A 576,716-nucleotide genomic window follows, 5' to 3' on the forward strand; every position below is an offset into this window, starting at 1 on the left:
TTTAGGTCAGTATGAACATTTTGGATAGAAATAGGTCTAAACTTCGGCATCTCACATTCCTCTTGAGCTACTTCAATTCTGCCTTGAACAACATTTCTTTCATGTGGGCATGCCATCTAACATAGTCCAGTATCAGTGTCTTCCAAGTCTCACAATTGATACCAAATTTCCTCAGAAAGACCCGTAGGATGTTCTTATATCACTTCTGACCTCCATGTGAGTGCTTGCCTTATATGAATTCTCTGTAAAATAGTCTTTTAGGCAAATTTGCATTTGACATTCAAACATCATGACTAACCCATGGGTGTTGCTCTCTCTGTAGTACAGATTGAATGCTTGACATCTCAGCTTGAGAAAGGATCGCAATGTCCAGTACCTTATCCTGCCAGGTGATCTTCAGAATCTTTCTAAGACAATTAAATTGCATGTGATTAAATTTCCTAGTTTTCCCTGAATGCTCCAGATGCTCCAAGGGAATAAGGTCTAAAAAGATTGGAACAGGGTGAGTGCAGTTAGGGTAGGAAGCACTGTGACTTCTAAAGAGAAGATCCTGGAAGTGACAGGGAGTCAATGGAGTTTATTCAGCAGAGGAGTGGCATGGTCAAATCTGCCCTTTGGGAAAATCACATTATTGACTGTACTACCAATAAATAACAGCTCCTCAGTCTGTAATTTAAAGCTCTTCTCACCTTTTCACATTTTTCCCCTCTACACACTCTCAGATCTCATTGTGGTGGCTTATTTACTATTCCTCACACGCCATACTCCATCTCTTGTTTCCATGTTTCTGTATTGACTGTCCCCTATCCTTGGTCTCTCTCTTCTTCATGAGTGCTTACCTTCTATGGGAATCTTTTCCTGTTAAACTCTATTTTTCATGTGGAGGAGAGACCCTCTCCAAACTCCTTGTATTCATTTTGAATATATTCTTTATGTTCTTATTTAATATGGGTCAAGTGTATGTACAGAACAGCTGAGATGGCATCTCTGTGGACAACCTGGGAAGTCGGTTTCTCCAAGAATTGTAATGATATATAAGGGAAGAGTACCTTGGAGAGAAAGATTGGTGAATTCATAGATGTTTTGTAACTGGTTCTAGTTGGCTAACCACGTGTTGAAAAGGGTGTTGACTGGCTTCAGGGGCATTAAAGTGGCCTGTCAGCTTTTTCTATCATCTCTTTGCCTCAGTGCTCTTGGGGAAGCTCAGTGACTGGTGAATGGAATGGAGTCAATCACACTGTGAAGTCCAAAAGGTACAGATGGCTCTTCCACGGGCCCTTGTCCTAGAGTTCAGGTTTGCAGCCAGCATAACACCAATGAATTGGGGAATGAGAAGTTATATTTGGAACATTTGCTCAATGGTGGCTGGAATAAAGATTCATATAGCAGATGCTACTTCTGGATTTGAACTTCCTGGGACTAAAACTATGTAGAAACTGAGCCAAGCTGAGCCTGAGCTTGTAAGTTATTAAGAAAATTGGAGTTTATTATTATTATTAGTTGAGGACAGGTTTGTATCTTGTTACATCATTGTATCTTCAATGGCTGAATATAATACCTTGCCTATCTTTCTTGAATTGAACTAAAGTTAGAATAAAGAACAAGTCTGGTGAAGATGACAGAAAGTTTTGGTCTAAATGCTTTGAGCTTGAGTTTCTAGAGGGAAAGCCTGATGGGACTATTTACTAGAAAATTAGAAATGTAGTTCTGGAGTTCAGGAAAGAGGTCAAAGAGATGGAGATAAAAATGTCTTTGTTATCTGCAAGGAAGTCATAACTGAATCCCTAGGATTTTTGTAATCTAAACACGATTCTACAGATGGATGAAAATTGTGAAGGGAAAGCTCCTATGACTGTGCTCTGACTCTCCAGACTTAGCTACCATGACTCAGTTCCTTTCTCACCCTGGATCCCTCTGCCATTTGATGTTCATTTGTTTCAGATATGTCCAATTCTTCATGACTCCATTTGGGGTTTTCTTGACAAAGATATTGGAGTGGTTTCCTATTTCCTCCTCTAGCTCATTTTACAGTTGAGGAAACTGAGGCAAACAAGAGTTAAGTGACTTATCCAGGGTCACACAGCTAGGAAGTATCTGAATCCTATCTGAACCCAGGACCTTCCATCCCTAGGCCTGGCTCTCAATATACTGAGTCACCTTGCTGCCCCTCTTTCCCCTCATCTCCCTTCCCCAAAGTAGACTCTTTAAAGAAATTTGACCATGAAAAGAAGGAGAAATAACATGGTAGCCTGAGGACATATGAATGATCAAAGGGAGGCGTTTATTTATTTATTTTTTTCCCCCATAGCAGATAGTTGTGCATGATTGTAGCCAAAGAGAAGTGCATGGGGTAGGGGAGAGGAGGGAATGAGAAAAAAAGGGAGAAGAAGGGGAGCAGGGAAGAAGGTGGAAGAAAGAGGGAGGGAGAGGGAGAGAGAGGCAATGATTGTTAGGGCAAGGTCATGAAGAAGAGAAGGGATTGACTAAAGGGCACAGTGCTAACTTTGGCAGGAAGGAAAATCAAATCTTTGAAGGTATGAAGGAAGGGAGAGAAGATGGGCAAAATCAATCTCTATAGTTTTACAGCTTTATAATTACATATTTCTTAAATCTTTCAGATGACCACAATAAAAATGTTAATAATAAATAAACCAGGACTTTCACATGAACTTCGTGTGGGAGTGCACAACCAGGTCTCTACCTCATTCCTGATGTCTGCCTTTAGTAGATAAGAATTCAGCAAGTGCTCTTGGTAATGCAGATTTGAAGAAGAGGGAAAAAGCTCAATAAAGGTTCAAAAATACAATTTTGTTATCTGTTCTTATAATCAAGAAGGCCGTAGCTTCTGCTAAAATAAGACCATTTTGTACTCCATTCTAAGGCTACCTAAGGCATATAGCAAGGCTCTCAGCCCCAAGTTTTATTTTTCTTTTAAAAAATTAATCTTTATTTTATTTCAATAACAAATTTACACCTGTTTTCCAAAGTTACATGCTTCATCTCATCTCTCTCCCCACTCCTGGAGTTGACAAGCAATTCAGCTGGGTTATACACTATTCCCATGTTTTCTAAAACATACCTTAGAGTTGAGTATGTTGACAGGAAGGATAACCAGTGAGAAGAGATCCCATTGAGGCTGTGTATCTGCGTGTAAGTGAATCTGTCTATGTTTCCCTGGGGTATAATTCTTATGTATTAAACTGTACTATAAAATGCCATCTTGAGCAATGGCTTCAAAGAAAGGTTAGAGAGTAGTTATTGTGCCAGAAGGGCAGTGATTGTACCTTCTGAACTCTTGTCCATTTCCTCTGGAGGATGACGTCCCCTAGCCAAAAGACTGGGGCATTATAGGGACATTAGAGATTACTGGGACATTATAGATTCTGTAAGACTCTTCTATGAAGGTTTAGCTAAGTTCAAAAATAGACCAGTATGGAAAAACCTAATAATTTGGGCATATCTCAAGCAAGGGATGATAGTGGAAACTGGTTTTAATCCAGCAACCTGATATAGCATCATATATTTAAAGCTGGAAGGGGCCTTATGAGTTAACTAGTCCAAATTTCTCATTTTAGGGTTGGGGAAACTGAGGTAATAAATACATCAATCACTCAACATTTATAAGCATTTATGATGTCAGGCACAATGCTAATTGCTGGGGAGACAAAAAAAGAGGCAAAAGCCCTGGCCTCAAGGAGCTCACAGTCTAAGGGACATAGAGAAAAATTGTCAGCTACTTCTAGAGGAAGGATATCAGCATTCTATTCACCTGTGTTAGTTGTTTCTTGTTATTTCTGTTTTGGGATCAGTTTCTTGATAGCACCTAAATGGAACAAATGCCTCTTCCTCTTCTCCTAACTTGTTTCTGTAGGGAAAATAATCCAGTAGTCCTTTGGTCCAGATCCATGTGGTACCTGACCCTTTTTTATATGTTCTTTAGTCACTTCTGAATCTCCTTGATACCATCTGGAGTTTTCTTGGCAAAGATACTGGAGTGGTTTGGCATTTCCTTCTCCAGCTCATTTTACAGGTAAGGAAACTGAGGCAAATGGAGTAAAGGGACTTGTCCAGGGTCACACAAGTTCTAAGTGTCTGGGGTTGGATTTGAATTCATGGAAGTGAGTCTTCCTGACTCCAAGTCCAATACTCTATCCACTGTGCCATCTAGATGCTTGTAAAAAAGAACAGGAAATCACCACTTAGAACTATTTCTCTTAATTTGGTATGTCTGGTCACTTTACACAAAGTTTTTTTGGAAGCCAGAGACAAAATGCTAGAAGCATAACCACTTTTGCTCAGTGTTATGACTTCGTGGTGTGTTTTGAGCATTTTTTTTTTTAATGTTTGTGAGTTGTCAGATTAGATCTTAAAGCTGGATTATTCTGAGTTCTAAGCTTTAATGGTCAACTAGGTGGTGCAGCAGATTGTATAGAGTGCTGGGTTTGGAGTCAAGAAGATTTCAGTTCAAATGTGGCCTTAGTCACTTACTACTAGTGTGATTCTGGATAAGTCACTTAACCCTGTTTGTCTTGGTTTCCTCATCTATAAAATGAGCTGGAGAAAGAAATGCCCAAACACTCTAATGTCTTTGTGAAGAAAAGCCCCAAAGGGGGACTGTAGGAGTCAGAAACAACTAACTGAACAACAACAACAACTAGGGTATAATTTTTGTTGGATTTTAAAGGATTTAGGTCAGCTTCTATTCTTTTTTACTTTCTTTAATCTGCAGTATTTTTGAGGGCAAGAGAAGGGTCAACGCTAAGGGAACAATCTCTCTTGTCTGGGAAGCAAAAGAAGATTTTATTTTATTTTTCGTAAGTATAATGAAAAATCCTGCTTCCTTCCCTTCCCCCATCCACTTGAGAGGTCTTGAATTTTTGAGCAGTTTGGGGATCCCCAGGGATAAAACATGCTTAGCAGCAATAAAATTACTATGGGTTTCTAAATCATTTCTCCCCTGAAGTGGAACACTCTGGAGCTGGCTGGTGTGTTTGGTTATGTCGAGAATTTCATGCACCATTGCTGTCACATAACAGAAATCCTTCTGGTCCCCTCAGAGGCTGACTTTTCTGTGTTTGTTCTCTCCCTGGGCCTCAGCCAGGGGCTGGGGGTAAAAAAGCCGTCCATTTGGTGTGATCAGAGACCTGAAGACACCCTAGGTAATTTTTTTTGGTACTCTGGGTACACTCAGAGATGCCTTGGGTGCTACTAGGGCATCCTCATGAAATTAAACCCACTTGGAAATTGCCGAGGTTACCTAATACAAGCCATTGCCCTCTGGGAATTTAAAAAGTGGCCTGGAAACAGGTGAAGGAAAAAGTCTATCATCACAAGCACAAAATGACATTTGTAGGTTCCCCTCAATTAAGAAAACTAGGCACAAAATGAAACAATGGCTCCCGTAGCTTTGTGTTGTTTTTCCACAAGCATCATTTCTCCATCTTTTAGAGGAATTGATAATGTTTATTTCTCTGTGGTAAAGAAACTAATTTTCCAATAATCTTCCAATAATAATTTATCTTTTTATTGTGTTTTTAAATAATATTTTCATTTTCTCTATTACATATAAAAACAATGTTTTTAAGCATTCTTTTTTTTTTTTGAGTTTTGAGTTCCAAATTCTTTCTTCTAATTCTACTCTGCCCCAAGATAGTAAACAATGTGATATGGTTTTTTCATGTGTTTAATTATTTGAATCTAAGGAATTCAAAGTACTTGACAAATACTATTTTTTAAGCTGTCTTTTAACACCAGTTAATTGGCAAAATGAGGCAGCTCAGAGGCACAGCAAATAGAGTTTAGAACTTGTAATCCAGAAAACTTGAGTCATGGCTTTGGTCAAGTCAACCTCAGTTTTCCCACCTGTAAAATGTGAATAACAATAGCACTAACCTACCCAGTTATAATTGTGAGGATAAAATGATGCAATATTTGCAAAGAACTTTAAGAATGCTAGTTTTTATGTTGACCAATCTACTAGGTATGAGGTGATACCTCAGAGTTGTTTTGATTTACATCTCTCTGATTATAAGAGATTTAGAACACTTTTTTCATGTGCTTATTAATCATCTTGATTTCTTTAACTGAAAATTGCCTATTCATGCCCCTTGCCCATTTTTCAATTGGAGAATGGCTTGATTTTTTGGTACAACTGGTTTAGCTCTTTATAGATTGGATTTGACCTTTGTCAGAGGTTTTTGTTATGAAGATTGTTTCCCAATTTGTTGCTTTCCTTCTAATTTTAGTTACATTGGTTTTGTTTGTACAAAAATTTTTTAATTTGATGTAGTCAAAATTATTTATTTTGCATTTTGTGACTCTTTCTAAGTCTTGCTTGGTTTTAAAATCTTTCCCTTCCCAAAGGTCTGACATGTATACTATTCTGTGTTCACCTAATTTACTTATAGTTTCCTTCTTTATATTCAAGTCATTCACCCATTCTGAGTTTATCTTGGTTTAGGGTGTGAGGTTGATCCAAGCTAATCTCTCCCACACTGTCTTCCAATTTTCCCAGCAGTTTTTATCAAATACTGGATCTTTGTCCCAAAAGCTGGGGTCTTTGGGTTTGTCATAGACTGTCTTGCTGAGGTCACTTACTCTGAGTCTATTCTACTGATCCTCCTTTCTGTCTCTTAACCAGTACCAAATTGTTAAGTAATGAATGCTGGAGGGGATGTGGCAAAGTAGGGACATTAATGCATTGCTGGTGGAGTTGTGAACTGATCCAACCATTCTGGAGGGCAATTTGGAACTATGCCCAAAGGGTGATAAAAGACTGTCTGCCCTTTGATCCAGCCATAGCACTGCTGGGTTTGTACCCCAAAGAGATAATAAGGAAAAAGACTTGTACAAGAATATTCATAGCTGTGCTCTTTGTGGTAGCCAAAAATTGGAAACTGAGGGGATGCCCTTCAGTTGGGGAATGGCTGAACAAATTGTGGTATATGTTGGTGATGGAATACTATTGTGCCAAAAGGAATAATAAAGTGGAGGAATTCCATAGAGACTGGAACAACTTCCAGGAAATGATGCAGAGTGAGAGGAGCAGAACCAGGAGAACATTGTACACAGAGACTAATACACTGTGGTACAAGAGAACGTAATGGTCTTCTCCAGTAATGGCTTTACAATGTCCCTGAACAACCTGCAGCGATCTATGAGAAAAAAAAAAAACAAAAACTATCCTCAAGCAGAGGACAAACTGAGGGAGTAAAAACACCGAGAAAAAGCAACTGCTTGACTACAGAGGTTGAGGGGACATGACAGAGGAGAGACGTTAAATGAGCTCCCTAATGCAAATACCAACAACAAGGAAATGGGTTCAGAGCAAGGACACATGTGATACCCAGACAAATCGCATGTTGGCTAGGGAAGGGGTGGGGGTGGGGGGAGGAAAAGTAAATGATCTGTTTCCAATGAATAATGTATGAAAATGACCAAATAAAATTTAAAAACTAAAAAAAAAAAAAAGAATGCTAGTTTTTACTTTGAGGTGGTATGGGGTAGTGGGTAGAGAGCCAGCCCTGGAGTAAAAAAGGCCTGAATATAAATCTAACTTCAGATACTTACTAGCTATATGACCCTGGGTAAATCATTTAACTTTTGTCTCTCTCAGTTTATTCACTTGTAAAATGGGGATAATAATTGTACTGACCCATGTTGTGAGGACCAAATAATATAAGATTTGTAAAGCATTTAACATAGAACTCAGCCCATAGTAACTGTTTTTTGTTTTTGTTTTTTTTGCCTGAATTTAAAAAATCACAAAATCCTTGCCAGTTGAGAGAATAGAATGTCAGGGAAGATAAGTTCAAATTTTCTGTAGAATATAAATTCTTTGAGTGTAAGCCCTGTTTCTCGTCTTCTCTCTGTATTCCTGGAAGCTGGCACATAATCAATGCTTAATAAATGCTGTTAGATTGGATTAGATTGGAATCCTGGCTCTTTCATTTATTAGAAGAGTGTCCTTGAGGAAACCTCTCTGAACCTCTATTTTTCATCTGTAAAATGGGAATAATAATACTTATACCATCTACCTCACCTTCTGAGACCTTTTTGTAAAAATTCAAGTGTTATATGCCTAAAATTTCTTTTTATCATTTCTCTTTTCCTGGCTAAGGAAAAATGAGCCCAAGACAAGTTAAAGGCAATGGAAATGTTCATACACATAATGGATGGTGAGTTCACAGGCAAGGTCTTTATTGTCAGCAGTCAAGCCGACTATAGCTTTGTAGGGTGACATGAGGACCTGGCTTCCTGCTACCAAGTCTTCCTTTTTACAAAGAGATGAGGCTCCCTCATGCCAACTATGGTAGATCATTTGCTATAAGCAAAAACTATGACCCCCATTTGGAACAACTGACAAAATCAGAAAGCTCCTGGGGCTTAACTTAAGATTCTGTTCACTCCTACCAGCCCTTATCTTGGGGTACCAGGTAATTGGCAAAATGAAAACAGCTGTATTCCTACCATTTTGAGATTACTATGGGGACTGGCACTTCCTGGGAGAGAGGGCAAAAATAGAGAAGAAAAACTATAAATTGCATTAGAGAATGGATTCAGAAAGTCAATTAAGCAGCCAAACTATTAAAATGGAAAGTAAGTCTGATGTCATCCTGAAAATTAAAAGGTTTGAGTCACATACTAAATGCAGGACATGACAAATGAGGGCTAGTGTTCTTTTTTTTCCCTCTCTTAATGTCACCATTTAAAAGAACGTGAGGTGTTGGGGGAAAAAATTCTTTAGAGATGTCAGTTCTGTTTTTCAGTCTCTAGGAAATGTTGACAGTGTGTGTGTGTGTGTGTGTGTGTGTGTGTGTGTGTGTGTGTGCTCACATGCACATGTATTTTGGAATGGGCTTGCTTCTTTAGTATAGGAAGCTCTAGGTAAGAAGCTAGCTTCAGAAATACTCAGCAAATTATCGTTTTAGAAAATGACTTGGACCTTTGAGATGTTAAATGACTTGTCCAGGGTCACAGAATCAGTGACTGTCATATAATTGGCATGTCAGAGGAGGGAACTTAAACCCTGGTCTTCATTTTAAGGCTACCTTTTTATGTATTGCTAGGCTTGTATCACGATAGAATAATAATAGCTGATACATATAATACTTTTACATTTATAAATACTTTATATTCATTATTTCATTTGAGACTCTGAATCACCCCTTGAGGTATGTTCTGTAGGTAATATTTGACCAGGGATGTTCTGGTAGATGTTTAATAACAGGCTGGTGGGAGGAGTAAAATGTACTCATGACATACTTTTAGTTTTAATCAGTGTTATTAACATTTTTTCCATCACTTTAAGTCTAGACAATCACCAGAACAATATAACAAACCTTGATTTATAATGTTTGCTGAAACTAATAAATAAGACTAGGAGCTGGTACTTTGAGAAAACAAATAAAATAGATAAAGTACTGGTTAATCTATAATGTTTGCTGATTTCTGAAGTGTAAATGCTCACACTGAAAATTTAACAGTAGGTTCTCAGGAGTGAGCTCCAGCACACAACTGATGATCTCATCCATTTAATAGATGAGATAAATGAGGTTCAGGGAGAGTAAATGACCAGCCAAGTCATCACCAGTGGTGGGATTTGAACCTATGTGTTCCTGCCACCAGGTCCAGCACTACAACCACTAAAATTCTAAATAAGGCTTCCCTTTCATTGCTTATTAAGTTAAAAAGCATGAGCTATACTCTCTTGATTACAGACAGACTTTAGAAAATAATAGTGTCCACTCGGTATTTGATGGGACAGCCACGGTCCCTCCTGATATTCATTAGTAGCTTTTGTAACTTTGGGGGGGGTAAATTCTAGGATTCTGTGGAGTTCCTGGGAATCTCGCCTTTCCACATCCTTTATCCAGCTTTCTGATTTGATGAGAACATGTATTCTGTCTTTTAAGAGTGAATATTTTACTTTCATTCTTTCAAGGTGGGGAGGAACAAGCATTTATTAAGCATGTGTGCCAGGTACTATGCTAAGCACTTTACAATTATTATCTCCTTTGATCCTCACAACAACCCTGTGAGGTAAGTGCTATTATTATTTTTCTGGATAAGGAAACAGACTGTCAGAAATTAAGTGACTTGTCCAGAATCACATAGCTAGTATCTGAGGCTGGATTAGAACTCAGCTCTTCCTGACTCTAGGTTTAGAGCTCTATCTACCATTAGTGTGTTTTTACAGTGGTAATAGAATATATCCAAACATTGTTTCTGGCTCCACTTATGAACACATCCATCCAACTCTTATTTTGAAAATAATCTGTTTTTGTCCTCATTCTAATCCATTTTACTCTCCTCTATCATCTAAATCATATTTCTTACCCTCTTGTGCTTTAATTTAGTCTGTGAATTAAGTAAGTTACAGTGCTCTCCTCCTATATCAACATATAGGATGTCATAACAAAACATCTGGTACATAGTATGTGCTTTATACAATTTTGTTTACCCATTGACTGGTAATGCCATATTCTACAAATGTGTGCCCAGAGTTATGTCTTTTAAAAATTATATATTTTATATTTTGCTTTAAAGTTGGCAGAAATGCTTTTTAAAATCAAGAGCTAGCCATAATTTCATTTAGGATTATTAAGAGAAAGAAAATAAAAGCAAATCAAAATTGGAAATTAACATTAGCCAAGAAGGTGACTGAGTAAAAGACAGAGATGTCCTAACATATATCCTTAAAACTCCATTTTTCAGGACAGCTAGGTAGCACAGTGGATAGCATTCCAGTCCTGGAATAAGGAGGACCTGGAGTCAAATCTGGTATCTGATACTTCTTATTCTGTGATCCTGGGCAAGTCACATAACAACACCAATTGCCTAGCCCTTGCCTCTCTTCTGTCATGGAATTGATAACAAGACAGAAGGTGAAGGTTTTAAGAAGGGTAACCCTCCATTTTCTTCTCTTTTTTGGGTGGGGGACAGAAGGCATTTACTGGTTACTAACTGAATACACAATTAATGTTAATCACTTTGGGAAATGCAGAAGAGAATTCAAGCATCATAATCTCTTGGAACATTTAGCTTTGGACAGATATGGGGTAAGGGCAGAAGATGGGGAAGATAAATGAAGATATCGCAAATAAGTGTCTGAATTTTTTTCCCATGAGTTTATTAATATAGCAAACTCCAGAGAAGGAGTTTGTCCTCTACCAATCTATATTGGCACAATATCTTCATCAATGTCTAAGTCAGGTCACTATGGAGTTAAGAGACTTGGTAAGGGTCACACAGCTAGTATGTAGCAAAAACTGGATTTGAATCAAAGTCTTCTTGACTCCGAAGCTAGCATCCTATCTTCCATACCCATGTTTGCAAGCCTATGGCACCCATACTGGAGAGAACTACTACCCCTCTCCATGTGTGCCTGAGGACATTTATCACATCACCCACCCCTCTGCCTGGCAACCCAATGGGAGTGCTTCCTCCCTCCCCTGTCTAGGGTAAGAAGGGGGCTCACATGCAGCGTGAGGGTATAGTTTGGGCATTCAGTTTCTGAAAGGTTCACCATCATTGCATTTACCAATACTGCTTCTCACCTGCTTTTATATATAATAGGATAAAATAAGATAATGTACATCATGTGCTTTGCAAACCTCAAAGCACTATATAAATGGTAGCTGAAACTATCTATATCTACATACATATGTATACATATGCCAAATCAACCAGTATGATTTTAGGGGCAACAAGTCAGTTAATCTTAATAGAAAGACTCCAGAAATCATAATTTTTTTTTTCTGAGAAGCCTCTAAACATTAGAAATAGTCTCAGAAACTAAATGGAAATAACAAGAGTCTTGAGAGTTGTAATAATTGTTTTGTATCTCAGGACAATTTTCTTAAATATTGAATGAAAAGAATATTTTGAAAGAAAGCTTCAGTGCAAACCTAAGAATCTGGCCTCATGTCCCAGTAACTTAAATGTGATCCCTGCCATGTTCCTGTGGCTCAGGAAGAATATCAGAGCTTGTTTTGCATCCCATGTTCTGTGACAGCCCCCCATGTTGCTGATGTCCTGAATAATCGATGGAACACCACATTTCAAAATAGCGACACAGCTTACCACAGAGCCAAAGATAAAACACAGGCTTGACTTGGGTCTTGAGATAGTACATCTTCAGGGTAGGGAATGTGCCCGGGCATGTCGCAGACTGCTCGCCAAGACACCACAACAACAGTAATGAGATTTTGCTCACGTATCCTGGGTCTCTAGCATCCTGAGTTCGCGTTCTACCCAGAGCAGAGCACTGGAAGCTTTCAAAGCAAGCTCTTTGTAAAACCCAATTGCCCAATCCTGCATCCCACCCCCCACCTCGGGTGTTTTTAGCCAGCAGACTCCTGGCACACAGATCAGAGAAACACTCCCAATTGCCAGAGGAAGATGGTGAAATTCCCAGAGGCTCCGGGAGTTGCGCGGGAGTTGCGCAGGATCATCCCTCACCCTTGGGCCAGCCCGAAGGATGATCGAGGGCTTCCAGGCATGAAGCAGAACTCTGTGTTCTAGGCTGCACTATTTGTAATGAGGTCACTAACAGGAAACTTTAGGAGGACTGGGTGGGATTGGAGTCAAAAATCAGCACAGACCATGGTCAAGGAAGCCTGCGTAATGGCTCAAAAGAAGATATAAAACGGATACAAAAGCAGCGTAGATTGGCAAGTCACTTTTTCTGTTTTGAATAATTTTCCAACAAGTTGACTATTTTATCAGTGCAAGCATACAATTAGAAAGGACCTGGATTTTAATTCTGCTTTTGATACTTCCAAGTTGTACATCCTGGTGCAAATCATTTAACCATCATTAACCTTAGCTTCCTCATCTATAAAATGGGAATAATCATAGCAAATACTTCAGGGTTCCTAGAAGAACCAAATGAGATGATATATGTAAAAGTGTTTTGCAGACCTTTAATGTTAGCTGTTAGTGCTGCTATCAACATATTAGATACGGGGTTACATTTTTATTATTCTTCATTTCTACCTATCCAAATCATGCCTACCCATTCTTCAAGGCAAACTCGAGATCAACTCTTTTATAAAGCCTTCCCCAACTATTCCTGGACTCAGTGATCGCCTATCTTTGAAGACCTTTGAAGGTCCTGAAATTGGAGCTCATGTCTTACTTCTGCATTCCACACAAAGGCTAGCACAGTGTTTAGTATATGATAGGCACTCAATAAATGCATGTTGTTAGATAGCTAATGGGCAGTTAGGTAACAGTGGATAGAATTCTGGGCTTGTCGTCAGGAAGACATCTTCCTGAATTCAGATCTGGTCTCAGACACTAGCTAGGTGACTCTGGGCAAGTCTCTTAACCCTATTTGACTCAGTTTTTTTATTTGTAAAATGAGTTGGACAGGGAAATGCAGACCACTCTAGTATCTCTGCCACAAAAACCTCAAATGAGGTCATGAAGAGTTGGACGTGACTGAAAATGACTGAACAAAGATGGCTGATTGATTGATCCACTTTCAATTCTACCAAGAATTGTGAAAAATCCTAATCTTTTCCCAGTAAAGGGGTAATAGCAATTTTTGATCCAAAATAACAGAATTTTTCAAAGGTATTTTATTGCTTAAACATCTTAACTCTGAGTTATGGAACCAATACTTCTCCTGACTTTCACTATCTGCTTCCAAACTGTCAGGATCTCAGATGTGGCTATGGAGATAATTCATGTTGCCTACATTTGGGGATTGGTTTTTGAGGCTTGAGTTCCTCATTTTTTTTTGGTGCCTCGTATCTATTCTTTCTTCTACCATTTGCTTGCCTTATGATGCCTGTCTTCTGGTTTTAAAACTGCCAGGTAAAGACAGAAAGCGGGTTGATTTTTGTACTGCCATATAATGGAATTTGCCATTGTATATATGTCATGCAATGTATTAATAGTGCCATACTGGGAAGGAAATTGGAGGTAGAGTCTGAAGACCTGGCTTAATCACTTAGTATCCTTATGAGCTTTAGCAAATCCCTTAAACTTTCTTTAAACTTTCTGGCCTTCAATTATCTCATCTGTAAAATAGGAATGATATGCAGGGAAGGAACAATTATGGATGCAGTTACCAAGTCTTATTAATAATGCTGTAAATTAGTCACATTATTTTTTAAATTGGAGATTAGGTTGTATAAGTTTAAAACTCAGTAATTTCCCCCTGAGCACTGGGTATTGAAAATTATCATTTAGTCACTTTAGTTGTGTTTGACTCTTTGTGACTCCATTTGGGGGTTTTCTTGGTAAAGAAAACCAGTTCTCCAGTTCATTTTACAGATGAGGAAACTGAGGCAAGTGGTATAACAGGACTTGCACAAAGTCATGTGAGTACTAAGTGTATGGGGTTGGATTTGAACTCATGGAAGTGAGTCTTCCAGATCCCAGGTCAAGCATTCAATCCACTGTGCCAACTAGCTGCCCCTTATTGAAGATAATCATCAATAAATATTTATTAAGCCCCTACTTTGTGCCATGTTAAGTACTGGGGATACAAAAAAGAGGCAAAAGACAGTCCCTGCCTTTAAGGGGTTTACAGTTTAATTGGGAGACAACATGTAAACAAATATAAACAAAGCCAGCTATATAAATAGGAAATAACTAATAGAGGAAACACATTAGATTTAAGAAGGGATGAGAAAAGCTTCCTGTAGGAGATGGGATTTTAGCTGAGACTTAAAGGAAGCCAAGGAGGTCAGTAGTCAGAGCAGAGGAGGGAGAGTGATCCACTGACAGAGAGTTTATTGAGCATGCACAGACACTTTAGGAAAGTCACTTTGGTAAAGGATTGGAGCAGGGAAGGCCTTGAGGCAGGCATGCCTCAGTTTCCTCATTTGTAAAATGAGCCAGAGAAGGAAATACCAAATCACTCCAGTATCTTTGCCAAGAAAACCCCAAAGGGAGTCAAGAAGCGTCAGGTACAACTGAAACAATTGAACCACAAGAAGTAGCAAGCCACTTCAATGCAGTTCAACAAATATGGATTAAATGTCTATTCTTTGCAAAATGATGATGACAAAGACTTACAGGAATTATGGAAGGGAGAAAAGTTCATCCAAGCCCAGAACCCCTTGTGTATGATGAAAAAGAGTACTACACAGAAGAAAGATTAAATGACAGCAAAGTGGAACATCAGTGAGTTTCTCCATCCCATTCGGCACTTTCCTAGGAGATAGATGAGCCCCAAGAATGGATGGCTTTCTGTGCCAGTGCAACAGGCTAGCTGTGGTCATGTCAGAAGACTGGGTCTAGTGCCAAGTTTTCAGAAGGACAGAAGTCTTGGTCTCAGGCTTTCAGGGAGGGACTAGAATAGGAGAGTGTGAGGAAAACTATGAGAAAACTGTGCTTGTTACATGATGCAGGACTGCAAGTGAGATAGCAAATGAGATAATAGTCGTAAAGCATTTAGCAGAGTGCCTGACATAGTAACTGCTATATAAATGTCAGCTGTTGTTATTATTATTGGGGCCAGCACCCAGTTACTCCATCCAGAGCTGCATCATGGCAGGGGCATCTGGACTGTAGCAAGGACAGGTCCCAAATCCTGTACAAGGCATCCCGCTCCCACATATTACAACGAGGACCAGAACTTGTGCTTAGCTGCTGATGCCAAGATTGCAAGAGGAGTCAGAACCTGGCAGAAAGTAAAGCTAATGACATGAGTAGACAGGGAAAACCTCTTAACAGCATGAAGAAATTATATAGGTTAATAGAATCCCAAGATGAAATCCCTCAGGAAGAAAGTAGTAACTCCAGAGTAACTACAAACAGAACATAAAGGAATGGAGAGGATTTGGCCACAAGCGCTCCAAGAGTGGACAAAAATGAAGAAAGAGCTAAAACAACCCACTGGTAAATACCAGCTACCTTCTAGTTACCAAGCACTATGTGAAGTACTAGGGATACAAATGCAAGGAATAAAATAATCCTTGGACACAAGATCCTTATATTTTAACAGGGGAGACAATTAGTACATACATAAGTATGTATTTACATAAGAACTACAAAGAGAATAAATCCAAGTCGATAAATACAAGATAGTATGGTGGTGAAGACACTAGCAATTAGGGGGATCAAAAAAGCTTCATATAGAAGAAGGAGGTGTTTGGGTTTGTCTTGAAAGAAGAGAAGGGTTCTATGAAGTGGAGATGAGAAAGAAATGCATCCCAGGCAAAGGGGAGGTTCAGCATAAAGGCATGGCAATTGAAGATGGAGGGTGGTGTGTGAGGAACAAAGTAAAGAACAGTCTGGACCTCAGTGCAAGAGGGGAAGTAAGGTACAATAAAGCTAAAAAAAATAGGTAGGGGTACCTCAGAGGGGAAAGGCTTTAAAATCCAAATGGAGGCATTTATGTTTTATCCTAGAGGCAACAAGGAACCACTTGAGTTTAATGAGCAGAGGAATGACATGGTCAGACTTGCTCTTTAGAAAGATAATTTTGGTAGCCATGTGGAGGACAGACTAGAAGGAGGGAGAGACTTGAAGCCTGTGGACCAATTAGGAGAACATTGCAATAATCTAGGTGAGAGGTGACAAGGGCCAGAACTAAGGTGGTAGCTACGTGAGAAGAAAGAAGCAATTCTAGGAGAAAAATCTTGAAAACAGAAACAGCAAGATTTGAAAATTGATTAGATCTGGGGAGTCAAGGTAAAGGAAACACTGACGTTAACAATGGGGTTATAAATCGAGATGACTGGAAGAATAGTGGTGGTATGGACAGAAGCGGGCAAATGTAGCAAGTGCTGGTTTGGTGGGGAAAGATAATTACTTGTTTTGGACATGTTGAGTTTGTGTTGTCTCTTGGAAATCATGCCAAAGAGACAATGTGGTACTGAGACTAAGGAGAGAGGATGAGGCTAGATATTTAGAGCTAGGAGTCATTGGAACAGAAATAAGAATCATTCATATGAAGGATGAAGAATGGAATTCAAATATTATAGGAAAAAAATAAGTAACTTGGGACAGAAGGGGCAGACCTTGAAGAAATATTTGCACACCCTGAAAAATGGAGAGTAAGGACTCACACTGGGGTTTTGCAGCAGACTCACAATCAAGTACTAAATTGCACTATTACTTCTATTATGTGCTTGAGTTGTTTAAATATTTTAATGTTGAACTTTTCACAGATTTATATAGTCTCCCCAACTTGACTGGAAGCTATTCGAGGACAAAATTATGTATATGTATCTATAGCCTAGAAGGCATCTTTTATAGCACTTAAACCAAAAATCTTCTCTTGTCTTTTCTTCTTCTCTCTCCTCCTCCCCCTCCTTCTTCTCCCTCTCTCTCCTGTATTTCTACTTCTCTCTTTTCTCTATATATCCCTTCTTTCCTCTCCCTCACTTTCTTTCCCCTCTCCTCTTTTTCCTTCTATATTTCTCCTTTTCTCTCTTTCCCCCATCTTCTCTCTCCTTCTCTTCCTCCCTCTCTTCCCCTCACCATCCTCTCTTCCCCTCTCCACATATACAAATGTATATTACATATGATTTGATTATGTTGGGAAAAAAATCTCTTATCCCTGATTAGCCTTGGATAAGTTATTTTAATTAGTGTTCATTCTTATCTCTGAATAGCTAAGAAAGTAGAAAAATCAATTCCTCTGAAAGAGCTTCTGTTTAAAAATAAAACCTTAATTTTAATGCTGCTGTGGTTCCTCAAATGCTATGCTTTTAAAGCAAAATTACAGGAAGATATTAACTGGTCAATGGGCTAACAAGAAAGAACCGTGGATCTGACTACTAAATGCTATTAAATAGTGGACCTTGTTTTCTAGTAATAATAAAGGCTAGCATTTAATAAAGCCCTTTAAAATTTGCAAAATACTTTATATGTCAACTCATTTAATCTTCACACAACCTTATGATGTATGTTCTAATATCATCCCCCTTCTACTCAAGGGAAAACTGGAACCGGGTGAATTTAAGTGACTTGTCCAATATCACCTAACTAGCATGTGTCTGAAGCAAGATTCAAAATGAGATCTTCCTGACAGCCAGACCTGCACTCTGCAGCAATAAATTAAGTCAATAAAAAATTATTATTGAGTGCTTACTCTGGGTCAGGCAGACTACTAAGTATTAGGGGAAAATAAAGGCAAAAATCAGACCAAACTAAACAACCCCCCCCCCAAAATCTGGTTGTAAAATATAGCTACATAGCATCTTTAGTTAAAAATACTTTTATAGTGCTAAGATTCTCTTAACCAGATCAGGAAAACTATCCATGTGGCAGCTATGTCACAGAGAAGGGGAAGAGACAGGGCATAATGAGAAAATCCCCTGACTTGAAATGGGAAATAACACATACACAAAGAATAAAGTTCTATGAAGCATATATTAAAAGAAAGCTGAACAGTTCCAACTGGACAGAATCCAAACTTTCTCAGCCTATTTAATATAGCTAAGGTTCCTATGTTGGTCTATAATTCTAGAAAGCTTTGTCTCCCTTATGCGTCTAAAGAGAGGCGTATCTTGTATTTCAGAATACCTCAATGACAATTGAGAATACCTCAATGGCCTTCCTGGTGCTCTAAGTTGAGCTTCTCAGTCCATTCTTGATTCCAGGTTCACATCCAGACAATTTGAAGGCCTCATGATTGCTGACAGACTTATGACTCTCTGCCTATAATTCTAAATAATTGTTTAGTTTGCTGGTTATCTCACTTTACTCTGACTAAAGGAGAAAAAGCTTAAACAATTATATGCAATTAGTTTTTCCTATGACCCCAAAGATGCATTTACAATGCCAGTCTTAAAAGTACACCACCATGAGCCTTCCCATCATCACATTCTTCCATGTGGGGATATCTCCCAAGAAATACTGCTTCCCTCTCACTCTCTGCCAGGAATCTCCTTTGTTGCCAGAGCAGATCATTTCAACGTTGGATTGCCAGAAACCTGTTTCAATGGGCATCTCACTTCTGTTGATTCCCTTTGTCTTCTTGCTTTTAATTCTTATTTTAGGAGTCTTTGGCTAATTTAGAGACAGACATTTCTGTAAAGGCTCAGGAGAACATGTGGACTTTAGGAAGGAAAGGAAAGGAAAGGTTTTAGATTTACAATTAGATCCAGACTTGGTGTTAATTCAGCCATCCCCATCCTCTGACAGGTCTCTGGGTGGAAAACTAAAGCAGTGTTAAAGTAAACACTCTTCCCCCCACCCCTTTTAAACATTGTTTTATTTGGTCATTTTCAAACATTATTCCTTAGAAACAAAGCTCATTTTATTTTCCTCCTCCCCCTCCCATCAACCCTCCCATAGCTGACACACTATGGGTATCACATGTGTCCTTGATTCGAACTCATTTCCATGTTGTTGGTATTTGCATTAGAGTGTTCATTTAGAGTCTTTCCTCAGTCATATCCCCTCAACCCCTGTAGAGTCAAGCAGTTGCTTTTCCTCGGTGTTTTTACTCCCACAATTTGTCCTCTGCTTGTGGATAGTTTTTTTCTCCTAGATCCCTGCAGATTGTTCAGGGACATTGCATTGCCACTGATGGAGAAGTCAATTACGTTCGATTGTACCACAGTGTATCAGTCTCTGTGTACAATGTTCTCCTGGTTCTGCTCCTTTTGCTCTGCATTACTTCCTGGAGGTTGTTCCAGTCTCCATGGAATTCTTCTACTTTATTATTCCTTTTAGCACAATAGTATTCCATCACCAACATATACCACAATTTGTTCAGCGATTCCCCAATTGAAGGGCATCCCCTCATTTTTCCAATTTTTTGCCACCACAAAGAGCGCAGCTATGGATATTATTGTACAAGTCTTTTTCCTTATTATCTCTTTGGGGTACAAACCCAGCAGTGCTATGGCTGGATCAAAGGGCAGACAGTCTTTTATCACCCTTTGGGCATAGTTCCAAATTGCCCTCCAGAATGGTTGGATCAATTCACAACTCCACCAGTAATGCATTAATATCCAGACTTTGCCACATCCCCTCCAACATTCATTACTTTCCTTTGCTGTCATGTTAGCCAATCTGCTAGGTGTAAGGTGATAACTCAGAGTTGTTTTGATTTGCATCTCTCTAATTATCAGAGATTTAGAACACTTTTTCATGACCTTATTAATAGTTTTGATTTCTTTGGCTGAAAACTGCCTGTTCATGTCCCTTGCCCATTTATCAATTGGAGAATGGCTTGATTTTTTGTACAATTGGTTTAGCACTTTATAAATTTGAGTAATTAGACCTTTGTCAGAGGTTTTTATATGAAGATTGTTTCCCAATTTGTTTTTTCCCTTCTCATTTTGGTTAAACTTTTTAATTTGATGTAATCAAAATTGTTTATTTACATTTTGAGACTATTTCTATGTCTTGCTTGGTTTTAAAGTCTTTCCCTTCCCACAGGTCTGATATGTATACTATTCTGTGTTCACCTAATTTACTTATAGTTTCCTTCTTTATGTTCAAGTCATTCACCCATTCTGAGTTTATCTTGGTGTAGAGTGTGAGGTATTGATCCAAACCTAATCTCTCCCATACTGTCTTCCAGTTTTCCCAAAAGTTTTTGTCAAATAATGGTTTTTTTGTGCAAAAAGCTGGGGTCTTTGGGTTTGTCATACACTGTCTTGCTGAGATCACTTACCCCAAGTCTATTGCACTGATTCTCCTTTCTGTCTCTTAGCCAGTACCAGATTGTTTTGATGACCACTGCTTTATAATATAGTTTGAGATCTGGGACTGCAAGGTCCCCTTACTTTGTTTTTTTTTTCATTATTTTCCTGGATATCCTCGATCCTTTGTTCTTCCAAATGAACTTTGTTATGTTTTTTTCTAAATCATTAAAAAAGTTTTTTGGAAGTTCAATGGGTATGGCACTAAATAGATAAATAAGTTTGGGTAGGATGGTCATTTTTATTATATTGGCTCATCCTACCCATGAGCAGTTAATGTTTTTCCAATTGCTCAAGTCTAGTTTTATTGTGTGGAGAGTGTTTTGTAGTTGTGTTCATATAGTTCCTGTGTTTGTCTCGGGAGATAGATTCCTAGGTATTTTATTTTATCTAAGGTGATTTTGAATGGGATTTCTCTTTCTAATTCTTGCTTCTGAGATGTGTTGGAAATATAAAGAAATGCTGATGACTTATGTGGGTTTATTTTGTATCTTGTAACTTTGCTAAAGTTGTTGATTATTTTGACTAGCTTTTTGGTTGATTCTCTAGGATCCTTTAAGAAGACCATCATATCATCTGCAAAGAGTGATAACTTGGTCTCCTCCTTGCCTATTTTAATGCCTTCAATTTCTTTTTCTTCTCTAATTGCTACTGCTAGTGTTTCTAGTACAATGTTAAATAATAGAGGTGATAATGGGCATCCTTGTTTCACTCCTGATCTTATTGGGAATGCATCTAGTTTATCCCCATTGCAGATGATGTTAGCTGATGGTTTTAGGTATATACTGTTTATTATTTTTAGGAAAGACCCTTCTATTCCTATGCTTGCTAGTGTTTTAATAGAAATAGGTGTTATATTTCATCAAAGATGTTTTCTGTGTCTGAGATAATCATGTGATTTTTGTTGGTTTGCTTGTTAATATGGTCAATTATGTGGATGGTTTTCCTAATATTGAACCAGTCCTGCATTCCTGGTATAAATCCTACTTGATCAAAGTGAATGACCCTCCTGATCACTTGCTGGAGTCTTTTTGCTAGTATCCTATTTAAGATTTTTGCATCTATATTCATTAGGGAGATTGGTCTGTAGTTTTCTTTCTCTGTTTTTGACCTGCCTGGCTTTGGAATCAGTACCAGAATTTGGAATCTTTGTGTCATAAAAGGAATTTGGTAGAACTCCCTCTTTGCTTATTATGTCAAATAGTTTATATAGTATTGGGATCAGCTGTTCTTTGAATGTTTGATAGAATTCACTTGTGAATCCATCAGGCCCTGGGGATTTTTTCTTAGGGAGTTCCTTGATGGCCTGTTGGATTTCTTTTTCTGATATGGGATTATTTAAGAATTCTATTTCTTCTGCTGTTAATCTGGGTAATTTATATTTTTGTAAATATTCATCCATATCACCTAGATTGTTATATTTATTGCCATATAATTTGGCAAAGTAGTTTTTAATGATTGCCTTAATTTCCTTTTCATTGGAGGTAAGGTCCCCCTTTTCATCTATGATGCTGTTAATTTGCTTTTCTTATTTCCTTTTTTAAATTAGATTGACCAGTACTTTGTCTATTTTGTCTGTTTTTTCAAAGTACCAGCTTCTAGTCTTATTTATTAGTTCAATAGTTCTATCACTTTCGATTTTATTAATTTCTCCCTTAATTTTTAGAATCTCTAGTTTGGTTTTCTTCTGGGGTTTTTTAATCTGTTTGCTTTCAAGTTTTTTAATTTGTATTTCCAATTCATTGATCTCTGCCCTCCCTAATTTGTTAATATATGTACTCAGGGATGTTAATTTTCCTCTGAGTACTGCTTTGGCTGCATCCCATAAGGTTTGAAAGCATTTCTCACCATAGTCATTTTCCTCAATGAAATTATTGTTTCTATGATTTGTTCTCTAACTAACCGATTTTAGAGTATCATATTATTTAATTTCCAATTAATTTTTGATTTGGCTCTCCATGTAATCTTGCTGATCATTATTTTTTATTGCCTTATGATCTGAAAAGGCTGCATTTATTATTTCTGCTTTTCTGCATTTGTATGCCATGTTTATGTGACCTAGAGTATGGTAAATCTTTGTGAATGTGCCATTTGGTGCTGAGAAGAAGGTGTATTCCTTTTTGTCCCTATTTATTTTTCTCCATATCTCTATTAACTCTAATTTTTCTAAGATTTCATTCACATCTTTTACCTCTTATTTATTTATTTATTTGTTTATTTGTTTATTTATTTATTTGATTTATCTAAATTTGATAATGGTTGGTTCAGGTCTCCCACTAATATGGTTTTACTGTCTATTTCCTCCTTCAATTCTCCTAGTTTCTCCCTTAGAAATTTAGGTGCTGTACCATTTGGTGCATACATGTTGATTAGTGATATTTCCTCATTATCTAAAGTCCCTTTTAACAAAATATAATTACCTTCCCTATCCCTTTTAATTATGTCTGTTTTTGCTTTGGCTTTGTCAGATATCATGATTGCAACTCTTACCTTCTTTCTATCAGTTGAAGCCCAAAAGGTCTTACTCCATCCTTTAATTCTGACCTTGTGAGTATCTACCCACCTCATGTGTGTTTCTTGAAGACAACACATGGTAGGATTTTGGATTCTAATCCATTCTGCTATTCGTCTATGTTTTATGGGTGAATTTATCCCATTCACGTTCAAAGTTATGATTGTCACTTGTGGATTCCCTGGCATTTTGATATCCTCCCCTAATTCTGACCTTTCTTCTTTATCTATAACCTTTTAAACCAGTGATTTACTTTAAATCAGTTCCCCTAGTCCCCTCCCTTGATATGCTTCCCTTTCCAGCCCCTCCCATTTTGTTCCCTTTTTGTTTGTTAGTTGGTTTTTGGGCTTGGTTATTTTTTGTTTGTTCATTTTTTTAGGGTCTGTTAACTTCCCTCCCCCCTCTCCTTCCTTCCCCCTCCTTAATTTCCCCTTCTCTCTTACACTGTTGGATAAGATAGAATTCAAGATCCCAATGGATCTAGATGTTCTTCCCTCTCAGAGTTCATTTCACTGAGAGTAAGGTTTAAGTAATACCAATTAGCACTCTCTTCCTCTCCTTCTTATAGGGGAATTCTTCCCCTCCCCTTCCCATGTGTATCTTTGTGTGAGAAAGATTATTCTATTTAGTTTTTTTTCTATTTCTTGAAGTATATCTTAGTACCATCAATGATTTCCCCCTCCCTTTTTCTTTCTTTCCGCCCCTTTCTCCATATCGTCTTGATGCCCCAATCTTTCCCTATGTGTGATCCTTCTAACTACTCTAATGATGCATACGATTTTTGAGAATTACATATTACATTTTCCTCACATATTAATACATATATACATATATATATATGTATATATATATAGTTTGATATAAATGTAGTCCTTATAGAAGAGAGTTTGAATAAAAGAAAAAGATAACATTTTTCTCCTTTTCCCTTTCCTTCATAGTTATCTTTTCATGTTTCTTTTGCTCTTTGTGTTTGGATGTCAAACTTTCCACAGAGCTCTGGTCTTTTCTTTACAAACGTTTGAAAAGCTTGTATTTTGTTGAATGCCCATACTTTCCCCTGGAAGTATATAGTCAGTTTTGATGGATAGCTGATTCTTGGTTGAAGGCCCAGTAATCTTGCCTTTCTGACCTTACGGTCATTCAGAGTGGAAATTGCTAAGTCTTGTGTGATCCCGATCGGCATTTCTTTATATCTAAATTGTCTTTTTCTGGCTTCTTGTAAGATTTTTTCTTTTGCTTGAAAGCTTTGGAATTTGGCAATTACATTCCTGGGAATTGTCTTTTGGGGATTTAGTGTAGAGGGTGTTCTGTGAACTCTTTCAATGCCTATTTTTCCCCCTTGTTCTAGAATCTCCGGGCAGTTTTCTTCGATGATATCTTGTATTATGATATCAACGTTACTGTTTATTTCTGGCTTTTCTGGTAGACCAATGATTCTCAGATTGTCTCTCCTTCCTCTCTTTTCCAGGTCTGTCACCTTGTCAGTGAGATATTTTATGTTATCTTCTAATTCCTTAGTCTTTTGACTTTGCTTTATTAATGCTTGCTCTTTTACATCATTGTTTTCCAGTTGCCTGATTCTGAGCTTTAAAGACTGGTTTCCCTTTTCAGTTTGGTCCATCCTGCTTTTTGAGGCTTCAAGCTATTTCTGCAATTGTGTGTTTTTGTCCTTCAGATTGCTGAATTCCTTTTGCATTATTTCCCATTTTTCCTGCCAGAAGGCTTCCATCTTTTTGAAAACTTCCAATTTAAATTCTTCAAGAGCTTGTGGACAATTTCCATTTCTTTTGGAAGGTTTTGGAGGATTTGTTTGTGTTTCCTCTTCTATTTCCTCTGTATTCTATATTTTCCCTCCATAAAATGTATCCAAAGTCACCCCCTTCTTCTTGCTTTTCTTGGTGTTGGGAAGCTGTTCCTGAGCATTGTTTGCCATCTCTATGTTTTTTTCTCCCCTTTCCAGTCAGAATCTGAGTGAGGAGGGCTTGCTCTCAGTGTAAGGGTCTAATGATCAAGGCTTTAGCCTCAGGCAAATTCTCGGTTCTCCACAGCTGCACTGTCTTCCTAGGGGAGCACAAGGGTCTGCCCTTCCCTGCCTGCTGGCATTTTTGGGTGTTACTGCTCTCAGGTGTAGGTATTTGGTGGTCTTAGTTAACTCCCAAGACCTGTGGGTGTCCCTTGCTCACTTCAGAGAATCCCTTTGCACACTCGTTGATTATAGCTTACTGGTTCTGGGAGCCCTAGATCTAAGTTCCCCTTGCCAGCCTGCCGGAGTTTCGGGTGTTACTACTCACAGGAGTAGGTCCTTGGTGATCTTAGTCAGGTCCCTAGACCTGGGGCTGCCTGTTGTTCAGTCCTGGGGTGCCCCTCCTTCACTTGTTGATTCTGGCCAGTGCTGACTTTAACTCTGGCTCCATGGGTGTGGTGAGTGGTGGGTGGGGGAGGGTAAGTCAGATTTTCATTCCCTTATATTGTGGAAATGCTGGAATCTCACCTACCATCAGTGCTGCACCTTAGTGTGGGGTCCCTCCATTTTTATGAGGATGGTTTTTTTGGGGGGGAGTCTTTTGAGGTCTTCTGTGTTGTTGGGTCTGAGGAGAGGAAGCAAGCTGTATCTACTCTGCAGCCATGTTTACCCGGAAGTCCAAAGTAAACATTCTTTCCAAAAGATGTCATGCTGTCAGTTAACTCTTACTCTTTTTGAAAAGAATATTTAATTTTTCATTTATCTGTAGAAAAACATTTTGATAACTGTTTTCAGACATCTGAGGACAGAGATTTTCTCCCTTCTTCCCTTCCCTCCATCCTTACCCCAGATGGTAAATAGTATTCTATAAGTTATACCAGGGCTTTCATGCAATACATATTTCCATACTGCTCATGTCTTAAGAGAAGACACATATCACATTTTCAGTAAAAATCCCATGCAGGAAATAAAGTGGAAGATGGCATACTTTGATCTGAAATCACACACCAACACTTCATTCTTTAGCTATAGATAGAATTTTTTAGCATGGGTCCCTTGAGTTGATACCTACCCTAAACAAATCTTTTTAAGTCAAATCTCCATAGCAACACACTGCTACTCAATAAATTATCTGTATTCACCTAATTAGATAGGTATGATAAGTAAGAGTAATAACAGCTACATATAAGGAGTCCTTTCATCATTTGAGATGATTTGAAGGTATCTGTTTATCCTGGGTCAAGGTGGCCAAGCATAAGTCTCTCCATCTATGGATATCCCTTAAAAATTTAATGGAGAATTAAGCTCCAATGGTATAGTTACCATGACAGTTAGGAAACACCAGTCCCTCTGTTCCAGTCTTCAATAGCTATTCTATGCTCTCTCCTTCCAGTAGCAATAAAAGTACCAGTGGATGACCCATCGTTTGAGTTTTAGAGACAGAATTATTGTAATGAATGATCTATCATTTGGGGCTGTAATGAATGAGGCAGGAAGTTAGAGCTATTGGGTGATAAACCATTATTTATCGATGGCTGCAGGGCAACCCCTCCCCCCAAAAAAAACCTTAGGTTTATCTTAGAAAATTCTTAACTCTCAAAAAGCTCTATCAAAGAATTAATTAAATAACATGAAAAAATTATGGCTCAGAAAATCACAGACTTCAGCCTATTTATACTGTGTTAAAATCTGTATACTTATTTAAACAAAATAATAATTGAGATATTTTGTTTGCCTTTGTGTCCCATAGTCCCTTTTTCTTTGGTGCATTTGGGGAACATTTTATTGCTGTTTTACTAAAATACTCTTTAAGAAAATAATTGCAGTTAGTGTACACATTATACTATTTTTTGTAGTGAATCATTCATTGGAATCCTCAAGTTTCTTTGTGGTCTTCATATTTGTCATTTCTTATGGTAGGTTATGGTACAATCATAACCATATTCTATTCTGCTCATGGATTATAATTCATGCAGCCTTTTCCAGATCATTAAGCATGTGTGTATGTGTGTGTGTGTATGTGGGCAAGATTATGGCCTTGCAAATGGTGATGAAGAGTTACCTATAGCTGCCCGTAGAATCAACCATTATTAGAGATTTTTGCCAGCTCCACTATGTACCAGTCTTCTCAAGAATAATAATGAGTAATCCAACAACTTGAGGCTAATAATGAAAAATTGACAAGATATGCATTTCACAAAGCACATGGAAAGCTCATGGCCTGGGGAAGGAGGGTCCCTTAATTTTTTTAAGTCTGTTTTATACAAGAGGTTTTTAAAAATCATAGCTAACACGTCATCTCAAATTATAAATTAAATACACTCAAAAAAACTCTGTCTGTATTTTAGTACTTATTTGCATGAATGTCCCAAGAGAAAGAAATAGGGGTAAAAGTTATTTTTAATATGTTGAAGTGACATGTAAAAGCAGCTAATACAGTTAGAACAAGTCCTTCAAATAAACAAGGAAAGTGTCTAACCTAAGAAGTTAACCTCTCTAGACTTAATTAGATACAAGAATGGACAGATACTGTGGCTTTCCTGGCCTCCAAACATACAGCAATCTTTCTATTGATTCGTTGCCTAAGTTACTGAGCCATCAGCATTTTATTCCAAACTTGGCATCAGCTTTATCCACAATAATTAAAGCCCAGAATGCCTGCACACCCAAACAGTGCCATAGCACCTGACAATATGCTCCATTGTCCCACAGAAAAAGGACAAAGGTCAATGTCTGGTCACCAAATGGCCTAAAGCATCAGAAACCACTTCATAAATAAAAAATGGTATGTCTTTCCCGCAAGAATTTACTGAAGAGACACTCTCAGTCTCCTTTCCACTGGCAATTTCTGACCAGCTGAAGAAATTGGCTGTTTACATGAATGCAAACCAAAGTACCAAATGTCAGTTACACACAACCATTCCATGCCAATAGATTTTCAACAGGACCACAACAATGACCACTGCCAAAAAACATATTGTAAGGAAAGTTTGCATGCATTTTTTTCCCTTTTGGTTTCCAGGGAAATGTCTATGAGCAATTTTGTCTGCTAGTCTATGATCACACCTGAATTTAGTCAAGTCAAGTGCTTTGACAGATAAGAGAAGTAAAAAAGCAACTCACATTGGAATAGGTTTGAAAAGTACAGTTTAAGCATAATGTGGGAGTAGACCTTCTATAGGCTGGAAATACATCATTTTAATTAATTTCAGTACTTGGAAGGCTTCAGGATCTCATCCACAGAGGTATTACCTCTAGTCACAGACTATAATCTCCTCTGTCCCATGCCCTCTTCTCTTGGGTGACTCTTGTCTATAGTTTTCAATAAATCTCCCATAGATGACCAATTAAATGTGTTCCCTTTGGGTTTTTTAATGTCTTGGAAGTATGGGATGCCCTTCAGAATATCCAACTGTGATTTCTGACTCTCAGTACATGATTGGCTCAGTTCCTTTGCAGGTCATATCCAATATGGCAGGGTGACCCAACTGGAGTATGGAAGACCAGAGTTCTAATCCAGCCTAAAAGACTTAATAGCTACATGACCCTGGACGTGTCACTTAACCTTTACATGCTTTAGTTTCCTCTATAAAATGGGGAGAAAATAGTACCTACCCCTTAGGGTTATTGTGAGGACCAAATGGGATAATAATTATAAAGTACTTGGTATGGTGTTTGGTAAATACTCTAGAAATATTATTATTACTAGTTGCATGACCACAGGCAAATCATATTTTCTGGGCCTCGGTTTCTTCATCTATAAAATGGGGATAATAATTTCTTATCTCATAGGCATGCTATGAGGTTCAAATGAGATAAGATTCATAAGATTGGGAAACCTTAATAAACTGTAAACATTCTTTTTTTAAAACTCTTACCTTCTATCTTGGAATCAATACTGTGTATTGATTCCAAGGCAGAAGAGTGGTAAGGACTAGGCAGTGGGGTTAAGTGACTTGCCCAGGGTCACACATCTGGGAAGTATCTGAGGCCAGATTTGAATCCAGGTTTTCCTGTCTCTAGGTCTGACTCTCAACCCACTGAGCTACCCAGATGCCCCCTAAACTTTAAAAATCTATATCCTGCTGCTGCTGTTGTTGCTGCTGCTGCTGTTGCTATTGCTGCTGCTGCTGTTGCTGTTGCTGCTGCTGCTGCTGCTGCTACTACTACTACTACTACTACTATTACTACTTCTATTCCAGATTTCTGAATCTTCAAGGGAAATTTTATTCTTAGAACACTGAGGATCTAGCTCTACCTAAAAACTTGGGAATTTCTGCCTCAGAATTGAAGTCAAAGTATCTGAGGATACATTTTAAAGATAATTCCCCCAAGAGATTCATGAGTTATTAGATATATGAAAAGCATAAAAGCCTCATGAACTAATTATGGGCCATGCATTATTACATTTGACATTTGCAATTTAATCCAGGAGAGTTATTTCATTTCAAGAGCAAGAAGTCATCCTGACAAACAATGATTCTACCTTATCATTAAATCACTCCAGTTTTCTGACTCAAATCCAATCTTCTGTCCTCTGAAGCTGGCTGTCTCTTAGTGTGCACATCTCCATTACTTATTGGTTTTCCTGATTTCTGAACTTCCTCATTTTTCTTCTTGCATTCCCTACTGTCTCCTTTTCCATTCCCATATTTCTGGTGGTCTACCCCCAAAGACATCAGAGAGATTATTGAATATCATAATTCAACCAAACAGCCACAGGTCAACACATAGTATCTCTTTCTTATTCCTGTACTGTAGGTGACCAATAAAAGTTAAACTTCCTTTTCCAGTGCATACAATTCTTTGCTTCTCAACAAATCAACTAGCCACAAAAAACATATCATTATAATATGTCTATATATCACTACATTAAGGCAAACTAGATTTTACTGATGTGGGAACTCCATTTGACAAGCAGAACAGTATAATGGAGGGAGCTCTTTCTCTGGAGTCAAAGCACTGAAGTTCACTCGTGGCTCTGACTTTTAATACCTCTGTGATCTTAGATAAGTCACTTAACATCTTTCATCCTCAACTACTTATTTGGCATAAGGGGGTAATGGACTTGATGACCTTTGAGGTACCTTCCACTAAACCTTGGATCCTATGATCTTTCCACCAACTTAGAATGCAATCCCTCTACATAAATGGAATCTTCCTATATTTCTATGACCAGAGCAATTCATGTTCTGGTAGCCAACCTTCTATTGATGAGTCTTTCCACACTTACCAAGGCTAGTAATCAGATAAAAGACACCCAGATGGTCACTGGATCCATACTTGAAACCTTTCCATGCTTATCATGATGTGTCTCTTTTGTGCTCCCTCAAATTATCTTCAAGGACCCAAATTAGGCCATTTATAGGGAAGAAGTATAGCAAAAACTGGCATAAATATGCAATTTTTTTTACAAGGAACTTAAAGTAGATCCCATCATGAAATAAATCTAACTATATTTCTCCAGCCTAGGACATCTCTAGATTCAGAAGGGAAAGAGAATATTGAAAAGAAGTTATTATTTAGTCTGGACTACATACAAATAACTAAAACATGTCTCAAAACACACAGAAGTGACTGAAGAGAGAAAATGAAAATGATGAAAAATTAAAGGAGAAAGAAATGAAACAAATAATAGTAGAAACCATTTCTATAATACTTTTAAGATCTAAAAATGATTTCATAAGCATTAGCTCATTTTCCCTTTATAGCAATACTGTAAATCCCTCAAGGTAGAATTGTTATATCCTCATTTTATGAATGAGGAAACTGAGGCTGGAAGAGGTTAAGTGACTTTCCCAGAGGGGGACAACTAGAAAGTATCAGATAAAGGGTTTAAACCTGGGTCTCTTCTCATTCCAAGCCCCTTATGTTCTTCACAAAACCAGAATGTCTTTAACTGAAAATAAAGAGCATTGATAACAAAGAATAAAACAAAACATTAGTTTTCTTTGTTCATAAAGGCATGCATTCTCAATTATATCAAATCACTACTAAAAAGTAAGACGCAAATGACTTTTTTTTTACCAACAATACCAACAGCAAACAATTCTTTTCTAAATCCAAGTGCATTTTGTTGGTCGTCCTATGTTTTCAAAGAAGACCAATGACATCATGGGATGATGTCTTTACTTGCAAGTGATTTGCATTTAAGTGAGACAGAGTTTCACAGAGTCATTAACCTCATTCTCTCTTCCAGAGTTATTGAAGTCCATCATGACAAAAGTCAGGAGAAATGGCAATTGGCTGGCATGCTATGGATGACTTTGGCTTCTTTCCAATGTATAACCAAGCTCTAAGTGCTAATTGTTCTCACTTTCCTTATTCTACTTGAGGAATTCTTTGACTGTCTGAAGTAGAACTCCAACCCCCTTCCACTGATCAGTTTGTGTTTGATCTATTACCCTCAATCTGGCTTAACCCAGTTGCCAAGATGGTTTTATTGAGGTGCTATTGCTGAGCATGCTAAGCTTCTTGGAGCCACAGGCAAGAGTTGGATGTCATGCTTTAGAAAGATTTGGAAAGAGCTGTGTGAACTGATGCACAGTGAAATAAGCAGAACCAGGAGAACATTATACACAGAAACTGCAAAATTGTGGAACAATCAAATTTGATAGACTACTACTAACACCAATACAATGATCCAGGACAATTCTGAGGGACTTATGACAAAGAATGCTATCTATCCTCAGAGAAAGAACTATTGGAGTAGAAGTACAGATGAAAACATATGACTTATCACTTGTTTGGGTATATGTTTGGTTTTATAAGATTATTCACTTATAAAAATGAATAATATGGAAATATGTTTTGTATGATAATACATGTATAACCAAGATTAAGTTGCTTGTCTACTCTAGGAATGGGAGGGAATAAGCGAAGGAGATGATATGGATCATATAACTTCAGATAATTTATGTGGAATTTTGTTATTAAGATTTTAAAAATTTTTTTAAAAGTTGGATATCATAGCTGCTCATTCACCTTCTCAAAGTGCATTTTATTTCGCAGTGAATTGAAATATTTAAAATATAAAACCTTTAATATACTAATTGCCTATAAAACTTTGATAAAAGAGACAGGGACAAGGGATAGAAGAGAAGAAAGACAGCTGATGCCTAGGAGAGGCTTATAAGTCAGTGCATCAGTCAGAAGCATTTATTAAGGCCTAAGTGGGAGGTGCTATGTTGAAGGCTGAGGATATATACAACATATAAAAGGAAGGTGGAAGACGGGTTGCCTGGCCCAGGAGAGTATTGAAGAACTAAAGAATGTAGAATGATAGGAAATAGAATAATGGCTGACCAGGGTACTTATTTCAAATGGAAGCTCTGGGAGGACCCCTCTTTTTTTTTCAATCAGAGAGAAGAGCATCATAGGCAAAGAGGACTTCTGAAGCATGAGTTTGTGAGTTCTAGTGCTAAAGACATCTTCTAGGAAAGAAAGCTTTCTGGAACACAGTAGAAAAGTCCAGAGGAGTATAACCTGGTGGGAAAAATAACCTTCTATTTACTTATTCTCCAGAGGGTAAAATGTCCCTCATTGTTTTTTAGTTATGTCTGATTCTTCATGACCCCATTTGGAGTTTTCTTGGCAAAGATTCTGGAGTGGTTTGCTACTTCCTTCTTCAGCTCATTTTACAGATGGCAAACAGAGACCAACATGGTTAAGTGACTTGCCCCAGGGTGACATAGCTAGTAAATGTTTGAGACCGCATTTGAACTCAGGTCTTCTTGATTCCATGTCCAGCATTCTATTCACTATACCCTCTAACTGCTCAAAATACCCCTCTCAACACACCTACAGCTTAGAGAAGCTTGTGGGCTTGCTTTATAACACTATGTGGACTTAGTGTTATAAAAATCCCTCAAGTATGAGAGAGATTAAGATAGGTATAAAGGAATACAATTCAATTATTCTTCTCCAATGTCTTGGACTACTCTGATTCTGTCAACATCAGACAGTAAGGGGCCTTGATTGGGTCCAACTGGGACAATAATAGAAATGGAGCAGTCCCTGCCTTCATAAAGCTTACATTTTGCTGGGGGGGGGGTGATATATTAAGCATCCCAATAAATAAATGCAAAGTATACTCATTCCTGGCAGGAAAGGAATACTGATTGGGAGATAGAGGTAGATAAGGCAAAAACCTCTTGATTGAAATGGCACCTGAGGTGAGCCTTGATGGAAGCAAAAAATTTTGAGAAATAGGTGAGGAAGAAAGGTATCCTAGTTAAATCTGTCTTTGCAAAAGAAGAAAAAGGAAAGGAAGGAAACAAGCATCTATTAATCACCTACTATGTGCCAGGCACTGTGTTAAGCACTTTAAAAGCATCCACCTTATTTGTTCCTCACCACAACTCTGAGAGATAGGTGCTAATATTATCCCCACTTTATAGATTCAGAAATTGAGGCTGACAGTGGTTAAGAGACCTGCCAAGGGTCAAATAGCTAGCATATGTTTAATGATATATTTGAACCCAAATCTTCCCCCAGCCCAGTGCTGTATGTACTATGTTACTTAGATACCTAGGCATCCAAAGAAATGGAGTTCCATATAGAGTCCAGCAAACAATCTAGTAATAGGACAATCTATGGATGAGTAATGATGAAGGACTGAGATGGCATCAAAGAAAAGGGAAAAAGACAGTTTTGTCCTTAATCAGCTCCTTGGAGAGCTGTTTAATTAATCACTACTTCTTTTCAAAATGCCTCACACACTAAGTTTTTGACATGTTCTTTTTCAAAGCATCCAGATGTTCACAAGCATGTTTTTCTCTATCTCTTGTGCAACCTAGGGTTTCAAAAGAGCCTCCAGCGTATAAATCGCCTGAAGGAATCAGTGAGTTAGTTTGACACCCAGATTAGAGATCACTGTGTGTAAAACTTCAGGTAACCCACAGATCTTTCCTCAGTCAAAGCCTTTGCCTGACCAAGAGGTCTGAGTTGAGGGTTTGAGGTGAACAGAAGGGCTTTGAAAACTGGTGAGTGAGTTTAGAGAGCCATTTGGAGGCAGGTAGTAAAGATTCAGGGTCTAGGACTAAGAATCCCCACATTATAAATGATATTTCACTGAATCACATCATCAGAGTATCTCATATGCCCTATCAACATCTTCTCTTAGACATTAGATTGTGAGCTCCTTGAGAGCAGGGACTGTTTTTATTTGTCTTTATATACCCAGTGCTTAGCATAGTCTCTGGCAAATAGTAGGTACTTAATAAATGATTTGATTATTGATGATTATGAATCTCAGAGATGGAAGGAATCTCTAGCTCGATTCATATATAAGCAAAAGTCTTTTATCCATATTTTATTATATTTTAATAAATTTCCACATAAATTTTCTGAAATTATATAATCCAAAATTGTCTCACTCCCTTCTTCCCTTCCCCCTCCCAGATTTGGCAAGTAATTCAATCTGAGTTATACATGTATCTCTATCCGTAATAAATGGTACTTTCAGTTGAAAACTTTTAAATGAGAAAGAATTCACTACTTCTGAAGTAGCCCACTCTGCCTTTGGATGGCTCTGATTGTTAGGAAATTTTTCCTTACATGAATCACTAATTTCTACTTTCTTCCAACTATATGTAGTTATGCATGCTGGGGTCAAATAGACTAAGTCTAATCTTTCTTCTTTTACAGCCCTCCAAATTCCTGAATATAGCTATCATGACCCACTATATCTTCTCCTGGCTAACTCAACCAAGTTAAATTAACATTATGAGGCAATCTGTCTTTCCTTTTTTGTTTGTTTATTTGTTTGTTTTCTTTGAGATCTCTTCCACAAAATGACTAATATGTAAAAATGTCTTACATGATTGTACATGTAAAATCTGTATCAGATTGCTTATTGTCTCAGCAAGCAGGGAGGAGTAAGGAGGGAGGGAGAGGAGGGAAAAGAAAGAGAGAGAGGGTGGGAAGGGAAAGAATTTGAAACAAAAAAATTTTAATGAAAGTTAAAAAATTGTTTTATATGTAATTGGGGGAAATAAAATATTAGTATTTTAAAAGAATTAAATTTCCTTCACCATCTAGTTGTTTTTTCCTAATGCTTTTTGACTTATAAATATCCTGCCAAAAATGGAATGCCTATAACTGAGTACTATGCTCTCTCATTGAGCTTGCAACCCACAAAAATCCCCATTTTTTCCAAATTGCTCCCTCCCTGTGTCTCCCCATTTTATATGTTTGAAATTGATCTTTGAAATGGAAGCATTTGACTTTATAGTAATCCCTACTAAATTTCATCTTAATCAATTTGACCCATTATTTGAGTATGCCAAGTCCTTTCTGGAGCTTTAGTCCAACCTTCAGCATGGCAGTTATCCCTCTAAATTTTGTGCTTTTGGTGAATTCAATAAATATATCATCTTTGCCTTGATCCAAGTCACTGGTTTAAAAAGCAATAATCACCTTGCTGGCAAAGTCAGAGGTATGGTTTTTCCAGTAGCAACACTTGGCAACAAGAATTAGAGTAAGGAAAGCTGAGTTGCTGGAGAACCAAAGCTTTTGAATGTGTTCCTGGAGACAACTTTTGAGAGTCCTTTGGACCACGAGGAGATCAAAGCAGTCAATACTTAAAATACTTCAATCTATTCAGTGGAAGGTCAAATACTGAAATTGAAACTTAAATAGTTTGGCCACATAATGAGAAGACAGGACTCACTGGAAAAGCTCTGATGTTGGGAAAGATTGAGGGTTAAAGGAAAAGGAAATGATAGAGGATGAAATGCAGATAGCGTCATAGAAACAACGAACATGAACTTGGACAGACTTCAAGACATCGTGAAGGCTGGAAGCACATGGTAGTCTATGGTCCATTGGGTCATAAAGAGTCAGATGTGACTGACTGACCAAACAACACACATTTTAAGTTGTTCTATATTCTCACAGTTGAAACTACCTAAAGGTAGAAATGTGTGTCTTGGGATATTGCATTTCCATCCCTCCATCCACCCACCCATCCATCCCCACTCCAACAAAAGCCCTATTGGGTATTGTAGAGGCCATTCTTGTTCAGGATGCATTGGGCAATGAGGGTCAAAGGTAGGTGCTCTCTCACCCTAGGATGATAAGATGCTTCTGCACACTTTATTTTTTCCATGAGCCACCAGAGACAAAAAAACTAAAAGAATTGTAAACAGAGCCCAAATATCTTAGGTCCTCCTATAGCATTCTGTTAATTGTTATATTAATGTCACATTTGCTATTAATACTGAATCTGAACTGTCCTCTAGCTTGCCAAGTATAGCTTCTCATAGGGCTTTATTCTCTTTACTATATTAATTATGCCAGATGTCTACAATAAAGATGCTTGTGTATATATCCATAGATAACTGTTGTTATCTCTTCTCAGGTGTTTATTAGTTTTTATTCTGGGTCTTTGCTTCCTTGTACTGGCCCCTCCAATTTATATTGGGAAATTCAATGAATTTGATCTATTATTTCTATCAGTGGAAAAAAGGTGAATTTTTAGACAGGGAAAAACTGTTGAGAACCCCCAGCTAGGATTGGAATATTTCATCAGATCAGATTAAAAACTATGGGTAAATGGAAGAAGGGAGATGCAGATGGTTAGGGGGAGCATTCCCCTGCCACTCTATATAACTGCCATCCCTACTATCCTCTTTGCTCTACTACACTCCCTCCCCCAGATCTTCCCCTCCTGACTCTTTACCTCTACCTCTCAATGCAGTGAAGAAAGATTAAATTTTTTATGGGGTCTAACCACTGTCTCCCCTATCCTCTAGCCTCTCTCCAGAATGATCAACTGTCTTCTGCTATTGTTTGATTTTGATCAGTCAGAATTATTCCTTTCCAACCAAGAAAGGTCTTTGTGGGCAGGATGACCCTCTGTTGAGTGCTTTTTAAACAGGCTCTAGAATATTCTTCTTTCCTTCCTTCTCTTTCTGTCTCTGTCTTTCTTTTGCCTTCTACTTCTTTCCCTTCCCTTCTCCTCTTTTTACCTCAACAGAAGATAACACACAACTGTTTACCAGTACTCAAACTAAAATAGCTCTTTCATTAAAACATGGTGTGAAATATCATTCCCCAAATTAAGTCCTCACAAATATGCATCACAGCTCATTTGCCAAAATTTTGTCTTTGAAATAATCCCCTGGCTCCTTTGGAAATCTTTTGCAAAAGGCTAACCCCTCGGCCTCTGTGACCAATTAACCAAGTAAAGCACATTTTGCTTTATAATGATCAGAACACATGTGGTCCCAGCAGTTTTAAATTTGGCTACCTTTATATCTTCCTGGACTGTTTAGACCTGAGCCTTTGAGGTCTTAAGCTCTGGGTTACAAGCCAAAACACCAGTCTAGAATCTGAGAGAAAAAACACCTTTTTGCCAATTGAAGCTGACTTCAAGATTTTAGGAAAGGTTACTTTAAGAAATTAATTTGGACTCTTAACTAGATGGCCAAATACTGAAACTGAAGCTTAAATACTTTGGCCCTATAATGAGAAAATAGTCTTACTGGGCAAAAAGATTGAAGACAAAAGAAGGGGATGGCAGAGGTTGAGAGGGATGGATAATGGCATGGAAACAACAAACATGAACTTGGACAGGCTTTGGGAAATAGCAGAGGATAGAAGGGCCAGGCATGCTATGGTTCTTGGGGTCATGAAGAGTCAGACACGACTCAGTGACTGAACAAAAACAATAACATGATAAAAGGGGAAAGACACTGAACCAGGAGTCACAATTCAGCTAAATATGTGACTTTGGACAAGACAATTCAAACTTTTGTTTTCTCTCTGTTAATGAGAGGGGAATTCAGCCTTTTTAAGAGTTTGTCTCATGGTCAAAAATCCATATGTGTTTAGGCCACATGAATTTAATTATATTCAACTTGAGTCAGAGTGACTAATTGATACAAGTTTGGTAGAGGCAATCAGTAGCACAGCAGTAGCAGCAGGCCAAATGGTGAATCCCTACTGACCTTGCTACAGTTTCATGTGGACTAGCTAATTAGGTAAAATTATTTTGCTAAAAATCTCTGGTGGACCGTACCCCAGGGTCATAGGGGTCCCATCTGGCCTGCAGGCTCCATGTTGGATGCTTAGGGCCAAAAGGATTTCAAAAGGCTCTTCCAGCTCTGGTGTATGAATCTATTAAATTCTATTAAATTATTAAATTTAAAATTATTCTATTAAATTCAGGGGTACCTCTTAGTGCCCAGTTCACATTTAATGCAGAGTCTTTTGAGTGGGGAAGCCCCTAAGCAAAACTGGTAAATTTGTCATCAATGATCTTTTCTATTTCCCTTTCAAGAGCTCTTCACTCTGCCTTCTGTACCCTATCCCTCCTTCGTCATATCTACCTTCCCCAGCTCAGAATTTTGTGGTGAAAAGGAACTTTGGGCGTCATCTAAGGTACATGTTTCCCTCTTGTTCCTACCACCCAAGTGGCATAGTAGATTAATGCTAAACCTGGAGTCAGGTTGAAAGGTGATGCCTTGGCTTGATCTTTAATAGGATTTATTGGTATAGAACTCAGATCCTATTTCCAATACATACTAGTTGTGTCACCATGGGCAAATTACTTAATTCCTCTGAGCCTCAGTTTCCTCATCTATAAAATAGGAATAATTATATCTGTAGTACCTTCCATGAAGGTTTGTTGGGAGGTTAAGATAAATTAATTATGGAAACACTTTGAAAACTTTAAAATAATATGTGTGTGTGTGAATTACTGCTAGGTGGGTACCATGGATAGATAGTGTGGGGCTTGGATTCAGGAAGACCTAATTTCAAATCTAGCCCCAAATACTTACTATGATCTCAATTAAGTCACTTAGCCTTTGTGTTTCAGTTTTCTCATCAGCAAAAATAATATGGGGAAAATAATAGCATCTAACTCAAAGGGTTGTTGTGTAGATTAAATAAGATATTTCTGAAGAGCCTGACTCATAGTGGGCACTATATCAATGCTAGCTATCATCATCATCATCATCATCATTGAATTGCAAATTCCTTTAGAAAAATAGCAGAGTTGTAGAAAGCTTTGTATTCTCAGCACTTAATAAGTTCCATGGACATAGTAGCTATATAATAAATGCTTGTTGAATTGACCTAGGGGTAAAATAATACCAAATTAGGCTTTTGGGGTGGAAAGTAGAAGCTTCTCTTAGCCCACAAATCACATGGTAGAGGCAGCTACTATGAGTGGGGCTGACTACAGTTTCTATTAAAGGTCTATCACTTCAGGGAAATATTCAAAGGATAAGGGGCAGCAGGATACTGAAAGAGCCAACAATTCATTACTCAATCAGCTTTTACTAATTTATGCTAATGAAAAGAGCAGGAGAACAATAAAAAACCTGATATTTTTCAACTTGGTTTTAAATATGTATTTTCTTTCTCCTTAAACATGAATGAAAGAGCAAGTTGTTTTCCTGCACCAATATGCAGAAAATGCATCACAAAAAAGACAGAAGAGCAGGACACTTATTCTACTCTGACATTGACTAGCTGCATGTTCTTAGATAAATCACATTTCCTTTGGAGTCTTGGTTTAGTCATCTGTAAAATGAGGAGATCGTCTCATAGATAGTCAGTGAAAATCTAGAAAAGGAAATGGTCATCACAAAGAGTAAACATGTCTTCATCAAGATTGTGTTATGTCAGATTAACTTCATTTCCTTTTTTTTCAGGATCACTAACCTGGTAGATTAAGGGGATGCTGTACATGAGTTACCTAGATTTTTAGCAAAACATTTGATAGTTTCTCTCATACAATTCTTGGGGGCAGAGGAGAGGTGTGGAATAGAAAGTGTAGGAGTTGAGAGTACAGTTAGATTTGAGGCTGGTTGAATGATCAGATCCAAATGATAGTTATTAATACTTTAATTTCAGTTTAGAAGGAGGTCTCTAGTGGAATGCCTTAGGTCTTCCTGCTTAATCCTGTGCTATATAATATTCTTATTACTGACTTGGATAAAGATGTTGAGGTCATGTTTATCAGATCTGGAACCATTACAAAGCTTGGAGGAAGAGTTAACACATCAGATGATACAAGTCTAAAATATCTTGACAGGCTAGAAAATTGAGCCAACTTAATGAAATTAACTTAAATAGGGGGTAAGGGCAAAGTTTTATCCTTGGAGTCTAGAAATCTTGTTAGGTACAAGATAGGGGAAACATGAATCCACAGAAGTCCTGGGAAAAATATGGGAGTTTTAGCAGATTATTGTTCCATATGAGCCAAAAGTATATTACAGCAGCCAAGAAACTGAATCTATTCTTCAGGTACATTAATAATAGCTGACATAATAATAGATTTAACTTTTATATAACACTATGTGCCCTGTGCTATATTAAGCAATTTACAATGATCTAATTTCATCTTCATAACAACCCTGGAAGATAAACATTATTATTCTTCCCATTTCACCAATGAGAAAACTGAGACAAATAGAGATTAAATGACTTATCCAGGAACACATAATGAGTAACTGTCTGAGCCTGGATTTGAACTCAGATCTTCCTTACTTAAAGCCCAATGCTCTATCCACTGTATCACCTTAAAGCTGCTGTTAAGAGAGATACAACCTCAAGAAATAATTAAATAATCCTGTTTTCTGTCCTGTCCAGAAGTCTAGTGGAATATATATTTTAGGGAGAATCTTAAAGAAGTTGGAGAATATTTAGGGAGAAAAATCAGGATGATGAGAACCTTGAGTTTAGATTCTATGAGGAAAGGTGGAAGGAACTCAGGATATATAGCTTGGAGTTTGGGGAGGGACTTCATGATAGCTGTCACCCAGTTTTTAAGGTCTCTCATGCTCCAGAGGGCACAATGAGGATCAATGGATGGAATTTAAAAATTAGGTAAGCATGGGTTAAAGGAAAAGCTATTCCAAAGGAGAATGAGTTTCATCAGTTTCATCAGGCAGTTTTTCCCTCACTGGGTATCTTCAAGGAAAATATGAATGGCTTCTTGTCTGATACATTTGGGAGAAAATTCTTGTTCAAGTAGATGTTCATAGATTACTTTTGAAAGTCTTTACAACTTTGAGATGAAATCCAGAAATCCTGTCTTTTCTAGCTCAAAGAGATTGTTTCCTTTGATAAAACTGAATTGAATTTGTGTGACCAGAACTTATTGAAGACTTAAGGAAGATGGAAATGCTGGAGAGCAATGTGAAATGAACAATCATAAAATCCATTAACCAGCATTGACAGATAACTGCATAATTGACAGCAAATTCAACCCCACTTCTGTGTCCCCTATGCTAAAAGCATCTTGGGATGACAGAAGAAGGGATCAAACAAAGGCACTGATTGATTGGGTTGGGAGTAACCACACAAACACAAAAGAACAATCAACCAAAAGAAAGTAGGCTAGTTAAATGGACATTTCTGCCAAAAGGAAGACTCACTTTCCAGAAGGAAGATTTCAGGTCATGGTGAACTCAACAGATCTTTTGATTTTTTTCCCTAATGAATCTTTTTGTATTGTTTTCTAATAAATGACTCAGAGATGGGCAACAATGTTCTGGTTTCATGTATTTTTATGCACATTTTAACATTTTGAATCACCTTTTAAAAACTTTATTTTTGAATAATAGTGACTTAATTACTATATTCAACTTTATGACATAAAGCATGTTTTAAGTATTACCCTCACAATTCAGTAAAACTTTGCTAATTCATACAAATTGCAGATGAGGAAGGTACAGCCTGAATTTGTAAAGAGTATAAATTATAGAATGTTGTTTCAAGAAATGGTACATTACCTTGGACAAGTCAGTTTACTTTCCTGATCATCAGTTTTCTTATCTGCAAGATGAGGGAGTGTGTGTGTGTATGTGTGTGTGTGTGTGTGTGTGTGTATGCTTGCTCTTGTTCAACCACAAAATACTTTGATATCTATTTCAAGTGATTTCCTTTTTAATTCCATGTATATAATTTTATTCATTTTAAAAACGGTATTCTGAGGCATCTATTGATTTCACCTAACTTCTAAAAGAATTTACATAATAAAAAGTTGATATGATTTCTGTTTTCTCTTCCAGATCTGAAATCTTACAAACCCTGGGAGATGAAATTTCAATAATTATCCCTGAAATGTCCTCCCATTCACTCTTTCAACCTGTTGAATTTCTGCCTACTTTTAAAATCCTAAATCAGAAATTACCTTTATCATGAAAGTCCACCATGGGCCTCAAATAGGAAATAAATCATGACTCATTCCTTCACTTTAGACCTCATATAGAACCTTATTTGTGTCCCTTTAAAATATGTAGTTTATTAGTATGTTTCTTATGTGGATCTTACTAGTCTGTAACTCCTATGAGGGCAAGAACCTTGTCTCAAGCAAACTATCACTAAACAGGGCAAATAGATGGGGTTTTCTAATTAGAGTTGGGAAGTCTTTGGCCGGGATGATGTCTTGAACACTAAGTAGCTGTTTTCCTGGGTAAATCACTCAACATCTGGGAGACTCAATTCCCTCACTTATAAAATGAGAATAGTAATTCAATCTATGTCATAGCATTGTTGTAGGGATCAAATGAGATAATGTTTGGAAAGCTCTCTGTAAATCCTTTAAAAACATTCTATAAATGAGTTATAGTAGACGACGCATTTTGTAAAAATTTGAATTCAAGTGAGTCTTAGAGTAACACTAATAATGGTTAACCAAGTCCTGCCAAGTAACAGTCCTGCCAGGTCTGCTTAAATGCACTCCTAAGAATAATTTGTAATTAGGATGTAATTGTTTGCATGCAAATAAGTGATGCTTAAGTGTTTGAAAACAGCCTGTTTTCTTCCATAGATTAAATACACTGCCCTCCCTCCCTCCTTCCTCCCCTGCTGTTTTATACCATCAATTTGCTTAGCAGTCCTTTCTTCATAGTTTAGGCAAAGGTAGAACTCAGCTCAGCTGAGCTCCATGTAGGCATCTTGTGCTAAAGGGGTCCCAGAAACAGCCCTGAGGCACTCAGACTAGGAAGCTGTTTGGGTGTAGAAGAATGGGGAAGAGAACTTGGACCAGGGGCGTGGATGTCTCCAAACGCAGCAGTGCCACAATACCCTTATGCCTTTGGTCCAGCCCATAGCTGGCATGCAATATGGCATAGTGGAGTCAGAGGGCATGAAGTTTAGTGGATTTTGAAGCAGCCAAGACATTGGGTCTCCAGGAGTTAGAAAATAATTTATTATAGATAAATTATTATAAAAATACAACATATATAAAGATATATACAGATATACATGCATATATATATATATAATATTATTTAGTGGATGGCTTCCTTTCTAGGTAAATAGTGTAATATAATGGAAAACAGATTGGTCACCTAGATTCAAGTCTTTCTTCTAATCCTCATTAACTGTGTAACCATGAGACAAGCACTTTTTGGACAACTCTAAGATTATTTGTTGCAGATGACTTGCTGATCAGCTTTATTGGAGGGAATTTCCATACGGGGACTTCACTAAGAAGATGAAACCACAAGTCTGAGAAGAAAAAATCTTTCCTGAAGAAGCTTGAAACTTTATAGGCACTGGCTAATTAATCTCATAGTATCTTTGCTTCTATTTTAGTATAATTACATCAGACTATGCTATGACTAAGCTAGAACATCAATTAGAGGAGAAATTATGTTGTAAAGTTCCGTAACATCATTAGATGATCGCATTTTCTCTGCTTCTGAATTATTCTTTAGGCAATACTGAAAGTCTACCCAGCTGTGACTGCAATGTTGTAGATAGAGATATACATGTGCCATATTAGGAGAAAGGAATTAAGTTGTAGCCCCAGTTAAGACAAATATTAGTTGCTTGTCTGTAAAAGTATATCCTTCCTCCATTAGCCACCCTTGTCCCTAATATTTTGAATACCAAATAAAGACCACAGGTTAAAAAAATTCCCCTCTTTTCCCCATCCCCATCTTCTAGTGGTTGTTGTTACTGTTGTCAATGGTTTTCGATCATGTCCAACTTTTTGCAATCTCATTTGGGGTTCTCGTGGCAAAGATACTGGAGTCATTTGCCACTTCTCTCTCCAGTTCATTTTATGGATGAGGACACCAAGGAAAACAGGGTGAAGTGACTTGCCCAGAGTCACATAGCTAGTAATGTCTGAAGCAATCTGAACTCAGGAAGATGAGTCTTCCTGACTCCAAGCCTTGCTCTCTATCACTGTACCACCTAGATGCCCCCATCTTATTTATACAATTGGTTTAAATTTCCAGTTTCGTTTTTGCTTTTACTCATCTGTAAATGGATAAAAATCTGAACCTTGGGAGAAAGTTCCTACAAACAATGAGGTAAAAAGTTTGTAGAAAACTCACCATTGCTCACTTTGGCAGTGACTTTTAACTCAAGCTTTGAAGTTCAGAAACATGTCTGGCATGTTGTCTTTCCCATGAGATTTTAAATTCCTTGAATGTAGAGATTGTTTCTGCCTTTATTGCATCTCAGCTCTTAACAGGATGGCAAGCACATAGTAGATGTTTAATAAATGTTTGCTGACAACCTCAGACAGTAGATTTAGACAAGTCCATTGGCTTTTTATTGTTTCTGTAACAAAGATAAAAAAAAAATCCACTTCAGAGCCTTATTTAAAATCAATCAGTCAACTAGAATTTATTTAGTACCTACTATGCATCAGACACAGTTCTAAGTGCCAGGGATATGAAGAAAGTGGCATTGAGGGAGGATCGAAGGGAATTCTAACACAATAAATAAGCAGCACATTATTCTTGATTTATGAAAAGGTGGCAGAAGAAGGCACGATAGGAAGGAACTCTGAGAATTTGAGGTGAAGGAGATATGAGATGGTATCTAGTATCTCCCAATGAAGAATCCTTTCTAAAATTTACCAGTTATGCCGATCCAGATTCACACTATTGCCTGACTAATTTAACAATGATAATAAATATAATAGTAAAAATAATAATAAAGATCAGAGAGGCAGCATGGCATAGTGGGTAGAGAATAGCCCTTAGAGACGGAAAAACTTGGGTTCAATCCTCACTCTGTTATATATTTATTGTATGACCCTTTGCTCTTCCTCATACAGAAGCTTGGGAGATACCTTTAGTCCACTAGTAAGAGTATTGACATGGAAATGAAATATTGAGGCTTTAGATTCTCCTCTATCTCTAAAAGGAGGTGTGGTATAAAATAGAGAGAGACAGCCTCAGGCCAGGAAAAACTGGATTTCTAATCATGATTCTTGCAGTGTGATTTTAGGCAAGACACTTAAGCTCTCAGTATTTTTTACAAATCTCTATGACTGTAAGTTACAGAAAAGGTGCTGTCATGCATTAGTGGGGAGAGCATCTTCATCTGGGGGGTCTCCATAGCAAGGAAATCATAGGTTCAGTCCTTATTTTAATCCTATCATAAATAAAATAACAGCTACTACATAACCAATAGATCATGCTGAAATTGGTTGATTATCATCACAGACCAAACTGTTGCCTACAATGACTAAAATATAGCAACAATTCATTTTTTAAAAATTAGGAACAATATTTGTAATTGATATTACCATACCAAATATTTTCAATCTCCAAACTATATAGAATGAACCACTTAAAAATATATAGTAGATAAAATAGAGATCAGAATTTTGTGGAAACAGAGTTGCCCGTTATCTCTAACATCTTGCCTATGAGTTCATGGGAGCCTATACACACATATATGCATACAACCATGATAATAAAGTCTATGTGCATATAATGCACATGTGCACATAGATGCATGTATGTGCACATGTGTACACATATAATATGTATTATATACCCTCTTCTGCTGTTCAATCACAGAACACAATAGTTAGCTGTATAATAGTCTATAGAACACGGAATATCAAAGAATGGCAGTGGCCTAATGGGTTTTCCAAGAATCATTTTTACATGAATCCCATTGGAAAAAGTGGAGAAGAATCAATTATACCTGGTAATCATAATCTGTTTTAAAATTTACAAAGCAATGTTGTTGTTTATCCTTCTTTTTTGAAGAGCATTCCATAAATTTTGTAATTTAGTTCTCACAAACCGCTTGTGAACTAGTTTCTCTATCAATAAGCATTTAGGAAATGATGACTATCTACCTTAGAGCTGAGGATACAAAGAAACACAGAACTTGCTCCCTGCCATCAAGGAGCTCACATTCTAATGAGGGAGACAATGAGCATTTAATAATATACATATATAAAATGGAGGTAGGTACATGGCACAGTGGATGGAGTGCCAGACCTGGAGTTAGAAAGACTCATCTTTCTGAGTTCAAATCTGACCTTAAAACACTGTGTGTCCCTGGGCAAGTGACATAACCTTGATTGTCTCAGTTTCCTCATTTGTCAAATGAGAGGGAAATGGCAAACCATTCTGGTATCTTTGCCAAGAAAACCCCAAATGGGGTCACAAAGAGTTGGACATGACTGAAATGACTGTATAAAATATAAAATATGTCGATTAGATGAAAAGTTATCTCAATGAGAAGAAATAAGCAGGGGTAAGGAGACTCAGAAATGTCCTATTCCAAAAGGTGAGATTTGAGCAATCTTGAAGAAAGCCTGAGAAGAAGCAAAGAGACAAAGATGAGGAGAGTATATATATATATATATATATATATATATATATATATATATATATATCAGCCAAAGGGGACAGTTCTTGTAAAGGCATAGAGATCAATCAATCATTAAGTGCCTACTATGTGCTAGGCACTAAACTAGATGCTGGTGACACAACTACAAAAAATGAAACAATCCTGATTGGCAAAGAGTTTATTCTTAGAGGGGAGATAAGAAGTCCATTAAAAATAAGTATGCCATAAAAAGAAAGTAATAAATACAAAACAATTAAATACAAGGTGGGGGTGGGGTGGGGTGAGCACTAGCATTGGGTGATAGCATCAGGCAAGGCTTCAGCCAGAAGATGTTGCTTGAGCTATATCTTAAAGGAAGAAAAGGACTCTATGAGGCAGAGATCAGAGAGTCATACTAAACATTTGGGAAGACCAGTATTAAAGGCATGCAAAGGGAAGAAAGATTATTGCATATGGAAGAACAGAGAAGACAATTTGATTGGATCACAGATCATACAAAGGGAAATAATGGCCAAAGAGGCTATTGGGACCAATTTATATTTTATCCTAGAGTTGATAGAAAGTCTTTGGAGTTGAGTGAGTAGAGAAGGTCAAATCTGTGTTTGAGGAAAATTCCTTTGTTTATATTGCATGGGAAGGATTTGAATGGAGAAAGAATTAAGGCAGAAAGATCAATTAGGAGGCTATTGCAAAAATCTAAGCAAAAGGTGATGAGAACCTGGACTAAAGAGGCAACCATTTAAACAGAGAGGAGTCTAATGCAGTGGATATTATTAAGGAAGAAATAGTAAAATTTAGCAACTCATCAGATATAAGCAATAAGAGAGTATAAGGAATTGAGGATAAAGCCAAGGCTACAAACCTGGGGGACCAGAAGGCCGATAGTGACTTCAACAGAAATCAGGGAGTTTGAAAGAGGATAAGGTTGAGGATTAAAAGTAACGAGTACAAAATTTTTGAAATGTTGAACTTCAGATGTCTCCAGAAATTCTAGTTTGAAATGTTCACTAGGGGACTGGTACTAGGGAAAAGGTGAAAATTCCAAAGTGTGTGTGTGTAAGAATGTTGACTGTGAATATAATTTGATAGAGAAGAGAAGATGGAATCAAAATACATGTAGAATTGTTTACAAAGAAAAAAAGAATGCCTTTGTCAGATATTGGGGGAAGGAGAGTGGAAAATGATATCATAGAAGATATTAATGTATAGCTGGAATACACAGTACAAGGACTAGTAAGAAAACCAACCAGTATAACTGGGTTGTTAAATATTTGAAGGGGGGTAATGTATAAAAACACTAGGAAATAAGGATGTAAAGGTTTTTAAAAGACAAAGAGATGTTCCACTTAATTCTGGAAGTAGAAGCCACTGGAATTTATTGAGTAAAAGAATGACATGGCAGAATTATCCTTTAGAAAGTAAAATCACTTTGGCATCTAAATGGAAGATGAACCGGAGTAGAAAGAGACTTGAGGAAGGGAAGCCAATCAGAAGGCTACTGCAATAATTCAAGTGAGAATCTATACTAGGATAGCAGCTGTGTGAGTGGAGAGAAGGCTGAGTATAGGAAAGATATTGTGAAAGTAAAAATAAGATTCCACAAGAGGTGGTGATAGGGGAAAGCAAGAGATGACTAGTGCTGGATATAATAGATCTGGGAATCATCTACATACAGATAATAATTGAACTAATGGGAGCTGATGAGATCATCAGGAAAGATAGTATAGAGAGGAGAGATAAGAGGTCCCAGGATAGAGTTTTGGGTACATCCAAATTGGGTCTGATCTGAATGACCAGTCATCAAAGGAGAAAAGGAAAGTGAGGAAGCTAAAGCTCAGAGATCTGGTAATGCCACTCCTCTGTTCAAGGATCTTTGGTGATTCCTTTTACTTGGCAGTCATATCTTCCACAATTATCACATTAATATATCACTTTATGTCCTCCAGATGAACTAAGCTTTGATCAGACTAGACTATTCTGCATCCTTCCTACTGTTATAATGGGAATTGGTAGGGGAATGAACAAGAGGGAAACATATAAAAATTAGATTTATTGTTGGGAAAGGGAGGAAGGGGAGAGGGTTAGGAGAATGATCACAAGTAATCTTACACTGTAATTTCTATAAATCTATCTTATCCTATCTTATTCTAAGCTAAACAATAAGTTTCCCCAATAACCAAATCTCATAAGTGGAGTCCAATCAAATGGGCCAGGATCTTCAGATGTAGCTGTCCAAACAGGTCCAGTAGAGAAGTGTGTCCTCAATCTTCTGTTCAAACTGCCAGCAGCCAGTTCAAAAGATTCCTCTCTTCAGTTGGTATCACCAAAGCCAGAAACCTGTTTTTCAAAACCTCCAACTTCAGGTCCTTCAGGAGAGAAGTGCCAAGACAGTTGTGACCTTAGAACATTTCCCCAGATCTTGACCCTTAGGCTCCCATGTGACTCTTTGCCACATGCTCCTGTCAATCACCTGACATTTGCATTACACAGTTGTTTTTTTTTTTTTGCAAAACGTCCTTTCCCTATCACATTCCCCTCTTTTGCATGAAACAAAAATCATGTTGCAAACACAATTTTTGTATTTGTGCACAATCTAACTTACCAATTACCTAAACTAAGAAATATACCCAAACTAAAAAAACAACGCACACTCAACTATCTTACTCTAACTAATACTAACCTATTCTAGGGAATTTTAACAAGGAAAAAGGAAAAGGAATTAAATAATGAACAAGTACAAATGTCAAACAGAAGCAAAAGCAAAACAGAATATAACATCAAACAAAAGATGAACATAACTTCCATGCATAACTCAAAATACTCTTATCAGCCAATACACAACATTGTACTACTATTGCAGTACATTAACATTAAATTTAGAGAAAAAAATTTTGAAAATTACAATAAACATAACATTGAATAAGTTTTATACTGAAAATCAAACCAAACATTAAACTCACTTATGCAAATGCATTTAGCACTAAACATAAGTGATTTATGTACATAATTTACATATGTACATATAGTACATGCATATAATATATACATGTATTCTATACATATACACATAGATACACTTATATACATTTCATATTTACACATATTTTACATATATAGATACCCTATAATACAATTAATTTACAATCCTATTATACAACCTATTTACATATATTTACATATTAATTTACAATTTTGTTTGATATGTGATGTCATTTGTTGTTTGTGTTGTGTAATATATGATGTAGTGCAAGTCAGTATCTAATTTTCTTAGCTTCTTTTCCTTAATCCTACCTAACTAATCCCTCTTTATAATGCTTCTAACTATATTTCTATACTTAAACTAAATCTAAGTATGTAACTATATTTTTTTAGTAACTAAATATCTATAGCTAATCATAACACTGTTAGTACCCTAAATATACATTGTTTCACTCATTTAAGTAGTGATTCAATGTAACCTAAACATGTTTATATTTTGTTTTTATGTTTTATTATGTTGTTACTTTTGCTATGTCATGTTGTTTTGCTATTTTAATGTCAGTGTTACTGTTATGTAAGAGTTATGTTACTGTTGTATGCAACATACCACTACTTCCAATCTTTCTTTCTCTTCTCACCTCCTCTTGAATATTCTTTTGCAATTCCATAGTAGTAAATATATTTGTGTTTATATGTGAATAAATACTGTGATTTTGTACTATAATATATTACCCCAAAGTATTAATTCATTAGTCCATTTATCCTGTAATCTTCATTGTAAATTTCACAAAGTCTTTTAAATTTATAAATTTTCAGTCTTTTAACAATGTTCATTAATTCCTGAATTCTCCTCTTCATTTGCATTCTATCCTCTTCCACAGGAATGTTCCTCTCCTTACTGATCTTTTTGACAGCAGACTCAATTTGACTGATGATTCTAACTTTCTGCAATCTCTTCTTCATTTCCTTCTTCTTCAATGATTTGTGCATTTTAAATTATTAATACGATGTGCTAATTTTATAGGTGAACAATGATATCAGGAATCTCTACCAAAATTTTTACTGAAGATGGAGAAACTAACACAATAATGTAAGGATCTAACCAATTTTCTTAGGTTGCTGATATTTTAGCAAAAAATTTTTACATATACCATATGTCCTGGTTCATAATTATGAAGAGAATAATCCAAAGGACCAGTTTGAATTAATACTCCCATATCACACAATTCTTTTAGTCTTTGTTGTAAAGCACTTAAGTAAGAAGCAAGTTGGACAGTCTCCTCCTAAGAGAGATGTATAGACTGTCTTACAAGTTTTTGCCTGTAGTGGAGCATGTCCAAAGAGCATTTCATAGGATGATATATGTAAATCTCTCTTTGTCCTGTAAATAGGTAAAACAAAGCTTTGGGAAGAATTTCTGGCCATTTGAGATGAGTTTCAGCACAGATATTCCTCACCATAGTATTTAATTCCTTACTTACATGCTCTACTTGCCCTGAACTTTGTGGATGATAAGGAACATGGTATTTTGGTGTTATTCCTAGATTTTCATAGATTCTCTTCAGGATGTCATGAGTAAAAAGGGATCCCTTATCAGAGTCTATTGTTAGTGTTACTCCAAATCCAGGTATAATTTCCTTAGTCTACACTTTCACCACAAAGCTAGTTGCATTTGTATTTGATGGAAACACTTCAGGACATTCGGTTAATCTATCAACAATTACCAAGCAAAACTTATATCTTCTAGCTTTTGGCATGCTGATGTAATCAATCTACAGACTCTCAAATGGACAATATGCTAAAGGTCTACCACCCAAAGCTTTCTGTCTGAATGGCCCTTGATTGAATTTTTGGCAAACAGAACAGCTTGAGCAGATCTTATTTGCTACAGTACTTATTCCAGGAGCTACCTGTTGTCTCTTTATTGTGATGATTACAGCTTGAGTAACAAAATCACCTTTTCTGTGGATGACTTGACACAAATAGGTATACAGGTCTTTTGTTAACTGTGTCTTTCCAGTATCTGTTAACCATATGCCATGTTCTTTTCTTGCTCCAAACTTCTCTTTCCATTTTGGTATTTCTGAGTCTACATAAGCTCTTTTTCTAGATCATCAGATTCTATAGTTGATAAGTTCATAACATACATTGGGGCATTTCTGGCAGCAAATTTTACAGTTATATCAGCTCTATGACTTACTTTAGTAACTGAGTCTCTGCTATTAGTATGACTTCTACAATGGATTACCGCTAGTTGTTTAAGTTTCTGGATAGCATCCAACAACTGAGTTATTATTTCTGCATGAGCAATTGGTTTTCCTGATGCAGTAATAAAACCTTATTGTTTCCAGATCTCTCCTGTAGCATGACACACTGAAAAAGCATAATGGGAGTCTGTATATACATTTGCACTTTTACCATCAGCCAGAAGACATACTTGCTTTAATGGGACCAACTCTGCGCCTTGAGCACTAAGGTTACCAGGTAATGATCCATACCACAGTGTCTCATATTCTGTGACAACCCATACATCAAATTCCATTACACAAATATGAAGAACAATCTGTGAATAAAACCAAATCTGGGTTTTTGATTGTAGTGTCTTTTAAATCCATCCTTGGCATATCCACTAGATCTATTACTTCTACACATTCATGTAATGGTTCACCATTCTTTGGAAAATCAGGAGGAAGTGTAGCCAGATTCAATACACTACACCTTCCCAACTTGATGTTTTCACTACCTAGAAGTATAATCTCATACTTAGAGATTCATTGGTCTGAATATACTTGAGTATGAAATTTCCTCATTAGTGCTTCTATTTGAATGTGAACAACCGTGAATGGACATCCCAAAACTAAGTCTGATGACTTCTGAACTAACACAGTTGCAGCAGCTACACCTCTTAAACAAGGAACTGTACCTGGAGCAATTGGATTTAGCTGACAACTATAGTATCCAACTGGAAGATAACTTTGTCCTAAAGTCTGTGTCAGTACACTAGATGCAATTCCTTTCATCTCATTCACAAATAATTGAAAAGGTTTAGTATAGTCTGGGATTCCAAGAGCTGGTTCAGATAAAATCGCTCCCTTAAGCCTACTTAAGGCTTGCAGATGTTCAGGTTTCAGTTTCAGAGGTTCTGGTTCTGTATTCTTGGTTAGATCTGTTAAATATTTAGTAATTTCACTCTACCCAGGTATCCATTGTCTACAGAAACCAGTTGTTCCAAGAACAGCTCTGAGTTGCTTCTTGGTCTTAGGTGCACTCAGTTTCTGGATATCAGTTATTCTTTTTTGAGTGATACTTCTGGAACCCTCTGACAACACAAAGCCAAGATATTCAATGTGAGGCAAAACCCACTGAAGTTTTGACTTAGAGACTTTATGTCCACATTTATAATTCAATCAAAAGAATCTTGCTATCTCTTAAACACACTTTAGCAGATGGAGATGCTAGGAGGATATCATCTACAGAATATACTATTTTGCTTTCTTTGGATGTTATTGTTTTAAGGTCTCTGTTCAAAATTTGAGAGAATTGACTAAGGCTATCGCAGAATCCCTGAGAAAGATGAGTCCACGTCCATTTTGTTTCCTCCCATGTGAAAGCAAAGATCTTTTGAGAATACTCATGAACTGGTATTGAGAAAAATGCTGAACATAAATCTATCATGGTGAAATATCTTGCTTGACTTGGGATGCTTGAGATTATAGCAGCTGGGCTTGGTATTATAGGATGAGTCTTTATTACATGATCATTTACAGCTCTCAAATCCTGTATGAATCTATAGACAATTCTGCCATCTTTCCTTATCACACTACAAACATTGGACGTTGTCAACTCCACATCTTTGCTCATAGTGTTCTCTATACCTGAAATGCCCCCCCCCTTAACATTTCTCTCTTTCTCTACTTCCCCAAGGTGCCTTTCCTGATTCTCACAGTCAATAACAACTTTGCTCCCTCAAGACCTCATATAACACTTAATTTACATTTCTTTTACTCACATATGGCATATTATTCTACTTACACAGATAGTTCAAAAATTCAAATATCTCAACTCTCTCCTGGGAAGCTAGGTGGCAAATTGTGGTGTTGAAGACTTCTGAGAGTCCTTTGGACATCAAGGATATCAAATCAGTCAATAATTTAAAAAAATAATTCAGACTATATACTGGAAGGACAAATGCTGAAGCTAAAGCTTAAATACTTTGGCCACATAATGAGAATCAGAACTAATTGGAAAAGACCTTGATATTGGGAAATATTGAAAGCAAAAGGAAAAGGGGATGGCAGAAGACTCTTCTTTTGGACATCTCTATTTTTTCCCCTCATATAAAGCAAAAATCTGTTTCTCTGTAACTTATACTCATTGGTCTTTGTCTGTTCTTCAGGAACAAGTAAAACAATTCTAAACCTTTTCTATAATGAGAGTCCTTCAAATTTTATCATGTCATTTTTTTCTAGCCTAACCATTTTGCTCCCTCCCTATCCCAAGTTTTTCATTCAGTCTTCATATGGTTTTAGGATATCCTCACCATTCTGGGCACACTATGTTCATGCTCCAACTTCTTAATATTTTCCATAAAATGTGAAACTAAGGCATAAATGCAAATAAAAAATACAACTAAACAAAGTATTCCAGATGTGTGGTCTTCCCAGGCTAGAGTACAAAGTGACTTTCATGACATTTTCTTGTAAGAGTGACATGAACTTTTGTGACTTTCCTACTCCATGTTATCTGTTGACTCATCCTTTTTACATGAAACATTGTCCAACCATGTCCTTTCCCATATTTCGTACTTCTCTAATTTATTTTTTGAATCCAAGGGTAGACTTTATACTTCTTTATATTTAAGTTTGATGTTATTAGAGATGTCCCACTATTTCAGCCTGCCAAGTTCTCTTTTGTTTTTAGTTTTGTGAGGTACAATAGAAAGAGCACTGAATTGAGAATTAGAGGATCTGGGTTCAAATCTTCACTCTACTCAAGTTTTTACCTTGATTAAAATACATAATATCTTTGGGCCTCCATTTCCTCATTTGTAAAATAAGTTGGGTTGCATGACTCCAGGGTCCCTTCCAGTTCTCATTCTGTAATCCTATAATCCTATTGGCTGTATACTAATCTGATGCCATCTATGTCTTTATCTAAATAATTCATTACATTTGTGAAGAGAATAGGCCCCAGGATAGAATCCTGAGAAAGGCCTCTAGAGACCCAGTGGAGGCACACTTCCTCCTCACTCAGGTGGGCAGGGTGCCTGCCTGTGTGGGAGAAGAGGAAGGGAGCATTTTCTGTTCTCAGTCTGAGTCAGTGTGGGACATGATCTTTTTTCTCAAATAGGCCAAGGAAAGTTGAACCTTGAAACTGCTGGTGGTAGGGTCTGACTCCAGAGATCTGAAAATGGAGAGGAGTCAGCTTCTGACAGCCTCTGCCATGTTTCTGACAGTCCCCTCCATATCACCTTCTTCCCTCTACCACATAACCTAACCCGAGAGAGAATTCTGCCAGCTATCAGACATCTGGGGAATAATTATTCACTGAGTTCTCTCTTGAAAAGGATGGGGAGGAACTTTTTAAACTTAATGGTATAAAATGATGCTTCGTAAAGGGATTATGGACACCAGTGAGGATTGGGGAAGAGAAAAGGTGCATCATTCAGTGTAAAGAATACTAATTTGGAAATATTATTAGTATCCTAATTGGTTGAGGAAATTTGTAATGATTTCTACATTCAAGAACCTCAAATGGCTCCCAATTGCATCTAGGAAAAAATATAACCTTCTTTGCTTGGTATTTAAAGTCTTTCAGTTTGCTACATATTACTGTCCTTCATGTACATCATTTTCCAGTCAGAATGACCTACCTACTATTTCCTACACAATGTGTCATTTCCCACCACATCTTTGCATAGCATAGAGCTCCCCTCTATGCCTAGAAGGGATTCTCTTCTCATCTCCACCTTAAATAATTCCTAGGCTTCTTCCATGGCTCAACTCAGTCTATGATAATCTCCTCAATTGTTACTCTCCTCATTATATCTATTTTGTAAAGATGTGTGTATACATATATATATATATATATGAGTGTGTGTATGTATATGTGTATGCATAAATTCTGTAAGTCTGAGAACCTTTTCCCAAGAGTATAAGCAGAAATCATTATCATGAAACTCTAGAATATAGGATTCTTTTTTTTTTAAACCCTTACCTTCAGTCTTAGAATCATTACTAAAGATTGGTTCCAAGACAATAGAGTGGTAAGGACTAGGTAATGGGGGTTAAGTGACTTGTCTAGGGCCACAGAGCTACAAGACTAGATTTGAATTCATATATTCCCTACAAAGTGATTTAGAACAGGGTCAAATTAAAAGAAATCTCTCAAGAGGTATTGTTTGAGTTACCAGACAATCATGTAAACGTATCCAATACACTAATAATAAAGGATTATCGTATCTGGAAATACATTTGCAATAATAGCTCTGGAAAGGAGATGTTGATTTAAAAAAACAAGTGATTCAATAGGCTGAGAAATTTTGCCTTCAGAAAAACTTGGAGGTATGAGTAAAGACACACACAAAAAGAAGTTTTAGCAGCATGTTACAAGTATTCATTTTCTACATCACAAAAAGATCTCAGTCCACATTAGGGATTTTCTCAGGATGGGACATTTGAGCTTCTAAGTGTAAAAATAAATGTGAGAATTGTCAAAATAATATAGCAATGGATTGATTATGGGATATAAACTGATTTTGATACTCTGCTGTGCTTACAAAATATCTTCAGTTTATATTAGTGAAGTGAAGCTCATAAGTGAACTTCTCTTCAGGGCCAGGAACATGCATGCTAAAAAAACACTTGATATATAAAAATAAACTATTTATTGAAAATATGAGGATAAAAAGAATTTCTAACTCTAAAGGATTCTAGATCCACCCAAATAAAACTCGCGGTGCCACAAGGAATTGTTTCTCCTGTTTCTATAGGCTACACTGATACTTCCTGATCTTATTAACCCAAATTTTTGCTATTCTAAATTAACTAACACTCTTATCCTTATAATTCTTAACTTTGTCTCCAAGTTATAAAAATAACAAAGGCTATTTTGTTATAGCTGAGCCTCAGTGAGAACCAAGTTAGGACTCTGACCTTAGCAGACTCAGAGTCCAAAACAAAGACCAGGTCTTTCTTTGGTCTTCTCAGAGTTAAAATAATCTATAAAAATAGCAATAGATAGTCACTAGTGTTCCCTAAGTTGGGAAAGGAAAACACTTAGCTCCTTCAGGTCTTTCCCTTTCCTTCTACCTCAGACAGGGAGAGATTAAAAAAAAGATGTTACCTCCTCCAAGCCCTCAGAGAGAGAGAGACTCTGACTCTGCCAACTGCCAGAGACCAACTGTCATACCCAAAAAGCAACTCTCACAGAAAAACTGTTAGACTTGAAACTGACACTCTATTTCAGCTCTGTTTGAAATTCTAATTCTTTCTCAAGCCAAATTCTCTACTTCTTATCTCTAAACTAATATAACAAGACTTAATTTCTAATATCATTCTTATATAGAGAAGAACCAGTAGAAGTCTGGGAACAGGCAAGTGCCCAAACTACTGAAAAGGGAAAGACAAAATGAGCAATTTGATAGAAAGAATCAGAGAAGTTGTTCTTGAATTTGTTTGGTCTCTGAGAATAGAAAAATCTGAAATTAGATATCAGGAGTGCTTAGAAAAGCAAGAATGGCACTATGGCCTGAGGGGATAGATAAAGCCAACTACAATTGGCTTGGGAGTGTCCACTCTTAAATTTTTAGTGTAAATATTTTTGCCTTGAAAATTGGAAAACATCATGAACCAGGATCTAATTTATTATTTTATTTGTTATCTAGATTTAAGGCAGTGACAGAGAAAAAAAAAATAAAGAACATGTTAATGTAAGGTTAAACAAAGTTTAGTGTATATACATTTTTTCCATAGACCAGTTGTTAAAATTTATCATCACACTCATGAGTATACCTTCTCTTCTAAACTTTGAGATGATACAAAAGGTAAAGCTAGAAAATGTTAAGACTCATAGAAAAAAATAGCAGCCCACCCAAAAGAAAACACAGAAGGACCCAAATGCACATTTATAAAAATCATCTGAATTTATGGCAAATGTTACATTAAAGAATAAACATTTTGTCTGCAGGCAGTTGCTAGAAAAAAGCAAAGGTATCTGAATAGAGGGATGAGAGTACACCTGGCAACCAACTCAGGAAAACTCAGTCTTGACTTCTTGAACACTTCATGTAGAGATCACAGAGGAAAGCCAGAGGTACCATCCTGATAATAACAATTCCAAGCAAAGAATTTACAGAAAACCTATTAAGAAATAGAACTGTGCATAACACTATTTGGCCTGGAAAGACAAAGGACTAAGAGAGGAGAGGTCAAGTAATTTGAATTAAGATCACAATCAACATAATATAAATGAAGTATAACTATTTTCTACAACAACTATTGGACTGTATAGACAAATAAGTTATATACGCACAGAAACAGACATTTAGAAATGGTATTTGAATGGTTGAACTTTAAAAGGAATGAGTATGAAGAAATGAAGATGGGGCCAGAGATGGAGACCATATTGGATTTTGAAAATGATACACATTACTTCATCGTCAGTTGAGTCTGTCCCATTTGGACTGATAGGACCCTATACAGAAGTGATGGTAAAACAGTATATGTGCTACTTATATTAGGTTGTGGATTAAAAGTGGCCATTCTATTTCAATCATTCTAATAGACAAAAATATCTTTATGATAGGAATAGGTCTTGGTTGAATGAATGATAAATATCAACCATCTTTGGTATAGTTCAGAGTAAGCTTGAAGTTCCCAACAAAGCTGTTGAAGTACAAAGCAAAATGTCTCTGGCATGTCTAAATCCACAAAATTAAAATGTTAGACTTGATGGAAACAAATTAGAATTTAAAGTTCTAGCAGTAATAGGCCAGTTGCATGGTGCAGTGAATAGGATACTGGGCTTGGAATCAAGATGACATCTTTATAAGTTCAGAACTGGCCTCAGAGACACAAGCTGTGTAACCCTGGTCAAGTCCCTGTTCCCCTCAGTTCCTCATCTATAAAGTGAGCTGAATAAGCAAACGACAATTACTCCAGTCTTCTTGCCAAGAAAACTCCAGGTTGGGGGGGGGGGGGGTTGGGTGTCACAAAAAGTAAGACGCAACTGAAATGACTGAACATCAGAAACTAGCACTGTATTGTAAGTAATTATATGGTATCTAATATGGGTATGCTTTGATCATCCATGCAGTCTCTGGAGAAGTTTGCAGTAAGATAAAAACCCTAAGAGCAGTCACAATCACTAGAGCTGGTTCTTCAAACGCAGAAGTGGCTCCTGAGAATTTTAACTTGGTTATCTGTCAATGTTGGAAGAATGGGCAAATTGATTGAAACAGAAGTTCAGAAAGCAGGCAAACATGGTCTTATGGCATGAATAAAATGTGGAATGTGCTCAAGGAACAACACCTAGAATAAATCTTAATGACTTCTGAAAATTCTGAGAATGGAATACTTCTGAAATCATCTCAAGAACTATTGGTCAGTGGCAGAGCCCAGCAGCCCATACACATGATATGTAGTGGTGATATAGAAGGAAAATAAGTATATACAAATGTGTGTTGGTAATCAGACTCTGAACAAAAGAACTGAAGTGAACCAATATCCCACACTAAGAGTACAAGTACCTAGGATAGTCTATTACTTTTCTATATTCTTAATTCCCTCAGTTGCCCCACCTTCACAATAGAATATAAGCTCCTTGTTGGAGTTTCTGAGGTCAAGAAGACAACTAATTACCTTTATATTTTATGTACTATATCTTTCCAGGTGTGGATCTTTTCTTGCCTTCTCATACACTGTTTTATGTTTATGCTGTTCCCCCCGCCCCTCCCCCCAATAGAAGATAAACTCCTTGAAGGTAAGAATTGTTTGATTTTTGTCTTCATATTCTCAGTGACAGGCATAAAGACTGGCCCATTATGGGCAATTAATAAATGTTTGCTGAATGAATGTAGAATGTAGTTGCCTTCCCAGTTAGTTTTGTACTCATCCAAATGCTCTATAAGGCAACTGGTATCTTATCAATGAATTTTCTTATCTACATGGAGGAATGTAAGAAACTTTGTTGTCAAATATCCAGGTATATTTTGCTAGTGTTCCCCTTACCTATTAGTCTAGTAATTCTGCCTGGCAAAAGTAATGATCTTAGTCTGGCATGACTTGTTCTTAATCAATCCATGCTGCCCTCTTAATGACTACCATTTCCCTAATGGCAAACAAAACATCCTTTTAACCATATGTTCTAGAATTTTCACAGGACATAAGTTACTAGCCTAAAGTTTGAAGAACTGTTTCTTCTATTTTTTTTAATCATGACATGTATATCTTCAACACTAAAGTACTTTCTCCCCTTTCTCCTGATTTTTTGAAGGTCACCAAAAGTGGTTTAGCAATTACAATAAATCAAGTACTGAATTTTTTCAGTATTGTGTGTTATAGTATAGTTCAAGTTACTTTAAATATATTAAGGTAAATTACATGTTCTCTTGCTATTTTCTTTGCTTTGTTCTATTTGCTATTTTTAATCCATATTTTATAGGATGAACAATCATTTTCCTTTGAGAAGAAAAATAGAAGCAAAATAGGATTGAGTTGTTTCACCTTCTTTCTAGAATTATAGTTCTATGAACCTCCAAGCATAAGTCTTATCCTTTCTTTGCGTTTCTTGTCTTCAGTATAGCTAAATAAATCCTTTTTATTGTCCTTAGTTTTCAGCACAAGCCTCGGTTGGTTCCAGACATTATTCTTATAACACTGCACTGATCCTTTGAATTCATTCTGCTTGTCTCTTCTGAGGTCAGTGAAATCCTGGGCAACCATATTATTCTCTATGCACATTTCTCCCTTGACTTTCTTGTGGGAAAATTTTCATTTGTGCTGCCAATTGTTACTCTTAGGGTTCTCCAACTTTTAAGGTAAATTCTCTTATAGAATAATGAAATGCTAGGGTCATGGATTGAATGTTGTCAGGGGTTTTAGAAATCATGTTGTCTAACCTCTTCACTTTTTTGATAAAGACATCAAGGCCAACTGAGGTGAGATCTCTTACTCAAGGTCCCACAATTATTAAGTAGGAGAGCCATGATTCAAACTGACTTCCTCTTCCTGTGCTGCCTCCTTAATTAATCTTTTTAATCATTTTGAAATCTTCCCCTTGAGAGTCAGACTAGGGAGAGTGCTCCCTTAAAGAAAGTCTGGTCAAGCTTTCCCAAAGTTTACATTATTTCTGATTTGACAGTTAGTTTTTACTTAGTGATCAGAATTAGGTCCTAATTGGGGTAACAAGTTAGCACAGTGGATAGAACACTGGCTTTAAAATCAGGAAGATCTGCATTAAAACTTGACCTAGGACCCTTACTAGCTATGTGACCCTAGATAAGTCACTTAAACCTGTTTGTTTCAGTTCTCATCTATAAAATGAGCTGGGGAAGGAAATGACAAAACATTCCAGTATCTTTGCCAAAGAAACCCAAATGGAGGTCACAAAGAATCAGACAAGGTTGAACTGACTGATCAACAACAGATCTCAAACTTGCTACTTCCTTAAAGATGTTTTTATTATTAATTATTATTATATTTATGTTATAATAATATAAATATAAAATAAAATTATTATTATTATTATTAATTATTAATAAGGCAGTCAATGACTGATCTCCTGCGTCTGCCAGTTATGTGGATAGGGCTAACGAGAGCAGATGATCAGGAGCAATTAATAAGTCTGGAAGGAGAGGACTTGCCTGGAGAAAAAAGTGCATAATCTGAAAGGGAGAACAAAATAGTACTCCAGGGACAAAACTGGGTGCAAAGAGATAGAACAACTCTAGGGCTCTTGAAAAGAATTGGGAAATGAAAGACATTTGATGTCATTAGGAAAAAGTCATGAAGACATAGAAACTATGGAAAGAGTAGGCAAAGGGACCATTGAATAGCAACTTGTTTTATGTGAAGTATCTTTCTGGGACATTGCCCGTTTCTGCCCATGGTGTGTTAGTCACACATTATTTCTCACTAAACATCATTGTGTTATGAATACAGATAGTATTATTTATTTTACTTTTGTCTCTTATATACATCTAAATCATTACAGTCCCCCATAAAATGACCTATCATTTCTGTATAGCTTTATGACTTACAGAAATTATCTTCCATTTCCTCCTTCTCATTAGGTGTTTTGTACTGTATTCCCACCAAAATATTATTTCTACCTTTTTCCTACCTTTACCCAGATGCTCTCTAATATATATATATCACACACAGACACATATATATCCCTCAGATCCAATGATCTCTTGCTAGAATTATACTTTTTTTGACATGCAATACATTATTCCATCACCTCTTTCATATATATTTTACTTCTGTTTATTTTTATAATTCATATTTTGGAAAAATATTGTTTGTATTATCTGACTACCTAGCTCATCTGAGATACATTTTCCATACTGATTTCACACTACCCAAGTCTACTTCATTGTGCTTCTACCTTTGAGTTCAGGGATTTCCATTTAATGATACTATTGTTCTGTCATTTCAGTCTTGTTGACTTTTCATGACCCTATTTGGAGTTTTCCTGGCAAAGATATTGGAGTGGTTTGCCGTTTCCTCCTCCAGCTCATTTCACAAATATACCTTTTGAAAAATCATATGGTGATATTTTCTGTCATTTCAATTAGATTGATTGTTTTTGAACAAATTACCCTCTACTGGGTAATCCCTTTCCAACCAATTCTCAAAAATTCCTAATTAACTGTGAGAAAATACTTAGGCATTTAGGTGAAGTAGTGGAGAGAGCACTGGACCAGGAGACAGGAAGACCTGTGTTCAAATCTGATCTCAGACACTTAGTAGCTATGTGACCTTGGGCCAATTACTTAACTTTGTTTGCATTAATTTCCTCCTCTGTAAAATGAGCTGCAGAAGGGCATGACAAATCACTCTGATATCTTTGCCAAGAAAACCCCAAATGGAGTCACTAAGTATTGGATATGACTGAATAACAACAATAATGTTTCTATTCTTATTTTTAAATGTAAGACTCACTTAGTTTGTTTCTCACAATCTGTGCTTTGGTGTTTAGTTACCTGAAAATTACTGAGCACTTCCTCCAATATGATGCTTCTTTGTTTCATACTTACTGTCTTCCATAGTATTTGAGGTTACAGTTTTTCCTAAATTATGTTTTCTCTATCTCCCTTCAATATCAAAGTGAACATCCTTTTGACCATATCAGTGGGTCTCCTGACAAATGCATTATTCCATTCTTTGTGAGATGTATTTTAGACATCATCATAGTATAATAAATATTAATGACATAAAGGTGTCCCAAGAGCCTAAGTGCAGTTTTAAATTATCTTGAGCTAAAGTCCCTTGCATTTTTCAGTCTATGGTCAACTTAACTTAGGAGAGATGGGAAACCCTTAAGAGTAACAAGTGGGGGCACAAATGAAAAATTTCCCAGAAGAAAACTGGGAAAGATGTGTAAAGAGACTAATGTGGTTGCACAGGAACTCATTAATGAATAAAATAAATCTTAAGCTTATAAATACACTAAGACTTTTGGAAAACCCCAATGTCAATAAGGGGCAAATAGATGGCACAGTGAATAGATGGCGTAGTCTGTTGTCAGGAAGATTCATCTTCCTGAGTTCAAATCTGGTCTCCAGACACTTACCAGCTGTGAGACTCTGCGCAAGCTGCTTAATCCTTTTTGTCTCTGTTTCCTGGATTCTAAAATGAATTAGAGAAGGAAATGGAAAATTACCCCAGGATCTTTGCCAAGGAAAACCCAAAAGGGGACACAAAAAGTTGGACATTACAGTAATCTTGTGAGGTGAATACTACAGTTATTATTAGCCCCATTTTTAGATTAGAAAACTGAGGCCTAAAAAAGGTCAATGACTTATTACAACCTTAAACTTGGTTGGATCTCATAGCCTGAAGAGTTGTAGGCAGAACTTAACCTAAGCCTTGCTGACTCTAAGTCCTATCTATTTCACTATGATGCCTCATATTTAGATTATGGCAATTAGAACTAAAAATGTCTAATCTGATCTCCTCATGTTTTAGAAAAGGAAATTGAAGCTCATAAAAACAGAGCTAGAATTAAAATACAGAACCTCCTACTTCAAACAGAGGGTTACTTTCTTCATATTATACTGGTATCAAAAGCATGATCTAGAAAACAAATCCTGCTCTTCTTACTCTGTCTAAATAGATGGCTGCTTTATACACACACACATTCATCTACTCTCTCTCTCTCTCTCTCTCTCTCTCTCTCTCTCTCTCTCTCTCTCTCTCTCTCTCTCCCTACCTATCTACCTATCTACTTACCTATCTATCTATATTTCAATCTATCTAACTTTTTATTTCTCAGGCAGTCTTAACCAGTGATTATAAATGTAACTCAAGTATTATAGGAGTAGCCATGCTCAGACTATAATTCACTTTGCATCTAATCATCTACCATCTTGCCATTCTCCATACCATCACTGTTCCCTGTTCCGCTTTTTTAAGTAGGTTTAGTAACAAATACTACCTTCATTCCATGGTTCTAGCCAAAGGTATGTCTATTGACTTCCCTTTGGATTAAATTACCAAATTACCATGACTGAGACTGTAGCCATTCCTTGTATATATATATATATATATATATATATATATATATATATATATATATATATACATATACATATATATATACATATATATATGGTAGTGTAGAGTATACTTCACATATATATATATATAGAAATCTTTGTATGTATTCACACATATATGTATACATTTAGCCATAAAAATAGCATAGCTATAAATATATTAGTTCATGGAAAGATTACTTGCAGATTGTAGTTGAGTTGTGAAGAAAGCCAGGGAAACCAATAGGTAGAAGGGAAAGGACAGAACATGCTGAGCAAAGGGCACAGCCAGTGCAATGCTGCAGTGATGGGAGATGGAATTTCATGGTTGAGGAATTGTAAACAGGTTGGTGTACTTGTATCATAGACTATAAGAGGAGTAAAGTATAAGAATATTGAAAAGGAGGGACAAGACTAGGTTCTAAAGAGCTTTAAATGTCCAAGAAAAAATGTATATATTTGATCCTGGAAGTAATAGGACAACACTGGAGTTCATTGGCTCAATCAGGGATGGGATGGGCAGAATGATTTAGAAAAATCACCTTGGTAGCTAAATGGAAGATTGATTGGAGTTGTAAAAGACAGGAAGACCAATTAGAAGACTTAGCTTTATTATTGATTTTCTTGTTAATAAATTCAAAATGTTCATATTATTTAATCCTAGGATACATATACATAAGTATGTATCTATATTTATAGACATGAGACACATAGGGGGAAAGAGGAGAGAGAGGTACACAGAGAGACAGAGAGACAGAGAAAGACAGAGACAGAATTTTGGCAAAGGAAGTTTCTCTAGTGTATTTATTTTGAGCAGAAATATAGATTCTATAAACTAGTTCTAATTTTTTACTCTAGAGAAAATAGAACTATCTATATAAATCTTCCTATACTTAAAGACAGATATTATATCTCTATTATGTCTTACATTATCTTACATTTTTCAGGTGAAATATCACATGCTCCCTTATCCAGTATATGGTTTAGAGTTTCCTCACTTCCTCATTTGGATAAAATCCAATTTCTCATTGTCCTTTCTAAATGTGTTACTCAAAATGGATCATAATCATCCAAAAGTGTTCTGACCAGGGCAGAGTATACATCTCTCATTTTAGATACTCTATTTTGATAAATACATTCCAAGATCATATTAACCTTTTCCTCTGTTGACTCATATGAAACTTGAAGTCTACTCAAACCTTCAGCTGTGTGTGTATGTGTGTTTTCCACAAGAGTTACAGTCTAGCCATGTTCCTCCAATTCTGTATTCATGTACGTGATTTTTTCCTGAACCCAAAGTGTAGGACTAGTCACTTATGCTCATTAAATTTCATCTTATGAGGTTTGGCTCCTCTCTCCAGCCTGTTGGATCTTGGTTTTCTCATCCAGTGTGTAAATTATATCTCCCAGTTGTCATATCTACAAATTAATGAGTGCATCATTTATGCCTTCATCCAGGTCATATATATAAAGGCTGAACAGAACAGAGTCAGTACCAAGGTCATATAAAAGCCCACTAGAGCCCTTTCCTAGCTTGTGTGAATTCATTATTTATCATTATTTGGACTTTTTTAATGAACAGTAACTATCCTCTTCTTGAAGAGCTTTTTTTCTAAACAATCTAATAAAAAAACTTAAAAATTAAAAAATCCAAGTGGGAGGGTAATGATGGATATGGAATACTGCATATATCAATATTTTTCAATATACTGGCTAATTTTGTGAACTTTTTTACCCCATCATTTTATTTTTTATTGTCAGGGATGGTTCTCTGGGACTGAAAGGGGAAAGGACACATTGAGATAAATATAAAAAAGCAAAAGATAGCATTAATATTTAGTTCTTAAAAGCCAAGAATTATAGATATCATATGGACTACCTTCCTCATTTTACAAATAAAATATTTCATTCAAAAGTTGAAGTGACTAACATGAGTGTTACCCAGATCTTTGCATTGGTCCCTCTTCTCTCAATGTTTTTTCCTTTGGTTAGTTCATCTACCCCCATAGATTCATTTTCTCAAAAACTGAAGCATGTTCTCCAAAAAACCTTCCTCCAATTTTCTCTTTTCCTATTAAAAGCACCACCAAACTCTATTAGCTACCTAGGCTTGAAAACTTCAATTCAACGTATTTTGAAGCTTTTCTTCTTCTTTCATTCCCATATCCAATTAGTTGCCAAGTCTTGTCATTTCTACTTCAGTGACATTTCTCACTTTTGTGGCCTTCTCTCTAATTTCTCACCTAGACTATTTGAATAGTAAAATGAGAGAGGTATCATATATGAGATCTATAATTCCTATAATCTTTGGCTTTTAAGAAATAAATGTTAATGATATCTTTTATTTTTATATAATCTAGATTTCCCATTTCTCCTTCCATTCTCTTTTCAGTTTCCTAATGGATTTTCCCTGCCTCCAGTCTTTCTCGCTTCCAATTTATTCTTCACACAGCTGCTAAGATGAACTTTTTATTATAAAACTTGTCAACACCCTCACTCTTTTATAACCTCATCATCCTATAAGATCTCATCAGCCTGGGAACTCTGCCATGATGGTATCTTGGTGTCACAAGAATTTTCCCAGTCTGTTTCATCAACTCCTTGGAGAAGTCATTCAGAGAAATTAGAACTAGAAGGGACCTTAGAGTTCATGTAGTCAAACCAAGTCATTTTACAGAGGCCCAAAGAGATAAAATGAGTTGCCTATGATCACAGCATTATTAAGTGGCAGATCTGGGAGTTAATCCTCTACCTCTTAGAAGCCACAGATTTCTTCAGAATACACTTAGATATCATTTCTTAGCTGAGATCACTCTTGATTCCTTAAGCCGTTACTGTTTTCTTTAAATTACTTTGTACAACTTTGCATATATTCATCTGTTGTACATATTGTATCCATATATCCACACCCACAACCTGCTGCTGTTCCAATAATATGTAAATTTCATTTCTTTTCTTTTTTTCTTTTCTTTCTTTTTCTTTTTTGCATTTTATTGGCTTTTCTGTCCTTAGCACCTAGAATGACATTTTGCAAGCTTAATGCTAGTTATATGAAGTTGAATAGAACCCAAGTTCTTTGGCTGAAAATCCCAAACTCGTTCCATTAATATTTCATGGGCTCAAATGCTGAGCTCAGGTCTAAAAGCAGAATGGGAGCAGAGTAATTTTCTATCTGAATGTCAAGAAAGATCTCCCCAACACTGAAGTTAGATAGGGTCACAGAGAAACAGAAAAAACAGATGTTGAACTCAGAAACAGTGCTTTTTACTAGTGAAGGCAAAACAAGTTGGCAGGAACTTAGTATCAAAAGCAGGAAATATCAGAAAACACTTGCTGCCCATTTGGCTCTCAAAGCATGAGGCAGCTGTCCCTGTGACCCAGGCTACTCTTTGGGATCAGTTAGTCTCTTTTTTTTCAGCACCTGAAAGGATGACTTCATTACAGGCTGCTTCTACATCAGAAGCATTTGAGATTATTTATAGACTGAGAATGTTATTTTAGCTAATCTATAGGATCCTTCAAGGAGTTTGAAGGATAAATCTGCCACCACACTAGTTCAAGACCTTTTCCCTAGAATTACTGCAAAAATCTCCTAACTGGTTGGTCTCTCTGCTTCCATTATCTCTCTTCTCCAATCTAAACCTGAATGGTTAGCAGGCCAACTACATTTCCTAAAGCACTTCTGTCTGTGATGTTTCTCTACTTCCAAACTTTTACTTCAATCGCTATTCATCTTTGATGCTCAAATCAGATGCCATCACTTCCAAGAAAAAATAATGCTGCTCTTCAGTCGTTTCAGTCATTTGACTCTTTGTGACCCCATCTGGGGTTTGCTTGGCAAAGATACTGGAACCATTCACCATTTCCTTCTCCAGCTCATTTCACAGATGAGGAAAACTGAGGCAAACCAGATTAAGTGAGTTACCAGGGTCACACAGTTAGTAAATGTTTAAGGATGAATTTGATTTCAGAAAAAAGAGTCTTCTTGGCTCTGGGCTTGGTACTTTATCCACTGTACCACCTAGTTACCCCCAAAATAATACAAATGTACAAATGCATAAAATGCCATACAAGCATCTTCATGTGGAAATCACTAGGGAAGAGATGATGTCTTTCCCGTCATGAAAGATGCTAGGAAGATATTCCTGGGAGAATAATATAAGGAAAGTGCATAGGAGAGACCAAAGCATGCATGTGCAGATATTTGCTAAATGTCTTTTGTTGGCTAACCATCTGATAAAGGAGAGGCTCTCTTATTGTCTTTGGAGACACTAAAAAGGCCTGTTGGTTTTGGTTATTTCCTTTTGCTGTCTTCTCATTATCCTCAACTATATTGTGTTGTGATGTTGCCTAGTGAGAGCTTATACTGTAAGGGCAAAGGGCTATGCGGGTCTTCCTTTTTGAGGTAATATGGCTCCTGAGAAATGAAGCCTCCATGGTATTTTTCATTTGTCCTATTCTATTCTAGGCAGAGGGCATGGAGCTTCCAAGACCTTGACCCTCCTCTCCTCAAGATTCCAGGACATTCTTAGGAGTACAGGGATATCCTTCTTTACTCTAATTGGCCTAAGCCTTCTACTGCCTGTGTCTATCCCATTCTTCACAGTAACGTTCACACCTGTTCAATCTTTTGTTTTTTTCACAGCAACCAGGCTAGTTTAGATCTGTCTTGTCTCCTGTCAAGTACACTGTAACACACTTTTCTGCCTTCTAGGTTCTCTCTTCCCTAAATCAGTTTTTGTGCTATGGCCTCCATATTCTTCCTTATGCATTTCTCTCTGCTTCAGATCCTTTAGTTCCTCTCTGCCAGCCCACAGGCTTTAGATTTCCTAATAAATAAAGTACGAACTCCCCATCTGGTTATTTAAGGTGTTCTACAATCATACTACAAGCTACATTTTTAGCTTATCTCATGCTACTCTCTACTTTATTCTTAGATTCCATAGCTTGCCTCAAAGCACAGCTCAAATACGACCTTTTGCATGAGAATTTGGCCAATTTCTCTCATATGTTAGTGCTTTCTACCTCCTGAAATTACTCTGCATCATTTTGTGTATGCTGTGTATTGATTTATCGGTGTACATGTATCTCCCTAGGAGAATGTAAGCACCTTGAGGTTAGGACATTTTTTTCTAATCTTGGTATCCAAAGGATGAAGCTCAGTACTTTCTTCATATTGGTTGCTCTATCAGTTACCCTCAAGCTCATTTAGCCCACCTGCCAAGATGGTTTAGCAGGCTGTGACCACTGTGTATACTATAGCTTGTTGGAGCCACAGGTGAAAGCTGAGAATAGTCCTGCAAAGGGCTCGATAATCCCTCACATCAGAGCTGCTAGTCCTCCTTAGATATCCTGTACACCCCACATTAAATATTAAGATATTTATCATATTAAATATCACATTAGATATTTAGCAAACATCTGTTGAATTCAATTGCTTTTTTACATTTACTACTCACACTAGCCCACGGGCCTAAAAAGATAATACTTCCATTCTTACCTCTGTCTATGAAAATCCTTCCTTTTCTTCTTTTAAGGCACAATTCATGTTCCATTTCCTTCTCTAAATCTTCTCTGTTAAATCTTACACGTGATCTCTCCCCACTTCATTTGTTCACAGTCTTTCCTACCTTCTCCCATCTATTTCTCCCATTTTGCCTTCTTCTATTATAATTATTTGATTGTGTTTTCACTACCTCTTATTAGACTATAATCTCCTTGAAGGCAAGATCTGGGTCTTATTTAGGTTTGGATTGAGGGCCCCCTCGCATAATGTCTTACCTGAAAGAAATGCTTAAAAAAGGTTTGTTCAATTAAATAGAGCACACTGTATATATCTTAACTTTTACAGTTATATCATCTTATATGTATAAAATAATAAGGAATCTTTCTGCTTTGTAAAAACAACCAAGTATAACAGTTATAGCCCTGGACTATAAAGAAGAATTGGATTTGATTCCTATTCCCAACCTTTTCTAGCAACCCAAGGACAAGTAAAATCATAATTTCCCCCAGCTTCAGTGAATTCATTTGTAAAATGAAAGTAAAAGTATCTATGATACTAATATTTAACGGGGCTCAATAAGAAGCCCATAACCTACTTTGTAAACCTTGAAACACAATATAAAAGTCAGCTACCATTTTTTCCAGTGCTATATCCATCTAGTTCACAGAATCACAGGCACACAGAATTTTAGGGGCAGAAGAAACCTTAATAGTCATATAACCCAACCAATTCATAAAAGAAATCCTTATCATCACATATCTGAGAAGTAATTACCTAGCATCAGCTTCAAGGTGTTCTAGGGAGGGAAGGCCATTATTTTTAGGCTTTTAAACAGCTCTAATTTTTAGAAAGTTTTTTTTTTCTTCTGGATATTAAACCTATACTAGCCTTTGTGGATCTTCTCATTGTTGTTCTCTCTTTAGTTAAATAGGAAAAAAGTCTTATCTTTCCTCACATAACAGTTTTTTCAGATACTTGAAGACAGTTATCATGTCTCCCATCCATATTACATGAACTAAAGGTCCTTCACCATTTTGATTGCTCTCTTTTGTACACCAACTAGCAACACTATCCTTCATAAATCATGGTATCTAGAAATGAACATAGTACCCCAGATGGGGTATGATAAGAGCAGAGTGCACTGCGATGATTACTTCCCTATTTCAGATAATTACTCCATTCAATGTGAGCTAAGGTCATATGAACTTTTCTGGCTTCCATATTGAATTACTACCTCTTACTGAGTTTACAATTTACTAAAAAGCTCTGGATTTTTTTCAGAACAACTCCTATCTAACCATGCCTGCCCTGGAGGAAATGTTTAGTGCACTTACTTTAGGAATTCAAGGCAACTCCGCTGTAGTCCAACAATATAGGGGAACCTCCTACAGGTAGCAAAAAGCAACTTTGTACAACTTCTAAACCTCCAACACTGCTTCATTCTTCCTACCATACTGACACAGTGCAAAAGCATTTATTAAGCATTTTCGATATGTCAGATGCTGTGCCAAGTGCTGGGAGTATAAACATAAGCAAAAAGAAAGACAGGAACTTACAATTTAATGGGATTAGACAATATATAAAATGAAAAAAAAAAGTAGGGAAGGCAGAGGATACAAAGTCCAGAGAAACTGGAATGGAAGACAGAGAGGAATGACTGAATGAATACGGTTGGCTGAGGTATGGTTATTCAGTGATATTCTGACTCTTTGTCCTCCACTGTTTCTTTCTCCTTTTGCCTTCAACCTTTCCACAGTATGAAATGATACAGCGTAAAGACAATGGAGATCACCTAAGTGAGCAGAGGCAAGTTAAATCTTTCTCATAAGAAAGAGCACATGTTCAAAAATGGCAGTGCATCTGGCTAGCAGGTAAGCAGTTGCTCATATGGTCCCTAATGCAATACCCCTCACCCCATTTCTCTCCCAGTTCACCATTGGCTGGAGACCATGGGCTCACAGTCTTGGAAGGAAGTTCTAACCTGTCACAACCATCTTCCTACATTTTATTCCTTATAGGCCAGGTGGGATGTCTATTCCTCAACTCAGGCTAGCTTTTGGGAGACTAGGGCTTACTTGGAAAATAGAAATGTATGTGCTTATTTCTGCTCCTTTGAGACAAGTCCATCATTTTGTATATTAGCTCTCTCATAACACTTTCATTGAAAAGGAGGTTCCAATTGGAATGGATCAACCAGGAAAAAAAGGGCTGGAGGGCAGAATAAACTCACAGAGTGAAGAGGCAACAAGAAAAAAAGGAACTTTTAGGATGAAAAAACTGCTATGGCATAGTGAAAAAGTCAGAAGAGTAGTCTAGAGATGAACGAAAGAGTGACTATATCTCACCTGACTACTTTTCTTTAAAAAGAGGAAGTTCTAGGAAGAATTGACCAATTAGAGGAAGGGGCTGAAGGGGGTGGGGTGGAGTGAACTATCTCCATTATTCTTCCAGCTGGTTTGACTAGCTGTTTTCTTTATGACACTCCATCTTCTACCTCTGTTATTGCACAAAAGGTCCCACATGCCTGAAACGTACTCCCTCCTCTCCTCCACCTGGTAGACTTTCTATTTCACTTCAGAAAAACAGCTCAGTGCCATCACCTATATAACATCTTTCCTGATGTCTCTAGTTTTAGTATCCTCTTCCTTTTGAAATTACTTCTTTGTACTTCTCTGTGGATATGGATACTAGAAGAAAGTAACCTTCCAAAGTTTAGGAAATGTTTGGATGTTTTTTGGTCTTTGTTTTCCCAACATACTGCAAATACTTGTATACCATAGACACTTAATAAATGTTTGGTGAATTGAATCACTGGATAAACAACTTGCAAAGTATGCCCACTTGAAGGTAGGCCAATAGAATAAGAAAAAAATGTTATTTTCCACTCCTGCTTCCTTCCCTAAGTGATTTCCCAGAAAACAAAGAAAATACTACCAATGAGCCTCCCTTTGATCAAAACTCTGCCCTTTACTTTACTGGAAGTGACCAATTTCATTACTAGCTTTGAAGTGTTTGGAGAGATGTGTATTTCTATGAGTCTGGTTCATGTTTAGTCAACAGGAAATTGAATTCCCTTTGAAAATCTAAACAGGTTACCACTGCTTCCCCAGACAAAGAGTTCATTAATATGTAAATACTTGTCTGCAGCACAGATAACAGCATTTTCTTTGAGATCTTTTGATTCCTCAGCCTAGCTTCTGTGAATGAAGAGGTTTCCCTTCTCAAGTTAAAGAACACAACTGTGTGCAGCACATTATCAGAAACAGGACCCTGTAGGACTTCTGAAAACATGCTCCTTACACCTTTTAAAATGTAGGTTTTCCTAACAGCTGCTTCTGAACAAACAGACTCACAAATGGCAACTGCAAATTTTCATTTTGATTCTTCTCTAGTATCTCAGGGCAGTTAAATTTCTGACTGTCTGACACAGATAAGATAGGCTTTCTACCCAGTGTGGCTCCTGGGGAACTAACCACTAAAATTCAATCATCATCCTTAATACAGTAAAAAAGAGCCAATGGGTATTTTCCCAATGGGAAAAGGTTCCCAATTGCTTGGGGTCCCTGGCTTTTAGGAAAGTCCTTTTCCCTTTCTTCCCTCAAAATAACAATCCTTTTTAAGTAAAAGGTTAATTATAAGACTATAGTCAAGCAATTTAATGTCTTTCCTCTTAAAGTCATACCAGTCAGTGTAGACTAGTCTCATAAGCTTTATGTCATTCATTTTTTGAGATATAGAGTATATGTTGACTAGACTTTGAAAAATGCCCATAAAATAACTTATATAATAATAACACATACCTGCGACTGATACTGTACATGGACAATAAATTGGGTCCAGAACTGAACAGAAGAAAGAGAATGAATTGCTTTCAAGAATTGTGTAGTGCCTTTGATATCCCACCACCATCACCCAAGCTTCTCCCTGAAACAAAGCCCTTTCTTTTTAACAATATTCTTCCAAGAAACAACCATGAATCATGGACTATTAGTCTCTAAAAAATTAAAGTTGCAAGGTTGATGGAGGGGGTCATCCAAAAGGCAATGGAGACTTGGATGGTAGGTAGGTATGAGTAGACATCTGTACACCACCGCTGAGGGACTACTCAGGAAAAGTACTGCAAAGGAAATCAGAGAGATGCATGATCAGACATGAAGAAGACAGAGGTCATGCAGGGAGAGTAATTTTTACAATAAGCTAGAAGGCCCCCAGCAGCTTAGGTGGAACCCTGGTAGAAAATTTACAATACAACATGGATGAGTCAAATACAAGGAGAAGATCTGGATGATCAATTGGTGTTGGAAAAAATATCCAGATCACAGATGGATCACAGTATGAAGTATGAAGCACAGCAGATACTTGAAATTGAAGCTCACATTACTAAGTAACAGTCATTCTTATGTAAGAGATATTCACTAGAAGAGCTTCCTAATATTTATATTCTTCAAAAGAGAGTAAATGAGAAATTAACACATTCATTTTCAAGTCCAATTTCTAATTTTTTCATCAAGAAATCCCTCTAACTATGCAGATTTTATATATTAGAACATTTTCTGGCCCTGAATGTATAATGTATTATTTCAATTCAGTATATTTTATTTGATCAAACTTAATTAAGCACTCATTAGGGGCTAAGCTTTGTGCTATTCACTGGAGATAAAAAGGCACATATGAAACAGTTTGTACCCTCAAGGAGCCTACCTTTTCCTGGGAGTGAGGGATGGATAAGAGGATATATAAAAATAAATAGTATAGGAAAAATTCAAGAGAGAAAAAGAACTAAAATTTGGGTGGAGGTAGATCAGAGTTAGGTTTTTTAAAAAAAACTTAACATACTACATTTGACAGGAAAGTCATGTACTACAAACATTTCTTATTTTCTTTAAAAAAGAAACTGACAAGAGATCCAGAACAAAAGATAAGCAAATATATTGAATTTTCCTTGAGCCACACATGACCATCTTTTTTTTTAAGAGCTTAAAAAAATGGACTTAATTTGGGAGACTTTAATTTATGAGGTGAAAGGAGGACTCCCACAGCTTATCTAACCCCAGCAGAAAACAGGATACAACCCGAAAACCATTCCTCTCAGCCAGATGCAACATGGGCAGGAACAGAGATCAGAGAAATTTATATTAATCCTTCTATTTTGTTTGCCCTCCCCACTGTTAAGGGGGAGTGGGAAAGAGAAAGAATTCACTAGAAACATGGCTTAAAAACTGGATAACCCTTACCTATATTCACACACAATTAAAAACCAAATAAACAAGGAAGCAAAAAAAGTAGAATTAATAAGACTCATCAAAGGCAACCATGTCCCTGATAATCTTTTTTCTTTTACTCTTCCTTCATCCCTTCCTTTTTCCTTCCTTTCCTTCTCTTTCTACCTTCCTTCCTTCCCTCCTTTCTTCCTTTACTTCTCTTTCTCCTTCCCTTCCTTCCTTTAATTTCTTAGATCCTTCCTTCTTCCTTCCTTCCTTCCTTCCTTCCTTCCTTCCTTCCTTCCTTCCTTCCTTCCCTCTTTCCATCTTTTTTATTTATCTTATCAATTATTATATCGATTCTCATTTTGGAAACACACAAAGGAAGGTATCTCTTTTATAATGGCTGGATCCTGTTAGTTTCAGGACTGTGGATAAACAAGGATGATCTATTCCTCAGTTCTCAGTAAATAACAGCCAGAGTGAGGCACTTCACTCTCCTATCTTCCTGGGGGAGGGGGTGATTTGCAAAAAAAAGAGTGACAGGGAACCTGGCCTGCAACCTCTAACAGCTGCAGCTCTAAAGAACAGCTCAGGGTCCAAAAGAAGAGAGGGAGGGATTCAAAAAGTACATAGGAGTCCCAGGCAAAAGAACTGTTAAAAATGGGTTTGCTTCATCAGCTAAAAACCAGTCATGTTCTTTCCTGGTTGGATGTTAGCTCATAGTACCGGATTAGTATTGCCCACAGCGATAAGTCCTGGGCTCCTGCCCACGCAGCAGGCAGACTGCCTTTCTGCCAGCAACATGCTTTTAATAAAACAGGATGTTGTCATATTACCAAGCACAGGTCCTGAAAACGAGATCCCCCTATGTGTACTCTCTTCCCTCCCCAAGAAACGCTGCCAGCATTTCCTTATTCAGCACTGAAAAGAAAACCCAGTTTGGCTTTCCAGCCCGTCCCCCACCCCCACCCCCACTCCTCCACCTCCAGAATTAATGCCACTTCACACAGGTGTCCATTGAATATTTACGGACAGACTCTGTTCCCTGTGATCCCCCAAAGCTCTCTGTTCATGTTTAACTCATGGCATCAATTAGGTTGATAGATGTGGTACCTTGCAATTCAGAACGTGTATTTCAGCTTTTATGCAGGCAGCGACCTTGACAGCCAAGTAGTATGAATTTTAAAATGAGGATCTCACATTCAAAGCATTAACGCTTTTGTACACCAGCTTTCCTCAGCAGGCTATAATGTGGCATGCCAATCCTGGCTCTGAACCCTGACTTACATTTCAAGTGTGATGAGTTTTAGCATTTTGAGTAGGGTTCTGCTGGGTTTTTCCCCCCTTCGTTTTTTTTTTCCACTTGAAGTGGAATGGAATATTTTCCATTTAGGGTAGCAGTTTCCAAAATTTTTCAAACTGGAATCTGACAGAAAGACAAAACAAATGGATGAGATCCAGGGGTGCCCCCCTATAAACTAGAGTCCCTTTTGAGAAACATAGCTGGAGACAGCCTGCCCTTTCTTTCCCTCAGTCCTTCACATCCCAAATCAGAAGAATTTGAATCAGGGATGTACTGAAGGAGGGCTTACAGCCAGCATCAAGAATCCTTTTGTTACCCTGAGGAGGAAGAAGTGTGAAAAATCCTCCTTTGGGAGCTAGAAGCAGACTGGAGTAACAGGAAAGGTTTTGATCTTGGCATCTGAGGAATCAGGAGCTCAAGTCCCACTTTTGTCATTCTCTGGGACCCTGCGCCTGCCCCTTAAATTCTGAATCTCTACTTCCTCATCTTTAAAATGGGAGTGATAATATTGCCTGTAGTACCTTACTCAGAGGGCTGATAGGAGAATCAAATGAGATAAAAGTATTTAAAGCAGGCTACAAACCTTAACTTACTACATGAAGGTCTGCTATTAGCATTAATATTTTTTATTATTATTTTGCAAAGACTGTGAAGAGAATTGGCATACCTCCTCAAAAGGCAAATCAGGAGGTATGTGCTCATTTCCTGGAGCATGCATCAAAGATGCACACATTACCAGATGGAACCCTTACTATCCACCTCTGCTGATTCACCTGGCAACAAGTGAAAAAGACCCAAAAGAAAGCTGACTGTACCTTTACCAGCATAGAATCTATGAGCAGGAAACAAAGGAGCTTCAAAACAGAGATTAAATATTTTCTTTCAGGCTGTTGGCATAAGTATAGAAGAGAAAAGGAAGATCTGATGTGATTGGTTGATGAGAAGAGTCTGAATTTGTGGACCAATGCTTATCAATTTGGAATTAAATTCCTAGTAAAAGATAAAGTCTATCTTTTTTTTTTTTAACCTTTACCTTCTGTCTTAGAATCAATTTGAAGTATCAGTTCCAAGGCAGAAGAGTGGCAAGGGCTAGACAATGGGGGTTAAGTGACTTGCCCAGGGTCACATGTTAGGAACTGAGGTCAAATTTGAACTCAGGACCTCCCATCTCTAGGCCTGACTCTCAATCCACTGAGTCACCCAGCTGCCACCTAGAGTCTATTTTATGACCATTTTAAAGCAGACTTGTCACCGTAATCAAGATGTCTTAGAACTGAATTTTGAGGAAAGGTAAGAGAAAGAAAAAATCTCAAGTAAAATGTGAAAAAAAATCTAACAAACTCAATAGACAATATGGAGGACAATATATATAACCTAGCAAAAGAAAGAACACAGTGGAACAGATACACAGTCACATTTAACCAAAACTAATAAGAAATTTGGTTTATGGTGAAACTTTGGAAGCTGCTCTTCCAAAGCAAACAGTATAGGGGGCACACACACACACACACACACACACACACACACACACACACACACACAAATGGGATACAAAAAAGTGAACTTGAAATTTAGCACAAGAGAATAATTTAGATCTCATAGGTATCATGGATTTGGTATAATGGGTCTCAGACTCACAAAATCACAAATGACAATCAAAAATTTTACTAAATCCAAAAAAGACAATGAACAAAGAGGAGCAGCAATATAGCTCTAGAAAATACACATCTATATTGAAATCCACCAAGCTAAACATAAAGCATAGTAGAGACCATTTCAGCAAAAATAAAGAAGAAAAAATGTTATTGTGGCAGTAGTGAGGTAAAGACAGCTCTATCCAGATGGAAGCTATGGATAATACTTCCTAAACAGATCATAAAATTTCCACAGATTAAGATATAGTAGTGATGTGGAATTTCAACAATTCCCAAGGTTTGCAAAAAAAAAATAATAATTCTGATAAAACAACATCCAGTATGTTACTGACTTGCCTTATTGACAATTTCTTTCTTAGAAGGTGAAGCAAGGAAAGACAGGAAATTTGTAGACAATAAACACAAGGAAAATCTGGTTGGCCAAATATAAGTGACAGAAACCATGAAGCAAAATAAGTATGTCATCTTAAAGCTTATAACAAAGAATGAAAAAAGTGTAAATCAAAGTACAACCAGACTACTATCTGGGACTTTGGGAAAGAAGGGGTTTTGCTTTTTTTTTTTTTTAAGTTCAGAGAAATAGTAAATATAATCCCACTGACCTAAAACTCTAAAAGAGAATATAACTCAAATGGGATAGAATGGGATGTTCCTCTATTGTTCCTTCATTAATTTTCTCTGTATGATGCCACTTTTAAGATTTGTATCAATAACTTAGATAAAGGCATAGAATGTATGTTTTCAAATTTGCATATGAGGATAGTTTAAAATATTGGATGAAATTTAGGATTACAGAGCATGTCAGGAGCTACTTTAAAGGGATAACCATAAAATCTCATAATTTCAAGAAAACAACTTCACAAGTATCATATAGGTCAGACATAAAGGTAAGTATATCATGATTTCAGAAAATCATCTGAAGAGTCTCCCCAAGATATGTTGGGTGGTCACTAAATCCACAGCTACTTAAACAAATGTAACCCTAATGTTGATTAATTGCTTGGTGGTGTAATAAATGAAGGGAGGCTTCTGGTGGCATGTGCCTCAAGGCTCTGTCCTTGACTTACTCTTGGGTCCTCTTCTGTTTAATATCTTAATCAAATACTTATATGACATGCTTATCAAACATGCAGGTAGAACAAAACTGGCAGAGAAGAGTAACACTGAAGTTGTCCGGATAACCTACAATGATGAAATGAATACCACAATATTAACAGTTGATAAATGTAAAGTCCTATTCCAAGGTTCAAAACATCAATATTACAAATATAAGAGGTGTATAATGTGGTTTGTCAATTCATATGATGAAGTCCTAAGGACAGTTGCCAACAAGGTAAGCCTATAAGGCAGTTGTTAAAACCACTCACTCACCAGGGCAGCTAGGTGACTCAGTAGATTGAGCACAAAGTCTAGAGATAGGAGGTATCCTGGGTTCAAATTTGGCCTCGGACACTTCCTAGCTATTTAACTCTGGGCAAGTCATTTAACCCCATTGCTTAGCCCTTATCTCTTCTGCCTTGGAATCAATGTATAGTATTGATTCTAAGACAAAAAGTAAAGGTTTAAAAAACAAAACAAAACAATCCAAACTATTCACCCACTATTGGACTTTAGTAATAGAAGCACTATGCCCAGATCATGGGGATTCACAGTCCCACTGCACTCTGACTTAGTCACACCACATCTGGAAATTCTATGCTTTATTACATTTGAAGAAGAGCATTAACATGTCAAAATGTATCTAGAGTTAAAACCTTGTATTCTGAGGGGTCTAGAAATCCTGTCAAATGGGAACTATTTAAGGAACTGGTTAGGGAACATGATTTGTTGTTGTTCAGTTGTGTCCAACTCTGTGACCCCATTTGGGGTTTTCTTGGCAAAGATAATGGAGTATTTTGTTATTTCTTTCTCCAGCTCATTTTGCAGATGAGGAACTACAGTGAACAGGGGGTTAAGTGACTTATTTACCCAGAGTCATATGACTAGTAAATGTCTGAGGCCAGATTTGAACTCAGGAAGATACGTCTTTCTGACTCCAGGTCTGGCACTCTATCCACTATGCCACCTTGCTTCCCCCAGGAAACATGAAGTTGAGGGCTGTCATTTCACCATCCTCCTTACTCTATGTTGCTTCCGAAGGTAGAACTAAGTTTAGGGGACAGAAGTAAAAGGGGGGCAGATGCAGGTTCAGTATAAGAGAGAACCTAAATAGTTCTTCCGCTCAGTTCTCCCACAGTTGATCCAAGCTTTTTTCCCTCCATTGTTTGAGCAAAGGGCAAAGAGTTGGAATATTCAAGCTCTAGTGCCCACTCTAATATTTACCAAATTTATGACTTTGGGCAAATCACTTAACCTTTCTGACTTTATTCATGAAGGAGCATCCAAGTTCAATCCTCTTTGGCCAAGAAATATGGCTTATGCTGTTGAACTTAGAGGCTGAATTGTTGAGTCTAGCAGATGTTTGAGAACAGGTGTATATACTCCCACACTACTTCAAAGTTTTTATAAATAATGTCTTCCAAAGGGGGCTTTCTCACCATTCATCTGAAGAACCTAAGTCTGATCTTGACCTTGAGAATCGGTCAATATCAGACACATCAGGTCTTGAGAGTATAGTCTTACCTGCTGTCTCATCCTTTCTTCAGAACAAACCATAGGATCTTCAGAAATGAACTTATAGTGGGATGCTGTCTCCTAATCTCAAACTGTTTCCACCATCACAAAGGAATTCCTCCTTTTCGCAAGAGGGTCAACAAAATGCTTGATTATTGTTTTAAAATTTGGGGTGCCACTTTCTCCATGAGCTTTCCCTATTCATCCTAAAGAACAGAAATTCCCTCTTTGGATTTCTCATAGCACATTGTAGAAGGCAGTTAGGTGGCTTAGTGGATAGAACGATGAACCTGGAGTAAGGAAGGCATGAGTTCAAATCTGGCCTCAGATGCTTCCTAGCTGTGTGACCCTGGGCAAGTCACTCTGATTGCCTGAAAAAAAGGTCCATTGGTTTCCTGGAGAAGGAAATGGCAAACTACTCCCTTGTCTTTGGCAAGAAAACCCTTAATGGGGTCAATAAGAGTGAGATGTGACTGAGCAACAACAACTTTGTATCACTTTCTCTAAGTGGAACATAATATTAATTTGTATTACAGTTCTATTTCTAGTTGTTTCATCTCTTTTAAGCTCATATGTTCCTTGAGGTCAGTAACTATCTCTCATTTCATCTTTGTATCACTCCATCTTTATGTCACTCACCACACTTCCTAGTTCAACTGAATTGACTATGAAAAAAACATCGTTGCAAAATTGCAGTGCTTTCTTTCCTAGGCCTTGGAATTCTTCTGGCTAACTGGGCCAGAATAATTTATTGTAGCAAATTCTTGAAAAGTCTGGTGAGAGTGTTGCAATAGCAACTTATCCCAAGTAACTTCGGCTAAGCCTTGTATTTTCAGAGTTCTCTGTAGTTCTCAAAACCCTTTCAATGTACAGGTGCATATCAATGTCACTCAAAGCCTCATTTTTTTGCCTCTCAGACCAGGAATGTGGTAGGTAATGTGATATATCACCAGGAACACTGTATCAAGAATCAAAAGACCTGGATTTGAATCATGATCCTACTATTTACTCCATGTGACTTAGGGCCAGTTACTGAACCTCTCTGAAACTTTCTTCATCTATAAAATGAAGGGTTTGGATTAGACCATCTTTAAGCAACTTTTCCAATTTAGAAATCCATGAACCTGGGCCTGACTCTATGATAACCTGCATCCCAATTCCTCCCTTTCAGTTTTGTTCCTCTAGTCCTTATATAGTACAAGTTTCAAGGTCAGGAGAATGAGTTTCAATTTGAAATGAATACAGAAAGAAATATTAAGGTACATGTTAATTTAATCCATATAGGCTTCATCAACCGTTTCTAGTATAGCCTCAGGATTCTGGTGACATGACCACTAGTAACGTTGATTTTACTTCCACTCTATCACATACTTATCTGATATAAGAACAATATGCTATCCAATCCTACTTGATGCTACCGAATATCCTGCTGTCCCAGTTCTTCTAGCCACCCCATTTGTTGACAAAATCAAACCTACCCTAAGCTTACCCACTGCAGTCCTAGGAAGAAACGAAGGCCCTCATATTTATAGGGCTCAAGAAAACCAACGAAGAACGCATTTAGGCTTTTTGTTTTGATTTGGGCATTTTGGTCTTTGATCATTAAGCAAGCACAATCTTTTTTTTCCCCCTTTCTCTAAGACACATAAATTCACCCAGAAGCAAAGGGCATGGCCAATGAATATAATAAATAAACAATGCTTCATATGTTCCTTCTGGCATGACCAATTTTAGTACAGTGATATAAGCAAAAGCATTAATGAAAAATAAATGTCCCCAAACCCAAACAAAAACACATGAATTTCTTTTCCATTGCAAACTTAAGAAAATAGTCAGGGCCTGCCAAAATAGACTGTTATGTGATTTAAAGTGAGAGGGCTTTCCTTATTGTGCCTAGAACAGAGTCAATATATAAAAATTTCTCAGGGCCTTCCTACTTTAAAAAAATGGAAATGCAGTACACCTTAGTAAATAGGGTGCTAGAATAAGGAAAATTTGGGATCAAATCCTACTTCATACATTTATTAGCTGTGTGACCCTGGCCAAGTCATTTAACCCTTTGAATCAGTTTGGTCATCTGTAAGATAAAAATAATATAAGCACTTATTTCACAGGGTTATTATAAGGATCAAGAAAGGAGATTTTTATATACATATATAAAATATATCTTTATGTTATAAATTATATGTTTATTAATTAATATAGCATATGTATATCTTTATATCTATCTTAGCAAATTTTAAAGACTATCATAATTAAATTATTTATAGTTTTATTTATATAGTTATTTTATAAAGATATATTTATAAATTTATAAATAAGTATTCTAAATATATACTTAAAATATGGCTATATTTATAATATATTTATATTTGGGGACTATATTTTTGAAAGATATTTAATAAGCTGGAGGTTCCCCAGAGGAAGGAAAGGGAAGAGACTAATGATCATGGAATATGAGGTTTGGTTTAAGGAGCTAGAAATGTTTAGCTTGAATTCCTTAGAAGGAATGAGATAGCTATGTTCAGCATTTTGAATGACTTTTGTGTTGCAAAAGAGGTACCTCTATTCTGCCCTACCACAGAGGGTAGGGCAAGGGACAATGGGCAAAAGTTGTAAAACGGACAGGTTTAGACTTCATAAAAGGAAAGAATTTCTCAAGAATTATCCCAAAATGGAACAGCCCACCACACCACCTCAGCTGGTAGTGCTGCCCTTCGTAGGAGACGACATAACCAAATTGTGCTGGTTGTTTTGTCCTTTGTTTTAGAAGAGTACCAATGACATCACAAGGTCATGATGTCTTAACTTGAATAAGCGTTAAGTGAGGCAGAGTTGCATAAAGTTGTCCTCTTCATTCTCTCTTCTAGTGTCATCAAAGCCCAGTGGCAAGACAAATGTCAGGATGACTAATGATGGCCCAGGAAGCAGTGGATGATGATGTCTGACCAAGCTCTAGGTGCTCCACAGTGCCTGCTTCTTCATGGCCACTGGAACAAATTGCTCTCCCCCACCCAATATCCTGAGGGAAATCTTCACATGATGCTTGAGGTAGACTCCACCCTACCCCAATCACCACAAGTTTATAGTCTCTCTGTTACCCTCAACCTGATTTAACCAGTCTGCTGAGATTGGAGAATTCCAGTATTACTGGAATGTAGCCCCTGTGCATGCTATAGCTTCTTGGAGCCACAAGTGAGAGTTGTCTGAAAGGTAGACACCAGAAATGGATGAGCAGCCCTTAAAAGGGATCTGGAAAGCCCTCATAGCACAGGTACTACTCCTCCCTGAACATCGTATCCACATCATATAACCAACCTCTACTTTGTAGAGGAGGTTGTTTTTCAGGTAGATTCCCACTGAGGTCCTTTTAAAATCTGAGATTCTGTAATTCTGGGCAATATACTGAGCTGAGACCTTATTGATGTGGCAAATTTTCCCATACCCATAGTTTATCCCCTACCTTTTTATTCTGTGTGCCTCCTGTCCATATTGTTTCATAAATCGTATTACTTGTTATTATAATTACCACTTATTACTCTGTAGACCATTCTCCCCAATTTTTTCCATTATATATGTACTGAGCATAGCATTCGGGGCATCCATTTGCCTCCTTGTACTGCATGGCAGACTTTCTCCTTTTCTAATCAGATATTCCTTCAATTATATCCCTTATGCCACTTTTGGAAGGTGGGTTTCCTTAGGAATGTATTGCAATCAATTTATATACAACCAAAGACCTTTAAGTTACCTCCAACTTTGATTATTCAGAGATTGTAATGTATAAGCTCTGCAACCATGCTGGAAATCATGTATGTTAAAAAGACGAGGCTTTGCCTTGATTGGCAGCTTGGGATCACTGAAAGCATCTGGGCTTTATTCTAGTTACTTATTTCATAATGGTCATAATAGTATCTATAGGTCCCTTTCAGAGTAGGGTCATCTAGGAATAAGTGTTACTTAATTAGAGCATCAACTGTAGACAACAAACCACAGCTGTTTTATATTCTGCTGGTTTCCATGTAGGGATTCAGCTGTTGCACATGCTGGAACCATTTCCAACTAGCCCATTGTTAAATGTGAGACTTTATACCATAGAAATTGGCATATGCTACAAATAAGGGCTTGATTTATTATTTTATTGATTGTCTAGAATTAAGAAAGTGATGGAGAAAATATTAATAATGCAGATTAAGCTTATAAGCATATCAAAAAGATTAAAAGTTTTAAACGTTTTATTAATATTTTCCACTTATCACACCTCTGCAGCATCCCATACCTCCCAACCCCTCCCAAAAAGTCATCCATTTTGACAATGAGTATGTTTTTGAGGGGAAGAAGAAAAAAGTCAGCATAACTCATCAATATGTTGATAAAGGTTTAAAAGTGTGCAACATCTGCAGACCTCAATGCGATGAAGGGGTAGCTTGGTGGGGTTTTCTCATATCTCATCACTTGAGTCCCACTTGATCTTCATAATTTTGTTACATTTACTTTTAATGATTTGAGTGCCATTTGTTCCATTTACATTTTTGTAGTTATTATGTATATTTTTTCTTGGTTCTGCCTGCTTTATTCTGCATTATTTCAAATATATCTTTCCACACTTTCATATATTCATCATATACATCATTTCTTACAGCACAATGGTATTCATTCAAATATACCACAATTTGTTTAGCCTTTCCTCAGTTGATGGACTTCTGTTCTTTCTAATTTTTGGCTATCACAAAAAATGCTAGAGCATATGGAAACTTCAGTCTTATCAATGACTTTCTTGGAGTATTAGCTCAGTAATAAAGTGTTTAGATAAAAGGATATGGACATTTAATTTAATTTGCATAATTAAATTGCTTTCCATAATGGTAGAACTATTTCATAGCTCCACCAACAATGTACTTATGTGTCTAACCATATACAAGCTCCAATACTGACTGTTGCCATTTTTTAATTATCTGTGCCAATTTGTAGGGTTTGGGGTTAAGCTTCTGGGTTGTTTTCATTTGCAGACCTTTTATTATTAGTGATTTGGAACACTTTTTCATGTTGTAATACTTCGCAATTCTTCTTTTGAGAACTGTTTGTTCATATCATTTGACCACTTATCTACCGGGCAACAGTTAATATATACATATGTATATGAAATATCTTGGATACCAAGTCCTTATCAGAGAAATTTGGTACAAAGATTTTTTCCCTCACTTGACCACTTCCCTTCTTAGCCTAGGTAGATTAATGTTGCCTGTGCAGAACCTTTTCAGTTTCAAGTTCCCTCTTTTGCTGTAAACAGTATTATGCTTCTTCTGTGACTTTAATCTTTTTTAAGGTAGCTCTTTTCCCTTTACCCTTGATCCTCTTTCTCATTTAACCCCCCCCCCTTCCTCTCCTCTTCACCTAATCCTATTCCTTAGTTCTTAAAATTATTTTTATCCCCTTCTCTCACTCTCTTCATTGTCTCTCTTCTCTTTCTGTTTATTCTAGATCACATTCTCTGATTCTTGACTCATAATTATTTACTCTTTCTCTTTTCTTTGTATTCTTCATGCTATCAAATCTTCTGTCTCTATTCTAGGATCTCCCTTCTAGGCACTTTCTGGCATTGACTTGGAAGGTTCACACCACAGATTTCCCTTTCCCAATGTTCCTCATTCTTCACCCTCCTTTTTGTACCCTCCCATGTAGTAATGTAGTCCTGTAAAAGAAGCACACACATGTAGGTAGGGTATTCTCAGGTTCTCTCCATGATGCCCTGTCTGCCTTTTCACTATTATTTCTACCAGATTTGTGCCTTCACTCCTGTCTCCTTGTTTAGGACATTTAGAGAGAATTCTCTTACTGGTCTCTACTGTCATTCTATTGTGTAACAGTCTTAGACTGCTGTATTTATCCCTCCTCCTACATTTCCATTATTTGGGGTGTTTGAGATGCAAATAGTCTCTTCAGTAATGGTTTTCTTTGTGAAAAATGTTAAACATTTTTTTTTAATTATTGAAGTACATTTTTTGACCTGTATGGTTAAGCTCAGATTTGCAGTATATGTTACCCAGGGATGCATCCTGAGCTCTACTGCTCTTTGGGACATACTAATCCATTCTCTCATCCTTTTTCTTGTGGTTGAAGAATAGTCTTGTATTATTTGAATGTCCCATCCAGTGTAATAGGTCTTTCTCCTGACAGTTTCCAAAACTTCTTGTTTCTGAATTGGATTGTTAAATTTAATAACTGTGTGGCTTGGAGTGCCCAGCCTCTTTTTTTTTCTTCTTGTAGGTGATTTGTGAATTCATTCCATCAGAACAGCAGTTCTCAACCTGTGGGTTGCGACCCTGGCAGGGGGTCGAACAACCAAAACACAGGGGTCGCCTAATGCCATTGGAAAATACATATTTCCAATGGCTTTAGCTGCTGAGAAATTGCGCTATTTTACAGCAAGATCTCGGAAAGAACGGGGACCCTGCTGCCCGCACAATGTACTAATATTAGTTACCTATCAGCAGCCCTCCCCCTATGAGGGGCAATGGATTTACCCTGTTGCCTGGAGACCGGACTCAAACAGAGACCCAGAGAGAGCACCCCAGTGCTGGCTCCGGAGGGGTTATGAAAGAGTCCTGGAGAGGATAACTCCTGGAATGGATAATGGAGCGGAGCCAAGTAACCCCAACAAAATGAAGCCTCAGCTCAAGCTGGAGGGAGACGACAGGAAGAAGGCCGCAGAGTCTGCAGACCCCCTCCCCAGGCAGGACTTACCTTCCGTCCCAGCGCTCAGGCTGCCTCCTGCTAGATTACTATTTCTCAACATATAATTAAATATTGTTTTTGTGATTAATCACTATGTTTAAATTATGTTTGATTTGTAGCAATGAGAATACCTAATGCATATCAGGTATTTACATTCCGAATCATAACTGTAGCAAAATTACAGTTTTGAAGTAGCCACCAAAATAATTTTTTGGTTTGGGGTCACTACAACATGAGGAACCGCATTAGAATTTCATGTTCTGCTTAAAACTTTGGGCCATTCTTTTCTATTATTTCCTATAAAGGTTTTTGTCCTTTCATGTTCTTCATAGAGATCTGTGATCCTTAAGTTGTCTCTATACATCCTGTCTTCTAGTTTACTATGTTTTGCTTGCATGATGAGCACATTTTCTTTTCAAGTTACTTGGTATTCTCCTCTTCTAGATTGTTCTTATATGTATATATAGTTTATTGTCTATTCTGCTTCTGCTTTATGACTTTTGTTGTGCAAGAAAGAAATTCTGCTCTCAAAACTCTCATTTCTCTTTTAAAACACTCCAAACACTCCAGAGTAGCAAGAGGTGAGCCTTCCAAGTCAATGCCAGAAAGTACCTAGAACGGAAACCCTAGAATAGAGACAGAAATTTTGATAGCATAAAGAATATAGAGAAAAGAGAAAGAGTAAATAATTATGAGTCAATAATCAGAGTGGGATCTCAAATAAACAGAAAGAAAAGAGAGATAATGAAAAGAGTGAGAAAAGGGGATGAAACAATTATTTTGTGGTGCCATGTTCTGTTCAAATTCCACATCAAGAGGTAGATCATTTAGCTTTTTATTTTTGGTAGTATTCGTTCATAGATCCCCAAACTCATTTATTAGATCTGGATGTCACATTTCCATCTCTTGTTAATGCTTTTCTTATTGACTCATCTAATTATGTGTGAGGTGAGTTTTCTTCCTGATATATTTGGCACTTCATTCTCCTCCAGCCCCCTATTCTACTTCTCACTCACTTCCTGACTCCCTCCTAATCCTTGGGAGCTAGACCCCAAAATTTTCCAGTCTCCTTCATTGATAGGCATTTCACAGTTCACTGGCCCAGATTTGTGACCTTCATGTGGTCAGAACTGGTCCCAACTGGATGCTGTACTCCTTTCATCAGGTGTTGTGGAGTGCTGCAGGGACAGTGTCCTCTCTTGGTGACCTGCCCCCTTCTCTCTGTTCCTCAGTTCTCTGGTCTGGCATTGGTAGTTTATTGACCGCTTTCTCTGGAATCCAGGCTTCCAGGTTGCAGTCCCTGGTATGCTTTTGCTTCTGAAAAGCTGTGGCCAAGCTGGGTGTTGAGGACTGGACAAACTTCTACAATGTAGAGCCTGGTTCTCCAAAGGGATAGATAGAGGGCTGGAGAAGTGGGTTTTGCTGTAACCCTGTGTCACGTCCTTGGGTCTGCTAGTACAGTTTTATTCCTAGTACAGGTAGGGGATGGGTGATAAGTAAGTTCAGGATCATTTAATGGCCAGGGTGTGGGTATGGTTCTTAAACCTTCTTTTGGATTCTGGTTGTTCTAGACCACAAAATCAGCCAAAGTTGCTTTATCTTTGGCACATGATTTATGTTCTGGAAAGGGGATCAAAGAAAATGTCTAGTCCACCATCCTGTTCTTTATGTGACTCCTAAGTTCTCTATACATTTATTTTGAACAGAGAGTCATTAAACATTTATCAGTACTCCTCTGGTGTTACTCCCACACTATAAGGGACAATGATATGTGCATAGCAGCTAACCAATTAGTTTCACTACTTGCTTTCTTAATGCCAGGAAGCTAAGAGTCAGATTCAGCATCTAGTTGTGGTACTTAGAAGATCAGAATTATGGCTTTCCTAAATTCCCTCTGGCTACAATGTCTTTTGAATATGGTGCCTGATGTCATTTGTTTCTTCGAATGACTCTGGGAAGTAAGGACAACAAGTATTAGTTCCACTTAACAGTTGAAGAAATAGACTCCTGGGGTTTATATAAGTTTTTAATGAATCACACAGTGGCAGAGTCATTTCTTACTACCTACTCTGGTGCCTTTCAAATGCTGTCTTCCATATTGATCCCTAATTTTCCTTAATTGCATCATGTTTAAGAAAGAAAAGAAAGGCAAAGGAGAAGTAGAAAGGGAAGGGAATGGAAAAGGGGCATGTATTCTGAGTCTTTGATAAAGATTAAATTATGGTGAAGACTGATAATCAAGAAGGCAACTAGGGAACTCAATGGATAGTAGGCCATGCCTGGAGATGGGTTCAAATCTAACTTCCAACACTTCCTAGCTGTGTGATTCTCGGTAAGTCAGGTAACCCCCATTCCCTAGCCCTTACTGCTCATCTGTTTTGGAACCAATACACAGTATTGATCCCAAGATGGAAGTGAGATTTTTTTAAAAAGGTATTAGGCACTTAGGTTTTTATAAACCTGTCACAGGTATCCTTTGGGATAAAACCTGGCCTCAGACACTTCCTAGCTATGTGACTCTGGACAAGTCACTTAACCCCCATTGCCCAGCCCTTACCACTCTTCTGTTTTGTATTGATTCTATGATGGGAGATAAGTTGTTTTTATTTTTTTAATGATTGATGACGAGGATAGTTTCCACCTTCAAGATGATTAATATCCTCTTGCTATGCCACAAAGGAAAGAACAAAACATAATCCTACATTCAGTTGTTCATTTTGCATTGCCAACTCCCCAGTAAGATCAACAATAAACCCCAATCCAGAACTAAATCTTACACGTAAACATACCCAGCTACCTTCCTGCATGTGTCAGGCACCTGTTGGCCTGTGATCCAGCAGCAGAGGGGCAATATTAGAACCATAACATGATTTTCAAGTTATCTGAGTTCCCCTTCCAATGTTCTAGTGAGCACAGGTGACAATCCTAAACCAAATCCCCCAAAGGGCTAAACTTGGAAATGTATTTCTTCTTGTTCCATGTTTCACAGAGCTCCCTGGCACTGGGGATCCCACAGCTGCTCTCCATGTGGAAGTGAAATGTCATCCGAGGAGCTCGAGGACACTTGCAGATTGTAGGCAAATGTTACAAGTGATTTCTGTTCTCCCTGGGCACAAAGGGCTCAGATGGCTTTCTTTTGGGGGCTAGAATTTAATTCATATCTTTAAGCTCTGCGGTTTCATGATTGACAGCAAACAAACTGTTAGGAGTGGGGAGAGAGGGAGCAGGTTTGTGCCTTTTCACAGGGAGACACATAAACTTGAACCATGGCTCCAGCAAAGGAGAATTACTCTTAACGAACTGTCAAGCAAACACTGGCTGATATACAATTTGGCAGACTCCACAGGCCAGGCTACGACTACCCAAGGCTGCAGCAACATGACACTGGAGGATTTTTTTTAATAGTTGAGTAATGAACTGCTGAGTGAAAAGCACAGAGTTATTGCCTGGTATATGAGTGTGTGCGCATGCATGGGTGCACACAGGCACACAGACAAACAGACATTAGAGCTCTACTGTATCTCTGGGCACATCTGTTCTATTGTCTGCTCTGTCATCCTCCTTGAAGACCCAGGAGTTGGTCAGAATAGACTGGAAAGAGCTGGAGAAAGTCCATAGTTTTAGTGTAATTATGATTCATCTCAATTCAAAAGAGCTCAGGCCCCAGTGAGGCATACTCCGGGCCCAGTGATTTTCTTCTCCTGAGATCTTGTGTAGTAAGAACCTTAGTATGGCCTTTTGGCCAAAAAAAAAGGGGGGGAAGGAGATTGCCTGGAAAGAACCAGAAGTTCTTGAAATTGTCTAACTCTTGTTTCCTGGGTACTTCTTTTCACTCTGATTGTTGTAAGAAGAAATATTCCTATTGGCCAATGGGGATGGGAAGTGCAATTTCTAGAATGCACACACAGCTCTCTTTTCTTACAAAATACATAAGGGGGCACAGTGGATAAAGATCTCAGCCTGCAGTTGGGAAGACCTGAATTCAAATGTCACCTCACACATCTAGCTGTGTGACCCTGGGCCAGTCATTAACTTCTGTTTACTCAGCTGTAAAAATGGGGTTAATAAAACCACTGTCTACCTACCAGTATTGTTGTGAGGATCACACAAGACTACTGTGAACTGGTCAGAAAAGTGCTTGGCACAAAGCAGGGGCTTAACAAATGTTTGTTTGCTTCTTCTATTGATTTCCCTAGAGTGGCAAACTTTTCTGGTGGGAATTATCCTGACATTGATCATAACCCTTGTAGGATTTAGGAAGCAAATCTTAAGGTTGCTTGAGGTGCAGAAGGATTACATGATTGGCTGAGGGAAATGCAGTTAACAAATGTCCAAGGTGGAATTCAGACCCAGGTCTTCCTGACTTCTAGCATCCTATCCATTAGGTCATCTGCCTTTTCTTAAATGAAAAAAAAGAAAACAAAAAAGAAGGAAGGAAGGAGGGAGGGAGGGAGGGATGGAAGGAAGGAAGAAATAACAAGAGGGATTTAGTTAAAAATGTGTATTTCAAAAGTAGAAGAAAGGAGAGCTGTCAATAAGTAAAAGTTTATAATATAAAACTACCTTATACAGTTAGTGGATGGCAAATAATTTAAATCATCAGAATGACATGGCAGTCAATAAAAATTAATGTGATTTGGGCATATTAAGAGAGCTAAAGCATCTAAGGTAAAGTAGTAACAGTTGCACTTTATTTTGGACTGGTGAGATCACTTCTGGTGTATTGAGTTCAGTTCTGAACTCTAGATTTTAGGATAGACATTGATATGCATGGAACCTAGGGACAAGAAGATTTGAGGGCGAGAAAGAGAGGAAGCCATGGTGGCTCTTGGTTAGTGTTAGAAGGCTTGCCATCTGAAGGGAGATTGACTTGTGGAAATTACAAAGGAACAATTTAAGGCTTGATATTGCCCAGAATCGTTCTATGCTATCCACAAATAGAATGGGCTGCCTTGGAAGCCAGTTGGGCTCCCATCAGTGGAGGCTTTCAAGCAGAAACTGGTGACTGGTTGTTGGGTATGTAATATTTGTTTTTGGTATATAGGTTAGATAAGATTAAATGGCCACTAAGGTTCTTTTTTTGACTGAAATTTTGTTTCCTTAACAATTAGAATAAATTTGTGTGTGTATAAAGTGAGGGGGAAGGGGCAATAAATTTAAGGCAAATAGATATCTAACGTTCACCAGAGACAGACAGACAGACAGACAAACAGACAGACAAACAGACTAATAGATAGATACATATGAGACAGAATTGTGTGGTTGATTCCTTTGCCACTTTCTGATTGGAGATATTTCAGGGATCTCTAAAAATTGTCAACTCCATGCAGACTTTGGGCAATGGGCCATTAGTTTAGTGACTCTCTCCCAAGAGTCTGAGGGACTGACATAGTCAAGTTTATATCTACTCATGTATTTCTTTTGTCATAAGGGGGAAAATTGGTAGAATATAGTGGGAAAATACAGGCATGGGAGGGAGCCATGAAGCTTTGTGACCTTGGGCAAGTCTCTTCAACACTGGACTTGTGTCTCCTAATCTGAAAACTGAGGGGGTTGATTTGCCTAGATGGTTTCTGAGGTTTCCTCTAGCAGCAACACCATGATCTGAAATAAAGGGTGTGTGAGTACATATCTGTGTATATAATTACAACATCATTTATTACTAGTCTAATAGTTTCAAAGAGAGCATGTAACTTGACTAAACAGGAAGTTTCTGTAAATGACATTAGCTTTTAAGTGTAGCCACAAAGACCCATCAGTGGGGAGTGTACAATAAAGGCAGCTCAGGTAGAAAGAATGTTTACAACCAAGCAAAAAGTGGACCATGGACATTTAGTGACTCAAGCCTGTGTGAAGGCTATAGTGTTGAAGGGGGTGGGAGGTTCTGACTGGTGGATGGAAAGTCTAAGTCTGTAACACTTAGACCAGGCAATTGTTTTTCTCCTGGAGGCTGAAATAGTGGGCAAGATGCCAATAGCTACATTAGGATAAGAAATGTAATCTGTTTATAATAAGTTTGCAAAATATGTCTTGCTGGTATAGTAAGTGTGCAGTACAGCATAAAGCCCTATGACACCAGGACTCAGCTGCCGGAGCTCAGGCTGCCTGCGCAGGGCTAATGGAGCAGGAGTTAATGCACTGTGATTAAACAAAATCTACCCATTGTCCTGCTTTTGGAGCCATCCCCTGCTACTGCAATTGGACCTGCTCTTAATTGAGTGAAGCAACCTGAACTGAGGTCAGAAGACCTGGGCTAGACTTTTACTTCTGACACATGCTAACTACATGTTATTATTCAGTCAGTCAGTCCTGTCTCACTCTTCATGACCCTTGGACCATAGCACTCCAAGCTCTTCTATCCTCCACTAGCTCTCAAAGTCCTTCCAAGCACATCCATTGCTTCCATGACACTGCCCATCTCATCCTCTGCCATCTTCTTCTCCCTTTGCCTTCACTCTTTCCCAACATCAGGGTCTTTTCCCAGTGACTTCTGTCTTCTCATTATGTGGCCAAAGTTTTTAAGCTTCACCTTTGATATTGGATCTTCCAATGAAGAATCTGAATTAATTTCTTTAAGTACTGGCTAACTTGATACCTTGCTATCCAAGGAATTCTCAAAAGTCTTCTCCAGCACCAATTGTGTGACCTTGACTGAATCACTTTCTCTCTCCAGACCTCAGCTACTTTATCTATAATGGGAGGCTGCTAGGCTCCATGTTGCCTACAGTCCTACACATCTGGGTGAATAGTATCACAGATCCAGAATTGGAAGGGACTTTTTAGGTCATCTTCTCATTCATTATACAGATGAAGAAATTGAGGCCTAAAGAGGTTAAGAATTTACTCAAGGTCACACTGGTCACACTGGCTAGAGCTGTACCATGTAGTAAGTGGCAAGGATGGGATCTGAACCAGCATTCGACCCCAAATCAGCACACATCCCACTATATCATGAGTTCTTAATATGGGGTCTATGAACTTAGATGGAGAAAAATGACTTCTTTATTTTTATTCACTTCTAAGTAAAACTGAGCTTTTCCTTAAATTCTTTAAAAAATAATGCTGAAAAAAGGTAGGCATATTTCATCAATGCCAGATGGATCTATGTTAAGAATTACTGTACAGCACCATTCCCAAAGTTGGTGATTTAACTGGAGAGAATGATCCAGGTCTTATTTCCCTCTTATCTGCACTTATTGGAATTATAGGATAGTCAAATCCAAACTACTAACTTTATCCTAAGGCCAAACTTATTTTAGTTAACTTAATACCTTAATCTAAGAGGTGATTACCTATTCAAACCTTAGTAAACTTTAAGATTTTTATTATTGTTTTTTTTATCAGAAATACCACCTAATGACTACATGTACTTTAAGTACTGGTTGTTATTTTTTAAATCTTTACATGCTTTGTCTATTTTACAAAGGTAATTAATGAATTGAAGGTATAATCAAAACTGAGAATCAGATTTGCCGACATCTTAGGGGTACTTCTCATTAAGACCTCTGCCCAACCTAGGAAAGCTTATAGTAGTGATGAGAAAGTAGTTATAGGCCTAGATAACAAACCTCAGGAAAGTTCACATCAAGAAGTGATACTCAAAAAAGAATATTGGCAATGAATGAAATTTATTTTGAGATTAATTTGAGACAAGTGAGGTTTTAAGTGGCTGAGTAGCTTGGCTTAAACTGCTATATTTTTAAGTTTAAATTTTTAAAGATTTAATAATATTAAAGAAAAATGAAACAGAACAGTGGACAGGACAATAGACTTAGAATCAGGAAGATATGAGTCCATATCCTGCCCTTGATACTTTTCATCTGTGTGACCCTGGGCAAATCATTTAACCACTTTCTGCCTAAATGGCCTTATTCATTAAATGAAAAGGTTAGCTTTCTTGGTTTCTTTTCTTTTAATTTTTTAATCTAAATTTTTTTTCAATTACATGTAAAACAATTTTTTACAATTATTTTCTGATATTTTGGTATTCAGATTCTTTCCGTCCCTCCTTGATTTCCCAGGTGGTTTGCCCTATCAGTCAGTCTAGTCTCTTGGTATCAGCCATCCTCAATACAGTCCATTCCAATGACAAGTGAGTTCCAGTACTAACAGACTAGCAGCACTTATTCACTCACCCTACTCCTTGATCATAACTCAAAATTTAAAAAAAAAAAAACAAGACTCTTATGGTGCAAAATATTTTCTTCATTTTAATTTTTCTAGAGCTTAAAACCAACTTTCTCTAAAGGTTTTGTTGTTAAAACCTTTCCTATTTAGAAACAGGTTAAAATTTTGACCCATAAATAGGCATGTCAGAAAGGGTCTCTTGCCTCCCTATTAACTGCCAAGCAAACTTCTTCCTCATGATGTTGAGGGGGTTTAGGGGCTGGAGTTATACCTGACACTCATAACTAACTTCAAACTAGTACCTAACTTAAAAGTTATTTACAAACTTAAAAAAAAATCACACATTCCTAGAAATGGGAGGTCCTAGATTCAAATGTGACTTCAGACACTTCCTAGCTGTGTGACCCTGTGCAATTCACTTAACCCCCATTGCCTAGCCCTTACCACTCTTCTGCCTTGGAACCAATGCAAAGTATTGATTCTAAGATGGAAGATACAGATTAAAAAAAAATCACACATTTGTTAATGTATCAAATCCTTTTTTTCAGCTGGCAAAATAATCTGTTTAAAATACAAGTCTGATCATGTCAGTTTCTGCTTTGAGAAAGCTACATGGGCTCCCTGGACGAAATGCAAACTCTGTCGGTTGCCATTTAAAGTCTTTCACAACCCAGTTCCATCTTACTCCTGCAAATTTATTAAATATTTCTCCCCTTTATTGAGTTTATATTCCAGTCAAGTTGATTCCCTAAAATAAGCATTCCAGATCCTACTGACCTGCCTTGACACAGGCTGTCCCCCCATGTAGAGAATATATCCTGCCTCCACTTCTACCCTTTAAAAAGCTTTGCTTTCCTTTCCTTCAAGGCTCAGCTCATGTGCCCTGCCTCATAGAAAGTCTTTCCTAACCCTGTTAAGTTGTTAACATTCCCACCTCTCCCTAGATAACTAGGTAAGTACTGATCAGCTTTCATGTTTTATCTCCTCACTATGATGAAAGCTCCCTCAGGGCAGAAATTCGTTTTGTTTGTCTTTGTATCCCTTGCACCTAACATTAGCCTTATCCAGAATAACTGATGCTTGATAAATGTTTGTTGGATTCAAATGGATTATAGAATTAGATTTTTTAAATGAACAGCAGCAAAGTGAGAGTCTGCCTCCATTTTCAACACACAGTCTCTTTCCCTTGACCTTATGATAAAAAAAATCTCCTTTTCCAAATCCTTCCAACATGAATTATAGTTAGTTCAAGGTTAATGATATAACAATTTATGGTGCATTTTAACTTAAGTTTGCTTTAAAAGCTCCCCCAGCAGCTAGCTATTATAAACAGTAATTGTTTATGAGATGATACCTTCCATCTCTGTCATCTTCCTCAATCCCCAAAATTGTGATAGGGAGTAGGGAATTCATTGGTAAAGGGAAATTTTAAGTGAGTAAACTCCCTCTACTAATTCTGATTTAAATTTATAAAGTGGTTTCTACAAGCACCAGGCCAAGTTCTTGTAATACAAAGAAAGGCAAAAGATAGTCCTAGTCCTTGAGGAACTCACAATCTATTGGGGTCAGCTTGATTTCAGCAATTTTTTGTCTTAAGAGAATTGTTTACAATGATAAAGGGTTAAGTGATTTGTCCAGGGTTACACAAATATTAGGTGTCAAAGGCTGAACTGGAACCCAAGTCTTCCTAGTCTCAAAATTGTTTCTCTATCCACTATGCCACAATGTATTATTAAAATTATTCTAATTCATTAACTATTAATTAAAATTATTCTAATTTAAGTTTAATGGTTTTAAATTGTATAAAACTTCCTGATTTTTCTCTATTTCTTTATTATATTATTTTTCTCTTTTTTTTGCTAGTAGATTATTGATTTCATTAGAATATATATTTTAAGGGAAAAAAAATCTGATTATGCCCATACTTCTTCCTCTGCTTTTTTCTGAGACTTGAGCTCTGAGATAATTCACTGACTCCACCTTTCCATCCCTTTGATACTATTTCCTGTGGGAGAAACATCACAAGAAGCAGAGAAGGTGGCAAAGAAGATAAAAACATCAATAAAAGATAAGTGTCTAAAAGTTATATGCTTCCATAGAGAAAAGGGGGGGAAAAGTCTATCTGACCTAGGAGAACAAGCCAATATAGTAACCAGTGAAGGGGGTACCGGCCAGACCTGAATTCTCTCTCCTATCAGTTGCTGGCATGGGAAACCTTTTCATTAAAGTCCATTTCTATGAATCTATTCACTTATAAAGTGGTTGCTCCAGCCCTTATTTACCTACAGCCTCTCAGAGTCTAGGACTCCAGACACAATAGGGAACACTGTTTTTCAGAACATGAGGGATTTTTTTTTTCATAGAAAACAAAAGTCACCAGATGCCTAAGGCTTCAGGAGGTGGGTGAGGGAGAACAGGAAGCTTCACAGAAACTAAGCTCAGGGTGGAAGGAGAATGGACATTCCCCTAGGCGGCTTGGCAGTCTGGAGGCTTTTGGCACTTGAAGACATTGGCTGGAAGACATGAGGAAAGCAAATGAGCAAAAGGAAGTAATTGGTTCATAGCAAAAGTTCTTAAGTTGGGGTCTATGGATAGATTTCATGGGGTTTGTGAGGTTGGATGGAGAGGAAAGTCATCTTTATTGCATGTCACTGGTTTCCTTTTAATCCTTTGTATTTAGTTTGATGAATTTCAAAACTGTATTCTTGAAAAAGATCCATGAGCTTCATTAGACTGTCAAAGAAGTTCATGACCCAGAAAGGGAAGGAATAGGCAATAATATAGTGCCTCCTATGTACCAAGAGCTGTACTAAGATCTTTTAGGAATCATATCTCATTTGAACCACACAACAAACCTGCAATGTAGGTGCTATGATCAATCCCATGTGAGAGTGAGGAAACTGAGGCAAAAAGCCTAAGTGACTTGCCCAGGGCACATCTAATAAGTGTCTGAGATCAGATTTAAACTCGGGTTTTCCTAACTCCAGATTTAGCACTTTATCCACTATGTTACTCTCTGCTTCTAATCCCCAAAAGGATAAGCACCTAAACTATCAGAAAGAGCTGAGGCATAGCTATCAGTATTCATGGGTTATATGTTAGTGTTGGTGTCGAGGAGAAAAATTGCTGAGCAACCAACTGTTAATGGCTTCTCTTACCTGAACTTCTGAGCATATATGATGCTATAGATTATTATTAATATATTTTATTATTAATATTCTATAATATGATACTATAATATGACATACTATAATTAACTATTTTATTAGATATAGATAATGTGAATATGTGGTTTTCAAAGCAAAAGCTGCTCCCAGGGATCCTTGTATATGATTTAGTGGCCCTCATTTCTATTTGAGTTTAATATTACTATACAGTATTTTTTATAAGTTCCCTTCAGGTTATTAAAAAAAGAAACCTTAATTGTATGATCTGGAAAGAAAAGGAACTATGCATTATATATATATATATATATTTTTTTTTTTAACCCTTACTTTCTGTCTAAGCCAGAAGGGTAAGGGATAGCAAACAAGGTTAAGTGACTGACCCAAGCACACCGCTAGGAAGTGTCTGAGGAAGATTCAAATGGAGGTCCTCCTGACTCCAGGCATGGTGTTCTAGCCACTGAACTACCTATCACTAACATAATATTATAAAGCACATTTCTCTGTCTCAAACATGTTTTGAGGTCACTTAAGCAGTCCCACTTTTATTTCTTAACTTGCCTTCTGCCTTAGTATCAGTTCTAAAACAGAAGAGAGTCAAGGGTTAGGAAATTGGGGTTAAATGAGTTGCCCATGATCACATAGCTTGGAAGTGTCTGAGGCCAGATTTGAGCCCAGTTTCTCTCGACTCCAACTTGGTGCTACCTAGATGCTCCAAGTTGCCCCACTTTCAAAATTGGTAGGTAGGCCAGAGGGGGTATCTATTTGTCTGTCCTGGACTCTCTTCTCTCTTTACACTTATAAATTTAATTTTCATCTCTCTGCAGGTGACTTTTTAAAAATAATTTAATTTAATTTAATTTTCATTTCCATATTATTCATTCTTATAAGTGAACAATCCCATAAAACCAACTCCAAATAATATGCCCAAATGAACAAGTAATAAATCATATGTTTTCATCGACATTTCTACTCCAACAGTTCTTTCTCTGGAGGTGGATGGCATTCTTTGCCCTAAGTACCTCAGAATTGTCCTGGATCATTGTATTGCTGAAAATAGCAAAGTTTATCACAGTAGTCACTACTATTCCCCAGTATTGAAGTCACTGTGTATAATGTTCTTCTGGTTCTGCTTATTTCACTCAGGCAGATGATTTTCTTATCTACATCCCCAGACCAAGTCTTTCCTCCTAAGATCCAGTTATGTATCTTTGATTACCTCATCCATTTTTCAGCCTGGCTAATTTTCTCAGACTCAAGATGTTCAAAATTAAACTCATTATCTTTTCTGCAAAACAGTCCCTTTGCCAATTTTTCTATTTCTATAAAGGGTACCATCATCCTTCTAGTGATCCAGGTTGCAACATTGATGTTCTTACTTTCCTTCATCACATATATCCAATCAGTTGCCCAAACTTGCTATTTCTACCTCTGTAAGATCTCTTGTGTTCACACTCTTCTCTCTGCTCACATATTCACAATCCTAGTTCAAACTCTCATCACTTCTCACTTAGAACAGGCATTGAATACATTCTGAAGGCCATTTAAATAACCTTGAATACAGCCTAAAGCATATTAAGATATAATTGGAAAAATTTTAACAAAATAAATAAAATAACAAAATAAAATTTAAAAAATACAATAGTACTTTTACAACAAAATAAAATAATGTTGATATGTGGGGTTCTAAGTCAATATGTCCCTATAGGAATCCTGTTAGATTCAGTGCTCCCATTCCTATTTCAGTTCACCATCACCGGCTCAGATTACTGAAAAAGCCTCCTAATTTGGACTCTCTGCCTCCAGTCTCTCTTCTTTCAAACCCGTCCTCCACAAAGCTGCCCAAAGAGATTTTTCCTAAAGTATAGTATTGACTACTGACTCTCTTATTCCACAATCTTCATGAGCTTCCTATTGGCTTTAAGATCAAATAAAAGCTCCTCTGTTTAATTTATAATGTCCTATTTGACCTTATCCCACCTCTCCAATCTTATTATGTATAACCCTTTCCTATACCAAACAGTCTAGTCATGATGGGCTTCTTGCTGTTGCTTATACATCACATTCTATATCCCACCTGTGAGCCTTTGTACTAGCTGTAACCCATGTTTGGAATACACTCTTACTACTTCACCTTTACTTTTTAGAATACGTTGTTTCCCTCAAAACTCCACTCAAGAGAAACCTTAAACGTAAAGCTTTTCTTCTCTCAAGCTGCCAGTATTCTACTCTCCTTCCAAAAAAATTACCCGATGCTTATTTTTTATAGGTAATTAAAGTCTCAAGACCATTTGCACAGAGGCTCTTCCCACTGGTCTCTCCATGAGGGAAAGAGTTGTCAAAAGCTTGGAAGAAGAGAGACCCTAGGACTCCTTGCTTCTAACCTACCAGGATTCTCTCTGGCTCTGAAAAAAAGTTTCCCAACTCCATGCATCCTCTCCAGAAGCCATATGACTTATAATTTTTTCTCCCTTAAGAATATTTTTCCTTTCAAATTCTCATCAACTTTGCCTCTCAAGGAGGGGACTGGGCATGGATTGATTTGTATCTTATCTCCTCTATTAGGTTGAGAAGCAAAGATTGTCTTGTTTTGGTCTCTTTTCCTACCCCCCTCCCTCAATTCGGTCTTAGCATATTGCCTAGCCCCAGGCAGGTGCTTAATAAATATTCATTCATTTATTGACTGAATAATTATTCTCTATAAGTAAAAACAGTTCCATGTAAGAGAATTTGAGTCCTGTAATAAATATGTGATTTATAAATACTGCACTTATGTGTACATGTCTTCCTCAACAGAATGCAAGCTTTTAAAAAGTAAGGAGTATTTTATTTTTGCCTTTTAATACCAGAATCTTGGACAGGACCTAGCATATAGTAGGGGCTAAATACTTGTTAGTTAATTAATGTATTGATTCTCTTGGGATTAATTAATATGAGCGCTGGGTAGATAAATGATGATACAAATCTTTTTGCAGGCCCATAGTGTTAAATGTAACTAAATAATTCCGCTAGCTGCATGAGATCATAGATTTGGAGAAAAGGATCTTTATAGATTGTTTAATTCAAACTTCCCTCCTTCTCCCTCCCTCTCTTCGCCTCTTCTCTCCTTTTCTCTCTCTTTTCCTCCATACTCTCTTCCTCTGAGAGGTAAAATAACTTGCCTAAAGCCACATGTAGTTAGAGTTAGTTATTTGAATCCAGGTTCCCCAGACTACAATACTTTTTACTCTATATTATACTGTAGCTGAATTCAATAGACAAATTTTCCTTTTAGAATTAGGTTTAGCGTATCTATATTTGTGAGATCGAGAAGGTTTTATTGCTATAGGAAGCGAAAATATCTACTCACAATTAGATTATACTTGCTATTGCTCACTAGTCACACTTTCCATAAAACCAATCTGTAGGGTGAGAGACTGGACTGTGACCACTTTGACTAAAGAGTTTGTATCTTTATTCCTTTTCAACTCAATTATAAGTCTCTAGTCATGAGTCATGGGAGTAACTGGTAGCACAGGCACTAAAAGTTACTAGCAGTTGGTTTGGGATACCTAGTGGATTGATAGAATGACTTTGTAGTCTGAGGGTAAGGTGCCAGATAGTCTGGTCTGATTCCTATGAAATGGCTTCCATCATATGACTTTATGGTCTTATTTCAATAAAATGAGGTTGTGATGATTACTTTCTGTAAGAGATAATTAGCTTTTCTTCCACTGACATCTGGAGTCCTTTTGCAAAATGTTACTATTCCTAGGCACCATTACAATACTGGATTTTCACAAATGACCCGTGAGCCAAAGGTATAGTTTAGTTTGAAAACGAAAGTTCTTGCCATATAAAAAGGGAAAGAGAGGTAGGGAAAGAGGAAGAAAGGAGAGAGGAACAGAGTTGGAACAAGACGTGAAGGATGTTTGTAGAAAGACCAATAGAATAAAAGAAGGGAGACAAATAATAAAGAGGTAAAGAATAGGGCTACTGTCAGGTAGGGAATGGGAAGCATTGGTTATGAGGAATTACACAAGTGAACTTACCATAAAATGGAAACAGGAGACTGGAATAAGTTCCACCTCCACAAATTGCCCAGTTGGATCTGCAGTCAGTTCCATGGGATAAGGACTTAGAATGTCTTCTAAGGCCCCCTAGGGACAGAGAATCTCTAGAGGCCTCCCAGCCTGGCTATATAGCCCTGAGTAATATGAAGCTGCTTGTAGACTTGGATTTCTTTTCTCTCCAAATGGGAAAATCTCCAGAAAAGCACATTTTTTTCTCCTGGTTGATTTGTACTCATTGGTTGGGTTAACAAGTACACTTGACTTTATTATGCAATTGCTGTGTTCCTGAAAGGATGCAAGTAAGCTGAATCACAATAAATTGAATTTCATTTTAAATGCACTAGAGAAGTGGTACATTTGCTGTGCAAGTGCTGTTTAAGGGAGCTTCCCATGAATCCTTTTATAAAAGCAAAATCATGCTTTTGTAATGCAAATCAGTACTCTTTAACTTATCTATTTTGCGAATATGGATTTGAATATGTTAGATTTTCTTAAAATCTATCTCATACTCCATTATCTTTTTTATGCCAAAGAAAGCAAAGTCAGAATAGGGGAGACTAATATTAGATTCCTTACTGAAAAATCTGAATTTCCATATCTTGAGTTTAGCCAGTAGAGCAAAGGACTTGGAAAGAGAAAAATTCTGGCATGGGTCCCACTTGACCCTGTCACTTAGTAGCCTTGTGATCTTGGGAAAGGACTTTTACCTACCTGACTCATAGTTTCTTCATCTATAAAATTGTGGATCACACAAAAGATCATAGGATTATAGATTTAGAGCTGAATAGGACAGTAAAGGTCATCTAACACTGTTTCTGCATTTTTTTAGATGAGGAACAAAGACCTTTGAGATTAAATGCCTGGCAGCATAGATAAGTAGTAAAGCCTGGAATTGAACCTTAGTTTCCTGACATCATTAGCTTTGTAACCCTAAAGATCTACATAAATGAGAAATATTATTAAATATTCAAAATATGTTGTTTTAAGAATAGAATGTATGATTAACAGCAAAATGAATCTAAGTTTTGTTTTGTTTTTCCTACATAGTTCTCCAGTCTTTGAATGTTCAATCTCCCACTCATATTCCCAATACCTTAGCCCACATTTTTTCAATTTACTCTTTGGTGAGACAAATTTGACTCTAATAGAGGAATGAATTAGTTAGCCTGGCAAAAATGATACTAAATTAGTAGAATAGTATTAAATATAATGTTAAGTCCACATATAATGGGATTCTATGACTAGAAGGCATCATTTAATAGACTGTTGTTTTTGCAAGGGTGGAGGAAAACTGAAGCACAAAAAAAGTGAAATGACTTTCCCAGGGTCATATATTGACTAAATCAGAATTAGAGCACAGATTCTATTAAAATCCCCTTTACTGTACCCTCTCTCCACATCATGAAGCAACCACTTTCATTTATACCTGCACTAGGTTATCTTCTATCTCCTGCTACCAGCCCAAATTCCTATATAGGACAGAGAAAGCATACAGTGCAAAGAAAAGCAATTGTCCCTTTAACATTATTCCTTCCATCTTTTTCTGTGCCTATCCTTTGTGGGTAGAGGAATGGCACCCCCTATTCAATGATGAACATTTTCATATTTGGTCATTGCCTTCAAGTCTCATTGACTATCTTCCCTGAGCAAGTCACTTTATCCTCTTCTCCCCATCTTGACTGCTTAGTAAAACAATTCAATTGAACAATGTCCTCTTTTCCTGAATCCCCATTGCCCTTTAAACTCTGATTAAGTCTGAGTCTCAGCTTTGGATCACTCCCACCACTCTTCTGCTTTGCTCTTTGACAAATAATGCTGAAGGAAGGTAAAGAAAATCATGAAACCATTTTAAGTAGACCCACCACATATTTATGTTATGAGCCCTCAATTGTTACTAGGTAATCCTACCATACCTCCTTTATCAGTTTACTGTCTTGCTCTTCACAGTGGCTCTTTCAAACCTTTTCATGCTCTCTCTAAAATTACTAATAATTGCTTAGTTGCCAAATCCAATGGTCTTTTCTCAATTCTCACTCTTTGACCTCTTTGCATCCCTTGACACTCTCTCCTCCCTGATATTCTCTTCTCTCTAGATTTTTCAGGGTCCATCCTCTCCTGATTTTTCTCCTACTTATTTGACTATACCTTCTCTGCTTCCTTTGTTAGAGCCTCTTCTAGACTAAATCCTCTAATCCTAGGTATCCATGACAATTCTGTCCTGGAACCTCTTTTCTTCTCCATGTATATGACTTCAGCCAATGATTACATTAGTTCCTATGGATTTAATTACATGTCTAAGTTGCTGATGATCTTCAAATCTACCCATCCTGTCCCATTCTCTCTGCTGACCTCAGATCTTGCATCTCCAATTGTCTTTCAGATATCTTAAACTGGATTTCCACTAGATATGATAAACTCAATATATCCAAAATAGAATTTATATTTCCCCCAACCCCAACCCCCTTACCACCTGTTGCCATTACTGTAGAGGACAACTCTACACTCTCAGTTACTCAGTTTATAACCTAGGAGTCACCCTGGTCACCTCACTATCTCTCACCACCCCCATATCCAAACTCTTGCCAAAGTCTGACAATTTCACCTTTGCAACACCTCTTGAATACACTCCCTTATCTCTGACACTGTGCAGGCCCTCATCACCCCATGACAGGACTATTCCAATAGCCTGCTAGTGGTTTAACCTGCGTCAAGTCTCTCTCCATGCTAGGCCATTCTCTATTCAGTCACTAAAGTGATTTCTTAAAAATATAGAAATAATCACATCAGCCCCTACTCAGTAAACTCCAGGGATTTCCTATTGCTTCAAGGAGCAAATATGACATATTCTATTTGACATTCAAAGCCCTTCATAACTTAATTTTCACCATACACCTTTTCAGTCTTCTTACTTCTTATGCCCTGACACTTACCCTTCAATCCAGGGTCACTGGCTTCCTGGCTATTCCACAAATAAATCATTTCATCTCTTGGCTCCAAGCATTTTTCCTGCCTCCTTATGCCCATAGTGCTCTCTCTTCAACTCTTTTCTCCTTTCCTTCTTTTAAGTTCCAACTAAAATCCTGTCTTCTACAGGAGGCCTTCCCAAACCTCTCTTAATTCTGATGCTTTCCATCTATTAAGTATTTCCTACTTATCCTATATATAGCTTGCTTGGTAGATATTTCTTTGTACATTGTTTCCTCCATTAGATTGCAAGTTCTTTGATTGTAGGGATGGAGCCTTTGACTTTTTCTTCAATCCCCAGCACTCAGCACAGGGTCTGGAACAAAGTAAGTGCTTAATAAATTGTTATTGATTGATTGAGATAGGGATGTTTCTCATCTTGACATTTTCACTTCTAAGTTAAATCCCTTGTCCAATTATTTTAGGATTTTTAGATAATTATATAGATATAAAAGAAAAGGAAATAGAGAGAAAAGTTAGCAAAAGATACAAGGAAAAAAGAGCAAAAGGAAAATACATGAAAATTTTTTTCACAGGGAAGCTACATAGTTCAGAGAATAGAGAACCAAGCCTAGAGACAGGAGGACCTGGATTCAAATATGGGCTCAGATCCTTCCAAACTATGTGACCCTGGGCAAGTCACTTATCCCAATTGCCTAGCCTTATTGCTCTTCTGTTCTGGAACCAATACTTAGCATTGATTCTAAGAAGGAAATTAAGGTGTTTTTTTGTTTTTTTTAATCCCTTTCACTACCTTTTCCTTTTTGCAGCTGATGATGAAGGGCAGATGTCTAAATTTCCTCTAGAAACTAAGGTACATTGGATTGAATTCTCTTTCTGCCTTAAATCTTTTAGAACTTCCATAATTTTTACAAAAATCTTAAAAAAACACCTCTTATTGGAAAAGAAATAGGAATGAGTTGGAGTAGGATAATATGTTACAACATTACCAGGTAGCCAAGAAATCAAGAATTTATTTTTTAAGGTGTGTGTGTGTGTGTGTGTGTGTGTGTGTGTGTGTGTGTGTGTATTGGGGCTTCTAGCAATTTAAACATCCAAAATTGCAGCACTAAGAAAACACCTTATTAAAGAATCTCCATAGGTTCTCAGGTCAAGAACTTTTATTTTCTAAGTATGATTATACAATATTTTTAACCAATTCCTCACATGTCCTCTAACTCGGTTATATAAGTAGATGGGTCCCAGTTACTCTTTGCACCCAGGACACAAAGGCTTTATATTAGATTATAGAGGGAAAAATCCTTTAAGAGTGGTTTATAATGTAAATTTCTTACTTAGAAAAGAGACTCTCTAATATTCTCCCTTCAAGTAATATTTGCATTTACAAGCTATTTAAGCAGTTACTAGTTGTTTGATCTTCAATAATTCCCTTCAATTATCCAAGTCTAAGACTTTTAATGCATAAAATGAGAGGGTTGGGTTGTATCTAAGGACCATCCTGGCTCTAAAATTGTGATGCTCCTAAATAACATCAGTAGCAAATGAATATAGTGTATCCCAGATGAACTCTCTTTCCTCAATTCAGTACCATAAACATTTATCATCTACTCTACTCTGTACAAAAACAAAAAAGGAACAATGCTTTCCCATAAAGAAGTTATATTCTAGATTTAACTGTTATCAGCAATGCAAAGATCCAAGACAACTCCAAGGGACTCATGTTGAAAAATACAATCTACCACCACAGAAGGAACTGATGGAGCCTGTATGTAGACTGAATCATACCATTTTCACTTACGTCCTTCACAAGTTTCCTCTAGTAAGTGTGATATATCTTCTTTTCCAATATGCTGAACATAGAAATATGTATCACCTATATCAGATTACATGCTATCTCAGGGAAAGGGGAGGAGGAGGGAGGGAGAAAATTTGGATGGCAAATAGTAATTTTTTTTCTACATGTAATTGGGGAAAATACAATAAAATATTGTGTGTGGGGGAGAGAAGTTACATTTTAAAGAGGCTAGACAAGGCAGAAGTATCTTTTTACCACATCTACACAAGTAAATATATATATATATATATATATATATATATATATATATATATATACACACACAAAATCATATGAAAATGGAAAGAGTATTACTACACATAATAGCAAATGCAACATTTAACCTCCATCTGTTGTTCCTTCTGTGGTCATGACAGAGCTTCTCATGTCACTCCCTCTCCTTTCATATACACTACTAGAGTCTTCTTTTTTCAAGTTTAATCTTTTCTAGGTTAAACCTAGACACTCTCAGTCTTTGCAACTGATCCTTAAATGGCATGAACTCATGGCCTTCACCCTTACTATGGTTACTCTCTACCTTATTTATATTTTTCTTAAATGCCATTTTCAAATCTCACATATGAAAAGAATTTATTATTTATGATCTTAGAGGGAATGTTACGGCTGAATTTATCATTTTCTTAAAGACCTTCTATTCATTCTTCACACAAAACACCAGTGTACCCCTGAAATCTGTTGGGAAAGTATTGCTCTAAAGGAATAAAATTAATTTTCAAAATTCCCTAAACCTCCTCTAAAATATTTATTCTATTGACTGATCCTCCATGTTCTTACATTTTTCTTTTTGGTTTCAGATTAAAAGTCAACCACGTCTCATTTTAAAGAAGGACTAATGAATAAGAAACTCATGGTTCTGAGACTTTGTACCTTTACTTCCATATTCAGAATTTCCAGAAAAATGTTTTAGCTGGGTTTTTTTTTTAATGGAATGAATAAATATTGTTAGTTGGATCCCTATTAGAACATTTGCTCTCAAATCCTTATAGTAATTTTTAAAAGAATGTCTTCTTTTGAAAAAGTAACAAAAATCATTCCATGAAATTTTTCCCCCCAGGGTTCTTTGATGTAGCATGACAACAGCTCATATTTCTAAAGCTTTTTAACATTTAAAAGGTACTTTAGAGACTGAAGAGACAGATGAGACCTTTGATATCCTCTAGCCCAATATCTTAATTTTACAGGTAAGGAAACTGAGGTCTCCAGAGCTGATGTGACTTGCCTGGGATCCCACCCAAACTATCAAAATTGAGCCTAGGTCTGTTGACCTAGTGTATCTGGTATGTCCTTTCTATTAAAAAGAGCTTTTGCTCCCTATATTAAGATCAGGTTCAATGGAAGGACTTAGATTTTTGAAAGAGCATTGAACAACAATTTAAAAAAAGTTTGCAAATATAAGTTTACATTAAGATATTCCCAGACTCTACACACTATTGTTCATCTTTTGTTTTAGAAGAGGACCAATGACATGATCCAATGGTGTCTTGACTTGCACATGAATATACCAAGTTATCAGCTTCATTCTCTCTTCCAGAGTCATCAACATATAAAGGCAAGACAAAAGTAAAGCCAACTGACAATGGCCTTGACTCCTTTGGTGTCTGACCATGCTCATGCTTCAGTTACCTTTATGGCCATTAGAAGAAATGGTTCTTACATGACCATTTGGGGGGAGGAAGTCTTCACATACTTGGGGCAGACACTCTCCTAACTTACCAACCAGTTGTAGTCCTGTCAATTATCCTCAACTTGGTTTAGACCACCTATTGAGATGGTTTTCCCATGGTATGGCTACTGTGCATACTTGGAGTCACAGATGAGAGCTGGGTGGACACCAAAGGTGGAGGAACATCCCTTAAAAGAGTTCAGCAAGCCCTCATGCCATTGGTGCTATTCCTCTTCAAACACTCCATACACACCCCAACCTTCATTTCTCTGTAGAACTTCCTCATGCTATGGAATTTATTGAAAAGCTATACTGTAGAGCATATGACGTATATGGTGGGTATATCCTAACTTTCACCCTCTTTTGTCCCCCAATTGCCATTTAAATATTAGGAGGATTTCACATTGTATAAAAACAATTAGAAGGACATTTATTTAATTTTTCACCTGGCTCCCTGACTCCCCTTAAGATAATACTGCTATTATACATTTTCAGAAATTATCCATTAAATTTCATCTTGTTGATACAGAAAAAAAATACTTCCTTTACAGTTTTCTTCCAATTACTTGATAACCTTTTGAAAAAAAGGGGGGGGTACTTTCAAAGATTTCAATGAAATCATGTTATTGTCACAAACTGTTTCCCAGACAAAGCAATCTATATATCTTATCTGGAAAATGCATAGTAGAGTAAACAAAGGGAAGGGCAAGGGAGGGAACACATATTTATTTTTTTAATTTTAATTAATTTTATTAAATACCAGTTATGTGCCAGGCTCTGTATTAAGCACTTTACAAATATGATCCTCATTTGGTCCTGGGAGGCAGGTGCTATTATTATCCTCATTTTACAGAAGAGGAAACTGAGGCTGAGAGATGGTAAATGACTTAACCAGGGTCACACAGCTAGAAAGTATCCCAGCCTTCTATCCACTGTGCCACCTATCAGGGATAAGAAATCAAAAAATACTATGATACAAATATCAACTGTCACCAACTTTGCAACTATGGGTAATCCATTGCATCTCTCTGAACCTCAGTTTTCTCATTAGACAAAGTGGGGATAATAATCATTATACTACCTCCCCTGAAGGGTAATTGCCAAGCACCTTAAAGGCTTAACCTTCCTATCATCCACTTTCTTTACAGAGGTGAGGGACCACAGGTATCGAATACTGCATATAATGCCAAAAATTTTTGATGTCTTGGTTGTTCTTAATGGATTATTTTTTATGCTCTGTTATAGGGCAGTGATTCCCTCAGTTTTTTTTTTACTATGGACATCTTTAAATAATCACAATAAGAATCTATTAGGAAGTCCCAGGGTATTAAATATACTATTCATTCTATTCTTTTAGACTTACTTATGAAATATTTACAATTACTACAATGATAAGAAATCTATAGTGCTTCAAACATACATATGTTTGTTGCAGAGGAAAAATATGTGTGTAAAAATTACCGCTTTAGGTACCATTAAAAATGTTTAGCATGAATCCTTTGGACCATTTGAGAGTCATTAAACAGGAACCACTGTAGAGCCTGCATCTCTAGGGGTGGATGGAGAGTGGAAGAAGAGATACATTAGAAAATGTAGGTGAAGTGAAAACCAGATATACTAATAAAAATTTATTTAAGACAAAAGACCCTCAAAGGTATTCTAATGTGAAAATGAATTCTAGTAAATTTTTATCATTGGAGTTTCTCTTAAACTTGCACCACTGGAAATCAAATTAAAAAGTCTGCCTCTGAAATGAATAGAAGGCTTCTAAAACTAGAAGTATAAAGAGTTGTTTTTTTAAAGGCTTCCTAATAAAATGATGAGGATAATAATAGCTGTTGTTTATATAATATTTTGATGTTTGCAAAAAAGTCTTACTTAGGGGGTGGAGCTATGATGGCCATGGAATAGCAGGAATTCTTTGAATCTTCTTCTAACCAATCAATACAAAGTGTTTCAAAAGGACAGAAATAAAAATTAGAGGAGTAAAGGGGCTCTCCCACAGGGTACAGTCTTTAAGGTAGGCAACATTTGGGGGACTTCCACACTATAAGGGGGCAAAACTATACTTACAAAGTGTGAGTTGATCAACCCTCCCCCACACCACCTACCAAGCCAGAGTCAGAGGGAGGGCCAGGGAAATCACTAAATTTTCAGGGGCTGGCTGAGACTTACCCCTGAGGGTACTGCAAGGCCTTGACAACAAGACTTGGGACCCGAAGCTGAAGAGCACAGAGCCTGTACAGCAGAGCATGGAGATTGGGCAGAAGTAAGCCAGCCAAAGCAGAAGCAGCAGGGACTGGAAAAATAGCTTCAGGGCAAAATATTTTAAAGCTCACTATACAATGAACTGCCTGCCCTCCTCTTGCAGGTTTCTGGCTGGGAAGGGAAGATAATACAGAGACAGAAACTAAGAGGGCAATGTCTACCAACAGATAGGAACTGCAATCCACAAGGAGCGAAAGAAATAAGTAACAGCACAGAAAGCTTTTGACTCTATAATTTCTATGGACACAAAGAGCAAAATACAGAAGAAACAGCAGAGGGGGACAAACAAGCAAATACATCCAAACTTTCATTAAAAAAATGGAAATAGGTCACAAGCTCTCAAATAACTCAAAAAGGAGTTAAATAATAAAGTAAGAAAGATAGAAGAAAAATGGGAAGAAAAGTGGGGAAAAGAACTGAAAGTAATTCAAAAAGAAAATAACAGTTTAAAAGACAAAATTTCTCACATGGAAAAAGAAGTACAGAAATCAAATGAAGTGATAAGCAAATTGGAGATGAGACATGACCTTCTGGAAGCCACAAGAAGATAGACCAAACCAAAAAGGAAAGTCAAAATATCATAGCTGAAAACCAATCTTTAAAGATTAGAATTGAGCAAGTAGAAGCTAATTGATCTCATAAGACAGCAAGAATTAATAAAGCAAAGTCAAAAGAATGACAAAAAAGAAGGAAACATGAAATATCTCATTGACAAGACAACTGACCTATAAAACAGATCTAGGATAGACAATTTGAGAATCATTTGTCTGCCTATTAAAATAAATTATCCAAGAAAACTTTCCTGATATTCTTGAACAAGAGTGCAATGTAGACATTGTAAAAGTCCCCAGATCACCCTCTACATTAAATCCTCAAAAGACAACTCCCAGGAATGTAATTGCCAAATTCAAGAGCTTCCAAGCCAAGGAGAAAATATTGTAAGTAACCAGAAAGGGACAATTTAGATATCCAGGAGCCCCAGTGATAATTATATAGGACCTGGCAGCTTCTACACTATAGGACTATCAGGTTTGGAATATGACATTGAGGAAGGCAAAAAAATTAGGTCTATAACCAAGAATCACTTACCCTTCAAAATGGACTATATACTGTCAGGGGAAATTATGGGCATTCAACAAAACAGAATATTTCCAATCATTCCTAAAGAAAAGACCAGAACTAAATGGAAAATTTGATGTCCAAATACAAAATTCAAGAGAGTCATAAAAAGGTAAATAAGAAAGAGAGGGGGGAAATGTAAGGGTTTCAGTAAGGTTAAATTGATTATATTTTTATATGGAAAAATGATATCTGTAACACTCAAAAATTGGTTTTCATTATCATAGTAGCTAGAAGAATTATTCATAGGCAGAGGTTGAGGTACTAAGTTGTTTAAGATGATATGTAAAAAGGGGGGAATAGAAAAGAGCACCAGAAGAAGCTTGAAGGAAGAAGAAAAATATAATAAATTATACCACATATAGAGGGACATAGCGGAGGGGCAGGCAAGAATACTATTATAAGAAGGAGAGGAAGAGAGTGGTAATAGGTGATACTTAAACCTTACTCTCAGTGGAATTAATTCTAAGAGGGAAGAGCAGCTAGGTCCATTGGAATATAGAATTCTATCTTATCCTACAGGGAAAATGAGAGGGGAAAACCAAGGAGGGGACTGGGGTAGAGAGTATTAAAAGGGAGGGAAAGATGAGAGGGTCATTTAATAGACCTTAAAAAAATAAGAGAGGAATAAGAGGGGGTGGTAAAGTAAATTAAAGGTGAGGAATAGGGGGACTGATTAAAAGCAAAACACTTGTGTAGAAGGAAATAGTGAAAGAAGAAAGGGCAAGACTAAAAGAGGAAATCAAAAGGATAGAGAATACACAGGTAGCAATCATAACTCTGAATGGGAATAGGATGAACTCACCTATAAAATGGAAGCAGAGTGCATTAAAAACCAAAATCCTCCCATATGTTGCCTATACAAAACACACATGAGATAGGTAGACACACACAGGGTAAAGATAAGAGGCTGGCACAAAATTTATTGGGTATCAACTGAGAAAAAGAAGGCAGGAGTCACAATCATGACATCTGACAAAGCCAAAGTAAAAATAGATCTAGTTAAAAGAGATAGGGAAGGTAATTACATCCTGATAAAAGGCAGTATAGACAATGAAGAAATATTGGTACTCAACGTGTATTCACCAAATGGTATGGCATTCAGATTTTAAAAAGAGAAACTATTGGAGCTTAAGGAGGGAATAAATAGTAAAACTATAATAGTGGGAGGCCTCAACCTTACTCTATCATATCAAGACAAATCAAACCAAAAAAATAAATAAGGAAGAGGTAAGAGATGTGAATGAAATCTTAGAAAAATTAAAGTTAATAGATATATGGAGAAAAATAAATAGGGACAAAAAGGAATACAATTCCTTTTCAGCAGCACATTATACATTCACAAAGATTGATCATGTACTAGGCATAACAACAGAAACAAATGCAGAAAAACAGAAATAATAAATGCAAACTTTTCAGATCATAATACAATAAAATTGTAATTAATAAGGGTATATGGTGAGACAAATAAAAAATTAATTGGAAATTAAATAATCTGATTCTCCAAAACTGATTAGTTAAAGAACAAATCATGAAACAATGAATTATTTCATTGAAGAGAGTAACAATAAGGAAACAACATATCAAACTTTTTGGGATACTGGAAAAGCAGTACTCAGGAGGAAATTTATAGCCCTGCGTGCCCATATTAACAAAAAAGAGAAAGAGTAGATTAATGGATTGGACATGCAACTAAAAAAACTAGAAAAATATCAATTGCCTAGATTTTCAAAAGAGGAGATAGAATACTTACATAATCCCATATCAGAAAAAGAAATTGAACAAGCCATCAAAGAACTCCCTAAGAAAAAATCCCCAATGCCAATTGGATTCACAAGTGAAATCTATCAAACATTTAAAGATCTTTTAATCCCAATATTCTATAAAGTATTTGACAAAATAAGCAAAGAAAGACTCTTATCAAATTCTTTTTATGATACAAATATGGTACTGATTCTCAAGGCTGGAAGACCAAAAACACAGAAGGAAAACTATAGACCAATATCCTTAATGAACATAGATGCAAAAATATTAAATAAAATATTAGCTAAAAGGCTACAAGTTATCACAAGGATTATTCACTGTGACCAGGTAGGATTTATTCCAGGAATGCAAGGATGGTTTAATATTAGGAAAATCATCCACATAATTGACCATATCAAGAACCAAACTAAAAGAAATCACATCATTATCTCAATTGATGCAGAAAAAGCCTTTTGACAAAATACAACACCCATTCCTATTGAAAACACCAGAAAGTATAGGAATAGAAGGATCTATCTTCAAAATAATAAATAGTATTTTTTCAAAACCATCAACAAGTATCATCTGCAATAGGTATATGTTAAATGCTTTCCCAATAAGATGAGTAGTGAAGCAGGGATGCCCATTATTACCACTGCTATTTAATATTGTACTAGAAATGCTAGCAGTATCAATTAGAGAAGAAAAATAAATTGAAGGTATCAAAGTAGGCAATGAGGAAACTAAACTCTCTGCAGATGACATGATGGTATGCCTAGAGAATCAAAAAAAATCAACTAAAAAACTAGTAGAAACAATCAATAACTTTAGCAAAATTTCACTGTACAATATAAACCCACATAGATAATCAGCATTCCAATATATTTCAAACCAAACCCAGAAGCAAGAGTTAGGAAGAGAAATTCCATTTAAAATTACTCCAGACAAGATAAAATACCTGGGAATCTACTTGCCAAGACAAATTCAAGAATCATATGAAGATAACTACAAAAATAAAACTAGATCTTAACAATTGGAAAAAACATTGTTTGCTCATGGGTAGGATGAGCTAATATAATAAAAATAACAATCCTACCTGAATTAATTTACTCATTCAGTGCTATACCTATAAAACTACCAAAATGCTTTTTTATAAAATTTAAAAAATATATTACAAATTTCACCTGGAAGACAAAAGATCAAGAATATCAAGGGAAATAATAAAAATAAGTGATGGATGGAGGCCTAGCTTTACCAGATCTCAAACTATAATATAAAGCAGTGGCCACCAAAATATGGTACTGGCTTAGAGATATAAGGGTGGATCAATGGAATAGACTTGAGGTAAATGACAGTAGCAAGATATTATTTGATAAACCCAAAGATCCCAGCTTTTGGGACAAGAAACCACTATTTGACAAAAACTACTATTGGAAAACAGAAACTAGTCTTAGATTAACATCTTACATCCTATACCAAGATTAACTCAGAGTGGGTAAATGACTTAAATGTAAAGAGGGAAATCATAAACAAATTAGGTGACCACAGAATAGAATATTTCTCAGATCTATGGGAAAGGAAGGAATTTAAGACCAAACAGGAGATAGAGAACAATACAAAATGTAAAATGAACAATTTTTATTACATTAAATTAAAAAGGGTTTGTACAAACAAAACCAATGCAACCAAAATTAGAAGAGAGACAATAAAATGGGAAAAATGTATAACAAAAACCTTTGACAAAGGTCCATTTTTTAAATTTATAAGGAGCTAGCCATTCCCCAGTTGACAAATGGTCAAAGGACATTAATAGACAGTTTTCAGATAAGGAAATCAAAACTACAAATAAGCACATGAAAAAGTGTTCTAAATCTCTCATAATTAGAGAAATGCAAATCAAAACAATGCTGAAGTACCACTTCACACCTAGCAGAGTGGCCAGTATGCCATGAAAGGAAAATAATAAATGTTGGAGGGGATATGGCAAAATTGGGATACTAATGCATTGTTGATGGAGTTGTGAATTAATTCAGCCATTCTGGAAGGTAATTTGTAACTATGCCCAAAGGGCTTTAAATGAATTCCTGCCCTTTGATCCAGTGATACCACTGATGGGTTTGTACCCCAAAGAGATAATAAGGAAAAATACTTGTATAAAAATATTCTTAGCTGTGCTCTTTGTAGTAGCAAAGAATTGGAAAATGAGGAATGGCTGAACAAATTGTAGTATATGATGGTGATAGAATACTGTTGTGCTGTTATGATTGATGATCTGGAGGCTTTCCATATGAACTTGGAGAATCTCAATGAATTGATGCAGAGTGAAATGAGCAGAGCCAGAAGAACATTGTACACAGGAAATAAAACATTGAGGGAAAATCCAATTTAATGAACTTTGCTACTAGTAGCAATGCAATAAGCCAGGACACTCCTGAAGAACTCATGTAAAAGAATACTATCCACATTGAGAGAAAGAACTATGGGAGTAGAAATGCAAAAAGCAAAACATATGACATCACTTATCACATGTATATATGGGTATATGATTTGGGGTTTAGGCCTTAAAAAATATCACTCTATAGCAAAAATGAAGATGGGAAATAGGTATCAAGTTGTACATTTGTACAACCCAGTGGGATTGCTTGTCAGTTCTAGGAGGGGAGATGGAAGAGGAAAGGGAAAGGAAATGAATCATGTAAACATGAAAAAATTAAAATAAATAAATTAGAAATAAATAAATGAATGAATAAGTAAAAATTCTGACCACCACATCATGAATCCAAAGAAAAAAATGTCAAGATTTTTTTTCATTTCTATTAAACAAAATCAGGTAAAATGTGGGTATATGAATGAGTGTGCTTGGGGTGGGAGAGCCAGGAAGTGAAGGGAGAGAATGTCTGAGGAAATGTTTTATAGTTGCTTGGCTCCCAATATTATCTGCATGATCAGAATACTTATAGTGCACTCTTCTTAGGTGACGAGTCTGTCATCAGGATCTTTCTAAGGCTGTGAGAGGAAAAAAAGACTCACTCTAAAACAAGGCTTCTTAGTCTTGTTTATGTTTCAGACACCTTCTGCAGTTTGGTAAAGCCTATGGACTTCTCACAATGATGTTTTCAAATGCACCAAATTAAACTACTCATTGATTATGTAGGAAAGCAATTATATTGACATCAAGATATATACTTTCCCTAACTTAAATCCACAGGCCTTCTACCAATCTATAGACCCCAAATTTAAAACTCCTGCTCTTAAAAGAATTTCACAGCATTCCTGGGAAATTAATACAGGGCATGTTCATGAATAAGGGGGAAACTATTAGGATTTTGAATCTCAGTTGGCCACTGGGTTTGGTCATAAGGAAGATGGTTGCATTAGGTCAGTTTCTGGGGCAGTTGGTTTAACAAAAAATAGGTCAAACTCCCCAGCACTTCCTTCTGAGGATGATCACCTTTCCCCTCGCCACAAAGATACTCACCACTCAATTCTTCTTATTTTAGACCTTCTACTTTGAGCTCTTTCCCTGCTTTGCATTTCACATTCTCAGGAGGTATCCCCAGACAACTGTGAACAATCATGCAGGTTCTCTGTTGGTATTGTAGGGCTGTGAGGACACAGAACATGGGAAAAATGGATGTTACTATACATGATGTATTTCTTGTCAGCCTGTGGGATCCATGCTGCTTGGTCTGAGGAACCAGACTGAGCCCTTGCAGTTAACTGCACCCTGGTAAATGTCCTCATTAGTGCTGATGCTGCAGCTGTCCATACAGTGATAGGTTTTATAAGCAGCAGCCTGGCAGTTCAACCAATGTACCTTGTAAGATAGTGGACATCTAGAGCTACAAGCTTCCTTTTCATATTTTCTTTTTTTAGTGGAAAATCACTGCTTCCTTCATCTTTTTTCCTAAGATAATTTCTGGGAGCTCTTAGGGGAGGGTTTTAAAAACATTTAGACCAAGGTTCCTGAATTTGTTGACATCATGGTTCTTTTTGGCAATCCTGAGAAACCTATGGACTCCTCAGAACATTTTTAAAAATTAAAATGGAGGGGGCAGCTGGATGGCTCAGTGGATTGAGAGTCAGGCCTACAGAGGGTTCAAATCTGGCGTCAAACACTTCCTAGCTATGTGACCCTGGGAAAGTCACTTAAATCCCCATTGCCTATCTCTTACTGCACTTTTGCCTTAGAACCAATACGGAGTGTTGATTCTCAGACAGAAGGTAAGGGTTGTTTTTTTTATTATAATGGAAGGAAATAACAAAATTTAGGTAGAAGTTAGTGAAAATAAAGAAGTTTGTCTCTTTTTTCCCATCCAAGTCCAGCATCCCCAATTTAAGAAAACTTGGTTTGAAGTGGCAGAGAGTTTACAGCAGAAAGTGAGCAAAGCAATACAGGTATGTACTCTGAATCTGATATCCAGTGGTGCAAGTTTAAGAGAATGCTTCCAGTTTAACCTCCTGCCAGAGATGATGTACTCAAAGTGCAGAATGAGACCTATATTTTTAGAAATGGCCACAATGGGAATTTGGTTTATTTGACTATGCATATTTATTACCAGGGTTTCCTTTTTCTTTTCTTTAAGGGGGCAGGGGCACTGGGAGAATGAGAGGGAGGAAAAAGAAATGATTGTTAGTTAAAAGAAAAAAAATTAAATGGATGCCAATCAAAACCTCCCTCCACACACAAATCCCTTCCACTCGGTATGCAATGCTGTTTCAGACACGTGCTGCTTCCGAAATTCCAGCTGCTCTGGTTTTGTGGAGAAAGTCACTTGCTAAGAGTGTGCAGTACCACACGTGGTCTAACATAATGTGATGCAATCAAGTGCAATGTGAAACTGAGGCAACCTAGTACAGTGTCAGCTGGGAAGGCTGAAGGGGGAAAAAAAAGCAAGCAAAAAAACAACTTTCTGCTGTAATCTCCATTTTGCTTCAGAACTCATCTTTAAAAACAAATAAATAAATGAAAGTAAACCTTACCTCCTCCAAACTCAGAAGCCAGAACTTGAAAAGAAAGCTTGAAGAAAAATGTATACATTGAAAACAATTCAAGGTAAAGTCAATTAGGCAACAAGCATTTATTAAACACCCCCTATATGCCAGGCATAATGCTAAGCAATCAGCTAGGTGGCACAGTGAATAGAGTGCTGGACCTAGAATTAGGAAGGCTAGTCTTCTTGAGTTCCAATCTGGCCTCAGACTAGCTGTGTGATCCTGGATGAGTCCTTTTACCCGATTTGCCTCAGTTTTCTCTCTATAAAATGAACTGGAGAAGGAAATGGCAAACCTCTTAAGTATTTTTGCTAAGGAAATCCCAAATGGGGTCACAAATAGTCAGAATCTACTGAGACTACTGAACCACAAATGCTAAGGAGTAAGCATACAAAGAAATGCAAAATCCAAACAAAGCAGTCTTTGCTCTCTAGGAATTCAAAATCTAATGGGGATAGACAACATGAAAACAGTTAAGTATAAAAAATATATACTATAAATTGGAGATAATGAATGGAGGGAAGGCCCTAGCATTATGGGGTTTGGGGAATTGGGAAAAGCTAATTAATGAAAGTCAGAAGATGGGGATGAGAAAGGAGTGAATACCAGAGCTGCCGGTAATAGCCAGTGAAAATATATAAATTTCAATAGTGGGAGTTTTGAGAAAGAACACTGGAACTCAAAATAGTTGGGCTCCCCTTTTTACAAATTAGGAATCCTTGGAGGCTTGGGAGTTGAAGAATTTGCCCACAGTCACATAAGCTAGCAGGTAGCAAAGTTGAGATTTTTACCCATGTTTTCTTGACTTCAGGTTTAGTGATTTATATTCATCATGAAAATCTGGGAGGGAATTCTAAATGATAAGGCAAAAGGGGTTTTGACAAAGGAGGAAAAGATAAATGATAATCAAGTTTAAGGATAGTGGACAAGAAGGACTCCTGGGATGAAACCAAAGGGATTTAATTTAATTAGAAAATATGGAAACTTGCTTAATTAGTCCTGCAGTGGTTTGTCATTTCCTTTGCCTGGGGTCATATAGCTAGTAAGTGTTGGAGGCCAGATTTGGACTCAGCTCTTCCTGACTCCAGGTTTGCCCATCTATCCATCCATCCATCCATCCATCTAATTGCCTAAATGGAAGACACAAAGAGATAAATTAAAATTGAGCATGAGAGCAAAAAACAAACAAAAATCCAACCCAACTTCCTATAATAATTAGAGACATGGAAAAGTGGAATGACTTCTCTCTGGAGTTAGTGAGCTGCCCTATACTGGAGAGCTTCAATCAAAGTTGGATAACTACTTAATGGTCATGTGATAGAAGGGAATCTTGTTTACATGCAGGTTGAATTCAATGGCTTCTCGTGTCCCTTCCAATTCAGATATTCTGTAGATTCAAATCTTGGCTCTGGCATTACTCATTCTGTGACTTTGGGGAAATCACTTAATTTCTTTGAGCCTTAGTTTTATCAACTGTAACATGAGATAGACTTGTCCTGATCAGCTCACAGGGAGGTTGTGAGAATCAATGAGCTAATCTTTGCATCTTTCTAGTGTGGCTATCAAAGTACGATGGATAGAGTGTTGGATCTGTATTAAGGAAGAGCTAGAAAAGGAATCTACCCTCAGAAACTTAATGGATGGGCAAATCACTTAACCTGTATGAGTCTGAATTTCCTTATCTGTAAATAGGGGAAGAAAGAGTGTCTCTTTGCCATTTTACAAAGGAAGAAACTGAGGCAGAAAAAGTTAAGTGACTTGCCCAGAGTCACACAGCTAGTATTTGAGGAGGAATTTTAATTCATATTTTCCTGATTCCAGGTGCAGTGCTTCATTCACTGACCCACCTACCATCATTGTACTCAGTGACTTTCAGTGCAGATAGGAGAGGAAATGACAATGGCTAGGGAACTCTAAGCATGCAAACTGCCCCCAGTAACATAGGTAGAAAAATCAGCACAAATTGATAATCTTTGAGAGCTTTCTGAGGAATAGAAAGATTAAATGACTTAATTATCATCGTACAACTATTATTTGTCACAAGAAGAACTTGTGCCCACATAATCCTGACTCTAAGGTTTCTCTAACTACACTACCATGTTGCTTATTGAATAAAATCACTTTTGCAAATCAGAAAGCATTAGTATAACATGTTTTATATTAATAAGATTTTCAACTGAATAATAATAAAAATAGCTAGCATTTACATGACACTTTAGGTTTGCAAAGCATTTATATATGCCATCTCATTTGATCCTCAGAGGAACTCAAGAAGATGGGCACTATTATTATCCCCATTCTACAAATGAGTAAACTAAGGCTGAAAAAGGTTAAATGACTTGCCCAGAATCATATAGCTAAGTAAGCATCTGGGGCCACATGCGAAGCAAGATTTCCCATCGCCCAAGTCCAGCATTCTATCCTCTGCACCTGCCTAGTCGAAACACTGGTCAGTGAGGAGAGGCAATTCTGAAATGCTCTGTTGTTCCCTGTGACTGGAATGATCAGTAAGAGAAATCTTTTCCCATATGTCTCCATGCTGTGCCTCCATATCATGTATCTCCATGTTAAACAAGCTTTAGCAGCCAAATGGATATTCTTTTCCAGTCCTCTATTTCTTAGTCCTCCCACCACTCTGAAAATATGTTGAAACACAGTAGAAGGGATGGGTGCAGACAACATATTTTGGCTCTGTCCAAGAAATCTGGCAGGCTTGAGGCTGTTGGTAGCCATGAGGCACGTTTCTGGAGCAGCAGGAGGGGCCTTTTTGCTAATGTGATAACGGTTTTCTGTGACCAAAAACAAAAACAACCCATGGTGAGCTCATGTTTTAAGGAGCTAAATGTGTCCCCTACCACCTTGTGCAACAACAAAATCAAATATCCTCTACCTCTGTCTCTGCTTCCTTGACTCCCACTAACATCACTGCAGTCAGTCCTTGTTTCTCAATTTAGCTTGGTATTATTATCAATCCTAGATCTTTCTAAGACTTACCAAAAATGCATGGCGGGGGAAGAAGTCCATTGGCATTCCCTCCCCTGTAACTTGCAGAGAGCCAAATGAAATGGAGCAAGCCCCCACCCCCAAGAAAAAGGTCGCTCCCACACAATTTGCAGAGCTCTCATATGCCAGTTTTCATCATGGAACAATTTTTCATGCATGAGTTATTAACTTATGAAAGTTGGAGTAAAAGGAAAAACACTAACAGATCTTTAGCTGCGTTATTAGTCACTGCTACTACTGACTACATCCAGCCACAGCGTGACTGTATTCCAACTTTTAGTATCTAATTTTTGTAAGAAATGGAGTTCACTAATGGGTTATGCCTCGTATACCTTTTATAATCATTACTCTGCCGTTCTCTGTAATTTATACTCAATGCTGGTTTTCATTATTTAGCTCTGCAGAGTTTCAGTTCATATGGAAAACACTGCCGAGAATAAGGTTGTATTTTCAGTGGCAATTTTTTTTTTTCAATCTCTGAGGACCTATGGCTTTCATCAGCTGCTGCCATATTGCGGAATGTGTCCTATTCTTTGAAAAATAGTCTCAGTTCTAGTTCCAGCTTGGCTGTTGTCTGGCTGTGTGATGTTGGTCAAGCTACTTCCCCTCTCTGGGCCTCAGATTCCTTACCTTTAAAATGAGAGGGCTGAACTTAATATCTTGAAGTCTCATTCAGTTAAGGATTTCTGAACTTATCTTAGAAGTGGTGTGGGACAATACTGAAACCGATGACTGGGTGAAAGTTAGTGGGTTTTTCAAGGTTTTTTTTTTTTCTGGTTTATGCACCACACATGCTTCTATTCTCTTCACTGTCTATATCTAGAGCAAAATCCACAGGCCATTTTCTAGAGGCTCATAACTGAGTAGTATTTACTAGGGAATTCAGTTTGGTTTCTAAGGACTCAGACTTAAACCAAGTGACCAAACAATTCCCATTCCCAGAGATTAAGTTTCCAGAGTCATCCAAGAGGGAGTTGGGTAGTTTCTAACTGTTGATTTTTGTTTGGGAGACTCCAAAATTAACTATTCAACATAGTAATCACAGTCCTTTGGGTTATTATTATTTTTTAACTACATAGCAATAGGAATACTCAGTAAAATCATTTTGGGAAGGGAAATACAGATGTGGTTATATTAAAAACCAAGCAAAGAGTCAAAATATCACAGTTCCCAGTATGGACTTTGCTCATTGCATGACCTCGGGCATGTTATTTTGTGATTTGGGGTCTCAGTTTCTTCATTTGTAAAATAAGGGAATTGTTCAAGATGATCGCCAAAGTGCCTTACAGCTCTAATATTTCTATGCCTGGAAGATTTCACAAAAAGGGAAGAATCCCTCAATCCATTTTTCCTAAAGAGAAAAATTTACCCACACTTTCAGGGGAGGGGAGGGGACAATGAAAAAAAATCAGATTTTTCAAATAGAACCAAATCTCAAACACAAAGGACATTTTGCTGTTCACAGCTCTACAATTATGCCCTGCCCTTTCTTACATAGGAGTGTTTGTTTGCACTATTTCTTTCATCTTGACTTTTCCTTACTGTTCATCTCCCAGCTGAACATCCTCCATGAAGCCTTTCTCCATCCTTCTCATTAGAAGCAGACTCTCTTTCTTCTGAACTTCCATAACATTTTTTGCACATATTTTTCTATAGTTATTTTTTAACCCTTATTTTCTGCCCTAGAATCAATACTTTGTATTGGTTCCAAAGCAGAGGAGCAGCAAGGGCTAGGTAATAGGGGTTAAGTGACTTATCCAGGGCCATACAGCTAGAAAGTACCTGAATCTAAATTTGAACCCAGGATCCCTTGCTTCTAAGCCTAGCTCTCAATCCACTGAGCCACCTGGCTGTCTCTTTAATTATTTACAAACATGCTTTACTTCACCTAAAGATTTTTTGAAGCCAGATATCACATTTTTTTTGCTTTTCTGTCACAGTTCCAAACAAAGTTTTACACATAGTATTCAATAAATGTCAATGGATGAGGTGTCCTCATGATAGAAACTCATAATTTTTTGCCTTATTTGAGTTAATGATGGTGAGATTCTCGGAATGTCACTTTTTTATCATAGCGATCCAATCATGGGAGTATCTGGTGGGCAAATTGTTTATAGGTCTAGAGTCAGGAAGACCTAAGTTCATACCTGCCTCAGACTCTTGCTAGCTGTGTGACCCTGGGCAAGTAATTTCACTCTGTTTGCCTCAGTTTCCTCATCTTTCAAATGAAACAGAGAAGGAAATGGCAAACCACTCCAGTATCTTTGCCAAGAAAACCCAAAATGGGGTTCCAGAGAGTCGAACACTACAGAAACAAATGAACAATGAGAAATCTAATATTCTAAGGCAAAAGAGCAGTAAGGGCTACACGATGGGGTTAAAATACTTACCCAGGGTCACACAGCCAGGTATGAACCCATCACCTTGCATCTCCAGGTCTGGCAATCTATCCACCAAGCTTTGATTTTTTAAGAGAATAACATAGTTCCATCTGGACTAGGCAAATTGATCTCCTTCCTGCCTACTTGCCAAAGTTCCTCTTTTTTTCCCTCTGGTTGAGGTAAAACTGGGTGGACTGAACTCCTTGTTTGGTGCTAGAATTTCCAATTCAATTTTTAATTCAACAAGTATTTTGGAAGCTCTTACCAGTCACAGAGCACTGTGCAAGATGCCAGTAATATAAAGACAAAAATGAAATAGGGGCTGACCTTGAGGAGTTCACGTTCTAGCTTCTAAAGTCCAATACTTGTACACAGAGAATTACACAAAGCGCCTTGGTTGGTATCTTGGTTCCACCATTTATTACCTATATAACTTCAGGCTATTCATGTACTCTCTTTGTGCCTTAAGTAATCCCAAATGAATAAGCTGTCTAGATGATGCCCCAAATCTCTTCCTGCTCAAGCTTTAGGATCCTTCTTTTGGAGTATATATCCCCCCAACAAAATGTAATTTGGAATTACACTCAGAAAGTTATCAAAATATCTTTCCTTTTTGACCCTTAGATTTTATTGCTAGGCATATATCCAAAGGAATATACAAATAAGATAAAAACATAAAAAGAAAAGTCCAATATATACAAATAAAAATGTTTTGTTGTAGCAAAGAATTAGAAATAAAATAGATACCCATCAATTGGATGACTGGGCAATTTGTGCTACAGTAATATAATGAAATGTTACTTAGTTAAATGAATTGATGAATACAAAATATCATAGGAAAATATGTACTAATTCAAAGGGGTATAAAGTAGAAAAAGGGAAATGGTAATAATAATAGCAACAACAAAAATAATTGGCTAAAAAAAAAAACCCTTCCCTTCCACCATAGAAACAATTGCTTCTAAGGCAGAAGAGTGGTAAGGGCTAGATACTGAGGGTAAAGTGACTTGTCCAGGGTCATAAAACTAGTAAGTGTCTGAGGCAAGATTTGAATCTAGGACCTCCTGTCTCTAGGCCTGGCTTTCAATCCACTGAGTACCCAGCTGCCACCAATAATTGGCATTTAAATATCTCTTTAAGGTTTGCAAAGCACTTTTCAAAATTATCTTATTTGATTTTCACAATGATCTAAGAGGTAGGTGCTACTATTATCCCCATTTTGCAGGTGAGGAAACTGAGACAGACAAAAGTTAAATAACTTTCCCAGGGTCAAATAGCTAATAAGTGTCTGAAGCAGTATTAGAACTCAAGTTTTTCTGACCCCAGGCTCAGTAGTCTATCCACTGTAACCTAGCTGCCTCCAAAAATAATATGCACAATAACTACAATAATATAAATGGAAGGAACCACAACAATAAAATCCCTAGAATTGAATTCTATAGTGAAAAAATTAAGCCCTTATTTTCTGTCTTAGAATCAATATTAAGTATTGACTCCAAGGCAGAAAAGCAGCAAGGGCTAGGTCAGTGATGGCAAACCTTTTAGAGACAAAGTACCCAAACTGAACCCTCATGCCACATGTGAGCCTCTGCCTTAGCTCACATGGGAGAGGGAGGAAGCGCTCCCATTGGGCTGCTGACTAGAGGGGTGGGTAACATGAGAAATGTCCTCAGGGGTAGTGGAGAAGGGGAAGGGAGCAGCCCCCTCTGGCAAGCATTTCATAGGTTCACCAACACAGGGCTAGGTAATGAGGGTTAAGTGACTTGCCAAGGGTCACACAGCAAGGAAGTATCTGAGGTCAAATTTGAATTCCAAACCTCTTATCACCATTCCTGGTCCTATATCCACTAAGCCACATAACTGCTTCAACATAGAATTTTAATGACCAAGATTACCCCCAAATAAGAGATATGGGAATATACCTCCTTCTCTTCTTTGAAGAAGTGTGGGGTTGTGTGTATGTAACACCACACTTGGTGTCAGACTTAATAAATTGATTCATTTTGCTTAACTATTTGTTTCCCCCCCCTTTTTTATTCTTTATTATACAGTATTTTATAGGGGGGAGAAGAAGAATATTGGTAAATGTGGACCATATAAAAAGAGATCAGTTAATACTAAAAATACATAAATATACAAAATAATTATAGTTGCATTACTTAATAGCTCTTATCTTTAAAACGAGAGGCTTAAAATACAGAACTTAGACTATAGATCCCAGTTCAACCATTCCATGTTCTAAGATTGAATCTAAGCCAGCTGCCAACATGCCTCCTTCCAAAGCCCTCCAGACACAGAGGGCAAAGGGGTAAGGTAGGGGTGAGGGGGGAAGAGGGGTGGGGTAGTGTTGGAATTTGAAGTGGACCATTTAAAAGAGCAACTGTGGCTTTTAGGAGGGCTTGCTTCCAATGGGCCATTTACTGTCAATGTTCACAGATCAGGAGTTGTTTTTGTTGTCACAGAAAGCAGGACTAGCCCATCATCTATAGGAAGGAAGGTAGCAGCTGGGGAGAGGGCTATTACATCCAATCCATCTCGGCTACATTGTTCCAGTGCAAATACCCTCTATTAGCAGATTCTTTGTGTTCAGTGCCTCATGTGCTAAATTGCTGTTTGAAAGCCGATGATAAACACTAGTTGTAAGACTCAGAAGCATTTAATATCCACTCTAATGATGGCTCCACTTTCTGTTTTCCCCAAGGAAGGGGGAGAAAAAAAAAAGAGTGGCTCATGGAAAAATACATTTGCAGGATCATTGCCATGGGGCCCCATCTCCACATCTGTTCTTAACAGATTTCAGCTGAAACTACTGAAAATATACATGGGCTTGCTTATGTGGGACAAGTTAAACATGATAAGATTACAGTTTGGAGGATGACAATGGTTGTAGCTATGGAAAAAAGGTACCATTGTAAATTAGGTTCCCCAATAGGTTTGTTACTTTAAAAAATGTTTTTTTAATGTTGTTGCAGGAATGAAATTTGTTGGGAATTTTAAAAGACTGAAATTATTTGAGATTAGTTATAAACAGACTCAAGATGGCCAAACAGCAGCCTTTCATCAGATAGCAATTCCTGCCTTACCCTGGACTGGAGCTACACTTTGTATCAGTGGGTGTGCAAGGAAACAAGCTCTGGACCCAAAGTTAGGAGTCCTAGGTTCAAATCCCAAATCTGCCATTTTTTGGATCACTCAATGTGCAAACATTTATTAAGCACCTACTGTTTTCCAGAGGTGGTACAGTGAAAGATCTGAATCCAAATCTTCCTTCAGATACTTTCTGTGTGGCCCTGGGCAAGTCATTTAATCTCTGCATGCCTCAGTTTCTTCTATTAAAATAGGGTTAATAAAAGCACCTAACTCACAGTGTGGTTGGGAGGATCAAATAATATATTTGTTCAAAGCATTTAGCACAATACCTAGCACCTACTAGGTGCTATATAAATGATTATCCCCTTTCCCTCCACCTTCACTTCCAGGCCCTGAACTAGATGCAGAGGGTTTGTTGTTGTTCAGTCATTTTTCAGTTATCTCCAACATTTTATGACCTCATTCAGAGATTTCTTGGTGGTGATACTGAAATAGGTTGTTTTTTTCTTCTGCAGTTCATTTGATAGATGAGGAAATAAGACAAAGAGGATTAAGTGGCTTGTCCAGAGCCACACAGCTAATAAGTGTCTGAGGCCAGATTTGAACTCAGAAAAATAAATCTTTCTGACTCCAGATCCAGTGATTTATCTACTGTGCCACTTATCTAGGTATAAAGACAAAAATGAAACAGTTCCTGCCCTCAGAGAGCTTACATTTTATTGAGAAGGTTGGGGGGGGGAGAAAAAAACATATACACAGGTGAATAAATATTACATGTGTATTTATATTTACATGTTGACAGTCATTTCCAAGAAACTAGAAGGGTAGGGTAGATCTGAAGTAGGAAGTGGAACTTGCACGAAACTTTGAAAGAAGATAAATCAAAAGTGAGGAAAGAAGTCTTTCTAGGCACAAGTAATAGCCTAAGCAAAGGCAGTAAGATGGCAGATGAATTATCACAGATGGAAAGAGGTAAGTAGTCCAGCCTAGCATAAGGTACATAATGTGCAATAAACCTGGAAATACAGGCTGGATTAAGAGGGCTTCAAATATGAGAGAAGTTTGCTTAGTAATCTAGAAACAAAATAGACTCATTAGAGCTTCTTGATGAGGAATGTGACATTGTATGTGTTGTAAGAATATCAATATGGCAGCCATGAGAAAATGGAAAGCTTAGAGGCAGAGAACAATTGGGAGGATAGTGCTTCTGTTGTTTAATTTTTAACATTCTTTTTAAAAACTAACTATATTAGTGTTATTTGTGCAAGTCCTTTTTAATTTCATGTGTTCAAAATGATCCATTTTACATCTTATAATGCTTTCTATCTCTTCTTTATTCATAAATTCTTCTCATATTCCTAAAACTAAAAGGTAATATATGCCCTGTTCTAATTTGACTTTATCTTCCTGTATGCCTAGGTCATGTATCCATTTTGATCTTATTCTGGCAAATGGTATAAGACATAGGTCTACATCTAGTTTCTGCCCCACTGCTTTCAAGTATTCCCAACACTTTTTACCAAATAATAAATTTTTATCCCCAAAACATGGATCTTTACTTTTGCCAAATATGTTTGAAGAATGACTTACATATGTCCACCTCCAGAGAAAGAACTGAAATAAAAAGAAGACAGTTTTATATGTATGTATTTATGTATATGTATATCTTTTTGTCAAATGATGCCTTTTCTCTAATGGGGGAGAGGAGGAAAAGTAGGCAATTACTTGGGTATTTTAATTTAACAAATACATTTTAACTTTAAAAAATGCAGTCAGGTCTGAATTCTCTTGCTCCCTCTTATCCCTCCCTCACCCAAACATTGAGAAGGCAAACAATGATATCCATTAATCATGTGAAGTCATACAAAATGTATTTCTACATATATTGTACAATGCAAAAAATCAATAAAAATGAAGCAAATGAAAAATCATGTGCTTCAATCTGAACTCAGACTTCATCAGTTCTTTTTCTGGAGGTGGATAGCATTTTCTATTATGAGTTCTTTGGAATTGTCTTGGATCATTATATTAATGGCGGGAGCTATCATTCATAGCTGATCATTACACAATATTGCTGTCCGTATGTACAGTATTCTTCTGGTTCTGCTCACTTCACTTTGCATCAATATGTCTTCCCAGGCTTTTCTAAAACTATCCCCCTTGTCACTTCTAAAAGAATAAGAGTATTGCATAATAATCATATATCATAATTTTTTTCAGCCATTCCCCAAATATTGGACATCCCTTCAATTTCCAATTCTTTGCCACCACAAAAAGAGCAGCTATAGATATTTGTACATGTATATTATTTCCTTTTTTCTTTGATCTTTTTTGGGATACAGACCCAGTTATGGTATTGCTGGGTCCAAGTTTTATAATCCTTTGTACATAGTTTTAAATTGTTTTTCAGAAGAATTGAAACAATTAAGAGGATATTGCAATAGACCAGATAAGGATCTCAGATGCCTAAATTAGCTTGGTAAACATATAAGTATAAAGAAGAGGATGGATTTGAGAGAGCCTATGGAGGAAAAATGAGTAAGAAGGCAAATTATTGGTTACAGAGATTAAAAGGGGAAATATTTTGAGGATGACTAAGATATTTCAAACCTCAGTAACAGGAAAGACAGTGATGCCCTCAACAGAAACACAAAATTTATAAAGAGAAATGAAGGAGAAAGAGAATGAGTTCAATTTTGGATATGTTGAGTTTAAAATGCCTATTGGTCATCCAGTCAGAAATGTCCTTTAGGCAGCTGGAAGTTCAAAGAGTGACTATGATCGCTAATCTGGAAATCTGCATAAAGTTGATACTTGAACCTTTGAAAGGTAATGAAACCATCAAGACAGTATAGAGAAAAGAAGGCTTATGACAGTGACTGTGATGGGAGATGAATGCTGAACCAGCAGGAGAGAGGGCAACCAGATTAGGGCTAGAATCACTTAAAATTCCTTTGAACTTGGACTCTTGGTCAACAAAATGGAAGAATTAACCATAAGTGACCTTTAGTATTCCTTCTCACTCTAAATGTGTGTTCCTAAAGAAAATGTCAGGCTTTAGAGAAGGAAAAATGAAATTTCTTTTCTTTATGCATAGAGTGGTGGTAGGTATATAGTCTATACCTTCTAATAAGTATTATGAATTTTTTTTTAAATGCTGAACTATTAGTCAGAGGCACTAGGTTTTAGGAATACTTCTAAAACTTACTGGTCATATAAATTTCAATGAGTCAAATCCTCCCTATGTCTGTTTCTTTATCTGGTGTGAAGATTAAATTTAACTCTCTCCTGATTTTGAAAATGAAATTAACTCTCCCCTGATTGTGAAGATTAAATTGTAATCCCTGCCTATTTTTAGATTTAAGCACCAAAAGTGTAAGCACTCTACTTAAAAGTTGAGTGGGAAGATCTGCCCATTTTTAGATTTAATCACCAAAGGTGTAAACACCCCATTCACACTTGAGTGGAGGAGGTCTGTGACTCCCCATGTGTGATCCTGGGTGATGAATCAGAATTGACTGACTGTCTCCTGGGCAGTCCTAAAACAGGACTTCAACTGTGATTGGTAGATATAGAATTAGGGGAAGGCACAGGAAGTGAGGCAAGAAAAAGTGTCTTTAAAAGGGAGTGACATCTTCCTGAGGGGAGTGCTACTGACAGTTCTTCCTTTCTTTGGAGTGGAGACTGGTGGAGAATCTGCTGAATGGACCTGAGACATGGTGACTTCTTTTTAAGCAACATTTTAAACAAAATGTGTTATTGTTAAGCAATAACACAATAATACGTGTCTTATTTTACATGGCAAGCATAGAAATAAGGAAGGGAAGGAGAGAGAAAGAGAATAAAGATCGCAAAATGTCAGAAAAATTAAAATTGTATCTACATGTAATGGGGGAAAATGCTATTTTAAAAAAGAGACTTAAAAAATATAGTTTTGTGTAGATCCTTCCTTTGATGCAAATTCCCTGTGTGACTAGACAAGTAATTCTATCACTCTATGTTACAGATTCTTCATCTGTTATAAAAAGATGCTGAACTTGATGATCTCCAAGGTTTTTTTAACTCTCAGTCCCAGGTTCTTAGGGTTTTCCTGGCTTCCTGTGTAGTTTAAGTCATGGGGTGAAGCAGGCATCCCCAAATATCTAGCCCCAACCTGCTACAACACACAGAATCTCAGAGTTGGAAGAGGTTTTGAAGGCTATTGGGGTTCGATTCATGTCTTTTTAAAGCTCCCTTTGATTGCTACCCTTGATTATTTGTACACAATGGGTTTTGCTTTTATGTATAAAATATGACATTTGAAAATAAAGTGCACAACAGGCTGCAAGAATATTAGAAATGTGATCTTAGGAGCAATCATCCCAAATTGACACCTGACAACATTTCCCCCTCTGAAAGCTAGAAAAAAATTGATGTTGTGGTTAGGTTATTTTTCATTTTTGACAACCCCCTGCTATGAATATTCACCTGTTTTTGTTCATCAAAACATAATTTTTTTAATAAGTAGCCCAGTGGAAAACAATTGTGAATGGCACGTTTATTATATTTGGATTTTTGGAACAAAGAGTGTATAGCTTATGTTGGACAGTCTGTTCAGTGATACAGAATTTTAATTAAAAATGCTACTGTGTTAAGGGGATTATAATGAAAATGCAACATCAGTGCTTTAAAAGATATCATGGAGGCAAAACACAGTTGACAGGTTGGCTCAATTATTTATTAAATGCTGCTGTGCACTGGTCTTGTAATTATTCCAAGAGGAAGTTTCAATATGGAACAAGTTTAACACAGGATGCATCTACCAGAGACATGGGTGGCATGTTATAGAAGATGATTCCCTGACTTTGAGGGCAGATTTGACTTAAAATCTTGGTTCATTCATTCAATCAACTTTCATTAAGCAACTACCAAGTTCAAGGTTCTGTGCTAAACCCTCAGAAGACCAAGATAAAAAATGTCCTGGTCTTTGCTCTTAAGGACCTTATGTTCTGTAAACCATTTGCAATTAAGTATTACAGCAGGTTAATGGTGATATGAGCAAAGGAGAAATCTCTACAAGGTGCTCTCAGAAAATATGAGGAGGGTGCAAACTTTCACCTGGTGACAAGAATGAAGAGAACCACCATTTATTAGCTGTGTGACTTTAGTTCTTTTAATTTCTCTTAACCTCTTTCATCAGCTGTAAAATGGATAAAATGTTTTCTCCATCCACTTTTTAAGTTTTTTATAGGGATCAAAGAAGAGAATATTTATAAAATTCTTGGTAATGATGTAAATGGAAGCTAGTTTTTCAATCATCTAGGGAACAAGGAATGGCCACTCTTAATTCTGGTGATTGCATCCTCTCAAGGAGCTGGCTTACACAATCTTTGGGCCATGACCAACTCCTGTCCTATAGGTCAAGCAACAACTTTCTAGGGTGTCATCAGGTCTATCCATCTGTACCATGAGGATAGATTTGTCCCTCTTAAGTCATCCCTGATAAGAGACAGGTACCAGGTTTTGGCAGGTCTTATGCAAGTTTTCTGTAGTCAGATCTGAATTTTGATATGGCTTGTGAACTAGAGAGTGAAAGGTATTCTCGTTTCCTCTGGGGTCCTCTCCTTCACACTCTGGTAGTCCTGGGCAATTTGCCTCTGATTGACTTTTGTCATGGAGATTCTTGCTCAATAAGATTATAAGGATAAACTGTCTGTGAACACTTTTTTTTTTAATACCCTTACCACCATCTGTCTTGGAGCCAATACTGTGTATTGGCTCCAAGGCAGAAGAGTGGTAAGGGCTAGGCAATGGGGGTCAAGTGACTTGCCCAGGGTCACACAGCTGGGAAGTGTCTGAGGCTAGATTTGAACCTAGGACCTCCCTTCTCTAGGCCTGGCTCTCAATCCACTGAGCTACCCAGCTGCCCCTTCTGTGAACACTTAAAGGCAACCTGTAAACTTATTTGCTCTTGCATAGCAGCATCGAGGTAGTTGGAGGTGGAAAGGAAGGCAGGTACCCCATGTGTGAGACTGAAGCTCAAGGACTCCCTGATAAAATGGAATAAGGCCACTAGTGGCCTCCTACTCTCCAGTTACACACTGTCCTCCCAGATCCTCACATTCAAATTCTAGAAGTTGACCTCGATTCTTCAATTTCTCTCACTGCCCACATCTAATCTTTTATCAAGAGCTGTAGATTTCATCTTTGTAACATAGCTCAAATATACTCTTTTCTCTCCTCTGACACTTACTGCCACCATTCTGGATCCCTCCTCAATCTCACATCTAGACTATTGATTACAATACCATGATTGTGACTGCCTCAAGTCTCTCCATTATAATCTATTTTCCATTTGACCACAAAAATGACTTTCCTCAAGCATGTCCGATCATGTCACACTTCCCCCACTCAATAAACTCCAGTGGCTCTCTATTGGCTCAAATCAGGGTGCATGGTATGGCATTCAAAGCCCTTCATAATCTAGCCCCCTACTACCTTTCCAGTCTTCTTACACCTTACTTCCAACATGTCCTTTTCAATCTGATGACACTAGCCTCCTGGCTGTTCCATGAATAAGACACTGCATATCTTGGCTCTGGGCATTTTCTTTGGCTGCGACATCTCTGCCTACTGGCTTCCCTTGCTTCCTTTAGGTCCCAACTAAATCCCATCTTTTACTGAAAGACTTTCCCAGTCTCCATTAATTCTAGTGCCTTCCCTCTGCCAATTATATCCTAATTATCCTATATATAGTTTGCTTTGTGTATACTTGTTGCTCTCTTTGTAACATAGCTCAAATATACTCTTTTCTCTATTGCACAGTGAGCTCCTTGAGGGCAGGGATTATTTTTGTCTCTTTTTATATCCCTAGCACTTAACACTGTGCTTGGTACATAGGAGATACTTAATAACTGTTTGCTGATTAATCGGGATCAAGTTTATTCTCAGTGTCACTCCTCTATATAACACTCATGCAAGTCCTCTTCCTTTCTGCCTTAGCAAATGGCCTCTGTGAGCTCCTTTGGCCAAAAGTATCATCAAGTGGTGATCAACTTTCTGGTCATAAGTCTTGTGGAAGTTCATTTGGCTGATGAATAGATACAGGACTGACTTTGGGGCTTGATCTCCAGCTTTTCTAGCTTCCTACTAGGGATTCAACTGACTGGAACAGTATTTGAGCAACCAAGGTGACCCTCATTATCCCAATGAGACTTTGGAGTAAGATTATAGTATATAATGCCAGATACTGGTTTACATATTACAGAGTATGCTTCAGAATTTAATCACAATAGCTCTCTGAGGTACCATTCCCCGCCCCCACTATTACCAAGGATTAAAAGCTACAGCAATGTTGTAATGAAAGTGAATTGTAGCAAAGAAGTCACCCCATTCTGGAGAATCACCTGACTTTCCAGCATGAGTAGAGATGGAAATGAATAAGGCAGCCCTTTGGGGTAGCTTGTGGCTCAATGGATAGACTGCAGGGGCGGGAGTCAGGAAGACTCATCTTCCTGAGTTAATGTGGCCCCTGACACTTAGAAGCTATGTAACCCTAGGCAAGCCCCTTAACCATGTTTGCCTCAGTTTCCTCATCTGTAAAATGAACTAGAGAAGGAAATGGTTATCCGCTCCAGTATCTGAACCAAGAAAATATTAAATGGGATGATGAAGAGTCAGGCATGATTGAATTGACTGAATAACAACAATAAGGCAGCTCCAAAAGAAAAAAAAAGCTAGAGATGGAGATGGCAGTATACCTATACTACATCCAAACTGAATGGACTGAAAAACTTTCAAATTATAGAGACCTAGTGATAAAAAAACAAAATTGTTTGGGGTCAGGATGAGGGCACCATGCCCCTATTGTCTGGATCAGGACTTGTCAGCTATAGCATTCAAGAAGATACCTGCTACTAGGGATATTACCAAGGATGCTTTCTGTTAGCACAGTGTCTGGCATATGGTAGGTAACTGTTGTTACTGTTCGGTCATTTTAGTTGTTTTGCTTTATTTTATTTTTTAGCACTGTAGTATTTTATTATATATATATATATATGTAGTATAACTTATTTGGCCATTTCTTTATTTTAATGAATTAATGAATTAATTACTTTTTTAAAGATACATTTTAGTTGTTTTAGTTCTACCCTTCATGACCCTATTCAGGGTTTTCTTGACAAAGACACTGGAGTGGTTTGCCATTTCTTTCTCAAGCTCATTTTATGGATGAGGAAACTGAGACAAACAGGATTGACCAGAATCATAGAAAATTAGTCTTAGGTTGAATTTGAACTCAGGTCTTTCTGACTCCAGGCATGGTACTCTAGCCACTGAACCACCTAGCTGCTCCAGGTGATTAATAAATATTTATTGACTAATATGAATATTCAACCACAAAAAGCAATGTATAATAATAGACTATAGAACATTAACTATAAAAGAATGTAGGAGGGAAAGGAGGGCAACTTGTCACATGATCATTTCTATTTGAGCAGAGATATAAAGAATAAGATAACAATAAGGCATGCATTCATATATCACTTGAAATTCCATAAAGCACTTAGAATAGTTAATGTTTACATAGCGCTTTAAAGTTTGCAAATATTCAAACAACCTTATGAGGTAGGTCCCATTATTATTTCCATTTTATAGATGTGGAAACTGAGGCTGAGAAAGGTTAAATGACTTATCTAGGATTATATAACTAGTAAATGTCTGAGGCAGGATTCACATTCAGATCTTTCTGACTCCAAGTCCAAAACTAACCACTGTACCTCTTGGCTTACATACATTATCTCATTTGATTCTTACAATAATCCTGTAAGATTAAGGCTATTGCATTTCAGTTTTATAAACGAGGAAAAGGAGACTCATACAGGTTAAGTTCTTCAGCTAGAACGACACATTTGTCAAGGATCTGGGACAGAATTCAAGCCTAAGACATATTGACTGTAATGTGAATACTATGAATCCCTGCCTCTTGTGCATGGTCATTTAGCTAGTAGGTTATTTCTCCTGCCCCTCACCCCCACATTACCCAGTAATACAAGTAATTATGTAGTAGTATGGCTAAAGCCACCAAACTATAAGTATGTAGCCATTTTAATATTCTTAATAAATCTGTCTAACCTTGTTGGGACCATCTAGGTGGCTCAGTAAGGCACTTTCTTGGGACAACTAGGTGGCACAGTGCATAGAGTACTGGAGCTAGAGTCAAGACTCATTTCCCTGAGTTCAAATCTGGCCTTAGACACTTATGAGCTATGTGATTCTGAGAAATCACTTAATTCTGTTTGTCTCAGTTTCCTCATATGTAAAATGAATGGGAAAAAGAAACCACAAACTGCTCTAATATCTTTGCCAAGAAAACCCCAAATTAGATCATAAAGAGTCAGATACAACTTAAATGACTGAACAACAACAACATGTTTAGAGCATAAAAAAATCTGTCATTCAGTCAAGAAACAACCTGGTAGATTAAACGTGATCTAGAGATTATAGAACAGTTGGCAAATAAGTTTGATCTAGATTTCTAGATTTCTGAAACACCAAGATTTCTGAATCCCCGAGTCAGTTTATTGATATTCTGGTATGAAAGACACCATTCTTGCCTTGCAGTCCCTATGGGGGCCAAACCCTCTGACCTAGAGATAATCTGAAGAAGGAAAACTAACCCCATGAAACATGTTAAGTACTAGGCTATCTTATGACACAGTCTGAGACTGGCTTGATTTTTTAAACCCACTTTTAATTTCTAAAGTTGTATGTTCTCTTGTTCCTTGCAAATAAGCCTTGGAATTTGTGTTTTCAATTGTTATTATAATTCATCCTTCAGTTCAAAGAGGATCAATGACATCATAAGGTGGTGTCTTGATTTGTGGGTAAATTGAATTTAGAAAGGCAAAGTTGCCCCAAGTTGTTAGCCTCACTCACTTTTCAAGATCCATGCAAGTGGGGGCAGTTGGGTAGCTCAGAAAGTCAGTCTTAGAGACGGGAGGTCCTAGGTTCAACTCGACCTCAGACACTTCCCAGCTGTGTGACCCTGGGCAAGTCACTTGACCCTCATTGCCTATACCATACCACTCTGCTGCCTTGGAACCAATACATAGTATTGATTCCAAGATGGAAGGTAAGGGTTTAAAAAAAAAAAAAGAAGATCCATGCAAGTCCATGGCTCTGGTGAAAGCCAAGGTGCAGTGTGACCTTTGCATCTCCGATGATTGACCAAGCTCTTCCTAAGAGCTCTGCAACTCTTGCTTCAGCCATCTTCATGGTCATCGGGACAAATTGTTCTTATCTATTTATTCCACTGGTTAAGTCTTCACATGCTTGGGGTAGACATCCTCCCAAATAACAGAAGAGTTTGAGGCTGGTCAATTACCCTTATATTTTGGAACAAATAGTGATAGAAGACATAAAGAAGAGTGAAGTGAATATAAGAAAGCAGTGCTCACGAAATGTAATAGTGGATGAAGTGGAGCAGGGAGGAGGGGAGGAAGATGACTAGGGAATGATTGGAAGTTGCAATGAGGCAAATTTGGGATTGATGTCAGAAAAAACTCAATAACAACATGTCCTTTAGTTAGAGCTGCCCTAAAGTGGAATGGGCTGCCTAGGAAAGTGGTAGGCTTCCCTTCACAGAAGACCTTTGAGAAAAGACTAGATGATCAATTATCTGACATGCCGTAGAAGTGATTCATTCTCAAGCAAAGATTGGGCTGGATGGTACTCTGGTCCCTGCCAACTTTGGCATCCTCCATTTCTGTGATGCTGTGGGTATATCAATCTCTGAATTAATAAACCAAAAAAGATCAATGAGTAGGAGCTCAGGGGTCTGAGTTCAGAAAACAGTGAAAGAAGAAAGCCTCCTAAAAAGGAGGAGCTGGTGACACCAGGAAGTTAATGTATTTGAAAAAAGGCCAAGTTGCGGGGCATGACCCTTCACATGTTCTGATTTGATCATGGTCCTGAAGGAGAAAGGCTTCAATAGTTATACCTCCCTACCATTTTCCTTTCACACACAGACACACATTCCTGCATCTTCCTCCTTGTCATTTCTCTGGAACTTCAGTGGAGACATAAAGAGGATAGAAGGGCTCCCATTGAGCTTTATAATGCTAGCTCTAAGCTCTAGCTCATCTCTCAAAGAACAACAGGACTGCTAGTCCATACTCTTCTTGTTTCCACATCATCCATTTACAAAGCTGGTAGTGCATCTCAAGGAGAAATTATCCACATCATTGTGGGTGCTTCTCACTTCTCATACTGAACAAATGGGTCACCAGATATCTTGGACCAAGGTTTTATACCAGAGAACAAAAATACACAGCTTGTTAGCTTTTCCCCAAGCTTGTCCCTCTATAGTCCCAAAATAAATTTCTTTTCCTCTGGCTTACTCTTTTCTGAACTCTTCAGTTCATGTGTTTTTGTTGGCTAGGGTCTAACACTTACCATGTACGTCTGTGTGTGTTATTTGTAGCTATTTCCCAGCTATTATCTCGACCTAATAATGGTGCTGAATTTCCTATGTCTCCTTTTCCTTCCTCCCTTTCTTCTTCCTTCCCTCCCTTCCACATCAATTCAAACAAATATTTATTGGCCACCTGCTATGTATGTGTCTTACTGTGTGTAAGAAATACAAACATGACCAGAGTCCCTTAACTAAAAATGTTTACAACCCAGTAGGGGTATTAAGAACTGTGTCCAAACAGCTACAAAAGTAGGCAGTATATTATACCAATTTAGGAAAGAATGAAGATGAATCCTGGAAGAAGAAGAAAAAAACTATGTCTCAAAGCATTTTAGGAAAAATGTAGATTTAAAATACGACTGCTTAAAGGTGAGTTGCCAATGTCCTTCTTGTCTACAAGAGGACTAAAGAAATGGAGCAAGACCACAAGATATAAAATTGGAATGGGCATTCGACATCAGCTTTTGTCAAGAGGGTACTAAGGCCAGGAGAGGGGAAAGCGTTTTGGTTAGGATGATAAAGGTAGCCGGTGGCAAAGCTGAGACATGAATCCGTCATCTGTCTTGAATCTGTCGGAACCAATGCTTTCCCCTCTATACGTACAAAAAGATTTGCTGACCCTTAAAGCCAAATTGGTTCCATGATAGAAGAATATGTAGGGTATTGGGGGTAAGGAATGAAAAGTAATATCTCCATTGACTGCTCAGATTTTCAAGTGTTTTCATATAAGATATCATATATGGGTAAAACATCTCTCACTTTTGGAAGATGTCTTCCATTGGCCTTTGATTCACCAATAAAGCTTTGGTCAAGCAACTCAGAAAATGGTATGCCATTGTTTTTTCCTTATTCAATTACTACTTAGACTCAAGACAAGGTCCAAAGTCTTCCTAATAATAACAACAATGACAATAACAACTATATTTACATAGCTCTTTAGGGGTTGCAAAGAACTTTATAAATATCTTCTAATAAGGGGGCAGCTAAGTGACTCACTGGATAGAGAGCTAAGCTTAGAGATGGGAGATACCAAGTTCAAATATGATCCTAGGTTCAAAACTTCCTAGCTTTGTGACCCTAGGTAAATCACTTAACCCCCATTGCCTAGCCCTTACTCCCCTTATGCCTTGGAACCAAAACATAGAACTGATTCTAAGATAGGATATATGGAATTTTTTTAATCATCTCATTTTGTCTTCATAACAAGCCTGGAATTTTGATACTCCTAAATATCCTTATTTTCTAGATGAGGAAACTGAGGCAGATGGTGATTACATGGCTTGCCCATACAACTAGCAAATGTCTAAGGCCACATTTGAACTCAGATCTTCCTAATTTCACCTCTCTCTCTCTCTCTCTGTCTCTCTCTCTATCTCTCTGTCTCTCTCTCTCTCTCTCTGTCTCTCTCTCTCTCTCTCTCCCCTCCCCCCCAGCCTGTTTGGATCCTAAGACCATTTTTTTATTTCTTCAGGAAATATAAAAGATGGCAGAAGGCAACAGAACACAGATTTAGTTTAAGAATCAAGCTTACTGAGTCATATTTTTCTTTCTAATACTACCCCTTTAAATGCCTAATCTCGGATTCTAGACCTTTGACTGCCATGACATCTAGGACTAGATTAATTTTTTTTCAAGTGTTTAATTGTCAGAAGCTCAATTCATGTTTCTGGAATTGAAGTGAATCCTTACTTTGCTGATCTCTGAACTCCCAGAATATTGACTGGCACCTTCCTCTTCACTGCAACTCCACTGGGCCCATCTTTTTCTCTTGGCATATTTCAGCACCTGATTGTGAGCTTGGTTCTCTTGGAATGGATCAGCTCTGCCAAGATCCAACAAAAATTTTTAAGCTGTGTTACATCTCTGCATACACTACTTAGTTCCTCCATGCCCTGGCTCTGACCAAGAGCTGTAAGAACTTACCAAAACTATTTATTCCAGCATGAACTCCAAGACCTATAATCTGAAAGGCATCATATGTCAGACCTACCATTGGTCCTTTCACTCCCTTAAACCTTGTCTGTTTTAGAGCTGCTGCTCTGACTTTTCCTTCATCATTGTTGACTTATTGCATCACTCTATGAGCTTATACATGCAAACAGTCAAGGAAGCCTTAATTCTTAGTTTGTGTACCGAAGCTGCCCCTTACTTTCCCCTTTGAAACCATCAGCCCTAGACTTGGACACCAACATAGATTGGGTGGAACTGTATGGTATTCTATACATTCTAAAGTAGTTTTCCATATTTTATTTTGTTTGATTATCACAGCAACTCTCTAAAATGGAGAGGTGAGTAATATTTTCCCCATTTTACAGAAGAGGTAACTGAAGCACAAAGAGTTTAGAAATCTAGCTAGGTACTAAATTTTGATTGGGCTTACTGCCCCAATGCCTACCCAACTTAACCTTTTTAAGTGGGTAGAGAGATAGAAATGTCCCCCAGCATAAATATCCTAAACAAAACCAATTTTTCTCCTGGGAGATTTCCCCAGTAATACCATTTAAAATATTTCTATGTTACTAGAAGTTTGGAGATAAAATACTTAAGAGGGATTTGGGACCAATTCTTTCCAAGATAATGCCAAAGATCATAGATTTAAAGCTGGAAGTGAATTTGGAGATTAGCTAGAACAACACCCTCATTCTATAGATGAAAAAAATTGAGACACAGACAGTTGAAGAGATTTGTCCAGGGTGTCACAACTAGTAAGGGTCAGTAGCAGGATCTGAACCCAAGTCTTCCTGACTCCAAATCCAACATTCATTAATAATTTCTGAATCGCCAAATCTGATTTTTTTTTATTCCTCACTTTTCTTGACCTCTCTGAAGCAATGGATACCAGCACTCTTTTGACTGAATTTTCATGACATTATTCCCTCCCTGTCCTCCTCCTCCTACCTATCTGACCATTCCTTTTTAGTCTTTGCTTAAAAATATTTCATATTGTGTTCCCTAACTAGGAGTATTCTCCAAGGTTTTGTCCAACTGCAGCACTAATCACCTCTCTGTCTCTCTCTGTCTCTCACTGTTTTTCTCTGTCTCTCTCTGTCTGTCTCTGTCTGTCTGTCCCTCTTTTTAAAATAAACAGAAATCAGTTTTCTATCCCCTTTCACCCAACTAAAAAAAAAAGCCCTTATAACAATAGACAAGCAAAACAAATCCTTTCAATAGCTGTGCACAAAAAATATACATGTCATATTCTGTATCTTAAATCCTTCAACTCTTTGTGAGTCATAGGAAGTTTCATCATCAGTCCTCTGGAATCATTGAAGGTCACTGTACGGATCATTGTTCTTATAGCTTTCATAGTTGTTTGTCTTTACTATACCATTATTGTTCTATAAATTGTTCTCTTGGTTCTGTTTGTTTTATTCATTAGTTTATAAAAGCCCTCAAAATCGTTCACTTTTATAATATTAATGCTAGAGTACAAATTATTTCCCTGGTTCTGCACATTTTGTTCATCAGTTCATATAAGGATTTCCATGTCTTGGAAATTATCTGTTTCCTCATTTCTCATACAATAGCAGTTTATCACATTCAAATACCACAATTTATTCAGTCATTTTTCCAATTGATGAACATTCTTAGTTTGCTGTTTTTTTTTTTGCTACCAGGAAAAGAGTTAATATATATATATATATATGTGTGTGTGTGTGTGTGTGTGTGTGTGTGTGTGTGTGTGTGTGTGTGTGTGTGTATTTTTTGGCATAAAAGACATATTCCCCTTTCTCTGATACCTTTTGAGTATGTGACTAGCAGTGGTAAAACTAGGTCAAACAATACACACTCCTTAGAAACTTTTTGTGTATAATTTCAAATTACAAGTATTGACAGGTCTACCAACAATGCATCAGTGTGCAAAACTCTTTCCCATATCCCTTTCAATATTTATCATTTTGGGGATTATATTTGCCATTTTGATGGGCATGATATGGAATCTCAGAATTGGTTTAATTTGAATTTGTCTAATTAGCAACTTGGAGCATTAAAAATAGTATGGCTAGAGACAGTCTGTTCTTCCCTAGTCAACTATCTATTTGAATCCCAAGACTTATTACTAATTCTTTTTCTTAAAAATTTGAATTATTTCCTTATATATCCTGTAAATAAAAACTTTATCAGAGAAACTCGTTATAAGGATTTTCTCCCAGCTAACTGTTTCCCTTTTAATCTTAGCTTTATTGGATTTGTTTATGTAAAAACTTGTTTTAACATTACATAATTGAAATCATCCATTTTAACTTCTTCGATCCTATCTTTCATTATGTAAAGAATGTTTTTCTTATTCATAGACCTGGTAGGTAATTTTTTCCATGTTTCTCTAATTTGTTTATGATGTGACCTTTTATATCTAGGTCACTTACCCATTTGTATAAAGTGTGAGTTGTGGTGTAAATCTAACTTCTTTCATACTGCTCTCTGAGAGACAATAACAGTTTTTTACAGCGCCTATAGGAGACATTTTTTGAAACAGGACTTACATACAAAACAAATACAAGGAGTTAGAAGAGAGGATCATTAGTAGTGGGGTATGTGAGGTAGAATCAGGGAAAGCTTCATGCAGAAAGTGGTGGATAACATAGCTCATCATTCAGCCAAAAGTTATTCCATATTTATAGATCTTTGGGTGAGTAAAAACTGAAATTAAACTTAGTGATTAACTTATTCACATTTTATAATTAATAAAAACAACTGAGGTAACTACACTTGGGTAATTTCAAACTTGAGGTTCCCATCATAAATTGACTTTTGAGCTCTAAATAAGTGGTAAGGAAGTAAGTACCCCTAAGAATTGATGAAGGACAGCCAACAGACCAAAATATTTAGGCTATATTCAATTAATATGAAGAATAAATGTTATATTCTTGGAATGCTAAATATAAACAATGTGTATATTTCATGGATTGGGAAATGAACAGGGGATTATAATACATGTTCTCCCAAACTAGTAGCTTTGGAATTTTCCTAGAAGAGATAGGAGTTTTGTTGTTAGAATGACAGGAAGGAGAAAACTAAATTAGGGAATAAGGGTTGAACAATCATTCACTCAGATTCAATTTAACACTCACTAATTAAGTGCCTTAGTCATTTATTTCAATTATTGTCCAAAGCATAATGACCTAAGAATCTTTATTCCACAATGAGAAAGCAAGCTGATGTCCTGAATCAAATAGTGAGCATTTTGATGAAGAATAAAAATAAAACAAAATGTTCCCATCCAAATTTTTCTCTAAATTCACAGAACCCATGTACTTCCAAGATTCTAAATCCTAATGCATGACTTTCTCTTTGAAAGAGGCATAGTCTGGCAAGCTACTGCAGGAAAGATGTTAAGGAAGAAGATTTCAGAGATTAAAGAAAGGATGAATAGAAAGAGTTAGGTATAGTTGGAAGAGTAGTTGATTTATAGTCAGATGACCTGTGTTTGAATCCCAGCTTAGCCACTTAATACCTGTGACACCTTGGGCACACCACATAATTGTTTTGGGTCTTTGTTTGCTCATTTGAAAAGTGAGGGATTTTGTCTATGTAATCATGAAGGTTCCTTCCACCTCTGAACCCAAGATACCATGACCTAGATGCTATGAAGAGAATTACTACAATAGTTATTTTACATGGTCTCCAGAGCTGGGCTCCAGGTTCTCCCTCAAGTGGGGAAAATTTCTACTACCATATAATATATAAGCATCAAATTTTGGCAGCAATCTGAATTATCTTATATGATTGCCCTCTCTCCTGATACCAAAATGAAGAGGATGATCATTTTTTCTCACAAGTAATTATCTAAAACTTTCATGTTGTATATCTACCCTCTGGTCCATCTCAGAAAGTTGTGGCTAAGCTCTGAACTATGCTACGTAGAATAACTGGTACTGCTAACTAGTCTCAACATCCCTTCAGAAATCACTTGGTGTTTCATTCATTCCAAGAAGTTATCAAGCATTTATTAAGCACTTACTCTGGTTCAGACACTATGTTAAGGATTAGAAATACAAAGAAAAGGCAAAAAACACAGTCCCTGCCATCAAAGGGCTCAAATTTAATTGGAAAATCAATAATGTTTACATACATAATATGCACAGTCTAAATGGAAAAATAATGGCAAATACATATGAGCAGAGAGTTGGCTCAGTGGATAGAGAATCAGGCCTGTAGTCAGGATATCCTGGGTTCAAATCAGGCCTCAGATATTTTATATCTGTGTGATCCTGGGCAAGTTACTTAATTCCAATTGCTTAGCCCTTACTGCTCTTCTGTTTTGGAAACTGATACTTGTATTTATTCTTAAAAAAAAAAAACAAAACAAAGCATAACTCTTGTCTTCAGTCCTTCCATTTTAGAATCAATACTAAGTATTGGTTCCAGTGATGGGGACTTAAACTACAATGAGAGAAGGGGACCTATACCCCAGATGTTGTGAAGGTAAGAATGGCAAGATTTAACAAGTTTTGATGAATGGCTTCCATTTTTTTTTTCAGTCAAATATGAGAAAAGTTCCTTAACTGAGAACATGGAGGAAGCAGCGAGTGTAGTGGGAAGCCTGAGTATGATTAAAAGGTTTGAAATAGCCACTGCAGTAAAGACAAGAGAGGATCAATTAGGAAAGTATAAAAGAAAAACTTTGTAGCAAAGAATGTACAAGTGAAGTTATTTAACATAAATTTTTAAACACCATGAAAATAGAACAAGACGGGAAGATGGGAATAAGCCAAAGTTGAGGCTTGGGAAGCTGTGATTGATGGAAGGACAAGAAACCAAGGAAGTGAGTGAAAGAGGATAGTGTAGAGTTGAACCAATTCACCAATAGGGTGACATAGAAAATACTGCGCTCTGGTCTTTTTCTTGTATTTCCCAGTTTTTCATCTTGGAACCTTACTCCAGACTTGGAACTGATATATTATAAGTACCCTCCACCCCTTCAACCTCTTTCTTTGGACTGCTTCTCTGAGAATATCCAAATAAGGAAAGTGATTAGAACAGCCATGCCTCATCTCCCTCCAGACTTTGTCTATCATGCCACAGGTACCTTTGTGTCCTACCCACCCTATATTTCAGCATTCTCTAATTTGTGGTCTTTGCCCCCATTAGAAAGTTCCTTGAGGACAGAGTCTGTCTTTCTTTTTGTAGTTGTATTTTCAGAGTTAAGCCTTTTATTTTTTTTTTTAATGCTTATTACCTCAGGCAGCCAATGGAAGGATAAAGGCCTGGGAAAGAACTGAAAGGTAAAGGAATTGTGGCTCATCAAGAGGATTAAGAAGAGGGTTATGAACAGTTGTGTCCTTTTCATTCTCTTTTTAAAAATTTTAAATAATAAAGATTTGAAAAGCAGGTCTTTACTGTGGGACTCTGACCCATAATAAAAGGATACTGCATTTATTCTTGGACTCTAAGTCTTTCATTTCTTTTCAGAGTGTGTAGTTATCAGATTTGTAAATGAGCAAAGCTCATTTTAATTGCTCTATAGATGCTTCTATTCTGACCAATTTGGTATAATATTCTGTTCATGCTGCCTTCCCAGGCATAATTATGGGGTCAGAGAAGAATAAGGGAACAACTAAGTTCAACCACTGATTAGAAGAATCAAAAGACATATGATGTTCTCCAAAAGGGAGGCTTAAAATTCAAGACTCAAGATCTGAAATGGCAAAGAATCAGAGGAGTCAAGAAGAAGAGCAAAGTGGGAAGAGTATTTCCCATAATAAGGGTCACCTTTATCTACATTTTTCTGCTGCATGCATGAGCTGGCCAGGGTGGGAAGAAGTCAGCTGTTCCTGCCAACCACAGAATAGCTAAGGCTGAAAAATGCCCTGGCTATAGGAGCTCCTGTCTTCTCTTTAATACACTGAATTCAAGACCTGTGCTAGTGAAGAAAAGCAAAGACACCCAATGTCTCAAGTTCCTAAGTCTTCCTAAACATTATCCTACTAGGCAACTGAGTAGCACATCAGTCATGAATTACCTGTGTTGTCTGCATTACTTTGCCTCACACAGAAGCAGCTTCAGGACAACAAAGCTCAGAATTGTCTATTTTCTAGGACTCCTAGTTTCAGAGCATCTTATGTGCTTTGTGGATACTACCTGGCTCTAAGAGAAGCTGGAAGTCAGGTGTGAACACATCCAACATAGTAGATTTTTTACTATCTTTTTAAAACCATTATTATTAATTCTGGGCTATATAAAATTGAACTGATTCTGTTTTGTTTCTGCACAGGAGATCTCCACTATGCCCAGGATCATCCAAAATACAGTAGGCTCAGGGAAGCAGTAAGGTTTTCCATGAATCAGGGTTCAAGAGATGATTCTAATTAGATAATGTCTACAATAATCTATACCCTCTGGAATAAGAGTAAGCATGACCACCTACAATGAGGCAGAATGGGGACAGAAGGTTGTTCATTTTCTGAGAACTGTAAAAAGCCTGGCATTTTCCCAGCAGTACTATTCAGTTGGATATTGAATATTATATTTGCCAAGATGCCAACCTGGTTTAGTAACTTGTGATCCTTTCTGTTATCTAAAATCAGGTTAGTAGCACCACCAATTAACCACTGATTAAATTTGTCTTTTCAGAGCTTTACTATTTGAGAAGTCTAAACAAGATAGAGACAGCAGAAATGGTCTAGTCTAACTCTCTCATTTTATTGATGAAGAACCAAATATTTTCAAATGCCAATACTTGTAAAGCATTTAGCACAGTGCTTGGCACATAGTAGGTGCATATCAAATGCTGTTTCCCTTCCATCTCCCCTGAAGCTCCAAGGAGTGATTACTTGACCAAGGTCAACTATCTAACAAAGAGCAACCAGAATAAAACCCAGGTAATCTGATTCTAAACCCAGGGCTCTTCATGCCACACCATACTATCTACAAAGGTTCCCCACCTTCTCAAATAGGCACTTGAGACTGCATATGTATTTGTAATAATACTGTGTAGTGTGAATTGCTATATATTCCAGTAGGATATAAACTCCGTGAAAGCTGTCTATTTCTTGGCATTCTGAGCACCAAGCACAGTGAGTGCTTAATAAGTGAATGAAGACACCCTACATCTCATGTTTCTCCAAAGGGTTAATGAAAGAATGCATGAGCAGAGCGATAGCAAGTTATATATAGCATACAGTAAGTAAAGTGAGTCCCAAAGAAAGGAAAAAATTCTCCCAAACCCAACTCTATAAACAGACCACAGATTGGGGCAAAATGGAACTTGGCACATAGAGGCCGCAGTAAAGAAAGAAAACAGATCAAGTTACACAAAGTACAATTGAGAGCTGGGTCCACAGCACAATGATCAGCTGCGAGAACAAGGACGTGTGTTGTCGAAACTGAACAACACGAAGTCTTAGTTTCCTCACATTCATTCCGATTGACCCCAGCCATGTGCAGCAGGTTAATTCCCCTCCCTGCAGGTGGAGACAGATAAAATAAACTGAACTGGTGGGTGCAATGGGCTCCAGGAAACCTTTATTTCAGAATTTGATCCATCTCCAGAAAGGAAACAACCATGGACTTTGCTCTGGACGGTAATCTGTTTTCTTAGGGCAACAGAGAGATCCCTAGCTGCCAGAGAAAATACAACCGGTTTGGTGGCTGGTTTTTGGCAGGGCGAGTTACAAGGGAAGTTTAAAAAGACCACTTCCTACCTCCTGTTCCCAACTAAGAGCAAGCTGTCAATCTTGCAGGATGGTAAAGCTCTGGAAAAATCCAAAGGGGAGGCTGGGGAGTCAGAGGAGAAACACAAGCAACAGGTGCATCCCCCTGAAATCCTTCCCTGCAGGCGCAGGTACCTCTGCCAAAACCAGGCTTGAAAAAAGGTCCTTTGGAATTTGTTCAGAAGGGGGCAACAAGGCTGGGACCCCTGAAACTCATTCTGGGAAGACTGCTGCTTCTCTGGTCAGGGCAAGGAGAATTGCCAAGAAGTATCTATTGAGCCTCTATACCTATTGGGCAGAAAGCATATTATCTTACCCATGTTGATGTTTTTCTCCATCTATTGCAACCAGACTGGCTCAGCTCAACACTGTTATAGTGTAGTGGAAAGAACATCAGAGTAGCCAGGTGAAAGGAGATTCACTCAGGTTTTAGACCTGGCTCTATCACTGCCAAATCACGTTGCTGTTCAGTCATTGTTCAGCTTTGTTTGACCCATCGTGATCCCCCATTTGGAGTTTTCCTGGCAAAGATACTGGAGTTGTTTTGCCATTCCCTTCTCCAGCTCATTTGACAGAGGAGGAAACTGAGGTAAAAAGGGTTATGTAACTTCTCCAGGATCAGCCAGCTAGAAAGTGTGTGAGTTCTAGATTTGAGCTTAGGTTTTCTTGACTCAGAGCATGGTGTTCTATCCAATAAGCCACATAGCTGCCCTTTTGAGCCTGTAACTTTACACTAAAATGAGAGTATTAGATTAGGAACAAAGGTTCCTTTCAGCTCTAAAATTCTAAGACCCTGTGATTTTTCAGTGCTGGGTTCTGTGCTTTAGATTCACATATAAACACAGAGACACAGAAGCCAGTGTGATACGTGGAGAGAGTTGGGTTTGGAATCAGAAAGGACATAGGTCCAAAGCTTGGCTTTTCCACTTACTAACTCCATGATCTTGGACAAGTCACAAGGTTTCTAGACTATGAGCAGTCTTGGTAATGACTAAGGTTCCTTTAAGCTCTAAATCTATAATCTTTTGTCAACAAGGAGCTTATACTCTAATAGGAAACTCAAGACAGATGGTCAGCATTGCCTCAATTTGTAAGTACTGATAACCATGACATTTTTGTATTTCAAATCACTTTCACATATATTTTATTTGACTCTCATGACTACCTTGAGAGATAGGTAGGGTAGGTCTTGTTTTCCTTGTTTGTTGAGTCTTTGAGGATATGTGCTACTGCTGGAGTGGCTGCCTGAGGTCCGGGACCTCTAGTTATGAAGAAGAGAGTTCACATTCAACCTCAGCCTCAGACAATTGTTAGCTATATAACCCTGGCCAAGTCATTTTACCCTATTTACCTCAGTTTCCTAATCTGTAAAAGAGAAAAATAACAGACCTAGTTCCAAGTGCTGTTGAGAAGATCAAATGAGATAATATTTATAAAGCATTTTGTAAACCTTTAAGTGCTATGTAAAAACTAGTCAGTGTTATTATTACAAAACTAATGAGAGATATTTTATGGTATTTTAAGGTTTTCTTATTATTACATTTTAGGGCAGCTAGGTGGTATAGTGAATAGAATGCCAGGCCTAGAGTCAGGAAGACTCATATTCCTAAGATCAAATCCAGTCTCAGATGCTTACTAGCTATGTGACTGGGCAAGTCTCTTAACCCTTTTTGCCTCAGTTTCCTCAACTATAAATGAGTTGTAGAAGGAAATGGCAAAATCCTCCATTATCTTTACCAACAAAATTCCAAATGGGGTCACAAAGAGTCAAACATTACTAAAAAGCAATTGAACAAACAAAAATTATTTTATTACTTTTTATAGCAATGTTCTTTGAAAGCTATTAGAGGTATTATTTTCAATATTTACCGATTAGGAAACTATGACTCAGTAGGTTAAGTGACTGACCCAAGGCTACAAATCTCCATATGAGATGGAATGACAGTTGGAATTATAATCCATATCTCCTAAAACCTAATCTGGCACTCTCTCTTCTATACATGATATACAGCTTTATAGTTCCTTTCCTTGTTCAGTCATTTTAATCATGTCTGACTCTATATGGTCCCACTGGGGGTTCTGTTGGCAAAGATACAGGAATGATTTGCCATTTCCCCCTGTAACTCATGTAACACATGAGGAAAGTGAGGAAAACAGGATTAAGTGACTTGCTCAGGGTCAAACAGTAAGTATCTGAGGCTGGATTTGAACTTAGGTCTTCCAGACTCTAAGTCTACCATTCTATCCACTTCACCACCTAGCTGCCTATTTCCTTCTCATGTGGCCTCAAAAGAGACTTTATGTGTGGACAAAATTTGAGGAGAATAAAATTTAGGAAAATAATTAGGATGTGATTTTTTTTTTAACTGATGGTTCCTATTGCTATAGCAAAACCCACTCTCAGGAAACAACCTGAAATCTAATTCACATTAAGCATAAATAATGGATAACACCCGAAAGTGATCAGCCTTCTTAGGAATATGTGTAATTTTTAAAAAGAGGGATCAAAGTTTCGGGGGGAATGAATTAAATTCTAGCTATAGAATGTTAAGCTGTCAACCAGTATATAGGAAATGTATTACCCAGTCAGGGTTGTCTACTTATGGCCTCAACTGGATTTTGAAATTGTTATGTTGATAGTTCCTCTATTCATTGTGTCAAGGTAATGAATTGTATGATTCTCCTTGGTATCTATTCCTTAGAATTTTGTTCATTTATTATAGGGTTTACAGTTATTCCATAGTTCAATAACTTTTTTTTAACCTTTACCTTTTGTCTTAATATCAGTTCTAAGTCAGAAGACTGTCAAGGGCTAGGCAATTGAGGTTAAAGGACTTGCCTAGGGTCACACAGCTAGGAAGTGCCTGAAGCTACATTTGAAACAAGGTCCTCCCAATTCTAGGACCAGTGTTTTAGCCACTGTGCAACAAGCTGTTGTCATAGTTCAATAACTTAAAATGACCTCTTTTCCTAGAAAAATTCAACCCAAATTACACCACTTTAATCCTCCCTGCTACTCCAAGGCAGCTGATGATGCAATAGGATTGTGAGCTGAATTTGAAGTCAAGAAGACTTGAGTTCAAATTTGACCTTAGATACTTACTCCCCATATGACCCTTGGTAAGTCACCCAAATCTATTTGCCTCAATTTCCTCAACTGTAAAATAGAAATAATAATACCACTTCCCTTGCAGTGTTGTTGTGAGAATCAGATGAGATAATATTTGTAAAAAGCACCCTTACTCTTTCTTCCAGTTTCTCTGTGTACTTTTCCGATATTGTAATGTTTTGAGCAGCTCAGTTTCATTATTATTAACCAGTAACCCAAAATAAATTCATATTATCTGACCTGATGCTTGAGTATACAGAATGCCACCATCTAATCTCTTGCTCCTGGCACCCTATGCTTCAAGGACATCAATACTTGAACAATGGCTAAACTCTCAGCATTAGTACTTTTTCAAGGGTTCTGTTTCCAGTGTCTATGTAAATTTGGGATTATATTTTCACCATAATACATTTAGTCTCTTTTAATTCAAGCTACTATATTTCACATTACTTAAAAGCATGGGCCAGGACTTGTATTTTTCATCAATTTAGCCAAAATTTCTTGTCAGTGACATTCCAGGCATCATAATAGATACTGGGGATACATAGCTAGGTTTAGCATAGCTTTTGCCCACAAGAAGACTACAGTCTAATGGGAGAAGAAGGGTAAAGAAGAATAGACAAATAAGTACGATACAAGGCAGTGATACAAGTGTAAAGGAGAGGTCGCAGTAAAAGTTCCAGATAAAATTTGGAGAAAAGATCATTTTTAATTTGTAGGCAAATAATAATAGATAGGATTAGAGGCTATAGCTTCATTTGGGACCCCTCACTTGAGCAATTAGAATAAAGGCTCTCTCTAATTTAAGAAGTTTTAAAACAAGTAAATTTGATGAATTTCTCTTACCCATTGAAATTCCTTTGTTTGACCACAAACTCAAAATGGTGGTGTGATATCATCTATTCAGAAGTTTTCTTCAACAATACACATCACAATCTATCTATGCCTGATTATTCCACCCGACTCTTGTTTTTTCACCACAAAGCATCCACTCAATGTGCCAGAGACTTTCTCATTTTCTCTTATTATCAGGCAAGTGCCCATGAAACATTCTGGCTGTCCACTTGTCATCCCTTACTCTTGCCTTATGACCAGTCCATCAACTTTTCCTGTTGTTGGATTCCTTGATGATGTCCTTTACTCCTATTCTTCTTTGTTCTTGTTGTTGTTCAGTCTTTTGGACCCTTTTGGGGGATTTTCTTGGCAAGATACAAGAGTGGTTTACCATTTCCTTCTCCAGTTCATTTTACAGATGAGGAAACTGAGGCAAACAGGGGTAAGTGAATTGCCCAATGTCACACAACTAGTAAGTGTCTGAAGCTGGATTTGAACTTGGGTCTTCTGATTCCAGGCCTGGCATTCTATCCACTGTACCACTCTTTAGAGTTCCTCATGGGGGTATATGCTTCAGCCTGCTCATATTAAGCATGGGCTTCTCCATTGCTTTCTATGTGGTATTTCTCTTGATTTCTTTGAAGGCAGTAGAACATTATGTTTTGTTGCCATAAAGTAACACTGGTAATATGTTAACATTGAAAAGCCTTCACTTTCATCAGAAGCTTAAAGTCAATATTTTTTCTTCAAGTTCCTAAAAGCAATCCAGCCCACTCTCGTCCTCTTTATACTGTTGAGCGAGAGCTACAGCGTATCCTTCTATATATGAGCTGAAATCTTAGCAAGAAAAATTCTTCAGCTACTTGATTTTTCCTGTGTGATTAGACAGGCTAAGCTCCTCTGGCAAATATAGATTCTTCAAGGAGGGCCTGTGATGTCCTGAGGCTTGATTCAATCAATACAATATCATCATCCACAACCAGGAGCCTATGAAGAACTTCACCATCCACAGGGAATCTGTCTTCAAAGCAGTGCCTGCAATAAAGAGGGGGAAAGAAACCCACACATGATTTATGTGTCCAAAATACATCTGTTAGAGGATATTAACATTTTTAAGCCCTTACCTTCCATTTTAGAATGAATACTATGTATTGGTTCCAATAGCTAGGCAACAAGGGTTAAGTGACTTGCCCATGGTCACCCAACTAGGAAGTGTCTGAGGTCAGCTTTGAACCCAGGACATCCTATCTCTAAACCTTCCTCTTAATATATTGAGTCATACAGCTAGCTGCCTTCTGAGGATATTCTTTATGGCCAGTTGGAAATAGGAGCGGGATGCTCTCAGCCTACAAACCTACCTCCATATTGAGGTAGTGGTACAGCAATTCTCCAGATTTGGAGTATGATGAATCCTAAAACAGCTTCCCAGTATTCCTCTTACTGTGTAGGAAGACTTACTTCTGACAAGTTTTAGAAACATTTCCTCCTTTCTGGGTGTTCCAGAGGGCAACTGATAGGAAACAAGATGTCTTCTTTCTCTGCTTCCAGATCTATGCAGTAAGATCTTTGAGTAAAATAATTAGGAGTAAGAGATTAGAATGTTTCCCAATTTGCCCAAGGTCAGATAACAAAGGTTGTGTGGAGGATTATTTATGAATACAGGTGGTATGGAGCCATTTGGAACCATACAGAAACTTATCTACAAAGTTATAATTAGAGGAGTGGGAACTTCTCAGGTGGTTTAAGGTAATAAAAAAAGAAGAAAACAAGAAATAATTCAAATATTCAAAATACTAATCAATTTATTATGAGCATGAATCTTACCAGGGTTTTCTGTCTCTTAAAATGACACATTAGTGTTAGGAGACTGGCTTAGGGTGGTTCTCTCAAGTGAAAAATCAAAGGACTTATGGAATTGTTCATGATTTTTCCCCTTGGGATTCTATAGTAGGAATGCTAACAAATTTGGGAGGGAGGGAGGGAAGGAGAGATGGAGGGAGGAGAGAGAGAGACAAACAGACAGACACACACACACACACACACACACACAGATGCTGTGAAATGTTTTGTGGCAGTCAGTTTAACAGTACCTACAACCATGGAAGTGTATGAAAAGACTGGGGGAGATGGGAAAGGCAGAGAAGGAAGGTTTCATGAATGTTTCATGGCTTTATCCTGTTTGGTTTGAAGATGGATATGGAAAAGGAATCCAGTTAGAGAGATGGGAGACCATTGAACAGTAATGTGGGATAAAATCTAGTCCAGTTTATTTGAAACATAGAATTATCAAAAAGGTATAAAATCAGATAGGACAGAAGGTGGGCTGGAGCCATATATTGGATAACCTTTCATGTTAGGATCAGGAGATTTTTTTTTTTTCATTCAGTAGGCAATAGGGGAATCATGGAGCAGATGTGTCATGATCCCAGTAATGGAAGATGACTCAAGCAGCATTATAGAAGAGGGTGGAAGCAGGAATACCAATATGGAGGCTAGCTTGCATGAAACAAGATAAGGACATGGACTAAGGTGATAACAGTAAGAATAAAGAGGAGAATCTGAATGCAAGTAATATTTCAAAGGCGGAGATATCGGGACTTGTTAATTAATTGTATATTTGGAGAGATGGAGGGAAGAGAAGGGAGAAAGCATTCATTAAGTGCCTGCTATGAATGAAGAGTTTTACAAATATCTCATGTGAACCTCATAACAACCCTGAGAGGTAGGTGCTATTATTATTCTCTTCTTACAGTTGAGGAAACTGAGATATATAGTGATTAAGTGACTTGCCAAAGTCCACATAGCTAGTAAGTGTCTGAGGTTAGATTTGAACTCAGCTTTTCCTAATTCCAATCCTATAATTCTATTCACTTTACTGCCTAGGTGTCTCTCACCAGAGAGAAAGGGAAGAATAAAAGATGTATCCAACATAATGAATCAAGATGACTTGTAGAATACTGGTGCCATGAATAAGAATAGTAGTTAGGAGGAGTAGAAGTTTGGGGATAAGATAATTTAAAAAAATCATTTTTATATATGTTGATTTTGATGTACTGGCATGACCAAATTCTATAGGTAGTTGTAAACAGCAGTGTAACACATCTGGGGTTACTTCCCAAATTCCCATTTGAATTAGTACCTCAGCTTCCTCAGAGGGTTCCTGGAGATTTAGTAGTAGTATTATATACAGATCCCTATATGGTATGTTCCACAATGATTATTAGTTAGACTTAATTGGCTTTTAGAAAAAAAAAACATTTTTCATAAGGTAATATGGTGGAAGCTGTGGGTAGGAAAATGTCCTCCCAAAAGTCTAGAGTACACTCTCCCAAAATTACATTGATTTAGTGGAGAAAGTAGGTTCAAGCTTAGAGAGCACAAAAATATAACAGAAATTATTTTCTAACCCTTTGTGGAATCCTCATGAAGTTTCCCCTAATGTATAACTTTCTTCTGGGCTCTGAGAGTTGATGCCCTTGTAAAGTCTTGAAGCATCTTTTTCTTGGTGTGACTAGTTTGTCCTTGGCATGGTTCTCAACTGATGTCATCCATTGCTGCTCTAGAGACACCACTCCTAATCATTTGAAGTTTAAAAGGTTTTCCTCTTGGAGTAGAGGGAAAGGGTGAAAGAAATGGAACACTATTCTCAGTACCTTCAGGGCAATTCCCTCAACCATCACTATACTGGCCTACTGCTAGAATTTCCTGCTAGAATGTTCTTACTATAATATACATAGATCCCAAAATGTATCTGATTCTTTCAACCAATTACAATTTATTTCCTATATAATCTCATATCATATGATTTCATCCAATGATCAAAGTACTTCACTGCTCCCAAATTCATTAATAACATGCCCATCCTTTGTTTACACATTTGACTGACTACATCAACAAAGGCCTCCTGTAATCACATTAGTTTTGGTGTTGGGGGTGTGGAATGCTACCCCTCCCCACTTCTACCGGCCTGGTTTCCAAAGAGACACTGGGGGGGGGGGTTTGAGAAATGGATTTGGGAGTCATCTGAGCAGAGGTGATAATTGAAACCATGGAAGAGGATGAGATCACCAAGGGAGAGAGTGTAAAAAGAGAAGAAAAGCAGACCTAGGATAGAACTTTGGGGAACACCCACATTTAAGGGGCCAGTAGAATATGAGAAGCCAACAAAAAGGAGAAAAGGGTGAATTCATGTAAAAGAAGCCAAAGAAGTCAGGGTATTAATGAGGAGGCTACCCATGCCATGCCAAAAAGGTTTTAAAAATAATGAAGACCAAAAAAAAAGATTATTGGACTAAAGAAAGCTATTTTTCGTGAAGTATAGGGCTTGATACCTAAATTATAAGAGAATAAGAAGGGGCTATGTGAATGATGAGAGTAGAGGCAGCAGGCAAAGAAAACTCCTGGAGAATATTGGCATTAAAGAAATTTGGTGGTGAAGATTGGCAAAAAAGGATGACAGGATGGGCAGAGAGCAAACAGTAGAAGGTTTGGGGGGGGTACTTTTGGTTTTTAGCATAGCATATTTATAATTTGAAGAAAGGGAATCAGTAAAACATAGACTTTAAAGTTGCATGATGGAAAGAGGACGATATCATGGTGAGAAGAGAGGGGACTAAGGATACAGTTAGACAGATTAATTTTAGCCAAGAAGAGGGCCACTCCTGCTTCTGAGGCAAACACTTCTTCACATCCTACACAGCACCTGACGCAGGACTCAGCCCTATCTTCTTATTCCCTTGGCTTACATCTGTCTTTCTCAAAACCACATCACTCCCACTCTCATGCATGTAGTTAGCCACCTCATTAGGATTTTTGTTTTCTCTACAAGACTCATGGTTCTATCCACCTTCCTATTGCCCAAAGAAAGAAAGAGTTTGTAGAATCACAAGCATTTTAGAATTAGAAAAGACCTAGAAAATCATCTAGTACAATACCTACCTACTCCCTGATACTTAAAAAATGGAGAAACCAAAGCTGAAAGATTAAAGGACACTTGCCCAGGGTCAAACAGTGACCCAGCAGGCCCAGGTAGCCTGATTCCAATTCCAATGGGCTTTCTTTCATAGCACACTGACAAGCAAGGGATGAGTGTACACTTGTGTGTGTGTGTGTGTGTGTGTGTGTGTGTGTGTGTTATGTAGATAAGAATGCTCAGCTTATCCATATACCAGAGAAGGTAGGGTGTCAAGACAAACAAAAAGCCCACTCACATCCAAACTAGAAAGTTCCACTAATCTTATTCAGGCACTGGCTTAGGAATCTTTTGAAATGACTACATTTTGCCAACTGCAATGAAATTCACTTCAAATTTGGATGTCCCACATTATTCCAAGAGATCTGTAGATGTACCCTTCCCAGAGGGCATATAGTTTTCCTAGTGATATGCCCTTAGTCTTGTTTCTGACTCTTTTACTGTAGGCAGCCACTAGAAATTCCACATACTCTAATCTCATCCAAAGGTGACAGAGAGAATCTTTTAGCTCCAAGCATCAGTTTTGCTTATATTTATCAGAACAGTTAACATTTTCTTTGAGTTGTGACTATGAAAATTCTAATGCAAATCTCTGCCATCAATCTGTTTCACTAAGTGAAGGTGCACAAGGCAAGGTTTTCTTGCTTGATATTGAAGTGAGTTTTATTGTTTTCATTCTGAACACATGGTTTACATCAAGAGACTGGCTTGTGGTTGGAAGAGGGGGGTCGAAGGGGAACTCAAAAGGTTATTCAACTCACGAAGATCTTAACAACCTCTTCAAAGTTTCAACTCTCAGAGAGGATTAGCAATTTCATCCCACTCAGCAAAATTTTCTCTGCCCACATTATCTATGTGCCAAAGAGGGTGCTTATCGGCCTAGTTTGTTGTTCAGGAGCAGAAAGAAAAGAGAGAACCCAAGTTGGACCACAGTGATTTTGTTCAACAACAAATTTCTCTGTTTTGATTTAAGCCTTTATTTGCTTGAGCCACCAAGTAACGGCTACCATGCGGCAAATAACAGTTTATAAGAGATTTGAACTAGCTAATCTGACCATATGTGTTGGGGAACATTTTGAGGCCACATTACTGGCTGTATATCATTTTTTGATATCTTCCTCAACCCCTCAAACAAAGATTAATTTTGGGCTTCTACAAATCTGCAATAACTTAAATTTCTGTAACACTTTAAGCTTACAAAGCACTTTCCTCAAAGCAAGATATCTATTAAGGAAGGTCACGAAATGTTATCTCTTCAATTTTACATTTGGAGAAACAGAGGTACTAGGTGAAAAGTGTATGCTGGGGGTGATGTGTATTTGATAGATGTCACCAATTATTTAAAGGACTTCTAGGTGAATCTGTTTAGCTTGCTTGAAAGAATTAAAGTAGGAGCAATGACATAAGTAGAAAGAAGCAAATTTGGGATTAATGTGAGGGGAAACTTTCAGAGTCATCTCTGGCTGCTTCTGGAGTAGGCAGTTGGTGCCCCCCTCACTGGAAGTCATAAAACAAAGCTGAATTATAAGGTATACTGTTGAATTGTAGGGTATATTGTTGATACTTGTCCTTCAGGTACCAGTTAGACCAGAAAGGTCCCCAAGTTCCTTTCTATTCCTGAAATTCTGTCCTTCTCTGAATTGAACCCTAGTCTCTTAATTGAGAGTCCAGTGTTCTCTCCACTGAACCCACAATTTCCCCAAAAGACCAAGCCCCACATTTTCTTCTCCTTCAAAGTATTATGCTGCTTTCAGATGACAGGCCTGAGAAATTTTGGATTCCTGAATAAATGTATGTTCAGACCAAGTCAACAAGAACTTGTTAAGTACCTATTATGTGCTCAACACTAGAACAGGAATTATAAATCTTCCATCTGTCTCAGAATTTCAGAGTGGGAAATGGTCAACCAACCTGTACTGGAATGATTCCAGTAATGGGAAATAGATTCCATCTCAGACAACTCTTAACAACAACTACTTCTAGTATTTATATAGGACTTTAAAGTTTGCATAGCAATATGTTATTTTCTTTTATCTTCATGACAACCTTGGGAGGTTGTCCCATTAGATCCCATTAGAGAGGGCAATTGAGGTTGATGCTAATAAGTGACTTATCCAAAGTCACAGAGTTAGCAAGTATCTAAAATACAGGCTTTGAATTCAGTCTTCTTGACTCTTAACTGCAGTTTATAGCTTTCTGTCTAATATGATTCCCAAGTATTGGGATGTCTGTGACATTGAACTAAAATGTGCCTCTCTATAATTCTCACCACTGGTCCACTTCTACAATTACCCAACAGAACAAACAATCCCTTCTGTACATAAAAACTCTAAATATTTGAAGAAAGTGATCTCATTTCCCGCTGACTCCTACCACCCCTTCAGCTCAAAGTCCCTAAGACATTTAACACTCATGTGATAAGGTTTTTAGTCCCCCTCATCATCCTGAGATATCACTCCTGCCTATATGAAGTTTGTGACTTTGGGGTCATCAAGAGTAGAAGTGGAGACTTTGCTGGTAGCCTCTACACCCAGCACCAAGCTAGAAGAGTGCACAGTCCTAACCCATTGTCTGTGACTTTGGAGGTAGCTTTGCTGTCAGCTCCTAATTATTCTGAGTGATAAAAACCAGAATCATCACGCAATAATTAGTATGCTCAATTAAATAATTGTTCTGTGGCTTATCTGGGAACTTGGAACTTTTATGCTAAATCATTCTTAGATCATCATAAATAAATAAGAATATTTGAAGAAGAGAATTTAATTTGAAAAATTAAAAAAGGGGGGAAGCTGGGTAGCTCAGTGGACTGAGAGCCAGGCCTAGAGACAGGAGGTCCTAGGTTCAAATTTGGCCTCAGACACTTCCTAGCTGTGTGATCCTGGGCAAGTCACTTAACCCCCATTGCCTAGCCCTTACCATTCTTCTGCCTTGGAACCAATACATGGTATTGATTCCAAAATGGAAGGTAAGGGTTTTTTAAAAAAAATTAAAAATATTTTATTGATGATTTACAAAATCACCAATATCCCTTCCCCTAGCCTAACCACATACCAAAGGAATAGAGTTAAGCAAAACAAGCGAGCACACTGATCACATCTGATGGCATAACCTCTTATCCCACACCTGCGGTCCACCCCCTCATGGTGACCAGGAAAGGGTATCACATCATAAGCTCCCTGGACAGGAGGAATCTGATTCCAATGTCATTTTAGTGTTATTTTCCTTTACATCCTGGAGGCAGTATAGGAAAATAGTGTGGTTTGCAGCTGATTCTTAACCCATGAATATGTTACATTCCAAAAATTCATTTGTAGATCATTGTTTAGAATATAAGTCTATAGGAATTGATTTTCCCATGGAAATCATGGCTTCTTGCTGCTGCTAATAATGACTTACATTTCCACAGAGTTTTAAGCTTCATGAATCACTTCCCTTATGATAATCTGGAGGGATAGGTTGTACAAGGAGATGGAGAGTCTGAGAGCAAGAGAATTGAGGTAGGTTAGCCAAAGACACAAAGCCGTCGTGTCTGAACTAAGAAATGAAAGCTAGTTCCATGCATTTCCCACCACAAAGCCCTATCTCTCAAAAGAGAAATTTCATGTTTAGATAGCTTTGAAGTTCCCAAACTGCTTTCCTCTCCCCCTCACTCCCCTTTGTCACTCTCTTTCTCCCTCTCTCTCTTTTCCTCCCTCTCCCCTTCTTTCCCTCCCCCCTCTCCCCTTCTTTCCCTCCTTCTCCCTCTCCCCTTCTTTCCCTCCTTCTCCCTCTCCCCTTCTTTCCCTCCTTCTCCCTCTCCCTTTTTTCCCCTCTCCCTTCTCCCCCCCTTCTCTCTCACTCACACACATACACACACACAAACACACACACATAATCTCATACACACACACAAACAACCCACATATCTACTGGGTAAAGTAATATCACCATTTTTAAGAATCTGTCTCAAAGGTAAAGTGATATGCCCACAGTCACATAGGTAATAAATATAAGAGTCAGGATTCAAACCCAGCTCTCTGACTTTAATTCCAACATTTTTTTAAAATTTCATGTTATGATCCCTGGGTAGTCCTGCAGTCAAGAGGACCTGAGCTCAAATTTGATCTTAGATGATGTGACCCTGTGCAAGTCCTGTTTGCCTCTGTTTCTCATCTGTGAGATAAATTGGAGAAAGAAAAGGCAAACCACTTCAATATCTTTGCCAAGAAAACCCCAAATGGAGTTATGAAGAGTCAAACATGACTAGCTGACTGAACAATATGATCCCTCCCATTAAAGGTCGTTAGGAAAAGGAGTGCTTTAGAAAATATTCTATATGCTTCACCTCTTATTTGATAATCCCATCAACCCATTCTTTGTATAAGAATGATTACAACCAATCTAAATTATAGGAAAATGGAGCCTCACAGAGATCAAATGACTTACTCAAGTAAACAGAGTTAGTAAATGGCCCCACATCTTCCCTCCTTAAACAGGGAGCTTAAGTCTCAACTCTATCCCTGCTATATCCTGGGATCTAAGAATGACTATGCAAAAGACAAGCCCAATTTCATCCATTTATGGCAATGCTAGGATGCCTCAGGATTGACACTGTTAGAAGAGTATGACTCTGCAAAGACAAAATGAGCAAAAATTGGAAGGAGTACCACCTCCTAATCTCATTCAATAATTTGTAATTCTTATGTAGCAAAATATGAGATCAAATGCTTTTAACCTGAGTTATGAAGACTAAACAATTTCCCCTAAAGAATGTTATAAGGTTGTAGAGGTTGCACCATCTCTTAGAGGGAAAATCTAACTTGCTGCTCAGTTTTCTCTTCTGTAAAATGGGAGGAGGAAAAAGGAAATTAGATAGATGAACTTTAAAGTCTTTTCCAGGGCTAGTAATTTAGGATTTAAATACTAAGTAATTGTGACAATTGGGCAAAGTCTTAAAGGCCAATTTTAGTTTTCAAGGATTTTACTAAATATGTAATCAAACCAAGCAGCAAAAAAAAAATGCCCTCAATTCCATCTTTTAAGGTAAATTCAGTTGGTGGAAGGCAGAGACAGAATACTTTGAGATACGAAGTACTATGTAGTGAAAGACTTTGGAATACTGCCCTGTGGGGAAGACAGACATCCAGAGATACTTGCCCCCTTGAGCAAAGACTTCTTCTCTGCTGGGGAAGCCTCTGTTTAGCATATGATCTCTAAAGGCTGAGGTCAGGAAGAGGGGTAGTCAGGTTGGGTAGGTCAAACTCACCATAGATGTGGCCAGTGTGGGGGCTGTGGAGGGGGAAGAAGTGAGTCATTTGGTAGTTTTCTATCTAAAACTAATCCTTCTTGTTTACCAGGTACTTAGTACAGTTGTTTTTATGTGCCCCCAAGGAGTGAAATAAGAGTGCCGTTAGCATTCTGTACTTTTGTGCCTGGAGAAAAGCTCAGGCTACCTAAGCTTTCTCCAGTCATCATCTCCCCATTTCAACATTAGTCATGAAATCAGAGAATTCAGACCTGGAAAGAGTCTTAGAGAATCCAAACTTCTCAACTGGCAGTTTAGGGAAAAGTCATCTGGTGTTATTTATTTTTTTTTTTTAATATATTTTATTTGATCATTTCCAAGCATTATTCGTTAAAGACATAGATCATTTTCTTTTCCTCCCCCCCACCCCCCATAGCCGACGCGTAAGTCCACTGGGCATTAGATGTTTTCTTGATTTGAACCCATTGCTTCGTTGATAGTATTTGCATTAGAGTGTTCATTTAAAGTCTATCCTCTGTCATGTCCCCTCAACCTCTGTATTCAGGCAGTTGCTTTTTCTCGGTGTTTCCACTCCCATAGTTTATCCTTTGCTTATGAATGGTGTTTTTTTTTTTTCTCCTGGATCCCTGAAAGTTGTTCAGGGACATTACACCGCCCCTAATGGAGAAGTCCATTACGTTCGATGATACCACAGTGTATTAGTCTCTGTGTACAATGTTCTCCTGGTTCTGCTCCTCTCGCTCTGCATCACTTCCTGGAGGTTGTTCCAGTCTCCATGGAACTTCTCCACTTTATTATTCCTTTGAGCACAATAGTATTCCATCACCAACATATACCACAGTTTGTTCAGCCATTCCCCAATTGATGGGCATCCCCTCGTTTTCCAGTTTTGGGCCACCACAAAGAGCGCAGCTATGAATATTTTTGTACAAGTCTTTGTGTCCATTATCTCTTTGGGGTACAGACCCAGCAGTGCTATGGCTGGGTCAAAGGGTAGATATTCTTTTGTCGCCCTTTGGGCATAGTTCCAAATTGCCCTCCAGAATGGTTGGATCAGTTCACAACTCCACCAGCAATGAATTAATGTCCCTACTTTGCCACATCCCCTCCAGCATTCATTACTTTCCTTTGCTGTTATGTTAGCCAATCTGCTAGGTGTGAGGTGATACCTCAGAGTTGTTTTGATTTGCATCTCTCTGATTATAAGAGATGTAGAACACTTCTTCATGTGCTTGTTAATAGTTTTGATTTCTTTATCTGAGAACTGCCTATCCATTTCCCTTGCCCATTTATCAATTGGAGAATGGCTTGATTTTTTGTACAATTGATTAAGCTCATTATAAATATGAGTAATTAAACCTTTGTCAGAGGTTTCTATGAAGATTTTTTCCCAATTTGTTGTTTCCCTTCTGATTTTAGTTATATTGGTTTTGTTTGTACAAAAGCTTTTTAGTTTGATGTAGTCAAAATTATTTATTTTACATTTTGTGATTCTTTCTATATCTTGCTTGGTTTTAAAGCCTTTCCCCTCCCAAAGGTCTGACATGTATACTATTCTGTGTTTACCCAATTTACTTATGGTTTCCTTCTTTATGTTTAAGTCACTCACCCATTTTGAATTTATCTTGGTGTAGGGTGTGAGGTGTTGATCTATTCCTAGTCTCTCCCACACTGTCTTCCAATTTTCCCAGCAGTTTTTATCGAATAGTGGATTTTTGTCCCAAAAGCTGGGATCTTTGGGTTTATCGTATACTGTCTTGCTGAGGTCGTTTTCCCCCAGTCTATTCCACTGATCTTCCTTTCTGTTTCTTAGCCAGTACCAAATTGTTTTGATGACTGCTGCTTTGTAATATAGTTTGAGGTCTGGGACTGCAAGGCCCCCATCATATGTGTTTTTTTTTCATTATTTCCCTGGATATCCTTGATCTTTTGTTCTTCCAAATGAACTTTGTTATGGTTTTTTCTAAATCAGTGAAGAAGTATTTTGGTAGTTCAATGGGTATGGCACTAAATAGATAAATAAGTTTGGGTAGGATGGTCATTTTTATTATATTGGCTCGTCCTATCCATGAGCAGTTAATGTTTTTCCAATTGTTCAAGTCTAGTTTTAGTTGTGTGGCGAGTGTTTTGTAGTTGTGTTCATATAGTTCCTGTGTTTGTCTTGGGAGATAGATTCCTAGGTATTTTATTTTGTCTAAGGTGATTTTGAATGGGATTTCTCTTTCTAGTTCTTGCTGCTGAGCTGTGTTGGAGATATATAGAAAAGCTGATGACTTATGTGGGTTTATTTTGTATCCTGCAACTTTGCTAAAGTTGTTGATTATTTCAATTAGCTTTTTGGTTGAATCTCTAGGATTCTTTAAGTAGACCATCATGTCATCCGCAAAGAGTGATAACTTGGTCTCCTCCTTGCCTATTCTGATGCCTTCAATTTCTTTATCTTCTCTAATTGCTACTGCTAGTGTTTCTAGTACAATGTCAAATAGTAGAGGTGATAATGGGCATCCTTGTTTCACTCCTGATCTTATTGGGAATGCATCTAGTTTATCCCCATTGCAGATGATATTAGCTGTTGGTTTTAGATATATACTGTTTATTATTTTTAGGAATGACCCTTCTATTCCTATGCCGTCATCTGGTGTTATTAAAGTGAATCCTAGACAGTGTTTTTCCTCTTTATTGAGGTTCCAAATTTCCCATATTTCTCTCACTTAAGTTAGTTGATGCCTTTATTTTGGTTCCAGTGAGAGGAAGAACTAATTTAAATGGAGGCAATTGAGGCTGAGAGAGGTTAAGTGACTTGACCAGGATAGCACAATTAGTATGGGTCTAGAGAAAGATTTGAACTCAAGGGTGGCCAACTCCAAGTTCTATTCTCTATCTACTGGTCCTTCTTGGTTGCCTTATAAGTCTTGAGTTATGCTGTCAGCAAGAAGAGTGAAGTATTCAATCACATTGTTGTTGTTGAATGTGGAAGACTATAAATAATTATCTTTGCAGGCATTATCTCTGTATGGTTTAAGTCCAGACCCATTCTTCAATGCCGAGTAGGAGGCACAGTGTCAGGCCTGAAGTCAGGTGGGCTCATCTTCCTGCGTTCAAATCTGCCCAAGAAAGTTACTGGCTAGGTGACCCTAGACAAGTCACCTAACCCTGTTTGCTTAAGTTCCTCGTCTGTCAAAAATGCTGAAGAAGGAAATGGCAGATCACTCTAGTATCTTTGTCAAGAAAACCCCAAATGAAGAGTCAGATTCAACTGAACAATAACAACAAATTCTTCAAAGCCTTCTTGGATTAAACCCTTTTGCCAACTGAATAATTCTATTTTTGACCCACTGCTGCTCACCACTGTCATTTTGTAATAGAATATAAGTTCCCTGGGATAAAAAGCTATTTCATTTTTATATTTGTATCCCTAGGACCAAGTAGAGTGCCTAAAGCATTACAAGATGCTTATTGACTAATAGAGTATTCTGGTGACCCATATGTCTATGGGAGATCCAAGTATAGCATCAAGTCCTTGAAAGCAAAGCCTATCTCCCTCCCTTCTGTAAAATTCACACAGTGTCCAAATGCTTGGAGATTCCTGGCCTATTCTTGATGTAGGTGTATATTTGAGTTGGTTTTTTAAAAAAGAAATAAACTTTTCTCTTTGGTGAAATGATGGCATAGGATAAGATTATCTCTTCCCATTCTAACTGTTTAGTCTATAGGAAAAAGCTAAAAAAAAAAAAGACAACCCTGACTAATATCATCCTCTTTGACTTAACACTTAAATTTAGAATTCTAAAGTTAATGTGATCTTCTGTTCTACCTCCTTTCAATTCCATGAAACAAGAAGCTCCTCTCAGAATAAGCTCATCTCTAAACTAGCCCCTATGCTGCTAACTCAAGTCTGGATAGACACTACTTCTCTTAGCCTCCTCTCTCCTCTGTTTGGAAGGCCAAAGAGCAGACCAGCACATTCCTCCCACAGCTTTCCTTTCTAGAGGGCAGGAAGTGGACTTTGGGCTCATTCCACTCTGAATCTCTGCTCTGCCTGATTTCAACTCCACAGACTAAGATGCCCTGGTGCTGGTTACTCCCCCTTTCCTGTCTCCTCTTGTGTGTTGGTCAACTCCTGAAGGGCAGGGACTATCTCTTTTTATTCATTGAATCCCCTGGGCTCAACACAGTGCTTGGCACATGGTAGAAGGGTTTTAATAAATGTTTTTTGGATCAAAAACAGATGTGCCAAGTCAAATACCACCCAACAAGCTTTCCAACATCGCCCATTAAATGATTTCTTTAAGGGACTAGCTTGTGGTTGTGGAGAGGTACTACTGTATGATGTAGCAACCAACTTCGGAGTCTGAAGGCTGAATTCTAATCCTACAGTCCCATTTACAAGCTGTGTGACCTGGACTTGGGGATTTCATCACTGGGGGTGGGAAACTCCCTCCAACTATGCACACCCAGCAACTGTTCCAGAATGTCCTTTAGCACAAATCACTTCACTTCCTTGGGCCTCAGTTTCTTCCTGTGGGAAATGAGAATATGAATAAAATCAATAGTCACACCATTAATCTCATAGTCTCCTTGGGAGGGTCAAATGAGATAATATATGTGAAAGTACTCTGAGAAACTCTAAGGCCTTACACAAGTGAAAGGTGCTATTATTATTATTGTTTTGCATACTTTCCCGTGAATGCTATTACCTCAGAACTCTTACTCATCTCTCAGCAGGTTCTCTCTCCCTCTTTCCTCACCTGCTCACTCATGCACAGCCAACTCAACCTTCTTCATCTAATAATGAGGAAGAATTTCAGGGTTCTCCTGGTTTCTGGAGATCCCTGGGAAAAGCCAAGTAGACTCTGGTCTTTTAAAATGGCATCAGTACCAGGGCTGCCCTGTCACTCTGCACATTCTGTTCAGCCTCTGGCATCAGTAATCTCACTCTATTCCTGAGGCTTTGGATCTGGGTCTGAGATCTGCCAACTGGATCAGGAAATGTTTCCAACAGAACTATTCTCAGAATCTCCCCTTCAGTATGTGGGCTCCTCCCCCCAACTGAAAATAGACAAGGGGGACAGTGACTCGGGGTGAGGGAGGGGGCATGGAAAGACATTTATTTGGCACTTTGACAAGAGCTGGATTCAAGCCCACTTCACTGTGGAGAAGTGCCAGGGCTAAAATCCATGAAGCCTCTTCTCCTTTTTGTGCAACATTATGGTTTCCTGCCCAGGCATAAAACAACATGCAGCTTGACAGTGCCCTGACCAAAAAAACACACATACAATGCAACATGTGACAAAAGATGATTCTTTTTAAAAACAGATCTCTTAAAAATGAATTTTAGGAAGAGAATTACTAAATCTGAAAACCTATTCAAATTGTAGTGGGGTACTTGGCTTGTCTTTTCAGATGGTCTATCTGTTAATGATGACTTTAAGAAGGGCTACAGTAAGGGAAGGGAAGTTAGGTGGCACAGTAGATAGAATACTGGGCATGAAGTCAAGAAGACTCATCTTCTTGAGTTCAAATTTGTCCTGAGACACTTACTAGCTGGGTGACCCTGGACAAGTCACTTAACCCTGTTTGCCTCAGTTCCTCATCTGTCAAATGAGCTGAAGAAGGAAATGACAAACCGTTCCAGTATCTCTGCAAAAAAAAAAAACCCAAATGGGGTCACAAAGAGTTGGACACAACTGAAAAACAGCTCAACAGCAACAAGATTGAGGGACACTAACTGGATACACAATGAGTTGGACCAGATGTTCTCTGAAGTCTCTTTGAGCTCTAAAGCTCAGATCCTATGGTCTGGGTTGAAATCCCAGCTCTGCTATCTAACATTTGTGAAATCTTAGATAGACTATTTCTCTTTTCTGGGCTTCAGGTTCCTCATCCATAAAATGACAAGATCAGGGGGTTCTTAACCTTTTTGTGTTATATGCCCCTAATTGCAGCCTAGCAAAGCCAATGAAACCCCATCTCAGAATCATGTTTTTAAATGCATAAAATCAAATGCATAAGGTGACAAAAGAAACCAAATGTTAGTGAAAATTAAAATATAATTGTGCTATTGTATTTTTCCCACCCAAGTTCACAGACCCCTAGAAATCAGTCCTTACTCTAAGAACTCATAGGCTAGATAGATAATATCTAATGTCCTCTCAAACTATAAATCCTACCATTTAAAAAAATAAGACCTGCTCAGCCTTCAGGAATGAACAGATTTAAGAACAAAGGAAAGGATTCGTTTTGAGTATTTATAACAATCTGTATAGTTGATAGTTCTTTACTCTCTCTTCTTCTAAAGGAGGTTTGCCATTTGAAAGGCAGAGGATAGTGGATAGAGAACAGGAAACAGAGTCAGATCAACTTGAGTTCAAATCTTCTCTCTGGCACATATTGCTGTGTGACCCTGGACAAGGTCAACATCACAGAGTTTCAGTTTCCTCAACTCAGAAATGAGAGGGGTTAGACTTGATCCTTCCTTAGGTTTTTATTTTATTTTTTTTAGCTTACTGATCATAAAGGTCAAAGGAATCGTGCAGACAATGGAGAGAGGGATGGTTATGGAAGCTCAGAAAAGGAAGAAGCTTTAAAAAAAGAGATTTGACTTGAAATTTGAGATATTGGTGGAATTTGGAATTAGGAGACCAGGATGCTAATCATACCACTGCCACTAATTAATTACATAGCCTTGGACAAATTGCTTAACCTCTTTGTGGCCTCAGTATCCTCATCTGTAAAAATGGAAAGTTGGATTAGATGATCTTTAAGGGTTTTTTTCTAGTCCTAACATTCTGTGGCTATAACTACTGGTCCAGGATCATCGATTTATCAATATAAGAGTCAGAAATAGAACCAAGCCATTAAACTCTCAAGTTTAGTGTTCTTTGTATTCAACACATCCATTATAAAGCCAAATAAAAGACCATTCCTTGTTCATACATCATTATTTGTGATATGCTGTCAACTGCTTATATCCACCTATCATGCCCCCTGCTTGCAATTGCTCTATGGGTCACCCACAATTTTAATTCTTTTAATATCATTATATTCCATGGCTTGCAGGCATAGAGCATGACAGTGAGAATATTGACATTTTGGGGCTTTTGTAAAAGGAAATGGGCTTCTGTAGCACATACTAGCTCAATGTGATGAAAGCATTTCACAATTTTTTAAATGCAATTTAATCTATCTTTCTTCTAACTTCTCTATTATAAGTCACCCTCATTGTTTGCTCTGCCTGTCCAAGATTCATTTGTGTGTGTGAACAGTTGGGTATATGTATCTGTTTATGTGCAAACATGGGGATTAACTTGGTGCAGTCTGTTTAACCACATATCATAATCAAGGCAATATGCATTATTTATCTGTTTGGCTTTATGAATATGAATGGTTAAACTGATGAATCTCTTTTAAATAACTACAGATTTCATTGATGAAGCTTTTAAATGTTCTAGGGTTCAATGCAATTAGTACGATGCCATCTGCAACATTTGCAGCCTTTGAAGAACCTTACCAAAGTCTGTTTAGACTTAGTGGAAATTATCATCCATAATACCAGACAAAGCCCCAGGTAAGACTTTGTCTCCCTGTTTTAAACATAAAATGCAGCATAAAATAAATGCTTAGCCAAAAATGAAGGTTGAACAGTCATGTATGAAGAACAATAGACAATAGAAGGGCAGTCCAAGTTCTGTCCATGTAGGACACTGGTAGCCTTGCAAAATTAAGAAAACCAAGGAAGAACTCCAGTGTACTTAATAGTTGATCCAAGGAGGTTTATGTAAAGGCACAGACAAATATACATACACTTAGAAGGCACAGAGGGGCATAATATGCACTCCTGGAGGAAGTTCTCACATGGAGGGGAATCCTGGCCCTTTTAATGTCTAAACAAGCACAAAAGAGTATGATCTAGGAAAATTTTGCTTCTGTAACATTTAATAAACTTGTAATGAGAAAATAAAATGCTGACTTCAGACAACACAGATATAGATCTGTCCTGATGTTTATCTAAACAAAGGCCAACATCAGTTGACTAACGTGCATGGGATCTTTGAGGGGCAAACAGATGATAGATACTTAATGGTTCCACCAGTGAACATGGGGGTTCCCCGGTCTAACCTCATTTGTCTGTCTGTATTCTAGGCTAGGGAGGAGGAGAAGGAAGAGACATTAATGGAAAAATATTCTTTCAATGACTGTTTATTAATAAATAATATAATAATAATGAATGCACATATAGCACCATGCTAAGCACTTTATAACTATTATGTCATCTGAGCCTTATAACAACCATGGAAGGTAGGTGCTATTATTCACTACATTTTACTAATGACTTGCCTGGGGTCACACAGCTGTGGGTGAGGAAAGATTTTGATTCTACCTGATTCTAAGTTCATTGCTCTTATCCTTTGCACAAATTCCTTTTTATACCTCTGGATTTTACAAATATAACAGTGGTATTCAGAATCTGAATAATAAGGACAAACAAGTTCAGAATTAAAATATGGACTGTGTAAATACTGCTATGTTGTAAAGGATGTCTTCAACCAGTTTTTGCTAGATGAAATCTTCAGAGGCAGAATCCTGACTACCTACCCACCTGATGAGGCAACCCAGTCCACTGCTGCACAGCTTACATCAAGATGAAATTTACCCTTTGCTACATGTTCCTCCTAATTCTGCCCTGTGGGGCCAAGCAGAACAAGCCTCACCTCTCTTTAATTTCTTTCAGATATCTGAAGACAGTTGATGTTGCCCCACTCTTCTCTATAGTAAATGTCCCCAATTCCTTTAATGATTTCTAAGATGGCATGATCTTAATACCAGTGATCAACTTGGTTGCCTTCCCCTGGATCATCTCCAAGTTAAATGTGTCTTCTTAAAACCTAGCTCAGAGCCAAAAGCAACATTTCAGGTTTGCTCTAAGTTGACCAAAAGACAGTGGGATGGTCTCTTTCTATGACCTGTACACTAAGCCTTATTTAATGCCAAATCTGGCTTTCAGGTAACCAAAGACCGCCACATATTGAAATCTGAATAGATACAGTATACTATTCTAAACCAGCCCTGTGTTTTGCACAAATGAGGTTCTCATTACACATTTGCTGAATTGAAAAAAAAAAAACATACCAAACCAAACCAAACCAAAACACAAGGAAACTACTAAGTAATGCTGAGCAAAAGGGCTATTTCTATACAACAAGGGGATGGAGGGAGAAATCATCAGATGAACCAGATTCCTACCTCTGATACATAACATGGAAAAGCAGAATGAGATTGGTTACTTATTTAAATTATACTCTTGATCATGAATGTTTCCTGATTTATGGCTGAAATCTTTTCCATCACCAAATTATCATGCCAGCAATTATCCTGACTTCCAGGACTCAATCACCTGCTGGACCTACAGATTCCCAGATAAATTAATTACTGGACATGTAGTAAGCTTATAATACACCTTCCTTGATGTGCAAGCATGATGACACTGACCCAGGTTAAAGGGAAAGGGAGAGAACAGGGAAGGGGGAGAGGGAGGGAAAGAGGGAATGAAGGGAATCAGAAACTAGGATAGGGATGGGGAGAGATAAAAGAGAAGCTGTACACAGAGAAAGAGGCTAGACCAAACCGAGGAGCCAACATAAAAGCAGACAGAAAGAAGAAGAGAAAGGATTTACTCATTTTGAGAATTGGCACAACATTAAAGACCTCCAAAAGCCATTGGAATGGCCTTCTAACTGGTTTCATCCTCCCCCGAACCCTGTTCCACAATGATTTCCTCAATCACTGTTAAGAAGTCAAACGTGTCCAGATTAAGGTCAGACTTTGCCATTTCTTGGGTCTGGCTTCAAATGGGATTTCCTGACAAAAGCCTTGACACTGAAAACTTCAGAGCATGAAGTGCAGGTGGCAGAAAATGTCATAAAGGAGACATTTCTTCCATCTTTTTTCTAGTAAGCATCTTCCATTACACAGAATTTAGTATCTAGAAAACATAAATGAAAAAACCAACTGGGGGAAGTATTTCTGTTTCTAGATTTGGGGGTGGGGTGGGCAGGAGAGGCATTATCATTAGGAAGTGTGTTAGCTTTCATTCCATCTGTGTGAAGTCCAAGGACAAACCCTGATTCAGAGTGGTGAGCAATAATCTTTATTTAACAACAGGCTGCCAGCTTCCACCACTCCCACAGGAAGAGTTATTAAAATGCTTTTGGTACACAGTTGAGATTAGGGAAGAGTAAGTAGTGGAGAATCGCTGTTATTCTCATTCTGGGAATTTCCCTCTTTGGAAGCAAAACAATCTATTTTTTTTTTTTAAAGGATGGGACACAATAGGTTGATTTCTATTAACTACTTCTTTCAAAATTAGTCGCTAATTCTGAATCCCATAGTCACACAAGTCACCTAATTCTCTGACCCAGAGTTGGAGAATACATCTTGATAAATTAATGGGGGGAAGTTTGCAGTGAATTTATGTAAGGGCTAAATATTTCTCACCTCCTAGGTGTGGGAGCAACTCAGAGCATTGCTGCTCTACCCCTACCTCCCCTGGGTACCTTAGTGGCAGGGGTGGAAGCAATGGAGGTCAGAACTGTAATCACAGCCTGGAACATTCTCCCAGGGCCAGAGTGACAGTTGTTTATGACCCGCTTCTTCACTTTTCTTTATGTCTCCTAAGAGTCTGAAGAGCAATGCTAGAACCAGTTGCTATGCAGAAAGAAGTCAGCAAGTCTCCCTCAGGGTAAAAGGTAATAAACTAGTTTGGGAGATAACACACACACACACACACACACACACACACACACGTACTTTGACCAAACTACTTGTGATTCTATAGGTGAATAGAGCTCCAGAAATATCCCCTTCTGCACAGATCAGTACCTACTCATCAGTTTATAGTCACAAAGAATTGCCATTGACCCTGAAAGGTTAATCTGAATTACCCTGAGAGGTGACTTGATCAAGGTCACACTGTATGTATGTCATATATATGTCAAAGGCAGAACTTGAATTCAGATTTCCCTAACCCTGAGGTCAGTATGCCACCAAATATATACAATAGTATAAATAGTGAGGAATAGGACATGAATCTTTGGGAACACACACAGTTAGGGATGTGATCTGGATAATGAAACAATAAAAGAAGAAGTTAGAAAGTAGGGAATATGGCCAGCTGGGTGGTGCTGTGGATAGGGTACTGTGCCTGAAGTCAGGAAAACTCCTCTACCAGAGGTCAAATGTGACCTCCAACATTTACTAGCTGTGTGACCCTGGACAAGTCACATAACCCTGTTGGCCCAAATTTCTTCATCTGGAAAATGAGCTGGAGAAGGAAATGACAAACCACTCCAGTATCTTTACCACAAAAGCCCGAAATAGGGTCATGAAGAGTGAAACATAATTGAAATGACTGAACAAAAATAAACAAAACCCCGCAAATACAGAATAATAAAAATAAAAATTATTACTTTAAAAATAAAACAGTGAAAATTCTCTAAAAATTACACTTAAGACAATGACTATGTAGCCATAGGCAAAAGCCATTTAATCTCTTGTAGCTTCAGTTGTCTTAACTATAAGAATACCTGCAATACTACTTCTTTAGGGCTATCATAAGAAAAATACACTGCAAATCTAAAAGTACTATAGAATGATAGCTATTATTTATGATTTAACTGACAGATCAAAACTTTTCCATCTTTCATATTGAAAGATGAATTGAATATTGAATAATGAGGACTTGATGATGGTTTGTCTTTCATGCCCTATTAGGGAATCTGCCTAGCACACGAAAAGCCTTCTTTCATCCTTTTAGACTCTCCTATAGATACAAGTATGCCAGTTGGGATGATTATCTGTTCTCTCTCACTCTCACTGTCTTTTTCATGCACCAAAGCATAGATATTTATATTTATTTTCATGTGTAACAATATAATATGTAATAGAATAATAATAGAATACATAGAGTTGTTATAAATATGAGATAAATTATAATAAATATGCTTATCCAAGAGAAACAAATTCTCACATTAGCTATGTCCAAAAATCTATGTCTCATTCTCTTTTTTCCCAACTCCCCTGTCCTCCCCTCCCCAAGAAGGCAGGTAACATTATGCAGATATTTCCCTGTTCATCATGTTGTAAAACAACTTATATATCACTTACACTAGAGAACAATTCGTGGAGGAAATAAATTGAAGAATGGAATGTTTCAGACTGCATTCAGATTCTGTCAGTCCTTTCTATGGCACCCTTTTCCATCATGAGTCCATTGGAGTTTCCTGAATCTTTGCCTTGATGATTCACAGTTGGTCATCAGATATTATTATTGTTACTATATTCAAAGCTCTCCTAGTTCTCCTCACTTCACTTTTCATTATTTCATATAAGTCTTTCCAGATTTTTTTTGTGATCATCTTCTTTGTCATTTCTTATGGCTCAATGATATTCCATTACAAATATATACCTTAACTTATTCAGCCATTCTCCAATTGATGGATATCCTTTTCCTTTCTATTTCTTTGCCATCACAAAAAGAGCTGCTTTAAATATTTTAGAGCATATGCTTTCTTTTTTTTTGCCTTGATCACCTTAGGAAATAAACTTAATAGTGGTATTGTGAAAATTAAGATTAAATATTTAGTTTTTATTTTTAAAAGAGTTGAGTAAAAGCTAGAAAATATCTTTATCTTCACTGAAGTTAGTGCTATCCTTTCTGTTTCCTCCAGAAAATTTTTAACCCATAGCCTTCCATCTTAGAATAAATATTGCATATTGGTTTCAAGGCAGAAGAGTGATAAGGACTAGGCAATGAGGGTTAATTGACTTGCCTAGAGTCACACAGCTAGGAAGTATCTGAGGCCAGATTTGAATCCATAACCTTTCAATCCACATATCTACCTAATTGCCACCTCAGAAGATTAATTTTCATTTTTTAAAAATTTTTTACTTTATTTTTTAAATTGATTTTTTTTGTTACAATAATCACTTTATTTCCGTCCCTCCCCTCCACTCAACCTTCCCACAGCTAATGTGCAATTTCATTGGATATTACTTGTGTCCTTGATCAGAACCTATTTCTATGTTGTTGTTTGCACTAGGATGTTCATTTAGAGTGTACTTCCCCAACCATATCCCTTCGACCCATGTATTCAAGCAGTTGTTTTTCTTCGGTGTTTTTACTCCCACAATGTTTCCTCTGAATGTGGATAGTGGTTTTTCTCGTAGATTCCTCCAAGTTGTTCAAGATCACGGCATTGCCACTAATGGAGAAGTTCATTACATTCATTTGTACCACATTTGTACCACATTTGTACAATGTTTTCCTGGTTCTGCTACTCTCACTCTGCATCAATTCCTGGAGGTTGTTCCAGTTCCCATGGAATTCCTCAACTTTATTATTCCTTTGAGCACAATGAAATTCCATCACCAACATGTACCACAATTTGTTCAGTCATTCCCCAATTGAAGGGCATCCCCTCATTTTCCAATTTTTTACCACCACAAAGAGTGCAGCTATGAATATTTTTGTACAAGTCTTTTCCCTTATTATCTCTTTGGGGGTACAAACAAAGCAGTGTTAAGACTGGATCAAAGGGCAGACAGTCTTTTAGTGCCCTTTTGGCGTAAATCCAAATTGCCCTCCAGAATGACTGGATCAATTCACAACTCCACCAGCAATGCATTAATGTCCCAACTTTGCCACACCCCCTCCAGCATTCATTACTTTCCTTTGCTGTCATGTTAGCCAATCTGCTAGGTGTGAGGTGATACCTCAGAGTTGTTTTGATTTGCATTTCTCTGATTATAAGAGATTTAGAACACTTTTTCATGTGCTTATTAATAGTTTTGATTTCTTTAACTGGAAATTGTCTATTCATGTCTCTTGCCCATTTATCAGTTGGAGAATGGCTTGATTTTTTTGTACAATTAGTTTAGCTCTTTATAAATTTGAGTAATTAGACTTTTATCAGAGGTTTTTGTAATGAAGATTGTTTCCCAATTTATTGCTTCCCTTCTAATTTTGGATGCATTAGTTTTTATACAAAACCTTTTTAATTTGATGTAATCAAAATTATTGATTTTACATCTTGTGATTTTTTTCTAGCTCTTGCTTGGTTTCAAAGTCTTTCCTTTCCCAAAGATCTAACAAGTATACTTTTCTGTGTTTGCCTAATTTGCTTATAGTTTTCTTCTTTATATTCATGTCATTCAACCATTCTGAGTTTATCTCGGTGTAGGGTGTGAGATGTTGATCCAAACCATATCTCTCCCATACTATCTTCCAATTTTCCCAGCAGTTTTTATCAAATACTGGGTTTTGGTCCCCAAAACTGGGATCTTTGGGCTTATCATAGATGATCTTGCTGAGGTAATTTACCCCTAGTCTATTCCATGAAAAAAAAAGCCCATGAAGGCAATTGACTCCTTGCCACTGACAAGCACTAACCTACTCTACCTCACAGAAATTCAGGACTATTTCCTTAAGCTGTGATGCTCTGAACTCAATCTTTTTCAAAACCTGATTCTAAGGAAAATACCTTAATTCAGTCATAGTTCATCAGAGACTACATCAAGGCACATCTTTGTAACAACTTGTAAGTCAGGTTTAAATGGAATATCATGCAATGATTTTGGAGCAATATATATATATGTATGACAATAGGTACACTATCTACATAAGGTAGCTTAAAGTCTTTTTTCTCTTCTCCCAAATTCCAGACTAGCTTATATTCCCAAGAGTGCAAAAGAAAGAAGAATCTTAGCTTTTTCCTTTGATATTTGAGAGGCAGAGAGGCAAAAGGGATAAACCAATGACTTTAGAATCAGAAATAAATAGTTAGTCTTAAATCCTCTGACATTTATTCACTGTATGGCCAAAGGGCAAATACTTAACTTCTTAGAGTCTCTGTTTTCGCATCTGTAAAATGAAAATAATAAAACCTCAGGTATTTATCTTATAGCATTTTTATATGATTCAAATAAATGTAAAGATGCTCTCTGGGCTTTTGTGACCCTACTTTCTCCTGGTTTTCCTCTACTTTCTGTTGTATTTCTATTGTTACCCTACTTTCTGTCTATCTTCATGATCCATCCCATTTGGAATTTTCTTGGTAAAGATTCTATAGTGGTTAGCCATTTCCTTATTCAGCTCATTTTACGAATGAGGAAACTGAAGCAGAGTCAAGTAACTTGCCTAGGGTCATACAGATTTGAACTCAGAAAGAAGTCTAGACCAAGCATTCTATCCACTGAGTCACTTAGGTGCCCAATCTGTACTTAACAAATACCTATGTCACTTGCTTCTCTGTCCCCCACAGAAGCCCCTTCCCTCAAACTTGCAAATTAAAAAAGCCAAAAGCTCTCTTGGGTCAGATAAACCCATTCAAACAAAACAAACACCTATATTGACTAGATTAAAAAATATATTTCATTTTGCATTACCAATCCATCAACTTTCTACTAGGAAGAGATAACCTGTTTCTTCATGAGTCCTCTGGAAACCTGAATGGTCATTGCATTGATTTGGATTCTTTAGTCTCTGGAAGTAGTTTTTCTTTATGATATTGGTTCTGCTCACTTCACTCTGCATCTGTTCATATAAGTCTTCCCATGTTTTTCTGAATGTGTCTCTTTCATAATTTCTTAGTGCCTAATAATATTCCATTACAGCAGTTACTATAATTTGTTCAACCATTTCCAAACTCATGGGTACCATCTTCTCCTCCAGTTCTCTGCTACAACATAAAGTTCCATTTTTTGTTTATATGGGTCTTGCATTTCCTCCTATCTGCAATATCATAATCCCTCTCACAGAACCAAAGCACTAATGTTGATCTCTATCTTCACATCATATGAATATATCATAATCTCTTAGAAACATAGATATAATTATTAACATGACTGTAAACAAAGAGATATAGTGAAATGACATTAATTTTACTATCACAAAAAGCATCTCATGGAATACAGGCAATGATGGTACTGGAAAGTTTGGCTATCAGGAATGTGCTGTTATATGCTAACACAGGTAATCACAAATGGTGATATGATAGGCACAAGGACAAAGCATGCATGGCCACTAGAACTCCAAACATGCATGTCTTCCCTAAGAATGTCTAGTCATGTAAATCTGAATTTTGCTTTGGAATCAGAAATGGCTAATATGCCAAGGTATAGCCAAAGCAAAAAAGTCTTACCTAAGAAGGACTGTCCTCATATATCACATACTTGCTACCCTCTCCCCTTTCCTGGACTGTCTATCCATTCCCGTAGCAGTCATACTGTAGAAATAATAACCATCAGAGCTGCCTGCCAGCTAGCACACTGTTGATCTCTGGCCAAGACAAGAGGGAACCCTTTCTTACCAGCCCTCCCCTCACCCCTTAAAAGTCCACAGAGGAACATTTTTCAGGAGGCTCTGGGAGAGAAATAGCTATTCCATAAAGATTTCATTTTTGTTGGAGTCTCTCCATGTCTCCATATTGTCATAAAAATTCAATAGGAAACTTAAAAAAAGAGGCATAATTAAAAAGAAATGGGAACAGCTCCAGCAAAGGTTGAAGATTAAAGACTAAGAGGCCTAGGACAGGCCATGAAATTTTATGAGCTACCAAAGAAATAAAAACACACAACACAAAAAAAATACAGCTGCTTTAGGTAAGATATGGCTATTCAGTCCAAAGTAGACTAGTCTCTGAAGACCAGAGAGACAAGAAAATATGGATCGTCATAAAGAAAAATTTTGAGCCATCAGCTACAAGCCTGAAGCCTTGATTATCAAATTTGTCTATGTGCTAGAGGGAGACACTGTGCCATAAAGGGGGAAACACAGCAGATAAAACCAAGCAGTCAGAAGTGAAGCAAATATCTGAAGAAGAAACAATCCTAAGCCAAAAGGCCAAGTGAAACCATAGCTCTGGGGGAAGGAATTCTCTCCTCTTTTATGTAAGATAATGGGCTTGACACTTGGAGAAAGCAAAAAAATTTACTGTTAGAATCCTTAGTAGTTTTCTAGTCCAATTCATTCATTTTACAGATGAGGAAATTGAGTCCGAGAGAGAGAAAGTGATTTGTTTGTCCAGATAGTGGCCAAACAGAAACCAGAACTAGAACCCAAGTCTCCTAAATTGTAGGGCAGAGCTTTACTGTTATCTAAGGAGTCTGGCATTCAGGGTACCATGACCCAAAAGGATGAAAGGAAGGAAAAGGACTTTACAAAAATAACCCAAGAAACCCATTATTCTTAATGGAAAATTTCTGCCAGAACAAGTGAACATTATTGTTCACTTCATTTCATAGATATAGATTCAAGAATTTCCTAATTATTGATGATGATAATAATAATAACTACAATTTTTATATCACGTTAAGGTTTGCAATGAGTTAAGTTGCAATGAGGCAGAGTGAATAGAATATGGGGTCAGGGGTTGGGAAGATTCATCCTCATGAGTTCAAATCTGGATGCAGACATTTATGAGTTTTGTGATCCAGGGCAAGCCATTTAAGCCTGTTTACCTTGGTGTCTTCATATGTCAAATGAGCTGGATAAGAAAATGTCAAACCACTCCAGTTTCATCATCAATGAAACCTCCAATGGGGTCACAAAGAGGCAAGCATGATTGAAAAACAAATGACTAAATTACAAATATTATCCAATTTTACTCTCACAACTCTATGAGATAGATGCTATTATTATGTGCATTTTACAGATGAAGAAGCTGAGGGAGAAATAAAATGATTTATCCAGAGTCACATAGCTAATAAGTCTCTGAGGCAGGATTTGAACTCAGGTCTTCCTACAGATTCCAGGCTCAGGACTATATCCACTTCACCACTTAGCTGCCTCTAAATCTGAATAGTGACTAGATATGAATGGGAAACTTCAAAGACAAGTTTTTAAGAATACACTGTGATCTTGAACTTCAAAAAGGCTATTAACTGACTTTTGGACTAATTTAGATGTGAATAAATAAGAAATAATAATAAAATAAAAATCTAATAAATATTAAATATTTATATTTAATATAATTGTATTCTATATTCTATAATTATATAATTAATAAATATTAAAATGGTGAAATTAGTGTTATATATAAATATATTTATAAGATATAAATATATTTAAGTGTGAGAATAAATAATTGTTCATTACAATGAGAGAAAACTAATTAATCAATCCAAATTGCTACTATGTGGTGAATATCATATGAAGTGCTAGAGAAGACAGAGAAATACAAGTTATGATCCCTGCCTTTAAAGAGTTGACTCTCTGGTTGGGGACAAAAAAACAAAACTTACTCTTTTCTTGGTATCTTGTTACAGTTGACTCGGCTTTTACTCTTGTATTTGGTTACAAACATCCTAACATTAAATGTCAGGATTTGGCAACAGGAAAACCAGCATTCATAGGATTTGGGGGCCTAGATATGTCGCCCTGAACAAGCCACTTAAGCTAAGTCTCAGGAAGCATTATAAGATTATAAATTACAGACTGTTCAATGTAAGTCTTTGATGAGTTGATGGATAAAAATGTCTTTACTGTAAATGTCAGAGCCTCTTCAGAAAATGGGGGGGAGGGGGGAGAAACTAACCTGGTCATTAATTAGCTGAGGACAATCAAGACCATGATTAAGAGAGATAATTTTTTTAAACTCTTACCTTCTGTCTTACAAAAAATACTATATATTGGTTCTAAGGCAGAAGAGTGGTGAGGGCTGGGCAATGAGGGTTAAGTGACTTGTCCCAAGAGGTCAGATTTGAACTGAGGACCTCCTATCTCAATGCCTGATTCTCAATCCACTGAGCCACCTAGCTACTCCCAACAGAGATTATTTCTAATCATCATCAAGGATCAGCTGGAGAATGAGTTCAGTTCCAACAGGTAGTGACACCTCCAGAAAGGTATCAGAATGTGCAGAGAAAGACAAAGGGGACCAAAGTAGACATAAGTGCGGTCAACTGTAGCATAATATCAAAACAAGTTACTCAACTGACCAAAACAGATGTATGGAAAAACTAAAATTTAGCGTAGCATACTTCAGTCAACATATTGATGAAGCTACATGGGAAATGGGAGACTGCTCAGATAAGATGTCAAGCAACAAGACCCAGAGGTTTTGCTGGCCCCTCTTAGCTAGGTTTACCTATGCAAGAGTCATAAGTAGTCATGAGAAGAGGGACAATGATTTAACTATGTACAAAACAAAACACCAAGTGCCCTAGAAATTCAGAGGCAGGTGAGGAGTGGAGCAGTCAGGAAGGATTCTCAGAGGTGAGAGAACTTTCGTAGAACTTCAATAGTGTGTAGTATTTAGCAAAGGAGAAGGAATATGGAAGCTACACTACACAAGGGCTTAAAAACAGGAATGGGTGTGACCAGTTCTTGGGTCTAAGAGGAAATCAGCTTTACTAGAGTGGAAGGTGCCTTTGCAGGGAATTGTGGGAAATAAAATTGCCTACATATAATGAGGACAAATTGTGAAAACCAGGAAGAGGAGTTAGAAGTAGAAATTTCTAACTTTTGAGAATCCCAAGCTAATTTACATGGAAATTCTTAGTAAGAATGAGGAATTTTTTTTTTAAGCTAACATTAACAACAAACAAATAAAATGTTTTTTAAACCTTTCCGTGAGCTATTATCAAGCATTTAGCTCAAGGACATTGATTTCCTACTACATATAATTGTTTTAATTCACTAACTATAACAATCAAAAGTATTTCCACATTTGTTGGTCCCATAGATACTAAGTTAAAAGTTCCCTATTCTTTCAGTGGGCATCATGCATTGGGATAAGCTAGACTTCATAATTCAAAGTATTTGCATTTTGTTAATTTGTGATAAAATAAAATGTGGCCTATATTAAAACCACATTGCTAAAAATGGTAAACATAGTGGGTTTGAGCCAGATGTTAAACATCAGTACAATTCTTCAGAAACTTGGATGGTCAGAAGATATGGCTTCATTTTTAGGAGGCTGATTTATCTCACTTTCTATGGATATATTTGATGAAGAGATACTTCACTAGTGGAAAACCCAAAGACAAAACTCATAACCACAGCCCTTCCCTTCTATATCCTTTTAAAAAATAGCATAATTAGGTCAGTTGATATAGTAGTAAGAGTGAGAGTCAGGAGACCCACATTCTAATCCCAGTTCCACCATTATATAGATGTGTGACCTCAGGTAAGTTGATTCCTTCCTTTGAAACTCAGTTTTCTTATCTAGTAAACAAAAGATAACTTCTAAGTTCCCTTCAAGCTTTGGCTATATAGCTTAATTATTTGATAGAAAACTTAGTTGTTTCTACTTCTACTTCTCATTCCCCTCACTATCATCACGGTGAATGATGAATTTGAAGTCAAAGATTCGAGGTTCAAATACCTCCTCTTATTCTTAGATAGGTATCGCCTTTCCTCATCTGTAAAATGTCCCTTCAAGCACAAAATTAATGATTCTAGGATCCTTCAAAGTGAGGCTAAAGAAATGCCGCCTATATATCAGCTAGACAAAGGCATCATCTTAATATTCAAAAAGGAGATAGTATTGGGACTGGGACCCATGTCCACGTCTGAGTCAATAATACTTGTGAGACCAGTCTATAGAGTCACTATGTAAACTACCATTGTAAATAGACACTTCTAGGGCAGGGCAGAGCAGATAGCTCCCAACACTACTCAATCTACTACACATAGCTATAGCAAACACAGGAAATAATCTATCTGCAGAATGTCAAAAAGGCAGAAATTAAACTTGCTTGAGATGTACCTGAATCCCTCAAGGAAAGACAAAGATTTTAAATATCTGTATTTTCATTTTCATGTTAGCTTCAGTTTGAATGAACACTTATCAATTTAGTGCTGTGCTATAAAGATAAACAAAATAAGTCTTGCTCTCTGTCCTCAGAGAATTTGTGATTTGGTAGTGAATAGATAGATAGATAGATAGATAGATAGATAGATAGATAGATAGATAGATAGATAGACAGACAGACAGACAGATACATAGATATAGTATAGTAGTGGTAGTCTCTCGGTGACTGAGAATGACTATTGTCTTTGTGCAGTTTCATCTATGGTGTACCCTCATGTGGCTTTAGAGTCCAAAGGCTGAGGCGCACAGTTTGTGGCACATGGGGCCTGGGATGCCAGTTGTTATGGGAGGTGCGGTTGTGGCCTGGTGTCGGCATTCACGTGCATCAGCAAGACGTCGATGTTGCTCCTCTTCAAAGGTGGTGGCGGCATGGTGAATGTGGGTTTGCCAGCTGCTTCTGTCAGAGGCAGCGAGTTCTAGTTGCTTTGGTGTAATGCCAGACCACTTCAAGTTGGACTTTAGCTGATCCTTGAATCTTTTCTTTGGTCAGCCTTGTTTCCTGAGTCCAGCTGACAGTTCACCGTAGAATACCTGTCTTGGTATTCGCTGTGGGTCCATGCGGATGACGTGTCCAGACCATCGTAGCTGGGTTTGGAGGACCAGGACTTCGATGCTGGTGGCTCTGTCGAGGACTTCCTGATTGGTGATTCGGTCCTGCCATCGGATCCTCATGATTGATCGGAGGGAGCGTTGGTGGAATTGCTCCAGCTGTTTCATGTGCTTCCGGTACAGTGTCCATGTTTCACAACCGTACAGGAGCGTTATACACTTTGAGCTTCGTCGCAGTGCTTACACCTCTGTGTTGGAGGACTTTGCAGCGCAGTCGCCTGAGTGCCTGGCTGGCCTTTTGGATCCTGGCATTAATCTCGTGGTCTAGGGGCCTGTCGTTGGCGGTGGTGCTGCCCAGGTACTTGAAAGTGTTGACGTTAGAAAGCTGTGTGCCATCGATTGTAATGCACGGCTGGTTCGTTGGCCTCCCTGGTGCAGGTTGGAACAGCACCTCTGTTTTGCTGAGGCTGATAGTCAGGTCAAACAGTTTTGTTGCGGTAGAGAACCTGTCCACAATGGTTTGGAGATGATTTTCTTGATGGGCCATGAGAGCACAGTCATCTGTGAAGAGAGCTTCCAGGATGAGTCTCTGTTGTCTTGTTTTTGTGGTCAGGCGGCGAAGGTCGAATCGTGAGCCATCCAGTCCGTATTTGATGTAGACTCCCAGGTCTAGATCCATCACAGCATGTTGTAACACTTGGGTGAAGAATGGGTTGAATAGTACAGGAGGGAGGACACAGCCTTGTTTCACGCCATTGGAGATGTTGAAGCGATTGGAAGTCTCTCCACCAGATAGGACTTCCCCTGTCATGTCGACATGAAAGAGCTGGATCAGTTTGACAAATTTTTCTGGGCAACCGAGCTTGCTGAGGATCACCCACAATGTGTCCTTGTTCACTGTATCGAACACCTTTGTTAGGTCTATGAAGACAATGTAGAGACTCAGGTTCTGCTCAAGGCATTTTTCCTGCATTTGCCTCACTGTGAAGACCATGTCGATGGTGCTGCGATCTGGTCGGAAGCCACATTGTGATTCAGGCAGGTTCTGCTCTGAAACAGATGACAGGAGTCTATTCAGTTAACAAGGGCGAGGATCTTTCCAGCAGTAGAGAGTAGTGAGATGCCTCTGTAGTTGTCACAGGCTACTCATGAGCCTTTGTTCTTGTATAGGGCTACGATGGAGGCATCTCTGAGTTCTGGGAGCATGTCTTCCTCTTCCCATATGCTGGTCAGCACTATGTGGAATGCCTGGAGTGCCTTTCCATTTAAGGCCTTGTACACCTCGGTTGGGATCCCGTCTTTACCGGGTGCCTTGCCTGCACTCATTTGTTGAATGGCTTTTTGGACTTCCTCTATTGAAGGAGGGACGTCAAGTTGTTCAATGGTGCTGTTTTGGGGGATCTGGTCAAGGGTGCTTTGGTCGACTGAAGAGGGTTGTTTGAGAAGCTAACTGAAGTGTTCTTTCCACCTGTTGCTGATGCCTTTTTTATCTTTTATGAGAGTGTCACCATCAGAGGATAGCAAGGGAGTGGTGGTGGGTTTTAATGGCCCATAGATAAATAATGTAGATAGAATATAAAAAAGAATATGATAAGTGTACAGATGAGAAACAGCAAGTATAATGAGTAAATCAGATGTAGTAGAGATGTTTTCTGGTTGGGTTGAAGAGATGTGATTTGGGAGACTTTCATGGAAGAGTCTGTATTTGATTGGTATTTTGAAGGGTAGGGTGGATTTCAATGGATGGAGATGAGAAGGTTGGGGGAGTAAATGAGGTAACATCCAGGAACAGCAAATATCTTGAGCAAAGTGTGGAGGCAGGAAAGAACAAGATGCAAAATTCAAGGGATGTTATTGGAAGCCGAGATATGCACATTGCTTTGCCCCTTACCAAGTGATTTCCTTTGAATAATCATGTGAGATAGATGGTACAAATTATTATTATTCCCTGTGTCCAGATGAATGACCCAAGATCACATGGTTAGTAAATGGTAGAAAGAGAACTTGGACTCAGGTCTTTTTTTTTTCCCATAGCTATAATATAGCTGTTTATTTCTTCCACCACAAAAGCAGCATAATATGCAAGATTCACAGACATGCAAAAGGATCAAGGAATAATTATAAGAAGCATAAAATATCTCAGATGGCCTATTATACCCTTCCATCCCCCAAAGAGAAAACAACTTTGTGGGTCTATTTAACATATATTTCACATTCAATTCAAATTTGTACATGGCATTCTTTATGAATTCAGGTCTTCTAAACCCATGTCCACTGTTCTTTTCTCCATAAATAAACATTTTTAATTTCAGGAAAAAATCTTAAAGGCAGAAAATTGATACAAATGTTATGTGGATAATTGAGAGTCATGGATTTTGAGTGCAATGTCTTTGAATCTGCTGTGATTGAACCTCAATGTTTCCTTAATCTCCTCAGTTTCCTTACATATAAAATGACTGAGTAGGACTAGATCACCTTGTAAGGTCTGTTCCAACTCTAATAGCTATGAACCTAGGTTAATTCATCAAAAATTTCCATTTCTACTAAAGAAAAATTTTAAAAAGAGAAGTTTAAATTTCAGATCTACTTTTAAGAGCAGTCTTGGAATTAAAGAATCAGGGATTCAGATCTCACTAGCCATTGACCTTTGCCAGGTCATTTAACAACTCTACACTCCAGTTTCATCAATTATAAAATGAAGATGAAAAAAATTGCACCAATTTCAGAGGTCTGCTGTGAGGATCACATGAAAAACATTTAGCAAATAATATTTCACAAACTAGCAAGCACTAGATAGATGTAATTCTGGAGTGGGGTGAGGAACCTTTATATTTGGACACTGCACTCAGAAATTAGAATCATGTGGCTGGAAGTAAACTTTGAGATCATATAGTCCAACTTCTTGGTTTTAAAGCAGAGGAAACTTCAGCCCAGTAAAGGTAAAATTGATTTGTCTGAGGTCACATTGCTACTCTGACACCATAGTTGCTCTGGAACAAAGTTCTGGGGTTACATCCTCCAAAAAACTTCTCTGATTATCATACAAATTAAGTTTCCCCTCTCTTTGAATTTCCCATATGACTGTAGTCTATGGCAGATTGCCATTTACTTTCTTATGTATTTTCTAAGAAGTGTTCTTAGTTTCCTTAATTATCATAAATCTGCAATCTACTAGTGATATTTTAATATCCTTCTGTATTTTGAAGAATTTGTGATCTTTTGAATATAATAATAAATATAAAGTCTTGGATGGTAGCAACCATATAATATGCCTATGTGAGATGTACTTGGGTCCCAGGTGAATATTCTGCAATGCTTAATCAGTTTAGTTGGAAAAAAAAATTGTAAGTGAGCTACTATTACCACTGGTCCTGAGTCTCTTTTCACAGGATAAATAGATGAACTGGTGTCGAGGTATAGAGGGGCAAAGACCTTGGAATCAGGAAGCTTGGCCCTCTCTAATGACTAACTCTCCACTGTATGACTTGAGGAGAATCATTTCCCCTTTCTCTGCCTAGGGTTTGACATCTTACCAAAGAGAATCATGATCCCTGCCCCTCACCCCTTGGGAATATGAGAGTGAATGTGTGCAAAGAATTTGAGGCTCTTGGAATGGAGATAAGCTCTCTTTAAATACAAGGTATGATTAGTACTGACCCTACCAGACCCTCTTTAACTTGTCAAGTCTCCTAAGATTGTAATCTCTAAGGTGAAATGACTCAGTGTTCATGAGTAAATGCATGGATAACTTGGAAAGATACACATGCACCAACAAAGGACAGAAAAGCTTCAAATATTTCCATTGGTGGTTATTAAAAACTGATCTGTGTCCTTCTGAAGCAATGAGGCAGTTAGATGATAAAAGTAACTGTGGTTTCACAAAAGTAACACAAAATGGGGAACCTGACATTTTCTGGGAAAAAAAAAAACACATACTGAAATAAACCCATATTCAGTTCTATTGTGGGAAACATCAACTGTTCACTACCCCTATGTAATAGACATCAGTGAAGAAAGCCTTTTGCAAATTTTACTCTGCTCTAGTCACAATTGGCAGGGACATCAACGTCCAGCTGGTTTGTCTTGAAAATCTAACAGGTAGATTTGATGGAAACCTACACAGAATCCCAGAACATCAGAACTGGAAGGGACCTTGGAGGAGTTTTTGATCAAGTCCCTAATTTTACTTTCTGAAGCACAGAAAAAAGTACTGACTTGTCCAAGATCACAAAGGTGGTTGGGAGCACCTCTATGATCTCTTCTAGCACTAATTCTGTGATTCTAAGGGGTCAAAATTCAGGGGCAAAATAATATAGGAAAAAAATTAAATTAGGAACCTAAAATTGCCACCAAATAGTGATGATGATAATGATAACTAATTCATGATTAGTATGGGCACTGTTGTTGTTCAGTTTGTTTTTCAGTTGTGTTCAAATCTTTGTGACCCCATTTGTGTTTTTTTTTTTTTGCCAAAATACTGGAGTGGCTTGCCATTTCCTACTCTAGCTCATTTTACAGAAGAGGAAACTGAGGCAAACAGAGTTAAGTCATTTGCCCGAGGTAACATAGATAGTATTTGAAGTCAGATTTGAACCTAGGAAAATGAGTATTCCTGGATCTAGGCCAGGCACTCTACATGCTATACTATCTAGCTGCCCTTTTATCTTATTGCATTCATAAATCACTTGATATAATAATCTTATTTGGTCCTCACTACAACATTAATTGGACTCCTTGGTCATCACCAAACTATGCTTGGCTGAACCTTGACCATCATTCCCATCTCTTCCCAACCATATCCCTTAACTGAGCTCCTGGATTTTGATTAAATCTGCCTTCACATTACCTTTTCTGAAATTGGATCAAAACATCACATCCCAGCCATCTCTATACCATGCACAGTAGCTGCTCCATATTTAAGGCACTGAACCCAAAGATTGTCTTAATTGTTTGTATTTGTATACTTAGAGCTTAGTATGATGTAAGACATATAAGAGCTTAATAAATTATTTATCTACCATTTTGCCCTCCTTCTTTCCCCTCTCCTCCTTGTTTCTTTCTCTGTCTTTCCTCCTCCCCCTTTCCTTCTCATTTTCATCATAAAAGTATTTTTAAAGATGAGGAAACAAATTTCAGGGAGGTTCAGTAACTTGCCTAAGGCCATACAGGTACAAAGTGGTAGAGCTGGGTCTCAAATACAGCTCTTTTGACATCAAGACTATTTTTTCTGACAACAGGGCAAAAAAAAAACAAAACACCAAACTAGGAGCTGTTTGACTGGTCAAATCACTGAACCTCTCTGGATTTCAGTTACTTCATCTGTAAAATGGAAAGTCCTTTCATCTCTAATGCTTTAGGAGTCTATGATTATATAATCCTAAGGGCTCTGACAAACTTCTTCCTAACCTGTTTTTGCTATTGAAATACGAGTTGCAGGCACTTTGATGAATGTGTAGACAGTGTGGCCAGGAGCTTATTCAAGGTTGACTCCTGCCTTTTGTTCTCACTCAGAAGATATCTCCCTCTATAAGGTGTAAACCTCCCTATTGACACTGCAGTTCAGACTTTGTTCTAGTATCGATGATGTCTTCTTAATGTCGTATGACCTCACCCTTCCATGTTACTCATTGGCCTATTGATCTTGCCTTAATGATGATTGATTGAATGATTTATGACTAGTCTTAGAATCCCTGGTTTCTAACCTTTGGACTAGGTCTTTAAAAGGGGAAATGGAGAAGAGAGCAAGACCTGACATGGTCGGGAAAAAGAAAAACTAGTATGTGTGTGTGTGTGTGTGTGTGTGTGTGTGTGTGTGTGTGTGTGTGTGTGTGTGTATTCTGTTATCTTGGAGAGAGGCTTGTTTGGACCTTGAGCTTCTCTAAAGAACCATATACATAGGAGAGTGACAAAGAGAGGAGGGAATCTGGTCCCAGATACGGCAACATATAAAGTGGTGAAGGCTTCTGGGAACAATCCAGGAATTACAATAGCAGGAGCAGGAAATATGAGATGGTGGCAGCGACAGGAGTTTCTAGACAATGTCATATCCCTAGAACAATCAAGATTTAGAACTAGGGGGAAGCAAAGCCAGACCCATGATGGGGATCAGTCATCAATGACTTTGACCATCATTATTAGTAACATGAACTATGCAGGTTCAAGCAGGGAAAGAAGTCAACTCTTTCCAGGCCAAGTTCTTCCTTTTTTTCCCAGAAAGACCTCAATCAGGATAATATTCTAAGTCTGGGGGTGACTGCCTATAACCTGGGGAATGTAAATGGTCACTTAAAGGGGGAAAAATTTTTTTGATTACCTATGGGCTTAGATGTGTAACTTTGCTGTTTTGGGTAAGCTGAAATAAAACTTGTCCTTTATGCAATGTACTGCTAAACTGAATGCTTTTGTGGGAACTGTGGGTCCATTTTCTTCTCTGTAGAAGTCTGAAGTATGGTTTTTATATTCCTTGGGAAAACCTGGATCAAGGTCCAATCCACTGAGATGTGATTGAACCTGTTCCATCGGGTTTCATTACTGTGTCACAAGTCCCAGAGGATTCATCTTGGTATAACTTGAGGTCACTGTGTTACACTTATACCTAATAAGGCATATTTTTAAGTGGCCCAAGTTCAGTGGTATAGTGGAACATAGGCCTTAGAATCAGGACACAATTTGAATCAGCACCAACACTTGCTAGCTGTGTGGCCCTGAGAAATTACTTCAACCTCTCTGAGTCTCGACTTCCTTATCTATAAAATAGGGATAATAATAATACTTGTTCTTCTCACTTTGCATGACTATTGTGAGGAAAATGCTCTGTAAATCTGGATAATTATATAAATATGAGTAGTTGATATTATTGTTGCTATTGTTGCTATTATATATTATATATATATATATATATAAGGGTTATTATTGCTCTATTTTGATTTTTTACAAGCTAGAAAATTGGGCCAACTTGAATAGCTATAAACACAGAGCATTGCAATTGGGATCAATCAACTTCACAAGTCCAAAGTGGGGGAGGTCTGGCTAGACAGAAATGCATCTGTAAAAGATGTTAAAATGACCTACAAGCTTGATATAAGTCAATAATGGGATATGGGAGTCCGTAAAACCAAATGTGATATTAGGTTACATTAAAAAAGTACAGAACACACATTTTCAGTGGAAGAAGTAGAAGAAATCCAGATTTTAAAAAAAGCCAGATGAAAAATGTTCCAAATTAGAAAAATACAAATTGGGGAACACCAAAGGGATTGGCAAAGCTGACAAAAGAAAATGACAAATGGTAGAAGGAGTTCTGGGAAACAGGTCCATTGATGTTCATACTGATAGATCTATGGAACAGTCCAACCATTTTGGAAAGTAATTTAGGACTATGCCCAAAAAGTTATTCAATGATGCATACTTTTTGATCCATTGATATCACTAGTAGCCCTAATCTTCAAAGAGATCAAAGAAAGAGGAAAAGGTGCTATGCATTAAAAATGTTGTTTACAATCCTGAAGATGGACCTATTGGTTGTAGGAACAAGGACATCTTGGTAACATTCAATCCCAAAACCATGGCAGTCAGTGATGAGAGGTGCACAAACTGAATCTCATTGAGGTACTCTCCTCTCCAGAATGCACCAGCAGTAAATCTCATCTTATTAATAAACAGTTCTTTTTTGCAGTGGTAAAGAAATGGAAATCAAGGAGATATTCATCAATTGAAGAATAGCTAAACAAATTTTGTTATATAAAAGTCATAAAATATCCTATGAAGAGATGGTTTCAGAGGCCTAGGAAAACTTATATGAATTGGTGTAGAATGAATAGAATGACAAGAAAAATCCAAACTAAACAAAAAAAAAATCTGGAAGATTCAAGGCATGATTCCAGAGAGCTATTGAAAAAACCTGCCTATCTCATGATGAGAGATAATAGACTAACATGGCCAACATGAGAATTCATTTTGCTTGACATCTAGGATACATAGTAGTTTCTTCCACCCCCACCCCCCTGCCTGTGAGTAGGCAAGGTAGGAGGGAGACAAAAGCAAAAGCTTGATAACTGGAAAAAATTATTAAAAAACAAAATGGAGCTAAACGTGGTAAGTGGCTTAATTCTAAATGAGATCAAAACCAAAATGTTTTGCTGGCAGTTTTTTTTTTTAAGATGCATATCTTCTAGGAATAAGGAAGTAATAGTTCCACCACACTCTGCTCTGGTCAGACTAAATATGAGATATTGTGTTCAGTTCTGGATACATTTTACGGATAACCATGATAAGTTGGAAACAATCCAGGGGAAGGCAACAAGGATTATGAAATGCCTTAAATTCAAGTCATATAAGAATGGGCTGAAGAACCTGAATGTTTAGACTAGAGAAGAAAGGACTGAGTGGTTTTCAAATATTTGGAAGACCTGAATGGTTTAGAATGGGTTTTTTGATCCCCTCACAGATTGTCTTAAAATTCATTCTCTCTGACTCTCCCTCTCTCCCTCTATATACATGTATGTATGTATGTACACACATAAATACAAACATACACAATAGTTATACACTGTCTTCTCCACTGAAATGAAAGCTCCTTCAAGGAAGGACTGTGTATTTTGCTTTTCTTTGTAATCCATTGCTTAACTCATCACCTGGCACATATTAAGTGCTTAATATATTTGTTGACTGGTTCTAGAGGGAAGAACTGGGGACACTGGGAACTGGGAGCAAAGGAAAACTTAAACTTGATGGAAGTTAACATATCCTAAGATAAGAAACTTGGTGATGCTATGGATGGAACACTGGCTCTGGAATCAGGAAGACCTGAATTCATATACAACTTTAACTACTTCTTAGTTGTACGACTCAGGATAAGTCATATAATCTTTGTTTTCCTTAGTTTCCTCATCTGTAAAATAGGGATAATAATATCACCTATGTTCTAAGCTAGTTAGAATAAAAGATAATTGGAAAGTGCTTTGGTTATATATATATATATATATATATGCATGCTATATTCTGGTTGTTATTTATTATATTATCATCATCATTATTAACTTACACTTGGAGTTATATAAAAGTAGAATGGTCTGGCTCAGGAGATGATTTCTTCTCATTGGAAATCTTTGAGCAAAGTCTGAATGACCACTTGCTATGTATATTATAGAGGGATTAATACAGTTTCAGTTAAATGGCTATTGGTGGTCTTTTACAACTCTGAAATTGTATAATTCTATTCAAAACTGCTAGGATACTTTAAATTAAAGATGATATAGAGTTTATGAGTTTGGGTAATTGAGAAAAGAGTGCTGTCAGTCTCAGAAAGGAAGTTAGGAAGACAAATTTATTTCAATGACAAGAGGACAAAATCATTTTTAGACATGAATGGACGAATGAATGAAGTATTAAATATTAAGTGCTTACTATGTGCTAAGCACTGGAGACACAAGTAGAAAATAAGAACAATCTCTCTTCCCAAGGACTTCCCATATTATTAGCAGGAGAAACAAATATAGAAGGTTTCAGATAAAGAAAGTCATAAAGAAAGTTCCCATGGTCCTGTATTTTCAAAGCAGATGGTACTGCCTCTTCCTTAATCAAATCTTTCTACCCCTCTTGGCCTTTGTTTCCTCATCCATACCATAAGGATATTGGATTTGATCATTCTAAGGTTGTTTCTACCTCTAAGTCTTTGAATCTCCATACTGAAATCTGAAATTCCCTTCAGTTGCTGAAAGAAAAACATCAAATCGTTCCTTCTGACTCTAGGCAAAAATGGTTGTACCTCCTCAAAGCCAGGCAAAGCTGGCTGCATCCTTCATTCAAGGAAGCCAATAGAAACGACTGAGGTTTTCTGTCACACCACAGTGGAGAAATTCACAATACAACAGGCTTCAGAGATCATTATTAAACCCAACTTTGCCACCAATGAATGAACAAAATTTAGTGCTCCATTAATGGCCTTTGTACATAGCAAGTGAACTCTTATACTAGTGACATGTTAGAAATTAGTATAATGGGCTTGGCCTTGCAAAAAGAAGGAAATATATAACATATGTTAAATCCTTTGACCTATCTCATCTCTACAAAAGACTTTCCCAGAGCCACCTTGTTTACAATCCTGAGGATGAGTGTATTGGTTATAGAAACAAGGACATCTTGGTAATATCCAATTCTAGTGCTATGGCAGATGATGAGAGAGATGCACAAGGTGAATCTTACTGAGGGAGTCTCCAGAAAGAACCAGCAATAAATTTCAGCTTAATAGTAAGCTGCACATGGGAAAGACAATGAAGATGGACAGTATTTCACAGACAATGAAGTAGCTGGCCTAAGGAAGGTCAAAGACCTCTTTTGGTGGAGGCATAAACAACCCAGGTGAAAATAAAATGTTTCATGATGAATCTAAAAATGATACTCCAGTTGCAGCCAAAATATATTCCTTTCTTGAATTTGGTTATTGGTTGGGATAGGAGGGACAGTTTTCCATAGTGATTGTGAGAAAGTAGGAAGGAAGGAAGGAAGGAAGGAAGGAAGGAAGGAAGGGAGGGAGGGAGGGAGGGAAGAAGACTGAGTATTTTTGTTTCATTTTCTTCTTATTAGTAACAATTTCCTCCACTCCAATATAATACTTGTATTTTTGAAGGCTATGCTAAGAAGGGGAGTGTAGCCAAACTGCAAAGGCTCTGAATATGGGCCTGGTAATAGATAGAAAGCATGTCACTTCAGACTTAGTTTAGCTAAGTTTGGAGAGATTCCTGACTATTTATTTTGGTTGTAAAGGGATGTATTTTTTGTTGTTGTTCTACTAACTGTGAGACAGTGCTAAATTAGTTAGTTGATCTCCATTTATTAAGCATCTACAATGTGCCACACACTCTGCTAAGAGCTGATGATATGAAAAGAAGCAAAAGATATCCCTGCCCTCAGGGAACTCACAACCTAATGTGGGATAAAATAAAGATATGCAAATAGGCTATATGCAGCATAAATGGGAAATAATTAACAGAATTAAAAGGGGTTGGGTAAGGCTTCCTGTAAAAGATATGATTTTAGTTGAGGCTTAAAGGAAGACAGAGGAGCCAGGAGCTGAAGATGAGCAGGGAGAGCATTCAAAGCATAGAGAATAGGCAGAGAAAATGCTCAGAGCTGAGAGATGGCAAGTGTTCTTTTGGAACAGCATGCAGACCAGTGTCACTGGATTGAAGAGAATGTGTAAGGTTTAAGAAGATTGGAAAAGTAGGAGGAGACTAGGTTAAGTTCTTTAAATACCAAACAGAGGATTTTATATTTGATCCTGAAGGTGATAGAGAGCCCACTAGAGTTTATTGAGGAGGGGCAATAAGTTGGAATTGAAAGGCAAAGAGAGGTTATGACTTGGGTCAGTGGAGAGGGTACCCATAATGATGAAATCATAGACTTATGAACTACAGAAACATTAGCTACTTAAAAAAACACCCTTGAATATACCCATCAATTCTGTCAGAAAAAGTCTTCACATGCTCGGGATAGACTCATTGCTATGTGTTTCAGAGGATATAGAGATGAGTGTAGGACAGGCCCTCCTCTCAAAGAGCTTAAAGTGAATGAAAAATGAGTGTATAGGGACTCAGCAAACAAATTTTGCAAAGTGAGTATACAAATAACTACATATTTGACAGAGTGTGACATATTCCTTAGAAGATGTACAAACTAAGGTCGTTTTCAAAAATAATCCATTTCAACTTGGGTAGGAAGTTCAGAAATCAGAGAAATCTTTGTGAAGGAGGCAACATTTGAAAGAGATTCTGAAAGACAAGTAAGATTTCAACAAGCAGAGTTGGGGACATGGTGAGCAGTGATGTATAGGGCTGATATCACTCTCCTAGCCTGTCTCTGCTTCATCACGAATTGAATATAATCGAATGAATAGGATTATTCTGCAGGGAACAAGATTTGACCCATCCATGTAACTACAATCCATTTTGTAAGTGGGATTCTACAGTACTAATTTATACTTTAACTGTCTTGAAGCTTTAATTATTAGGGTGTGTGTCTAAAATGAGGGATTACAGTGAAGCAAAGATTTCACAATGTCCCAGAATCCCTTGGAAAGCAGGGTATGCTTTGTGAGATAAGGGGGAACACATACAACCCATTGTTCCTTTAGTGGGTGGGTGGGTGGGGGCTCTAATGCTTTGAATCCATTCATCCAATTCTGAATGTGTTTAAATTGCTTTAGAGAGACTCTTCTATCTTCTCTCTCCTGCAAAGCCCCAAATGGTAACAGGATTCAGGAGAATGACTAGTAGATTTGTACTCAGAAATATTCTTGGGATGAATCCTGTTTTAATCATTTAGTAGGTGATATCATTGGACAGGTCATCTGATCTCTCTAAGCCTCAGTTTCTTCAGCTATAAAATAGAGAAAATGATGCTTTCAGTAACTAGTCACAGATTTGTCACATAATGCCTACACAGAGAAATTTTAAAATTCATCTAGCATTATTATAGTCAGTGAGGAGTGGGTGCAATTAATATCAACTTTGGGTCTAAAGGTAGCACAATTTATGGATCTCGTTCTTCATTCCTCTTCTCAGGTCTTGCCTTTCCGTAAGTTCAGATGATGGTGTGTACTTCCTAACAGGATCCAATTCCCCATCAATTTCCTCCACAGGCCTTCAAACATAACTCCCAGAAGTTCCTCTCTTCCATCTTCTGCCCCTAAATATACACCCCTCCCCACCACCTTCTCTGCCTAGAGAACTGATGAATCAGCACTTCCAGTGTTCACTTTTTCTTTGGCTGGGAGTCAAAAGATTTTCAAGAATAAGAGTGGGCTGGTCCTATTCCATGCACTGCAGGAAACATGCATCTCTAATCACAGACTAGAAGTTGGGGGGGGGTGATTAAGGGATAGGGAAAGGCACGATGCTTCTTATAAGGAGGAAGAGAGAGGACAAGACATGAAATATAACTTTTGTAAAGCAATCTGTCCTTTAGATCAGAAGGGATAAAAAGCAGCAACTTGCCTTTCTATGTTTCTAAGGTACTTGAAGGTTGACTTTAAGAGTTTTCCTCAAAATAGCCCTGTGATGGGAAGCTGTTTGAAATATTAACCCTTTTCTAGGGACCACGAGGCTCTAGAGAAATGTGATTTCTGCCTCTACCCCTGAATTATGCTTTATTTCTCCTTTTCTCTGTCAAGCACTCAACTTAATAAACTTTCATTAAGTGCCTACTATATGTTAGACACTGATCTAGGTGTTGTGGATATAGAGAAGAATGAACTAGAGCTGACCCTCAAGGAGCTTACAACTTTTTAAAAAAATACATCATGCTATTCCAATTTCCAAGGAATGGCCCTCTGCTGCAAGTGTGAAAAATACCCTTTCAAACCCACTGGGTTCATCTTGGCCCATGCAGTTCCAGTGGAGGCAGAGAGGAGACGAGGGGGTGGCTGGAGCCTCCTTCAACTTTTGTAAGATGTTTCCTGCACTGCACAGTTGCTACGGAGTGAGTCAGAAGTCACTTTCAAGTGGCTTTGTTTAGCTCCCCTTTGATCTGAAATAAACTGCTTGTGGGGCAAGTAGAGGTTGTGTGAGACATTGCTTTTGCTCATTCTTGTGTGTCTAGGGCCCTTTCCAAGGAGACCTCTGCCGGGCATTACCAGTTTAGGAAGAGAAGCTGTTTTCTAATACCCTTTCAACAGCTTGCTATCTTCTTGCCTTGCACACCTTGGGCCAAGTAAGGACCTGTCCTTCAGTATTTGTCCAGTTAAAATGAAATATTTTCCAATTTAAGAAAAGATGGGGGGTTCATAGTTAAAGGGATAAGGACAAAAGATTTTTCAGATCCAAGGGGAACCCTGAGTACTTGTCCTCAGGGATGGGAATATAACAGGCCTTTCACATGAAAACAGAGTGAACCCCATCAGGAAAATTTTTTTAATGTTTCTTGGGGGTTAAAAGGTGTCACTATGAATGGGAAGTTTATCTCTTCAAAGAACTGAATGTTCCTTGGATTAAGAGAGACTGACCACAAAAGATTTTCATTAAAACTTTGGCCTCAGCATCTAACATTTCTCCCTTCTACATGGTAAACTTCAGCTGTGAAAAACCATTCATCTTGGATGAAGGGTGAGGGGTGGACTGAGCAGTCTGCCAAAAATAGGGGCCAGGCCCCTTATACAACCTGCTGATGGCCAGGCAAGCTCTAGAAGATAAGATGGGAAGTGGGAAGTGGGATGCCTGGGCAAATAGTAGGGGATATTTAAAGAGACATGGGAGTCAGCAGCGGGAGAAATATGCACTAGTAAACTGAGGTAGTTTGGGAGACTTTCTTTGGTTTTAAGGGCAAACCTCACTCATCTAAGTTGTTTGTGTAAGGTACAAGACTTGTGACTGAAGAAAAATGTCAGAGTCCACACTTTTCCGTAGATATAACGGTTTGGATAATGTAATTAGCCAGCTGACACTGTTATGTTATCAATTTCTATTTATATTGTGCATATATGGAAGTTTGTATTAACTTTTCAAAGGACTTTAATATCCATTGTTTCATTTACCACCCCCACCCCCCACAACCAAACTTGTGATTTAGTAACACTGTTTCACAGATGAAGAAATTGAGTCTTAGAATGAATTGTCCCATGATATATGGTGACAGAGTTGGATTTGGAACCTTGCTTGATTCCCTTGTGTCTTCCATTAATGTTGCTAGTTTAATGCTATTTAATAGCATTTTTGCTTTCTCTGCCCACTAACATAGCTTATAACATAACAGCTTCTCAAAAGCAGGGACTATAGTGTTTCATCTACATCTTCCCAGAAGCTAGCACAATATCCTTGCACACAGGGCCTGGGAACTCCCAGAGGTGGAATCTCCTTTACTGATACTGGATGGCACCTTCTCTGCAACCTGGAGTCTTGGAGATATACTTAGAATACTGAGAGTGAGGTGTTTTGTCCAGAGTCACACAGGCAGTATTTGCCAGAGGGGTGTCCAGCCTTACATACAATATGTAGTTATAATACATGTGTGGTGGTTTACAAATTGGTACACAGAATTTTAGCTCCAGACTTGGAGTCAGGAAGACCCAAGTTCAAATCTGACCTCAGACATTTACTAGTTGCATGACCTTGGACAGGTCACTTAACCCCATTTGCCTCAGTTTCCCTGTATGTAAAATGAGTCAAAGAAGGAAATGACAAGCCCCTCTGGCGTCTTTGCCAAGAAAACCCCCAATGGAATCAAGGAGAGTTAGACCCAAGTGAAAGTACTGAACAACTATGTTGGTGTTGAAAACAATCTTAGTTATTACTGCTTGTATAAAACTTCTGTGGGCAATGAGTATCACAGCTCTAAAAATACGTTAGCCTTTGGATATTATTTGCAAATATTTCTTGCCAGAGTCAGATTCCTTCTACACCCATCTAATCTTTCAACCTATGGACTGAATTTATTTGTACTATTATTCTTCATCGGTGTTGAGTGGTCAAAAGGAAGGGATGGGGATGGGGATCTATTTAAATACAAGCACTGGCCTTTATTTTAAAATATATATTATAGATAACTTTTCCTTTGTTACATTACTTACATCTCTCCATTGTCCTTTCTCCCAGAGAGCTTCCCTTTATAATAAGGAATGAAAAAAGAGACAAATACAAGATGGCACCTATTTTACTGCACTACAAAAAAAAAAGAGAAAGGAAAGGAAAGGAAAGGAAAGGAAAGGAAGGAAAGGAAAGGAAAGGAAAGGAAAGGAAAGGAGAAAGGAAAGGAAAGGAAAGGAAAGGAAAGGAAAGGAAAGGAAAGGAAAGGAAAGGAAAGGAAAGGAAAGGAAAGGAAAGGAAAGGAAAAAAATGAGGCAGAAATATTCTGCAGTGAAATTGAGACCAGGGAACTATGGCAACAGCAACAGGCCTTTTCATGAAAGGACTGAGTCACCACCTTCACTTTTTAACTCCTTACAATTGTTGCTCTCAGCCTCTGAGACAGATAGGAATATTGAAAGAGAGACTAGAGCACCAGCCACCCCCCCCCCCCATTATGTGTTGGATAACTGCCCTGGCTGTCAAGGGAAATGTGGCAATTTTTTTTAAAGGGGTATCTGATGTGGGGCATGGAATAATGCAGGACCTCTGCTGTGGAGGAGGAACAGGAAAGAGGATAATGCATGATGAAAAATGCTTAAGGATTTCTGCTTTAAATCATTCTTACCTTAAGAGATTGCCATTAAGGATGAACCATTTATGCAGTTTTTAGCTGTTTAATCAGAGGCCTTGGCTTCCTACAGAGTTATCTGAAACATTTTTGTCTTCTCCAAAAAGAGATTTGTCTTTAAAATTGGCAACCCTCTCATAAATGATAATACTATTATCAATAGTATTGTTTATATTGTTCTGGTTGTTAATATTATTTTATTAGTTATATCATTAATTAGTAGTATTAATAACTTGTTATTAATGACTTGATTTTTAAATCATCATTGTCATAGTTGGCTTTGTGTAGAACTTTGTTAAGGTTTACAGAGAACTTAACAAACATATTCTCAGTGCCTCTGGTACCACCTGTAGGAATACAAACACTGGGAATTTAGACAAAACCCTAAAGTCTGAACTGATTGAGAAGGATTATTTTTCCCTCTTGTACTACTTGTTTATTTGCTTACTCATTTGATTATTTAATATGTGTTGTGTTTTTCTAGTCAGATGTGCTTAAATGAAATTGGATTTCAAAGCTCCAGAGAAAGTTAGACAGAAGACTCTCATCTCAAAGTTAACTTGCAGACCCCAAACTTTATTTTACATTGCTACCCACCCCCACATCACCACACACACACACACACACACACACACACACACACACACGCACAAAACCATACATTCTTTGTCCCTACCCACAGTGATCTAGTTGTTGTTCCTTTAATATGACATTACATTTTACATCTTTTTACCTTTGAAAAAGCTGCTCCCCCTCACCACTTCCAGCCCTGGAATGCCTTCTTTCCTTACCTCCAGGGAACAAGACTCAGGTATCACCTCTTATACAAGGACATTCTTGATATCTCCTGTGGTTAGTTAGTGTTCCTTGCCCCCCAAATGTATTCTCTTCATATGTGTTATATCAGCCAGCTGATGCAGTAGATAGAGTGGTGGTTCTGGAGTCAGGAAGATCTGAGTTCAAATTCAGACACCAGCTGTATGACCTTGAGCAAAACATTTAACTTGTGTTTCCCTCAATTGTAAAATGGAGATTATAGCACCTACCTCCCAAGGTTGTTGTGTAGATTAAATGAGATAATGTCTGTAAAGTGCTTACTTGGCATTACTATAGCAAATGCTCTATAAATGCTATTATTTTTAATTATCTCTCAAGTAGAAAATAAGTTCCTTGGCAATTAAGAGTCCTTTGACTTGTGTTTTTATCCTTAGCCCACAGGTATAGAATAAATAAGAAAGAAAGAAAGAAAGAAAGAAAGAAAGAAAGAAAGAAAGAAAGAAAGAAAGAAAGAAAGAAAGAAAGAAAGAAAGAAAGAAAGGAAGGAAGGAAGGAAGGAAGGAAGGAAGGAAGGAAGGAAGGAAGGAAGGAAGGAAGGAAGGAAGGAAGGAAGGAAGGAAGGAAGGAAGGAAGGAAGGAAGGAAGGAAGGAAGGAAGGAAGGAAGGAGAAAGAAAAAGAAAGAGAGAAAAGAGAGAAAGAAAGAAAAAAGAAAAGAAGAGAAAGGAAGGAAGTATTTATTAAGCAAGCATTACATGTCAGGTTCTTTACAAATAGTATCTCATTTGATTCTCATCCAGGAGGTACATGGCATTATTATCCTCATTTTACACTTGGGAAAATCGAGGCAAACAGAGATTAAGTGACTTGCTCAACTAAGAGACTGAGGCTGTATTAGAACTCAGGTTTTCCCAACTCCAGACCTAGAGCTCTATCCACTATGTCGTCCAACTGCTTCTAAAACTTCAGGACCAACACTCAGGCAAAAATGGATTCATCCCACTGTCAAAAATCAGGCGAATACATGTAACTTTTAGGCCTGAATCAGTGACGGATTATTCTGGAGCTCCACAGGCAAATGCAAGCAGTGCCAATCTGCTTTCTGTCAACTGGAAAAGTCTGTGCAGTGAGGCTCCGGTGTTTATCTGCAACATCCTTTTGATTTTATTGCACTCTGTTGCCTTGTATATTTAATGGGAAAATTTGCTGAGGTGGTTACTGAGGGAAGGGGGGGAGTAGAAAAAAACAAAACAAAACAAAACTCTTGCCTCCTGAAATTGGCCAAGTCTGCATCATTAATCAGCTCTCTGCCTTGGTTACAAAGTTCTTCATGTTTAGGGCATTAAAACTTGAAGCTGAAATTGCAGCTGAAGGTAATTCGAGTACGTGCAGCCTGTCTGTCTGCAATAGATTTATGAATGTTTACTCAACAATGGATGAGAACTTTCAGGGAAAGAAAGATTTTGTTCCCCCCTTTTCAAAACACATTGTCAGCCCACAGCGATCAAGTTCCTGATTATGTGTGTGTGTGCAGTTTTTTTTTTCACATTGCCACTTGAGTGAACTGATAAGAACAGTTATCCCATTTGATCTTAGCCATTCTGAACTGAATTGAAAGGAAAAAAAATGTACAACAGATTGGTATGAGTTGTCTCTGATTGGGGATTATTCCCAAATTCAATGACTTCAGAGTCTTGGCTTCATGATATTGTATGAATTTCACCCTGTGCTTTCCCACAGATTTTAAATCAAGAGTCTTCAAATATTACATCTCCCTTATATTGCCTCAATATATCTGTGCAAAAAGGCTTTCTTTAGGTTCTCACTTGTTGAATTTATTGGAGATATCAATTGGTGGTGACTTCAAGAAACCAGGATTTTCACTGTGAAACAGTATAAAGTTTGGCTTTTAAACCTGTAGAATCATTTGTAATATTTCCTTTAAATCATGTCACAAGATCAAATAGATTGTATATAGATTATATATATGTATATATTTTATATACCTTCTCTGAGTTCTTTTTCATCACTAAATCAGTGATCCTTGCAGCTAAGTGTGATTCAAGTAGATTGCAAGTCACCATTTTGAATCAATAAGGTTATTTAATGGCCTGATTCTCTGTTGTTCTCCAAGTATTAAAATTCCCAATGTCAACTGGAGAATCAACTGAGCCATATATAAAGAAAGAAATATTCACATCTTCCTTTTGAATGTGGCTAAATCTAGGGGGATCAAGGGATTAGGATATATGTCAATGCAACAGTCACTGGGAGTAATCAAAATCAAGAGTCATTATGGAGAAAAAGAAACAGACATGGCTATTAAACTGGTAGGATTGGGACTAGAACTCCTAGCACTTGAGTTCTCAGACTTATTTTACAACCAATATAGTCTTTCTACCTCCTATGTTTATGTCTTTTTAAATTCCAGCCTTACAAGGGTAGACATACTTCAAAGAAGAATTATCCTCGTCCTGGCAGGAACTAACAATTCCCTATTGAACTAAATTGATAAAATATTATTATGTTCCCAAAGAAAAGGGAGACATCATTCATGCAAATCAGTTTTGGGATGGTGAAACATAAGTAGTAATTTTCCCCTTTACTTTATTTGGGAACAGAGCCCTGAAAGGGAAAGGAGACCTGAAGGAAACTCAAAATGACCACATTTCCTATATTAGTACAGAGTTATAAGGTTAACTGAATATTAATGTTAAAAGTGTAGATTTTCTATAGCTGCGCATGTCACATAAAATTACACATAAAAATTACATGAGAGGGAGGGGTGGATAGGATTTGTATTAGATAACAAATAGCAGAAAAACATGTAATTTTATAGAACAAAAACCAATTTGTGTACTTATACTAGACAGGTCTTGTGGAGTTACCTGTGTGTTCTTTCCCCCTTTTAGACTGAGCCATTTGAGAGTAGAGGCTGTGTTTTGCTTTGGAACCTCTATGTTTTGCACAGTGCCTGCTGCATAGTAGGCATTTAACAAGTGCCTAATGATTGACTAACTAGATGTTCTCCAAGTTCTCATCCAGTCCTAACATATTATGTCTTTTAAGTAAATGGATATGTATGTGTATATGTATATGTATATGTATATGTATATGTATATGTATATCCCAGTGTAATTGTTGTCAACTCCAGGAGTGGAGAGGGATGAGGGGAGGAAGAAAACATGAATCACAGAACCATGGAAAAAATTTTTAAATAATAAAAAAATTAAAATTAAAAAAGAAAATCCTAGAAAGGCTTATACAAACTGATGAAAACTGAAGTGAACAAAACCAGGAAAACATTGTACACAAAAATAGTATGATGATCAATTGTGAGTGATTTAACTGTTCTCAGCAAGGATCCAAGACAACTCCAAAGCTCTCATGATGAAAAATGTTATCTACCACCAGAGAAAGAATGGATGGAGTCTGAATGCAGATCAAAGCATACCATTTTTTCACTTTGTTTTTTTCAAGAGTTTGTGCATGCAATGTGCCTTCTTCCATGATATATTGAATATGGAAATGTGTTACATGATAGCACATGTATAACCTATCTTGAATAGTTTACCATTTGAAGGAAGGGAGAGGGTAAGAAGGGAGGGAAAGAATTTAGAACTTAAAATGTCAAAAAACCAATGCTAAAATTGCTTCTACATGTAATTTGGAAAAAATAAAATATTACTAGAGAAAAATAAATGGAAGCTTTTAAGAGTTATTACTAATCATCACTAATATTTTTGCAACTCATCTTCCTTGTCTACTCCCAAGGAAAGACCCAAGCAGTGAAATAAATAAAATCTCCTTCTTTACTACTTCCCTGGCATTGACAATTATTTGCTTTGGGAAAGTGGCTATCAGCAATGCTGTTCTGATGAGTTAGAATTTGCTAGTGATGCCAAGGCAGGCTTTCAACATTCAACTCATAAAATGCATTGTCTGGTGGAAAATTTCCATAGAACCTAAGACCTTCCAGTAGCTATGTTTTCCTGCAGTGGGGAATAAAAACTGTGTGTATGCACAACATTTAAAGAAGTAATGTGTTTAAGAAAAAGGAAGGGAGTAGCTAATAATTTACAAGCAAAGACAAGACACGATTAGGAGTATGAGGTCAATCAGATAAAGATACCACACACACAATCTGGATTCTAGTCTAATTTTTTGACTTCTCTTGAAAGGAAGGGGGTAGGGAGAAAACAGAAAGTGTCAAAGAATAGTGCTAGTCTCTGATGCTGCTACATCCATCTCTCTGAGTCAGTTCCTTTAATGAGAAGATGTTGTTTATTTTACTTCTAACTTAAAAATACAGTCAATTAGTCTCTTTTGTCTGTCTGTTTGTTTCTTTTATTTTCCAAAGGGAGAAAAAAGAAAAGGAGGAGAAAACTTTCCTGGAAGAGGTACAAATACTTTATTACACTTTAGGATATTTTAGGCACAGATTTCTTGTTTCCTTGGTTTACATTTGTAAGGCAAGCTATTTAGACAATAAGCTATACCTCCTTCCCCTTAAGCCAACAGAAATATTACAAGTATAAAAGGACTTGGTGATAATTTAAGCCTCTGGAGTGTGGCTAGATTTTATTAACTCTAGAGAAATCATTATCAGTTCCCATAGTAATGACTATTGATGGCAAATGGAGGGATAGTGTCATAGGAAAAGGGCTAGAGGGTTATATTTGGAATCAGAGGGTCTCAGTGAAAATTGTTGCTTACTGTGTGACTATGGGCAAATAATTTAACCTCTCTGATTCCTCAGCTATAATTATATGGTAACAAATGAGATGATATTTGCAAAGTGCTTAGCCCAATGACTTGCTAACAGTAGTAGCTTAATTAATGCTTATCCCTTTCTCCCTTCTATTCCTCCTCCCAAGTATGTTCAACACATTTTATTACTACTACCCAGGATTAAGGAATTGTTTTTCTTCTAAATGATGTCAAAATACTTTTACATGTCTCAATTATCTTCACCCAGTTCTCAAGTCATAACAAATAAGAATTATTTTTATTTAGCAATTGGGAGAAATGATGAGCCATGCAGGTGTGGTGACACCCAAAATATAAATAGAATCCAGAAGTCTAAAATGTAACTTCCCTTCTCACGGGACTTGTGCTCAACTCCCTTAAATCTCTTCCTGCTTCTTCACAAAATACTTAACAGCATTTTTCTAACTAGTTATTCTCTGGGAACAGCGTCTATAGCTGGGGAACAAGATTCTAGCTTCTTCCAATGAATGGTGACCAGTAAATTCGCCAACAAAAGAAACTGGAATTCAGTTAAGAGGAGGGCAGAGAGATGATAGGAAGCAAGTGAAAAAGTTGGATTTTCTTGAATCGGAACCAGCTTCCTAACCTCTAAGCTTTGGTCATCATGACCACCAGCAAGTTCATCTTATTTGTTAGATTAACATAAACATTTAAAACCTTTAGATCCTTTTTTGTTGTGACTACACTTTGCTACACTGAAGGGGAGAAACTGCCAAATATAACAATGAAAAGGGATCTCATAAAGGTCTCTCTTTATGTTTTCAAGAAATCCAATTTTTTTCAAAGCTAGGCACATGGGCAATAGGAAAAATGGAAAATGCTGATGCTCACACATAGAAATAATAATCATTAAACCAGTTGTGGCAAGTGATTATAATGGAATACTACTGTATGGTAAGAAATTACAAGTAGGCTAATTATTAAAAAAAACAATGGAAAGACCTACAAGAAATGAAGAGTGAAATGAGCAGAACCAAGAGGACGTTATTTATAGCGACAGAAATTTTATTTGAAGAATGACTGGTGTATGTCTGCCTCCAGAAAAAGAAATGTCCAAAAGAAATAAGCAGGACCATTATATAGACATATCTTTTTGACAAAGGTTGATTTTTCTAATGTGGGGAGGGGAGAGAAGGATGGAGATATCTGGGAATTTTGATGTAATAAACAAGAAATTTGTAAAACATTTTTTAAAGAAATAATGATTATCAGACATGGCACAGCATAGCAACTACTGCAGGATGCTAAGTTCTTTTCACAAATAGACATTCATACACACACATACATTAAACCCTTACCTTCTGTCTCAGTATCAAGTCTAAGACAGAAGAGCAACAAGGGTCAATTGGTTAAGTGACTTGCCCAGGGTCACACATCCAAGAAGTATCTGAGGCCAGAATTGAACACAAGTTCTTCTGACATTCTTGTTCACTGTGCTACCTAACAGCCCTGATATTTCATATATTTTGAGGGGACTAACATTTTTTGTCCTAGAACCCTTCTACAATTGTGGCTCTTCCAACAATATTCCCATAGCTTTAACCAATTTTAACTAGTCGACTCATAGCAAATGAGTATAAACTATGCATGTGAATGGCAAAAAAAAGAAAAAATCCTTTTAATCAACTATCAGAAAAGCAAGACATGAGTCAGATTGACAATTAGCTAATAACCCTGTTTTTTCTTCAATTTCCTTGAGTCATTTCTCAGAAAAGCGATTCATTTACTGTACCCTGTTTACCAGCAAGGTTAAAACCTCAGGAAAAGAAATATGTCAAAATATTTACGTGAAAGTTAATGTCCCTATATAGTCAATCTGCTCCAAAAGATGTGAAGAATGTGAGCACACCATTATCCCTAAGGTGTAGACAGGCTATCTGCTTCTCACTACTCCACTGGGTTTATACCTTCCAGGTTTTTCTGGTATCTTCCCTATTCCATATTTTTTAGAAGTTCTCTCCATGGCTTTTGTTGATTTGCTACTAAGTGCACTATACCAGTTATTGAGAATTTTCAGATAAAAGTAACCAGTTTCTCATGACTTGACTTAAAAAAATCCTCTATTTGGGGCTATAAAACATCAAAATATTAGCAAGCTGATATTTGTGCTTAATTGCTATTTTTCATGCTCCTCTAACCAACTAAATATTTTTGAAAAAACAACTAGAAGACACTGACCAACCCAGCTGGTAAATTGCATCCACATCAACAAACAAATCCAGAGACTGAATAACTGAGGTTCTCTTGTCACAAAACTATAGCCACTTTCCCACTCCTCACCTCCCATTATCCCTGGCCAACTCTGCCAACTTCCCTTCCAACTTTGTGGCTTATTTGGAATTTTTCAAGACCTCCACTCATTAAGAAAGTGACTCCTTTAACTAACTATTCTAGGAGGAAAGGTAAAATACTTTGTTATTTGATTTTGATTTCCCCAAGTGGTGATTTCAGAGTCTCTTCAGCAAAAGAATCTTAAAATTATACAAGATAAAGGTAGCAAGACTGACTGAGGAACCTAGAACAAGGAACCAAAATCTCTCAAATAAGTGGAAGTAGATCAGCTTCTGATTCAGAGGAAGTTAGATCAAGACAGGATAAAGTGATCCATGATCGTTTTGAAAGTGAACTGTTTCTCTTTTGGGTGAAAAAGATGAAAAGTGACAAACTGAGCAAAGGTAGCAATGGAAGCCATCTGGGACTTCAGCTATGTGCCCAAGGTGTCTTCTGTTCTTCCACTGGGGGATTGTGAATCTAATCTAGGGGCTAAGGTGAGAGAGAGAGAGAGAGAGAGAGAGAGAGAGAGAGAGAGAGAGAGAGAGAGATGGAAATTGATGTTCTAGCAGAAAGAAGGTGAAGCTTGAGGTTGGGAAATACAGGAAAAACTTCAAGAGAGCTTTAGGTTGTCACTGTAACTTTTAATATAGAATCTATTACTGTTGGATGTCAGCAAAGGATGCAAGAAATCATCTCTATGTTTCTAGCAGCTGCTTGGAGGAGGTCAGGTGAGGTCACTGGTCATTTATCATGGAGGCAGGCTCTTAAATTTTTAGCAAGTGAAACTTACAGCCCTTTGCTCAGTGAGTGGGAGGTGTCTCTTCTGGGGACAAAGGAAGAATAGTCTGAGGACTCTAGAGACCACACTTCCATCCTTCTTTGCCAGAGGAATGTGAGTAAATATTAGATTAAAGAACTTGGTTAGCAAACACCTACCTATCTGTACAAAATTAGCCTTGAAAACAAACCCCAAAGTTATCAGCTCATATTTCTTTTTAATTAAACCTTTTCCTTCTTTTCCTCCCATCCCTGAGGAAGAAGCATTACAACTAACTACCCCATTCTGTCTCTCCTCCACATCAGTCTTCCACCCCCTCTCCATTTCTTTCTCCTCTCATTCTTCCTCCCCTTCTCAGAACTGATCACAGAGACCATGGGCAGTTACGCAGTCTGTGTATTTTGTGCAATCCAATGATAAAAAAAAAAAAAACCAGGCATGAAGCAACTCTATTAGGGTAGAGGATATACTGTGTAGCTACAAATAAGAATTAGTTGTCATTAGTTATAAGCCTCCAGACTACCTACCTCACAGGACTGTTGGGAAGAAAGTATGTTTTAAATCTCTAAGTGCTAGGTAGCTAGGTAAGCAGCTAGGTAGGACAGTGGTTAGAGCAGCAGGCCTGGAGTCAGGAGGGCCTTGGTTCAAATTTACCTTCAGACATTTCCTAGCTGTATTATCCTGAGCAAGTCATTCAAACTCATCTGTCTAGCCCTTATTGCTCTTCTGCCTTTGAAATGATACTCAGTGTTGATTCTAAGACAGAAAGTAAGGTTTGGTTTGTTGTTGTTGTTGTTTTTAATGTGAGTTATTGTTAACATGATAAAGGATGAGAGACACAAGGGAAGAGACCAGGAAAGGAGTATGTTAGAAAATAGGCCAATAACATTTCTTATTTTTCTATTTCCCAGAGCTATTTGGCTGGTATCTTTCTCTGTCTCTGTCTCTGTCTCTATCCTCCCCCCCACCCCCAGCAGACAAAGAAATGAAAGACTTCCTGGTTATAATGTTTACTCACCAAATTCCTCTACTAAAGGACAATTACTTCTGATTTTTCTATTTTAAAAGTTCACTTTCCTATTGTGGTGATTTACAAGATGTAATAATTAAGGATATGGATGGCAGGGAGAGAAAATGGGCCAGTCATGTGGTGAGAGCAAGGAAAGACAGGTGGTACCTTATGAGGTCTGGAGAAAACTAGAAAGTTAACCCATGGACTGGTCAGATCCCCTGCGGCTAACTTATGGGAGAACATGGATAATGGAGGTACATGACGGGCAGGCCTGGATGGGCTATGACAATAATAATGATGAGTGATAACATTTATATAATGCTAACCTTGTGTCAGGCACCATGCTGAACTCTGCAATTATTGTCTCATTTGATCCCCACAACAATTTTGCAAGATAGATGCTATTAGCCTCATTTTAGAAATAAGGAAACATAGGCAAACAGAAGTTAAGTGACTTGCCCAGGGTCACATAGCTGGTAAATGTCCAAGGCCAGATTTAAGCTTAGGTCTTTCTAACTCCGAGCCTTCTATTTTCTATCCACTGTTGCCCCATTACAGAGAACATCTAATCTAAATAGATATGTAAATTTGAATATTTACACATCACCTTTACTAACTATACAACGTTGTACCAATGGAAAGAACATGGAGTCAGTAGACCTGGTGTCAAATCCTGGCTCTGTCATAATACAACTCAGTTTCCTCATCTATAAAATAAAGTGAGGGGTGAGAAGGGAAACTAGATAGGGTTCTTGCAACTCTAGCTCCTACATCCCTATGAGTTAGTACAGAAGAGTTATCAGGGAAACAGCATAATAAAATAGGAGGTTTAAACCCCAACTTTTCCCATTCTAGTTAGACCAGATACAAGGTATTTAAATAGAAGAAATATGTAAATTCATAAACCAAACAATAGGATCCTTCATATGAACATAGAACACACATGTCTTGGGCCACTATAACATGATAAAAATCTGTTTCGAAAGGAAATCATCAACTAATACTCAGAGAAAGTATTTACTCTTCCTTAAGCAACTTTATAAAAGATACTAGATATTTAACTTGCAATTGTTCTTTTATTGCAAAAGAGCAAACATAGTTCAAAGCACTCCACTATACAAGTGCTTAAAAGAAAAGTTTGTCATTAATATTCTAGCTAAAGGATCCCAAGAAACTTCCACAAGGTAAACACGATGCACACTGATTTTTGAATGTGAACTCCAATAGCTGCTATTTATGGAGAGAAGAAGCCAATAAAGTGAAAACTGGCATCAGACCAATCCTTGCTATTTCTATCACAAGACATCTCAGAGCCAGAGGATCATCTGGGGGGTCAGGAAGCAGATGGGGTGGTTGGTTCCCTACTGTCTGGGAGTCAGGAGACCTGAGTTTTGGGTCCCATTCAATTCTAGATCTTTCTTTGAAAGTCATTCTTTCTGTTAAAAAACTGGAAAGAGTGGAATAAGCAATATAAAGGAGCAATTAAAACCCAAGATGGATAAGAAAACAGTGAGATGTCACCTACCACTTTTAGAGTAACAACTCACTTTCTTTAGATTGTGGAGTTTTGAGTTAAATGGGGCATTAGAGATCATTTAGTCTTGACCTCTTGTTTATAGATGAAAAAATGGAGGCCCAGAAAATGAAGTGGTTTGTTCAATAACCCACAGATAATAAGGAACAGAGCTAGGATTTGAATTTAGTTTCTTGCTCTGAACCCAACACTGTTTCCATAAAACTTGAACTCAAGTCTCAGATTATACATATATGTATGTACACCAACAATGCTGAAGTAGTAAAAATAAAACATCTTTTACATGTCAAGATCTTAAGTATTTGCAAAATGCTTTGCATATATTATTTCATTTTGTCTTCATAACATTCCTGGGAAGTAGGGATATTATTTTTATTTTATATATAAGGCAACTAAGGCTCCTGAGGTTCATCAAGGTTAAGAATTTTGCCAAGTTCACACCTCTAGTAAATGATGCAACTGGGATTCAATTCTAGGGGTTCTGACTCTAAGTCCAATACTCCTCCCACAACTCCTTTCAATGTACTACTTTGTTGCTGTAATTTGGGTTAGGTCTGACTCTTTGTGACCTCATTTGGGGTTCTCTTGGCAAAGACTGTAGTGGTTTGCCAAACTCATTTTAAGGATGAGGAAACTGAGGCTAACAGGGTTAAGTGACTTGCTCAACATACAGCAAGTGTCTAAGGATGGATGTGAACTCATGATGTCTTCCCAACTACAGACCCAGAACTCTATCTACTGCACCACCTAGCTGCTCCATAATATTTTGACATAACCCTGCAAATCTGGTGGCTCATTTTATAGCATATTTACAAGCATAGCTTTCTGTTTTACAACAATATATATCAGAACTCTTTTCAACTGGAAAAATGGGAGTGGGAAGAATGAACTAGTGACAGGCAAAAAGTACAATATTCCTTTCTACAGGACTAGGAAAGACTGACAACCACAGAAGAATGTTTTATGTTGATTCTCAGAAAAATTCTAGAAAAGTTTATTTAAAAGATGATCTGGGATCATTGGGAAGAGTGGTGATCACTAATAACCAACAAAGGTCTATTATCAACAGAATTCATCGATTTGAGAAGCAATTAATAAAAAAACTGTTTTAAAGCTAATTGGTAGAATGTCTATAACCCTTCAAGATTTACAAAATGCTTTCCAAGTACTATCTCATTTTATCCTTACAACAACTCTGGAAGATAAGGTGCTCTTACTTCATCTTACAGTTAAGAAAACTGAAGCAAACAGAAGTAGTGGCTTGTCCAGGGTCACAGAACTAATAAGTGTCTGAGGCCAGATTTGAACTTGGATCTTTCTAACATTTTTCCAGTCTCTTGAAAAGGAAGGCTTTCATGATCCCTCACAATCCTGCTATTGATTATTTCCAATTTTCCTTGTATATATCTGGTTGGTACATAGTTATATGCATATTGTCTCCCCTGCTAGAATGTTAGTAACTTGAGGGCAGGCCTGGGCTGCCTTTTACCTTTCTATCAGATACTCAGTTCTTAGCACTAGAACATAGTAAGTACTAAATAAATGTATTACGACTGACTTTGGGTGATTTAGATACAGACAAAAATAAAGCTTTCAAGGAATCTATATTCTCTTGGAAGTATACAACAGATGTACCAGGTAATTATGAGGAAGGAGAGAACAGTAAACTGCTAACATGAACAGGGAAGGGACATGGAAGAAATGGAACCTCTAATGGAATCCCCTATATTTCCCCTCCTCCTCTCTGCCCTTCAGAAAATTTCTCTTTCTTCTTTGGAATATAAATCTTCCTTTCTGATGAAAGAGAAAGATTCTGAGGGGCAGGGGGGAGTTGAGTGTATTTGAGGTGCTAGGGACAGCTTTTATAAATAAATATACCTAAATAATAAACTTATAGTATAGTTTTGCTATAACACAGACTACACAAATCAGAGTAAATATGAAATAAGACTGGCAGTGGAGGTGAGTTTTGTAGGGCCTTAGAGACTAAGCTCAGGTATTTGTATCATCAGGAAAATACATTAAATTTCTAATTACTAATCTAATTACAAATTCACTACTAAACTGGTCTTTCAGTTACATCCCACTGCAAGGCTTTATCATGACACGGAGGTAACATTAGTTTTTCAGATACTGTAAGAGTAGCTCACAAGTTTCATTAGGTCCTACCAAGCCAGAAGGTCTTTAAATATTGATATGGTGTTACAAAATGTCTAGTCTGGTTAAAACACAGAATGATAGTTTAGATGTAGAAGAAATCCTGATGATTCTTATTTTTGTGTGTTTCATACTCCATTGTCAAAACTCAACTACCTCTTTTAAGAATGCTGTTCTTAAATGCATAAACCAAAATACTGACAGTAGTCTAATTTCCTTGTCTCCTAGGTAATGGAATCTCCAGCTCTGGCTAACTGGCACTTGCCAGCTCTCCTCTACTTATAAAGCCTGCACTCTTGCCTCTTAAAGAGACAGAGGGAGAGAGTAAAAAAATCCCTTGAACAATACATAAGGAGTCAAAGGAAACCAATGAATATTGAGATACAGTGATAAAAAAAATCTCAAAAGCTCCAGGTTCACAAGCTCTTTGAAATCTATCCATGGAACTCTGAGGAATCTATGAACCCAAAGTAAAGAATTCATGCCTTAGAGGAAATCCAGACAAACCCCTAATTTTACAAATAGGAAAACTAAGGCCTGTACATATTAAATGATTTGTCCAAAATCACAGAGTTAGTAATAGACTTCGAAGAGGCTTATCGTCAGAACACTGACCATCAGGTGGTGATTCCTGCCCACCCTCAACAATTCACGAGCATAGTTATGTAATAATGCACCTTTTTTAGCAAAAGATGTACCAATGGATCTGTTGAAATGCTAGCCTTATTCAGGTGACAATTTGACTAAACTAAAAAATCAGAAGTAGCCATATGGAAAGGAGATGGATGTATGAGAGATTGAAAATAAAATCAACAAGATTTGGCAACTGATTAGATAAGAAGAGATTTCAGAAAGAAATGGAATAAGAATGGACTTGTGCTCTTTTAGCCTAGGCACCTTATGGCATCTGCAGTGCTTTGGTAATTTTGGAGATGGGATGTATTTAAGGAAGATAATGAGTGCTATCTTGAACATATTGAGTTTGGGGAATCTATGAGACATCAAGGTGGAGTTGTCTTCATAGGCAGAAAATAAATTTACCAAGTTTGTCAATAGTACAATCTCAGAAGAATACCTAATCCTATAGACTCAAAATAGAATCAAGGTTAAAAATGGTGCTAGCATGCTGGAAGAATAAGATACAATTAATGAAAAGAAATTTAGGAGAGATAAAGATAAAACCCTACATTTGATCTTAAAATGTTAACCATAAAAGTAGAAGAGGAAAGTCTTGCCTTGCACGAAGTTTATTGGAAAATCATCTAATTTAAGCTAAATTAATATCAATCAATAAAAATTCTTCCATGCTTATTCCATACCTGCTGTGTGAAGCCTTGGAGATATAAATACAAAGAATGAAACAACTTACTCTCAAGGAACTTAAATTTTAACAAGGAGATGATAGGGAGGCAACAAGTACATATATATAGAATTACTATAAATATACAAAATAAACACAAAGCAAAGTATTTAAGCTACAACTTAAAGGAAGAGTGGAATTCTTTGAAGCAGAAGTAAGGAGAAAATGAAGTCTAGGCATGTGTTGAAACCATTGAAAAGGCATATAGAAATAATGTCATGAGTTAGGAGCAGAGAGATGCCAGTTTGGCTGAATGAACAAGTATGCGTGTATATGTGGTAGGGTAGGGGACCTGTGATATAATGAAGCTGAAAAGAGAGTTTGGGGCAAGGTTTTTAAGGTCTTTAGAAGCAAAAGAAAAATTTATATTTTATTCTAGAACAAATAGAGACCTATAAAATTTTAAGGAGAGTGAGGTCACATCTGTGCTTAAAGATAAACCCTTTGGAAGCAATGGGGAAAATGGATAAGAACAGGGAGAGATGAGGCAAGGGAACTACTTAGTAATTGAAATAAGTCTAGATAAAAGATGATAAAGGCCAGAAGTAAGGTAAGAGAAAAGATTAGATCTAAGAAATAGGACCCAGGAGATAAAGCAGGTTTTTAGTTTTGATAGAAATATGGAAGTTTAGAAGAGTAGTTTGGTGCAGGGTAATAACTTTAGCTTTGAACATATTGATTCAGAAGCTTATTAAAATGTGTAGTTGGCAATTGATAATGTAAGATTAAAGCTAAGGAGAAGATACTGGTGAGAGAAGACAGTCTCTTGGAATGCATCTACAATTAAGGAGTGTAATATGGAAGATGAGCCAGAAAAGGAGTCATGAGTGATTAGAATGATAGGAAAAACAACCAAGAGTGAGAAGTATCTCAACAACTCAAGAAAGGCATGAATCAATGAATAAATAAAAAATAGTTTATTAATAATTTACTAAATACAAAGCCCTGTACTAAGGGCTTGCAATACATACAAAAAAGTAAGAGAGTCCCTGCTTTCAAAGAGCTCACATTCTAATAGAGGGAGATAGCATATAGAAGGCTTCATTTGCAAGTCAGATGGAGAAGTTCAGTGTGCCTTAGGATGTAGTGACAAGGCAAATCATAATGCATCATAATTTAGGACCATTTCCATGGATAAATCACATTCACTTCTTACACTGAGTTACTGAACATTTTGGTGGTGAAAAAATCTGCTTTCTGCTTCTACCAGAAACTGAGAGGAGATGTAAGTAAATGAAATGCTGTTGTTTTGATCTATGTAGAACATTCTTCCTGCTGGACTCTCCTTTGGGATGCCTGATTGCTCCTTGAGGAAAGAGTATAAAGGAAGAGAAGGTGGTTAACAGTGTTCAATGCAACAGATATGTCCAGAAGGAGGAAAACTGAGAAAATGTTGTCAAATTTGGCAATTAAAAGATTGTAGCTAATTTTGGAGAGAGCACATTTTCAACTGAGTTGTAAGGTTCATAATACAAACATAATTTCAAGATCAAAGGTTTTCCACCCCCATGCCCCACCTCTATGATTTGTACTGGTCATTTCAAATCAACAGAACTATTTCCAACTGTGGTACCACATTTTAAATGGTATAATGATGAACTAGAGTATTTCTAGAGGGAAGATTCCAAAATGAGGAATAGTTGCCACAATATACAGAACAGCTAAAAGAAATATGGGTTTTGACTTACAGAAAACAATATTACTGAGAAAATGTTTGAATGACTCTTCAGGGCAGGAATTTGTTCATTTTTTTTTTTTACTTCATATCCCCACCACTGACCTTGACCAAAATAGACATTTAATGTTTGTTGAATAAATGAATGGATTCTGAGTTGCTCCATTGGGCAGAATTGGGAATAATTGCTAAAGTTAAAGTTACAAAGTAAAAGGCTCTAGTTTAACAGAGCTATCCAAAAAGGAAACGTTTCATCTGGTAAGCTATAGATGCACGGATACTCTTTGTCACTAGCAGCATACAATTAGAAGATGAATGAACTCTATAACCCCCTAAGAACCATTTTATCACTAAAAAAGCTGTGATTATGTTCCTGTATTTATTCTTAGTTTTGCCCCATCTTCTGGGTATTCTTAGGGAAATCAATAAACATCCTTATGTTTTATTCTATTCACGTTCATTTCTTCACTCATTCAACAAATAGATATGGAATATCTTCTATGTGTTGTAAAGAATAAATTATATCTCTAATAATTAGAAATCAAGGAATAAGGAGGATACAAAATAAAAACCACATGCCCATGGCTGATTAGCCCATTTAAAATCCCCACACTTAGCTTACCACTGTACTTGCTACATCATTGATAAAAAGGAAGAGAGCATGGGAGGTATTACTGCCAGTTAAATACCAATAATGTGATCTCGCCAACATGGAGACTCAGGAGAGATTATAGGGAATTCTGGGAAATACCAAGGACTTCTGGGGATTGAAGTCTAGGGTTCAAAATCTCCATTTATACAGTATTTCCTGCCCTCCCTCCATTGACCCTTCTCTTCATAAGACAAAAAAAAAAAAGGAAAAAGAGCCTAGTTATAGAAATGGAAGGTTCTTTTTTCTTTTTATAGATAAGAAAACTGGGGCACAGGGAGGTAATGACTTGCAGAAGGCCATCAAGCATTAAATATCAAAGATAAGATTTATACCAAAATCATTTGGTTTTCACTGTAACAAGCTTTGCAAAGATTAAATGAGAGAAAGGAAATTGCTTAGAAAAGGAAGAGGCCATATAGAAAGTCAAGGTGGTATTATTTGTCGTAAGGTGCTTTCCCTAAATGCCCCGAGAGACCAAAAGTAAAGATGAATAGTCTGTGATTCAACTTAAGTTGTTTAAATCTCAAAACTTAAATTGATCATATCTCAAAACTTAAATTGGTCACATCTCAAACCCTACTGGTTAGGGTTGCTCTGGCACCACACTATAACCAATGCAAAATATTTAAAAGCAATGAGATTCTCCAGAGTTCTGTTTTTAAACAAACAAAAACTTCTATTTCTCTTTCAGATTCAAGTATGGTTCCCTCCACCCCCCATATCCAAGGCAGTAAGTGTAACATGAAATCTTTTCATAAGAAGATGGGATAAAAACAGTGAAAATGCTTGGAGAAGAGACAGTCCTTGTCTTCAAAAATTTGAATGGCTGTTATATGGAAAAGGGATTAGACTTGATTTTCTTAGATGAATCAGATTGCTTATTTGTCCTTTGGTTAGAAGAACATCAATGATGTCACAAAGGTGATTGCTCCTAAATTGGATTTAAGTGAGGCAGAGTTGTGCAAAGTCATCAGCCGCACTCTCTCTTCCAGTCATCAAAGTCCTGTGGCAGAAGAAGAGGGGTGATGGCCTAGAAGGCAATGGATGGCCTTGGTATTTTTTGATGTCTGACTAATTTCTAAATGCTTTATTGCATATGTTTCAGCCATGGAACAAATTCTTTTCAGTCTTCTATTTCTCTGGGAGAAGTCTTCATATTGTTGAGGTAGATATTCCTCTAACTCACTGACAGATTTGAGGCCTATTGATTGTCTTCAAATTAGTTTATTTATTAGTATAATTTATCTGCCAAGATAGACTATACCCTTTGCATACTATAACTTCTTGGAGCCACAGGTGAGAGTTGGGTGAAAGATAGACACTAAAAGCGAACAAGCAGCTCAGAAAAAGGACTCAACAAGCCCTTAGACCAGAGGTGTTAGTCTTTCCTGAACACTCCATACAATGAACAACAAAGGTAGAAATTATAGAGAAATCGGTTTAAGTCCAATATGCAAAAGTAGAAAGGGCTACTTGGAAAGGAACTGAGTTCTTCATTTGAAGAGGATGACACTTCTTGGGGGTGTAATATAATATTCATGCTTATGCAAATGTTGGGCCAGATGACCACAGAGGTTACTTCTAGCCCTTAAATTCTTTGATTTTACAGGTTATGGCAAATCAAATACAAAATGTGTTGTCTTCACAAGATTAAGTTCTGAGACTATGCATTTAAAATGTACTACCACCATTAAGCAAGGCAGAAAGAAACCATTATGTAAAATCTTCCAAGTTGTTTTATATTCTTTCCAAAAAAGTAGTAGGAACCATGATAGTAGAGGAATGATGATCAAATATTCTACCTATCTCCTGAGAGAGAAGTGAGGGAGTCAGGGTGAAGAATGAGATATATATTTTGGGGATATTGCCAGTAGAAGAATGTGTTTTGACTACATGTATTTGTCATGAGCATTTTCTATTTTTTTCCTTCTTTTTCAATAAGGGGAGGTAGAGAAAATACATTTTTGTTCATTAAGAAATAAAATTGAATAATTTTTGAATTAACATTTAAAAATGTTTTGTATAATATAATATGTAACAACATATATAATTTGTTATAAAATGTAAAAAATTATAAGTATGCTAATCCAAAAGAGACAACTTCTTAGTTAGGTCAAAAAATCTATGTCCTATTCCTTTTCCTCCTATTTCCCCCTCTTCCCCTCCCAAGAAGGAAACCTATATCTTATTAAATTGAATAATTTTTTAAAATATGTAGTAGGATGCTCCTAAAGGAGGAATATGTGTGCTCTTTGCCTCAGTAGTTAGAGAAAAGATTCACTTCAGATTTAAGAAAGAAAGGAAGTCCAGTCAGCTGACAAAGATAAGGACCTTAAATTTCTATTTGGTTCAGTGCACATTCATGCTATAGCCACATGTTACATCAGATGAGTTGTACCAAGTTACTTTGGGTGATCATTAATATTCAGCCCACTTCCCTCCATGGCCTGATGTATTTATTTTTCAGTACCTGTTGCTTCAGCTATACCTGTTGTTAATTTTGGCCTGACCAATTTCCGTCTTTTGGAGGCAAAAAGAAACTGTCAAAGGATAATATTTTGGTCTGAAAATAAATTGGAAGAATAATTATTTGGGGATATCATCTCTCCCTCCACAGAAACTAAGGGAAAGAACTATGGGTTCTCAATTGGCCATTTACAGTTTCAGATCTGGGTGGATAATGATCCCATAAATGTTTAGGGTCAGGACCCTTGCTCTCATCTTCTTTTAATTTTCAGGTGTCCTTCTCTGTGCAAAATATAATATTTCTCCCAACTCCATCATCTTCATTTCTGCTGAAATTCAGAGGCATACAAAAATCATAAATAAAATATTTCCCAATATTCATTAGCCAAGAAAATTTTGGCTATACATGAGAAGCTCAGCTTGAGAATGGCATGTGAATTTTTAGACAGGTTGAAGAATCTGCTAGAAGGATAACCAGATTTGGAATTTATTTAAAAGAACAAAGGACAACATAGATTCATGTTCCAGATCTACAGCTTACTGAGAGACCTTAAACAAGTCACTAAATTTCTATTTGTTCAAGAGTGAAATGAAGATAATCAGACTTTTCCATACCTCCCATGGATGTCCTGAGATTAAAATGAAATAATCTCTCTGAAGTCTTTTGCAAATAGAGAGCATTAGGAAAATATGAGCTCTTCACATTATACTTTTATCTAACTAACAGGTTTCAGCAGCATTAAGTCGTGCTTCAATGCCACTCCATGGAAAGCAGGAACAAAATTAGACAGTTATGCTGTGCTAGTTGCCCAGAGAGTGTGTTAATGAACAACTTTATAAGCTGGGTCAATGTCACGGGCTTAAAACTGTGCCAAACCATAATGGATAGGCGTGTGGCTGAAACTCACAAATGAGTTAGTTCTGTTATGAAGAGAAACCACTCCAAAAACTAGAAAACCTAGTGATGCCACCACTTTATCTAACTCTCAGTATTTTCTTAGTATTCTCAGAAATTCTCAGTATTTTCTATGTTGAAGTGAAAGGACAGATATCCATCATGAGCCTGCAGACTCAATGGTCAATACTAATTTTCTGTCCAGTGACAGGTTCTTGGCAGTAAAGAGTCAGTCATTTTGCTTTATCTGTGGTAGATCTTCCTCCATGGATTGGGGAGCAGACAGACCTCTTGGGAGAAGTTCTCCACCATCAGTAAGCCCTTTTAAAGACTTTGCAGTTCTTGTTTCACCTTGGGATTAAGGGTCTCCCTAGAGACCAGAATTTATAACAGGGATGTACATGTCCATTTTGTTTACTCAGAACTGAAAGGTAACTCTTCAGAAACAAGAAATTTCTGGTGAACTACAGACTATTTACTCAAAATATCAATAAGTTTTCCCTAAGATCTCACATAGTACACTAGTTTGTAACTTTGTAATTTAATGTAGATATATGAAACATTTTTTAAAATTTATTTTCAACTATTTTCCCATGGTTACATGATTCATTTTCTCTCCCTCCCCTCTTCCCTCCCCATTCCCAGAGCTGACAAAGCAATTCCCCTGGGTTATATAAGTGTTGATAAAACATTTATTAAGAACTTACTATATGCCAGTACTATGTATAGATTGTTTATTATGGAACTGTTAGTGTTGTGTCCTCTCTTAGACTATGAACTCTTTAAAGGAAGTTTGTTTTCTCTCCAATATCAAATACATTCTACATAAAATGCAATGAATTTTTATTTTATTATAATATTTGGTTTGATTTACCTTTTAGAGTCTTACTGGGTCTCTCTCTCCCCTCCCTCACCCAAAATGCTTTTTTTTTTTTTTGCAAACACTGAAAAGACGGAATCTAAAGAGAAAGAGGGAGGAAGAAGAAATAGTAATCATGGCAGGAATCAGGTAAAGGTAGTCACATCCCACATTATACCATTTTGGCCACCATGATGAAAAATGCCAGTTCAAAAGGAGTCAGAAAGGGTCTTTGACTGAATTTTTTAAATGACAAGAGTTCAATGATAATACTTGCTTCCCTATGAAATATAGGGAAAAATTAGCAAGAACAAAAGCTGCAGAATGAAAGAATTGAGTTGCCCTTGTTAATCTGTGAGGTTACCACATGGTTTATATAAGGTTTAGAAGAAATAAATCTATCCTCTTTTCCAGTTACTAGTTAACTTGGTGCTAAAAATAGTGAATAAACAAATGACTGACATTTTCTTTAGTTTTGCTTTTGACCAGGGAAGAGAGAATAAAGATACAAATAGTTCGGGGCAGATGAATGAATCTACCTAGAAGAACTCATGCCTGAGATACTATGTTAATATCATAAGTAACTCTGAAACAATTCCAAAACCTACTCTGCACAGTGTAAACTCAGCTCCAACCCCAGCAGAAAGATTTTTTTCATTTGCATTCTCCTGACTGTGATCATCAATTAACAGGAGCTCAGCTTTGGGCTGAAAGTCCTGATTTTCAGTGTGTCTGTCATTTTCGATCAACTGTGACATGTAGCTTCCTGTGTCATCTCCCAGTTATTCTGAAACAAAAACATTCATGAAAAACACAAATCGCTACCAACCACATATTAAGAGACAGTAACTCCAGTACACAAAAACTGAAAAGGAAAAGAGAGATCTGATATACCACAGTAAGAAGCAACTTAGTTTCAAAAGAAGGGCTCTTTGCTAGGCCCAAAAATCAGGTTTAGTAGCTATAAGGAACAAAAATGAAGAATGGTACGACTTTGGGCAAGTCACTCCAAGGATTTGGCTTCAGTTTTCTCATTTGTAAAATAACAGGATAGTACAAATGATATCCCAAAGTTTTTATTTCAAGGATCCCAAAAGTATGTCTTTGGGATCACCCTAAAGATATAGAATGAAGTTCCAAATTTATCTTGTTCTGGCTGCTTTCTATATTTCCAATAATGTTTTCTCCTGTCTACTCTGTTAGAATAAGACTTTAAATGAGAGTCAAAAATATTCATTTGAAAGTGCAAAGAAAGAGTTGACCTAAAGTGACATAGCTAACACCTATAATGTCTCAATGGTAGAGATCTAACAAAAGAGAAATTTCAGTATAGTTACTCCAACTGATGCTCATGGGGAAAAGAGAATCTTGAAAATTCATTTCAGTTCAATTCAACATGAATTCTTCCTCCATGAAGAGTTCTTTGCTACGTTGTTGTTGTTGTTTACTCATTTAAAACTCTGTGACTCCATCTGGGGTTTTCTTGGCAAAGACAAAGAAGTGGTCCATGATCTCCTTATCCAGGTCATTTCATAGATGAGGAAATTGAGGCAAACAAGGTAAAATGAACTGCTCAGGGTCACATAGCTACTAAGTATCTGAGGCTACTTTTGTACTCAGGTTCTCCTGATTCCAGGACCAGTACTCAGAACTCTATTCACTACACCACCTTCCTGCTAGGCGAGAGAGATACAAAGGTGACTAAGGCATGGCCCCTGCAGCTAAAGTGCTTACATTCTAAAGGAGTTTAATAAGGAGCATACATATCTTTAGTAGAAATCAGAATGGCACAGAAGAGATGCAGGTTCTCATTTAAGTAGATTCTGGTTAAGTTATTGACAGGCATACATATATATATATATATATATATATATATATATATATATATAAAAACAGAATGCTATGTAATTTCCATGATCAAGTTATTTCAGGAAGAGCTGAAAAAAATATACCTCTCTCTCTCTTTATTGTAGAAGGGTGGGAGACACTATGAGTATGAAATATGACCTGTGCTTTTAGACAAAAAATCAAGATGTCTGGTTTGGTAAAAAGTTTTTTTCATCTTTTAAAAAAAAACCTAGAAGATAGCACTAAAGGTATGGGACAAAAAGATGTAATCAGAAATTAATATAATATAAAAATAAAAGGTAGTGTTGTCAAAACTTGTAGGTTATAGGAAATGACCTCCCAACATTGAGATTTTAAATAAAATAAGAGCATTGTAGACATTACAGTCCTCCTTTAGTTAGAGGGCTAGAAGATGACAGAAGTTACCATAACCATTCTCAGATAAGCCCATAAATATGTTTTTAAAAAGTGCTAAAAAACAATATAAGGACTTGAGATGAGTTTAGGAAGTTTATGAATTTCATTAAGAATTGCTTTGCATGGGGGATTGAGAGCCAGACCTAGAGATGGGGGGGGGGTCCTGGGTTCAAATCTGACCTCAGATAAATCCTAGCTATATGACCCTGGGTAAGTCACTTAACCCCTATAGCCTATTCCTTACTGCCCTTCTGCCTTAAAACCAATATTTTCTAAGACAGAGGTAAGGATTTTTAAAAAAAGAATTGTTTTGCTGCTTTGAACCATTATAGTTTTTTGGTTCAAGCTGTGGGCTATTTTTCAAGAAGATTATTCTTAATCATTTCAATCCACTAGAACATTTACAAACACAAAGATGTGAATGAATAAACTGAGAAATTCAAGTGCAAAGTCATGTGAAAATTGGTACCAGGGGCTAAGAAAGGTCACATCTAATGCTCAGACATATAACACTACCAAAACCATTTAGACAGGAAAGGAAGGGAGGTGACATTCAAGGCTCCAATTGCCGTGATGATGACAGAAAATTGACCATTCTGTACACTTAGCCCTACAAAATCCCATCAGAATCAAGCATGACTTCAATTTCATGCCTCCATTAACATACCAACATTGAGAAGTAGGCATTTTCATTTGGTTTGTTGTGCTATTTCTTGCTATCCTGTTTAAGAATTCACCTACCTAAAAATGAATAATGTGGAAATAGGTACCAAATGATAACATTTGTACAACCCAGTGGAATTGCTTGTCAGCTCGCGGGGGGGGGGGGGGGGGGGGGCGGGAAGAAAATGAATCATGGAAACATGGGAAAATATTTTTAAAATAAAATAAAATTTTTAAATAAAAAAAATTCGCCTATCCCTGAATAGCAACATCTCCAGGTAAACACATATAATTCCCATTGAACCACATCACTTTTTTTCTTTCTTATTATGAGGAAGAGTTCCTATACTTTTATGGATAGATGGCTCTTAGCTATTGACAGGGAATCCTCATTAGCAGAAACACAGGTGTATCACTACCATCACAGGCTAGCCCTTTCTAAAACAAAATGTTTAGAAATATTTATGTAACCTGTACCATGTACAAAAGAATTCTGGACACCATAAAAATGAAGTACAAGCTTGCTGTTGTATGAACTATAATTCTCACTTTATTGGAAGAATATAAATTTAGCAAGAGAATAACATTAGAATAAAAGCAATTTCTCTAGATTATGTGTGGCAACAAGAGATAAGGACAGTATGTCAGTGGAGGTCATGGTTCATTCAAATATATAGTTTAAAGTGCTTTACTAGGTATAGAGCAAATATTTTTTTTTATTCTGTAATTGATGATAGAGCTAAATACAGGAATTTTATATGGATAAAGTTCCTTAAAATTATGAGGCCCCCATCTTAGAGTTTGTATGCCCCCCCCCATTAAAAATGTCAGTAACACAGAGAGGAGAAACTCTATCCAAAAGAGACGAGCACTCAGCTGTAACAGAGGCAATAGCATCTTGCTTAGTAAAACATCATACTGAGCCAGGACTCTTAAACTCAAAATGGGGTCTCTGAAACTTCTCATGAATTATTATTAAAGTTTGGAATTATTTTAGTCTGCTTCCATCAGTTTCTTGGTCTTTTAGCACCCTATTTTCAGTGTGTCTAAATGTGAGTATAACAGGGGAAAAAAGAAGAGAGCTGAAGTTCTGACTCAGGTGTTTGTTTTGTTTGTTTGGATTTGGGGGTTGTCAGAGGCAGTAAAGATTGAGTTTGAAGGAACCATGGAACTTTGGTTCTGGAAGTCATCCTAGAGAGACCATGGAATCCAATCTTCTTGCTTTATACATAAATAAACTGAAATCCAGACAGGGGTAGAGACTTGCCTAAAACTGAGTTTGTGACTAACAGAGTTAAGTCTATATAACACAGCATTCCTGACTCATGATCCAGGGCTCTCCTCAGTTCTCTATCCCTCCTCTAGTGGGACATATAAATGTGTTAATTAGTCACGTATTAAAAGGACCCTCTTAGGGGTCCTAACGGACATTCATTCATAAGACTTACTCACAGTATTCAGTGATTTTTAATTTACCTATTCCTAATTTTCAGTTCCTAGAGGACAGGGACATCTAAAATAGAAGCTCTCGGTACATGTGTGTTTTTTTTTTGATTTGCAAATATTTACTGGATACTCTACCAAAAGCCTAAAAATGGGATTCTGGGGCCCATTAATTTGTTTTACTTTTTAATATGTATTTTGATGAATGCATTTTGATATAATTGGCTTTCTTTGTAATTCGATGTTTCTTCTGCATTAAAAAAACATTGTTATGAGTAAAGATTCCTAAACTTCACCTGACTACCAAAGGATTCCATGACATAAAAATAGTTATGCACTCCTAACCCAATAGGTCTTCCCACCTCTATTTTTTCCTTCTGCAAATCTATACTACCAATAGAATCATCTTTCTTTTGCACAGCTCTGATTATATTATTCCTCAGCTAAAAAATTTCCTTTGGTTCCCTAGTGTTTACCCAGTGACCTTCTAATCTCAATTTCCCCTACACTGCTTCCTTACACTATATAACCTGTACTATAACTCTTCACAAAATCTATACACCAACCAAAGTGGACTATTCTCTGTCCTTTAACTTGCCCTGTGGTTTCTGGCCTCTATACTTGTGCTCATGCTGGTTTTTTTGTGACTGGAATGGCACCCCCCTTCACCCTCACACACATACACCGACATATATTTAACTTTCCTGTTTAATTCTTACTGAACTTTGGAAACCCAATTGAAAGGCCATTACCTTCATGAAGCTTCCCCTGATTCTCCTTCATCCAATTCACTAATGGTTTTTTCCCCTCAAAATTCACAAAGAACTTTGTTTTTCACTTAATTATAAGTAATAGTAATATATGACAAATGTATATCCATCTTCCAGACTGTAAATTCTATGAGGGCAAGGGACCCTATTTAGAGTGTGCATCCCTCCCAGAACTATGCCCAATGTGTGCAAAGCATATACTAGGAATGTCTTTCTTTGTATTTGCCCAACACAGAGTAGGTGCTTAATAAATGACTATTGATTGCCTTTTGAATGGAATTGAACTTACTATTATACATTTCATCAAGAATTGGCTATCTTCGAGAGTTCACAAAATCCTTTTCATTTCACAAATCAAATGGTCCGTCTTCCAGGAACCCAGCTGCAGGGGAGAGAATGTGCTTTAATCTCTGGTCAAAAGCCATTAAGAAATTTCAAGAAACCCCTGGGATTCACTGTCAAGAAATGTTGGCTTGAGTCATCGTTTTAATATTCTCCTACAAAGGCTGATTGCTGAAATGAAACTCTGTGGGACATTAAACATGGGACAGCTGAGTTTCCACCCTTTGGGTTTTCTATTGTCGTTGCTTTGCTCAGTCCTGGTGCAAACTGGAAAGGGGGAAGCTGAAAAGGGAGAATGATTTTCCTCAATCTGATTCTTAGTAACTACTGCTAACAGTAAGAAGAGGACAAATGTCTGGATGCAGAACTCTGTGTGCGTCTGCTTTTGTGCTTTCAGTTCTGGGAGCCAGCAAATGTTGGATGAATCAGAATCCTACATACAGTACAAAGGAAGTGCTAAATATGTCACTGGCCGTGTTCAATTTATTTACTGGCAACATACGTACATACAAATATACACACATATATATGTTTAAAAATAGTTTATCATTTATAAAAACTAACCTCATGCAGGAAGTAGGCTGCAAATATGAAAAACCCATAAATGACATACTGAAAGTGTCAGAATGAGAACAACACAAATCGTTGTAGAGGAATACAATGTTTTTCTCAGCCTCTAATCACGACTTTTGGGTTTGGGGTGATAGAGAATGCTTACCAGGGATATGGATGAATGATCTAATAAGCCACTTTAAAGTATACATACACCAGACTGGAGTGGAAACATTATTTGAGAGGCTCTTATTCAGATTTCTGGGAGGAACTTCTATGCAGTTATGGGCTGCTCACCTTCACAAAATGTAACTAAAATGGAAACTACCCAGTGAAAAGAGTCCTGTGTGTTCTACGTACTCCACTATCTCAGACTTCTGCCTCATTTCTATACCTTTTGCCATAGCTCAGAGGATCTGGTATTTCTGTCAACTTCAACAGGCAGTGGCAGCAAGGAAGAGGGGATGGCACCTCTCCTCCACTGGCTATAAATCTAGCAAAATGACTATGCAGTATTTTACCCACAAAACAAGCCCCAACTGGTCAGACTGGCTTTCTTTCGTTTGACGGGCACTGAAAAGAAGTTAGGAGATGGAGCATAGCAGAAGTTGGTACCTACAGATAATGTTAGTCAGCCATCTGTCTAATATAATATGTAATTCAACTAGATTAAAAGAGAAACACACAAACACACACACATGCATGCATACACACACACACACACACACACACACACACACACACCACCACCACCACCACCACCACACAAGAATCACAAAGGAGAACAGTGAAACTAAAGTACATTTCCTCTTTCATAGAAGCCAAACAATTTGAGTGAGATTTTTTTTCCATATTAAAATAAAGAAAAAAAGCTTCAGTATATTCTTTGGTAAACACCATCAAGTACAATGTAAATTAAAAGTTGTTATCTGCCAAAATGAAAAAGGAAGCCTTTGGGGGAAAAATACTATACTCCAAAGTTTTAAGACAGAGCCCAAACCTACACTTCAGAGTCATGAGTAGATTCTGAGCCCATATTTCAGCATGCTTGGACTTCAAAAGACATTTGCTACTGTTGAAAAGGTTAATAATTTTCCTACCGAAACTGAATGTGGGTTGTGAAAGAACATTTTAATGAAGAAAATTTCCCCGTGGCTGCTATTTTATTATCACCAAAGCCACCAAGTTTCTGTTTGAGTTATTTGTATTTATTTATGAAAACAAAGATTCGATAAGTCGAACATGAACCTCACCCAAATTACTGCTCAAAAGAAGTTGATTTAAAAAATAATAATAATAACTCCATATGTCCCAAAGCACAGGGCATCAGAAGTTAAAATAATGTATCTTTGGGAGAAGACATTGTGGTCTCCTTTTATCAGTGTGAAATACTTCACTGATCTTTCTTAAATTATAAACATGGTGTTCTAGTTATAAGCATATTCAGGAATTCAAGGTAGATTTTTTCCTTTTCTTGGGACAAATATAAGGCAGAGAGACCTAGACTTTAAATACCATTCAAGTTCTATCATCTCATTTCATTTTACAGACTTAAACTAATTTAAACATTACTTTAAAAGATAGTCTTAGTAATTTCAGGAAATGTATGACTGGATAACAACTCAATGGGTATATTCAAGTTCTATTTCATAGCTGGTGACTTAAGACCGATTTTCAGAATTTTGTCTAAAGGAAATTCCACAAGTGAAATAGTTAATATCAGAGCAATGGTTTATATTTTTTCAAATCATTGCTTCCATTATAACACAAACATAAGAAAAAATACACACACATATACAAATCTTCAGTGGTCTCATCATCGAAAGAGATGTTTTTCTACTTATTTTATGCTGCTGACTTTTGTTATCAGTGCAATCGGCAAATTGTGGCCAATTCTGTCATGGCTGAAGCAAACATTTTGTTCCCAAACTACTTTCAACATTTCAGCTACCAACTGCATTTGACTGAGAGACTGCACAAGCCACAATACAAATAGCACCGGTACATATCAGGTACAAAATTAACCCTTTTTAGTAGAGAAAAAGAGGCAGAAGTCTGATAAACACTCTAGTAAACTCCCAATTATTAAACAACTGTGATCCAACTTCTCTTGAACCAGAATAATGAATGTTTAACCAAATGATTCGATTTGAAACTGCCTATAAAGCATTTGTCAGTTCTGACCCAAGGGGAAACTGGCTTTTTCATTATACAATATGCAATTGTTGCCTTTCACATTAAAAAAAAAATCAGAGTAATATCATGACAACAGAGGATTCAATTGACTTACACCAAAATAAGACTCAATGCAATCTGTTAACTAGCTACTTGTCACAAAAATAAATTACAACTACATAATCTATTTTATATATTAATATCGAAACCAAGCAGCCATCTGATACCACAAAAAAATTGTGCATTAAAAAAGAAACAATATACCAACATGGAAAATAAATTTATATAATACTTCAAAATACAAAAATCACAATAATAAAACATCTACTTATAGAAAACTGATGTGACTAAATTATTCAATTCCCTTATTTAATTATTACATCAAATTAGGGGCCAAAGGAGTTGAAGAGAGGTAGTGTGTGAATTGAGCAACCATGTCCTAGGAAGAATTTTATTAAGAAATAATGGCAGAAGAGGAACAGGAGAGATTACAAAAAACAAACAAACAACAACTTTCTTTATCTAAAATTCTTCTCTTCGCATTTAATTCAAAAGCACAACATCTTTGTGTCCAATAGTAAGTTTTTTAGTCTCCTCAAATACCAAGATGCCCACACACACCCCCAGTTCAGATTGAACCAAGGGGAACATGACACATTCTGAAACCATTCACTGACGCTTCTTTTCCTGATAACACTGAAGTACTCGCAATCAATTAGCTTCTCAAAAGCCCAAACAACTCTTTAAAAATGATAGGAGTGTTCAAAAACAGTCTGGAGAAATTTCTGAATATTTCAGACAATATTTTCATCAGTACTTCTTAACTTTTTAAATTTAGTAATGTTGCAATTTAAAACTAAATATACAGGGAGATATATATCTATACAGAGGGAAACATTCCTTAGTGTTTTAATACAACAAGCTTCAAAATTATATACTCCTCTCAAAAAATAACAGTGCATTTTGTTTAACTTTGTAGCTCTCAATATTTTCATGGTTCCAACAATTAAACTTAAACAACAATTAAAAAGAAGATAGTTAACTCTCCACTTCACACACATCCTTTGCACAAATGTTTTCTTCATCAATTATTTTAAAATTTAAAAGCAGTAAAGCAATGACACACTGGTAGTAATATGCTTTAATTTTATTCAGTGAATGGATTTCTAGATAAAAAATGCACGAGTAATTAAATAGTAAAAGCCACATGCTGAGATCATAGCAAACCCCACAGTAGGCATTCAGTGATGCAAAGAATGCTTATTATTTAAATGATAAAAATGTATCATTTGAAATATAAAAGTTACTAAGAAGAATTGACATACTTGATGGTAGCTTGAAGAAATCTTAGTGAGATCAGTATTTCATACTATACTCTGCTTAATGTTGTGAACAAACAAATAAATTACATCTTTATTTGAGATAGTATACTCTGGCATTTGGCAGCCCTGCCTGAAATGTGATTTAGAATTAAGAGTTCACATCTTTGCATCTTAGTTCTGTCAAAATCTTTCAGTGTTTTGATCTATCACAACAAAAAGCTTTGTCTCGAGTAAAAAAGCAGCAGAGGGGACACTCTGCGAACCCTCTGAAACTCTGACTCCTGTGTCTAATCATGGCACAGATTATGAACGGCTCCAGTCATTGACTATTTGGCTTTTATTAATCACTCTCAGGATTAGCACTGCTTACCCACAAACTTCACCTACACCCTCATCTCACACTGAGAGAACACTTTGAGAGCTTCTTCTAAAAGTTGCCATTCACTTAAGAAACACCGTAAAACCTCCTGACTCGATTTAGGAAATCATTTTAATTTTAGTCATCTGGAAAGAGTGAAACACAACACAGTCTTGAAGCACTTTCTTTAGAGCACTTATCTTTTTAACACAATTTACCACAACTGAAAAGGTTAATCTAGCAGGATAAATAGAGTCAACTTCTCTCTTAATGACATTTGTAACCTGGGAATTACTGAGTAGAGCAGGAGGCAGAACACAAAGGTTTTCATTGAAAATATGTTTGAAAAAGCATTTAGACACCCACTTCAGCATTCTGCAGCTCAATGAACTCAAACCAAGTCTTACTCGTCTTAAAATTAATATTTTTTCTGCAAAGTTGTTCCATGTGTAACCTAGCTTTTTCTTCCTCTTCTCCACCCCACCAACCAAATACATTTGTTGACATTACAACCTGAAAACATATTTATTTAGGCAGAAATATTTCCAAGTGTCCCAAAGAGCCAATACCATTCCCCTGTCCCAACTAATGACCATAGGCTACCTTCCTCTTGGAACTTAGTTAACATAAGTGAACATTAAGTTCAGAAATAATTTTGTTAATGTAATCTTAGAGCCTGGGAGACATTCATATGTATAATCAAGTAATTCTTCCTCAGAATGCCATGGGTGTCACTGCTAGCAAAAAAAAAAAAAAGATAGAAAGAATCCATAAATTGGCTCAGGAAGGGAAAATGTTTTTTAATTCACAAATAGAATATTTAATAAGTATTAATAATTAGAATATGTGGAAGATGCTGAGACAAATGTGAGGTATTAAAATCTAAAGGAATGTCACTGATGTTCAATTGCATCCTATTTTTCAGGGCAGCCAAGCTTAAGGACTATTAATCCACAGAAGCTGGATGTAAGGGGCCAGCTGATTTAATCATTAGAGATTGCACCAGTACCACCCTTTGCATAAAACTTTGACAATACTTTCCAGTAAAAGAGAATTTGTTTCCAACCTGCCATGTGAGTGTTATTCCGAGTCATATTTGTAAACATCTCTAAACCAGACAGAGTGAGCTACATTTCAGAGAATAACATTGAACCAATCATTTCATTGACTTTGGGCTCAAAGCTATTGAATTGGATGGAGGATGGCAATCTCTTCATCAAAGCCAGCTGAAAACAAAACTGAGAGAAACAGCTTGTGGTTTCACAAAAATGTATTTACATAAAATATATTTTAAAAGAGGTTTGATTATGAAGATGTTATTTGTGATGTGTGATGTACCTGACATTTAAAGATGTCAGATGGTTGTCAGTTCTACCTGTTGCTATTGCTATTTTTTTTTCAGATGATTCCTCTTCCAAAGAGGTCATATCTTTTGGGTTTGATTTGGAAATCTGGAAACGTCTAGCAGTTGTGAATTACAAGTACATTTTCTTCAATGTCTTCCGACTTCCTAATTTAAGTTCCATTTTAAAAGAAAATAAAGTAAAGTGGGAGAGAGTTATAGGGATCAATGTTTGCAAGCATTCTCAGAGCAACCACAAGGAACAGACCATGCAGAGGGAGCTCTCAATAAGTTTCATGATTAGAGATGGAGAAGAATTTTTATTTACTTAGCTGCAACGTACTCCTTTTTAAAGGGTTATTAGACAAGGCTGCTATGTTTTCCTTGGGTGATGTCTTAAAATGACTGATCACAAGAAAAGGAATACACAAAAAATTTTCACTACTATTAAAGAGATTAAAGACAAAACTCACTATTGTACAAAAGCCACATTAAGAGAATAAAATACCACTAAATAATATAGATACACACATAAATACATATGCATATATATATCATAATATATACACACATAATTTACACAAACATGTGTGTATTTCCAAAGCAAAACACCTGAAGAAACCGATCTGAGAAAGTTTTGTGAGTATATTAAATGCTGAAGACCATAAAAAAACATTTTTAAAACTTCATTTGATTCTCCCATTTTGAGGAGCTCATGTACTCAGTTCTGTTACATGAAATGGGACAGGGCTATAGAATTCACTAGTAATTTACCAGCATTGTTTATAGTCCAATATAACTTTGTCCTTCATATTACCATATGTATGGTTTGATGAGCCTTCATAATAGAAAGAGGAGCTGAGTAGGAACATCACATTATAGGATGTTTATTAGACATCAATAGAACCCAATCAAGGTATATATTTGTGTATATAGATGCATATATACACACATATATGTATATACACATGTTTGCACACATATAGCTCATCTACTGAAATCCTTGTTATTATACAATAGAATTCCAAGTTCCCTTAAGATGGCATAGGATCAACATTTTTCAATGAACCTGATTAGTGTTTCATAATTCCATTTCATAGAGAAATTACTTTTGATGTTTATATATATTTTGATATCATGTATATATATATATATATATATATATATATATATATATATACTTTTTACCTAAACCACACTCACTATTTAAAAAAAAATAAAAACAAAACTTTTTAAAGAGTTCTATCAATCTAGTGGGAATTCAAGGTAGGCCAGAGATAACTATCATTTAATTCTGAAAGGACACATAGGAAAAGGACAGGGAACCAATGAGGGCTAATAATTACTAAAATTCATATGGCACTTCCATTTGTACAAAGAACTTTAAAAATGTTGCCTCCCTTGAGTCTCACAACCCTGTGGTGCAGGTGCATCTCCCCCAATTTATAGATGAGGAAACTGAAGCAGAGAGTAATTTTTTCAAGATTGTAAAGCTACTAAAGTATCAGAGGCAAGATTCAAACTCAAGTCTTCCTGGCTCCAAATCTAATGTGCTGTTTACTATGCCACAAGGCTTCTTATAATAATGATTCCAAGTATGGTCTTATCCAGTGCTTATTTTGTTTGCTAGTCTCACTGAGCATTCATTGCATTTGTAAACCCCCCAAAATGCACAAAAAGCCAGTTTTCTTGCATGAAAGAACTCCTCCATTTTATTGAACAGTATCATGAATTGAAGAAAACTTAAACTTATTTTATCAGTGTACTCAACACCTGAGAGAACTTGGCTACATGGAGAGATGAAATGGATAGAATTGATTCTCTTTTTAATACCCAAGGCAGTCTCAGCTTATACAATTTCCATGCCCTGAACTGAAAGATACCTTTCTGTCATCATCATTGAGCATTTAAGTAGCTCTGAAAAACCAACTTTGATAGGTACAGATGCAGTGGCAGCTCAACCAGGAAGGATTTCTGGTCAAAATAGTAATACTGTGATACCAAAATGGATATAATTTTCTAAAAGGAAGGCTTTCTCACTGATGATAAAGCATTAGAGCTCTTAAGATTATACCCCTGTATGTTGGTAAGAATACTAGATATTCTAATCTCCTGGATGGATTTCTCTGTCATTTACTGATTTCCTTTATTTCTTTGCTCACTTTGAGTTGCTGTTTTCTCTCAAGTTTATTAGCTGACACTATGCCTGTTAGCTAGTTGTTTTCTGGAGCTTTGTTGGCTACAAATCTTTCTTCATTTAGAAGCCTGTTGCTAAGGAATTGCTACTCATTTTTAAAGAAAACGTGCATATTTATGTGCAAGCGCAAACACACACACTCTTCCCCTTGTCAGTACACAAAACTATATTTCAGTTCTGCAACAAAAGCAGATTCCTCAAAGAAGAAAAATATGATTTATCACTTATTTATATGGGTTTATATGGGTTATATGATTTGGGGGTTTGGTTTTAAAAGATTACTCTGTTACAAAAATGAATAATATGGAAATAGGTATCGAGTGGCAATACACATATAACCTAGTAGAATTGCTTGTCAGCTCTGGAAGGAGAGAGAGAAGAGGGGAGGGAGAGAACATGAATCATGTAATCATGGAAAAATCTTTAAAAATAAATAAATAAAATTTTAAAATTATAAACAAAAACGAAAGTAGATTCCTATTTTTAAAATAGCATTAAAGACCACCTCTTCATTTTACATTAGAAAGATGTCACTATTTACTCCATAATGGGGTATTTTTCATCTGATAGTCAGGGATGATCTGTTTGGAGTAGGTCTCATTTCCTTCTTAAATTCCTGTCCCTCATAACGAACCACTATGGCCTGGGTAACTGTAGATCTGCTTAGAATAGCTTGGCTGCTGATCTAATTCATTTGTGTTTTTTAGGGTTTTTTTTTTTCTAGGAACACAAACTGTAATATTACATTAGCTAGGCCTTTAAAAATCTCAACAAAAGGAAGCTGAATTTCCAAGCAGATGTTAATTACTCACAATTTTTTTTTAAAGTAGTACTTGCAGAAGAGTACCCTTTGCTGTTAGCATCTGTCTGGTAGTCCCAAATTGCAACTATATTTTGCTACTTTTAATGGCTACTTTCCAATGAGTATCTCTTGATTTCTCTATACCATTTATCTATATCTCTTGACCCTACTATCTTTTCTCAGCACCCACTCATCATTGATTGTGGAGGGGGTTGACTTAGCTATTAATTCCCATGGCTAAAAACTCAAGTAAATATACTCTACCCACTAGCAAGCTTAATCTAGCATTTCTCTTGGACAGATATGTGCTAGAGTTGCAGATGTTGCTTCATCTTCGGTAAGGCTTTGTTTGATTTTATTTTTTAAGTTCCAGCAAGCAAATGTACATGAATGGACAAGGCCACTTTGCCTGCCATAAAAGAGGCTTAATAATTGAGAATCACTTCAAGATTTCTGAACAGGTTGATAGATTTCAAAGATGTAAAATTAACAATGCATCTTTAAAGGTAGCATGAAGCTTTGGTTTAACTAATGCCCCCCAAACTTCTTTGGTTTTTCATAATTCTGAGATCAATTATTTAATGACAAAGGGGTTTGCTTATCAAATAGTCAGTCAATGAGCATTTATTAAATGCCTCTGAGGTTCCAGGTTCTGTCTTGGGTGCTGAAAACTAAAATGAATTGGTTCTTGCTCTCAAGGGGCTCGAATTCTAAGGGGGAGACAATATGTGCACATAAGGACAAAAATATTAAACATATATGCTAAATAAGTATAAGGTAATGGGGGGAAGGCACTAGCATCTGAGGAAGTTAGCAAAGTTCTACTGTAAGAGATGATGGATGACTAAGTTTAGCTTTAACAGAAAAGTCAGAGGAAAAAGAGGAAATATATTCCAGACATGAGAGCTAACCAGTAGATGAATTGTTACATATGAGGAACACCAAGGTCAATTGGTTGAACCAAAAAAGTTCATGAAAGAGAAATAAAATATAATGAGGCTGAATAGGTAGATTAGAGTCATGCTTGAATGACTTTAAATACTAAAAATATTTGACTGAAGGATGGTTGGGAGCCAAATAATTTTATTGAGCAGGGGAGTGAAAGAGAGATTTTGGCAATTTGGGTGAGGATGGGAGAAGGGAGAGACATGAGATAGGGAGACCCATTAGCAGGTTAATACCTTCTAATAGGTTTTATGAGGCTTTGGTATAGCACCACCTTGGTGTGTGAGCAGAGAAAAGTGGACACATGAGAAAGAGGTGAGGAAAAAGAATCAATAAGATTGAGCAAATGATTGGATATGTGAATGGGTAAATGAGGAGTTGAGGGTAAGATTAAGGTTATGAATCTGAATAAGTGGAGAAATGGTGTTCCCCTCACCAAAAATGGGTGAGTTCAGAAGGCACAAGGTAGGAGGGGAAAATAATGTTTTCTTTGAGATGTCTACTGTGCCCATTTGAAATGTCCAATAGATATTTGGTACAAGGGCTAGAAACTATTGGGATTCATTTGCATAGAGATGATAATTAAACTCATGGTAGTTGATGAAGTCACCAAAAGAGAAGTTATAGAAAGAGATAAGAAAAGGATACAATATAAATCTTTGGCATACACCCATGGTTAGGAGGTATCATATCAGTGGTGATTCAGCAAAGGAAAGTGAAAAGGAACAGTTAGAATTGTAAGGGGGACAAAAGAGAATACTTGCTCTCATGAAAACCAAGAGGAGAAACTATCCAGGAGGAAAGAATGATCAACAGTGTCAAATGCTGAAGAGATGATACGAAGGATAAGGCCTGAGGAAAAGGTCATCATACTTGGCAATTGCTAACTTTGGAGTGAACAGCTGAGTGTTGAATTCAGAAATTAGCTTACAGGGGGTTGAGAAGTGAGGAAGAAATGACAGGAAGTAGAAGTAATGAATGTAGACAGCTTTTTTCTAGTAATCTGGATATGAAATGGAGGACATACAATAACAGTTTGAAGGGATGGTAAGGTCAAGTGAATGATCTTTTTAAGATAAGGGAGGCCTGTGTATTTGTATAAGCAGCAGGGAATGAGTCAGTAGAGAGAGAAAGATTAAATAATAGAGAGAAAGGAGGTTTGATTGTGGGAGGGGGAGGGTTGTGCTAGAGGAGAAAGGAGGGGATGAATTATAAAGGAGTAAAGGAGAGATTGGAGAATATCAAAGAGGTTTTATTTTTTTAATTTAAAAAAATTTTATTTAATTAATTGATTTAGAATGTTTTCCATGGTTACATGATTCATGTTCTTCCCCCCCTCCCATAGCCCATGAGCAGTTCCACAGGATTTTACATGTCATTGATCAAGACCTATTTCCATATTATTAATATTTGCACTAGAGTGATCATTTAGAGTCTACATCCCCAATCATATCCCCTTTGACCCATGTGATCAAGCAGTTGTTTTTCTTCTGTGTTTCTACTGCCACAGTTCTTTCTCTGGACATGGATAGTGTTCTTTCTCATAGGTCCCCCAGAATTGTCCTGGATTATTGTCAGTAGAGAAGGCCATTACATTCCATTGTATTGAGGAATTTTGAGACAGAGAGTAGAGGAAAAGAAAAAAGTAAATGGTGAATGGCTCTTATTATTTCAATAAAGTTTGAGACAAGGACTTTTGATGAGAGAATAGGAATAAGAAGTGTTTGGGGAGTTTACAGGAGTCTTGAGGAGAGAAAAAGATTTGGAATAATGATTGTGGGAAATGAGAGAAGGAATCAGGGTAGAATTAGAAGATTGCCTTACTGCAATGATGGCAGGCATTCCAATATACTTATTCCTAATACCCTTTAAACAGAAGGGGTAAGTTTACCCATCTACAGAACAAAAGAATTTTATGGTTATGGTAATTACATGAAAACATTGAGCTCCCATATCAAAGACTAAATTGTGTTCAATAAAGTTTTAGAGTTACATATTTTATTACATAGTAATCTCTCAAAAATCAATAAACCATGAATGCTAACTTTATATTACAAACTATTTTCTTAACCAAAATATCTTAATCTCCAACCATGTCTGATATAGTAAAGAGTTCACTGTATTGTCTTTAGCCATCATCCTTGAAAATCTTTTCACATTTCACACATTTCATATTATAAAGACTGAGCAAAATATTTGAGTGTGTATTTAAAGACTCCTCCTAACCTAAAATGGAACCTATTTAGCACATGTGACTCAATGTTCCACTGTAAAATCATATGGGGAAAGAACAAGGAAGAATTAGGAAACACTTGATGAAAGATAGATTGTGAGTAATCAAGATGAGGAGCTATGCTGGCAGACTAGAAAGATTCTAAGATGTAACAATTCTCACGCAGCCGGTATCCTGTCTCACAGTGCAGAGAACAGAGATCTGGACTCCCATGAATATTGGATTTGAGTATTTTTCCATAAAAATCAAAAGTTGCCACTTTAATCATTCTAATCCCATTTGTGGTCTGTGTGAGCTGAAGCCTCCAAGGTTAGCCAGAGAAGAGGTCAGAATACATACCATCTTACCTTTTGAATAAGTGGAACACAGCCCAGTTAGTAGAAAGGGTCTAAGATGACAAATCAGATCTGAGCTGTCCTTAGTCCCACTCAATCATTCTCTGATAAGTTGCTCAGCCTTCCTAAGCCTCAGTTTTTCTCTTTGGAGCTAATGGGAAGAATATCCACCGCCTTGTGTACCTCACAGTTTGTTATTAATGGGTCACTGTGTCCAGAGAAATTATTACTGAGCTAAGTAACCAGCCTTAGCTAAGTTGGTCCTGGGACAGTATCATCAGCTACCAGGTTTTTATTTACTCCAAGGTTTTGCAGTTTATTCAGACTAGGAGAGCTTATGTTGGACTGGCATAACCCTTAAGGACCCATCTGTACATCATTACAAGTCAACAGAGAAAGGCTTCTGATTATAAGTGAAGTAAAAATGTGAAAGCAACTATAATGCAGCAACAGGAAGAAAAGATTTCTGTTATTGTTATTCGTCATTTCTGACTCTTTGTGATCTCTTTGTGGTAGGCTTTCTTGGCAAAGATACTGGAGTGGTTTGCTATTTGTCTCAGTTTCCTCATCTATAAAATGAGCTGGTGAAGGAACGGGGTTAAGTGACTTGCTCAGGGTCACACAACAATTATGGATATGAGAATAGATTGGAACTTGGATCTTTCTGCCTCCAGGCCTGGCACTTTATCCACTATACCCCCTCACTGCTACTTATCACTCAAATAATGAATTATATACACATATAAACATGTTTATATATATGTCTATATAATTTTCTATTGTCTTTGAAGATATATAAAGTGATTTACATATATTATTTCATTTATTTCTCACAACAATTATGCAAAGCCAGGGATATTATTGAACCCATTTTTCTTTTTTTCTTCTTTTTTCTAAACCCTTACCTTCCATTCTAAAATCAATACTGTGTTTGGTTCTAAGGCAGAAAAGTGGTAAGGGCTAAGCAGTTGCCCAGGGTCACACAGTCAGATAGTGTCTGAGGCCAGATTTGAACCCAAGACCTCCCATCTCTGGGTCTGGCTCTCAATTCACTGATCCACCTAATTACCCCAACCTCACTTTTCAGATGAGAAAACTGGGCAGAGAAAGTTAAGTGACTTGCCCAGGGTAACATAACTAGTATATGAGGTAGGTAGGATTTAAAAAAAAAAAAAAACTTCATAACTCCTGGTCTTGGATTCCATCCACTATGGCACAAAAATTTAGAACCAAAAGAAGTAACCAAACTCCTTATTTTATGATTTAGGAAACTAAGATCTCTCCTTGCTGAAAGTCTCAGTTTTCCTTCTTATATACAGAGTACTTGACTAGGAAAAGACATAGAGGTCTCAAAAAAAAAACAAAAAACATGGCTTCTCTAATGCTTATAGTGGCAAAGGGGAGGAACAAAGGGAATAGGTGTTTTTATACAAGCTACTATGTGCCAGAAACTGTGCTAAGGGCTTTTTTAAAAATTATGTCATTTGATCTTTGCAACAATTCTTCAAAGTAGGGACCATTATTATGTCCACTTTATAGTTGGGGAAACTGAGGCAAACAGAGATTTTTTTTTTTAAAGTGACTTGTCCTGGGTCATACACTAGTAAATATGAAAGGGAAAATTTAAACTCTGGTTTTCCAGACTCCAGACCCAGCATTCAGCAACTCCTAACTGCTCTGACAACAATTATAGCCTAAAAGATTTCCTGTTAGAAATAGAGAAAAAGTAACTAGTAGAAGACCTTATTCACACATAACAAACTAAGAAGAGTAAATTCAATGACTAGGCTGTTTTATGGAAAGAAGAAATTGGCTCATTTTCAAAGAGAATGCTACCTTTAGGCTTAATTGGCCTTTCCATTACATGCTGACCAAAAAATCACCAGCAAGCTGACATTTCCCATATCTCCTTTCTTTTCCTCTGTTCTAACTCTTCAGCTCCTAAGAAGACCGGCAATGCCAACAATCCCCACCAAGCCAAGGTTCTCTACCCCCTGGTGGCTTTTGAAAAGAGTCTAAAAGAAATGCTCAATTAAAGATGTGTCTCAATGGAGAAATTCTGTTGTGGTTACCAGGGTAATAATAAAAATAATAAAAGCTAACACCTTGGATCCACATACAGAGGCCCAAATTTATAAACAAACTTTTAAAGCACAGCCCATTTGCAAGTTGGTTGTTTGAAACATCGCATACATTTCCCCATAGAAACAATGTTAAACTCAGTGGTTAGAGGTTCCCAGGCAAGCATTCAAAAGCCTACTTAGTTCATAATGTTGCCGAAGTATAGTTAGATCATACTAGTCTGGGAACATAGGAACCCATGGAGGAATAATACTTTGGGGGGGAGGGAATGTCCTCTTTTTCTGGGTTTCTTCCTAATAAACAATCTTGAAATAGCGATGTTTCCCTTTGGCATCTATTTGAAGCCAGTTTTGTACTCTTGTCTAATTTACCGCTATGCCTCTTGTCAGTTTTCAGGCACATTCATCAAGTGCTCTTGAGCTTCTCTATTCCCCCATCAAAAAAGGTGTCTTGTAATGTTCCTGAGGAGTTGGGAACTAGGGTGTATGAGTTAGAAAGAATTGAGAGGTACTGATTGGCAGGAAAAAGCACAAATTCTGGAAATTCAGAGAATCTGGACTCAAATTCTACCTCTGATGGTTGCTAAATGAGTGACACTGGGAGAGCCATCTAACCTCTCAGTCTTAGTTTTCTAATTAGATGAGTTGAACTAAATGGATTATGAGATCCTTGCTATTTCAACTTCTCTATTCTGTTTAGGATTTCTGGTAGTCAGTCTAACAGTCTATCTCTGTTGATGCTGTCCAGTCATTTTCAGTCATATCCCACTTTTTGGGACCCCATTTGAGGTTTTCTCAGCAAAGATACTAGAGTGGTTCACTATTTCCTTCTCCAAGTAACTTGACAGATGAGGAAACTGAGGCAAACAGCATTAAATGGATTGCCCTGGGACACATAGCTACTAAGTATCTGATATCAGAGCAGAACTCAGGAATCAGGAAGACTCATCTTTCTGACTCCCAACCCGAAGAAAGAGAAAAGATAACTGACATATATAGACCTATAAAACTTGCAAAAACGCTTTACATATGTTATTTCATTCATGCTTCATGCCAATATGTTGTGTTTTTTTAAAAAAACCTTACCTTCCACCTTAGAATCAATACTATGAATTGGTTCCAAGGCATAAGGAGTGGTAAGGGCTAGGCAATGGGGGTTAAGTGACTTGCCCAGGGTCACACAGCTGGGAAGGGTCTGAGGTCAGAGTTGAACTCTAGGCCTGGCTCTCAATCCACTGAGCTACCCAACTGTGTTTAAATAATTTGTAATTCTCATTCTATTTGAAATTTCTATTATAGTATTTTTGAAGTGAATTTTTTCTCATTTAAACTTTTTGAATTAGATTATTTAACCCATAAAAGGAAACATATACACACAAAAGTATTTAGGTTGGAATCTTTTGGCTTCTTAGGGTGAGGAGATCAAGGAGGAGCAGTTACTGCTTCTTAGAGCTCCTTCCCAGCTAACTGAAACAATATAATTGCCTTGTAGCCACTTCCATTTATTATCCTTAAGCATTAGAAGTTAGGTATCTCTGAAACCATATGGTTGAATGGTAGCCACTTCCATTTGGCACCATTAAGCATTTGAACCTGTGGTTGCTGATTAATTAATTGGCTCATTTTCACTATTGCTGTATTCTTTGACTCATTACTTTTATAATAGTCACTTCAAAACACTGGTTTATTGCTATACTTTGTACTAAAGTAATCTTTGACTCATGCTACAATTACAAAATAAAAGTTAGGTTTCCATTATTTAGTCTTGTTTCTTCCTCTGTAGACTTAAACAGTGGTTGTTTTAGCCAAGCAATTTAACTTTGTTCTTTTTTTTCTGTTATTGTTATGATGCTTACTCCAGGGATTTTTTTAAAGCTCTAGTAATAATGAGGACAGTGGCTTTTGTCACTGACTTACAAGATATCTAGGGTGAGGTATTTCCACTTAGGAAAAAGACCCATGCTCCACTGCTTGTAATAATGGTATTGTTTTGCTGCTTAGTTTTGTTATGACAAGATTATTTTTAAACAGGTCAGTACATGAAGCAATTAAGTCTTATCATAAAGTTGTAAACATGGTGTTGGCCACACGTGCTTTGGTAATAAATCCCTTTAAATATGGGGAGAGGACAAACTAATGCAAAGGAATGTGTTATGATAATGGTAGTGCCATTTTTTTAGGCCTTTAAAATTTTTCCTTTGTGCCAATAAAAAGTATTTCTCTTAAAATCATACTTTGTGTCTAAACTGACACACACACAAAAAAAGAAAAACAACCCTAAAAGATAGGATTGTAAATTCACTGGGTAGAAATTATATTTCATTATTTTATTTAGAATTCGCCATTGGATTTTTATTTAATAAATATTAGGTCAGACTGATAAGGAAATATGTTCAACTACTGTGAAGGAAAATTTGGTTTCTATTGCAATGTGAGGTTCACCTCAGTTTCTATAGTCCTAAAGAAAAAGATTAGGAGAAGATGAATTAAGCCAGAGGGGCAGGATGGGAATCCAGGCTTTCTAAATCTCTTCCTTGGATTCTAAGATAGCTTCCTTCTTTCTTTTACACAGATTGCTAAGGATGTGATACCAGGTTTTGATGGTTTCGAAGAGTCTACAGCCACTCCTCCCTCTGTTCTATTACTTGTTTAAAGAATCAACTAAAATGGGGCAGTTTCAATCCTATCCTTACACTTAAATTTCAAGTGGACTCAGGGTCTCTGGATGGCAGACATTTACTCAGGGCAATAAGAAGAAAAGAATTATCAAGATCAGGACAGTTTTTGGAGTTTCTGTTTCTACTAGACCCCCACTCAGTTTTTCTTTAATCACTTTATTCTTCCATTTTACTAGCTCCAGATTCTGGCACAAGTCACTTAGATTCTCCAACCTCAGTTTCCTCATCTATAAAATGTGAATAATAATCACACCTACCTCTAAAGGCAATTGTGGGGATCAAATGAGATAACCTATGTAAAGTGCTTTGCAAACTACAGAATACCAAATAAATGCTAGCTAGTGTTACTAGCTAGCTGTTAATTATAGCCTAATGGTCAATGTAGGGCCTCTAGGTATTACAATGGATAGAGTACCAGTCCTGAAGGCAGGAAGCCTCATATCCATGAGTTCAAATCAAGTCTCAGACACTTACAGGCTGTGTGACCCTGAGCAAGTCACTTTACCCTGTTAGCCTCAACTTCCTCACCTGTATAATAAGCTGGGAAAGGAAATGGCACTTCAGTATCTCTGCCAAGAAATGGGGTCACAAAGAGTTGGAAGTGACTAAAAATAACTGAACAAATGACACTGGTTAATGTTACTGGAATTATATTGCATCTTTTACTGATAGGACCACTTCTCATTCAAATAAGGTTCATTATTTAGAAGTTTCTTCTTATATTAAACTCTAAAATGACCTTGCCCTGTTTTCACATCGTTATTCTATTTGCTCTTTCTTGGATGATGCTTAACAATCATTCTCCGCCCTAGGGTTTAGTTCCATTGCCCATTTGTGGAATTATTTTCTTTTCCTGTCTAATCTCCATTATGCCAGCCTCCACATATTTATTTCTTGGAATCTCTCTTTCTACTGGACACGTCTCATTAATTCTCTCCTTGGTTTCTTTGATTTGTTTGCCTTTCCCTCTAAGTGAGAGGTGTCCCAATCTACATGCAATTTTCTTCAAGTGTGACCTCCCATCAACAAAGAAGCAATATATCTTGGGACAAAATCTTTTAAAAAATTTATTCCTCGAAAATTAATGTATTCTACTTGGAATTCACTCCTTTTCCCCTTATCTTTAAGAATCTATGCTTTCCTTCAAGTTCAGCTCACATGTCATCTTTTCCATAAGACTTTTCCCCAGTATTAGTTTTTAGTCTTCTCTTCTACGTTAAGTGTTTCTAGAGTTATTTTCCTAAATTCTTTTTAAGCCCACCCTCTCTGGACTCCATTTTGTACTTAAGTGATCTTGTGTGGCACTACCCTTGTGGAGCTTAATTGCCTCAAAAATAGGGGCTCATTTTTGTCTTTGTTTCCCCAATTCCTAATGTAATACCTTGAACATAGTAAACCCTAAAGTGATATTTGTTGCAAGTAAACCAAAAAGGAATATAAAAACAGCCATGACTGTCTCTTACACATATCTCCTCTCTCAAATTAGAAATCTATATAGGCACCAAGCCTAGTAGAAAGAACACTGAATTTGGATTTAGGTGACTTGGGTTTTCATTTTGGCCCAGTGATCTGGTTCCTATGCAGCTCTGGTTCTTCAAACAATAAATGCTTTTAAAGTACCTACTATAAGCCTCCGTCTTCTCATCTATCAGTGAGGAAAATGGTGATATATCGAGTCCCTTCCAGCTCTTAAATCTAAGAATAGGCTGCTTGGACTCTCTTTCCTGACCAACATATATTTGATACACTAGCAGTTAGAACCGAGATCCTTTTCCTCTGTGTGGTGCATTTCAGAAAGCGAAAGGCATAGCTAAGTTGTGGTATCACCTCATTTGGAAAGAAAAGTATGTCAATTCTTTTGTTTCACTGTGACAACAATCTCCTGCATTAAGGTCTTTGCGGTCCCTCTCTCATATTCTCACTTCGTTTCCCTCCAAGCCCCAGAAAGATTCCTCTTATTGAATAGAAATATTACTTGAAATTCTGGCCAAATAGAATGTTTTGAATGGGGAAGAAATAATGCTGGATTCTCCCTTGTTGGGGTTACACAAATTGAATTATTCTCTGATCAGTTGGTTAACAAATGTAGAGGGGTGCTCATACTAATGCTGAGGCAGAATTTTTTTAACTGGATCATAAATTGATTTGGGGGCAAAGTCATTCAGATAGCAAAACCAATTTCCTCATAATAGGAAATGTATGCTCCAACAAGAAATGTCTGAAAAAATGGATGATTCTAAATCACATGAAGCCCTTAATTAAATCAAATTAAATTCAACAAGCATTTATTAAGGGTCTATATAGAAGAGATTATATGCTAGGCATTGGAGATACAAAGACAAAAATGAAATGGTCCTTGCCCTCCCTCAAGAGCTGACACTCCACTGGGGGAAACCACGTATATACAGATATATTAGTGTATAATACATACAAAGTAAATACAAATTAATTTTGGGGAAGCAAAAAACCACAGATGACTGAAGAAACTGGGAGAAAGTTACACATGAGCCAACTCTTGAAAAGGGCTAGGGATATGGGATTTGATGAGTGTGGATTAACAAGAAAGTGTGAGGCGATGAGCTTCCTGGCAGGTCTGTGAAACATATTGGGTAAAGAATACCATATACCCTTAATGAATAATGGTTGATTCTGTCCTAAACTAGTATTAAACCCTTTTGTATTCTGGAAACACTAATTCACTATTGATGGAACTGTGAACTGATCCAACAATTTTGGGTTTTTTGTTTGGTTGGGTTTTTAATTTATTTTTTAAATTAATTTAGAATATTTTTCCATAGTTACATGATTCTTGTTGTCTCTTTCCCCTCTCTCTGCTCCCAGAGCTGACAAGCAATTCCACTGGGTCACAGATGTATCATTGTTCAAAACCTATTTCTATATTATTAATATTTGCAATAGATTGATCATTTAAAGCCAAAATCCCCAATCATGTACCCATGATACAACCATTTTGGAGAAGAATCTGGAATTATGCCTAAAGAGTCATAAAATCACATATACCTTTTGACCAAACAATATTACTGTTAGATTTATTTCCTAAGATGATAAGGGAAGATGGATGCTAATCAGTTCTAAAACTCTCCTGGAAAGACAATTGACTTGATCATCAGAAAGGTGAATGTTTCCTGACCAAAGGAAAGTTGTTTAACTCTCTGAGCCTCAATATCCCCCTGAGTTAAACACAGATAACAATACCTATAGAACATGCCTCTGGAGGCAGCTAGGTATTACACTTGATAGAATAGGAGACAAGGAGACAAGAAGACCTGAGTCCCAATTCTGCCTCGGATTCTAGCTGTATGACCCTAGACAAGTTCCTTCCTGGCTGCCTCAGATTCCTCAATTGAAAAGGGGATAAAAAACAGTACCTACATCCCAGGGTAACAAATGAGACAATATTTATTAAGCATTAGGACATAGAAAGTGATAAATACTTCCCTCCATCCTATTAGCCTTAGTTTCTTTATCTGTCAGATGGGGGAAATAACAGCACAACATCTCAAAGAGTTGTGAGAATCAGCATCTTTGAAGTGCTTTGTAAACCTTAATGCAATATATGCTAGCTATTCTATTTTTCTTTTCTCCAGAGTTGGTGTGAGGATCAAGTTAGATCACATATATAAAGCTCCTTGAGATAGTGCTATATAAATTCTTATTTTTTTCTTACCTAAGAGGATTAAAAGAGATATGGGCTTTAAAATGTTTCATAAACCTTAGGGTATTGTAAAAATATCTATTATTTTACTTTGAATGCAGCTTCTATTGTGCTCTGTGATTTTAGGTTAGATATTTCCCCTTTTGGAATCTACTTTCCTCATTTGTAGAATGAACTCTAAAAAGTGTATTCCAGCCCTGATGTTCTGTGATTTTGTGATCTATGCTAGGCAGAGGCTAGTGTGAAACTGTTTCTACAGACAAAGCTGAATCATATTTTCCAATACAGTGGTTTAGGTTTACTCAAACATAAATTTCCCATTTTTAGATTATGGCCAAAGATGATTTTTTAAGTGAAGTGGTGCAGGATATAGTGTTGTCTAAATTGATGCACATAAAAAGGTTAAGGGGGAAAAGTCTTAGTCATTTCCCCAGGTTAGCAGCAAGAGAAACACTTTCCACAAGAATTTCCTATTGGTCTAAAGCCTGGTTGCGGCAAATCAGCCATGATAAAGAAGCTCAAACTACACTCTTTCCATGGGTCATGCAAACAAAAATAAATATTAATGCCTTTGCCAGCACTGATTGCCTTTAACAAAATAGTCTAAGCTAGAAAAGTGAATGCAAAATGAATGTGAATTCAATTACTAAACTTAAACCCCACAAAGACCCCCAAATTAAAGCCTATCCACTTGCTATCTGAGGGGGGGCATTAGGTGAATTATAAAACCAAGAGGTAGGGAATATTTAGAGAAGTTATTTTTATTCCAATTGTGATCATTGCATGTGATAATTCTTTAAATCCAATGTAACCATATAACATGGGAATGAGTCCCTCACTGACTCTTCCTATCTGCTCTACAAAAATGTTTCACTAAATTCTTATATAGAAGTACATTCACTGAAATATCCTGCAATATCACCTTGAAATACACTCAAGTTAAAGCCTTACATACAAAAATATAATTGTAATTGTTATATTTCCTACAATAATCTCTGATGTTTTCATTCTGATTGAGACGATCCTCCTATAAAATCATGTCCTGCTTTCAATTTTCTCCCCTAAAACTGTTCAAATGCAGCATCTACGAATATTATGAGGTTATAATTGAACCTTTTTCAGTCACATGTAAATAATCTGAATAACAAAGTCTCTCTCCAGGTACTGAGAGAAGAAATGACCTGTAGCAGTCTAATGTACAACTTATTTACCTACCCCTGATTCTCCAACTTGCTCATAAAAATAAAATGACTCTAGAAGAGGAATTCCAGGTAGAATAGGACTTAGAAAAACAATTTGGTGGAGGGGAAAGAACACTGATTTGGAATCAGAAGACCTGGGTTTTACTCTTGCATTTACACCTAATTAGTGATGTGACCTGGGACACATCACCTCCTCTCTCTGGGCTTCCATTTCATCATCTATAAAATGAGGCAGTTGGAGGAGATGATCTCAAAGACCCCTTCCAGTCCCAACATTGTGATTCTATCTTCTACCCAATGACATGGGTTGTCTAAATTGGTAGAGATAAAAAGAAGACTCAAATAAAAATATTCAATTACATTAATGAAGCAAAATAATTAGTTTCCAGCAACAAGCATTATTTATCCTGACCACACTTGGTAAAAGAATCTCTCTCCAATGCATTGAATGCAGACATGCAAATTTTCCAAAAACTGGCCCTGGATTCAAACAAAGACCACACAATTACTGTCAATCAATGCAATGCAATTTTTCCCCAAGGGCAGGAGAAGCATAAGGCTGAATTTGTTAATGCTTGAAGGAAAAATACATTCCTTGCTGATGGGAGGGAAGCAATTTTGAGGGTGCTTTAAAATTATCCATTAATATTCACAAATAGAGATTGACAAAATGAATGCAAATCACTAACTTGGTTTTACTCAGCTTTTCACATGGCTTTCTGTTTTTCTTGGACATATACAATTACAATGGGTTGTGACATGAGAGAAAAAAATTAATTTCATGGATAAGCCTATATAAAATATTAATGTTGTCTCATACAATATGGATGAATATTGAGATAAAAATCACTGGCATGCTACATAATGCTGATTACCAACTACAGCTCAATCAGTCATTGTTTAATACGTCATAAAGACAGAGAAATCTATAAATGTATGTTGGGCAGCAATGATTTTGAGTACGTCTAAATCATAGCCACTTCAGATCATTTAGAACAAATGGGTTTCATGCCATACTCAAATAATTAATTTAGGCAGTTTCATAGTTGGGCAATCACAGTGTCCTAAAGACTGCAACAGAAAAAAAAAAAGAAAAGCCAAATGTTTCATTTGAAGTCAAAGATGGGTAAATCCAAGCACTCCCCACCTTTCTCAGGGTCAAAGTATATTTCAACACACCATTTCACATTGAAAAGAAATTGTGGTTTTTTTAGTTCACTTCAATTCAGCAGACTCCCTCCCCCCAAACCCCAATGAAATGCTGGTTCTCTATCAGAGAACTGTAATTTATCTCTAATGAAGCTATTTGTAAATAACATACCTACAAATGTGTTGGGGTTTTTTTTTTTACATTTAAACCATTGACATAAAATCTCAAAATAACAGCACATTTCTAAATGGACCACCCAGGGTAAAAGGGAAGTCAAGTAAAAAAAGGCCCTGAAATTAAAGAGGCTGGATCCAAATATCATTACTTTCAAACTTTCCTATTTATATGGGGGACAATACTTTTAAATTTAAATTAGGAATCTTATCATTTATATGAAAATCCCCTAATTTTTAAAGGCTATATACTCAACGTCTTATAACAACAATGATTATTTTAATAAAAATATTTTTAATTCTTATTGTTAAAAAACAGTATTGATCATAATAAGGCACCACCAAAAATTGCTACAATGTAAAAAGCTAAACGAAAAAGGGAAAAACAGACAGTATAGGACTGGTCAGAAATGTGTGTGCTTGATCCTACCTGTGTTCTGGAATACCTCACTAGACTGCACAGCATAAACTCATAATTTGGCAGTTTAATTTATTAAAAATCCATAGGATAAGTATTTATAAAATTAGAACACTGTCAAAAATAGGCCAATAGCAGCTAAATTTCCCTTTGGGGGTCTGATTACTTAAGCAGATCTCAAAATTAATTTTTGCAATTAATTCCAAAATAGCAGTCTAATTACAAAACCTTTAAACAATTCAAAGATTAGCTAAATTTGCTTTGGATCATGTGTTTAAGTTTCAGATTATAAATAAGTCGGATTTGGAGAAGGATTGAGTGGGGGATGAAGGTAATATTGTCCCTAGGATGACACCCATTTTGGAATGAACAAGTTCCAACAGGGCCATTATGAACTAGCCTTCATTTGCATCACATTTGCTCAAAGTAATGCTGAAACCCACATATTTCAACAGTGAACTCTAAAAGCATATTATCATTACTGTAATCTACTTTGGACCACGCAATTAATGCAATACCAAAGTAAAACATATCACGGGATTGGGGGGGGGTGGAGAAAGCTTTTTTAAAAAAATCAATTTTGTTTGTTAACTCATATTTTGCTATGAAAGCCACAGATGAGGAAAGAAAGTCTGCTTTAAAAAAAAAGTATAAAGGAGAGCATGAAGTGGTTAGGTTCTAGAGCCCCTGGCATCCGTGGGTGAGCAGTGCATTTTCTAATGAGTAAGACTGAAATCAGTGAAAAGGTACAGAATTAAAAAATAACTTATGTATGCTTTCTAACCACAGAGTACATAATCCTAAGAAAAAAGCTTAATGAATCATTAAAAATGTATATACACAGAGAAACAGATATTAACCTTCTTTTTCTTATGAACTATTTAAAACTTGATGACTTTTCTTTTTGATTTAACCTAAATGTCTTAGATTAAACAAATGGAAACCACAGCTTCACTGAAGTTTCAGAATCTTCATTTCATGATTGGCTGCTTTGCTGTCTATTAAAACTTCTGGATTATACCATAAAATTAAGTATTAATTTAATAACACTGTGGATAATATGGAATGTCAATATAATCAAATGGTATGGATGGATTTTAATGAAGCTCTTAAGTTCCCCAAAAAAGAAGGTCAAAGGTCTTTGATAGTAATCTCATTGAGCCAAATTCCCAGAGACAAAACTGAGCTAAGCTAGCATAAAAAGTATAGTGCTTTTTTGATCTGCAGAATCTATGCATCATGAAGAATCAATTAAACCTAAAAGCTCAACAAGATGACCTTTATAGACTGTTTCCCATAGAGAACTCTACAAATGTTTACACACACAGAACACATATTTTTGTCTCTAAACTAGGATAAGTCAAGTCTTAAAGAAAATCCATGAGGTGGTGGATTCCTCTCTTCAATAAATCCCAGTGTTTTCCTTTCTTTTCAAAGTGACTGCCCAGGAGAAGATAAATTAATGGAATGGGTTCTCAAATTTTCAGGCATTAAAGAATAATAAAAATATAGCATCTTTTCCTTTAAAAAATGAAAAGGTTTCTACAATCACTGGGAATCGATGGTGAGGCTGCTCAATACTTAGTGTGAGGTTCTAGCAACTGTATTCTACATGGGCAATAAGAAAGCTGCGATATCTCTACACACTTGTCTCTCTTCCCTTCTACCTCTACTCCCACCACACATGTGCAAGATTGCTTCACCACATTTTCTGTTGACATTTTGTTTGACTTAGTAATAAACACAGAAACAGAAAAGACAGAAGTTCAGGATGAGAGAATTAGCCGTTATGCTGAGTTGTGCAACTTGGGCCATATGCCTAGACTAGAACAGAACAGAGGTTAGGAAAGTTGAAGGAGAGCTCCTTCATCATCTATAGATGAACAGACCAGATGTGATTGTAAAAAGAAAATGGATTAGTTGTTATTGGCCCTTCTTCTCAACTTACCCAATTCTATAACTCCAAAGTGCCAACTCCTTTTTCAGCAACCTTTTCCAAACTATGGCCAGAGGGGACTCAGTAATGTTCTCCTTCATCTTTCCTTTCCTCTGTACTGCCAGCTCTCCATTCTTCTGTTTCTATTGGCCCTTATCTCTTTTTATCCCTATTCTTTCCTTCTCTTCCTCCACTATCTTTCATCCTTCATCCTCCCCTTCTCTTTTCCATTTCTCCCAAACTGTCCTATAGAATTTCTATAAAGTAGTTCCCAAACCCTGGCATTGTGTAAAAAGCAATGAATTTCGGTTTAGAGGATCTAATTTGAATTTGGCTCTGCTATTTCTACTTATGTGATAATGGGCAAATCACTAATCTGTTGTTTCAGTTTCCCTCATTTGTAAAATGATAGGGGTTGTACTACTTGACCTTGAGGTCCCTTCCTATTCTAAATCGAAAATTCTAAAAAATGCCACTTTGTGGGCTAGAGCTAAGTTTTATCTTGATATGACCCTCTCCCTATATGCCCTCACATACAGACCCTTTAGGAAAGATAAAGGAGAATTCTCCAGTTATGCTCTATTAGCACAATCTGATTTTTGCTTAAAAAATATGCATATTCCTTTAAAAAAAGAAAACTTTAGGACAGCCTGGTGACTCAGTGGATAGAGAGCCAGGCCTAGAGATGAAAGGTTCTAGGTTCAAATTTGACCTTAGATTCTTCCTACCAGTGTTACACTGGGCAAGTCACTTAACCCTATTGTTTAGCTCTTATGGCTTTTCTGCCTTAGAATCAATACTTAGTTTTGATTCTAAGATAGGAGATGAGGGTTTAAAAAAAAAAAGAAAAGAAAATTTTCAACTTAGAAACAGGATAAGTTAAAACAAGGTGATTTCCATCCCCAAAAGCAGGATTCCTTTAAAGCAAAATCCACTGGTGTACTTAACACAAAATTCTACAAAAGTTCAATTTCCATAGAACTTTGGGGTTCATAGTTACAAAATAAAATGAAGTACATTTGAATTTGGATCTTAAAAATTTTATCTTGCTTAAAAGGAATTGTTTTTTTAATTAAAAAACAAAAAGACTTAATTGTACAAATAGTACGTCTAGAGTAAGAAGGTGCTCTTATTCAGCCAGTTAAGTTTAAGAGGTAAAAAAATGAAAAGTTCACTTCAAGCTCTGTATGACATTCTAAAAATCAGTAAATTTCTTTGTATCTATATACTTCCACCTACCCCACTCCCCAACCACTCTAGATATACCACCCCCTCAATACACCTTGCAAAGATTTAAGAGATGTAGCAGAGCCCAATGATGAAATCATCATGCTTCCGAAGCCTGCTGAGCAACCAGGAAAAAGGAACAAACTCAAAGCAATTATTACCAGCACCTAAACTGGACCCTCCACCCAAAGGATGACATCATTGGATATGAACCTTTTCTACTAGGGGAGGTTAATTTAGCATAGGGGAGGAGGAGTGCAACTCACTAGGGACATTCAATGAGGATACAGTTAATTATTGTTGGTCCTGTTTCAGATGGGCAGCAAAACTAGAATTTGGAATTAGTGGAAAATGCAGAGGCAGATTTAGACATGATAGAAAGAAAAGCTTCTTAACCATCATGGTTGTCCAAAAGTAGTGGATTCTAAGTCACTTGCATGTCTTCAAACAAAGCCTGAATGACCACTTTTGGGAAATCAGAGAGCTGAGGGGGTTTCTGCTTAGATCTTGATTAGACAGATGACTTTTTCTCTTCCAACTTTGAGATTCTGTGATTTTTTTTCTCTCATTAAATTATCTTCTTCTAATTCTTATAAGCACAAGAAAATGTCCATGGCAAGGGAGAGAAAAAAAACCTCTAGGTTCTTCCTCACTCAGCCTGAATAGCAAAACAATTTATTTTTAAAAAATAACACCACAATTTTAAAAAGATTTCCTCCACTCCATAAAAAAAAGTGCTCTGCTCAGTCTGCTGCCACATTTCAGTTTGGGGCTTTTAGGTTTGCAATGAGCTATCAGGATTGTTGGGGTAGATCTTGCAGTCTCCTAAAGAGTTAACTGGCCTCTGGAAGAGTCTCTAACAGACCTCAGCTCTATTGATTCCTTTATTAATAATGCCCCCTACAGGAGCCCTTTGGAATAGGACCATACAATGTGACAGCTAAAACTTTATAAGAATAACAACATTAAGAACAATTGCCCATGGTATTTTTTTTAAACTTCCTGTTTGTTAGTATTTTATCTCAGAACAGAACAAAAGCCTTTATAAAGCAGCTAAAGCTAATGTTGGGATATGCCATCACCCTGATGTCCTATTTCCAATAGTCACACAAATAATTTTGGGAATGCCAACATTCAGCCTCGATATTTTCTCCCCCTACTTCTCTGGAGCCCACACCCTCAAAGTTTGCTGTTCACAGAGGCATGATGGGAAAATGAAACAAAATTCCTGTTCTAACAGAAATAAGAAAATTGAGGGTTTGTTTGCTGTGGGTGTCCCTAAATGAAAATACAAATTTCTACACAGAAAAAGCACATATTTTATCAGTACAGCCTTTTTATTCAAGTCAAGAGTCTCTTGGGGGGCAGGGGGGGGGGAGAAATCCCAATAACAATAAAACAAGGACTGGTTAAAATGGGAGGATTTCTTGGTGAGTTATATTAGATATATGCTCAACCCACAAATGGGAGGGGGGAGGGAAGAGAAAGTGGGGAGTATGTGGGTGAATAAAATCATCTCTGAGTAGAATGATAGGCAAAGAATTTGGGACTTTAACTCCCCTTCTTAGTGATGCTTTTTTCCCCTGGGATTGGGGATCATCAGAGACCTGTCAAGGATATCTTATCAAGAGTCTATTCCAGGGAGCTCTTGATTCTGTCCCTCTTACCTTTTTCCCTAGGACATTTCTGTCCCAAGAATTTGTGGGGCAACCAGACTGAGAGAATAGAGAGAAAAAACAGTAGGAAACTGCCCACATAACTTTCACTTGATAATAGCTTTAGGATTGACCATGCTTGGAATTAGGGAATGTAGCCCTTCACACACTCAAAGAAAACCTCAAAGGCTATCCTCTATCAAGCTAAGCTTCCGTTGTGTCTCACATGTTTTGAAGCACTCCAATATCATTTCCCTCCCTACCCAAGAAGCAGCAACTTGGAACTGGGGAGAACAAACTGCCCTAACTGATTTCACATTTTTTTTTCCTATCTGAGCCCCAACAATCAGGAAATTGATCAACATTTACCCTGCAGGTTCTGCATTTTGTGAAATGAGATGGGTCCTTTCCCACAGAGTCGCTCTGTATAACCGTACCTCATGATTCCTGATAATGGCTAAACTCTCCTGATCAGAATAAGAGGAAGTAAGTTCAGAGGTGGTTGGACATTCTGCTGCTGAGGGAGGAAAACAACACTTTGGACATATCTGCAAATGGGGAAGGGCTGTCAGAACTGAAATGTGAGCTTACAGCTTTTGAACTGACAATTTCAACCTAAAAGGCTGCAAAATATAAACACTGCGACACAGCCAACAGCTTCTTTCTAGGCAGCCCAGAGTGTTGAGAAGGGCCAAAATAAACCCAAAATAGCAAAACAAAGAAGGTCACATACTGAAATCCTAATCATCATGAGATCATTCCTCACTGTATTTGAGTCACCAGAACTGGATGTGTCTTAAATGTACGAGTCCAACCAAATGGGGATTGTTTTGCAAAGGAGACTGATGTGTTTTGTTACTTGAATTATCATCTCTTGAGGTGTAAACTCCCTCTCAGTCCACACTATCCTGTGCTCAGTGTGCCAAAGCAACATGCTGAGAGAACATTCTTAAATACAATGACATGGTGGAGCAGCACACTTGGCTGGCAAACACAGTCAAACCTTTAAATGATCATTTCTGTTTAAGGAAGGATGTGTGATTGCTGCTTGTTTACAACAAAGGCAGGGAAAATGGTTAATTGGCATAAAAAATATTTAAGCCATGGGTTGACATGGGGCTAAAAGCTATAAAGACTAATGATTCTTTAGGTTTTTCTAAGTAAACCATTATGTCATTAGCAGATAGGGATAGTTTTGTTTCCTCCTAGCTTGTGTTTATTCCTTTAGTTCCTTTTCCCCCTTTGTCTTCTTACTATCACTGTTTTCTAGAATTATATCAAATAAAAGTGGGGGAAGGGGGCAAGTTTGCATTACTCCAGTATTTACTCAGACAAGCTTGCGGTGTTACATATAATGCTAGCTTCTTTTAGATATTTTTCTTTCAATCATCATAAAAATGGTTCTGTACTTACAGAAGCATTTTTCAGAAAAATGATCATAGTATTTTGCCAAAGGATGTTCATCTGTTGATAAAATCATGTGGTTTGGATTTTTGTTTTGTTTTACAATGATTATTTTTATCTTTTCCCTAATGTTGAACTCTCCTTGTAGTCCTAGTAGAAACCCAATTTGATTACCCCCCCCAAAAAAAAGTCCCTGCTCTTTTCTGAGAAAGAAAACATGGGTACATGGAACAAAGCCTAATTCAACAAAATAGGGGAGGAGGGGTGGGAAGTAATTCACAGGATTTGGGATCCCAGGAGGAAAAGTAGCTGTGGCTCCATAACAGACAAAAGAAGTGATCAGAGAACCAAGAATGCATGAATAGGAAGTCTCCTGCTACCTAAGTAACACTAAGCTTAAAAGCAATAGAGATATTCCTAATGTAGGTAGAGGAGGGAAGGGTTCTCTTCATGACAGCATCTTTGCCATAGCTTTGCTCTCATTCAGACATCAGTGACTTTGATCATTATATTTAGATAGGTCCTATACTTCTGAGCTTATGGGACAATTATTATCTAGCCATCAGATTAAAAAATAGATCACCAACAGAATATTCAGATCACATGTTTGCTTGGGTCCTGGAAGCCAAAATGATGCTCCTTGGAAGGCTAAGCTATTCACAATTGTGGGCACTTGTGCTGTGGGTACTTTCCTTCATACAGTCTATCCCTCATATTGGATGTCTCAAAGGATCTGATTATATATCATTGCCTTTAATAAAAGGCACAGGATGCTTTTACATCCAGGTCAGAATACAAGATTCCATCTAGCTTCCCAAAGTGCCACCTCCCTCCAAGACATAGTGAGAGATGTTGGGGCAGGCAAACACTAATGAGGTAGATAATCAAGCACCTCTTACTGTTGACAGAAAAGTAAATATCAAGTAGAGAAGAAATGTAAATGGGTTGGAGAAGGGGGAGGTGATAATGCCAGAGGAAAGTAAGGTTATAGTTTTATTAACACAAAAGATTGAGTAATGAGAGGAGTCAACCTGGAAAACATGTCCATTTGGAGTGAACATTAAGTTAGTCTCCTTTCCCTTTTCACGCTGTCCCTCAGTTATCTCTCCTCATTCTCTTTCTCTCCAGAAATAGCTTCTAGAGTTCCTGGAACACAATTTTCTCTTGATCTCTCAGGCCTTTTTGGGTACATCTAGCAGTTCAAAGTTGCACCAGAGGAGTATAAAAGAGAAATCCAGTGATCATAAGAGAGAAATTTCATTCTAAATCTACTTTTAGTTCATTTGGCATAATTATTTCCCCCACCAAGACTCAGAATGGCATGTTAAAGAAGAGTAAGAAACTCTTATTATGTGGGGCTTATTACCACTGCTAATAATAGCAGCAATAATACCTAGCATTCATATAGTTTACAGAGTGCTTGACAAATATTCTCTCATTTGTTCCTCACCTTGGGGAAAAGGGGTCACTCTTCTTCCCATTTTATAAATGAAGATACTAAGCCAGAGAAAGGTTTTATCAACTTGCCCAGAGTCCCACAGTTAGTGAGTGTCTAAGGCAAGATTCAAACTTCTGTCTTCCTGGATCCAAGCCCAGTGTGTTCTGTTCCCTGTATCACCTACTCAGTTTTGGCTCTACTTTTAATCAAAATGTGGTATATAAAAATATACTTGTTGCTGTAAGCCTTGACTGACATGTATTATTTATGCTATTTGTAAGAGCATTTGCTTAGAGCTGAATTTGAATGGTGCCAGTCATTTCACTCACTAATTACTAATAGATAACTCTTGAATAGAAATAAAAGGGAGGAGACTCGATGTTTGTACATTGTATTGGTTGTACCATGATAGCAACACAAACTTGAGATTGGAGAGGACAGAAGATGGAAAAGGACCAAGGTCTAAGCATGGATTTGTTTTTAATAGGCCAAATTATTTTATTTTACTTGGGGAAAATCCATAAGGTCAGAGAAGTTGCATCACAACCAGAAGCAGTTTCTTGGATACTGACCCACCCTCCTGTGTTCATAGAAGCAACTCCTAGTTCTGTGGCTCCTATCAGGGGCGGCACCAAGTGGCCTTTTTTTCCTAAGCTTTAATCTTTCCTGAGAGCTATCTATGTAAGGTTCCTGACTCCCACAAATTGCCTCATTTTCTTCAAATGAGAAAACTTAAGTGATTTACTCATCTGAATGGTCTCCAAAATTTGGCTTTACCTTTCCCACTCAACCTTCTCTTTCTTTGTTCTCAAACACAGGTCCTTGGATTCAGTGGGGCTGGTTTCCTCAGTATCCTCCAAAGGCTTCTCCAAAGACCTACAGTTTATCAGCATGATTGTTTCTTGCACCAATGAAAGCAGAACCACTCTAACTCCTAGGCTCATGATCTCCTCTGGGCTGCTGACATTAAAAACAAAACAAAAAATACAGCATGGTGGCCAGTGTTCTGATGATCTGCCTTAGTTAGGTGACAAAGTACTCTGCCTGAGTCAGATTTGAAGCCTTTCTTCTTGGTACACCCCACCAGAGCTTCCCTACCACTGGCATAACTTTAGAAAGTCAATATTCACTTCCAGACTATTATAAGGCAATGAGGAAAGACTTTTGAGGAAGCCTCTGAACTTGGCGTATGCTACTCTCTAGATCTTAAATTATAATGATGATTACAGTAATAATGGCAACATATATTTGCATAGTTTTTAAAGTCTAAAAAGCTTGTGAAGAAAATGGTTGGAATATTATTCTGATTTTACAGATGAAAAAACTGATACTCAGAAAGTTAAAGTGGCCATTCATATAGCTGGAAAACATCTGAATTAAGGTTTAAACACAAATTCCCTAAGTCTAAAGGTCTTTCTACTCTTCTCTACTCTATTTATCCTCAACATTTCCTTCCTTGCCCTACACCTGTCCAAGTCCAATCTCAACTATTCCATGAAGTCTTTCTTGACTATTTTAACCTCTCAAAGATCTTTTTTACTCTGGATTTCTACTATGCTTGTAATTTACATTTGATTTTGGGGTACTTGTTACTTTCTATTTGTTTCACATGTGTTTGTGAAGCATCTCCCCCAAAAGGTGACAATCTTCAAGAAAGTCAGTCATCAGTTTCTTATATATACCCCAAGGCATCTAGCACAGGGGTAGTCACTTAGCAAATACTGGTTGACATATTAATGAAAGGGTACATTCTCCCTCTTGCTTCCACCTCCTTAGTTTTGGAAAACTGTTGGCCGGGGGGGGGGGGGGGGGGCAGTCTCTGTACACCCAGGTATTTCCAAGGTGAAGACATTGAAGACATTGAGATGGTGTCTCTGAGGACACCATCTTCTTCTCCTAAATGCAGAGAGCAGTAACGACATGACCTATTTTAGGATTTTCTGAAAATGAGCTTGTTTCACACACGACTTTTCTAAACTCTGAACAAGCCCTAACCACAGTGCTCGCATCTCGATTAATTACACTCTTTACACGTTTACATATTTTCCTAAATATGACTCCCTGAATCATGTTTATGAGCAATGATATTTTACTATCTAAGAGAGGCAAGTCATAACACTAATTTCATGTCTTACCAATAGGAACAATTTGACTTTGCTTTGAGGTTTAAGAAGGTGAAGATTAAATGAGCCATATTAAACTTTAATGTATCTGTAGCACTGAATAACTTGTTTTTATTTTTCTCCATATTCTGTCATTTAGCAAACAGTACTCTTCCATTATGCAATAACAAACTATCTATGCTTCTGTACAACAGAGGAGCCAGGGTATTTAGTCGGGTGTCAGAGGACGCAACCTACAGTCTTGGCTCTGCCAACTTAATTTGGGATTATAAAACTAGGGAGCTGAATTAAATGCTGCATGCAGTCCCGTCCAGTCTTTATCTTTGATTTTTTGAAAATTGTATTTTCCTCATTATACAAAAATGAACAAATGGAGTGTTTTTTTAAACTCCAAAACCAAGTATCAGATTAAGTTTTCCTCTTCTCTCATTAGGCATAGACAGAGGAATTTTAATTTAAATCATTCTATTTGTGACTTGTTGCTATGGATCTGCAACATTGCTTTGAATTGTGGGAAAAGCATTAAACTTGGAAGTCCAAAGTTGGGGTCAAGTCCCAGCTTCCCAATTTATTATACACAGGATCATGGAGAAGTCACTTAATCTGTCTGAGTATCAGTTTCCTCATCTTAAAATGGAAGCAGTATTACCCCATTACCCAGAAGAAGCACTACAGGCTTCTTTTAAGGAAAATATACCATGTAAGCTATCAGTTGCTAATGGAAATCTAGGCAATTGTTTTCCTCAAATATATATGTATATGTATATGTATATATATATATGTATATGTATATAGATATATGCAATGAATACTATTTAATGAGAGTTATATGTGTATGAGACATTGGGAGGAAAGTTGTTGGTTTATACTGATACTATATTGACTTTTAGATAATAATAATAATGCCTAACACCTATACTGCACTGTAGTGCACAGAGTACTTTTTTATTTACTTACTACTTTCTTATTTTCTCATAAATTTTCTGGGTCAATCCTATTTCTGAATGTATGAAAAGTAAGTAATAGATCTTGCTTGACTGTCTTCAAAGTATAGATGATTTTTTTCCTCCCCAAATGGAAAATGACTTAACTATAGCTCACTCTAGTACTGGATGCACAATGATAAGCAACTACAATTTGAACATACTAAATAAAGAAAAACATACTCATGACAACATAATGAAACAGTCTCTTTACTGGTAAACATAGACACGCCGTTAGGAGACAATTTCTGCTCTGGAAGGAGGTAGAAAAGTATATTGCTTGCTTATAAAGAGCAGTGAAAACATTTCATCAGCATCAGAAATGATTATTTATTAAGTACTGAAATAACTAATGAGGACATAGTAAGCAAAGAAATATGTCACCTCAAAGGCTATGATTATTAATTTAACTCTGATGTCCAGTGTAAAATGAAGTAAAGCCACATCTAAAAATTATGACCCATTTTGCTTTACATTTTCAACAAATTATTCTCATGCCACAATGTCTTTGCATTTCACAGAAATCCATTTTACATCGAATTTCTTTTGGGGGGAGCTAGCATTGAAAGAGGAAGTGTTAGCAATGTCATTAAGTCACAGCACTGACACTAACTCATCGTGGGATCTTACGCAAGTTCCTTAATTATTCTAATACTTAGTTTCTTCATTTTTGTAAAATGAGGTTATATGAGGTGATATTTCAGGTCCTTTCCAGTTCCAAATTTCTTTCTTGCTATAAACTCAAAGAGTAGAGGGACAGCTCAGGTCTGGAATCAGGAGTATCTGGATTCAAATTTGACCTCAGATAGATTCCTAGCTGTGTGACCCTAGCCAAGTTACTTGAAGCCAATTGCCTAGTCCTTGCCACTTTTCTGTCTTAGAACTGATACTAAAACAAAATGCAAAGTGGGGGGCAGAAAGAGAGAGGACGGATAAAGAGGGGGGGAGGAAGGTGAATCGAGTTCCCTTTAGGAGAATTCAAGACAAACGTTTTTTTTTTAATTTTAAAAATTATTTTTACATGTAATTGACAAAAAATAAAACATTGTCAAAACTTTTAAAAGAGATTACAGCCACAAACAATCTCAGACTGCATCATTTTCAATTTTAGAGCATGATTTAAATGACTTCAAGAACATGCAGTAAACAGGTGAAAATTTCTTTGGAGAGGAACTATTCAAGCACAATGCAAAAACACTTAAGATTTGCCAGTTATTACATATAATGTATATTATAAAACTTTATAGTAAACATGAGAGATGAGTTACACTCAGACTCCAATATCAACTCTGAAAAATGTTGAACAGCTAGCCAAAACAACAACAACAACAACAACAACAAAAACCACTTAATAGTTTCTATTAATCACCTATCAGTTTATTTTTAAAAGGGAAAGCCAGGAACAAAAGGGAGAAAATTAAAGCTGTTTAGAAATGGTTTTGACCCAATTATTAACAACTTTGCCATGTCACAGCAGATGAGCCACTCTCCAGACAAACTCAAATATTCATCAAGAAAAAGGATGATGTGTCTTTCACAGTATGAAACAGAGAGGCTTCAACCAGCCTAGGCTTCAGATGTTTGCCCTGGTTTCATGCTTTGTGCACCCCTGGCCTTTTTGATTTGCCATCCAGCTGGTTTGTGGGCAGCTGGAGAAGAGAGTGCGTTGGTGGGGGTGTTCAGTGGGATGCAGCATTGACGTTAGGAAAGAAGTCCCCACCCACACAGCTTTGGTTTCAGTTTCTAGATGTAGCAAACACAATTATGCAAATGATTCCCCTGCCCTCCTCACCTTCTTCACTCAGAAGTCAATAGCCTATTAAAAATATGAATTAGGCATTTACATCATTGCCACTTCTAAGTAATCATAATGCCTTCCCTCTGTGTGGCACTCTCAGTGCACAAAGCATTTTTTTTTTCATGTATCAATTTATTCGATCCTTTCAAAAGCCCTGTGGGGGAGGCAGGATCAGCTTTACTGTCCCCATTTTACAGATAGGTGAAAACAGATTTGGGAAGGTTAATTGCTTGCTCAAGGGCACCCAGCTAGAAGATGGGAGAACCCAGGTCTTCTCATGCTCATCCTAGTGTTCTTTTCTGTGCCTTACATTGTTTCTTTTAAAGTGCAAAGATTCTTTTTCTTTTTCAAAAAGCCATTCCTTTCTTACTCTTACTGAGGTCCTGCCCTGATGCCTCTTTGTGGTGCCGAGATGAGATCCTCCGTTCTCAAGGGCTAGAAACCCTGGTAGGTCCTCCACCAAGCCGGAGAATTTGTAGGTCCAGGTCTAGTGAGGGCAGACTTTTTTGTCCATTCCAATCTTTCCTTTCAGCTCCTGATGCCATTGCCTTTCCAATCTATCCATCTCCTGCCCACCTAGATATTTAAACATGGGGTCTCCCATTCAAGGGACTGTGGAACTTCTGCCTTTCGGTATATTCTCAACTCTTTGCACCGTGTGGATACATAGTGCTGGCACTTACTGCATGGCAGTGTATCAACTCTATTGTCTGAGAACTGCTAGGTTCAGAAAGAGCTCAGGTTAGCTCTGACTCCTCAGGTCACAGAAACACTGACTATCCAGGCACTGAGGTTTTGAAATCTGTTTTTGGTGAAGGCAGCGCCTGCACTGCGGAAATCAGAAATCGGCGTCCTTGAATGATCTGGGATTATTTTGCAGATGGCGTCTTCATAACTGAAAAGAGGACCTTAGAGTTCATAGAAATAGCGGCAATCCCAAAGGCAAAACATTGGGACCTAAAGCCAAATATCTCCCTTTCTTCCTGTACACCTCCTTTCTCCCTATCTGAGGATGCCGAAGGGCACACGGTAGGAATTCTGAAGGTAGAGAGGGAAAACACAAAAATCTGGATTTAAGAGTCTTGAATCATCTCCACTTGTCATGAAGGAGGCAGATGTTCATTCTGCGATTGGAGAAATTGCTAACAGGCTTTGTTGCTTGTTATTGTTTTTAATTCAGGGATGCCAAGCTAATGCTATAATTTAGGATTCTTCCTTAACACCTGGGACAGATTGGGTTTGAGAAATGCAAATGATTACCTCGCATTCAGAGTGTACTCTTAAAATTGGTTATTGTCCTCTGTTTACATCTTGTTGTTGAGTTCAGCTCAGGTTAATCCTTGTCCTTAGTATTTCTATAGAGCTTTGAAATAACATCTGGCCCAGCATGAAGCCCTAGTCAGAGACTGTGCTAGTTAGTTAGTTAAATGAAGGGGGAGGAGGAAGCCAAGCCCAAGAAATCACTACAAAAGCAGAATCATTTTCTCTCTTATGCTTAATAAATTAGGGATTTTGCCTTTATTCTAGTTTAAAAGATCAGTGATAGTAACTTTTGACATTTATTTAGGGTTTTAAAATATGCATAATCTCATCTGAGGCAAGTACTACAGATGTTATATCCCCATTTTACAGATGAAGAGGAGGCTAAGAGGTTAAATGACATGGCCACAAAAGGATCCCTGAACCACAAACATCAAATATAATTTTAGGGTAAATAGAAGAAAAATAAAATTGCACCCAAAGGATACACAGAGAAGAACTCAGGGCCAAAAAAAGGAACTCCTTAAAAAAAAAAAAAACTTAGTTTCCATCCTAGAATCAATTCTAAGTTTTGGTTCTAAGGCAGAAGAGAAGTAAGGGCTAGGCAATTGGGGGCAAGTAACTTGCCCAGGGTTGCACAGCTAGGAAGTATTTAAAGATCAAATTTGAATCCAGGACCTTCTATGTGTAGGTCCAGTTCTCTATCCACTAAACCACCTAGCTGCACCCAAAAAGGAACTCTTAATATCATCTGGAATTTCTATGGGGCTTTACACTGTTTAACTAACCTATCAATGAATGTTAGATAAGAAAGGAACCCAGGTCTTCAAAACTACAAGACCAGTATTTTAACCATTGTACAACTGCTTCTCATCCAATTAACTTGTTCTTTTTTTAGGGTCTCATTTTTTCTTACTAGATGTGGGATTTCATTACTATAAGGAACTGCTGGTAAAGATACTCTATGAAGATGAGTAGTACCTAATAAGCATTTTTTTTTTGAGAATTGCCTGCAACACTGAAAGATTAAATGATTTGCTTAAAATTACAAGTGTAGTATTTGTGAGAGATGGACCTTGAACCTAGGTCCTCCTGACTTAGAGGCCAACTCCCAACTCTGCATATCTAAAGTATTTTCATGTTTACAAAGCATTTTCCTCACAACAATCCTGTAAGGCAGGCATTATATCAAATATAATCCTATCAAATATAATCATCCCCATTTCATAAGTAAAAGAAATGACTCAGCCTGTTAGATAACTTAATCATGATCACACAACTAATAAATATCAGAGCCAAGATTCACAACCAATCTCCTGACTCCAAAGATTCAGTTGTTTTTTTTTTTAATCACACACCTCCATCACACTATTCTGCTCTATAACAAAATTCTTCCTAACTTTCCACATAACTAAATAATATCGGATTGTTTTCTTAATTTGCTTTCTGAAGGAAAAAAGAATAAAGTTTTTTGGTCAGCAGATAGGATTTGCTGAATATTACCTTATGTTTCCTCCAACATATTCCCCCTTAGTCACCAATTTCACACAAGTTTGAAACTGACTAATGACAGTAATATCAAGTGCAGGATGGCAAAGTAACCAGGAGTTCCGCAAATCACTCTGAGTAAGAAGAAAATCTACTTTTTTTGTCAAAGCACTGTGTAAAAAATGATAAGCAAACTCAAAGGGAAACCACAGTTATTTTAAAGGGAAACAATTCAGTATGCTGAGCTACATACACTACTGCAAAATTTTCTCATGAAGACATAAACAGATTAAACCAATACAAATAGATCGTTTTCATTTTTCTAAGCATTGCCAGGTAATGACCATGTAAATTAAGACAAGCTCACTTGTATGTATTTATATCATATCTGCATTTATTATATGTGTTAAATATATAGTATGTATAAAATATAGGTTAAATATATAATATACTAAATATATATGATACACATATATGTTAAACATATACAATATATACTAACCCAATAAAATTCTGTATTACATGTTGAGCAAAGGACATAGGTGCTAGATAGATGAAATATATAACATGGAAATCACTCTATTTACTTCAACTGTGTGGTAAAAACACTGGGGGTATCATACCTCTATCAAAGCTCTGTTCTGTAACTTACTACCTGGGTGACCTTGGGAACCACATCAAATCTCTTCTACTTAAAAAAAAAAAGTGGGAAAACTACACAATCTATGACAACCTAAACAAGTGACCATGTAACTCTTAATACTACAATATTAAATTTAGGACAACACTACATATATTCTTTAGATGACCTTTAAGAAAGCACTTACAAAATCTTACTTTGTGACTTCTTGGCTCCCTGAAAGACTTGGGATATGATGCAAGATTAACCAGAACTAATTGTTTCTTATCTCTCCTAAATCGTGTGTGTGTGTGTGTGTGTGTGTGTGTGTGTGTGTGTGTGTGTGTGTGTGTATGCATGGGTGTGTATGCATGTGTGTGTGTATTCACAAGTATATATACAATCAATTCCTAGTAAGCCTGTGAACTCCTAGCTTATGAGTATCATAGAAGAATGACTGACTTAGTCATAATTTCTCCTCTTTTCCATTGCTGGGGAGGTTCTCCATTGCTTCTAGAGATCCACCAGACTCCTGCCTGATATCACGAGAATTTCAGAAGAGGAAGATAGTTTACTGGTGTCTAAAGTAGGAACTCTGTCTCAATCTCAGTCTCTCTCAGTCTCAGTCTCTCTTTGTCTCTGTCTCTGTCTCTTTTTCTCTCTCCCTCTCTCTTTCCCTCCCTTCTTCTTTTCCCTTCCCCCACCCTCACACACACACACACACACACACACACACACACACACACACACACCAACCATTATCAGACACCTTTCTATGAAACTTAATTTTCAAGCTTTATGTTAGTGGAAAGTAACCCCATCTTCTCAAACACTGGCTGTGTGTGTGTGATCCCAACAAACTAATCCCAGGGTTGCTTTTTTCTCCTTCATCATTAGACAGTCATTTCACAGGCAAACATTAGGTATCTTCACAAAAACCAGGAACATTTCCTAACCACAGTTTAGAAATCTAAAGTTGAAGAACAGCTACTAAACGCCATTGGTAGAGAGGAATTGCTTACCAGAGTTCCCTAGGCTAATTGAAATTATAAACCCAGCTTCTTCTCAAGCCCATCCCCAAAAGAGCATAATGTACACATTTTCCGCAATTTCTCTTACTTGCTGGCAGGGCAGATTAAACTATGTTCTTTTATCTTCTCTTTTGGAAGGTAGCAGGGAGAAGAAGAGACATTAATGGTGTGTGTGTGTGTGTGTGTGTGAAAGGAGAGAGACAGACAGACATAAAGGGGCAGAGACAGAGATACCTACTCAAGCACTCACCCATATATTATATTTTTAGGAGTAATGGAGTCAAAGGTAAAGGAAAGGGTCTTGAAAGCACTAATGAAGAAGGTCAAATTGTGGGAAGGATTAAATAGGTAAGTTTGAAAAAATTTACTTCAAAGTAGAAACAACAGTAATAATGTTTAAGTTTCTATTGCACTTTAAAGTTTACAGCATGCTTCTCTCAAATCTAGCTGGATTGCACAAGACTGTAGGTAATTTAAACAGTATTATCTTCATTTTATAGATGATGAAATCCATACTTAGAGAATGAAGGTGACTAATGAATAGCAGAGTTGAGATTTGAACCCAAGTCCTCTGCCTTTGGGCAGTAAGGTGATGCAGGGGATAGTATGTGAGCCTGGAATCAGGAAGATTCATCTTCATGAGTTTAAATCTGGCTAAATTTAGACACTTAATAACTATGTGACTTGGGGCAAGTCACTTAACTCTGTTGGCCTCAGTTTCCTCATCTGTAAAATGAACTAGAGAAGAAAATGACAATCTATTCTAGTATCTCTGCCAAGAAAACCCTGAATGGGGTCATGAAGAGTCAAACATTTAAAAATGCCTGAATGACAATAACCTCTGCCTTTAAATTCACAGATCATTTCACCATATCACCTCTCTAGTAATAGAGAATAATCAACTATCACATTGAGAAGATGGGTCCAATACTTACAGAGCAAGAAGAAGTATTGAGTATGGAGAAGACACAATTTATTTGTAATAAATTACTTATCTCTGTCATGTTCCTAGACCACTAAAATCTCTGGTTCAGAACATAATTTGGGGGTAGGGTGAAGGGAGCGTCAAATTTGCAACAAAAGTATGAATTTGGGACAGATTTAAATGACAAGGGACACCTAGGGCTTTTCCTGAGATTACTCTCAATCTATAGATATCATGAGTTGTTTTATAGAAATTTCTAAGGATACTAAATATCTTCTTTAATTATACTGATACTTTTGTTTTGATATACCCTTTATTTCTAAATAAATGACTTGATATAGCACTAGGCTAGGAATCAAAAAGACTTTTGAACACCTCATTCTGAATTCAAATCTAATCTCAGATAGCTACTAGCCATGCAACCTTGAGGAAATCATTTAACCCTCCTCTCAGTTTTCTCATCTGTAAACTGAGTCTGAGAAGGAAATGGCAAAAATACTCTAGTATATTTGCCAAGAAAACCCCAAATGGAATCATGTAGAGTCATACACGACTAAAAACAACTGAACAATTAAAAGCCTTCTTTAATCATATTGATATCTTTTGTTTGGGCATACTCTTTATTTCTGAGTAAATGACCCCCGTCCACCCACTTAAAAAACCAATCCCTGTTACAACAAATTTTTAAAAGAAAGAGAAAAAAAGCAGTTCAGCAAAATAAATATAAGCATGAATTGAATCTGACAGTATAGATGACATGGGCACTGTACCCCCAGAAACCCAGGTGAACTATTATCAGGGAAATTCCCTTGCTTCCTTACTTCCTTGTGACTCTGAGCCTAAAAAATCCCAATGACCCCTCTAGGGTCCTGAGATGACTATCTTTCTTTGATTGTCCTCTAGATTTAAGATGGATAGGAAGATGCACCTTCAGGCTACACCTCCTTCCTATCAGATATCTGTTTGTTCCCTAAAACTAAGGAATCTTTATGTCCCCAGGCAGACCCCAGATTGATCACTCCACCTCATGCCTGGGTGACTTAACACTCTGTTGTAAAAAGTATAAAATCCCCAGAACTGATGTTGTCTGGGGGAATAGCCTTTCCATTCATGCTGTCCTCCCAAGGAACTGCTCCCCATCTTGTTGTTCCATCTTGCTATTCTCTTGGTCATTCTCCACATTACCTCCTAAATTAAAAAATTTCTCTTTTTGTTTTTAAGCTAAGTTTTGGAGTCTTGCATTCTTGCAAAAGGTATCCTTCCCGAACCCCAGGGATACACATCTGCACCCCATAACATATATAATGTTCTACACCTATAATCCCCCACTTCTCCAAAGAGAGATCAAGAAACGTATTTTCTCATCTCTTTTTTCAGGGGTCAAACTTGCCCATAATAACCACATGGTCAAATACCACATTTTAAAATGTAATACATTATAGAAATGTAAGTAGAAACATGATTAACCTTGAATTAAAGATGGTGATCATCCTTGAGAAATGGAAACCTGTCTACAGCACAGAGAGAATATGGCCTCAGTGAGGAGGAACCTCCCCAAGATTGGGGGTGGGGGGATGATTTGTGACCTAGTAATCCAAGAAGGGCAAACCCAGATATCTTGCACTTGTTTCAGGAACAGGAACAAGAAAGGTAAAGTAGTTAGACAGGTGCCAGCTTCTCCCCATTGCATGTGAGTACCACTCTGTTGGACCTTGAAGTCATCACCTGTCTCACAAAACGTGAAAACGAAAGAGCGTGTTGCTTGCAATTTGGTGAGTGTCAGAATTCGAGGAGATGAAGATGGGATGGTCTGAAACTCAGATAAAACCAAATTGGGCAGGCCTGCTGAGAAAATCCTGACCTGTGGGAGTGGAGAAACCACAGGCTCTATTTTTGGTCCCAGCCAAATCTGAAGCCCAGAAGCAGGCCATGAATAATGCAAAGATGAAAACACTTTGCCCCTATAGAAAAACAAATTGGGATGCCCAAATTAGGTTTATTTACCAGAATATTCACCAGGATGGCCTGCTGGGCAATTCATCCTTGGATGATAGCCTGTCAAGCATAATATATGGATGCAAATACATTTGTGTGCAATGGCACAAATAACTCCAAACAACTTTGGTTTTTACATTTAGTTGCAAACAGTTGCAAGGCATCCAGGTTTCCTATCTCTCCAGCAATCTGACAGTCCTAAGACAGCCTCAGCCTGCAAGTACTCAAAAGATACTCAAGTTGCATGATCTCAGCGCATATAGGAAAGCTGATTTTATGAAACTTAGTAATAGCCTCCCAGTGGAATCCTAAATAATAAAGAAATGGTCTAGAGCCAAGAATGAAACACTAGGATACATGCATGCGTACATACACAGAGTCAGTTACGGGTATGTCTATAAGGGGGAGCAGGGGGAGAACAAATGGTCATTAGCAAGGTTAAAGCTGATTTAGAACACAGGCCTTTATTTTTTATACTTATTAACAGAGTTTATTGATTAAAATGGGCAACATCTGAGAAAATAATATTAATGATAATAATGTTTTCTAGTCTTGGAAGTTGTCATGATACATCTTTTTGTGCTAAATAGACAAGAAAGACTTCTCTTTGCTTCCTCCTGTGTTTTCTACTTGAATTTAGAATACAAAGCACAAAAAAGAAAATGTCTCTGGCTTCAGAAAGCTTTTATTCTTCTTTTTTCAAGGATTTTTTGTGAGGCAGTTTCTTCAAACCCTTATAGAAATGGGATGCTTCTATTATTTTATTATTATTTATCCAAGGGCATGATGTGCTTTTACGTTGTTACCATTGCAAAGACAGCATGGTTCTTCCTATAAACTGGACTTCAGAGCTATGAAGAAGAATGTCAAGGGCAGTGAAGTGGCAGAGTGGATAGAAGCCCGGAGGCTGGAAGAACTGGGTTCAAATGTGACCTCTGACAATTCCTAGCTCTGTGACCCTGGGCAAGTTAACGTAACCTTGTTTATCAAGCCCTTGCCCTTCTGTCTGAGTTGTTACAGGAACAGAAAGTAAGGGAGGAAGGGTGTGTGTATGACAGACAGAGCAGAGAGGACAGGATAGGAGAGAAGAGGAGAGAAGACAGGAGAGGAGGAAGGAGAGGAGAGAAGAGAGAAGAAGAGGAGAGAAATGTCAAGAGAGAGGTATTCAATCAGGGGCTTGGAGGAACTTTTTTGTTACTTTTTTTTTTCTTCCTATCCTTCATTTTCTTTACAAGGACTGCCCAGCCAAGTTTGTATTATATGCCAGGCCACTGGACAAAAGGATGACTAGGCTGCTTTAGATTCTGACTTTAGGAAAGTGACAACGTCTGTGCAGAAATAGTCAATTCAATTCAAATTGTTTTATTTTATAGAAATGTGGCCTTGAGGGTAGAAGAAACACTTGGGTAGCCTGGAGTATTATGATAGAATTGCCACAGTAATGTGTTCTCTGGGGATAGGAAGCTTGTCCTCCCAGCTCCATGAAGTAGGAGTCATAACATTATAGCACACAAGCCTTTAGAAACCGATAACTCCTCACTGTAAATACAAAAACAGACTATCGTGGAGGAGCAATGTGAGGGTAAAATTCACTGACAGATTCAATTTAATTTCAGGAAATTCAAATAAATTCAACAAACTTATTAAACCATCTCCTCTGTGCAAGACAACATGTTAGGAAATATAGTATAACAGATAAGACCTAGATTTTGCCCTCAAAGGAGTTATGGTCTAATGGGAAGACTGGTAGCCCTATAAGAAGGTGGTTTGTGGAAACAGCTAGGTGGCTTAGTGGCTAGAGAGCCAGGGCTGGAGGCAGGAGGTCCTAGGTTCAGTTTCTGACCTCAGATACTTTACTAGTTGTGTGACCCTGAGCAAGTCAATTAAGTCCCTTTGTCTAGCTTTTATCACTCTTCTGTCTAGGATCTAATATTTAGTATCAAATCTATGAGAAAAGGTAAGGGTTTTTTATAAAAGGAAAGAAAAAAAGGAGGAGGAAGCAGCAGTGTATGACAGAGGAACTAGAAAGGATGCTGGACTTTAAGTCAGGAAAGATTTGGATTCAAATCTCATTTCTAACATTTGACACTTCACAACAATAGGCATCTAAGTCACTTACCCTCTATGTGCCTCAGCTGCCTCATCTATAAAAAGTGAGTAATAATACTTAACTCACAGGGATATTGTGGAGAACAAATAAGCTAAAAAATATAATACTTTGCAAATTTTAAAGTACTATAGTGTTTTTGTTGTTTAGTTATTCCAGCTGTGTCTGACTCTTCATGACCCTATTTGAGGTTTTCTTGACAAAAATACTGGAGTGGTATGCCATTTCCTTCTCTGGCTCATTCTGCAGATGAAGAAACTGAGTCAACCAGAGTTAAATGATTTGCCCAGAGTCACATAGCAAGTAAGTTTCTGAGGTCAGATTTGAACTCATGAAGATGTGCCTTATCAATTCCAAGCTCTATTCATTATACCATCTATCTGCCTCAAAGTACCTTAGGAATATTAGCTATTATCATATAACAACACGAAAGACCAGTGTCAAGTAATATTTAAGGTCAAATTGGCATTGTTAGGCAGAGATGCCTAAAAAACTTCAAAATGAGCCTCCATGAATTTATTTTCCTGGCATTTGGATCTAGTTAGGTCTCATGCTTCTTGTCTTCTCTGCTTGCTCTCTCATGTTCTTGCTATTTAAATTACTCATATTTGGACACATGCAGAAATAAGATGAACCTTGTGATAAAAAAAATTCTTGTCTCTGTGAGAAGTGGTATAGTTTGGGACCAAAGTCTTTCTTTGGAGCTGCTGCAAACCTGGCAGGATATCTCAGAGATCTCCTCAAGGGTGGCAGATTTTCATTTGTTATCTGATATCTGTTATGCTGGGGGCCATCAGTCCAAGACGCCTTGACAGAGTCACACGTGGTAGCTGAAGACCACAGAGTGGTCCATGGTGAGTTGTGACTGCCCACTCTATCCCCCTTTCATGACTTCTTTCATCAATGTCCCTTACCTATGAATTGACATGATTATTATTCCCCCTAGTCTCAAAAGAAATAATGCAAGAGCAAAACACAGGTACCCTTATTCCCCAAAATTTCACCAAAAGATCAGACCCTCAAATCCAATCCCAAAAGACTATCATGGGTTAACTTTTACTTAGGTATATAATTCCCAGCAAAACCTCAGCTACAGGCCAAGCCCAAAACTTTCTCATGAAGCCAGCACACAAATCAATCATAGAGGCCCATATAATACGTACAGGTACAGTACAGGTACACTAAGCTTCAATATACCTCAGTGACTCAATTACACAAAGCAGTAACTCAAACTCCCTAGTAAGCCACCTGTGACAAAAACATTTATCTTGTATTCTGTCTGTAATCACAATACAAAAATATAGAATGTTAATCAAGTCATTTGTTAAAAGTTAATGTATCACTTTTCCAATTCTCTCTCTTTGATTTTGTATACCTGCATGCCAAGAAAATGGGTATGAAAATAAATGCCAGGCCTGGGAATGTCAGAGCAGTTGTTAGATGCAAAGCAGTTCCATGGCTGTTATGATTAAGCTGTCTTCTGTTTGTTATTTATTTTATTTTATTTTATTTTAACTGATCATTTGCCACCTGTCAGGAACCCTGGAGTCGCAAGTGAGGCTGGACCCTGACCGTGGCACAAGTTGCCATTAGTTTTTAGAAGAAGTCAGAAGTTATTTTAAGCCATAATGGAGAAAGAGATAGTAAAACTGTAACAATATTCTTTGGGATCAAAAACCATTCAGAAAGAGTTACCAAAATGCTCAACAGAAGCAATGTGAAAGGGAGAGGGAACATAAAGAATAAACATTTCCATGGCACCTCCTTTGTATGCTTAGTACCATGATAAGTGTTTTACAATTATTGTATCACTTGATCCTTATGATAACCCTGGGAGGTAGGTACTATTATTATTTTCTATACTATATATTTTCTAGCTGAGAAAACTGAGGCAAATGGAGTGATTTGCCCAAAGGTCACACAGTAAGTGTGTAAGACCACATTTGAATTTGGGTCTTCCTGCTTTTAGGACCAGCATTCTATTTACTGAGCTCAGCTGCTGGAGGAATTGGTGTCATGGTTTCCCAAGTTAATTACTTCAAAAGACAATGCATGTTTAAGTCCCAGTACCTTTGTTTAAACAAAATGATTCTCAGTTCTCTCTTGGCCTCATCTATCTCATCCCAAAGGAAAAAAAAAAAGCAAGGTCTCTCACTTACAGCTTCAAAATTCTATAAGCTTATAACCTTCAGAGTTATATACCATGTGCAAATACTTGCAATATGAGCATTAAGACAAAACTGGCTTTTATTTCGTTTTATATTGGAAGAAAATGTCTGCTATACTTAAAAAAAAAAAAGCACCCTCCTAACCTTTCCATTAACTGAGAGAGGTAGATTGATCTGCTCTGGCTCTATCGCTAGCCACCAAGATTACAAATGTATTTCAACTTGATGGAAATATGGCACCAACAAAATGACCCCTTATTTTGGACATGTTCAAGCACTCAAGATCACGTATTAAGGATAAAAAGAACACTATCAGGCAGCAAAGAAGAAAATAAAATTTTGACAGTTTCTATGGAAGGAGAAAAGAACTGATTTCAATCTCAAGATTTACTTCTTCCCCTCCCCCCCCCTTCTAATGTAGCCACCTGCTTCTCTTTCCTTACAGCCTATTTCTGAAATAACTAGAATTTCTGTAAGTGTTTTTTTCTTCAGCAGACTTCCAATATCCTAGCTATTTAAAAAGAAGGGCAGGTAATTGCATTCATGCACTTGTACACACATGTTCTCACTACTTTTCCAGGTTTCACTCAACTCCTTCTGCTTTAGTAGTCTATGCTATAATACCACCTTCCCCTGGCTTACTAGCCTGCTCTGTATATGGGCCAGTAATGAGAGAAGGAACCATGTGCTTACCGAAGCCTCACTGGGGCTTGGGTGTGGGGCTGTATGTCTGGCACACAGCTGTTTCAATTTGTAATTGGTGACTACCCAGCCAGTATACATTTGGAGGAAAAGGGAAAGAGGGGAATCCCCTACAGTTGCTTTTTCAGAGGCAGCAATAATAAAAATAATTCGACCCCATAGTGCTCTTGGGGCTTCAATGAAAGAAACTTCCCACTCTCCCCAATCAAAAGTCAGTGTCAGACTTTCTATTCATCTGTAAAAATTGTGCCAGACAGCTCAAAGTCGAAAGGCACAGGTGGTACCACCTATTCTGAATTCTCTGCGTCATGTTCATTGTACAATAAGTCTAAGAGGTTAGATCTTGAAACAGCTGAGATGGCCTTAAGACTCCCCATGACTACTACTACCACCCACGTCATGACATCTTTCAAAGCTGGGTCTCTCTTTTCACTCTGCCTAGTTCTGATCAAAACAACTGCCTCTCTAGATTATTTGGTCCCTGGGACCAGAGAGATTCTTCGCTATTCAATATGGCTGCCTGTTGCCAGATTCATCTCCCCAAAATACTTTTTTTCCCATAACATTTTCATTGACTGGATCTTCACTGACTTCAGTATCATCAGAGGATTAGAAATTTAGAGACAGAAGGGGACCTTTTTGAGGTTATTCATATCAACCTCTATATTTTATAGATGAAGAAATTACAGCCCTATAAAAATTTTGATCAAGGCCACTAAGGATTTGAATTCTGATCCACTAATTCCAACTCCAGCATTCTTTGTAATATACCATATTATCCTAGGAGCTGAAGTCCAACCTCAACCTGTACCCAGATGTGCCTTTCTAATTTTACTTCCCTTTACTCCCTAAAAAACAACCTTTATTCTAGTAGGTCTGATTGACTCATCTTCAAAAAAACAAACATCTGGTACAAACCTCTCCCAGGATCTAATGTACTACTCTCTCTTTGTTCCATCTATTCAAATCCTATATTTCCTTCAGAGCTCAGATCTAGTACTTTTTCTCACTCACACTGACTTCTCCCTATTTTACTCATGGTCTTTACCATTGGTGGTCACTAGATGATGGAGTGAACCACTGGGTCTGGAATCAAGAAGACATAAGTTCAAATCTAGTCTCACACACTCATTGGATGTACGACTGTGTACCTTTGTCTATCTTAATTTCCTTAGATGTAAAATGGGGATCATAATAGCACCTACCTCAAAAATTGTTGTAAATATCAAATGAGATGATATTTATAAAATACTTTCTGCCTAGCACTTAATAAGGGTTTATTCCCATCTCTTTTTTACCAATCCCATTCACAAGTCTTTCCTAGGCAGCCCACTGACTTATCAGTGTTTCATAAACACAAATGGTATCATGTATTCATAAACACAAATGGGCTTTTTGAGAGGTTCAATGCCCTTTCTAGACTCTACAGAATAATATAGTCATTTACCTTATGAATGAAAAGAGACATCTGTCTCTTATCTAGCTATAGAGAAGTGGCATTAAATGCAGATTGAAAGAGGTACTTTTCTCAGTCAACAAATCAGTTAATATTTCTTTAGCACCTATAATGTGCCAGGCACAGGGGAACATTAAAAGGTAAAGGACAATTCCTGCCTCCAAGGAGTGTATTGTTTAATGGAGGAAACAATATGAAATCAACTGTGTACAAATAAGTTATAGATATAGACAGGATAAATTGGATATAATTCATAGAGGGAATGTACTAGCATTGGGAGGATCAGAAAAGGCTTCTTAGAGAAGGTGAGATTCCAGTTTTTTTCCTCTGAAAAGTATAGTTCAATATATCGCACCCATCCTTCCTTACCACCGTTTGAAAAAACCGTCTTTATAACAAAACTCCCTATAACAAGAACCTTTTTATATTTATGTTAGAGATTGGGTCAGGACTTGTGTTTTCGTTAGTAGTCCTAGGTGCATGCTTACCAGTACTGATTGGCCTTTTCACTGCAATTTATAATCTTTAGAGTGTTTCCTAGAACACAGAAAAAGGTTAACTGGCTTACCAAGAGTCATATAGTCAGGATGTACCAGAGGTAGAATTTGTACTCAGAACTTCCTGACTTTGAGGCCAGCTTTCTCTCACTTCACATTGACTAGTTGAGGTTGAAGAACAAAATACAAAATATTCCTGGACCCTTTTTCCAGAATTACTCCTTTTCCAACCAAAGATACTCTCCACAATTGTAAACACATCTCAATAATTCCACATTGATAGGCATCACAAAAAGAATGATGGTATGCTAGTATTGTGATGGGGAGAGGAACAGCTGAGCAGGAGTCAGTCTGGGCAGAGTAGGGTTATATGAAACTGAATGGTAGGAGCAATACATAGAATACCATGGAAAAACTGTTCAACTCCCCAATCACCCTTCTCCTATGATTCTGAAGTTGTTTGCATTGGCTTAAGAGGTGTGGTTGGCAATCTTGGAGGTATCAATTGTGACCTCAGTAATAGCTGAAGTAGATTTACTTGACTGAGGCTACAAAATAATAGCTGAATTCTTAGCTGTCTTTGAACTCCAACCCTTCTAAGGTTCCTTCCACCCTTCTTTTCTATGTTCTGCATCCCTCCCCCATACATATTCATATTATGCCTGCTTGCAGAAAACAATTACCCATATTAACAAAAGATAATTTGTGGGGTTAGCTAGAGGACTTAGTGGAGAGAGAGAGCCAGACCTGAAAACAGGAGGTCATGGAGTCCAATCTGACCTCAGATAAATATCTAGCTGCATGACCCTGGATGAGTCACTTAATCCCAATTACTCACCCATACCATTCTGCTTTTGAACCAATATTTAGTATCAATTCTAAGTCAGAAGATAAGGATTAAAAAAAGTTCATAACATGAAAAAAGAGATATTGAATATGAATGAATCCATAAATCCTTTATAACATAATCCTTTATAAGGACTGAGTGTGCTGATGCCCAGAAGTATTGACCCTGTTCCTGTTTGTGGGTTAAAGCTCAGCTCTCACCATTTACCTTAGCCACTAGTTCTTTACTAGCATTCATTTCACTTATCCAATCTATTGCTAGGATTTATGTCTACCTTCACAATTCACTTGCTTGTATGTCCCCCTCTCCTCACTCACACAGCTCTCACCCTGGTACAGGCTGTTATCACCCCATACTGAGGCTGCAATAGTCTGCTGACAGGGCTCTCTGCCCCAGGTCTTTCACCACTGACTATAGTTTATCCTTTACTCCTCAGCCAAAATGCTCTCCCTAAAGCACAAATCTGACCATGTCATCTCCTTCTATCTCCTTCTTTACACAAGTGTGCACACACACTCAGTAAGCTCCAGGTGTTTACCCCAAGATCAAATATAAAATTTTTTGTCCCTTCACACACTGCATTCTTCTTTCTAGTCTTCTTACATCTTATTCTCCTCCACATACTCAATAATCCAGAGAAAATAATCTTGCAATTCCTTCAATATAATATCACTAGTGATGGTGAACCTTTTAGAGATCAAGTACCCAAACTGCAACCTTCTTGCTGCATGTGAGACCCCGCCTTACCTGAGATAAGGGAGTAAGGAAGTTCTCCCATTGGGCTGCTGGGCAGAGGGGCTAGTGATATGAGAAATGTCCTCAGGCACACATGGAAAGATGGGGGGGAGGGGGAGAAGCAGCTCCCTCTGGCACATATGCTATAGCTTCACCAATACAGCAATCTCTCTTAACTTGGTGTATCTCCTGATTTTGTTCATTTTCAATGAGTGTCCCTCCTCATCCTCGCTCCCTGGACTCCTTGGTTTCCTTCAAAATTCACCTCAGATTCCAAATAATGTACAAGACTTTTCCTGATCTTTATTCCCATTTCACTCTCTTCCCTTCCCCCAAACACTACTCATTCCTCTCCAAGTCTGCCATATTTAGAGGTATATATCTTATACATTCTTATTGTTTTCCCATTAGATTGTGAATTCCATGAAAGCAAAGGTTTGGGATTTTTTTAAAATACTTCTTTGTACCTTCAGAACTCATGGCAGTGTCCAACACAGAGTAAGTGCTTAATAAATGCATGTTGATTATAACGATGACTATGACAACAACAAGACCCTTTGCCCTACTTTCTTCTGTGGCTACTGCCACCTAGCTCTAAGATTGTAGGAATTTAGTTTTAGATACATCAGACTTGAAGCAAAGGCAGTACAAATAGAAAACATAGAATGATAATTGTAGGAAAGAACTTTACAAATCATTTTGTTTTCATTTTACAGTAGAAATTGAGGACTAGAGAGATTAATTGACTTGTCCTAAGTTATATAATGGCAGGACAGAGATGAAAACCCAGTTCTCCTGAATTCTGGTCCTATGCTCTTTCTACTACATTAAATACTTAGCAAAATTACCATCCTGGACTCCTAAGGCTCTGTCACCCCATAGAGGTGATTAGTTGCTTTTGAGAAAATTCCTTCCTGCTTCAGAGAGTTATCTAGCATCCAGTGGATAGTGTTTGACTTGGACTCAAGCAGACCTGAGTTCAAATTTCGTCCCTACACTCCCTAGTTGAGTCACCCAAGGGAAGTCATTTAAGTTTTCTCAGATTGAAGGATAAAGTAGAAACTGATCTTCTTAGCTTTTAAGCCCTATACAACCTAGCCCAACTTTTTTCCATGGCTTCATTGGACATATGCCTCTGCACTCTGTGATACAGTCTAATAGTACTTTCTCAAATGACACTCCCATTTTGTACTCCATTTCTTTACACTAACCATCCCACATGCCTGGAATGCACTCCCTCCTTACCTCTACCTCACAGAGTCCTTACCTTCTTTTAAGACACAACTCACAGATACCATATTCCCCAAAAGCCCGTTGAATCCTCCCAATTCCTAGTAGCCTCCCTAGTAAGCTACCTTGTATTTCATTTTTATGGAAACTGAGGCTGAGAAAAATGAACTGATTTCCCCAGAGTCACAAAGGTTGTAAATGGTAGAGCCAGAATCTGCATTCAGATTGTCTGATTCCAGATCTAGCATTATATCTTTATATATATATATATATATATATATATATATATATATATATATATATGTATATATATATATATATATCAATGACATTTTGAAAGTGAATGAGACCCTTAGGTCAATAACTAAAGTATCCCTCTCCCCTTTCCCCCACTTCCTGGCCCCCAAGTCAATGACTAAAGAAAGAGAAGAGCAAAGAAACAAGAGACTGAATTTGGGAAACTGTCTACATTTGGATACAAAAAGATCTAGTGAAGGAGAACAAGGATAATATATTATCATGGAAGTCAAAGCATATGAAATTAAAGGAAAATTGGCTGGACAACAATTGCAAATATTACAGAAAGGCAAAGAAGAATGATGATCCTTGGAGAATCTACAGATAGCTTGGAAACATAATAAAAGATATTGTGATCACCTGGAGGTAACCCAAATTCACTAAGAACAAATAGAGCCCAAGAAATCTTATTTCCGTTTTTTTTTGTAAAGTAATTCAGTGGGCAAAAGACAGTAACATGGTAGACATGAAGAAACTGGAGTATTTTTGAAGTCCTCCTGTTGTTCATCCTTTGTTTTTTAAGAAGACCCATATTATCTCAGGGTAATATATCCCTATTCTTATCAAATGAATTTAAGTGAAGCTAAGTTTCACAAAACTGTCAGCCTCACTCTCTCTTCCAAAGTCATTCAAGTCTATTAGCAAAGAAAGAAGTCAGGATGACTGGTGATGGCCCAGGATGCAGTGCATGACTTTGGCATCTTCAATGTGTGACCAAGTTCTAGGTCAGTGATGGTGAACCTTTTAGAGATGGAGTGCCAGGCCTCGCCCCCATCCCACTCACCCCCAGATGTCATGCTGTGCCCCTCACCTCTCATTGAGTGTCAGGTGTGCCATGCTTTCCCCTTATCTCACACAGGGGAGGGAGAAAGTGCTCTCATTGGGCTGCTGGGCAGAGAGGTAGATGATGTGAAAAAATGTCATCAGGCATGGTGGAAAAGGGGAGGGGAGCAGTTCTGTCTATCTCCTTCTGTCTTTCTAGTAATGAACTCTGAGGGAGGAGGGGATGGTGGCTGCATGCCCACAGAGAGTGCTTTGTGTGCCATCTTTTGCACCCATGCCATAGGTTTGCCATCACTGTTCTAGGTGCTCCATAGCCAGTGCTTCAGCCTCCTTTGTGGTCATTGAAATGAATGAATCTCATTTACCCATTCTGCCAAGGGAGGTCTTCACATGTTTAGGGTAGACATTCCCCCCTAACTCACTAATGGGTTTGGAATCTGTCAGTTACCCTCAACCTGGTTTCAGACTGGCCACTGCACATGCCACAGCTTCTTGGAACCACAAGTGAGGGTTGGTTGAAAAGTAGATACCAAGTACCCATCAGAAAGTAAATGAAAGACATAATCAAAGACAGAATACCCAGAAAAGGAAGTGGGTTGCTTATACAGAACAAGTGGGTACCCATATGACAGCAAGAGATCTGGAAGAAGGAATCCAGAATTTTGGATGTTCCCTGAAAAAGATTTATGGGAGTTTAGAGAAAAGAATCATACAAGATAAGAAGGCATGAAGATCGGATTATCATCTGCTTCCACTGGAGGGAGCACCCGCATTAATGAGATGATAAATCTTACTCAATTAGTAGAGCAAGGAAATGCCATGAATACAGAACAAAACTTGACTAGCAAAATGTGGGGGGAAATGTTTCAGAAACCTAGAGGTGTCTAAATTACTAGTCTATAAATCAGATAAGAATTGCATATCATGTCCCCAGTCCACTAGGGCACTGGCCTTTTCAGATCCTAAGAGCACTATGGTACCTGTGCCAATTTGGCTGGTCACAAAGGGCCCTAATACACTGAAATGAATAAATGAAAATATGAATAAATCATTCACTAAGCACTTGCTATGTGCAAAGCACTGAAGCCAAAAAGAAAAAAGTAAAATGTTATCTGTTCTGAAGAAACTCACATTCTAGTTAAAGGGAACAAAACAAATAGGAAATTTTTAGCTCTAAGACAGATGGAAAGAGCCCATAGTGCTTAGTGTGCAACAGCAATGGAGAAGGTAATGGATCTTACCTAATATCACATATATTTATAATGTTGAACCATTTGACAATAATAAGGCCTTTGCTAGCAACAACTTTCTTTTGGGAATCTTTAGGAGCTGGGGCTGCTCAAGACAAAGGTTGCTCCCCTCAATTTTGCTGCAAGGGTTGATTTAGAAGCAGAGACAGTGGTCTGAGGGTCACTGATATTCCCTGAGTTTTTGTATTCAGAGTATTGGGATACTTCCACCAGGACCAAAGGAGAAGCAGTGGTCAAGTTGGTTGGACTGAGAACCCCTCAAGATAGGGACTGTCTTTTATCTTTCTTTGTATTCAGTGCCTGGCATGTAATAGACATTTAATAAATGTTATACTAATTCAATTTTCTGATATATTCTAGCTCATGTTTCTCTCTCCCAGCGTACCTTGCTACTACAGCTAGGATGATATGCCTGTCTTATCTTCTAGCAGTTGGTCAGTAGTTGTTATTGTTTGGTGGGCATGTTTCGTCCCTTCTCCACAATAACAGAGATACTATCACAGGGCAAGTCCTTGACAAACCTGTTGGATTTTCTTGACTGCCTGAACTCAAAACTAAAACCTTACTACCCACTCCCTGTCCAGCTCTCTAGACTTAAGAGTCAGACTCATGTCTTTTGGCTTTATGCCAGGAATTGCCATTTCACAACACTTAGAGTTAAGACATTCCTTAGAGGTCATCTAATCCAACTCATTCACTTTTCAGATGCAAGAACCAAGTGAAATGACTTTCCCAAGGTCACACAGGTATGTAGTAGATTCAAAGTTTAAATACAGATTTTTAAAATTACAAAATCTTCTCCCCTTTCAATTTCTAGATGCTTCTCCTTACCCTGTCTTTTCAATCACTTGACAATTATTTAATAAGCATCAGCTATATGCTAGGGACTATAAGTCCTGGGGATACTAAAAAAGCAAAAACTGTCCCGATTGAAGGAGTTTACATTCTAATATCTCATTCTCCTGCATATACATTTAGCCTATACATTTACCATAAATGTTTTTGAACCCTTTACTTTCCTCCACAATTAGCAATCCCTTAGCCCAGGACACTGACTTCATGAATTATGCCTCCATATTTCTTCAAAAGCTTTATCAGCCTTTGTCACTCTTAACTAATCGCTGTGAACTGTAAAGACCCTGAATATTCTTTCCTGGCTTGGATGAACAGAGTACCTCGACGTGTCATTTGTCATTTTCCGGCCCCAAATTGACCTTTTCTAATGATAAAATATCCTTTACATGCAGTCTGTTCTCTGGTTAACTCTGACACATACAAAAGGTATCTAGGGAGTATGATAGACAGATTTCCTGGCTGAAAGTTAAAGAGATGAGAGTTCAAGTCCTGCCTCAGATATTTGCTATCTTTGTGACCTTACACAAGTTACTTATACCTTTTAGCTTCAGTTTTTTCACCTGAAATATAGGAATAATAATAGCCACCTACCTAAGTTATTGCAAGAATCAAATAAGATGCTATGAGGAAAGCTTTCCAAATCTTAAAGCACTGTGTAAATGTTAGCTAGAGTATTAATTCTACTGTAATACAAAGTCATACATTGAATTATCTCTACCAGACCTCTTTTATAAATTCCATTTGACCCCTTATTTTCTCTGGACGTCCTGCTGTGAGAACACCGTGTGACTCTTTTTATTTGTAGCATCCTTGAGGGACGATGTACTTTTATAAAGCCACAAACGGCGCTAACACAGATTAGAAGATGTGAATCTGAGGATCCTCTCCTGCTGTGGGTGGGTCCTGCTTAATAACGAAAGTCCCCTCATAGGATTGTACTGCTTGCTGTCTTTACTTTTTTTTTTAATTAGATACATTCTTAATCTTTGTTCTGATGTTTGGATGTCCAGAGCCCAGTCAGCAAGAGGGTATCCAGAGGTGGTTAGTCTGGTCTGCAATGACAATAGAAACCAGCAGAGGGCAGCGGAGTCAAGGCTGGCTGTGAGCCACTGGCGTTTGAAACAGCTGGGGAAGCACTTACCTAGAAGGAGTCCTGAGTGGAATTTGGGGAGGGAGGGAGGGAAGCAGGCAGAGATGAGAGATCGAGTTCACTAGCATTAGAGGTAGGGTGGGGACCAGTTTGATTCAATATGGAGAACTTAGGCGTCATATCCAAGGAAAGAGCCAAAAACCCAAGTTGCTGTCAATGATATTAGATTGTGAGCCTCTTATTTATTTATTTGGTTTTAGCCATGTTGCATTGTGGAATTCTAGGTGCTATACTTTTTTTTATTTCTTTAGCTTATTTATTTAATTTAGGATATTTTCCCATGGTTACATGATTCATATTCTTTCCCTCCCCTCCTCCCATCCCCCTTCCATAGCCAACAAGCAATTCCACAGGGTTTTACCTGTGTGAGCATCTTATTCAAAAGGGGAGGTAAAAAGGAAGGACAGGCAAGAGAGAAGACAAAGGACTGAAGCCAGCCTGCGTCTGGGTCCAGGTGGACTTGGCCTGAGACTCTGGAGGATCAGACCCTGATGGGACAAATTCTTTGGGGACAAGATTGTATAGTTCACATGCTCCCTCTGATTATTCCAATGCTTTAAAGCAGCAGTGGGTGTGTGATCAACCAAGAATTCACGGATTCCATCCCACCTTCACCAAAAGAGCCAGTCATGGGGTGTGTGTCCAATACAACTCCATCTATCCTTAGGTCTCAATGCTTCCTCAATCTTCCTCTTCCACCTTCTGTGGAAGCTGCAGGCTTTCCCACTCTGAGCTGGACACTGGCCCCTCAGAGCAGTCCACAGCAGCAGTCCCACAGGTGCCTAGAGAAAACTGCCATCTGCCCTCATCCCCATCGCCTACTCTTCAGTTTCCTTGGTGCTGTAGCAGGAGCCCCTTAGAGGGGTCTGCTCTGAGCATTCTGTAAGAAGAGTTCATTACTACCTCTTTCCCTCCCTCTCTCCCTCCCGCTTTTTTAAAGTGGATAGGCAACTATAGGTGAGTTGTGATCTGAATTGCAGATCTTACTCCATTATCTTATCCCCAAATCCATCCCTCTTTTAGACTTCTGTATTTGTATGCCCCAAGCCACCACCAGCTTTCTGGTGACCAAGATTAACAGCCTGTGTGTCATCCCTAATTTGTGGCTTTCCTTCACCTCATCTATCCCATCAGTTGCCAGATCTTGCCATTTCTACTTCCACATCTCTCTCATCTGTCTACTTCTCTATAATCAGCATAGCCACTATTCCAGTCCAGGCTCTCATCAGCACTTACCTGAACCACTATGATAGCTTCATAATTGGGCACCCTGCCTCAAATCTCTGTCCATTTTGATTTAGCCTCCACACGAGATTTTTCTAAAGCACAGGTATGAGTACATCACTTCTCTACTCAAATTCCAGTAGTTCCTATTAACTCTATTATTATCATCTTTCTCTCATCTTTTAAAAATGTCTACTTTGGGGGACAGCTGGGTAGCTCAGTGGATTGAGAGCCAAGATAGAGACAGGAGGTCCTAAGTTCAAATCTGGTCTCAGACACTTCCAAGTTGTGTGACCCTGGGCAAGTCACTTAACCCCCATTGCCTAGTCCTTACCACTCTTCTGTCTTGGAACCAATATATATATATATATATATATATATATATATATATATATATAGTATTGATTCTAAGATGGAAGGCAAGGGTTTTTTTTTTTAAAGGTCTACTCTGTGTTTTATAGTATGGGGTGCTCAGGGAGGGGTAGTATCTCTGGTATGGAGGGCTTGTCATGCCCTCCAAGGACAGCTCTCTAGCCTCTGACCCCCACCTGACACCCAGCTCTCACTTGTGGCTCCCAGTAGCTGCTAGCATGCGGCAGCGGCCACACCCCGGGCAACAGCTTCGACAGGCCGGCTAAACCTTGTGAGGGTAGCCAGTGGGTCGTCGTCCCCTGGTGAACCAGGGCTTTGATCACCCAGCATGTGAAGACTGTTTCAGCTGAACAGACGGAAGAAACCAATAAGAAGGTTCAACGGCTGAGAGGGCGACACAGCGAAGCACTGTGGAGTGCTTAGGGCGTGTTGGAGCACAAAAGACAACATGGCCATCCAATGCAGTTGAGGAAGTCTCCAGGTGTAACGACTTTTCATGCCACTGGACCCAGGCTTCCAACGCCGAGAGAGTGGGACTGTCTCTGTGCATCGACTTTTCCACTTAAATCTCTTTCACGCACAAGTATCTTTGTGCACATAGTCATTCTCGATCACTGAGAGACTACTACTATTATATATAATATATAATCATTAATATAAGATTATATATTTACTATTGTTATAATTATGTATATAGTTATGAATATAGCATTACATGTATTAATAATTTATACATGCAAAGTATATACATTATGTAATATATGTAAATATACATAAAATACATTTTTTTACTCATAAGCATAAATGATCAAGAATTTGAAACAAATGCTTTGAAGGACCCAAATAGAACCTCAAATCCTAAAATTCAGGAACTTAGCAGGAATCTATTCATGTTCATATTTGCAGCCCTCCTAGCCTTTTTGTAGGTTTATCCATTTGTATTTCTAAATGACTATATATTTGCTTTTCTTTTTATCCCTAACATTTAGCAGAGTGCCTGGCACATGACAAATACAGGCATCCTTTCCACATCTTGGGGGTTATGGGCACAGTGCTTCCACTGGAAAATCTATGTAAACTTTTTGGCTTTTGTGATTTCTTTGAATTCTTTAACATTTTACTTATGTTAATTTTTAAAAAGAAATCATGTATATTTATGCTGTATTATAAATGTATGCTGATATATAATATTATACATATATTTTATGCATTTCTGAGTTTCTAAACTTTTCATGTGCCATCTGCAGCTTCTGCAAAACTCCTCCAAATTCCCATTTAATTTCTTATGCCAGTTCTCAATATATCAAAACTGTGATGGGGAAAGGTGCAATGTGGAATGGCTACCTATACTTAATTGATTCTTCAACTTAATATTTATGAACTTTTTGCTAAGTGGTAAATTAAAATTTTTTAAACAATAAAATATATTCTCCTTTCAATTTTTACTTAATCCATTTCAAATCCCCTACTGAACTAAATAGAACACTGGCTATCTTTTTCAGGGTGGAGTTAAACTAGGTCTATAAGCCACAGATCCTAAACTTTAGCTCATATCACTCTGCAAACCCAGTTAGTCATAAACATTCCAAGTAATGAAATGATGAGAGATTGGCTCCTGATTGTTGGGTAGTATAGTAGAAAAATCTCTAGAACTGAAGTGAGGAGGACATGAATTCAAATTTGACCTCAGACCCTTCCTAGCTAATGCCACTGGGAGAGCCATTCAATTTCTGTCTGCCTCACTTCCTCATTTGTAAAATGAGAGTATTAATAGCACCTATCTCTGGAGATTACATTTATAAAGTCTTTTGCAAACCTTAAAGCCCTGCATAAATGCTATCTATTATTTATGCATTTTTGCAAATTTGACACTTGTAGAACACCTATATCCAAAGAGTACCAATGAATGTTTCAGTGTCAACTTGGCACAAGTCTCTAATGGAGTGTGACATGTCTTTTTCCCTGGCTTTGTACGACATGTTTAGCAATGAACTAATGACACTGAAGCTGTAAATAATAATTTATATCATGAATAATAAAAGGAAAAGTAAATCAATCTCTCTAGGCTACAGTACAAAACTGAAGCCAAGGTGAAATTTTACAGAGATAAATGTTAAATATCATCATTAGATACAAAAAATGACATGGTTTAAATACAATAATGGGGAGCTCTTGTTTTATAATAGTTCATATGTGTGGGGGGTTTTTAATCAGGTAGTTTTAGGTGATCATGGTTCAATGCAGCTATTGCAAAAACAAATATCAACTGAGATTATGATGTCCAGAAGGGCAGTATCCAGATGATCATTAATAGCAGCTCCCTGCTTGATCCAGGCATCCTACATCGGGAGCATTCCATTCCATCACAGAATCTCAGTTAGTCCAATTTGTTGATTAAGAAGAAATAATATGCCCATTTGTATGATCTCTGTGAGATCTAAATCTATATGATATTTTATATGAACAAAAACCTACTATCACTCTCTAAGACAATCTAGTTTACATTTGGAGAGTTCTAATTATGAAGTTTTTTTTTACTTACATCAAGCTGAAACTTTCCTCATTGCAATTTGACTGTAGCATCCCTCCTGGTTCTACCCTCTGGGGCTAACCAGTACAAGTTTAATCTGTCTTTCCCTAGAATTTTTATTTTAATTCTTACCTTCTGTCCTAGAATTGGTACTAAATATCAATTTCAGTGCAGAAGAGAAGACTAGGCAATTGGAGTTGTTACTTACTCAGGGTCACACAACTAGGAAGTATAATTTGAATCCAGGACTTCCTGTCTTTAGCCCAGGCTCTCTATCCACTGAGCAACCTAGCTGCCTCCACCAGAATTTTTTTTTAATTTTTGTCTTTGTATCCCCAGTTATCTAGCAGTTCCTGGAATATAATATGTGCTTAGTAAATGTTGAACTGAATAACTAAAGTGAAATGAAGATAACTATCATGTCTTTCAGTACCAAATTTTACAGGACAGGTGAATTAAGAAGTAAATAAGTGTCTTCAAATACTTGAAGAGCTAATATGAAGAAGGAACATTGACCTATTCAATGTTGACCTAGAAGACAAAATAGTTTCACTGGGTGAATAATACAAGGAGACAAATTCAGTGCGACTTAAAAAAAATAATTCTTAGATGATAAAAATGGAGATGTTCAAGCCAAGATTATACAGCAAGTTTTTAGAGATACAGTAAAAGACTCTGTACTATGTTAGCAAGTTGAAATTAATGACTTCTCAGGTCCCTTCCAACTCCACATCTTAATAATTCAAGAAGATTGTGGGTTGGTTCTTTGCCTGCCCATCTTAGGAACCTGGAGAAATTTCAAGGAGGCCCTGTTAGGCAGTACTCCCCCAGAACTTAGCAGGAGGAATACTTAGAAGAGACCTACCCACATATTAAGGTATCTCCTCCAGACTATTTGAACCATCTTTGCCCTGAACAAAACCCACCTGAATAAGCCATAAGCCAGAGAAAGTTCCCTTAGAACTTTACCAAACAGAAACCTCCAAGTTCTTAAAGCTCCTTCTCTTCTGTGATTATGGGCCAAGGATCCTATCTGTGCCTGCACAGGTAGACTACTATCTCTAGTGCAAAAGAAAATATGATGATTATATGAGACAGAGACAGGAAAATGTTATGGATTTTTAGACAAGAATTCTAGCTGGCATAGGTCAAGCAAGCCTTAATGTGGCACTTAAGCTGGACCTCAAAGATCAGGTCAGACAGATGAGGGAGCGAGAAAAGGGAGGGAAAGACATTTCAGCCTCAGAGATGAGACAGCTCAGGACTGACTCTAAAAAGCCAAAATGTTCAATGCCCCCAAACCATAACTGCTAGATTTGGTAGACCAAGATTACGCTGCAGGCCAATAAGTGCAATCTCGATTATTCTAGCCACAAGACAAATTAGATAGTCACCTGGAGCTGAAAGTTCACTCCCATGTTTTCATCAACTCCCTAGTCCCTATTTTCTTCTCTCTTATGGAATAACTTTAATGTTTTTCTAACAGGCTGATTATTTGAGCCCTTCTTTTCTGCATGAAATCACCAGGATGATTTTCTATTTCTGTCCCCACTCCTTAATTTCAAAGCCCCAAATTCTTCATGATGCTGACTTAGTATCATTAATTAACTGGGATAACATCCAGCGAGGTTGAGAATATTGAGTGATTGATGATGATTTCATGGGTATGGAGAGTGTCCATGGCTTAAAACAACTTTAAGGACTGCAAAATGCTCCTGCAACTAGTTAGTGCATATATTATTTTCCTCATTTCATTGATGAGGAAGTTGAGGCTCTGAGAAGGTAAGTGATTAGTCTTAGGGTCACACAACTGCTAAGCATCAGAACTGGGCCTCATAAGTATTTTGTTACTATGTTAAGACCCAATTCATTTAACCTGTTCTCCCCTAGTATTATTTCTTCATTCTTAAATGTTACTATATATACATATATGTAAAATACAGGATATATAGCTATATATGTTTTAAATCCATATGTAATAAACACATATTTTGTTTATGTGTTTCTTTTCTTTATGTGTTGTCTCTCTTTCCATACAAACATACACACATATACACATACACACACATACAAATACACATACACTTATCCCATCAAAAAATATCCCACAGTAATTTAAGGAATGAGGATTTTTATTACACTCTTTTAATAAAATTAAACTAGTGGGATATGCTTATCTTAAAAGACATATGTAATAATAAATTTAGTCAATAGTACCCATGGTGTTTCTATAAATTAAAAATTATAGGAGAAAGTATAAGACTTCTCATTTAAAAGTGGGAGTCAGATATTTTCATCTTTAATCCTGCTTTTTTTAAATCAACATTAGTATTTTGGTTGTTTGTAATGCATTGTTTGGCTCTTAATAAGAACAATGTCTTTGGTCTTTATGAAATGAAGGTGCTTAACAGCAAACCTAATTTTTTGCAGTGTAAACACAGAAATGTAAACTTAAATATATAAACATTAAATACTGTGCCCTTTAAATTCATAGGAACAAAGAGAATTTGCAAATGTAGAAAGAATGGAAGGGAAATGGCACTGACCCCTAAAAAAACTGACATCATTAAAAATCTAATTAATGGTATTGCCACTGGGTTTCTTTAGAGGACATGCTCATCAATTAAGTCATCATACGGTATCGACCATCATGTCAACACTGACCTAACACATTTACATTTTCCTCAGACCATATCAGTAGACGCAGAAAAAAAGTTACATGTGTTAATGTGTCTGCGTGTGTGTGTTTGTATAATGGAGATAATCGAGCCCTCTGGCTTCTGGACTGGGACTTGGGAGATGCCACAGAAGCTCCTTATTTCCTTGTTTAGCTGGTAGCTCACCAGAAGGGGCCAAGGCAGAAGAGACCCATACCCAGGCTTTCTTCTTTAACTGGCCTTATAAGCTCCAACCCAATGAATCAAGGGGAGTCTAGAATTACCTCCATTACATGTTTGCATGTGTGGGTGTGCATATATAAAATGCTGATGATATCATGTATACATAAAATGTCCATTGCTTTACTGCATAACTGAACTAATACTTGGGACTCCCTGTAGATCTTTTAGATCTGTGAACAGTGCCGAGTACACAAAGCAGACACTTAAATACTTATTGGATTAGTATTTTCATGCATATATTTATTTGCTTAGAAACATACATATATAAATACAAAAATATTTATGTACCTATTTTCTGTGCCAAAAATAAAATTACTAATCTCATATTTGTAAAAGATAAGCTAGAAAGATATTGACCATGTACTATAGTTTAGTAGAGAGAGATTGGATTTAAAATCAGAATACTATGTTATACTTATTGGCTGCGTGATTTAGGGCAAACCATTTTATCCTCAATTTCTAAAACCAAAATAATAATAATATACCTCCTGTCCATTTTACAATGTTGTTGTTGGATTCAAATGAGAGAAAATAAACATACATATGCATATGTACCACTTATGCAGGAATTAATATAGTTATATTTTGTGTGAACTATGGTATCAGAGTTTTACAATGACTATTCTTTTACTCTGTGGCCATGAGATAATAGTAATTATAAGAACAGCACTTTGAATTTTGCCAAATATCTCACTCATAATATCTCACTTAAGTAGATAATGTAAGTGCTAAGGGTATTATTACTCCAGTTTTAGAAATGAAAGAAAAGAAGGTCACAGAAGTTAGTAATTTTTTGATGGCTACAAAATGAGCATCAGAAGTTAGGTTTGAATTTATGTCTTCTGATTCAAGTCTAGCACTATAAAATAGTTTATAGGTTGTATAGAGTACACTAGAGTAGGAAGAAGAGCAATAGAACACTGGTCACCAGTTTATTCCATCACTGCAGGATTGCTAAAGTGAAGTTTCTAGTTAATGTGTCTGGTCAATACTAGTTGCTAGGGTCATGATGGACAGAAAGAATTAACAGTATGATCACTGAGACAGAAGAAGAGTGCATAAGACAGACTTGACCTAAGTGCATTTTCTGGATCATTGGATACTGCTAAGGGTCAGACTCACAAAAGAGTTGAAATAATCCCAAACTATGGACTGTCTCTACAAAGAACTCTGACTACTCCCCTGAGGAGAAGAGGCCATGTAGGAACTGAAATATAATTGAGAATCAGCAGAAGACAGTCTAGCATAGAAGATAAAACAACAGAGGAACCAAGTAACAAGAAAGTTAGTGAAAGTAGCTTAAGGTATGGGGTATCACTAAATTAAGAGATAATATCAATAGCTCTGTATGCAATAAGCCAGCAGTTCCTTCTTAAGCAGAAAGGTTTTGCTGTCGTTCTTATTGTTGTTATTTTAGCAGTAACAGAGACAAAGGGTCATTCTTTTCTGAACTATGCTTCTCCTCCCTCACATCTTTCTTTTCCTACTTTTACTAATGGCATAGAGATCTCATATGTGTGGAGCCAAGGAAGAAGATACTCTTATTGCTATTTTATTATTGTTTTAATTAAATGTCTTCAACTTTGAATTAATATGATCTCTGATTTAATGGAGGGGGGGAGGGAAATCACATCAGTGGGGACAGATGACCTAACTCATGTATAGTGTACTTTCCTATGTGTGTGTGTTGACATCATTAAATGTGGATGTTTTAAAGCTTAAATCATGCACGTCCACACACAGTCAGCACAGTGGACATGCAAATGAATGCCTTCTTATTAAATCAGGTATGGTTCCTTTGGCTATAAGGTTCCTCCAACATGGAAAACCATGATAATTCTAGAGCTAATACATTCCAAAGGGTGCTACCATTTGAGGAGAACACAGGTTATAGTAGCATTATGCAATTCTTATGACATGACTGTCTAAATTGTATGAGATAAAATTTCATGTTAGGAAAGTACTGTTTGAGTCATTAATGAGTCATTAAAAATATCCTTCCTAACTACAGTGGTTTGCATCTCCCTGTGTATTCTACATAGATTCATTATCTTATCCATATCGATATCTTCTTCATGATATCTCAAATTGTCTGATTCCTGTTCATGTTTTTCCATAAATTCTCCATAGGGGACCCACTCATTATGGTGGAGTCTTTCCACTGGTTATTTTAATATTCAAGAAATATGTATTATGGTATTCATACTTCCTTCCATTTTTTATCCTTTATTCTTGCTGCATACCTTGCCTGCTTATTTTCTAATCATATGTGTCTGATGATGTCTTTTGGGCCACTTTTAGATACAAGACATCATCAATATTGTTCTGCAACTTCCTTATAGCCATTAAATAATATTGATTTTAATTACAACAAAAATAATAGCAAAGATTTATATAATGCTTTAAGATTTGAAAAGTGTTTTATAAATGTTATTCTATCCTCAAAACCTTAATAGGTAGGTGCTATTATTCTCCTCATTTTGAAGGCAGGAACTGAAGCAGACAGAGGCTAATTGACTTCTCCAGGGTCATACAGCCAATTGGTGTCTGAGGCCAGATTTTAACTCAAGTTTTCCTGACTCGAGGTTTAGCACTCTATTAGTGCTATTACCTTTGGGTCACGTGCAATTTTGCTTCTTCTAAGATCCTGGCAATTTGAAATTATATAGCATTATTGGGTGAATAATGGTGTCAAAGAAATGGTTTTTTGTTAAAGCAAGAAACTTAGGTTCAGCAATACATAATTTCTCATTGTGAGGAAAGTGAGCCACAACAGACAAGTATCTTTTTTCTAGGCTCTCAGCTTCCCAATACATTACTAAATTGATTTAACCACTGCAGGAGTAAATATTAAGTCAATATGGGTGAAGTCTACTTTGTTTTATAGATTTACCTTTATTACAGATAAAAAAAATTGAATATTGGAAGATAAAAATAGATTTTTGTTAGTGAATGAGTGAGTCTGAGCACAGCAAGAATTAACTTGTAGTTTTTCTTGGTGACTCGGTTATCTTAATATCTTGTCTCTCTAACAATAAACTCCAGAAATGTGTTGAAAAGTTTTCACTCTTTAGCCAAATACTTGTCATACAAGGCTATAGTATCTAAAATAGGCTTCCATCTAATATTCTAAAATATGCTTCTTGACTGTAAAGGCCAATGTGTTATAAGAAATGCTAATCATAGTGTGTGGTTGGATCTTGTATCACTGGCCCCACACAGTTTTCAGGGTGAAAATTGCTCATTTTTCATTTCTAAAACCTGACATTCTTTCACTATCATGTGTCAACTTCTCGGTTCTTTAAAGTACTTTTCACTTTAAATTCTCATGAAATGACAGTTCCTGTTTTGGGAACCATTTATAATACGCCAATATTTGGGTTATGCTCATTGCACCTGAATTTGATATCCCGAAAATGAGAAAAAGCAACCACAGAAGTGTGCCCCCACCCCTTTTAGAGGTATTCTGGTGCCTCTGGTCTTAAACTATGCAATGTTAAACTCTACCATAAGGGATAGCAGAATACGCACTTGGCAGAACTCAGAGATAATTGATATTTTCTAACATAATCTCTGAATTTTTCATTTTCTGAATTTTTGAATTTCTGAAAATTTCTGAATTTTCATTTCATTCAGAAAAAAAATATATATTTTTCCCTTTTGGTTTTGTACCTCAACACCTCCAAATCAAGATGAATCAAACACTGCCTCCAGTTTGAAAATTCTGAACAAATGCCAATAAGGGCATACATTTGTAAATGGCATACATTTGTAAATGTATTCCATGTTCTTAGACCTCATTTTGACCCTCTACTATTGTGCATTTTGCTCAATTCAACATTTATAGAGCACTTACTATGTGCAAGATACATGAGATAAAATAAAGCAAAAAAAGTCCCTACCTTCAAGTTGCTGATAGTCTACAGAAGGGAAGCAACATCTACATAGATAATCAAATGTTAAGTATATACAGAGTTAATGCAAATAATTTTGTGGGACAAAGAATACTAAATGAGGATCATGAAGACTGCTAACATAGCTTAGGAAATCATGCCATCTTTAAGAGATACAAGTCTATTAATTTAAGAGGTCCTGGGTTCTTTTTAGACAACATAATTTAAGGTGCTCAGGAAATTGGAGTTAAAGCAAGTTATAATTGTCTTTAGCTGATGAAGTAAAATGTTTGTTTCTACCTAGAAAGTAATCTATTTCTTTTATAACATTTCAGGGACTTTTTGAGCATACCTTCTTGTATCCAAAAATATGGGCCCTTATGTTATTAAACCAACCCTTACATTATTCATTTGTAAGAAACCCATATTCTCAATTTACCTTGCAGTTGTTTATTACATATAGGAAAAAATGAAAAAAAAAAGTCCATGTTCTTTTATTCCAATTTCAAGCTAATGAAATGTTTGATCATTGGTATTCTAATAAAGACTCACAAAATCAAAGAATTTCAGAAGCAGAATGGAGCTCAGGAGACATGTAGCCTTACCCATTCTTGATCAAAAAATTCCTTCTATGACATATCCCTGATCTGGCCAATCAGCCTCTGCTTTCAGAAGAATTCCAGCAAGGGGGTTCTCCCTTCCTTCTGGAACAACCTATCTCACTTTTGGATAACTCTAATTGTTAAGAAGTTTTTTCCTTCCATCAAGTCTAAATTCTGATTTTTTTTTGAAACCTCCATCCATTACTCCTAATTTATCTTCCTTGTACTCAACAAAATAATTCTATTTTTCCTTCCTAGTGTTATTTTTGTTCAGCCATTTTTTAGTTATATCCAACTCTTCATGACTCCATTTGGGATTTTCTTGGCAAAGATAGTGAGGTCGCTTTTTTCACCCCCTTCTCCAGCTCATCTTACAGATGAGGAAACTTAGACAAACATGGTTAAATGACTTTCCCAGAACCACAGAGCAAGTAAGTGTCTGAGGCCAGATTTGAACTCAGGAAGGAGAGTCTTCTTGACTCCAGGCCTGGCACTCTGTACTTACTACCTAGCTGCCTAGTGACAAGGATGGGGCAGCCCTCCAAATGATGATGGTCATTGTTTCTCTCTACATGTTCTCTTCTCTGAGACAAAAATCTTTATAGTATAAAGTCAAGCCCTTCACCATCCTCATTGCCATTTTGGATTTGCTCCAGCTTGTTTATGTATCGCCTAAAATGTTCATAGATATTCCTTGCAGTCTATCTGAGAACATGAATTTATATGCATGTTCATTGTAAGTAAAGATTCCTAGGTAGCCTATGCACATAGTTAATGATTAAAAATCTCACATGGAAAGACTTCTTAAGGTAGCCTTCCCTGTTATTTTAAGCCTGAGGAATAGGCAGTTTATTATCAAATGCTCTCAACTAAGGAGACCTGACTCTCTAACACTGACTCCATTACACCTTGGATTTCTTTGGGCTTTACTTCTTCTAAATGTGAAAAAGCACAACACACTTCTTATGGAATATTGGTCCTAGGGAATAATGAGGAAATACAAACCATGGAGGCCATGGGATTTAATACTGGGACTATTGTCTCAATGTTTGCTAGAGTATTTGGCCTACTCTCTATGCACATCAATGATGGAAACAAAATGGTGCCTTAATTGTTTGTAAATCTGGTGTTGTGTAGTGGTGGTGATAGGAATGGTAATGGAGGTATCTTTGGGGTAGTTTATTTTTTGTTGTTGTTCATTGGTTTTTATTTACTAAACTATAATTCTATTAGTAAAGGGAACTCCCAACAAGGAAACTCCTTTTATTACTACATATTGGCACTTGCTATTTGATTTATAACCTTTGAGATTTGCTGGAGAGTCACCAAGAATTTTAGTAACTTACCCAAAGTTATATAACTTGACACAAAGTATGTGTCAAAGGTTAGACTTGAAAACCAGCCCTTCCTGATGCTAAGATCAGTTCTCTGCTCACTAAAGCAAGCTAGGAAACACATGTACATGTTCATGAATATTTAAATATGAATCAAATTTTTGTAAAGTGAATCATATCTTAAATATACTAGGGCAATAAAGGAATTCTGCAATTTGATTATAAAGCAAATAATCACTTCCTTAATTTATATATTTTATAAATTCAAATTTTCACAAATCCAGCCTGTTGACAAGTGAGGTGTCATTCTAGAATCACATCAGAAAGGCAATTTCTCATAAACTTCTAACTTTTTAAAAGATACCCTTACAAAAATAAACCAAGTCCAAGCTTGGTTGCCATCATTCATTTCTCCCAATATCATGAGATGATAAAGTCCACAAATCACAGGGAAGCAATCTTAGAAAATGCCATTGAACTCATCAGATTAAATGGTCATATTCCTCAGCAGTTCTGTTTCATACTGAAAGCAGAAGACTCACCAAAAACGCGCGCGCACACACACACACACACACACACACACACACAAAACAAACAAAAAAAAACACAATGTCTTGTTGTCAGAGGAAAGGATACCCTTTCTAGTGAAAGGGAATTTATATTATATATGTGTCATCCCCGAAGCTTCCCAGAAATGAATAGCAAATAACCAGAATTAAGAGCACAGACCTTCCAGTTTACACATTCACTTAACCACAGCTTGTTTTTGCCCCTAGATTGTAAATTCTTATATATAAACAGTATAAAACTACTGGATTGCTTGAGTTAATATGGTGTTACTGTGATGCCTAGAGGTATACAAAAGAATATTTTGGGGGGTAGTTTTGGTTAACAGTAGAAAAATAACAACCACTGCTTTGAACCCAAATGTGTCGGATGAAATAGCATTTATCCATCAATATCCATATCAAGTCCTAGGTTGCCCATGAAGTCTTTCCCACAGGCTCAGGCTCATATTGGTCTCTCCTCTTTCTGACTTCCTGAAATAGGTACTCTTTAGCTCAGGATTATATTTTGTTGTATTTTTCCTTGATTATTATAAATGTGTCAGTCTACTGTCCTTGACAAGATCAAAAGTCCTCATAAAGAACAGGATAAAATTGGAGATCAAAAAAGGGACTTTGGAGGTCATCATTCCACCTCTTTATTTTACAAATGAGGAAAATAAATCTTAAGTGACTTCCACAAGCCCACAAAGAATCCTGTCCTTTGATGCTGTGTTTTGGGCTCTTCCCATTACTTCCACAGCCCAGGCACAGTGCTAAGAACATATAAAAAAGTCAAGGACCTAGACATTAGATCAGTATGTCCGAATCCTCTGCTCTACCCACAACACACTGGAACCTCTTGGTATACATTACACATTCAATAAATACTTGTAAAACTGAAACCAAAGAAATATTATGAAAGAATAAGCAGTTATCTAACTTTTTCAAGCTCAATATGCCTTATTTCATTAAAAAAAAACTACAAAATTTTCCTTTTTTTTGACCACCAATGGGTGAGTTTCTGGCAATCTTTTCTTTATGCCTATTTATATTTCAGGGACCCTCCATTTTATCAGATAAGAGAAACATCTTCAGTCTTTTTTGAGAGAGGAAGGAAATGAGAAATGAGGGCTGCATTTATGAGATGGGAGGGGGAAGGTACTGTAAAATACCCAAGGAAGCTATCATTATACTAGTCTTTGATGGCTATTCCAGGTAAGTTATACAATCAAGCAAGTATCTACAAACTATTCAACAGCCTAGACCTGAGAACTGTTCAGCATTAACCTTTCTGAGGTTTCACCTACCAAGCAGGACTGCTTCATTTTTCCTTATAAAAATTCCTAGTTTGCAGATTCTTCAGATGGATATAGTATTAAAGACACCTCAAGGTCAAAGTGTCACTTTGTATCTCTCTCTCTCTCTTTCTCTCTCTCTCTCTCTCTCTCTCTCTCTCTCTCTCTCTCTCTCTCACACACACACACACACACACACACACGAGTTGTGGACTTCAATGGGGACTTCTAAGTTTGGGACAGTTCTGAGAGAAGACCTAGATAGGGAAGACATGAATCTCAATGTCAATAGTTGTAACAGGCATTCCTAATACATTTATGAAACCCATAGGAGCAGCTAGGTAGCTCAGTGAATAGAGTGCCAGGCCTGGAGTTGGAAGAACCGGAGTTCATATATGATCTCAGATATTTATAAGCTGTGTGACTCTTCACAAGTCACTTAACCCCAATTGCCTGGCCCTTGCCTTTCTGATCAGAACTGTTACTAAGACAGAAAGTTTTAAAGAAAACAACAAACAAATCAAAAGCAAAAGAAACCTCTGACCAGAAATAAGCTGAGACATTATTGCCTATTTACGGTTCACATTTCTATAGTATTCCCATTATTTACAAAACCCTTTTCTTACAACTCTTCAAGACTAGAACTATTAGAAAGACTAATTAATTACCAAGTATCAGAAGTGCCTTATGAAGCCAGGTCTTTCTGAATTCACATGGTCTTCTTGCTTCCTGGCTAGAAACAGTATCTACAGGTATAACAGAAAACTTTATATGGTTATATTTGTCTTCATATGTGCTGTAAGTGTTTGCTACTTTTCTCAATGTGTTGTTATTAACTAGGAGGCACAATGAGCAAAGTGCTAGAACTGGTGCCAGAACACCTGCATTCAAATCCTACCTCAAATTCTTCCTACTGTGTGACTCCAGACAAGTAATTTAATCTCTCTGTGCCTCAGTTTCCCCATCTGTTAAAGATGAGTGATAATAATGGCACCTAATTCCCAGATATGTTGTTAAAATAAAATGAGTTAATAGCTACTAAGAACTTTGCAAACCTTAATGCATGATATAAAAGTTAGCTATTGTAATTATTGATGCTTCCTGATCACTTCAGAAGGTAGGATTGCATAAGAGAAAGTACTGAATTTGGAATCAGAGAAAGTAGGTTCAAAGCCACTCTTTTTCCACTTCCTAAATTGTAATGTTCAAATCAACTAGTGTATTTGCAGATCTTTGTAAAACCTTATGGTACTATACCAATGTCAGCTCTTATTATTACCACTTGGATGGGCTTGAGAAAGTCACTTTGTCTGGCTGAGCTCAGTTCCCATATCTGTAAAATTAAGGCTTGAACTCTATGGGCTCTCAGGGCCCTTCCAGAACAAGATGTCAGAATTCTTCTACTGTTCACTGAGATTGGAAATCATAAGACACAGAATGTATCTGGTTACCACTGAAAAACAAAAGTCTAAGCTCATTTCCTACAACAGTCTTTTTGTCCCTCTCTTCTTATTTGAAGCTTCCTCTGGAAACTAAACAAGGAGTGGTATCATAAAACAAAAGAGCTCTGGACTTGGAGGCAAGAGAAACCTAGGTTTCTACTTTGCCCCTGAATTATACTAACTTATATATAAGCCCACTATAAGCCATTAGACCTTTCCAAGTCTTAATTTCTGAGTCTATAAAATTAGGAAAACTAATAACATACCTTGCAGGGTTGTACTGAGGCTCAAGTTAGATGATATTCTACCCAAAAGCCTCCCAATATAGATCTTCGAACACTCTCTCTCCTAGCCTCACAATTACCTTCCCTGACATCCCCATTTGGATGATCCACCAGCATCACAAGTTCAATGTATTCAAAGAGGAATTTGTTATTTTCCTCTCAAAATTCCTAATTTCCCTGTTTCTTTTGAATACACAACCATCCGGGTAGGAAACAGAATCTTCCTCAACTCTGCCTTCTCCCTCACATTCAATCAATTTTCAAGTCTTGTCAGTTCAATACCTATTATGTCTCTCACATTCACCCCTCTTCTTTTAGCCCCTCCAGTACCTATCACTTGGACCTCTGCAAAAGCGTCCTAACTGGTTTCACTGTCCAGTCTCTCTCCTTTCCAAAATAACTTCCCTTCTGCCCTGCCCCAAGTCATCCTCCATAAAGTGGCCAAAATGATGGGCGATTCTGATGTCACTCTTCTGTTCCAGAAACTTCAGTAACTGTCCATGGATTCTAGGATAAAATATGGAGGTATTTAAAGCCCTTCACAGAGTGATTCCTAACTCTCTTTCTGCACTGATTTCACATTACTCTGACCTTCACATACTCTACATTCCAGCCTTTAGGGACCTCCTTAGCATTTTCTGGACACAAAGTCTCATCTCTACCTTTGTACAAGAACTTTGTATAGTCTGTCCCCAAAGCCTGGGATTCTTTTCCTACTTATTTTAGCTTAAAAATGTCAAGGACCAGAACAGGCCTTTCCTGATCTCCCAATGGTTAGTGATTTTATCTCTGGAAATTATTTTGTTTTCACTTTGCGTAATTCCACTGCACCAGGCCCAGAGTCAGGAAGACTCATCTTCCTAAATTCAAAGCCAGTCTAAGATACTTATTACCTGTGTGACAGTGGGCAAGCCACATAATGATGTTTGCCTCAGTTTCTCCATCTGTGAAATGAACCAGACACAGAAATAGCAAGCCACTCCAATATCTTTGTCCAGAAAACCCTAAATGGGATCAGGAAATGTCAGACATGACTGGCACAGCTAAACAACCACAAGTATTTTTTTTATCACTTTGCATCTATTTGTTCCCCTAAAAGAATATAATCTTTCTGAGGGCAGGCACTATTTTCACATTTGTCTAAAATCCTTAGATATAAATCAAGGATCCAATATTAAAAAAGAAAATCAAACACTCAATAGTATAATGATTTTAAATCAATGTTAAATTAACTGAATAAACCCATTTTACCACCTACCTCTGAATCCTTTCCCTCACTTACAGCAATCTTATTTTGGTTCTCCTGCAGCACCTGACACATAGAAGGCACTTAACAAATATTTACGGAATTAAATTTAACAGAAATAAAGCTCTCTGAAAACCTTCAGGCGCTATATGATCATGGGTGAGTAATCTTACCAGCTGAGGCTGCTTTCATAATGTGCTCCATTGGTGCAGTGAAATTAAAACAATATATTGCCGAAATTCAGCTCCTAAGTTCAAGCTGGTTCCTGCAGATACAGACGGGCCCATCACTGAGAACTTGCTCAGGGTGTCAAGGATTTCCCTCAGGAGTAAATTGTCATTCATCCTCCTAGATTCCAGATGAGGCTCACTACACCTGAAGAGGACCAGATTAACCTCCTGACTGTTCTGCACACAAGGGAGGAGCCTGTCAGGGAGAATGTAGGTCAAGAACTCGAGGGGGCTGCTCTTGGATTTTTAATAACTTTGCTATAATATTCATGGACATTTTTACCATAAAGTTATATTCGAGGAAAGTCTGAGAAGTTTCTGGTTTTTTGTTTCTTGCCATCATACACCAGGAAGTATTTACAGAGTGGGTGCACTGTCTGTCTGTCTGCTTCTCTTCCTATTTTGTTTCTCACCTAATAAGTTTTGTTCATTTATTTTCTTTTTAAGCAACATTTTACATAGCTCAGTCCCTTCTTGAGGGTAAAAGGTTAGGGAGCAGCTAAGCGACTCAGTGGAAATGGGGCCCACTTTGGGGACAGGAGGTCCTGGGTTCAAATTTGACTTCAGACACTTCTTAGCTGTGTGACTCCAGACAAGTCATCTAACTCTTATTGTCTAGCCCTTACAACTCGTCTGCCTTAGAACCAATATACAGTATTGCTTCTAAGATAGTATGTAAGGATTTGTTTTAAAGGGTAAAAGGTTATTCATTGTTTTTATACTCTTTAAGGTAGAGTGGCATATACCAGTAGAAAGAGAACTAGAACTTGGAATGATAAGCCTGGATTGGGGCACCCCAAATACAAAGATTATGTCTGGTATATATTATTATGTCTGTCTATATGAATCTGGGCAAGTGACTTAACCTCTTAATACCACAGACAACTCTTCAAGACAATATAATGAAGAACAATTGCTTATTTTTTTAAAGGAGGGAATTTCCTTAGCAGGAATTCCCTATGCCAATAAAATCATAGATCCTGTATAAAATACACAGACAATAGTATAATGACTTCTGAAGTCATATTAAATTAGCAGAACAAATATCATTTTACCACCTATCTCTGTCTCCCAGCAATCTTATTTTGGTTCTATTGTAGGCTATGAATTAGACTAAACCCATTCTAGTTCATTTCTTCTAGAGTTACAAATAGGTCCAAGGGGTATATATAGCACACTAAGATCAGAGGAAAATCTGAATGAGAGTAAGTTTACAGAATAACAGAGTGGCAATGATCCCAAAGATCATCTAGAGCAACTCTTAACTGACTAAAAATCCCATCTATAACAACCCTGACAAGTAGACATCCAGACATTTCTGAAAGATTTCCTGTGGAAATAAATGTACATTTGTTATTGTTGTTCTGTTGTTTCAGTCATGTCTGACTCTTCATGACCCTGTATGGGTTTTGTTGTGTTGTTGTGGTTTTTTTGACAAAGATACTGGAGTAATTTGCCACTTTCTTCTGTAGCTCATTTTACAGATGAGGAAACTGAAGCAAACAAGGTGAAATGACTTGCCTAAGGTCTCACAACTAGTATGTGTCTGAGGTCACATTTGAACTCATGTAGTTTTGATTCTTTCTCCAGAACTCCATTCACTGTATACCACCTAGCTGCCCCTAAGCATTTCTTAGGCACCTACTATATGCCAGTACTGGGCTTGAAGTGGTACACTTCACAAATGAGTTCAAACACCTAGAATTTCAATTATTGGAACCCTAATTTGTTCATGAAAGAGAGAAATAAAGAATCTACCAGCTGGGACAGAATTCCCTAACAGAAAACTGTGTCAGTTTGACATTAAGGAACAGATTGGTTACAAGATACACGTTATTACTCTCCACATACAGGTTCTTATCTGACAGCAAACAAACCTTAACATAGGAACGTGAGGTACGAGATGGGGGGACAATTCTTAGATTTACAGGGGTTGTTATCTAAGGAGTGTGTATCTTCACTTAGCCAAATGTTAGTTCGCTGACCCTGAAATTCCTCTTAGTCTCCTGCCACCCAAGCTAAGCAGAAACCAGTTTGCTACCTGCATAAACAGTTTGATCTCCTGGGGGAAGGGAAGCCAGGTCTGTCCCCTAAAAATGCAGACAGGGGTCTGTCTGTTTTATCTCTTTTTAATTTTTCCATCTTTGGTCTTTTGGAGGCTACTTCAGGCTAAACAGTAGGATACACACCATCCCAAGGTGCACCATTCCCCTTTGGGAACAGCTCTAACAAGCAGCTAGTTTTTCTTTGCATTAAGCCTAAATCTACCTCGTTACAACTCCTAAACCACTGCTCCTAGTTCTACCCTCTGGGACCAAGCAGAATAATCAACTCCCTCTCCCAGTAGTCTTCAAATACACTTGAAGCCCATTATCATGTTACCCCTAAGTCTTTTCTTTTCCACATAAAACATCCCAGTTTCCTTCAAATGATAGGCATGTAATAGCATATCAAGGCATTCCACCATCCCAGTCACTCTTCTCTAAACACTCTCCAGGCCATCACTAGCCTTTAGAAAATTTGGCACCAAGAAATGAAAATGTACCCCAGAATTCTAACCAGTGCAGGGCTATTATCACCAGCACATTCTGCACACTATGCCTCTCTTTATGCAGTGTAGGATTAAGCTTGCTGGGCTGTCAAGAAAGGAAGGACAAGAAGTTGACTATTAAAACTGAATAACAGAAAGTTCTGATCATAAAAAATAGTTTAGATTCCTGTCATGGTCTATACAAGCTGACCCTCTTCATGTTGTACAAATATTTATAGTTGCCTCCCAATATTCAGAAATGAATTGGACTCTGGCCCATAGCAAAAGGTGAGGGTTTTTTAATATCATTGTTCCAATAGAATGATATGTGTTAATTAGAACAAAATTAAATTGAATTCATTTCTGGCCTTAGAATGCCTTTTCCCAAGAAATTTAGAGGATTTGAGAGATAATAACTCATTATGAATTCCTCAAACTCTGATAATAGTCCATGAACATTTTTATCCTTGTTTTTTCAAAAGATTGAATGATAGAAGAGATAATACAGTGGAGGTAGCTGGGTGGTTCAGTAGATTGAGAGCCAGACCCAGAGAGGGGACATCCTGGGTTCAAATCTGGCCTCAGATACTTCCTAGTTGAGTGACCTTGGGAAAGTCACTTAAACCACCCACCCCTCACTGCCTAGCCTTTACCATTCTTCTGCCTTGGAACCAAGACCCAGTACTGATTCTAAGACAGAAGGTAAGAGTTTTAAAAAAATGATAATAACAATATCTAGTATTTACAAATTACATTATGGTTTGAAAAACACTTTATAATAATTATTTTATTTTATTCTTACAACACTTCTGGGAGGCAGATATCATTTCCATCATCATTTCACAGATGAGAAAACTGAGTCAGCCAGACACTTAATGACTTGCCCAGAGTCACACAGCTGGTATATATCTTATAAGATATTGGAACTCACATCTTCCTGATTCCAAGCCCAGCACTGCACCATCTAGCTGCCCAACAGGATAGATCAATCCCAGTTTATACAGGGCTTTCAGAAGCAAAACTGAGAACCCTACTGATAAAGGCCTTTGTATATTCCCAAGCAAAGCACTAATAACCAATAGACCATACTCGGCTCTCTTTACAATGTTTATTCTATGGGGACAGGCTTTACATCTTTGCATGAGTTTAAAATAACAACACTAATTATATTTGACATTAATAAAATGGTTTAAGCTTTACTAAGCATTATCTCATCTGACCTTCACAACAATTTTGTGAGGTAAGTAGTCTGGGTATTTTTATCCCCATTCTACAGATGAAATTTGCCTATGGTCATATAAGTAGTACATATCAAAGGTGGGTATTTGAGTTTAGGCTTTTCCTTCTTTAAAATCCACACCTCTAACCAAAATCCCAGGAGGCTTTCAGCATTAAAAACACAGTGAGAGAAAGAAGACAGAGCTTATGCAACAAAAGAATATGCTTGCAGAATTAGCAGAGTTAATGGGAAGACAGAGTGCTAGGACAAAGAGGGTAGGACCAGATCACACTCCCCACTACTAAACAATTTATCTGGGCAGTTAGTTGGTTAGAGTGCCAGGCATGGAGTCCGAAAGATTCATCTTCATGAGTCCAAATCTGATGCTGAGCAAAGTACTTAACCCTATTTGCCTCAATTTCCTCATATTTAAAATGAGCTGGAAAAGGAAAACGGCAAACCACTCCAATCTTTGTCAAGAAAATCCCAAGTGGGGATCACAAAGAGTCAGACATGACTAAGATAACTGAATAACTACAATAGCAATAAACCCACTCTTCTAACAATCTATCTACATATATGAGGGCAGAGGAGATAGAGGTTTAGTTCTAGAATAAGGAAAATCCAGGAAGAAAAATTGGTGGTTAAACTGGAGAAAACTTTGGGGTGAGAAGATGAGATTGTGTGTGTGCATCTGGCCCCAAGGAGCAAAATTATGGCTCATGGGTAATAGATGCCAAGAGAGAAACTCTGGCTGGAGGCAAGTAAAAAATTCTGAATATCTAGAGTTTTTCTGAAATAGAATAGGCAACCTTGGTCAATAGAGATTTTCCTTTCATTTAAGTCAAATCAACAATTATTAAGTACCTCCTCTGTGATAAGTATTAGCAATACAAAGAAAGGCAAAAACAATCCGTGTCCACAAGGAAGTCACAATCTAATGTAACAGATAACATGCAAACATTTATATATAAATCAGGAGAAATCTCAGAGGAAGGGAATCAAGTTGATTAAGAAGGACCAAATCCATTATTTGATAAAAAAAACTTCTGGGAAAATTGGAAGACAGTGTGGGAGAGATTAGGCTTGGATCAACAACTTACACCCTATACCAAGATAAACTCAGAATGGGTGAATGACTTTAACATAAAGAAGGAAACTATAAGTAAATTATGTGAACACAGAAGAGTATACATGTCAGACCTTTGGGAAAGGAAAGATTTTAAAACCAAGCAAAATGTAGAAAGAGTCACAAAATGTAAAATAAATAATTTTGATTACATCAAATTATAAGGTTTTTGTACCAGCAAAACCAATGTAACCAAAATTAGAAGGGAAGCAATAAATTGGAAAACAATCTTCATAACAAAAACCTCTGACAAAGGTCTAATTACTCAAATTTACAAAGAACTAAATCAATTGTACAAAAAAAATCAAGCCATTCTCCAATTGATAAATGAGCAAGGGACATGAACAGGCAGTTCTCAGCCAAAGAAATCAAAACTATTAATAAGCACATGAAAAAGTGTTCTAAATCTCCTATAATCAGAGAGATGCAAATCAAAACAACTCTGAGTTATCACCTCACACCTAGCAGATTGGCTAACATAACAGCTATGGAAAGTAGTGAATGCTGGAGGGGATGTGGCAAAGTAGGGACATTAATGCATTGCTGGTGGAGTTGTGAATTGATCCAGCCATTCTGGAGGGCAATTTGGAATTATGCCCAAAGGGTACTAAAAAACTGTTTGCCCTTTGATCCAGACATAGCACTGCTGGGTTTGTACCCCAAAGAGATAATAAGAAAAAATACATGTAAAAGAATATTCATAGCTGCGCTCTTTGTGGTGGCAAAAAATTGGAAAATGAGGGGATGCCCTTCAATTGGGGAATGGTTGAACACATTGTGGTATATGTTGGTGATGGAATACTATTGTGCTCAAAGGAATAATAAACTGGAGGAATTCCATGTGAACTGGCATGACCTCCAGGAAATGATGCAGAGTGAAAGGAGCAGTACCAGGAAAACATTTTATACAAAGACTGATACACTGTGGTACAATCAAATGTAATGGACTCCTCCATTAGTGGCAATGCAGTGTTCCTGAACAACCCAAAGGGATCTATGAGAAAGAACACTATCCACATTCAGAGGAAAAACTGTGGGAGTAAAAACACAGAAGAAAAACAACTGCTTGATTACATGAGTCAAGGGGATATGGCTGGGGAGGTAGACCCTAAATTAACATTCTAATGCAAAAACCAACAACATGGAAATGGGTTCTGATCAAGGACACATGTAATACCCAGTGGAATTGTATGTCAGCTTTGGGAGGGGTGTGGGAGAGGAGGGAGGAATAGAATATGATTTTTGTAACCAAGGAATAATGTTTGAAATTGACCAAATAAAATAAAAAATTTAAACTAAAAATTGCAAAAAATAAAAATAAAAAGAAGAAGGAGAAGGAGAAGGAGAAGGAGAAGGAGAAGAAGGAGAAGGAGAAGAAGGAGAAGAAGAAGAAGAAGAAGAAGAAGAAGAAGAAGAAGAAGAAGAAGAAGAAGAAGAAGAAGAAGAAGAAGAAGAAGAAGAAGAAGAAGAAGAAGAAGAAGAAGAAGAAGAAGAAGAAGAAGAAGAAGAAGAAGAAGAAGAAGAAGAAGAAGAAGAAGAAGAAGAAGAAGAAGAAGAAGAAGAAGAAGAAGAAGAAGAAGAAGAAGAAGAAGAAGAAGAAGAAGAAGAAGAAGAAGAAGAAGAAGAAGAAGAAGAAGAAGAAGAAGAAGAAGAAGAAGAAGAAGAAGAAGAAGAACCAAGCTACTGTGCATATCCTTTGACCCAGCAATGCCATTACTAGGTCTGTACTCCAAAGAGATCAAAGAAAAAGGAAAAGGACCTACATGTACAAAAATATTTATAGCAGCCCTTTTTGTGGGGGTGAAAAATTGGGAAGTGAGGGGATGCCCATCAATTGGAGAATGGCTAAACAAGTTGTGGTATATGATTATATTGGAATACTATTATGCTATAAGAAATGAAGAGCAAGATGCTTTCAAAAGAACCTGGAAAGACTTACATGAACTGATGCAAAATGAAGTGAGCAGAACCAGAACATTATTGTACGTACTACCAACTAAATAGTAATAATCAATTGTGAAAGACTTAGCTACTGTGATTGATAACAATGATCCAAGCCAATTCCAAAGAATCCGTGATAAAAAATGCTCTCCACCTCTAGAGAAAGAACTGAAGAATTGTAAATACATACTGAAGCATATTTCAGGAAGTATCTAAGGCAGATTTGAGCCCAGGACCTCCTATATCCAGACTTGGCTCTCTTTCCATTGAGCTACCCAGCTTCCCCTTCTCTTGTTTCTTTTTTCTCTCCCTCAGACCTCAACATATGGTCTAGTAGCAAAGTGAGAAGAAGAAAGGGTTCAGAGAAAGAGGTGAGGAGAACAGTAACAAAGAGAAAGGGTTGCCCTTCCTTAGGAGATGAGGAAAACCTTAGCACTGGTAGGTGAAAAGGGAACCACTACTCTGAAAAGGATATATATATATATATATATATATATATATACATATATATATATATATATATATATATATATATATATAGCACACTAGGTACTCATATCTAAGAAGAAATCTTCTCTGTAGAATCTCTAAGAAGTGAGTATCCAGACTTCTTTTGGAGTCTACCTTTTTTTTTTTGATAGAACAATTTTATTCCTGAATGTTTCTTTTTCTACTAACAGAACTCTATGGTGATCATCACATAAGTCATCAGTGAGGTCCTATATAAAGGAGGTTAGCAAGCTCTAAATATTATTCCTTAAGAGATAAAATTTTAGAAGCTGTGCCCTTGAAGACTTCTAATGAAGGGAGAAGGTCCACTGCTTTCCAGGATCGTGTAGGTGGCACAGCAGATAGAGTACAGGATCTGGAGTCAGAAAGATTCTCTTCCTCAGTTCAAATCCAGCCACAGACTCTTACTATGTGACCCTGGGGAAGTCATTTCATTGTTTACTAGTTTCCTCATCTGTAAAATAAGCTGGAGAAGGAAAAAGCAAACCATTCCACTGCCTTTGCCAAGAAAACCACAAATGGAGTCACTAAGAGTCAGACATGATTGAAAACGAGAAATACTACTATTGCTTCCAAATCAGCCCATTCCATTTTTTGGATAGCTTTAATAGTTAGCAAATTTTCCCTTATATTAAGCTAATACAATGCTGATAGTCTCTACAACTTCTTTTCATTACTCCAAGTTCTGCTCTCTGGGTGTAAACAGAACATGTCTCATCCCTCTTCCACATGATCGTGCTCTAAATACTTTTAGACAGCTTGCATTCTTCCTTCCCCAGCCCCAAATCCTTCCCTTTTCTGGATTAACATCCTTAGTTTCTTCAATTGGTTCTGGCATAGATTTAGATTTCAAATCCTCTCACCCAGTTTGTCCTTCCTAAAATGTCATTACCAGAACTAAATACAATATACCCAATGAGCCCTAGCAAAGTATAATTGGACTCTTGACTGCCTCATTCTAAATAATTTGCATTTCTCAGTGAGTCATTGCTTAGAGACTGCTTGAACATAGTTTTACACTACAGGTATTGTTGCAGAATCCATATTCTTATAGTTTAGGAGACAAGCCTTATGGAATCTTGGGCTTCTGGATAGTTCTTTCTAATCTATTCTTTTTTTATTTTTAAGAAATGTTTATTTTTTCTTTCAAATTTTCTCTCCCCATCCCTACTCATTAAGATGGCAAGAAATAGTATGCCCATTATACAGACGACTTCTAATCTCTTCCTGACCCATCACACTTCTATCTGGCTTTCACAAAAGTATCTTTCTAACTCTCATTCAGACTAGATTTGTAGTCTGGTTTGTAGGAACAGTGTGTTTCTCTACTTCCCTGTCCTCTAAAGCTTGAAGAACATCAGATTAGGTAGAGACCTCAGAAGCTAACTACTCCACAGAGGACTTGAACAAGCACCCTCTCTTTAAAAATGTCTGTGATGGGGAATTCCTTACCTCTCAAAGTATCCTATGCCATTTGGAGATCACTCTAATTATTAGGAAGTTCTTTTGGACCCAGCCAATATATAGCATTGCTCTGTCTTCTGCCCTCTGGATAGAAATAAATAAATATAATCTTCTTCCATGTTATATCCTTTTTATATATTATAGTTTTTTAAATACTTGAAAGATAATTATCAATTCTCCCAAGTTAAATTCACCAATCCATGCATAGATTATTACCCTACATTTCCAAGCTATGCAACTACAGGCTAAGATACCCAGTTTCTGGATTCTCAGGAACAACAACAACAACCAAAAAAAAATGAAGTCATAGAAAGATCAGCTGACTGAATCAGAAAACCTGAGTTCCAGTTTCTGACCCTGTCATTAACTCGCTGTGAGAATTTGGGCAAGTCCTTTCCTTTTTCTGGGACAGAATTTTTACAACTGAAAAATCACAGGATCACAGAGCCAGGATTCCAGACTAGATGAGAAATTAAAAGACTATTAGCCACAATTTGAATGTGAACCAGATTCCTCTAGACATCATCTTCCTAAAGTGATCATCCGGCCTTCTAAAGACCTCTGCAAAGGGAAACTCACTGCCTCATTAGACATTCCAAACCACTTTTTAATACCTTGAATTGTCAGAACTATTCATATGAGGGGATTAGACTAAATCATTATTAACACTCTGTTGTTGTTCAGTAGGTTCAGTCACATCCAATTCTTCATGGCCCCACTTGGGTTTTTTTTAGCAAAGGTACTAAAGTAGTTTGCCATTTCCTGCTCCAGCTCATTTTATGGAAATGGAGAAAAACAGGGTTAAGTGACTTGCCCAGGGTCACACAGCTAGTAAGTATCTGAGGTCAAATTTGAACTCAGGAAGATGAGTCTTCCAGGCTCAGTGCTCTTTCATTGCACTATCTAGTGTCACCACTCTAGCTTTCTACAATCCTTTTTCTCCTAACTCCCCTCAAGCACTTTAATGAATTTCTAGTTCCCCTTTAAGTAACTATTGACTCATTACCCAAAGTCATTTCAATTTTTCTCATGGGAACAAGCAAAAAGACATTACAAAAATTCAGAAGACCCAGTATCATATTATATGGGGATCATATTAGAGGTATCCCATATCTAACTTTCTGAAAAGGGTTATACAAGTACAACCTAGAATATGCATTAGAAATAGATGATTCTGCATACCATTGACACACTGTTATAAATCTAGAACATGTTGTTTACATTTCCTTTGCTGCTGTATTCTTGTTTCCAAGATATCCACTCAAGTGACTACAAAATTCTAACAGATACCTGATTTTTACCCTCCATTAGTCTTTCCCTAGAAAGACTCAGAGGGACATCTCCTCTATTCTTAGAACCAAAAATTCCAAGGCAGCAAAGTATCATAAGTGAGAGGCTCGCCTACACCATCCTTCTAACTGCTGCAAAGGGCAAATTTGTTTCAAGGATAATCACTGCTCACGTAAAAGTAACCCCTCATCACAACACTAACCTAGAGAGATGAAACAATTACACAATACATGATTCTTTAATAAGTGTGTGCCTCAACCCAGAAGCTAAAGTATATTCTAAGTACTTATGCAATTAAAACAGTCCTGTCTAAACTACCTTCACAATTTAACAAATGAGTCTTCTCTCAATTAAATGAGATAATGGATGGGAAAGTACCCCGACAGCCAAAATGCACAATATAAATATGTCATTCTTATTATTGGTGCTAACAATAATGACATTTCCAAGAACACCAGTGAAGGGATTTGATGGAAAAGAAATGGAACAAGAAAAAGAAAACACATATCTCTCTCCTTTGTCTTTTCTTGTCATTCCAGGCAAACAAATGTTTCTGAATCTTATATGAAAGTCCTGTAGGAGAGTAAGATACAGATTTTCAATTCTTACAACTTGAGTCTTGATATAATTACTACTGTATTATAATGAGATTATACAAAATAGTTCTCTAAAGCAGTTCTTTCAGATATATAGCTAGAGACTTGTAGCTATAGGTGCATTCATACAAACAAATAATTTCAAATATCTACACAATTTTTCTATTCTTTTGGCCAGTTAAGGGATCATTAGGGAATTATGTAATATCATCCCCATGAAGCATATGAGAAAACTAGGATCCAAGGATTATTCAACTACTCAGTGGCACAAGTAGCACAAAATCAACTCTGGCTACCTGGTTTTAAGTCCAATGGGCTATGTAAGACAAGTGAGCTTGAATCTGCTTGCTTCCATGTTTAAATGCTATAAGTCAATACCTCCTTGAGGTCCAGGTAGTTATTGATCATCATAGTCTGTGTCCTTAATATGTGTGGCAGAAGAGCTGGAGGTCCAACTTGACTTGGTCAGAAGGGCAGCTCTTTTTGGAAATCTGCTAACTGTTAAGGTCAAAATCATGCTTTGAAAAAACCTTAACTCCTCTCTTTTTGAAACCCCTCTTCCCCAAGACAGAAGCTGAAAACAATCAACTATCCATACCTATACAGAAGGAAATACTGTAGAAATGAGCCATGTGTGGTGCAGACCACAAAGCTACCACAATAGCCCCCAGCACCAAACTATTCATCTGATGAAAGTATGGGCTGCCAAAAACTCATCTAATCCAGCCAGCAGCGTGGCATTCATCAGAAATGCGGATCACTGGAATAGTCCCATGCACCTCATGGTACCTTCAACCATTTTGCTCTTTTCTTGGGGGCAGATTTAATCTCTACTGAAGCAACCAGACTGAAAACTAAGGTGCTGACTCATTTTTAACCCAAAGAGCCCACACACTTGAATGATTCTACAGAAAAAAAATACTGTTAACAACTTGCTCATCTTGCCCTATTTTGCTGCTGAGTGTTTTTTTAAACAAAAGCAAATTTCCCAAAATGTTTATCACATGATACATAATGACATTTAACCGTTTCACTTACTGTAACTAGAACAGCCCTGAAAAAAAAATTTCCTGTTCTGTACTTTACAGATCTCCATTGATCAATATAGTTACAACATAAGAAACAGTAAGCCCAGTAAAAATCAACAATAAAAATTCTTCATTTCAAACTGATTAAATTATATGACTCTTCTAATAGTACAACCATGGTTCCCTTCTCCCTTCTCTTCTCCAGATCCTTTTCCTCTGATTGTATCACTACAAGAAAAATGCAAAGGGAAAATAAAGACTATAAACCAAACATTCACATGATTGAGCTAAAGAAACTGAAGGAAACTTTCTGATCACTCATTTCAATTCTTGTGCTCAGCAAAGAACAGAAATTGCCCAAAGGTTAATGTCTATTCCTAAGTGCCCTATAAAGCTGAAATGAAGCCAACCTGGATGCTCTACTTCTAGGTAAGTTCAACCTGCCCATATGGAGTTCAATATTTAACTTCCAAGTGAATGGTCCCTATTGGTTTGGTTCTCAATTTAATGCATTAATCAAAGCTACCAAGACAGATTCCATTGATTCCTTGAGAAATATCCCCAAAAGCTAGTCTGACAAATAGTTTGACCATATTAAGGGGTGGAGAAGAAGAAATAAAATTCTCCTAAAATATCAAAACTTTTAAAGTCTTCCCAGGGTGCATCAGCACCTCTCACCAGCCCAGATACTCAGGCAAAGTGCAGAAATCAGTAAAATGATAGAACCATACTCACCAGGGAGAAGTCTGTTGCTCCACCTCCTTGTGAACAGGGTGCCTAAGGGGATAAAAGTTGCATTTATGCACTCATGCAAAGTTTCATTGAAGTGAGAATTTAAAACCTGAAAAGCACTAAAGATATAGGCAAAAATCACTTATTTTTTCCTCCATTCACCAATGATGTTCCAAAGATTAAGACGACAGAAAAAAAAAACCCAAACCAAAAAAAAAAAAAAAAGAAATACACACCTCTCAGTCAGCCTTCATTCTCATTGGAACAGAATGACTCATGCTGACTCACGGCCACCACTTCCTCCCACTGCATTCTCTTCATGCTTCTAAGATTGACTGGTCAAGTTCCCAGGGTCTCTTTGCATCTCATTCAAAGTTCTTCCAGGAAGGGTAACTTGCCTTTACTGACACCCTGACTAGTAAGTGCCACTTTGCAAAGACCCAACTGTAAGTTCTTCAAAATCTCCATGTCAAGAATTACCTAGAAAGGGCAAAGGGAAAAAGTGAGAGGGATTGAAGAGAAGGGAGAAAAATAAGACTCAATCTATCACTAGCAATATGGACTTTAATTTTAACTTTGAACCATAAAAAACTCTAAGCAGCATGTTTATTTATGAAACCGGTCCCTCCCAAGGAATTTCTGGGAAATGGAGGGTACACAATTTTTTTTCTGCTACTGCAGATTTAAAATTTCCTCTGTGTGTTTGATAATACATGTCAATTAAAATCTTTAGTTAAGCAAGCTTGATCATTTGAATAGTCTCAAAATCATTCTCTCAAATCTATTCTAAATACAGTGTTTGACATGTAGTTTAGTTTTATATGCCCCAAACACTGTGTTTTAGAACTATTAGAGAACACATAAAATAAGGAGAAAAGAAAAATATTGTTGATCATCACTAAAAATAAGTTAAAAATATAAGTACTATGTCTCTCTCTCTCTCTCTATATATATATATAGATAGATAGATAGATAGATACATGTGCAATCATAAGAATTAGAAGAAATTCTACTGCTCTCCATAATTTACCATTGATTTTTAAGATACAGTTTGATAAAGCAAAAAATATCAGATAATTCACAAGTTATATGATTTTCCATCAACTAAAAAAATGAAATGAACGAAAAATATCCTCGTTTTTTGAGAAAGTTCAGTGATAGTCATAATCTCCATTCATGTTCCTAATCTGAAAATGCAATAGATATTCTTAGTTTCTTCTGAATAATTTATAGCATCATTCCACTGCTCTTACATAGCTTAAGAAATTTTAATTATAACAGGAAATGGAAAGAAAAGGGATTCATTTGATCTGTAGTAACATATCTAGAATACAAGAGGCATTTTTGTGGTTGAATTTTGGCTGATTCATTGTTTCTGGAGGCTGAATCATGAGCTCACTGATGAAAATGTGTGCTCTGACAATCTGATTTGATAATGCTCCATAGTGTGTGGGCCATATGATGGGGAAATTCTAAAGGGTAAAAAGCAAAAGGGGAAATTACATTGTTCACAATGGCAGATACCAGACATTTACAATGAATGAACAGAATAATAATGGGCAAGGACTCAGGATGCAGAGCTTTCATTGGCAACTGCATTGTTGACTCACTTTGGAAAAGAGGTTATCCACATTATAAGACTACTTCTTCATCCAGAACATCCGAGCATTCTATATCAGAAAACGTGAGGTACAAGTTTTCAGATAAAAGATGTAAGACAGATATAAAACTTTCATTTCACATAGGCTGATCATGAGAGTTAGTTGCCTGTTTAGTTTTCTCCAAATAGAAATAATCCTTATATGGATTTTTTTAAAGGGGTGGGAGAAAAATGCATGTTTTGGGAACATGTTGTCCAGTTTAGCTTGAGCAGACAGTTCAAGAGAAGAAGTAGTGGGTGTTCCTCCAGGGGATGTCTTTGGCCCTTTTATTCTCTCTACATTTTCTTCCTTGCCAATCTCATATACTCCCTTTCCTTAAATTACTCTCTATGTAGATTACTTCCATTCTATATCTCTAGCCCTATTCTCTCTTCTTGGTTACTGCCCTGGATCTTTAGATGTTTATAAACATGCAATCCTAAGCAATCATGGCTACCTCAGTTTCCTCATCTGTAAAATGAAGATAATAATAGCACCTGCCCCAAAAGGTTATTGTGAGGATGAAGGGAAATAACTTTGGCCAAAGACTTTGCAAACCTTAAAGTATAATATAAATGTTAGCTAATACTATTATTATTAGAAGAGACCATATGGATATCAAACTGAGAATCCCAAATTCAACATCTCCAAAAATGAGCTCGTTATCTTCCTTCAAATGTATTTTTCCTTCTGACTTTACTATTTCTGCCTATGAAGTTACTACCACTTTACTTTGCTACATTTGCAATATTGAGTTTGTTTTTTGCCTCTGTCCTTCATGTTCCCTTTTTCTTTCTCATATTTCCTATCAATCAAATGAATGTTACTAATTTCATTTCTTCAATATCTCTTGCCATCATCTCTTCTTTTCAATCTTAGAATTCTGCAAGAGTTTCCTTATAGATCATCTTATCTTTAATCCTTCTTTCTAATCTATTCTTTTTACTGTGTGATCAGAATAGTTTTCTTCACATATAGATTTGATCATGGCACTTCTCCATTCAAGAATCTTTAGTGGATTCCCCTTGTCTGTCATTAAAAGTCCTCTACCTTCTTAGGTGTTCCCTTTTCATCAATTAATAATAATATTCTATTTGCAAGCTATATTGTTCTATAATGTTCCTCTGGAACATTCCTATCACCCATTCACTTTCTGTTCCTTCTCTCAGGCTCTCTTCTGTAAGTAGAATGCACTTTCTCCTCATATTTAACAACAGAATTCTGATTTGTTCTTGTGTCTCTAAAATATCACTTCTTCCAAAAGTCTTCCCTGATCTCCCTGGTAGATAGTGATCTTCTTCCTTGGATTTCACAATATATTTTGTTTTTCAATCTTCCAATGAATTTAAATCAATTTAATTTGTTTAATTTAATTTATTATATATGCAATATAATTCTCTAATTAACTTAATACATCACATGTTGCTATGCCATGTTGTATATTCTAGTTATCTATATCTGTATCATATTCCAAACAGACTATAAGCTCCTTTAGAGAAGAGACTATATCTTCTCTAACCTTTATATCTTGCTATACATAAGAACTAAATAGTTACTGAATTGAACTGAAACTCCTTATGAAATAGAATTTCTCAACTAACTCCCTTATTTCCTTTGGGTAGGACTACTGGAAGAACCTGGATATGGCCTATTCTTCTGGTAGGAAAAGTGATTTCTCCCACATTTTTAAATATCAGATTTGAATAAGTAAGAAGATACTAAAGCAAGGTTCATCTAACCATAAGTAAGCCCAGTTGTTTTTTAGTCCAATTCTTCCTGAACTCATTTAGGGTTTTCTTTGTAAAGTTACTGAAGGGGTTTGTCATTTCCTTCTCCAGCTCATTTTTTACAGATGAGAAAATGAAGGCAAATAGAATTAAGTGACTTGCCCAGGAACACCCAGCTAGTAAGTGTCTGAGGCCAGATTTGAACTCAGGAATAGGAGTCTTCCTGACTCCAGGTTTGATCCTCTATTCACTATGCTACCTAATCACCCCATAAGTAAAATTCTCTTTAATTCAAACATTCCAAATGCCAGGCTGCCACAGTTTCTGCTTCGTCAATTTCCATCATCAGAGCAATGTAGTTGACATTTGAAGGATCAGCACCTTTCACAAAATAGGTACTCAGTGCATATTTGTGAAATTGAATTGTTTGCTTGTGGGCTTAAAAAGACCATGTAAAAAATCTGCAATGTATTTCTTTTTAATAGTTAACAGGCTTCTCAAATGTACTGTGAAGGGGCATGTGCTATACATATGGCAATATATATGGTTCTGAACTAGAGCAAATGAAATCACTATTCATTAACATGGAGACTAGAGCATAATGGTACCTCTACTAAGCCTAACATCTGGAGTCACTGTCATGGTTGAGCTACATGTATATATCTGTGTATGCATATATTATATATATATTTGTAAAATATATATATATATATATATATACATATGTGTACTGTGGTATAGCTCTGTGACTTTATCATGGTAGGAAACTTCCTGGTATAAAAACTCTTGCCTGATTGTGCAGATTAGCAACTTTTCTGTAATTTAGAGCCTCAGAGAGTTGCCAAGAGTATTAAGAATTTAACTAATTTGCCCATGCTCCCAAAGCATATATGATATGCTTTGGGAGCATGGGCAAGTTACATGTGTGCTGAACTAAAAAGTCAAGATTTTCATAGCACTATTCAAGTCACATAAAGTAATACATGGTTATGAAAACCACCATGTGTCAGGCACTGTGTTAAGTATCAGGGTTACAAAAAGAGAGAAAAGATAGTCCCTGCTTGCAAGAAGCTCATAGTCTAATGGATATTTTCTCAGCACTATGATTATTTCTATAAAGAAATAAAGTATATAGAAAGGGCATAACTGATGAACATTTTCATAAAACTTACATTTGAAAAAGAACACTAATTAATGAAAATTTTAAAACTTCCATCTAATACTCTCAAAGGAACTAAATATAAACCAGCTAGTAATATAGTTTTTAAAAGAACAAAATTCCCTTCTCCTGCATACATATATATACATATCCCTACTTACTTCACAATCTGATATCCCAAGTTCAGCAAAAGTCTGTAGCACAGATGTAAAACAGATGTTTCCAAATTAAGACCTTCTAGTCATTTGGAGAGACAGGTGGAAATCCTATTATTGGACCAAACTGTCCTTTGAAATTAATAACAATTCTGTTTTACTGGAATAGGCAAATAAAATTACAAAACAGAAAACTCCATGAAGGCCTGTGAAGATGTTTATATCACTGATCAGAAATATGGTACAATTATGCTACAAATCAAATCTCATGTTAACTAACTTCTAAGAGATTGCTCTAATATGCTGTCTGTGCTAAAATTCAAGCATTAAATTCTCTCTTTAAATAGGCAGGTTACAGCTTGTAAAGTGTTTTATACATGGACTCATTAAAATTGCATTTGCCATAATGTTATTTGACTAATAAAACATAGAAAATAAAGGAAAAGCAACATCATATGTGTTGAGGACTTTCATAAGATTAACAGTGATATTCATGGCACTCTACTGATATGGTCTAACTCTATATCCTCTCTTTTCTTCAAGCCTCCATTGACACCTCTAACCTCTTCACTTTTAGCAGATAGAATTTCCTCCAACTATCTATCTGTGAAGATGGGATTAACTCTCCCCTACTTTTAAATTTAATCAACTAAAATCAAAGACACCCTTACTTAAGTCCTAAGTGGCGGAGGTCCACAACCCACTTGCTAAAGTGGGTGACAACTCAGAAAAAAATGACTGCCCCCTAGACAGTCCCAAGCAAACTTAAAAACTACAATTGGTCCCCTAAAGTGGAGGAAGAAACAGGAAGTGACATAAAGAAGGGTCTTTAAAAGTGGCTGAAACTTCCTGTTATGAGATCTTCAAGCTCTTCTGAAGCTCTGGAGGCTAGTGGAGGACCTCCTTCAGTGTGGACCTGAGACAATAGCATTTGGTAAGATAAGACTGCTCTTGGATCTTCCCCTTTGGATTACAACATGGGTGAGGGGGAAAAGCGGACTCCTTTCCTTGCTTCTGGAGAGATTAGTTTCTGGAGGAGGCCACATGGCTATTCACTATCAGGTCCTCCAGCTAAATAGCCCTTTGGCTGGGGGTCCTCAGGAGGAGGGATAATTAGCTCTGCCTGAATTGAGCCAAGCACTGGAGAAACATTTAGGGTGATAAGCTAGACTGCTTACTCTACCCTCTTCCTCATTTCTTTACTTTTCCCCTCTATTTTATAAATAAAGCTGCTAAAAAGAAGTTATTTTGACTTGAGTTATAATATTGGTGACCACATTTTCTTATATTTTTTGAAACCATATTAATTTTATTCCCTACATATCTACTGAGAGGCCATCAGGTATGAATTCATTCAACTGTAGTTCATCCTGGAAACTTCCCCTAACCTGTTTTTCTTTTATCTTTTCCTTTTTAAGAATAATGGTGAATAACTCTCTAGCCCATGTACCAAATCTCATAAGCTACTGCCTCATTGACTCATAAGATCTTAATGTTGGAAGAGACTTCTGAGATCATTTAGGCTAACATGTTTGTCATCAAGTACTTGAAGATGGCTACTGTACACAGTACTCCCACTCCAAGTCTTCTGCAGGCTAAATGTCCCTATACATTTGGTCAACTGATTTTAGTATGGGTATCCTTTGGAGACCCTTCCCCATTTCTGGACATCTTCTTCTATACCTTTTTTACTTTTTAAATGTACCCTTAAAATATGGCTTCCCTCTAAGCCCCTGTCAGTAATATTCAAGTAAAGATTTGATGATCACTTGCCGGGGAAACTAAAGAAACAAATTAGTAAGAGGTTAGACTGTATTAGATCAAAGGTTCCTTTTATTTGTTAGGATCTGCATCTATTTCAGCTCATGTTAATCTTCACAAGAACTTTAAAAGGGAAGGGAATCATTAATATCTCTTTTTTGATATATGCAGAAACACTAAATATGATGTAAATAAGATACTGCCTATAACAACTTCAAAATTGACTCTTTCTTCTTAGATGTGTAAAAATACAGAGGAAAACCATAATTCAAAACATTTCTCTTATACCTGTCATCATATTCAACTGGCCTTCTTCCAAATTAATTACAAATCATGTACTTTATGCTTCTAATTTAGCCCCTATTTTAAAGAGATTATAATGGATTTATGAGGCATTTTACGATATCAACAGAGAGATGCCTGGGAAAAAAGAAATAGGCCATTCATATATAGCACTAGCCAAGAATAACCAGCACACAGAAGGTATTCTCCATTGATATCCATGCAATGTGAAGAGATATAGGAAAAGGTCCCACCACATTAGGCAGACCAGACATACATACACACTCACAAGATTTATGGGAGACATGGATGAGAGTCACACAGAATGGTTGGGTGAGTTGTGAACTGTACTACTGAAGAGTTTACCCATATAGGAAGATCAAAGAATCATTCAGTATGAGAATTTGTGCAATATGTGCCCTGGCTCAAACTCAAAACATATCTAACAGATTCTAGGATACCTGGGGCTCTAAGTTTACATATTATGCTAATCATCATTACAGTCATTTTCTGTCATTTGGGAGGTAAACCTCAGCTTGGGTTTTAGCTACACTTGAATTCACTATTTCAAAGAATTCACTATTTCAAACTGTCCTTGGAGTTTAGTAATTAATATTTTAGTAACTGGTGGTCCAGGGTGCTAAAGTTATGAAGCAATTGTGTTAACATATATGTCCAATGAAAAGGCAACAATTTGACAAACTATAAAAGGCATTAGAAGAATAGGAAGGACTTTGGGAGATATTTACAGTCCTTACCTAGGCAGGTCAATTGGGGTTTTCTTATCAGTACTGTCAGGAGGGCACAGTAGTCCTCTGATAGCTAAGCAACAACTGATTTTAGCAAGAATAATTTGTATAATAGAAAGTTGCAAGATACAGAGAGTGACTATACCCTCCTTTGGATACACCCAAAGGTGAACTTCTTTTCATCCTGACTTGGTACACACTCTAACTCTACTCATTTTCTGTTGATTGCCCCAGGCACCCAAAAAAAGCACTAGGGAGAGATATCCCTGTGGCTACTTTATATTTTTTAAGTCTTTATCTTCTGTTTTAGAATCAATAAGTATTAATTTCAAGGCAGAAGAATGTAAGGCCTGGGCAATTGAGATTAAGTGACTTGCCCAGAGTTGCACAGCTAGGAAGTGTCTGAATCTAGATTTGAATCCAGGTCCCCCTGACTCCATGCTTGGTGGTCCATCCACTGTGCCACCTAACTGCCTCAGCTTTATGTCTGTGCTGTGTTTATTCTTTCTCAGGTAGATCACAAAAAAATAACCTGAAAGAAAATTTTGCATTTAGAAAATGTTGGAAGGTTTACAAAGTTTTTCAAATATTACCTCATTTGATTTATACAACAGCACCAAGAGGTAGGTGCTATTAGTATGCCTGTTATATGGAAGAGGAAATTAAGTCTCAAAGAGGTTAAGTGACTTGTCCAAGGTAAAGCGGTAAAGGCTCTGAAGGAGGATTTGAACTAACATGTTGTTCATTCCAAGCCTAATACTCAACCCCCCCCCCCACCTTACTTTGTTGTTGAAATCATGTGGCCTAGAACTTTAACTTTTTGAGACATAGATATATATGATAAAATGCCTCTTCCTGTGCTTGTCCTCTCTGTTTATTTGTTGAGATGAAGGCTTTATTTGGGATAGTTACAAGAACATTAAGTTAGAGCTAAAAGGAATCTCAGAGATCACTTGGACTAGCAGTTCTCAAACTTTTTGGTGTCTGGCTGGCACTCTTTTCTTGTAAAAATTATCAAGGATCCCTAAAAGAGCTTTCATTTTTCTGTTCACACATTTAGTATATCTGAAATTAAAATATTTTAATTGTCATTTTAAAAATAATTTTGACCTCATGAACCCCTGAAAGAGTTGTGGGAATGCCAAGTGGTCAACAGACCACACTTTGAGAACATCTAATCTAAGCCAATCCTGTTATTTCATAGATGCACAAACTCATAACTAAAGATGACAAATAATTTGTTCAATGTCACATAGATAACAGTGCTAAGATTTAAACTCAATGCAGGCTTCTTTACTTCTGAATCATTAGGCTTATAATGTAAAGATTAATTCTTGAATATTCAAGTATGAATTCAATATTAGATCTCTAGACAATAACAAATAGCTTCTTCCTAACATTTCCAATTTAAAGTAAATGATGGAATAATAATAACAGAGAAGCTATTAACAGAGCAATGGATTTTGAGTCAGATGTCTTAGATTCAAGTTTTGACTCTGTTATTATTTGTGAGACCTTTGGCACTCACTTCACATTGCTTTTCCTCAATTTCTTTACCTATAAAAAATTGAGTAGATTAGATGTCTAGGGTCCTTCCTAGCTCCAAATCTATGATCTCATGAAAAGCCACATCAAGCTTACAATAAAATTAGTGCTACATATTAATGATAATCATAATTATTAGTTATTAGGGATATGCATGATACTGCATGTGGTAATCAAGCATGAGTGGTAAGCAATTTCCATAAATGACTATAATTAACATTTCTATTATAGCACAAAAACCAAATTTTTTAGTTGTTCTGTTCTCTGTTCAATCTTTGCTGCCTAGAATTCATATTACCATGTAGCTATCTTCCCTGGATACCATGCACACCTTTGAACCAACAAAATATTTAAAATAATTCCCACATTAATTTCGTCACTTAAGAGCTAACTCAAAAGCCAATCCAACTCTGGATGTGTGTTATAATTCAAATTAATATATCTACCACCTATTATTTTTCATAAAGCTTATTAGAAAAGGTATATTCAGAATGGGTGAATGACTTTCAAAATGGGTGAATGACTTAAACATAAAGAAGGAAACCATAAGTAAATTGGGTAAACACAGAATAGTATACATGTCAGACCTTTGGGAGGGGAAAGACTTTAAAACCAAGCAAGACATAGAAAGAATCACAATAATTTCAACTACATCAAATTAAAAAGCTTTTGTACAAACAAAACCAATGTAACTAAACTCAGAAGGGAAACAACAAATTGGGAAAAAATCTTCATAGAAACCTCTGACAAAGGTTTAATTACTCAAATTTACAAAGAGCTAAATCAATTGTACAAAAAATCAAGCCATTCTCCAATTGATAAATGGGCAAGGGACATGGATAGGCAGTTTTCAGTTAAAGAAATCAAAACTATTAATAAGCACATGAAGAAGTGTTCTAAATCTCTTATAATCAGAGAGATGCAAATCAAAACAACTCTGAGGTATCACCTCACACTTAGCAGATTGGCTAACATGACAGCAGAGGAAAGCAGTGAATGCTGGAGGGGATGTGGCAAAGTAGGTACATTAATTCATTGCTGGTGGAGTTGTGAACTGATCCAACCATTCTGGAGGGCAATTTGGAACTATGCCCAAAGGGCGATAAAAGAAAGTCTACCCTTTGATCCAGCCATAGCACTGCTGGGTTTGTACCCCAAAGAGATAATGGGGAAAAAGAATTGTACAAAAATATTCATAGCTGCGCTCTTTGTGGTGGCCAAAAATTGGATAACGAGGGGATGCCCATCAATTGGGGAATGGCTGAACAAATTGTGGTATATGTTGGTGATGGAATACTATTGTGCTAAAAGGAATAATAAAGTGGAGGAATTCCATGGAGAATCGAACAACCTCCAGGAAGTGATGCAGAGCGAGAGGAGCAGAACCAGGAGAACATTGTACACAGAGACTAATACACTGTGGTATAATTGAACGTAATGGACTCCTCCATTAGTGGCGGTATAATGTCCCTGAACAATCTGCAGGGACCTAGGAGAAAAACACTATCCATAAGCAGAGGACAAACTGTGGGAGTAGAAACACTGAGGAAAAGCAACTGCCTGACTACAGCGGTTGAGGGGACATGACAGAGGGGAGACTCTAAATGAACACTCTAATGCAAATACTAACAACATGGCAATGGGTTCGAATCAAGAACACATGTGATACCCAGTGGAATCACGCGTCGGCTATGGGGGATGGGGGGAGGAAAAGAAAATGATCTTTGTCTTTAATGAATAATGCTTGGAAATGATCAAATAAAATATTTAAAAAGAAAAAAGAAAAGGTATATAAGCTTAGATTTAAATCTCTTTTCTTACTCTAAGTTCACAGACCATCTGTCCCATTCTATGGGCATCTTCCTCTCTCTCCCTCACCAGTCTCCTTTCTCCCAGAGTCCATCCCAAAAGCTCAGGTATTCCCTGCCCCATTTCTTGTATTGACTTTCAGGACTTAATTCTGGTATTTGAGGAATGTGGATCAACCAGTTGGCCCTACAGGAGGGGGAAGGAATGAACTTCCCTTGACACCATCCCTCGTGTGATCCTTTGGGAGACCAGTCTTCCCAATGGATCATTTAAACATAACTCTTTTAAATCTCTAAATACCTTCTAGCTAAAAGTACATACAATATTGCATTTTCTAAGAGGAAGTTATAATAGTTAGAGATGATAGGGAAATATAAGAAGAAAAATACAAAAACTGATTGGCCAATGTATTGACAAAATGCCAATTAGGGAGCAGTACCCTTTGGCATAAGAGTTTACATTCAGAATAGTTATGTTCAACCCCCTTCAGTTCAGTTCATTATATACCAAATTTCATTTGGGATCTTTTGATGCAGTGTGTGCCTTCTGTAGGTATCTTGACAGCACCTTCTCCAAAAGAATCATCTTTCTTGATTCAGAATGTTGGCAAATTTCTTTTCCTGAAATTTCTCCAAAAATTTTTAAGCCTTGGATTTTAGGATACTTACACAATCCCCGCTCTCACTCCTTCATCTGTCTGCTCTCTCCCCAAGTCCATCCCAAAATCCCAGATATACTCTGCCCCCTTTCTTTTATTGATGTTCAGTATGTAACTCTGGTATTTGAGGAATGTGGATCAACCAGTTGACCCTTCAGGAGGGGGAGAGAAAGAACTTCCCTTGACACATGTGGTACCTTGATTTCTACAGTTTTTTTCTTTTCCAACAAATAGCAAACCACAACCACCACCACCAAGATAACAACCAACAATAATTTTTAATTTTAAAAACATTTCAAGGCTTACAGACCATCTTAGATATAAGATTTCATTTGATCTATGTACCAACCTTGGGAAGTCTATGCTATTATAAGTCCCATTTTACTGATGAAGAAACTGAAGATAAGGGATGCTAAGTCATCTGGGGAAAAATCACACAAATTAGTGTCTGAATCAGGACTTAAAACTAGGTCATCCTAACTCCATGTCTAATTATATACATGTATACTGCCTCTACTTCCTCCCCCTTCATCATTCTCCCAACCATAGAAGCTATGGCCCTCATAAAAATCCCTGTTCACACACACAATGAATGTGCACACATGCTTCCTTTCTTTGACCTAGAAAGATTAGCTGAGGATCATGCAGCCATGGTTAGTCAGTGTAGTAAGACCACCATCCTTCAAGAGAAAGAAAAGACAGAGGAGCCCAGTCCCATTACAAATGAACCTTCCCACACATATTGCTCACCATCATCTGTCTCTACTACCAGCTACTTCTGCTCTCAGGTATAATACTGTTCAGTCTCATACTGCCCTGTTTCTCTACTTCCCTGGAAGTTTATTCCCTGACTTCCTGAAGATTCTTTTCTTTCCTAAGCTCTGTTTGCCACTGTTTTCTTTCCCTACTCTGGATACTTCTTTTCTGTGTCTGTCCTGCCTATTGTTGATTTTTACAAGTGAAGAGATACCTTGCAGGTCTTAAATTTCCTCCCAATTTTACTGACTAGCTTCAAGTCTAGGCACTATTGGACTATATAGATGGTATATGAGTTTCCAAATCCTGTCATAAATAACAGAATGAATCCCCAAATCAATGGGAAGCAAGTACAAAAAGCATTGGATAGGGAAAGGGCATGTCAATGGACTAGATGACTGTTTTTTAAGCTTTGGGTTTGTGTGGTTGCTATTCTGGATTTTTATTCTCAATATATTTCTTCTTTTAACAGAGACAGAAGGACATTTGTAGTCACATCTTCTCACTGATATTATGTCTAATTTCTCTGAACTATATCATGCTTGTACATAATTTTGTTTTGTTTTAGTTTTTTTGCATGTTGACTTCCCCATTAGACTTTAAGCTCCTTGAGGGTAAGGATGGTCTTTGGCTTTTCTTTGTATCTCCAGTCCTTAGTATCCAGTGGCTGAAACATAATTAAAAACTTGTAGATGACTTGCTAGGAAACTTGCTGAAGGTTTTCTCTAGTAGTTCCCCAGTCCTACCTTCCTTATATCTCTACATTAGTAGTAGCCTCTCAGTAACTGATGAGTGTGCACAAAGACCCTTGTGCATGAAGGAGATTTAAGTGGAAAAGTCAATGCACAGAGACAGTCCCACTCTCGGCGTTGGAAGTCTGGGTCCAGTGGCACGAAAAATCATTACACCTGGAGACTTCCTCAGCTGCATTGGATGGCCTTGTTGTCTTTTGTGCTCCAACACACCCTAAGCACCCCACAGTGCTTTCCTGCGTCGCCATCTCAGCCTTTGAACCTTCTTATTGGTTTCTTCCATCTGTTCCGCTGAAGCAGTCTTCACATACAACCCACTGGCTACCCTCACAAGGTTTAGCCGGCCTGCCGAAGCCGTTGCCCGGGGTGTGGCTGCTGCCGCATGCTAGCAGCTACTGGGAGCCACAAGTGAGAGCTGGGTGTCAGGTGGGGGTCAGAGGCTGGAGAGCTGCCCTAGGAGGGCACAACAAGCCCTCCATACCAGAGATACTACCCTCCCTGAGCACCCCATACACCCCATCTCTACATTAAAGGAGAGAAAAGCTCAATGGAAGTTGAGAATGGGTAAAGACGCCTAAAGAGAAAGGGAGAGGGAACCCAAGAAACTTGGCCTACTTTACAATTCTGGAGGGCCACAATATTTTCCTTCAACATGTATGAACAGGTAAAAGCTGTATGTCAAACCACAGGAACACTGATCCCCTCAGGCTAACTAGGGCAGATAACATTAAGGGATTATTGCTAGAAAGGAACAACTAAAGACTGATACAGAGAATAGTCAGAGAGTAATAATGGTATGGACTAGTCTCATTGTCAGAGAGTAATAATGGTATGGACTAGTCTCATTGTCAGAGAGTAATAATGGTATGGACTAGTCTCATTGTCAGAGAGTAATAATGGTATCGACTAGTCTCATTGCTTTTAGGTCAAAAAGAGGTCTCAGTCTGTTGAGCCTTAGACAAAGGAGTTTGGGTACCACACTTCTCATAGACTTGTTTTGATGGGAACTCCATTAACAAGTGAACACAGGGGGCATCTGGGTGGCTCAGTGGTAGCTTGTTTGTACATCATTATTTGTACATTATCTCCCAACATCATAGAGTGAGCCCCTTCAGAGCAGGGACTGTCTCTTACTTTTCTTTAGATTTTCAGTGCTGAGCATTTTCTAGTTAATTAAATTCAAGCTAAATGGATAAAACAATTAATACCATATTAACCTCATTGAGCAAAGAATCATGAAATGAAAACAGGTCCTATCAAAAATTTCCATGGGGTTTAGTTGTGTTCAACTCTTCATGACCCTATTTGGGGTTTTCTTGGAAAAGATACTGGAGAGACTCCTTTTTCCAGGTCATTTTACAGATGGGGAAACTGAGATAAATAGGTGTATGTGACTTGTCTAGGGTCACATAGCTAGTGTCTGACACCATATTTTATCTCAGAAAGATGCCTTCTTAAATTCAGGCCCTGTACTACCTAGATGCCCTAACAAAAGGAGCCCCCTAGCTAGAAGTAAGGACTGGCATTACAGTTATTTAACCTTGGCTAGAAAATGCACATTTGCAGGTGTTCTGTATGTGTCTTCTGCTACAATTTAATATTCTAACTTTGCAATATTTAAAGAGAAAAAGAAACTATAGGGAAGACAATATTGGTACTTCAATGAGCCTTAAAGACACCACTTTTAAATTCCCATCTTTGGGCTATTAGGACATGAGAGAAAGGTCCATAACTAACTATTTTTACAGCTGGGTGAAATTATACACAGTGCCCCTGGGGCAAGTTTATATTGCACCCTCAATTCACTAGGGGCAGGGAAAGAGAGACACTATGAGATCTACTAATGGGAAGTCAGGTCAGGTGGTAGAAAAACTACTTATTTTAGACAATCATTCTAAGTAACTTATCATGACATGTTCAGTTTCTACCTGAAAGTTAGCATTTCTACTCTCTGAAAGACTGGAATTGGTCATTGGTTGGTTATTCTGTGTATTGAAAGAAGACCAAAATGGCACCACAATGTTGAGGTCAATGAACGTATCTGACCGTGGCCAATTAGACCAATGCCAGCTTGGAAGACTATACTACTGGTTGGGTACAATAGGCCTCCTAGGGAAGCTCTCCAGCCTCTGACCCCCACCTGACACCCAGCTCTCACTTGTGGCTCCCAGTAGCTGCTAGCATGTGGCAGCGGCCACACCCCGGGCAACGGCTTCGACAGGCCGGCTAAACCTTGTGAGGGTAGCCATCGGGTCATCGACCCCTGGTGAACCAGGGCTTTGCTCACCCAGCATGTGAAGACTGCTTCGGCGGAACAGATGGAAGAAACCAATAAGAAGGTTCAACGGCTGAGATGGTGACGCAGGAAAGCACTGTGGGGTGCTTAGGGCATGTTGGAGCACAAAGGACAACATGGCCATCCAATGCAGCTGAGGAAGCCTCCAGGTGTAACGACTTTTCGTGCCACTGGACCCAGGTTTCCAAAGCCGAGAGAGTGGGACTATCTCTGTGCATTGACTTTTCCATTTAAATCTCCTTCATGCACAAGTGTCTTTGTGCACACTCATCTATCATAGATGAAAACACACAAAGACAATCATCATCCTTGGTTACCGAGAGACTACTACTAATGGATAGGATTAACTTCCTAATTCTCACCTCATTATTCTACAGCCTGGAGAATTCCTGCACAATCAGGCAGTCTGCCTCTACCCCTTGTCAGGAAGAGAAGAGATGACTTGGGTTCCTATCCTTGACAAACTATTAAAAACATATTTTGCAGTATCCTTTTTGTATTTTATAGTATATAGAAAATCTAATCTTTACCACTGAGGAATCCAAGCTGTATCTTAACTGAGTCACATACATTATGAAATAACATTGAAATAGTAGGTTATGGCTAGCAGATACATGCTTGCTTGAATGCTTCTGATTCTATGAAAATAACTAAGATTGGGGTGCTAGGTAGCTCATGGAATTGATAGGCCTAGAAATGGGAGGTCTTGGGTTCAAATTTGAATTTAGATCCTTCCTAGTTATGTGACTCTTGGCAAGCCACTTAACCCCACTTGCCTAGCTTTTCTGCCTTGGAGCCAATCCATAGTATTGATTCTAAGATGGAAAGGAAGAGGAGAGGAGAGGAGGGAAGGGAATTTCTGAATTTTACTTTCCTCATTTAAAAAATGGGGGAAAAACAATACTTTATTTTAAAAAATCTACCTTATAAGGCTGATACAAAGTATGCATTGTAAACCTTAAAGTGTTAGATAAATGTGAATTATCATCATCTTTATCATCTCTGGGCTTCAGTTTCCATATATGAGAAGGTTGCTTTATGTCATATGGAAAAAAAAAAAACTTTCTTTAAATCACAGAGCACCTAAGTGGGTCAGAGGATAGAAAGCCAAGCCTGGATGGAGGTCCTGGGTTCAAATCTGGCCTTAGACACTTCATAACTTTGTGGCTCTGGACAAGCCACTCAGCCCCATTGCCTAGCTTTCACCACTCTTCTGCCTTGGAAATTATACTTAGTATCGATTCCAAGATGGAAGATAAGGTTTAAAAAAATCGTTTATTGCATTTCCTATTGTAAATGTAAGGCTTTGTTATCCCTATTTTGTCTGACTGTTAATCATATATTTCAAATTAGTAATGTTTAGAGATGAGGTATAAAAAGGTTGTGGCTCATCCAAGGTCACAGTACTAGTAAATGTGGGACCAGCAATGAAACCAAAGTTTTCAGGGCCCCTTCTTCCATATCATGCTACCTCTAAGGTCCATCCTGCTCTAACTCACAATGATTTGAAGACCCTCTTCTTTAAAACTTATTTCTAACTATGACCTTAAAATGAGTTTTCCAAGCCATGATCAGTTCCTCCCTCCCCACTATTGATGCTAACTTCGGATCTACTATTTTAAAGTTTGAACACTATGACCACCATTTTGTACTTCCATAACACCTTTCTTCCCATGATTTCCAATCCTATACGTTCTTTTTTTTTTTTAAACCCTTACCTTCTGTCTTAGAATCAATACTGTGTATTGGTTCCAAGGCAGAAGATTGGTAAGGGAGAGGCAATGGGGGTTAAGTGACTTGCCCATAGTCACACAACTGGGAAGTGTCTGAGGCCAGATTTGAACCTAGGACCTCCCATCTCTAGGCATGACTCTCAATCCACTGAGCTACCCAGCTATCCCCTAATCCTATACATTTTGAGTTTTTGCTAGCTCTTGAATCCTGTCAAAGCTGCTACAAGGTAGAAAAAGTTTCAAGCACCTTTATCCTAATTTTTATTGGCTGAAGAAAAAATTGTAACATGGTGTTTGCCAAGGAAATATGGCAGTGAGTCCTAAATTTCAGCCAAATGCTATCAGCAATTTGGCTCTGATACCTAGACTCCCTGGCAAATTACTTGCCCAGTTGTCAATCAATAATCACAAATCTCTGAATTTATAAAGCACTTTATACAATCCAAAATGTTTTCCTCCCAACATTACTGTTAGGAGGTAACATGTGTTATTTGTATTTTCAATACTAGGAAAATGAAGCTTAGAGTAACTTATTAAGTGCTGAGGCTCACACTCAAACCCCAAATTTCCAATGGCCAAATCTAACACTAGAACTGTGTCTCTAGGCATTTTTGATAAAAAATAACTTGATTTGAACTCTCTAGGTTTCATCATTTGAACTAAAGATGAAATCGCTATCCAGTGTTAGACTGTCACCAATAGAAATAGAGAAGCTGGGGAAAAGGAAGGTCATGATGGTTATTTCAGTTCAGAACAAATTGTTACCAAACTTCCACTGAGTGAGATATCCAGTAAGTTGTTGGAAACTTGGGATTGTAGCTCAAAAAAGAGATCAGGTCAGCAAATGGTCAGAGAATGACAGAATATTAGAGAATGAAGAGGACAACTAAGTGGCACAGTAGATACATGCTGGGTCTGGGGTCAGGAAGACTCACCTTCCCGGGTTCAAATACCATCTGAGACACTTACTAGCTGTTTGACCCAGGGCAAGTGACTTAACCCAGTTTGTTTCAGTTCCTCGTCTGTCAAATGAGCTGGAGAAGAGAATAACTAACCATTCCAATATCTTAGCAAAGAAAACCCCAAATGGGGTTACCAAGAGTCAGACATGGCTGAAAAATGAGTGAGCAACAACAGAAGGGAATTTAAGATCACATTGTCTTATTAATCCCTTCATTTTGTAGATGTGGAAATAGAGATAACTTTTCTGTATCTTAGTATCCTAGAATCATAAGTTTGAAAAGAATCTTAGAGGTCATCTAGTCCAACCCCTTCATTTTACCAATGAAACGAAAGCCGGAAAATGTTAAGTGATTTGTCCAAGGTAATGTGTCAGTTGTATGATCTGAACCCCATATCCTCTTACTATGCTGGAGGTGTGGGTGGGACAACTACCTGAAAGCATATATTCCTGATCCTCCCTTCAAGGTTCACCCTAATATAGTTCCCACCTACCTTTGCAACTTTACTTTATATCATTCCTCCTTGGCTTTATTTTTTTTTTGTACTCAAAGTACTCTGAAAATGTGTTATATTTTTGTTGTGATGTCAACAGCAAATGATGATAGGCATTGTCATTCCTGTACTTTGTGGTCCAGTGAAGCACATCATTGTAGATAGAAAGTTGATCTCAAAGTTAGGAATACTTGAATTCAAGTCTCACTTCTTTTTTTCTCTTCTTTTCTTTTTAAACTCTTACCATCTGTCTAGCATCAATTCTAAGACAAAAGAGCAGTAAGGACTAAGCAATCACAATTGAGGTTAAGTAACTTTTCCAAGGTCACAAAACTAGGCAGTGTCTGAAGCCAGATTTGAACTCATCTTACTTTTGATAAATACTGGCCACATGATCCTGTGGTGTCATTTGCTTTCTTGGTGCTTCCCAAAACTTTCTAAAATCCCAATTCAAAGAGCAAGTGTAAGCCTGTATTAATAGAGAGATTTTTCTTTCACCAATAAAATCACAAGTTTGGTCTAAGAAACAGAAACAACTTGATATTCCAATTCAATTTAAATAATCTACTCTTTTTTTTTCTTCTCTGTCCTATATCTAGGATTTTGCTTATTCCATCCATCCTGTCTGGACTAGATTCCCTCCTATCTTTTTTTTAAAGGTATCTCCTCTCTAATGCCCTCCCTGACCATCTTTTTCTCCATCTACCCCCACCTCACTGAAAGTGATCTCTACTTCCTGAAACATATCTTAATGGCTTTCAAATTCCTTGATTCTCTGAAAATTCCAGGATTCTTTTTTTTTTTTCACTACAGCTTACATAGCTCCAGTGTGGAGGGCTCTTGAAAAGAAAGGATGTAAGGATGATATACTCATTTATACATATGAATCATAGGGATACCAGGGGATCTGTAAGCTGGAGAAAATGCTTGTACTGTTTGAATAGCCATAGCTAGTTAACTATCTCACACAATCAATGAATTTATTTCTTTGCACATAAACACACATATGCTGGGGAGGGAGAAAAAGAGAGATGGGTAAAAGAGATAGTGGACAGGCAGACAGAGAGAGAGACAGAGAGACAGAGAGAGACAGACAGAGAGAGAGAGAGAGAGAGAGAGAGAGAGAGAGACAGAGAGAGAGAGAGAGAGAGACAGAGACAGAGACAGAGACAGAGACAGAGAGACAGAGACAGAGAGAGAGAAGGAGAGGGAGACAGAGAGAGAGACAGAGAGAGAGAGAGAAAGAGAGAGAGAGAGAGGGAGGGAGAGAGGGAGGGAGGGAGACAGAGAGAGAGAGATAGAGAGAGGGAGGGAGACAAAGAGAGAGAGACAGAGAGAGAGACAGAGAGAGAGAGAGAGAGAGAGAGAGAGAGAGAGAGAGAGAGAGAGAGAGAGAGAGAGAGAGAGAGAGAGAGAGAGATTTGTATGATTTCTGTCTTCTGGTGCTATCTTGTCATCAATATTGAATTCCTCATACATGTAATAGAAAAAAAATTGTTTTCAAGACAGAAACTGCTTTTGTTTTGAGCATGCTAAACAATTTCAACAAGTCAGGGCATGCATACCTCTTATTCTTTGTTCAAAGCCAGTTAGAAGGAACCATGATGCCCATTATTTTAAACCCTTACCTTCCATATTGGAATCAATACTGTGTATTGGTTCCAAGGCAGTAAGGGAAAGGCAATGAGAATTAAGTGACTTGCCCAAGGGCACACAGCTAGAAAGTACACACACACACACACACACACACACACACACACACACACACACACACACACACAATGTCCATTTAATGGAACTCATACCTGGAAATAAACATTTTCTACAACATACCTGAGAACTGGTCATTCAGCCTTTACTTGGAGACCTCTAATATGGGAAAATCCACAACACCCCAAGGCAACCCATTTCTCATTGTTGGATAATTCCAATAGTTAGGAAGCTTTTCCTTCTTCAAAGCTTAAACTTGCTTCTTGGTTATTTCCACTCATTGTTCCTAGCATGGTCTTCTGAGGCCAAACAAAGTGTGATCCCTTTTCCATATGAAAGTACTTCATGCTCATGAAGATTGCTTTACTGCCTCCCTTTTCCTCCAATCCTCTTCTTCAGACTAAAGCTAGATGGGGGTGGGGGTGGGACAGTGCTTTATTATGCTCCTTCTATGTGCCAGACACTGTGCAAAGCACTGGAAATACAAAATCAAGCAAAATGAAAGTCCCCATCTTCTAGGAACTTTCATTTTAAATGGGGAAGATAACATATTAAAAGATAGCAGTGAGGTGGTATAATGCATTGAATGCCAAGCCTAAAGTCAGGAGGACCTGAGTTCAAATCCAACTTCAGACACTTGTTAGCTATGCAACCCTTTGAAAATCATTTAACCCTCTTATTTCAGTTTCCTCATCTGTTTAAAAAAAAATGAGTTTAAGAAGAAAATGGCAAATCACTCCCATATGTTGGCTAAGAAAATTCCAAATAGGGTAACCAAGATCAGACCTAACTGAAAAAATGGCTAAACATTACTTAAATGGGGAGTGAGTAGTAGAAGAGTCAAGAGGTGAACAAGGAGAAAAGTGAGTATGGCTAACCCAATCACTCACTCAAATGGAGATTCCGAGCAGGAATCTACCTAATGGAAAAGAGGGCCCCCTGGCATCTCCAGGGTGAGAAGATTATTGAAGAAAGAGGTAGAAAAGGCTAAACAGTCAGGATCAAATGAGAAAAGAAGTGACCTAAATCCTTTAACTGATCTTTATGTTTTAAATTCAAGCACCTTTACCATAGAGTTTGCTTCCCACAAGCAGCTCTCTAGTTTTTCAGTACTTGTTTCATTTTTTTAAAATGTGGTGCCCTGAATAGAACACAGCATTCAGTATATGGTATAATGATGGCACAGTACACCAGAACTATTACCCTCTCTTATTCCTGGAAACCCTATCTCTCTTAGCACTCTATGATCACTTTAGTTTCTTGACTACCATATGACATTGCCAATTTTTTTGGAGCTTTAATCCATTAAAATTACCAAAAATCTCCAGATAAACTTCTGCTTAATCCTACTTTTCCACCTTGTATTTGTAAGGTTAAATTTTTTCACTCAAATGTAAGTCTTCAAATTTATCCTTATTTAATTTTATCTCATCTCACCTTGGCATTTTAAAAAAATGAATACATTGGGGCAACTAGGTGGCTCAGTGGATGGAATGCCAAGCCTGGAGTCTGGTGGACTTATGCTCAAATCTGGCCTCAGATACCTCCTAGGCAATCACATAACCACAATTGTCTAGACTTTACCAGCCATGTGTTTTGAAGTCAATATTTATATCAATTCTAAAATGTTTGATAAGGTTTTAAAAATAAATGAGTGAATAAATATAAATTTTGCTAATATATTGTTTTTTATAATCTGTATTTCCTAATATATCCTCACTCCTTTACACCTCAAATAAACATTCCTTATAATAATTGACAAAAAAAAGAAGAAAAATAAGTTAAAGAAAAACCAGGAAATATATTTTTAAAAATCTACCCCATCTCTCCACCCTGAAGGACAAGCAAAAAAAAAAGGAAAGGAGTAAAGAAAAAAGATCATCAGTGTTAGTTTCATAGCTAAATTAATTCTATTTTCAATTTAATGTTTTATTTATCCTTTCTCTTTAGAGTCTCTTAGCACATCAAGGAGGTATAAAACAAACAAAAAGCAGACCCTAACAATCAGCTCTAGGAACAAGGGAAAATATAAATACAACTTATTGACTTCCTGTTATGAGATCTAGACATGTAAGGTGCCTTAGAAATCATTTAGTTCAAACCCATCCAATTCAACAAACTATCTTTAAATGTGCTAGCAAGGACAGTGGCCATCAGTTAGATGACAAGTCTGTCTGTCATCAAAGGACAAATTCATCAACTTGTTAATCACTGAGAAGCACATTCCAAAGGAAAGAGAATTTCAGCATTTTACTACTGGAATTGAAAAGTCAAACAACCAATCGATCAACATTTATTAAATGCCTACTATGTGCCAGGCATTATACTAACAACAACAACAAAAAATAATGAGACTTCTGTTAAAAAGATGCCATATGATATATAATTGTTTTCTTCTAATGGAGGATTCCCCATTTAGAAAGGATTCTGTTTTGGTTTGTCCTATGCTCGATTATCTAAAACATTTAAATGGTAGGCTCAGGATAAACATAAACTCCACATTCTACTTCCTTTATTTAGATAAACTGGCTTACTTAGTGCCAACATTCCAGTGTTTTGCCAAATTCATATATTTCATTAGAGGTCATGAAAAAGAATCTTACAAAATAAATAAACCCATATACACAGAGAGATTCCTAGTTTATATACTTAGAAGAGAGGAGGAAGAGAAAAAAGAGGGGTGAAAAGGAGAGCTAACTGGACCCCCACTTGATCCCAATTTACTCCCAAGAAAGGGCGCCCATTCCTTTCAGCTTCATGCATGGACACATACCATTTTTATGTCTAGGATCCACAGTGTTTACATGCAGTGGATACAACTGTCCTACCAAGTTCTTTCCATGACAAGGTGAACACCTTTCAAAGTCCTTTCTAAATCCAGGTTTCAAATGAGAGAAGATCTCCAACAAGAATGACCCTGATTCATTGTGGGGCAGGAGGGAGGAGGTACTCAAAACCAGGTGTCTTACAAAGAGCATGGAGGAAAGGCGAGACATTTGGGAGTGTGTGTATTTGTCTTGGCAATTTTTCATCTCCTTCTTACTCCCTCTCTCCTTCACACACTCAGCTTTCTCTTGGGGCATGACACCTTCAGGTCTTGCATTCTTTATAGTTCGATTTTCCCTGAATATCTGAAAGAAGATTTCAGCTCTGCACCTCCAGTAATACCTCATTTACAACAAAACTGCATTTAATGACTGTCCCTCAACGCAGAAAGCACAACCTATAGAATTACACTAAAAACCATTTTATAATCTGTGTTCTTAAATTGTGGGTGAGCAAACAATCTTGGGAGTAAAGCCTTAGCCAGAGTGAGGCAAATTCTGACAACTGTCTAAGAGTGGTGTTAAATGCTCTGTTAACCCAGAGGGAATCCCCACATGTAAGGAGTTACTCTGGGAGCCTGCAAAGGAGCAGATTCTTACCTTGGGTATTTCCATTCCTGTAGCTCCTACACCCATCAATAGAAAGGAACAAACGGCCGGAAATACTGTCCCTTTCCTTGGATATATCAGTTAGTTTACATGACAAGTTCGCCTCTCTGCCAACAAAGGAATATTTTCCCACGCTCCACAGTCACTAAAATACTTCCCCAGTAGTAGCCAACTGCCTTCTTCAAAAGACACTAATCAGTTCTCACAGAAAACAGGGCAGCCTCTTTCCAGTACCTTATTGCTTGGGAAAACTACAAATCAGCAACAGAGGGAGATGGAATGAAAAACCACTGTGAGAAGCAGAAAGAAAAAAATGTGGCAGAAAAGGCAGAACAACTTTGGGAAAACTCCCTACAGCAGGGTTCTGACTCCAAGGGAAGTCTAGGGTCATCAACGAAAATTGGCTGGCCCTGAGAAGAATGGAGAACTTACAGTAGAAACCCGAGGGCATCCATTTCCAAAGTTTCTCAGCAAAGAGTCAACTGTTTATGGTTTCAATTTTGATCCTATTTCACCCAGGGTGTAGATGGAAAAAAGTCTCATGGATTCTTAAAAGTGGGATCAGATCACCATCGACCTCCATGTTCTGCTGATCATCCTCAATACAAGGGTTTAATACACTGGTTTCGCGAGGTTTCTCAATGAAAAATCTGAATTTAAGTAAACTGACAAATGGCCTTTCACAAAATAATAAGAAAATATGCCTCCCCAGAGTTATTGGAAAATGTGTTGGCCTCATGCTGGGAATAAACTGTTTATTTTTGGTTCAAAAAAAAGTTGAAAATGACTCCCATTGGAAAAGGCAGTGACTCACAGAAGGTTGGAGCTAGAGAAAGGGTCTGAAACATAGTTTAATAGAAAAGACTTGGGACTTGGAGCCAGAAGTCCTGCCACTTAGGGCCTGTCTAACAAGATATGGGGAAACCTGTTTAAGTACTTGAATGTCTTTGGGGAACTTAAATTGGAATTAAGCCATTTGGACTGTTTGAGAGGTCACATGGAGGACTAGAAAAAACTCTAGCCTGGGTTTGGGTGGCCTGCTTGGCACTGAAACTCTACTTATTTGAGTTATTGCCCTTCTAAAGTTCTCAATTTCCGCGTCTATAAAATGAAGGAGTTGGGTCAAATCACCTCTCAGGTTCCTTTTATTTCTAACATTCTATGATTCTTTTATCTAGCTAATCCCCCCAAACTTTATAGATGAGGAAACTGAGGCACAGTGATAGGAAATAAATTAAATTTCAGAATCAGGCAATCTATTCAACCACAGGACACAGTTCTCCCCTTCCCCAATATACCTTATTACTTTTCCAGCAATGCAACTGGTTGAATTCTGAAAAAAAATACATTCACACATATCCTGTTTGAGATCATTCATGTAGGGTCAGAAGGGACCTCACAGGTCATCTAGTTTAACCTCCTCCATTTTAAATATGAGGCAACCAAAGACCAGTTAAAGGAAATAATTTGCCCAAGAGCACACAGGAAATAAATAGTAGACCTAGGATTTGAACCCGACATGTATTCTCATTCAATCTACCTTCCATCCTTCCACAATGCCTCTTAGAAAACAAAGTGGCCCTCCAACTCCTTCTTCTCATTGGGAACCATATTTTTGTCTCACCGAGACCAGGCAAGAAAATTTTGCATATGTTAATGAGGTTTCCTTAAGCCTTGTCCAAGTTTCCTCACAGCTCATAAAGTTTTCAACAAAGTTTCCTTCCTATCTTAAGGAATGATGCCAGTCAAATATTTCCAGTTTTTATTCAGTTCAACTCTCCTTTAGAAAGATTGAAAAAATCTAGACTTGATGGAAGCTTAGAGGGCACTGAGTCAAGTCCCCTCATTTTACAGATGAGGAAATTTTTTTTTTCAAAAAAGTCTCACAGAGGATAAATGATTTACTCCAGGTCACAAAGCCAGTAAAGATCAGAGGCAGGACTTGAATACAGGTCCACTGACCCTATAGCCAATGCTTTTCCTTCTCTACCACACTGCAAATTGTATACAATTGTTTTTTAATCATGTCTAATTCTTCAAGATTCCATTTGGGGATTTCTTGGCAAAGATAATAGAATGGTTCATCATTTACAGCTCTGGTTCATTTTACAGATGAGGAAAATGAGGCAATTTGGGTTAAAAGAACTTGACTGTGAGACCAGATTTGAACTCTGTAAGATGAGTCTTCCTGACTCCAGGGTTGGCACTTTATCCGCTGAACCACCTAGCTGCTCTGCAATGCAAGTTAAATGCTCAGTATATAATATACCTTTGCTACATCTTTTGACTGAAAAGTTACTATGAAGAAATCTCAACTTCTCCAATGCAGAATAGGATGCCATCATCTACATAGTGCATGTATTCTTATTTTATAGGCATGGAAGAACCTCTAGACATCTGAGCATACTGTAGGGATTCTATAGTCCTCCAGGGTACATTCATCTCTTGCTTTCAAAATATAACCTGCTCTCTTCAGAGTGATATCATGTAATCCAGAAAAAATGCTTGCTTAGCTGTGGCTGTGTGTTTCCTCCATTGTAAATGTGTTATTCATCGAAAGTCCCAGGACTATAGTGTTAGAGGTGGAAGATATGTTAGAGGGCAACTACTACAACCATCTCATGTTATAGGTTGACCCAACTCCTTCATATTTACATATTATATATAAACCACAGTGGTTATGACTTGCCCAAAGTCAGAGTGTCAAGGCTGGTATTTGTTTGGACCTGGCATTCCCAAAAGTCAGTAAATACTACTTTTTAAAACCTCATTGTATGTCTGAATTCAGAATTGGAGACATGTTCAAGATCTGGCTCTGCTACTTAATCCTTATGTGACATGGGAAAAAATAATATAATTTCTCAGGGCTTTGGTTCTCCCTTTTGTAAAATGGTCTAACAAAAATCTTGATTATCATTTATATAGGACTTTATATTATATTATATTACATATATTTTATGTTATATTATTAAATAATAGTTACATAATTATATATTATATATACTTTATACTATGATATATTCTAAATACATGTATTTTTCCATATAGTACTATTATATTACCATTATATAATATTTTAAGGTTGGCAGAGTTTCTTACTTACCTTTTCTTATTTAATCCACATAACCCTATAAAATACTATCATTCTCTCCATTTTACAAATGAGGTTGAGACATTAAGTAATTTGCCCAAGGTCACACATCAAATAAATGTGAGGGGTAAAATTCAAAAGCAGGCACCCCTGATTCGAAGGGGAGCCTGCTAGCCACTATATCATTCCACCTCTCAAAGAACACTTCTTTTTCTCAGTTCTTTGAACCCATGTTTCTGCCTGTGTGGTGGAATTTATATTGCTATTTTAGACATGGAAAATTGGAGATTTTTCCAAATTTTCCGGAAATAAAAAGATGTTTACAGAGCTCAGAAGAGATTTTTGCAAATGTTATATTTCCCTAGAGACTATAAGCCTCTAGAGAACAGAGTCTATTTCCCATTTTGTCTTTATGCACCCATCACCTCGTACCATGTTTTGCATTTACTGAGAGTTTAGTAATTGCTTTTGAATTGTTACTAAGAAAATTCCCTGCCAAGCAAGCCATGGAAGGAGGCTATCCAGACCATGGTAAGGGGCAGCAACCCCCAAATTCATGACCAGATCAAATAGAGTGGAATTTCAGCATGAGCTTATGGGGGCTTTCTCAGATCTATGTTCTAAGGGCCTTCAATAATTCTAGTAAAATTAACAGGGAAGAGTCTGTGAGGCATATTCATGACTGAGTAATGAAAGCAAACAATATGAATATCCTTCCTATAATCAGAGAAACAAGACACCAAGGAAACAATATTCATTCACCCATTTATGTATTCATTCACTCATTCAACAAGCTTTATCACACATATGCTATTCGACAGACACTATCTTCATACTGGGAAACCAAAAATAAAAACAAAACTAGAACCTGCTCTTAAAGACCTTACATTTTACTGGAGGGATAGATATTATGTTGAAATGAGGTGGAGGGATTCCTCTGGTCAGAGCATGGGGGAAGAAGGAAAGACCTTGTGAATGTATTGGGCTGTAGCTAGAAGAACAGATTCAGACTAACATAACAATAAGCTGATACACCTAGAACTCAAGGAGCCAATAAATGTCTGTCTTGTATTCTGCACTCTTATTCTGTGACTCTGTGCCTCTATGGTATCTGGCAAGAGATCCCCACGAGAATGGGTCCTAGAGCTTCATTTCAAGTATAAAACATGAGCCAGAAGAATGCAGAGCAGAGCCCTGGAGAGGAAAAAGAACTTGGATTGTCTTTTTTTTTAAATAACTCACTTTCTGTCTTAGTAACAACTCTAAGACAGAAGGACAAGGGCTAGGTAATTGGGGTTAATAGATTTGCCCATGGTCATTCAACTAGGAGGTATCTGAACAGATTTGAACCCAGGACCTCCCATATCCCAATCTAGCCCTCTATCCACTAAGCCACTTAGCTGCCCTGACTTTGGTTAAGTCTTGAAGGATGGGAAGGATGAATCAAGATGGAAGAGGGAATATACATTCTAGGCAAAGAAACATCAACAGTAAAAGTGGAGCTAGAAAAGCACAATTCTTGTTGTTCGATCAGTGACATCACAGGGTAAAGTCTTGATTTTCCAGTGAGTTGAATTAAAATGAAACCAGGCTTCACAAAGTCATTAGCCTCATTCTCTCTTGCAGAGTAATTGAAGTCCAGAGGTAAGACCAAATTCAGGATGATTGGCAGTAGCCCAGAGTTCAGTGAGTGGCCTTGATGTCTTTGCTATCTGACCAAGCTCTGAGCACTCCACAGCATCTGCTTCAGATGCCTTCATGGCCTTGAAACAAATTGTTCTCATCTGCCCATTCCACCATAGCTGTGGCACAGTGACCACAGCCAGGTAAAACCATCTCAGTAGATAGGCTAAACCATATTGATGGTAGCCCTTAGATCTCAAACCCATTAGTGAGTTGGGGGATGTCTATCCCAAGCATGTGCAGACTTCCTTCAGCAAAAATGCACACAAAATGCAGATTATACAAGGCTCATTGGAGCAAAATATTCCTATTACTGAAAAGGTAGGCTGAAGGTTAGGTTGGAACAAGATTTTAGATGTCTGAGCAGCAAACTTGGGCATCTGGACAATTTTTCATGTGGCAATCAGGAGTCATTGAAAGTTTTTGATTGGGGAAGTGGCATGGGCATCTTCGGAAATTATTTGGGTTCCATGAGAGAGGATGGAAGCAGAGTGGATAGAAAGGATATTGTTGCAATATCCCAAGTAAGAAGTGATATGTGCTTAAACTAAGATACTAACTTAGGGATTAAATGGAAGGGTAAGGGAATATTAGTCTATGCAAGAAATTCTGGAAAGAAAGGCAGATTGGATATGTGTTGTTCAGTCATTTCAGTCATGTCCAACTTTTTAAGACTTCTTTGGGGTTTCTTGGCAATGATAATGTAGTAGTTTGCCATGTCTTTCTCCAGCTTATTTTTACAGATGAGGAAAATGAGGCAAATAGGCGTAAGTGGTTTGCCAGGGTCACAGAGCTAAGTGTCTGAGGCCAGATTTGAACTCAGGAAGATGAGGCTTCCAAAGTCCAGGCCCAGATCTCTACCTTCTGTATCACCTAACTGCCCTAGATTGAATATAAAAGGACATAAAGGAGTAGGAAACTAGGAAACATCATCCCAAGGAGTAGGGTGGTGCCATAAAGAGAAAAGAAATCAGGAGGAAGGAAGATTTGATTTAGGAGGGAAGAGGTAAATTTAGTTTTGGATATGTTGAGCTTGAAGGATCAGTGAAAATGTCCATAAAGTAGGGAGAAATATAGCACCTCAGTAAAAAGGAAAGCTATAGATTTGGGAGTCTGTTCTGCCAGTGCTTGATTTTCATTTACTCCATATAATGGTGGTAGGGAGAGTCACAGACTTCGGAAATAGATGACTCAGAAGACATTCAATGATAGTAGCTATGAAGTAATTTGAGAATTTAGGGGAAAAGGTGCTTTTTAAAAGAATGATCTCACATATGTTATGTACATGATTGCTATGTGACTTGCTTAGAGATTCGAGCACTGAGCCTGGAGTCAGGAAAACTTGAGTTCAAATCCAGACTCAGCCATTTCCTGGCTAAGTGACTCTGAGCAAGTCATTGAACCCCCAATTGCCTGACAAAAAGGATCCACTGAATGTACCAGAAAAGGAAATGTAAGAATATTCCAGTATCATTGCCAAGAAAATTCCATGGATAGGTATGATACATGAGGTCAGGAAGAATTAGACACAACTTGAACAACTCAACAACATAAAAAATAGCAGACTTATTGAATCAAACAAGCTACATTTTTATTACAGGAAGATGCTCTACTTTATAAAGTAAATCACTGCAAAAGTCTTGGAAAAAACTGTCTTCTCTATTACAGCCAATAAAATTTATTATTTTTACAAAATCCTATTTACATGCTGCTCTTCAGGAATGTATCTATTCCATCATGCATGATAAACACATGTAGGACCATTGTGAAAACAGATGGAAGCATGAAGTAGGATGGAAGGAAACAGCCATTTATTAAGTTCCAAGGACATTTATTAAGTTCCAGGACACTCTGCTAAGTACTTAAGAAATATCTCATTTTACCCTCACAATAAAAGTGCTATTATTTAACCCTACTTTACAGTTGAAAAAATTGGAGCAGGCAGAGGGCAAATGACTTAACCAGAGTCACACAGCTAGTAAGTGTCTGAGGCCAGATTTGAACCTGGATCTTCCTGACTCCAGGTCCAGGGTTATAACTACTGTACCAACTAGCTGTCCATAGTATAGATCAAATTCTGGACTTTGAGCTAGGAAGACATGACTTACTCTTCTGGATCACTCTAACTGTGTAACCTTGTACAAGTCATTTTCATTTAAGCACTATGTGCTTCAGGGAATTCCCTAGGATTTAACTACTTAATCATGACTGAGTTTTAATCAATGGAGGGATACTAGTGTTCCACACATTGCTGAAATTACAGAATATTTGTGTGAGACAAATCATTTCCATAGTGGAAACCAATGAGAGCTGAGGTAGGATTAACCACTTTAGGAACAAATAATGGTAAATCAGACATTTGTCAGGCATAAATTTTGTTTCAGGGGACACATTCTCAATATATCCATATCCAGGATAATAATGCAAATATGGGATTCTGTAATGTATAGACTACTACCAGGAACATGTTTTTCATCCATGTATGACTCTTTATAGGGTTTTCTTGGCTAAGATGCTGGAGTAGTTTTTTAATTTCCTTAACCAGATAATTTTACAGATGGGAAAACTAAGGCAAACCACATTAAGTGACTTGTCCAGAGTCACAGTCTCTCACACACACATGAATGGTCCTGACCCTAGGTCCAGCACTCTATCCACTGCATCCTCTAGCTTTCCCAATATTATAAGCAGCCAAGGATAAATCATGAATCTGATCTGTAACATTATATCCCATAATTAATTAATTGTAAAACAAATATTCCTAGGTCCTATGTCGGCAGCATTTGTGACTGAAGTTTCACTGGAAATATCTCTTACATATATAATAAAAGAAGCAAGGTGATTGGAAGAAAAATAGAAGATCAAAACTTAACAGGGAGCAAGAGATTTATCAGTGATATTTCTGTTTTTTCCAAGGAGGGATATTTCTTCAGTCAATAAAGATCATACTCATAGGTTTCATCAATATCTTGTGGCTAATCGGGTCTTGAATTTCCATTACATTAAAGTAGGTTGCTCACAGGATGGAACATATACATTATTTGAATACTGGTTCTGCTGGCACAGTCAGCAGAAACCCAAGGCCAACTCCATTATGATGAGGTATCATGGAGGACTTAATTGGAGGAGACAATCCTCCTATAGAGAAAAACATAGATATAAATACCAAAAAGAAAGCTATTTTTTAGCTATTGATAGGATCATTGTTATTTTTAAATAAGTTTTTATTGCTAGTTTCTGTTTCTTACATCATCATAGTTTTTCATGCATCTTCCCTCCCTCACCCAGAGAGCCATCACATTTGACAAGGAAGGATTTTAAATGAAAATGCATGCAAAGAAGGCTATTTTAGAAAGGTACAAATGAGTAAAGATGGGAGCAGTGGTTCATGCACTGGTCTTTTAAGCAAAGACCAAAAGCTTACCAACAAAACCATTAAGACCATTAAAAAATGTGAGTTCAAATCAGCATATCTCTTAATACACAAATTAAATCTTAGTTGAGTTGTTTTCAGAGTTGCAGGTGTGGGTAACCACTAGAACTTGTGGGCATATAGGTGAGATAAACTACATTAGATCACTATAAGCTCACTCCTTATAGTTTTGCATTGATTAAAAAAAAAACCCTAGGCCATATACATGGTATGCATCCAGAAGATCATTGAATTCAGTCAAAGTATCATCTTAAAACAATTAATTTGGTGGTTTTGCCACAGTCTCAATTTACAAGTTTAGAAAATTGCAAGCCTAGGGCTCCCTAAAAAGTTACAGAAATGTAGACCTCAATCTGGAAGGGATCTTAGAAATCATCTAGTCTAATACTCTCATTTTACAGATGAAGAACTAAGAACTAGGGGGGGTTAGTAACTTATCCAAGGACACACAGCTACTTAGCAAAGAGCCAACACTTTTTTTATGGTCTTTCTGCCAAGCCCTGGACACTATAAGTAAATTAGTTGAACACAGAATAGTATATATGTCTGAACTTTGGGAAGGGAAAGATTTTAAAACCAAGCAAGACTTAGAAAGATTCACAAAATGCAAAATAAATAATTTTGACTACATCAAATTAAAAAGTTTTTGTACAAACAAAACCAATGTAACTAAAATTAGAAGGAAAGCAACAAATTGGGAAACAATCTTCATAACAAAAACCTCTGACAAAGGTCTAATTACTCAAATCTATAAAGAGCTAAACCAGTTGTACAAAAATCAAGCCATTATCCAATTGAAAAATGGGCAAGGGACATGAATAGGCAATTTTCAGTTAAAGAAATCAAGACTATTAATAAGCACATGAAAAAGTGTTCTAGATCTCTTATAATCAGAGAGATGCAAATCAAAACAATTTTGAGGTATTACCTCACACCTAGCAGATTGTTCAACATGACAGCAAAGGAAAGTAATGAATGCTGGAGGGGATGTGGCAAAGTAGGGACATTAATTCATTGCTGCCAGTGGAGGTGTGAATTGATCCAACCATTCTGGAGGGCAATTTGGAACTATGCCCAAAGGGCGATAAAAGACTGTCTGCCAGCCATAGCACTGCTGGGTTTGTATGCCAAAGAGATAATAAGGAAAAAGACTTGTGCAAGAATATTCATAGCTGCGCTCTTTGTGGTAGCCAAAAATTGGAAAATGAGGGGATGCCCTTCAATTGGAGAATGGCTGAACAAATTGTGGTATATGTTGGTGATGGAATACTATTGTTCTCAAAGGAATAATAAAGTGGAGGAATTCCATGGAGACTGGAACAACCTCCAGGAAGTGATGCAGAGTGAGAGGAGCAGAATCAGGAGAACATTGTACACAGAGACTGACACATTGTGGTTCAAGAGAACATAATGGACTTCTCCAGTAATGGCTTTACAATGTCCCTGAACAACCTGCAGCAATCTATGAGGGAAAAAAAAAAAACTATCCTCAAGCAGAGGACAAACTGAGGGAGTAAAAACACCGAGGAAAAGCAACTGCTTGACTACAGAGGTTAAGGGGACATGATCGAGGAGACACCCTAAATGAGTGCCCTAATGCAAATACCAACAACAAGGAAATGGGTTCAGAGCAAGGACACATGGGATACCCAGACAAATCGTGCGTTGGCTAGGGAAGGGTTGGGGGGATTTGGGGGGGAGGAAAAGAAAATGATCTGTTTCCAATGAACAATGTATGAAAATGACCAAATAAAATAATGTTTTTTAAAAAAGCAAAAAAAAAAGCAAAATGGTTTGACCAAAGAGGTAGTGTTTTCCTCAATAATAAATGTCTTCTAGGAAAGTTTGTTTCACATCTAGGAAAGTATGAAGTTACACAAATGACTTTTGAGATCACTTTCAATTCTGACATTCTACAATTCAGCGGCATGGATGAAAATAAAGAGATGGGCACCAAGTAAAGTTAGACAGTATACATTTTAAGTAGAACAAGTAAGTACGGCAAATACATACATAATTTCAAAGTAAAATATGAATTGGTCTCAGGCTCTGCAAGAGCTCAAAAAAGATTTCAAAAATCAAATAAGAGAGACAAAATTGTCCAAATGAAAAAGGAGGTTCAAAAGTTCATAGAAGAAAATCATTCTTTAAAAATTAGACCTGGGCAGCTAATATTAATGTCTTCATGAAACATAAACAATAAAACAAAATCCAAAGGTAAAAAAAAACAAACAAAAAAAAAACAGAAAACATTAAATAAGTCACTGGAAAAACAACTGACTTGAAAAACAAATCCAGAAGAGACAATTTGTAAATTATTGGACTACCATAAAGTTGTGATTTAAAAAAAAAAAAGCCTGGACATCATAATACAAGAAATTATCAAAGAAAAATGCCTTGATATTCTTGAACAAAAGAGTAAAACAGAAATTGAAAGAATCCACAGATCACCTCTAGAAATAAGTCCCCAAATGATAAGTTTGGGAATATATTTAGGAGCCTTCAAGCCTAGGAGAAAATACTCCAAACACCCATAAAGAAACAATTCAGATACCTTGTATTACAGTTAGGATTACAGAGGACTTAGCAGCCTCCACATTAAAAGGTTTGAATGCTTAGAACATTATATTCTAGAAGGCAAAAGATCTACTTTAAAACCCAGAATCACCTACCCAGCCAAACTGAGTATATTCTTTCAGAGGAAAAAAAATGGTCTTTTAAGACAATAGAAGATTTACATGCATTTCTGATGGAAAGCTCAGATGTAAACAGAAAATTTGATATCCAAAAAAGACCCAAGAGAAGCCTAAAAAGGGAAATAAGAAAGAGGAAATTTAAGGGATTCGATAAGGTCAAACTGTATATATGGAAAGATGACATTTGCAATTCTTAAAATTGTTTTATCAATATTAGAATATTTAGGAATATACATAGAGGGTATGGGAATATGCAGATTAAGATCATATAATATGCAAAAAGATCGTGGTGAAAAAGAGGATTGCTCTGAGAGAAAGGGAAAGGGAAAGGTGGAATGGAGTAAATTTTCTCACATAATGAAATATGAAAAATTATTACAGTGGGAGAGGAGGTACAGGGTGGTGATAGCCAATGATTAAAACTTACTCTCATTTTAATTGACTCAGGAAGGGAATAATAACCATACTCATTCTAGTATAGAATCCTAACTTACCCTATAGAGAAGTAAGAGGGGAATAAGACAAGGGGACTGGGGGACAGATAATGAAATGAAGTAGAAGCAGGGGAAGAGGGAGTGATTTTTAAAAAGCAAAATTTAAATAAAATACTAGCAAAGAGGTTATAGTTATATATCACAAGGATCTTTCACTATGATCAGGTGGGATTTATACCAGGAATGCAAGTCTGGTTTAATATTAGGAAAGCTATCAGCTTAATTGGCCATATCAATTGTAAACAATCTAGCAAAAATCTTATGATTATCTCAATAGATGCAATAAAAAAGTCTTCAACAAAATACAACTCTAATTCCTATTAAAAATACTAGAAAGCATAAGAATAAATAGGCCACTCCTTAAAATTTGTATCTACTTAAAGCCATCAGCAAGTATCATCTGCAATAGGAATAGGTTAAAAGCCTTCCCAATAATATCATGGGTGAAATAAGGAAGCTCATTATTACCACTATCATTTATTTTAGCTTTAGCAATAAGAAAAAAAACACAGAAAATGAAGGAGTTAAAGTAAATTAAGAAAACTAAACTATCAATCTCTGCAGATGATATGATAGTGTAATTAGAGAATCCTAAAGAATCAACTAAAAAATTAGTTGAAATAATTAATAATATTAATAAAATTGCAAGATACAAAATAAAACCACATAAATCACTAGCATTTCTACATATTACCAATAAAGCTTAGCAGCAAGAGATAGAAAGGGAAATTCCATTTTAAGTAAATAAGTAATATAAATTCCCTGGAAATCAACTTGCCAAGGCAAACACAGAAATTAGATGAATACAATTACAAAACACTTTTCACACAAATAAAGTCAGATCTCAACAACTGGAATAACATTAATTGCTCATGGGTAAGTCAAGCTAATATAATAAAAGTGACAATTTTACCTAAATTAATTTATTTAATCAGTGCCATACCAATCACATTACCAAACAATTATTTTGTAGAACTAGAAAAATAATAACAAAATTGATCTGGTCAAATAAAAGATGAAGAATATCAAAGGAATTAATGAAATAAAATGTGAAGGAAGGTAGCCCAGCAGTACCAGATCTCAAACAATACTATAAAGCAGTAATCACCAAAGCAGTCTTGCATTGGTTGAGAAATAAGAATGATAGATCAATGGAATAGATTAGACACACAATATACAGGGGTAAAGGGCCTTAGCAACTTAGTGTTTGATAAACCTAATGACCCCAGCTTTTAAGGTTAAGAACTCAGTATTTGACAAAAACTCTTGGGAAAATCAGAAGAGAGTATGGCACAAACTAAGTTTAAACCAGTTTCTCAAACCCTGTACCAAGACAAGGTCAAAATGGGTATATGCATTAATTATAAAGAGTAAATTAGGGGAAAAGAGGATAGTTTACTTCACAGATAAATGGATAAGGAAAGGATTTATAACTGAACAAAAAATAGAGTATTGTAAGTTATCAAATGAATAATTTTGATTATATTAAACTAAAAAGCTTTTTGCACAAACAAAACCAATGTAACCAAGAATAGCAGTGAAAAAACAAACTGGAGGAAATTTTTATAACAAATTTATTTGATAAAGGTCTAATTTCTTAAATCTTAGTGAACTAAGTCAAATGTATATGAATTGAAACCATTCTCCCAAGTGACAAAATATTAAAGGGTAAGAACAAGCAATTTTCAGATGAAGAAATCAAAGCTATTAATGATCAAATTTTATATGCTCTAAATGTTCTGACTCACTCTTGATTAGAGAAATGCAAATTAAAACAATGCTAAGGTGGGACCTCACACCTATCAGACTGGCCAATATTAAAATAAAGGAAAGTGATAAATGTTGGAGGAGATGTAGCAAAATTGAGACACTAATGCATTTTTGTTGGGGTTGTGAACTGATTCAACCATTCTGGAAGGCAATTTGGAACTATACCCCAAAGGGCCATAAAATTGAGCAAACCCTTTAATCCTAAAATAATACCACTATGAGGTCTGTATCCCAAAGAGATCATAACAAGGGGGAAGGACCTATTTGTGCAAAAATATTTATAGCAGCTCTTTTTGTGATGGCAAATTGTGACTGGAAATTGAAGGGATGCTCATCATTTGGGGAATGGCTAAATAAAGTGTGATATATATTGGTAATGAATTACTATTGTGTTATAAGAAACAATGAGCAAGATAATTTCAGAAAAAGCTAGAAAAATCTATATTAACTGATGCAGAGTGAAATAAGCAGAACTAGGAGGACATTGTACAACTTAACAGCAATATTGTATGATGATCAGCTGTGAAAGCAATGCACTGATCCAGGACAATCCTAAAAGATATGATGGCGAATACTATCTACCTCCAGAGGAAGAACTACTGGAGTTGGATGAATCCAAATCAAAGTATATTATCTTTCACATCAGTGTACTTAGGGTTTTATTTGGGGGTTTTGGTTTTGTACAATGTGCTCTTCTACAGTAACCAATATGGAAGTGTGTTTTGCATGATAATACATGTATGGTCCAAATCAAACTGTTTACCATTTCAACTGAAGGGAGGGAAGGAAGAGAGGGAGAATGTTTGGATCTTTTAATTTTGGAAAACATGTTGAAATTATTATTACATGTAATTGGGAAACTAAAATATTTTTAAATTTATTTTTTTAAAAAGAAAAGAAGTAAGGAAATTCATGGAGAGCAGTGTCCTAAGGGTCAGCAACAAGAGTTTTGGGAGTTATGATGGCAAGGTTCATGTTATGATGGTAAGAGACTCTAAACCAGTTGTCAGTCATTGGGGAAGCCACAAAGAGGGCCATCTCATGACAGCGACAAAGGTAAGGATGGGGTGATATGATTAGATGGCATAAACTTTAAAAGGGGGAAATGCCTGGTGGAGAACCAGATGAAAGAAGTAACCCTTGGAAGCTGGAAATATGTTGACCCCTATTTGGCCTTATAATTCTAAAAGCATGAATTGGAGGAGGTAGTGTTGAGGGATGTGATGTTTTCAGAGGGAAGCCAGGTTTTAGCCATGGCCAAGAGGTGGGACACTGATGATGAAAGAGTGCAGCGGTTTTAATATGCACAATGTAAGGAGCAGAGTGGGAAAGGTAGGGAATAGGAAGAGATTGGGATGAGTTAGAAAGAAATTGCATATTGAAAAAAGGCATAGGAGAAAAGGATTTTTCCACAGCAAATGGTAGTTGTAGGTGAAAGGGAAATAGAAATTTGCTACTGATAAGATAGGGAGAGTATCAAATTTAGAAATATTTGTGTAATCAATTAATTTGTCACAAGGCTCTCATTGGAAAAAACTCATAGTCTCTGAAGTCAGCAATGGACTAGAAGTTGAAGGAGGCTTTTACAATGAAGGAGTAGTGTAGTATAGTATAATAAAGAACATTCCATCTTTAGGATCAGGAGATCTGGGTTCAAGTCCCTGGTCCTCAGTTTTCTCACCTATAAAATTTGGCATTTAGATTAAAGGATTTTAAAGGTTCTTCCATAATTAAATCTTCAGAGCATCAATGGAGCTAGTTTATCTAAAAATGCTTCATAAACCTTAAAGTGCTATAAAAATGTCAGCTAGTATTTATTAGCACTGAGTCTCCAAGATGGTTCTCCTGGCTCAATGGCATCTGCAAAGGGCCACAGAACACAGACACATTCTTCAAGAGAATGTTTCTTATGCTGACCAGCTGTAAAAGCTTAATGACATAAATCAAATTATAAGTTAATGAAGGTATTTCTTTGGGGAGCTGAGATGACTTGGCATAGGTGTGTGGTTCTCTGATGACCTAACTTAACACAGTAATAGAGTTTGGATACTCAAGAGGATTAAAAAGTTAATATGCCCATTAGGCTATCTGTCTCAGCTATCAGTTCTTTTAATTGGGCTTTTGACATAGTCAGTTTGTGACAGATGAGCGCCTGCAGTATCAAAATTCTGAAGTACTGGCAGATGAAATCTGGCTACCAGTCTTCTAAGGAACAACACTCTTAGCCAATGGTGCAAGGTTAAGACTCACCTGTATTGTTCAGAGAGAAGGCCAGGTCCCTCCTGCATGAATGTGGCATATATAGGTACCTTTGACTAATAATTTCCTTTAAAATAGCATCTTTGGATCTGTATTAATTCCTGGAATAAGTATTGGTCCAAGTCACCTGGATTTGGGGCTATATAACATAAAGGGAATGATTAAGACCTAAAAGTCTTGATGCTGCACACCAATTGCCTAAATCATTACAGTATCTTGGGATGACCCTTATAGAATTTTTCTTTTATTTCAAGTAGAGCTGTATTCCTAATTGAACCATAAGCATGAGTGTATTGTAAAGTAAAACCTTAAGTACCTGACCTGCTGGGTGGTGCTATTTAGTAGTCTCCACTTAAATTTTGAAGAAGATCCACTACATAAAAATGTTTAAGTTTCAAGAGAGTTGATGCTTTCCTTTTTTGTCAAGAATAGCCTCAGAGCATATTCCTAGCTAGAGAAATAAGAGCTTGTTGTCAACAGAGAAGAAAGACTGCTCCTCTTAAGTTTGCTATAATGAGAGGACATTAATTCAATGTATTTAGTAGCTATTGAGACCTAAGCTGAAAAGGAAGGTGGGCAGGCTTTTACTTTATACCATTTTGGATAATAATTTCATCTTTTGCAAAACTATTCATAATTTGAACAGTAGATAGAGGATAGAAGTCAGGAAAACCTGAATCCTGTCTCAGACACCCAAGTCAGTCACAATTTCTTTGAGCCTCAACTTCCATGTATATAAGGTGGGAAAAATAATAGCACCTACCTCACAAATTTGTGTTAAGGATAAATGAAATAAAATTTACAAAGTGCTTTCCAAACCTTAGAATATTTTATAAATCTGAACTGATACCAAAGTCTGTGGGAATCATTGGATATTAAGAGACTGTCAAATATGGGGGAAAGCATTGTCTTTTTCCTAACTGTATGGTTTTAAAAAATGAAATTAAATGCAGTAGAGCAGAGATTTGGAAGCCCAGAATGGATGTGCCTAACACTTACAGGCTTTTCACCCAAGTCATTAAATTGAGACCCATAGCCAGTCCTGCTGTGCAGGCTCCTCTCAGCCTCCTTAAGTTAATGATTCCCCTAAGAAGGCAATCTTTCTCTGCTTTAGCAAGAGGTTTCCTAAAAGCAGAAAGTGCTAAGTAGATGAGACAACCCAATCAGTGATTTTGCAATGTAAAACAAGTTGTGTTGATAACTTTAGCAAGAAAATTAATTTCCTTTCACCTGGAACAAAACCAATCCATTCTAGTTCTCTCCATTTCAATGTCTCATTCAAATATTCACCAAATGGTTTTGCAATGTATTGGGAATGCACAATAAAATTCATATACACAGTGATCTCAGAGAATGGAAACTCCCAAGATGACTGACACTGTGCATATCGGTCTTTCCAAACAGGCCATATAATTCACATTAAGCAATAAACATTTTGGAAATGAAAAAAAAATGAAGAATGGAAACTTTTTTTCTAAGGAAGGAAAAAAAATTGGTGTTTTCTACTAACTGGCTTGTCAGTTTCGATACCATTCATTTCAGTAACACTACAGAGTTACATAATTAATTACGTTTCACTATATTTTGCTATACGGTACATACATCCTGTAAGTTTAGCAGTTGGCTATTAAATTCAGTTTCTCTAAAACCACCTAAGGCAGAAAAGTTCACATTTCGTATCCCATTTTGTCTCTCCATAGCCAACAACACAGTGCTGGAAGACTGACCAGCTAACTATAGCTGCCTTATTTGCCTTTTTTGGAACCTTCTTAAATCGCAACACATTTCAACATGGAAAAAAAGCAGGGGGGACAAGGAGAGGTGGAAAACTAGTAGACCATTTTCCAAAAGTTGATCATCTGATATTTAATTGTGGTTATGCTGATTTTATTGCTCTTGGCAAAATCTCTTCCTCTCTACAGAGTTGCCTGTACACTCCGTTGTATCATTTGCCATTGAAAACAAAACCTATTAAATGTCAGACACAAAGGGAAATAAAAAATTGCTGACACTTTCTTTTGCAAGGACAAATTAATTTGCCCTGAAAACTGCGTGTTTGCCACAAATCTCATTAAAACCACTGTGAGATTATCAGGAAAAATTAATACAATCTGTTGGTTATCTGCTAAATCATTTTGGTTCACAAATACATGCTCTGATTGTCATTTTGCTGCTAGGGGCAAGGACATGGAAAAAGAAAGTCAGATTTAAATGGAAACCATCACCAGGGCACAAGTTCTTGGCTATTCTACACCTGATCATCTTGAAGAGTGATCATATTATTTCTTTTTTGTAGGCACCTCAAAGCAAGGCCACTTGGGCCATCATGAAAGCCCTAACTTAACTCATTGCTCAGATTTTAGCCAGGAGAAAGAAAGAAGAGTTTACAGGAAAGAACTAGATCAAGATTAGGAGAGTGAACAGCTTATGTGGGTTTTAGAGCTACAATCAATGCATTTGCACTGTACAAGCATGTAGTAATGAAACTACTCTAGTGCAATACTCATTACTTTAAGAGGGTCCCCTTTACTTCCCAAGAAGTCATCAGTAGGCTCCCCTCCGCCTCACCTCTCCATTCCTCAATTCCTATATTCTCCATGGCAGTCAGAGCTTACCCCACTGACTCAGTGCAAAATCTTCTATCTTAGCACATGATTTTGTACCTACAGTTAGGTTGTGCCTGATTACAGAAAGCTTCAATAACCCTACACTCTACATTCCAGATAAACTGGCTGATTTGCTCTTCCCCAAAACTGGATTTACATCTCTTGTCTTAATTCCATACCTAGAAAGCAGTATGTCTTCCCTGAGAATGCCTGAACCTTCAAGGTTCAAACTGAGGTGCCCCCTCTTACAGAAAGTCTTTCCTAATGCCCATTGTTGTTAGTTTTTCCTACCTCCTCCAATTAATTTGTTTTCATTTAAAATTGTTGGACGTCACAATATTTAATAGATCATAACCCCCTTGAGGGCATGGGCTGTTTTATTTTGTTCTCTTATCTATTCCTAGGGCAGTCAGGTGGGTGCAATAGATAGAGGCAGAAAGACCTGAGTTCAAATTTGACCTCAGACACTTACTAACCAAGGACCCAGGGCAAGTTATTTAGCTGTGAGCCAGAGAATGGCAAACCACTCCTACATCTTTGCCAAGAATACCCCAAATGAAATCACAGTTACATGCCTGAAACTACCCAACAACATCTATTTCTAGTAATTTACACATAATAGGTTCTAAATAAATGCTTATTGGGTTATCTTGTATAATGCCTCCTTTTTTTTAAACCTTTACTTCTGGTATCAATTCTAAGGTAGACGGGAGGTAAAGGCTAAACAATGAGGGTTAAGTAATTTGTCCCAGGGTCCCACTGCTAGGAAATGTCTGAGGGTGAATTTGAATGTTGGACCTCCCAACTCCAGACCTGGCATTCTATTCACTGTGCTTCTTAGATGCCCCTAAATAACTCTTTCAATGCTGCATTATGAAAATTGATATTTATAATAATGATCTTGAGGCATTAAAATTTATCAGAAATTATATTATATTCCAGATGTTAAAATGCTATTTCAACAGACTGGTTTTCTAAGATATGGTGATGTATACTTCCAAAAATGGTGTGTATGCCAACCTTCTGGGACATGTGGTAGAGAAATTGCTGGATAGGGCAGAGATCTGAACTAAAAGTGACATTCTTCCTCTCCTGAGACCTATGCCAAGACACAGCAGACTTTTGATTAAGGGCTACACTTAGATCATTTATTTATTCATTCTTTTTTTTAATTTAATTTTTTTTATTTAAAACCCTTACCTTTCATCTTAATCAATACTGTGTATTGGTTCTAAAGCAGAAGACCAGTAAGGGTTAGGTAATGGGGATTAAGTGACTTGCCCAGGGTCACACAGCTAAGAAGTGTCTGAGATCAGATTTGAAACCAAGACCTCTGGTCTCTGGGCCTGATTTTCAATCCACTGAGCCACCTAGCTGCCCCCCATTCATTCATTCTTAAAATTCCTCTAACGAGCATGTATGAAGTACCTTCTCTATGCCTGGCACTAGGTGCTATGGACACCAAGACAAAATTAAATAGTCCCTGCCTTCAAGGAGCCTACGTTCTACTAGGGAGAGACACCATAAACACAAAAAAGAAAATACAAGATATTTAATATCATAATGTACTGTAGGGAAAAGTGCTTATAGTGGGAGCCAAGGGATCCATGTTCTTGCTCTGGCTCTGACATTAATGAACTTGCTAGACAGATCACTTTAGTACCACCTAAAATGACTGATTGATCTTTAAAATTTAGTCATATATTTGCTTCATCTGTTTTACCCTAAAATCTGCTTTGAGTTTCTCATCCTTAGTCTAGGAAACTGAGTTTACTGTTCTCATTAATAGGTTTGGGGGTAATTGGGTTGTTGGGTTTCGATCTATGATTTCACCCTGATTCTGAGTAACACATTTATAGTAGCTCAGCAGGACAGGCTCAAACCTCTTTTCCTGACTATGTGGATGTAAGGGGACAAATTGCCAAGATGAAAAAGGCCTAGTTTAGATCCTAAAGATGATGCATTATGTATAAGTAACATGAAAAACAATAAGGGATGAGGTTTTGGAGGGATTAATTTTCCACCTCCTTTTAATGCTGAGGAATCTTCTGAAAATCCCTTAGTTCTCTTCTTGAAAAGTAGTCCTTATCAGTGAATATCCTTCTCAGTAAATGGTAAAAGGATTAGGTAAATAAGGGAATAAGACAGAAAGGGGGAATGGGGTTGGGGAAAGAAAGAAGGAAAGGGAGAAGGAAAGAAAGGGAAGGGAAAGTATTTAAAGTATAACAATAACTAACTCTTTTATAATGCACCTACTAAGTGCCAGACACTGTTTACTAGCTATTTGACCACTTTACAAATATTTTTTATTTCAAATATTATCTAAAGAACAGGCATATACAAACCAGTAATCATAATGGCTTGCTCTGGGCTAAATATTTCCCTTGAAAAACCCCAAGCATATTTCTGAATCACTTGGCTAATAATCAGAATCCTCTTCAACTTCAATACATATCTCTATTTCTTGGAGCAAAATGGTGATAGATAATCACATATTTAGGGGAGGGGGGTCCAGTCTCCCACCCTCAGACTCCATAACATTTTCTTCCCTTCAGAAAACTCACTATTTCTCACAGCCTCACCAAGAATCATGCCCTCTTTTTGCAGATAAAGGATCTTAGTCAGAGCCATCAAGCTTGTTGAAACATGACTGCAGAATAAGAGAACCTCAGATTAAAAGGGAGCTTAGATGGCCATCTAGTCCAACTATTACTTGAATAAGAATCCCCTCTACAACCCAACCTATACAAAACTTGTACATACTGAGTGTTTAATAAATGCTTATGGAATTTAGATTGAAAATACTAGGAAGAGGTCACCAGCAGATTGTTAGGATCTCCCTTTGAGGAGGATTTACAAGAAGATCATATAATCTCAGAAATGGAAAGATTTTTTTTGTAGAGGGGGAGAAAAATAATTTATGATATGTTTATTATGTTCCAGGAACCATGCTAAGTAAGCATTTTACAAACATTGTTTCATTTGAGTCTCATAATAACCTTGAGAGGTAGGTACTATTATTAACTTCATTTTATAGAAGAAGAAACTGTGGCAGACAGAGGTTAAGTGTTAGTCCAGAGTCACACAGCTATTAAATGTTTGGGGGTGATTGAAACTCAGGTTTTCCTCACTCCAGGACCAGCTCTCTATCCAGTAAGGAAAGATAAAGGAAAAAGAAGGGAAGAGGGTTAGGGAAAAGGAAGGAAAAGAGATGAAAAGTAAAGAAAAGGAGAAGTCAACCAGCTGCTTTTGGGGGCATCTAGTCCAAGCCATACCAGAACAAAAAACGCTTGTATTATATCCCAATAAATGGTCATGAAGTCTTTTCTTGAAGCAGGGGAGGGCAGGACACACACCACCTCCTCATACACTTTTTGGACAGCTTGGATTGTTGGAAATCTTTCCCTTTCATCCGTCCTCAAATCCTGACTCACTTGCCCCTTCCCCTCCTAGACTATGTTTTCTTCATGTGGTTTAATGAAATGGCTAAATGAGCACATACCAAACTTCTGAAAACAGACTCCATTATCAATGAAATAGGCCTGTTTTAAATTGAGTTGTTTAAGAACTGCCTGGTCTCACTGAGTGAATATTCGATATGATGTACTCATGGAATATTTGGCAGAATTCATTCTTACAAAGAAAGATAACTGTGCATGGTGAATTGGTATGGTGAACCGTATCAAAGTGACAACATTTTGTAGGCAGATGCTTACCAATAGAGTAAAAAGGATGATGAGGTGATGCAATTACAATGGAACAAAAGGTCATAAAACAGCATAGGTTACTCAGTGGCCTTGAAAAGTTATCAATGAAAACACATGATGTTGGTTTGGAAAAAAGAACCCATGCTGCCTCATTGCCCATGTAAGCTACTGATGAGCCCAAGGGAACATCAGACAAATGCAGAATGGGATTCTATTTGAATTGGCTATGACTAGGATATTTATACAGTTTTTAAAGGGAAGAAAAAGGACACAGATGCCAGCTGTTGATAGAAATACAGTAATACCTAGTACAGATGAAAAGAATTTCTCAGGAAAACTCATCCAAGGAAAAATATTAGCCTAGAAGAGCTGCCAAGGTCAGTTCCAAACTAGAGCTGTCTCTAGTTCAAACATGAGTGACTAGAGTTGGAACCATTGGGCAGTGAAATGGCAAACACTTCTATTAATAAGTGATTTTTCTCCCTTAATGAATCTACAAGTCATTAATAAATTTGTGAGTTTCAGGTCATCCTAGTTTCATCATTCTACATCCTCTGACAAATTCCTTGAACCACATACTGGCTTAAAAAAAAAAACAAGAAAGCCATGCTGGTGATGATATATTTTATGAATTCTCTCTCCTGACTCTTAATTTTTCAGTACCTGACTAACTTGTCCAAAGCCAGTACCTCATAGGCCTTCCCTGGCCCCAGCATCACTGAACTAAACTAGTTCCAGGCCTACAACTCCTTCGTTAACGCTGCAGTATTTCTCAGCATACCCATTTTAGGCTCCCGTGGCCTGCAAACATTTCTGCCAGTAAGTAGAAATGGCAATTTTTAAAAAGAAAGATGAGAAACAAACAACTTGCAGGCGAGAGCAGATATTTTAGAAATGACTCAGAAACATGTTTTGCTAGCAAAATGCTAATGAAATACAGAACACTTGTTCATGAAACTGATAACACACACCCCTCCAAAGAAGAAAAAGAAGATACTCATTTAGCAATATCTAAATCTCAACAAAACAATCATGCTATTAACCATAAAGCAATGGATTAACAACCCCACCACCACCACCACAACCTCACCAGCTCTAGCTAAAGAACAGACTCCAGGCATCAAAGTGACTTGATTCCCTTTGAAGGCTAAAATGATTTTTTAGAGCTATTGAGTAAATTACTGCTTTAGTGAATCAATGATGGGAAATAATTCACTAGCTTCCCAAACTTTTTCATGGTATTAGAAGTTATCTTTCTCAGAACCTCTAACCCAAAAAAGATGAATGACCAAACAAAACCCATTGGCCAAAGAGATCTTCTTTAATATATTTTCAAATGTCATCTACATTGACTTGAGAAAGAACAAATACTCATTGTCATACATGAGGAAAACTACCAACCTCAAATCAATCTCAGGATTGAATTTAAGAATAAATCAACATGTTTGCTTATTTGTCTCCCTTAATGAATTTGAGAGGTATTCACAAATGTGTGAGCTACATTGACAACATAAGAAATCTTTGTAAGTTGATTGACTTCCATTTGGAAAAGAAACGCCTAATATTATCTAGATACTGGATGTATGACATGTTTTGACAGATCCGTATTTTTTCTTTCTAAGGGATCATGTATGCAGACACTCTGCTATTCAACTAGCTGCTTGACTTGACAGTAGTTCTATTTTCATTCCTACTCCTAATACTCTTGAGGATTTTCTGTAGCCATGACATAATGTGGATTGTTTATATAGAATAGAGTCAGATGGACAAAAATATATTTTGCAGGTGCATTAACAAAGTCATGCCAAGAAATTCTGGAGCAGACAGTGGATTCAAGCTTCATCCAAAATCCAGAGAGATTGAAGTATAAGTGGCTCACTCTCAGATGGCACATTTTATTCCTTTACAAGCAAGCTCTAAAACATTGGAAAATTTGAACTGCAAAGCAGACATCAAACAATAGAAATTGCTATTTTAAACCTGAGGATAATAAATGCTTAAATGCTGAGTAAGTCTACTCCTCCTTATATAAACCCTTCTTATATAAAACAAATGAAACATATTTAAGTGAATGGCTTGTATCAGCATCTTGTAAAGAGTCACTTTACCCTCAGACGTTTTTTTAAAAAGCCTTAAATTTCTTATGGCATAGCAGTACTCCATCACAATTATATGCCACAACTAGTTTAGCCATTCCCCAATTGATTTGCTTACCTTCATTTTCTAGTTTTTTGCCACTACAAAGAGAGCTGCTATAAATATTTTAGAACATATAGTTACTTTTCTTTTTTCCCTCTTCACCTTTGGAAATAAACATAATTCAGGTATTGCTGGGGCAAAAGGTATACATAGTTTTATAACACTTTGGTCATAATTCCAGATTGCTCTCCAAAATGTTTGGATCAGTTCACAGATCTACCAACAATGTATTAGTGTGCCCATTTTTCCATATCCCATCCAATATTTGCCATTTTCCTTTTTTTCATTTTAACCAGTCTGATATGTGTGAGATACCTCAGAGTTGTTTTGACTTGCATTTCACTAATCAATAATTAGAGTATTTTTCCATATATTTATCTGTAACTTTGATTTCTTCATCCAAAAACTATCTATTAATATCTCATGACCATTTATCAATTGGGGAATGGTGTATATTCTTATATACTTAACAAAGTCCTCTCTATATGTTTTAGATATAAGACCTCTAAGTAATTGTCTATAAATTTTTTCCCAACTTACTACATCTCTTCTAACCTTGGCTACATTAGTTTTATTTGTAAAAAATCTTTTTTAATTTAATGTATTCAAAATTATCCATCTTACTTTTTATAGTGCCTTCTATCTTGTTCCTTCACAAATTCTCCTTTCCATAAATCTGATAGATATGTTCTCTGTTCTTCTAATTTGCTTATGATATCTCCCTTTATGCCTAGGTTATGTATCCATTTTGATCTAATCTTGGTCAATGGTATAGGATATTGGTGATGGAATACTATTGCACCATAAGAAATGATGAGCAGATTGATTTTGGAAAAACATGGAAAGATATACATGAAATTATGAAGAGTGAAATGAGCAGAAATATACATAGTAACAGAAATATTATTTGAAGAATGACTTGTATATGTCCATCTCCAGAGAAAGAAGTGATGAATTTAGAAATAAGACACAGTTTCATGTTCACATGTATCTTTTTGTTAAATGATGTCTTCTTTAATGGGAGAACAGGAGGGAGGGAAGGAGTTAACTGGATGTTTTAATGTAACAAACAAACAAATTTAGATTTTTTTTTTAAACCTTAGCTGTGTTGGCAGAAATATAAGACTGGCTGGTATTTATGTACATGAAGAAAAATAGAGAAAATTGTTAAAAACAACAGTAAAACAAGAGCCTAAGCACCCACTCTTTTCAACCTTAGGGTCTTCTGATAGATCTAATACATGATACTGTACAAACCAGATATTAACTGAGTACATACTGTCAGAGTGGGAAGCTACCATGCCTCTGTTTATAGCCATTTGCCACTAAAAATACCCAAGTGTCTACAAAACAGATTGCTTAATATTTGTAAAATATTGTCACAATTCTGGCTAATAGAGACAGGGTTGTTACTACAGGCAAAAGGAATAAAGGTCTCAAAATCTCTTCTCATCCCCTACTGGTCCTTTATTCCTCACTTTCTACTGCCATCAACAAAAGTTATTTTGGTTGATAAAAATGAATATCTACAACTTCAAAATTAACCTGGCCTCATTTTTTCATGAAAGCAAATTTTTTTTTTAAAAATTCTCTATACCAGAGAGAATACCTGAAGAACCAATTGTCCTAACAACAGTAATATACAACTGTCAAAATTTAAGATATTGTGTAGATTACTGAAGTGTTCCAATCTCTCCAGAAAGTATTCGATATTTACACAAGTTGCTCACAGAATGGCAAAGCTTTAAATTGAGATTCCTGATCTACTTAATGTAGCCTTGCATGTAGCCAGGAGCTTGTGTCTTGAAGGCAGAAAGGATTGATTCTGGACCAATAATAACAATCTGAGTGGGTGGGCAAATATATATGTTTGAAATATTGATGTCAAGAAGAACTTAAAGAGAATATCACTATAGAAAATGCTTAGAAGGATTAACTAGAAGGACATTATATACTTGAGTGCTCCTTATTTATTTCAGTTTCATATTAAAAATAATGAGCATTTATATAGCACTTTAAGGTATGCAAAGTGCTTTACAAATATTGAAATATTTTGTCCTCCTTACCACCCAGGGAGGGAAATACTATTATTATTATTATCATTTGACAACTGAAGAAACCAAGGTAGATGGGAGTCAATTGACATGCCCTGGGGCACACAACTACTAAATGTCTAAGGCTGGATTTTACCTTAGGTCTTACTGACTTTTAACCTGGTGTTCTATCTACCACGTCACAAGTTGAACAACATTTTAAATGCACTAAGGTATGTGAAGGAAGGAAATATGTGGTGAATTTTTTGTAGAATTTTTTTCAAAGACTCAAGTGCAATGCAAAGAATTTCTTTCTGTTATACGTTAAACATGTATGCATATATATTTATAAATATATGTATATCTGCATATATATTTGCTTTCTGAATTAATATACTTAAATATTAGGTTTTTCTTAAAGTATGTGAGGAGAGGTACCTCTTATATTAACTTAAAAGTATGCTCCACCATAATAGTCTCTATTTCATTTTTCAAAAGATAGCAAAGAAGGGAAGGGAATACTATTCTGAACCCAAGACAAACCAACAAGAAGAAAATAGGAATGTTTAAGTAAAAGTGATAGTAACTTTAATGGCAAACAACCATTCTATTTTAGAATTCGTGATGGAAAAAGACAGGAAAGTCTCTCTATATTTTGACATGCACACCAGATTTAGAGAGTGGAAGGTAGGTAACAGTACCATTGTTTTCTGCTTTGATTGAACCACATGAGGATTCATTCATCAATTCATTCAGTTCAGGGCACTGCATTTTATAAAAGAAAGTGACAAGCTAGAGCATTTTTAGAAAACTTGCCACCGGAATTAGGGAAGAGCATGAGATCATGCCATATCAAATCTAGTTAATGGAACTAGAAGGTATTTTTTTTACTTGAAGAACAGAGAATTTCAATATTTGAAGAGTAGTTATGTGGAAGAAATATTTTGTTCTGCTTGGCCTTGGGAAGCAAAACTAGAAAAGGAAAACTATTAAAATTAAAGCAATACAAAAGTGAAATGTACTACCTTGGATGAACCTGATGATTTTACTTCTCTATGGCTGTTGGAATATAAATATATTCAAAATATTCCATAATTTAATTCAATACAATGATCAAACATCATAAAAAGTATTAAAAATATACCTTTGATATACATAATAAATCTTAATGTGCAATCAATGCATTAATACTACCAAAACATCCTCCAAAACATCATCATTACATAGAGGAGACAATAACTTGAAGGCTATGTTAGTAGAATCCAAGCTCCAAAAGATTTCACGATACTGGAAAAACTTGAGAATACTCTGAGCAGTAGACTGTGTCTGCTTCCTGAGAACCAGCTGAGCTCAATATATGAAGACTTATCACCCTCAGTCCTATGCAAGTCCCCTTGTTCTTCAGGCAGAATTTTTATGGCAGAATGACAGAAAATGGGGCCACAGAGCGTAAGAAACACACAATTACTACACTGCTTTTAGGAAGTGATCTTCAGGGTTTTTTAAAAGTGAAATGTTTGTCCAATAAACAACAAGTGGACATAAAACTGGAAGAAACTCAACCAATAATATACATTAAGTATTTACTACATGTGGGCATTATGCTGGGCACTAGAAACAGAAAGACAAAAAAAAATTCCTGCCCTTGAGGCATTTACATTCTATTGGGAGGAAGTAAGCATATCTACATATAAGTAGATATAAAATATATATATGTAAAAAATCCAAGGAAATTTCATGGATGGCGGGGAGATGCTAGTGACAAAGAGGATCAGGAAAGGTCTCCTATGGAAAGTGGTGCTTGAAGCAGTTTATGAGTTATAAAAGATGGAGATGAAGTTTATTCCAGAAAGGCATAGAGATAGGAGATACAATGTTGTATGGAACATGGCCAGTAGCCCTGTCTGATTGGTTCAAGAAGTATGTACATCACATGAAAAAGAATATTCTTGTTATAAATGAAAGCAAAAGACAAAAGAAAGTTACAGATAATTGGGAGGATGACTCATAGTTCGTCCTTGAAGAGGCAAATAAAGGACTTAGCAATACTGATTTCATTTTGTATTGAAAGACAACATTTGATGAGAAATATGTTCATCTCATATTAAAGGTGTTCATAATAAGCACGTGTAAAAAACCACCACAAAGAGAACTATAGTTTATTCTTTAGGAGTAATTGCAAAGATAAATTTTACAAAAACTTGATAAGATTTTCCAAATTAAAGAGAGATAGATACGTTATGATTCCAATGCAAAGGTATAGGGAAAGACAAGAAAATTGTTATAAGACTCAGGAATAAGAAACAAGAGATCAAAGTCCTGGAGATTATTTAGAATCCTTATTCTTACATATCATTAATATTTTTCAATAAGAAAAGAATCAAGAGGCAATAAACATGATGAGCATCAAATAATATTATTCCCCTTCAAAAAGGAAATTTATTAAATGTGAACAGATAAGAAATAGCTAGTTATCAACATGGGAGTAACTTTTTAAGCAGCTACCTGTGACCAGTCATTTGACTTCTTAGAGAAAAAATCAGAACCAATGCTAAATTAGAAGAGAATTTAAGATAAGCTAAGGCATATAATTAAAATAATTCATTCCTGAGTTATTTAAATAAGCAGTTGACTCTGAAAAATGGGAAACTGATAAAGGAAAAGCCATCCATACATATTATCATTATTCCCTAAGGAATTTTAAGAAAAGTAAAAATGAGATGACCAAAAGATCCTAGGAACAGTTTTTCATCAGCACTCAGAGATATGGCAGCCAACAGTAACACCATTTTAGAATATAAATTCATATGTATTATCTTGCAGAGAAAGATAATAGAAGATTATGAACAGAGTGTTCATAAAAGAGTTAGAAGTCGTTGAGAGAAAAAAGTTTGATGAGACATCAGGTTAATCCAGATTATTCCTAGAACCTTAAAGGAAGAAAATGCAATGAAGACAATTAAACATTTTTTAAATAGAAAAGATCTGTCAGTGTTGCTATAACAATTATTTTCTCCATCAATAATAAAGGAGCCACCATATGTGGACTCTACATGACAGCCTCTAACTGCTGCATGATGAAATGCTACAAAAAGAAAACAAATCTTAGAAAAGCAGCTAAACTAGCCTGAGCATAGAAAAGATCTACACTAAAGGAAAAACAATTCTAAGTTAATTGAGGGCCTGCTCTTTGTTAGGTTATCTGAAAGACAGGAGAATAATGGAAGCTTGAAAAAATCACTAACTTTATATATTACAAGGAAAAGGCAACTCTAAAAACATCAATATTGCACCCCTCTGTCTACTTCGTAATCCAGAGGTCCCCAAACTATTGTCAGTGGGCCACACCCCTGAGGCCATTTATCTGGCCGCCACCACACTTCTAGAAGGGGCACCTCTTTCATCAGTGGTCAGTAAGAGCAAAGCACAGCGTCACTCATGTACAGTACTACTTCTGGTGACATAATCCTTTGCATGGCACCTTGTTCTAAGAGTAACTGAACAAGGCTCCGTGCAAAGGATTATGTGGCTGCACAATGGAAGACGTCAGCATGGTGAGCGGCGATCTGGAGGAGGGGATTCCACACTGCGTATACTACTGCCCAGGGATTTGTTCATAGTTTTTTTTTTAATAGTCTGGCCCTCTAACGGTCTGAGGGACAGTGAACTCATTCCCTGTGTAAAAAGTTTGGGGATCCCTGTTCTAATCCCTACAAAAATCTTCATAAGAATGGTCTATACATATACTGAAGAAATCACTTACTAAAATATGAGAAACTGGCACATTTTTGCTATGGCAGTTCTACAACAAACTGTATCTGAAAGGTAATGAAAGAAAAAGAAAATATAAGATCTCAAAATTTATCCCCAAACTAATATATTCTAGTCAATTTGGACTTACATGAGAGATACAAAGATCATTTAACATTAGGAAAATAATTAACATCATAATATTAAAAATAAAAATATCCAAAACCACATAGTTATATCAACAGATTCCCCAAAAGGCTTTGACAAAATAGAACACAAGTTTGTGCTAAAAGCTCTCAAAATACAAATGTAGAAAGGTCTTTTTCAAAGGTCTTTTCAATATAAAAAGTATTTTAAAACAAAAGACAGCATTGTAAGCAATACAGAAGCATTAAAATCATTCCCTATAAATGGCTGAATAAGGTAAGGATATCATCTTTTTCCCACTAACATTTGATGTAGCTCTAGAAGGCTACTAATGGCAAAAAGATCAGAAAAAAATTAAATAAAGTGGAAATAAAAACATGCATTTTTACTGAGCTTATGATCTATTTAGAAAACTTCAGAAAATCAGCAAAAAAACTGAGACAGTTGATAGCTTCAGTATGGCAACAGGACACAAAACAGACCCATTAAAATAATATTACTTCTATAAAACAATAACAAAATTCAGGAGAAAAGAGTAGAAAATATCAAAGTATCTATAAAATACATAAATTATATAGATTCAATCTACCAAACCACCCTGAAAATTTGTATAGGTACAACACAAAATGCTTCTTAATAAATAATGACTTAACTAAAAAGATATTTACTCCTTACATTGGGTGACATCATTATAATTAAAAAAGCAATACTGCCTAAATTAATTTAAAGATATAAAGCTATATCAATCAAATTATTAAGAAGATATTTTACAGAGCTAAACAAAATGAAAATTTCACTGGAGGAATATAAATTATAGAATATCAGGGGAAATAACAAAATGGAATGAAAGGAGAGTAGCACCATTGGATTTCAAATTATATTATAAAGTAGTAATTATCAAGACTATTTTGTACTATTGAAATTAGGAAAGTAGATAAATTGAACAAACTAAGCAAGGAAGAATAAAGAATAATTATAATCAATAATTCATGATATGATATAGCTTACATAAGGCCAAATTACAATGTCTATTTGACAAAAATTGTTGGGGAAATTGAAAAGCAGCCCGGTAGAAGTTAAGTTTAGACTAACATCTTTATCTACATGTCACCAATAAAGCTTAAAATGGATTGAATGTTAAAGGTCACAACATAAAAAAGTTAGAAAAGAGACAGATCAGATGCCTCTCTCAGCTCTGACTAGGGGGTGAGTTCTTAACCAAACATGAGAAAGAAATGATCACAAAAGATAAAATACACAATGTTGATAGAAACTAAAAAGCTTTTGCAGGAACAGAATTAATGTAACAGATAACAATAGTAGAGTTCAAAGGAGAAGGGGGGGGGGGGGAGAAGTCTGATATCCCAGATACATAAGGAGGCAGCTAGATGGCTCAGTGGATTGAGATCCAGAACTAAAGGTGGGAGGCCCTGGGTTCAAATATGAGCTTAGAGACTTCTCCCTGTATAACCATGTGTGAGTCACTTAACCTTAATGACTAGTCTTTACTGCCCTTCTGCCTTCAAACCAGTACACAGTATTGATTCTAAGATGGAAGGAAAGGATTTTTTTTAAAGAAAAATACAAGACCAAAAGTCATTCACCAATAAAAAATGAACAAAAAGTTTTAAAAACAAGAAATTGCAAGCTGTTAAAAAAGAATATGAAAGAACGTTTCAAATAATTAATAATAATAAAAGGAATATAAACCAAAAGAGCTAAAAGGTCTTAACTCCACATCCAGAAAAGTGGGAAAAACAAGAAGAAAAGGGACAGAATATGTTGGAGGGACTATATAAACAAATGTTCTCTGGTGAAGCTGTGATTTGAACCGACTTTTCTATAAAACAGTCTAGAAATATGCAAATAAAGTGACTAAAATGCCCATACCTTTTGATCCAAAATCTGCTGCTAGATATATCCCAAGAAGGTCAATAATAAAATTAAAGGCCTCAAAGACTCCAAAGTATTTAGAGAAATGCTTTTTGTAGTAACAGAGAACTAGAAAGAAATTATATGTTCATCAGTTAAGGAAAAGCAAAATAATTTATGATACATTGATATAAAAAGCATTATTAGTTCAAGAAATTATGAATATGATGAATGCAAAGCACAGATAGACACTGATATAATGAGAATAAACAAAAATAAAGGAAAAAACATACACAATGACAACTTTGTAAATGGAAAGAATGACAAAACAATCACAGGTGATTCCTGGGAAATTATAATGATCAAACAAGGCTCCAAAGAAGAGATATGAAAAGATACTTCTCCTTACCCTTCTTTATAGAAGCAAAGGACTATGGATATAAAATAGTATATATTCTATCGGATGTCTTCAATGCTTAGTTTTGTTCATCTGTATTTTTTTCCTCTCTTTTTTTATTGTTTGTTATTATAGATGGCTCTCTGGGAGAGGGCATAAAGGATGACCAGCAAAGAATTCGAATCAAAGAGCGATTTCCTATAAATTATGTAGTCCTCTAAATGCTTCTGTTTGTGGTTGACGTTGTTATGATTTTATCATGCCCTGAATGACTGTAGAGGATCCCAAATAAGATTCATAATTGCTCAAAGGAGCTCAGCCCAATTAGCCACAGAGAGAGTAAAATAAGTAAATGAAGAATGACTATCAATCTGTGTGTGAAGAACAGTTAGATGGGTGGCCCATCATTCCATGTATGTTGGGCAGACACTGCAGCTAAACCATAAACTCTAGGACTAGAATTAAAAAAAGAAAGGCAGGGAAGGGCTGAATAGTCTGGGGAAATGTGCAGTGCTTTTTCAGTTCTATCTGAAACCAAGGCCCATCTTTTAACACCAATACTCTTCAGGTAATTGGCTATATGCCATGGGATACCACCATATCTGAAGAATTTTAATATATGGGCTAACTGAATTTTCCATTATTCCCTACATATGTTACTATTGTCCTCCTCATGGAGAGACTTAAATAAATGCCAGACAATTTGAATTGAAGGGATACAGAAGAATGCCCCCAACATGCTGTTTATATTCCCGTTGAAGAATTTATTTATTTTAAACCCTTACCTTTCATCTTAAGAGTCAACACTGGATATTGATTCCAAAGCAGAAGAGTGGTATGGGCTAGGCAATAGCAATTTAGTTATTTGCCCACAGTCACAGCTACCTCCAGAGAATTCATTTTTTAAATTATAGAAATAGGACAACTAGATGACTTAATGGATAGAGAGAGAGTCAGGCCTGGAGACAAGAGATCCTGGGTTCAAATCTGACCTGAGACACTTCCTAGCTGTGTGATTCTGGGCAATTCACTTAACTCCAATTGTCTAGCCCTCACCATGCTTCTGCTTGAAACTAATGCTTAGTATAGATTCTAAGAGAGAAGATAAAGTTTTAAAAAATTATAAAAACAGAATTTCAGCATTGGAAAGCAGCTCAGAGACCATCTAATCTCATCTATATCTGAACTAATTGAATATCTCTAAAAAGAAGTCTCTATAGAATATCCTTAACAAGTGGTCTCACTCAAATAAGAAAAAATCCACTATCAACTGAAGTAGCACATTCCATTTTTAGATAGCTCTTCTTGAGCTCTGAAATTATTAGGAATTTTTTCCTTACCCCCAGCCTAAATGTGATTATTTATATAATCCAACTATGATTTCCAGTTCTGCTTGTTGAAACTAAACATGAAAATCTTCATGTTCTTCAAAGTTCTCCAAATACTTCAGACAGATTTCCTCCCTTAAGTTTTCTCTTCATCATATTCAACACCAGTTGCTTTAAATGATTTAAATGTGAGCTGATCAGGATAGACTATAATAGAACTATTACTTTCCTGGTCCTGGTATAAAATTATCTGTTCCAAAGTAATAATTGTCTACCCATGCCTACTCCTTTAACCTGTGATATTGATTTTTTTTAAATCCTAGCAAAAGACTTTACGTTAGTCTCTATTGAATTCAGTTTATTAGATTCAGTGCAGTATTCTAGCCTACTGAGATCTTTTTTTAATCCTGTTTTTTTATCCAATGTGTTTGTTATACTTCCCAGGTTAATATGGCCACTAATTTGACAAATATACAATCTGTGCCTTCATTTACTGATAAAAATGCTACATAGCATAGAATGTCACACAGCCTGAGGTACTCCACTAGAAACCATCTTTAAACTATTAATGACTGTTTTCTGTTTCTGGGCAGTCTGTCAGTTCCAATTATACCTAACTTTATTCTTCCTTAGTCCACATCACTGCATATTTTCTTCAAGAACAGCCTGAGACAATTTATGAGGTGTTCTATTAAAATATAATTGATGTACAATGTTACCTGGATTTAGTGGACTAGAAAAACCTTTCAAAGGACAAAAATAAGAACAGAACTGGATGCTTAGATATATATTAGCTAATATCTGCAAAGTTATAGGTAGTATCCATAATTGATATCAGATCCCTCTAAGGATGACATACATATGCTAATGATGCCTCCAGTGTCCAGGTATAAATATTGTTCCCCAGTACTACTGTGGTGATGGTAGTGGTGGTACTCGTCCTTTGTTTTGGAAGAAGATCAGTGACATCACAGGGTGATTAATATCTTGATTTGTACATGAATTGGATTTAAATGAAATAGAGTTAAACAAAGACAACAGCCTCATTTTCTCTTCAAGATCCATCCAAGTCCTACGGCAAGATAAAAATCAGGATGACTGGTGATGGCCAGGATGCAGTGGATGTCCTTGACTTCTTCAATGTTTGACCAAGTTCTAAGAGGTCCACAGCACCTGCCTCAGTCACTCAGAACTATTGATTTAATAAATAAGACTAGAAGCTGGTACTTTGAAAAAACAAACAAAATAGACAAAGTACTGGTCAATCTAATTTAAAAAAGGAAGGAAGAAAAGCAAATTAACAGCATCAAAGATGAAAAGGGGGACATCACCTCCAATGAAGAGGAAATCAAGGCAATCATTAAAAATTACTTTACCCAGTTATATGGCAATAAATATACCTATCTAGGCGATATGGATGAATACTTACAAAAATATAAACTGCCTAGACTAACAGAAGAAGAAATAGAATTCTTAAATAATCCCATATCAGAAAATGAAATCCAACAGGCCATCAAAGAACTCCCTAAGAAAAAATACCCAGGGCCTGATAGATTCATAAGTGATTTCTATCAAACATTCAAAGAACAGCTAATCCCAATACTATACAAACTATTTGACATAATAAGCAAAGAGGGAGTTCTACCAAATTCCTTTTATGACACAAACATGGTACTGATTCCAAAACCAGGAAGGTCAAAAACAGAGAAAGAAAATTATAAACCAATCTCCCTAATGAATATAGATGCAAAAATCTTAAATAAGTTGTAAAGAAGGTACCAGTCTTCCAATGTTGCAGCAAAGGAAAGAAATAAATGTTGGAAGGGATGTGGCAAAATTGGGATACTAATACATTGCTGGTGGAGTTATGAATTGGACCAACCATTCTGGAGGGCAATTTGGAACTATACCCAAAGGGCTCTAAATGAATGCCTACCATTTGGCCTAGCCATGTCACTGCTGGACTTGTACTCCAATGAGATAATAAGGGAAAAACTTGTATATAAATATTCATAGCTATGGTATATGTTGGTGATGGAATATTGTTCTGAAAGGAACAAAGAAATGGAGCAATTCCATGTGAACTGGAATGATGCAGAGTGAAAATGGTAGTACCAGGAGAACACAGTTGTACACAGAGACTGATACATTATGGCACAATCAAACATAATGGACTTTTCTAACAGTAGCAGTGCAGTTACCCAGGACAATCCAGAGGAACTTATGAAAAAGAATGCTATCCACATCCAGAGAATGAACTTTGGTACCAGAAAGGCATTAGAAAAATATATGATTGGCTACGTAGTGTGATAGGGATGTGATTAGGGTTTTGATGATAAAGAATCACTCTAGTGTAAATATGAATAACATGGAAATAGGTTTTGAACAATGATACATGTATAACCCAGTAGAACTGCTTGTCAGCTTTGAGAGGGGGGAGGAGAAAGCAGGAGTGGGTGGGATCATAAATAATTTAACCATGGAAAAATATTCTAAATAAAAATTTAAAACAATTAAACATTTTTTTAAATTATAAAAAAAAGAAGCCAAACCATCTGAGAATGCTCCACTGTGCTTCAAGAGAGAAATCAAAACCTTGAAAGAAAAATTTAGTCAGAAACAAATGACAGATTGTTTGGCTTACATAGCAAAAGTAATTAGCAAAATAAAAATTTGATCTACAATGGTATTTTCAAGGAAATGAAAGAAAAATAGATTGATACTACTAATATACTCAGATGAAAAACTAATAAATGGGAAGCAAAAAATTAGCATTAAAAGAACATATAATCTCTAAACAAACAAAGCACATTGATCTAGAAAATAGAATGCATAAAAAATTACTTAAGGGTCAACATAGTCTTCCCAAAAGAATGAGAAAAATTTGAACATCATAATACATGAAACAATATAATAACAATTCCTGAAACTTTTCAATGTAGAAAGTTAAGGATTCATTGAGGGAACCTATCAATCATCTTGAGACAAAGCAAAAATAAGTCTATGCTTCAAACTTCAAGATACACAATGGGCAACTTTAACTATTCCAAGGACAAATAACAAAATTCTGAAAATGGTCAGGAGAAAGAATCACAAACCCTGTAATTGATCAGTCCCAGTCAGAACACCTTTGCTTTGACGATTGGATTAGGTCCCTAAAGGTTGGGAAATAGGGTCATTGCAGGGTCCTTGCTGCTGGTGGTGAGTGACAGGACACATTATTTAGTTGGGTTCCATAGAATCCTCCCATCATCCTTGGTCATGACATGCATATGTGATGCTAAATTCTTGACAATTATGCCAGTGGGGCACAAGGTTCTTTCAAACTATTGAACCAATTGTGTCTGTCATCTGAGAACCAGTTTAGCTAAACTGAGAGAAAGGTTCATCACCAGATTAGTTCCAGGCTGATGAATTTTTCAACCACAGCAATTCTCAGGAGTTTCAGAGGGGTTGTGATCTGTGTAGGTGGAGAGAATGCCCACATTGAGGAAATCACAGATCCTTAAAGTAGAGAAGAAAGTACTTTAAAAGTACTATGCTCCCCCACTCCTCATTTCTTTATTCTTTTCTTTTAAAAAAATACACGATTTCTTACCACACTAGAAAATGCACTGTATCTGAAAAGTAGGAAAATTCTATAAGACCTGATATTCAGTCACATCTAGCTGAAATCCAACCTGGTCTTAATAAGCATAATTTAATATATAAACATAAAGTACCATATAATCTGATAATCATATAAAGTTCCATAGAGTCAACATTATGTAGGGCATAGAGTTGGCCTCAGAGCTAAGAACCAGGCTCGTCTCATTTCCTATACATTCTGACTATGGGACCCTGAGTAAATCACTTGTTTACCACCAAATAAAGAGATGGTCACCTATAGTTATTTGACTCCTTCTGACCTACTAAAGGCCTCTGGTTAACAATGTTCCCATGCTGACAGTTTTGGTTTTATTCTCCCAACAGCCAATTCTGAGAGAGACAAAATGCTCTATAGAATGCCCCTTGTTGAGATTAGCTATCATCTCAATGATCTCTCTGTTACCCATGAAACACTGACAAATGGTCCAGGCAGTACATAAATCATAAAAATAGTTGCATTTTGAGTCCAAGAGGACCTTCCATCCAGCTTGAAAGCAAAATAAAATAAGACCACCATGAGCAAGAATTCCCATCCATGGGGGACCTAATCCAGTGGGCATAGCAGTTTCCCTTTTGTTATTGTTATTCATTTGTTTCAGTCATGTGTAACTCTTTTCTTGGCAAAGTGCTGAAGTGATTTGCCATTTCCTTCTCAAGCTCATTTTACAGATGAGGAAACTGAGGCAAATAGGGTCAAGTTGACAAGGGTATTGTACCTCCAGAAACTCAGGCAAATTATTATCAGGGAAATTCCTTTGCTCCCTTACATCCTCGTGACTTCTAACCTAAAACATCCAATGACCCCTATAGGACCCTGAGGTGATTGTCCTCCTTTAGATTTAAAATGGACAGAGAGGTGCACCTCCAGGCTACACCTCAATACTATCAGGCTACATCTCAGACATCTGTCTGTTTCCTAAAACTAAAGAATCTTTTATGAGGGTCATTCCCTATGTCTCCAGGCAGACCTCAGTCAGATGACCAAGCCCATGACACAGTATCTATTGAAAGGGTATAAAATCTCCAGAATTGATAGGTTCTGAGAGCAGCCTTCCATCTTGCTGCTCCACCTGTACTATCCTCCTGGCCATTCTCAGCATTACTTTCTAAATCAATAAATTTCTTTTTATTTTTAAGCTAAGTTTTGGAGTCTCACATTCTTGCAAAAAGGTATCCTTTCCAAACCCAAGGGGTGCACCTCTTCACCCCTACAACAAAGTGACTTGCCCAGGGTCACACATAAGTGTCTGAGGCAAGATTTGATTCAGAAAGATGAGTCTTCCTAATTCCAAACCCAGTACCCAAGCCCTATCCATTGTGCCACCTAGCTGCCCTTAAAAAAAAAAAAGTTGCCCTGCAAATTGGGAAGCAATCTTCATAAAAACCTCTGACAAAGGTTTAATTACTCAAATTTACAAAGAACTAAATCAATTGTACAAAAAATCAAGTCATTCTCTAATTGATAAATGGGCAAGGGACATGAACAGGCAGTTCTCAGCCAAAGAAATCAAAGCTATTAACAAGCACATGAAAAAGTGCTCTATATCTCTTATAATCAGAGAGATGCAAATCAAAACAACTCTGAGGAATCACCTCACACCTAAATCCTGCTTTGACCATGTCACTCCAGCTTGCTCAAAAATATCAGTGACTATGGGGAAGCTAAATGGCACAGTGGGAAGAGTCCCAAGTCCCTGGACTTGGGAGGATATGAGTTCAAATGTGACTCATATACTTCCTAGTTGTGTGACCCTGAGAAAGTTAATTAACCCCATTTGCCTAGCATTTGCCTTTCTGTTTTAGAGTTGTTACTTAGAAAGAAAAGGTTTAAAGAAAAAAAATCAGTGGATAAATGGCTCCCTTTTGCCTCCTGAAAAAGGTCCAAATGGCTTTTGTTGATGTTCAAGGTCTTTCCTGATTGATTCCCCAATTTACTTTGTCTTTGCCATTTCATTTGACTTCCCTTCATATGCCCTATTGATCACAAACTTTGCCTCTCTTCTTTACCCTCTGATCTCATTGCTGTCATATAAATGTTATCCACCCTTCAAGGTTCAGCTGAAGTGTCACCTGCTTCATGAAGCCTTCCCTGAAACCCCCAGCCAGAAGTATTCCTGACTATTTTCCATCATCAACATTAAAAAGAGAGAGACTGCAATGCAGTGAATAGAGAACTGATCTCATAGTCAAGAAGACCAGTGTTCGAGCCCCATCTCCATCACTTCTAGAGAAGCCACCTAACCTCTCCGTGCCTCCAGGAAAATGTCTAAGGCTATGAGTTGTAAAGAAGGTACCAGTCTTCCAATATGGCAGCAAAGGAAAGTGATAAATGTTGGAGGGAATGTGGCAAAATTGGGACACTAATACACTATTAGTGGAGTTGTGAATTGGTCCAACCATTCTGGAGGGCAATTTGGAATTATACCCAAAAGGTTTTAAAAGAATGCCTACCATTTGACCCAGCCATACCATTGCTGGGTTTGTACTCCAAAGAGATAATAATGAAAAATACTTGTACAAGATTATTCATAGCCATGTTCTTTGTGGTAGCAAAAAATTGGAAAATGAGGGGATGCCCTTTGATGGGGGAATGGCTTAACAAATTGTGGTATCTATTGGAGATGCAATACTATTGTGCTCAAAGAAATAATGAACTTGAATAATTCCAAGTGAACTGGAAAGACCTCCAGGAATTGATGCAGAATGAAAGGAACAGAACCAGGAGAACATTGTACACAAAGACTGATATATTGTGGCACAATTGAATGTAATAAACTTTTCTACTAGCAGCAATTGTTTCTGAGGGACTTATGAGAAACACTATCCACATCCAGAGAAAGAACTGTGGGAGTAGAAACAGAGAAGAAGAAAAACATATGATTGATCATGTGGTTCGATGGAGATTTGATTGGGGTTTTGATGTTAGAAGATCACTTTACTGCAAATATGAATGACATGGAAATAGGTTTTGAACAATGATACATTTACAACGCAGTGGGACTGCTTGTCAGCTCCAGGAGTGGGAAGGGAAGAGGGTGTGCGGAGGAATCATGAATCATGTAACCATGGGAAAATAGTCTAAATTTTTAAAATATATTAAAAAATAAATATACACACATCCAATTAGATATAAACTATAGACAATATCTTCTCTCTTGTGTTTTCATTCTAGAATAAAATAGTGATCATCCTAGATAGAGTGGATTAATGGTCACAATAAAGATGTTATATTGGAGTCAATCAACCAGTGACTTTGTTCACACTCTTTGATGTGCTTAGAAAGCTCTTTCCCCATTATCACCTATTGAATTCTTACCCATCTTTTAAAGTCCAAATAAGATATTCCCTCCTTCTGGAAACCTTTCTTGATCCTCTCCTCCAAGTCCTAATCTATCTTCTCATTCTACCTTAGATCTCAAATAGTATTTTGTATTAAACTCTTTAATACAATTTTGCTGTAATATTACTATTACTGTGTTGTAGGTATCTTCTCTTATTGTAAGCGTCTTGATTACAGGATCCATATCTTCTGATTTTGTATCTCCTGAATTCTAAGCACAGTATTATCTACAGAGTAGGGATTTAATAAACATTTGCTATATTACATTTGTTGCATGGCCTTGTGATGTACTAGAAAGTTGCATTCTGGGTTCAAGAAGGTCTTCCATCAAATCAGATCAGCTGAGCTGTTTCAGCTTCTAAGAGGAAAACCATATAGTACAATGATACTAGGTGAGCTTTTCTTATCTTGTCTAGGAAAGTGCTCAGTGCAATCTAATCATGTTAAGATTGCTAGCATGAGGTCAGTATGACCTTAGCTGTTTCTGGCTGGAGAATGAAGTGTGGCAATCATATAAGCCAGATGAAAGACATTAAGGCCAAGTTGAGGTAAAATAACCTGAAGGGGTAATCAGAGAAAAGAGACTGCTGACAACAGTCCAGTTAGGCTTTTTGTAGTTAGGAGGCAAGCAGCTAAGTGGTAGAGAGGCTAGAATGCTGGGCCAGGAGTCAGGAAGACTCATCTTCTTGAGTTCAAATCCAGCCTCAGAAACTTACTGGCTGTTTTGCCTCAATTTCCTCATATGTAAAATGAGCTGGAGAAGGTGCCACTATTTATGTCAAGAAAACCCCAAATGGGGTCATAAAGTGTTGGATGTGACTGAAATGACCAAGCAACTGTTAGAAGGTATTTGTGGGGAGTGTGAAATACTTTTTGAGTAAAGGCACCACAAGGCAAAGGGGTCAGGTTGGAATTGTGACAAGGTCTATTGAGCAATGTGTTTCATCACAAACCAAAGGGAAGCTTCTCTGCCTCTACAGTGTGAAAAAGATTTTCATGAGTCATTATTTTCAGCCATACATATGGATATCAAAACTATTCCGGGGCAGCTGGTTAGCTCAGTGGATTGAGATCCAGTCCTAGAGACAAGAGGTCCTAGATTCAAATCTGGCCGCAGACACTTCCCAGCTGTGTGACCCTGGGCAAGTCACTTGACCCCCATTGCCTAGCCCTTACCACTCTTCTGCCTTGGAGCCAATACACAGTATTGACTCCAAGATGGAAGGTAAGGGTTTAAAAAAACAACAACTATTCCTAGGGGGCAGCTGGGTGGCTCCATGGATTGAGAAAGAAGGGAGGTCTTGGGTTCAAATTTGAATTCAGATACTTCCTAGCTGTGTGACCCTGGGCAAGTCACTTAACCCCCAATGCCTAGCCCTTACCACTCTTAAAAAATACTATTCCTAGCAGCAAGGAAGATTAATAGGATTTTCCCCCCTAAGACCCTGTAATTAAGAAACTATTGAAAGAACTTGACACAACCAAGCCTAATAACTGGTCAGTAAGAATAATCAATTAGCCAATCAAATATTTATTAAGCACCTGCAATGTGCCAGGCACTGCCTTTCCTGTTAGAGATCAGAATACATATACTAACCCCCAGGAATACAAATACAAAGAATAAAAAATATCCTATTTACAAGCAGCTTAAATTTTAATGAGGAGAGGAGGAAAGGAGCATGTACATATATAATTATGTATAGCATATATGCACACAAACACACACACACACAAAATAATTTGGGAGAAATGCCACTAGCAGTAGGGGCAATCAAGGAAAGCTTTATGTAGAACTTGACCTACATCATAAAGAAAAAAAGAGGCAGAGGTAAGGAGTTAGTGAATTCCAAGCATGCAAAGCAACCAATGTAAACTCATGGAAATGGGAGATGGAAAGTCCTATGTAAGCCATAGAGAGAAAGCAGGTTTGACTGAATCAGAAAAGGTGAGAAGAAGAATACTATCTGATGAAATCTGGAATGGTAGGTTAGAGGCAGGTTGTGAAACCCTTTTAAAACTAAATGGGGGGCAGAGGGTGGTAAGAGGTCATGCAGCTAGGTTGCTCAGTGGTTAGAGAGTCATGCCTGGAAATGGGAGGTCCTGGGTTCAAATCTGGAATCAGACACTTCCTAGTTATCTGACCCTAGGCAAGTCACTTAACCCCCATAGTCTAGCCCTTATTGCTCTTCTATATTGGAACTAAAACACAGTATTGATTCTAAGACAGAAGGTAAGGGTTAAAAAAAACTAAACAGAAGAGTTCATATTTTATTCTAGAAGCAATAGGAAGCCATTCGAGTTGGTTGAGTAGAGAAGTGGCAAAGTCAACTGTGCACTTAAAGAAAATTACTTTGGTATTATTTATTTATTAATGAATTTTTATTAATATTTTATTTTAATATGTAGGATTCAGGAGAGATTTGAGAAGAGGAGATCAATCAGGAAGGAGATGGAGAGAAAGAGAATATAGTCTCTGCTCTTTTAAGCACAGAACATATCAATGTTGGGTACCACCCAAGGGAGAAGGGGGAGGAGATGGAGCTGAGTTATAATATATATTGTAGGACTCCATTTTGATGACAGACTTTTTCTCTATTTTCACTGGGTGAACACAAATGACTGTCCCTCTTCAAGTTAGTCAATTGTCATAACCAGAGGCAAAAAATACAAAAGTCTTCTCAGGTCAGCTAGTCCCACTCACCAACACAGTTGCCCTTCTTTTCAGCAATGTATTTTTTTTAACTCTGACTTTCAAATTCATTGTGAGCAATTTCCTTTTATAGACTTATCACTTCAGAACTCATTCATGTGATAAATGAAAGATGAATTCTACTTGGCATTGACAAAGCTTATGAGTAAGTTTTTATTTTAATAGCATCCATGTAGGAGGGTTCCTTTTTAAATGAATACCCTAGCACTAACACTCTGCCCACAAAGAAAGGCTAGACCTAGTAAAAGCACATTAGGTCACAGAGTAAATTACTCTTTGCAGTTTCAAGGTGATCTCTGGTTTATGTTGTTTGAAAAAAATCTGTCAATGAATAATCTCTTGTCTTCATATGGTATTCTTTTCAGAACTTCTTCTTTGCAGAGCTGAAACTTGTGAACTATACCTATTATGAGTAAACTTTACCACGATTAAGTTCCCCCTTTAAAAGTGCTTGCAGACAATAAGTGCTGAATACATACTATCCGGAAGAGTTTACTGTCTTTTCCTTTTTATCATCATTACTTTATCTAGAGCTGTTAGCATCCTGCTAAATTTCACATTAGAAGTCACTTTCAAAAAAGGCAATTCTATTATACTCTTGTACTTAAGTGTTGAGTTTGGGCTGGAATTTCAAGTCTCTTGAAGGGTTCTAGTTTGTTCCTTTTTTTCATCCTTTTATATGAATAATGTTTCTCTAAGTGTAAAATAAACAGAAAGGTCATCTTAACTATGGTATGCTGAGAGTAGTAAGGGATTAAATTAAGCTGCCTATAATAACTATAATTCAGTTGTACCCTACCTGGATGGGAATGTCACAGAGAATCACAGAAATTCAGAACTGGAAGAGACCACAATGGTCATCTAGTTTAGTTCATATCCAAAAAATAATCCCAGCTTCAACATGCCCCAAAATGGAAATCAAGCCTCCCATAGATTAGAAAATGAAGTATCATTTGGTGACCAAGTCAAAAATGTATGGGCCAGCTTCTTCAGGAGACAGATCACTCTTGGTATTGTTACACTCAACCAATGCACTTATTATGGACTCTTTACCACACTTTTCATCAAAAAAAAAAGTCTAAGACATTCCTCTCATTCACAAAGAAGTCTTGTATCTCTATCTACCACTCCCAATCCCAACTAAAGGAGACAGTAACAGTATTTCCCTGAACAAATTGGCCTCAACCAACCAAATTTATACAAGTGTCAAAATTCTTAGTTCTAGGGCTTAGCTTTAGAAGCCCTTAGTCCCCAGAAGACAACCTCAAACTTTAGGTCCTGTTTCTTCACCATATCTTAAGTTTAAGCATTCGGGCAACCTGATTATAGCTTCATATTTCTCTTCATTTATTCCTTCATCATGTACAGGGACATACTTGGAAACTGAGTCCTGGAAATAATCCTAGATAGTTGAAAGTTTCTCAAGATATCTATGTAAATTAAATTTGGCCAATACCTTTCATTTACATGATTCTTTTGGAAGCTGTGAGTATTGAGAAGAGAAATCAAGGTTCATTTAGGAGGTGGTAAGTTCAGGACAACAGTAGGTATCACAGGGTAGACTGAAGGATGGGATTTGAGGCAAGAGGAACGAGACAGTAAAATACCATAATGGAAGACTATAGGCTTAGAAAATAAAGTTGTTGGTATCAGGTTTGGCTCTTGCTACTAGTTAGAAGGCTTGACCAATTCACCTTCATGGGTCTCTTTTTTTTCATCTGTTAAATGAAGGATCATGGAGTAGATGTTCAGCAACATCCCTTTTAATTCAAAATCAATTATCTTATCATAGGACTAAGGACCCATAGGCTGAACAATTTGCTTCATTATCAAAGAGCCCCATTTCACAGGGCCAGTTGAGTCATTGTCAAGGTCCCCAGAAACAGAGCAGAAAGAGAGTTAAATCAGAAGATAGAGCATTGGAGGAAAAAAAAGAGAAGTCTTAGCTTTAGGCATGGTGGCTGCATCTCAGAAGATTATCCTAGAATTCTCAAATTATCTTAACTGGTCATTTCCCAATTCATTTAGGAGAACCAGCCATAGGGTATGACATGTAACAGAGCAGGAAATGGTGATAGGAGGCATTGGAGTGATAGTGGGCACCAGATGTACTGACACACTTGGAAGGAACATTCTCATTGGCCTTCCCTTGAGAGTTTACCAACCAATCCATGACTATAGCAGCATGTCATTGAAGTTACATGCTATGTTTTTATATAGTGGTAGGAGTATAGAGTATCCAGAAAGAACTCATAAACCTTAGCCTTTCCCAAGCAAGCACTGGGTCATCACAGATTTCTTAACTGTAAGAACCACAAAGACATGTGAGGCTACTCTCAAGAATTCTTCTCATTCAACCAAGCTAGTCAGCTATTTGCAATGCTGAAACCCCAAACCTGCTCTTTGTAGCATAGTCAGATCTGAATAAGGGTTAGTCCAACTGTCATCAAGATTTTACTCATTAAAAAACAATCTGTCACAGAATTTGAAGTGGAAAACATCCCTGGAACATAAATCTTTAAAAGCATTTCAGATAAGCACTCTTTCCCTGCAATGCACCTGAAAAACTTTGCCTTTAATTGGAGACTGTATAAACTTTTTAGGTTCTTATAGACCAAACCTGGGTAACTGTATGAGGTGCAGAAAGCAATTTCAAAGTCTGAAAGTTACTGTGGTTGAAAATGCACTATGGCCAGAGAGAAACACTAGTATTCTTCTGAAACATGTGATTTAAATGCTCCCTGAGAGTGAAGGATTCCAGAATTACCTAAGTTATAGAAAAGCGAAGAACAAGAGGGAGAAGAAGAAACAAGAAAAACAATGGGAAAGATGGGCTGAAAAGGCAACAGGGTAGAGAAGAATATGAAGGAGAAAAGTGGGAAGAGGAGCAATCAATTATATGCTCTATACAAAGCTTTGTGTGTAGCACTATGTGGGATAGGAAGGAGGGAATCATGATGGATGAGAAGACAGAACACTGGGAATTTGAGTTTTCTCTCTGCTTTTCCTAAGCTTTGTAATGTTTGGTAAAACATATCTCCTCTCTCAGCCTTAGTTTCATCATTCAATTCAATAATCTTTTAATATGGTCCTTCCCTAATAAGAGCTCTTCTTGTTGAGTCTTTTCAGTTGTGTCCTACTCTTCCTGACCCCATTTGGGGTTTTCTTCATAAATACTGGAGCGGTTTGCCATTTCCTTCTCCAGTTCATTTTATAGACTCCAGGCCCAGCACTCTTTCCACAACATTACCAAGCTGCCCCTAAGCATTTATTAGGCACCTACTTTATATGCCAATACTGGGCTAAGCACTAGGACACACCTTCCCAAGGTGCCCTGTTCTCCTTTGGGACTATCTCTAACAATCAGCTAGTTTTTCTTTGCATTAAGCCTCAATCTACCTCTTTGTAACAGGGACCCCAGGGCCAAGCAGATCCACAAGAGAAAGTGAAACAGTGCCCTAGAGCCTGTGACCCATTAGTGATTTCTTACTGTGATATAAGTAAAAGCTTTGCAACCTTTAAAACACTATATAAAGAAACAACTATAATTATTAATACTAACACAGATTGTTACAACCACTGAGGATGAAGATATCAAGGAACCATATGGTTCAGAGTTCAGAGATGCATTTCTCCAAGACTCAACAAGAAATAGGTCCTATGAATCTGAAGAAAACTACTTGTGTTTTTAAATCCTACCATTAGCTTTTTTCCCCCCTCCTTTCCATGGAAAATGAAGAAAAGAAAACTGCCTAGCTGTCACCCTGGGGAAGAAACAACAGAAACAAGCACCACCAAGACTAAACATTACAGGAAACCAGAAGCAAAAATACTAGATAAAATCCATTTACACAGATAGGAGGAAAAGTAAAATTATGAAATTGTGGTAAATGTTTAAATTAGCATGTAAATTAATTAAAAATTCCATGGGTACAATACTGAACCATGAAAATTCCAGTGTCTAGCATGCTGAGTGACTTCCCTCCCCTCCCTTCTTTGCACTAGGAGGAGTTAGGAATTGTTAAAGGACCAAAATTTTCTGGCATCTTCAAAAGAAATCACTTCACTCAAGGGACCTCTAATGGCAGAGCTTTTTCTGTACCTGGACTTCCTATATAAAATGTCTTTCTTGGAAGCTGTAAAAGAACTAGGAAAGGAAAGAGGGAGAAAGCAAATCAAGAGGAAAGGATGATGGTGGTGCCAAGAGAAGCCAAAGAGAATGTGAGCTAGTTGAGAGATATGAACTCTCATAGTGGATGGAATTAACTATTAGCTGACTGACAGCTGCCTTGAGGACCCTGACAGAAAAGGATGATGCCAACAGTGCCCTCTGGTGGTACGGGATCATTACAGAAAGAAAAATTGTAAAGTAAATAGGTAAGAGTTGAGTCGAGCAGCTAAGTGGCACAATGGATAGGGTGCTGGGTTTGAAGTCAAGAAGATGAGTTCAAACCCAGCCTCAGGTACTTCCTAGCTGTGTGACCCTGGGCAAATCACTTAACCCCTTTCCTAGCCCTTACCACTTCTGCCTTGGAACCAATACACAGTATTGATTTTAAGACAGAAGGTAAGAGCTGAAAAAAAGGAAAAATAGATGACCTGAGTTCAAACCCAGTCTCACTTACTAGCTGTGTGACCCTGAGCAAATCACTTAACCTTTTTTGCCTCAGTTTTTTCACTTGTAAAATGAGCTGGAGAAGGAGTTGGCAAAACACTCCAGTATCTCTGCCAAGAAAACCCCAAATGGAGTCTTGAAGAGTCAGATAGACTGGTTGACAACAATAGAGCAGAATAGAAAGATTCTAGTCTTCTCTGTGCAACTAACAAATAGTGTACTTTTAATTATTATATGTCCTCCGATAGGACCAGTTTCTTTGCCTAGAAAGTTAAGGGATTAAAATAGATCATCTAAATAAACATTAGGTATGGCTCTAGGACCTAACTTGTCTTTATCCATTCAAAACTTTTTAAGCACCAAATAATGAGCAAAGTCCTGTTCTGCAAGTTAAGAATCCAAAGACAAAAATGAAATAGCCCTTGCTCTCAAGGAGCTTACATTCTTGCTCTCATTAACTGCCATACTATGCTGTTAATCATATTGGGTTTGCAGTCCACTAAAACTCTTAAATGTTTTTTTTTTTCCCAGACAAAAGCTATCTTAGCTCTATCTTCCCCATAGAAGGACTTCATCTCCCATTGATGTTCAAGTCATTCCTCATGACTGAAAGGAGATCCTTTCACCATCTCTGCTTCTCTGGAACTTTATTTTATTTCAAAGTCATGATGATATAATAGTTAATGTTTACATAGTAGTTTATGGTTTGAAAAACAATTTGCATGCTTTGAAGTAAGCCTCAGAACAACTATGGCATATAACTAAAATTTTATCTCCATTTTGCAAATGGGAAAACTGAGGCAAAAGAGCCGACTTTCCCAAGGTCACCCAGCCAATGTGTTAGAGGCAGAATTCAAACCTAGATCTTCCTAATTCCAAGTCTAGAACTCTGTCCACTATACCATCTCTCTAGTTGGAAATGCTTTCTTACACCTCAAAGTTGGAGATGGGAGGTCCTGGGTTCAAATCTAGCCTGAGACACTTCCTAGCTGTGTGGCCCTGAGCAAGTCACTTAACCCCCATTGCCTAGCCCTTCCATTCTTCTGCCTTAGAACTGATAATCTGTGTTGATTCTAAGAAAGAAGGTAAGAGTTTTAAAAAATTACCTAGTAGTTATTTCTACATGATAAATCTTTCACCTAGTAGAATGAAAGTTCCTTTAAAGCAAGGGTGTTTTTTCTCTTATATGACTAGGATCTAACATAATAAGAACTAGTATTAACAAAATAACTAATATTGAGATTTAAAAAGAGTTTTAAAAATATGACCTCATTTTATCCTCACAATAACCCTGCAAGGTAGGTACTATTATTACTCCATTTTACAGATGAGGACATTGAAGCAAATGGAGATAAATGACTTGCTCATGGTCACACAGCTAGTAAATGTTTGAGGTAAGATTTGATCCCAGGGCTTTCTGACACCAGGTCTAGGACTCTATCAACTGTGCACCTAATGGCCTCTGATCCAGTGCCTTCCACTTAATGTTTGTTGAACCATACTGAAGAGTCAAATACAAACTGCTGATGAATCTAGCTCAAGTACAGAGAATAACCAAGCAGCCAGAATATCACTGGAAGCAATGTCAATAATAACAACTTGCATTTTGAAAATGCTTTAAGACTGACAAATTTTCCTTCCAACCTTAGTAGGTATTGCAAATTTTATCATAAGCATTTAATAGTAGAGGAAGCATGTCTTAAAGGGAAAACTACCTGCAGCTAAAATGTGCCAGTGCTGGGATTCAAACTTAAATCTCAGAGGAAGGTGGAGGACTCAGTGGATTAAGGGCCAGGATTGGAGCCAGGAGGTCCTGGGTTTGTATCTGAACTCAGAGATTTCCTAGCTGTGTGACTGTGGACAAGTCACTAAACTTCATTTTCCTAACCCTTTCCCTTCTGTCTTAGAGTTGTTACTGAGATGGGAGGTAAGAGGTTGTTGGGGTTTTTTTTAAGTCTCCTGCATCCAATTCCATGTATCTTTCCACCATACCACATTGCCTCCTAGCTTAACTGCCATCAGCACTAGGCTTAACCCACCCACCCCCAAATAAATAACCCTAACCCTGGCATTTTCCTTTGAATGTAAAATAGAGCAAGTAAAGGAGAGCTAAAGTGATCATGTACAACATACAGCCTACTTATGAGCTTTGAATGGCATAAAACTTCATCAATTCTCTAAAAACACCCAACCTAAAAGATCCTTTCCTTGGAAAAAGCTTGAAAGAGAGAAATGTGTCATCAGGAAATGCATCATCTCATCCCCCACTGACATCAGCTTTTCATATAAGCTTGCATAACAGGAAACATCAACACCACTCAGCCCAACAAGTCACAGGGGAGCTGTGGCCCAGGAAATCCCAAAGCAAGGAGCGACCACCCTGCTAGTATCAAGTAAACAGCTGCCCCAACAACTTAAGGATTCAGCTTGGAGCTGATCCCAACCATGTTAAAGTCAGAGGATTAGCCAAATAAAGAGCAGCAGCCCTAGCTTGTCCTTTTTCGCATGGCTCACAGCACCAAAATCATGGCAGCCTAGATTTTGACCCAGAAGGGACCTTAGCATGGATCTAATCCTTCCAAACAAAACAAAACAAAAAATGAGGGGAAAAACACCAGAAGAGGGGTTGGCGCTCATTATCTGTTTATATAATTTCAAGTTCCCCCTGATCCAAAGGATGGAGTTAGCCTACCTGTCGAATAAAAGCTGCAATTTGGGGCTCCTGATTTGGAAAACCAAATGATTGAGCTTTTAGTCTGTCATGCATTTGAGAATTCATTCATTGAGAAAAAAAGAAATGTCAGGAAAGAGAGAGAAGTCTTACATGACTGGAGACTTTGACCCAACTGATCATTACTTAATACAACATTTCTAACTAGTTGTTTCAAAATACAACTGATTTAGCCTTTCACAGTATGGAACAGAGCTGTCAAACATGAAGTCTGCAGACCACATGTGGCCCATAACACTTTCCAGAGCAATCTGAACCAGATTAAAATGTAGTTCCTATCTGAATTTAATGTGTTGAAGTACCAATTTTTTTTAAACCCTTACCTTCCAGCTTAGAATCAATACTGTGTACTGGTTCCAAGGTAGAAGAGCGGTAAGGGCTAGGCAAGGGGGTTAAGTGACTTTCCCAGAGTCCTGCATCTAGGAAGTTTCTGAACCCAGATTTAAATCAGAGCCTCCCATTTCTAAGCCTGGTTCTCAATCCACTGAGCTACCCAGCAGCCCCATGAAATATTATTTTTTTAAAAATATATAAACATGTTTTTCTAAGTCAATATGTTGCCCACAGAAATCTTTATGTAGAGTTTAGTGAACCCCCCGTTTCTGTTTGAGTTTGACACTCCTGCTATAGACTACTATCCTCCAGTTCAGAGATGAATTCACTTTGATTTATAAGCCCATTTTGGTTTATAAGATTATTCTCTTATAAAACTGAATAATAAGGAAATAGGTTTTGAGTGATACCATATATAACCCAATGGAATTGCTTTGTCAGCTCTGGGAGGAGAGAAGGAAAGGGAGTGGGAAACATGAATCATGTAATTTTGGAAAACTTACATGGAAATTTCTTATTGGAATAAAATAAAGATAAAAAAATTTAATGTATAACTCTAAAATCTCCTTTCATTTGCCATTCAACTTTGACGTAGAATTAGGACTTTTTGGAGGATTATATTTCTATAGCATGTCTATCATTGAATCATGAATTTCTAGCTGGAAGAGACGTCCAAGATCATTCTTGTTCAACATCCTCATTTTTATAGAACAGAAGACTGAGACTTGGAAAAGTTGACTTGTCCAGGGTCTCTCTATATTTAGAAGATGTAGGATTCAAACACAGAATCACAGAATTTCCTAGAGAGAAGAGACTTCAGTGGCAGCTAGTCCTACCCACATCAGAATTGTGATAATGGAGTTTTATTTTAAAAGGCCATTTAAAAGGCTAATATATTTTTGGCAATTTGTCTACAGCATAAATGGGTAAACGGGGATCTAGGGCTCCATTATAGGTAGGGGTCCATTTTATTTTCCTAGCAGCCTCAGAATGGAAAGCAGTTGTGGCAGGACATGGCGGGGAGAAATGGGGCTGGGGGGAGGAAAGATCCATGAAAAGGAGGAAGAGAAGACAGGCTACTCCCAAAGACTGAAGAGGAGGTGAAGGGAAGAGAGTAAACATAACAGAATCAGGTAAATGATGCCAGAAGCAGAGTTAATGATTCAGCCAGGGACAACATCTGCCCCTCTGAGTCTGTGCTGAGCCTGTCCTCAGGCTAGTGCTGGATGGAAGAGGGCTATTTGTCATTCAACTGAAACCTCTTACAGGGCTTAGGTCATTACCACTTGTGGGCATGGCACAGCGCATGATACTTCAGAAGGGAATGAAGGTTACCCAGATGGAATTCTGGCCCCTTGCCAGTGCATGAAATGAGGTTCTGCCTATATGACATAAATGTCTTTGTGCAATTTCGGTGTGATCTGATAGCCCTTGTCTTTTGGCCTAAACCCACTGTGCAACATTATTAAAGTTAATTTGATGGAGATACATTTCAGAAATGAAGGGAAATGCCCTTTGTGCACAATATATAAATCAAGGGCATTCCGAGGTCATCTTTCCAAGGTGGTGCAGAGCGCCCTAGGACTTAGTGGCAATGCACAGCAACAAAGGGCATGACTTGTTTGAGTCCCAGTAATGGGCAAACAGCCACTGGTACTGTTCCAGAAAGGAAAATGGGACTTGATTCCATATGGCCATATTCAAAGGATAGGAATAACACAGAATTTTTTAGTTTATGTCATGAAAAGAAGACATTTGTTTTAGGTAACCCTCTCCGTCATTCTGCAGAATTTTGCTTAGAAAGATAATTTACTAGGGCAGTTAAAAGGTGAATGGATTTATGTACTAATCTGAGGATTAGCCACCAGACAGGCAGAAAAAGAGCCAGTACAATCAGGTCAATGTTGGACAGGGAAACGCTTAATTCTCTGGCCTAGAGATTTATTTGATTCTTTTTTTAAAAATAAGAACATATTCAAGTTGTATTTGATATCTTTGCTTCAATACCATTGAGGATTTGCAATTTCATTGCATAAGTGCTTCCTTCATCAGTGGACATCACAGTACCTCTAAGCTGTACTAAATAATTTAAATAAGATTTACTGTGTGCCAGACACTTTATAACTATTATATCATTTGATCTTCACAACAATCTTAGGATATAGTACAATTATCTTCATTTTACAGATGGGAAAACTGAGACAAAGAGGTTAATTGACTTGCCCAGGGTCATACAGCTATTAAGAGTCTGAGGCTTTGAATTCAGGTTTTCCTTATTTCAGATATAGTGTTTTATCTACTACACCACCTAGCTCCCCTCTCCCCATGGTTTCTTCATGAAATACATAATATTAAAAAAATAGCTAGAGGTCGTTATTTTAGAGACAACCCTCTCCAAATTCAAGTAAGCTAGTCCTTGGACAGCAAACAGTTTAACCCTGGGACTAAACTCCATGCCTTTTCATTTTGGCAGGATCAGATAAAGACAGAGTACATGCTCTCTTGGCATAGCCTTCAAGAACTTTCCAATCACCCCCATGGCGTGATAAAGAAACATGGCTGGATATTAGTAAAAGGGTCATCTCTATTTAACTCTCTGAGGATTTCTTGCGTTTTTCTCCAAAACTTTTGAGTGTGCTACATTCAGAAGTGCACAGATATACATTCAATTTATAACAATCTCCCTCATAAAGAGCACAAAAGAACATACGTATAGGTGTGTGTGTCTATGTATACATATATGTGTGTGCATACATATATACAGTACCAGGCACTGTGCTAAGTGCTTTAAAAAAAATAACTCTTATTTCATTTGACCCTCACAACAACCCTGTGAGGTAGATGCTGCTCTAATGCCCCTTTTGCAGTTGAGGAGACTGAGTCAGAGTTTATGTGAATTGCTAAGGGTCACAAAGCTAGTATGTGTCTGAGGTCACATTTAAATTCCAATCTTCCTCATTCTAGGTCCAGTGCTCTATCCACTATACCAACAGCTGCCTCAAGGAATAATAGTAAGTCAATTCTTTCACTACATAGGAGTCTACTTAGCTCCCAATATAGCACCTATGATCAGTATTGGTCCCTATACTGTTACAGGGGGAAAAAGTCTGCAGAGCATCTTGGAAGTATCTTAAGAAAAAATTTGAGAACATGGAACTATGCCAAAGGAGAAAAACAAATAATTAAAAGACTAAATACTAACACCAGAACAATTCAAAGACTTGTGCAACCCAGAGAAGGCTAAAGAGGCTTTCAACAATATATTATTTATATATTTGATGGTAGCCAAGACTCCATTTCTACCAAGGGATGAAGAAAAGAAATTAATGTTGAGTGAAGTGTCAAGTATTTGGTTAATTAGAAAGAGCTTCCTGACCATAAAGATGTTGGGACACTAAAAATAGATTAAAAAGAGAAAGTTTTACTTTCCTGATTCCATAGTGGGGAAAATAGCTCTTCTGATTAAGGATAACTACCTAAAGACCTAGTGATCAATTAGCTAACTCAAAAATGTCTTCTCCAATTCTAGCTAAATGATTTTATATAGAGAGTGTTGAACAAGGAATCTGTCCATTCTTAGCCTCCCAACTCAGGAAATTTCAATGACTTCTTTTTATGGCTTCTGGGAAAAAAAATTACAAGTTCAGTGATCCTATACAGGAAGGGATGAATAAAGAAGTGGACTATTTTTTGTTTGGTTGTTTTTTGCTATATTTTTGTTTTGACTTTCTTCTCCCAAAACCCTTGCAGTATTGTGTACCTTGCACAGAGTGACCCTTACTATGTGCTTGTTGGGTTGGAATTGGAATCACTTTTGAGATTCAAGTTTAAATGGACGACTGCTAAAGAAGCAATGCTTCAGTATCAAATTATTTAGATTTGGAAAGGATCTTACCAAACAACTGGTCTATCTCATGCCTGAAAGGAAATTCTCTGTGCATCCATTGACAAATGATCACATAATCTCTAGTCAATGTACTCAATTGAGGGAGACCCCACTGATTCATAAGGCAGATGATTCTACTGCTGGATAACTCTAATTGTTAAGAAGATTTTTTTTCCTGACTATAAGCCTAAAGCAAAAATTGGATGGTCAAAACTTATCCCAAAGCAGCATATATTTGTTAAGAAAAAAGGCTACCATAATTCATTCCTTATAACTAACATAACAATAACTGGATAGGTTTTTGCCTTACTAGATTTGTTACTTTTTAAAAAGTCTTTTCCTTTCTAGAAGAGGATGTTTCAAAATCCAAGCAAAGTACCTCTGAAAGAACTCAGAGAAATCTTTATATGACAAACAAATTCAAGAAACAACAGGTCAGTATTTGGTAGTGGCTGGTCAACACTTTACTGTGATCATGATCACCAAATACCTTTATTGGGTCTGTTTCTAAAACCTGAGCTCTCTTGGGAATGGAGTGGATCTGGTGGACGTCCTTGCCTCAGACAGACAACTGGCCTGCTGAAAGCAATTAGAGATGACAAAGTTAACACATTGGCAGGCACTGAGACAGCTTCACTGCTGGCCAACTGCCAGATATGATGTTAGTATAATCAATGTCAATCAGTCTTGGGAGTAAGAGATTTCCAATCATGCTAAAAGAAATCCTGGAAGACATGAAATTTTACATATTAATCTTCTCTTCTCCCAACATTAGCACCTCTTTGTCAAGATGCAGAGCACTAAAATGTAAGATGAATTATGACAGTTAAAAGTAGGAAATGAATACTCTTCTACTCCCTTTCCCCAAGCAAAGGGAAGTTCAATGATATTTCAATGAAAAGACCAATGGAGGTATTGCCTGATGGAAAAGATGACTTAAAATGAAAGACTAGATTCAGATTACTTTAGGGAAGCTCGTGACCTATGTAGATATCATCATCCACTTGTTTTTTTTTTCTTTTTAAGCACATTTTCTAAAACAAAACAAAACAAAATCAAATTATTGACTTTAGATTAGTAGATGGACATTCTTTTTTTTTAATTTGCAAATTATAATTCACATTTTGCTTTTTGTTCCATTGTTTTAGTCATTATTGACTGTGTTCCCATTTGGGGTTTTCTTGGCAAAGATACTAGAATGATTTGCCATTTCCTTCCCCAGTTCATTTTAAAAATGAGGAAATTAAAGAAAACAGGGTTAAGTGACTTACTTGAGATCATATAACTAGTTAATGTCTGAGGCCAAATTTAAAATCAGGTTTTCATGATTCCAGACCTGATGCTCTATCCACTGTACTACTTAGCTGTCCTAAAAATCACATTATTGCTTAGAAAATCTACACGGGGATTTTTTAATAGCAACAATTAGAGAATGGGCAATAATGGATGGAATGGAGTTTTGAAAGGAATTCTCATTGATACTTCATAGCTATGCTTTACTGGCTAATCAAAGAAGCCCAAATTTTGAAAAGAAGTATGAATGATAATAATAATTCATGTCTGTGTATTTCGAGGTTTGAAAATCACCATGCTCACAACAAAAATCTGAGGTACAAAGCATTAGTCCCTTTTTAAAGATGAGAAAACCTAGCTTATATTCTTTTGATTCGAGTTTACATAGTACATGATGAAGCTGTATGTTGGAATCCTCAAGCTTAGAAGAAATTTAAACTTTACATAACCCAAAGAGTAAAGGAAAGATTATGGTCAGTCAGTCAACAAACATTTAGTAAATACTTCCTATGTACCACACACTATACTAAGGCCAGGATGATCATAAGTGTCAGTCAGATCAATTTTAGAAACAAAATTAAATAACAATATATGCATCTAATTATCTTGTATATTACAGAGTTTGGTATAAATAACATGAGTTTTTTTGGGGGGGAGGCAAAGCTTCTTAAAAAATAAGAAAATTTTCAAATTGATCTCCTTGGAATTCCTCCAACATGTATGAGCTATGTACTAAATATTTCCAAAGTTGTATATTTAATTTACTAAATCAAGTAATATCAAAATTGAGAGACTGTAATAAACAATATTTGAAAATAGCTATAATGTTTTTGTTTGTGGTTATTCAAACATTCAATCATAGTCAATCATTCATGTCTGACTCTTCATGACCCTACTTGGACTTTTCTAGACAAAGAGTTGCCACTTCATTCTCCAGATCATTTATAGGCAAGGAAATTGAGGCACACAGGGTTAAGTGATTTACCCAGGGTCACACAGTAAGGAAGTGTCTGAGTCTATATTTGAACTCAGGAAAATGAGTCTTCTTGACTTCAAGCCTGCCATTCTTTCTACTATACCACATAGCCTGCCTTTAAGCAATGTTTGGAAATAAATATGAATTCTGATCAATAGAAATATGAATGAAATTACATATTATAAATGAAATGTATATTTCTATGTAAATAATTTTTAAGAATTTTGTTTTTAATTGTACACAGAGATTGATACACTGTGGTAAAATCAAATGTAATGGACTTCTCTACTAGTAGCAATGCAATGATCCAGAACTATTCGAAGGGACATATAAGAAAGAATGCTATCCATATTCAGAGGAAGAACTGAGAGAAAAGAAACAAAGAAGAAAAACAACTGCTTGATCACATGGGTCAGTGGAGCTATGACTGGGAAAGTAGACTCTAAAAGATCACCCTAGTGCAAATATTAATAATAAGGAAATGGATCTTGATCGAAGGCACCTGTTAAACACAGTGGAATTGCCCGTCAGATACGAGAGTGGGGAGGAGGAAGGGGAGGAAAAGAACATGAGTCTTGTAACCATGGAAAATTATTCTAAATCAGCTAATTAAATAAAAAAATTTTTAAAAAGAATTTTGTTTTTATCCTTGCATCTCAGGTCAACTAACCAAATTTAGACATTTTGTTACGTAAGTATGTATACATGTTTGTTATATATAAATATGTTTGTATGTATTCTTATGTAAATATATATATAATATGTATATATATACATTGATTGCATATATATGCACAGATAGATAAATACACAGTTATTGTTTGCATTTCTTGCCCCATCACCTATAACTATCCCTTACCTCTTTCATTTTTCCTCAACTGTAATAATTAAAGGGAATTGTTTGAGGATATTATAGAGGATATAGGGGATAAGGAAGGTTTTGTAACAGGGAATGGAGGAGTTGCAGGGAGAGAGGGAATATGCCTGCTGGTGAGTTAAAAGGAGGGAGATACCCCCTACTGAGAGTTTGTCTTTGAAAAATGGGGTTCCCGAGAAATGGGCCACCTATGATAGCCTGAGAGATATCTTCTCTATTGATTGATGTTGAAGATACCCCAGAACTGGTAAGCAAAGACCCCTGAGGGACAAACCTCCCCCAGACCAAGGTCACCCAGCAGGGGTCCAATAAGGACCATTTATGGTTGAATGGCTATCTTTGGATTCTGTTCCCTCTATGTCCCCTAAAATGAGAGTTCTCTTATCTGACTGTGATTATGTAAATAAAGATGAATTTTAATATAAGTTTGGATGGGGAAGATATCTGGGAAGAGGGATTTCCCTAGATGGGGTTTGAGTCTCTCTCAGCTTTTGAGCTGAGGCCAGGCCTCACAGTCTGGTGGAGGGTTTCTTTTATTCCTGTCTATGCTAATCTGTGCTAGCTTTCTTAAGTTCAAAGTCTTTAGCAATAGACAGCAAGAGGAAGAAAAGATTCTGACCTTCAGCTGGTTGGGCCTGTCTCTTCAGGATGATGCCCCTAAAGACCGGCCTTACAGTTCAAATTGCTCCCCTTAAATCCTTTTGTTTGATGACACGATCACAGGAATCCAGGTAGAGCACACAGTTGGGGAAATCAGGAATAGAGAGACTTCTATCCCAAGACAGGAAGAGACACTCCTTCTAATCCGAGGGCCAGGAAAGAAAGAGCAAATCAAAAGACCAACTGTCACTCTCCAAGTCCCCCCCCACCCCCACCAACTATCATTCTTGTCAGTATCTTCTCTCTAACATTCCAACTGCTGTTTGCTCCACCTGAGTGGCAGAAAGTGCAAAACTTGCTTCAGTTTTCTTTTCCACATTACTGACCCTAATAATAATGCCTATAATACAAACCTTAAAGGAATATGGCATAGGCATTATTAAGGCATTAAAACTCAAAAGAAAAGATGTATATAAAGTGTTTTTCAAACTTTAAAGCACCATATAGATATCTTATTAATATAGTAATTTTATTTGTATAATCTTGTTCAATGGAGTTAAATAATGAAAAATAATTTATTAGGGTTTTATTATTCCAGAAGCACTATGCTAAGCTTCAAGATACAAAAAGAAGAGTGGAGACAGTCCTTAAATGAGGGTTTTTTGTGTTTAAGTAACTTTAAAAGGAAGAGGAAATGATCAGTTTCTCTTATTCATTTCAGTTTCTTCATTTGGCAGCAAATGCCTCTCCACATAAGTGATTACACAATAACCAAAGTATCTGCACTAGGAAAGGAAAAAGAAAATCTGTGCATAGGATTTCTACATCCAAAGGAGATTAATTGAAGGGGATTCTTCACAGAACAGCTGGGTGGCACAGTGGCTAAAGGGATATTCTGGAGTCAGGAAAATTCATCTTCAAGAGTTCAAATCTGGCTGCACTTACAAGCTTTGAGACCCTAGGCAAGTCACTAAACTATGTGCCTCACTTTCCATGTCTGTAAAATGAGTTAGAGAAGGAAATGGCAAACCACTCCAGTATCTTTGCCAAAAACAAATAAACAAACAAAAACTCAAATGGAGTTACAAAGAGTTCTCCATGACTGATGAACTAAATGATAACATTCTTTACAAATCGCTGGAAGATAAGTTCAACAATAAGTAGCTCTGGGACAAGTTGGTCTCCTGTTAGTATTCTTTTAAATTTAATGTTCTACAAACTATTGCACAGGTGGACAAAATTACCATTTTCATAATTAAATATAAATGTTTAAATGCTATTTGAATACATTTTCTGCATACATACTGAAAGAATATTATCATCATCAGTTCATCTCATCTTTTCTTCAAGGAGTTTCAGATACAAATGATCCTGGGACAAGTTGTTATTCTGCTACTCTCCCTCCTCCACCTCAGCAGCTACAGCCTTTCCTCCCAATGTTATTTGTCTTTAATTTGAATGTTTTATCTATATCTATAAATGTACATGTTATCCTCCTCATTTCAACATAAGTTCCTTGAGGACAGGGATTGTTTCACTTTTGTCCTTGCATCCCCAATGTGTTAACATAGTGCCTGGCATATAGAAGAAAGGTCCCTGAGAAGTGTTTGTTGGTGAGTTATTATGACTTATTGTTATCTTATTTTTCCCATCTTTTTCAGGGAGGTTGAATAGAAATGATCCTGTGAGAAGTTACTACCCTGCTACTGTTCCTTTTTATTCAATGTTCTATAGATTTTCCATAGCTGGGTGAAATATTTCAACCTTCTACTTTTTCTCAAAGGACTTCAGATGGAAATAGTCCAGGGAAAAGTCACTCCAATATAATTTTTAATTTAATTTTCTGCAAACGATTGTACTGATTTTTGGAGTTGAATAAAAGTGTTAAGATGTACGCTTATTCTTGAGCAAGGCATGGAGATAGCAGGTCCTGAGTTCAAACCTGACCTCAGTTACTTCCTAGCCAGAAGAACTTGGACAAAACCCTTAACTCCATTGTCCAGCCCTCACCACTCTTCAACTTAGAACCAATACATAATATTGATTCAAAGATGGAAGGTGAGTTTAAAACACAAACACAAACACACACACACACACACACACTATTTCTCTCTCTCTCTCTCTCTCTCTCTCTCTCTCTCTCTGTAAGCTTACTCAAATCATCTCTGATATAATTCCAATAGACAACAGGATAAAAGAAATAATTTGTAAGTCATCCTTTTCCCACATGACTTTGATCCCTTTTTCTAAGTCTCTCTATTTTGAACACTTTTCATTATGTAGCTTGAAGATTAGAAGTATTTGATATAGCACCATCTACAGTATTAAAAACAGTGTCTTAATATTTTATGGATTATTTTTATTAGTAGGATAATTAGACCTCTCCTCACCTTCACTGCCAAACTTCTGGAATAGTATTTTATACTTCCTCACCTACCTTCTAACGCCTCATTCATTTTCCATCTCCTATAATCTGACTTCCAGATCCACCACACTAATGAAATTGCTCTTTCCAAGATCATAGATGCTCTCCTAATTACTGTATTTCTTGAAATTTCTCAGACTTGTGAATGTTAAAAATTTCCACATTGAGGAATCCTCCATTGGAACAAATTCCCTACTGGGAAACATTTCCCATTTTGATGTGAGAACTCGTCAGGATCAGAAATGGGAGGACCTCTACTCCACCCGTACTTAAGACTGCTTTAGGGGAGAAAACTCCTTGCTAAACAATGAAAGTACTTGGACCCATGCTTATAATAAGGCAAGGAGTTCTTTGAGCCATGCCTGTTTTTTAGAATTGATACAATGAGATGCTAGGTACCTAAAAGGGTCGGGCAAGTTTTCTCTTAATGAGATTAGTTGACTCAGCTGTATTTTCACTGGTTCAGATTTACTGAGGAGATTAGTCAACTTAGCAGGAATTCAGATGGGCAGTCCTTTGGGAAACGTCTACAGTGATTGGTAGATGTAAGGACTTAGGGGAGGTGACATAAGAGAAAAACCCCTATATAAGAAAAAGCAGAATCTCTTGAAAAAAATCCTTTTGGAGGATCTCTGATGAGGATCGCTTGGGAAGAATCTCTTGAGAGAGGCTCTGGAGAAGGGAAGCTCTTGGAGGACGATCTCTAAGGAGGTCTCGCTGGAGCTCCTCTGAGGGGACTCTGTCCCTCTGGAGGCTCTGGAGAGAGGCCCTTTGGAACAGTCTCTGGCTGGAACTCTTTCTGGTGAAGTCAGCTGAGATGGAGCTGGCCTGGTGTCACTAGAATCCTTGCTTAGACAGACCTTGTGGTGAGTGTTAAAAGACTGGCTGACTGATCTCTCTCTCTTAAGACTCAGGTCTAGGCCATGTTGGCTTAAGGCCCTTCATACTTATTTCCTTTTTCTCTCTTTTCTTTAATTCCACATTTGTATTAATTAAAATCTCTATAAAACCCAGTTGACTTGGGTATTTGAATAACTGGGAATATTTCCCTGGCGACCACCTTATATTTGATTTAAAAACCAAGACACTGTAGTGAAACATATTTTCTGCGGTCAAATTTACTCACCCTCTCTTATATCTATCACAATTTATATCTTCCACCATTTTAACTCACTACAGTTTACAACATCACTCTTTTAACTGTTACAGTTTAAGGCCTTCAACTATTTTAAATCTAACATTACCAAATCTATTTTTTTCTTTTCTCTGTCTCCACATATTTTATGCTGTTAACCCTATTGTTCTTCTTACTCTTCCCTTCCTTAGGTTCCATTACACTACTGCCCTGTTTTCCTTCCTTACTTCATGGCTATTCCATCTCAGTCTCCTTTTTCTACCCCTCCTCTTAGCCCCTCACTATTCTGCCTCTCCTCCCCTATTGCTTTACCTTCTTCTCTGGCTGCAGATTCTGCTAGTGGACATAACTGATGGGCCATTTCTAAGACTTCCCTTCTCTGGTTATGAAAAGTCCACAACAGGGTAAGTGAGTAGCTCCCCCACAGAAACCAATGGAAGAATAATATAAAGAACCTACATTATTAAAAATTCATAGCAGATAAATTTTTGCCATAGGCAAGAACTAGAAATAAAGGAAAGTAACCATCATTTAGGTATTGGCTAAACAAATAACAATAAGTGAATGCAAGAGAAAACTGTTGTACTACAAGAAATGATAAAAGGGAAGATTTCAGACTAGTATGATATGAAATGAGGCAAAATGAATGAAGCAGAACCAAAAGAACAATTGAAACAATAACAGCAACATTGTAAAGATAAATGAAAGAACTAAGAATTCCGATACTAAAATGCCATGAAGCTTGCTACCCACCCCCTTCTGACCACAAAAGGAAAGGGAACCTACTCTGAATTGGTGATTGTGTAAGGAAAAGGCAGAAAAGAAGCCAAGGCCAGCACCCAATTTGGGCCACCAGGAGAGCCAGAAGCAAAAGCAAAGGACTTCAACGGAGGGAATGATTCGGTCCCAGCTCCATCATCCAGAGCAAGAAAAAAAGAACAGGTTGGCACAAGGACTCTAAAAGCAAATAGATGAATTGAAGCAAGAGATTAAAAAATGAAAATATCTTATTTGAAAAAAAATTGGAAGAATAATAATTTAAATAGAAGGTACAAAATCTTCCTATATAGTGGACTGCCTAAAAAAATAGAAAGAAGCAAATAATCTTAATGATTCCATGAAGATATCAATGGATGGAACTAAATCAAATTACTGAAAAATTAGAACATTTAATTAGCAGCATTAATTAAGCTCTTTCTACATTTGAGGCTCTGTACTAAGTATTGGGGATACAAAGACAAAAGTGAACAGTGTCACTTACATTCTTTTTTTTTTTTAAACCCCTACCTTCCTTCTTGGAGTCAATACTGTGTATTGGCTCCAAGGCAGAAGAGTGGTAAGGGCTAGGCAATGGGAGTTAAGTGACCTGCCCAGGGTCACACAACTAGAAAGTGGCTGAGGCCAGATTTGAACCTAGGACCTCCCCAGTCTCTAGGCCTGGATCTCAATACACTGAGCTACCCAGCTGCCCCCTGTCACTTACATTCTAATGGAGGAGGCAATATATACAACTATGAAAATGAAATTAATATTAATATCTCTTCCACATTTCAGGAAATAGGCCAGATAACTACACAATCTGGAAAATCCACATAAAAATTTTTGGTCTTCCCTTCATACCAGAGAAGTCTGATTTTTTTTTTCTTTTATACAGTGTTTACAGCATTTTTTTGTAAAATTTGGGTTAAGTATTTGGTCATAGGCTATATGTAGGTCAAGTTAACATTTCTTGCTGATTTTCATGTTCTTTACACAAACTTTAATTTTTTAACTTATTTTAACTTTTAAATAGTTAAAAAAAGAAATTGTGTATACTTATGGCATTAAAAGATAAAATATGTTGATATTCTATATCAACTATATATTTTATGCAAATTTCTCAGTTTCTGAATTATCTGCTGGCCTTTGTGTGTCTTCTGCAACTTCTGCAAAATTCATATTAAATTTATAATCCAACCCAGGATATATCAAAACCAATGTGGAAGGGACACCTGGATAGAGAAAGCAACTAAAAGGTAATTTTTGTAAGTAGCCCCTTGAAGAAGGCAGGACTTAAGCTGTCTTAATTAATAAAATCAGGGATTATAAACAGGCATGTTATGAGGCTCAGTTGAAATCATAGGTATAATAAAGCACTTATTAAAACTTTAAATATTAAATAAATTCCTATCATTATTGTTATTATTACTACTATTAGCCTACAGATATCAAGCCTCCAATCTGGTAATAACTTCATTGCATGAGCCTTCTACTCTACTGCCAAGGTCAAGCAATGCTTATAGAGCAATATAAGAGTGCTGGAAAATGTTTAACAACCAAATTCTTCAGGAGGGAAAAAATTTACATCTATTTATATTATATATATTTTAATACATTTAATATACATATGCATGCACACTTTTAAGTTTAATCTGCATAATTAACACTTTCTTAAGTCTAGACAATAAACAAAAGAATACATCAAGCCTTAATTTGTAGTAACTGCTCATTTCTGAAGAGTAAATGCTCATGCAAATTGAATGATTACTAGCAAACCTTTAGAGCTAGATCCAGTATACTCCTGATTTAAAAAAATTAAGGTGAGGAAGAAATACTTCCCAGGAATTTTTAACAATGCAAAAGCTCTAAGAGGAGAGATGAGACATTATTCACATGGACTGAGGCCAGTGTATCTGGAATATAGAGTTCGAGGAAGAGAGTAAAGTTCAAGAAGAGTGGACAAGAAAGAATGGACTTGGTTATAAATAGTTTTGAAGGTCAAATAGAGACTTTTATATCTCTGAACCTGAGGCAAAAAGGAGCCACTAGAGTTTGTGGTAAGGAGAGGTGTCATGGTCATACCTATGCTTTTGGAAATCACCTTGGCAACTATTGGGATGATGGATCGAAGCCGGGAGATGCTCGCTTGGAACAGAGAAAACAAAAAGGGAAGCTATGTGAGTCAGACCAAATCAAAGGTGATGAGGGGCTTAAACTAAGGCATATAAGTTAAGAGAAGAACATAGATGGGAGAATTGTTGTGGAAATAGAAACAATAAGATTTCTCAAGTGATTTGCACCATATGTAGTATGTGAGAATGAGGCATCAAAGATGACAGCAAGGTTGTGAACGTAGGTGCCTAGAAAGATGGGATGGTAATTGGGAGGTTGGGGAAAAAGGAAGTTTGGAGAGACAGATTAATGGGTTCTGAGTTTGGGGTAGGTTGAGTTTGAGATGTTTTGGGGACATGCAGCTTGAAATTTTTAATAGGCAATTGGTGATGTGACACTAGAGGTCAGGAGAGAGATTGGAATAAATGTATAGATCCAGGAGTCATCTGCATCAAGATGATAATTGACTCATGGGCTCTGATATGGTCAATATAAGAAAATGTAGAGCAAAAAGAAAAGAAAACACAGAAAAAATGTTGAAGACTGTATAAAGTATCTACCATAATTTTTTTTAAAAGCTAACATGGAAAAAAGGTCAATGAACTATAACTTCAGAATTAGATTATGGGGCAGCTAGGTAGCTCAGCAGATAGAATGCCAGGCTTTGAGTTGGGAGGACCTTGATTCAAATCTGGCCTCAGATATTTCCTAGCTCGCTCGCTCTCTCTCTCTCTCTCTCTCTCTCTCTCTCTCTCTCTCTCTCTCTCTCTCTCTCTCTCTCTCTCTCTCTTTCTCTTCTGGTTTTTGCCATTTGATAAATAATGATTATAAAATTAAGATACAACTTCCAAAGAATTTTAATTATAACAGAACTTTGAAGATTCCTATTTGTATCCATATACCTTCAGTGAAGTAATAGAATCATAACTTCCTGGTGTGCAAAATTGGGGGAAACATAAGATTAGGAATTGAAGAGAATCATAGATAAAATTCTTCTCTGCCAACACTTATTTTATAAATGAAGAAAATCAAGTTCAAAGAGTTGGACTGGATAGCTTCTGAGACCCCTTCTATTCCTGGTATTACATGATTTCTCTATCATTTAAACTCTTTTATGGCTAGGCTCCAACCCATCCTTCCAGGTTGATTTCACATTACTCTCCCTCATACTCTCTGTATTCCAGGCAACCTGATTTAGTTTCTATTCCTTAAACATAACATGATACCTCCCTCCCCTATGCTTTTGCACAATGTCTAGAATGCTCTCCCTTCTCACTTCTTCCTCTTGGAATCTAGTTCTCTTCAAGGCTCAGTCCATATGCTATGTCCTATATGAGATCCTTCTTGATCTCCCCAAGTATTATCTCTCCTATTCCCCAGAAGTTGCTTTATGTGGTCATCCTAACCTATGATTTCATAAATGGAATGATCTCCTAGAGTAGCTCAACCAATGCATATCAGAGTAACTGTACTGCAATCATAGTCCAAAAGAGTTGACTAGAACACAGAGCGGTTAAGTGATTTACCTGGGGTCCCACAGCCAACTTGTATTAGAGATAGTCTTTGAACCCAGGACTTAATGATTTCCATGTGCCAGCATTCTATACACTTCTTCATAGGGCCTCAAATTTATCTTGCATGTATTTTATATTTACTTATCTGTATACCAGTTGCAAACCCCAGTAGAATTTTAGGTCCCCAACAGCAGAGACTATTTAATTTGTGTCTATATTTCTCTTGCCAAGTACAGTGCCTGGAACATGGTAGGTACTTAAATGCTTGCTGAATTAAATTGAGTAAAAAGAAAATGCAAAATCAATAGCTCTTACCAGGAATACAGACCAGTAAAAGATAACAACAAAGACTGGAACAAATGTTTGATGCAAAGCAGAAAGGGGTCAGAGGTTAGAATGGAGTCCTCATAAATTTTTCCTCTTTGAATGATATTTCCTTATAGTTTAAAAGACAAGTAATTACCTTAAAGGGGAAAAAAAAGGAAAGTAGAAAAAAGGAAGGGATGATTTAATAGAGAAGAGAAGGATGGTGGAAGAGATAGGAACAGGAGTAGACACAATATTATCTGGATGTCTTTTTGCCCACCTAGTTTCAGCTATGGCTAAAATACTTCTGGGAAAATTTGGCACACTCAGGATATGAAAGATTGCCAAATCGGAGAGCCATAGTAAGAAGTTGTAAAGCAAACACATAAAGCAGCCAGGAAGTAAGGATCAAAAGGAACCCCTCATCAGAGGTTTAGGGAATATAAATACTAGAACAAGGAACAAATCCAGTTCATACAGCTGCCCTTTTTGACTGATCTTAATCCCACCTGCCTGCTTTTTCACCATCCCACTCCATCACCACCTTCACTAAGAAAGTTTAGAGGTTTCTATTGAAATAATTTATAATGTTTGCTGTAGTTGCTTCTCCTGATAACTTATTCCAGATGTTTATTAGAGCCCATATAAAAATGTTTTCCCCAAATCAGTGGTGGTCACCTCACCCAATGGTTGTTTCTGTAGGAAATTATTGCTACCTTCTTATTTTGCTACCAAAGAGCTAAACTTTCCATTGAGTTTATCTTATGGCCCCCATATGTCTATCTACTAAATTTTTTGGGCTATTTGCTTATTTAGAGACTCCTTGTTGGAATGAAAATCTTCCCTTGTTTATTCTAAATAATTTTATTTCTAATGCAGGATTTGTATAAAACAGAGGGAAAAAAAGATTTAAAGCAGAAAGGGCCTTAGAGAAATCATCTAGTCTAAATCCCTCTTTTCACAGTTGAGAAAACTAAGGGCTGACTAGGAGACTTGCCCAAGGTCACAGAGGGTGTAAGCATAAAGATAAAAATTCAAACCTATCTCCTCCTGATTCCAAGGAGAAGTATCTTTCTAATATTATCCTTCTTTCTTATCTTGTTCAGTCATTCCAGACACATTCAACTCTTTGTGATCCCATTTGGGGTTTTCTTGGCAAAGATACTGAAGTGATTTGCCATTTCTTTCTCCAGTTCATTTTCCAGATGAGGAAACTGAGGCAAATGGGGTTAAATGGTTTGCCTGAGCTCATGTACCTAATAAGTGTCTTGGGTCATATTTGAACTAGGAAAAATGAGTCTTCCTAACTTCAAGTCTAGCACTATATTCACTGTACCACCTAGCTGCCCCACTACTTATCTAGTATCATTTTTCCTTAGACTTCAGAAACTTCTTTTTCTTCTGTTTTTTTTTTTTGTTTGGTTTTTTTGGGGGTGTTTTTTTTTTTTTTTGCTGCCCTAAACCCTACTCTTCTTTAGGCTAAGGTCCTACATCCCAGAGAGAAGAAAACATGACTTCATTCATTATACCAAAGGCAGCCAGTTTCAACATGAAGTATTACAGAAGTCTGGATATACTCTCTCCTTATTTCCAATTTTTTTTTTTAATTTTTCACTACATTTATACCCAGAACTAGTAGTTTCAATGAGTTTTCCACACTAACCTCCAAACTCTTTTCCTATGCAATGTGTTGAATGACTGTTCCAGTGAGTACATATTCCCAGATTCCCAGGATACCAAAGTAATTGCTTTAAATGTGTCCACCCAGATTTACTTTTGCCAACTATGGACCCAACTGCCTGAACAGTCTAAATCATTTAGAATCTCCCTGTATTTTTCCTCTCCTCACTGTCCTCTTTTGCCTCTGTTTTAATGTAGTCTATAAATCTGGCACTTGTTTCAACACTGTGAACCCCCATGTAACAGCAGAAATCTAAAGACTGGGGTAACCTGCTCATTTCTCCCTTCTCAAGCTGCCAAAAAAAAAAGTTACTCCCTTTCTTATTCTAACTCTTTATCTCTTCTTCTATTTTGGTTTTCTCTTTCATCCTTCTTAACCACTGAGAGTTTTATCAAGATTTCTAATCAGCCAACAGAAAAATATAAATATGCTCCATAATAGTCTTATCAAGTTCAGCAGCTAATCCTCAAAGAATTCCAGATTGACAATTAAGAATGAGCTCACTCAACTCCACTTTAAAAGTTCTTAAATGATAGTTTTCCTAGCTGCTTTCTCAAATATTCCCATTAGCTTTTGGTGATAATAAATTCTTCAGTCTAGAGTATTCTGGTTTGTCTGCTAACATCTCATTAAATAAAGAAGGCTGTTCACAACCATCCAAACCAGAGGCATAGTCCCAGCTTTTAATAAGCTTTGAAGACTCCCTCTCAAAGGTTATTAACTTTGGATTTTTAGTTACAGAATATCCACAAATTATTATTTGTTTAAATGGGGTTTTGCAGGGGAACATATGTGTTCTTGACTCAGAACCTGAAGACTTTCTGAATTCCCTTAATGGAAAGGGCTGTTTTATTTACTGACTTTGTCTCCCAGCACCTAGTACACTGTCTAGCACATAACATATACTTAATAAATGCTCACAGACTCACTGATAACCTAATTATTACTGCTTATTCCCTCCTTCAATTACCTCATACATATATATGTATATATAAATATGTTTGTACCCGTCTGACCCCTTCGCAGCCTCACTTCCAGAATAATGTAAGCTTCTTGAAAGCAAAAACTCAGTTTTTATTTTTTATCCCTAGCATTTAGCACAGTGTGAGGAATATGGTTTCTTTACTAAGTGTTTGTTGATTGACCAGTACCTCAACTGCTAGTAATCTCTTCTGGTACTGGGGGATAAAGTATTCCACTTGCTTTTAGGAAGTTGGAACCCTGCCTCAAATACTTAGTAGTTATATGATCCTGGGCAAGTCAACTAACCTCTTTCAGCATCAATTTCCTCATCTGTAAAATGGGGGTGACCATAACACCTTGATCATGGACTATTATGAGAATCAAATTCACTAATATATATAAATAGGGACCCTTATGTGGATCAGTGGATAGAAGAGACAGACCTAGACATGGGAGGTCCTATGTTGAAATCTAATCCCAGCTATATAGCCCTGGGTAAATAACTTCACCCCAACTGCCCAACTCTTAACTCTCTTCTGCCATCCTAAGACAGAAGAGAAGGTTTTAAAAAAATATAGTCTTGTAAATCTTAAAGTGCTATATAAATGTTTGTAATAGTAGCAGAAATAGTAAAAGTAATAATAATAGTGGTAGTAAAAGCAATAGTAGTAGTAGCAGCAGCAGAAGTAGTAAAGTAGAAGTAATAGTAGTAGTAGATGTAGTAGTATAGTAGTAGTAATTGTTGTAGTAGTAGTAGTAATAGCAGTAGTAATTGTTGTTGCAGTAGTAGTAATTATTATTATTGTAGTAGTAGTAGTAATTGTTGTTATTGTAATAGTAGTAGTAGTGATTGTTGTTATTGCAATAGTAGTAGTAGTAGTAGTAGTAGTAGTAGTAGTAGTAATAGTAGTAGTAGTAGTAGTAGTAGTAGTAGTAATTGTTGTTGTTATAGTAGTAGTAGTAGTGGAAATACTGATGGTAGTTGTGGTAGTATTTATTTCTTTTCAAATAACTCTATTTTCTTATCAATGTCCCCTAGTTACCATATACAGAGGCATTATCTTAGTGGAGAGAATCAGGCTTGAAGAAAGGAATAGTTTCAAATCCTACCTCTGACATCTGAAAGCAATATAACTCTAAACAAGTTAACCTCTACATAACAGGACTTATCTACCAAATATTAGATGGGCTATGTATAAGCTGTCTTTGCCAAAGGAAATTCCTCTATGAGAAGTTTCCTATGCTAAGGGAATCATCATTCCTTCCCATATTTAGGTATTTTGTTAATGCTTGTTTAAAAATATATGCTTTTTATAGAAACAAGTTTTTTGCTTCCCATTTATTAATTATATTCTCTTTTACTGCATTTTGAAGATTTTCTTCTTACTGTAACCTCAACCATGTTAAAAAAAAAAAAAACTCTTCATTTCCCCTGATTTGTGAGTTTTGTTTTTAACATTCCACGCATATCTCAGAGATCATTCATAGCCATTTCAAGGCTAGCCCTTGGCATTCTGATGTCTCAGCTACATACTGTTTGCTCCACAGACCATGCATAAAGAGAGAAAGAACAAACAATCCATTCAGTTCAATGCTATGTCAATTTAGGATTTTATCTATTGAAAACATACACACACACACACACACACACACACACACACACACACACACACACACACAAATCTATTTTTTAACCAATCTGGTTTTATGTTCCCCAAATGATCTCATCCTCATAATTTCTTTCCCTAGCAAATCATTCAACAATTCAGTGATCTTTGTTTAACAATAGTTTTTGAGTTTTTGTTTTTTGTTTTCCTTTCTTTCTTTTCATCCCACTACCTTCTTTATCTTAGGAAACCACAATGTAGAATTTTTTTGCTAGTTTAGACCTTTCAAACTTCTAAATGCTATCACACCCTCCCCTTAGTTATTAACTTAATCCAACAACAAATACTTAGTGACTTAAATAATTCTTCATAAGTCAATCGTGTTCCCCAATTTTAGAAGGGGAGGAAAGGTCTGGATTTGTGATGTCATTAGGGTAAGGAACTCCAAGTAAAAAACTCCCTCTACCAGTGCACACTTATCACTCTTTTTCTTCAATGTATAATCTTAGAGAGTTGCTATTAGGGATTGAGAGGTAAAATCATTTGCCTAGGATCACATAACTAGTCTGTTTCCAAGAAAGGTTGAAATCCAGGTCAGATATACCATAAAAAAAGCTTTAAAAATAGACCAAATATGCCATAATTCTTAATTATTTCAATTACTCTTCTTAGAATCCCTATTAGTAGGACCTTTGTCTTATAATTGAACTTGGATGACTGGAAGAGAGAGTGAGGTGGATGACATTGTACAACCCTGCCTCACTTAAATACAATTCATGGATAAGTTAAGTCACAGATCCTTTTTAAAAATGAAGGATGGGAGGCAGCTGGGTACCTCAGTAGATTGAGAGCCAGGTACTAGGTTCAAGTCTGGCCTCAGACACTTACAGCTGTGTGACCCTGGGCAAGTCACTTTACCCCCATTGCCTAGGCCTTACCACTCCTCTACCTTAGAACCACTACATAGTACAGATTTTAAGGTGGAAGGTAAGGGTTTAAAAAAAAAAGAAAAGAAAGGATGAACAGCAACTATTAGTCAAAGAACAGAGATATGGACAGTCCTGTCAAAATTTTGAAATTAAGATTCTATATACAGGAAGTATAACCAAAGAAGGCCATTTGTTTTTCAGTTGATTTTTGCCACAGAAATGGTTTGAATCAGGATGATTCCTCTACAAATCACCATGTCTCTACTACCTTGCCTCTATGTCCCTATAGAGAAAGACATATGGCTTCTCCTATCTGTAGCTCTGTTAATTGGACTACTTTGATCCATATATCTAGCAAATATTTTCCTCCCAATTTTCTCCTTGTCCCTGGCTCCTACTGAGCCCTTCATACTTCTGCTAAAGCTTAGATTACTTCTGTTGTATCAACTATCCTCTTTGATGCTCTTTTTAATAGTCTTAATTTTTAAGATCCCTTGAGATGCATTGTTTTCCCTAGATCTTGTCTTTATTAGGACAATAACCCAATTTTAAGGTCATAAACATCACTTTGGGGCATATGAAGTAGCCATTGTCAAGGAAGGGAAAAAGTTCCATTGTGGACAATGTGGTATAGTAGAACAAATGTTGAACATAAAATCAGGAAGACTTAGATTCAAATTCACCATAGACGCTTCCTATTTGTGACATACCAGAAGTCACTTTGTCACTAATTCTTAGTTTTCTTATTTGTAAAATGAAAGGGTTTGACATGAGTACCTTGAAAGTCCTTTCCAAGTCTAATTCTATGAGCCTATGAGGCTACCTCACAGAGAATCAAACAAAACAATGCATATAAAGTATTTTATAGACCTCGAGCCATTCTTATTTATTTGATTCCTATATCTCAAATCACTACAGAAATGTGAATTATTTTGATTTTTTTCTATTTATTATCATTGCAACAGGAGGGGAAGAAGAAAAGAATTTAAACTAAATCCCAAGTACCCGAGATTAAAATTGCTTTTATTTTTACATTCTATTTGAGAGTAGCTAGATAGCACAATGAAAAAAGGTTAGACCTGGAGTTGAGAAGACCTGAATTCAAATCCATCCTCAGAAACTGATTTTAGTTGTGTGATCCTAGGCAAATCACTTAACCTTTTTCAGCCATAGCTTCCTCATCTGTAATATGGAGATAATAATAAAAGCAAGGGGCTGATGAGGTGAGAAGAAGGATATTTTTCCTTGTACTTTTGTAAAATCCAGTTCATACATGAAAGTAACTGCTTTATATGATCTTTTTCTTCAATGTATAATCTTAGAGAGTTGCTATTAGGGATTGAGAGGTAAAATCATTTGCCTAGGATCACATAACTAGTCTGTGATCTTGAAGTTGGCAGGAGGTATCTTACAATGTTTGTTTTTTTTTCCTCAACTCTTATCTTCTGTCTTAGAATTGATACTAAATATTGGTTTCCAGGTAAAAGACTGGCAAGAGCTAGGCATCTCATCAAACCCTTGTAGTCCTTCCAAGGAAAAGATAAAGCAAAAGGAAAATACATCACCTGCTCCCTTTGAGAGCCCCAAGTAGAGACTGAGAAGAAAGAAATGTGGGAGAGTTCCTCCCCAAGTCATGTGGGGCTGATTTCTCCATGAATGTCCACACCTTGTATAAATATGAAACTATAACAACCAATGGGTGGTATACTCCTTAGGCACAATGAAACAGGATGGTAGGCAGAGGGGTGGTGGGCTGGCAGGGGTGGGGAGTGGAAGAAGTCATAATCACACTGCTCCTTAATTAAGAACCAGTCAACAACTGTTGTTGTTTGTCCTTCAATTGGTAAGAGGACCAGTGTTGCCTTGAATTGCAAATAAATTGGATTCAAGTGAGATAGTTGCACTTTAAAGTTATCAAATTCATTTAAAAAGATATTAAAATATATTTTTAAAAACCACCTGCAATGATGACAGTCTAAAACAAAAAGCTATAACTATAAAAACAGCTCTCAAATGTCAATTCATTGAACTGCTATATAAAAGTATGAATTATACCTTCCTATTGGTGGATTTTGATTGTGTTAGATTAGACACTTTAAGCTATCCTTATTAATTATATCATTTCATTACTAGTAGCAATACTATGAATAAATAATGCAACACTTACCATCAAGAGGGCAGGCATATGCCAAGACATAGTAACAATCTAAAAAAAGGAAATTCTCCTTTAAAGCAAAGCTGACAAACTTCTGAACCATGTATTGGATAGACTCTTCATCTAAATTTCATCCAGTGCAGGGTTACATGCCAAGAGGAAGTTTACTTTTAGTTGGAAAAGTATATTGTGACTTTAAAAATCTTGAGTGTCAAATACCCTAAAAGAAAAAAAAAGACAAAAGAAAGAAAATGACAATTCTCCATGTCATGCTGCCCCCTACTCCAGATTTCTCCTGGCACTCAATTTCCCACCCTGGGAATGCAAAGACTCTGACTAGTAACCATTCATTCTACCTTGTCTAGTACCATGTTTGCCCATCTTCACTCTGGAGGCAGACATTCACAAGTCATTATTCAAATATTAATTCTATAGCTCTATATAATGTTCTCTTGGTTCTATTCTTTTCACTCTTGATTATTTTGTGTCTTTCCAAGTTTGTTTGGTTTTTTTTAATTAACTTGCTCACCATTTCTTATGGTGCAGTAGTAGTCCATCATAATCATATACTACAATTTATTTAGCCATTTCCCAATTGGTGAGCCTCCCCTCATTTTCCAGTACTTTGCTACCACAAAGAGTTGCTATTTATTCTGTAATATATAGGTTCTGTTCCTTTTCCCCTCATCTCCTTGGGAAACAGTCCCAGCAATGGTATTGCTTAGTCTAAGGGTATATACAGTTTTATAACTCTCTGGGCATAATTCCAAATTGCTTTCCAAAATGGCTGGATCAATCCACAGTTCCACCAACAGTGTATTAGTGTCCCCATTTTCCACACCTGAATACTTGTTTAAGTTGATTGGTCTTCCTTTTAAATCAGTAGCTCCATTAAAGAAAAAGGGAAAAAAATTTTTTCTGCCATTGTTTTAGAGATTATACCCTACTAGTTTGTGATGACAATAGAATTAGGTATAAACTGAAAAAATAGTTATTGTGACAGCATGCATTTTCAAGGCACAGAATACATATTTATTGAATGAATGAATGGAAAGAAACCACCTAAAAGTAAGTCAAAAAGCCCTGATTCTAATTTTGTGGGTCAATCTGCAAGTAGATTTCCCCTATTAGGATACAGCTTTCTTCAGAAGCTATGTTTTACCTTTTTTTTTTTAAATTTCCAGTGCCTTGAATGAACCATATATTTACTATATATTTGTTGAAATAAATGAACAATGAAGAAGAATTATGGGAATCTGGTGACATTCTGACACCATATCACACTGCTAAAATAGTTTCTGTTATGACTTTTACTTAACATTCAAGTCCTAAATGTTTAAAAAAGCATTTGATTTAGCAGAGCAACATACTACCTAAAAGGTTCTTCTCCAACAAGTTGTCTCCTGTGCACATGTCAAGATCATGCAAAGTTCTTTGAATGTTGTAACAATATACTGTTGCTGACAAGCCTCTGATTCCTAATAACAATCAAGACATCAAAGAAGGAGACACAACCTCATCAAAGGTGTTTGCCACTGTCATGGACGATGTGCAAGGCAGAATACAAATCAAAGAAAAATTCCCTAAAGAGGGTAGGATCCTCTAAATGTTGCTACTTGTGAATGATGTTAAATTTATTTCATCAAGATCCAGAAGACTTAAAAGCCTTGTAAATGAGCTAGACCCATGGTGGCAAACCTATAGCACACATGCCAGAGGGGTCACTCATAGTCCCCTCTATGGGTACACACAACATCACCCCAGCACAGAGTTCACCGGAGTTCATTACTAGAAAGCCAGAGGGATGTAGGATCAGGCTGCTCCCCTCCCCCCTTGCCTGAAGATATTTCTCACATCACCCACTCCTCTAAAATATTCACCATCACTGAGACAGGCTATTCAAAGAGTTTGACCTAACTAGCCATAATGGCAAAACTAGATGGATAAGGAATGCCTATTGTCCTTTGGTATTCAATAGGAATGAATACCTGTGGCATATAGAAGTTGAAGCAACTGAAATTCTCATGAGGCAATATATATTAAATTTGAGTTAATTTCTTAACAATAAGCTTTATTTCTGGCACTTTCTAAACCCAGGTCCTTTTGACTCTAGGTCTGGTGCTCTAACCATTGTACTACCTTGCTGCCCCCTCTCTATTTTTTTTTAAAGACAAGCAACATCTGTTCTTCTGGGATATTATAAATGATAAAGACAGAAGGACTGAATAGAAAACCTTTTGAATGCCTCACGAGCCCTGGAGGAGTGACTTCATTTAGCTAAGAAATCATGATTACAAATAGTACAATTAAGTAAATCCAAAAAAGATATAGAGTACATGCTGATAAAATAAAAACAGAGAAGATAATCTTTCTATTTTATTTTACTTTTTTTTCATGGTTACCTGATCCTTGTTGTCTCCATCCCCATCCTGGAATTGACAAGCAATTTCACTAGGTTATACATATATTGTAACTCAAATTCTATTTCCATTTTATTCATTCCAGTAATAGAGTCATATTTTAAAACCAAAACCCCAAATCATATACCCATATAAACAAGTGATAATCATGTTTTCTTCAGGAAATCTGATCCCATAGTAGAGAAGATAATCTTCAAGTTAGCCTACAAACATAAAATATATTCTTGAAAAGAGCTTGGAGAGAGAAAAATGTGGTTAATGAAGATTCTAGCTCTTGAGAAAAGATAGCCATTCTTATGAAGTGTCAGAGAACAAAATACCACAGTTTATAACTTCTGTGAGGAATAGGGTGAGCTACAACCAATGAGCCTTTCTAGATGGAGGATGCTTGTTTAATCTCTATGTCATTAGAGAGAGTTAGATGGACAGAGCAGTGGAAGCAATAGAACTTGTCTCCTGGAGAAAAAGAGGATAAACCTAGTCTCATGCTTGACAGAGAGAAATAAAAAATTCTGAAGACTGATTAGATTTTTCACAATTTCAATGACAACAGGAAAATACAGGAGTTTCACTCAATCTGTGGATGGGAAATATGGCAGGGTTAGGGAACTGAGAAGGGCCCCTCCTCCTTCCATCCCTTACTGGAAGGAAAATGAGACACCATTTTGGAATTCTGGCTGCTCTGAGTTTCTGAACCATAAGGAATGTCACAGAGAATTTGGTGCAGCTTGCAGTTTGCACCTAAGCCTCCAAGAAGAAACTAATGGGATTGACATTTCATCCAACTAAACATGAGTACAGATAGAACTCTGCCACTTTATTTCTTTCACATTGACCAGAACACAATTGATAGGGAGGTTCTTCGGAATGTGCAAATGGAATATTGGGAATGAAAGTTAATGTGTGAGAAGATTGTTCCCAGTAGAGAGGGAGGGGTGCATAGGCTTGGATCTCTTTGTCATAGAGTAATAAAATCACCAAAGGGCCCCAAGGGAACAAGCTGTGTCAGAACCCTTTACTAGATGCACATTTAAAATTCCCCTTGATTGTTCTGGAGAGTCCTTACATTTTTATTTTTATGTGCTTTAGTGTAAAACACTTTTTGTTATGATTCAAGGCTCCATGAACAACATCTGCTGATAAACAGCTTTGCTCCTGAACATGTGTATAAATCCTGCATTGTGTACTGATGAAGTGTCTCATCTGCTTACCGAAGATACATATGGCAAGATTTCTCAGCAATTCAGGAGCCTGTCCTCAAAGGTGTAGCTAGTTTTGGAACATAAACTACTATGTAGAAAGCCAGACCAATTTTCCGCCAACACTGCATTGCCTGAATGATATTTGGTTGTTGAAGTGACTGATACTATCCATATAGAGAAAACCCAACGTGACGGTGAAAAGGATGTTTTGTAGGATTGAACAGATAGCAGCCCTGGGGTCCATTTGGATTATCCAAAGACATCTTTTCTGATGTATACAAAGGAATGGCCAAATTTAACTGCAAGAGCAGTTTGAGGCAGGTAGGTAGCAAAGTGGATAGAAAGCTGCACTTGGAGTCAGGAAATCTTTAGTACAAATTTTGCCTCAAACATTTACTAGTTTGTGAACCTAACAAAGTCACAACCTCTCTTAACCTCTGTTTCCTCATCTGTAAAATGAAGATAGCAATAGCACCCGCCTCTTAGGGTTGTGGTAAAGATCAAATGAAATATTCGTAGCTATTGAGATAAATGAGATAAATGCTAAATGTTACTACTATTATTTTCTTTAATTCAAAATAGCATTAACATGCTCAGTTTTCCTAGCTTGCTTTAGATTCTACTAGAAATAATAGATGAGAGTTTTATGTGTTTGTGAAAGAATATGAGTGTGTATATTCAAACAAGTTGGCATAGTAGATGTTCTCCCAAGTTCGACATGAATTCTTGTAGGTCATCTCCCATGTCTTATTTCTATATTTCAGAATCCTCTGCTTTCAGGGCTCAGTTCTCCATATCTCCTCTTCTAAGCCTTTCTTACACCTTCTCTTCCCAAATTTTGCTGAAATACAATCCACCCCATCATACATTTTTTAATTTAAGTATTTAATTCTTCTGTGTATTTGTCTTAAATTAGAATGCAATCTCCTCATATTTGTACAACACTAGTTTTCCAGGCTTTAAAGTGCTTTAACAATTTCACTTGCCATTACCTTCCTCTCACTGGCAAGATGTTATCCTCATTTTACAGATGAAAAAGCTAAAGTTCAGAAAATTACTACATGATTAGTTCATAGTTAAGTGCAAAACCTAGGTATTTTACATAGAAAAACCATGGTTCTAGTGTAGATCTCAAATAAAACATGTGCTTTGTATATCATCCAACAGACCATCTGAATTAAATAAGAATATCTCTCAGTGACAATTTAGTATAATTTTTTAAGTACCTTAAAAGAGGGAAGCTAAGTAACAGAATAGATAGAGTGCCAAGCCAGGAGATAGAAGGTCCTGGGTTCAAATCTGATCTCAGATACTTTCTAGGTATGTGACCCTGGGTAATCCACTTAATTTCAATTGCCTCGTCCTTAATACTCTTCATCCTTAAAATTGATATTTAATATCAATTCTAAGACAGAAAGTAAGGGTTTTAAAATAGATGAATGAATGAATGAATGCATGCATGCATGAATGCATGATATAATACCTAAGAAAACAAGGGGACAGAGGGAATTGGGCATTAAGGGCAGAGGATGGGGGAAGGGAAGATAGACTTATAAAAAGGACTGCTAATTAACTGAGGCATTTGGTGTCTTTGCCTCATTCATTTCAAAATATGTGGCTCAAGCTAGAAGATTCCTATAACCCCACTCCCTTTTTTTTTATATAGTTTTCTTTCTTCCTTTCTTTCTTTCTTTTATGTGTTGGGGAGTGCAGAATCCATGTATAGATATTTTCTCTACATAGGCAAATCAGTGACTAATTTATAACTGAAAATCTTAGACAGTTGCCTGGAACATTAGGAAGTTCAGGGACTTTTCCGTGATCACATAGCCACTTTATATAAAAGACAAAACCTGAATTCAGACTGGGACTTCCTCCACTACTAAGCTATCCTCCAGCCCACCCTCACTCCCAAACTTAAACACACTCACTTTTCCCTTGACAACCTGTTCTGGGATACATTTTTATTTTTGATCATTCATTAGCACAAAATTTCTACATTCAACCCTGTTGAAGGATTAAACCTTCAAACCTAATCTTATTAAGTGATGATAATAGCACATACATATCTACACCCCCTTTGAACCTTGAAGTTAGTAGCCTATATGTGGAAAAAAGTATTATTATCTCAGTTCAGGTGTGGCTTGTTGATTTCAAGACTTCTAAAATGAGCTTAAAAAAATCTTCTAGGCCTGACAGACTTGTTTGAAAAAAGTCAAGTTATTAGCTACTTGTGGAAATTATGGAGTTAACATGAAAGAACATCTCTGTCTTGTGCTTCCATTTGCTGTCATCTAAGGGTATGACTCATATTAATATTATTCTGCTATCAAATACTTTTAAATATTTGCTTTCTTAAGCTGAAAGCCCACAAATAGGCTCTATGGTGGATACAGCATATCATATTCCTTTGATCTTTATCTAGGGCAGATAATGAGCCCAATTTTCCTAGTGAATAAGTGACATTCTCTGAAGAAGTCACCATTCTATGAAGCTGTACTAAGTCCCTCAGGTCATAGAGGCAATAACTCCAGTGATCTGAAAGTTTCCTGATGATCTACAAAAACGTATAAACTATTCTTAAGGTTATAGTAAAAATCTTTAATTTCATTGGTATAGGCAGTTATTTCCTGGTAAAAAAAAAACTGAAAATGAATCTTGAGAAAATTATCTTGACTCAACAAGAGTCAACAACAGCAAGACTAGTGAGACTATCTTTCCATTTTGTAATTTCAAAAACAATTCAAAAAAGGAACCAGTAGAGGCAGGGAAAGTCACCTAAAGCATGGTTTTATTAAATGTCTCATACTACTGCTTCAGCATTTTTGATTGAATATGATGTAATAATATATGTAGTCATTCAATTCTTTATCTTACAACTCCATTTTCAAAGAAGTATAAAATCTTTTGGTTGATATTCGATATTCACTTTTGATTTGCTCATTATAATGTTATTTGGTTAAAAAGAATATTTGATGTCAAAGAAGCTTTTTAAGACATTCTTAATTTTAAATATTTAGGTTTAGTTTTTTCTGTTAAAGTGGAAAAGGGCATATATAAAAGATCATATATGAAAATGATTTCATCAAAAGTTTTAACTTTCATTTACAATTTACTAAAGAAGTATTGTGAGAGAGGATGTCAAAACCTGCTCTCCCCATTTCTATAAAAAGGCATGGCTAAACAGCAGTTCTTTGGGGGAAAAATAAGAATGAAGGGTGGAGCTGGACTGGCACAAGCTTAATATAAATCACTAGGAGAATACAGCAGCCAAAAAAGTTAAATTAGATTAAGAAAATCACAATATTTGGGAATGACGAGGTGATAATTCTACTGTACTCTCCTCTAATTAGACTACATGAGGTAAGACAAAATATTATGTTCCATTTTTTACTTCACATTGTAGAGAGAAACTAAAAACTGGAGCGTTCCTAACTCCAACAGTGGAATCAGTTAGACCACAATTCAATTTTGACTTTTAATTCATTTTAGCTATGTGTCTGTGGACAAATCACTTAAATTCTTAGTGTTCCATGCAATTCTCCAAAAGTATTAGTTACAGGGAAGTATTTAGATGGCTCAATGTATAGAGTCAAGAAGACTCGAGTTTAAATCTGGCCTTAGACATTAGTTCTGAAATCCTGGGTAAGTCACTTAACTTCTGTTTGCCTTGATTTGTGGGAGAAAAAAAATGGCAAACCACCATGGACATCATGGTCCATAGGGTTATCAAGACTCAGATATGTATGAACCATAACAAATGCTGATCTGATTTAGCATACCAAGAGTTTCCCACAAATCTACCCTCCCTCACCTCTCAACAGAGAACAACAAAAATAGTGGTCTTTAAGTTCATAACATAGGAGGATTGAGGTATTTAAACCAGAAAAGAGAAGACTTAGGAGAAAGATGATGGCTTTCAAGTATTTTTAGAGTTATCACTTGGAAGAAGGGTGAGATTTATTCTGCTTGCTCCTACATGAGAGATCTAAGAGCAATAGATGGAAGATGCAGAAAGGCAAATTTAGTCTTGACATCAAGGGGGGAAAAAATCTTTCTAGCAATTAGAGTAATGACAAAGTACAAAGGGCTGCCTCGGGAAGTAGTGTGATCCCACTCACTGGAAATCTTCACACAAAGGCTGTCTGCCTCCTGTCTTGTGTATGTTATGAAAGGAACTCCTTTTCAGACATAATTAGACTAGATGGCACTGGAGGTCCCCTCCACCATTGACAGTCTCTGATTCTTCAAAGATCAATGTTTTTCCCAAGAAATTCAGAGAGCAAAACAACTAGGCGAGGTTTACATTACTTTATAATCACAGTTTACACAAATCATAGTGCAACTGATTAAAATAAATATTAACATTCACATGAGTATTACCTTCATTAGCTGGCCATAGCTTAAATTTAGGGCATAGAAGAAACATTTTTACCAATAAAGTTGTCATCATTTGGAACATTTTTTAAGTTCTTTTTAATGACTGGCTTCAGATACCATAGCACATGCCTTTAACATCCAAAATGGTGACAAATCTTCTATCTTTGATAGTTTGAGAGTTTTTGAAGTAGCCAAAAGTCTCATAACTGAGGAAGATGGGGAAGCTAGGAGATGCCTTTTGGGGTTAAAGGTAAGATGTAAATTGAGAGTAAAGATTCTGATGAGGCAACTAGCTGATACAGAGGATGAAGTACTTGGCTTGGAGTCAGGAAGACCTCTGTTCAAATGTGACCTCCAACATTTACTGGCTATGTAACCTTGAGAGAGTAACTAAACCTCTTTTTCTCAATTATAAAATGAAGGTGATAACAGCACCTACCTGCGGGTCCAATGAGATAATATTTGTAAACTGCTTAGCACAGTGTCTGACACATAGTAGGACCTATATAAATGTCAACCCTCTTTCTTGTGATATATAATTGAGTGGCTCAAGAACTGTTTCTTTCTGCAATTCCAAAATAACAGAGCCATAACTAGGGTTAGGTGACTGAGGTTTTGCCCTAGGATGCCAAAATCCAAAGGGTATTGATAATACTTATAGTTCTTTAGTTGGTCAAAATAACTGGTACCTGCACCTCCTTAGCAAGAATGATTATTTAAAATAGGATGCTATCTAACAGAATGTTTCCTTCCTCACTGTGATCATATCTTAAATTAATTCTCCCTAGGATAGCCCTATTCTATTGCCCCCAACAAAATGGACCCCCCTAGAAGAAGTTTTACTATGTCCCAGAATTTTTCTCCCCACCATGAGGCAGTATCTTAGTCTTCTCCCCTTCAGAGTTTTGGATCCAATCTCTTTTCCCAAGGTATCCCCCCTACCTCAACTAAATTGTTCTTCAAGCTGACTAAAAGGCACCTTTTTCAATCCATTTGTCCCTAGGGCATGTTTTGTGGCATTTGCTACAGTAACCAAAATTACTAGTTAGACTTTGATCAGAACAGGGTCATAACCTCCCAAAGTGACTACTTGGAAAAGGGTAACCATCATTTGGATATGTCAGCACAGAAGATGTTTGCTTTCAGAAAAGTCTCATTATTTTATGGCCATACTTTGTAAATGTTAAATTTTATGGAAGAAAACTATAAAATAGTCTCTTCATTTTGGCCTGCAGGCAAATGTCATAATAAATAGACCCAGCTTTAGGAACAGACTATTTCCAAAAAAAACTACCAGTAATAAAGTTTTATAAAAAGGTGGAAGATAATCTTAAAGTCATTTTGGAATAGTACTACAGAATGACATCTGCCAAGCTAAACACTTACCTTACAAATAAGCGATACTACAGTTAATAGCACCAATCAAATTCCCATTTAACAACCAAGTTGAAATTTAAGTATCTGTATTCATTGTTTATATATATATACATATATATATGTACACATATATATTCTCTTATGACTACTCTCTCCTTGTTATATTTACTTTCACTGTTCTCTAATTGAAATTTAGCATTTCTTACAATTTTTTTCAAAGAAATGATGCTGGAAGGGCTATCTAGGCTTTCCCAGACTTCCAAAGAAGTCCATAATATAAGAAATGTTAAGAATCCCTGAGAATGGTAAAGACAAGAGGGCACAAGGCAGAGTGTTGGAAGAAGGGGACTCTCAATTACTTGACTGACAATTACATGACATAGAAAAAGATCTGGCAAAGGAAACTGAGGAAATATCACACAGGAAGAAAGAGAACCAGGAGAGAGAACATTAGTCACTTTGGAGGGGGTTGTTTCATTTTAATGATAATGTTAAAAGCCAAATACAGAAGGTTTAGAAGAGAAGGAGATCTTGAGGTATCTAGAGTAGGCAGTTTTTTTTAAGTAGTGTAGCCAAAAAGGGGAAAAGAAAAGAGAGGATAAGAGAGGCAATGGTAGAATCAAATGAGGGTTTTATGAGAGTAGGGAAACATCAAGGAAGAAGCCAATAGCTAAGGAGAGAATAAGGATTAAGGGATAGGGAGATTGGGATTGACTAAAGGGTCACTCTACTACAGAAGATGGGATCAAGGGTGACTATGGAAGGGCTGGCTTTGGAAAGGAGAAGGGGCATCTCAACACCAATACCAAAGTAAAAGAGGAGATAATGAGGGAGGTTGCTAGATTGATTTAAGATGAAAAGCAGAGGAAAAGGAGTTCTCTTTAAGTGGTCTCAATTTTTTAGGGAACTTTATGGTGATATCCTTAACTGAAAGGGCAGAAGAGGTTTGTATGTTGTCTTGAAAAAATACAAGGTTTCAAACAGCTATTATAGACAGTGAGAGAGTGAATTGATTAGGGAGGAGTTGAATAACTGTGTTGCTGCTATGAAGGCCAGATGAGATTAAATAATATTAATTTATAATGAACTCAATTGTAAGACTACATGCAGGTAGGGATAAGAGTCCGTATTAGAGTGATAGCAATGAGAAGACAGGATGAGGATGGAGAAGAGAGGATGGCTAGGAAATTATACCAAGGTGAAATCAACAGATATTGATGACTGTTTGGAAAGTAAAAATAAAGGAAGAACAACATGATAACTGTAAATATTTGGATAGTGGAATAATAATAAAGTCAAAAGGGAAAATAAGGTTTTTATGGGAATTTTGGCTTGGCATGAATTGAATTGGAGGCATTATTCTGTCATCTAAATGATGATGTCCTCTGGGCAGCCAAAGATATGTCTAAATCTTAGAAGAAAATAGAGACTAGAAATATAGACTTGAGAATCATCTGCATAGACATAGTTCCCCGTGTGGGGATGAATGAGATTGTCAAAGGGCAAAACAGAGAGAAAAGAAGAAAATATAGAACAGACCCTTGGGGAATATCTTCATTAAGGAGTTAATAAAATGATGAAGAGCAGAAAAGAGAGGAGAATGGTGAGAGGAGAACCAGAAACACAAAGTGTTTTTATAATGGAACAAATACCCACATCAGTTTGGTCAACATGTATTGATTTGTTCTTATAACTTCTAAAAACAAAAATTATGAAATATTGCTCTAAGTCAGTATTGACATGAAAGGGAAACCAAAGGGAAAGATGAATTGATTAATTAACAAATATTTATTAAGCACCTACTATGTGCCAGGCATTATGTTGGACAATTGGTCACAAGTAGAAAAATGACTAAAAAAAATCCTGTCCTCAATCAGCTTACATCCTATCATGGAGATAACACATATATAGAAAAGAATACATAAATACATTCAATGTAATTTGGTAGAGAAAACATTAATAAAAGAGATTTGTTGTTTAGTTTTCAGTCACATCAAAATCTTCATGATCCCAGTTGGAGTTTACTTGGTGAAGGTACTAAAGTGGGTTGCCATTTTCTTCTCCAATTCATTTTCCAGACAAGGAAACTGAGGCAAGCAGATGTAAATGACTTGCTAAGAGTCACATAGCTAATAAGTGTCCAAGGCCAGGTTTAAACTGAGGAAGATGAGTCTTTCTGCCTCCAGGCATGGCACTCTATCCACTGTACCTCCTAGCTGCCCTAAAGAGAATCAGGAGAGGCTTAATGTAGGGAAAAGCCAGAAGCTGAGATTTGAAGGAAACAAGGGATTCTAAGAACTGGAGTTTAGAAAGCAGAGTGTGTGCATTTGTAACAGCAAAAAGACCAGTCTGGATGGACAAGAGGGAACATAAAGGAAATAATGCATAATAGGGCCAGTGAGAGCTAGAGTATAAAGATTCTAAATGCCAAACCGAGGAGTTTATACTTGATTCTAGAAGCAATAATCACTGGCTTTTAGTGAGCAAGGAAGCGACATGCTTTATAAAAAATCACTTTGACAGAGGACAGATTGGAGAAGAATTAGTCTTGAAGCAAGGGGGATCGGTTAGGAGATAGCATATAACAGAAAGAGGACCCTATGATTTTTCCCCTTTAGGAAAAAACATAAACAGGTGTACTAAGAAGGAATAGGCCTCCTCTTGTTTCAAAAAGTCACTGGCCTAGACAAATAAAAATCTCCTACTGCTCCCTGAGTAAAGCCATGAACCTTTGACTTCTACATTACTGATCATAAGAACAGAAATCCATTTCTTCCATGAATCCTCCCCCCGCCTTACGCTGAGCCAAATCTGGTCTTGTGTAATGCTTATAATGCAACACCTTTGGGGTAAGACTCATGCACACTATTATTCTTAGTTGTATAATGTGTATATGCATCTTTTTTCCCCTAATAAAATGATTCAGATCACCTTTGTTATGCCTGACATTAGAGACTATGCTGTGTGCTATAAAAATACATGCCAAAAAAACTATCTACTCTTACCCCCTTCTCTGACGGGTGAGGCATGGTTAATAAAACTGCGAACATTTTAATAAATTCAGAGCCTTTCAAATTATATTCTACTTTCTAAAATAAACAAAATTTATTGATCTTTGCAAGTCTAGAAATCGGGGGTAAATATATTTCTGATTCATATTTTTATTATCCATGCACCTGACCACAAAAAATATCAAAGATTTATCATCGTGTCATTTAGAGTAACTTTGCAACATTTGTCAATATGCTTGTGACCTATTACAGTGAAGAATACACTGGGATTATATCACTAAATGATGATTTCATTACCATAGCCAATCAAAGCCATAAATATTTTTCTAGTTTTTTAGGAAGAGAATCCAAAAATCAGTTAAGCAGATCTTAAAATGTATAATTAAGAAAAATGGACCATGGCAGCAATATTCTCCAAAACTGTCCTTTTTTATACAAGGATCCTGATGAGAAAGTCTGAAATATTGAAGTGACATTCATAAATTAGGATGGTGAGCAACCCTGATCTATCCTACAGTTTCATTCAGACAGTATTCAAGTTTGTCCCACTAATGATTCAAAGTAGTTACTTCTATGCTTAGACTTCAGGTCCTCTGCCTTATAAAAAATTAAAGGTGATTTTATTATGCATAACAACTAGTCAATTCAATGACTATAATAAGCATCATTTAAATAGCAGCTATTATTATTTATTAAGTACCTATTACGTGCAAGGCATTGAGCAAGACTTTAGAGATACAGAAAGAAAAATAAAAAAGAAGCCTTCTCCTCAAGAATTCTATTGAGAGCTCAGAAAGATGTACAGCATGAACAGAGGTAAATCAATTCAAGACAAGCAGAGAACTGGCACTAAAATCTAAAGGACAAGGAAAGACATCATAAAGGAAGGGATTTCTGAGCCAAGCTGTAAAGGGACAATCGGTCTCTGAGATGGAGAAATGAGGAGGTAAAGGTTTCTCCCTATGGAGGTCACTGGAGGTGAGAAGTGAAACAACAATTTTGAAAATAACTAGTCCAATCTGGCTAGAATATCTAGGAAGTGACACTCTATTTTTCAAAGTAGTTTCCCACAGAAATGGCTATCTGGTGAGCAAGACAGAATTTCCTTCCCTTGAATATCTACAAAATAAAATTCAGAATTTCCTATCCTAGCTTTCTCTTCCAACTCACTCAAATAGCCAATTGATTGCCCAATCCTGTCATTTCTCCTACATAACCTCCACATCTCTCCTATGAGTTTCTTTGTCTCCACTCACAGAAACATCATCCTCATTCAGGCCTTTATCACCTGTTGCCTGAACTATTTCAACAGTCTGGCCATTGATTTCCCTGCTTCCGTTTTCTCTGTGTCACAATTTATTCTCTACACAACTGGAGATATGATTTTCCTAATTCATAGGTCTGATTATATCATCTTCCTATTAATTAAACTTCAATAGTTCCCTAATTTTCTCTAGAATCAAATATGGAGCCCTCTGCCTTGCATTTAAAGTCCTTTACGATTTGACCTAAATATCCTTTTTCTTGCCTTGTTACATATTGCTTTGGCAGCTGTCCATGTCTGCAATGCATTCACTCCTTCCTGTGACCCTCTTACTATCTCTGGTTTCCTTTCAAGGCTCTGATCAAGCTTCATCTTCTACATGACACCTCTCCCACTTCCCCTACTTGCTTGTGCCTTCCCTCTTCACACACATAAAATAGCTAGCATTTATTTTGCATATATTTTGAGTGTATATTTACATGCTTGTATATGTGCTATATGTGTTGATATAGGCAATATATGTATTTGTGTGTTATATATACATGTATGTTGATATATGTGTTAAATATCAATGTACTGGCATGTCATATGTTTGTATTTGTATGGATGTTATGTATATTTGTGGTTTTGTGTGTATATTTATATACAACAATCTGATGGATAGTTATATCCTACTACTTGATGGAATCAATATATATGTATATGACATACATATTTATGTTTATGTATATATTTTATATGTTTGTGTTTCTACACATATATTATACACACACACACACACACACACACACACACACATATATATATATATATATATATATTATGTTGATTCCCTAAGAGAGTCTGTAAGTTCCTTGAGAGCAAGGAGTACTTCAATTTTGTCTTTCTGTCTTCAGAGCCTACCATTCTGCTTGGCACATAATAAATAGTATCATTTTTTGAGGGGTAGCAGCAAACAAACAGAAATAAACATCCTCTGAGAGAGGAAGGGCTAAAAAAATGTGGCCCATGACTATAGTGGAATATTACTGTGCTGAAAGAAATGAGGAATATAAGGAATGCAAAAAAAGCATCAGAAAACTTAAGTAACTGATGCAGAATGAAGTAAGCAGAGCTCAGGAGACAATATTTACAGTAACTTCACAGCATAAATTTTGAACATAATTGAAATGAGATGCTATACATTTATAAAGAATAAACTTGAATGTAAAGAAGAGGTCTTAGAAACTACCCACTCACTGCTTTGTGGAGATGGAGACTTCACTGTAGTGAAATGTTTTGTGTGTGTGTGTGTGTGTGTGTGTGTGTGTGTGTGTGTGTGTGTGCATATATATGTATGTATATATATATATACATATATGTGGTTTTTTAAAAATACATATTAATTGAGGGGCAACTAGGTGGCTCAGTGGAGAGAGAGCCAAACCTAGAGTCAAAAGCACTTGGGTTCAAATCTGGCCCCAGTCTCTACCAGGCTGTGTGACCCTGGGCAAATCACTCAACCCCAATTACCTAGTCCTTACTACTCTTCTGCCTTAAAGCCAATACTTAGTATTCATCCTAAGACAGGAGGTAAGGGTGTATGAGTGTGAGTGTATACACATACACACACATACATGTTTTGCTATAATTTTAAATCTTTTTCCTCTTGTCCTTTTCTTTGACAATCTTTGTCATAAGGGATGGATAGCTCTTGTGAGATAAGGGGACAGAGACTTGATGGAAATTTAAGTAATATATAAAAAGAAAAGATAGAAATTTTTTTTTTCAAAAAGCATGTTCATTCATTGATTGAATGAATGCCACTGTCAAATTGATTGAATGAATGCACTGTTTGTCCTTCATTTCAAAGAGGACCAATGATGCCACATGATGGTCTTGACTTGCTCATGATTTGGAAAGGCAGAGTTGTATAGGCATCAGTGTCACTCTCTCTTCCAAAGTCATAGAAGTCCAGTAGGAAGACAAAAGTCATGTTGACTGGAGATGGCCCTGGGAAACAGTGGATGATCTAGGCATCTTTGATGTCTGACCAAGCTCTTAGCACTCCACAGAGCCTACTTCTGCGGGTTTCATGGGAACAAATTGTTCTCATCTGCCTTTACATGCTTGAGGTAGACATCTCCCTAAGTTACTGAGGGGTTTGAGGTCAGTCAGTTACCCTCAATCTGGTTTGGTTTTCCAAGGTGTGGTCATTGCTCATGCTTCGGTTTCCTGGAGCCATAGGTGTTGGGTGAAAAGTACACAGCAAAGGTAGATGAGCAGCCCTGAAAAGGGCTCAACAAGCCCTCTAACCAGAGGTGCTAGTCCTCCATGAATACCCTATATATCACTATTAAATAAGTATTGATAATTGGCAGTCTCAAAAGGCTGGAGTTCATTCATTCCACAAATACCAATCAATGGCTTACTACATGTAGAATTCTGTGCAAGGCTTTTGGGAAGATAGGAGGATTGGATAAGACCAAAGCTTCTTTATCTTAAGAAGTTTACAATACTGTAGGAGGATAAAGCACAAAGACAGACAACTTCAGTGTGAAATATTACGTTGTTATTATAGGGTGCATTCAAGGTAACTTGGCTGGAGGTGTTGATTGGACCATGGAGTAGATGGAGACAATATCAGATAAAGCTGGAAAGAGAAGATGTTGCTTGACTGTAGTCTCTTTTTTGTAGGAAAGAGAATGCAGGGCAGAGCCAGGGATCTGCCAAAGTTGATTTAATAGATAAAGGCCTGAACCAAACATGAACCAAAGAGCATGAGGTGTTGAGAGAACCACCCCAAACCATATGGGTCAAGGAACAGAGGCACCAAGATAGAAAAATCCACAAGTCAGGAACTAGGGAACATCCAGAAATACATAAAACTCACAGGCAGCTATTTGGCCCAGGGGATAGAGCCCTTGTTCTGGAATCAGAAAGACCTGAGTTTAAATCAGGCCTCAGACACTTACTAGATGGGCAAGTCATTTAACTTCTATCTGCTAGTTTCCTCTTCTGCAAAATGGGGATAATGACAGCACCTGTCTCTCAGGGTAGTTGTGAGAATTAAATGAAATAAAATTTGTAAAGTGTGTTTTGCAGTGCTTGGCACCTAGTAGTTGCTGCTATCTCCTTAGGTCATAGTAGAGCTATGATTAACGATAGTCCTCCACAATATGTGACAAATTGAATTGATTCTTGTGTGATTTGATTTTTTTCTATTTCATATGCTTCATAATCCATTAGATGAGGGAGGGGGATTCCTTGAGACAGAAACTGTCATTTTCCTTTCTTTACATCCTCAGCACTTAATGTAGTTCCTGGCACATAGTAGGTATTTAGTAAATGCTTGCTGACTTGATTCATAACATTTAGCATAGTGCTGAATGCCTTAAGTTGGTCCACAGTGAGACATAATTAGGTGAAAAGCTAATGAGGTTATATGTGAAGTTATGTGATAGATGAAAATAGCTCTGAACCTGAAGTCAGAGACCCTGTCTTGGTCCTCTGCCCTAATCTGGCCATAACTAGAGCATTGTGCCTAGTTTCAGGCACTGGGTTTTAAAGAAGAACATTGATAACCTGGGTAGCATCCAAGGAAGAGAGAACAAGGAGAGCCTGAAAATCACACTACATAAGAATAAAGGGAAATGAGAATGTTGTGCACAGAGTCAGGAAAAACAATTTTTGTTATGGGGTGGAGGCTTGGGGGAGATACATGAGACAAATTCAGGTATCTGAAGGAACATAATATGGGAAATGGGTCATGTTTGGTCCCAGAAGGTCACATCAAACTCAATGGAAAAAATTCACAGAGAGTTGGATTCAGCCTTGATATAAGGGGAAAAAACAAAATACCCAATCATTAGAGCTATCTGAGAGGAGAAACTCTTTCTCCCTGGAGGTCTTCAAGCCAAGGTGGGCTTGTCAGCCAAATCACAGTCTTCTAGTTCTGACATTCTGTGACCCAGCTTTGAATTCTGGTTTTGTCACTTACTTGCTGTGTGACTTTTGACACATATCTCACTTCCCTGGGCCTTTCCTTAACTGTCAAAATTGGAATTTTAAAATCCCATAATTCCCTATAATTTTCTGTTCTAGGGGTTGGTGATTGGGAGAGAGAAAACAATAATAGGGACTGGACCTGTGATTTCACTGATATAAAGAACTCCCAGAGGAGGAAACTCTCTCTATCATACAGGTTGATACTTTTTCTACAACTTAAGAGTCTTAGACAGTTGTTTGTTAGGTTAAGTGAGGACTTGCACAAGGTCACAGTCAGTATATGACAAGGGAGAGACTTGATCCCAGAACATCCTGGCTCCAAGGCAAACTTTCCATCTAACATACCACTCTGCCTTTCAAAAAAACAACAGTGACAACCTAATGCTTCATTATGTTCTCCCTGGTTAGGGAAGTACCTTGAGGTGGACTAGAGAGAAGGAAGGAATTATGTGGCCTTGCTGAAGAAAATCATTTCCAGTTGTTCTCCTCCTTTTATTCGTTGGACCAACAAGAAACTTGGCAACTACGTTTCTGTAACCACTAACAAAGCCCACTTTCTTTCAGGCCAAACTGATTTGTTCTTTACTAGATTCAACCAACAGGTCACTTCTGGGAAAATCCAAAATATAACATGTAGGACTTTGTTTGAGTTCAAAACTAACCCAGCCCTTCTGGACAGGAAAAAAGTAAAAGCTGATTTGGCTTTTCTCATTACCTTCATCTGTCATCATGGCCTTGTGGGAGAGACGTGGCCTCACGAACCAAGCTGAAAATAAAGCAAGAAAGATGTTTCCACTTTCCTCCTTTGAAGAGAAAATGGCTCCAATGCACAGTTCCCTAGGCTCCTGTTCCCTTACACTGAAGCTGACTGGCAACTTGAGGCTCAAGAAAACCTGCCCCCAAAAAGTTCTCCTTCAGCTCCTAAATACTTGGGATTCTATTTACCAGAAAGAATGTGGGACAAAGTCAAGGATATACATCAACCACCCAAAGTTATCAAGAATGCGCACTATAAAGCCAGAACATACAAAGAAAAACAGAAATGCAACTAAACCCAAACCTACACTTGAACCCCTTCTTGGACCTTTATGACCAGCTGGGTTTGTATATAGGTTGGCAATGATCTATATAAAATTTTAACTACTTGGTTAGCAAGGTAAGGTTGGTGTCAGTGAATCATCCTACTACAACATGATTGACAATCTATATGCTTGAAATCTTCTGGTTGTCTGTCAGCCTAAAACATTTATACTGATTAAATTGCACCCTTGATAAGCTTATATTCGGGTCTCCAGCACCAACCGTTTTTAAAAAACAACAACATTTAAAGGTCACAAGTGAAGTCAGGTGTGAGTGTGTGGGCTCCAGTCCTTGTGTTCAACAGCATAAATGACAAAAACATTTGACTTTGGCACAAATTCCACTATCTCAGCTCTCCAGTTTCAGAACAAAAGCAGCAGTGTCTGCCATGTGTATGATATTTCTTAATATAACTCATGAGCTTTGTAGACATGCCTTAATTAATTTCCCCTGAAAGTTCAAATAGCTACTTAAAAGGTTAAGAAAATTAAAAAATAATTTAAAAATAGCACATGCCTTAAACTATTATTTTTTTCCCCTCCAAGACGCCTGGTGAAAGATGGCTCCTGCCAAGCCAGCACCATATCCTGAAGACCATCATCAACAACTAATATTTCCCAAGGCACTTCGAGTTCATGACATTTTATCAGGTGACACATCTCTGAAGCAATAGCTCCCCCAAGGGATGAAAGCTTCCCTAAATGTTCCCTCTGTCAAACTGCCCAGTGGTTCCAGTTTGTCAGGTAATAGACAGTCTACAAGTCACAATCCATGAAGGTACAGGAGAAGAGTCAGGCAAGGTTGTGACCTCCATCAATGTCTCCTCATTCGGGGCAACTTTAATTTTGTAAACAAAAGCTATTAGTTTGTACACAATGGCCACCACAGATAATCTAATTCTTTCCTAAATGCCTTCCATGTTGAGATAAGATATGAATTAGGTGTAGGGGAGGGCAAGAGAAGGGAAGCCAGAGGTGGGACTTGAGCACAGGTCTTGACACCAAGGCTAGCTCTCTATCCACTACACCATGATGCTTCTCAAACAGACATGAGCAACTTTCTTTTTAAGACCAGATTTCTGATCCAAGTGCCACTTGGTGTTAGCTGTGTGACCTTGGACCCACTTAACCACTCTAGGTCTCAGTTTTCTCACCAGACAATTAAGTTACATGATCCCATCTAGGTATAAAATTGTGTGATAGTACAAGCACGGTTTGCTTTTTCAATGTCACAGTATTCACTGATGATAATGGATAACAGAAACATTACTATAATTCTCATAGAATAATCTTATGTGAATATTTCACTATAACCATGAGCTCATCTGAGTGGATACACCCTTCCACCAGTATAGATCATAAACCCAAGTGATTTTTTGTAAATGAATGCCCTTTCATTAACCCTCCACAGATAGTCTCCCCAGCTCACAGGAGACCTTCCTCCTTTATTTTATCATAGGTATTAGTGCAGTATTCAGAATTGGTCCTTTTATCACTTGTTCAGACCACACCCTTTTCCTTTTCCAAGTTATTTAATCTCCTTAATGGTAAATACTTTTTTTTTTTCATTTTCCTCATGAGATACAAAAGGAAAAAGTAAAATATTAGATGAATGAGTAATCAAAATGGAGTATTAGTCTGCATTAACATTAGGCAAAAGTGAGACTCGGTTTTATTTTATTTTATTTACTTTCACTTTTTAATTGTTTATCCAAATTCTCTCTCTTCCTTACAGAACCTCTTCCATTTGTTGAAAAGGCAAGTAATGGGATATCCATTATACATGTGAAGACAGGTAAAACATATTTTCATGTTAGCCATGCTGCAAAAATAAAATAAATCAAAGAAACATGCTTTAATAGGTACCCAGAGTTCATCAACTCTCTCTCTCTCTCTCTCTCTCTCTCTCTCTGTGTCTCTCTGGAATTGGATAGTATTTTTCATCATGAGTCCTTTGAAAGTATCTTGGATCACTGTCTTGTTCAGAGTAGCCAAATTTTTCATTTTGCTTACTTTCATGTTGATAATCTTTACAATATTGCTATTACTTTGTACAATGTTCTTCTGGTTCTGCTCCTTTAGTATCACTTCAGATAACTCTTCCTAGGGTTTCTGAATCAATTCCCTTATCACTTTTTTATATCACAATATTAGTGCATTAAAAAACTATTCCACAACTTGTTCTGCCACTCTCCAAATGATGACAATCCCTCCAATTTCCAATTACTTGCCACCACAGAAAGCTCCTATACTTATTTTTGTAAATATAGGTCTTTCCCCTTTTTATTTGATCTCTTTGGGATGCAGACCTATAATGATATTGCTGGGTCAAAGGATAAGCATAATTTTATAGCCCTTTGGAAGCATTTCTGAATTGTTCTCCAGAATGGTTGGACCAGTTCACACCAATAGTCCATTTGTATACCTATTTTTCCACATGCACTCCAGCATTCATCATTTTCTTTATCATATTAGCTAATCTGAAAATTGTGAGGTAATATCTCAGTTATCTAGATTTGCATTTCTCTAATTATGCTTATTTAGAGCATTTTAATATAATTACTTACAGATTTTATTTCTTCTTCTACCTGTTCATATCTTTTGATCATTTAAAAATTAGGGAATGGCTCTTATTGTTATAAATTTGGCTGTTTCCTAGATATTAGAGAAAGGAGGCCTTTATCAGAGAAATCTATTATAAAATTGTTTTCATTATTTTCCCCTTTTTCTTTTATTGCTATTCATTTAATTTTGGCTGTTTTGGTTTTGTTTGTGCAAAAACATGTAATTTCTTTTATGTCGATATTTAATTTTTCTTCAATCACATAAAAATCTTAATCTTATCTTAAAAAAAAAGTTTAAGTCAATTTTTTTTCCTTTCCTCCCTCCCTTCCTCTCTCCACAAAATGGCAAAGCAATCTAATATAGATTTTACACATCCAGTATGTAAAACAATTTTCCATATTAGTAATTTTGTGGAAGAGGACTCAAACAAATAAAAAATTAAGAAAGAATGTGAAATACAATATGTCTCAGTCTGTATTCAGACACCATAAGTTCTTTCTTTGGAGACAGATGGAATTTTTTATCATCAGTCCATGGGAATTTTTTATCATCAGTCCATGGGAATTGTTTTGATAATAGTATCATTAAGGTTGGTTAAGTCATTCACAATTGTTCATAATAGAATATTGCTGTCAATGTGAACAATGTTCTTCTGGTTCTGTTCACTTCACTCTGCATCAGCTCATATAGATGTTTCCAGGTTTTTCTGAAATCATCCTTGTCATCATTTCTTGTAATATAATAATATTACATTATAATCATATACAACAACTTGTTCAACCATTTCCCAATTTATGGACATTCTTTTAATTTCTAATTCTTGACCAACCAAAAAAGAGCTGCTATAAATATCTTTGTATTAACAGGTCATTTTTATTATATTAACTTGACCCACCCATGTGCAATTAATATTTCTCCAATTGTTTAGAACTTTATTTGGGGTAAGAATGATTTAGAATTGTGTTCATATAGTTCCTAGTTATGCCTATAGCTATTTTAATTAGAATTTCTCTTTCTATCTCTTCCTACTGGATTTTGTTAATAATATATAGAAATCCTAATGATTTGTATGAATTTATTTTATTTTCTGTAACTTTGCTAATTATTTTGATTAGTTTTTTAATTGATTCTCCAGGGAAGTAAAAACTTCAGTTTCAGGATTAGAATGAAATGAAATACTCATGGACCATCTAACAACATTGGACTTGGAGTCAAAAAAGACTTGGGTTCAAATCCCACCACAGATATTTATTAGCTTCATGACTCTGGAAAATTGCTGAAACTCTTGTAGTTTCAGTTTCCTTGTTTCTAAAATCAGATAATAATAAGCCATACCTTACAAAGGTGCTATGAAAATTAAATGAGATGACATGTAAAGCACTTTGCAAACCTTAAAAAGCTACATAAATGCAAGCTATTGTGTTATCATAATTAATGATTATAACAACAATAATAATATTTTTAGCCATGGTATAGAAAAGGTACTTAGAAAGAGTACAACACTGATTCTGGGAGATGAGGCCCCCTTTGATCTCCAAGTGGAAACAGTCTGATCAGAAAGGTATATTGACTTGCACATCATTGGGTCATCCTTCAAATGTGAAGAGCAAGCCTCTTCATAGGTCATCCTTTTTTTTCTTTTTGCCCTAGGTGACTAAGATGATACTTCAATGACAGAAGACTTAAACCATGGAACAGTGAAGTCTCAGGGATAATTTTTTCCCCTTTATAGAATAAAAATATAGCAAATTCCATATCAGATGCTTAAAAGAAATTAGTCCAGTTCACATGGCATAGATATTAATCAATTAACAAGCATTTATTAAGCCCTTACTGTGTAGGCATTAGGGATACAAATATAATCTCTATTCATAAAGCACTTCCTTTTTTTAAACCCTTACCTTCCTTCTTAAAATCAATACTATATATATATTGTTTCTAAGGCAGAAGAGCAGTAAGGGCTAGGCAATTGGGATTAAGTGACTTGCCCAAGGTAACACAGCTGGAAAGTGTCTGAGATCATATCTGAACCTATGGCTTGGCTCTCAGTCCACTGAGCCACTCAGTTGCCTTATAGTCTAAAGAGAAGACAAGTACATAAATTTAATATAAACAAAATAGATATAAAAAATATAAATGCAAAACAGTTAAATACAAGGAAGTTCAAGAGAAAAGGCACCAACGATTGGGGAGAGGGGTGGTCAGGAAAAAAAAGGAGTGTTCAAGCTTCATCTTAAAGAAGAGAGGAATTCTGAATCGGAGGTTTGGGAATATATTCTTGGCAAGGGAGCCCAAGATGGAACATGGAGTGTCATGAGTGGGGAACCAGACAGAAGGCCAATTTGGCCAGTTTAGAGAGAGTAAGAGAGAGAACAATATTGAAAGATATAGGAAAGAGAGGTTGGGACCAATAGAGTCAACGGTGTGATGAAGAAAGTTTGCTTTGACAACAATGTATAGAGCAAAAACTAGAGTGGGGAGGGAATGGAGAAAGAGACATCAATTAATTAGGAGATTGTTGTAATAATCTAGGCAAGAAATGATGGGTGCTTCCTCCAGGGCTTCTACTCAGTGAGGAGAGAGAAGGGGTCAGACACAAGAGAAATTGTGGAGGCAGAAAAAGCAAAATCTGGCAATTAATTGGATATATGGGGTGTGAAAGTATGAGGAGTTGAGGATAATGCCAAGGTGATGGACTATGGAGAAAAGAAGGATAGTAAGGACTTTGACAGTAATAGGGAAACTTGGAAGAGGGGAAAGGTTGGACAAGAAAGATAATGAGTTCTGTTTCAGATATATTATGTTTAGGATAGCTCTGTAATACCCAGTTTGAAATGTCCAATAAGCAATTGTTTATGGGGTGTTCAGGGACGAAACTGAAGCTAGCTATAGAGATCTGTGAGTTATTGACATAGAGATAATCATTAAATCCACTTCTGCCACTATTTGCATAAAGTAACTTAAAGTTTTAAAAAAGAAAAAAATTCATTTAAATCTAGGTTTCTCAACTCTCCTGCATTCCATTAAAAATAGAAGTCCATTCACTGGAATATTGAAATGCCTACTAAGTGCAAAGTATAATTGACATATCGTTTGCAGCTCACTATTACCAAGGCAAATGGAAATGACCTTGCTTAGCAAACACAGGTTGGCACTGAGGACTTTCTGTAGAGGTTTGCCTTAACTTCTGAGGATTTCTATCTAATTATACATGAGGGCTAGCATTTCCATCGAAAGGAAAACCACATAATAGGAGAGGCCCTGAGAGTAGAATTCATGAGTGGGTACCCAGGGACCCCAGCCACCTGTGCCCCACCCTGCCTGTCACAGCCCATAACTTCGTGAATACTTTGGCTCTTGGATCCAATTAATTTTTTAAGCCATAAGAAATAATTGTGCAGAGATAATAACATCCTTCTGAAATCAGCACTTTTCAATGATAAGGAATCCCAAAAGAGTCTTAGCACTCAGCCACAGAGAGATACTATAGACCAGCCTTCTGAATTCCATTTCCCAAACTATACTATCTTTTTTTTCTTTTTTAGATCTCTTCCTAGTAAACTCTAGTTTAACTCTTACCCCGAGAAACATTCTGTATCTATGAGAAAATGCACACACTGATTCAAAAAGGGTTTTCCAGTCCCCTGAGAGAGTTGAAATTCTTGTGCCTTCTTAACCACAGCCCAGATGTTCAATAAAACCAGGGCTGCCAAGAAATCATTTCTAAACTGAGGCTACAGTGAACCAGGCTGGCCCACTTCCAACAAGCTTCACTTGAAGCTATGCTGCTTTAATAAGGGCTTCCCCAAATATACTTTCTCACAATGTCAACAGGAAACTAAATGCAGACATTCAGAGAGTCTTTTCCTCTATGCTTTGTAACATGCAACCTGAGGAAATAGAACCCAGGAAAAAAAATGTACTAATTTTTCACAATCCCCAGGAGAAAAAAGAAATCTACCAGGAAATCACACAACCCACTAGTAGTAGGAAACTTACAAACTGGCAAAATTATTAATTCAGTGACAGTCTTGGGTCACACATTTCTTTTGAATACTGATTTACACATTCTGGACTGCCTCACCAAGCACCAGCTTGAAGACATGGAAAGAGACAAGTCTAATAAGAGCCTTAGAGAATGACACAATTGACTTGTTTTCTGTATGTAAGTAGGTCATCAAGAAAGGATGCATGTTGACACCTTGTAAATATTACAGCACATAGTGCTAGCTATTAAAGGAGAATGTCATTAAACATTCATTAGAACATTTAGAACCAAATTAGCTCTTTCTGTATCTGCAAGTTTCCTTTAGACACATGACTCTAAAGGTGTTCTGTAGGACTTGGGACAAAGAATGCTATCTATCTCCAGAGAAAGAACTGTTGGAGTCAGAATCCAGATCAAAGTATGGGATTTTTCACTTTAGTTTATTTGGGTTTTTATTTGGGGGTTTGGTTTTATATGAGTATTTTCTTACAAAAATTAACAATATGAAAATGTTTTACATGATAATACCTGTATAATTCAGATTAAATTGCTTACCAGCTCTGGGAAGGGGAAAAGAGATCATCTGGATCCTATAACTTCAGAAAACTTAATTGAAATTTTGTTATTACATGTAATTGGCAAAATATAATATCTTTGCAAAAACAAATATGTAAGAGTCCTCTACAATCACATGGCTTGACTTAAATGTATCTCTATATGTGTACCTTTCTTCCCAAAAACTTAAACAACTTCTAACTCTCATTTATCCTCATAATCTTCTTATCATTAAGGGAGGAATGACCATTATCACCATTTTACAGATGAGAAGACTGAGGTGATGAGATACAAAGTGAGAGGCAGCTAGGTAGCAAAATGAATACAGCATCAGGTCTGAAGTCAAGATTATATGAATTCAAATCTGACCTCAGGTACTTCCTAGCTGTCACCTGGAAAATTCACTTAACCCTAATAACTTAGAGCTGGCTACTCTTCTTTCTCAAAATCAATACTAAGGGTTTTCTTGGAAAAATAAGAGGAAGTCACTTAGCTTAAGAACATACTACCGTGGGAAAGAACTGGATTCTGAATCAAGCTCAAATCCTGAAATATAGTACTTGTGTGATCACAGGCAAGTCATTTCATTTCTCTCAGCCTCAATTTCCCCATCTGCAAGAGGAAGTGATTGGTTCAAATGATCTCTAAAACCCCTTGCAGCAGTTAGGTCATCTTGCCTTGGGTCCTACAGCAACAAGTGATAGAATCAAGAGAATATAAATAACCAGAAAGCAGGGATTGTTACATTTTTAACTTTGCATCTTCATCACTTGCTGTAGTGCCTGACACACAGCAAACATGTATGTATTTGTTGAATTTGTTGAATGAATGGAAATAAGATGTCCTGCCTTGATCACAGCCTTTGGTACTTCTTGAATAAATGACAAGTTAGACTTCCACAAGTCTACAATTTTACATACAATAGCAACATATAAAGAGACCACTTAACCATGAAATAACATGCAACAGAATGATTTCATTTGATCCTAATGATAAAACCATGAAGTAAGAGGTAAAGAAAAGCCTGCATGTCAGGGGGTTACTGAATCATTTAATAAACAAGAGTAAATCAACAGCAAAACTAAATCTTGGAAAGGGGAAGCAGAGAGTTACAAGCAAAACAGCTCAAAAGGAAATGAGTACAATGAAAACAGCACTAGACTTGAAGTCAAGAAAAACCTGAGTTCAAATCCTGCCTCAGATCTTTGTTACTATTATGATCATGCAAGAGTCACTTAACCATGTAAGCTTTAATTCCATCAGTGTCAGTGCCAGACATATATGAATTTTGTATGGCCAAGTGATTTCATGTTATGATTTGTAGATAATATAAAGTGCATGTGTGAGACCTGCAACCTGCAATCATCAGTTTGGTTAAGGCCCTTTACAAACCTCAGCATTCAGTAGAGATATTGTTATTAGTATCACCATCATTATCATTTTATCTTTTTTAAGTTATAGAGATCAAAGAGAATAAGGGGTAGTCAAAACAAAAATAAAAAGTCAGTAACATTCAGGGAACTAGTTATAAAAGCTTACTTCAGTTTTGGGGAGCCATTTCCAAAAAATAGATTAGGCAGATGCAAAGGAGATGGTAGATTGGGAGTCTTCAGTGTCCTGTGAGGGAAATAATATGGAGAAAGGAAGAATGGGATGCTTCAAGTGATTCTGATTTCCTCCCATCAAAAACTAATACTGCAGAAGACATCATTTTACAAAGTATCCATTATTCTCCACCACATCTCTACCTCTCCTCCCAGTAAGCTGAAGGCAAAGATATTATATATCCTGGCAGGTCAGGTAGTTGTGAGATGGAGAAGTCAATCATGGAGGACAATAAGCCTCAGTCACCCATTTTACCTGGTAAAGAAGAGAAATCTCTTGCAGAATTCCCACCTCCACCTATTCTCAACCATCCCTGAGCTTTCATAGAGCAGATGAGTGCTGCTATAGCTACTGGAAATAGGCAGAAGAAGCAAAGCAGTGGAACTAAGGAGATGTGAAAGAATCAACTCAACTTGGACCCTGAGGAAGTCAGACAGAAGGAAAAATATAAATATGTGTACATATATATGTATATACACACACATACACAGATAACTATTCATAACAGCTATTTTATGGTAGCCAAAAAAATTGGAAACAAAATAGTGTCTGATTATGGAATTGTAAGAAAATTATGATATATCAATGTCACGGAGCACATACTGCTATAAGAAATTAAGATGAGTAATTTCAAGAAATATGAGAAGATTTGTGTGAACTAACATATTACTGAAGTAAGAACCAGGAGGAAAACAAACACAATAATTACAATAACATAAACAAGAAAAAAACATAAACAAATGCCAAGTAATTATAATGACCAGTCATAACTTGGAGTGAAAAATGAGAAAATTCACTTTCCTTTTGGTAGAGGTGGAAGGTTCTGAATGAGAATGCTGCAGGCCAGACAGGGATATCTTGTTAATTGATTTTTTCTTAAGTTGGTTTCCTTTGTTACAAGAGAGAATTCATTGAGGTGGGATAGATGGTACCTCTTCAATGACTGTATTGTGGAAACATTAATAAACCTAATATTTCAAAAAAGATTCACCTTAACATGCGTGTACTTAGCACAGGGGATAAGAATGAATTGGAAGACTGATCAAGAAGAAGAAAGGAAATGGTCAAGTGCTAATAAAGATAAAAGTACGAGATGGAAAGAATAGAGGAAATGGGCAATTCATTTATCACTTTAGTTCTTTCTATCTTTTCTATTCTCCAAAATCTTTTCCCTTAATCATCTTTCACTCCAGTTTTCACATGTGCACTTCCTTCCATGCCTTGCTAACAGGCACAAAGTCCAGCATTCTAAGCACTATAACTACACCATTTAGTTGAGTATGACCTTCAAAGTCCACTCCAGCCCCTAATTTATTACCCAAAGCTTCAAGGTCTCTTTCTCTCAGAGTTCTTCCATCTTTTCTCACTCTCACTTAAATATAGTTTTCGCCTAAAAATATCACATCTCTTAGAATCCTCTCCTAACCTGGCTTTTCCTTCTCTCAGACCTCTAGAGAAGGTCAAAAGGAAGAGTTTACATATTCCCAGTTTCCCACTGCCTCTTTCAGACCCTCTCCCAAGCTCTAATGCTCAAGCATTCACAGCAGTCATAACACCTTGGGTCACTATGACTAATAGGCTGGCAGCACACGTAAGAACCTCCTTTCATGTTTTCTATTTGAAATATATCATATTTGTGCTATATATCATATACAAATCATAAAATGAAATCATTCAGCTATGCAAAGTACATATAAAGCTGGCACTGAGTAAAAGCCTTGTTCTAGAAAAATACACCTGTATCTAGAGAAATAGGAACTGATATTTACTGAACTTCAATATCCAATTAAGGGCAAAAGGATTTCTTCTTTAAAAAAAAAAAACTCTTACCTTCTCTCTTAGAATCAATACTAAGTATCAGTTCCAAGGCAGAAAAGCAGTAGGATTAGGTTAGGCAATTAGAATTAAGTGATTTGCCCAGGGTCACACAGCTATGAAGTAGCCAAGGTCAGATTTGAACCCAGGATTCCCATCTCTAGGTCTGACTCTCTATCCACTGAACAACCCCAAAAGGATTTCATCTAAGATAACAAGTTAGAAGTGGCACAATAGATACTGTGCTGAAATTGTAGTCAGAAAGACCTGAGCTCAAATCTCACCTCTGACATGATCTGTATGACCCTGTACCAGTCACTTAGCCTCTGTCTCAGTTTCCCCATATTTAAAATGATAATTATAATAGCAGCTACCTCCCAGGGCTATTGGAGGACCAAATGAGATATTTGTAAAGGGCTTTGCAAATCTTAAAATACTAAATGAATGCTAGCTTTCACAAACAGTCACTGTGTATCAATAACTGTTCCCACCATGAGTGGTAAATTGTAGAGAGAATGCAGAACCTAGAAGCAAGAAGCCATTTACCATAATAGAGAATTGTGTAGGATGCCAAGAAATTAATTAACTAGTATTCCAAAGAGTCAATACATGTCAGAATCAAGACTAGAACCCAAGACTTCTTAACATGGAGACCAGATCTCTATTCACTATTCCACACTGACTCTCAGATCTCTAAGACTTTAAATTATAGGTGACTTCTGATTCAATATACTTCTTTTCTCTAGGAAATACATTTCCCTCTTCTTGGTAGATACATAGGAACTACAGGAATAAAATGTTACATAATCTGTCATATGTTTGCCTGAATTGGCTGGTATTCTGTGGCACCAGAAAGTGTTTGATGGAAGATATAGCAGATAATTGTTCTGATATAAAAACAAAAATCATGAATTAATTTATAAAATAATGTTAGTGCTTTCCCTCAGAGATCATCTCCACTTTATCATGCATATATTTTATTTGAACATGGTTCTTTATATGTTGCCTCCTGCACTCTTTTGAGGACCTAGAGGGCAGGAATTGTTTTGTGCCCATTTTTTGTAACCCTGGGTTTGGCATAATGTTTTGCACTTAATAGCTGCAATAGATTCCATTTACCTGTTGATATAACACTGTGTAAGGCTCAAGCTGAGTTGTGAGGAGAAGTGAGGTACAGGTTTGGGGAGATATAAGCAATGCCATTATCCCATGTGTGTTGCTACTCTCCCCAATGACTTCTTATTCCACTGATTTCCTTCCCTCTTACTTCTGTAGATGCTGAAATTATAGAGGAAAAGAGGTCATCAAGAGAAAGAAAGGTATCTTTGGAGCTGGTAAGGGATTATGTCCATAATTTCAGCAAAGCAAATATTTATACCACCGTTCTCCTTAGAAAAACTTCCATATAGTGACAAGTGTTTGATATACCTTCTCTCCTTTAAAATATAAATATAAATATTGCTATTACTCAGCCCTCTGAGAAAATACTCAATTACTTTGAAAGTTGGGAAAGGATGGATAGTCAAACCAGTTGCAGGAAAAAAGGAACCAAAAACACAATTTTTAAGTTAGAGATTATAGTACGTCTTAGAAACAGATACCATATCTATTTGCTTCCTTTCACACACTTTGAAGACGGTGTCTCATTCCTGCACGTATACAAATGCATATTATAGCTCTTTTTTGTGGCAATAAAGAATTAGATATTAAAAGGATGCCCATCAATTGGAGAACAGAACAATTTATGGCGTATGGAATACTATTGTGCTATAAGAGATGATAAGCAAGATGCTTTCAAAACACCTGGAAAGACTTATATGAACTGATGCAAAGTATCAGGAGAACACTGCACAAAGCAACAGTATTATCTGATGATCAACTATGAATGACTTAGCTATTCTCTGCAATACAATGATCTAGGATAATTCACAAAAAATGCTATACACCTCCAGAGAAAGAATTGGCAGAGTGTGAATGCAGAACAAAGCATACTTTTTAAATTTTATTATTCTTGGTTTTTATTTATTTATTCTGTGAAGATTTTTCATTATATGGAAATATGTTTTGCCTGACTTCATATATAAAACTTATACCAAATTGCTTGCATTCTCAATGAGGGAAGAAGAGAAGCAGTGAGAGAGGAAGAGAAGTTGGAACTCAAGAAAATTTTTTAAATGTTAGAAAATTTTACGTGTAATTTGAAAAGAATTTTTTGAACTGTGTCCCAATACAACAATTTTGGAAAGCAACTTGAAATTATTCAAATAAAGGGAATAACATGTCAAAAACCAAATAAAATAAAAAACTGTTTCCCTATGATGGTGGTAATAAAAAGTATGAACAGAATCCTCAGTGTGAAATTGACAATGACAGTGGCAGTGTCTTCTGGTGACAAGTACCAAGAAGAGGGAACTGTGCTGATTAAGTGAGAGTGGTCAGGAGAAGAAAAATCAATGGATTCCCTATGAGACAAAAATTCCTGGTTACTGAATACAAATAGTTTCTCCAAGGCAAAGAACCATAGAGTTCAAGAAGGGAGAAAAGAAAAAGGAATCTTGTGTGCATGTGTGTGTGTGTGTGTGTGTGTGTGTGTGTGTGTGTGTGTATGTGTGTGTGTGTGTGTGTGTGTGTGTAGCAGAGGGGGAGGATCCAAAGAAAATAGGCATGAGTTTGGAAGGAGATCCTGCATTTCATCACTGCCCTGTTGTTAAAGGGACACAAGGGAATGAGAACACAAGGAGAGTAGGATTGTGTTTTGTTTGGCCACGATCGATATGCTTTTACAACATAGGACATACACACACCCACAAATACACATTCACACACAAAGAACGATGACTTGCCTGCATATTGTGTATGAAAAAAACATGCCTGTCTCTTTTCTATCAGTGGCTTCTTTCCCTTTTGTTCACGAACAGCTTCCTCCAGTGAAAACACAATCATGGCAGAAGAGTCGTACTGGGTGTCAGGTCTCTTTATCTGCCATTCAAGTGCTAGTCACACACTCTTGGCTGCACAGGCATCTAGGCTTTTTTCTCTCTTTTTCCTTTTCAAGTTTATTTCCAGACTGTTGTTCTTTGGTCTTTTGACAGTTCCCTTTCTTTCCAGGTCCCAGTTCACATTCCACTGTCTGTTAAGCATCTACTCCAAGGACACCTAGGATGCAGAAAATCCACTTTGAACCGAGAAAGACACTCAGAAGCAACACCAACATGGTTTCCATCTGGGAGCATGCAGACAAGGCTGCATCTACATAGGCCAAATGAAATTCTCTGTTTATAAATAGAGCCCTTTATCCAGACAGCAGGTGGAGAATAATCCTGATTTTTGTTCCTTTTCCTTCTTTTCCTAAAGCAATAAATTTAAGTGAAGCCACAGAACTGTCACAACCATTCCAGGTATGAGGTTAGCCAATATGCCTGAATTCTGAACAAAATAACAGTAACAATAATTATGACAATATGCAGTCCAGTACAGGGTACATAGTAGGTGCTTAATGAATGCTAACTGGCTGCCTGATCAGCATTTATATTGTTCTTTAAAGCTAGAAAAACTTTATGCTTATGATATCTCAACAATTCTTTGAAGTAGGCACTGTAGATATTACTTCCTTTTTACAAATTAGGAAACTGAGAATCAGAGTGACTTCCAGAAGTTCACACAAGTAATAGAAGTCAGAAGTGAATTTTGAACTCATATCTTCATGACTCCACGTTCAGGGGTCTATCTACTCTGAGATATTGATATTTCCCTTAGACGGCTTCTTTTCCATCTATGCTCACTTCTATCTCAAAATAAAAACTCAGATTCGTGTAACACTAGGCAGTTATAGAACATTTTACATATATTTCTCCACTTGACTCTCAAAATATCCCTATAACAATAATAGATAGGATTTATATAGCACTTTGTGGTTTACAAAGCACTTTTATTGTTTCATCCTTGCCACAGTCCCCTGGGGTTAATGTTATTATCCCCATTTTACAAATGAGAAAACTGAAGCTAAGAGTTTCATTAACTTGCCCAAGGTCACACTAGGGTCTGAGGCAGAATTTGAACTCAATTCTTCCTGACTAAATCATGTGCTCTTTCTATTGACCCATACATGAAGCACCATCCCTATGAAACAGGTACTAAAAGTATTATTAGCCACAACTTTGAAAATGATAATTAATTGGAATCATAAATTGTATTATTAATAAAAATTATTAATTTTATGTAGTACTTTAAGGTTTACAAAGTGATTTACAAATATTATCTCATTTTATCCTCACAACCATAGGCTTGTTTTATAGGGCTCATTTTGGTATAATGGAGAAAGAGTAGATGATCCCAGAAAGTAGAAAGAAGGTGAGATGGATTCCCCCCTTCTGTATTCTTCAAATATGTCTCTCCACTAACCCTGCCTTTATTCCTCTCTAATAACTGATTAATGGATAAACCTTTTCCCTTGGGGAAAGAGAGAGAAATCAGCTCCCTCCCCCTTCGATATGACAAGGAAGTCAATTTAAGATAACTGACACTTTATTCTAACAAATGGTGGTTAGGGGTAAGATAAACAAGATGTCTGCAGGTTGGAGTTCATAGGGAAAAGGGTAAGGAAAGTCCCTGTGTGTCTACAAATATCTTTCTCCCTCTCCCCAAAGTTGAGAGAACCAGGCTTGTCGGCCTGGTCTCTAAGAGGCTTAGGGTCTGGTGACCCTTGGTCTTAGCACAGCAGAGCCAATGCCCAGATTTAGGGTATCATAGGAGCTGTGTGAGATCTTCAGATGCTATTCTTCTTCTCAGGTTTTTTTGCCACAATTCTTGGTGTCTTTGGGGGGAAATGGTGATTAGGATCAATGAGGGATTTGTATGGCTCAGGAGCAAAATCTCTGATCAACCTGTCACCCTTGGGTTTCCCAGGCAAGAGAGAGATTCAACTGTCTCCCCCTGGAATCTCCTCTTCCCTCAAGATTCCAAACCTCCTTCACCATCCACTGTGGATGCAAACCTCAGCATGTCCTCCAGGCTCTGTCCCTCAAAGTCTCTGGATCATTCCTCTATCACAAGCTGTAAGTGCTTAGAGTGAAGAGATGGAAGATTATGGATGTAGAATATTGCACACACTCTCAGATATGGTTAATCTGGGTTGGTTTCATATAACTTTTTGCTTTGTTACAAGAGAACATTTAATTTAGGGATAAGGGTAGAATGAGGACAGTGGCATTTGGAATTCAGGGCAAAGTAAATACAAGCAAGTATCAATAAAATTTTATTTTTTAAATGAGGGATTGGAACAATTTTTTCATCTACAAGTTGTGTGACTCTAATAATTTTCTCTTTTCATATATCTATGATTTATCTTGCCAACATCGGTGGGAACTTTTTGAGAAAAGGGAAGATGGATAGGAACCATATTTACTTCTGTGGAAGCACAGCTGAAGAAGCATGACACTACTACCACCACTATTCCCTCCATCTTGGGATCAGAAATGTAGTAAATATACTTACAGAATGTCATATTATTTAGGCCTTATAAATCAATTAACATATAGTTATTATTATGCCAAAATGCATCACTAGATGGAATTTCTTTACCTTGAAATTCCCCAGACCAATAAAATTATCTCATAATTATGCAGGTTAGGACCTGTAACAGAACAGACACCTCAAGCTCAAAGAAGCAGGAAGTATTAAAATCAACACTCAGCCTCTCTGAGTTACTATTCCCTTTAGGAGCTGCCCATGATGAAAGACATGACAGTCCAGAAAAGTCTAATGCAGTGATGGCAAAGAGATGGAGTGCCGGAACTGCAACCCTCACAGTGCATGTGAACCCCTCACCTTACCCCAGACAGAGGCTTGGATAATGAGAGAAATGTCCTCAGGCATGCATGGAGAGTGGGAGAGGTGCAGCCCCCTCCAGCACACATGCCATAGGTTTGCCAACACAGGTATAATGCCTGCATGCATTCTACATATACAGCATAGTATAAGATGAAGGTTGTTGGTCTTGAAGTCAGAAAGACCAGTGTTCAAATCTTGCCAACAGTGCATAATGGGAGGCCATGGACAAGTCCTTCACTATCTCTTAGTCTCATTTCTTCATCTATAAAGTAAGATAATAATATCTATAGTGCTTCTTTCACAGATATGTTATGGGAATAAAATGAATTTATATTTGTAAAAACCTTTGCAAGTGACATAGAAATTTTAACAAGTTATTTTTAAAGGTGTTGGGCATTTTACTGAACATTAATTGATTATAAGAAGGTCATCCATGCCCAACCCTTAACACCATTCACAATTCTCTTCAGAAGTACGGATTGCCCTTAGCAGCTAACTTTAAGAAAGAAAAATAATACCCCTTATTGTTATTGTTCAATCATGTCTGACTCTTCTTGGTCCCTTTTGGGGTCTTCTTGGCAATGATACTGGAGTGGTTTGCTATTTCCTTCTCCTGTTTATTTTACAGATGAAGAATTGGAGCAAACAGGGATGAGTGGCTTGCTCAGGGTTACACAGGTAGTAAGTGTTTGAGACCAAATTTGAACTCAGGTCTTCCTAACTTCAAGACCACTGGACCACCTCCCTATTGAGACTAGGTCTACTTCCCATAAGAAGCTTATAACCCCATAGGGCTAGCTATAGAGAACGAAAGATGTGATCGCATGTGGAGTGAAAGTGTTTGGGAATGAAGAACATTGTTCTTTGGTTTAGTAAGAGATAGTTTTGTACAAGAACACAGGAAAAGTAGAGATGGAGCAATTTAGCAATCTCCAGAGTTGGAAGGGAAATAATGGGAGAAAAGGGGAGCAGGGAGAATAATTAAATAGTATCCTAGAAGAAAGGGGAGCAAAGAATTGTTTCAGACCTTTATTTCTAGAAAGAGACCAATCTGGTTTGTATATCTGGTATACAAAGTTTGGGTTTGGTTTTAATACCAGGACAGTGTCAGCAAATAACTGATTATATATGAACAAATGTCAAAAATCACATATCACCTAGTATACCTTATGTTTCAATTTGGGCTTTAAGTGAGGAAAAATCCTGTTCTAACAAATTAAGATGGGCTTCCTCTTCCCTCTGACCTTGTTACAAAATGTCTTTCTCCAACCCTCCATTACAAATTGCTCCCTGCAGTAAGAAGATACAAAATAGCAATTACTTCCCCTTAGGTGATGTAACTATATAAAGTATTTGAAGTTTAATCTGATTTCCCAGTGTACTTGGTACTACAGAAGTAACCACTCTTAGGCTATTTTTAAAAGTTTTCTCACTGGCCATTGCTTCAAAAGTAATTTAAAATATATTATTTTTTTAAATCTCCAAAACTATCCATTAAAATTATTTTTGTCTTTTTTTAAAACCTGATTAGGACAACAACAAATATACTTTAAAGATGTTTTTTTTTTTTTAAGCTTTGGTTATAAAATGACAATGAAGTTGCAAAAGGTCTTGACTTCCACTGGAATGCTTCTTTGGCAGTTTAGGGAGGACTGATTCCCACACCAAAGTAATTGGCTACCTGAAGTGAGAATAGAGGACAGAATATAAGAGAGGAGGATATGGAACTTCAGAAAAGAGCAGTGTAGGTGTCAGGAATGAGGATGAAGAAGCTATCTGAATGAGAACATCGGAATAGCCCCTGCCTACCCAAACTCCTTATCCCTTATCAGAGAACAAACGTAGGAGAAGGCCTAGGAGGTACTTCTCTGTCATAATAGTTTGCCTTACTCTTCCCTAAATGGTGCTGTACCAGGAGAGAGTCTTACTCTAGAAGTAGATTCTTTTAACTATCATATAACAGATTGGGGAACAAGCTAATTTTTAAAAACTTGGAAAGAACTACATGGGATAATAAACAGTGAAATGAGTAGAACCCAAGAGAATATTATACACAGCTACAAAATTAATACTAGAAGAATAAAATGTGAATTTATTACCTCCAGACATAAACTAAGAGTTGAAAATATGAAAGTCTTGATTTGTATATACATGTCAGTCTCCTAGACAATACCTTCTATGATTCAGGCATGGTGGGAAGGGGCTGGGACACTTGTGGATGGGATTTATTATATAGATATAAAGAAAAGAAAGCTAAACATATAAGAGATTTGTGTTCCATTTATTTACAATCTTCTTTTTCATCATTTTTGGAAATGCTTGGGGATTTGGGGTTTTATAAAATTTGAAATTAAAAAAAAAACAGATTGGGAGAATTAGAGTTTACTTTTTGTTATTTATTTTGCTGGGAGCCAAATTTTGATTTAAGGAACTACATTGGAAAGAATATCAATAAAGTATGTTAAAGGCGAAGAAAACCAGAATAAACCATGGGGGAAATCATGAAAATCATGGGAAATACAATTTGCTCCAACATAGGAACAGTATGATGCCATGAAGAGAGGAAAAAAATCTCCCACTTGTTTTGGAGTCAGAAGACAAGTTTATATCCTATTTACTTCCTGTATGATTCTGGCAGGCCAACCCATTTCTTTTGGCCTCTGTTTCCTCATTTGTAAAATGAAGTGGATGGAGTAGATAATCCTTCTAAAATTCCTTTCAGTTCTGAATTTGTAATCCTGTGAAAAGTGACTTTGCTTCTTTACTTCCCTTCACAATTTCAGTCTTTTTCAATAAGCAAATATTTCCTGGAGATATTCACTAAATACTTACTATATGCTCAGCTCTGTACTAGGTTATGGTTGTGATTCCAGCACTATAGAGCAATAATCATAATTTTCTTTAAAGCACTTCTTTCCCCTTAAAGAACGGCAGCTAAGTTGCACAATGGATAATGGTGGAACTAGAGTCAGGAAGACTTATCTCCCTAAGTTCAAATCTGGTCTCATATACTTATTAGTATATAACCCTAAGCAAGTCACTTAACCCTGTTTGCCTCAGTTTCCTCATATATAAAATGATCAGAAGAAGGAAATGGCAAACCATTCTAGGATCTTTGCCAAGAAAACCCCATATGGGCCATGAAGTCACACCTGACTGAAAAATGATTGAACAACAAATTACCCTTAAACATATTCTTTGAATAATGTACTTTTCACTAGATTCATGTTTTAGAAATTTTTTTATTTAATTCTGCAACCTTTCAGATGTAAATTTGTGACAAACTAATGGAACTTATTCCTTTAAAAAAAATGTCCTGGGGATTGATTTCCTAAGTGAAGTATTAGTCACCTGAAAGTAAAAGTTTTGTTAAGCAGCAAATAAAATCAGATGTTAAACTCCCTAAATTCAGCCTCAGTAGAACCTTCTTAATTCTCTCCTCTCAACAAGGATTTATGAGAATAAAGCTGCAGTGAGGGCTCATATTACCAAGGCTTACTTACTAAATCCAGGCCTGGTTGCAAAAATGTGTCCCTGCTAGATGTTGTGATATAGTCATGTGAATCATGCTTTTACCAGATTTGGCTCCTGTACTCACTTGTAAACTCCAGTAATCCACTAGTGTACTAGGGCTCAACCAACCATTGGTTCAAGAAACTGGCTTGAAATCCCAACTTGGCTTCATACCACCCTCATGGCTAGGTGACTCATTTAGTCTCTCAGCCTTGGTTTTCACATTTGTAAATTGAGGGAGTTGGAAAGACCATAATATAAAAGTGTGGGCTTTAACCCAACTCAATAAGATATAAAAGGCCCAGATTTCTCACTTGAATCAATAAATCAATCAAGAGTGTTAATTAGATGTGAATAAGTTCTTTATTAACTTGAAGAATTGAAGTACTTTGGTCACTGGAGGAAAATAGATGAGGCCACACAGGAAATAATCCTGTGACTGGATGAAAGAATCAGACACATCTCTGGGTCTATGTATATCATTTGTTGTTGTTCAGTAGTGTTTGATTCTATGTGACCCCACTTTTCTTGGTAAAGATACTGGAATGGTTTGCCATTTCCTTCTCTAGCGCATCCCCTTTTTACTGAGGAACAACTGAGGCAAAATAGGGGTTATGAGTCACCCAAAGAAACATAGCTGGTAAGTTCTGAAGCTGGATTTGAATTCAGATTTTCCATGAATATCATAGCAGAGTCAGTTTGTAATACAGTATTTCAACATTTCACTGTAACAGAGCATTTCAACAATTACCTGTATGTGGAAAAAACTATAGAACTGTGTGAGCAGAGCAATCCACAGCAAGGTAATGAGGAATTAATCCTGTGAGGCAAGAAAGGATTGGACAGTCCCACCGCACTTCAGACCAGCAGGCACTGCCCTCAGATCTCCTCCAAAGTCCATGTAAAGAGCTGTCTGTCTATCAAGATCCTTGAACCACCTTAAAAAAAAAGTAGTCCCCTTCAGTAATGGTAGAGGGAATTGGCCCTGGCCATTAATTTTTTGACCCTGCTTCCAAATTGACTAGGTACTCATCTTATGAACTGTGAAAAGTTAGATGAAAAACATGGAAATATGTATTGCATGATAACATGTACACCCTATGTCCTATTACCTGCCATCTTTGAGAGGGTGCAGAAAGACTATATTTTGCAATATGCCAGAAAACAATTATTAAAGTTTTTATCTATAGTCACTTAGAAAAATATAAAATAAAGTTTCAGTGATCAGAAATAAAATAAAAAGAAGAAAGTTTAGAATCTCTGGAGACTTCCAGGTTAAGATGACTCCAGAGTAGAAACAAGGCTCTTCCTATCCTCTCCACCGAACAAGATACAGTGCCTCAAAACAACAAAAGCAAAGTCAGACAAGCAAAGGAGCTCCACAGTAGGGAGCAGCATGGAAGGCTTCTGACTGGGAAGGAACAAGGCAATGGCCACCATTTCCCAAGAACTACAATCCACAACCACCAAAAAGACCAAGAAGAAAACCTTAACCCTCAATAATTTTTATGCAGAAAAAAACCCAGACTAAAGAGGAGACAACAGAAGAAAACAAACAAGTAAACACACTCAAACCTTTAAAAAAAAATGGAAATTGGTCACAAGTTCTTAAAGAGTTCATGTCTGAGATTATAAGAAATATGGAAGAGTCTTGGCAAGAAAAGTGGGAAATAGTTCAAAAAGAAAATAACCGTTTAAAAGACAGAATATCCCACTTAGAAAATGAAGTCCAGAATAAAATTAAATAATAAGCAAATTGAAGACCAGAAATGCCCTGCTGGAAGCCATAAAAAGCAGGATAGATCAAATCAAAAAAGAAAATCAAAAGATCTTAGCTGAAAATCAGTCATTAAAAACTCGAATTGGGCAAGTAGAAGCCAATGATCTCACAAGACAGCAAGAATTAATAGAATCTCTGGAGTCTCCATGGGCATCAATAGAAGTGTTCAATATAGCTAACAGCAGAATAAATTTTCCCCAGGGGCCTTATGTGGATAAGGAGAGAATGTATTCCTAATGTGAAAGGAAATTTCTTATGACAATTATGATTACTATATATACTTAGTAAATACTCTTTTCAAAAAGTTTATTAAATATGGCTAACTAATAATCAATGAGATCACATTGGATGGAGGCTCTGGTATAGTAAAAGAAACCCCAGCTCAATGAGGGTTACCCCAGGATGCTGAGGGAGGCAGTAATCAGTCTCCTTCTAGGAATTCAGTGGGTTTTGGTAAATGAGTTCAGAGGTAGGGTGCTCCAATAGTGTAGCCCCCCATGAAGCTTAGCTCTTCTGGCTTCTTATAGAGACATGGGTGCTCAGAGCTGAAGGACTTTGTGATGATGTGACAATACCTTGACCCTCTAAGGAGGTAAGGGAAAAGAACTACATCAAAGAAAATTGGCCACTGAGCCAGAGTGAATGCCCATTCAGTAGATTTTAAAATGAGAGACCATTTAATTCTATTTTCCTGTCTTTTCTTATCTGTTAAGCCTTTAGGGATCCTCTCTCTTAGACTTCCCAGGACAGGAAAAGAGCTATTCCTTTCCTCTCCCTTCATAGCAATGGCATCTGCCATCACATGACAAGCAGACACATTACCTCAGTTGAGCTCAAGGCTGAACCTTGAGTTTCTAGCTGCTTTTTGTTTCCTGTGTCTTTCTTAGAAAAAAATGACAAATCAGAAATCCTAGGGTGAATGTTTCCAGTCTTGTGTTTACTCACAAGAGTTTAGGATGCTGGAACTTCCTGAGTCCAAGCTCCCTGGTACCAGGAGTTTTCTACAACTATACCATTCTTAGAGAACATGATCTAACAATGCCTTGACTGGTCAAGAAAGATGAATGTATGAATGAAGGAATCCAAAGTATTCAACTTACTATGTGAAAAGCACTGGGGAAAGGAGGTAGCAAGATAACAGAATCATGAAAGAGTTGGAAGAGGCCTCAATATAACAGCAATATTGTGGGATGATCAGCTGGAAAAGGCACAGCTACCCTCAGCAATACAATTATCTAGGACAATTCTGAAGGACTTATAACAAGGAATGATATATACCTCCAGAGAAAGAACTGTTGGACTCAGAATGCAGGTCAAAGTATATAATTTTCTGCTTTAATTTATTTGCCTTTATTTTGAGGTTTTGGTTTTATATGAGTATTCTCTTACAACAATGAACAATATGGGAATAAGTTTTATGTGATAACACATGTATAACCCAGACCAAATTGCTTACCATCTCCCAGAAGGGGAAGGGAACTGAGAAAAGGAGACAATTTGGATTTCATAACTTCAGAAAACTAAAACTAATTGTTACTATATGCATTGGTAAAATATCTTTAAAAAAGAAAAAAATTAGCCCCAATCATTACAAGTCCCCAGTTAGGAAAATTCCTAAAACTTAGGCAAAGACTTGGGTCTCTTCCTAATTTTACATTTTTATCCACCTCTAGTTAACCTTTGGCCTTTTTATTATTGAAGCAGAATTCAGTTTCCTGGAAACATTTAAATAAAGAAAAAGCAGACTGTGTCATAATGTCTGTTGATAGACAGGCAATAGAAGGGGAAGTTGGGAAAAGAAGTGAACTTTTGTTGAAACTTTCCTCAGTCCTAGCCTTCTGCTCCAAGATGCTTGTAAAGTCAATAACCCTCTTCAATGTGTGAACTTGGAAATTACTCCACCCTAATTAGACATACTTTAGGGGAAGATAAAGTTGTAAACTCCTGATTGAACAATGAAGGTACTTAACTCATAACTTATAGTGAAGTTAAAACTTAAGCTAAGACTATTTTTAGATCAAATACAAAAGGGTATTAAGTACCTATAAAGGTTAAATTAATCACAAAAAGGTCAAGTAACTCACAAAAGGTAAGCTTAACAAAGAAGAGTGAAGTACCTCAGAAGATATAATCTAACCAGAGAAGGTGAGAACTAAAGAGTGGACAGTCCTGGAGAAAATCTAATCAAAGAAGGTGAGAACTAAAGAATAGGCAGTCCTAGAAAAAAGTGTCTACTGTGATTGGTAGATGTGAAAATTTAGGGGAGGTGACATCAGAGAAAATTTCTTTAAAAGGAAGCTAAAAAGTCAGTTCAGGCAATTGAATTCAGTTTGGAGTGCAATTGGATTTGGAGTTCAGTTCAGTGAGGACTGGAGCTCAGCCTGGAGGATCTCACTCAGACAGCTTCCTTGGGGATGGTCTTGTGGTGAGTGATAAGACTGACTCCCTTTCCCTTAGGCTCAGGGAGGCCACTTTGGCCAAGGCCTTTAACTACTGTCTGGCTCAGTCTGAGCCAGAGCAGTTTAAATTAATTCTTCTCTCTCTCTCTTTTCCTTAATTCCTTCTCTCCATATTAATTAAAATCACCGTAATTCCCAGCTGACTTGGGTATTTTATTATTTGGGAATTTTCCCTGGTGACAAATTATTTAGATTTCAAGTCACAAAGCTAAAATCATCTTTACAAATGATGATTCTTCTCAATATCAACTTTCTCTGACACACAACTTATATGTTTGCTACCACAGAGGGTGGTGCTAGAATACCATGCTTACTCCAATTTCTGTAATGATTCCCTTCTCAAAATCATTTGATAATTCATTGATAACAATTGCATTAGCCCCTTTGAACAAGAATCTTGTGAAATGTCATTCTAGTTTGAAGGCTTTTCTGTACTTAGTCTAAGACCTGTAAATGACCTGGTTTGGGCATCTTTTGGGCATCTTATCACTTATACTTACTATATGAGGGCAGAGTTGAATAAGTTAGTAATACCACACTTACGTATACAAAATGCTTTGCAGACCTTAAAGTGCTATACAAATATTGCTGTTGTAATCATTATATTTATTGCTAATTAATTTCATCTTACTAGATTCATCTTGATTGTATAGTCTTTCAAGGTTCCTTTAGATCCATACTATGTCATGTGCCTTCTATAAATCTGGTGAGTTTGCCACTAATGCCTTTATTAGAGTAACTGATAAGATTGTTAAATGGTGCAAAGCCAGACACAGATCTACAGATACTCCATAGAGACATTTTGGCATGATGACATTGAGTTGACATTTGAGCTACTCTGGAAAGATACTCAATGTTCAGTGTGGATCAGGAATAGGCCAGCTGTTTATTTTCTTTACTACAAAAGAAATGCTTATAAAACACACAAAAGAGCCAATAAACTCAAGCCAATAAACTTAAAACATGATGCATTAACTGCTATTATACTCTCTCCAAAGAGACTGACATTTAAAAACTAAAGATGAGCCATTTTATGGGAATGATGAATAGCCATTTCACTGCCACCTCAGCTCTGGATGGTGCAAATAATTCCTTCAAGAGCCAAAAATTTCTGCTAAACCCTGGGTACAGCTTGGGCTTATTTTGCTGGCAGTGATCATCTTCTCTAAGAAGTTACTTTAAAATTCTCCGTCTTCTAAAGAGCCTTTACTGAGAGATCCAAGAGCTCCTGAATTATCAGCTTCGTGATGACTGAACTGTTACTTGTGCTCAGGGAATATGGAGTAAGCAATAACTCCTGGCTCATTGACTAACCTCCTCCCCTGGCCACCTAACTTTAGCCACAAAAGCCTATATCTCTCTGGGAATGATCGGATATCTTGCATGGGTTGAGCTCATGTCCCATTATACTAGGACCCAGACTTTAGAGCTAATAGAGGAAGTCTAGCCACTTTTATAGACTGACATATAGAAAAATCTAATTTTATAAAAAAGGAAACTGAGGATCTAGAAAGATCAAATTATTTGCCCAAGTTCACTCAAGTAGTCAATAGAAGATTCAAACTCAGGTCCTGTGATTCTAAGTTCACTGTGCCATGATACTTTAGCTCTAAAGCTATGAACCTATTGTCAGATCTTTAGCATCTTATGTATCAAAGCATACCTATGCCAAAGTTCTTCTGTCCTTGGAGTCCCCTAGGTAAGGACTTCTGCTAAATCCAGACTCTGATTATAGGGTTGTCTACTTAAGAGTATTTTATTGTCCTTGTGGCCTCATAAGGAGAAGTAACTTATAAAGAAATCCAAACAAAGGCCTCCTGGGTTACCTAATGGTCTCAGGAACAGTTAATCAAGCATTTATTATAATTACACAATAGTACCCTGAGGACATTTTGCTGGTTTGGGGAGATAACATGCTTGATCCTCAAAAGTACCTCGTGGAGCCCTTGGAGTCTACAAAGTTATGCTTCATTTTTAGTACCTGATGACTATTATTTAGTAATTATTGTCCAGACAGACAGGTGAGCAGCTGAAATTTCACAGGACAAATAAGCTTTTATTTAACAAACCAGCTAAATGATTAGGTCAAACCAGAAGAGAGATGTATTGACTTATTCATCGTATCTCTCTTTCTTATAGCTTTTTTGCCCTTAACTTACAACCCTCACTCTACAAACTCAATCAAAGCTGTTTTTCTTATAGCATCTATTCAAAATCAACCACAACCCAGAGAATGAATTGGAGGCACAAGGGGGCAATGGCTGCAATTAATAGTTATGGAGAAGGGTACAAATATAGCAGTCCTGTCTTCAAGCTAGGAAGATGTTCACTAATAAGAGTTCTCTTAGAAATTCAAGTAGTTTCTCTTGCTTTCTGTTTTGTTTTTCTTCTAAAATATAGGCCATTCTGTCTATAAATTAAATTCCAAATGAAATAAATAAACTCTCCTTAAGGCTGTGTTTTTGCCAAATCTGAAGTGGTATAACTATTTTTACACACAGGCATATGTTTAGATATTCTATACTTTTTGTTAATTGATTCCTTTGTACCCATCCAAACTAATTTCCTACTACTGTCCAACATGAATCTTGCATTCCAATGGGCTAATCCTATATTCATACTAATTGTTTTTCAGAGAGGTTTGAATTGAAATGGAACCAATTGAAACGTCAAAGGACAAGCCACACTTTCATCTGATAAGCCAGGTAAGTAATTTGGCCAAATCAGACCAGAGAAGTACTGACATGCTCACTGCATCTCCATCTCTTACAGGTCTTTCCCCACTTAATTCATTATCCCATATGCAGTCACTATACTCATTCCTATTTCTGGGGGCTTGCTCTGCTCCCCACAACTGTAATGCTTTTTTTCTCTTCTTCCTCTGCCTATCCAAAACCTTAACATTTAGCCTCTCTCAAGTTCTTATGCCTTCATTTGGAATCTTCCCCAATAACCCTAAAAAGGTTTAAGGATTTTAGTGAGCTAAAAGCTGATACAGGTGCCAAAAATGCTAATGTGATCTGGGGCTACCTTTGGGCTGCACAACTTCCATCAATAGGGAATGATAGTCCTGTAGTACTTTATCCTATTCAGAATACATATGTAGCATTGTGTTTAGTTCTAGGTGCCCATTTTAAGATAGACATTTCCTAACTGGAGAGGCACAACTGAGGGCAACCCAAATAGTGAAGGGTGTACAGTTCATGCATTATGATAAGAAGCAAATGAAAGAATTGAGGCTATTTAGCCTGAAAAAGAGAAAACTGGAGATGAGAGAGAGGGCTACCTCTAGTAGCCATGAAATATATGAAAGGGTACAATGTGGATAAGGAACCTGACTCTTTTTGTTTGGCCCCAGACAGGGCCTAGGAGTAACTGGTGGATATTACAAAATTAAATTTAGGATCAATGTAAGTATAACTTTCTAATAATCAGAATTATCCAAAAGTAGAATGGGCTGCCTTGAAAGGTAGAGATCCTTAGGCAAAGCTGAATTCATCAGTTTGTTACACATGAAATTCTTTTGCTGCAGTTGTCTTCCAATGGATTTAATTTCTGAATTTTAAGGGATGTCAGTGTCCATCTGGTCAAACTAATTTGAAGGTTTCTCTCATGAGGCCTGAATTTTAGTGCATGGTCTTGATGAGGCTATTTTGGTCATTTATTTGGTTGGGTTTTTTGTTCTTTTGACTCTTTTTTTACTTGCTTCCTGTCCTGACTTTATTCTGGAGAGGCAAGGATCAGAAGTGGTCAATAGCCTAGTAATACGTTTCTGTATTCCTCAAAGCAACCTGTGTGGCAGTAGCACATAGTGGGCACTCCATTAAGACAGGATGAATTGAATGGAATAACCAGGAAAGTGAAAATGCTTCCCCCTCACCCCACTTTCAGATACATAAAAAGAGCCAAAAGGAGCTAAGAGCTAAATATAAGAGCTAAAATGTTCCAAAACAATTTTTTTTCTGGTCCAGAAACAAACACCAGAGATTATAACCCCAAAAATGAAACCAGAGGTAAGGGAGAAGATATGGCAATGAAAATGTAAAAAAACTATAAATCTAATAATGCCATGGCTAACTCGATTATATTTCTTATACAATGAAACAGGATTGAAGGGTAGGGGGAGTAGAAAAAGATTTTGCAGCTAAGCTTTCCTAGAGACTAAGTATAATTATAATTAGCATTCACAGAGGGACTAGAATGCTGGGTAACACCATTTCCAAAACCTGCAATGTTGTTATCCTGAACTCAGATGCTTAATATGAGACTCAAGGCCAAGTTCCTTCAATCACTAGGAAAATGGGATTGGAAGGCAACAGCATACATAAGTCCTGGACCTGTGCCTATAATTAACATGTGGTCCTTTTGTTTAAAAAAAAGTATTAGCCAAGATAATCCTGAAAATAGACTTGTAGGCTTATGGTGTGTGAAATGACATTTACCCCAAAACAATCACACATCTTTATTTCCTCATACTATATTTTAAGGAAATGATTAAATCTTTTTTAACAGTGAAAACTTCAGCAAATAACAAGCCATACTCTCCATACCTCTTTCTCCCCCAGTTCTCCAATTTATTGTGCAATTAATTATTTGAATCAGTAAGAAAAAAATGAATATTCAAAAAACAAAACTTCTAGGACTAACTATCCTGATATTTCTGTAAAAGTGTCAGGAATTATTTTGATTTCTGAAATCTTCAGGTAATTATATCTCTCTAAAGTTCTACTTCATTTTTCAGGGCCAGATATCTCTCTTCCCAAGCCAGGTTTCCCTAGCAATAATTCCCTAATTCTCAACTCTGAGGAAAGTTTTTATCAACTTATTACTACCAAAATGTTTTCTTCTTAAAATGATCAACTTTTCAAAACTGAGTCTTGATAGAGAAAGAGAATTATATCTTCACCCAACCTGGTCAATGTGAAGATGGCCTCATCCCTCAATTAATTTCTCAGGTGAAAGGTACTGGCAACCACCTATCTGAAGGGAGAGGGATCATTAGTTAAGTCTGTTCATAAAACATAGACAGTTCTGGAGTCCATAATTAGTTACTAATCAGCCCATGACTGATCATTTTTAGGGGGGAAGCAGATGGTCAGGCATGAACGCACCGAGTCTGCATGACTAGAGGAAATTCCCTCATCAAGGAATCATACATCCACTGAAATACTAGTGTTTTATCAGGTTTAAAGACTTATTCATTGCATTCTTTGCTTTCTGTATAATGGAATCAAAAGTCATATGTATATCTGGCTGCTATATATTTAAGTTCTTCCTGGGACATAAATAGGCTGTGTTACCCTGGACAAATCATTGAATTTCTAGATGTCTTGGGTAGCTCTCTAAGACTATAATTGACAGAGAATATGTCATCTGTACTGAGATTTCATCTGAGATTTCCCTATACCAATGAAATCACAATTCTAATCACTCTTCTTGTTATTTTGCTTAACATAATTACCTAGAGAATATTTTATAATAGTATAGAGTACTTTAAATTTTACAAATTCCTCACAACAGCTCAGTAGTGCAAGTATTATTATTCCCATTTTACCAAAAAGAAAAATGAGTTTTAGAAGGCAGTAAATTGCTCAAAGTTATCTCAAGTCATGGGTTCTTAATGAATTTGGGGATGTCATGGCATACCTTTGGTAGTCTGGTGAAGTCTGTGAACCTCTTCTCAGGTTAATGTTTATTGTCTACATTCATAATTGAAGTAAATGCTAACTTCTAATTAAAGGTTAATAAAAAATAATTCCCTCTCCAAGTTCAAGGACTCCCTGAAATCTAGCCACTTGTCATAAGTAGTAACATGGGAAACAGACTTGAACTCAGCTCTTTCTCCTACCCTGAACTTTGCCTTGCAGCACGCTATCTCCAAAACAAAACAGAAAGGAGTGGTTTAAACATGGGAAGCATGAATAAATACAAGGAACACTGATTGGTGTTGCTTCCAAATGTACCTGACTTGGACTCTTGAGATGTGCTGACAGCTGATCATAAAAAATGAAGTAGAACTTAACTGTCCTCTTGAAAAAAAGGAGGGTTTGGGCTGGATTTAGAGGTATTTTGGCAATAATTCAGAAACTCAGTTTAATTCCTGACTCCAGAGGCCTGAAGATAAAACACACTACCCATCTCCTGTCAGAGAGGCAGGATGAAATGTACATTTTTGGACAGGGACAATGGGAAAATTTGTTTTGCTGGACAATGCATCCTTGTTATAAGGGTTTCTTTTTCATTTTTTATTGTTTAATTAGAAGGGCCGTGGGAGAGAAGAGATAATAAATACTTGTCAAAATAAATAAATGAATTTTTAAAAATAAATATAGGTTCCAAAGAAAACCAATTTTTTAAAAGAAAAATACTAACAAGTGATTAAAGTAGAAATATCTGGATGAAATTAATTTCATGAACAGAAAATTTGTATACTTAAAAAAATAAATTGTCTTACCTCAAAAAAGGAGTGAAGTTTAGTGCTAGACTTGGATCAGGTAGCAATTCTACTTAATAAAGATCCCAAAACCAGAAAGGCCTTCTCAGTTTTTAATGGTTGGTTAATTGTTGTCCTTCATACTCAAAAAGAGAGCCAAAATGGAACAATGAATATTGAATGACAGAATATTCAGAATGAAAAATGGGGTCTGAAGCTAATAGATTCTCTCTTAATAGAGGTTTGCTATTCCCTATGTGTATCATTTCATCTCCAATCTCTGTGCCTTTGTTTGTGCTGACCAACATGCTTGGAATATTCTTCTTGGTTACCTTCACTGTTTAGAGTCTCTAGACTCCTTCAAAGCTCAGTGGGAGCGCAACTTCCATATTATATCAAATACAAACATGCATCATTGCAACTCCTACCCATTATTCCTATTCTTGCCCTCTTGGAAAGAGCAGAACAAGTCTCTTCTCTCTTCCAAAAAATAGCCCTTTTGATCCTGGCATTATAGAACCATAGATTTGAAGCTGAAATGGATCTTGGAGGTCATTCTGTCCAATTCCCTCATTTTATACCTAAGCTATTGAAGGTTTGGAGAAATAAAATGACTTTCCCAAGATCACACAGCTAAGGGGAGGCAAAAGCAAGATTTGAATCCTGTCTTCCTGACCAGAAGTTCAGCACTTTAATAACTTCACCAGACTGACTGTCTCTCTAACACAATTACTTCATTTTGATTCAATAAGCCTATTATTTAGGACCTAATGTGTACCTGATATTGTGCCAAGTGATGGGAATACAAAGGCATAAATGAAATAGTTTCTGCCTTCAACCATCTTACACTCAACATTGGAAGAAAAAAGAAATTATAGACAAGTAAGTTGTCATTTGTGATTCATTTTTGAAGACAGCCAATGACATCATGGAGTGATGTCTTGACTTGCCCATGAATTGAATTTAAGTGAGGCAAAGTTACACAAAGTTATCAGCCTTGCTCTTTTTCCCAGAGTCATCCAAGTCTAGTGGCAAGACAAAAGTCAGAGCAACTAATGATGGCACAGGATGTAGTATTCCATGTGTGATCAAGCTCTAAGCACTCCATAGTACCTTCTGGATCCACCTTCACGGCTATATACAAATTCTCCTCAACTATTCTTTCCCCTGGAGGAAGTCCTTACATGCTTAGGTAGACAATCTCCTCTCTCATCAATGGGTCTGGGACTTGTCAGTTGCCCTCAAATTGGTTTGGCCCACATTACAAGATGGTTTTGCCAGTCCATAGCTGCTGTGCATGCTGCATAGCTTCTTAGGACCACAGGTGAGAGTAAGATGACAGGTAGATACCAAAGGTGGAGGAGAAGCCCTGAAAACTCCAGAAGTGTTAGTCCTCCCTGAATACAGATAAATAAATATAAATTATATACAGAATAATTACAAAATAATTGCATGAGTGATGGAAAGCACAAACAAATGAAGGAATCATAAAAGGTCTCTTGTGGGAAGTGACACTTGAACCATCTTGAAGGGAGGTAGGAATTCCAAGAAGTAGAGTTGAGAGACTGAGGGGGGAGAGAATTCCAAATATGGTGACAGCCCACAGAAGCTATAAAAAAGTAAGAGATCAAAAGTCATCCAGAAAAAATACCATGTAGGACAGTATGTCTGGAACATAAAGTGTTTCAAAGTAAAGTTTCAAGTAAACACCCTGGAAAGAGAGGTAAGAAAGAAATTGTACAAAAATTTAGGTGGCTCAGTGGATTGATCTCCAGGCCTAGAGACAAAAGGTCTTGGTTCAAATCTGGCCTCAGACATTTCCTAGTTGTGTGACCCTGGGCAAGTCTTTTAACCTCCACTGAGTACACCTTATAGCTCTTCTGCCTTGAAACCAATACAAAGTAGTGATTCTAAGATGAAAGGTAAGCTAAAAATAAATAAGTTAAATTTTAAAAGAATGAAAATGCTAGGTTTTACAGATCAAACAGGGAGATTTGTATTTCTTCCTAGAGAAAATACCAAGTAGTCAATAGAGATTCTTAAGGAAAGGAATAAAGTGCTCATTAAGTATATTAATTAGCTGTGTAGTAAATGAACTAGAGAAGGGAGACATTGGAGATCTGAAGATCAATTAGGAGGCTATTGTAATAGTTCAGGAGAGACTGAACTAGGGTAGTTATGGTGCCTAGCCACAGCAAATACTTAATAAATGTTTGTTGAATGGCTGATATACCTAGAATCAAATGTGAGAAATATGGTAAAAGACAAATTAACCAGACTTGACCATCAAGGGGAAGAAAGAGTGGAAGGTGATTCTAAGATTGTGAATGTGAGTGACTAGAGGGTGGTGGTGCCCTCAAAAGAAAGATGGAAATTAGGAGGAGGGTTAGGTTTAGGGTAGGGGAATAAATTTGTTTTTCGACATGTTCAAAATTCCTTACAAATAATAGCCATTTACAGAGACCTGTTCCCTAAAACATAACGAATAAGATAAATTGACTATATGGAAGTTAGGACCTCTTTTTAACTCCACATCAAATATTCAAATCATGTCTAAAAAGAAATACCAACATTTTTTATCCTCTGCTTCATTTATTAATTTATCCAAATATGTACATACCTACTATGTGCAAAAGGCACTGAATTATTTATGCAAATAGAAGGAATGAAAGATGAATAAGACAGTGTTGATAACCTCAAGAAGTCAGAGAAAAAAGATCTGCCCAAATGTAAGGTCACACATAAAATCATGAGTGCTAAAAGAATTGTAAAGCACTCTTTCAGTTCAGAGGGGAGAGATATTGCTTCATTTTGTTGGGAATAGGGAAGGCAGCCTGAAGGAACTGGAAGTGGCATTGAAATTGAAGAAGATAGCATTGGAGCTGAGTGCTAATGGAGGACCAATATGTAGAAATGGTGGGATGGTGAAGGCAATTCAAGAGTTTGCAATAATATAAGAAACACAGTGGGAAAGCCCAATATAATTACTTTTTAAAAAAATCTTTTGTCTCTTTCTTAGAAGGGATATTATATATCATTTCCAAAGCAGAAGAGTGGTAAGGGCTAGGCATTTAGGCTTAAGTAACTTGCCCAGGATCATATGACTAAGAAGTATATGAAACTAGATTTGAACTCAGTACCTCCCAGAGAAAGAATCTAGATAAAATTGTCAAACCAGATACTAGAGAAAGCAAAAGTATGTTATAGAAAGAAGACTAGTAACAGGATGAGGGTCTCATAATTTTTAGGAGAATTTAACTGAATAGTGGGTGGGGGAAGTAGAAACAATATTATCATCTCAAATGTCTATAAACCATTTTGGAGAGTATGGATAATAAACAGTGCCGAGCTAAAATCTTGAGGCAAAAGAGTGGGATGTGAGTCATTCCTGGAATAATGCAGTGGAAGGCTCTATCCTGTTCAAAAGAAGATAAGATAAAGGACCAACAGGGTACTGTTTTATATCAAAAAGATACAATCCTGTATGGAAATTCATAAACATGAGGGAGGAAACACAGTATGAAGTACATGGGGGAAAATAAAAAGGAGAAACAGAGGAGATATTGTATTTGATGGGAATATGCCATAGACCAAGTCAGCAAAAGACAGAATTGGATCACAAATGAAGCTAGGGTAGAGACAGCAGATCACTAACATGGAGGAACTTTAGCTGCCCAGATAGTTGCTAGAGGTCCCCTTCTGCTCAAGAGCAGAGCAGTGGATAAATTCTTGCTTTGTTAATTATTTCATCTCTCAAAAGGGGGAAGAGGAGACAAAAAAAAATCTGACTCTGGACCTGAATCTAACTACAAAGGAAGAAATAGTTGAGGAATAGCAATGATGGAAAACTTGGGGGCCTTTAAAATGTCACTTAGAATTTGTTTTTAAGGGATGGGGAGGGAACAGGGATGGGTATAATCTCACGTGTGATCTTGACTTTGGAGAAGAATATTTTCCAGAAGTGAGCAAAAATATGGGTAATGCCCTGTAGCCTGAGACTCTAAAACAGGAGATTAGTTCCAAAGGGATAGGAGGCTCTCAAGAATGAAATTATGATGAATTGGATCTTTCTAGTAAAACATTCATAAAGTCTTCCCTTGAAAGACGTATCAGGTTACTAATGCTGCTGCTCCCTCACAGTTCTATCCAATACAACCAGTAAGATATCCAATAAGTCTACTCTCTGTCATGTGCTAGGGATACAAAGACATATAAAAAAGTCCCTGCCCTCAAGGAGCTTAACTTCTACTTCAGGATATGATAGCACTGTATGGTTTTCAAAGTTTTTTGTTTGTTTGTTTGTTTTTACAAATATACTGTTCTATTTGACTGTCATAATAATTCTATGAGGTAAACAGGGTAGATATAATTATCCCCATTTGGGGAGCAGCATTTTTGTTTTGAAAGATTGTGGACCCCAAAGCAAACTTACAGAAGGGAAACTGTGTTACAAAAGCAAATGAAAGAAATAGTTCCTGTCCCCATTATGCTATTAGAGATACTATAAACATGGAGTTTTAAACAAGCCATTACTTAAGGTGAACCCAGCACATGCTATGCTCGACAAAACTCAAATTGAGCAGAACATACAGTCTCAGTCCACAAAGAGTTTTCAATCTAGTTTGGGGGAGGAATATGGACCCACTTAAAATATGCAACTATTTACACTCAATCCCTGTTAGCTAAGGGTCTTAGAACTTGGAGTTCAGAAGCAGGAGAAATCAGTAGTATAAAGAATTAAATTTTAGGATTGAACTAAATATATGAGAATTTTAAGACAGTACTGTGGTTACCGATTTAAAATGTAGTCAAGTCAAACTGACTTTCAGTATCTTTATTTACAGAGGTGGAAAGAGTGAAAGTAGAGAAATGTAAAAGAGGGTAAAGTAAGAAGTCTAGCTTATCACCCTAAATATTGCTCTGGTCCCTGGCTCAACCCACTCAGGATTTGTTAACCCCTCAGACAGAAGACTTGTTGGTGAATTAAGCAAGGGTTCAACCCACACAGCCTCCTCCAAGAAGGGAAGGCCTCTCTGGAACTAATCTCTCCAGAAGCCAGGAAAGGAAGGTCAGCTTTTAACTAACCCAAGCCAAATCTCCAAAGGGAGAAGATCCAGGAGCAGTCTTACCAGAAGAAGTCCAAGAGAGTGCCAGATCCAAGTCACAGCTCCAAGATGCAGTCCCAATTCAAGCTCCTTTAACCAAAAAATTCAGGATGAAGACCTCTTGCACAGGAAGTTCATCACCTTTTATAATCTTTTATTTACATCATTTCCTGTCCTTTCCTCCACTTTACAGTAACCAATTGCAGTCTTTAAATTTGCTTAGCACCGCCTAGAGGGTGGTCAGTCACTTCTGAAGTTGTCACCTACTTCAGTAAGTGTCTTGGGGACCTCCCCTACTTAGTGTTAAATAGGGGTATCTATGCTTTTGGTTGATTACATTTAAAAGTAGGCAAGGGGAGAGTCAATCCCATCTTCATAGTTCTCCCTCTGATCCTTTGGGAGACTAGTCTCCCCCAATGGATCATTTAAACATAACTATCTTATACTTCTAAAAATCTTCTAACTAAAGGTACATACAATATTTCACTTTTCTAAGAGGAAAACTATAATAGTTGGAGGTGAGAGAGAGAGAGAGAGAGAGAGAGAGAGAAAGAGAGAGAGAGAGAGAGAGAGAGAGAGAGAGAGAGAGAGAGAGAGAGAGAGAGAGAGAGAGAGAGAGAGAGAGAGAGCGTGCAAAACCAATGTTTGCTAGGTGCATTGACAAAAAGCCAATTAGGGGAAAGTTCACTTTGGCATAAGACGTTACATTCAGAATAAATGTGTTCAACCTCTTTCAGTTCAGTCAATTTGCATCCCAAAGTTCATTCTGATTCTTCAGATGCAGTGGAGGTTTCTTTATGGAACTTTTTCTGAACAGTTCATTTTCTTGATTCAAGGAGTTAGCAACAAGGAGTTCCTGAAATTTTTTTCTCAAAAAATTCCAAATCTTGGATTTTATGAAAATGAAAGACTGGAAAAGATTGGAAAGACTAGAAAGGACTTCAGAGAAAAAGTGGAACTTTAAGCTGCCCTTTAAAAAATGGTTTAAGTTTGGACAGGTAAAGAGGAGGGAGAAATCATTCCATTCAGAGATAACAGTATGATTGAAGAGACAGAGGTGGGAATAAGTATGGTGGTTTGAGGAACAATGAGATCATACTGTTGGAAAAGATGGCTCATGCTGGGATTTCTTCATAAGAAATAAGGTTGAGGATGTAGGTTAAAGCCAGATTGTGGAAGATATTGACTATTAGATAGAAGCTTAAACTTTATTTAATGAGTAAAGTAGAAATTTTGATAGTTATTTTTTTGAAATGCAATTTGTGGTAGAGAATGATATTATGCAAAAATCAGTGGTAAGAACACTATTTGCAGAATCACAAGACATGGATTTAAATCTCACCTCTGATGTTTATTACATGTGAGTGTTTGGTCAGATCACTTAATTTTCTTAGATCTCAGTTTCATCCTTTGTAAACTGAATACATTGACTAAGATGACCTCTAAAGTCAGATCCTATGATCTGCCTTATGTATCCACAATCCCATGAAAGCAAATCTAATATTAATAAACAAAGCAAATGAGGCTGGGAAAAAGTGGAGGAGCAGGCTTTGCCTTCAAATCTAGCATCCCTCAATTTTCTAGTTCATAGATTTCCAAGGCCCTTTTCTTCTCTCTGTCCCTTATGACAACTGACTTTTTTGTATAATTAATGGTTAATATCTTTGCTGACTATAGAAATAGAAAATTTTGACAAAAATACTAAACTTGACCTTTTCTACTTCTTAGTTTCAGTGGAAGGAGTGAGAGAATAGTTTGAAACTATCTATTAAAAGGCACAAATAACTGGAAGCAACAGCATGGTACCACTAAGTCTTCATTAGTGCCTAAAGTAGTCACATTACTTCAATTCTTACTGCATATTTCCATTGGTCTGGAACCACTTACTATATTTTCCATAATTACAACTTCAAGTAGAGTGAATTCAAATGCATGCAATCACTTTACAAGATTTATTATTTGAGCTAATTGGGAAATAAGAGTAAGGTGGGAGGGAGATTATCTAAGTTGGAATCTTGGTTTTGTCATTTACTTGGGCAATTCATTTAAAATCTCTGAGACTATTCTCCGTATCTATTAACTATAGAATATATGCTCCTAAGAGGCATGAGCACTTTTTAGAATCACAGGTTTACAGTTGTATGGGACTTTAGAGGGCATCTATGCCAACCCACTTATTTTAGAAAAAAGAAAGCCAAGATTCAAGGAGTTTAAGTGACTTGCCCAAGCTAACAGATAATAAGCATCAGAGATAGAATTTGAACTCAGATCTTCTAATTCTTCTTTCTCCTTTTGTCTTTGTGGCCTTCCACATAGTAGGTGCTTAATAAGTGCTTATTGAATTGAGTTGGAGAAGAGTGGTTTTATCTATATTATAAGACCATTATCTCTAAATTGTAAATTGGGATGGTTCATATGAAGTGTTTTACAACTAAAGCAGAGCTTTGTAAAAGTTTTTAATTATCTGAAGAAACACATTTATTTCTCTGACAAAGAAATCTGAAGATGCATAATTTTGGAATATTTTCTTGAAAGCTATGGTGAATCTTTTATCTTCATAGTACAATCTACTTTTAAGAAATGATCCTATATACCATTGTGGCATATTGTCTGCATAACATCATTCCAGAAAGTTCACTCAGGATTAAAACAGGAACCTGTTTTGTTTTCATTTGAGAAAGCACACAAGTTTTCTTCTTAGCATCACAACATGAAACCCATTTGATAAGCCCATAAACATCAATTCTTACCACCTCCCCTCCTCCCCAACCCTGGGGGCCTGAGCCTGTCTATGGTAAGTCAGCTTTGGGAGGAAGTGCTCACCCAAGTGATAAATTAGAAGCTATGAATAAGAGACAGAATTAATAGGTAACAATTAAAAGAACATCAGGGGATGGCTAATCAACCCAGGACAAAGGGAAGACATGATAGTTTTATCACTATCTGCAGGGACTGTCATGTGAGAGCTTACCCTATGTCAGTTCCTGTCATAGAGACCATCCCCTTGCCTACAATCAGGACAGTATTTAAACTATGCTATTTTTAAAGCCATCCAGCAAATTCCACATTCTTCCTCAGTAACCTATTCTAGTGTCTAATAAGGATTACATCAGAACCGTCTTCCTGTTTCTAAACTAAATTCCTACAGCTACGCTCAAGCCTGTAGACTCATTTCCTCTTTTTTGTTGAAAATTTTACTTAATTAGTCAATTTAGAACATTATTCCTTGGTTACAAGAATCATATTCTTTCCCTCCCCTCTCCACCCCTTCCCACTTCCCATAACCTACATGCAATTAATTACACTGGGTGGGTTATACATGTGTCCTAGATCAGAACCTATTTCCATGTTGTTGATGTTTGCGCTAGGATGATCATTTAGAGTCTACATCCCCAGTCATATCCCCCTCAACCAATGTAGTCAAGGAGTTGTTTTTCTTCTGTGTTTCTACTCCCACCATTTTTCCTCTGAATGTGGATAGTGTTCTTTCTCATAAATCCCTCCGAGTTGTTCAGGATCACTGCATTGCCACTAATGGAGAAGTCCATTACATTCGATTGTGCCACAGTGTATCAGTCTCTGTGTACAATGTTCTCCTGGTTCTGCTCCTCTCACTCTGCATCAATTCCTGGAGATCATTCCAGTTCACATGGAATTCCTCCAGTTCATTATTCTTTGAGCACAATAGTATTCCATTACCAACACATATCACAATTTGTTCAGCCATTCCTCAATTGGAGGGCATCCCCTCATTTTCCAATCCATTTCCTCTTAAAATGTTTTTAGAAATGACTCTCTTGTTGGCTTAACAACCATACAGCCAACCCTTTCAGTCTTTTCTTTTGCAAGTTGCATAATTGCCACTCCCTTTTGTTGTTTGTTTTTGTTGTTATTATTCATTCATTTCAGGCAAGTCTGACAGGTGATCTCATTTGGGGTTTTCTTGTTAAAAATAATACTAGAGTGGTTTGCCATTTCCTTCTCCAGATCATTTTACAGATGAGGAAATAGAGGCAAACAGAGTTGTGACTTGCTCAGTTGCATAGCTAGTCATTTTAAACACAGATTTAAATTTAGGAAGATGAGTCTTCTTCACTCCAGGTCTATAATTCTAACCACTGAACTACCTAGCTTTAACCTCCCTTCCCTTAATAGTTACATCTTCTAATCAGATTTCTAACACCTATTCTTTTCAGTTTTATAAGTTGAAGAGATGTTATTTTTTAATACAATGATGACCAAGGTTGTGATGAATTTACATTACTTTATGCACACTTCTTCATTGTGACCCATGGTACATATGAGTTCCCTGTACCTGGAATGTCCTCCTTCCAGTACTTAAAGGACAACTCAAATGTCATTTCCTCCATAATGCCTTCATAAGAAAGTTAAGACTTCATCTTATGATGTTATTGGTTCTCTCAGAAAATGAAGGATGAACAACAACAATTATGTTCATGGAAGTGTCTTATTAAACATTTTATCTCCCTCTGTGCCTAATGAAAGAATTACTTAAAGAATGAATGATAACTATTTATTAAGCACTTACTATTTCAGGCAAGATACAAAAGTAATAGGAGCCCAGATGTTCCTACCTTCAAGCAGTGGATATTCTATTCTAAAGGGGAAAGGCAATCAAGAAGGGGGACTGAAGAGGGGTGTGTGGGAAGAGATGGAAACAAAACAAAGTGGTAGGTATGAAAGAGTCTGAAGAGTCAATCCAGACTTAAGTGGGGTTAAGTATGGCTGAAGTCCTTCCTGGAGGTAATCACAAATCAGGAGAGAAGGGTCCCAGGTTAGAGATTATTCCACATTGGCAGTACAGTAAAATGAGGACTAGAATGGGTGCCATTAGTTAATTTGAACTTCAAATGACTTACTGAGATAAGAGGACAGACACTATCTTGTCTTAGAAAAAGTATCACATTAGGATTTAAGAGATTTGATTTTCAACCAATGCTCTTCCATTAAGTTGTGGTCTGACCTTGAAAAAGTAACTTCCCTTCTCTAGTCCTTACTAGTTCTCTTCTATAAAAATGAAGGAGTTGGAAGCTATGACCTCTAAGCTCCCTTTCTGTTCTGAAATCCTGGGCTTCCTAAGACAACTTATGTCTGGGAAACAAAAGTTTTCTTCTGTATGATGATACTGACCATATAGAAAATGGTACAGTGACCTTGACCCTATTTGCATAAGTTTCTCACCAACTAAACTAACTGATCACAAACAAGCTACAGAGGAAGAGGAGAAGAATTGTTTAATGGGGAAAAAAAAGAAAAAGAGTAGTCCAGGTCATCCTTTTCTCTCTCTCTCTCTCTCACTCTCTCTCTCTCTCTCTCTCTCTCTCTCTCTCTCTCTCTCTCTCGTCTCTCTCACACACACACACACACACACACACACACACACACACAACCTTTATATTATAAAGGATAATTTAGGGTTGTGATGGAAACTAAATTAATTTGTTCACCAACGAAATCCCATATAACATATCCAAGTCAGCTGGAAGTTTATGGTGATTTTAATTAATATAGAGGAAAGAAATTAAGAGAGAGGAGAGAGAGAGAGAGAGAGAGAGAGAGAGAGAGAGAGAGAGAGAGAGAGAGAGGAGAGAGAGAGAGAGAGAAAGAGAGAGAGAGAGGAGAGAGAGAGAGAGAGAGAGAGAGAGAGAGAGAGAGAGAGAGAGAGAGAGAGAGAGAGAGAGAGAGAGAGAGAGAGTTAATTTAAAACTGCTCCATCTCAGGCTGAGCAGGCAGGAGTTCAAGGCTTGGCCAAGGGGGGCTACCCTGAGAGCCAAGGGAAAAAGGGTCAGTCTTATCACTCACCACATGACTATCTCAAGAAGCTGTCTGAGGGAGCTCCTCCCAGGCTTGAGTTCCAGGATCGAACTGGTGCCCAGGCCTGCTCACAGGAAGTGACCAGTCAGAGCCACCTCTCCGGGAAAAAGAGTCAGAAGGTTCTCCTGAAGAAAGCCAGTGAGGCCAAATATATAGCCCTTTTACTCTTGTGTCTCCTCCTCTAAATGCCCATTCTTTAGTTCTCATCTTCTTTGATTAGATTATATCTTTAGAGTTACTTAATACTTCTTTGTTAAGTTCACCTTCTGTGAGTTACTTAACCTTTTGTGATTAATTTAACCTTTATAGTTACTTAACACCTTTTTTGTATTGAGATTTAAAATAAACTTAGCTTAAAGTTCTAACTTCACTATAAGGTAAGAGCTAAGTACCTTTATTGTTCAATCAGGAGATTACAACTTTATCTTCCCCATAAGGTAAGATCTATATAGGGTGGAGTAATTTAAAGTTCACAATCCCCCCTGGTTTTGTTAGACTAAGTATCTTCATTGTTAAAATCAGAAATAGCTAAATCCAATCTTCACAATATTCAGAATCAATACTAAATATTGTTTCCAAGACACAAGAGTCATAAGGGCTAGGCAATGGAAGTTGTGACTTCCCCAAATCACACAGCCAAGAAGTATCAGAGGCCAGATTTGAAGGTTCTGAGTCTAGGTCTGACTCTCTATGCACTCAGTCACCTAGGTGACCATATTATCTCTTTATTTCTCTTTATTTCTCTGTATCTTGCAAATAGTGGATATTCCTAAGTAGTCTCTCAAATTAAAAATATCTAATTTGAGGAAAAGAAGAGTAGCTTAGAGAACTATTAAGGTCCCTTTCACATTTAAGTATTATACATGTGTTAAAAATATCTTGATCTCATATAAAACTCTTCATTATGGGATAAAAACATCTTTGCAATCTTTACCCAACCCCTCTACTCTATTTCATATTTCTTCCCTCCACAGACCTAATGGTCTTAGCCAAAATGTCTGCCTTGCTATTTCCCAAGCATGAAGTTCCATGTTCTACCTTAGTACCTTTATCCTGGCTATTCCCCCTTCCTTTCCTGGAATCCAATTCCTCCATTTCTCTACCTCTGAAAGCCTTAGTGTCCCTCAGGACTCAGCTCAGTTGCCACCTCTTCCAGTAAGCCTTTCCTGGGCCTCTATAGTTCAGGAGTCCTTAACTAAAATCATCAATTTAGAGTTGGAAGGATCCTTAGAGGTCATCAAGTCCAACCCCTTCATTTTACAGGGGGAATAAAGTGAGAGGTAAGATAGTTAACTTGCTCAAGGCCACACAGGTAGTAAGAGACTGATTTGGGACTTGAAACCAAGTCATATGACTTCAGATTCAAGGCTCCTTCCATACCAGCTCAGGCTGGGTCAATGACTTCTTATGTCTCTCTTTTTGGGGAGGGAAAAAAAAACAGGAGAGAAGTATCTCAGGCAGAAAAGTGGGGAGGACTGAGTGGGGGAGAGGGGAGAGAGAGAGAGAGAGAGAGAGAGAGAGAGAGAGAGAGAGAGAGAGAGAGAGAGAGAGAGAGAGAGAAATACCCTGTGCAAATGTAAAGAAGCTAAAAAAGAGTAGTCAGAACTAGAAAATGTTCATAAGCAAGTGTCTGGCTATAGCCAGGAGCTCTCAGAGACAGAAAGAAGTTCAGGTCACCTCAAAGTTTGGAGGACTATAATAATAATAATTATATATATATAAGACAGTCACTATAATGAAATGGGGTACAAAAAATGAGACAGCCAAATCTGGCCTCAGATACTTCTTAGTTGTGTGACCCTGAACAAGTCACTCAATCCCACTGCTGAGCCCTAACCCATTCTTTTGCTTTAGAACCAATATACTATATTGATTCTAAGATGGAAAGTAAAAGGAATTTTTTTTAATACGACTACATTTTATTTTTCACAAGTTTTTTAACAACTAAATTTGTTAGCCAAATCTATGAAAATGCATTCATTATTCAGGGGAAAGTTGAGCTTTTGTGAAGTTAGAGATAATATCCAGTCAAATGAGACCATGCTTTTGTCCCATGGTTGAATGATGATTGTTTATTACCTACTAAATTTGACAGTCCCTTCATATTTTAGAATCAAAGGGTCAAATGGCCTTCCCGGTCCCTCCTCTGTTAGACCCTGGCTGAAACAGGGTACAAAAAAGAAAGGACATGAAATAAGCCTGGAAAGGCAAGCTATAGCCAGACTGTAGAAGGTCTCAAATGCCAGGACAAAGAGTCATCCTTTATATTGGCCGATATCTCTGCACAAAGAGAGTCAACAGATGCTTTTGGAACTCTTTGCAACCTGGTAACATAGCTTCCAAGAACCCAGGGCCACATCTACACTAAGACAGGGCAACAGAATATGACTTTAATGAAGATCTTTTTCTCAAGCTTAACTTCATGTTATCTCTGTTTGTCCTACCTAATAGGTTTGGAGCTGAAAGGGAGTACAAAAATCATCTAGCCCAAGGGTTTCTAAACTGCTGTCTATGAATTTGTTTTTTAAAAAATATTTTGATATCATTAGCTTCCTTTGGAATCTTATGTATTTTATTTTATGAATTAATTGTTCTGAAAACAGGCCCATCGGTTCCACCAGACTGCCAAAAGGATCCATGACACATACAAAAAGGGTTTAGAATCCCTAGTCTAGTCCAACTGCCTCATTTTACAGATAAGAAAATGAAGGTCCATAAAAGTTGCCAAAGGTCAGAACAGAAATTGGGGGAATCACATTTCATACCCAGATTCTCAGACTCTGGAGCCAATGTTTCTTTTACTGCACTATTGGTATCAATTGTGAGACAAGGAAGATACTGGCACAGGACCATCTAGCATGGCATGCCTGCATCAAAGAAAACTCTGTGCTCTCTGAGCAAAGCAGAACTGCAGCAACTCAAAGGAAATGTAATATGTGCAAATTTAGAGACATTATTAGCCTAAACATTCATACAGGCTATTTGTGCCTGCCCTATAATAGTCTTTTGATCTCATATTGATCTGATCGGCCACAGCTGTACAAACTGTACATTGACACCAACATAGTGGTGTCATTTTGGTCCTCTTGGAGTATGAAGGTCAATAATCAACCAGCCATTTTTGCTCTTACATCTTCTATTTTGGGACCTCCTTGTAGCAATAAGTCCATTGCTCTATACACAGTGGGCTAAATAAACCCTAGTCACTAGCAGATTCTCCCCTTTTATGAGGGTAACTCATTTACCTGACCTTAACCATGTCAATTTAAGCCAGATCCACAAGTGTTTATTAAATACCTGTTTGTGCCAAACACTGTAATAAGATCTGGGGGTAAAAAGAAAAGCAAAAGACAGTCCCTGCTCTCCAGGATCTCTCAGTCTAACAGGAGAAACAAAATATAAATATCTATGTACAAACGATAGATGGATAGATGGATGAACAGACAGAAAAATGGAGAGACAGACAGATGGATAGGTGGAGAGATAGATGGAGAGAGGAAGGAGTGGAAGGATGGAAAGCGGTAAACGTTAAATTAGCAATAGATAAAAGATAAATTGGAGAAAATAAAAGAAGTATTATATTAGCATAGGCATATATCATTTTGGGGGACTTAGCATTTTAATAAGCACAGAATATTAGTGTTTGAAGGAACCTCAGAGATAAAACTAATACTTAAAATCACTTTGATATTTGCAAGTGCTTTATCTGTTTTCTCTCTTGATCCTCACAAGTCTGAGAAGCAAGTTCTGTTGTCCTCATTTTATAAATGAGGAAACTGAGCTTGAGAAAGGTTAAGTGACTTACTCAGAATCACGCAGCTAGTAATTCTCTGAGGCAGGTTTAAACTCTTTAATGTGGTTTAGCCCTTTTGTTTCACAGATGTGGAAACTGAAGCCCAGAGACTACTTCTCTGAGTTAGTGGTGGAGCTGAGGCTAAAATACCAGAGCTCCTGATTCTCAGTTAAGGGAATGTTTTAGTTATTTTGGTTTTGTTGTTATTTTTTCCAGATGCTAACAACTGATATAAATCCATGCTCTTTAAAATTGGGGCTCTCCAGAGCAGAAGGAAAACACTTCTGGCAAGATAGAGTTTTAGAAGATGAAGCTTTATGAACAAAAAGAGAAATCTTTCACTTGTCTTCAGCTCTCCATCAGGAGTATCAATGGGGCTCAACCAAGCCTTGAGAAAAGGTACCATTGGTCTAATGATGGGGAGACAGAACATAATGAAAGAACACTGTACTTGAAGTTACAAGGCCTGAATTCAAGGCTTAACTCTACCACTGGTCCACTTGATAGCTCTGAGACATTCAATAAATAAGTCACTTGATCTATATGGGACTTGGTTTTCTCATCTCTAAAACAGGGACATTAAACTCTAAAATTCTATGAATAGCAAGTGTGAGATTTACATCTCCAATGTCCTAGGCCAAGGGTCCCCAAAATTTTTACACAGGGATAAACAATGGTTCACTGTCCCTTAGACTGTTGGAGGGCTGGACTATAAAAAAAATTATGAAAAAATCCCTATGCACACTGCACATATCTTAGTTTAAAATAAAAATAAACAAAACAGGAACAAATACAATATTTAAAATAAAGAACAGTAAATTTAAATAAACAAATTGACAATATAATGGCCCCTATTAGGGGCCATTATGTTGTGCATCTAGGGGAGTATGAGGGCCATTGTACTACCATGTGTCCCCAAAAATAAGACACTGTCTTATATTAATTTGACCCCCCAAAAAAACAATGGTTATCTTATAAAACACCCAGTGGCAGTGGTGGGCTTTTCACAGTAGAGGCCCACCGCTGATGTCACAGTCCAGATCACCGCTATCCGATGCCTGTATACAGTACTGAAGGCAGTGCTGGGCCTGTGGCACTGTATACCGCTATCTGGGATAGCGGAGGCTGCAGCACTGGCACCTTGCACAGGCCTATCACTGCCACCACTATACCGGGCAGCAGTATACACAGTGCAGAATCCCCTCCTCCAGATTGCTGCTCACCATGCTGATGTCTTCCACTGGGCAGCCACATAATCCTTTGTGCAGCGCCTCGTTCTCCTTCAGTTACTCTCAGAACAAGGTGCCATGCAAAGGATTATGTCACCGGAAGTAGTTTGTGAGGAAGTGAGCGATGCCGTGCTTTGCAGTGCACTCCAGGAGCACAAGACCACTGACCACCAATAAAAGAGGTGCCCCTTCCAGAAGTGCAGTGGGGGTCAGATACATGGCCTCAGGGGGCCGCATGTGGCCCGCAGGCTGTAGTTTGGGGACCCCAGTGACCTAGGCAAAAGAGAATGGACATTTTGATCCTGGTGACATAGTCACCTATGAATAAGAACCATCAGATCCCTTCACCAGATGAGCTGATAAGAAGTCAGACTTCACCTTGGTGAGCGAGCTTGTATAGTAAATCCTTTCCCTAAGTTCCCACCTCCTTTTTTTTCCTTCACCATGTACATGTCATTTTACTAAATAAACCTGGCTTCTATTTGGCTGACATGGCAATCAGATTCATGAAGGGAAGATTTCATTGTACATGCCATAATCCTGTGCTTTTTTTTTCCTGTTCTCCAGTAGCTGAACCATATATTTGAACTTTTATAAGGTGGCCCTATCTAAGGTGACTAGACACCAACATATTTAATGCAATAAGTCTTAAATTTGAGTCTGAAAAGTACCCCTACTAGTCAGAAAGGCAGGCATCAAGTTACTGTTCTATTAATAAGAAAAAAGTGATTACCAATGTAGGTGATTTATAAAAATACAGCTATGGAATACAGTAAATAGAGCTTCAGATCTATACTCAGGAAGATCTGAGCTGAAAAATTCAGTCTAAAACACTTACTAGCTGTGTGACTCTGGGCAAGTCATTGGACCTCAATTTGCCTCAGTTCCCTCATCTGTAAAATGGAGAATATCTACTTGCCAAGGCAGTTGTAAGGAACAAAAGAGATTATTTCTAAAGAGCTCAGTGCTTGGCACATAGTAGTTACTAATTAAATGCTTGTTTCCCTCTTTCTAAAATTAAATAAATCTAATTTCTATTTTGAAATGACATTCATCACTACTATTTCAAGATGAAAAGCTACCACAAGATATAATTTTTTTTCACCGTGTGAAACATTTTAAAATATAAAAGCTTGAAACTTAAAAGTAACTGAGGGGGCATCTAATTAAAGGAAGTGTAATAAAGTAGATACAAATCTGGCCTTGGAGTCAGTTAGTCAATCAACAAATATTTATGAAGTATTTATTATCTGTCTGATGCTATTATAACACTGAGAATAAAAAGAGAAGCCAAAATGTGTTACCTGCTTTCAAGGAATTCCCATTCTAATGAGGGAGACAACATGCCAACAAGTATGTATGTACAAGATATATATATCTATATATATAGTCTAAATGGCAGGCAATTTCAAAAGGAAGGCACGAGTAATGTAGGTAGGGGGTAAGGATCGGGGTGAAAGAGACCAGGAAAAGAATCTTTCAGAAAGTGGGATTTGAGCTTAAGCCTTAAGAAAGCCAGGGAAAAGATAAAGAGGGAGAGCATTCTAGGCATGAGAAAAAGCCAGAGGAAGACCTGGTTTCCAAACAGTTTGTGGCAATCCCTGTGTGACCTTGGATAATTTATTCAGTTTCTCAAAGTCTCATTCAACCCATCTGTAAAATTAAAATAATAACATCTTCTCCTTTACCATGTTATTGTGAGGATTAAATGAGATAGTGTATTTAAAATTATGTGTCAACCTTAAAACAGTATATATCAATGATCATTTTTATTATTTTAACCCCTATTTAAATGACAAATCTTTTCTATAATATCCCACAGCAAGTGGCCATCTGTCCTCTGCTTAAAGATATCAAGTAATATGGAATTCTCCACCACCACCATAACTACTTCCCAAAGTAGCCCATTCCATTTTTAGACATCTCTAATGTTAATACAGTTATAACTTTATTTTTTTTAAATCCAATCAGTAAATCTAGCATTCCTTCAAAAAGTATCCCTGTGTGTACAGTAGTACCATTAAAATGTATATATATAAGTATATATATATATATATATGTATATATAACAGAAACAGTTTATAGAGACAACCCAGACACCCTGTTGAATATACAGTAGATGAGGGGTATTAATATTTTGAAAAATGACATGAAAGGTGAAATAGAATCAGCCTGTTATCTGAAAAGTCCCATCTGCCAATCCTCCCATTCTTTTGTACTAGAAGAATCCCTAACTTGCAGATTCTCAGATGAATAAGTAATAATTGAACCCCACATCCAGAGGAGCTCTCTGTCAAAAAGCAAGCATTTGCAAGATTGGCTGAGGCCCACAAGGGTTCCAAAGTCCTTTTTCTGGTTCTTTTCACCTATTCCTCCCTTAACATTACATTCTAAGTTGGAAATGAGTTTTAAAATTGAACGAGTACAACTTCAGGGCTTTATTTCCAAGTAGATGGTGGGCTCCTAGCATTGCTGCAGTCAGGATTCCACAAGGGGAGATGTAGGTGAGAGTGAGACTGAGCAGAAGCTGGAAGATGAAGTCAAGAAACAAGAAAGAGATGCCTGGCTTATCGGCTTCACTGAGAAGACTCTTCCCCATCTTTGTTGAAATGCAGCAGCTGCTGAGCTGAGCATGACAGAACACGCTGCACCCTACTTAGGACAGCTGACCTGTATCCAATATGGAAAACATCATTGCTTTAAGCTCAAAGCAGCACTATTTAATCTTATCCCCCTTCTTTCTTTCTGATACCACAAAAGGAAGAACTGTGAATACCCTGAATTTGTTCACTCCACTTCTTAAACCTGTCAAAAATTCTAGAGAGCCCCCTGCAGAAATGTATGTAACATGGAATGAGTTCAACACACAAGGATATTAGCCGAACTTAAATCCGAGGGCCATTTGAAAAACTACAAAGTCCTAGATGATTTCTTTCCTCAGATTGCCAAAAGTCAACTTGATTTTTGGAGAAAAAAGAAATCAAAATCAAGGATTCCCCTTATGTTCCTGGTGTTTTCAATAAAAAATAATTATCATAACTGAAGCCGCATCTCATCATATTTATACCAGGATTTTATTACTTACCAAGGGCATAATTGATAACCAATTTGGTTTTAGTAGGAATGACTGCAAATATTGTACTTTATCAAGCAAATAAATTAGGCATCTGACTAGTATAAATCAAGTCTTTCTAAATCAAGTCAATCGAGGAATTTATTAATTACTTTCCCTATGCTAGGTCCTATATGAGGTACTAGAGATACAGATACAAAAAAAAATGAAACCTTTGCTCTCAAAAAGCTTACATTCTCTTGGGGGGAGAAAGTGAATATAAAGTAAGGCAAGAAAGTAATTAATCATGTGAAATTAATTATATTTTATAGTATCATGAAGTAGTTGTACTAGCATTGTCTTTGTTTGGAGATCTTAATAAAAATGACTTAGGGAAAGAAATAATGTCGTTGTTTTGTAATTTTTCACTTGTGTCCAACTCTGTCCCTCCTTTTGGGGTTTTCTTGGCAAGGATACTGGAGTGGTGGAAAATTACCAAAATGTGACAGAGACACGATGTGAGCACATGCAGTTGGAAAAATGACACCCACACACTGGCTCCATGTAGGGTTGCCACAAATCTTCCATTTGAAAAAAAAATTTAAAAACAATATCTGCAAAGCACAATAAAGAAAAGTACAATAAAATGAGGTATGTCTGTATGCATAAATTTTTCATTTAGGAAAATATGGTCACCATAGTTTGTCTTATCTACTTGAATTTGCGTTAGCTTCCACGCATATATGTTATGACCCTCTCCAATGATACATACTAAGGTCCTAAGAATATTAGACCTAAGAATATTAGACCCAGGTGGCTATTAGCATGGAAAGGGGGCATGTTTTCAAGTCTCTTGTTTCAAATCCTTCTATTTAAGGAATTCCTACATGCTCCAGATAAATCGCAAGAAAAAATTTAAAAGATCCGGGAATTTATAGAAAAGTAATAAATATTGTTCAGCCATATAGAGTATCCTTCCCTTTCTGTCATCCCTGCTTTCTCTGACTCCTCCCCCACCTTCACATCTAACCATCTAATAATTTGAGAGAATAAGAAAATGGAAATATTTGCTCTTGTCATTCTAAACAAAATTTTAATCTTAGACAATAAAATAGAAACTAATCTTTAAGATCAAGAAAAAAGAATGAACATATATTGACCCCCTTCCCTATCTTGTTCAATGTTCTTTCTCTATACTATTCTGTGTTAATCATTTTTTAAGCCATTATTATTAAATTCTAAATCAGACTATTATAAAAGGCAAATCTATGAGGCAGCATGACAGTGCAATGGATAGGTCTCTGGAGTTGGAGTCTAGAAGACCTGAATTTGACTTTTATCTCTGGCACTTACTAACTATATGATCCTAGGCAAGTCACTCAACCACTCACTGTGCCTTAGTTTCCTCATATGTAAAATGGATATACTAATAATACTTATTTCATGGGTTCTTAGGAGGATCATATAAGATGTTAAAACACTAGGTAAACATTAAAGCAATATATATATATATATATACATAATTTAAATATATATACACACATATATATAAATATATATATACATAATTTAAATATATATACACACATATATATAAATATATAATATATAAAATTAGCAGCTAGTAATAGTAGTATTAAAAGGTTTAAGGCATCAGTAAGAATGCATATTTTATATCCTTGTTCTATGGGATTTTTGTTTCTCCTTCATTTTCAAAGAGGACTGTGGCAAAATTGCACAGTTGTCAGCCTCTCTCTCCCTTCCAGAGTCATCCAAGTCCAATAGCAAAGACAAAAGTCAGGACTAATGATGGCCCAGGATGAAATGGATGATCTTGGCTTCTCTGATGTCTGAGCAAGGTCTAAGCATTTCATACTACCTGCTTCAGCCACCTTCATGGCCTCTGGAACAAATCCTCCAGCTTTTCTACTGGGAGAGGTCTTCACATGCTTGGGATAAGATTGAGGCTTGTCAGTAACCCTCAACCTAGTTCAATTTGTCTGCCAAGACAGTTCTACCAAGGTATGACCACTGCACATGCTACAGCTTCTTGGAGACACAAGGGAAAGCTAGCTGAAAGGTGAACAGCAAAGGTGGATCAATAGCCCCTGTACCAGAGGTATTAGTGGGTTTATGTTCCACTGGCTATCCTCAGTCTGGTTTGATCCATCTGCCAAGATGATTTACCAGGGTGTGCCCACTGTACATATTACAATTTCTTTCAGGGATATTGAAGTGGCAAACATATTGTTTAACAATTCAATATAATTTAACACTTTAACAACAAAATTTCTATTTTTAAAATTTTTTAATGTGCATTAATGCCTTCTATTGTTATATCTTAATCATTTCTGAGTACAAATATCCCTTCTCTCATGCCCAGAAAATAACCTCTACTAACAGAGATCTAAAAGGGGGCTGAGGGAGTAATTGAGCAAATGAGCTAACATACTAACCCTATCTGACTATAAGGCAATATTCCATAACCATAATCCCCCACCTCCTCAATGAAGGGAGAGAGGTTATATAAGCATTTTTGCTATGTGACAGGCACTGGATCCCTGACCTATTGTTATCACTCTTCTCATTAAAAAAAAAAAATTCCTTAATTCTGAGTCCAAAAAAAAAAATGTGGTATGTTTGTTATTGAGAAACTTGCCAACAAATATCACATTGAAAAGGTTTCAAGATGTTGTCCAAACTTAATAAATTCCATAAAATGTAACAGTCTGAAGATTCCCTACCAGAAGACAAAGAATATTTTAAATAAAGTAAGTCACAAGGTTGATTGAACAAGTCACCCCAAAGGGATCTTTACTGAAGAGATACTCCCAGACTCACATGCTTAGGAGGGCTTTACAACATTTGTTAAAATTCTTAGTCACTCAGCCCTTTAGTTTGAATCTCTCTTTTTTTCCACCTCTGAGAAGTCTATGTAAATTCTTATTGTTGGATTAACACAACGAGGAATGGGATTCCCAGAGAAAGACTGTTTGGTCATAGCATTTAAAATACCCTATGCAGGAACATGTGAGCTGGCACACAAATGTAAACACACACACACACACACACACACACACACACACACACCAGTCAATAACAATCTTGTGCTGCTATGGTTATTACATTCAAAATGGGCTTGGTCAGAGTGTCAAAGCACAAATACTACTACGAACTCACTCTAACATCAGTTCAGTTTTAAGATTTCTTTGTGAAGTTGTAGGAGGTAGTATGGTGCAGGGTAAAAAACAGTAGACAAGAGAAAAAAAGAGAATAGGGATAGATATGGAGTCAGAAGAGAAATATTCAAAATCCTTCACTACCAGCCTAATCTTGACCAAGTCATTCCCCACCCTTGCCCTTATTTTCCTCCTTTCTAAAATGAAGTGCTTGGATCAGATAATGTCTAAAATGACTTTTCAGCACTAAGATCCTGTAAATTATGAAACCAAGGGACAGCTAAGTGGCTCAATGGATAGAGAGCCAGTCCTACAGACAAGAGGTCCTGGGTTGAAATATGATCTCAGCATTTTGAAGGTGTATGACCCTGGGCAATATACAACAACAATTTCCTAGCCCTTACTGTTCTTTTGCCTTGGAACTAATACTTAGTATAAATTCCAAGATGGAAGGTACTAATTTTTTTAATCTGATATTAAATGCAATAAAGATCACCATAGTAAAATGATTTAACATAGGATTGGTGATTATTGGTATGGAGAAAGATATAAAAGAGTATCATCAGAAACACACAATAAAAAACTTTCCCATTGCCATGGTCCTGTTTACCAGTCCTGGAGGATCCAGTTGCATGGGTTTCTTACCCAGCCAGAGGGTCATTACATGAGTTAAATGGTATTTGCTCATTTTAAAATACATAAAAAGTACTGAAATCAATCATAACTTTTGAGGGAAGCCCATTTGATTCTCTTTCCTCATTTTTTCCAACTCTTATATGCTGATGCTATTACATTTCAGCAGGGAAAAGATGACATAAATTTCCCCCTCCTCTATTTCCAGGTAAGGGTTAAAAAGTTAGTACTGAGGACCCAAAGCACAAGTCTTGCCTACAAAATACATTCTCAGGCATAACACCAAATGGTTTCAATTCCCTGTTCTTTATACTCCCTACTGTCTTTTTAAAGATAACTTTGGGCAGATGAGCCTCTACAGAAAAATCTCTAGAAATTTTCTGGATATGGAGCCTCCCACCACACACACACCCTCTCTAGATTCCCTTGGGATATTTGTCATTACTTCTAGTTCTGCTGAATACAACCTTATTTTGAAAACCTTGGTACCCAGGAAGCCTTTCTTCTTTCTAACCGAAGATCGAAGTCTAAATGATTACTTCTAGGTGGAGCTCTGCACTGAGTAGTTCCAAAGTTGGCTCTGAGTTCATCCTGAACTTGTGAGAATTAAATAAACATAATTCCCTTGCAGGGCATCAAGCCAAGTTCAAAGAGAAGCAGATTTCTCTTATCAAGAAGTTGAGGTGTTTGATGATTCTTTTTTCTTCTCCTTTTTTTTTTTCAATTTTCCAGGTGGTTTCTACCATATCTATCCCGACTTGATTGACTAGTTCATCCCCAAACTTCCATTTTATGGAAGATGCCCAAGCTAACAAGGTTTTCATTTCTCTCCAAGCTACACTCCTGACACTAAAATTTCTCTACCATACTGGCAGGAATCTGAATTGCAATCCTGTCTCATTTCAGCTTCCTTTTATGCCTTGTCTTCCTCTGTTAGAATGAAAGCTCCTTGAGGGCAGGGAGGGAATGCTTTTTTCTGCTTGTATTTATATCCTCGGCATTTAGGACAGTGCCTAGCACATAGTAAGTACTTAATACATGCTGCTTTTTTTTTCAAATCCTTATTTTCTTGGTAACAACTCTAAGCCAGAAGGGACAAGGGCTAGGCAAATGGGGTTAAGTGACTTGCCAGGGTTACACACCTAGGAAGTATCTGAGGAAAAGAACTTCTTAACTGAACTCTACTACTATCTCCTCAACAGCATCAAGAGGTCAATAAAAATTTAATAAGTTCTTTCCTGGCCCACATTAATGATGTGACTAGAAGAAAGGTATCATAGTTTATGGAAAAGAACATTGGTTTTGGACTTGGAAATTTTGGTGCAAGACTATTCTGGGACTTTTATTTAACATATGACCCTAGGAAAGTTAAATAGCCTCTCTGGTTTCAGTTTCTTCACCTATAGCACTACCTTCCCTCCAGGGCTATTGTGGGGAAAGCACTTTGTGAACCTGAGTGCTATTATGTCTTAGACCAGCTACTTGTGACTCCCCAACCCCTCAGTTACATTGTGCTTATTTGTAGATATAGTCCTTACCAGTATACAATATTGCCTCTCCCTAAACCATGAAAATAAACTCCTTGAGAGCAGGCACTGTTTGGGTCTTATATCCTGTGAATTCTAAAACTATTCTACCCTAATCAGACTGTACTTTAGAAGATCTGATTTAGCTATTTCCTGATCAATAACAATAGAGATACTTGGACTAACAGAATCAGGTCTTGGGAACTCTACATTTCTCTACCCACCTTAGTTTAACAAGATTAGGAAGGTCTGCACCAAACTCAAGGATTAGGTATTTGAGAAAGATGGCCTTCAACAGACATGTGCAGAAAGAGTGGACAGACCCCTTGGTGGTCCTAAGTCAAGCTAAGCTATCATTGGTACAGATGAGATGCAGGAAAGTGACATAAAACCATATATATATATAAGGCACATCACTGGCTCTCTTTGCCCTCTTTCCCTAGAGAGGCGTTTCGACATCTTGGAGTGGTGGCAGTTATTTATCTGGGTTTGATGGTGAGTTTGCCCTTGAGCTGATTAAGGTTTGGGCATCTTGGCTGAGCCCTTTGGAATTCAGGCAGATTCTTTCCCTCCTTACTCTTCAAAAACCTTACTTTCTAGATCTCCTAATCTTCTCGCCTGGTACTAGACAGGCAGGAGAAATCCTACTTTTTTTCCTTCTTCTTAATCTCCTCTACTATATCAATTAAATCACCATAAATTTCCAGCTGACTTGGGTATTTTATTATTTTGGATTTTCTCTGGCAACCAATTAAATTTTAGATTTTAAGTCACAACACTAAAATTATCCTTTACAATCCCCACAACCTAGCCACAGTGCTTGATACATAGTAGGCATTTAAATTCTTATTGAATGATATGCCTCTCCCAGGGGAACTAAATGACCACAAAATTTTGATCTACCTTTCACTAAGGTACAGGGATCATACCAAGAATTTTATAGATATTATCTCAACTATTGCTTATAATAACCTTAAGAAATAGATATTATGATTAAAAAAAAAAAACCCTATCTTCCATCCTGGAATCAATACTCTATATTGGTTCCAAGGCAGAAGAGTAGTAAGGACTAAGTAATGGGGGTCAAGGGACTTGCCCAGGGTCACATAGCAAGGAAGTGTCTGAGGCCATATTTGAACCCAGAACCTTCCATCCTTAGGTCTGGCTCTCAATCCACTGAGCTTCCCAGCTGTACCCAGGTACTATTATTATTGCTATTTGAAAACTACAAAAAAAGGCAGATAGAGATAAAGCGATTTGCTCAGGGTCACACAGCTAGTATCAAAGGATGGATTGAAACTCTGGTCTTCCTGACTCCAGGTCCATCCACTGTGCCACCCAGCTGCGCTAAAGATAGGATAGCCATATCTATAGCTTCCATGATTGGTATAGTTAAGATGAGGGATATTACCTTGCAATTAGCTTGAAATTAAAGAGGACCTCGGTTTGACACCCTTACCTTATTAGCTCTGTGATCATAGAGGGACCATAATATATAGAGTATCTTCTTCATAGAGTCATTGTAAGGATCAAATAAAAAAAAAAGAATTTAAGTATTTTGTCATTCTTTTAAGTGCTAAATAAATATCAATTATCATCCTCTCAGATCAAAACTGAAAAGCAGAAATCATTTTATAGTTTTTCTACTAATATCATGGCCTTCAAGTCAGTGAACACAAAGAGAACTAGATTCAGAATCCAGAAAACTAGATTCAGAGTCAAATGACTTGGGTATAAATCCAGTCTCTCACACTCCCTCCCTCTTTGATAGTCACTTTTGGTAGACCACTTAACTTCTATAGGCATCAGTTTTCTCATCTGGAAAGTATGGACTAGATCCATGTTGGCAAACCTATGGCACATATGCCAGAGGGGGACTGCTCCCTGCCCCCTCTCCATGCAGCCTGAGGACATTTCTCCCATCACCTCTCCTCTGCCCAGCAGCTCAATGAGAGTGCTTCCTCTCACCCCTGCCAGGGGTAAGGAGGTGGCTCACATGTGGCATGAGGGTTGCAGTTTGGGCACTCCATCTCTAAAAGGTTCACTATCACTGGACTAGATGATATCTAAGGACCCTTATAGTTTTCAGTCTATGATCCTAGTCTATGTCTATGTTTCTCTCCTAGAACAACAAACAGAACCCACAGAACCTCTAGGTCCATCACATTACAAAGTTTATTTAAAAAGAGAAAAGAAAATTTCCCAACCTGATAAAATTTGAACTCAGGGTCAGAGAAACTACACATCATGAATAATCTTCACCACAAGACAGGCAGTGCCATCAAATTTGGGCCAGCTCAAATCCTAAGCTGGGCACATCACAAAATACAAGGGTGGTCAAAAGTCACCCAGCCTCCCCAATGCACATGCTGAAACATTTTAATACACAATCTTGAAAGAATGATAATCAGTCATGTGACTAAGAGGCTGGGGTGGATTTCTGTTGAACATTCTTGGTCTAGAGCCTCAAATGCAGATGCCAGCATAACAAACATTTCCATGAACAGCTAATTGCTCTTTTTTTTCTGTTGAGGTCTTCAAGGTTACCTTCAATGTGTAATTATTTAGGAACAAGAGGAACCCACCACTAATTTTAAAAGGCTCTGTTTTCCCCTAGATGCACATACGTAAGTCCTGCTAATGTTACAGGCACTAATTAACCTCCAGAAACTCAACTGAAGGAAAGGGGAAAATGGGCCCCTTAAATCAAGATACTTCCTTCCAATAAACTGGAGGCCCAACTCCACAGTGTTTATAGGTGCTTGGCATTGACATCCCAGAGAATCACAACTGCATAATTCTTTGTTTCTCACCCCCTTTTTCCCCCTTTGAGCCCTTGCATGCAATTCTGTTTTACTTCTCAAAACTCACCAAGCAAAATCCCTGTTGCCCCCCAATGTTTCCCCGAAGAGTGGACCCAGCGTACTCGCCAACAAAAATCATAACATTTTGCACATTTGTTTTTTCCAAGTACTTTCACACACATGGTAAAAAAGATGAACTCCAGAGTAGGCAGATATAATACCTTTTTAAAATGGGAACAGTAAAGCCTAGATTAAATGACTTGCTCAAGGTCACACTGAGTCAATAAAATCTGACTCTTAGCCTGATCTGCTTTTCCCAGCAGACTCACTAGGAACCGGCATCTTTTCTCCTGACTAGCATGTTTCTATCAGATGTTTCTTGCTCACAGTCTTCATAGCAACCCTCTCCCTTTTTAACTATGGTTTGGTTTAGATCAAGACAATTTAGACAAACCAAGAGCTTTTTTTTTACTTTTTGGCCTATGTTCTCAATTCCATTCAGCACCCACAACATTGAAGGCATTAGTTTGAAAGGTACTGAGGTACAATAGGAAGGAAGGAAGGAAGGAAGGAAGGAAGGAAGGAAGGAAGGAAGGAAGGAAGGAAGGAAGGAAGGAAGGAAGGAAGGAAGGAAGGAAGGAAGGAAGGAAGGAAGGAAGGAAGGAAGGAAGGAAGGAAGGAAGGAAGGAAGGAAGGAAGGAAGGAAGGAAGGAAGGAAGGAAGGAAGGAAGGAAGGAAGGAAGGAAGGAAGGAAGGAAGGAAGGAAGGAAGGAAGGACTCATTTTAGGAAGAATATGACAAACAGAATAAAGGAGGAAGGGAAGATAGAAGGGAGGTTAGGGAGGAAGGAAGGAAACAAGCATTTATTTAGCACCTATTATGTTCCCAATACTACACTAAGCACTTTACAAATATTTCATTTAATCTTCACAAAAACCCTCAAAGGAAGTTGCTATAAATAGCTGTTTTATAGTTGAGGGAAGAGAGGCAAACAGAGATCAAGTGATTTGTTCAGTCACACAGCTAGTCATTGTCAGAGACAGAATTTGAATTCAGACCTTCCTGACTCAAGCCCAGCAATTTGTCCATCTCATCATCTAACTGCTTCAACCAATTCTATCACTGGAAAGAAAGTTACCTTAGAATTAGGAAAATCTGGGTTGAAGTTCTACTTAGAATACATGTAATAACTATGTAACTATGAGCATAACATAAACTGTAGCCTCCTTGAGGGCTGGGAATGATTTTTCTTTTCTTTTTTTCTCTCTCCAGTTCTCTGCACACAGCAGACATTTAATAAACGTTCGTTAGACTGGATAAAATTGGAGATGACCAAGTATCCCATGAATTGGTGTTTTTTTGTTACTTTGGAAGAACATAGTAAAACAAATTAATCAACTCCTTTGTTTAATTTATTGGAGAAGCACTGTCCAACCACCTTTCTAGTTAAGTAAAACCTATTTAAATCTTCATTCATAGAAGAAATGTGGATATAGTAGAGTTCTCATCTGGCAATGTTCACAAAAAGCATAAGTAAAAAGAACATTGTAGAAATAATTACAAATTGAACTCCTATGTTTATTGCTGAAGACAAAGCAATGGATTCAATAAAAAACTTCATGATATGCTACAAATGCTATTTCACCCTGACCCTATATCTTTTTCTGTCTTCCTAAACTGCACTTCTGACCATGTTTCTTCCTTCCCCACTACCCTCTCTATCACTTCCAGGATCAAATATAAAAACCTGTGGTTGACATTCAAAGCCCTTCACATCCTGCCCTTCCTCTTCCATTCAAAACCCTTCACATCCTGCCCTTCCTCTTCTCGTCTTCTTACACCTTATTCTCTCCTTTTAATCTTGAATTCAGTGACATTAACCTTTTGGCTGTACCTCTCAAAAAAGACATTCCATCTCCAAACTCTGGGTATTTTCACTGGCTCTCCACCATGCCTGGAATGCTATCCTTTGTTATCTTTGCCTCCTGGCTTCCTTCAAGTCCCAACTAAAATATCACTTTCTAAAGGAAGCCTTCCCTAATCCTCCCAAATTCTAGTGCCTTCCTTCTGTTGATTATCTCCAATTTATCCCAAATACATCCCATTTGTACATGGTTGTTTGCATGTTGTCTCCACCATTAAGAATGAGCTCCTTGAGAACAGGAACTGCTTTATTTTCTTTCTTTATATCTCTTAGCACAGTGTCTGACACACAGTAGGGGCTTAATAAATGCTGGTTGACTGCCTAGATGACGTTAATTTGGCAAACAAGGAAGTCAAAAAATATTAGAAAGTAGGGTTCAAGATCAAAGAATAAAAGAGGTCAAAGTGTTGTAGACTACTCAGAAACCTCATTCCCAAGCATTCTAGTCAACACTAACCTTTCTCTTCCCCTACAATTCCAAAACATAAAGTATATACTATTCCCTTTGCCATTTAACCTGTCACATAGTATGTGCACTGCGACTTAAATGTTTCTTAGCCACATGTTTTATCTCTTCAATAAAACTGTAAGTTCCCCAAGAGTAGGGACAACCTTTTTATGCTTCTTTTCACAATATATGTCTTTTTTGTGTGTGCATTTTCAAAATATAAGTAAAACAACATGGAAATGCATAGATTATACTATTCTAGGAGTTTAGGGATTTGAATTCAATTCAATAAATATTTATTAAGTGCCTACTGTATACCAGGCACTGTGCAAAGTGTTGGAGATACAAAAAGAGGCAAATGACAGAGTTTGCCCTCAAAGAGCTTACAGTCTAATGGGTCCCAGCTCTGTCCCTCACTAGACATCAGGCCTTGTGCAAGTCACTTCAGCTCTCTGATTCTGAATGTCTTCATCTATATAATGAAAGAGCTGACCCAGATGATGTCAAAGGTTACTTCCTACTCGAACATCCTATACTTTTCTCCTCTTCCCCTCAGGTATACAGATAACAAGAATAATAAGGAGCATTTAGAGCTTTCTCAGTAGCAGTGATGTTGCATATACTGTGTGTAGTCTTGTGGATAGGACATTGGAATCAAAGTCAAGAAGACCTGGGTTAAAATCCTACCTCAGACATTTACTAATTGTGTGACACCAGACAAGCCACTAACCCCTCTCAGCCTCAGTTTCCTCATCTGTAAAATGAGGAAATAGCACCTATCTTAGAGGGTTGTAAGGACCAGATGAGAATAAATATTTGCATGCCTTAAAATGTTACCCAAATAAGTATTCTTATTATTATTATTGTCAGCATTTTCACATCATTTCTAAATGTACTCAGTCATCAAGATACCGTGGGACACCAAGGTGATCTTTTGTATAATTTGTGGTTAGGGGGATGAGAGAAATACTAGATTAGTTTTCTAGATAAGAGCCTCCAGCATTTTGCCTTGTCTGATTTGTGGAAACCATTATGTATTTCAAGTCTCAGAACAAAACCTGATATTTATGTTAAACCATGGCCTGCTATGAATCATGGAAACATAAAATTGGATGGAGTCTCTAAAGACCTGATCCAAGTCCCTGACTCTAAGGAAGAGTACAGCATTTGAACCCAAGCAAGGTAACTCTCTGTTCTGATTTCTTCTAGTTTCTACTGGGCTGGCAGAAATGTTTCCTGGGCCCTTTGGGCCTGCCCTTGTCAGCACTACATTTGTAACAGGTTATGCTCTTTCTTCCCAACCAGTCTTTTCCTGATTCTCTTCGGAGCACAGCATGACAATTTGAATCAGTCCAAAGAAACAATGCCTCAAAGTCTCACAATTGGCAAGCTGTCCTGATTACTTCTCTGCTTTGGGTAACTGGAGAAACCTCTGATGACTGGTTATTATTGGAACTGGTAAATCTGCCTTCTGTAACTCTCTTGAAGTAAAGAAATCTTTCTTCTTGAAAGGAAGAGATAGACTCAGTTTCCCATTTCTTGTATGCTAGTCCTTGTGTTGATTACACATCTTCTGGCCTGGTTTGACTTGCCCAACTTCCATTCTGTGAAGTTTAAAATTCTCTGGAGATAGTATCTTAATTAAATTTTTTTTAAATAATAAAAGCAAGCCAGAGAAAGTAAAGACCTCCAGCCATTTGTGGCCTGCTGTTCCCTTAGGAAGCCTCCTCTGAGAATCAGGCTGAAAAGTGCACCTACTCCCCCTGGATTGCAAAGGAAAAGCATTCATAACATCCCTTTCCAAAGCTCCTCCAACTGGAGAACTCTGACCTCACTCTGGACAAGCAGGGGGTCTTCTAAACTCCAGAAGTTGGGAGACCTATAGAATGGCTACAGAGTACACATGGCCACTTTTCTCATCCCCACTATCCTAAAAGGCTTGCTTAGAGATAAAACAACAAGATTTGTCTGCATTCTTATTCAACCAGGAGGTGGAGGAAGAAGTAGAGTTGTAACTTCAATCTTAATAAAGTTTGTCTAGGAGTGCCAAAGAAAGGGATTCAGGCTAATGTTAAATTTTCACAATTTTTAAATTTGGCCTTGCCACAATATGAATCTTTCAGATATTGTTCATTTTCACAGCATCACATTTGGCTTTTAGGTGAAACTGTGAGGATGAAAATAATAGGAGTACCAAAGAACACATATTCAAAGTGGATTCTTACAGATCTCAAATTGATTAGAAGATATCAGGTTAGATCTGCTCTGAAAAAGTGGAAAGAAGATACTTATCAGACCACATTAATGAATGTTTAGTTATATAGTGCTTAATAAAGAACTATTGAAGGTGAATAAAAATTTTAAGATATGAAACATGCAAACCTTTGCCATATTTTACCTATTAAATTTCACCTGTATGTAATAAATTTCTAGAGCACAAATTGTATGATTCAGGAGACCTGGATTCTTTCTACTGGTTTCCATTTCTGCTTACTACCTCTGTTGTTGATAATGAGTCATTTCAGTCATGACCAACTCTCTGGAACCCCATTTGGAGTTTTCTTGGCAGAAATAGTGGAACAATTTAGCATTTTCTTCTCCAACTCATTTTACAGATGAGGAAATTGAGGCAAACAGGGTTAAGTGACTTGCCCAGAGTCACAAAGATACTAAGTGTCTAAGGCCAGATTTGAACTCACAAAAATGAATCTTTTGGACTCTAGGCCTGGCACTCTCTCCACTGAGTCACCTAGTTGTCCTATTTACTTTACATTTATATTTAACTTTCCTTTGTCTCAGTCTCCTTGTTTGTAAAAAGAGAGAATGATCTGAGAGACTGGCCAGCTTCTGAGATTCTTTCAAGGGCATAAATAACCTCAGATCTATCATTCCATGCTCCAGTATTTCATCTAGGATGTTGTGATTTCTAATGTCTCCCCTCAATTCTAAAATCCAGTGATTCCTAGTGATCCCAATAGACTAAAAACATGAGTACCCCAAACTATTTTAAAACCAATAGGAAGACTTGCTTAGCTCACAGTTTACTCTGGACAGTATCACACTGCCCAGACTGACCTGCTTTCCTTATCAGGGATACTCCCTTTCTGCTCTCCTCTTCAATAAATACCACATGGAAATACTTCTTTCCTTTGTTGAATTAGCTGTGGGAACTCCCTTTCCAGTGTTTTGGTTTGTTTTGTGTCTCTCCACCTGTTCTTTCCATACTGCTGAAGCTTTTATGAGAGAAGCAGATCATCATCAAATATCAGTTGTACTAGCCAACTCAGTCTTCAGGACATCGAGAAAAGAACAGAGAAGTCCCTCCCCAAGGCTAGAAGTTATGTGACCAGAAATAACCTGCCTTGTTTCTCTCAATCAGAGCTCACCAAGGATTCTCCATCTTTCACTAAAGAACTGACATCCAAGAAATAACTGAACTCGGATCTCTTTCCAAATAATTTCTACTATTGTTGGGACTTCTTGCACTATATTTCTTTCTCTCGCTCCCTGCCTGCCTCCCCCACCTTCCCCTTCAGACCTCCTTTTTGGATGTCAAGTTTCTAATGAACTGAAACTATATCTTACTTTGCCTTTTGGGAAAGGATTTGACTAAAGGTTTGTATTTTCCACTACTCTTTTCAAACAGAAACTCTGTTCTAGCCAAGACATTCTCATTTGAATAATTATCCATAATTCCCTCAAAATATGTCTTTAGATATGTATCAACCTTGTGATCTGAAGACAGGCAAAAGTATTTATCTATTCCTCTATTTAGTTTGACCAATAACTTGATGGGAACTAGAATTTGGATTTCCTCATCTATAAAATGAAAAAGTTGGACTAGATGATTTCTAGGGTCCTTTTCAGTTCTAGGTCTATGATCCTTTGATTAAAGGCACAGGGGATAAAGGGCAACAAGGTGGCACAGTAGGTGGAGCACAAGACCTGGAGTCAGGAAGACCTGAGTTCAAGCCCAGGTCTCAGACACTTACTAGCTATATGAGCCTGGACAAGTCACTTAACCCTATTTGCCTCCATTTCCTTATCTGTAAAATGAGCTGGAGAAGAAAATGCCAAATTATTGCAGTTTCTTTGCCAAGAAAACCCCACTTAAGCTTGCTTGCCTATATTTCCTTATCTCTAAAGTGAACTAGGGAAGAAAAGAACAAATCATTCCAGTATCTTTGCCAAGAAAACCTCAAATGAGATCATGAAGAGTCAGACATGATTGAAAATGACTCAACAACAATAAATAGAGAGTTGGTCTTGAAGTCAAGAAGTCCTGATTCAAATCCAACTCAGAAACTTATCAACTGAGTGATCCTGGGCAAGTCATTTAACTTCCTTGTGCCTCAGTTCTCCACCTGTAAAATGAGGATGATCATACCACAACCTACTTCTTAAGGTAGTTGTTAGGATAAAATGAGATAACATCTGTAAGGCCCTTTGCAAATATTAAATTTATCCCCCCATCAAAGAAAAAAAACCATAGACACAAAATTTCAAGGCATGGAAGAGCTTAGTAAGTCTATCAGAAGTTTGATGATCTACCAAAGACAAGAGGCATTCCATTGACCAAACCAAAGAGAAGAACCACTAGAAATAAATGGAGGAGAGACATCTAGGAAACTCTGCCTGGCCCCCTGGATTAGTATAGAGCAGAATGATTGGTCAGGGAACTTAATAGTAAAAACAAACACTTATCAACCATGGACTCTCCTAGAGGAAGAACTTTAAAGGGCACTAATACATATCTAGTCCTGAAGACAGACCTCACAGCTACATACCCTTATCCTCAGATTTACCATTACTCTATTCTGAGCCTTCTTTCCAGATTTCTTTCCCATTACACCTACATACATGTGATAAACATGGATAAACATATATACATGTAAATGTGTTACATGCATGTATATATAATGCATAGATATTTGATTGAGCCACCTAGCTGTCTTCCTTACTATAGATGTGGCTTTAAACAAGTCATGTAACTTTCCTTTGTCTCAGTCTCCTTGTTTGTAAAAAGAGAGAATGATCTGAAAGGCTGGCCAACTTCTGAGATCTTTTCAAGGGCATAAATAACCTCAGATCTATCATTCCATGTTCCAGTGTTTCATCTATGATCCTCTGATCTCTAATGTCTCTCCACAATTCTAAAATCCAGTGATTCTGAGGGATTATAATAGAACTCAAACAAATAGAAACAAAATGGCTAATATACAAATCTTATTTTGGACATTTCTTTTCTCCCCACCTACTTAGTTCTGTTTTCAACAATATCTATCTTCTGGCATTCTTTCATTCATTTCAATAAGCATTTATTAAATACCTACTATGTGCAACTCATCATGCTAAGTCTGGAGCTACAAGGACAAAAAGGAAAATTACCCATCCTCAAGGAATTTACATTCTATGTATGGGATACCAAATGTCAAAAGGGAAATAAATATAGTAGAATTTGAGGTCAGAGATAGCACTACTAACTATGGAGGGATCGAGGAGGACTTTCTGTAGGAGATGGCACCTGAATTGAATTTTAAAGAAAACAAAGGATTGTACCTCAAACATTACCTTCCTGACTCTCAGTTTTATCTGTGTTGTTGAGTCATCTCAGTCACGTCCCATTCTTCCATGACCCCATATGGAGTCTTCTTGACAAAGATACTGAAGTGATTTTGCCATTTTCTTCTCCAGCTTATTTTACAGATGAAGATCGTGGCAAACAGGATTATGAGATTTGCTTTGGATCACACAGCTAGCAAGTGTCCGAAGCGGGATTTGCACTTATGATGATGAGTTTTCATCTGTAAAATAGGACTAATAATAGCAGTATCCTTCTCACAGGCTTGTTATGAGGAGCAAATGGGATCATGTATACAAAGTGCTATACAGAGTGTCCCCAAAGTCTTAGTGTAGACTACAACCTTAAAACTGCAGCAAGACTTCTGGGACACAATATATAAACATCAGACAATATTACAATGGTAGCAAGAAGTGGAAGTGAGGAGAGAAGACATGTTCAGTCTACAAAGGGCAGCCCATGGGGAAAGCACAGAAATGGAAATAGTATGCCAAGTCTGCGAAACTGCAAACAGGCTAGTTTTGCTGAAACAGAGTGCAAGTGAAGGAAAATCTTGTGAAAAAAAGTCTGGAATGGGAGGATGGAATCATTCTGCAAGGTCTTTAAATGCTTAGTTGAGGAGTTTGTACTTCATCCAAGAGGAAATAAGGGCCCACCCTCGACTGTCAAAACTTGCCTCCCTGGGGTCCCATTCCCCCAAGGCCCTGCTCTCTGTTCTACTGATGAATTCTAATATACTTTTGACCTAATTGTGTTGCCTTTTTCAAATAACACTTTGTTCTTTTAAGAGGGACTTTCTGGAAACTTCCTCAGCTTAAAGAACTATGTGTGATGATGGAAATTTCAGGCACCATAGCAAGAGATATTCTGGAGGCAGGTGAGCCTTTTGGCACCACTACACGATATGGATGGCTATAAATTCTGACTTGTAAGACTTGAAACCAGTCTATTACTTTGTCCTCACTCGTATGTTGTTTTTAAAATGTTACAGTATTTTCACATGTACATAATGTACAAAAGCCAACTAAAATGCAAATGCCTTAAGAACAAGGCTGGTCCCTTGAGAACAGGGACCCTATTCTATTTCCTTTGAATTTCCATCCTCTCCTCCGCCTGTGGAAAAAAGCCAAATTGGCGCCTAGGATACAACAGGTCATTTAGTAAATGTTGCTAACTTGTTATTCATAAGTTATAATGGAATATGCTGACCTACAGAAACTCATTTCTATGTCACTGAACCTGAAAGAAGCCAATGTTAGATTAAAAGGAATAACTGACAGGAAAATCTATGAGGTCAAAGTCACTTTGGCAACGTGAGGTCCAACTGGGGCAGGAGAGGTAGGAAGATATGTGAGCTGAGTCTCTGGTGGGATATTGGGTTACAAAAGTGGGTCTCAGGAAAGGAAACCTGTTGACATTAGAAAACAGAGTGGAGATAGAAAGGTCAAGCCTATCTAGGGGGAAGATAAAGATAAATCTTCAATACCAGAGGGCAGAACTTAGAGTAATTGGACTGCTGGTGCCAATCAAGAACGACTAAAGACTTGAACAGAGTGAAATGGTCACTAAGTATGGTTCAGACTGATATCCCTGCTATGAAAACCTTAGCACACCTGAGAGGTGTCATCCTAAAAAGAGCCTTTTTTCAGTATTTAAAGAAATCCATACTTTGTTCTTTCTATCTGACTCTCACCTTTGTTTTTATAAGGAACTTTATACATTTAATATATGTAAATAATAGAAATCATTATACATTTATAGAAATTTAAATGTTATATATTTATAAATTATTTATATATTCATGTATTTTTACATTATATGTATCATTTATATAATTATAAATTATTTATAAAACATTTAAAGTGTTTTATGTTTTATATGGTACATCAACTCATGATTACTTATTACATATAACTTATTAATTTATCTTAGGTAATTAATATAATTCATTTGACATTTGCCTTTAGTTTTCACTAGAGACTTTATATATCATATCTAAAACATAACTATAGCATATAAAGGATTGTTATATATTACACTATAAAGTTTCTAGTCAAAATTGAAGGCAAGAATCAAATTAAAGGATATGTGTGTGAGTGAGTGTGAGTGTGTGTGTGTGTGTGTGTGTGTGTGTGTGTGTGTGTGTACTCTCTAAGAATAAGACATCAACATTCCTTAGAGGGAATTTCTTTATCCAGATTTTCTTTATGTCAGTGAAATATCAGGTTCAGTATCTGTGTATGTGTGTGTGTACGTATGACATTCAACCTTTTATATAAAATATTTTCTAAATATGTAATTAAAATTCATATAGATGTATAACTTTTAACAGATCAGTCTCAATGGAGTTTCTTTTATATAGAAGAGTTCTACATCGCTAGCTATGCTTTTTGGGTTGAAATAGTGTGATTGTCAGAGCCTAGATTACAGTTCCTCCATCATTATTCCCTAGCTCACTGAAACTCTTCCCTCAGATAAAGCGGGAACTTCCTAGCATTACCCAATATGTTGTCTCCAATTCCCCTTACAAGCACAAAGATTACAAGGCTCAAAAAATGAATAGGTTTATTTACAGGTCAAAGAACATAAACAAAACTCATATTAGAGCTCAGAGAAAATAGTAATACATGCCAGTGTGCAATGGTCTCCTGAGGACTGTTCAGTCTTAGGGCACTTATGATATTCCCCTAAATAAAAGTTCGAGCAGGGAATATGTGGGGCTACAGCTCTTCTCTATGGCCCCATTCAGGCATCTAGTTGACATCTTTCTACCTGAAAGTCATGCCTTCTGTTTCATCCATCTGCCACCTGTAGTTTTTGCTCAGCTCCTAGCAGAAGAGTCTTTCTCAGATAAATGTATGAAGTAGAAAGCTGGGAGAGAATTTCGGGGCAAATATGGATTACACTACCTTTAAAGACCCTTCTAGCTTAAAGATTCCATGAGGCTGAGGTGGGAAAGGGGAGGCTGCACCTGTCACTTCCTTGTCTTGATTTTCCAAGTTGTGACTCAAACATGTCTCTGGTCAAATTACCTCTATTTCTGAAGCTTTTCAATATATTTCAATTTTATGGCCTCCATTCTCACAAAGATCCATCAGAGATGAGAAAGACCTCTCTCTTGCACCTACAAAAGCAGATTTCCCATCTTAACAGGATGAGGGTTTCATAATCTCATGTCTTTTCTCTATCTAGCATATGGTCAAGGAACTTCCAGAAAGAAAGAAAGCCCCAATCTCTCTCCCACTTCTGTCTATCTGGGGCAATTGAGCAGTATGATTCTCATTAGCCAAGGATGTATCCAAATGGGAAGGAAGGAGACTCACACACAGACCATGGCATTTCAACATGCTGAGGAGAAAAAGGTTCACAGGTCCAAATGTCCAGGCTTCTACCCTGATTCTCCTGTAGCTGAATTTAAGTTGTAGCTGACCTTCACATTTTCACTTTAAGAACACTATTTTTGTCATTGGTCAGTCATTTTTCCAGTCAAGTCCAACTCTTGGTGACCCCACTTTGTGAAAGGGTGACTTCCTCAGGGTCACTCAGCTAATAAAGGTCTGAGGTCAGATTTGAACTCAGGAAGATGAGCCTTCCCAGTTCCAGGCTCAACACTATCCACTGTGCCACTTGGCTAATATTTGTTGAAGAATGAAGAGATTCACTTAATATTCTCAGTTCTTAGCAAAATAACTTGTTTGTTTTGGCATCCAGGAACAAGCATCCAAGACCCTTGTTCTTCTGCAGCCTTGTGATTTTGTCAATATATACATCCATTCCAGGCAGAGCTATTACTATAGCAAGGTGCTTTGACCCAGCAATACCACTCCTAGATTCGTATTCCAGAGAGATCAAAGATAGGGGAAAGGACCTGCTTATACAAAGATATATAGCAGTTCTCTAATTGGTTTCACCTTTTATTTTCTTTTTTCTGTCTTATACGACATACTTTTTATTTTATTTTTTATAAATTACATACAATAAGTTTCTATACAAATTTTTCTAAGTTATATGATCAAACTTATCTCCCTCCTTCCTTTCCCTTCCCCTTCCCAGTGATGGCAGGCAATTTGATCTGGGTTATACATGTATTATCATGCAAAACATAAACCCAAATAAACAATTGAAAAATCATATGCTTTCATCTGCATTCCAGCTCCAACCATTCTTTCTCTGTAGGGAAATAGAATTTGTCATAAGTCCCTCAGAATTGTCCTGGATTATTGTATTGTGGTGACAAGGAAGAGATGTTCATCAATTGGGGAATGGCTGAACAAGTTGTGATATGTGATTGTAATGGAATTCTCATAAGAAATGGCAACTATAACAAAAGCGTTATGCACAGTAACAGCAATGAAGTATGATGACCAACTGTGAATAACATAACTTAATCAACAATGCAAGGATCCAAGGCAACCTCAAGAGATTCATGATGAAAAAAGCTAGCCACCACCATAGAAGGAACTGCTGAGGTCTGAATGCAGACTGAAGCATGCCATTCTTCACTTTATCTCCTTCATGAGTTTTTTTCTTATATAAATGATGTGTTTTCTTTCACATGACAAACATGGAAATATGTATTACATGACAGCACATATATATACATATATATATATATATATAATCTATATCATAATAATGCCTGTCATCTAGGGAAGGAGGGAGGAGAGGGAGAGAACACAGGTTGCAAAATGACAACTCCCTCCTGAATCTAGGTTCATTGCCCTATCCACATTCCATTCTAGAATTATGACCAATTGAAAAAAATGATTTGGTCAAAAGACCTATGTTCTAGCTCTCCAGTATTTCAGTTAGCACTGTGGCTTTAGAAACCCACTCAACTTCTCTGGGTTCTAGTTTCATCATCCATAAAATGAGACCAGGAATTTGGACTGGATAATCTATTAAGTCCCTTCTAGCTTTAGCTCTTAGGCTCTAATGAAAACCTAGAGAAATGCCAACTTGGGAAAAAACAGGGACAGTGGAAGGGAAGCAGCAAGAGGAGGGATATATAAAGGGGCTAAATGCACACTGCATGTACAACTCTGCACTCAAAGCTCACGTGCTTTTTAATAAAAGAAGCATCTTTGGCATGTGTTTTTAATATCTGCTTTATCATCCTTTCACTGCGCTGTCATACAGAGAGTAAGTTATTATTAATATGGCAGGCTCAACATGGATTGGGAGAGGAAGGGGAGGGATACAGAAGGGGGAAAAGGGAAAGAATCAGACAGCTATTCTGTCCCCATCCAATCTGTCTGATTCAAAGCAATCTGGAGGGCTCTTCACCAACCCAATCATTTTCTTTGAAAGCTGTGACTAGCAGCCAATTGGCCCTGGAAAAAGTTTTCCACATCAGAATCAAAACACTGAGAGACTAAAGGAACCTCAAAGGCTATCCACTCCAAATGATAGCTGAATAAGATACTCTTCCATAGTATTCACAACATGTGGTCCACCAGCTTTGTCTTAAAGATGTCCAGGGAGCAGGACCTACTCTAGAACACCTAAAGGTTTCTATTCTAATTGTAGTTAGCACTAATGGTTAAGAGTGTTTTTTCCCCCTGACATCAAGCCTAAATTTTCTTAGCTTCATTCATCCTTCCTTTTATCTTGTTGCTGACCTAAGCCATCCCTCTTGTTCTCTGTGGTCTTTTTTGATCATAGGAATTAATGTCCCCCAATCTGACCAATTAATCAGGAGCATATGTTGAAAGGTAGAGGAACTGCCCTTTAGAATTTGATGATTGGATTTTTTTTTACTTGTTTGCCTGTCTGCTTCAAAATTCTCTAAAATTCTCATGTAGGGCATCATTTCCTTTGCCTTTCCATGCAACCTCAAGAATTGAATTTAAGACTGGAAACAGAAAACTGCAGAATAATGGGTAGTACAGTGAATTGAGTACTGGACTTGGAGTCAGTAAAATTTTAGTTTGAATCCTTCTTCAGACACCTACTAATCATGTACCCCACTTAGGTAAGTAATTTAACCTTTCAGCCTCAGTTTCCTTATCAGAAAAATGGAGATAATAGCACCTGCCTCACAGGATTCTTAGAGTCAGATGAGATAACCTAAAGAAAATGTTTTGCAAACTTTAAAGCATTATATATTTTATTGTTATTATTATTAAAGTGTTTTTTCTTCCAGACCTTCTCCATGCCAAAGGCTTAGATAATTCACTTGGATGAATACATAAGCAAGGAGTCAGTTTCTACATATAGGTTTGTCTATGTGGCCACAAAAGGTCCCTTCCAATTCTGGAATTCAGTGACTTTTGAGGATCTGTGATTTCATCATTATGGATACTCCATTTCCAGATGCAATCTACAGCTTAGTAGATGGCCATTTAGAGTTGCTGCAAATGAAAACTTCACCCTCCTTATGAGCCTCTCTGAAGTTAGCTAGGCTGGTCTTTGGATAACTGATCTATAATCTGTCACTAGGCTCACACTCAAATCCTTTCCAAACACCTGGAGGGCAGGAATTATTTCATTTTTGTCTCTGAACACCCAATATCTAGCAAAGTGCCTGCCTCAAAGTTGTACACTCTTAATAACGGCTTGTTGGTTGACAGATAAGTTGGCTTGTCACTGTGTGCATACCACTAGCATGACATTTGTGAATCTGAGAGAACCTCCAGGTCATGGTGAGGCATCAGAGTAGGAATTTGGTGGAGGAATAGATCTGGATCAATCAGAAATATTGAAGACAGGGGCAACTAAGTGGCTCAATAGATAGAGAGTCAGGCTTAGAGATGGACAGTCCTAGGTTCAAATTGACCTCAGACACTTCCTAGCTATATGCCCCTAGACTTAACCTCAATTGCCCAGACCTTGCCACTTTTCTGTCTTGCAATCAATACTTAGTATTGATTCTGAGACAGAAGGTAAAGGTTTTTAAAAATATATTGAATCATGTACAACCATGATCAAATTTCATGCCATCTCCTGGTGGGTGGAGGGAGGGAGACAATTTGAATTTTATAATTTCATAAAAGGTAGGTTGAAAATTCTTATTCTGTGTGATTAAGAAAATAAAATATAAAAAAAGAAAAAATATATTGAAGCATTTTGATTTGAAGGTGGAACTTTAGTCCTCATTTTTCTCAGAGTCATAGAAACAAGCTCAGAGAGACTAAGGGATTTGCCCAAGGTTATCCAGGTAGTGAGTGGCAGAACCAGGATAGATTCTAAAGTCAACAATCTTTCCACTGTATCCACTGTCCCCACCACTTCCCTCCACTATTGGCAGGGCAGGAACAGAGTTAAATGGGATATTAGAGAATATACACCTAAGGCCACCAAGCACCTTAGAAGTCATCTCTTCTACCTCTCTCATTTTAAAGGGAGTTTTCATTTACACTAAGGTCCAAGGAGGAGGGGAAATTTGCACAGGCTCACACAGGTAAAAAGTTGCAAAACTAATATTGACCAAAGGTCATCTAATAACCAATTCATTGCTGTTTCCAAACTTCCTCTGGCTCAGAAGCTTACAAACACTTACAAGTTCCTCATAGAACTCAGAAGCAACAAACTGACAGTTTCACTCTTTCTCCTGAATTGACAGGCTGGAAGCATGGGACACTGATTGACAGACGAGTTATGGTCTTAGAGCAGGTTTTTCAAACTAATTTAGCATTAGACTACTTTAAGTCTTTAATTTATCAAAGGAATCTATACATGTTGGTGTTGGGGATTGGAAGAATTGAATCTTTCTAAATCAGAGAGACTTGAGAACACATATCTAGGGGACCTCAATTATTCCAGGAAGACTCACTTCATAGATAGGCACTACCAAATCACATATTTTAATTTATTGGCATGGCAGTAGAGTTCCTAACCAGCAGAAGTCAATCAATGACAGGTCTGCTATAGGTGGGGGTAGGAATGGGTAGTGGACACATTGAAGGAAGATGTCATTTTTGTCAAAATATGACTTGTACAAAAGGGAAGACTGGATTAGGGAAAAAAACTGAAGAAATGTAAGAAAATTGCACTATGCTTGCCACATAGTAATAGGCATTTAATACATGCTTGATTAACTGAAAAGTTATGGCTTATTGGAAATAGGGATCCATTGTGTTAGGGAGAGCAAGATAATTTCATGGCTCTGGTACAACAGGGACTGGGATAGGGTTTCTGTATATAAAAGAAGCACCTTTCTCACTTGATAGCTTAACATCAAAATGCCTGTCACATAGTAGGTGATTAATAAATGCTTATTAATAAGCTGATTGATTGGGAAGAAACAAGGAAAATGTAATCCAACAGATTCACCTCCTTTATCTTCTATTTTTTAACCCTTACCATCTGTCTTAGAATCAATATTAAGTATTATTTCCAAAATTCAGATAGCTAGGATATGTCTGAGGCCAGGCAGCAAGATTTCACAGAGCTCTGGTTCTGGAGCAAGGAAGACTCATCTTCCCAAGTCCAAATCTGACCTCAAGAACTTACTAGTTGAGTGACCCTGGGAAAGCCTTTAAACCATTTTCCCTCAGTTTCCTCATTTATAAAATAAGCTAGAGAAGGAAATAACAAACCACTCCAAGGTGGTGGTCTTTGCCAAGGAAACCCAAATGGGGTTACAGAGTGGGACACAATTGTACAAAGTACTTACTAGTAGAGAGGTTAGAAGGTAGTAGGGGCTAAGAGGATAAGGAGGGAAAGGGATAAAAATCATTGGCTTAGAGTTGGAAGAGGTAGTAAATAATGGGGGGGGGAGATAGAATTAAGCAAGTTTTATATAGGGCTGAATGAAAATGCAAAAAAGTCCTTTCAATCAAAGTTGAGTTGCTTGATGTACTTTTCCAGACTCAAATATTCCCCCACCCCCCATCAATAATTTTTTAACAAACAATTGGGACTTGAGTCATAGTTACCACATCACATCAGATCCACTACAAGTTATACTTCAGGGGTATCATGTGTAACAAATTAAGCAGAACTAACTTGAGAACGAAGAAAACTCTTCTACCTGCTGAAGTGCATCCAAGTACTAAGACATAATTAATCTAAAACTCTGAGAAATGTTTCCAGACTATGTGTAATCATTTTCCAATTGCCTTGATTAAGAATTGATTTATATCCTTTTTTTTTAATTGGGGATACACGCACACAGCTATAAAAACAAGGGCATACTTCTGTGCCAAAGCACTGTAGGAAATAAGGAAGGGGGAAGAAGGAATTTTAGATTTATGAAAGCTGCTTCAGCGGGGCTCCCATGGGATGGGGCCTTTTTTTCCCACTCTGCCAACAGTGAACGGTCCAGCAAACAATAACCATTGGTTTGGAAGTTGCCTTAATCCAAAAGCCCTTCATTTTGCAGATGAGGAAACTGAGATCAGAAGTGAAGGGGCTTGTCTTCTTTTCCTATTCCCTGTGTTTTGCCTTACTCTCTATCTTTAAAAGGTATATTTTACCATGAACTGATAATAGCATTTGGCAACTACATTGTACAGTGGATAGAGAGCTAGGTCTCAAGTCAGAAAGACTCATCTTCCTGCAAATCTGATCTTAGATATTTACTATCTGTGTGACCCTGAGTAAGTCATTTAATTCTGTGTGCCTCTGTTTCTTCTTCTGTAAAATGAACTAGAGACACGCATGGTAAACCACTCCAGTATCTTTGCCAAGAAAACCACCACTAAAGACACAGTCACACAATTAAAAAATGACTCAATGACAATGATATCATTTGCTAAAATATTTATGCTATTTTTTCAGAAGAAGGGATTGGGGTGTAGTGTTAGGAGAGGCTGAGACACTCTTGAAAAAGGAGTCTGAAGCAGTAAAAGTTGTTTGTTTTTTAAAGAGAATTTCTATGCTTTGTTTATTTTACTGACTAAAAACCTGAATTCTTGTGGAATTAATCAATAAACATTAAGTGCCCACTAAGCACTGGGAAATAAAAAGAGATCAGAAATAGCTTCTGTCCTCAAGTTGCTTACAATCATTTTGATAAAGCAAATAGCACATATTTGAGCCTGGGTGGCATGACAGAGAGAGCCCTGAACTTGGAATCAGGAAGTCCAGAGTTAAAATCCTACCTCAGAAACTTACTAGATAAGTGACTCTGGATAAGTCACTTAATTTCTATTTGCTTCATCAGTAGTTTCCTCATCAGTAGAATAGGGATAATAAAAGCAATATCATTCAAAGTTGTTGTAAGGAACAAATGAGATCATATTTGTAAAGGATTTTGAAATTTTTTAAGTGCTACATAAAGTGCTATTATTAGAAATTATGCATATTATTTTAAGTATGATATATTATCCAAGTAACATCAGTTTTAGAATAAAAAAAAATAGAAGAACAGCATTGGGCTGCTGGGTAGAGGGGCAGATGAATGATGTGAAAAATGTCCTCAGGCATGGTGGAAAGGGGAAGGGGAGCAACCCCTCTGGCACCCATGCCATAGGTAAGCCAACACAGATCTAGTTGATTCCAGTCCAAGCTTCACATCCCACTCATTCACACCCCTCCACCCCCCAGACCTGGCTGGTCATCTTCCCATGAGCCCTGTTCCTCATCTTCTCCCTCTCCCTTGGAACAGCACCCTTCAGTTTTAACCTCAGAGATCAGCATCTTGTCTTTTTCCCTTGGGGAGCTGATCTTAGCTTTGGAACTCCAGCCTAAAACTGAGTTGTCTTAATTAGTGAGTGAGGGCAAATTTACCAAGCCAGCTATATCAAGCAGCACTAAGGAAGCTGGACCTATCCAAACAGCTTGCTGAAGACTCTGCTGCATCCTGCCTACTGGTACTCCCAAAGCCACTTTTCACCTCTGGGTCTAAGAATAGTCATCATATCAGTGCTGCTATTGCCACTGGAAAGGGTATGACAACCAACTGTCCTATAGCTAAATACACAAACCTGTAACTTCCCAGACCAAAACTCCCTTTCTTGGTCCTTCCTTCCCTGTTTTTGTTGTCTCTCCCTATTAAAATGTAAACTCTTGATTTTATTTCTGTCTTGCATCCACAGAGCCTAGCACAGAGCCTGGCATATGGTATGTCTTTAATAAGTAGCTTGTTATTCATTCACCAGTTATTTTAAAAAACACATATGTACATTTGTTAAGCATCTACTATGTTCCAGACACAGTGCTAAGGGCTTTATATTATCTCATTGGATCCTCACAACCCTGGGAGGTAGGTGTTGTTATCATCCCTATTTTACAGTTGAGAAAACTGATGCAGACAAGGGTTAAGGGATTTGACCAGTCACATGGCTAATTAAACATGTTAGTCTCTAATATGTTCTAACATAGCTATAAATATCAAGTTTGTGACCACAGTAAGCTGCATACAATGTACCCACAATTCAGTTGGAGGAGGCAGCAACAACAGTCTAACCAACAAGTTCAAAGCAGGTATTGGTCTGAATTCAGAGATGCCATTACTTCACCAGGAGTTCCCTGCACCAACAAAGTCCCAGTTTCGAGACCCTCTGCATATCTATCTATCTAGGCATTAATCTAAATTTTTTTTCTGTGTTTCTCAAAGATTGCAAGTGTTCTCTAAATTTTGGTATCCTGGGACAAAGCCCCAGTCACCCCGCTCTAGTTATGGTCCTGTGTACTATAATAAGAATTTATGCACATGATTTTTAAAAGGATAATTGATGCTATCATGTTAAATCATTCTATTAATGAGTAACAAAGCTAGATCAGAGATAGTGAGTTAAGTAAAATACCTCATATTCACCAATGATGAAGTGACCTCACCCATGCTGATGGCATGTGAAAAATTAAGATGAAGAAAAGAAAAAAAATTCTATCACATATTTTGTCTAAACTGGTTTAGTCATCAGGCTAAAATGTTAAATATAACAATGATCTAAGTGAAGTCACTTGACCAGTCCCTGAAAACTGATGCAATTGATGAATGATGCAATTCAACCAAAAGTAGGACTCAATTTATTCTATGAAAAAAAATAAAACCCAGCATACTTTAGGCACTTACTAGCTACTAAAACCCTGCTAATAAACACACACCCAATCTTTAGTAAACTCAGCCACATTCTAATCCTTCTTTACATAAAACTGTGGTGTTGACTTCAAGAGCCTCTGACTTCACCTATATAAGCTTTAATAAAGTTGACTTACAATATTTACTTTCATAGTATTCCAAGCTAATATTTATAGAATCACCAAAGCTCAGTTAGTTTGGACTCCAGTGGGGGGGAGGGGGGTTGTATTAAATCTGTATCTCTTATAAGGATATGATATTCAAAAAATATGAACAACCAGCAGAGAAATATTTAAAACTGAAAGGTCCTAAGTGGTCAATAGATATGAACAAACAGTTCTTAAAAGAAGAATTGAAAACGTTTAACCAGCATAGGAAAGAATATTCCATATCACTAATGATAGGAAAAAATGCAAATCAAAATAATTCTTCAGATTCCTCTCACACTCAACAAATTAACAAAGATGACAATGGTGACAATTCACAAAAGGAATTGGGAGAATTATGGAAAGACAGGGAAAAAAATCCAGAAACCTATGGGTGAAGTTGTCTGGAAAACAATGTGGAACCATGCTAAGAAAGTGACTAAAATGTCCCTACCATTCTATCCAAAGACTTCATTGCTAGACACATTCCCTTAGGAGGTTAAAAAAAAAAAGGAAGGGGGGTGTTCTATATAAACCCAGATTTTTATAGAAGAACTTTTTATAGTGGCAAAGAACTAGAAAAAAGGTAATTGTCTACTGGTTGGAGAATGACTGGTAGAACTGTAGCACATGAATGTACTGGAACATTGGTCACTGTCCTCTAAGAAATGATAAATAAGAGAACTATAAAGAAACATAAGATGACTTATATGAACTGATGCAAAGTGAAATAATCCAGAGGTGTCAAAAGGTGGGCCTTCAAGTAATTAAAATAAATCTAAAAACGTGTGCTATTCCAAGTCAACATGCAGCCTGCTATAGGACCCTGGGTAAATCTTTTAATTTCTCTGTGTCTCAGTTACCTCATCTACAAAATGGTAAAGTTGGGCTTAGTGACCTCTAAGATTCATTCCAGCTCTAAATCTATTATGCTATGAACCTCAGGTGAGGGGAAACCTACTAGTCCTAGTTTGTCAATCCATTTTTTTGGGATCACTCAACTTTTGGGAAGTCTTCTATCGTATCATGCCTAAATTTTCCTCTTTACTACTTCTAATCATTGCTCTCAGTTTTGTCCTTGAAGGTCATGCAGAGAAAGTCTAATCCTCTTAAAAAACAAAAACAAAAATTAGCATGTGCATCTTCTCCAAGCAAAACATCCCCAGTTCCTTTAACCCTCACAGGGCATGAGCCCAGTGCTCTTCGCAGTATTGGCTGCCCTCTTCTGGACATTCTCCATTTTAACCACATCTTCCCTAAATCTTTCAAGCACAGCACACCTCTGACTGTCAATGAGAGGTTAAGAAAAGGGAATGAGCAGTAGGGTAAAGAATACAGGTGGAAGGAAGGGACAAACACCCAATAAGTAAAATTCCCTTCCCACCTTCAAAACACTCAGACATCACGGGAAGGACAGCTAAGAGAGAGTATTTTGTGAGTCTACCCAAACATCTGTAATATACAGCTATTCTGTAAACCAAGATATTTCTGTTGAAAAGCTTCAGCTAGTGAGAGAAGGGTGAAATCATGGACTCTCTCCTGAATTCAGGCATCTGGTAGCCACAACTTAAATGCTAAAATAATAGTGGTAATTATGAGATAATAGCAATAAATGATGTTGGACTGTATGTAAGAGCTGTGAGATTTAGAGACACTTGGTGAAAATTACCATTGTTGAGACCTGTTTAGAATTCATAATTTCTGATCAGTCAACCAAATCACAGCCTTTTGATAGACAAATCATTTGAGAGAATACAGGAAAGAAAAAGAGAAGCCTTTCTCCAAGGATCTTTAGCCAAAAGGGCCTGAAATTATCCGGGCAATAAGACTGAATAGTGTGTAAACATTGTATAAATAATCAGGTTTTCCTTTAGAAATATTTAACCTTTCAAAAAAAGAGAGAGCAATTTATATAGTAAGAAATGTTCTTCTCTTGCCTCACTTTCTACTCCTTTTCCCCTTCTGGGACCACAAGTAGTTAACTAAGTGCTTTTAAACCACATTTTCCCTACTGGACTGTCCAAAGAAAACCTAAATGCATTTAAAGTACTGTAATTGTCTTTCTAAAGCACTGTCTAAAAAAAAATCTTTCCTTAATGTATGGTTTTACAAATTCTCTAGCAGGAAAGAGGAAGGAAAACCAAAATTTCACATCTAAAGGCAGAAAAATTATGCCTTTCAGATACCCAGCACTCAGTTTGTGACAATTCCGACCTATGAGGTCACTATAAAAAGACAAATGTTACTATTTCAGTTTTCACATGACAATAACTAAACCACTACATATGTTCTTAAGGGTTGTAAAGATATCCTCTGGTGGCTCAGCTCTGGGTAAAGTTACCTCATTGTCTTTGTCTCCACTTTTTTTTTTGTTCAAAGAGCAGAAAAAGGTCCCCTATTTCTAATTATTTCAATATGTTGGTAAATGAAACTTATTCTGGAGCTGACAATCTATTCTGAGGCCAACTTGGCAAAGTTTCAAGGAACAAAGCACAATCAAACCTACCAGAGGACCTGTTTGTTCTAAAGAGGTTAGAATGAGAACTCCCACCATGCATTGCGCTGTCATGGAAGAATCTCTTATGCACCAGGCTCAGTGCCCCGCACACAGTATACACTCAAAGTTCAAGTATGAACACAAGCTCCAGGCACAACTGGATGATCCTGGAGGAAGACTAGGGAGCTTCTGGGACTATGAGCAGAACCAAAAGAATGTTGTACCCAGTAACAACAATCACGTATGATGATCAACTGTGGATGACAGCTATTATCAACAATGCAAGGACCCAAGACAAATGCAAGGGACTCATGACTAAAAAGACTATCTACCATCATAGAAGAAACTGATAGAATCCAAATGCAGATTGAAGACCAGGGAGCTTCTGGCCCTTAATCTTGCAAGGTATGACAAAAAGCACCTCAAGCATCTTATAGGTCATCTAGTCTATCTTTCCAAGGAGTAACAAAAGTTCTGGAGCCTGGACACAAATGGTATTGAAGAAGCCTAAGGGTACACCAGCCCCCACACTCTAAGAAAGCTCCAGCTCTAGTAGAGTCTCCCAAATAAAATAAGCTCTAGCAAACTTCATGCAAGGTTAGCCAATGAACCTGAGTAGCAACAATATTATAAAGCCCCTGTCTCCCACAAATGCCACTAGGAAGCTAATAAAAATTAACTATCATTTTAAAAATAACAATTGTAGCTTAAGGTTTGCAAAGTATTTTAGAAATACCTTTATTTTATTCCCATAATAATTCAATAAGGTGGGTGCTAGGATTATCTTCATTTATACAGAGGAAGAAACTGAGAATAAGAGAAGTTAATTATCTACTTTGACTACTTGACCTTCCTCTAAGGTAGTGATGGCAAATCTTTTAGAGGCTGAGTGCCCAAACTGCATCTTCACACCACATGTGGGCTGCCCCTTTACCCCAGACAAGAGGAGGGAGGAAGTGCTCTCATTGGGCTATTGGGCAGAGGAGCAGGTGAAATGAAAAATGTCCTCAGACACAGTGGAAAAAGAGAGGGGAATATTTCCCTCTGGCACACATGCCATATGGGTCCCACTATATCTGGGTCCCATTCTATTATATCTTCAAGGTAACCTGTTTTAATAACAACAAAAAATATTTACTAAGTGTCTATCTTTCAAGCACTATGCTAGGAGCTGAGGATTTAAAAAGTATAAAAATGAAGCTTACATTTAAACAAACAATTATATATTATATCTGGTAATTTGAGGACTGACAACACAGAGAGTCAGGGAAGACTTCTATAAGACATGAAGTACTGAGTCTTAAAGGAAACTAAGGATGTAAGCACATGGAAGAAATGAGTGTGTTCCAGACATGGGGAACAACCTTTGCAAAGTCATGATGGTAGGAAATAGAATGGGAAGTTCAGGAAACACTGGGAAAAACCAGCAATAAATATCATTACTGTGGATTTATCCCAAAGAGATCAAAGATAAGGGAAAAGGATCTATTTGTACAAAAATATTTATAGTAGTTCTTTTTGTGGTCACAGTGAATTGGAAACTGAAGAGCTGCCCATCAATTGGGGAATGGCTGAACATATTGTGGTATATGATTGTAATGGAATACTATTGAGCCATAAGAAATGACAATCAATCATCAAAAAAAACCTGGAAAAACTTATATGAAGAGATGCAAATTAAGTGGTCAGAATCAGGAGAATGTTGTACACAGTAACAATAATAATGAATGATGGTTGACTGAATGGATTTACTGTTGCCAGCAACACAAGGATCCAAGCCAGGTCCAGGGGACTCATAACTAAAAAGGGTTAACTACCACCAGAGAAGGACCTAATGGAGACCAAGTGCAGATTGAAGCCTACCATTCTTCATTTTATCTCCTCCATGAATTTTTCTTTGTGTAAGTGATATGTGTCTTCTTTCACAAATGACAAAACATGGAAATGGGAGTTGTAGGACAACACATGTAGAACCTATATCGTAAACTCTACCTTCTCAGGGAGGATTCAGGAATGAGGGAGAGGAAGAGAACATGGATCGCAAAATGTCAACAAATTATTAATTAAATTGTATCTATGTGTAATCTTGGGGGAGGGATAGAAAACAAAAAAAAACAGAAATAGGGCAATTTGTCTGAAATGTAGAATGTGAAACAAAAAATAATGCAAAATAGGCTAGAAATGTAGGTTTGAGCCAGAAAATGATGAAATGGTAGGTGTATTCCCATCTAACAATGCTGTTATCCTCATACTTCTGTGCCTGGGAAGGAAAATACCAAGGACTTTCCCTGCCAGCCAATTTGCAATAAAATGACCACTCCCTCCTCTGTGTCTAGTAGCCCTACCACATTTGGGGGTTAATCATATACTGCCTAGTTCTCGTTCTGCCCCTCTTTGCCTATGTAACCTTCACTGAGGAATTTTAGCAACTAAAATCTTGCTTTCTCCAGGAAACCTTCCCCCATCCCACTTAATTCTAGTTCTTTAAAATCTGGTGATTATCTCCAATTTATTCGATAGAGAGTGTATTTGTATATAGTTGTTTACATGTTGTCTCCTCAATTAGACTGTGATCTCCTCGAGAGCAGGAATTGTTTTTTGCCTTTTTTTTTTTGAGATTGGCCCAATGCCAGGCATAGAGAAGGTGCTTAATAAATGTTTACTGACTGGCTGGCATCCTCCTTAGTCTTTCTTTTCCTCATCTGTAAACCTGGAGGGTAGACATGGAAAGACTGCAGGGTTCCTTCCTCCCCTAAAATGTCATTTCTTGAGGACTTGTATTGTTACCTCCCATCCAAACATCTAATCCTCCCCCAGCTAAATTGTGAGAGCCTTCTTTCTTAGCAAAATGCTTACTAAATACCTGACTGGTTGATTTGTTTATTCTATATTCCTAAGGAATGTTGTATGAGCTACAGTCTTTTGCCTGACCAATTGCTACTGCTAGTTCTTCCTATTTGCACTACAAACTTCTGCCTTTGTTAAAATTCTTCCACATGATTTCAGATGTGTCCAGCTAATCTCTCTGCTACACCATTATCTGATGGTTCAAATGCCATCTCTGACATCTACTTTCTGTGTAGCCATAAGGGGGAAATCACTCTCTGGGCCTCAACAAAACAAGAGTGTTGGACTAGATGACCATGATGACCCACTCCAGATTTATATCTTATGATGTAAATACCCATAGCTGTGAACCAAAAGAACCACTGAACAATTAATTAAAATAGGAGAAAAGTGTGATTAAATGGCCCTCAAAATATAATACCACATCTAAGTAAGACCCAATTCTTTTAGCTAAGGCTATATTTCACCATGATGAATGTATTTTTTAATCCAAATTTTGATTTTATATTATTATTTTTCAGATTTCTAGTCTGATCTGGCCCCATATGAAGTTCAAGTCTTACTTCAAAGGCCCCCACTCTGGGCCCAATGCATCAGAATTTACCTTCCCCTTGAGGGTGGTTCTCTAAGCTTTCCAAGGTGACAATTCACATTATGGTTTTTCAAAGACCCTTAGAACATTCTCTTGCTTCACAAATAACTTAAAAGACATTTAACTTTCTCCCTGTTTGGGAAATGATCCCCACTCATCATTCCCCCAAGAAAATTGGGAGCTAAGTGGGAAAAAAGTGTCCTATAGCAAATATGATTCATGAATCAAGAAGATTTTTTTTAGGAAGGTGGGACCATGCAGCATCAAGTAAATTGTGCTTTGCAATCACCTCTGCAGCCCTATTCTCTCCAAGCTACACTCCATACTTCCTGTACTACTCCCCAGACCTTAATTCCAGTATCTCACTGCAGCATTCATGGATAAAAAAAGCACTGCAGTAGCACCTGGGCAGCTAAGTGGTGGAAAGAACATTGGAATTAGAATCAGGAAGGCTCAGCTTCATGAGTTCAGAAATAACCTCAGACACTTCCTGGCTGTGTGACTCAAGGCAAATCACTTCACTGTGTTTGCCTCAGTTTCTCATTTATAAAATAAGCTGAGAAAGGAAATGGCATATTTTGCCAGTATCTTTGCCAAGAAAATCTTAAGTGGGGTCTTGAGGAATGGGACATGACAAAGCAACAGCAAAGCACCTACCTCGAAGGAAGGAAGGAAGGAAGGAAGGAAGGAAGGAAGGAAAGAAGGAAAGAAGGAAGGAAGGAAGGGAGAGAGGGAGGGAGGGAGAGAAAGACACACAGAGAGAGAGAGAGAGAGAGAGAGAGAGAGAGAGAGAGAGAGAGAGAGAGAGAGAGAGAGAGAAACAAAGAAACAAAGAAGGAAACATCACTCACTGCATTGCTTGTATTCCCAAAGCCCATTGGTCTTTTCCATAAAACTTCCAATTGATAACCATCTAGCATTTCAGTCATTTATTCACTGAACAAACATTTCTATGTCTACTATTTGCAAATGATTATGTCAAGTCCTAACATAGGTACATGGCCCTAACCTTCATGAAACTTGAAATCCTGAGATACAATACATACCCATATGTATGTCCAATTCTGTTTAGTAAATATAAAATCATTCTTTTGCAGAATAGGAGTAAAGTACATTATGTGAGATCAGAAGAAGTTAAGATTATTCTCAGAAGGAAGGAGTGATTCAGGAAAGGCATTTTAAATTGAGGCTAAAGCATGGATTGAATTTCAAAAGACTGACTAAGTGGACCAAATCCACGTTGAAATGGCCACTCATCTTAGTGTTGATAAGGTTTAAGACATAAGTAAATTTCCTTGGATAGCCAACTTTGTTCAATAAATTGCCAGAGCCTAAGCTTTCTAAAATGGAAAGTAACAAACACCTACTAGATGCCAGATTCTTTACAAATATTATCCCATTTAATCCTCACAACCACCCTGTGAGATTGAGCCATTACCAACACTATTGAGGACACTGAGATATATAGAGGTTAAATACTTTTCTAGGGGTTTCGCAAGAAGTAAATTCTGGTTTTGAAATTCGGTTTTTCTGATTCAAAGTCCAGTACTCTATCTAGTGAGCCATTTTACTGTCTCATTGGCATCAGTGGAGCCCTGGAGCATTCTGTCTATTATCTTTCATTCTTGCTATGTGACTAATCCTAGATATGCAAAAATCCTATTTTTCCACTCCAAATTTCTATGTTTTACTGCTCCTGGATTCAATATACCTCCACAGACTCACTCCACAGTCCCACCTCCTATCACCACAACATATTCCTCTTCCAAAACACCTTAAAAGACCTATATCAACTAAGCTGCCCTTTCAGTTTCCTGCTCCTGTTTACAGTTTTCAAAAGTCCCAAATCCTAATCCCCCACTAATTATGTTATTAAGTTCTTTATTGCTCAGATTCTCAACCTCTTACTCTCTTCTCTCTCTCTTTTAAGGATTTAGAAAAATAGAATATATTGCAAATAAGAGTACATGTCAGTTAGTCACCACATTCTTCAGAGATAAGCAGAAGATGGGTGGGGCATCACTTACCATATTTTATATGAGAAAAAGAAATGGAGATACTGCGCCAGTATTAGAAACCACATCTCCTAGCAACCAGACCTGTGATCTACACACTAACCTTTGAAGCATTTGCAGTCTTCTCTAACTTCCAAGTTTTCTATTTTTTAAATATAAACTTTTCTTCCCTTGGAAGGAGTCTGAGGCAAAGCCCAAGGGGTTAGGGGCCAATCAGGGGGGGGGGGGAAACTTATTATCCAAAAATGCCTTTACTGTACTGTAAAGGTGGAGAGGGCATTACTAGGGGTAGTGGGCTGTAAAGGAGCCATTTTGTAAAACTTTTCTTGGCCATCCAGGACCAAACTTTTGGCCACCAGACTAAGATAAAATATTTTAAAAGGAAAACTCTAGGAAAGATACTTCAAAGTCAGGAAGAATGGGATCATTCTAAATTTCTAGAGACACTAATGGCATAGAAATGTCTCCCTAAACAAACATTCACTTGTTTCATGGGTCTGTGTTCTATACTGCTTCTCAGTTCTTTTGATGTTCAATGAAGGTCAGATGGCAAATCTTTCCAAATCAGAAATGGTGGATCTAGATCTTAGGAGCATTTGTTTTACTTGGTGATTAAATAATTCATCTGTCTACATCAATGTCTTTCTCAGTCAAGTCATCCTGCTTGTACATGTCCAGACCTCATGTTGGCGAACCTATTGCGCACATGCCAGAGGGGGCTGCTCCCCTCTTCCTCTCCACACATGCCTGAGGACATTTCTCCCATCATCTTCCTCTCTACCCAGCAGCCCAATGGGAGTTCCTCCTCCCTCTCCTGTCTAGAGTAAGGTCGGGAGCTCACATGTAGTGTGAAGGTTGTAATTTGGGCATCCAGTCTCTTAAAACATTCACTATCACTGCCCTAACCCATTGCCTGGGGTGGGATGTGGGGTGAGAGAGAATGACCATAGGGTGAGGTTTTGGTAAAAGGTAATTTCAAGTGTCACACTCTAGCCCCTGCCTATAAGAATCCAAAAATTCCCCCCAAATGAACATATAATTGAGAACTGCTTAACAAATAAAAAAATACAGCACAACATAGATGACAAAACATAGATGGTTTTCTAAATCAGTATGAAATTTATCTTTTCTATTTTGAGGTTAATACCATTGCTCAAGGTAATTGTTAGTCACTTTCTCTAGGAGAAAAGTAGGGGATAGTGCCAGGCATTTTGAGGAGCATCTCATCCTAGGTGGGTTAACTGGGATGATTGACAAAGGGTTTTCACATCATCCAATAACAATCAAATCAGTTATCTTATGCAACAGTTATTGGCTAAGATTATTGATTTCCCTGAAAGAGTAATCATCTCTGTGTTAAATCTGGGACTATTTGGCTAGGGAACATTACCATAATTATTATCATCATTATTATAGCTGACATTTATATACCTATTTAAGGATTTTCAAAATGATTCACATATATCATGTCACCTAATTCTTAGTATAACTCTGTGATATTGGTGCTATTATTATCATCCCCATTTTACAGATGATGAAACTGAAATTTAGAGAAGTGAAATGACTAGCCCAAAGTTGCACAGCTATTTTGCCCCTGGGAGAAAATTTCAACTCTAGCTCTCTTGATTTCATGTCTAGAACCTTATCCTCTGAAGCCAGATTGTCTCTTCAGGCAAATGACAATTTAAGTGTCTGTGCCTAGAACCCAAGTAGCTTCACTGAGTATGTAAGAAATGTGATTCAAAAGCTGAGATCTCCATGGAAAAGAAATTATTCTTCTCAGTCTCCTGAGGCAACAGCCACCGGCTGTTTGTCTTCATGGAAGCACCAAGGATGAGAGAACCTGGTGGCACTCTGAGTTCATCATAACATTTCAAACTATTTTTCAAACCTCTTGGCAAATCCAAGTAGACCTTATGCCAACCACTTTTTCCCCTTAATTTTTAAACCCTGGGGAAATGGAATCCGTATGTTTCTAATTCATTTACACTTATCTCATCAAAATGCCATTTTATAAGGGCTCTTTAGTATCCAAAAATTCTTATGTTTTTTCTTCCCATATACTTCCATATGAAAGAAAGCCTATGTGTCTTGTATTAAATAGGTCTCAAAGCCACTATATTAACAAAGTTACCAAGTTCAAGTACAATCCTAACTGCAATAATACAGTTTATACAACCCAACATCAAGGTGTCCATATGGCAAATACCTACCTCAGGAACTATATATACCCAGGTTGTTCCCACTACAGGAGGACAGAAATGGATATAGTAAAATTTATCTTATTGAAATAAAGTTACTTAAGATACACCTGGAAATCTGGAGTGCCTAAGGAAAAATGTTAGGAAGGGGTCCCTTAATTATTCTTAAATAGAAAATATAAGATCTCCAATCCCATTGCAAAGGACCTCTGTGTTGAGGGAGGAAGAATGCATGCCAGGCTACTTAAGGAGAATACAAAAGGAACATTTTTTAGGAATCGCTGTCTTGCTCTTCTTTATTGCCTTTTGTATTTCCCTCATGCAAAGTGGAATTGATTGCTTCATTCATTACCCATCTCTGTCCTTATCCCTGGATGGACATGTTCGTTTTCCAAATCATCTCAAATTTAATATGTACTCTTCAAGACCCAGTTTAAGTTCTCTATCTTCCTGAAAACAATCCCATGCTACTCCAACCTACAATAATCTTCTCTTCTACTAAACTTATCCTTCTTTTGCTGATTATCAATCACCTGTCTGTGAACCATGATTTTTATACAATTTCTTGCACTGCTGTTCCTCAAGCTATTGTAACCCATGGAATCAAACTTCGTATTTTCTTCAGTCTTTTCATTGATATAGGAAATAATAACATAATGGTTCATTCAGATAGCTGATGGCAGAGTGGATGGGGGACCAGGTCTATAATCAGGCTCATCATCCTGAGTTCAAATTTGACCTCATATACTTAATAGTTGTGTGACTCTGGACAAGTTACTTAACTCTGTTTGCCTCTGTTTCCTCATCTATAAAATGAGCTGGATAGGAAAATGACAAATAACTCTAGTATCTTTGCAAAAAAAAACAAAAAACAACACAAATGATGTCATGAAGAGTCAGATACATTTGAAACAACTAAACAACAAAAAAAATTGTCCATGCTTATTTTAGGGGCAAACTTGTCATGAGCTTGGGAGACAAGAGATTTTTCTTTTGGCTCCCATCTTTGAGAGGCCACACAGTTCCTGGCTCACTTCAAAGAAAGGTCCCTAAAAGGTAAAGATTGATTCTAAAAAGAAGACAACATGTAGATGATCCACTAACTCAAGCATGTCCCTATTCTTAGCTTGCCACACTAGAAATGTTGGGGAATTTCCTATTGGATAAGACCAGGAACTCTCTTGTTTGAGCTATCTCCCTCCTAGTAGAAGAACCTATTCATCCTGTATAGTCTAGTAAATAATAATCCATTTAATCGTATCTTATTTCTGTTTGCTAATAGCTTGGATAAATGGGTTTATTCACAATTCACTGTGTGTGAGAGCCTTTGTGTAACTGACATTTGGTAGAAAGAACAATGAACTTTAAAATAAAGCTTGGAAGCATAGGCAGAGTCAAGATGGCGGCTTAGCAAGCAGCAAAAGTTCAGACCTTGTGGAAGACTCTTCCTTACCAATAAAGACTGAATGTTCCAAGGACCCCGAAATCCAAGCTGAACAACAGGACAGAAGCAGGGAACCCTCCTTCTGGACTCAAATCAAAAGGTATGCCCCCCAAAAGCCGGAATCCAAGAATACTCAGGGCTAAGGGGAAGGCAGAGGATAGGTCCCAGGACCCCTCCCCCACAACCCAGAGTGCTGAGCCCGCAGCAGCGGGAACTCTGAGTGAGCAAAGGTGCTGGTTTGGAGGGTCTACCTTGTGAGCAGCGGGGTGCCGGGCTCAGAGCATCCAGCTTGGACAGTGGGGAGGAAGCCAGGGAGAGATGGGGCCTTGGCTGGGTCCCTCCATCGGGCTCCAGCCTCACCTTTGCCTCGGGGCACAACCAGATCAATCCAGTTGAACCTAATTCAATCAGAACTCCTCAGAGTTCAGGGAGGCAGGCAAAGGCACTTGCAGACAGCAGAGAAGCAGCTGGAGAGAACTGGAGAGCTTGGGCGGCCCAGCCTTCCAGGAGTCTTCAGAGCCTCAGAGCTTCATACCACATATAGCCCAACCCACCTGAACTCAATCCAATCAAAAGCCTCCAGAGGACAGGGAAGCTAACATTCCTCCCCTAGAGACTGTACCAAGAGATCTGACAAAGCTCCAAGAGGGGAGCCTGACAGCCCCAAAACCAAAACAAAATGAGAGGAGCAAGAGCACAGCCAAATATGGGGAGCAAAAAAGGGGTAAACTCAAGCAAACAACAGAAAAAGAAGAAAGAAATTACAATAGACAGCTTCTGCACAGGTAATGAGCAAAGAGCGAATGAAACAGAGGGGGAGGGATCAGCAAAGGAAAAATCAGAAATCCCAGTGAATTGGATACAGGCTTTGGAAGAACTCAAAATGCAATTCAAAACACAATTAAGAGAGGCTGAAGACAATTGGGAAAAAAAACGTAAAAACTAAGATAAGTCATCTAGAAACAGAAAATAGCGTCTTGAAAGCCAAAATCAACCAGCTGGAAAATGAGGCAAAGGAGATGAAAAATGAGGCAAAGCAGATGAAAGATGAGGTGAAGAAGATGAAAGATGACCTCCAAAGAAAATCCGACCAAAAGGAAAAGGATGACCAAAAAACTAAGGATGAAATCCAGTCTTTAAGAACCAGAATACAACAATTAGAATCGAGCGACCTCACAAGGCAGCAGGACTCTATAAAACAAAACCAAAAGAATGAAAAAATTGAGGAAAATATGAAGCATCTCATTCACAAAACAGATGATTTAGAAAATCGTTCAAAGAGAGACAATTTAAGAATTATTAGTCTACCAGAAGACCATGACAAAAGAAAAATCCTGGACATAATACTACAGGAAATTATTCAAGAAAACTGCCCTGATATTCTAGAACAAGAGGGAAAAATGGAGATTGAAAGAATCCACAGATCACCTCCTGTACTTAATCCCCAACTGACAACACCCAGGAATGTTATAGCCAAATTCAAGAACTATCAGACCAAAGAAAAGATATTACAAGCTGCCAAGAAAAAGTCATTCAGATACCAAGGAACCACAGTGAGGATAACTCAGGATCTGGCTGCATCCACACTGAAAAAAAGAAAGGCATGGAATACGATATTCTGGAAAGCAAGGGAATTAGGTCTACAACCAAGAATCAACTACCCAGCAAAACTGACTATATTCTTACAGGGGAAAGTATGGTCATTCAACAAAATAGAAGAATTCCAAGAATTCGTAAAGAAAAGACCAGACCTGAACAGAAAATTTGATGTCCAAGCACAGAACTCAAAAGAATTATCAAAAGGTAATTATAAAAGAGGGGAAAAAAGAAAAACAAAAAAAATTTTTTAAGAGACTCAATAAGTTAAAATGATATTTATCCCTATAAGAAAAGAGGTCATTGGTAACTCTTAAAAACTGTTGTTATTACCTGGACAGCAAAAAGAAGTATACTTAGAGGGAACAGCAACAAACTGTATAGGATGAAAGGACAAGACATAAATAGGTATATAGATATATGTATGCAAAAATATAGACGCATAAGTATACATATATATATATATATAACTAGAGCTTAAAAATAGGTTAATATTAAAAGAAATGGGAAAAGAAACAAATGGGGGTAAATTTATATGTCATAAAGAAGCTCATGGTGGGAGGGGGGAGAACATCAATACATTGGAAGGGTAAAGAGGTCGGAGACAGGAAATACTCAACTTTTATGTGATTTGAAAGTGACTCAAAGAGGGAAAAACAATCCATTGGGGGCAGAGAATAGATTTGCACCCTATAGGGGAGTAGAAGGGTAACAAACAGTCTGGTGGGGAGGGAAGCAGTACAAGAGAGGGAGGGAGCAGGGGGTTAATTTTAGAAAGACTATAGGGAAAATAAGGGGGGGGATAAATAGGGAGGGGGGTAGAAAGGGAAGTAAAATAAGGGTGGGAACAAGGAGGACTGTTCAAAAGCAAACATTGATGTAGAAGGAAATAGTGAAAGAAGAAAAGGCAGGAAAAGGAGCAGAAATCAAAATGCTGGGAAATAAACAGCTAGTAATCATAACTCTGAATGTGAATGGAATGAACTCACCCATAAAACACAAGCGAATAGCAGAGTGGATTAGAGTCCAAAACCCTACCATATGCTGTCTACAAGAAACACATATGAGAAAGGTAGACACATATAGGGTGAAAGTAAGAGGGTGGAGCCAAATCTATTGGGCATCAACTGACAAAAAGAAGGCAGGAGTCGCAATCATGATATCCGACAAAGCCAAAGTAAAAATAAATCTAGTTAAAAGAGATAGGGAAGGTAATTACATCCTGATAAAAAGCAGTATAGACAGTGAGGAAATCTCTGTACTCAACATGTATGCACCAAATGGCATAGCATCCAAATTTCTAAAGGAGAAACTAGAGGAACTCAAGGATGAAATAGATAGAAAAACTATACTAGTGGGAGATCTGAACCTTCCTCTATCAGAACTAGATAAATCAAACCAAAAAATAAATAAAAAAGAAGAGAAGTGAATGAAATCTTAGAAAAATTAGAGTTAGTAGACATGTGGAGAAAAATAAATAGGGACAAAAAAGAATATACCTTCTTTTCTGCAGCACATGATACATTCACAAAAATTGACCATGTATTAGGGCATAAAAACATTGCAAACAAGTGCAAAACAGCAGAAATAATAAATGCAACTTTCTCAGATCACAATGCAATGAAAATAATAATTAGTAAGGGAACATGGAGAGGTAAATCAAAAAGTAATTGGAAATTAAACAATACGATTCTCCTAAACCAGTTAGTTAAAGAACAAATCATAGAAACAATTAATAACTTCATTGAAGAAAATGACAATGGTGAGACATCCTTTCAAAACCTATGGGATGCAGCCAAAGCAGTACTCAGGGGGAAATTTATATCCTTGAGTTCATATATTAACAAATTAAGAAGGGCAGAGATCAATGAATTGGGCATGCAAATTAAAAAATTAGAAAGTGAACAAATTAAAAATCCTCGGATGAAGACTAAATTAGAGATCCTAAAATTCAAAGGAGAAATTAATAAAATTGAAAGTCAAAGAACTATTGATCTAATAAATAAGACTAGAAGCTGGTACTTTGAAAAAAGAAATAAAATAGACAAAGTACTAGTCAGTCTAATTTAAAAAAGGAAAGAAATAAACCAAATTGACAGTATCCAAGATGAAAAAGGAGACCTCACCTCTAATGAAGAGGAAATTAAGGCAATCATTAAAAACTACTATGCCCAATTATATGGCAACAAATATGGCAATCTAGGTGATATGGATGAATACTTACAAAAATATAAATTGCCTAGGAGGCATATAACAAAAACAAAAAAAATATATAAATTCCTAAAAGAGGAAGAAATAAATTACCTTAACAACCCCATTTCAGAAAAAGAAATTGAACAAGTCCCTAAGAAAAAATCCCCAGGTCCAGATGGATTCACAAATGAATTCTATCAAACATTCAAAGAACAACTAATCCCAATATTAAACAAACTATTTGACAGAATAGGCCAAGAAGGAGTTCTACCAAATTCATTCAACGACACAAACATGGTACTGATCCCAAAGCCAGGCAGGTCAAAAACAGAGAAAGAAAACTATAGACCAATCTCCCTAGTGAATATAGACACAAAAATCCTAAATAGGATACTAGCAAAAAGACTCCAGAAAGTCATCACAAGGGTCATCCACTATGACCAGGCAGGATTCATACCAGGAATGCAAGGATGGTTCAATATTAGGAAAACCATCCACATAATTGACCATATTAACAAGCAAACTGACAAAAATCACATGATTATCTCAATAGAAGCAGAAAAAGCTTTGATAAAATACAACACCCATTCCTATTTGAAAACACTAGAAAGTATAGGAATAGAAGGGCCTTTCCTAAAAATAATAAACAGTATATATCTAAAACCATCAGCAAACATCATCTATGGGGATAAATTAGAAGCCTTTCCAATAAGATCAGCAATGGGGATAAACTAGAAGCCTTTCCAATAAGATCAGCAGTAAAACAAGGATGCCCATTATCACCTCTATTATTTAACATTGTACTAGAAACACTAGCAGTAGCAATTAGAGAAGAAAAAGAAATTGAAGGTATTAAAATTGGCAATGAGGAGACCAAGCTATCACTCTTTGCAGATGATATGATGGTTTACTTAAGGAATCCTAGAGAATCAACCAAAAAGTTACTCGAAATAATCAACAACTTTAGCAAAGTTGCAGGATACAAAATAAACCCGCATAAGTCATCAGCATTTCTATATATCTCTAACCCATTTCAGCAGCAAGAATTAGAGAGCGAAATACCATTCAAAATCACCCTAGACAATATAAAATACTTGGGAATCTATCTGCCGAGACAAACACAGGAACTATATGAACACAACTACAAAACACTTTCCACACAGCTAAAACTAGATCTAAACAATTGGAAAAACATTGATTGCTCATGGGTGGGACGAGCTAACATAATAAAAATGACAATCCTACCCAAATGAATTTACTTATTTAGTGCCATACCCATTGAACTACCAAAAAACTTCTTTACTGAATTAGAAAAAACCATAACTAAGTTCATTTGGAAGAAAAAAAGATCAAGAATATCCAGGGAAATCATGAAAAAAAAATGCAAAGGAAGGAGAACTTGCAGTCCCAGATCTCAAACTATACTATAAAGCAGTGGTTATCAAAACAATTTAGTACTGGCTAAGAGACAGAAAGGAGGATCAGTGGAATAGACTTGGCATAAATGATCTCAGCAAGACAGTTTATGACAAACCCAAAGATCCCAGCTTTTGGGACAAAAATCCATTATTTGATAAAAACTGCTGGGAAAATTGGAAGACAGTGCGGGAGAAATTAGGTTTGGATCAACACCTCACACCCTACACCAAGATAAATTCAGAATGGGTGAATGACTTGAACATAAAGAAGGAAACTATAAGTAAATTAGGTGAACACAGAATAGTATACCTGTTAGATCTTTGGGAAGGGAAAGGTTTTAAAACCAAGCAAGACTTAGAAAGAGTCACAAAATGTAAAATAAATAATTTTGACTACATCAAATTAAAAAGTTTTTGTACAAACAAAACCAATGTAACTAAAATTAGAAAGAAAGCAACAAATTGGGAAACAATCTTCATAACAAAAACCTCTGACAAAGGTTTAATTACTCAAATTTACAAAGAGCTAAATCAATTGTACAAAAAACCAAGCCATTCTCCAATTGATAAATGGGCAACGGACCTAAACAGGCAGTTTTCAGCCAAAGAAATCAAAACTATTAATAAGCACATGAAAAAGTGTTCTACATCTCTTATAATCAGAGAGATGCAAATCAAAACAGCTCTGAGGTATCACCTCACACCTAGCAGATTGGCTAACATAACAGCTATGGAAAGTAGTGAATGCTGGAGGGGATGTGGCAAAGTAGGGGCACTAATTCATTGCTGGTGGAGTTGTGAATTAATCCAACCATTCTGGAGGGCAATTTGGAACTATGCCCAAAGGGCGATAAAAGACTGTCTGCCCTTTGATCCAGCCATAGCACTGCTGGGTTTGTACCCCAAAGAGATAATAAGAAAAAAGAGTTGTACAAGAATATTCATAGCAGTGCTCTTTGTGGTGGCCAAAAATTGGAAAATGAGGGGATGCCCTTCAATTGGGGAATGGCTGAACAAATTGTGGTATATGTTGGTGATGGAATACTATTGTACTAAAAGGAATAATAAAGTGGAGGAATTCCATGGAGACTGGAACAACCTCCAGGAAGTGATGCAGAGCGAAAGGAGAAGAACCTGGAAAACATTGTACACAGAGACTGATACATTGTGGTACAATCGAAGGTAATGGACTTCTCCATTAGTGGCAATGCAGTGTCCCTGAAAACTCATCTGCCTGAGTTCAAATCTAGCCTGAAATACTTCCTAGTAGTGTGAACCTGGGCAAGTCACTTACCACTCTTTGCCTTAGTTTTCTCATCTATAAAATGAGCTGGAGAAGGAAGTAGCCAGCCATTCCAGTATCTTTGCCAAGAAAAACCCAAATGGGTCACAAAGAGTCAGGCATTACCAAAAATAATGAACCTAGGGAATTTTGAAGGCAATGTGTATTGGGGAAAGATGAGTTCAGTTATAGGCATGTCAACTTTGAAGTACCAGCAGGCAATGCAGGACTGAAATTCTAGAGAGCTTGCAGCTGGATTACAGACTGATCTATGTAAGCCTAATAATTGATCCCATGGATGTGGGTGAGATCAAAGGACAGATTGTGGAGAAAGAGGAGGTACTGGGATAGAACTTTGAAGGAAACCCAGGCTGAGCAGAACATGGATGATTATTTGCTAAAGGTTATCTCCCCCAATACTTTATATAGTATTTTCCTTGTAGTAAATATTTATATTGGTTGAATGAGTTAAAGTAAAAAGACATGAAGTCAGTAAAAAGGAATAAAATTTTAAATAGAGGAAGCTACATGGCACAAGAGTCAGAAAGACCTGATTTCCAATCCTGTTCCAACACTTGTTTACTGTTTGACTCTATGAAAGTCACTTAACCTCTTAATTTCAGCCTCCTCATTGGTAAAATAGGGATAATAATCATAATTGCTAGTATTTATATGGTGCTTTAAAGTTTGCAAAATACTTTAGAAATCTTGTCTTATTTTATCCTTACAACCCAAGGTTGTTGCTATTATTATCCCCATTTTCACAAAAGATAAAACTGTGGCTGAATAAGATTAAGTGCCTTCCTCAGGGTAATACAATTAGTGTCTGAGGACAGATTTAAAACCAGGTCTTTTTGACTCCAGGTGCTGAGCTCTGCACCACCTAGCTGCTAAATAATAGTACACAGGGCTGGAGGGTCAAATGAGATAGCATGTAGAGTTTAAGCACTAATAAATTCTATTATTGTCATTATTATTACTATTAATTATGTAATCATCCTAAAGAAGAACAACAGCATTGTTGTGGACTACAAGCTCAACAAAGGTTAACGGTATAAAAATCCAGCCAAAAAACCCAAATGTGATCTTGGGCTTTCTTATAAGTAATTCCTTGTGAGAAATATTCCTCTGTGTCCAGAGGAATAATGGCCTGATTTGATCACTCCTAGCGGACTGTTCAGTTCAGAGTACCATATTTTGGGAAGGGCACTGACAAGCTCAAAGTATGTCAGGAGAAAGAAAGGTGACCTCAAGATTATATTCTCAGAAGCTGCACTTCACTTCCTCCTCTTCAACCACCTCTTCCATAGCCTCACTACCATGTCCCCTACACCAGAAACTGTACCTTGAGCAAAGGTTCTTAATCTTTTTGTTTATGGACTCCATTAGGCATCTGGTGAAACCTGTGAATTCATTCTCAAAATATTGGTTGGTTGCCTACATTCATAGTTGAATGAGATGCTCAATTTTGGTTAGAGGGTAGTTAAAATAAAGATATAATTTTTTCCCATCCAAGTTCAGGTAATGATGGGAAGTTTAGCCAAGATGGCAGATTAGAGGCATGGAAAGATTGAACCTCTGAGATTCCTCTCCAAACAACCTTAAAATGATGTTTCAAAACAAACACTACAGTGACAGAACCAACAAGGAAATGGAGTAAAGCAATTTTCCTAAAGAAAGCAACTTGAAAGGTAGGCAAAAAGAGTTCACAGGGGTGAGAAAGGAATACAACCCACAGCAAGGTGGCACCAAAGAGTACCAGCGCAAGCCAACAGCAAACCCTCTACACCCCATACCTGTTGTTCCAGGTTCTGAACCTAGGCCCAAGCCAACTTTGAGTCCCCAAGAGCCTGCCTAAGCCAACAACAGTGCATCCCCACACCCACCCTCTAAAGTCCCAAGCACTACCACAAGCCTATAGTGAGGTCCCAACCTCAAACACAGGATAGTTCACAGTATGCCTGGGTGGTATAAGCCCAGAGTGAGGCCTGAGGTTAGGCCCTGAGCCACCTCACAGGGTAGCTTACAGTGCTCTAAGGCCTGCAAGCCAACAGCAGTCCATGGGGGAGACTGAATCAGCTGTGGGAGAAGGCTTTCAGAGCTCTCAGCCCCTAGGTTATCATATCACTTTGGAAGAATTAAAACTTACAGAAACCAGAACTAGAGCTGAGGGTAACAGCCAAGGGAAAATTGAAGTGTCAGAGAATATCCCCTCTACACTGAGAACAGAGCTCCTCCCCCCTTAAGATAAAAAAAAAAAGTTGAGAAAAATGTCAAGAAAATGAGCAAACATAAAAAAATCAAACCTAACCATATAAAACTATTATGAAGACACAAAAGAGTAAGGCACAAACTCAGAAGGGGAAAGTAAGATTAAGGCAGCTATATAGCTAAACTTGAAAAATTAAAGGAAATTGGTCTCGGGCTCTGGAAGAACATAAAAAAGGATTTCAAATAAGAAAGATAGAGGGGAAATGGGGGAAATAAATGAAAGCATTGTGAAGCAGAATTGGTCAACTAGAAAAAGAGGTACAAAAATTCAAGGAAGAAAAGTTTTTTAAAAAGTAGAACTGACCAAATGGGAAAAGAGATTCAAAAGCTCACAAAGAAAAACAATTTATTTAAAAGTAGAAATGGGCAAGTAGAAACTAATGACATTATGAGACACCAAGAAACAAGAAAACAAAAACAAAAGAATGAAAAATAGGAGGAAATGTAAGATATCTCATTGAAAAAACAACCAACCTGGAAAATACATTCAGGAGAAACAACTTAAGAATTATTGAAAGCCATGATTTTTTTTAAAGGCCAAGACAATTAGTAAAAATTATCAAAGAAAATTACCCTGATATTCTTGAACAAGAGAGTAAAACAGAAATTGAAAGAATTTACCAGTCACTTCCTGAAATAATCTCCAAATGACAAATGCTAAGCATATTATAGCCAAATTCAAGAACTCTTAGGTCAAGGAGAAAATACTTTAAGCAGCCATAAAATAAAATTCAAATATCATGGAACCACATCCAGGATTACACAAGATTTAGCAGCTTCAATATTAAAGGACAAGAATGCTTAGAATACGATATTCAGGAAGACAAAGGAACTAGGTTTACCTTGCCGGAATCATTATCCAGAAAAACCAAGTATATTCTCTTTCAAGGGAAAAAAAATAGTCATTTAATAAAATAGAAAATTTTTAAGTATTCCTGATGAAAAGACCATACATAGAAGGAAATTTGATGTTCAAATATAGGACTCAAGAGAAGGATAAAAAGGTAAACAAGAAAAAAAATTTAAGGGATTCACTAAGTTAAAACTATTTATATTTCTACATGAAAAGATGATATTTGTATCTCTTAAAATTTTTATCAGTATTATGGCATTTAGAAGGAGTATACATAGACAGAGGGTGCAGAAGTAAGTTGATTAGGAAGACATGATATGCAAAAACAAAATCAAAGGGTGAAAAAAGGGATTGTACTCAGAGGAAAGAAAAGGGAAGGGTAGAAAAGTATAAATTATTCACCTAAAGGAGCACAGAACTATCACAGTGGAGAGAAGAATGAACACATGAACAGACAATGCTTGAATCTTATTCTCATTGGAATTGGCTCAGAGAAAAAAACAATAACCAAATTCAATTGGGTATAGAATCCTATCTTATCCATTAGAGAAGTAAGGAGGAATAAGATGGGGGGGGGGAGTGTAATAGAATGGAGAGGAAGTGGTGAGTGTGATTTAAAAAAAAACACTTGTGAGGAGGGAACAGAACAAGATGAGAAAGAGCAAGATCAAAAGCAGGAAGATGGAGGAAAATACATAATCAGTAAACATACTGTAAATGTGAACAGGATGAACTCATTCATAAAACAGAAGCAGATGACTGAGTGGATTTAAAACCAGAACCCTACAATATGTTGTTTATAAGAAACACATTTGAATCTGGGTGACACACACAGAGTAAAGGTAAGGGGCTGGAGCAGAATTTATTGTGCATCAGATGAAGTAAAAAAAAGCAGGAGTAGCAATCATGATCTCAGACAAAGTTAAAGCAAAAAAAGATCTGATTAAAATAGATAAGGAAGGAAATTATGAAAAGATACCATAAACAATTAAGTAATATCAATACTTAGCACATATGTGACAAATGGCATTTTTCATCAAATACCAAATTTTTAAAGGAGAAACTAAATAAGTTTCAGGAGGAAATAGTAAAACTACACTAATGGAGAACCTCAACTTTCCCCCTTTCAGATCTAGATAAATAGAACCAAAAAATAAACAAGAAATGAAGGAAGTAAATGACATTTTAGAAAATTTATATTTAATAGCTCAGGGCAGAGATGAGACCTGGTTATTTAGATTTGATAATCTTCCTTGAGATAATAGATATGTTTTGGAAGGCTCCCCAAACTTGGATTATAATCTGAAAAGGAAGCATTTGTTATTCCTGCTTTTCTACATTTGGTGTGAAGTTCTTATTCCCTAATAAGTCAGTTTTTGTATAGGCTCCATGTACTGCTGAAAGGAAGATATCCACTAGACAGCTGGCTCCAATATACAAGCAAATCTCACTTTAAACTCAGCATGTTCAAAATAAAATTTTTGTCTTTAAAACCATCCTTCTGTACTTTTTTTTTATTTCTGAAGAAGGCACCACCATTCTTCCTAACCTAGATTCATGACTTAGGATATACCTATGAATTCTACATTCGCCTTGTAAACCTTAAAATTTCTTAGACTTATAAATGTTGGAAATTTCACCATTGGGAAATTTCATACTTGGAAAATTTCTTATTGATAGTCTATTGGAATGTGAACCCCATTGGCATGGGAGGTTCCTCCTCCTCCCTTCTTAAGATTACTTTAGGACAGAAACCTTTTGCTGAACAATGGAAAGGGCTTTGACCTATGCTTAAGCATAGAACAGGAATTTCTTTGAGTCATGATTGATTTTAGAATTGATACAATAGAGATACTTGGAATGACAGAACCAGGTCTTGGAAATTACAATCTCCACCCTACTCAGTCCTAACAGGATTTAGGAAGGGCTGCAGTATAGATCAAAATTTAATTATTCCAATCTCTACCCTACTCAGGGTAACAGGATTTAGGAAGGGCTGTAGCAAAGGATCAAGATTTAATTATTTGAGAATATGACCTTCAACAGACATGTGCAAAGCCACAGACCTCTGGGCAGTCCTGGGTTAAGCTAGAGCCACCATTGGCACAGGGAAATTGATGGACAGTGATTGGTAGATGTGAGAACTGAGGGGAGGGAACTTGGATGGTTTCCTTAAAGATAGCGGGGTCTGAGGACTGGGTGGTTGGTTGGAGAGTTTTGGCTCTGAGTGGTTGGAGAGGTGCTCTGAGAAGCTTGCTCTGAAGGAAGCTGGAGGTGGAGGCCCCTGAGACTGTTTCTGCATTTTGGTCACGTGAGTAATAGGGACTGATCTCCTTTCTTTGCCCCAGCTATCTAAGGGCTTGGGCCTTTTGGCCCAGCCTAAACAGAAGGGGTATTTAAGCCCTATACCCTTCTCTCCCCTTTCTCTCTCCCTCTCTCTCTCTATCTCTAATACCTTTCTTCATCCTGTTTGTAATTAAACTCCATAAAAGGTTGACTGCTGACTTGAGTTTTCATTTCATTTAGGAATTACATAGCTGAGTTCCTTGGCGACCTTAAATTAATATATATCAGTCTTTTAAAGTGATTTCCTTGTCACAGCCCTCTCCTCTCCACAATATTCAATAAGTTAATGTTTTGTTGATTATACTTCTTTAATATCTCTCCAATCAGAGCAATTTGGAACTATACTGAAGGGCTATAAAACTGCATGCTCTTTGACCCAGCAATACCACTACTAGGTCTGTATCCCAAAATGATTTAAAAAAAGGAAAAGGACCTATAGTTTCAAAAATATTTATAACAGCTCTTTTTGTAATGGCAAAGAATTGGAAAACAAAGGGATGACCATCAATTGAACAACTCATGTTATATGATTGTGATGAAATACTACTGTGCTACAATGATGAACAGAATGCTTTCAGAAAAACCTGGGAAGACTTATATGAATTGATTCAATATGAAGTGAGCAGGTCCAGAAGAACATTGCACACAGTAAAAGCAATAATGCATGATGATCAATTGTGAATGATTTAACTATTATCAGCAATGCAAGGATCCAAAACAACTTCAGAAGACTTATGATGAAAAATGCCATCTATGTCTAGAGAAAGAACTAGTGGAATCTGACTAGAGATTGAGACATTCGTTTTTTTTTACCTTGTTTATTATTCTTGGGAGATGGGTTGGTCTGCATTTTCTTTTTGCAAATGAATGTGAATATAATAATATGAAACTGTTTTGCTTATATCATCTATATCAAATTGCCTGCCTCCACAAGAAGGAGAAGAGGGAGGAAGAAAGAGATTTTGGAAATCAATTTTTTTTAAAAAGAACATTACAAGTTTTTGCTTAAAGGTAATTTTTTAAAAATAGGATAAAAATTAAATGTAAAAAAAAAAAACCCTCTCCAACCTAGTCCCTACTCTTTTCTCATCCTACAACTTTCTGAAGTCAATCCCTGTTATCTGTTCTCTGGACTACTGTAATAGTCTTGTGCAACTCCCTACCTCTAGTCTATCCTTTACAAACTACTACACAGTTGACAGATTCACATTCTTAAAGCACAGAAGCTTTAGCAGCTCCCTACTGCTTCTGGGATAAAATAGAAATGCCTCTGTTTGGCACATTTTATAATTTCACTCCAATCTATAATTCCAGGCTGATTATATAGTACCCTACTTCATAAAGTTCTATTTCCCACCTCCATGTTTTTGCACATGTTATCCTTCATGACTGACATATCTTTCTCCTAACTTCTACTTCTTAGAACCTCAAATTTCCTTCAAGGCTCAGTTCAAGCGCCACTTCTTACAAGAGGTCTCCTCTAATTGCTCCAGTTCATAGTTCTTACTTACACACACACACACAGAGTATTTATTTCTCTAAATATACTCCCAACTACCAATGTCCACCACCCCAGCCCAATATACTATGAACTCTTTGGATTAAGGACAATATTATTCTTGACTCTGTCCCTGATACATAGAAGAAATTTAATATATCTATGTTGAATTGAACTAAATCCATGGAAAGTAGGAATACTTTGCATGAAAAAAAGTAAACTGGGTTGTATTTATTGAGCTACCATGCTGAAGAAGGATTAAATTTAATCTGATTATTACAGTGAATAAGGGTAAGTAGGTGGTTTATTGGTCGTAGGACATAGAACATGGTGCAATGGAGTGGAAGATGCAGAGACAGATGTTCAGTTCAATATAAAGAAACATTTCCTAACATTTAGATCTTTCGAGAAAGGGAATAAGCCACTTCAAAAAGTAGAAGGGCTACTCCTCCCTGGAGGTCTCTGGGCAAGATGAACACTTACTAAGATGAGCTAGTTCTTGTTTAGGTACAGCTTGAGAGCTACTGGCACTCTGGGGTCCCTCCAACCTCAAGAGATTCTGTGGCTCTGGAGGATTTCCCCACCTTATGGTACAGCCTTATCTGGCAGGCTCTCTTTCTGAAAGTTTTTCAATTCCTTTCCTGTCTCATTTGTGTAAATTATGCCATTGCCACCTCTTTGCAAGTTCCTTCTCATACCAAAATCACTCAGTGTGCTCTGGGGACAAAATATGTGACATTCAAATCAGCAGAAACTGCAGAGTCACTGATAGGGAGAAAGTACACTCACAAGTGGTCAGCTTCTCGCGTTCTCTATGAATGTGACAGCATTCCAGTATGTGTCTCATCAAAATGCTACCATGGCTATTTCTTGGAATGCTTCTGATTTAACAAATCATAACAATGAGACCTATGTTTTAAAATAGCAAAACACAGGTGACTTAAAATAACTCTATTAACAAAAAAAAAATTACACTCCTCTCCCCTCCCATCTCTACCACTCTAAAAATCACCCAAAGCAGAAATCCACTGGTACCAACAAAATATCCCTATCTTAATACTGCAGAGAACTATCTGCCTACATTATCAGAAAGCCAAAAACCAAAATCAATATTCTTACTTACTGACCCAACTTCAATAATAATGAAGACTGAGCTTGCATCTATGAAAAAACCTAGGCTAGGTTACCAACAATTTATGTTCTAGAGGGCAGCTAGATGGTTCAGTGGATTGAGAGCCAGACCTAGAGATGGGAGGTCCTGGGTTCAAATTTGACCTCAGACACATCCTAGCTGTGTGACCCTGGGCAAATCACTTAACCCCCATTGCCTACCTCTTACCACTCTTCTGTCTTGGAAACAATACTCGGTATTGATTCTAAGATGGAAATTTAGAAATTTTTTTTAAAATCAATATACCTATATGATTTGGAATTAGCTTCTCTGAAGACAACTATTGCTGAAAATATGTTCTGTTTAACAGTTTGTTTTGCCCTAGTTTGTAAATTACATGTAAAAAGAAAGTTACTTTGGGAAACTGAGAGGTTAAGTGATTTGCTTATGGCTATACAGTTAGTCCAAGAGGCAAGACTGAAACCCAGGTTTTCTTGACTCTAAAATCAATGTTTTATCTTTATATGCCATATTGTATCGTATTCAATGCCTATCAGATCATTAATATATATAAAAATGAAGTAAAAAGAGTCAAAGAAGGGCAACTAGGTACTACAAATACAAGAGTACAGGATTTGGAATCAGGAAGATCTGCATTTATTTCTTGCCTTAGATAATTGATAGTTGCATGGCCCTAGGCAAGTCATTTAACCTCTATGTGCCTCTGTGTGCTTCCAATGCCTCATCTAAGGGTATTAAGAGCACCTCACTCCCAAGGTTATTTTGAAAAACATGTTAATGTATTTAAAGTACTTATCAAATTTTAAAGTACTAAACAAATACTACCTGATAATAGTATTTTCTGCCAATTGTTATATTTGTTATATTCACCAACTATTACTGAAAAGTTTCTCACCTTGCAAGAGTACTGTCACACTGATGTAGTATCTCATTCAATCTTCCAAGATACTTTAGCAGCTACAGTCAGCCTCTGTCTTTCATCCAAATTGATCTAAAAGACAAGAAATGAAACACTAATATTCAAACAAAAAGTGTCAACTGGCATGTAAAAAAAGCCTCCATTTTGTTATGTTAATGCTAATTCTTTGGATGGGGAGGAAGGAAGGAAGGAAGGAAGGAAGGAAGGAAGGAAGGAAGGAAGGAAGGAAGGAAGGAAGGAAGGAAGGAAGGAAGGAAGGAAGGAAGGAAGGAAGGAAGGAAGGAAGGAAGGAAGGAAGGAAGGAAGGAAGGAAGGAAGGAAGGAAGGAAGGAAGGAAGGAAGGAAGGAAGGAAGGAAGGAAGGGAGGAAGGGAGGGAAGGAGGGAGGGAGGGAGGGAGGGAGGGAGGGAGGGAGGGAAGGAAGAAGGAAGGGAGGGAGGAAGGAAGGGAGGGAGGGAGGAAGGGAGGGAGGGAGGGAGGGAAAGCATTATCCAATAGTACATTCCCATTCAGCACTTACTAAGTACAAAAGTTAAAAAAGCCAACTAACTACACAGTAAAATTGGTCCTAATCGAAGTCACTCTTGTTTGTCTATGAATGCCTACCTATCCTGATTTAACTGACAACTTCTAAAAGGTTTCCCTAGGAATAAAATCTCTCTGCAAACATGTCCAAAGTCTCATTATTAGTATTAGCGTCTTCCTCCTCCTCATAATTATTAGTTGTTTACCTTTTATAAAGCACTTTTCAAATGTCATTGTTCCCCCACCACCAACCTGTGAGGGAGGCAAAGCAGTATTATCCCCATTTTATAGATGAGAAAACTATCAGTAATACTTGCTATTTTGACAAAGGTCTTTGCTGAAATTTTATGGAACATTTAAGATAATGGCCAAACTCTGTCATTACTATCATGGTTCAAATTGTTTGATCAAATTACAGTCATCTGGCAGAAACTTCAAGGAATAGGACATCTAAGTTGAGAAGATGAGTCTAAGGAGAGGAAAGACTCGAGGGCATTTTAGAGCAAGAGAATGAGCTCCCAAGACTGGGAAAGCCCAGACAAGGCTTCACTGTGACCATTCCTGAGCAGCTGGAAGTCAGGAAGGACATACTGGACACACCTGGATGGAAGAAGAAAGGAGGAGTAGGGACATCTAATCAGAATAATGGATAAAGCCTCAGGTCTAGAGACAGGAGATCCTGGGTTCAAATTTAACCTCAAACATTTCCTAGCTTTGTGACCCTGGGAAAGTCACTTAACTCCAACTGCCAGGCCCTTACTGCTCTTCTGCCTTGGAGCCAATATTTAGCATCAATGATAAGACAGAAAGCAAGGAATTTTTTTAAAGAAAAAGGAGTAAAGGACCACAAAGACACTATCTCCTTTGGAATTTGGCCTAGGACAATGATGGGAAACCTTTTGAGCTTGTTGTGTCTAAATTCCCCCCAAAAACAAGCACAATACAGGTGGTGTGTCACTTCGATAGAAAAAATCATAATTTCACAATATTTATAGTTTAAATAACAAAAATATAGAATTATAATATATAACTGTATTTAATAAAACAAAAACTAATTCTTTAATTTATCTGCTTAGTGACTTCTTTGTTCATCTGTCAATCAGTTTTGGTCTTGACTTTATTTAACTTGTGTGGGGTGCTGTGAACTAAGATAAGTGAGGGGGAGGGAGGATTCTTTAACTAACCTACCTATTAGTGACTTTTTTATTGCTGAATTTCATTGGCTAAATCTTCAATTGATGGTTGGTATTTTGTTCACTTCAAGACCAAGCAAGCGCTACTTTCATCTGTCAATCTGTTTCTTTTTTTGGTTTTGATATTATTTAAGGCTGAGAATAATGTCTCACAAAAGTATGCACTTGTTATCAGGTATGATCAATTTGCCAACTGTTATCTGTTTCAAAAAAAGGTTATATGTAGTTGTAGAGGTAAAATATTAGGATAGTACTATGATATTCTAAATGCATCAATAATGTTTTGTTTTGATTTTTTTTTTAAAAAGACTTGGCTTCAAATGTAACTTAAGGCAAGTTACAGCTCTTCTCTGTACCTATTTTCTTATTTGTAAAATAAGAGGATTAGACTAGGTGCCTTATAAGGTGACTTCCAGCTCTAAATTCTACTAAAATATAATTTTACCACAAGTTTGTGACATAAGTCTACATTAAGAGAATCTGTACTTGATTGCACATGTAAAACATATATCAGATTGTTTTAACAACTCAGGAAAGAAAAGAAAGAGGGAAAAAGAGAATTTGGAACTCAAAAAATAATTTTAATGAATATTAAAAATTGTTTTTCCTAGTGGAATTACTCATTGGCCATGACGGGGAGAGGGGAAGGAAAGAACACAAATAATCATGGAAAAATATTCTAAATTAAACAATTAAATAAATTTTAAAAGATTGATTTTCATGTAATTGGAAAAAATAAAATATTTTTAAAAAGAGAAAGAGCATGTTCTTCAATGGCTAAAAAGGTTTAGTATGAAATTTCAGGATTAATAAAACCCAAGGTATAATAGGACAAATGTTGGAAAGGATGTGAAAAAACTGGGACACTAATACACTGTTGGCAGTAGAAAACAATCTGGAATTATGTCCAAAAGGTTCTAAAATTATGTATGCCATTTGACCCTGTATTTTCTAAGGTAATCAGGAAAAATGGAAAAGAACCTATATGTTCTAAAATATTTGTAGCAGCTCTCTTCATAATGGCAAAGACCTAAAAATTGAAGAGAGACCTATCAATTAGAGAATGACTAGACAAGTTGCAGCATATGATTGTGATAGAATACTACTATATTATAAGAAATGGCATATAGGTTAATTTTTTTAAAAACATGGAAAGATCTCCATGAAGTTATAATGATACAAGCAGAACCAAGAGAATTATATACAGCAATAGAAATATCGTTTGAAGAATGACTTATGCATGTCCACTTCCAGAGAAAGAACTGATAAATAAAAATAAGAAAAGCATTGTTTAATATCTGCATATATCTTTTTGTCAAATGATGCCTTCTCCAATGAAGGGAGAAGGAAAAAGAAAGTTCCCTGAGTATTTTAATGTAATAAATACAAATTGATTAATTAAAATTAAAATTTCTTTAAATAAAACCCAAGGTAAATGTTTATTTTATAGCAGAAGAAATCACAATTGTTTACATAAATAAATAAACCTCATAAATAATAAATGATTCCATCTAATGAGGTTAAAACCAAATTGTTCATGGCCTAAACAAAACCAACCGGAAAATTGGATGATATCTTGGGAAGAATTTATAACTTCTCAGGGATCAAACCACATTTCCAGTTTGATGTACAAAAAGAGCCAAGTGTAGGAATCTGAACACTAAAGAATGCCTAGGGAAAAGTAGAAGTCAAGAGCATATGTTAGGCCATCATCATGTGGCACAAAAATAGTGATATTTGTCTTTCACTCTTTAAAATTAACTACTTTATCCATGATAAACCAATAATTATATCCTGAGCATTTCTTTAGGTATACAGATACCCAAAGAACATATGTGTGCATTCACACACACACACACACACACACAACCCTTGGCTTTTCATACTATTTTTGAACCCTAACTAAAGGTGTAGACCATTATAACTTGAGGCACAAAATATATCACAGAAGGCAAAAAAAGTACATAAACTACAACATTCCAGGTTAAACATCGTCCCCTGACAATGGTTGGTACTCCCTCAAGTTGTGTGTTCTTATATTGAAAAGATTGTTTTCATTTAAGGACAAATGAGCCTAGCTTGTTAGCAACCAAAATGCAGAGTTCTACTATGAAATGCTAATCTCCTTATTTTACATTCTCAGGATGCCATCTGTGTTTTTATTCTTGATGAGCTGGAAATAAAGTAACCAAACTCTCTTTTTTTAAAAATACATTCAACAAGGCACAAGGGCCTTTCGAGAACTTAATGGTCTAGACCACCCACCCACATTCATAGAATTCAGACAAAAGCACAGATATGAACTTTTCCACAACGATTATGTAGGTGTCTCTGGTGAAGCAAGCCATGATTTTACACTTAGCTGTCATGGGCATAAGTAGAGTCAAGACAGATTTTAGAATGAATGGAAAACTGGATATATCAAAGAAAGATCAGAAAAGGTAAGTGAGGATTCTGATTTGTGGAGATACTCTCCCCTTACAGAAACAAGGTTGTTCAGATGGAACACCTGAAAAGAATCAGCAACAAGGGCTTTTTTTCCCCTTACTGTAATGCATACCAGACAAGTTTAAGAGGAACTCAAACGTTTACATGTTTTCTTTCTGAAATAAAATTTTATATCTTCTGCTTTCCTACATTTTAATGAGCTCTAAAATTTAACTTCAAATCAGTCAGATAAAAAATCTTGGGTTTGAAGTATTCAAAGTACCTTTAATCCTGCTTTCATACAACAATGCACTGTGTATAGCTATGGAAGGGAAAAGGGAAGGGAATAAGCATTTAGTAAGTGCCTAGTGCATGCCAGATACTAAACTAAGCACTTTATAAATATTATTTCATCTATTTCATAACAACCTTAGAAAATAGAGCTTATTATTATCCCTAGTTTACAGATGAGGAAACTGAGACAGAGGTTAAGTGACTTGCTCAAAGTTACACAGATATTGAGTTCACATTTGAACTCAGGTCTTTCTCATGCCAGATTCAGTTGTCCATCCACTGAGCCATCTCATTACCACTGTTTGAAAGAAGGAAGGCTTTATGACCTGTCAGGAAGATAAATGGAAATAAGAAGGCAAAAAGTCTGAACGAGATCTATACTTTTTGCTATTTCTGAAAATAGCTCCTACCCCTCTCCACGCCACCCCCACCCCAAAAATGCAATGCAATACTGTAATGATTAAGTTTTTTAGGCTGCCAGTCTTTCAGCTAGATTTTTCCATATATCAGCAAGTAAGATTAACAATGGTACAATACAATTTCTCATGAGAGAGAGAATTTTTGTTTTCTTCATCTTAATACTACCATGGTAAAGGGAAGGCATTTAATTGATTAGCTTTGGGAGGATATTTGGGATTCCTCTAAATTTACAGTGGGCCCACAAATAACCATGGTTTTTATCTTCTATAACTGCTAGCCTTTGCAAAAATTCTCATATTTAAATATTCTATACCTAGTCTGTCCCTCCTCAGTGCACCAAGCACCAAGGAGTTTTTTCACTCTAATCTGATCACAATTTGGAAAAAAAAAATCCTTATAATTCATTTTTCTTGCTCCTAAGTGAAGCCCACAGAGAATACTGCCTTTCTAAAGTATAAGATTCCTAGGTAAGAAGGTCTCATTTCTTTAAATAATCACTCTCTTTTTCACTTCTGCTAACAGTAGCAAAGACTACATCAGCAAAGAGCAAATTTTATCAACCTTTGGGCTGGAGGCAAAGATAGAGAAAGATTTGGAGTATAATGGAAAGAATGTTACATTTGGAGTCACAGAATCAGCCTCATAGGATTTGAGTTGGAAGGGACTTCAGTCCAACCAATACATAAAAGAACCTCAATCAAATCCTGGTTCTGTTACTATCTGTGAGACCCTTAAGTAAATCATCTAACATCAATTTGCTTACTTTTAAAATGAGGTTGGCCAAGATTAACTCAAGGGTCTCTTCCAACTCTAAAACTATAAACTGATGATCTGTGAAAAGGACAGCCCTAGGCAAACACAACTAGCTGCATGATGGCATTTGCCTTTCTATAGTCTATTCAAGCACCAATGGAATAAAAAGAACATTGGATTTGGAGTCTGAAGAATGAGATCCAAGTCTGAGATCTAATAATTGGTTTGGGGTAAATCATTTGATTTCCCTTTGTCTTCATTTCTTCACCTATAAATTGTGGCATCAGAAGTATGGAGATTTAGAAATGGAAAAGACCTTAGAAGTAACATAGTCCCCCATTTTATAGTCAAGAAAACTGAGATGAGGCAGGTGACTTAACTAAGACCACACACATAGTATAGCAGAGTTGAGATTTGAACTCTACTTCTCCCACAAACCAGCAGTCATTATTCCTGAGCCATACTGCTCCAGAATAAATAACCTCTAAGGTCCTTTCTATCTCTAAATCTCCGAGTCTTCGAATTGGATGAACCAAAAGGGAATGTAAAGGATGTGGATACTTTGGAAATTTGATTAAAGATGGAGTGTGAAAATGACTACCTTAAATGGAACCAAAACCTGAACATCAAAACAAAAACCATTTTCAGAACACAGTTATTAACACAATTATCTAAGAAGAACTATCTCTAGCTTTCTCTTATATTAAGACTGGCTGGTTTTAATTGGATTTGCTGCTTAACCCCTTGGAAGACATGGTTTGACTGGGGAAGAAGATGATAGGATAAGTAAATCTCAGTGCAAGAAAGAAGAGGAAGACCAGGAATAAGACAGCCTAAACTACCAAATGAGAGAAGGAAGAGGAGGGAAGGGAAGGAGACCCCTAAGTAACTAATAGATAAAATAAAGACATTGAGTTGGGGGGGGGGGACAGCCAGAGCCCCACCAGAAATCACTCTAAGAATGATGACATATGGTAAAAATTATCTTCAAAGTAAACAAGGGTGGTTCTTGCAACTGTGTGGGCTTATGCCCCCCAAAATGGCTGTAAGTAAATGTACCAACCAATGCTCTCTGCATAAACCTTCTGTCACTATAAATGATATAGGGAACATGATAGGTACAATCCCTGTGCACGTGTCTACTAATTCAGAGACAAATTCAAATATCTTCACTCATTCTTCGCTCAAATATCATTCACTCATAGAGAAGAAGGCACACATTTTCCATTTGTTGGCCTAGTCATACAACAACATCATTGCTACTTTACCAATTTCTAGCCCTTTTTTATTAGGACAGGTGATGTCCTCACTTTCTTAACAGGCATGAGACACTGCATGATGTGTTTTTGAGAAGAACCACTGTTTATAAACTTTTAAAATAAAAATGCCATATATACCTAAAAACAACCAGTACTTTTAGCAAAAATCATATTGACAAACTTATCAGAAGTTGCTAATTAGCTGTTGTGTTTTTGCCACCCATCTGACTAGAAGCCCAATGAGAGTATTTTTTTTTCCTTGCACAAGTGGCACTCAGTTTGGGGGTGGGAGATAGGGGGGGAAGGCAAGGCACAGCATGTGGTCTCTAAAAGGTTCACTATCACTGCCCTATATCAATGAAATTACAGATCTATTCCTTTCCTTATTGTATACCTAGCACTTGCAAGCTATAAAATAACATGTTTTATTCACCTCCTCCTATCTTGCCAATGATATTTTTTCAATTCTTTTATTAAATCACCAACAAAAACATTTTGATCAAATATTCATATTTAAAGGTATGCTAAATTAAAATCTGGGAATTTGATTTGTACCCTCCCTTCATCTTTTATGAGGGATATGAGTTCCTTCTCTGTTCAACTTAATTTTTCAACAAGACAATTCCTTGGTTTAACACAACTTTAAGCTTGTTATCTTGGAATGAGACTGTAAGATTCTAACTGGTACTCATACTACCAATTCAAAATTCAATCCATCCAACAAGCATTAATTAAGCACCTACTGTACATAAAGTCTATGAAAAGTGTTAGTGACAAAAAACAAAATGAAATCCCACATTCTATCCTTAATCCTTTCATTTCATCCTCCCTTCTTGCTACATTCACAGATAACACAATGCCACCTATATTTTTTTAAAGAGAGGAGACATTTTCAACCCATTTGACCTGGGTCATGGATGTCTAACTTAAACTTCAAAAGTGCTGAGTGCAAAGCTTATTGAAAATACATTTAGGGGGGAAGGGTGAGAAAAAGCACCATCTTTCTTCAAGGGCATACATGTATGTACCCTAGCATTTTCAGCACTCTGATTTATCTCCTGATTAGTTTCCACCACTTAATGAAAACATTAAAGCTATTCATTATTGGAGAAACAAGAGACTTGCTAATAGACTTGTTTCATTGAAACCCTGTGGTACATAGTAGGAACTGATGATGGAAATATTGCTTCGGAGCTCATCCTGCCAAAGCATCAGCTCCTTTGCACTGTCATTCACTGGTCCAGGACAAACAGGGGTCCTTTGTTTTTAACCACCAACAGGGTTTTCTAGGCTAGCAAGAAAAAATGGTATTTTAATGCATTTGGGGCTGTAAATTTCAGTCCTTCAAGACAGTAGTAAAATTCAGCCTTCGAAGTTGTGTGGGAGGCAAAGTGGATTTTTCATCCGTGGGAAGCTAGAAGTTTCTTGGGTTCTAAGAGCAATGTGCTGAATTATGATTGGAAGCATTATGGTCATATTTCACCCTAGCATATCAAATTTTTGTATTACTATGCACAGGCAAATGAGATTCAGTGCACATTAGTGACTTGACAAATGGAGAATTGCTCACAAATACTCCTGCAAGTGTAGTTAAGAAGAAATTCTTCTGAGTTATTTGTATGAAATGGCTAAGTCATTAGTGGTAATTAACCCTAGGGTATAAAATACAAATAGATCAGCAATTGCAATAAATGATCATTTTCAAGAAAATTGCTTTTGCTCTCTTCCCCCCTTCCATAAACTTTCTAAAAAGTTCTATTCACATAGCCAAGGAAATCATTCATTTCTCTCTCCACAGGATAATAGCCAACAGCTGATCTCAATCAATCAAAACTCTTAGTGATATTAAGATAGATTCAGAATTTGTCTTAAAAAGCAAGTCTAAAGTGACTGGCAACAAAACTCGAATGGAAAACTTTTTTTTTTCTTATTACAAAGGTACACAGAATAAACAATACACCAGGGACATAATTTAAAGGAGGAAATGGTAAAATTAAAAAGACTGCTTTTGCAGTGACGATAGACAATTACTGTTACAGCAGCCAGTGCAAAAAAAAAATGACAAATTTCTTATAAATAAGAATATGTGAATTAAAAACTCATCCCTCAGAGAGAAAGCCAGAGGGGAAAGGAAATTCCATTTTATACTTGTGTCCCTAAGACCTTATATTTGTTGTTGTTGTTTAGCCTTTCAGACCTGTCTGACTCTGTGACCTGGTTTAGGGTTTTCTTGGCAGAGATAGTGAACTGGTTTACCATTTCCTTCTCCTGCTCATTTTACTGATGAGGAACTGAGGCAAACAGGGTTAAGTGATTTGCCCAGGTTCACATAGTTAGTTCCTGTCTCAGGTCACATTTGAACTCAGGAATATGCATCTTCCATACTCCAGGCATAGTGTTCTAACCACTTAACTGCCCCCAAGACTTCATAAAATAGCAACAAAAAGATGAGGATAACTAAGGCAGTTATAGAAACAAATAAGGCGAAGAAAACCAGAGTGGAAGCATGAGCAGGTACCCATTTATTTGGTCAGAGTATATTCATACACCAGTTTCCAAAAGTAACGGATCAACTCTCACCTTTGTCTTGTAGCATACTATAAACTTGTAGCAGTTTTCTCCTTTAAAGTATCATTTGATCCTCACCTAACCATTCTTTATACAGCTACCAAATCCAAATTCCTATAAGCCTAGGACTAATCATGTAACTTCCCCTGCTAAAAAAGAGCTTAAATGGCTTACTATCACCTAAAAAAAAGGCAAATATTTCTGTTTGGAATTTAAAGTCCATAACAAGCTAGCTCTAACCTATCTCTGCCCTTCACTTACACTATGCTCTAGTCATACTGGTCTTCCAAGTACTCAACATTTCAGCTCCTGTCCCTGAACCTTAAGTAATATGCACTAATACTGTTAAGCATTCTTTGAAATGGAGCAGCTAGGTGGCCAAGTAGATAGAGAGCCTGGCCTGGCATCAGGAACACTTTCTGAATTCAAATCTAGCCTCAGACATTTACTAACAATGTGATTCTGGGCAAGCCACTTAAGCCTCTTTGCCTCAGTTTCTTCATCTATAAAATGACTGGAGAAGGAAATTGCAAACCACTCCTGTTTCTTTGCAAGAAAATCCCATATAGGGTCCCCAGAAGAAGCAGACACAACTAATCCACAAAATAACTGTTTGGAAACAGGAAACAATCTAACCACACAGAGTTTATAATCTGGTTTGGGAAATTAGACACACACAGAAATAACTACGATAAGATAGAATCTAAAATTGTCAAACGAAAAGTATGAAATGCTATAGGAACCCAGAGAAGGAAAGCATTGACTATTTCTGCCACAGGTTGAGAAAATGCTACATTTCAGTGAGGTCTTGAAGAAATTAGTAACCAAATGGAAAAAGGTAAAAGTGAATGAGCATTCCTTTTGAGGAAGATATTACTTTGGGCTGCTGGGTAGAGGGGTAATTTTCCCACCTAGCTTGTGGTGCCTCTGATTCTTTTTTGTTTATTCTTTCTTGATATTAGGCGAATGAGTATTCTGAGATGGGACTAACTAGGATAATATGTATCTAAAACATCCAGAAAAGGCTATTAGTGTGAAGAGAGAGAAAACATATTCAAGAGATTGGCAAACTAAAATGGCCAGGATGTAGCAATTGATTGGCTACTGGTGGAAGGTGTCAGAGGCCAAAAATAACACATTTTAAATCCAAAATGGTGGGGAGAATAGGCAGACCCAGTCAGCTAGTCAATCAGCATTTATTAAATGGCTACTATGTGTTGGAGAGAAAGAAAGAGAAAAGACAGTCTTTGCCCTCGAGGAGCTCACAACTTCATAGGGAAGACAACATGCAAACAACTATATAAAAATAAGTGGCATTCAGGATAAACTGCAAATAATCAACAGATGGGAAGCACTAGAAGTAAAAGAGTTAGGAAAGAGTCTTCAGAAAGTGAAATTTAGCCACAACTTGAAGGAAGTCAGAGAAGCTAGGTGTAGAGTTGAGAAGGGAGAACACTCCATGCATGCAGACACCAAATGGAAATGCTCAGAGTTGGGTGATGGAATGTCTCATTTTGTTCTTTGAATGTGGAAATAATTCATATTTGTTAAAAACTAATCGAGTTCATAGTAATAAAAGAGGGAAGGAAGGAAGGGAGGGAGGGAGGGAGGGAGGAAGGAAGGAAGGAAGGAAGGAAGGAAGGAAGGAAGGAAGGAAGGAAGGAAGGAAGGAAGGAAGGAAGGAAGGAAGGAAGGAAGGAAGGAAGGAAGGAAGGGAGGGAGGGAGGGACGGAGGGAGGGACGGAGGGAGGGAGGGAGGGAGGGAGGGAGGGAGGGAGGAAGGAAGGAAGGAAGGAAGGAAGGAAGGAAGGAAGGAAGGAAGGAAGGAAGGAAGGAAGGAAGGAAGGAAGGAAGGAAGGGAGGGAGGAAGGAAGGGAGGGAGGGAGGGAGGGAGGGAGGGAGGGAGGGAGGGAGGGAGGGAGGAAGGAAGGAAGGAAGGAAGGAAGGAAGGAAGGAAGGAAGGAAGGAAGGAAGGAAGGAAGGAAGGAAGGAAGGAAGGAAGGAAGGAAGGAAGGAAGGAAGGAAGGAAGGAAGGAAGGAAGGAAGGAAGGAAGGAAGGGAGGGAGGGAGGGAGGGAGGGAGGAAGGGAGGGAGGGAGGAAGGGAGGAAGGAAGGGAGGAAGGAAGGAAGGGAGGGAGGAAGGGAGGGAGGAAGGGAGGGAGGGAGGAAGGGAGGGAGGAAGGGAGGGAGGGAGGAAGGGAGGGAGGGAGGAAGGGAGGGAGGGAGGAAGGAAGAGAAATCAGTGTCATCAAAGAGGATGTGGAGGGTGTAAGAAGACTGAGTTAGAAGAATGAATGGGAGTTGGAAAAGAAGCCACAGTAAATGTGGATTGCTTATTGGAGTAATCCAGTTTTTTGAAAATTTGAATTTTTGGATTACTCCAATTATTTCAGTAATTCCAATAATTAACTTATTAAAAGTGAAAGGAAAGAAACATTAGAATAGTGGAAGGAAGTTATGAGGATCTAGAGAATGTGTTTTAAATGATGGGAGAAATCCAAATATATTTTTAGGCAAAGTAAAAAGAACCCTTAAAAGGGGAGCGAGAAGAGGATGAGTGAAGACACTGAAGTACTTGAGGAAAAATTTTCAATTTAATTATCATTTTCTCATTAATTTATAGGAACTTGGGCACTTGTAGCCTGTTTTTAATTTACTAGAAATAAATGAATTATTTTAGGGGATTAGTTTTCCATAAATCAATGAGAAGTCCAGATTGTAAATATTGTCCAGGGTGTGGTTTAGGGTTTTACAGGTGTGACTAAGGTGATTAGCTAAATGCCTAAGGGGATAAACCTTATGTTTACTTTCAGCTATAGTATTTATATGCAGTGATGAGATCTAGTTGGACAGATTTCAAATAGTAATGATATAAAAGTTTTAGAAACTGTTCTCCATATTATAATGCAGTTAGTGCATGGTAAGAACCTGTCTCCATTTATATTAGACTTATGTTTTTTCGATTCTGAATATAGTCTAGGCATATATATGTGTGTGTGTGTGTGTATATATATATATATATATATATATATATATATATACATGCCTCTTAAAGTAATATTAACAAAAAATTCAGATTTACAAAACTAATAAATTAGGTGGTTATTCACTATACAAAAATTTTAACTATAGTATTCTTTAAGTAATAAACTCTTCTAACACATTTTAAATTATTTTATTTACCATAGATCAAATTAAACACATTTTTTCCAGAAGTACATCCAAGGCAAGCTAACTAATGTCTATCAACCAGCTCTCCAGAAGAAAAAATATATATACACATAACTCACAGCACATTTTTAAACTTAATCCAAATTATTAGTATTATTTCAATTTCTTTCTTAAGTCTAGAAATCATCAAAACAATTCAGTCACTGATTTGTATCATTTGTTCATTTCCAAAGTATAAATGCTTACTTTGAAAATTTAACCATCCATTTTCACTAGCCATTTCCAGCTGGTTCCAGCATCCTTTTTTATTCTATTTTATATCTATTTTATCCACCTCCTACCCTGTTAAGTGTGTGTCCCTCAGATTCTGTCAAGGTTTTCATATACATATCTTCTCTCTTGGTAATCTCCTCAGCTTCTATGGTTCTATTTATCAGCCCTATACACAAGACACAAAATTTATATCCTACCCAACATGTAATCATTTACCTAAACTCTAATCAATGATAGTGGACCCACTCCCTCCAAAAGAAAGAAGAAAGTGGAGGGCAGAATAAGGTTATGTGAACATTTTAATGCACCTAATAGAATAGAGGGAAGTTTAGAAGGAAACAAATAAGCAGGATAACTTTGAGAGTAACATGTTAAACTTCTATACTTTTTTTCAAAACAACAGATGCATAAGAGACATTTTCACATAGTCATTTTTTTCTGTTCTATATTGTATACAGAAATGTTCTCTTCCTTGGTTTTGAAGTTCAACTTTTTTAAAAAATGGAATGTTTAAAAGGAAAAAGAACCCAAAATTCCTACTATAATCCCTAACACATTTCCATACTTCCCTGATTTCTAACTAGGTTTATAAAGAAAATAATAGATATGAGATAAAAGATCTTAAATGAAGGAAAGAAGTTATCTAAAGACCCTCCAATGTTTGTCTATTTTGTTCCATTGAAGAGGCGCAGAAACAGCAGGATTACCTAGGGGATGGAGTGGGGTGAGGAAGGAAGAACCAAAAGAGAGCAATGGGATCGAGCATAGATGGGCAAAAAGAATGGAGTCAATAGTCAGATTTGGGTTCAAATCCTGTCTCTTATTCTTAGCTATATGATCCTGGGCACTTCATCTCCTGGAATCACAGTCTCCTTATCTGTAAAATGAGGACTAGATGTCCTTTCTCAAGTCCCTTCCAGTCATAAATCTATGATCCTATGATCTCTGGCATAAAATCTGTTCCATCTGGGAGTATTTGCAAATTTAATGAAAGTACAGGGAATAATGAAAAAGGAACATCTGCAAAATATATTTTCTACATATTCCCAATAAAAAAAAGAAAATGGTTTCTACTTGGTGCCAATACACTTTGCATTAGCTTTTTTTTTTAATTCAAATTCCTCCAATAGTGAGATTTCTCCAGCATCAGGCACACTCTCTGCAGGGAGCCCAGAAAATGCTGAAAATTCATTACTCTTAAAACAAGAGAGCAACCCGTGGATGCTGCATCACAGGTCATCAGCAGGATTCTGTTTCATGTAATTTTGAAGGTGAAGTCACACCTTCTTTCTGCTCCTGAATTTCTCAAATTGGCTTCATTTCCCTTTTCTCTGTCTGACTCTCCCAGCTGACCTTGAGGTCCCTTAATATTTATTTCATCTTAAATGCACCCCAGTCTTCTTAAAGGCACCCTGGTGGAAAACTGTATTAAAAGGATAGTGCTGAGACAGCTCTAAGCAGAATACCTCCCACTCCCAAAAGTCTGGGTTTGGTTAACACCCTGGGTTCTCTTCACTCAAGCATTTCTCATGAAAGCTAATGAATGACTCCCTTTGGGACTGGAGATAACTGGCCTGAGTGCATTATGTCAAGAGCCTGTAAAGTGAGTTATAGGCCTCATACAGACCAGCTGGATATTGGTTTTAAACTCAAGGCTTTTCTAAAGGCAGATTTCCCAGTTTGTAGGTTCCAAGAGAAAAGATGGAGGAATCTGACTTTTTAAAATAATGGCAGGGCTACAGATTAAGGGAATTCCAAGAATAAAACTTGGCCCAGAAGCTTGATAATTAGAAGAAATTAAATAAAAGGTCACCATTTGCCTCTTTTAATGAGTTTTTCTACCTTTCCCCTCACAATTAGAGTAATCTCAGGAAACCAAAACAACCTAACTGAATCAAAATAAACTAGGTGTGAAGGAGAAACAGAAGAGCGTTGTCTTCATTGGAGAAAAGCAGATGACACAGGAAATATCTTGTAAAAGGATCAGCCATACATCTGGGCCTGTGTATAATTCAGCTTGCCTATTGAAGAGTCAAACATTCAAGCAGCAAGCCTGTGCTCTGGTGGTCAGATATAGGAATTGTGAATTTTAAAATCTCCATCTTGGTCTAGCACCCAAAATTGTGCACACCCACACTACACGGGCATGTGCTAATCAATGACAAATCAGAAATAACTAACTGCCCACCTGGGCTGTCCTAAGCCAAGCTTGAGCCACCATTAGCACTTGTGAGGCACAGGAAGTGATGGAGAGAGCAGCCTCGGAAATTCGCTCACTTCCTGTGGACAGGGCTAGAAGTCAGTTCGTGTGAGGAGCTTGGACAGGGAGGAGGCCCGCAGACAGCTTCCCTTCAGATCGGTCACGTGAGTCAAGGACTGATTTCTTCCACCTTGGCCCTTTGGGTCTAAACTCCCTCTGCCTTGGTCAGAGGTTGAGTAACCCCTTTCCCTTTTCTCCTCTCTCCTTCTCTCCCTCTCCTTTTCCCTACTCCCATTGTGATTAAACCTCCATAAACTCCATTCTGACTTGAGTGTTTCATTTTAGGAATTTCATAAGTAAATTCCTTGGTGGCCATTGTTCAATATTATAACAATCTTAAAAGGCGAAATTTTCACTACAACAATTGGCGACCACGAAGGGATTCTTTTTTTCAGTCACAGCTTTGAGGACACTGAAAAGGAATACTGCAGAGAAATCCGCTACAGAGCAGGCACCATGCATGAGCTGTCCCCAGCTTCCCTGCTACACACAGCATAAAGTTTTATTGCTTATGTCAGAAAACAAACAAACAAAAAGGTTATGCCATTCATTCCAGGGCCAGACTTAAGAAGATCTAAACCAAAAAAAATGATCAGTAGGGCTGCAAATAACATGAGAATTTGCCCTGCTCTCACTGGGATCCTCAGGATTCACTCCCTTCCTCCTTCTTGGTTAGACTCAGAATGCTGGAGCCATAAAGACACAGCTGCCAGAACAGGTAAGTATAAAACACCTTTTCTCTCTTTTCTTTTCTCCTTAATTTAAATTGGAGTCAACAGGTTTTTTTCTCTCTCATTTCCTCCTCCCTTTACTTTAAGGAGGTGGCTCAGTGGATTGAGAGGCAGGCCAGGCTTACCTAATCAACTGATTAGCAGCTGGAGAAGGAGCTCTTAGGAGCTCCTAGCCTGCAACAAAAACAGCTGAGAAAAGCGAGGGAGCCAACTTAAAACCCGTTTTCCTGTTTTCCTGGCCTTTCTAGTCTTAAAAATTTAAGTGTGCTTTGCTCAAGGAAGGCAGCACATGGTCCTAGCAGTTTTAGCCTGAGGGCTAAAGAAGATTGCTGGAACCCGCCCATATACACACTTTGTAAAAGAAGGAGTTTTAGCTCTACCCTTTGTTTACAGCCTATTCACTCCTAATCAGCTTTTTCATAGCCTCTGCCTCCCCACATAAGGCTTTTGTGACCCCTCCCAGAAGCTTAATAAGGAGAATTTACAACCGAATAGGCCCTTAGCCTGTCTAGGGTTGTAGACTGTAAAGGGAGCCACCTACTGACAAAAAAAAAAGTTACAGTCAACTTAGTAATTGACTTTAAAAAATGTGGCTTCAACCAGTGCATGACTTGCTTCGAAATTGGCTTATAAGTTCAATAACCAAATCCATAGGATTCCTAGTAGGTGTTCCTGTACGATGGTTTTTCTCAGAAACTATAAGCCTCTTGGTGACCCTTACATTCATCTCCCTTGGGATTTTAATTGTTGTACTCGTAATAATATATCTAATCTCCTCTAAGAGAGAACACTCGCTTGTTCCTTCTATTACTAAACAAGTTAAGGAACAAAATACTTTTATTAAACAACAAATTATGGAACAAAATACTTTTATTAATCAACGATTGGTGGAACAGGATGAAGTTAGGGAGAAAAAATGGGGAGAGATAAAAATTTTCCTGGATGAAATTATGGAGGAAAAATGGGGAGAGATAAAAACCTTCCTGCAAAACATTGAAAGGGAGTTAAAAACATCCCACAATAGGAGTGATTTATCTCTCCATTCCCCATCATTATCAGATTCCCTGATCCACCCTGCCCAAAACAATTTGGCTCAAATAGCAGCCCCTTCACACCAACCAGCTCCTCCCCATCCTGACCACCCAGGCCCTCCCCCTGCCATTCTTGCCCCTCCCACCCTGATTCCTCCCTCTATTTATGCCTCTTACCCTGCCCCCTCAACCCCGCCCCCTGTTCCTGTCCCAGCCCTTCCCCCAGCCCTTCCCCTGGCCCCTCCCCTAGCCCTTCCCCCCACCCACGCTCATGCTCTAATCCCCAACCCCCATGCCCTGACACCCAATGATCCTAACCTTTTCCCTTCTCTTAACTACCCCACTGCAAACAGAGCAAGTAGCCTAGAAACAGTAACACCAGATAATTTAGACAGAAGTTTATTTCCATTGAGGGAAGTATCCACCTTTAATAAAGAAGGGAACTTGGTGTCTGTAAGACACTATACACCTTTTAAACCTGATGATTTAGAAAAATTCAAACACAATGTTTCATCATTTGAGGCAGAACCAATATTGGTTATAGAAAAAATAGAGAATATATTCAGAAACTTTGACCCTTCTTGGTTGGATGTGGAAAATTAGTGAAAATTTCACCTTTTAAGATTGTTATAATATTGAACAATGGCCACCAAGGAATTTACTTATGAAATTCCTAAAATGAAACACTCAAGTCAGAATGGAGTTTATGGAGGTTTAATCACAATGGGAGTAGGGAAAAGGAGAGGGAGAGAAGGAGAGAGGAGAAAAGGGAAAGGGGTTACTCAACCTCTGACCAAGGCAGAGGGAGTTTAGACCCAAAGGGCCAAGGTGGAAGAAATCAGTCCTTGACTCACGTGACCGATCTGAAGGGAAGCTGTCTGCGGGCCTCCTCCCTGTCCAAGCTCCTCACACGAACTGACTTCTAGCCCTGTCCACAGGAAGTGAGCGAATTTCCGAGGCTGCTCTCTCCATCACTTCCTGTGCCTCACAAGTGCTAATGGTGGCTCAAGCTTGGCTTAGGACAGCCCAGGTGGGCAGTTAGTTATTTCTGATTTGTCATTGACTAGCACATGCCCGTGTAGTGTGGGTGTGCACAATTTTGGGTGCTAGACCAAGATGGAGATTTTAAAATTCACAGAATGAAGGACTCCCAAGACAGAATTACCTTCAGAGAGGGGAAAGAGGAATGAATTACTCTCTCTCCATCCCCAACAGGAACTTGTGAGGCCTGAAAATCTGAGCTCACAACAGTCAGTAGCAAAATTCCTAAAGCACAATGGCTGATGATGGTGTCTGCAGAGGAAGCTGAGAAGCATATCAAGACACATGGAGGAAAAGGAAGATTCTATGAATTCAGGATCCTGTGAGAGCATCAGCCAATTAAGACCAGCCAAAGGAGTCTACCTCAGAACACCATAAAGGGAGAAAACAACTTCCAGTAATTTGGAACCTGGAATTACCCTTTAGCTTCATGTGCTCTCTAAGTGTGAGCCCACTTTCCCCAAAGACCCTGTGTATATGAAGTGAGAATGCATTCCTAGTTGGGGGGAGATGCTTTTGTGTTAATTTTCATTGCTATTCTTGTTTGATAACTACCCAGCTGAATGGCAGGAAGAAGAGTAATCTCTAGGGGTACCTTACCACCACCCTTTATTGTATATCACTCCCTGACTCTTTTCCCTGGTGCCGGGGAATTCCAAAACCCTTTCCAAATGGCCAGGCAACAGGAAGAATTTCCACCATTTGGGTTGCCTCCATTCTTTGTATTTCTAAAGTATGATATACGATAAGGAATTCATCACTATTCATTCATTTAAAACTAATTAACACCATGGGAAGCGCATCTGTAGAATTGCTTAAATGATAGTATTGGAAACTCCAAACCTGAGAGTTATGCCTAAAACACTGAGGGAGTAGTAGTCGCCTCCCTTCTGAGGATCTGGCCCACAAATGTGACGGGGGGGGGGTGGGGGGGCAAAAAGCCCCAAAGGAGGTCCTGCATCATTAAAGTCATGTTTTCTTTTAAGGTCAAAAGTAGTTAGATTGGCAAGACATATACATATTGTCTTTCATTTTTTTTTATCAACTTATTGCTTTTATTTTTTTAAGTCTAAATTTTACAAAATGGCCATGTAGATAAAACCTTTAAATAGTGTTACTCCTGGCAAAGTTATCATTCAGGCTAAGAACCTTTTTCACTTTTTCTCTGGTGTTAGGAATATAATCATATTGCCTAATCTTCTTGTTGTCTACTCATCACCCAAGGGTGCTATACACATTCTTGTCTCTAATTGGATTTACATCATGCTTTTCTTTCTGCTGTTACTCCTTACCTAATATTCTCTGCTTTCTCTGCCAACCTAAATAAGACATTTCTTACCCACTAGCTCAAGTGTCACCTCCATTATTAAGTATCACCTAGTTACCCAAGTAAACAATTCTGTCTTATCTGAATTTCCAAAGACATTCTAGTCTATACACTACACTACCTAACAACATACATTGTTTTCTAGGTATTTCAATATTTTCATCTTGTCTCTCTAACCATATCATTAGAATGTTTAGGGCAGGCCAAGACTATGCCTTCAGTATCTTTTGCATGTTCCACATTTTGTTGCCTAGTGCCAGGAATACAGTAATGGCTCAAACCCTTGCTAGTCATCTTATAGCTTTGAAAACTCAGAAATTAACTTTTTGGTCAAGGTGTTTAAATGAGCAAGAAACCAGGGTCTTTGTACACTCTTCAAACATGATTAACACAATGCTGAAAACATCAAAGAAAATTACTAAAATACAAGTAATTTTAAATATGCCAAATAAAGAAAAATAATCAATATGAATAATTTCCCAGATATATCTTTTAAATACCACCAGGCAAAGTTGTCAAAACCACATCAATTCTACATACACGTTTTTCTATTTGTTGTCCTTTCCACTGACACTAATTCGGGTTCTCATCACGTCTTTCCTAAACTGTTACTGTAGCCTCCTTAATTGGTCTCCTAGTCTTCAGACTCACATCCCTCCAATAAAGTCTCCCATCTACTACCAAACTGATAGTCCCAAATCACAGGTATGACTATATAACTACCTTGTTAAAAATTTTGTTGTTGTTATTATTCATTGGTGCCCAACCTTCGTGTCCCCATTGGGGATTTTCTTGAAGATACTGGAGTATTTATCATTTCCTTTATGATCCCACTTGGGGTTTTCTTGGTAAAGATACTGGCACAGTTTACCATTTCTTCTTCAGTTCATTTTACATATGAAGAAACTGAGGCACATGAAGTTAAGTGACTTGCCCAGAGTCATACAGCCAATATATATTTGAGACCAGATTTTTAACTCATACCTTCCTGACTCTAGGGCTCGTGCTCTATCCACTTCACCACTCAGCTTCCAGAAAACTCCAGGAGCTCCCTATTGACCCTAGGATAAAATAACTCCTCTGGCATTTAAAGCCTTTTTAGTATCCTCACCCTGAGAAGAAAAGCAAAAATAAAACAATTTCTGCTTTCAGGAAGCTTCTATTTAATTGGGAAAAACAAAATGCTCACAGGTGAGATAAAAATATATCCAAAACATATACAAAGTAAGTTTTATGAAGTGGTACTGGCATCTTTAGGGATCAAGAAGGTCATCTCATGAGAGGAGGATAAAATATTCAACCTGCATTTCCAGGTTGTTATCACTCCATCATGGGCTCTATTCCACTCTAAGCAGTTTCCTTGTTGTTCTTTGAATATAATATATTATCTTGTGTCTTCCACAAATTTATAATATTTGTATAGGCTGTCCCTCACCTCTGGAATACCTCTCATCTATCCCTGTCTCTTGGAATCTCTAGGTTCAATCAACATTCAGTTCAAGTGTCAGTCATTTCAATAGATTTTTCCTTACTCTCTCTAGTTGGGAGGGGAGGAAGAAAGCAGAGGAATCACATCCATTGGCACATAAGTATACGCAGAGATACATTAGATAGATGCAAAAACTTTGTATATATTTTCTGCTCTCATATATGTGGGTATATTTTCTCCATTAGAATGTAAGCTTCTTGAAGGCAAAATCAGATTCATTTTTGCTTTCTTATGGCCAGTGCCTAAAATATAGTAGGCACTTAATACATTTTGAAATGAATAAATGTTGCTTAAGATTACATAACTAATAGGTAGCAGGACCAAGATTTGAATATAGATTCTCTGACTCCAATTTTTGGGATTTTCCCCTTTTACTAGTCTCAGTACTCTCCCAGTTACAAACAGTTTAAATTAAGGGGAAAAACAAGCCAGACAGGTAAATAATTCAGATATGGATAATAGGACAAGACACAGAAATCTCAGGATTAGACTGATGTTCTGGATAATTTACAAAAACAAGAGAATTTAAACTTTACATTCTGGGAAATGACTAAAGCAAATGGAAAATTTTACTGAAAATAAGTAAGATATAAAAATAATTTATAGGACCCCAACATGGAAAAAAATTAAACTTAAACTATCCCATACACATCAACTCCAACATTACATGAAGAAAAAAAAACTCTACATGCTATGAACACACTGACAAAAATTAAATGTCATAGGACATCAACCAGTTATCACAGTAGACATCTCAAATAAGACAAGTGATATTAGAAGAAATTGGAATATGTCAGAAAAAAATTAAGGCTCAAATTAAATGTCCAGCAAAACAGAGAACAAAGACAAGATAAAGGCATTAATGAAGCATTTGAACTTTGAAAAGTCTGCAAAAAGATATTCATTTCAAATAACCACCATGACATTAAAGCTAAATAAGATAGTCAATTAAAATGATTCCTACTTCTTGAACCAAAGCTAGAATGGTTATTCATAAAATATAAGAACTTTGTGCATATTGTCTAAACCACTAAATGTTTCTGAAGGGTATTTTAACAGTACAAAAAAAATCAAAAAGAGGACAGATTAATTCCAAAGTGACTATCTTATTTTTGATAAGGGGGAAGTTCAGAGTGAAAGGAACTTTCAGTTAGTAAAAAAGACATGAGTAAGTTTTGTTTGGAGGGTTCTGGTTAAGTGTGGGTTAATGATAACAATAAACCCAATAATAATAAAAATGTATGCCTTCCTGAAAAAATGAATACTATATATATTGCATATTAAAAAATCTATTGAATCTTGCCAAAGAAATGTTCAGAAACAAATTTATGCACTGGATAACCATATCAATGAGAAAGAGAAACTCAGAAAGTTAAGTCTGAACTTTAAAAATCTTAGAAAAGAAACACAGCAATACACCATTCGAAAACAGAAATAACCAAGATAATAGCTGAGAAGAGATTAATAAAATGGTATATAAAGAAAATAAAACCCAAAGTTAAATTTTTCTTGAAAGATGAAGAAAATTGGTAAACAATTAACAGCTTAAATAAGAAGCAGGCAAGCCTATAGTGCCAAAATTCAAAACAGGAAATCACAAGGACAAAAGAAATCAAGAAAATCATCAAACATGGCTACACATAGCTATGTGTGAATAAATTAGAGAATATCAAGGAAATCGATGGTTATTTACAAAAATAAAAATACCCAAATTCACAAAATCAGAATGGAATGATCTACACAGAAAAACCTCAGAAGGGAAAGATCAAACCAGATGTTAAAGAATCACCTTGAGAAAAAAATGCCCTAGGATCAAAATAAAAAGATAATACTCCTAAATTTTTGAAAAACAAATAATTCCTCTATTATATAGACTACTTTTTAATGTAGAGAAAGGTAGGTGGTTATCCCATTCTTTCTATGAGATGAATATTGTTTTGGCCTCCAAATCAGGTAAAGAGAAGAAAATTCTATGTCCATGATCCCTAAAGAACAGAAATTCAAAAATATTAAATAAATAACTTACAAATAAAAGACAACAGATTATGACCAAGCATAATTTATACCTGGTGTTCAAACATGGATTAATACTAAAAAAAATGATCCACATAAGAAAACAATGCATGATTCCATCGTATACACAAAAAGCCTTCAATTAGAGCATTCATTTATCTTTTTTTAAAAACATGCACTGTGGGTAGCTAAATGACTCAGTAGATATAGAAAGCCAGGCCTAGAGACAAGAAGTCCTGGATTCAAATGTGACCTCAGACACTCCCTAGCTGTGATTCTGGGCAAGTCACTTAACCCCACCTGTTTAGCACTTACTGTTCTTCTGCCTTGGATTCAATCCTTAGTATTGATTCCAAGATGGAAGGTAAGGATTTAAACATACACACACACACATACACACACTGAAAACATATAGGACTAGAAGGATTTTTCTTTAATATGTACACATTTACATTTGATAATCACAGTGGAGGAATTACTATTTCAAATTAGGCATGAAGCAGAGCCATCCAGTCTTACCTCTACCTTTTAACAGTTTTCAAAATGTTAGCAATAGACACAAGGTATGAGAAAAGGTTTTTTTTTTTTAATAAGCATTGGCAATGAAAAAAGTTATAGCATATAAAGGTAGGAGTGTTTACCCAGAAAACTCTTGGCAGTCATCCCCCCAAAAATAACAAATTCTATGAATTTAACAATGTAGGAAATGGAAGATGGTCCCTAGAGTTATCAGCATTTCTCTCTGTCACCAATGAAAATGGAAAGAAACTGAAAGAGAAATATCATTCATAATAATGACAAAACATGTCAAGGATTTGGGCATTAACATTTCAAGTTATCTTACAATAGACCTATATAAAAAAACTTCAAAATGATTTTGACAGAAAACAAGGAAAAATTGAACAAATGGAAAAAGGTCCCTGTTTATGGTTAGGTCAGGCAAATAGAATAAAACTGTCAATACTTTCCACACTAATTTGTAGATTTGATTCAAAACAAAAAAAAATTAAAATGGGCTTCTTTGTATAATTAAAGCCATAAGAAAATTCATAAGGAAAAACAGATGGGCAAGAATATTAAGATCAATTAGAGAGGGGTGGGGCTGGGGTGGAAGTGGGCTCACCCTACCAGATTTCCAAAACTGCATCATAAAGAAATGGTTTTTAAAACTCCTTGGTATCATGGAAAAAAAAAATAAATAAAGAGGTCAATTCAACAGAAGGAAAAACCCTGAAATGTAGGCTAGTGGATAAAAAAAAATTTTATAAACAACATTAAATGCCACTTTGAGATTTATCAAAGTACTTTACATGTATTTGATAATTTAATTTGATATAAGGCAAGTGCTAGACAAACCCATGACTAAAAAATGAAGGACACAGAATTCACTAAAAACTCTTGGGAAAACTTAGATAGCTAAATAATTGTTTGTCTGTTTTTTTAATGGGCTTATAATCATTCCTTACCATCCAAATCTAGAATAAAGTGATTCTTTTATCAAGATATTTTAAAGAAAACAAAAAAAAGAAGAAAAATTAATAACGTTTGTCTAAATTATAGAGATCATTTTTTATTTTTTAATGGAATAAATTATTTGAACAGGAGTTTCTGGGGCTGACTACAAAGAGATTTTGTATAACAAAAAAAGCAATTTCTTAAATTTAAAAAAATGACTGGGAAAGGATTTTCAGTAAACATATTACCATTAACTGACATTTGTCTAACACTTTAGAATCAATAAAACATTTAATATGCATTACTTCATTAAAGACCTGACATTCAAAATTTATACTTGTCTATAAGAATAATACACCAACTCTGAAAGAATTAATAATGAATATAAACTAGCACTTTTTGGAAGAGGAAATACAAATTGTTAATATCTACATAGACAATTTGTTAAAGTCCCCGAATAACTAAAGGAAAGAACATTGAGATAACTTTAAGATATTACCTTATACTCACTTAACAGGAAAAAATAAATTCCCAAAATGTTAAAATTCAATGAGACAGAGGGGAAACGGGAATTTAATTGCATTATTAAAAGTAACTATTTAGAAACTAATACAAATTTTTAGAAAATAATTTTGTAATTCCAACAAGAGTAACAGAATTGATCATATCCTTGTTCATGGCAATCCTATTATGAGTACAGAGAACTTTGTGGTAAAGATGTCATGAAAAGTTAGTGAAGATGAAAATATTCAATGGTTGAGAGGCTACAGGACCACCAGCACACTGATAGATTCAGCAGGGCTGTAAATTGGTCAGAATCTTTAAAAAATTTTTGAAATTCTGGAATGAAAGTTACAAAACTGTTCATACCTTTTGAAATGACATTTTTTCTCCTGAGCATATATACCAAGGAAGTTAAAAACAGAAATGAAAGCCTCATATCTGTCAAACTATTGAAAGCAGCGATTTTTGTGCATTAACGAAAAACTAGAAACACATCTCAGTGGGTGCCATCCTTAGAGGAATAGATGAACAAATAAATGGTAGTATATTGAATGTAAGGGAATATGTTTATGCCATAAGAAATAAACATTGGAAGAATTCAGAGAAAACATGGGAAGACTTGTAAGGACTAATCCAGAATGAAGTAGATCCAGAAGGGCAATACACACAATGGCTACAATAATATAAATGAAAATCACATTAAAAAAGAGTCAAGCTTAGATTGATTGCAATGAGCCATCTTGAGCCAGGAAATAACACACCTCCCTTCTGTACAGAGATAGATCACTAAGGCCCTGGAATGTTACATATGCTTTCAGACATGGTCTCTAGCTCAACTGTTTTTATCTTTCTTTATGAGAGTTGAGTGGGTGGGAACATTAAATGACCATCATTTAAAAACAAAAGGCTGACTAAAACTCTAAAAATAAATAAAGAACTTAAGTAACAAAAATATTTATAACTTCCCAGCTGCTTTATTGCTAACAACAATACCACCCCCCCCCAAAAAAAAGTGGAAATCCTCCATGTCCAAAGACTGGAAATTGTTTTAAATAAATTATGAGATATTAATGTAATAGAATATTATGGCACCATAAAAATGTATATGAAGAATCCAAGGAAGCATGAAAAGATATTTATGAAGTTGTGAAATAAAGTTAGCAGGACTAGGCCAGCATATACAATGACTACAATTTTTTAAAAGCCAAATAGTTCTTGAAAATCATTCTGATAATCCTTTCCAATTAGAATTACAACTCTAATCATACACTTTGACACAGTGATCTCACAAATAAGACTATACTAGAAGCATGACACTAAAGGAAGAAAAAAAAGACATTTGTGCAAAAATATTCATGAAAACTTAATTGATAATAATTTTTAAAAATTAAAATGCCTATCATATCCAAAGAGTGATATTCCAGGCTTCATTTTTCCACTCCCCAGTATTATGGAACATTATTTTAAAACAACTAGGAATATGGGAAGTATTATACAAAGTAATATAGCTTTTAAAAAAGCAAAATTTCAATATACAGCCTGGCTACAACTACACCTTTGAAAACTGAGTAAAATCTGATAACTGTAAAGATGAAAAAAGGGCAGAGAAACAAAAAACTACTGTGATAATATTTGCATATGTATGGTTTTGTTTGCTTTCAGCAAACTAGAAATTATTTGGTAGTTTATGATCTTATTTTTTATTTTATTTCTTAGTTCACATGTTTGTTTTGATTCCTGGTTAGTAAATTAATTGCAAAATTCAAAATCAATCAGGAGATCTCTAATCTACGACCTTACCAATCAAAAGGAAAGTAAAATAAATTCCTTTTTCTACTTGTAAATTATAATTTACAAAAATTACCAAAAAAAATTATAAAATGAAATTTTATAATAAATTTTTAAAAAAACATTGTTTCTGATCATAATCATTTCTTAGAAGGTAGCCAATGTAAAATAGCTCTCATAACAAGATCATAAAAGCTCAATAAACACCCAAATCAACGAGTACTTGCTCTCCTTGCCCCAAGAAGGGACTTGGTAGACAAGGGCAACATCATATCAGAACATAAATTCTTTGGCAAAACATTTTGCAAATTATTTTGCAAAATATTGAAGGAGAATAAATTCACAGAAATTTGAAGTGAAATAGAAAAGATTCATTAGTAAGGGGTATGGCAATGCTTTTATTTTTCTAAAATAGGCAAAAAAAAGAAAAGAAAAAAACAACACTGAAATGTCTCCTTTTGAAGCCACCTTCCACAAAGTACAGAGTTACTGATCAGGAAACTAAGGCCCAAAGAATCTAAGTAATATGTCCAAACTCACATAAATAATAAACAGCAGATTCAGGATCCAAAATATCATACTGCCTCTCCTATTATTTTATCTTGGGCCCTCTGGAGAGTACTTATATTCCTTCGTATCAGTTTATAAATTGGCATATTTGTGGAATATCAAACCAAAAAAGGCTAGAACTGAATTAAAACCTCTTCTTTTCTATTCAAATATCATACTTTTAACTAAGGAGGAATGAAAGTGAAGGGTCACACAGATAACTGGTTACCATTCTTCTTTCCATTAAACAATACCCAAATATAATTCATTATTTCCTTTTTGGAAAAGACATAAACAGTCTGATAAGTGAAAAGCTTCCATATATTAAAAACAAGTAAATTTAAAGAACAGTCTGAATTTGGAGAAAAATACAAATAACTATGGTGATGCCAATTAACATCTATCAAATCACCAAAGATACTTGAAAAGAAAACAACAAAACAACAAAATTCAGTGATGGAATGGCTGAGCAAATGAGGCATTCTTTGATACTGCTAGAATTATGAATTAGTTCACCCTTTTGGAAAACAATATGGAATTAAACAGCAAGAGTTACAAAAAATAAGCAGACCACTTGACCTAGTGCTCCCACTAGTGGCAACAGATACACCCCAAGAAGGTTATGGGGAATTAGAATTTTCAAAGTCCTGTTTCTACAAAAACATTCCTAGCACCATTACTTCTAAGAAAAAAAAAAGAAAAAAGGACAGGCAGAGTCTGTCAATTGAGTCATGGCTTAACAAATGATGGCATATAAATGTAATAGATTACCAAGCCAAAAGAAATGATCAATTTTTTAAAAGGAATACTATATTGGAAAGCATATGATGTAATGATCTGATTATAATTTTATAATGAAGGAAAATACTAGCAATTCAAAAGAAAACAAAATCGTATAAAAATTGACCTTTATCTTGTATGGTGGCTGGTCCTTTAGAAAAGATAAATCTAATGAGAAAGAAAAAAAAGTTGAAAAGTTTTATGGAAATTCTGAAAGGATTATGGGGTATTTTCCAAGGCTTTCAAGACTGCAAGCCTTAAGGGACAGCTAGGCAGCACAGGAGATAACTGTCCTCATTTTTTAGCCTTAGTTTCATTATCTGTAAAATGTGGCTAATAATAGCACCTACCTCCCAGGGTTGTTGTGATAACTTTATAATCTATGTAAAGTACTTTGTAAACCTTAAGGTGCAAAGGCCATTAAGTGGCACAGCAAATAGGTAGAGTGCCAAGCCTGGCATCAGGAGGACCTGGGTTCAAATTTGACCTAAGGCATTTCCTTGCAGTGTGACCCTAGGCAAATAACTTCACCCCAAGTGCCAAGCCCTTGCCAATCTTCTACCTTAGAACTGATACTAAGACAGAAGGTGAGGGTCAAAAAAAAAAAGACTGGAAGCCTTAGTTTTTAATTTGGGGGGGGGGTCTTAAAAAAACTCTTACCTTCTGATTTAGAATCAATACTGTGTATTGGTTCTAAAGCAGAAGAGTGATAATATGGGATAAGTGACTTGCCCAGGGTCACATATATGGCTCTTCTCAATACAGGCATAACATTAGGACAACTCTTGTGACTAACAGCCATAATCAGAGTTTTGCTTTTGACTCACAAATGATATAAATAACTTGCATTTATAGAGTTCTTTAAGCTTTCCCTACTATAACTTTATTTTACAAATTAAGGAAACTAAAACTGAAAGAAATTAAGTGACTCCCTATTGATTGTAAAACTAGTGTTCATCTGAGGGATGGTTAGGGTTAGTTAGGGTTAGGAACTCAGTCCTAACTCCACATTCAGCACTCTATCTACTAGGCCACCTCTAGGAAAGAAGAGGAATAAGAGGGCAATTTGAGAGCCAGTTTGGAAATATCACTACAGGGTACAACCAGCCACTCCTACACTTAGGGCTGAGGATTCATAACCAAAAAGTTACTTATCTCATGGAAAATAGAATAGACTTGTCCTGCTCAGACTCAGGGAATGCCTGGTTTAGATGGGAAATTGCAAAGAGAATTTAGGCTTAATGTGAGGGAAATTTTCCTAATAATTAGAACTCTTGAAGAGTGGATGAATGGGCTGCCTCCTGGAGGTAATGGTTTTTCTCAAACTGAAGCTCTTTATGCAATGACTATGCTGCGTGAATAACTTTGTTGGGTTATTGGCTGGGTTTTTTTGGGGGGAGGGGGTGGTAATTAAATGCTGTCATAGAATCTATTCTAAGTATTAGTTCCAAGGCAGAAGAGCAATATGGGGAATTAAGGCAAATGGGGAATTAGGGTTAAGTGACTTGCTCAGGGTCAAACATCTATCAAGTGTGTGAGGCCATATTCGAACCCAAGATCTCTTGACTCCAGGCCAAGTGCTCTAACCATGGAGCAACCTAGCTGCCCCTTTTTGGTTATTGTTAATGAGGGGATCAATTTTTATGTAGCATTGAACTAGAGTTATGATTCTGTGAGATTCTTGTAAAATAAAGAGAATATCTATACTGTATATAAACCTAATTCATGGTCCAGATAATTATCTTACACTAAAAGAATCTGTCAGAAATATCAATTATATGAAACACTTTAAGATCTATGTGGCCTTTTAACTAAATGGAATATTAATTATCCAATCTAAATAAGCCTAGCCCCAATTTAAATTGAAAAACAAAATGCAAAATGAAAACTTGCTAGAGTAAGTATTCAGTTTAGAAAAAAAGACCAATAATACCCACAAACTTGCAACCTGAATAACTAGGATTTCAAACAGATTCCAGGACCTAAGTTCCCCTTTCTTTCCTACCCTGAGGATTCATAACCATGATGTTCCTAAATCAAAGTTAGTCACCAAAACAATTAATAATTATAAAAGACATTGACATAGCATCTCAGGATCTGCAAAACATTTTTTATAAAAAAGATAATGCATATTTATATGTCACTCTCTTACCTCCTCTCTCTTAATATCAGTTCTAAGACAGAAGAATAGCAAGGGCTAGGTAATTATGGTGAAGTGACTTGCCCAGGGTCACACAGCTGGGAAGTAGCTAAGGTCAGATTTGAACCCAGGTACTTCCAACTCCAGGCTTAGGGTTCTATCCACCTTTAAGATTTCCAAAGTTTTTTTACGTATATTATATGGTCATTGCAACAACCCTGCAAGGTAGGTGCTATAATTAGCCACCTTTTACAGATAATGAAACTGAGTCTGAAAAAAAGGTTAAATGGGTGGTAACTACGTGGCTCTGTGGATTGAGAGACAGAGATGGGCAGTACAGAATTCAAATCTGACCTCAGATAATTTCTGGCTGTGTGACTCTGGACAAGTCACTTAATCTCCTCTGAACCAACAGATTATTGACTCTAATATAGGAGATAAGGGTTTTTTTAAAAGGCTCAGGGGGCAGTGACTGGGGGTGGGGGGCCATGGGGTGTTTTAAATGACTTGTTCCTGGCCACACAACTAGCATCTGAGGGAAACTCGAGTCTTCCTGACTCACCTAAGTGTAGCACTCTCACCAGAGCGCCACTTAGTAGCCTATAATATGTTGTATCATCGGAACACTCCCATAGCAGGTACAGCTATTGTCTTCCTACTTCAGAACGAGTTCCCATATTCACCCAGTTAGAAAGAGGGCGAGGCAGGATCTAGACCCGTGTCTTCTTGAATCCGCTTTCACCACTCTCTGTTCTAATACCGCCCATGACTAACTAGGGTACTCTGGCTACCATAAGAATTTTTCGTGAAGCATGGACCCATAACTGTGCTGCAGACAGGGAATGTGGTGGCAAAGTAGCACCAATTCCCAGTAACGCTACAGTGTCTAACAGCTAAGACTGAAACCTCACAACAAATGGATTTGAAATTCTAATTCCGGTTAATCGCCGATTATTAGAGCCGCATACCAAGTAGCCCCCTAGGACTTTGACAGAGAGGTCAGGTCATGCCATGCTGAAGTACACAATTGAGAGTGACACCACCTGGTCCTGGGCATGAGGTGAAGTCTGCAAAGCACTTTTCTAGCTCCTTAAATAAGGGTACTCTGTATTTGTCGGCCGATAAGCAAAAGGCTAGCAAGTTAATGCTATATGTAATTAGTCCCAGCTGGTGAGGCTTCTAGACAAAAGAGGTTCACAGTACAGCCCAAGCTCCCTAGGGCATTTAAGCTAAAATGGCTTGCATAGACATGTTGACCTTAAGAGGTAGGTTCAATGGGGTGAGGGGTGGGGTGGGAACTGGGGGTAGAGGCAGCAGCTTTTTGCCTGCTAATGCTTACATTTCACCTTCAAGAAAAAGGATTCTTCCAAGAGTACACACTCATTTCACACTCTCAAGATGTTGTTTCCTAAATTTGTCATTACCTGCAATTGGTAAAATAAAATATCTTCATAATAATAAAAAAGATGTTTCCTAAAATTGTTTTATAATTATGTCTTTGTAATAATAAAAGATGTTTCCTAAATTTGTTATTATGTGTGATTGGTGAAATAAAATATCTTTATAAAAATAAAAAGATGTTTTTCCTAAATTTATTACATATCTTCATAATAAAAAAATATGTTGTTTCCTAAATGTATTACATATCTTTATAATAATTAAAAATGTTTCCTAAACTTGTTATTACATGTAATTTATAATAATCATCTTTATAATAATAAAAAGATGTTTTCTAAATTTATTACATGTAATTAGTAGAATAAAATAGCTTTATAATAATAAAAAGGTGTTTCCTAAATTTATTATTACATGTAATAGATAAAAATATCTTTAAAAAATAAAAAATATTCCTAAATGATCTTTAAGTTATACCTCATATTTCATCTTTACCTTCAAAACAAAAGCATAAGTTGTCTGAGGGCAAACACCTTGTCTTCCCATTACTTTGTTCTATTTTCCATATGGCTTTTCAAAAACCAAGGACTTACTAAGGGTTTCTGTCTAAATGGAAGATGAAGGTAAAATTTGCCCGAGTCGTGGCAGCTGGGTGGTACAATTCATTGAGCACTGGGCCTGGAGTTAGGAAAACCTGAGTTCAATCCAGCCTCAGATACATACTAGCTGAGTGACCCTGGACAAGTCACTCGACAATGTTTACCTCAGTTTCCTCAGAGGTGGAGGAGATGGCAAACCACTCCAGTATCTTTGCATAGGAAACCTCAAGTGGGGCAACAAAGAATCAGACATGACTGTAATGATTTCCAATTTATACACAACAATCTATAAAAATAGAATGAATAACAAAGATGCAAATAGAAGGAAGAAAAAGCTAAAAAACTGGAAATGTGTACAATCTTGCTACTTGTTATGCATTTCCAAAGGCAAGAGGGTAGAAAGAAAGAGCCTGGGACTGGTATGCAATATTTTGGGAGCACAAGTAAATAAATCTGTGAATTGCCCCTTGTAAACAACAAAAAGAAACTGATTGTAAGGACCAAACTTGGGCCAGGGGATGTGTTGAGAACATTCATCTCCCTCCTTTCATTGCAAAGGTGGGAAATTATGTGTGTAGAAAATTGCTTATGTTGTCACACATGATCAATGTGTTGGTTGTTTTAACTGAGCCACGTGTTTCCCTTTCTTTTTAAATCTTTGTTACAAAACAAGACTTGTTGGATAAGAGAAGAAAGGTTGGATGTACATAGAAATAAATAAAATTTAAAAAAACAAAAGGTATCAATAAAAAATTTTTAAAGAAATTACCTCCCCCTAAAATCTAGTCACCTATACTAACCCTACAACCTTTGCCATCCATGTGCACAAATTGGGGTATGAAATAAAGGTGGGAAAGGGATTAGTTTCAGGAAAACGATATGAGACTTTTAAGATCATTGTTCAAGAGAATCTTCAGGTCTCAGGTTGGGCATAGAAGAGTCTAGTTGGCCCTCTGGGGTAGCTAATGGAGTAAATTAATCCCTCTTCTGTTTGACAGCCCTTCATTAATTGAAGACAGATGTCAAGTCCCCCTTATGCTCCCTCTCCAAGTTAAATATCCCAGTTTCTTCAACTGATCTTTATATGAGCCCTTTACCTTCCTAGCTGTCTTTTAGCTTAGTCCTTCCTAAAACGTCACTCTGAACTGAACATATTATTGTATTCTGGATGGGGTCTGAGGGGGGCAGAGGGCAGCAAAACTGTTCCCCCTCTTGTGTTTAGTCTGTAACTCAGTAGTTTCACCAAGAGGAGGGACCACTGTCTTCCTTTCCATACCTTAGAATTGAATGGACTTGTTTTGAATCAAACTTTCTTATTTCCGAATGTTCTTTTAACAAAGCTTATGACTCAGCCTTTCAGGGCCAAAGGACGGAGACAAAGAAGTCAGGATGTACAGTTATGAAATCTGAGAATTTTTTTAGCTTCCTATAACAATAATAGGAGCCCTTCTATGTTTAAATGGTTCAATTTAGTTGCTGTACTAAATAAATACATGCATAAATGAATCAATGAATAGAATTCATGGTAAAATTTGGCAATAAGCCAGTTTATCTTACTGGTTCATAGACACTCAACACAGATCAAACTTATACACCTGTACTACTTCTGTATTAATTTCACATCCTGATGGAAAAGGTGCTCAATTATTCTCTTCATAAACACCAGAGCATCTGTGAGAGATGATAGGGTGTCATGGAAAGAATGCTAGATTTAAGGTCAGAAAATCCAGGTTTGCATTCCAAAATGAAACCTTCTTGAGTGTGTTAGCCAAGATAATCTACTTAGCCTTAGTGTCCTCATTTGCAAAATGCAGAACACCTGTCTGACCTACCTCAGAGAGTTGTTGTTGCCAGGATCCAATGAGATTGTGTATATAAAGCACTTTGAAACCCTAAAGACCTATGTGAATGTTGCATACAGAAAATAAGACACTGAGTTTAGTCAGGAACCCCTGAGTCCAAATCTGCCCTCAATCCCTAGCTGTATGAGCCAGGGAAAGTGGCTTAGTCCCCATTTGCCTCAGTTTCCTTATCTGTAAAGTGGGGATAAGAACCCCTACCTCCAGAGTTGTCATGAGGATCAAATCTGGCAAATAATAATCACTATGTAAATGTTAGCTATTATTGCCATTATTATTATTAGTCATGGTTTACTGGGCCCAAAGCCAAGAGACAGGGCTCTGTTTTTATTCCTTTAAATAATGCCTACCTCTCAAAAGGTTCCCTTTTTAACTAGTTTAAAGACTTGATTGGGCGCTCCTTGTTTTTATTTAGTTTTTTAAGGCAATTGAAATCCAAGTCATCCCAGGACCACGTGAACTGCTAAGAGCACCAGCAATACTGTTTCACACAGACACCCAAACACCTGTTTTTCTTGTTAAGTAAAAACAAGTCAATAGTCACAGCAAAACCATGAAAGAAAACCACAAGTGGTCTAAAGTGTTTGAGTCATCCCCCTAGCCTGGTACATTGTGACATTCCATCCAAGTGCTCAGCCACCTGCAGTTCTCCCAGGGAAATGCTGATCAGCGGTCCTTTTGTCTCCCTCACACACCGGCGGCAGCTCTAATTACATGTGTGCTCTGCCCAGATGGCTCTCCATTGCCTCCTTCAGAAAACATTCCCCCAGAAGTCCAGATGACTAAAGAGAGCTGGCAAGGACCCTCCCTCATACCAGAACGGTGGGAAAACTCTTGCAAAACAGTTTCTTTTGCAAGATAAACTGTGCACGTCCTCAGCATCAAAGTATCTCTCATACCAGAAAATCCTTTGTAAGAGATTTCCTTCTAGAAAGAAAAAACAAACCACGGACGCACATCCAAACATAGGAGAATGTGGTCACTTTTCTGTCCACAGAAAAATAACTGGGAAGAATGGCCCTGAAGGACTTGAGTTTGAGGTCAGGAAGGTTAGACCTTTTTTCCCAATATTTTCTTATACCCTTTTATAGGAACACATCAGAGCAATACACCCTGGACAAGAGTCAGACCTACCCAAACATTATCTATAGACAAATATTTTTTGAGAATCTTCAAAAAAAAATAACTTTCCCCAATTGCCTACCTGAAAAATCTACCCTCAGAAAGTAGAAGTCTCTAGATGGTCTTCATCAAAATGTTCAAGTTACCTGAGAAAATGTGCAATCTATATACAGTATTGCCCCCTCCTCCTTTTGGGGGACTGAGTCTCCCTAGGTTATCCAGGCTGGAGACACTCATGGCCTGATCCCATTACAGAATAGAATGGGAGGTTTCCAACTTGAGCCATTTTATCCTCAATTAAGTAGCCAAGGAACTCCTACCCATCACCAACATTGCCACCTTCCTGCCCACCCACCCCCACCAATAAGTCCTGGGCATCTGTTTGGACACCCAGTCACCTTATCCCTGCATAGTTCAGAACACCTAAGTAGTGATCCATCAGCCTCAGCTTCCCTGGTAGCAAGGACTGTAGGCAGGTACCGCCCTGCCTGCTCACATACTTTTCTATCAGGTTAACTAGCTGTCATCTAGCAGAGGGTAAAGTCATGAACAACTCATTTGCAAGACAAGAAAGAAAAGGGTCAAGAGACATGGAGATACAAGGCGCAAAGCATCGTGGCAACCAAAACGTAAAAACAAAAACTTCGTGATTGCTGTTGAAAAAGTTGGATTTTTCAGCATTAACGGTATTTGTTAAATAAGCCTCATATTATCAAAATACCTTTTTACATGTTTAAGAAAAGGTGAGTTGTTGTTTAATAAATGCTAGAAAGAAAAATTTGAATTTAGATTTGACCGCAAGCATCAGGAACACAGCTGTGAACCTGGCAATAACCAAGAAAAGGCCTCTGAGCTTAAGGAAAATAGCTGTCAAATTAACCCAGGCATATTCTATCAATAGAGCCACCCTCTGGCCCTTTACCAAAGTCTACTGACTTAGAATTATATGTAAATACGGTTGCTTTGTCCCTCCTAGAACCTAGCACATCTGGTGCCTTACACATAGTAGGAGCTCAATCAGCATTCCGGGGAGGTCAGTTTCCTGGTTGGTAGTAAATTAGGACTGGGGAAAGAAAAAGAGGAAGGGAAAGTCGCAAAGTCAGATGTGCAGACAACAGAAATAGCTAGCAATAAAGCAGGCAATAGAAAAACTTCAGAAAATAAACAGAAATAACAGTGGAAGCCCAACATTCTGGAGCCATGTAAGTGTGAGGACTGTTTGCCCCTTGAGCCAAATAGTAACAGACTATAATAAGTTATGGAGTACTGAACCCAAATAGCAATGGGGAGGAGGCCACTAATGCACACATTAAGATCGCTGTGAGCAGTATTTTGGCTTAGTTTTAAACTGCAAATTTATCTGTTTCATTTTACTTTTATTTGTTTTGTTAAATAATCCCCCCCATTAATTTTTTTTAATCCTTACTTTCTGTCTTAGTAACTGCTCTAGGACAGGAGGGAAAGGGCTAGGCAATGGAGTTAAGATACTTGCCCAGGGGCACACAGCTAGGGATAGTCTGAGGCCAGAATGAAACCCAGATCCTCCCAACTCCATGCCTTGTAGAACCATTTAGCTGTCCCCCAACTCCAGTTACATTTTAATGGCCACATGCCTCATGTTTGATATGTCTGCATTACACAACAGGTGATCAATATTATGATATAAAGGTAACATGTAGTTACCAAGAAATAGTAAAATGAAATTCAAACAATCCTGCCTAAAACCATATCATGGAATAGAAAGAATTCTGAGTCAGATTAGATCTATTATCATAGACTTTTCTCTGATTTACTCATTTTACAAGCCCAGAGCTGGGGCAAAGTTCTGTCTCTTGCTAAACTTGGGTGCAGGGTGATGGGCCCTCCTTGTAGCAGCTTTGTGGCACAGTGAATAGAGTACCAGGTTTGGACTCAGAGACACCCAAAGTCAAATCCAGTCTCTGACACTTACCAGTTGTATGACCCTGGGCAAGTCATTTAACTTCTATTTGCCTCAGTCTTCCTGATCTGTAAAATGATTAAAAAAAAATAGCACCTATCCTGCAGAGTTGTAGTGAGAAGCAAATGAGATAATAATTGTAAAGCACTTAGAACAGTGCCTGGCATATAGCAAGCCCTAGGCAAATGTTCGATATCATCATCATTTTTTTTCTCACCCTAAGCCCCTGGAGTTTTCATACTGACTCAAATCCTATTAAATTTCTCAGTGATCTTTTGGTCTGGTTGAAAGTTTTGCTGGAGAAGATACATGAAAATTAGACCTATTCACATGACCATCTTGGCCATAAGTCCACTAACCCTTCCTAAGCTTTGGATTCCTCATCTCTAAAAGGAGGATAAAGACTCTCCTAACTTCCATTACAGAGTTGTTGTTTTTTTAAAAACTGGATAATTTGTGTGGAAGCATTTGGCAGTTATAAAGTAGAAAGCTGTAAGGTGAAAATTATCATTTGTAATATTAAATTAAAATTATGAGTAAGAGAATCACAGTACATTTTAGCAAGACATCCATCAAAATTCAATTGAACAAATATTTATTGTGTTTACTGTATGGTAAGGCTTTTTTTTTACTAGGTCCAGAGATATAAAGACAAAATTGACAGTCTCTTAAGGAGCTTACAATCTAATATAATCAGAATCTTAACTAACAATTGTAGTTACTGAGGCAAACAACATGGATGTAGCCCTCAAGACAGATTTATAATTCAAAAGGTGAAAGTAATATGAGGTAATTAAGACCAATTGAATTTAGCTGGAAGGGGAAAATCAATTATTAAGTGACTTTAATGGTGCAAGAGCAGTACAGGTGGTGAATTATTTTATTTTTATACACTCTAAATTTTGGTACCCAATAACAAAGCCCTGTTTCCAAATTCTTAGCTGCCTTGCCCTACTTACACCTCTGCTAATAATGATTTTGAATTTTTTAATGATCTTACAATTCAATTTAACCAGCTAAGCACAAGGTACTGGGTTCTAAGGACAAAAATGCAAAATAATCCTGGCCTCAAAGAGCTTACATTTCAATCAGGGTCACCATATGTACACAAAGGAGTAAACTGAAGAAAGAGAGAATACAAACAGCTAAGGGGACCAAGAAATTCTTCTGTAGGAGGTGACATTTGAGCTGAACCTTGAAGGAAGGAGAATTTTCAGAAGTGAGGGTAAGGAAAATATACAAATATAGTGTTCCAAAGTTGCATTTGAATCCTTAAAGAGCTAAGCTTCAGGTAGATGGAAATTTTCACTTAGGTGAAGTATCTCAATCTCTCATGTTCTTGATAAATAAGGTGCTAGTCTCATTTTTTTCAGATAAGAGGCTCAGAGAGATTAAACAAATTGTCTACACTTGCATGGCTAGAAATGAGATTTTAATCCAAGACTCTCCCAGACTCTCATTTCTACCATAAAAATTTAACCTTTTAACAAAAAATTAATATTTGGGGGTACAATACAAGGTATTGATGAAAAGAAGGAAAATGCACATATTTCAATCATTTACCATCATTGTTTGTTTTGAAAACAATAGGAAATGATTACAAATATGACATGGGATCAGCTACATTGAAGATTGTAGAAGAGTATGTAGCATCTATGGTCTGGGAGGGTAGCAAGTATTCCCCACATATACATATACTCCTAAAAAAGGAAGTCTTTCTTTGGCCATTCTTCACAAAACAGCTAGGCATTTTTTATCTGTAACCCTTAGCTCAAAGGGCCCATGGCACTGGACTCTCTTTTTATTGAAGGAAACTGAACACTCAATACCTCAAACCTGTGTAAGAGATGGAATGAAGTTCATGAGAGCTGGAGGAAAATCCTGCCCTTCTGACGTCCACTTTTAAGAGAGAAAGTCTCCATTCAAACCTCTCTTCTAGTTCACTGAAGAGAGAGACGCTCTGGGAAGAAGTTATCAAGTAGAAAAGCTGACAGTCACTATAATATTCCAATTGCCAGCCTGTTTCACTGGAGTCTTTGAAGAATTTCCCTTTGGCTGATATTTAAGAACCATTGTCTAGTATATATGCTCCTATGTGTACTTTCTCTCATTTCTGTTTGCTATTTGGATAAATGGATTTATTTGCTATGTGAATTCATTGTGTAACTGGCATTTTGTGGGAAAGGGGTCAAGCCTTGGATATAAAGTTTGGGTCATTCTTTCCCCATCAAGAAATATCAATCAGACAACAAACATGACACAAAGATCATACACTATGAGCAGGTGGGATTTATACCAGGAATGCAGGGTTGGTTTAATATTAGACAAAATATAAGCATAATTGATCATATCAATAACAAAACCAATCAAAATTACATGATTATTTTAATATTCAGAAGAAGTTTTTTGACAAAATACAACACCCATTCCTGTTAAAAACATTAGCAAGCATAGGAATAAATGGAGCTTTTCTTTAAATGATAAGTAGTTGGATCTTTATCACAAAGAGATTTTTAAAAAATATAGGAAAGAACCTATTTGTACAAAAATATTAAAGTTGCACTTTTTTGTGGTGGCAAAGAATTGGAAACTAAAGGAATGTTCCTCAGTTGGGGAATAGCTGAACAAATTGTGGTATATGGTGGTGATGGAACACTATTGTACTAAAAAGAATGATGAACAGGATGATTTCAGAAAGACCTGGAGAGACCTATGTGAACTGATGTGGAGGGAAATAAGCAGAACCAGGAGAACATTATACATAAACTGAAATATTGTAGAATGACCTAATGTGATAGACTTTGCTATTAATAGAAATACAATGATCCAGGACAATTCTGAGGGACTTTTGAAAAAGAATGCTATCCACCTCCAGAGAAAGAACTGTTGGAGTAGAAATGCATATGAAAGCATGATTTATCACTTGTTTACTTGGGGATAGGATTGGGGATCTTGGTTTCATAAGATTATTCTCTTACAAAAATGAATAATATGGAAATATGTTTTGAGTGATAATACATGTATAACCCAGGGGAATTGCTTGTCAACTCCAGGAAGGGAGAGAGAATAAATGAGGGAGAGAACACGAATTATGTAACTTTGGAAAACATGTGTAAATTTGTTGTTGGAATTAAATAAAGATTTCTAAAAATTATAAGTAGTATCTATCTAAAACCAAAAGCAAGCATTTCTAATAATGGGAATAAGCTAGAAGATTTCCCAATAAG

The 576,716-nt window shown here is 37.1% G+C and overlaps 1 long non-coding RNA gene across 1 annotated transcript; it reads right to left on the bottom strand.

The window, feature by feature from the left end:
- Positions 1 to 25,921: 25,921 nt before the first annotated feature.
- On the bottom strand, positions 25,922 to 339,184 carry LOC103092475 (uncharacterized). Its single transcript, XR_008915591.1, has 7 exons — positions 338,928 to 339,184; positions 315,552 to 315,795; positions 315,319 to 315,360; positions 152,880 to 153,902; positions 117,829 to 117,954; positions 63,455 to 63,510; positions 25,922 to 44,638 (listed from the first exon to the last, which is right to left on the bottom strand). It is a non-coding gene; the product is annotated as an uncharacterized LOC103092475 (long non-coding RNA).
- Between the last annotated feature and the right edge of the window lie 237,532 nt (positions 339,185 to 576,716).

Source organism: Monodelphis domestica, chromosome 1, assembly GCF_027887165.1.
Source record: "Monodelphis domestica isolate mMonDom1 chromosome 1, mMonDom1.pri, whole genome shotgun sequence".
In the NCBI taxonomy this organism is placed as follows: domain Eukaryota; kingdom Metazoa; phylum Chordata; class Mammalia; order Didelphimorphia; family Didelphidae; genus Monodelphis; species Monodelphis domestica.